Raw genomic sequence first — 576716 nt, forward strand, 5'->3', positions numbered from 1 at the left:
ATCTGTGTTTCGTACGTCTCTTTGCTAGCCTTATTTCTGTGGAATCTGAGAACAGATATTTCGGATCCCTTTGAAGACTATAGGGCCAAAGGAAATATCCTCCGATAACAGAGAAAGAAGCTTTCTGAGAAACTTCTTTGTGTTCTGTGAAATCATCTCACAGAGTTACAGCTTTCCCATCAAGAAGCCTTTCGCTAAGACAGTTCTTGTGGAATTGGCAAAGTGATATTTGGAAGCCCTTAGACGGCTATGGTGAAAAAGGAAATATCTTCAGATGAAATCTGGAAAGAAGCTTTCTGAGAAACTGCTTAGTGTTCTGTGAATTCATCTCACAGAGTTACATCTGTGTGTCGTACGTCTCTTTGCTAGCCTTATTTCTGTGGAATCTGACAACAGATATTTCGGATCCCTTTGAAGACTATAGGGCCAAAGGAAATATCCTCCGATAACAAAGAGAAAGAATCTTTCTGAGAAACTTCTTTGTGTTCTGTGAAATCATCTCACAGAGTTACAGCTTTCCCCTCAAGAAGCCTTTCGCTAAGACAGTTCTTGTGGAATTGGCAAAGTGATATTTGGAAGCCCATAGAGGGCTATGGTGAAAAAGGAAATATCCTCAGATGAAATCTGGAAAGAAGCTTTCTGAGAAACTGCTCTGTGAAGTGTGACTTCCACTCACAGAGTTACATCTGTATTTCGTGGATCTCTTTGCTAGCCTTATTTCTGTGGAATCTGAGAACAGATATTTCGGATCCCTTTGAAGACTATAGGGCCAAAGGAAATATCCTCCGATAACAAAGAGAAAGAAGCTTTCTGAGAAACTTCTTTGTGTTCTGTGAAATCATCTCACAGAGTTACAGCTTTCCCCTCAAGAAGCCTTTCGCTAAGACACTTCTTGTGGAATTGGCAAAGTGATATTTGGAAGCCCATAGAGGACTATGGTGAAAAATGAAATATCCTCAGATGAAATCTGGAAAGAAGCTTTCTGAGAAACTGCTTAGTGTTCTGTGAATTCATCTCACGGAGTTACACCTGCGTTTCGTAGATCTCTTTGCTAGCCTTATTTCTGTGGAATCTGAGAACAGATATTTCGGATCCCTTTGAAGACTATAGGGCCAAAGGAAATATCCTCCGATAACAAAGAGAAAGAAGCATTCTGAGAAACTTCTTTGTGTTCTGTGAAATCATCTCACAGAGTTACAGCTTTCCCCTCAAGAAGCCTTTCCCTAAGACAGTTCTTGTGGAATTGGCAAAGTGATATTTGGAAGCCCATAGAGGGCTAAGGTGAAATAGGAAATATCCTCAGATGAAATCTGGAAAGAAGCTTTCTGAGAAACTGCTTAGTGTTCTGTGAATTCATCTCACAGAGTTTTATCTGTGTTTCGTAGATCTCTTTGCTAGCCTTATTTCTGTGGAATCTGAGAACAGATATTTCGGATCCCTTTGACGACTATAGGGCCAAAGGAAATATCCTCCGATAACAAAGAGAAAGAAGCTTTCTGAGAATCTTCTTTGTGTTCTGTGAAATCATCTCACAGAGTTACAGCTTTCCCCTCAAGAAGAATTTCGCTAAGACAGTTCTTGTGGAATTGGCAAAGTGATATTTGGAAGCCCATAGAGGGCTATGGTGAAAAAGGAAATATCCTCAGATGAAATCTGGAAAGAAGCTTTCTGAGAAACTGCTTAGTGTTCTGTGAATTCATCTCACAGAGTTACATCTGTGTTTCGTACGTCTCTTTGCTAGCCTTATTTCTGTGGAATCTGAGAACAGATATTTCGGATCCCTTTGAAGACTATAGGGCCAAAGGAAATATCCTCCGATAACAAAGAGAAAGAAGCTTTCTGAGAATCTTCCTTGTGTTCTGTGAAATCATCTCTCAGAGTTACAGCTTTCCCCTCAAGAAGCCTTTCGCTAAGACAGTTCTTGTGGAATTGGCAAAGTGATATTTGGAAGCCCATAGAGGGCTATGGTGAAAAAGGAAATATCCTCAGATGAAATCTGGAAAGAAGCTTTCTGAGAAACTGCTTAGTGTTCTGTGAATTCATCTCACAGAGTTACATCTGTGTTTCGTAGATCTCTTTGCTAGCCTTATTTCTGTGGAATCTGAGAACAGATATTTCGGATCCCTTTGAAGACTACAGGGCCAAAGGAAATATCCTCCGATAACAAAGAGAAAGAAGCTTTCTGAGAAACTTCCTTGTGTTCTGTGAAATCATCTCACAGAGTTACAGCTTTCCCCTCAAGAAGCCTTTCGCTGTGACAGTTCTTGTGGAATTGGCAAAGTGATATTTGGAAGCCCATAGAGGGCTATGGTGAAAAAGGAAATATCCTCAGATGAAAACTGGAAAGAAGCTTTCAGAGAAACTGCTCTGTGAAGTGTGACTTCCACTCACAGAGTTACATCTGTATTTCGTGGATCTCTTTGCTAGCCTTATTTCTGTGGAATCTGAGAACAGATATTTCGGATCCCTTTGAAGACTATAGGGCCAAAGGAAATATCCTCCGATAACAAAGAGAAAGAAGCTTTCTGAGAAACTTCTTTGTGTTCTGTGAAATCATCTCACAGAGTTACAGCTGTCCCCTCAAGAAGCCTTTCGCTAAGACACTTCTTGTGGAATTGGCAAAGTGATATTTGGAAACCCATAGAGGTCTATGGTGAAAAATGAAATATCCTCAGATGAAATCTGGAAAGAAGCTTTCTGAGAAACTGCTTAGTGTTCTGTGAATTCATCTCACAGAGTTACACCTGTGTTTCGTAGATCTCTTTGTTAGCCTTATTTCTGTGGAATCTGAGAACAGATATTTCGGATCCCTTTGAAGACTATAGGGCCAAAGGAAATATCCTCTGATAACAAAGAGAAAGAAGCTTTCTGAGAAACTTCTTTGTGTTCTGTTAAATCATCTCACAGAGTTACAGCTTTCCCCTCAAGAAGCCTTTCCCTAAGACAGTTCTTGTGGAATTGGCAAAGTGATATTTGGAAGCCCATAGAGGGCTATGGTGAAATAGGAAATATCCTCAGATGAAATCTGGAAAGAAGCTTTCTGAGAAACTGCTTAGTGTTCTGTGAATTCATCTCACATAGTTACATCTGTGTTTCGTAGATCTCTTTGCTAGCCTTATTTCTGTGGAATCTGAGAACAGATATTTCGGATCCCTTTGACGACTATAGGGCCAAAGGAAATATCCTCCGATAACAAAGAGAAAGAAGCTTTCTGAGAAACTTCTTTGTGTTCTGTGAAATCATCTCACAGAGTTACAGCTTTCCCCTCAAATAGCCTTTCGCTAAGACAGTTCTTGTGGAATTGGCAAAGTGATATTTGGAAGCCCATAGAGGGCTATGGTGAAAAAGGAAATATCCTCAGATGAAATCTGGAAAGAAGCTTTCTGAGAAACTGCTCTGTGATGTGTGACTTCCACTCACAGAGTTACATCTGTATTTCGTGGATCTCTTTGCTAGCCTTATTTCTGTGGAATCTGAGAACAGATATTTCGGATCCCTTTGAAGACTATAGGGCCAAAGGAAATATCCTCCGATAACAAAGAGAAAGAAGCTTTCTGAGAAACTTCTTTGTGTTCTGTGAAATCATCTCACAGAGTTACAGCTTTCCCCTCAAGAAGCCTTTCGCTAAGACAGTTCTTGTGGAATTGGCAAAGTGATATTTGGAAGCCCATAGAGTGCTATGGTGAAAAAGGAAATATCCTTAGATGAAATCTGGAAAGAAGCTTTCTGAGAAACTGCTTAGTGTTCTGTGAATACATCTCACAGAGTTACATCTGTGTTTCGTAGATCTCTTTGCTAGCCTTATTTCTGTGGAATCTGAGAACAGATATTTCGGATCCCTTTGAAGACTATAGGGCCAAAGGAAATATCCTCTGATAACAAAGAGAAAGAAGCTTTCTGAGAAACTTCTTTGTGTTCTGTGAAATCATCTCACAGAGTTACAGCTTTCCCCTAAAGAAGCCTTTCGCTAAGACAGTTCTTGTGGAATTGGCAAAGTGATATTTGGAAGCCCATAGAGGGCTATGGTGAAAAAGGAAATATCCTCAGATGAAATCTGGAAAGAAGCTTTCTGAGAAACTGCTTAGTGTTCTGTGAATTCATCTCACAGAGTTACATCTCTGTTTCGTAGATCTCTTTGCTAGCCTTATTTCTGTGGAATCTGAGAACAGATATTTCGGATCCCTTTGAAGACTATAGGGCCAAAGGAAATATCCTCCGATAACAAAGAGAAGGAAGCTTTCTGAGAAACTTCTTTGTGTTCTGTGAAATCATCTCACAGAGTTACAGCTTTCCCTTCAAGAAGCCTTTCGATTAGACAGTTCTTGTGGAATTGGCAAAGTGATATTTGGAAGCCCATAGAGGGCTATGGTGAAAAAGGAAATATCCTCAGATTAAATCTGGAAAGAAGCTTTCTGAGAAACTGATTAGTGTTCTGTGAATTCATCTCACAGAGTTACATCTGTGTTTCGTAGATCTCTTTCCTAGCCTGATTTCTGTGGAATCTGAGAACAGATATTTCGGATCCCTTTGAAGACTATAGGGCCAAAGGAAATATCCTCCGATAACAAAGAGAAAGAAGCTTTCTGAGAAACTTCTTTGTGTTCTCTGAAATCATCTCAGAGAGTTACAGCTTTCCCCTGAAGAAGCCTTTCGCTAAGACAGTTCTTGTGGAATTGGCAAAGTGATATTTGGAAGCCCATTGAGGGCTATGGTGAAAAAGGAAATATCCTCAGATGAAATCTGGAAAGAAGCTTTCTGAGAAACTGCTTAGTGTCCTGTGAATTCATCTCACAGAGTTACATCTGTGTTTCGTAGATCTCTTTGCTAGCCTTATTTCCGTGGAATCTGAGAACAGATATTTCGGATCCCTTTGAAGGCTATAGGGCCAATGGAAATATCCTCTGATAACAAAGAGAAAGAAGCTTTCTGAGAAACTTCTTTGTGTTCTGTGAAATCATCTCACAGAGTTACAGCTTTCCCTTCAAGAAGCCTTTCGGTAAGACAGTTCTTGTGGAATTGGCAAAGTGATATTTGGAAGCCCATAGAGGGCTATGGTGAAATAGGAAATATCCTCAGATGAAATCTGGAAAGAAGCTTTCTGAGAAACTGCTTAGTGTTCTGTGAATTCATCTCACAGAGTTACATCTGTATTTCGTGGATCTCTTTGCTAGCCTTATTTCTGTGGAATCTGAGAACAGATATTTCGGATCCCTTTGAAGACTATAGGGCCAAAGGAATTAACCTCCGATAACAAAGAGAAAGAAGCTTTCTGAGAAACTTCTTTGTGTTCTGTGAAATCATCTCACAGAGTTACAGCTTTCCCCTCAAGAAGACTTTCGGTAAGACAGTTCTTGTGGAATTGGCAAAGTGATATTAGGAAGCCCATAGAGGGCTATGGTGAAAAAGGAAATATCCTCAGATGAAATCTGGAAAGAAGCTTTCTGAGAAACTGCTTAGTGTTCTGTGAATTCATCTCACAGAGTTACATCTGTGTTTCGTAGATCTCTTTGCTAGCCTTATTTCTGTGGAATCTGAGAACAGATATTTCGGATCCCTTTGAAGACTATAGGGCCAAAGGAAATATCCTCCGATAACAAAGAGAAAGAAGCTTTCTGAGAAACTTCTTTGTGTTCTGTGAAATCATCTCACAGAGTTACAGCTTTCCCCTCAAGAAGCCTTTCGCTAAGACAGTTCTTGTGGAAGTGGCAGAGAGATATTTGGAAGCCCATAGAGGGCTATGGTGAAAAAGGAAATATCCTCAGATGAAATCTGGAAAGAAGCTTTCTGAGAAACTGCTTAGTGTTCTGTGAATTCATCTCACAGAGTTACATCTGTGTTTCGTAGATCTCTTTGCTAGCCTTATTTCTGTGGAATCTGAGAACAGATATTTCGGATCCCTTTGAAGACTATAGGGCCAAAGGAAATATCCTCCGATAACAAAGAGAAAGAAGCTTTCTGAGAAACTTCTTTGTGTTCTGTGAAATCATCTCACAGAGTTACAGCTTTCCCCTCAAGAAGCCTTTCGCTAAGACAGTTCTTGTGGAAGTGGCAGAGTGATATTTGGAAGCCCAAAGAGGGCTATGGTGAAAAAGAAAATATCCTCAGATGAAATCTGGAAAGAAGCTTTCTGAGAAACTGCTTAGTGTTCTGTGAATTCATCTCACAGAGTTACATCTGTGTTTCGTAGATCTCTTTGCTAGCCTTATTTCTGTGGAATCTGAGAACAGATATTTCGGATCCCTTTGAAGACTATAGGGCCAAAGGAAATATCCTCCGATAACAAAGAGAAAGAAGCTTTCTGAGAAACTTCTTTGTGTTCTGTGAAATCATCTCACAGAGTTACAGCTTTCCCCTCAAGAAGCCTTTCGCTAAGACAGTTCTTGTGGAAGTGGCAAAGTGATATTTGGAAGCCCATAGAGGGCTATGGTGAAAAAGGAAATATCCTCAGATGAAATCTGGAAAGAAGCTTTCTGAGAAACTGCTTAGTGTTCTGTGAATTCATCTCACAGATTTACATCTGTGTTTCGTAGATCTCTTTGCTAGCCTGATTTATGTGGAGTCTGAGAACAGATATTTCGGATCCCTTTGAAGACTATAGGGCCAAAGGAAATATCCTCCGATAAAAAAGAGAAAGAAGCTTTCTGAGAAACTTCTTTGTGTTCTGTGAAATCATCTCACAGAGTTACAACTTTCCCCTCAAGAGGCCTTTCGCTAAGACAGTTCTTGTGGAATTGGCAAAGTGATATTTGGAAGCCCATAGAGGGCTATGGTGAAAAAGGAAATATCCTCAGATGAAATCTGGAAAGAAGCTTTCTGAGAAACTGCTTAGTGTTCTGTGAATTCATCTCACAGAGTTACATCTGTGTTTCGTAGATCTCTTTGCTAGCCTTATTTCTGTGGAATCTGAGAACAGATATTTCGGATCCCTTTGAAGACTATAGGGCCAAAGGAAATATCCTCCGATAACAAAGAAAGAAGCTTTCTGAGAAACTTCTTTGTGTTCTGTGAAATCATCTCACAGAGTTACAGCTTTCCCCTCAAGAAGCCTTTCGCTAAGACAGTTCTTGTGGAATTGGCAAAGTGATATTTGGAAGCCCATAGAGGGCTATGGTGAAAAAGGAAATATCCTCAGTTGAAAACTGGAAAGAAGCTTTCTGAGAAACTGCTCTGTGATGTGTGACCTCCACTCACAGAGTTACATCTGTATTTCGTGGATCTCTTTGCTAGCCTTATTTCTGTGGAATCTGAAAACAGATATTTCGGATCCCTTTGAAGACTATAGGGCCAAAGGAAATATCCTCCGATAACAAAGAGAAAGAAGCTTTCTGAGAAACTTCTTTGTGTTCTGTGAAATCATCTCACAGAGTTACAGCTTTCCCCTCAAGAAGACTTTCGCTAAGACAGTTCTTGTGGAATTGGCAAAGTGATATTTGGAAGCCCATACAGGGCTATGGTGAAAAAGGAAATCTCCTCAGGTGAAATCTGGAAAGAAGCTTTCTAAGAAACTGCTTAGTGTTCTGTGAATTCATCTCACAGAGTTACACCTATGTTTCGTAGATCTCTTTGCTAGCCTTATTTCTGTGGAATCTGAGAACAGATATTTCGGATCCCTTTGAAGACTATAGGGCCAATGGAAATATCCTCCGATAACAAAGAGAAAGAAGCTTTCTGAGAAACTTCTTTGTGTTCTGTGAAATCATCTCACAGAGCTACAGCTTTCCCCTCAAGAAGCCTTTCGCTAAGACAGTTCTTGTAGAATTGGCAAAGTGATATTTGGAAGCCCATAGAGGGCTATGGTGAAAAAGGAAATATCCTCAGATGAAATCTGGAAAGAAGCTTTCTGAGAAACTGCTCAGTGCTCTGTGAATTCATCTCACAGAGTTACATCTGTGTTTCGTAGATCCCTTTGCTAGCCTTATTTCTGTGGAATCTGAGAACAGATATTTCGGATCCCTTTGAAGACTATAGGGCCAAAGGAAATATCCTCCGATAACAAAGAGAAAGAAGCTTTCTGAGAAACTTCTTTGTGTTCTGTGAAATCATCTCACAGAGTTACAGCTTTCCCCTCAAGAAGCCTTTCGCTAAGACAGTTCTTGTGGAATTGGCAAGGTGATATTTGGAAGCCCATAGAGGGCTATGGTGAAAAAGGAAATATCCTCAGATGAAATCTGGAAAGAAGCTTTCTGAGAAACTGCTTAGTGTTCTGTGAATTCATCTCACAGAGTTACATCTGTGTTTCGTAGATCTCTTTGCTAGCCTTCTTTTTGTGGAATCTGAGAACAGATATTTCGGATCCCTTTGAAGACTATAGGGCCAAAGGAAATATATTCCGATAACAAAGAGAAAGAAGCTTTCTGAGAAACTTGTTTGTGTTCTGTGAAATCATCTCACAGAGTTACAGCTTTCCCCTCAAGAAGCCTTTCGCTAAGACAGTTCTTGTGGAAGTGGCAGAGTGATATTTGGAAGCCCATAGAGGGCTATGGTGAAAAAGGAAATATCCTCAGATGAAATCTGGAAAGAAGCTTTCTGAGAAACTGGTAGTGTTCTGTGAATTCATCTCACAGAGTTACATCTGTGTTTCGTAGATCTCTTTGCTAGCCTTATTTCTGTGGAATCTGAGAACAGATATTTCGGATCCCTTTGAAGACTATAGGGCCAAAGGAAATATCCTCCGATAACAAAGAGAAAGAAGCTTTCTGAGAAACTTCTTTGTGTTCTGTGAAATCATCTCACAGAGTTACAGCTTTCCACTCAAGAAGCCTTTCGCTAAGACAGTTCTTGTGGAAGTGGCAAAGTGATATTTGGAAGCCCATAGAGGGCTATGGTGAAAAAGGAAATATCCTCAGATGAAATCTGGAAAGAAGCTTTCTGAGAAACTGCTTAGTGTTCTGTGAATTCATCTCACAGATTTACATCTGTGTTTCGTAGATCTCTTTGCTAGCCTTATTTCTGTGGAGTCTGAGAACAGATATTTCGGATCCCTTTGAAGACTATAGGGCCAAAGGAAATAACCTCCGATAACAAAGAGAAAGAAGCTTTCTGAGAAACTTCTTTGTGTTCTGTGAAATCATCTCACAGAGTTACAGCTTTCCCCTCAAGAAGACTTTCGGTAAGACAGTTCTTGTGTAATTGGCAAAGTGATATTTGGAAGCCCATAGAGGGCTATGGTGAAAAAGGGAATATCCTCAGATGAAATCTGGAACGAAGCTTTCTGAGAAACTGCTTAGTGTTCTGTGAATTCATCTCACAGAGTTACATCTGTGTTTCGTAGATCTCTTTGCTAGCCTTATTTCTGTGGAATCTGAGAACAGATATTTCGGATCCCTTTGAAGACTATAGGGCCAAAGGAAATATCCTCCGATAACAAAGAGAAAGAAGCTTTCTGAGAAACTTCTTTGTGTTCTGTGAAATCATCTCACAGAGTTACAGCTTTCCCCTCAAGAAGCCTTTCGGTAAGACAGTTCTTGTGGAATTGGCAAAGTGATATTTGGAAGCCCATAGAGGGCTATGGTGAAAAAGGAAATATCCTCAGATGAAATCTGGAAAGAAGCTTTCTGAGAAACTGCTCAGTGTTCTGTGAATTCATCTCACAGAGTTACATCTGTGTTTCCTAGATCTCTTTGCTAGCCTTATTTCTGTGGAATCTGAGAACAGATATTTCGGATCCCTTTGAAGACTATAGGGCCAAAGGAAATATCCTCCAATAACAAAGAGAAAGAAGCTTTCTGAGAAACTTCTTTGTGTTCTCTAAAATCATCTCACAGAGTTACAGCTTTCCCCTCAAGAAGCCTTTCGCTAAGACAGTTCTTGTGGAATTGGCAAAGTGATATTTGAAGCCCATAGAGGGCTATGGTGAAAAAGGAAATATCCTCAGATGAAATCTGGAAAGAAGCTTTCTGAGAAACTGCTTAGTGTTCTGTGAATTCATCTCACAGAGTTACATCTGTGTTTCGTAGATCTCTTTGCTAGCCTTATTTCTGTGGAATCTGAGAACAGATATTTCGGATCCCTTTGAAGACTATAGGGCCAAAGGAAATAACCTCCGATAACAAAGAGAAAGAAGCTTTCTGAGAAACTTCTTTGTGTTCTGTGAAATCATCTCACAGAGTTACAGCTTTCCCCTCAAGAAGCCTTTCGGTAAGACAGTTCCTGTGGAATTGGCAAAGTGATATTTGGAAGCCCATAGAGGGCTATGGTGAAAAAGGAAATATCCTCAGATGAAATCTGGAAACAAGCTTTCTGAGAAACTGCTTAGTGTTCTGTGAATTCATCTCACAGAGTTACATCTGTGTTTCGTAGATCTCTTTGCTAGCCTTATTTCTGTGGAATCTGAGAACAGATATTTCGGATCCCTTTGAAGACTATAGGGCCAAAGGAAATATCCTCCGATAAAAAAGAGAAAGAAGCTTTCTGAGAAACTTCTTTGTGTTCTGTGAAATCATCTCACAGAGTTACAACTTTCCCCTCAAGAGGCCTTTCGCTAAGACAGTTCTTGTGGAATTGGCAAAGTGATATTTGGAAGCCCATAGAGGGCTGTGGTGAGAAAGGAAATATCCTCAGATGAAATCTGGAAAGAAGCTTTCTGAGAAACTGGTCTGTGATGTGTGACTTCCACTCACAGAGTTACATCTGTATTTCGTGGATCTCTTTGCTACCCTTATTTCTGTGGAATCTGAGAACAGATATTTCGGATCCCTTTGAAGACTATAGGGCCAAAGGAAATATCCTCCGATAACAAAGAGAAAGAAGCTTTCTGAGAAACTTCTTTGTGTTCTGTGAAATCATCTCACAGAGTTACAGCTTTCCCCTCAAGAAGCCTTTCGCTAAGACAGTTCTTGTGGAATTGGCAAAGTGATATTTGGAAGCCCATAGAGGGCTATGGTGAAAAAGGAAATATCCTCAGATGAAATCTGGAAAGAAGCTTTCTGAGAAACTGCTTAGTGTTCTGTGAATTCATCTCACAGAGTTACATCTGTGTTTCGTAGATCTCTTTGCTAGCCTGATTTCTGTGGAATCTGAGAACAGATATTTCGGATCCCTTTGAAGACTATAGGGCCAAAGGAAATATCCTCCGATAACAAAGAGAAAGAAGCTTTCTGAGAAACTTCTTTGTGTTCTGTGAAATCATCTCACAGAGTTACAGCTTTCCCCTCAAGAAGCCTTTCGCTAAGACAGTTCTTGTAGAAGTGGAAAAGTGATATTTGGAAGCCCATAGAGGGCTATGGTGAAAAAGGAAATATCCTCAGATGAAATCTGGAAAGAAGCTTTCTGAGAAACTGCTTAGTGTTCTGTGAATTCATCTCACAGATTTACATCTGTGTTTCGTAGATCTCTTTACTAGCCTTATTTCTGTGGAATCTGAGAACAGATATTTCGGATCCCTTTGAAGACTATAGGGCCAAGGGAAATAACCTCCGATAACAAAGAGAAAGAAGCTTTCTGAGAAACTTCTTTGTGTTCTCTGAAATCATCTCACAGAGTTACAGCTTTCCCCTCAAGAAGCCTTTCGGTAAGACAGTTCTTGTGGAATTGGGAAAGTGATATTTGGAAGCCCATAGAGGGCTATGGTGAAAAAGGAAATATCCTCAGATGAAATCTGGAAAGAAGCTTTCTGAGAAACTGCTTAGTGTTCTGTTAATTCATCTCACAGAGTTACATCTGTGTTTCGTAGATCTCTTTGCTAGCCTTATATCTGTGGAATCTGAGAACAGATATTTCGGATCCCTTTGAAGACTATAGGGCCAAAGGAAATATCCTCCGATAACAAAGAGAAAGAAGCTTTCTGAGAAACTTCTTTGTGTTCTGTGAAATCATCTCACAGAGTTACAACTTTCCCCTCAAGAAGCCTTTCGCTAAGACAGTTCTTGTGGAATTGGCAAAGTGATATTTGGAAGCCCATAGAGGGCTATGGTGAAAAAGGAAATATCCTCAGATGAAATCTGGAAAGAAGCTTTCTGAGAAACTGCTCTGTGATATGTGACTTCCACTCACAGAGTTACATCTGTATTTCGTGGATCTCTTTGGTAGCCTTATTTCTGTGGAATCTGAGAACAGATATTTCGGATCCCTTTGAAGACTATAGGTCCAAAGGAAATATCCTTCGATAACAAAGAGAAAGAAGCTTTCTGAGAAACTTCTTTGTGTTCTGTGAAATCATCTCACAGAGTTACAGCTTTCCCCTCAAGAAGCCTTTCCGTAAGACAGTTCTTGTGGAATTGGCAAAGTGATATTTGGAAACCCATAGAGGGCTATGGTGAAAAAGGAAATATCCTCAAATGAAATCTGGAAAGAAGCTTTCTGAGAAACTGTTTAGTGTTCTGTGAATTCATCTCACAGAGTTACATCTGCGTTTCGTAGGTCTCTTTGCTAGCCTTCTTTCTGTGGAATCTGAGAACAGATATTTCGGATCCCTTTGAAGACTATAGGGCCAAAGGAAATATCCTCCGATAACAAAGAGAAAGAAGCTTTCTGAGAAACTTCTTTGTGTTCTGTGAAATCATCTCACAGAGTTACAGCTTTCCCCTCAAGAAGCCTTTCGCTAAGACAGTTCTTGTGGAATTGGCAAAGTGATATTTGGAAGCCCATAGAGGGCTATGGTGAAAAAGGAAATATCCTCAGATGAAATCTGGAAAGAAGCTTTCTGAGAAACTGCTTAGTGTTCTGTGAATTCATCTCACAGAGTTACATCTGTGTTTCGTAGATCTCTTTGCTAGCCTTCTTTCTGTGGAATCTGAGAACAGATATTTCGGATCCCTTTGAAGACTATAGGGCCAAAGGAAATAACCTCCGATAACAAAGAGAAAGAAGCTTTCTGAGAAACTTCTTTGTGTTCTGTGAAATCATCTCACAGAGTTACAGCTTTCCCCTCAAGAAGCCTTTCGGTAAGACAGTTCCTGTGGAATTGGCAAGGTGATATTTGGAAGCCCATAGAGGGCTATGGTGAAAAAGGAAATATCCTCAAATGAAATCTGGAAAGAAGCTTCCTGATAAACTGCTTAGTGTTCTGTGAATTCATCTCACAGAGTTACATCTGTGTTTCGTAGATCTCTTTGCTAGCCTTATTTCTGTGGAATCTGAGAACAGATATTTCGGATCCCTTTGAAGACTATAGGGCCAAAGGAAATATCCTCCGATAACAAAGAGAAAGAAGCTTTCTGAGAAACTTCTTTGTGTTCTGTGAAATCATCTCACAGAGTTACAGCTTTCCCCTCAAGAAGCCTTTCGCTAAGACAGTTCTTGTGGAAGTGGCAGAGTGATATTTGGAAGCCCATAGAGGGCTATGGTGAAAAAGGAAATATCCTCAGATGAAATCTGGAAAGAAGCTTTCTGAGAAACTGCTTAGTGTTCTGTGAATTCATCTCACAGAGTTACATCTGTGTTTCGTAGATCTCTTTGCTAGCCTTTTTTCTGTGGAATCTGAGAACAGATATTTCGGATCCCTTTGAAGACTATAGGGCCAAAGGAAATATCTTCCGATAACAAAGAGAAAGAAGCTTTCTGAGAAACTTCTTTGTGTTCTGTGAAATCATCTCACAGAGTTACAGCTTTCCCCTCAAGAAGCCTTTCGCTAAGACGGTTCTTGTGGAATTTGCAAAGTGATATTTGGAAGCCCATAGAGGGCTATGGTGAAAAAGGAAATATCCTCAGATGAAATCTGGAAAGAAGCTTTCTAAGAAACTGCTTAGTGTTCTGTGAATTCGTCTCACAGAGTTACACCTGTGTTTCGTAGATCTCTTTGCTAGCCTTATTTCTGTGGAATCTCAGAACAGATATTTCGGATCCCTTTGAAGAGTATAGGGCCAATGGAAATATCCTCCGATAACAAAGAGAAAGAAGCTTTCTGAGAAACTTCTTTGTGTTCTGTGAAATCATCTCACAGAGTTACAGCTTTCCCCTCAAGAAGCCTTTCGCTAAGACAGTTCTTGTAGAATTGGCAAAGTGATATTTGGAAGCCCATAGAGGGCTATGTTGAAAAAGGAAATGTCCTCAGATGAAATCTGGAAAGAAGCTTTCTGAGAAACTGCTCAGTGTTCTGTGAATTCATCTCACAGAGTTACATCTGTGTTTCGTAGATCTCTTTGCTAGCCTTATTTCTGTGGAATCTGAGAACAGATATTTCGGATCCCTTTGAAGACTATAGGGCCAAAGGAAATAACCTCCGATAACAAAGAGAAAGAAGCTTTCTGAGAAACTTCTTTGTGTTCTGTGAAATCATCTCACAGAGTTACAGCTTTCCCCTCAAGAAGCCTTTCGCTAAGACAGTTCTTGTGGAATTGGCAAAGTGATATTTGGAAGCCCATAGAGGGCTATGGTGAAAAAGGAAATATCCTCAGATGAAATCTGGAAAGAAGCTTTCTGAGAAACTGCTCAGTGTTCTGTGAATTCATCTCACAGAGTTACATCTGTGTTTCCTAGATCTCTTTGCTAGCCTTATTTCTGTGGAATCTGAGAACAGATATTTCGGATCCCTTTGAAGACTATAGGGCCAAAGGAAATATCCTCCGATAACAAAGAGAAAGAAGCTTTCTGAGAAACTTCTTTGTGTTCTCTAAAATCATCTCACAGAGTTACAGCTTTCCCCTCAAGAAGCCTTTCGCTAAGACAGTTCTTGTGGAATTGGCAAAGTGATATTTGGAAGCCCATAGAGGGCTATGGTGAAAAAGGAAATATCCTCAGATGAAATCTGGAAAGAAGCTTTCTGAGAAACTGCTTAGTGTTCTGTGAATTCATCTCACAGAGTTACATCTGTGTTTCGTAGATCTCTTTGCTAGCCTTATTTCTGTGGAATCTGAAAACAGATATTTCGGATCCCTTTGAAGACTATAGGGCCAAAGGAAATATCCTCCGATAAAAAAGAGAAAGAAGCTTTCTGAGAAACTTCTTTGTGTTCTGTGAAATCATCTCACAGAGTTACAACTTTCCCCTCAAGAGGCCTTTCGCTAAGACAGTTCTTGTGGAATTGGCAAAGTGATATTTGGAAGCCCATAGAGGGCTACGGTGAGAAAGGAAATATCCTCAGATGAAATCTGGAAAGAAGCTTTCTGAGAAAGTGCTCTGTGATGTGTGACTTCCACTCACAGAGTTACATCTGTATTTCGTGGATCTCTTTGCTACCCTTATTTCTGTGGAATCTGAGAACAGATATTTCGGATCCCTTTGAAGACTATAGGGCCAAAGGAAATATCCTCCGATAACAAAGAGAAAGAAGCTTTCTGAGAAACTTCTTTGTGTTCTGTGAAATCATCTCACAGAGTTACAGCTTTCCCCTCAAGAAGCCTTTCGCTAAGACAGTTCTTGTGGAATTGGCAAAGTGATATTTGGAAGCCCATAGAGGGCTATGGTGAAAAAGGAAATATCCTCAGATGAAATCTGGAAAGAAGCTTTCTGAGAAACTGCTTAGTGTTCTGTGAATTCATCTCACAGAGTTACATCTGTGTTTCGTAGATCTCTTTGCTAGCCTTATTTCTGTGGAATCTGAGAACAGATATTTCGGATCCCTTTGAAGACTATAGGGCCAAAGGAAATATCCTCCGATAACAAAGAGAAAGAAGCTTTCTGAGAAACTTCTTTGTGTTCTGTGAAATCATCTCACAGAGTTACAGCTTTCCCCTCAAGAAGCCTTTCGCTAAGACAGTTCTTGTGGAAGTGGAAAAGTGATATTTGGAAGCCCATAGAGGGCTATGGTGAAAAAGGAAATATCCTCAGATGAAATCTGGAAAGAAGCTTTCTGAGAAACTGCTTACTGTTCTGTGAATTCATCTCACAGATTTACATCTGTGTTTCGTAGATCTCTTTACTAGCCTTATTTCTGTGGAATCTGAGAACAGATATTTCGGATCCCTTTGAAGACTATAGGGCCAAAGGAAATAACCTCCGATAACAAAGAGAAAGAAGCTTTCTGAGAAACTTCTTTGTGTTCTCTGAAATCATCTCACAGAGTTACAGCTTTCCCCTCAAGAAGACTTTCGGTAAGACAGTTCTTGTGGAATTGGCAAAGTGATATTTGGAAGCCCATAGAGGGCTATGGTGAAAAAGGAAATATCCTCAGATGAAATCTGGAAAGAAGCTTTCTGAGAAACTGTTTAGTGTTCTGTGAATTCATCTCACAGAGTTACATCTGTGTTTCGTAGATCTCTTTGCTAGCCTTCTTTCTGTGGAATCTGAGAACAGATATTTCGGATCCCTTTGAAGACTATAGGGCCAAAGGAAATATCCTCCGATAACAAAGAGAAAGAAGCTTTCTGAGAAACTTCTTTGTGTTCTGTGAAATCATCTCACAGAGTTACAGCTTTCCCCTCAAGAAGCCTTTCGCTAAGACAGTTCTTGTGGAATTGGCAAAGTGATATTTGGAAGCCCATTGAGGGCTATGGTGAGAAAGGAAATATCCTCAGATGAAATCTGGAAAGAAGCTTTCTGAGAAACTGCTTAGTGTTCTGTGAATTCATCTCACAGAGTTACATCTGTGTTTCGTAGATCTCTTTGCTAGCCTTCTTTCTGTGGAATCTGAGAACAGATATTTCGGATCCCTTTGAAGACTATAGGGCCAAAGGAAATAACCTCCGATAACAAAGAGAAAGAAGCTTTCTGAGAAACTTCTTTGTGTTCTGTGAAATCATCTCACAGAGTTACAGCTTTCCCCTCAAGAAGCCTTTCGGTAAGACAGTTCCTGTGGAATTGGCAAGGTGATATTTGGAAGCCCTTAGAGGGCTATGGTGAAAAAGGAAATATCCTCAAATGAAATCTGGAAAGAAGCTTTCTGAGAAACTGCTTAGTGTTCTGTGAATTCATCTCACAGAGTTACATCTGTGTTTCGTAGATCTCTTTGCTAGCCTTATTTCTGTGGAATCTGAGAACAGATATTTCGGATCCCTTTGAAGACTATAGGGCCATAGGAAATATCCTCCGATAACAAAGAGAAAGAAGCTTTCTGAGAAACTTCTTTGTGTTCTGTGAAATCATCTCACAGAGTTACAACTTTCCCCTCAAGAAGCCTTTCGGTAAGACAGTTCCTGTGGAATTGGCAAAGTGATATTTGGAAGCCCATAGAGGGCTATGGTGAAAAAGGAAATATCCTCAGATGAAATCTGGAAACAAGCTTTCTGAGAAACTGCTTAGTGTTCTGTGAATTCATCTCACAGAGTTACATCTGTGTTTCGTAGATCTCTTTGCTAGCCTTATTTCTGTGGAATCTGAAAACAGATATTTCGGATCCCTTTGAAGACTATAGGGCCAAAGGAAATATCCTCCGATAAAAAAGAGAAAGAAGCTTTCTGAGAAACTTCTTTGTGTTCTGTGAAATCATCTCACAGAGTTACAACTTTCCCCTCAAGAGGCCTTTCGCTAAGACAGTTCTTGTGGAATTGGCAAAGTGATATTTGGAAGCCCATAGAGGGCTACGGTGAGAAAGGAAATATCCTCAGATGAAATCTGGAAAGAAGCTTTCTGAGAAACTGCTCTGTGATGTGTGACTTCCACTCACAGAGTTACATCTGTATTTCGTGGATCTCTTTGCTACCCTTATTTCTGTGGAATCTGAGAACAGATATTTCGGATCCCTTTGAAGACTATAGGGCCAAAGGAAATATCCTCCGATAACAAAGAGAAAGAAGCTTTCTGAGAAACTTCTTTGTGTTCTGTGAAATCATCTCACAGAGTTACAGCTTTCCCCTCAAGAAGCCTTTCGCTAAGAGAGTTCTTGTGGAATTGGCAAAGTGATATTTGGAAGCCCATAGAGGGCTATGGTGAAAAAGGAAATATCCTCAGATGAAATCTGGAAAGAAGCTTTCTGAGAAACTGCTTAGTGTTCTGTGAATTCATCTCACAGAGTTACATCTGTGTTTCGTAGATCTCTTTGCTAGCCTTATTTCTGTGGAATCTGAGAACAGATATTTCGGATCCCTTTGAAGACTATAGGGCCAAAGGAAATATCCTCCGATAACAAAGAGAAAGAAGCTTTCTGAGAAACTTCTTTGTGTTCTGTGAAATCATCTCACAGAGTTACAGCTTTCCCCTCAAGAAGCCTTTCGCTAAGACAGTTCTTGTGGAAGTGGAAAAGTGATATTTGGAAGCGCATAGAGGGCTATGGTGAAAAAGGAAATATCCTCAGATGAAATCTGGAAAGAAGCTTTCTGAGAAACTGCTTACTGTTCTGTGAATTCATCTCACAGATTTACATCTGTGTTTCGTAGATCTCTTTACTAGCCTTATTTCTGTGGAATCTGAGAACAGATATTTCGGATCCCTTTGAAGACTATAGGGCCAAAGGAAATAACCTCCGATAACAAAGAGAAAGAAGCTTTCTGAGAAACTTCTTTGTGTTCTCTGAAATCATCTCACAGAGTTACAGCTTTCCCCTCAAGAAGACTTTCGGTAAGACAGTTCTTGTGGAATTGGCAAAGTGATATTTGGAAGCCCATAGAGGGCTATGGTGAAAAAGGAAATATCCTCAGATGAAATCTGGAAAGAAGCTTTCTGAGAAACTGTTTAGTGTTCTGTGAATTCATCTCACAGAGTTACATCTGTGTTTCGTAGATCTCTTTGCTAGCCTTCTTTCTGTGGAATCTGAGAACAGATATTTCGGATCCCTTTGAAGACTATAGGGCCAAAGGAAATATCCTCCGATAACAAAGAGAAAGAAGCTTTCTGAGAAACTTCTTTGTGTTCTGTGAAATCATCTCACAGAGTTACAGCTTTCCCCTCAAGAAGCCTTTCGCTAAGACAGTTCTTGTGGAATTGGCAAAGTGATATTTGGAAGCCCATAGAGGGCTATGGTGAGAAAGGAAATATCCTCAGATGAAATCTGGAAAGAAGCTTTCTGAGAAACTGCTTAGTGTTCTGTGAATTCATCTCACAGAGTTACATCTGTGTTTCGTAGATCTCTTTGCTAGCCTTCTTTCTGTGGAATCTGAGAACAGATATTTCGGATCCCTTTGAAGACTATAGGGCCAAAGGAAATAACCTCCGATAACAAAGAGAAAGAAGCTTTCTGAGAAACTTCTTTGTGTTCTGTGAAATCATCTCACAGAGTTACAGCTTTCCCCTCAAGAAGCCTTTCGGTAAGACAGTTCCTGTGGAATTGGCAAGGTGATATTTGGAAGCCCTTAGAGGGCTATGGTGAAAAAGGAAATATCCTCAAATGAAATCTGGAAAGAAGCTTTCTGAGAAACTGCTTAGTGTTCTGTGAATTCATCTCACAGAGTTACATCTGTGTTTCGTAGATCTCTTTGCTAGCCTTATTTCTGTGGAATCTGAGAACAGATATTTCGGATCCCTTTGAAGACTATAGGGCCAAAGGAAATATCCTCCGATAACAAAGAGAAAGAAGCTTTCTGAGAAACTTCTTTGTGTTCTGTGAAATCATCTCACAGAGTTACAACTTTCCCCTCAAGAAGCCTTTCGCTAAGACAGTTCTTGTGGAATTGGCAAAGTGATATTTGGAAGCCTATAGAGGGCTATGGTGAAAAAGGAAATATCCTCAGATGAAATCTGGAAAGAAGCTTTCTGAGAAACTGCTCTGTGATGTGTGACTTCCACTCACAGAGTTACATCTGTATTTCGTGGATCTCTTTGCTAGCCTTATTTCTGTGGAATCTGAGAACAGATATTTCGGATCCCTTTGAAGACTATAGGGACAAAGGAAATATCCTCCGATAACAAAGAGAAAGAAGCTTTCTGAGAAACTTCTTTGTGTTCTGTGAAATCATCTCACAGAGTTACAGCTTTCCCCTCAAGAAGACTTTCGCTAAGACAGTTCTTGTGTAATTGGCAAGGTGATATTTGGAAACCCATAGAGGGCTATGGTGAAAAAGGAAATATCCTCAAATGAAATCTGGAAAGAAGCATCCTGAGAAACTGCTTAGTGTTCTGTGAATTCATCTCACAGAGTTACATCTGTGTTTCGTAGATCTCTTTGCTAGCCTTATTTCTGTGGAATCTGAGAACAGATATTTCGGATCCCTTTGAAGACTATAGGGCCAAAGGAAATATCCTCCGATAACAAAGAGAACTAAGCTTTCTGAGAAACTTCTTTGTGTTCTGTGAAATCATCTCACAGAGTTACAGCTTTCCCCTCAAGAAGCCTTTCGCTAAGACAGTTCTTGTGGAAGTGGCAAAGTGATATTTGGAAGCCCATAGAGGGCTATGGTGAAAAAGGAAATATCCTCAGTGAAATCTGGAAAGAAGCTTTCTGAGAAACTGCTTAGTGTTCTGTGAATTCATCTCACAGAGTTACATCTGTGTTTCGTTGATCTCTTTGCTAGCCTTATTTCTGTGGAATCTGAGAACAGATATTTCGGATCCCTTTGAAGACTATAGGGCCAAAGGAAATATCCTCCGATAACAGAGAGAAAGAAGCTTTCTGAGAAACTTCTTTGTGTTCTGTGAAATCATCTCACAGAGTTACAGCTTTCCCCTCAAGAAGCCTTTCGCTAAGACAGTTCTTGTGGAATTGGCAAAGTGATATTTGGAAGCCCATAGAGGGCTATGGTGAAAAAGGAAATATCCTCAGATGAAATCTGGAAAGAAGCTTTCTGAGAAATTGCTTAGTGTTCTGTGAATTCATCTCACAGATTTACATTTGTGTTTCATAGATCTCTTTGCTAGCCTTATATCTGTGGAATCTGAGAACAGATATTTCGGATCCCTTTGAAGACTATAGGGCCAAAGGAAATAACCTCCGATAACAAAGAGAAAGAAGCTTTCTGAGAAACTTCTTTGTGTTCTGTGAAATCATCTCACAGAGTTACAGCTTTCCCCTCAAGAAGACTTTCGGTAAGACAGTTCTTGTGGAATTGGCAAAGTGATATTTGGAAACCCATAGAGGGCTATGGTGAAAAAGGAAATATCCTCAGATGAAATCTGGAAAGAAGCTTTCTGAGAAACTGCTTAGTGTTCTGTGAATTCATCTCACAGAGTTACATCTGTGTTTCGTAGATCTCTTTGCCAGCCTTATTTCTGTGGAATCTGAGAAGAGATATTTCGGATCCCTTTGAAGACTATAGGGCCAAAGGAAATATCCTCCGATAACAAAGAGAAAGAAGCTTTCTGAGAAACTTCTTTGTGTTCTGTGAAATCATCTCACACAGTTACAGCTTTCCCCTCAAGATGACTTTCGCCAAGACAGTTCTTGTGGAATTGGCAAAGTGATATTTGGAAGCCCATAGAGGGCTATGGTGAAAAAGGAAATATCCTCAGATGAAATCTGAAAAGAAGTTTTCAGAGAAACTGCTTAGTGTTCTGTGAATTCATCTCACAGAGTTACATCTGTGTTTCGTAGATCTCTTTGCTAGCCTTTTTTCTGTGGAATCTGAGAACAGATATTTCGGATCCCTTTGAAGACTATAGGGCCAAAGGAAATATCCTCCGATAACAAAGAGAAAGAAGCTTTCTGAGAAACTTCTTTGTGTTCTGTGAAATCATCTCACAGAGTTACAGCTTTCCCCTCAAGAAGCCTTTCGCTAAGACGGTTCTTGTGGAATTTGCAAAGTGATATTTGGAAGCCCATAGAGGGCTATGGTGAAAAAGGAAATATCCTCAGATGAAATCTGGAAAGAAGCTTTCTAAGAAACTGCTTAGTGTTCTGTGAATTCGTCTCACAGAGTTACACCTGTGTTTCGTAGATCTCTTTGCTAGCCTTATTTCTGTGGAATCTGAGAACAGATATTTCGGATCCCTTTGAAGAGTATAGGGCCAATGGAAATATCCTCCGATAACAAAGAGAAAGAAGCTTTCTGAGAAACTTCTTTGTGTTCTGTGAAATCATCTCACAGAGTTACAGCTTTCCCCTCAAGAAGCCTTTCGCTAAGACAGTTCTTGTAGAATTGGCAAAGTGATATTTGGAAGCCCATAGAGGGCTATGTTGAAAAAGGAAATGTCCTCAGATGAAATCTGGAAAGAAGCTTTCTGAGAAACTGCTCAGTGTTCTGTGAATTCATCTCACAGAGTTACATCTGTGTTTCGTAGATCTCTTTGCTAGCCTTATTTCTGTGGAATCTGAGAACAGATATTTCGGATCCCTTTGAAGACTATAGGGCCAAAGGAAATAACCTCCGATAACAAAGAGAAAGAAGCTTTCTGAGAAACTTCTTTGTGTTCTGTGAAATCATCTCACAGAGTTAAAGCTTTCCCCTCAAGAAGCCTTTCGCTAAGACAGTTCTTGTGGAATTGGCAAAGTGATATTTGGAAGCCCATAGAGGGCTATGGTGAAAAAGGAAATATCCTCAGATGAAATCTGGAAAGAAGCTTTCAGAGAAACTGCTTAGTGTTCTGTGAATTCATCTCACAGAGTTACATCTGTGTTTCGTAGATCTCTTTGCTAGCCTTATTTCTGTGAAATCTGAGAACAGATATTTCGGATCCCTTTGAAGACTACAGGGCCAAAGGAAATATCCTCCGATAACAAAGAGAAAGAAGCTTTCTGAGAAACTTCTTTGTGTTCTGTGAAATCATCTCACAGAGTTACAGCTTTCCCCTCAAGAAGCCTTCCGGTAAGACAGTTCTTGTGGAATTGGCAAACTGATATTTGGAAGCCCATAGAGGGCTATGGTGAAATAGGAAATATCCTCAGATGAAATCTGGAAAGAATCTTTCTGAGAAACTGCTTAGTGTTCTGCTAATTCATCTCACAGAGTTACATCTGTATTTCGTGGATCTCTTTGCTAGCCTTCTTTCTGTGGAATCTGAGAACAGACATTACGGATCTCTTTGAAGACTATAGGGCCAAAGGAAATATCCTCCGATAACAAAGAGAAAGAAGCTTTCTGAGAAACTTCTTTGTGTTCTGTGAAACCATCTCACAGAGTTACAGCTTTCCCCTCAAGAAGCCTTTCGCTAAGACAGTTCTTGTAGAATTGGCAAAGTGATATTTGGAAGCCCATAGAGGGCTATGGTGAAAAAGGAAATATCCTCAGATCAAATCTGGAAAGAAGCTTTCTGAGAAACTGCTCAGTGTTCTGTGAATTCATCTCACAGAGTTACATCTGTGTTTCGTAGATCTCTTTGCTAGCCTTATTTCTGTGGAATCTGAGAACAGATATTTCGGATCCCTTTGAAGACTATAGGGCCAAAGGAAATATCCTCCGATAACAAAGAGAAAGAAGCTTTCTGAGAAACTTCTTTGTGTTCTGTGAAATCATCTCACAGAGTTACAGCTTTCCCCTCAAGAAGCCTTTCGCTAAGACAGTTCTTGTGGAATTGGCAAAGTGATATTTGGAAGCCCATAGAGGGCTATGGTGAAAAAGGAAATATCCTCAGATGAAATCTGGAAAGAAGCTTTCAGAGAAACTGCTTAGTGTTCTGTGAATTCATCTCACAGAGTTACATCTGTGTTTCGTAGATCTCTTTGCTAGCCTTATTTCTGTGGAATCTGAGAACAGATATTTCGGATCCCTTTGAAGACTATAGGGCCAAAGGAAATATCCTCCGATAACAAAGAGAAAGAAGCTTTCTGAGAAACTTCTTTGTGTCCTGTAAAATCATCTCACAGAGTTATAGCTTTCCCCTCAAGAAGCCTTCCGGTAAGACAGTTCTTGTGGAATTGGGAAACTGATATTTGGAGGCCCATAGAGGGCTATGGTGAAATAGGAAATATCCTCAGATGAAATCTGGAAAGAATCTTTCTGAGAAACGGCTTAGTGTTCTGCTAATTCATCTCACAGAGTTACATCTGTATTTCGTGGATCTCTTTGCTAGCCTTCTTTCTGTGGAATCTGAGAACAGACATTTCGGATCTCTTTGAAGACTATAGGGCCAAAGGAAATATCCTCCGATAACAAAGAGAAAGAAGCTTTCTGAGAAACTTCTTTGTGTTCTGTGAAACCATCTCACAGAGTTACAGCTTTCCACTCAAGAAGCCTTTCGCTAAGACAGTTCTTGTGGAATTGGCAAAGTGATATTTGGAAGCCCATAGAGGGCAATGGTAAAAAAGGAAATATCCTCAGATGAAATCTGGAAAGAAGTTTCCTGAGAAACTGCTTAGTGTTCTGTGAATTCATCTCACAGAGTTACATCTGTGTTTCGTAGATCTCTTTGCTAGCCTTATTTCTGTGGAATCTGAGAACAGATATTTCGGATCCCTTTGAAGACTATAGGGCCAAAGGAAATATCCTCCGATAACAAAGAGAAAGAAGCTTTCTGAGAAACTTCTTTGTGTTCTGTGAAATCATCTCACAGAGTTACAGCTTTCCCCTCTAGAAGCCTTTCGCTAAGACAGTTCTTGTGGAATTGGCAAAGTGATATTTGGAAGCCCATAGAGGGCTATGGTGAAAAAGGAAATATCCTCAGATGAAATCTGGAAAGAAGCTTTCTGAGAAACTGCTTAGTGTTCTGTGAATTCATCTCACAGAGTTACATCTGTGTTTCGTAGATCTCTTTGCTAGCCTTATTTCTGTGGAATCTGAGAATAGATATTTCGGATCCCTTTGAAGACTATAGGGCCAAAGGAAATATCCTCCGATAACAAAGAGAAAGAAGCTTTCTGAGAAACTTCTTTGTGTTCTGTGAAATCATCTCACAGAGTTACAGCTTTCCCCTCAAGAAGCCTTTCGCTAAGACAGTTCTTGTAGAATTGGCAAAGTGATATTTGGAAGCCCATAGAGGGCTATGGTGAAAAAGGAAATATCCTCATATGAAATCTGGAAAGAAGCTTTCTGAGAAACTGCTTAGTGTTCTGTGAATTCATCTCACAGAGTTACATCTGTGTTTCGTAGATCTCTTTGCTAGCCTTATTTCTGTGGAAACTGAGAACAGATATTTCAGATCCCTTTGAAGACTATAGGGCCAAACGAAATATCCTCCGATAACAAAGAGAAAGAAGCTTTCTGAGAAACTTCTTTGTGTTCTGTGAAATCATCTCACAGAGTTACAGCTATCCCCTCAAGAAGCCTTTCGCTAAGACAGTTCTTGTGGAATTGGCAAAGTGATATTTGGAAGCCCATAGAGGGCTATGGTGAAAAAGGAAATATCCTCAGATGAAATCTGGAAAGAAGCTTTCAGAGAAACTGCTTAGTGTTCTGTGAATTCATCTCAGAGAGTTACATCTGTGTTTCGTAGATCTCTTTGCTAGCCTTATTTCTGTGGAATCTGAGAACAGATATTTCGGATCCCTTTGAAGACTATAGGGCCAAAGGAAATATCCTCCGATAACAAAGAGAAAGAAGCTTTCTGAGAAACTTCTTTGTGTTCTGTGAAATCATCTCACAGAGTTACAGCTTTCCCCTAAAGAAGCTTTTCGCTAAGACAGTTCTTGTGGAATTGGCAAAGTGATATTTGGAAGCCCATAGAGGGCTATGGTGAAAAAGGAAATATCCTCAGATGAAATCTGGAAAGAAGCTTTCTGAGAAACTGCTTAGTGTTCTGTGAATTCATCTCACAGACTTACATCTGTGTTTCGTAGATCTCTTTGCTAGCCTTCTTTCTGTGGAATCTGAGAACAGATATTTCGGATCCCTTTGAAGACAATAGAGCCAAAGGAAATATCCTCCGATAACAAAGAGAAAGAAGGTTTCAGAGAAACTTCTTTGTGTTCTGTGAAATCATCTCACAGAGTTACAGCTTTCCCCTCAAGAAGCCTTTCGCTAAGACAGTTCTTGTGGAATTGGCAAAGTGATATTTGGAAGCCCTTAGAGGGCTATGGTGAAAAAGGAAATATCCTCAGATGAAATCTGGAAAGAAGCTTTCTGAGAAACTGCTTAGTGTTCTGTGAATTCATCTCACAGAGTTACATCTGTATTTCATGGATCTCTTTACTAGCCTTCTTTCTATGGAATCTGAGAACAGATATTTCGTATCCCTTTGAAGACTATAGGGCCAAAGGAAATATCCTCCGATAACAAAGAGAAAGAAGCTTTCTGAGAAACTTCTTTGTGTTCTGTGAAATCATCTCACAGAGTTACAGCTTTCCACTCAAGAAGCCTTTCGCTAAGACAGTTTTTGTGGAATTGGCAAAGTGATATTTGGAAGCCCATTGAGGGCTATGGTGAAAAAGGAAATATCCTCAGATGAAATCTGGATAGAAGCTTTCTGAGAAACTGCTTAGTGTTCTGTGAATTCATCTCACAGAGTTACATCTGTGTTTCGTAGATCTCTTTGCTAGCCTTATTTCTGTGGAATCTGAGAACAGAGATTTCGGATCCCTTTGAAGACTATAGGGCCAAAGGAAATATCCTCCGATAACAAAGAGAAAGAAGCTTTCTGAGAAACTTCTTTGTGTTCTGTGAAATCATCTCACAGAGTTATAGCTTTCCCCTCAAGAAGTCTTTTGGTAAGACAGTTCTTGTGGAATTGGCAAAGTGATATTTGGAAGCCCATAGAGGGCTATGGTGAAAAAGGAAATATCCTCAGATGAAATCTGGAAAGAAGCTTTCTGAGAAACTGCTTAGTGTTCTGTTAATTCATCTCACAGAGTTACATCTGTATTTCGTGGATCTCTTTACTAGCCTTCTTTCTGTGGAATCTGAGAACAGATATTTCGGATTCCTTTGAAGACTATAGGGCCAAAGGAAATATCCTCCGATAACAAAGAGAAAGAAGCTTTCTGAGAAACTTCTTTGTGTCCTGTGAAATCACCTCACAGAGTTATAGCTTTCCTCTCAAGAAGCCTTCCGGTAAGACAGTTCTTGTGGAATTGGCAAACTGATATTTGGAAGCCCATAGAGGGCTATGGTGAAATAGGAAATATCCTCAGATGAAATCTGGAAAGAATCTTTCTGAGAAACTGCTTAGTGTTCTGCTAATTCATCTCACAGAGTTACATCTGTATTTCGTGGATCTCTTTGCTAGCCTTCTTTCTGTGGAATCTGAGAACACACATTACGGATCTCTTTGAAGACTATAGGGCCAAAGGAAATATCCTCCGATAACAAAGAGAAAGAAGCTTTCTGAGAAACTTCTTTGTGTTCTGTGAAACCATCTCACAGAGTTACAGCTTTCCCCTCAAGAAGCCTTTCGCTAAGACAGTTCCTGTGGAATTGGCAAAGTGATATTTGGAAGCCCATAGAGGGCTATGGTAAAAAAGGAAATATCCTCAGATGAAATCTGGAAAGAAGCTTTCTGAGAAACTGCTTAGTGTTCTGTGAATTCATCTCACAGAGGTACATCTGTGTTTCGTAGATCTCTTTGCTAGTCTTATTTCTGTGGAATCTGAGAACAGATATTTCGGATCCCTTTGAAGACTATAGGGCCAAAGGAAATATCCTCTGATAACAAAGAGAAAGAAGCTTTCTGAGAAACTTCTTTGTGTTCTGTGTAATCATCTCACAGAGTTACAGCTTTCCACTAAAGAAGCTTTTCGCTAAGACAGTTCTTGTGGAATTGGCAAAGTGATATTTGGAAGCCCATAGAGGGCTATGGTGAAAAAGGAAATATCCTCTGATGAAATCTGGAAAGAAGCTTTCTGAGAAACTGCTTAGTGTTCTGTGAATTCATCTCACAGAGTTACATCTGTGTTTCGTAGATCTCTTTGCTAGCCTTCTTTCTGTGGAATCTGAGAACAGATATTTCGGATCCCTTTGAAGACAATAGGGCCAAAGGAAATATCCTCCGATAACAAAGAGAAAGAAGGTTTCAGAGAAACTTCTTTGTGTTCTGTGAAACCATCTCACAGAGTTACAGCTTTCCCCTCAAGAAGCCTTTCGCTAAGACAGTTCTTGTGGAATTGGCAAAGTGATATTTGGAAGCCCTTAGAGGGCTATGGTGAAAAAGGAAATATCCTCAGATGAAATCTGGAAAGAAGCTTTCTGAGAAACTGCTTAGTGTTCTGTGAATTCATCTCACAGAGTTACATCTGTATTTCATGGATCTCTTTACTAGCCTTCTTTCTATGGAATCTGAGAACAGATATTTCGTATCCCTTTGAAGACTAAAGGGCCAAAGGAAATATCCTCCGATAACAAAGAGAAAGAAGCTTTCTGAGAAACTTCTTTGTGTTCTGTGAAATCATCTCACAGAGTTACAGCTTTCCACTCAAGAAGCCTTTCGCTAAGACAGTTTTTGTGGAATTGGCAAAGTGATATTTGGAAGCCCATTGAGGACTATGGTGAAAAAGGAAATATCCTCAGATGAAATCTGGATAGAAGCTTTCTGAGAAACTGCTTAGTGTTCTGTGAATTCATCTCACAGAGTTACATCTGTGTTTCGTAGATCTCTTTGCTATTCTTATTTCTCTGGAATCTGAGAACAGAGATTTCGGATCCCTTTGAAGACTATAGGGCCAAAGGAAATATCCTCCGATAACAAAGAGAAAGAAGCTTTCTGAGAAACTTCTTTGTGTTCTGTGAAATCATCTCACAGAGTTATAGCTTTCCCCTCAAGAAGTCTTTTGGTAAGACAGTTCTTGTGGAATTGGCAAAGTGATATTTGGAAGCCCATAGAGGGCTATGGTGAAAAAGGAAATATCCTCAGATGAAATCTGGAAAGAAGCTTTCTGAGAAACTGCTTAGTGTTCTGTTAATTCATCTCACAGAGTTACATCTGTATTTCATGGATCTCTTTACTAGCCTTCTTTCTGTGGAATCTGAGAACAGATATTTCGGATCCCTTTGAAGACTATAGGGCCAAAGGAAATATCCTCCGATAACAAAGAGAAAGAAACTTTCTGATTAACTTCTTTGTGTCCTGTGAAATCACCTCACAGAGTTATAGCTTTCCCCTCAAGAAGCCTTCCGGTAAGACAGTTCTTGTGGAATTGGCAAACTGATATTTGGAAGCCCATAGAGGGCTATGGTGAAATAGGAAATATCCTCAGATGAAATCTGGAAAGAATCTTTCTGAGAAACTGCTTAGTGTTCTGCTAATTCATCTCACAGAGTTACATCTGTATTTCGTGGATCTCTTTGCTAGCCTTCTTTCTGTGGAATCTGAGAACAGACATTACGGATCTCTTTGAAGACTATAGGGCCAAAGGAAATATCCTCCGATAACAAAGAGAAAGAAGCTTTCTGAGAAACTTCTTTGTGTTCTGTGAAACCATCTCACAGAGTTACAGCTTTCCCCTCAAGAAGCCTTTCGCTAAGACAGTTCTTGTAGAATTGGCAAAGTGATATTTGGAAGCCCATAGAGGGCTATGGTGAAAAAGGAAATATCCTCAGATAAAATCTGGAAAGAAGCTTTCTGAGAAACTGCTCAGTGTTCTGTGAATTCATCTCACAGAGTTACATCTGTGTTTCGTAGATCTCTTTGCTAGCCTTATTTCTGTGGAATCTGAGAACAGATATTTCGGATCCCTTTGAAGACTATAGGGCCAAAGGAAATATCCTCCGATAACAAAGAGAAAGAAGCTTTCTGAGAAACTTCTTTGTGTTCTGTGAAATCATCTCACAGAGTTACAGCTTTCCCCTCAAGAAGCCTTTCGCTAAGACAGTTCTTGTGGAATTGGCAAAGTGATATTTGGAAGCCCATAGAGGGCTATGGTGAAAAAGGAAATATCCTCAGACGAAATCTGGAAAGAAGCTTTCAGAGAAACTGCTTAGTGTTCTGTGAATTCATCTCACAGAGTTACATCTGTGTTTCGTAGATCTCTTTGCTAGCCTTATTTCTGTGGAATCTGAGAACAGATATTTCGGATCCCTTTGAAGACTATAGGGCCAAAGGAAATATCCTCCGATAACAAAGAGAAAGAAGCTTTCTGAGAAACTTCTTTGTGTCCTGTAAAATCATCTCACAGAGTTATAGCTTTCCCCTCAAGAAGCCTTCCGGTAAGACAGTTCTTGTGGAATTGGCAAACTGATATTTGGAGGCCCTTAGAGGGCTATGGTGAAATAGGAAATATCCTCAGATGAAATCTGGAAAGAATCTTTCTGAGAAACGGCTTAGTGTTCTGCTAATTCATCTCACAGAGTTACATCTGTATTTCGTGGATCTCTTTGCTAGCCTTCTTTCTGTGGAATCTGAGAACAGACATTTCGGATCTCTTTGAAGACTATAGGGCCAAAGGAAATATCCTCCGATAACAAAGAGAAAGAAGCTTTCTGAGAAACTTCTTTGTGTTCTGTGAAACCATCTCACAGAGTTACAGCTTTCCACTCAAGAAGCCTTTCGCTAAGACAGTTCTTGTGGAATTGGCAAAGTGATATTTGGAAGCCCATAGAGGGCTATGGTAAAAAAGGAAATATCCTCAGATGAAATCTGGAAAGAAGTTTCCTGAGAAACTGCTTAGTGTTCTGTGAATTCATCTCACAGAGTTACATCTGTGTTTCGTAGATCTCTTTGCTAGCCTTATTTCTGTGGAATCTGAGAACAGATATTTCGGATCCCTTTGAAGACTATAGGGCCAAAGGAAATATCCTCCGATAACAAAGAGAAAGAAGCTTTCTGAGAAACTTCTTTGTGTTCTGTGAAATCATCTCACAGAGTTACAGCTTTCCCCTCAAGAAGCCTTTCGCTAAGACAGTTCTTGTGGAATTGGCAAAGTGATATTTGGAAGCCCATAGAGGGCTATGGTGAAAAAGGAAATATCCTCAGATGAAATCTGGAAAGAAGCTTTCTGAGAAACTGCTTAGTGTTCTGTGAATTCATCTCACAGAGTTACATCTGTGTTTCGTAGATCTCTTTGCTAGCCTTATTTCTGTGGAATCTGAGAATAGATATTTCGAATCCCTTTGAAGACTATAGGGCCAAAGGAAATATCCTCCGATAACAAAGAGAAAGAAGCTTTCTGAGAAACTTCTTTGTGTTCTGTGAAATCATCTCACAGAGTTACAGCTTTCCCCTCAAGAAGCCTTTCGCTAAGACAGTTCTTGTAGAATTGGCAAAGTGATATTTGGAAGCCCATAGAGGGCTATGGTGAAAAAGGAAATATCCTCATATGAAATCTGGAAAGAAGCTTTCTGAGAAACTGCTTAGTGTTCTGTGAATTCATCTCACAGAGTTACATCTGTGTTTCGTAGATCTCTTTGCTAGCCTTATTTCTGTGGAAACTGAGAACAGATATTTCGGATCCCTTTGAAGACTATAGGGCCAAACGAAATATCCTCCGATAACAAAGAGAAAGAAGCTTTCTGAGAAACTTCTTTGTGTTCTGTGAAATCATCTCACAGAGTTACAGCTATCCCCTCAAGAAGCCTTTCGCTAAGACAGTTCTTGTGGAATTGGCAAAGTGATATTTGGAAGCCCATAGAGGGCTATGGTGAAAAAGGAAATATCCTCAGATGAAATCTGGAAAGAAGCTTTCAGAGAAACTGCTTAGTGTTCTGTGAATTCATCTCACAGAGTTACATCTGTGTTTCGTAGATCTCTTTGCTAGCCTTCTTTCTGTGGAATCTGAGAACAGATATTTCGGATCCCTTTGAAGACTATAGGGCCAAACGAAATATCCTCCGTTAACAAAGAGAAAGAAGCTTTCTGAGAAACTTCTTTGTGTTCTGTGAAATCATCTCACAGAGTTACAACTTTCCCCTGAAGAAGCTTTTCGCTAAGACAGTTCTTGTGGAATTGGCAAAGTGATATTTGGAAGCCCTTAGAGGGCTATGGTGAAAAAGGAAATATCCTCAGATGAAATCTGGAAAGAAGCTTTCTGAGAAACTGCTTAGTGTTCTGTGAATTCATCGCACAGAGTTACATCTGTGTTTCGTAGATCTCTTTGCTAGCCTTCTTTCTGTGGAATCTGAGAACAGATATTTCGGATCCCTTTGAAGACTATAGGGCCAAAGGAAATATCCTCCGATAACAAAGAGAAAGAAGCTTTCTGAGAAACTTCTTTGTGTTCTGTGAAATCATCTCACAGAGTTACAGCTTTCTACTCAAGAAGCCTTTCGCTAAGACAGTTTTTGTGGAATTGGCAAAGTGATATTTGGAAGCCCATTGAGGGCTATGGTGAAAAAGGAAATATCCTCAGATGAAATCTGGATAGAAGCTTTCTGAGAAACTGCTTAGTGTTCTGTGAATTCATCTCACAGAGTTACATCTGTGTTTCGTAGATCTCTTTGCTAGCCTTATTTCTGTGGAATCTGAGAACAGATATTTCGGATCCCTTTGAAGACTATAGGGCCAAAGGAAATATCCTCCGATAACAAAGAGAAAGAAGCTTTCTGAGAAACTTCTTTGTGTTCTGTGAAATCATCTCACAGAGTTATAGCTTTCCCCTAAAGAAGTCTTTCGGTAAGACAGTTCTTGTGGAATTGGCAAAGTGATATTTGGAAGCCCATAGAGGGCTATGGTGAAAAAGGAAATATCCTCAGATGAAATCTGGAAAGAAGCTTTCTGAGAAACTGCTTAGTGTTCTGTTAATTCATCTCACAGAGTTACATCTGTATTTCGTGGATCTCTTTATTAGCCTTATTTCTGTGGAATCTGAGAACAGATATTTCGGATCCCTTTGAAGACTATAGGGCCAAAGGAAATATCCTCCGATAACAAAGAGAAAGAAGCTTTCTGAGAAACTTCTTTGTGTCCTGTGAAATCATCTCACAGAGTTATAGCTTTCCCCTCAAGAAGCCTTCCTGTAAGACAGTTCTTGTGGAATTGGCAAACTGATATTTGGAAGCCCATAGAGGGCTACGGTGAAATAGGAAATATCCTCAGATGAAATCTGGAAAGAATCTTTCTGAGAAACAGCTTAGTGTTCTGCTAATTCATCTCACAGAGTTACATCTGTATTTCGTGGATCTCTTTGCTAGCCTTCTTTCTGTGGAATCTGAGAACAGACATTTCGGATCTCTTTGAAGACTACAGGGCCAAAGGAAATATCTTCCGATAACAAAGAGAAAGAAGCTTTCTGAGAAACTTCCTTGTGTTCTGTGAAATCATCTCACAGAGTTACAGCTTTCCCCTCAAGAAGCCTTTCGCTAAGACAGTTCTTGTGGAATTGGCAAAGTGATATTTGGAAGCCCATAGAGGGCTATGGTAAAAAAGGAAATATCCTCAGATGAAATCTGGAAAGAAGCTTCCTGAGAAACTGCTTAGTGTTCTGTGAATTCATCTCACAGAGTTACATCTGTGTTTCGTAGATCTCTTTGCTAGCCCTATTTCTGTGGTATCTGAGAACAGATATATCGGATCCCTTTGAAGACTATAGGGCCAAAGGCAATATCCTCCGATAACAAAGAGAAAGAAGCTTTCTGAGAAACTTCTTTGTGTTCTGTGAAATCATCTCACAGAGTTACAGCTTTCCACTCAAGAAGTCTTTCGCTAAGACAGTTTTTGTGGAATTGGAAAAGTGATATTTGGAAGCCCATAGAGGGCTATGGTGAAAAAGGAAATATCCTCAGATGAAATCTGGAAAGAAGCTTTCTGAGAAACTGCTTAGTGTTCTGTGAATTCATCTCACAGAGTTACATCTGTGTTTCGTAGATCTCTTTGCTAGCCTTATTTCTGTGGAATCTGAGAACAGATATTTCGGATCCCTTTGAAGAATATAGGGCCAAACGAAATATCCTCCGATAACAAAGAGAAAGAAGCTTTCTGAGAAACTTCTTTGTGTTCTGTGAAATCATCTCACAGAGTTACAGCTTTCCCCTCAAGAAGCCTTTCGCTAAGACAGTTCTTGTGGAATTGGCAAACTGATATTTGGAAGCCCATAGAGGGCTATGGTGAAAAAGGAAATATCCTCAGATGAAATCTGGAAAGAAGCTTTCTGAGAAACTGCTCTGTGATGTGTGACTTCCACTCACAGACTTACATCTGTATTTCGTGGATCTCTTTGCTAGCCTTCTTTCTGTGGAATCTGAGAACAGATATTTCGGATCCCTTTGAAGACTATAGGGCCAAAGGAAATATCCTCCGATAACAAAGAGAAAGAAGCTTTCTGAAAAACTTCTTTGTGTTCTGTGAAATCATCTCACAGAGTTACAGCTTTCCCCTCAAGAAGCCTTTCGCTAAGACAGTTCTTGTGGAATTGGCAAAGTGATATTTGGAAGCCCATAGAGGGCTATGGTGAAAAAGGAAATATCCTCAGATGAAATCTGGATAGAAGCTTTCTGAGAAACTGCTTAGTGTTCTGTGAATTCATCTTACAGAGTTACATCTGTGTTTCGTAGATCTCTTTGCTAGCCTTATTTCTGTGGAATCTGAGAACAGATATTTCGGATCCCTTTGAAGACTATAGGGCCAATGGAAATATCCTCCGATAACAAAGAGAAAGAAGCTTTCTGAGAAACTTCTTTGTGTTCTGTGAAATCATCTCACAGAGTTACAGCTTTCCCGTGAAGAAGCCTTTCGCTAAGACAGTTCTTGTGGAATTGGCAAAGTGATATTTGGAAGCCCCTAGAGGGGTATGGTGAAAAAGGAAATATCCTCAGATGAAATCTGGAAAGAAGCTTTCTGAGAAACTTCTTAGTGTTCTGTGCATTCATCTCACAGAGTTACATCTGTATTTAATGGATCTCTTTGCTAGCCTTATTTCTGTGGAATCTGAGAACAGATATTTCGGATCCCTTTGAAGACTATAGGGCCAAAGGAAATATCCTCCGATAACAAAGAGAAAGAAGCTTTCTGAGAAACTTCTTTGTGTCCTGTAAAATCATCTCACAGAGTTATAGCTTTCCCCTCAAGAAGCCTTCCGGTAAGACAGTTCTTGTGGAATTGGCAAACTGATATTTGGAGGCCCTTAGAGGGCTATGGTGAAATAGGAAATATCCTCAGATGAAATCTGGAAAGAATCTTTCTGAGAAACGGCTTAGTGTTCTGCTAATTCATCTCACAGAGTTACATCTGTATTTCGTGGATCTCTTTGCTAGCCTTCTTTCTGTGGAATCTGAGAACAGACATTTCGGATCTCTTTGAAGACTATAGGGCCAAAGGAAATATCCTCCGATAACAAAGAGAAAGAAGCTTTCTGAGAAACTTCTTTGTGTTCTGTGAAACCATCTCACAGAGTTACAGCTTTCCACTCAAGAAGCCTTTCGCTAAGACAGTTCTTGTGGAATTGGCAAAGTGATATTTGGAAGCCCATAGAGGGCTATGGTAAAAAAGGAAATATCCTCAGATGAAATCTGGAAAGAAGTTTCCTGAGAAACTGCTTAGTGTTCTGTGAATTCATCTCACAGAGTTACATCTGTGTTTCGTAGATCTCTTTGCTAGCCTTATTTCTGTGGAATCTGAGAACAGATATTTCGGATCCCTTTGAAGACTATAGGGCCAAAGGAAATATCCTCCGATAACAAAGAGAAAGAAGCTTTCTGAGAAACTTCTTTGTGTTCTGTGAAATCATCTCACAGAGTTACAGCTTTCCCCTCAAGAAGCCTTTCGCTAAGACAGTTCTTGTGGAATTGGCAAAGTGATATTTGGAAGCCCATAGAGGGCTATGGTGAAAAAGGAAATATCCTCAGATGAAATCTGGAAAGAAGCTTTCTGAGAAACTGCTTAGTGTTCTGTGAATTCATCTCACAGAGTTACATCTGTGTTTCGTAGATCTCTTTGCTAGCCTTATTTCTGTGGAATCTGAGAATAGATATTTCGAATCCCTTTGAAGACTATAGGGCCAAAGGAAATATCCTCCGATAACAAAGAGAAAGAAGCTTTCTGAGAAACTTCTTTGTGTTCTGTGAAATCATCTCACAGAGTTACAGCTTTCCCCTCAAGAAGCCTTTCGCTAAGACAGTTCTTGTAGAATTGGCAAAGTGATATTTGGAAGCCCATAGAGGGCTATGGTGAAAAAGGAAATATCCTCATATGAAATCTGGAAAGAAGCTTTCTGAGAAACTGCTTAGTGTTCTGTGAATTCATCTCACAGAGTTACATCTGTGTTTCGTAGATCTCTTTGCTAGCCTTATTTCTGTGGAAACTGAGAACAGATATTTCGGATCCCTTTGAAGACTATAGGGCCAAACGAAATATCCTCCGATAACAAAGAGAAAGAAGCTTTCTGAGAAACTTCTTTGTGTTCTGTGAAATCATCTCACAGAGTTACAGCTATCCCCTCAAGAAGCCTTTCGCTAAGACAGTTCTTGTGGAATTGGCAAAGTGATATTTGGAAGCCCATAGAGGGCTATGGTGAAAAAGGAAATATCCTCAGATGAAATCTGGAAAGAAGCTTTCAGAGAAACTGCTTAGTGTTCTGTGAATTCATCTCACAGAGTTACATCTGTGTTTCGTAGATCTCTTTGCTAGCCTTCTTTCTGTGGAATCTGAGAACAGATATTTCGGATCCCTTTGAAGACTATAGGGCCAAACGAAATATCCTCCGATAACAAAGAGAAAGAAGCTTTCTGAGAAACTTCTTTGTGTTCTGTGAAATCATCTCACAGAGTTACAACTTTCCCCTGAAGAAGCTTTTCGCTAAGACAGTTCTTGTGGAATTGGCAAAGTGATATTTGGAAGCCCTTAGAGGGCTATGGTGAAAAAGGAAATATCCTCAGATGAAATCTGGAAAGAAGCTTTCTGAGAAACTGCTTAGTGTTCTGTGAATTCATCGCACAGAGTTACATCTGTGTTTCGTAGATCTCTTTGCTAGCCTTCTTTCTGTGGAATCTGAGAACAGATATTTCGGATCCCTTTGAAGACTATAGGGCCAAAGGAAATATCCTCCGATAACAAAGAGAAAGAAGCTTTCTGAGAAACTTCTTTGTGTTCTGTGAAATCATCTCACAGAGTTACAGCTTTCTACTCAAGAAGCCTTTCGCTAAGACAGTTTTTGTGGAATTGGCAAAGTGATATTTGGAAGCCCATTGAGGGCTATGGTGAAAAAGGAAATATCCTCAGATGAAATCTGGATAGAAGCTTTCTGAGAAACTGCTTAGTGTTCTGTGAATTCATCTCACAGAGTTACATCTGTGTTTCGTAGATCTCTTTGCTAGCCTTATTTCTGTGGAATCTGAGAACAGATATTTCGGATCCCTTTGAAGACTATAGGGCCAAAGGAAATATCCTCCGATAACAAAGAGAAAGAAGCTTTCTGAGAAACTTCTTTGTGTTCTGTGAAATCATCTCACAGAGTTATAGCTTTCCCCTAAAGAAGTCTTTCGGTAAGACAGTTCTTGTGGAATTGGCAAAGTGATATTTGGAAGCCCATAGAGGGTATGGTGAAAAAGGAAATATCCTCAGATGAAATCTGGAAAGAAGCTTTCTGAGAAACTGCTTAGTGTTCTGTTAATTCATCTCACAGAGTTACATCTGTATTTCGTGGATCTCTTTATTAGCCTTATTTCTGTGGAATCTGAGAACAGATATTTCGGATCCCTTTGAAGACTATAGGGCCAAAGGAAATATCCTCCGATAACAAAGAGAAAGAAGCTTTCTGAGAAACTTCTTTGTGTCCTGTGAAATCATCTCACAGAGTTATAGCTTTCCCCTCAAGAAGCCTTCCTGTAAGACAGTTCTTGTGGAATTGGCAAACTGATATTTGGAAGCCCATAGAGGGCTACGGTGAAATAGGAAATATCCTCAGATGAAATCTGGAAAGAATCTTTCTGAGAAACAGCTTAGTGTTCTGCTAATTCATCTCACAGAGTTACATCTGTATTTCGTGGATCTCTTTGCTAGCCTTCTTTCTGTGGAATCTGAGAACAGACATTTCGGATCTCTTTGAAGACTACAGGGCCAAAGGAAATATCTTCCGATAACAAAGAGAAAGAAGCTTTCTGAGAAACTTCCTTGAGTTCTGTGAAATCATCTCACAGAGTTACAGCTTTCCCCTCAAGAAGCCTTTCGCTAAGACAGTTCTTGTGGAATTGGCAAAGTGATATTTGGAAGCCCATAGAGGGCTATGGTAAAAAAGGAAATATCCTCAGATGAAATCTGGAAAGAAGCTTCCTGAGAAACTGCTTAGTGTTCTGTGAATTCATCTCACAGAGTTACATCTGTGTTTCGTAGATCTCTTTGCTAGCCCTATTTCTGTGGTATCTGAGAACAGATATATCGGATCCCTTTGAAGACTATAGGGCCAAAGGCAATATCCTCCGATAACAAAGAGAAAGAAGCTTTCTGAGAAACTTCTTTGTGTTCTGTGAAATCATCTCACAGAGTTACAGCTTTCCACTCAAGAAGTCTTTCGCTAAGACAGTTTTTGTGGAATTGGAAAAGTGATATTTGGAAGCCCATAGAGGGCTATGGTGAAAAAGGAAATATCCTCAGATGAAATCTGGAAAGAAGCTTTCTGAGAAACTGCTTAGTGTTCTGTGAATTCATCTCACAGAGTTACATCTGTGTTTCGTAGATCTCTTTGCTAGCCTTATTTCTGTGGAATCTGAGAACAGATATTTCGGATCCCTTTGAAGAATATAGGGCCAAACGAAATATCCTCCGATAACAAAGAGAAAGAAGCTTTCTGAGAAACTTCTTTGTGTTCTGTGAAATCATCTCACAGAGTTACAGCTTTCCCCTCAAGAAGCCTTTCGCTAAGACAGTTCTTGTGGAATTGGCAAACTGATATTTGGAAGCCCATAGAGGGCTATGGTGAAAAAGGAAATATCCTCAGATGAAATCTGGAAAGAAGCTTTCTGAGAAACTGCTCTGTGATATGTGACTTCCACTCACAGAGTTACATCTGTATTTCGTGGATCTCTTTGCTAGCCTTCTTTCTGTGGAATCTGAGAACAGATATTTCGGATCCCTTTGAAGACTATAGGGCCAAAGGAAATATCCTCCGATAACAAAGAGAAAGAAGCTTTCTGAAAAACTTCTTTGTGTTCTGTGAAATCATCTCACAGAGTTACAGCTTTCCCCTCAAGAAGCCTTTCGCTAAGACAGTTCTTGTGGAATTGGCAAAGTGATATTTGGAAGCCCATAGAGGGCTATGGTGAAAAAGGAAATATCCTCAGATGAAATCTGGATAGAAGCTTTCTGAGAAACTGCTTAGTGTTCTGTGAATTCATCTTACAGAGTTACATCTGTGTTTCGTAGATCTCTTTGCTAGCCTTATTTCTGTGGAATCTGAGAACAGATATTTCGGATCCCTTTGAAGACTATAGGGCCAATGGAAATATCCTCCGATAACAAAGAGAAAGAAGCTTTCTGAGAAACTTCTTTGTGTTCTGTGAAATCATCTCACAGAGTTACAGCTTTCCCGTGAAGAAGCCTTTCGCTAAGACAGTTCTTGTGGAATTGGCAAAGTGATATTTGGAAGCCCCTAGAGGGGTATGGTGAAAAAGGAAATATCCTCAGATGAAATCTGGAAAGAAGCTTTCTGAGAAACTTCTTAGTGTTCTGTGCATTCATCTCACAGAGTTACATCTGTATTTAATGGATCTCTTTGCTAGCCTTATTTCTGTGGAATCTGAGAACAGATATTTCGGATCCCTTTGAAGACTATAGGGCCAAAGGAAATATCCTCCGATAACAAAGAGAAAGAAGCTTTCTGAGAAACTTCTTTGTGTTCTGTGAAATGATCTCACAGAGTTACAGCTTTCCCCTGAAGAAGCCTATCGCTAAGACAGTTCTTGTGGAATTGGCAAATGGATATTTGGAAGCCCTTAGAGGGCTATGATGAAAAAGGAAATATCCTCAGATGAAATCTGGAAAGAAGCTTTCTGAGAAACTGCTTAGTGTTCTGTGAATTCATCTCACAGAGTTACATCTGTGTTTCGTAGATCTATTTGCTAGCCTTATTTCTGTGGAATCTGAGAACAGATATTTCGGATCCCTTTGAAGACTATAGGGCCAAAGGAAATATCCTCCGATAACAAAGAGAAAGAAGCTTTCTGAGAAACTTCTTTGTGTTCTGGGAAATCATCTCACAGAGTTACAGCTTTCCCCTCAAGAAGCCTTTCGCTAAGACAGTTCTTGTGGAATTGGCAAAGTGATATTTGGAAGCCCATAGAGGGCTATGGTGAAAAAGGAAATATCCTCAGATGAAATCTGGAAAGAAGCTTTCTGAGAAACTGCTTAGTGTTCTGTGAATTCAACTCACAGAGTTACATCTGTGTTTCGTAGATCTCTTTGCTAGCCTTCTTTCTCTGGAATCTGAGAACAGATATTTCGGATCCCTTTGAAGACTATAGGGCCAAAGGAAATATCCTCCGATAACAAAGAGAAAGAAGCTTTCTGAGAAACTTCTTTGTGTTCTGTGAAATCATCTCACAGAGTTACAGCTTTCCCCTCAAGAAGCCTATCGCTAAGACAGTTCTTGTGGAATTGGCAAAGTGATATTTGGAAGCCCATAGAGATCTATGGTGAAAAAGGAAATATCCTCAGATGAAATCTGGAAAGAAGCTTTCTGAGAAACTGCTTAGTGTTCTGTGAATTCATCTCGCAGAGTTACACCTGTCTTTCGTAGATCTCTTCGCTAGCCTTATTTCTGTGGAATCTGAGAACAGATATTTCGGATCCCTTTGAAGAGTATAGGGCTAAAGGAAATATCCTCCGATAACAAAGAGAAAGACGCTTTCTGAGAAACTTCTTTGTGTTCCGTGAAATCATCTCACAGAGTTACAGCTTTCCCCTCAAGAAGCCTTTCGCTAAGACAGTCCTTGTGGAATTGGCAAAGTGATATTTCGAAGCCCATAGAGGGCTATGGTGAAAAAGGAAATATCCTCAGATGAAATCTGGAAAGAAGCTTTCTGAGAAACTGCTCTGTGATGTGTGACTTCCACTCACAGAGTTACATCTGTTTTTCGTGGATCTCTTTGCTAGTCTTATTTCTGTGGAATCTGAGAACAGATATTTCGGATCCCTTTGAAGACTATAGGGCCAAAGGAAATATCCTCCGATAACAAAGAGAAAGAAGCTTTCTGAGAAACTTCTTTGTGTTCTGTGAAATCATCTCACAGAGTTACAGCTTTCCCCTCAAGAAGCCTTTCGCTAAGACAGTTCTTGTGGAATTGGCAAAGTGATATTTGGAAGCCCATAGAGGGCTATGGTGAAAAAGGAAATATCCTCAGATGAAATCTGGAAAGAAGCTTTCTGAGAAACTGCTTAGTGTTCTGTGAATTCATCTCACAGACTTACATCTGTGTTTCGTAGATCTCTTTGCTAGCCTTATTTCTGTGGAATCTGAGAACAGATATTTCGGATCCCTTTGAAGACTATAGGGCCAAAGGAAATATCCTCCGATAACAAAGAGAAAGAAGCTTTCTGAGAAACTTCTTTGTGTTCTGTGAAATCATCTCACAGAATTACAGCTTTCCCCTCAAGAAGCCTTTCGCTAAGAGAGTTCTTGTGGAATTGGCAAAGTGATATTTGGAAGCCCATAGAGGGCTATGGTGAAAAAGGAAATATCCTCAGATGAAATCTGGAAAGAAGCTTTCTGAGAAACTGCTCTGTGATGTGTGACTTCCACTCACAGAGTTACATCTGTATTTCGTGGATCTCTTTGCTAGCCTTCTTTCTGTGGAATCTGAGAACAGATATTTCAGATCCCTTTGAAGACTATAGGGCCAAAGGAAATATCCTCCGATAACAAAGAGAAAGAAGCTTTCTGAGAAACTTCTCTGTGTTCTGTGACATCATCTCACAGAGTTACAGCTTTCCCCTCAAGAAGCCTTTCGCTAAGACAGTTCTTGTGGAATTGGCAAAGTGATATTTGGAAGCCCTAAGAGGGCTATAGTGAAATAGGAAATATCCTCAGATGAAATCTGGAAAGAAGCTTTCTGAGAAACTGCTTAGTGTTCTGTGAATTCATCTCACAGAGTTACATCTGTATTTTATGGATCTCTTTGCTAGCCTTATTTCTGTGGAATCTGAGAACAGATATTTCGGATCCCTTTGAAGACTATAGGGCCAAAGGAAATATCCTCCGATAACAAAGAGAAAGAAGCTTTCTGAGAAACTTCTTTGTGTTCTGTGAAATCATCTCACAGAGTTACAGCTTTCCCCTCAAGAAGCCTCTCACTAAGACAGTTCTTGTGGAATTGGCAAAGTGATATTTGGAAGCCCATAGAGGGCTATGGTGAAAAAGGAAATATCCTCAGATGAAATCTGGAAAGAAGCTTTCTGAGAAACTGCTCTGTGATGTGTGACTTCCACTCACAGAGTTACATCTGTATTTCGTGGATCTCTTTGCTAGTCTTATTTCTGTGGAATCTGAGAACAGATATTTCGGATCCCTTTGAAGACTATAGGGCCAAAGGAAATATCCTCAGATAACAAAGAGAAAGAAGCTTTCTGAGAAACTTCTTTGTGTTCTGTGAAATCATCTCACAGAGTTACAGCTTTCCCCTCAAGAAGCCTTTCGCTAAGACAGTTCTTGTGGAATTGGCAAAGTGATATTTGGAAGCCCATAGAGGGCTATGGTGAAAAAGGAAATATCCTCAGATGAAATCTGGAAAGAAGCTTTCTGAGAAACTGCTTAGTGTTCTGTGAATTCATCTCACAGACTTACATCTGTGTTTCGTAGATCTCTTTGCTAGCCTTATTTCTGTGGAATCTGAGAACAGATATTTCGGATCCCTTTGAAGACTATAGGGCCAAAGGAAATATCCTCCGATAACAAAGAGAAAGAAGCTTTCTGAGAAACTTCTTTGTGTTCTGTGAAATCATCTCACAGAATTACAGCTTTCCCCTCAAGAAGCCTTTCGCTAAGAGAGTTCTTGTGGAATTGGCAAAGTGATATTTTGAAGCCCATAGAGGGCTATGGTGAAAAAGGAAATATCCTCAGATGAAATCTGGAAAGAAGCTTTCTGAGAAACTGCTCTGTGATGTGTGACTTCCACTCACAGAGTTACATCTGTATTTCGTGGATCTCTTTGCTAGCCTTCTTTCTGTGGAATCTGAGAACAGATATTTCAGTTCCCTTTGAAGACTATAGGGCCAAAGGAAATATCCTCCGATAACAAAGAGAAAGAAGCTTTCTGAGAAACTTCTTTGTGTTCTGTGAAATCATCTCACAGAGTTACAGCATTCCCCTCAAGAAGCCTTTCGCTAAGACAGTTCTTGTGGAATTGGCAAAGTGATATTTGGAAGCCCTTAGAGGGCTATGGTGAAATAGGAAATATCCTCAGATGAAATCTGGAAAGAAGTTTTCTGAGAAACTGCTTAGTGTTCTGTGAATTCATCTCACAGAGTTACATCTGTATTTCATGGATCTCTTTGCTAGCCTTATTTCTGTGGAATCTGAGAACAGATATTTCGGATCCCTTTGAAGACTATAGGGCCAAAGGAAATATCCTCCGATAACAAAGAGAAAGAAGCTTTCTGAGAAACTTCTTTGTGTTCTGTGAAATCATCTCACAGAGTTACAGCTTTCCCCTCAAGAAGCCTTTCGCTAAGACAGTTCTTGTGGAATTGGCAAAGTGATATTTGGTAGCCCATAGAGGGCTATTGTGAAAAAGGAAATATCCTCAGATGAAATCTGGAAAGAAGCTCTCTGAGAAACTGCTCTGTGATGTGTGACTTCCACTCACAGAGTTACATCTGTATTTCGTGGATCTCTTTTCTAGTCTTATTTCTGTGGAATCTGAGAACAGATATTTCGGATCCCTTTGAAGACTATAGGGCCAAAGGAAATATCCTCCGATAACAAAGAGAAAGAAGCTTTCTGAGAAACTTCTTTGTGTTCTGTGAAATCATCTCACAGAGTTACAGCTTTCCCCTCAAGAAGCCTTTGGCTAAGACAGTTCTTGTGGAATTGGCAAAGTGATATTTGGAAGCCCATAGAGGGCTATTGTGAAAAAGGAAATATCCTCAGATGAAATCTGGAAAGAAGCTTTCTGAGAAACTGCTTAGTGTTCTGTGAATTCAACTCACAGAGTTACATCTGTGTTTCGTAGATCTCTTTGCTAGCCTTCTTTCTCTGGAATCTGAGAACAGATATTTCGGATCCCTTTGAAGACTATAGGGCAAAAGGAAATATCCTCCGATAACAAAGAGAAAGAAGCTTTCTGAGAAACTTCTTTGTGTTCTGTGAAATCATCTCACAGAGTTACAGCTTTCCCCTCAAGAAGCCTTTCGCTAAGACAGTTCTTGTGGAATTGGCAAAGTGATATTTGGTAGCCCATAGAGGGCTATTGTGAAAAAGGAAATATCCTCAGATGAAATCTGGAAAGAAGCTTTCTGAGAAACTGCTTAGTGTTCTGTGAATTCAACTCACAGAGTTACATCTGTGTTTCGTAGATCTCTTTGCTAGCCTTCTTTCTCTGGAATCTGAGAACAGATATTTCGGATCCCTTTGAAGACTATAGGGCAAAAGGAAATATCCTCCGATAAAAAAGAGAAAGAAGCTTTCTGAGAAACTTCTTTGTGTTCTGTGAAATCATCTCACAGAGTTACAGCTTTCCCCTCAAGAAGCCTATCGCTAAGACAGTTCTTGTGGAATTGGCAAAGTGATATTTGGAAGCCCATAGAGATCTATGGTGAAAAAGGAAATATCCTCAGATGAAATCTGGAAAGAAGCTTTCTGAGAAACTGCTTAGTGTTCTGTGAATTCATCTCACAGAGTTACACCTGTGTTTCGTAGATCTCTTTGCTAGCCTTATTTCTGTGGAATCTGAGAACAGATATTTCGGATCCCTTTGAAGACTATAGGGCTAAAGGAAATATCCTCCGATAACAAAGAGAAAGACGCTTTCTGAGAAACTTCTTTGTGTTCCGTGAAATCATCTCATAGAGTTACAGCTTTCCCATCAAGAAGCCTTTCGGTAAGACAGTTCTTGTGGAATTGGCAAAGTGATATTTCGAAGCCCATAGAGGGCTATGGTGAAAAACGAAATATCCTCAGATGAAATCTGGAAAGAAGCTTTCTGAGAAACTGCTCTGTGAAGTGTGAGTTCCACTCACAGAGTTACATCTGTTTTTCGTGGATCTCTTTGCTAGTCTTATTTCTGTGGAATCTGAGAACAGATATTTCGGATCCCTTTGAAGACTATAGGGCCAAAGGAAATATCCTCCGATAACAAAGAGAAAGAAGCTTTCTGAGAAACTTCTTTGTGTTCTGTGAAATCATCTCACAGTGTTACAGCTTTCCCCTCAAGAAGCCTTTCGCTAAGACAGTTCTTGTGGAATTGGCAAAGTGATATTTGGAAGCCCATAGAGGGCTATGGTGAAAAAGGAAATATCCTCAGATGAAATCTGGAAAGAAGCTTTCTGAGAAACTACTTAGTGTTCTGTGAATTCATCTCACAGAGTTACATCTGTGTTTCGTAGATCTCTTTGCTAGCCTTATTTCTGTGGAATCTGAGAACAGATATTTCGGATCCCTTTGAAGACTATAGGGCCAAAGGAAATATCCTCCGATAACAAAGAGAAAGAAGCTTTCTGAGAAACTTCTTTGTGTTCTGTGAAATCATCTCACAGAATTACAGCTTTCCCCTCAAGAAGCCTTTCGCTAATACAGTTCTTGTGGAATTGGCAAAGTGATATTTGGAAGCCCATAGAGGGCTATGGTGAAAAAGGAAATATCCTCAGATGAAATCTGGAAAGAAGCTTTCTGAGAAACTGCTCTGTGATGTGTGACTTCCACTCACAGAGTTACATCTGTATTTCGTGGATCTCTTTGCTAGCCTTCTTTCTGTGGAATCTGAGAACAGATATTTCAGTTCCCTTTGAAGACTATAGGGCCAAAGGAAATATCCTCCGATAACAAAGAGAAAGAAGCTTTCTGAGAAACTTCTTTGTGTTCTGTGAAATCATCTCACAGAGTTACAGCATTCCCCTCAAGAAGCCTTTCGCTAAGACAGTTCTTGTGGAATTTGCAAAGTGATATTTGGAAGCCCTTAGAGGGCTATGGTGAAATAGGAAATATCCTCAGATGAAATCTGGAAAGAAGTTTTCTGAGAAACTGCTTAGTGTTCTGTGAATTCATCTCACAGAGTTACATCTGTATTTCATGGATCTCTTTGCTAGCCTTATTTCTGTGGAATCTGAGAACAGATATTTCGGATCCCTTTGAAGACTATAGGGCCAAAGGAAATATCCTCCGATAACAAAGAGAAAGAAGCTTTCTGAGAAACTTCTTTGTGTTCTGTGAAATCATCTCACAGAGTTACAGCTTTCCCCTCAAGAAGCCTTTCGCTAAGACAGTTCTTGTGGAATTGGCAAAGTGATATTTGGTAGCCCATAGAGGGCTATTGTGAAAAAGGAAATATCCTCAGATGAAATCTGGAAAGAAGCTCTCTGAGAAACTGCTCTGTGATGTGTGACTTCCACTCACAGAGTTACATCTGTATTTCGTGGATCTCTTTTCTAGTCTTATTTCTGTGGAATCTGAGAACAGATATTTCGGATCCCTTTGAAGACTATAGGGCCAAAGGAAATATCCTCCGATAACAAAGAGAAAGAAGCTTTCTGAGAAACTTCTTTGTGTTCTGTGAAATCATCTCACAGAGTTACAGCTTTCCCCTCAAGAAGCCTTTGGCTAAGACAGTTCTTGTGGAATTGGCAAAGTGATATTTGGAAGCCCATAGATGGCTATTGTGAAAAAGGAAATATCCTCAGATGAAATCTGGAAAGAAGCTTTCTGAGAAACTGCTTAGTGTTCTGTGAATTCAACTCACAGAGTTACATCTGTGTTTCGTAGATCTCTTTGCTAGCCTTCTTTCTCTGGAATCTGAGAACAGATATTTCGGATCCCTTTGAAGACTATAGGGCAAAAGGAAATATCCTCCGATAACAAAGAGAAAGAAGCTTTCTGAGAAAGTTCTTTGTGTTCTGTGAAATCATCTCACAGAGTTACAGCTTTCCCCTCAAGAAGCCTTTCGCTAAGACAGTTCTTGTGGAATTGGCAAAGTGATATTTGGTAGCCCATAGAGGGCTATTGTGAAAAAGGAAATATCCTCAGATGAAATCTGGAAAGAAGCTTTCTGAGAAACTGCTTAGTGTTCTGTGAATTCAACTCACAGAGTTACATCTGTGTTTCGTAGATCTCTTTGCTAGCCTTCTTTCTCTGGAATCTGAGAACAGATATTTCGGATCCCTTTGAAGACTATAGGGCAAAAGGAAATATCCTCCGATAAAAAAGAGAAAGAAGCTTTCTGAGAAACTTCTTTGTGTTCTGTGAAATCATCTCACAGAGTTACAGCTTTCCCCTCAAGAAGCCTATCGCTAAGACAGTTCTTGTGGAATTGGCAAAGTGATATTTGGAAGCCCATAGAGATCTATGGTGAAAAAGGAAATATCCTCAGATGAAATCTGGAAAGAAGCTTTCTGAGAAACTGCTTAGTGTTCTGTGAATTCATCTCACAGAGTTACACCTGTGTTTCGTAGATCTCTTTGCTAGCCTTATTTCTGTGGAATCTGAGAACAGATATTTCGGATCCCTTTGAAGACTATAGGGCTAAAGGAAATATCCTCCGATAACAAAGAGAGAGACGCTTTCTGAGAAACTTCTTTGTGTTCCGTGAAATCATCTCATAGAGTTACAGCTTTCCCATCAAGAAGCCTTTCGGTAAGACAGTTCTTGTGGAATTGGCAAAGTGATATTTCGAAGCCCATAGAGGGCTATGGTGAAAAACGAAATATCCTCAGATGAAATCTGGAAAGAAGCTTTCTGAGAAACTGCTCTGTGAAGTGTGACTTCCACTCACAGAGTTACATCTGTTTTTCGTGGATCTCTTTGCTAGTCTTATTTCTGTGGAATCTGAGAACAGATATTTCGGATCCCTTTGAAGACTATAGGGCCAAAGGAAATATCCTCCGATAACAAAGAGAAAGAAGCTTTCTGAGAAACTTCTTTGTGTTCTGTGAAATCATCTCACAGTGTTACAGCTTTCCCCTCAAGAAGCCTTTCGCTAAGACAGTTCTTGTGGAATTGGCAAAGTGATATTTGGAAGCCCATAGAGGGCTATGGTGAAAAAGGAAATATCCTCAGATGAAATCTGGAAAGAAGCTTTCTGAGAAACTACTTAGTGTTCTGTGAATTCATCTCACAGACTTACATCTGTGTTTCGTAGATCTCTTTGCTAGCCTTATTTCTGTGGAATCTGAGAACAGATATTTCGGATCCCTTTGAAGACTATAGGGCCAAAGGAAATATCCTCCGATAACAAAGAGAAAGAAGCTTTCTGAGAAACTTCTTTGTGTTCTGTGAAATCATCTCACAGAATTACAGCTTTCCCCTCAAGAAGCCTTTCGCTAATACAGTTCTTGTGGAATTGGCAAAGTGATATTTGGAAGCCCATAGAGGGCTATGGTGAAAAAGGAAATATCCTCAGATGAAATCTGGAAAGAAGCTTTCTGAGAAACTGCTCTGTGATGTGTGACTTCCACTCACAGAATTACATCTGTATTTCGTGGATCTCTTTGCTAGCCTTCTTTCTGTGGAATCTGAGAACAGATATTTCAGATCCCTTTGAAGACTATAGGGCCAAAGGAAATATCCTCCGATAACAAAGAGAAAGAAGCTTTCTGAGAAACTTCTTTGTGTTCTGTGAAATCATCTCACAGAGTTACAGCTTTCCCCTCAAGAAGCCTTTCGCTAAGACAGTTCTTGTGGAATTGGCAAAGTGATATTAGGAAGCCTATGGAGGGCTATGGTGAAATAGGAAATATCCTCAGATGAAATCTGGAAAGAAGCTTTCTGAGAAACTGCTCTGTGATGTGTGACTTCCACTCACAGAGTTACATCTGTTTTTCGTGTATCTCTTTGCTAGTCTTATTTCTGTGGAATCTCAGAACAGATATTTCGGATCCCTTTGAAGACTATAGGGCCAAAGGAAATATCCTCCGATAACAAAGAGAAAGAAGCTTTCTGAGAAACTTCTTTGTGTTCTGGGAAATCATCTCACAGAGTTACAGCTTTCCCCTCAAGAAGCCTTTCACTAAGACAGTTCTTGTGGAATTGGCAAAGTGATATTTGGAAGCCCATAGAGGGCTATGGTGAAAAAGCAAATATCCAGAGATGAAATCTGGAAAGAAGCTTTCTGAGAAACTGCTTAGTGTTCTGTGAATTCATCTCACAGAGTTACATCTGTGTTTCGTAGATCTCTTTGCTAGCCTTATTTCTGTGGAATCTGAGAACAGATATTTCGGATCCCTTTGAAGACTATAGGGCCAAAGGAAATATCCTCCGATAACAAAGAGAAAGAAGCTTTCTGAGAAACTTCTTGGTGTTCTGTGAAATCATCTCACAGAGTTTCAGCTTTCCCCTCAAGAAGCCTTTCGCTAAGACAGTTCTTGTGGAATTGGCAAAGTGATATTTGGAAGCCCATAGAGGGCTATGGTGAAAAAGGAAATATCCTCAGATGAAATCTGGAAAGAAGCTTTCTGAGAAACTGCTCTGTGATGTGTGACTTCCACTCACAGAGTTACATCTGTATTTCGTGGATCTCTTTGCTAGTCTTATTTCTGTGGAATCTGAGAACAGATATTTCGGATCCCTTTGAAGACTATAGGGCAAAAGGAAATATCCTCCGATAACAAAGAGAAAGAAGCTTTCTGAGAAACTTCTTTGTGTTCTGTGAAATCATCTCACAGAGTTACAGCTTTCCCCTCAAGAAGCCTTTCGCTAAGACAGTTCTTGTGGAATTGGCAAAGTGATATTTGGAAGCCCATAGAGGGCTATTGTGAAAAAGGAAATATCCTCAGATGAAATCTGGAAAGAAGCTTTCTGAGAAACTGCTCTGTGATGTGTGACTTCCACTCACAGAGTTACATCTGTATTTCTTGGATCTCTTTGCTAGCCTTCTTTCTGTGGAATCTGAGAACAGATATTTTGGATCCCTTTGAAGACTATAGGGCCAAAGGAAATATCCTCCGATAACAAAGAGAAAGAAGCTTTCTGAGAAACTTCTTTGTGTTCTGTGAAATCATCTCACAGAGTTACAGCTTTCCCCTCAAGAAGCCTTTCGCTAAGACAGTTCTTGTGGAATTGGCAAAGTGATATTTGGAAGCCCTTAGAGGGCTATGGTGAAATAGGAAATATCCTCAGATGAAATCTGGAAAGAAGCTTTCTGAGAAACTGCTTAGTGTTCTGTGAATTCATCTCACAGAGTTACATCTGTATTTCATGGATCTCTTTGCTAGCCTTATTTCTGTGGAATCTGAGAACAGATATTTCGGATCCCTTTGAAGACTATAGGGCCAAAGGAAATATCCTCCGATAACAAAGAGAAAGAAGCTTTCTGAGAAACTTCTTTGTGTTCTGTGAAATCATCTCACAGAGTTACAGCTTTCCCCTCAAGAAGCCTCTCACTAAGACAGCTCTTGTGGAATTGGTAAAGTGATATTTGGAAGCCCATAGAGGGCTATGGTGAAAAAGCAAATATCCTCAGATGAAATCTGGAAAGAAGCTTTCTGAGAAACTGCTTAGTGTTCTGTGAATTCATCTCACAGAGTTACATCTGTGTTTCGTAGATCTCTTTGCTAGCCTTATTTCTGTGGAATCTGAGAACAGATATTTCGGATCCCTTTGAAGACTATAGGGCCAAAGAAATATGCTCCCATAACAAAGAGAAAGAAGCTTTCTGAGAAACTTCTTTGTGTTCTGTGAAATCATCTCACAGAGTTACAGCTTTCCCCTCAAGAAGCCTTTCGCTAAGACAGTTCTTGTGGAATTGGCAAAGTGATATTTGGAAGCCCATAGAGGGCTATGGTGAAAAAGGAAATATCCTCAGATGAAATCTGAAAAGAAGCTTTCTGAGAAACTGCTCTGTGATGTGTGACTTCCACTCACCGAGTTACATCTGTATTTCGTGGATCTCTTTGCTAGTCTTATTTCTGTGGAATCTGAGAACAGATATTTCGGATCCCTTTGAAGACTATAGGGCCAAAGGAAATATCCTCCGATAACAAAGAGAAAGAAGCTTTCTGAGAAACTTCTTTGTGTTCTGTGAAATCATCTCACAGAGTTACAGCTTTCCCCTCAAGAAGCCTTTCGCTAAGACAGTTCTTGTGGAATTGGCAAGTGATATTTGGAAGCCCATAGAGGGCTATTGAGAAAAAGGAAATATCCTCAGATGAAATCTGGAAAGAAGCTTTCTGAGAAACTGCTTAGTGTTCTGTGAATTCATCTCACAGAGTTACATCTGTGTTTCCTAGATCTCTTTGCTAGCCTTATTTCTGTGGAATCTGAGAACAGATATTTCGGATCCCTTTGAAGACTATAGGGCCAAAGGAAATATCCTCCGATAACAAAGAGAAAGAAGCTTTCTGAGAAACTTCTTTGTGTTCTGTGAAATCTTCTCACAGAGTTAGAGCTTTCCCCTCAAGAAGCCTTTCGCTAAGACAGTTCTTGTGGAATTGGCAAAGTGATATTTGGAAGCCCATAGAGGGCTATGGTGAAAAAGGAAATATCCTCAAATGAAATCTGGAATGAAGCTTTCTGAGAAACTGCTTAGTGTTCTGTGAATTCATCTCACAGAGTTACATCTGTGTTTCGTAGGTCTCTTTGCTAGCCTTATTTCTGTGGAATCTGAGAACAGATATTTCGGATCCCTTTGAAGACTATAGGGCCAAAGGAAATATCCTCCGATAACAAAGAGAAAGAAGCTTTCTGAGAAACTTCTTTGTGTTCTGTGAAATCATCTCACAGAGTTACAGCTTTCCCCTCAAGAAGCCTTTCGCTAAGACAGTTCTTGTGGAATTGGCAAGTGATATTTGGAAGCCCATAGAGGGCTATGGTGAAAAAGGAAATATCCTCAGATGAAATCTGGAAAGAAGCTTTCTGGGAAACTGCTCTGTGATGTGTGACTTCCACTCACAGAGTTACATCTGTATTTCGTGGATCTCTTTGCTAGCCTTATTTCTGTGGAATCTGAGAACAGATATTTCGGATCCCTTTGAAGACAATAGGGCCAAAGGAAATATCCTCCGATAACAAAGAGAAAGAAGCTTTCTCAGAAACTTCTTTGTGTTCTGTGAAATCATCTCACAGAGTTACAGCTTTCCCCTCAAGAAGCCTTTCGCTAAGACAGTTCTTGTGGAATTGGCAAAGTGATATTAGGAAGCCTATAGAGGGCTATGGTGAAAAAGGAAATATCCTCAGATGAAATCTGGAAAGAAGCTTTCTGAGAAACTGCTTAGTGTTCTGTGAATTCATCTCACAGAGTTACATCTGTGTTTCGTAGATCTCTTTGGTAGCCTTATTTCTGTGGAATCTGAGAACAGATATTTCGGATCCCTTTGAAGACTATAGGGCCAAAGGAAATATCCTCCGATAACAAAGAGAAAGAAGCTTTCTGAGAAACTTCTTTGTGTTCTGTGAAATCATCTCACAGAGTTACAGCTTTCCCCTCAAGAAGCCTTTCGCTAAGACAGTTCTTGTGGAATTGGCAAAGTGATATTTGGAAGCCCATTGAGGGCTATGGTGAAAAAGGAAATATCCTCAGATGAAATCTGGATAGAAGCTTTCTGAGAAACTGCTTAGTGTTCTGTGAATTCATCTTACAGAGTTACATCTGTGTTTCGTAGATCTCTTTGCTAGCCTTATTTCTGTGGAATCTGAGAACAGATATTTCGGATCCCTTTGAAGACTATAGGGCCAAAGGAAATATCCTCCGATAACAAAGATAAAGAAGCTTTCTGAGAAACTTCTTTGTGTTCTGTGAAATCATCTCACAGAGTTACAGCTTTCCCCTGAAGAAGCCTATCGCTAAGACAGTTCTTGTGGAATTGGCAAATGGATATTTGGAAGCCCATAGAGGGCTATGATGAAAAAGGAAATATCCTCAGATGAAATCTGGAAAGAAGCTTTCTTAGAAACTGCTTAGTGTTCTGTGAATTCATCTCACAGAGTTACATCCGCGTTTCGTAGATCTCTTTTCTAGCCTTATTTCTGTGGAATCTGAGAACAGATATTTCGGATCCCTTTGAAGACTATAGGGCCAAAGGAAATATCCTCCGATAACAAAGAGAAAGAAGCTTTCTGAGAAACTTCTTTGTGTTCTGGGAAATCATCTCACAGAGTTACAGCTTTCCCCCCAAGAAGCCTTTCGCTAAGACAGTTCTTGTGGAATTGGCAAAGTGATATTTGGAAGCCCATAGAGGGCTATGGTGAAAAAGGAAATATCCTCAAATGAAATCTGGAAAGAAGCTTTCTGAGAAACTGCTTAGTGTTCTTTGAATTCATCTCACAGAGTTACATCTGTGTTTCGTAGATCTCTTTGCTAGCCTTCTTTCTCTGGAATCTGAGAACAGATATTTCGGATCACTTTGAAGACTATAGGGCCAAAGGAAATATCCTCCGATAACAAAGAGAAAGAAGCTTTCTGAGAAACTTCTTTGTGTTCTGTGAAATCATCTCACAGAGTTACAGCTTTCCCATCAAGAAGCCTTTCGGTAAGACAGTTCTTGTGGAATTGGCAAAGTGATATTTCGAAGCCCATAGAGGGCTATGGTGAAAAAGGAAATATCCTCAGATGAAATCCGGAAAGAAGTTTTCTGATAAACTGCTCTGTGATGTGTGACTTCCACTCACAGAGTTACATCTGTTTTTCGTGTATCTCTTTGCTAGTCTTATTTCTGTGGAATCTGAGAACAGATATTTCGGATCCCTTTGAAGACTATAGGGCCAAAGGAAATATCCTCCGATAACAAAGAGAAACAAGCTTTCTGAGAAACTTCTTTGTGTTCTGGGAAATCATCTCACAGAGTTACAGCTTTCCCCTCAAGAAGCCTTTCGCTAAGACAGTTCTTGTGGAATTGGCAAAGTGATATTTGGAAGCCCATAGAGGGCTATGTTGAAAAAGGAAATATCCTCAGATGAAATCTGGAAAGAAGCTTTCTGAGAAACTGCTTAGTGTTCTGTGAATTCATCTCACAGACTTACATCTGTGTTTCGTAGATCTCTTTGCTAGCCTTATTTCGGTGGAATCTGAGAACAGATATTTCGGATCCCTTTCATGACTATAGGGCCAAAGGAAATATCCTCCGATAACAAAGAGAAAGAAGCTTTCTGAGAAACTTCTTTGTGTTCTGTGAAATCATCTCACAGAATTACAGCTTTCCCCTCAAGAAGCTTTTCGCTAAGACAGTTCTTGTGGAATTGGCAAAGTGATATTTGGAAGCCCATAGATGGATATGGTGAAAAAGGAAATATCCTCAGATGAAATCTGGAAAGAAGCTTTCTGAGAAACTGCTCTGTGATGTGTGACTTCCACTCACAGAGTTACATCTGTATTTCGTGGATCTCTTTTCTAGCCTTCTTTCTGTGGAATCTGAGAACAGATATTTCAGATCCCTTTGAAGACTATAGGGCCAAAGGAAATATCCTCCGATAACAAAGAGAAAGAAGCTTTCTGAGAAACTTCTTTGTGTTCTGTGAAATCATCTCACAGAGTTACAGCTTTCCCCTCAAGAAGCCTTTCGCTAAGACAGTTCTTGTGGAATTGGCAAAGTGATATTGGGAAGCCTATAGAGGGCTATGGTGAAATAGGAAATATCCTCAGATGAAATCTGGAAAGAAGCTTTCTGAGAAACTGCTTAGTGTTCTGTGAATTCATCTCACAGAGTTACATCTGTATTTCATGGATCTCTTTGCTATCCTTATTTCTGTGGAATCTGAGAACAGATATTTCGGATCACTTTGAAGACTATAGGGCCAAAGGAAATATCCTCCGATAACAAAGAGAAAGAAGCTTTCTGAGAAACTTCTTTGTGTTCTGTGAAATCATCTCACAGAGTTACAGCTTTCCCCTCAAGAAGCCTTTCACTAAGACAGTTCCTGTGGAATTGGCAAAGTGATATTTGGAAGCCCATAGAGGGCTATGGTGAAAAAGCAAATATCCTCAGATGAAATCTGGAAAGAAGCTTTCTGAGAAACTGCTTAGTGTTCTGTGAATTCATCTCACAGAGTTACATCTGTGTTTCGTAGATCTCTTTGCTATCCTTATTTCTGTGGAATCTGAGAACAGATATTTCGGATCCCTTTGAAGACTATAGGGCCAAAGGAAATATCCTCCGATAACAAAGAGAAAGAAGCTTTCTGAGAAACTTCTTGGTGTTCTGTGAAATCATCTCACAGAGTTTCAGCTTTCCCCTCAAGAAGCCTTTCGCTAAGACAGTTCTTGTGGAATTGGCAAAGTGATATTTGGAAGCCCATAGAGGGCTATGGTGAAAAAGGAAATATCCTCAGATGAAATCTGGAAAGAAGCTTTCTGAGAAACTGCTCAGTGATGTGTGACTTCCACTCACAGAGTTACATCTGTATTTCGTGGATCTCTTTGCTAGTCTTATTTCTGTGGAATCTGAGAACAGATATTTCGGATCCCTTTGAAGACTATAGGGCCAAAGGAAATATCCTCCGATAACAAAGAGAAAGAAGCTTTCTGAGAAACTTCTGTGTGTTCTGTGAAATCATCTCACAGAGTTACAGCTTTCCCCTCAAGAAGCCTTTCGCTAAGACAGTTCTTGTGGAATTGGCAAAGTGATATTTGGAAGCCCATAGAGGGCTATTGTGAAAAAGGAAATATCCTCAGATGAAATCTGGAAAGAAGCTTTCTGAGAAACTGCTCTGTGATGTGTGACTTCCACTCACAGAGTTACATCTGTATTTCTTGGATCTCTTTGCTAGCCTTCTTTCTGTGGAATCTGAGAACAGATATTTTGGATCCCTTTGAAGACTATAGGGCCAAAGGAAATATCCTCCGATAACAAAGAGAAAGAAGCTTTCTGAGAAACTTCTTTGTGTTCTGTGAAATCATCTCACAGAGTTACAGCTTTCCCCTCAAGAAGCCTTTCGCTAAGACAGTTGTTGTGGAATTGGCAAAGTGATATTAGGAAGCCCATAGAGGGCTATGGTGAAAAAGGAAATATCCTCAGATGAAATCTGGAAAGAAGCTTTCTGAGAAACTGCTTAGTGTTCTGTGAATTCATCTCACAGAGTTACATCTGTGTTTCGTAGATCTCTTTGCTAGCCTTATTTCTGTGGAATCTGAGAACAGATATTTCGGATCCCTTTGAAGACTATAGGGCCAAAGGAAATAACCTTCGATAACAAAGAGAAAGACGCTTTCTGAGAAACTTCTTTATGTTCTGTGAAATCATCTCACAGAGTTATAGCTTTCCCCTCAAGAAGCCTTTCGCTAAGACAGTTCTTGTGGTATTGGCAAAGTGATATTTGGAAGCCCATAGAGGGCTATGGTGAAAAAGGAAATATCCTCAGATGAAATCTGGAAAGAAGCTTTCTGAGAAACTGCTTAGTGTTTTGTGAATTCATCTCACAGAGTTACATCTGCATTTCGTGGATCTCTTTGCTAGCCTTATTTCTGTGGAATCTGAGAACAGATATTTCGGATCCCTTTGAAGACTATAGGGCCAAAGGAAATATCCTCCGATAACAAAGAGAAAGAAGCTTTATGAGAAACTTCCTTGTGTTCTGTGAAATCATCTCACAGAGTTACAACTTTCCCGTCAAGAAGCCTTTCGCTAAGACAGTTCTTGTGGAATTGGCAAAGTGATATTTGGAAGCCCATAGAGGGCTATGGTGAAAAAGGAAATATCCTCAGATGAAATCTGGAAAGAAGCTTTCTGAGAAACTGCTTAGTGTTCTGTGAATTCATCTCACAGAGTTACATCTGTGTTTCGTAGATCTCTTTGCTAGCCTTATTTCTGTGGAAACTGAGAACAGATATTTCGGATCCCTTTGAAGACTATAGGGCCAAAGGAAATATCGTCCGATAACAAAGAGAAAGAAGCTTTCTGAGAAACTTCTTTGTGTTCTGTGAAATAATCTCACAGAGTTACAGCTTTCCCCTCAAGAAGCCTTTCGCTAAGACAGTTCTTGTGGAATTGGCAAAGTGATATTTGGAAGCCCATAGAGGGCTATGGTGAAAAAGGAAATATCCTCAGATGAAATCTGGAAAGAAGCTGTCTGAGAGACTACTCTGTGATGTGTGACTTCCGCTCACAGAGTTACATCTGTATTTCGTGGATTTCCTTGCTAGCCTTATTTCTGTGGAATCTGAGAACAGATATTTCGGAACCCTTTGAAGACTATAGGGCCAAAGGAAATATCCTCCGATAACAAAGTGAAGGAAGCTTTCTGAGAAACTTCTTTGTGTTCTGTGAAATCATCTCACAGAGTTACAACTTTCGCCTCAAGAAGCCTTTCGCTAAGACAGTTCTTGTGGAATTGGCAAAGTGATATTTGGAAGCCCATGGAGGGCTATGTTGAAAAAGAAAATATCCTCAGATGAAATCTGGAATGAAGGTTTCAGAGAAACTGCTTAGTGTTCTGTGCATTCTTCTCACAGAGTTACATCTGTGTTTCGTAGATTTCTTAGCTAGCTTTATTTCTCTGGAATCTGAGAACAGATATTTCGGATCCCTTTGAAGACTATAGGGCCATAGGAAATATCCTCCGATAACAAAGAGAAAGAAGCTTTCTGAGAAACTTCCTTGTGTTCTGTGAAATCATCTCACAGAGTTACAACTTTCCCCTCAAGAAGCCTTTCGCTAAGACAGTTCTTGTGGAATTGGCAAAGTGATATTTGGAAGCCAATAGAGGGCTACGGTGAAAAAGGAAATATCCTCAGATGAAATCTGGAAAGAAGCTTTCTGAGAAACTGCTTAGTGTTCTGTTAATTCATCTCAAAGAGGTACATCTGTATTTCGTGGATCTCTTTGCTAGCCTTATTTCTGTGGAATCTGAGAGCAGATATTTCGGATCCCTTTGAAGACTATAGGGCCAAAGGAAATATCCTCCGATAACAAAGAGAAAGAAGCTTTCTGAGAAACTTCTTTGTGTTCTGTGAAATCATCTCATAGAGTTACAGCTTTCCACGCAAGAAGCCTTTCGCTAAAACAGTTCTTGTGGAATTGGCAAAGTGATATTTGGAAGCCCATAGAGGGCTATGGTGAAAAAGGAAATATCCACAGATGAAATCTGGAAAGAAGCTTTCTGAGAAACTGCTCTGTGATGTGTGACTTCCACTCACAGAGTTACATCTGTATTTCGTGGATTTCTTTGCTAGCCTTATTTCTGTGGAATCTGAGAACAGATATTTCGGATCCCTATGAAGACTATAGGGCCAAAGGAAATATCCTCCGATAACAAAGAGAAAGAAGCTTTCTGAGAAACTTCTTTGTGTTCTGTGAAATCATCTCACAGCGTTACAGCTCTTCCCTCAAGAAGCCTTTCGCTAAGACAGTTCTTGTGGAATTGGCAAAGTGATATTTGGAAACCCTTAGAGGGCTATGGTGAAAAAGGAAATATCCTCAGATGAAATCTGGAAAGAAGCTCTCTGAGAAACTGCTTAGTGTTCTGTGAATTCATCTCACAGAGTTACATCTGTGTTTCGTAGATCTCTTTGCTAGCCTTATTTCTGTGGAATCTGAGAACAGATATTTCGGATCCCTTTGAAGACTATAGGGCCAAAGGAAATATCCTCCGATAACAAAGAGAAAGAAGCTTTCTGAGAAACTTCTTTGTGTTCTCTGAAATCATCTCACAGAGTTACAGCTTTCCCCTCAAGAAGCCTTTCGCTAAGACAGTTCTTGTGGAATTGGCAAAGTGATATTTGGAAGCCCATAGAGGGCTATGGTGAAAAAGGAAATATCCTCAGATGAAATCTGCAAAGAAGCTTTCTGAGAAACTGCTTAGTGTTCTGTGAATTCATCTTACAGATTTACATCTGTGTTTCGTAGATCTCTTTGCAAGCCTTATTTCTGTGGAATCTGAGAACAGATATTTCGGATCCCTTTGAAGACTATAGGGCCAAAGGAAATATCCTCCGATAACAAAGAGAAAGAAGCTTTCTGAGAAACTTCTTTGTGTTCTGTGAAATCATCTCACAGAGTTACAGCTTTCCCCTCAAGAAGCCTTTCGCTAAGACAGTTCTTGTGGAATTGGCAAAGTGATATTTGGAAGCCCATAGAGGGCTACGGTGAAAAACGAAATATCCTCAGATGAAATCTGGAAAGAAGCTTTCTGAGAAACTGCTTAGTGTTCTGTGAATTCATCTCACAGAGTTACATCTGTGTTTCGTAGATCTCTTTGCTAGCCTTATTTCTGTGGAATCTGAGAACAGATATTTCGGATCCCTTTGAAGACTATAGGGCCAAAGGAAATATCCTCCGATAACAAAGAGAAAGAAGCTTTCTGAGAAACTTCTTTGTGTTCTGTGAAATCATCTCACAGAGTTATAGCTTTCCCCTCAAGAAGCCTTTCGGTAAGACAGTTCTTGTGGAATTGGCAAAGTGATATTTGGAAGCCCATAGAGGGCTATGGTGAAATAGGAAATATCCTCAGATGAAATCTGGAAAGAAGCTTTCTTGGAAACTGCTCAGTATTCTGTTAATTCATCTCACAGAGTTACATCTGTATTTCGTGGATCTCTTTGCTAGCCTTATTTCTGTGGAATCTTAGAACAGATATTTCGTATCCCTTTGAAGACTATAGGGCCAAAGGAAATATCCTCTGATAACAAAGAGAAAGAAGCTTTCTGAGAAACTTCTTTCTGTTCTGTGAAATCATCACACAGATTTACAGCTTTCCACTCAAGAAGCCTTTCGCTAAGACAGTTTTTGTGGAATTGGCAAAGTGATATTTGGAAGCCCGTTGAGGGCTATGGTGAAAAAGGAAATATCCTCAGATGAAATCTGGATAGAAGCTTTCTGAGAAACTGCTTAGTGTTCTGTGAATTCATCTCACAGAGTTACATCTGTGTTTCGTAGATCTCATTGCTAGCCTTATTTCTGTGGAATCTGAGAACAGATATTTCGGATCCCTTTGAAGACTATAGGGCCAAAGGAAATATCCTCCGATATCAAAGAGAAAGAAGCTTTCTGAGAAACTTCTTTGTGTTCTGTGAAATCATCTCACAGAGTTACAGCTTTCCCCTCAAGAAGCCTTTCGCTAAGACAGTTCTTGTGGAATTGGCAAAGTGATATTTGGAAGCCCATAGAGGGCTATGGTGAAAAAGGAAATATCCTTAGATGAAATCTGGAAAGAAGCTTTCTGAGAAACTGCTTAGTGTTCTGTGAATTCATCTCACAGAGTTACATCTGTGTTTCGTAGATCTCTTTGCAAGCCTTATTTCTGTGGAATCTGAGAACAGATATTTCGAATCCCTTTGAAGACTATAGGGCCAAAGGAAATATCCTCCGATAACAAAGAGAAAGAAGCTTTCTGAGAAACTTCTTTGTGTTCTGTGAAATCATCTCACAGAGTTACAGCTTTCCCCTCAAGAAGCCTTTCGCTAAGACAGTTCTTGTGGAATTGGCAAAGTGATATTTGAAAGCCCATAGAGGGCTACGGTGAAAAAGGAAATATCCTCAGATGAAATCTGGAAAGAAGCTTTCTGAGAAACTGCTTAGTGTTCTGTGAATTCATCTCACAGAGTTACATCTGTGTTTCGTAGATCTCTTTGCTAGCCTTATTTCTGTGGAATCTGAGAACAGATATTTCGGATCCCTTTGAAGACTATAGGGCCAAAGGAAATATCCTACGATAACAAAGAGAAAGAAGCTTTATGAGAAACTTCTTTGTGTTCCGTGATATCATCTCACAGAGTTATAGCTTTCCCCTCAAGAAGACTTTCGGTAAGACAGTTCTTGTGGAATTGGCAAAGTGATATTTGGAAGCCCATAGAAGGCTACGGTGAAAAAGGAAATATCCTCAGATGAAATCTGGAAAGAAGCTTTCTGAGAAACTACATAGTGTTCTGTTAATTCATCTCACAGAGTTACATCTGTATTTCGTGGATCTCTTTCCTAGCCTTCTTTCTGTGGAATCTGAGAACAGATATTTCGGATCCCTTTGAAGACTATAGGGCCAAAGGAAATATCCTCCGATAACAAAGAGAAAGAAGCTTTATGAGAAACTTCCTTGTGTTCTGTGAAATCATCTCACAGAGTTACATCTTTCCCCTCAAGAAACCTTTCGCTAAGACAGTTCTTGTGGAATTGGCAAAGTCATATTTGGAAGCCCATAGAGGGCTATGGTGAAAAAGGAAATATCCTCAGATGAAATCTGGAAAGAAGCTTTCTGAGAAACTGCTTAGTGTTCTGTGAATTCATCTCACAGAGTTACATCTGTGTTTCGTAGATCTCTTTGCTAGCCTTATTTCTGTGGAATCTGAGAACAGATATTTCGGATCCCTTTGAAGACTATAGGGCCAAAGGAAATATCGTCCGATAACAAAGAGAAAGAAGCTTTCTGAGAAACTTCTTTGTGTTCTGTGAAATCATCTCACAGAGTTACAGCTTTCCCCTCAAGAAGCCTTTCGCTAAGACAGTTCTTGTGGAATTGGCAAAGTGATATTTGGAAGCCCATAGAGGGCTATGGTGAAAAAAGAAATATCCTCAGATGAAATCTGGAAAGAAGCTTTCTGAGAAACTGCTTAGTGTTCTGTGAATTCATCTCACAGAGTTACATCTGTGTTTCGTAGATCTCTTTGCTAGCTTTATTTCTGTGGAATCTGAGAACAGATATTTCGGATCCCTTTGAAGACTATAGGGCCAAAGGAAATATCCTCCGATAACAAAGAGAAAGAAGCTTTCTGAGAAACTTCTTTGTGTTCTGTGAAATCATCTCACAGAGTTACAGCTTTCCCCTCAAGAAGCCTTTCGCTAAGACAGTTCTTGTGGAATTGGAAAAGTGATATTTGGAAGCCCCTAGAGGGCTATGGTGAAAAAGGAAATATCCTCAGATGAAATCTGGAAAGAAGCTTTCTGAGAAACTGCTCTGTGATGTGGGATTTCCACTCACAGAGTTACATCTGTATTTCGTGGATGTCTTTGCTAGCCTTATTTCTGTGGAATCTGAGAACAGATATTTCGGATCCCTATGAAGACTATACGGCCAAAGGAAATATCCTCCGATAACAAAGAGAAAGAAGCTTTCTGAGAAACTTCCTTGTGTTCTGTGAAATCATCTCACAGAGTTACAGCTTTCCCCTCAAGAAGCCTTTCGCTAAGACAGTTCTTGTGGAATTGGCAAAGTCATATTTGGAAGCCCATAGAGGGCTATGGTGAAAAAGGAAATATCCTCAGATGAAATCTGGAAAGAAGCTTTCTGAGAAACTGCTTAGTGTTCTGTGAATTCATCTCGCAGAGTTACATCTGTGTTTCGTAGATCTCTTTGCAAGCCTTATTTCTGTGGAATCTGAGAACAGATATTTCGGATCCCTTTGAAGACTATAGGGCCAAAGGAAATATCCTCCGATAACAAAGAGAAAGAAGCTTTCTGAGAAACTTCTTTGTGTTCTGTGAAATCATCTCACAGAGTTACAGCTTTCCCCTCAAGAAGCCTTTCGCTAAGACAGTTCTTGTGGAATTGGCAAAGTGATATTTGGAAGCCCATAGAGGGCTATGGTGAAAAAGGAAATATCCTCAGATGAAATCTGGAAAGAAGCTTTCTGAGAAACTGCTTAGTGTTCTGTGAATTCATCTCACAGAGTTACATCTGTGTTTCGTAGATCTCTTTGCTAGCCTTATTTCTGTGGAATCTGAGAACAGATATTTCGGATCCCTTTGAAGACTATACGGCCAAAGGAAATATCCTCCGATAACAAAGAGAAAGAAGCTTTCTGAGAATCTTCTTTGTGTTCTGTGAAATCATCTCACAGAGTTACAGCTTTCCCCTCAAGAAGCCTTTCGCTAAGACAGTTCTTGTGGAATTGGAAAAGTGATATTTGGAAGCCCATAGAGGGCTATGGTTAAAAAGGAAATATCCTCAGATGAAATCTGGAAAGAAGCTTTCTGAGAAACTGCTCTGTGATGTGTGATTTCCACCCACCGAGTTACATCTGTATTTCGTGGATCTCTTTGCTAGCCTTATTTCTGTGGAATCTGAGAACAGATATTTCGGATCCCTTTGAAGACTATAGGGCCAAAGGAAATATCCTCCGATAACAAAGAGAAAGAAACTTTCTGAGAAACTTCTTTGTGTTCCGTGAAATCATCTCACAGAGTTACAGCTTTCCCCAGTAGAAGCCTTTCGCTAAGACAGTTCTTGTGGAATTGGCAAAGTGATATTTGGAAGCCCATAGAGGGCTATGGTGAAAAAGGAAATATCCTCAGATGAAATCTGGAAAGAAGCTTTCTGAGAAACTGCTTAGTGTTCTGTTAATTCATCTCACAGAGTTACATCTGTGTTTCGTAGATCTCTTTGCAAGCCTTATTTCTGTGGAATCTGAGAACAGATATTTCGGATCCCTTTGAAGACGATAGGGCCAAAGGAAATATACTCTGATAACAAAGAGAAAGAAGCTTTCTGAGAAACTTCTTTGTGTTCTGTGAAATCATCTCACAGAGTTACAGCTTTCCCCTCAAGAAGCCTTTCGCTAAGACAGTTCTTGTGGAATTGGCAAAGTGATATTTGGAAGCCCATAGAGGGCTATGGTGAAAAAGGAAATATCCTCAGATGAAATCTGGAAAGAAGCTTTCTGAGAAACTGCTTAGTGTTCTGTGAATTCATCTCACAGAGTTACATCTGTGTTTCGTAGATCTCTTTGCTAGCCTTATTTCTGTGGAATCTGAGAACAGATATTTCGGATCCCTTTGAAGACTCTAGGGCCAAAGGAAATATCCTCCGATAACAAAGAGAAAGAAGCTTTCTGAGAAACTTCTTTGTGTTCTGTGAAATCATCTCACAGAGTTACAGCTTTCCCCTCAAGAAGCCTTTCGCTAAGACAGTTCTTGTGGAATTGGCAAAGTGATATTTGGAAGCATATAGAGGGCTGTGGTGAAAAAGGAAATATCCTCAGATGAAATCTGGAAAGAAGCTTTCTGAGAAACTGCTTAGTGTTCTGTGAATTCATCTCACAGAGTTACATCTGTGTTTCGTAGATCTCTTTGCTAGCCTTATTTCTGTGGAATCTGAGAACAGATATTTCGGATCCCTTAGAAGACTATAGGGCCAAAGGAAATATCCTCCGATAACAAAGAGAAAGAAGCTTTCTGAGAAACTTCTTTGTGTTCTGTGAAATCATCTCACAGAGTTACAGCTTTCCCCTGAAGAAGCCTTTCGCTAAGACAGTTCTTCTGGAATTGGCAAAGTGATATTTGGAAGCCCATAGAGGGCTATGGTGAAAAAGGAAATATCCTCAGATGAAATCTGGAAAGAAGCTTTCAGAGAAACTGCTTAGTGTTCTGTGAATTCATCTCACAGAGTTACATCTGTGTTTCGTAGATCTCTTTGCTAACCTTATTTCTGTGTAATCTGAGAACAGATATTTCGGATCCCTTTGAAGACTATAGGGCCAAAGGAAATATCCTACGATAACAAAGAGAAAGAAGCTTTATGAGAAACTTCTTTGTGTTCCGTGATATCATCTCACAGAGTTACAGCTTTCCCCTCAAGAAGACTTTCGGTAAGACAGTTCTTGTGGAATTGGCAAAGTGATATTTGGAAGCCCATAGAAGGCTACGGTGAAAAAGGAAATATCCTCAGATGAAATCTGGAAAGAAGCTTTCTGAGAAACTGCTTAGTGTTCTGTGAATTCATCTCACAGAGTTACATATGTATTTCGTGTATCTCTTTCCTAGCCTTCTTTCTGTGGAATCTGAGAACAGATATTTCGTATCCCTTTGAAGACTATAGGGCCAAAGGAAATATCCTCCGATAACAAAGAGAAAGAAGCTTTCTGAGAAACTTCTTTGTGTTCTGTGAAATCATCTCACAGAGTTACAGCTTTCCCCACAAGAAGCCTTTCGCTAAGACAGTTCTTGTGGAATTGGCAAAGTGATATTTGGAAGCCCATAGAGGGCTATGGTGAAAAAGGAAATATCCTCAGATGAAATCTGGCAAGAAGCTTTCTGAGAAACTGCTTAGTGTTCTGTTAATTCATCTCACAGAGTTACATCTGTATTTCGTGGATCTCTTTCCTAGCCTTCTTTCTGTGGAATCTGAGAACAGATATTTCGGATCACTTTGAAGACTAGAGGGCCAAAGGAAATATCCTCCGATAACAAAGAGAAAGAAGCTTTCTGAGAAACTTCTTTGTGTTCTGTGAAATCATCTCACAGAGTTACAGCTTTCCCCTCAAGAAGCCTTTCGCTGAGACAGTTCTTGTGGAATTGGCAAAGTGATATTTGGAAGCCCATAGAGGGCTATGGTGAAAAAGGAAATATCCTCATATGAAATCTGGAAAGAAGCTTTCTGAGAAACTGCTCTGTGATGTGTGACTTCCACTCACAGAGTTACATCTGTATTTCGTGGATTTCTTTGCTAGCCTTATTTCTGTGGAATCTGAGAACAGATATTTCGGATCCCTTTGAAGTCTATAGGGCCAAAGGGAATATCCTCCGATAACAAAGAGAAGGAAGCTTTCTGAGAAACTTCTCTGTGTTCTGTGAAATCATCTCACAGAGTTACAGCGTTCCCCTCAAGAAGCCTTTCGCTAAGACAGTCAGTTCTTGTGGAATTGGCAAAGTGATATTTGGAAGCCCATAGAGGGCTATGGTGAATCAGGAAATATCCTCAGATGAAATCTGGAAAGAAGCTTTCTGAGAAACTGCTTAGTGTTCTGTGAATTCATCTCACAGAGTTACATCTGTGTTTCGTATATCTCTTTGCTACCCTTATTTCTGTGGAATCTGAGAACAGATATTTCGGATCCCTTTGAAGACTATAGGGCCAAAGGAAATATCCTCCGATAACAAAGAGAAGGAAGCTTTCTGAGAAACTTCTTTGTGTTCTGTGAAATCATCTCACAGAGTTACAGCTTTCCCCTCAAGAAGCCTTTCGCTAATACAGTTCTTGTGGGATTGGCAAAGTGATATTTGGAAGCCCATAGAGGGCTATGGTGAAAAAGGAAATATCCTCAGATGAAATCTGGAAAGAAGCTTTCTGAGAAACTGCTCTGTGATGTGTGATTTCCACTCACAGAGTTACATCTGTATTTCGTGGATCTCTTTGCTAGCCTTATTTCTGTGGAATCTGAGAACAGATATTTCGGATCCCTTTGAAGACTATAGGGCCAAAGGAAATATCCTCCGATAACAAAGAGAAAGAAGCTTTCTGAGAAACTTCCTTGTGTTCTGTGAAATCATCTCACAGAGTTACAGCTTTCCCCTCAAGAAGCCTTTCGCTAAGACAGTTCTTGTGGAATTGGCAAAGTGATATTTATAAGCCCATAGAGGGCTATGGTGAAAAAGGAAATATCCTCAGATGAAATCTGGAAAGAAGCTTTCTGAGAAACTGCTTAGTGTTCTGTGAATTCATCTCACAGAGTTACATCTGTGTTTCATAGATCTCTTTGCTAGCCTTATTTATGTGGAATCTGAGAACAGATATTTCGGATCCCTTTGAAGACTATAGGGCCAAAGGAAATATCCTCCGATAACAAAGAGAAAGAAGGTTTCTGAGAAACTTCTTTGTGTTCTGCGAAATCATCTCACAGAGTTACAGCTTTCCCCTCAAGAAGCCTTTCGCTAAGACAGTTCTTGTGGAATTGGCAAAGTGATATTTGGAAGCCCATAGAGGGCTATGGTGAAAAAGGAAATATCCTCAGATGAAATCTGGAAAGAAGATTTCTGAGAAACTGCTTAGTGTTCTGTGAATTCATCTCACAGAGTTACATCTGTGTTTCGTAGATCTCTTTGCTAGCCTTATTTCTGTGGAATCTGAGAACAGATATTTCGGATCCCTTTGAAGACTATAGGGCCAAAGGAAATATCCTCCGATAACAAAGAGAAAGAAGATTTCTGAGAAACTTCTTTGTGTTCTGTGAAATCATCTCACAGAGTTACAGCTTTCCCCTCAAGAAGCCTTTCGCTAAGACCGTTCTTGTGGAATTGGCAAAGTGATATTTGGAAGCCCATAGAGGGCTATGGTGAAAAAGGAAATATCCTCAGATGAAATCTGGAAAGAAGCTTTCTGAGAAACTGCTCTGTGATGTGTGATTTCCACTCACAGAGTTACATCTGTATTTCGTGGATGTCTTTGCTAGCCTTATTTCTGTGGAATCTGAGAACAGGTATTTCGGATCCCTTTGAAGACTATAGGGCCAAAGGAAATATCCTCCGATAACAAAGAGAAAGAAGCTTTCTGAGAAACTTCTTTGTGTTCTGTGAAATCATCTCACAGAGTTACAGCTTTCCCCTCAAGAAGCCTTTCGCTAAGACAGTTCTTGTGGAATTGGCAAAGTGATATTTGGAAGCCCATAGAGGGCTATGGTGAAAAAGGAAATATCCTCAGATGAAATCTGGAAAGAAGCTTTCTGAGAAACAGCTCTGTGATGTGTGATTTCCACTCACAGAGTTACATCTGTATTTCGTGGATCTCTTTGCTAGCCTTATTTCTGTGGAATCTGAGAACAGATATTTCGGATCCCTTTGAAGACTATGGGGCCAAAGGAAATATCCTCCGATAACAAAGAGAAAGAAGCTTTCTGAGAAACTTCTTTGTGTTCTGTGAAATCATCTCACAGAGTTACAGCTTTCCCCTCAAGAAGCCTTTCGCTGAGACACTTCTTGTGGAATTGGCAAAGTGATATTTGGAAGCCCATAGAGGGCTATGGTGAAAAAGGAAATATCCTCAGATGAAATCTGGAAAGAAGCTTTCTGAGAAACTGCTTAGTGTTCTGTGAATTCATCTCACAGAGTTACATCTGTGTTTCGTAGATCTCTTTGCTAGCCTTATTTCTGTGGAATCTGAGAACAGATATTTCGGATCCCTTTGAAGACTATAGGGCCAAAGGAAATATCCTCCGATAACAAAGAGAAAGAAGCTTTCTGAGAAACTTCTTTGTGTTCTGTGAAATCATCTCACAGAGTTACAGCTTTCCCCTCAAGAAGCCTTTCGCTAAGACAGTTCTTGTGGAATTGGCAAAGTGATATTTGGAAGCCCATAGAGGGCTATGGTGAAAAAGGAAATATCCTCATATGAAATCTGGAAGGAAGCTTTCTGAGAAACTGCTCTGTGATGTGAGACTTCCACTCACAGAGTTACATCTGTATTTCGTGGATTTCTTTGCTAGCCTTATTTCTGTGGAATCTGAGAACAGATATTTCGGATCCCTTTGAAGACTATAGGGCCAAAGGAAATATCCTCCGATAACAAAGAGAAAGAAGCTTTCTGAGAAACTTCTTTGTGTTCTGTGAAATCATCTCACAGAGTTACACCTTTCCCCTCAAGAAGCCTTTCGCTAAGACAGTTCTTGTGGAATTGGCAAAGTGATATTTGGAAGCCCATAGAGGGCTATGGTGAAAAAGGAAATATCCTCAGATGAAATCTGGAAAGAATCTTTCTGAGAAACTGCTTAGTGTTCTGTGAATTCATCTCACAGAGTTACATCTGTGTTTCGTAGATCTCTTTGCTAGCCTTATTTCTGTGGAATCTGAGAACAGATATTTCGGATCCCTTTGAAGACTATAGGGCCAAAGGAAATATCCTCCGATAACAAAGAGAAAGAAGCTTTCTGAGAAACTTCTTTGTGTTCTGTGAAATCATCTCACAGAGTTACAGCTTTCCCCTCAAGAAGCCTTTCGCTAAGACAGTTCTTGTGGAATTGGCAAAGTGATATTTGGAAGCCCATAGAGGGCTATGGTGAAAAAGGAAATATCCTCAGAAGAAATCTGGAAAGAAGCTTTCTGAGAAACTGCTCTGTGATGTGTGATTTCCACTCACAGAGTTACATCTGTATTTCGTGGATCTCTTTGCTAGCCTTATTTCTGTGGAATCTGAGAACAGATATTTCGGATCCCTTTGAAGACTATAGGGCCAAAGGAAATATCCTCCGATAACAAAGAGAAAGAAGCTTTCTGAGAAACTTCTTTGTGTTCTGTGAAATCATCTCACAGAGTTACACCTTTCCCCTCAAGAAGCCTTTCGCTAAGACAGTTCTTGTGGAATTGGCAAAGTGATATTTGGAAGCCCATAGAGGGCTATGGTGAAAAAGGAAATATCCTCAGATGAAATCTGGAAAGAATCTTTCTGAGAAACTGCTTAGTGTTCTGTGAATTCATCTCACAGAGTTACATCTGTGTTTCGTAGATCTCTTTGCTAGCCTTATTTCTGTGGAATCTGAGAACAGATATTTCGGATCCCTTTGAAGACTATAGGGCCAAAGGAAATATCCTCCGATAACAAAGAGAAAGAAGCTTTCTGAGAAACTTCTTTGTGTTCTGTGAAATCATCTCACAGAGTTACAGCTTTCCCCTCAAGAAGCCTTTCGCTAAGACAGTTCTTGTGGAATTGGCAAAGTGATATTTGGAAGCCCATAGAGGGCTATGGTGAAAAAGGAAATATCCTCAGAAGAAATCTGGAAAGAAGCTTTCTGAGAAACTGCTCTGTGATGTGTGATTTCCACTCACAGAGTTACATCTGTATTTCGTGGATCTCTTTGCTAGCCTTATTTCTGTGGAATCTGAGAACAGATATTTCGGATCCCTTTGAAGACTATAGGGCCAAAGGAAATATCCTCAGATAACAAAGAGAAAGAAGCTTTCTGAGAAACTTCTTTGTGTTCTGTGAAATCATCTCCCAGAGTTACAGCTTTCCCCTCAAGAAGCCTTTCGCTAAGACAGTTCTTGTGGAATTGGCAAAGTGATATTTGGAAGCCCATAGAGGGCTATGGTGAAAAAGGAAATATCCTCAGATGAAATCTGGAAAGAAGCTTTCTGAGAAACTGCTTAGTGTTCTGTGAATTCATGTCACAGAGTTACATCTGTGTTTCGTAGATCTCTTTGCTAGCCTTATTTCTGTGGAATCTGAGAACAGATATTTCGGATCCCTTTGAAAACTATAGGGCAAAAGGAAATATCCTCCGATAACAAAGAGAAAGAAGCTTTCTGAGAAACTTCTTTGTGTTCTGTGAAATCATCTCACAGAGTTACAGCTTTCCCCTCAAGAAGCCTTTCGCTAAGACAGTTCTTGTGGAATTGGCAAAGTGGTATTTGGAAGCCCATAGAGGGCTATGGTGAAAAAGGAAATATCCTCAGATGAAATCTGGAAAGAAGCTTTCTGAGAAACTGCTCTGTGTTGTGCGACTCCCACTCACAGAGTTACATCTGTATTTCGTGGATTTCTTTGCTAGCCTTATTTCTGTGGAATCTGAGAACAGATATTTCGGATCCCTTTGAAGACTATAGGGCCAAAGGAAATATCCTCCGATAACAAAGAGAAAGAAGCTTTCTGAGAAACTTCTTTGTGTTCTGTGAAATCATCTCACAGAGTTACAGCTTTCCCCTCAAGAAGCCTTTCGCTAATACAGTTCTTGTGGGATTGGCAAAGTGATATTTGGAAGCCCCTAGAGGGCTATGGTGAAAAAGGAAATATCCTCAGATGAAATCTGGAAAGAAGCTTTCTGAGAAACTGCTCTGTGATGTGTGATTTCCACTCACAGAGTTACATCTGTATTTCGTGGATCTCTTTGCTAGCCTTATTTCTGTGGAATCTGAGAACAGATATTTCGGATCCCTTTGAAGACTATAGGGCCAAAGGAAATATCCTCCGATAACAAAGAGAAAGAAGCTTTCTGAGAAACTTCCTTGTGTTCTGTGAAATCATCTCACAGAGTTACAGCTTTCCCCTCAAGAAGCCTTTCGCTAAGACAGTTCTTGTGGAATTGGCAAAGTGATATTTAGAAGGCCATAGAGGGCTATGGTGAAAAAGGAAATATCCTCAGATGAAATCTGGAAAGAAGCTTTCTGAGAAACTGCTTAGTGTTCTGTGAATTCATCTCACAGAGTTACATCTGTGTTTCATAGATCTCTTTGCTAACCTTATTTATGTGGAATCTGAGAACAGATATTTCGGATCCCTTTGAAGACTATAGGGCCAAAGGAAATATCCTCCGATAACAAAGAGAAAGAAGGTTTCTGAGAAACTTCTTTGTGTTCTGTGAAATCATCTCACAGAGTTACAGCTTTCCCCTCAAGAAGCCTTTCGCTAAGACAGTTCTTGTGGAATTGGCAAAGTGATATTTGGAAGCCCATAGAGGGCTATGGTGAAAAAGGAAATATCCTCAGATGAAATCTGGAAAGAAGATTTCTGAGAAACTGCTCTGTGATGTGTGAATTCATCTCACAGAGTTACATCTGTGTTTCGTAGATCTCTTTGCTAGCCTTATTTCTGTGGAATCTGAGAACAGATATTTCGGATCCCTTTGAAGACTATAGGGCCAAAGGAAATATCCTCCGATAACAAAGAGAAAGAAGCTTTCTGAGAAACTTCTTTGTGTTCTGTGAAATCATCTCACAGAGTTACAGCTTTCCCCTCAAGAAGCCTTTCGCTAAGACAGTTCTTCTGGAATTGGCAAAGTGATATTTGGAAGCCCATAGAGGGCTATGGTGAAAAAGGAAATATCCTCATATGAAATCTGGAAGGAAGCTTTCTGAGAAACTGCTCTGTGATGTGAGACTTCCACTCACAGAGTTACATCTGTATTTCGTGGATTTCTTTGCTAGCCTTATTTCTGTGGAATCTGAGAACAGATATTTCGGATCCCTTTGAAGACTATAGGGCCAAAGGAAATATCCTCCGATAACAAAGAGAAAGAAGCTTTCTGAGAAACTTCTTTGTGTTCTGTGAAATCATCTCACAGAGTTACAACTTTCCCCTCAAGAAGCCTTTCGCTAAGACAGTTCTTGTGGAATTGGCAAAGTGATATTTGGAAGCCCATAGAGGGCTATGGTGAAAAAGGAAATATCCTCAGATGAAATCTGGAAAGAATCTTTCTGAGAAACTGCTTAGTGTTCTGTGAATTCATCTCACAGAGTTACATCTGTGTTTCGTAGATCTCTTTGCTAGCCTTATTTCTGTGGAATCTGAGAACAGATATTTCGGATCCCTTTGAAGACTATAGGGCCAAAGGAAATATCCTCCGATAACAAAGAGAAAGAAGCTTTCTGAGAAACTTCTTTGTGTTCTGTGAAATCATCTCACAGAGTTACAGCTTTCCCCTCAAGAAGCCTTTCGCTAAGACAGTTCTTGTGGAATTGGCAAAGTGATATTTGGAAGCCCATAGAGGGCTATGGTGAAAAAGGAAATATCCTCAGATAAAATCTGGAAAGAAGCTTTCTGAGAAACTGCTTAGTGTTCTGTGAATTCATGTCACAGAGTTACATCTGTGTTTCGTAGATCTCTTTGCTAGCCTTATTTCTGTGGAATCTGAGAACAGATATTTCGGATCCCTTTGAAGAATATAGGGCAAAGGGAAATATCCTCCGATAACAAAGAGAAAGAAGCTTTCTGAGAAACTTCTTTGTGTTCTGTGAAATCATCTCACAGAGTTACAGCTTTCCCCTCAAGAAGCCTTTCGCTAAGACAGTTCTTGTGGAATTGGCAAAGTGATATTTGGAAGCCCATAGAGGGCTATGGTGAAAAAGGAAATATCCTCAGATGAAATCTGGAAAGAAGCTTTCTGAGAAACTGCTCTGTGATGTGAGACTCCCACTCACAGAGTTACATCTGTATTTCGTGGATTTCTTTGCTAGCCTTATTTCTGTGGAATCTGAGAACAGATATTTCGGATCCCTTTGAAGACTATAGGGCCAAAGGAAATATCCTCCGATAACAAAGAGAAAGAAGCTTTCTGAGAAACTTCTTTGTGTTCTGTGAAATCATCTCACAGAGTTACAGCTTTCCCCTCAAGAAGCCTTTCGCTAATACAGTTCTTGTGGGATTGGCAAAGTGATATTTGGAAGCCCCTAGAGGGCTATGGTGAAAAAGGAAATATCCTCAGATGAAATCTGGAAAGAAGCTTTCTGAGAAACTGCTCTGTGATGTGTGATTTCCACTCACAGAGTTACATCTGTATTTCGTGGATCTCTTTGCTAGCCTTATTTCTGTGGAATCTGAGAACAGATATTTCGGATCCCTTTGAAGACTATAGGGCCAAAGGAAATATCCTCCGATAACAAAGAGAAAGAAGCTTTCTGAGAAACTTCCTTGTGTTCTGTGAAATCATCTCACAGAGTTACAGCTTTCCCCTCAAGAAGCCTTTCGCTAAGACAGTTCTTGTGGAATTGGCAAAGTGATATTTAGAAGCCCATAGAGGGCTATGGTGAAAAAGGAAATATCCTCAGATGAAATCTGGAAAGAAGCTTTCTGAGAAACTGCTCTGTGATGTGTGATTTCCACTCACAGAGTTACATCTGTATTTCGTGGATGTCTTTGCTAGCCTTATTTCTGTGGAATCTGAGAACAGATATTTCGGATCCCTTTGAAGACTATAGGGCCAAAGGAAATATCCTCCGATAACAAAGAGAAAGAAGCTTTCTGAGAAACTTCTTTGTGTTCTGTGAAATCATCTCACAGAGTTACAGCTTTCCCCTCAAGAAGCCTTTCGCTAAGACAGTTCTTGTGGAATTGGCAAAGTGATATTTGGAAGCCCATAGAGGGCTATGGTGAAAAAGGAAATATCCTCAGATGAAATCTGGAAAGAAGATTTCTGAGAAACTGCTCTGTGATGTGTGATTTCCACTCACAGAGTTACATCTGTATTTCGTGGATCTCTTTGCTAGCCTTATTTCTGTGGAATCTGAGAACAGATATTTCGGATCCCTTTGAAGACTATAGGGCCAAAGGAAATATCCTCCGATAACAAAGAGAAAGAAGCTTTCTGAGAAACTTCTTTGTGTTCTGTGAAATCATCTCACAGAGTTACAGCTTTCCCCTCAAGAAGCCTTTCGCTGAGACACTTCTTGTGGAATTGGCAAAGTGATATTTGGAAGCCCATAGAGGGCTATGGTGAAAAAGGAAATATCCTCAGATGAAATCTGGAAAGAAGCTTTCTGAGAAACTGATTAGTGTTCTGTGAATTCATCTCACAGAGTTACATCTGTGTTTCGTAGATCTCTTTGCTAGCCTTATTTCTGTGGAATCTGAGAACAGATATTTCGGATCCCTTTGAAGACTATAGGGCCAAAGGAAATATCCTCCGATAACAAAGAGAAAGAAGCTTTTTGAGAAACTTCTTTGTGTTCTGTGAAATCATCTCACAGAGTTACAGCTTTCCCCTCAAGAAGCCTTTCGCTAAGACAGTTCTTGTGGAATTGGCAAAGTGATATTTGGAAGCCCATAGAGGGCTATGGTGAAAAAGGAAATATCCTCATATGAAATCTGGAAGGAAGCTTTCTGAGAAACTGCTCTGTAATGTGAGACTTCCACTCACAGAGTTACATCTGTATTTCGTGGATTTCTTTGCTAGCCTTATTTCTGTGGAATCTGAGAACAGATATTTCGGATCCCTTTGAAGACTATAGGGCCAAAGGAAATATCCTCCGATAACAAAGAGAAAGAAGCTTTCTGAGAAACTTCTTTGTGTTCTGTGAAATCATCTCACAGAGTTACAACTTTCCCCTCAAGAAGCCTTTCGCTAAGACAGTTCTTGTGGAATTGGCAAAGTGATATTTGGAAGCCCATAGAGGGCTATGGTGAAAAAGGAAATATCCTCAGATGAAATCTGGAAAGAATCTTTCTGAGAAACTGCTTAGTGTTCTGTGAATTCATCTCACAGAGTTACATCTGTGTTTCGTAGATCTCTTTGCTAGCCTTATTTCTGTGGAATCTGAGAACAGATATTTCGGATCCCTTTGAAGACTATAGGGCCAAAGGAAATATCCTCCGATAACAAAGAGAAAGAAGCTTTCTGAGAAACTTCTTTGTGTTCTGTGAAATCATCTCACAGAGTTACAGCTTTCCCCTCAAGAAGCCTTTCGCTAAGACAGTTCTTGTGGAATTGGCAAAGTGATATTTGGAAGCCCATTGAGGGCTATGCTGAAAAAGGAAATATCCTCAGATGAAATCTGGAAAGAAGCTTTCCGAGAAACTGATCTGTGATGTGTGATTTCCACTCACAGAGTTACGTCTGTATTTCGTGGATCTCTTTGCTAGCCTTATTTCTGTGGAATCTGAGAACAGATATTTCGGATCCCTTTGAAGACTATAGGGCCAAAGGAAATATCCTCCGATAACAAAGAGAAAGAAGCTTTCTGAGAAACTTCTTTGTGTTCTGTGAAATCATCTCACAGAGTTACAGCTTTCCCCTCAAGAAGCCTTTCGGTAAGACAGTTCTTGTGGAATTCGCAAAGTGATATTTCGAAGCCCATAGAGGGCTATGGTGAAAAAGGAAATATCCTCAGATGAAATCTGGAAAGAAGCTTTCTGAGAAACTGCTTAGTGTTCTGTGAATTCATCTCACAGAGTTACATCTGTATTTCGTGAATCTCTTTCCTTGCCTTCTTTCTGTGGAATCTGAGAACAGATATTTCGTATCCCTTTGAAGACTATAGGGCCAAAGGAAATATCCTCCGATAACAAAGAGAAAGAAGCTTTCTGAGAAACTTCTTTGTGTTCTGTGAAATCATCTCACAGAGTTACAGCTTTCCCCTCAAGAAGCCTTTCGCTAAGACAGTTCTTGTGGAATTGGCAAAGTGATATTTGGAAGCCCATAGAGGGCTATGGTGAAAAAGGAAATATTCTCAGATGAAATCTGGAAAGAAGCTTTCTGAGAAACTGCTTAGTGTTCTGTGAATTCATGTCACAGAGTTACATCTGTGTTTCGTAGATCTCTTTGCTAGCCTTATTTCTGTGGAATCTGAGAACAGATATTTCGGATCCCTTTGAAGACTATAGGGCCAAAGGAAATATCCTCCGATAACAAAGAGAAAGAAGCTTTCGGAGAAACTTCTTTGTGTTCTGTGAAATCATCTCACAGAGTTACAGCTTTCCCCTCAAGAAGCCTTTCGCTAAGACAGTTCTTGTGGAATTGGCAAAGTGATATTTGGAAGCCCATAGAGGGCTATGGTGAAAAAGGAAATATCCTCAGATGAAATCTGGAAAGAAGCTTTCTGAGAAACTGCTCTGTGATGTGAGACTTCCACTCACAGAGTTACATCTGTATTTCGTGGATTTCTTTGCTAGCCTTATTTCTGTGGAATCTGAGAACAGATATTTCGGATCCCTTTGAAGACTATAGGGCCAAAGGAAATATCCTCCGATAACAAAGAGAAAGAAGCTTTCTGAGAAACTTCTTTGTGTTCTGTGAAATCATCTCACAGATTTACAGCTTTCCCCTCAAGAAACCTTTCGCTAAGACAGTTCTTGTGGAATTGGCAAAGTGATATTTGGAAGCCCATAGAGGGTTATGGTGAAAAAGGAAATATCCTCAGATGAAATCTGGAAAGAAGCTTTCTGAGAAACTGCTTAGTGTTCTGTGAATTCATCTCACAGAGTAACATCTGTGTTTCGTAGATCTCTTTGCTAGCCTTATTTCTGTGGAATCTGAGAACAGATATTTCGGATCCCTTTGAAGACTATAGGGCCAAAGAAAATATCCTCCGATAACAAAGAGAAAGAAGCTTTCTGAGAAACTTCTTTGTGTTCTGTGAAATCATCTCACAGAGTTACAGCTTTCCCCTCAAGAAGCCTTTCGCTAAGACAGTTCATGTGGAATTGGCAAAGTGATATTTGGAAGCCCATAGAGGGCTATGGTGAAAAAGGAAATATCCTCAGATGAAATCTGGAAAGAAGCTTTCTGAGAAACTGCTCTGTGATGTGTGATTTCCACTCACAGAGTTACATCTGTATTTCGTGGATCTCTTTGCTAGCCTTATTTCTGTGGAATCTGAGAACAGATATTTCGGATCCCTTTGAAGATTATAGGGCCAAAGGAAATATCCTCCGATAACAGAGAGAAAGAAGCTTTCTGAGAAACTTCTTTGTGTTCTGTGAAATCATCTCACAGAGTTACAGCTTTCCCCTCAAGAAGCCTTTCGCTAAGACAGTTCTTGTGGAATTGGCAAAGTGATATTTGGAAGCCCATAGAGGGCTATGGTGAAAAAGGAAATATCCTCATAAGAAATCTGGAAAGAAGCTTTCTGAGAAACTGCTTAGTGTTCTGTGAATTCATCTCACAGAGTTACATCTGTGTTTCGTAGATCTCTTTGCTAGCCTTATTTCTGTGGAATCTGAGAACAGATATTTCGGATCCCTTTGAAGATTATAGGGCCAAAGGAAATATCCTCCGATAACAAAGAGAAAGAAGCTTTCTGAGAAACTTCTTTGTGTTCTGTGAAATCATCTCACAGAGTTACAGCTTTCCCCTCAAGAAGCCTTTCGCTAAGACAGTTCTTGTGGAATTGGCAAAGTGATATTTGGAAGCCCATAGAGGGCTATGGTGAAAAAGGAAATATCCTCATATGAAATCTGGAAAGAAGCTTTCTGAGAAACTGCTTAGTGTTCTGTGAATTCATCTCACAGAGTTACATCTGTGTTTCGTAGATCTCTTTGCTAGCCTTATTTCTGTGGAATCTGAGAACAGATATTTCGGATCCCTTTGAAGACTATAGGGCCAAAGGAAATATCCTCCGATAACAAAGAGAAAGAAGCTTTCTTAGAAACTTCTTTGTGTTCTGTGAAATCATCTCACAGAGTTACAGCTTTCCCCTCAAGAAGCCTTTCGCTAAGACAGTTCTTGTGGAATTGGCAAAGTGATATTTGGAAGCCCATAGTGGGCTATGGTGAAAAAGGAAATATCCTCAGATGAAATCTGGAAAGAAGCTTTCTGAGAAACTGCTTAGTGTTCTGTGAATTCATCTCACAGAGTTATATCTGTGTTTTGTAGATCTCCTTGCTAGCCTTATTTCTGTGGAATCTGAGAACAGATATTTCGGATCCCTTTGAAGACTATAGGGCCACAGGGAATATCCTCCGATAACAAAGAGAAAGAAGCTTCCTGAGGAACTTCTTTGTGTTCTGTGAAATCATCTCACAGAGTTACAGCTTTCCCCCAAGAAACCTTTCGGTACGACAGTTCTTGTGGAATTGGCAAAGTGATATTTGGAAGCCCATAGAGGGCTATGGTGAAAAAGCAATATCCTCAGACGAAATCTGGAAAGAAGCTTTCTGAGAAACTGCTCTGTGATGAGTGACTTCCACTCACAGAGTTACATCTGTATTTCGTGGATCTCTTTGCTAGCCTTATTTCTGTGGAATCTGAGAACAGATATTTCGGATCCCTTTGAAGACTATAGGGCCAAAGGAAATATCCTCCGATAACAAAGAGAAAGAAGCTTTCTGAGAAACTTCTTTGTGTTCTGTGAAATCATCTCACAGAGTTACTGCTTTCCCCTCAAGAAGCCTTTCGCTAAGACAGTTCTTGTGGAATTGGCAAAGTGATATTTGGAAGCCCATAGAGAGTTATGGTGAAAAAGGAAATATCCTCAGATGAAATCTGTAAAGAAACTTTCAAAGAAACTGCTTAGTGTTCTGTGAATTCATCTCACAGAGTTACATCTGTGTTTCGTAGTTTTCTTTGCTAGCCTTATTTCTGTGGAATCTGAGAACAGATATTTCGGATCCCTTTGAAGACTATAGGGCCAAAGGAAATATCCTCCGATAACAAAGAGAAAGAAGCTTTCTGAGAAACTTCTTTGTGTTCTGTGAAATCATCTCACAGAGTTACAGCTTTCCCCTCAAGAAGCCTTTCGCTAAGACAGTTCTTGTGGAATTGGCAAAGTCATATTTGGAAGCCCATAGAGGGCTAGGGTGAAAAAGGAAATATCCTCAGATGAAAGCTGGAAAGAAGCTTCAAGAGAAACTGCTTAGTGTTCTGTGAATTCATCTCACAGAGTTACATCTGTGTTTCGTAGATCTCTTTGCTAGCCTTATTTCTGTGGAATCTGAGAACAGATATTTCGGATCCCTTTGAAGACTATAGGGCCAAACGAAATATCCTCCGATAACAAAGAGAAAGAAGCTTTCTGAGAAACTTATTTGTGTTCTGTGAAATAATCTCACAGAGTTACAGCTTTCCCCTCAAGAAGCCTTTCGCTAAGACAGTTCTTGTGGAATTGGCAATGTGATATTTGGAAGCCCATAGAGGGCTATGGTGAAAAAGGAAATATCCTCAGATGAAATCTGGAAAGAAGCTTTCTGGGAAACTGCTTAGTGTTCTGTGAATTCATCTCACAGAGTTATATCTGTGTTTCGTAGATCTCTTTGCTAGCCTTATTTCTGTGGAATCTGAGAACAGATATTTCGGATCCCTTTGAAGACTATAGGGCCAAAGGAAATATCCTCCGATAAAAAAGAGAAAGAAGCTTTCTGAGAAACTTCTTTGTGTTATGTGAAATCATATCACAGAGTTACAGCTTTCCCCTCAAGAAACCTTTCGCTAAGACAGTTCTTGTGGAATTGGCAAAGTGATATTTGGAAGCCCATAGAGGGCTATGGTGAAAAAGCAAATATCCTCAGATGAAATCTGGAAGGAAGTTTTCTGAGAAACTGCTCTGTGATGTGTGACTTCCACTCACAGAGTTACATCTGTATTTCGTGGATCTCTTTGCTAGCCTTCTTTCTGTGGAATATGAGAACAGATATTTCGGATCCCTTTGAAGACTATAGGGCCAAAGCAAATATCCTCCGATAACAAAGAGAAAGAAGCTTTCTGAGAAACTTCTTTGTATTCTGTGAAATCATCTCACAGAGTTACAGCTTTCCCCCAAGAAACCTTTCGGTACGACAGTTCTTGTGGAATTGGCAAAGTGATATTTGGAAGCCCATAGAGGGCTATGGTGAAAAAGCAATATCCTCAGACGAAATCTGGAAAGAAGCTTTCTGAGAAACTGCTCTGTGATGAGTGACTTCCACTCACAGAGTTACATCTGTATTTCGTGGATCTCTTTGCTAGCCTTATTTCTGTGGAATCTGAGAACAGATATTTCGGATACCTTTGAAGACTATAGGGCCAAAGGAAATATCCTCCGATAACAAAGAGAAAGAAGCTTTCTGAGAAACTTCTTTGTGTTCTGTGAAATCATCTCACAGAGTTACAGCTTTCCCCTCAAGAAGCCTTTCGCTAAGACAGTTCTTGTGGAATTGGCAAAGTGATATTTGGAAGCCCATAGAGGGTTATGGTGAAAAAGGAAATATCCTCAGATGAAATCTGGAAAGAAGCTTTCTGAAAAACTGCTTAGTGTTCTGTGAATTCATCTCACAGAGTTACATCTGTGTTTCGTAGGTTTCTTTGCTAGCCTTATTTCTGTGGAATCTGAGAACAGATATTTCGGATCCCTTTGAAGACTATAGGGCCAAAGGAAATATCCTCCGATAACAAAGAGAAAGAAGCTTTCTGAGAAACTTCTTTGTGTTCTGTGAAATCATCTCACAGAGTTACAGCTTTCCCCTCAAGAAGCCTTTCGCTAAGACAGTTCTTGTGGATTTGGCAAAGTGATATTTGGAAGCCCATAGAGGGCTATGGTGAAAAAGGAAATATCCTCAGATGAAATCTGGAAAGAAGCTTTCTGAGAAACTGCTTAGTGTTCTGTGAATTCATCTCACAGAGTTACATCTGTGTTTCGTAGGTTTCTTTGCTAGCCTTATTTCTGTGGAATCTGAGAGCAGATATTTCGGATCCCTTTGAAGACTATAGGGCCAAAGAAAATATCATCCGATAACAAAGAGAAAGAAGCTTTCTGAGAAACTTCTTTGTGTTCTGTGAAATCATCTCACAGAGTTACAGCTTTCCCCTCAAGAAGCCTTTTGCTAAGACAGTTCTTGTGGAATTGGCAAAGTGATATTTGGAAGCCCATAGAGGGCTATGGTGAAAAAGGATATATCCTCAGATGAAATCTGGAAAGAAGCTTTCTGAGAAACTGCTTAGTGTTCTGTGAATTCATCTCACAGAGTTACATCTGTGTTTCGTAGATCTCTTTGCTAGCCTTACTTCTCTGGAATCTCAGAACAGATATTTCGGATCCCTTTGAAGACTATAGGGCCAAAGGAAATATCCTCCGATAACAAAGAGAAAGAAGCTTTCTGAGAAACTTCTTTGTGTTCTGTGAAATCATCTCACAGAGTTACAGCTTTCCCCTCAAGAAGCCTTTCGCTAAGACAGTTCTTGTGGAATTGGCAAAGTGATATTTGGAAGCCCATAGAGGGCTATGGTGAAAAAGGAAATATCCTCATATGAAATCTGGAAAGAAGATTTCAGAGAAACTGCTTAGTGTTCTTTGAATTCATCTCACAGAGTTACATCTGTTTTTCGTAGATCTCTTTGCTAGCCTTATTTCGGTGGAATCTGAGAACAGATATTTCGGATCTCTTTGAAGACTATAGGGCCAAAGGAAATATCCTCCGATAACAAAGAGAAAGAAGCTTTCTGAGAAACTTCTTTGTGTTCTGTGAAATCATCTCACAGAGTTACAGCTTTCCCCTCAAGAAGCCTTTCGCTAAGACAGTTCTTGTGGAATTGGCAAAGTGATATTTGGAAGCCCATAGAGGGCTATGGTTGAAAAGGAAATATCCTCAGATGAAATCTGGAAAGAAGCTTTCTGAGAAACTGCTTAGTGTTCTGTGAATTCATCTCACAGAGTTATATCTGTGTTTCGTAGATCTCTTTGCTAGCCTTATTTCTGTGGAATCTGAGAACAGATATTTCGGATCCCTTTCAAGACTATAGGGCCACAGGAAATATCCTCCGATAACAAAGAGAAAGAAGCTTAGTGAGAAACTTCTTTGTGTTCTGTGAAATCATCTCACAGAGTTATAGCTTTCCCCTCAAGAAGCCTTTCGGTAAGACAGTTCTTGTGGAATTGGCAAAGTGATATTTGGAAGCCCATAGAGGGCTATGGTGAAATAGGAAATATCCTCAGATGAAATCTGGAAAGAAGCTTTCTGAGAAACTGCTTAGTGTTCTGTTAATTCATCTCACAGAGTTACATCTGTATTTCGTGGATCTCCATGCTAGCCTTATTTCTGTGGAATCTGAGAACAGATATTTCGGATCCCTTTGAAGACTATAGGGCCAAAGGAAATATCCTCCGATAACAAAGAGAAAGAAGCTTTCTGAGAAACTTCTTTGTGTTATGTGAAATCATCTCACAGAGTTACAGCTTTCCCCTCAAGAAGCCTTTCGCTAAGACAGTTCTTGTGGAATTGGCAAAGTGATATTTGGAAGCCCATAGAGGGCTATGGTGAAAAAGCAAATATCCTCAGATGAAATCTGGAAGGAAGTTTTCTGAGAAACTGCTCTGTGATGTGTGACTTCCACTCACAGAGTTACATCTGTATTTCGTGGATCTCTTTGCTAGCCTTCTTTCTGTGGAATCTGAGAACAGATATTTCGGATCCCTTTGAAGACTATAGGGCCAAAGGAAATATCCTCCGATAACAAAGAGAAAGAAGCTTTCTGAGAAACTTCTTTGTGTTCTGTGAAATCATCTCACAGAGTTACAGCTTTCCCCCAAGAAACCTTTCGGTACGACAGTTCTTGTGGAATTGGCAAAGTGATATTTGGAAGCCCATAGAGGGCTATGGTGAAAAAGCAACATCCTCAGACGAAATCTGGAAAGAAGCTTTCTGAGAAACTGCTCTGTGATGAGTGACTTCCACTCACAGAGTTACATCTGTATTTCGTGGATCTCTTTGCTAGCCTTATTTCTGTGGAATCTGAGAACAGATATTTCGGATCCCTTTGAAGACTATAGGGCCAAAGGAAATATCCTCCGATAACAAAGAGAAAGAAGCTTTCTGAGAAACTTCTTTGTGTTCTGTGAAATCATCTCACAGAGTTACAGCTTTCCCCTCAAGAAGCCTTTCGCTAAGACAGTTCTTGTGGAATTGGCAAAGTGATATTTGGAAGCCCATAGAGGGTTATGGTGAAAAAGGAAATATCCTCAGATGAAATCTGGAAAGAAGCTTTCAAAGAAACTGCTTAGTGGTCTGTGAATTCATCTCACAGAGTTACATCTGTGTTTCGTAGGTTTCTTTGCTAGCCTTATTTCTGTGGAATCTGAGAACAGATATTTCGGATCCCTTTGAAGACTATAGGGCCAAAGGAAATATCCTCCGATAACAAAGAGAAAGAAGCTTTCTGAGAAACTTCTTTGTGTTCTGTGAAATCATCTCACAGAGTTACAGCTTTCTCCTCAAGAAGACTTTCGGTAAGACAGTTCTTGTGGAACTGGCAAAGTGATATTTGGAAGCCCATAGAGGGCTAGGGTGAAAAAGGAAATATCCTCAGATGAAATCTGGAAAGAAGCTTTCTGAGAAACTGCTCTGTGATGTGTGACTTCCACTCACAGAGTTACATCTGTATTTCGTGGATCTCTTTGCTAGCCTTATTTCTGTGGAATCTGAGAACAGATATTTCGGATCCCTTTGAAGACTATAGGGCCAAAGGAAATATCCTCCGATAACAAAGAGAAAGAAGCTTTCTGAGAAACTTCTTTGTGTTTTGTGAAATCATCTCACAGAGTTACAGCTTTCCCCTCAAGAAGCCTTTCGCTAAGACAGTTCTTGTGGAATTGGCAAAGTGATATTTGGAAGCCCTTAGAGGGCTATGGTGAAATAGGAACTATCCTCAGATGAAATCTGGAAAGAAGCTTTCTGAGAAACTGCTTAGTGTTCTGATAATTCATCTCACAGAGTTACATCTGTATTTCGTGGATCTCCATGCTAGCCTTATTTCTGTGGAATCTGAGAACAGATATTTCGGATCCCTTTGAAGACTATAGGGCCAAAGGAAATATCCTCCGATAACAAAGAGAAAGAAGCTTTCTGAGAAACTTCTTTGTGTTATGTGAAATCATATCACAGAGTTATAGCTTTCCCCTCAAGAAACCTTTCGCTAAGACAGTTCTTGTGAAATTGGCAAAGTGATATTTGGAAGCCCATAGAGGGCTATGGTGAAAAAGGAAATATCCTCAGATGAAATCTGGAAGGAAGTTTTCTGAGAAACTGCTCTGTGATGTGTGACTTCCACTCACAGAGTTACATCTGTATTTCGTGGATCTCTTTGCTAGCCTTCTTTCTGTGGAATCTGAGAACAGATATTTCGGATCCCTTTGAAGACTATAGGGCCAAAGGAAATATCCTCCGATAACAAAGAGAAAGAAGCTTTCTGAGAAACTTCTTTGTGTTCTGTGAAATCATCTCACAGAGTTACAGCTTTCCCCCAAGAAACCTTTCGGTACGACAGTTCTTGTGGAATTGGCAAAGTGATATTTGGAAGCCCATAGAGGGCTATGGTGAAAAAGCAATATCCTCAGACGAAATCTGGAAAGAAGCTTTCTGAGAAACTGCTCTGAGATGAGTGACTTCCACTCACAGAGTTACATCTGTATTTCGTGGATCTCTTTGCTAGCCTTATTTCTGTGGAATCTGAGAACAGATATTTCGGATCCCTTTGAAGACTATAGGGCCAAAGGAAATATCCTCCGATAACAAAGAGAAAGAAGCTTTCTGAGAAACTTCTTTGTGTTCTGTGAAATCATCTCACAGAGTTACAGCTTTCCCCTCAAGAAGCCTTTCGCTAAGACAGTTCTTGTGGAATTGGCAAAGTGATATTTGGAAGCCCATAGAGGGTTATGGTGAAAAAGGAAATATCCTCAGATGAAATCTGGAAAGAAGCTTTCTGAACAACTGCTTAGTGTTCTGTGAATTCATCTCACAGAGTTACATCTGTGTTTCGTAGGTTTCTTTGCTAGCCTTATTTCTGTGGAATCTGAGAACAGATATTTCGGATCCCTTTGAAGACTATAGGGCCAAAGGAAATATCCTCCGATAACAAAGAGAAAGAAGCTTTCCGAGATACTTCTTTGTGTTCTGTGAAATCATCTCACAGAGTTATAGCTTTCTCCTCAAGAAGCCTTTCGGTAAGACAGTTCTTGTGGAATTGGCAAAGTGATATTTGGAAGCCCATAGAGGGCTATGGTGAAAAAGGAAATATCCTCAGATGAAATCTGGAAAGAAGCTTTCTGAGAAACTGCTTAGTGTTCTGTGAATTCATCTCACAGAGTTACATCTGTGTTTCGTAGATCTCTTTGCTAGCCTTATTTCTGTGGAATCTGAGAATAGATATTTCGGATCCCTTTGAAGACTATAGGGCCAAAGGAAATATCCTCCGATAACAAAGAGAAAGAAGCTTCCTGAGAAACTTCTTTGTGTTATGTGAAATCATCTCACAGAGTTACAGCTTTCCCCTCAAGAAGCCTTTCGCTAAGACAGTTCTTGTGGAATTGGCAAAGTGATATTTGGAAGCCCATAGAGGGCTATGGTGAAAAAGCAAATATCCTCAGATGAAATCTGGAAGGAAGTTTTCTGAGAAACTGCTCTGTGATGTGTGACTTCCACTCACAGAGTTACATCTGTATTTCGTGGATCTCTTTGCTAGCCTTCTTTCTGTGGAATCTGAGAACAGATATTTCGGATCCCTTTGAAGACTATAGGGCCAAAGGAAATATCCTCCGATAACAAAGAGAAAGAAGCTTTCTGAGAAACTTCTTTGTGTTCTGTGAAATCATCTCACAGAGTTACAGCTTTCCCCCAAGAAACCTTTCGGTACGACAGTTCTTGTGGAATTGGCAAAGTGATATTTGGAAGCCCATAGAGGGCTATGGTGAAAAAGCAATATCCTCAGACGAAATCTGGAAAGAAGCTTTCTGAGAAACTGCTCTGTGATGAGTGACTTCCACTCACAGAGTTACATCTGTATTTCGTGGATCTCTTTGCTAGCCTTATTTCTGTGGAATCTGAGAACAGATATTTCGGATCCCCTTGAAGACTATAGGGCCAAAGGAAATATCCTCCGATAACAAAGAGAAAGAAGCTTTCTGAGAAACTTCTTTGTGTTCTGTGAAATCATCTCACAGAGTTACAGCTTTCCCCTCAAGAAGCCTTTCGCTAAGACAGTTCTTGTGGAATTGGCAAAGTGATATTTGGAAGCCCATAGAGGGTTATGGTGAAAAAGGAAATATCCTCAGATGAAATCTGGAAAGAAGCCTTCAAAGAAACTGCTTAGTGTTCTGTGAATTCATCTCACAGAGTTACATCTGTGTTTCGTAGGTTTCTTTGCTAGCCTTATTTCTGTGGAATCTGAGAACAGATATTTCGGATCCCTTTGAAGACTATAGGGCCAAAGGAAATATCCTCCGATAACAAAGAGAAAGAAGCTTTCTGAGAAACTTCTTTGTGTTCTGTGAAATCATCTCACAGAGTTACAGCTTTCTCCTCAAGAAGATTTTCGGTAAGACAGTTCTTGTGGAATTGGCAAAGTGATATTTGGAAGCCCATAGAGGGCTAGGGTGAAAAAGGAAATATCCTCAGATGAAATCTGGAAAGAAGCTTTCTGAGAAACTGCTCTGTGATGTGTGACTTCCACTCACAGAGTTACATCTGTATTTCGTGGATCTCTTTGCTAGCCTTATTTCTGTGGAATCTGAGAACAGATTTTTCGGAACCCTTTGAAGACTATAGGGCCAAAGGAAATATCCTCCGATAACAAAGAGAAAGAAGCTTTCTGAGAAACTTCTTTGTGTTCTGTGAAATCATCTCACAGAGTTACAGCTTTCCCCTCAAGAAGCCTTTCGCTAAGACAGTTCTTTTGGAATTGGCAAAGTGATATTTGGAAGCCCATAGAGGGCTATGGTGAAATAGGAACTATCCTCAGATGAAATCTGGAAAGAAGCTTTCTGAGAAACTGTTTAGTGTTCTGTTAATTCATCTCACAGAGTTACATCTGTATTTCGTGGATCTCCATGCTAGCCTTATTTCTGTTGAATCTGAGAACAGATATTTCGGATCCCTTTGAAGACTATAGGGCCAAAGGAAATATCCTCCGATAACAAAGAGAAAGAAGCTTTCCGAGAAACTTCTTTGTGTTATGTGAAATCATATCACAGAGTTACAGCTTTCCCCTCAAGAAACCTTTCGCTAAGACAGTTCTTGTGGAATTGGCAAAGTGATATTTGGAAGCCCATAGAGGGCTATGGTGAAAAAGGAAATATCCTCAGATGAAATCTGGAAGGAAGTTTTCTGAGAAACTGCTCTGTGATGTGTGACTTCCACTCACAGAGTTACATCTGTATTTCGTGGATCTCTTTGCTAGCCTTCTTTCTGTGGAATCTGAGAACAGATATTTCGGATCCCTTTGAAGACTATAGGGCCAAAGGAAATATCCTCCGATAACAAAGAGAAAGAAGCTTTCTGAGAAACTTCTTTGTGTTCTGTGAAATCATCTCACAGAGTTACAGCTTTCCCCTCAAGAAGCCTTTCGCTAAGACAGTTCTTGTGGAATTGGCAAAGTGATATTTGGAAGCCCATAGAGGGTTATGGTGAAAAAGGAAATATCCTCAGATGAAATCTGGAAAGAAGCTTTCAAAGAAACTGCTTAGTGTTCTGTGAATTCATCTCACAGAGTTACATCTGTGTTTCTTAGGTTTCTTTGCTAGCCTTATTTCTGTGGAATCTGAGAACAGATATTTCAGATCCCTTTGAAGACTATAGGGCCAAAGGAAATATCCTCCGATAACAAAGAGAAAGAAGCTTTCTGAGAAACTTCTTTGTGTTCTGTGAAATCATCTCACAGAGTTACAGCTTTCCCCTCAAGAAGCCTTTCGCTAAGACAGTTCTTGTGGAATTAGCAAAGTGATATTTGGAAGCCCATAGAGGGCTATGGTGAAAAAGGAAATATCCTCAGATGAAATCTGGAAAGAAGCTTTCTGAGAAACTGCTTAGTGTTCTGTGAATTCATCTCACAGAATTACATCTGTGTTTCGTAGGTTTCTTTGCTAGCCTTATTTCTGTGGAATCTGAGAGCAGATATTTCGGATCCCTTTGAAGACTATAGGGCCAAAGAAAATATCATCCGATAACAAAGAGAAAGAAGCTTTCTGAGAAACTTCTTTGTGTTCTGTGAAATCATCTCACAGAGTTACAGCTTTCCCCTCAAGAAGCCTTTCGCTAAGACAGTTCTTGTGGAATTGGCAAAGTGATATTTGGAAGCCCATAGAGGGCTATGGTGAAAAAGGATATATCCTCAGATGAAATCTGGAAAGAAGCTTTCTGAGAAACTGCTTAGTGTTCTGTGAATTCATCTCACAGAGTTACATCTGTGTTTCGTAGATCTCTTTGCTAGCCTTACTTCTGTGGAATCTGAGAACAGATATTTCGGATCCCTTTGAAGACTATAGGGCCAAAGGAAATATCCTCCGATAACAAAGAGAAAGAAGCTTTCTGAGAAACTTCTTTGTGTTCTGTGAAATCATCTCACAGAGTTACAGCTTTCCCCTCAAGAAGCCTTTCGCTAAGACAGTTCTTGTGGAATTGGCAAAGTGATATTTGGAAGCCCATAGAGGGCTATGGTGAAAAAGGAAATATCCTCATAAGAAATCTGGAAAGAAGCTTTCTGAGAAACTGCTTAGTGTTCTGTGAATTCATCTCACAGAGTTACATCTGTGTTTCGCAGATCTCTTTGCTAGCCTTATTTCTGTGGAATCTGAGAACAGATATTTCGGATCCCTTTGAAGATTATAGGGCCAAAGGAAATATCCTCCGATAACAAAGAGAAAGAAGCTTTCTGAGAAACTTCTTTGTGTTCTGTGAAATCATCTCACAGAGTTACAGCTTTCCCCTCAAGAAGCCTTTCGCTAAGACAGTTCTTGTGGAATTGGCAAAGTGATATTTGGAAGCCCATAGAGGGCTATGGTGAAATAGGAACTATCCTCAGATGAAATCTGGAAAGAAGCTTTCTGAGAAACTGTTTAGTGTTCTGTTAATTCATCTCACAGAGTTACATCTGTATTTCGTGGATCTCCATGCTAGCCTTATTTCTGTTGAATCTGAGAACAGATATTTCGGATCCCTTTGAAGACTATAGGGCCAAAGGAAATATCCTCCGATAACAAAGAGAAAGAAGCTTTCCGAGAAACTTCTTTGTGTTATGTGAAATCATATCACAGAGTTACAGCTTTCCCCTCAAGAAACCTTTCGCTAAGACAGTTCTTGTGGAATTGGCTAAGTGATATTTGGAAGCCCATAGAGGGCTATGGTGAAAAAGGAAATATCCTCAGATGAAATCTGGAAGGAAGTTTTCTGAGAAACTGCTCTGTGATGTGTGACTTCCACTCACAGAGTTACATCTGTATTTCGTGGATCTCTTTGCTAGCCTTCTTTCTGTGGAATCTGAGAACAGATATTTCGGATCCCTTTGAAGACTATAGGGCCAAAGGAAATATCCTCCGATAACAAAGAGAAAGAAGCTTTCTGAGAAACTTCTTTGTGTTCTGTGAAATCATCTCACAGAGTTACAGCTTTCCCCCAAGAAACCTTTCGGTACGACAGTTCTTGTGGAATTGGCAAAGTGATATTTGGAAGCCCATAGAGGGCTATGGTGAAAAAGCAATATCCTCAGACGAAATCTGGAAAGAAGCTTTCTGAGAAACTGCTCTGTGATGAGTGACTTCCACTCACAGAGTTACATCTGTATTTCGTGGATCTCTTTGCTAGCCTTCTTTCTGTGGAATCTGAGAACAGATATTTCGGATCCCTTTGAAGACTATAGGGCCAAAGGAAATATCCTCCGATAACAAAGAGAAAGAAGCTTTCTGAGAAACTTCTTTGTGTTCTGTGAAATCATCTCACAGAGTTACAGCTTTCCCCTCAAGAAGCCTTTCGCTAAGACAGTTCTTGTGGAATTGGCAAAGTGATATTTGGAAGCCCATAGAGGGTTATGGTGAAAAAGGAAATATCCTCAGATGAAATCTGGAAAGAAGCTTTCTGAGAAACTGCTTAGTGTTCTGTGAATTCATCTCACAGAGTTACATCTGTGTTTCTTAGGTTTCTTTGCTAGCCTTATTTCTGTGGAATCTGAGAACAGATATTTCAGATCCCTTTGAAGACTATAGGGCCAAAGGAAATATCCTCCGATAACAAAGAGAAAGAAGCTTTCTGAGAAACTTCTTTGTGTTCTGTGAAATCATCTCACAGAGTTACAGCTTTCCCCTCAAGAAGCCTTTCGCTAAGACAGTTCTTGTGGAATTAGCAAAGTGATATTTGGAAGCCCATAGAGGGCTATGGTGAAAAAGGAAATATCCTCAGATGAAATCTGGAAAGAAGCTTTCTGAGAAACTGCTTAGTGTTCTGTGAATTCATCTCACAGAATTACATCTGTGTTTCGTAGGTTTCTTTGCTAGCCTTATTTCTGTGGAATCTGAGAGCAGATATTTCGGATCCCTTTGAAGACTATAGGGCCAAAGAAAATATCATCCGATAACAAAGAGAAAGAAGCTTTCTGAGAAACTTCTTTGTGTTCTGTGAAATCATCTCACAGAGTTACAGCTTTCCCCTCAAGAAGCCTTTCGCTAAGACAGTTCTTGTGGAATTGGCAAAGTGATATTTGGAAGCCCATAGAGGGCTATGGTGAAAAAGGATATATCCTCAGATGAAATCTGGAAAGAAGCTTTCTGAGAAACTGCTTAGTGTTCTGTGAATTCATCTCACAGAGTTACATCTGTGTTTCGTAGATCTCTTTGCTAGCCTTACTTCTGTGGAATCTGAGAACAGATATTTCGGATCCCTTTGAAGACTATAGGGCCAAAGGAAATATCCTCCGATAACAAAGAGAAAGAAGCTTTCTGAGAAACTTCTTTGTGTTCTGTGAAATCATCTCACAGAGTTACAGCTTTCCCCTCAAGAAGCCTTTCGCTAAGACAGTTCTTGTGGAATTGGCAAAGTGATATTTGGAAGCCCATAGAGGGCTATGGTGAAAAAGGAAATATCCTCATAAGAAATCTGGAAAGAAGCTTTCTGAGAAACTGCTTAGTGTTCTGTGAATTCATCTCACAGAGTTACATCTGTGTTTCGTAGATCTCTTTGCTAGCCTTATTTCTGTGGAATCTGAGAACAGATATTTCGGATCCCTTTGAAGATTATAGGGCCAAAGGAAATATCCTCCGATAACAAAGAGAAAGAAGCTTTCTGAGAAACTTCTTTGTGTTCTGTGAAATCATCTCACAGAGTTACAGCTTTCCCCTCAAGAAGCCTTTCGCTAAGACAGTTCTTGTGGAATTGGCAAAGTGATATTTGGAAGCCCATAGAGGGCTATGGTGAAAAAGGATATATCCTCAGATGAAATCTGGAAAGAAGCTTTCTGAGAAACTGCTTAGTGTTCTGTGAATTCATCTCACAGAGTTACATCTGTGTTTCGTAGATCTCTTTGCTAGCCTTATTTCTGTGGAATCTGAGAACAGATATTTCGGATCCCTTTGAAGACTATAGGGCCAAAGGAAATATCCTCAGATAACAAAGAGAAAGAAGCTTTCTGAGAAACTTCTTGTGTTCTGTGAAATCATCTCACAGAGTTACAGCTTTCCCCTCAAGAAGCCTTTCGCTAAGACAGTTCTTGTGGAATTGGCAAAGTGATATTTGGAAGCCCATAGAGGGCTATGGTGAAAAAGGAAATATCCTCATATGAAATCTGGAAAGAAGCTTTCTGAGAAACTGCTTAGTGTTCTGTGAATTCATCTCACAGAGTTACATCTGTGTTTCGTAGATCTCTTTGCTAGCCTTATTTCTGTGGAATCTGAGAACAGATATTTCGGATCCCTTTGAAGACTATAGGGCGAAAGGAAATATCCTCCGATAACAAAGAGAAAGAAGCTTTCTTAGAAACTTCTTTGTGTTCTGTGAAATCATCTCACAGAGTTACAGCTTTCCCCTCAAGAAGCCTTTCGCTAAGACAGTTCTTGTGGAATTGGCAAAGTGATATTTGGAAGCCCATAGTGGGCTATGGTGAAAAAGGAAATATCCTCAGATGAAATCTGGAAAGAAGCTTTCTGAGAAACTGCTTAGTGTTCTGTGAATTCATCTCACAGAGTTATATCTGTGTTTTGTAGATCTCTTTGCTAGCCTTATTTCTGTTTAATCTGAGAACAGATATTTCGGATCCCTTTGAATACTATAGGGCCACAGGAAATATCCTCCGATAACAAAGAGAAAGAAGCTTCCTGAGAAACTTCTTTGTGTTCTGTGAAATCATCTCACAGAGTTACAGCTTTCCCCCAAGAAACCTTTCGGTACGACAGTTCTTGTGGAATTGGCAAAGTGATATTTGGAAGCCCATAGAGGGCTATGGTGAAAAAGCAATATCCTCAGACGAAATCTGGAAAGAAGCTTTCTGAGAAACTGCTCTGTGATGAGTGACTTCCACTCACAGAGTTACATCTGTATTTCGTGGATCTCTTTGCTAGCCTTATTTCTGTGGAATCTGAGAACAGATATTTCGGATCCCTTTGAAGACTATAGGGCCAAAGGAAATATCCTCCGATAACAAAGAGAAAGAAGCTTTCTGAGAAACTTCTTTGTGTTCTGTGAAATCATCTCACAGAGTTACAGCTTTCCCCTCAAGAAGCCTTTCGCTAAGACAGTTCTTGTGGAATTGGCAAAGTGATATTTGGAAGCCCATAGAGGGTTAAGGTGAAAAAGGAAATATCCTCAGATGAAATCTGGAAAGAAACTTTCAAGGAAACTGCTTAGTGTTCTGTGAATTCATCTCACAGAGTTACATCTGTGTTTCGTAGTTTTCTTTGCTAGCCTTATTTCTGTGGAATCTGAAAACAGATATTTCGGATCCCTTTGAAAACTATAGGGCCAAAGGAAATATCCTCCGATAACAAAGAGAAAGAAGCTTTCTGAGAAACTTCTTTGTGTTCTGTGAAATCATCTCACAGAGTTACAGCTTTCCCCTCAAGAAGCCTTTCGCTAAGACAGTTCTTGTGGAATTGGAAAAGTGATATTTGGAAGCCCATAGAGGGCTATGGTGAAAAAGGATATATCCTCAGATGAAATCTGGAAAGAAGCTTTCTGAGAAACTGCTTAGTGTTCTGTGAATTCATCTCACAGAGTTACATCTGTGTTTCGTAGATCTCTTTGCTAGCCTTACTTCTGTGGAATCTGAGAACAGATATTTCGGATCCCTTTGAAGACTATAGGGCCAAAGGAAATATCCTCCGATAACAAAGAGAAAGAAGCTTTCTGAGAAACTTCTTTGTGTTCTGTGAAATCATCTCACAGAGTTACAGCTTTCCCCTCAAGAAGCCTTTCGCTAAGACAGTTCTTGTGGAATTGGCAAAGTGATATTTGGAAGCCCATAGAGGGCTATGGTGAAAAAGGAAATATCCTCAGATGAAATCTGGAAAGAAGCTTTCTGAGAAACTGCTTAGTGTTCTGTGAATTCATCTCACAGAGTTATATCTGTGTTTCGTAGATCTCTTTGCTAGCCTTATTTCTGTGGAATCTGAGAACAGATATTTCGGATCCCTTTGAAGACTATAGGGCCACAGGAAATATCCTCCGATAACAAAGAGAAAGAAGCTTCCTGAGAAACTTCTTTGTGTTCTGTGAAATCATCTCACAGAGTTATAGCTTTCCCTTCAAGAAGCCTTTCGGTAAGACAGTTCTTGTGGAATTGGCAAAGTGATATTTGGAAGCCCATAGAGGGCTATGGTGAAATAGGAAATATCCTCAGATGAAATCTGGAAGGAAGTTTTCTGAGAAACTGCTCTGTGATGTGTGACTTCCACTCACAGAGTTACATCTGTATTTCGTGGATCTCTTTGCTAGCCTTCTTTCTGTGGAATATGAGAACAGATATTTCGGATCCCTTTGAAGACTATAGGGCCAAAGGAAATATCCTCCGATAACAAAGAGAAAGAAGCTTTCTGAGAAACTTCTTTGTGTTCTGTGAAATCATCTCACAGAGTTACAGCTTTCCCCCAAGAAACCTTTCGGTACGACAGTTCTTGTGGAATTGGCAAAGTGATATTTGGAAGCCCATAGAGGGCTATGGTGAAAAAGCAATATCCTCAGACGAAATCTGGAAAGAAGCTTTCTGAGAAACTGCTCTGAGATGAGTGACTTCCACTCACAGAGTTACATCTGTATTTCGTGGATCTCTTTGCTAGCCTTATTTCTGTGGAATCTGAGAACAGATATTTCGGATCCCTTTGAAGACTATAGGGCCAAAGGAAATATCCTCCGATAACAAAGAGAAAGAAGCTTTCCGAGATACTTCTTTGTGTTCTGTGAAATCATCTCACAGAGTTATAGCTTTCTCCTCAAGAAGCCTTTCGGTAAGACAGTTCTTGTGGAATTGGCAAAGTGATATTTGGAAGCCCATAGAGGGCTATGGTGAAAAAGGAAATATCCTCAGATGAAATCTGGAAAGAAGCTTTCTGAGAAACTGCTTAGTGTTCTGTGAATTCATCTCACAGAGTTTTATCTGTGTTTCGTAGATCTCTTTGCTAGCCTTATTTCTGTGGAATCTGAGAACAGATATTTCGGATCCCTTTGAAGACTATAGGGCCACAGGAAATATCCTCCGATAACAAAGAGAAAGAAGCTTCCTGAGAAACTTATTTGTGTTATGTGAAATCATCTCACAGAGTTACAGCTTTCCCCTGAAGAAGCCTTTCGCTAAGACAGTTCTTGTGGAATTGGCAAAGTGATATTTGGAAGCCCATAGAGGGCTATGTTGAAAAAGCAAATATCCTCAGATGAAATCTGGAAGGAAGTTTTCTGAGAAACTGCTCTGTGATGTGTGACTTCCACTCACAGAGTTACATCTGTATTTCGTGGATCTCTTTGCTAGCCTTCTTTCTGTGGAATCTGAGAACAGATATTTCGGATCCCTTTGAAGACTATAGGGCCAAATTAAATATCCTCCGATAACAAAGAGAAAGAAGCTTTCTGAGAAACTTCTTTGTGTTCTGTGAAATCATCTCACAGAGTTACAGCTTTCCCCCAAGAAACCTTTCGGTACGACAGTTCTTGTGGAATTGGCAAAGTGATATTTGGAAGCCCATAGAGGGCTATGGTGAAAAAGCAATATCCTCAGACGAAATCTGGAAAGAAGCTTTCTGAGAAACTGCTCTGTGATGTGTGACTTCCACTCCCAGAGTTACATCTGTATTTCGTGGATCTCTTTGCTAGCCTTATTTCTGTGGAATCTGAGAACAGATATTTCGGATCCCTTTGAGGACTATAGGGAAAAAGGAAATATCCTCCGATAACAAAGAGAAAGAAGCTTTCTGAGAAACTTCTTTGTGTTCTGTGAAATCATCTCACAGAGTTACAGCTTTCCCCTCATGAAGCCTTTCGCTAAGACAGTTCTTGTGGAATTGGCAAAGTGATATTTGGAAGCCCATAGAGGGCTATGGTGAAAAAGGAAATATCCTCAGATGAAATCTGGAAAGAAGCTTTCTGAGAAACTGCTTAGTGTTCTGTGAATTCATCTCACAGAGTTACATCTGTGTTTCGTAGATCTCTTTGCTAGCCTTATTTCTGTGGAATCTGAGAACAGATATTTCGGATCCCTTTGAAGACTATAGGGCCACAGGAAATATCCTCCGATAACAAAGAGAAAGAAGCTTCCTGAGAAACTTCTTTGTGTTCTGTGAAATCATCTCACAGAGTTATAGCTTTCCCCTCAAGAAGCCTTTCGGTAAGACAGTTCTTGTGGAATTGGCAAAGTGATATTTGGAACCCCTTGAGGGCTATGGTGAAGTAGGAAATATCCTCAGATGAAATCTGGGAGGAAGCTTTCTGAGAAACTGCTTAGTGTTCTGTGAATTCATCTCACAGAGTTTCATCTGTATTTCGTGGATCTCTTTGCTAGCCTTATTTCTGTGGAATCTGAGAACAGATATTTCAGATCCCTTTGAAGACTATAGGGCCAAAGGAAATATCCTCCGATAACAAAGAGAAAGAAGCTTTCTGAGAAACTTCTTTGTGTTCTGTGAAATCAACTCACAGAGTTACAGCTTTCCCCTCAAGAAGCCTTTCCATAAGACAGTTCTTGTGGAATTGGCAAGGTGATATTTGGAAGCCCATAGAGGGCTATGGTGAAAAAGCAAATACCCTCAGATGAAATCTGGAAAGAAGCTTTCTGAGAAACTGCTTAGTGTTCTGTGAATTCATCTCACAGAGTTACATCTGTATTTCGTGGATCTCTTTGCTAGCCTTATTTCTGTGGAATCTGAGAACAGATATTTCGGATCCCTTTGAAGACTATAGGGCCAAAGGAAATATCCTCCGATAAAAAATAGAAAGAAGCTTTCTGAGAAACTGCTTTGTGTTCTGTGAAATCATCTTACAGAGTTACAGCTTTCCCCTCTAGAAGCCTTTCGCTAAGACAGTTCTTGTGGAATTGGCAAAGTGATATTTGGAAGCCCATACAGGGCTATGGTGAAAAAGCAAATACCCTCAGATGAAATCTGGAAAGAAGCGTTCTGAGAAACTGCTCTGTGATGTGTGATTTCCACTCACCGAGATACATCTGTATTTCGTGGATCTCTTTGCTAGCCTTATTTCTGTGGAATCTGAGAACAGATATTTCGGATCCCTTTGAAGACTATAGGGCCAAAGGAAATATCCTCCGATAACAAAGAGAAAGAAGCTTTCTGAGAAACTTCTTTGGGTTCTGTGAAATCATCTCACAGAGTTACAGTTTCCCCTCAAGAAGCCTTTCGCCAAGACAGTTCTTGTGGAATTGGCAAAGTGATATTTGGAAGCCCATAGAGGGCTATGGTGAAAAAGGAAATATCCTCAGATGAAATCTGGAAAGAAGCTTTCTGAGAAACTGCTTAGTGTTCTGTGAATTCATCTCACAGAGTTACATCTGTGTTTTGTAGATCTCTTTGCTAGCCTTATTTCTGTGGAATCTGAGAAGAGATATTTCGGATCCCTTTGAAGACTATAGGGCCAAAGGAAATATCCTCCGATAACAAAGAGAAAGAAGCTTTCTGAGAAACTTCTTTGTGTTCTGTGAAATCATCTCACAGAGTTACAGCTTTCCCCACAAGAAGCCTTTCGCTAAGACAGTTCTTGTGGAATTGGCAAAGTGATATTTGGAAGCCCATAGAGGGCTATGGTGAAAAAGCAAATATCCTCAGATGAAATCTGGAAGGAAGTTTTCTGAGAAACTGCTCTGTGATGTGTGACTTCCACTCACAGAGTTACATCTGTATTTCGTGGATCTCTTTGCTAGCCTTCTTTCTGTGGAATCTGAGAACAGATATTTCGGATCCCTTTGAAGACTATAGGGACAAAGGAAATATCCTCCGATAGCAAAGAGAAAGAAGCTTTCTGAGAAACTTCTTTGTGTTCTGTGAAATCATCTCACAGAGTTACAGCTTTCCCCCAAGAAGCCTTTCGCTAGGACAGTTCTTGTGGAATTGGCAAAGTGATATTTGGAAGCCCATAGAGGGCTATGGTGAAAAAGCAATATCCTCAGACGAAATCTGGAAAGAAGCTTTCTGAGAAACTGCTCTGTGATGAGTGACTTCCACTCACAGAGTTACATCTGTATTTCGTGGATCTCTTGCTAGCCTTATTTCTGTGGAATCTGAGAACAGATATTTCGGATCCCTTTGAAGACTATAGGGACAAAGGAAATATCCTCAGAAAACAAAGAGAAAGAAGCTTTCTGAGAAACTTCTTTGTGTTCTGTGAAATCATCTCACAGAGTTACAGCTTTCCCCTCAAGAAGCCTTTCGCTAAGACAGTTCTTGTGGAATTGGCAAAGTGATATTTGGAAGCCCATAGAGGGCTATGGTGAAAAAGGAAATATCCTCAGATGAAATCTGGAAAGAAGCTTTCAAAGAAACTGCTTAGTGTTCTGTGAATTCATCTCACAGAGTTACATCTCTGTTTCGTAGGTTTCTTTGCTAGCCTTATTTCTGTGGAATCTGAGAACAGATATTTCGGATCCCTTTGAAGACTATAGGGCCAAAGGAAATATCCTCCGATAGCAAAGAGAAAGAAGCTTTCTGAGAAACTTCTTTGTGTTCTGTGAAATCATCTCACAGAGTTACAGCTTTCCCCCAAGAAGCCTTTCGCTAGGACAGTTCTTGTGGAATTGGCAAAGTGATATTTGGAAGCCCATAGAGGGTTAGGGTGAAAAAGGAAATATCCTCAGATGAAATCTGGAATGAAGCTTTCTGAGAAACTGCTCTGTGATGTGTGACTTCCACTCACAGAGTTACATCTGTATTTCGTGGATCTCTTTGCTAGCCTTATTTCTGTGGAATCTGAGAACAGATATTTCGGATCCCTTTGAAGACTATAGGGCCAAAGGAAATATCCTCCGATAACAAAGAGAAAGAAGCTTTCTGAGAGACTTCTTTGTGTTCTCTGAAATCATCTCACAGAGTTACAGCTTTCCCCTCAAGAAGCCTTTCGCTAAGACAGTTCTTGTGGAATTGGCAAAGTGATATTTGGAAGCACAGAGAGGGCTATGGTGAAAAAGGAAATATCCTCAGATTAAATCTGGAAAGAAGCTTTGTGAGAAACTGCTCTGTGATGTGTGACTTCCACTCCCAGAGTTACATCTGTATTTCGTGGATCTCTTTGCTAGCCTTATTTCTGTGGAATCTGAGAGCAGATATTTCGGATCCCTTTGAGGACTATAGGGCCAAAGGAAATATCCTCCGATAACAAAGAGAAAGAAGCTTTCTGAGAAACTTCTTTGTGTTCTGTGAAATCATCTCACAGAGTTACAGCTTTCCCCTCAAGAACCCTTTCGCTAAGACAGTCCTTGTGGAATTGGCAAAGTGATATTTGGAAACCCTTAGAGGGCTATGGTGAAAAAGGAAATATCCTCAGATGAAATCTGGAAAGAAGCTTTCTGAGAAACTGCTTAGTGTTCTGTGCATTCATCTCACAGAGTTACATCTGTGCTTCGTGGATCTCTTTGCTAGCCTTATTTCTGTGGAATCTGAGAACAGATATTTCGGATCCCTTTGAAGACTATAGGGCCAAAGGAAATATCCTCCGATAACAAAGAGAAAGAAGCTTTCTGAGAAACTTCTTTGTGTTCTGTGATATCATCTCACAGAGTTACAGCGTTCCCCTCAAGAAGCCTTTCGCTAAGACAGTTCTTGTGGAATTGGCAAAGTGATATTTGGAAGCCCATAGAGGGCTATGGTGAAAAAGGAAATATCCTTAGATGAAATCTGGAAAGAAGCTTTCAGAGAAACTGCTTAGTGTTCTGCGAATTCATCTCACAGAGTTACATCTGTGTTTCGTAGGTCTCTTTGCTAGCCTTATTTCTGTGGAATCTGAGAACAGATATTTCTGATCCCTTTGAAGACTATAGGGCCAAAGGAAATATCCTCCGATAACAAAGAGAAAGAAGCTTTCTGAGAAACTTCTTTGTGTTCTGTGAAATCATCTCACAGAGTTACAGCTTTCCCCTCAAGAAGCCTTTCGCTAAGACAGTTCTTGTGGAATTGGCAAAGTGATACTTGGAAGCCCTTAGAGGGCTATTGTGAAAAAGGAAATATCCTCAGATGAAATCTGGAAAGAAGCTTTCTGAGAAACTGCTTAGTGTTCTTTGAATTCATCTCACAGATTTACATCTGAGTTTCGTAGATCTCTTTGCTAGCCTTATTTCTGTGGAATCTGAGAACAGATATTTCGGATCCCTTTGAAGAAAATAGGGCCACGGGAAATATCCTCCGATAACAAAGAGAAAGAAGCTTTCTGAGAAACTTCTTTGTGTTCTGTGAAATCATCTCCCAGAGTTACAGTTTCCCCTCAAGAAGCCTTTCGCTAAGACAGTTCTTGTGGAATTGGCAAAGTGATATTTGGAAGCCCATAGAGGGCTATGGTGAAAAAGGAAATATCCTCAGATGAAATCTGGAAAGAAGCTTTCTGAGAAACTGCTTAGTGTTCTGTGAATTCATCTCACAGAGTTACATCTGTGTTTCGTAGATCTCTTTGCTAGCCTTATTTCTGTGGAATCTGAGAACAGATATTTCGGATCCCTTTGAAGACTATAGGGCCAAAGGAAATATCCTCCGTTAACAAAGAGAAAGAACCTTTCTGAGAAACTTCTTTGTGTTCTGTGAAATCATCTCACAGAGTTACATCTTTCCCCTCAAGAAGCCTTTCGCTAAGACAGTTCTTGTGGAATTGGCAAAGTGATATTTGGAAGCCCATAGAGGGCTATGGTGAAAAAGGAAATATACTCAGATGAAATCTGGAAAGAAGCTTTCTGAGAAACTGCTTAGTGTTCCGTGAATTCATCTCACAGAGTTACATCTGTGTTTCGTAGATCTCTTTGCTAGCCTTATTTCTGTGGAATCTGAGAACAGATATTTCGAATCCCTTTGAAGACTATAGGGCCAAAGGAAATATCCTCAGATAACAAAGAGAAAGAAGCTTTCTGAGAAACTTCTTTGTGTTCTGTGAAATCATCTCACAGAGTTACAGCTTTCCCCTCAAGAAGCCTTTCGCTAAGACAGTTCTTGTGGAATTGGCAAAGTGATATTTGGAAGCCCATAGAGGGCTATGGTGAAAAAGGAAATATCCTCAGATGAAATCTGGAAAGAAGCTTTCTGAGAAACTGCTTAGTGTTCTGTGAATTCATCTCACAGAGTTACATCTGTGTTTCGTAGATCTCTTTGCTAGCCTTATTTCTGTGGAATCTGAGAACAGATATTTCGGATCCCTTTGAAGACTATAGGGCCAAAGGAAATATCCTCCGATAACAAAGAGAAAGAAGCTTTCTGAGAAACTTCTTTGTGTTCTGTGAAATCATCTCACAGAGTTACAGCTCTCCACTCAAGAAGCCTTTCGGTAAGACAGTTCTTGTGGAATTGGCAAAGTGATATTTGGAAGCCCATAGCGGGCTATGGTGAAATAGGAAATATCCTCAGATGAAATCTGGAAAGAAGCTTTCTGAGAAACTGCTTAGTGTTCTGTGAATTCATCTCACAGAGTTACATCTGTGTTTCGTAGATCCCTTTGCTAGCCTTATTTCTGTGGAATCTGAAAACAGATATTTCGGATCCCTTTGAAGACTATAGGGCCAAAGGAAATATCCTCCGATAACAAAGAGAAAGAAGCTTTCTGAGAAACTTATTTGTGTTCTGTGAAATCATCTCACAGAGTTACAGCTTTCCCTTCAAGAAGCCTTTCGCTAAGACAGTTCTTGTGGAATTGGCAAAGTGATATTTGGAAGCCCATTGAGGGCAATGGTGAAAAAGGAAATATCCTCAGATGAAATCTGGAAAGAAGCTTTCTGAGAAACTGCTTAGTGTTCTGTGAATTCATCTCACAGAGTTACATCTGTGTTTCGTAGATCTCCTTGCTAGGCTTATTTCTGTGGAATCTGAGAACAGATATTTCGGAACCCTTTGAAGACAATAGGGCCAAAGGAAATATCCTCCGATAACAAAGAGAAAGAAGCTTTCTGAGAAACTTCTTTGTGTTCTGTGAAATCATCTCACAGAGTTACAGCTTTCCCCTCAAGAAGCCTTTCGCTAAGACAGTTCTTGTGTAATTGGCAAAGTGATATTTGGAAGCCCATAGAGGGCTATGGTGAAAAAGGAAATATCCTCAGATGAAATCTGGAAAGAAGCTTTCTGAGAAACTGCTTAGTGTTCTGTGAATTCATCTCACAGAGTTACATCTGTGTTTCGTAGATCTCTTTGCTAGCCTTATTTCTGTGGAATCTGAGAACAGATATTTCGGATCCCTTTGAAGACTATAGGGCCAAAGGAAATATCCTCCGATAACAAAGAGAAAGAAGCTTTCTGAGAAACTTCTTTGTGTTCTGTGAAATCATCTCACAGAGTTACAGCTTTCCCCTCAAGAAGCCTTTCGGTAAGACAGTTCTTGTGGAATTGGCAAAGTGATATTTGGAAGCCCCTAGAGGGCTATGGTGAAATAGGAAATATCCTCAGATGAAATCTGGAAAGAAGCTTTCTGAGAAACTGCTTAGTGTTCTGTTAATTCATCTCACAGAGTTACATCTGTATTTCGTGGATCTCTTTGCTAGCCTTATTTCTGTGGAATCTGAGAACAGATATTTCGGATCCCTTTGAAGACTATAGGGCCAAAGGAAATATCCTCCGATAACAAAGAGAAAGAAGCTTTCTGAGAAACTTCTTTGTGTTCTGTGAAATCATCTCACAGAGTTACAGCTTTCCCCTCAAGAAGCCTTTCCCTAAGACAGTTCTTGTGGAATTGGCAAAGTGATATTTGGAAGCCCATAGAGGGCTATGTTGAAAAAGGAAATATCCTCAGATGAAATCAGGAAAGAAGCTTTCTGAGAAACTGTTTAGTGTTCTGTGAATTCATCTCACAGAGTTACATCTGTGTTTCGTAGATCTACTTGCGAGCCTTATTTCTGTGGAATCTGAGGACAGATATTTCGGATCCTTTTGAAGACTATAGGGCCAAAGGAAATATCCTCCGATAACAAAGAGAAAGAACCTTTCTGAGAAACTTCTTTGTGTTTTGTGAAATCATCTCACAGAGTTACAGCTTTCCCCTCAAGAAGCCTTTCGCTAAGACAGTTCTTGTGGAATTGGCAATGTGATATTTGGAAGCCCATAGAGGGCTATGGTGAAAAAGCAATATGCTCAGATGAAATCTGGAAAGAAGCTTTCTGAGAAACTGCTCTGTGATGTGTGACTTCCACTCACAGAGTTACATCTGTATTTCGTGGATCTCTTTGCTAGCCTTATTTCTGTGGAATCTGGGAACAGATATTTCGGATCCCTTTGAAGACTATAGGGCCAAAGGAAATATCCTCCGATAACAAAGAGAAAGAAGCTTTCTGAGAAACTTCTTTGTGTTTTGTGAAATCATCTCACAGAGTTACAGCTTTCCCCTCAAGAAGCCTTTCGCTAAGACAGTTCTTGTGGAATTGGCAAAGTGATATTTGGAAGCCCATAGAGGGCTATGGTGAAAAAGGAAATATCCTCAGATGAAATCAGGAAAGAAGCTTTCTGAGAAACTGTTTAGTGTTCTGTGAATTCATCTCACAGAGTTACATCTGTGTTTCGTAGATCTCTTTGCTAGCCTTATTTCTGTGGAATCTGAGAACAGATATTTCGGATCCCTTTGAAGACTATAGGGCCAAAGGAAATATACTCCGATAACAAAGAGAAAGAAGCTTTCTGAGAAACTTCTTTGTGTTATGTGAAATCATCTCACAGAGTTACACCTTTCCCCACAAGAAGCCTTTCGCTAAGACAGTTCTTGTGGAATTGGCAAAGTGATATTTGGAAGCCCATAGAGGGCTATGGTGAAAAAGCAAATATCCTCAGATGAAATCTGGAAGGAAGTTTTCTGAGAAACTGCTCTGTGATGTGTGACTTCCACTCACAGAGTTACATCTGTATTTCGTGGATCTCTTTGCTAGCCTTCTTTCTGTGGAATCTGAGAACAGATATTTCGGATCCCTTTGAAGACTATAGGGACAAAGGAAATATCCTCCGATAGCAAAGAGAAAGAAGCTTTCTGAGAAACTTCTTTGTGTTCTGTGAAATCATCTCACAGAGTTACAGCTTTCCCCCAAGAAACCTTTCGCTAGGACAGTTCTTGTGGAATTGGCAAAGTGATATTTGGAAGCCCATAGAGGGCTATGGTGAAAAAGCAATATCCTCAGACGAAATCTGGAAAGAAGCTTTCTGAGAAACTGCTCTGTGATGAGTGACTTCCACTCACAGAGTTACATCTGTATTTCGTGGATCTCTTGCTAGCCTTATTTCTGTGGAATCTGAGAACAGATATTTCGGATCCCTTTGAAGACTGTAGGGACAAAGGAAATATCCTCAGAAAACAAAGAGAAAGAAGCTTTCTGAGAAACTTCTTTGTGTTCTGTGAAATCATCTCACAGAGTTACAGCTTTCCCCTCAAGAAGCCTTTCGCTAAGACAGTTCTTGTGGAATTGGCAAAGTGATATTTGGAAGCCCATAGAGGGCTATGGTGAAAAAGGAAATATCCTCAGATGAAATCTGGAAAGAAGCTTTCAAAGAAACTGCTTAGTGTTCTGTGAATTCATCTCACAGAGTTACATCTCTGTTTCGTAGGTTTCTTTGCTAGCCTTATTTCTGTGGAATCTGAGAACAGATATTTCGGATCCCTTTGAAGACTATAGGGCCAAAGGAAATATCCTCCGATAGCAAAGAGAAAGAAGCTTTCTGAGAAACTTCTTTGTGTTCTGTGAAATCATCTCACAGAGTTACAGCTTTCCCCCAAGAAGCCTTTCGCTAGGACAGTTCTTGTGGAATTGGCAAAGTGATATTTGGAAGCCCATAGAGGGTTAGGGTGAAAAAGGAAATATCCTCAGATGAAATCTGGAATGAAGCTTTCTGAGAAACTGCTCTGTGATGTGTGACTTCCACTCACAGAGTTACATCTGTATTTCGTGGATCTCTTTGCTAGCCTTATTTCTGTGGAATCTGAGAACAGATATTTCGGATCCCTTTGAAGACTATAGGGCCAAAGGAAATATCCTCCGATAACAAAGAGAAAGAAGCTTTCTGAGAGACTTCTTTGTGTTCTGTGAAATCATCTCACAGAGTTACAGCTTTCCCCTCAAGAAGCCTTTCGCTAAGACAGTTCTTGTGGAATTGGCAAAGTGATATTTGGAAGCACAGAGAGGGCTATGGTGAAAAAGGAAATATCCTCAGATTAAATCTGGAAAGAAGCTTTGTGAGAAACTGCTCTGTGATGTGTGACTTCCACTCCCAGAGTTACATCTGTATTTCGTGGATCTCTTTGCTAGCCTTATTTCTGTGGAATCTGAGAGCAGATATTTCGGATCCCTTTGAGGACTATAGGGCCAAAGGAAATATCCTCCGATAACAAAGAGAAAGAAGCTTTCTGAGAAACTTCTTTGTGTTCTGTGAAATCATCTCACAGAGTTACAGCTTTCCCCTCAAGAACCCTTTCGCTAAGACAGTCCTTGTGGAATTGGCAAAGTGATATTTGGAAACCCTTAGAGGGCTATGGTGAAAAAGGAAATATCCTCAGATGAAATCTGGAAAGAAGCTTTCTGAGAAACTGCTTAGTGTTCTGTGCATTCATCTCACAGAGTTACATCTGTGCTTCGTGGATCTCTTTGCTAGCCTTATTTCTGTGGAATCTGAGAACAGATATTTCGGATCCCTTTGAAGACTATAGGGCCAAAGGAAATATCCTCCGATAACAAAGAGAAAGAAGCTTTCTGAGAAACTTCTTTGTGTTCTGTGATATCATCTCACAGAGTTACAGCGTTCCCCTCAAGAAGCCTTTCGCTAAGACAGTTCTTGTGGAATTGGCAAAGTGATATTTGGAAGCCCATAGAGGGCTATGGTGAAAAAGGAAATATCCTTAGATGAAATCTGGAAAGAAGCTTTCAGAGAAACTGCTTAGTGTTCTGCGAATTCATCTCACAGAGTTACATCTGTGTTTCGTAGGTCTCTTTGCTAGCCTTATTTCTGTGGAATCTGAGAACAGATATTTCTGATCCCTTTGAAGACTATAGGGCCAAAGGAAATATCCTCCGATAACAAAGAGAAAGAAGCTTTCTGAGAAACTTCTTTGTGTTCTGTGAAATCATCTCACAGAGTTACAGCTTTCCCCTCAAGAAGCCTTTCGCTAAGACAGTTCTTGTGGAATTGGCAAAGTGATACTTGGAAGCCCTTAGAGGGCTATTGTGAAAAAGGAAATATCCTCAGATGAAATCTGGAAAGAAGCTTTCTGAGAAACTGCTTAGTGTTCTTTGAATTCATCTCACAGATTTACATCTGAGTTTCGTAGATCTCTTTGCTAGCCTTATTTCTGTGGAATCTGAGAACAGATATTTCGGATCCCTTTGAAGAAAATAGGGCCACGGGAAATATCCTCCGATAACAAAGAGAAAGAAGCTTTCTGAGAAACTTCTTTGTGTTCTGTGAAATCATCTCCCAGAGTTACAGTTTCCCCTCAAGAAGCCTTTCGCTAAGACAGTTCTTGTGGAATTGGCAAAGTGATATTTGGAAGCCCATAGAGGGCTATGGTGAAAAAGGAAATATCCTCAGATGAAATCTGGAAAGAAGCTTTCTGAGAAACTGCTTAGTGTTCTGTGAATTCATCTCACAGAGATACATCTGTGTTTCGTAGATCTCTTTGCTAGCCTTATTTCTGTGGAATCTGAGAACAGATATTTCGGATCCCTTTGAAGACTATAGGGCGAAAGGAAATATCCTCCGTTAAAAAAGAGAAAGAACCTTTCTGAGAAACTTCTTTGTGTTCTGTGAAATCATCTCACAGAGTTACATCTTTCCCCTCAAGAAGCCTTTCGCTAAGACAGTTCTTGTGGAATTGGCAAAGTGATATTTGGAAGCCCATAGAGGGCTATGGTGAAAAAGGAAATATCCTCAGATGAAATCTGGAAAAAAGCTTTCTGAGAAACTGCTTAGTGTTCCGTGAATTCATCTCACAGTTACATCTGTGTTTCGTAGATCTCTTTGCTAGCCTTATTTCTGTGGAATCTGAGAACAGATATTTCGAATCCCTTTGAAGACTATAGGGCCAAAGGAAATATCCTCAGATAACAAAGAGAAAGAAGCTTTCTGAGAAACTTCTTTGTGTTCTGTGAAATCATCTCACAGAGTTACAGCTTTCCCCTCAAGAAGCCTTTCGCTAAGACAGTTCTTGTGGAATTGGCAAAGTGATATTTGGAAGCCCATAGAGGGCTATGGTGAAAAAGGAAATATCCTCAGATGAAATCTGGAAAGAAGCTTTCTGAGAAACTGCTTAGTGTTCTGTGAATTCATCTCACAGAGTTACATCTGTGTTTCGTAGATCTCTTTGCTAGCCTTATTTCTGTGGAATCTGAGAACAGATATTTCGGATCCCTTTGAAGACTATAGGGCCAAAGGAAATATCCTCCGATAACAAAGAGAAAGAAGCTTTCTGAGAAACTTCTTTGTGTTCTGTGAAATCATCTCACAGAGTTACAGCTCTCCACTCAAGAAGCCTTTCGGTAAGACAGTTCTTGTGGAATTGGCAAAGTGATATTTGGAAGCCCATAGCGGGCTATGGTGAAATAGGAAATATCCTCAGATGAAATCTGGAAAGAAGCTTTCTGAGAAACTGCTTAGTGTTCTGTGAATTCATCTCACAGAGTTACATCTGTGTTTCGTAGATCCCTTTGCTAGCCTTATTTCTGTGGAATCTGAAAACAGATATTTCGGATCCCTTTGAAGACTATAGGGCCAAAGGAAATATCCTCCGATAACAAAGAGAAAGAAGCTTTCTGAGAAACTTATTTGTGTTCTGTGAAATCATCTCACAGAGTTACAGCTTTCCCTTCAAGAAGCCTTTCGCTAAGACAGTTCTTGTGGAATTGGCAAAGTGATATTTGGAAGCCCATTGAGGGCTATGGTGAAAAAGGAAATATCCTCAGATGAAATCTGGAAAGAAGCTTTCTGAGAAACTGCTTAGTGTTCTGTGAATTCATCTCACAGAGTTACATCTGTGTTTCGTAGATCTCCTTGCTAGGCTTATTTCTGTGGAATCTGAGAACAGATATTTCGGAACCCTTTGAAGACTATAGGGCCAAAGGAAATATCCTCCGATAACAAAGAGAAAGAAGCTTTCTGAGAAACTTCTTTGTGTTCTGTGAAATCATCTCACAGAGTTACAGCTTTCCCCTCAAGAAGCCTTTCGCTAAGACAGTTCTTGTGTAATTGGCAAAGTGATATTTGGAAGCCCATAGAGGGCTATGGTGAAAAAGGAAATATCCTCAGATGAAATCTGGAAAGAAGCTTTCTGAGAAACTGCTTAGTGTTCTGTGAATTCATCTCACAGAGTTACATCTGTGTTTCGTAGATCTCTTTGCTAGCCTTATTTCTGTGGAATCTGAGAACAGATATTTCGGATCCCTTTGAAGACTATAGGGCCAAAGGAAATATCCTCCGATAACAAAGAGAAAGAAGCTTTCTGAGAAACTTCTTTGTGTTCTGTGAAATCATCTCACAGAGTTACAGCTTTCCCCTCAAGAAGCCTTTCGGTAAGACAGTTCTTGTGGAATTGGCAAAGTGATATTTGGAAGCCCCTAGAGGGCTATGGTGAAATAGGAAATATCCTCAGATGAAATCTGGAAAGAAGCTTTCTGAGAAACTGCTTAGTGTTCTGTTAATTCATCTCACAGAGTTACATCTGTATTTCGTGGATCTCTTTGCTAGCCTTATTTCTGTGGAATCTGAGAACAGATATTTCGGATCCCTTTGAAGACTATAGGGCCAAAGGAAATATCCTCCGATAACAAAGAGAAAGAAGCTTTCTGAGAAACTTCTTTGTGTTCTGTGAAATCATCTCACAGAGTTACAGCTTTCCCCTCAAGAAGCCTTTCCCTAAGACAGTTCTTGTGGAATTGGCAAAGTGATATTTGGAAGCCCATAGAGGGCTATGTTGAAAAAGGAAATATCCTCAGATGAAATCAGGAAAGAAGCTTTCTGAGAAACTGTTTAGTGTTCTGTGAATTCATCTCACAGAGTTACATCTGTGTTTCGTAGATCTACTTGCTAGCCTTATTTCTGTGGAATCTGAGGACAGATATTTCGGATCCTTTTGAAGACTATAGGGCCAAAGGAAATATCCTCCGATAACAAAGAGAAAGAACCTTTCTGAGAAACTTCTTTGTGTTTTGTGAAATCATCTCACAGAGTTACAGCTCTCCCCTCAAGAAGCCTTTCGCTAAGACAGTTCTTGTGGAATTGGCAATGTGATATTTGGAAGCCCATAGAGGGCTATGGTGAAAAAGCAATATGCTCAGATGAAATCTGGAAAGAAGCTTTCTGAAAAACTGCTCTGTGATGTGTGACTTCCACTCACAGAGTTACATCTGTATTTCGTGGATCTCTTTGCTAGCCTTATTTCTGTGGAATCTGGGAACAGATATTTCGGATCCCTTTGAAGACTATAGGGCCAAAGGAAATATCCTCCGATAACAAAGAGAAAGAAGCTTTCTGAGAAACTTCTTTGTGTTTTGTGAAATCATCTCACAGAGTTACAGCTTTCCCCTCAAGAAGCCTTTCGCTAAGACAGTTCTTGTGGAATTGGCAAAGTGATATTTGGAAGCCCATAGAGGGCTATGGTGAAAAAGGAAATATCCTCAGATGAAATCAGGAAAGAAGCTTTCTGAGAAACTGTTTAGTGTTCTGTGAATTCATCTCACAGAGTTACATCTGTGTTTCGTAGATCTCTTTGCTAGCCTTATTTCTGTGGAATCTGAGAACAGATATTTCGGATCCCTTTGAAGACTATAGGGCCAAAGGAAATATACTCCGATAACAAAGAGAAAGAAGCTTTCTGAGAAACTTCTTTGTGTTATGTGAAATCATCTCACAGAGTTACACCTTTCCCCACAAGAAGCCTTTCGCTAAGACAGTTCTTGTGGAATTGGCAAAGTGATATTTGGAAGCCCATAGAGGGCTATGGTGAAAAAGCAAATATCCTCAGATGAAATCTGGAAGGAAGTTTTCTGAGAAACTGCTCTGTGATGTGTGACTTCCACTCACAGAGTTACATCTGTATTTCGTGGATCTCTTTGCTAGCCTTCTTTCTGTGGAATCTGAGAACAGATATTTCGGATCCCTTTGAAGACTATAGGGACAAAGGAAATATCCTCCGATAGCAAAGAGAAAGAAGCTTTCTGAGAAACTTCTTTGTGTTCTGTGAAATCATCTCACAGAGTTACAGCTTTCCCCCAAGAAGCCTTTCGCTAGGACAGTTCTTGTGGAATTGGCAAAGTGATATTTGGAAGCCCATAGAGGGCTATGGTGAAAAAGCAATATCCTCAGACGAAATCTGGAAAGAAGCTTTCTGAGAAACTGCTCTGTGATGAGTGACTTCCACTCACAGAGTTACATCTGTATTTCGTGGATCTCTTGCTAGCCTTATTTCTGTGGAATCTGAGAACAGATATTTCGGATCCCTTTGAAGACTATAGGGACAAAGGAAATATCCTCAGAAAACAAAGAGAAAGAAGCTTTCTGAGAAACTTCTTTGTGTTCTGTGAAATCATCTCACAGAGTTACAGCTTTCCCCTCAAGAAGCCTTTCGCTAAGACAGTTCTTGTGGAATTGGCAAAGTGATATTTGGAAGCCCATAGAGGGCTATGGTGAAAAAGGAAATATCCTCAGATGAAATCTGGAAAGAAGCTTTCAAAGAAACTGCTTAGTGTTCTGTGAATTCATCTCACAGAGTTACATCTCTGTTTCGTAGGTTTCTTTGCTAGCCTTATTTCTGTGGAATCTGAGAACAGATATTTCGGATCCCTTTGAAGACTATAGGGCCAAAGGAAATATCCTCCGATAGCAAAGAGAAAGAAGCTTTCTGAGAAACTTCTTTGTGTTCTGTGAAATCATCTCACAGAGTTACAGCTTTCCCCCAAGAAGCCTTTCGCTAGGACAGTTCTTGTGGAATTGGCAAAGTGATATTTGGAAGCCCATAGAGGGTTAGGGTGAAAAAGGAAATATCCTCAGATGAAATCTGGAATGAAGCTTTCTCAGAAACTGCTCTGTGATGTGTGACTTCCACTCACAGAGTTACATCTGTATTTCGTGGATCTCTTTGCTAGCCTTATTTCTGTGGAATCTGAGAACAGATATTTCGGATCCCTTTGAAGACTATAGGGCCAAAGGAAATATCCTCCGATAACAAAGAGAAAGAAGCTTTCTGAGAGACTTCTTTGTGTTCTGTGAAATCATCTCACAGAGTTACAGCTTTCCCCTCAAGAAGCCTTTCGCTAAGACAGTTCTTGTGGAATTGGCAAAGTGATATTTGGAAGCACAGAGAGGGCTATGGTGAAAAAGGAAATATCCTCAGATTAAATCTGGAAAGAAGCTTTGTGAGAAACTGCTCTGTGATGTGTGACTTCCACTCCCAGAGTTACATCTGTATTTCGTGGATCTCTTTGCTAGCCTTATTTCTGTGGAATCTGAGAGCAGATATTTCGGATCCCTTTGAGGACTATAGGGCCAAAGGAAATATCCTCCGATAACAAAGAGAAAGAAGCTTTCTGAGAAACTTCTTTGTGTTCTGTGAAATCATCTCACAGAGTTACAGCTTTCCCCTCAAGAACCCTTTCGCTAAGACAGTCCTTGTGGAATTGGCAAAGTGATATTTGGAAACCCTTAGAGGGCTATGGTGAAAAAGGAAATATCCTCAGATGAAATCTGGAAAGAAGCTTTCTGAGAAACTGCTTAGTGTTCTGTGCATTCATCTCACAGAGTTACATCTGTGCTTCGTGGATCTCTTTGCTAGCCTTATTTCTGTGGAATCTGAGAACAGATATTTCGGATCCCTTTGAAGACTATAGGGCCAAAGGAAATATCCTCCGATAACAAAGAGAAAGAAGCTTTCTGAGAAACTTCTTTGTGTTCTGTGAAATCATCTCACAGAGTTACAGCGTTCCCCTCAAGAAGGCTTTCGCTAAGACAGTTCTTGTGGAATTGGCAAAGTGATATTTGGAAGCCCATAGAGGGCTATGGTGAAAAAGGAAATATCCTTAGATGATATCTGGAAAGAAGCTTTCAGAGAAACTGCTTAGTGTTCTGCGAATTCATCTCACAGAGTTACATCTGTGTCGTAGGTCTCTTTGCTAGCCTTATTTCTGTGGAATCTGAGAACAGATATTTCTGATCCCTTTGAAGACTATAGGGCCAAAGGAAATATCCTCCGATAACAAAGAGAAAGAAGCTTTCTGAGAAACTTCTTTGTGTTCTGTGAAATCATCTCACAGAGTTACAGCTTTCCCCTCAAGAAGCCTTTCGCTAAGAAAGTTCTTGTGGAATTGGCAAAGTGATACTTGGAAGCCCTTAGAGGGCTATTGTGAAAAAGGAAATATCCTCAGATGAAATCTGGAAAGAAGCTTTCTGAGAAACTGCTTAGTGTTCTTTGAATTCATCTCACAGATTTACATCTGAGTTTCGTAGATCTCTTTGCTAGCCTTCTTTCTGTGGAATCTGAGAACAGATATTTCGGATCCCTTTGAAGAAAATAGGGCCAAGGGAAATATCCTCCGATAACAAAGAGAAAGAAGCTTTCTGAGAAACTTCTTTGTGTTCTGTGAAATCATCTCCCAGAGTTACAGTTTCCCCTCAAGAAGCCTTTCGCTAAGACAGTTCTTGTGGAATTGGCAAAGTGATATTTGGAAGCCCATAGAGGGCTATGGTGAAAAAGGAAATATCCTCAGATGAAATCTGGAAAGAAGCTTTCTGAGAAACTGCTTAGTGTTCTGTGAATTCATCTCACCGAGTTACATCTGTGTTTCGTAGATCTCTTTGCTAGCCTTATTTCTGTGGAATCTGAGAACAGATATTTCGGATCCCTTTGAAGACTATAGGGCCAAAGGAAATATCCTCCGTTAACAAAGAGAAAGAACCTTTCTGAGAAACTTCTTTGTGTTCTGTGAAATCATCTCACAGAGTTACAGCTTTCCCCTCAAGAAGCCTTTCGCTAAGACAGTTCTTGTGGAATTGGCAAAGTGATATTTGGAAGCCCATAGAGGGCTATGGTGAAAAAGGAAGTATCCTCAGATGAAATCTGGAAAGAAGCTTTCTGAGAAACTGCTTAGTGTTCCGTGAATTCATCTCACAGAGTTACATCTGTGTTTCGTAGATCTCTTTGCTAGCCTTATTTCTGTCGAATCTGAGAACAGATATTTCGAATCCCTTTGAAGATTATAGGGCCAAAGGAAATATCCTCCGATAACAAAGAAAAAGAAGCTTTCTGAGAAACTTCTTTGTGTTCTGTGAAATCATCTCACAGAGTTACAGCTTTCCCCTCAAGAAGCCTTTCGCTAAGACAGTTCTTGTGGAATTGGCAAAGTGATATTTGGAAGCCCATAGAGGGCTATGGTGAAAAAGGAAATATCCTCAGATGAAATCTGGAAAGAAGCTTTCTGAGAAACTGCTTAGTGTTCTGTGAATTCATCTCACAGAGTTACATCTGTATTTCGTAGATCTCTTTGCTAGCCTTATTTCTGTGGAATCTGAGAACAGATATTTCGGATCCCTTTGAAGACTATAGGGCCAAAGGAAATATCCTCCGATAACAAAGAGAAAGAAGCTTTCTGAGAAACTTCTTTGTGTTCTGTGAAATCATCTCACAGAGTTACAGCTCTCCACTCAAGAAGCCTTTCGGTAAGACAGTTCTTGTGGAATTGGCAAAGTGATATTTGGAAGCCCATAGCGGGCTATGGTGAAATAGGAAATATCCTCAGATGAAATCTGGAAAGAAGCTTTCTGAGAAACTGCTTAGTGTTCTGTGAATTCATCTCACAGAGTTACATCTCTGTTTCGTAGATCCCTTTGCTAGCCTTATTTCTGTGGAATCTGAAAACAGATATTTCGGATCCCTTTGAAGACTATAGGGCCAAAGGAAATATCCTCTGATAACAAAGAGAAAGAAGCTTTCTGAGAAACTTATTTGTGTTCTGTGAAATCATCTCACAGAGTTACAGCTTTCCCTTCAAGAAGCCTTTCGCTAAGACAGTTCTTGTGGAATTGGCAAAGTGATATTTGGAAGCCCATTGAGGGCTATGGTGAAAAAGGAAATGTCCTCAGATGAAATCTGGAAAGAAGCTTTCTGAGAAACTGCTTAGTGTTCTGTGAATTCATCTCACAGAGTGACATCTGTGTTTCGTAATTCTCCTTGCTAGGCTTATTTCTGTGGAATCTGAGAACAGATATTTCGGAACCCTTTGAAGACTATAGGGCCAAAGGAAATACCCTCCGATAACAAAGAGAAAGAAGCTTTCTGAGAAACTTCTTTGTGTTCTGTGAAATCATCTCACAGAGTTACAGCTTTCCCCTCAAGAAGCCTTTCGCTAAGACAGTTCTTGTGGAATTGGCAAAGTGATATTTGGAAGCCCATAGAGGGCTATGGTGAAAAAGGAAATATCCTCAGATGAAATCTGGAAAGAAGCTTTCTGAGAAACTGCTTAGTGTTCTGTGAATTCATCTCACAGAGTTACATCTGTGTTTCGTAGATCTCTTTGCTAGCCTTATTTCTGTGGAATCTGAGAACAGATATTTCGGATCCCTTTGAAGACTATAGGGCCAAAGGAAATATCCTCCGATAACAAAGAGAAAGAAGCTTTCTGAGAAACTTCTTTGTGTTCTGTGAAATCATCTCACAGAGTTACAGCTTTCCCCTCAAGAAGCCTTTCGGTAAGACAGTTCTTGTGGAATTGGCAAAGTGATATTTGGAAGCCCCTAGAGGGCTATGGTGAAATAGGAAATATCCTCAGATGAAATCTGGAAAGAAGCTTTCTGAGAAACTGCTTAGTGTTCTGTTAATTCATCTCACAGAGTTACATCTGTATTTCGTGGATCTCTTTGCTAGCCTTATTTCTGTGGAATCTGAGAACAGATATTTCGGATCCCTTTGAAGACTATAGGGCCAAAGGAAATATCCTCCGATAACAAAGAGAAAGAAGCTTTCTGAGAAACTTCTTTGTGTTCTGTGAAATCATCTCACAGAGTTACAGCTTTCCCCTCAAGAAGCCTTTCCCTAAGACAGTTCTTGTGGAATTGGCAAAGTGATATTTGGAAGCCCATAGAGGGCTATGTTGAAAAAGGAAAAATCCTCAGATGAAATCAGGAAAGAAGCTTTCTGAGAAACTGTTTAGTGTTCTGTGAATTCATCTCACAGAGTTACATCTGTGTTTCGTAGATCTACTTGCTAGCCTTATTTCTGTGGAATCTGAGGACAGATATTTCGGATCCTTTTGAAGACTATAGGGCCAAAGGAAATATCCTCCGATAACAAAGAGAAAGAACCTTTCTGAGAAACTTCTTTGTGTTTTGTGAAATCATCTCACAGAGTTACAGCTTTCCCCTCAAGAAGCCTTTCGCTAAGACAGTTCTTGTGGAATTGGCAATGTGATATTTGGAAGCCCATAGAGGGCTATGGTGAAAAAGCAATATGCTCAGATGAAATCTGGAAAGAAGCTTTCTGAGAAACTGCTCTGTGATGTGTGACTTCCACTCACAGAGTTACATCTGTATTTCGTGGATCTCTTTGCTAGCCTTATTTCTGTGGAATCTGAGAACAGATATTTCGGATCCCTTTGAAGACTATAGGGCCAAAGGAAATATCCTCCGAAAACAAAGAGAAAGAACCTTTCTGAGAAACTTCTTTGTGTTTTGTGAAATCATCTCACAGAGTTACAGCTTTCCCCTCAAGAAGCCTTTCGCTAAGACAGTTCTTGTGGAATTGGCAAAGTGATATTTGGAAGCCCATAGAGGGCTATGGTGAAAAAGGAAATATCCTCAGATGAAATCAGGAAAGAAGCTTTCTGAGAAACTGTTTAGTGTTCTGTGAATTCATCTCACAGAGTTACATCTGTGTTTCGTAGGTCTCTTTGCTAGCCTTATTTCTGTGGAATCTGAGAACAGATATTTCGGATTCCTTTGAAGACTACAGGGCCAAAGGAAATATCCTAAGATAACAAAGAGAAAGAAGCTTTCTGAGAAACTTCTTTGTGTTCTGTGAAATCATCTCACAGAGTTACAGCTTTCCCCTCAAGAAGCCTTTCGCTAAGACAGTTCTTGTGGAATTGGCAAAGTGATATTTGGAATCCCGTAGAGGGCTATGGTGAAAAAGGAAATATCCTCAGATGAAATCTGGAAAGAAGCTTTCTGAGAAACTGCTCTGTGATGTGTGACTTACACTCACAGAGTTACATCTGTGTTTCGTGGATCTCTTTGCTAGCCCTTTTTCTGTGGAATCTGAGAACAGATATTTCGGATCCCTTTGAAGAATATAGGGCCAAAGGAAATATCCTCCGATAACAAAGAGAAAGAAGCTTTCTGAGAAACTTCTTTGTGTTCTGTGAAATCATTTCACAGAGTTACAGCTTTCCCCTCAAGAAGCCTTTCGCTAAGACAGTTCTTGTAGAATTGGCAAAGTGATATTTGGAAGCCCATAGAGGGCTATGGTGAAAAAGGAAATATCCTCAGATGAAATCTGGAAAGAAGCTTTCTGAGAAACTGCTTTGTGTTCTGTGAATTCATCTCACAGAGTTACATCTGTGTTTCGTAGATCTCTTTGCTAGCCTTATTTCTGTGGAATCTGAGAACAGATATTTCGGATCCCTTTGAAGACTATAGGGCCAAAGGAAATATCCTCCGATAACAAAGAGAAAGAAGCTTTCTGAGAAACTTCTTTGTGTTCTGTGAAATCATCTCACAGAGTTACTGCTTTCCCCTCAAGAAGCCTTTCGCTAAGACAGTTTTTGTGGAATTGGCAAAGTGATATTTGGAAGCCCATAGAGGGCTATGGTGAAAAAGGAAATATCCTCAGATGAAATCTGGAAAGAAGCTTTCAGAGAAACTGCTTAGTGTTCTGTGAATTCATCTCACAGAGTTACATCTGTGTTTCATAGGTCTCTTTGCTAGCCTTATTTCTGTGGAATCTGAGAACAGATATTTCGGATCCCTTTGAAGACTATAGGGCCAAAGGAAATATCCTCCGATAACAAAGAGAAAGAAGCTTTCTGAGAAACTTCTTTGTGTTCTGTGAAATCATCTCACAGAGTCACAGCTTTCCCCTCAAGAAGCCTTTCGCTAAGACAGTTCTTGTGGAATTGGCAAAGTGATATTTGGAAGCCCATAGAGGGCTATGGTGAAAAAGGAAATATCCTCAGATGAAATCTGGAAAGAAGCTTTCTGAGAAACTGCTCTGTGATGTGTGACTTCCACTCACAGAGTTACATATGTATTTCGTGGATCTCTTTGGTAGCCTTATTTCTGTGGAATCTGAGAACAGATATTTCGGATCCCTTTGAAGACTATAGGGCCAAAGGAAATATCCTCCGATAACAAAGAGAAAGAAGCTTTCTGAGAAACTTCTTTGTGTTCTGTGAAATCATCTCACAGAGTTGCAGCTTTCCCCTCAAGAAGCCTTTCGCTAAGACAGTTCTTTTGGAATTGGCAAAGTGATATTTGGAAGCCCAGAGAGGGCTATGGTGAAAAAGGAAATATCCTCAGATGAAATCTGGAAAGAAGCTTTCTGAGAAACTGCTTAGTGTTCTGTGCATTCATCTCACAGAGTTACATCTGTGTTTCGTAGATCTCTTTGCTAGCCTTATTTCTGTGGAATCTGAGAACAGATATTTCGGATCCCTTTGAAGACTATAGGGCCAAAGGAAATATCGTCCGATAACAAAGAGAAAGAAGCTTTCTGAGAAACTTCTTTGTGTTCTGTGAAATAATCTCACAGAGTTACAGCTTTCCCCTCAAGAAGCCTTTCGCTAAGACAGTTCTTGTGGAATTGGCAAAGTGATATTTGGAAGCCCATAGAGGGCTATGGTGAAAAAGGAAATATCCTCAGATGAAATTTGGAAAGAAGCTTTCTGAGAAACTGCTTTGTGTTCTGTGAATTCATCTCACAGGGTTACATCTGTGTTTCTTAGATCTCTTTGCTAGCCTTATTTCTGTGGAATCTGAGAACAGATATTTCGGATCCCTTTGAAGACTATAGGGCCAAAGGAAATATCCTCCGATAACAAAGAGAAAGAAGCTTTCTGAGAAACTTCTTTGTGTTCTGTGAAATCGTCTCACAGAGTTACAGCTTTCCGCTCAAGAAGCCTTTCGCTAAGACAGTTCTTGTGGAATTGGCATAGTGATATTTGGAAGCCAATAGAGGGCTATGGTGAAAAAGCAATATCCTCAGATGAAATCTGGAAAGAAGCTTTCTGAGAAACTGCTCTGTGATGTGTGACTTCCACTCACAGAGTTACATCTGTATTTCGTGGATCTCTTTGCAGGCCTTATTTCTGTGGAATCTGAGAACAGATATTTCGGATCCCTTTGAAGACTATAGGGCCAAAGGAAATATCCTCCGATAACAAAGAGAAAGAAGCTTTCTGAGAAACTTCTTTGTGTTCTGTGAAATCATCTCACAGAGTTACAGCTTTCCCCTCAAGAAGCCTTTCCCTAAGACAGTTCTTGTGGAATTGGCAAAGTGATATTTGGAAGCCCATAGAGGGCTATGTTGAAAAAGGAAATATCCTCAGATGAAATCAGGAAAGAAGCTTTCTGAGAAACTGTTTAGTGTTCTGTGAATTCATCTCACAGAGTTACATCTGTGTTTCGTAGATCTACTTGGTAGCCTTATTTCTGTGGAATCTGAGGACAGATATTTCGGATCCTTTTGAAGACTATAGGGCCAAAGGAAATATCCTCCGATAACAAAGAGAAAGAACCTTTCTGAGAAACTTCTTTGTGTTTTGTGAAATCATCTCACAGAGTTACAGCTTTCCCCTCAAGAAGCCTTTCGCTAAGACAGTTCTTGTGGAATTGGCAATGTGATATTTGGAAGCCCATAGAGGGCTATGGTGAAAAAGCAATATGCGCAGATGAAATCTGGAAAGAAGCTTTCTGAGAAACTGCTCTGTGATGTGTGACTTCCACTCACAGAGTTACATCTGTATTTCGTGGATCTCTTTGCTAGCCTTATTTCTGTGGAATCTGAGAACAGATATTTCGGATCCCTTAGAAGACTATAGGGCCAAAGGAAATATCCTCCGAAAACAAAGAGAAAGAACCTTTCTGAGAAACTTCTTTGTGTTTTGTGAAATCATCTCACAGAGTTACAGCTTTCCCCTCAAGAAGCCTTTCGCTAAGACAGTTCTTGCGGAATTGGCAAAGTGATATTTGGAAGCCCATAGAGGGCTATGGTGAAAAAGGAAATATCCTCAGATGAAATCAGGAAAGAAGCTTTCTGAGAAACTGTTTAGTGTTCTGTGAATTCATCTCACAGAGTTACATCTGTGTTTCGTAGGTCTCTTTGCTAGCCTTATTTCTGTGGAATCTGAGAACAGATATTTCGGATTCCTTTGAAGACTACAGGGCCAAAGGAAATATCCTAAGATAACAAAGAGAAAGAAGCTTTCTGAGAAACTTCTTTGTGTTCTGTGAAATCATCTCACAGAGTTACAGCTTTCCCCTCAAGAAGCCTTTCGCTAAGACAGTTCTTGTGGAATTGGCAAAGTGATATTTGGAATCCCGTAGAGGGCTATGGTGAAAAAGGAAATATCCTCAGATGAAATCTGGAAAGAAGCTTTCTGAGAAACTGCTCTGTGATGTGTGACTTACACTCACAGAGTTACATCTGTGTTTCGTGGATCTCTTTGCTAGCCGTTTTTCTGTGGAATCTGAGAACAGATATTTCGGATCCCTTTGAAGAATATAGGGCCAAAGGAAATATCCTCCGATAACAAAGAGAAAGAAGCTTTCTGAGAAACTTCTTTGTGTTCTGTGAAATCATCTCCCAGAGTTACAGCTTTCCCCTCAAGAAGCCTTTCGCTAAGACAGTTCTTGTAGAATTGGCAAAGTGATATTTGGAAGCCCATAGAGGGCTATGGTGAAAAAGGAAATATCCTCAGATGAAATCTGGAAAGAAGCTTTCTGAGAAACTGCTTTGTGTTCTGTGAATTCATCTCACAGAGTTACATCTGTGTTTCGTAGATCTCTTTGCTAGCCTTATTTCTGTGGAATCTGAGAACAGATATTTCGGATCCCTTTGAAGACTATAGGGCCAAAGGAAATATCCTCCGATAACAAAGAGAAAGAAGCTTTCTGAGAAACTTCTTTGTGTTCTGTGAAATCATCTCACAGAGTTACTGCTTTCCCCTCAAGAAGCCTTTCGCTAAGACAGTTTTTGTGGAATTGGCAAAGTGATATTTGGAAGCCCATAGAGGGCTATGGTGAAAAAGGAAATATCCTCAGATGAAATCTGGAAAGAAGCTTTCAGAGAAACTGCTTAGTGTTCTGTGAATTCATCTCACAGAGTTACATCTGTGTTTCATAGGTCTCTTTGCTAGCCTTATTTCTGTGGAATCTGAGAACAGATATTTCGGATCCCTTTGAAGACTACAGGGCCAAAGGAAATATCCTCCGATAACAAAGAGAAAGAAGCTTTCTGAGAAACTTCTTTGTGTTCTGTGAAATCATCTCACAGAGTCACAGCTTTCCCCTCAAGAAGCCTTTCGCTAAGACAGTTCTTGTGGAATTGGCAAAGTGATATTTGGAAGCCCATAGAGGGCTATGGTGAAAAAGGAAATATCCTCAGATGAAATCTGGAAAGAAGCTTTCTGAGAAACTGCTCTGTGATGTGTGACTTCCACTCACAGAGTTACATATGTATTTCGTGGATCTCTTTGGTAGCCTTATTTCTGTGGAATCTGAGAACAGATATTTCGGATCCCTTTGAAGACTATAGGGCCAAAGGAAATATCCTCCGATAACAAAGAGAAAGAAGCTTTCTGAGAAACTTCTTTGTGTTCTGTGAAATCATCTCACAGAGTTGCAGCTTTCCCCTCAAGAAGCCTTTCGCTAAGACAGTTCTTTTGGAATTGGCAAAGTGATATTTGGAAGCCCAGAGAGGGCTATGGTGAAAAAGGAAATATCCTCAGATGAAATCTGGAAAGAAGCTTTCTGAGAAACTGCTTAGTGTTCTGTGCATTCATCTCACAGAGTTACATCTGTGTTTCGTAGATCTCTTTGCTAGCCTTATTTCTGTGGAATCTGAGAACAGATATTTCGGATCCCTTTGAAGACTATAGGGCCAAAGGAAATATCGTCCGATAACAAAGAGAAAGAAGCTTTCTGAGAAACTTCTTTGTGTTCTGTGAAATAATCTCACAGAGTTACAGCTTTCCCCTCAAGAAGCCTTTCGCTAAGACAGTTCTTGTGGAATTGGCAAAGTGATATTTGGAAGCCCATAGAGGGCTATGGTGAAAAAGGAAATATCCTCAGATGAAATTTGGAAAGAAGCTTTCTGAGAAACTGCTTTGTGTTCTGTGAATTCATCTCACAGGGTTACATCTGTGTTTCTTAGATCTCTTTGCTAGCCTTATTTCTGTGGAATCTGAGAACAGATATTTCGGATCCCTTTGAAGACTATAGGGCCAAAGGAAATATCCTCCGATAACAAAGAGAAAGAAGCTTTCTGAGAAACTTCTTTGTGTTCTGTGAAATCGTCTCACAGAGTTACAGCTTTCCGCTCAAGAAGCCTTTCGCTAAGACAGTTCTTGTGGAATTGGCATAGTGATATTTGGAAGCCAATAGAGGGCTATGGTGAAAAAGCAATATCCTCAGATGAAATCTGGAAAGAAGCTTTCTGAGAAACTGCTCTGTGATGTGTGACTTCCACTCACAGAGTTACATCTGTATTTCGTGGATCTCTTTGCAGGCCTTATTTCTGTGGAATCTGAGAACAGATATTTCGGATCCCTTTGAAGACTATAGGGCCAAAGGAAATATCCTCCGATAACAAAGAAAAAGAAGCTTTCTGAGAAACTTCTTTGTGTTCTGTGAAATCATCTCACAGAGTTACAGCTTTCCCCTCAAGAAGCCTTTCCCTAAGACAGTTCTTGTGGAATTGGCAAAGTGATATTTGGAAGCCCATAGAGGGCTATGTTGAAAAAGGAAATATCCTCAGATGAAATCAGGAAAGAAGCTTTCTGAGAAACTGTTTAGTGTTCTGTGAATTCATCTCACAGAGTTACATCTGTGTTTCGTAGATCTACTTGCTAGCCTTATTTCTGTGGAATCTGAGGACAGATATTTCGGATCCTTTTGAAGACTATAGGGCCAAAGGAAATATCCTCCGATAACAAAGAGAAAGAACCTTTCTGAGAAACTTCTTTGTGTTTTGTGAAATCATCTCACAGAGTTACAGCTTTCCCCTCAAGAAGCCTTTCGCTAAGACAGTTCTTGTGGAATTGGCAATGTGATATTTGGAAGCCCATAGAGGGCTATGGTGAAAAAGCAATATGCTCAGATGAAATCTGGAAAGAAGCTTTCTGAGAAACTGCTCTGTGATGTGTGACTTCCACTCACAGAGTTACATCTGTATTTCGGGGATCTCTTTGCTAGCCTTATTTCTGTGGAATCTGAGAACAGATATTTCGGATCCCTTTGAAGACTATAGGGCCAAAGGAAATATCCTCCGAAAACAAAGAGAAAGAACCTTTCTGAGAAACTTCTTTGTGTTTTGTGAAATCATCTCACAGAGTTACAGCTTTCCCTTCAAGAAGCCTTTCGCTAAGACAGTTCTTGTGGAATTGGCAAAGTGATATTTGGAAGCCCATAGAGGGCTATGGTGAAAAAGGAAATATCCTCAGATGAAATCAGGAAAGAAGCTTTCTGAGAAACTGTTTAGTGTTCTGTGAATTCATCTCACAGAGTTACATCTGTGTTTCGTAGGTCTCTTTGCTAGCCTTATTTCTGTGGAATCTGAGAACAGATGTTTCGGATTCCTTTGAAGACTACAGGGCCAAAGGAAATATCCTAAGATAACAAAGAGAAAGAAGCTTTCTGAGAAACTTCTTTGTGTTCTGTGAAATCATCTCACAGAGTTACAGCTTTCCCCTCAAGAAGCCTTTCGCTAAGACAGTTCTTGTGGAATTGGCAAAGTGATATTTGGAATCCCGTAGAGGGCTATGGTGAAAAAGGAAATATCCTCAGATGAAATCTGGAAAGAAGCTTTCTGAGAAACTGCTCTGTGATGTGTGACTTACACTCACAGAGTTACATCTGTGTTTCGTGGATCTCTTTGCTAGCCCTTTTTCTGTGGAATCTGAGAACAGATATTTCGGATCCCTTTGAAGAATATAGGGCCAAAGGAAATATCCTCCGATAACAAAGAGAAAGAAGCTTTCTGAGAAACTTCTTTGTGTTCTGTGAAATCATTTCACAGAGTTACAGCTTTCCCCTCAAGAAGCCTTTCGCTAAGACAGTTCTTGTAGAATTGGCAAAGTGATATTTGGAAGCCCATAGAGGGCTATGGTGAAAAAGGAAATATCCTCAGATGAAATCTGGAAAGAAGCTTTCTGAGAAACTGCTTTGTGTTCTGTGAATTCATCTCACAGAGTTACATCTGTGTTTCGTAGATCTCTTTGCTAGCCTTATTTCTGTGGAATCTGAGAACAGATATTTCGGATCCCTTTGAAGACTATAGGGCCAAAGGAAATATCCTCCGATAACAAAGAGAAAGAAGCTTTCTGAGAAACTTCTTTGTGTTCTGTGAAATCATCTCACAGAGTTACTGCTTTCCCCTCAAGAAGCCTTTCGCTAAGACAGTTTTTGTGGAATTGGCAAAGTGATATTTGGAAGCCCATAGAGGGCTATGGTGAAAAAGGAAATATCCTCAGATGAAATCTGGAAAGAAGCTTTCAGAGAAACTGCTTAGTGTTCTGTGAATTCATCTCACAGAGTTACATCTGTGTTTCATAGGTCTCTTTGCTAGCCTTATTTCTGTGGAATCTGAGAACAGATATTTCGGATCCCTTTGAAGACTATAGGGCCAAAGGAAATATCCTCCGATAACAAAGAGAAAGAAGCTTTCTGAGAAACTTCTTTGTGTTCTGTGAAATCATCTCACAGAGTCACAGCTTTCCCCTCAAGAAGCCTTTCGCTAAGACAGTTCTTGTGGAATTGGCAAAGTGATATTTGGAAGCCCATAGAGGGCTATGGTGAAAAAGGAAATATCCTCAGATGAAATCTGGAAAGAAGCTTTCTGAGAAACTGCTCTGTGATGTGTGACTTCCACTCACAGAGTTACATATGTATTTCGTGGATCTCTTTGGGAGCCTTATTTCTGTGGAATCTGAGAACAGATATTTCGGATCCCTTTGAAGACTATAGGGCCAAAGGAAATATCCTCCGATAACAAAGAGAAAGAAGCTTTCTGAGAAACTTCTTTGTGTTCTGTGAAATCATCTCACAGAGTTGCAGCTTTCCCCTCAAGAAGCCTTTCGCTAAGACAGTTCTTTTGGAATTGGCAAAGTGATATTTGGAAGCCCAGAGAGGGCTATGGTGAAAAAGGAAATATCCTCAGATGAAATCTGGAAAGAAGCTTTCTGAGAAACTGCTTAGTGTTCTGTGCATTCATCTCACAGAGTTACATCTGTGTTTCGTAGATCTCTTTGCTAGCCTTATTTCTGTGGAATCTGAGAACAGATATTTCGGATCCCTTTGAAGACTATAGGGCCAAAGGAAATATCGTCCGATAACAAAGAGAAAGAAGCTTTCTGAGAAACTTCTTTGTGTTCTGTGAAATAATCTCACAGAGTTACAGCTTTCCCCTCAAGAAGCCTTTCGCTAAGACAGTTCTTGTGGAATTGGCAAAGTGATATTTGGAAGCCCATAGAGGGCTATGGTGAAAAAGGAAATATCCTCAGATGAAATTTGGAAAGAAGCTTTCTGAGAAACTGCTTTGTGTTCTGTGAATTCATCTCACAGGGTTACATCTGTGTTTCTTAGATCTCTTTGCTAGCCTTATTTCTGTGGAATCTGAGAACAGATATTTCGGATCCCTTTGAAGACTATAGGGCCAAAGGAAATATCCTCCGATAACAAAGAGAAAGAAGCTTTCTGAGAAACTTCTTTGTGTTCTGTGAAATCGTCTCACAGAGTTACAGCTTTCCGCTCAAGAAGCCTTTCGCTAAGACAGTTCTTGTGGAATTGGCATAGTGATATTTGGAAGCCAATAGAGGGCTATGGTGAAAAAGCAATATCCTCAGATGAAATCTGGAAAGAAGCTTTCTGAGAAACTGCTCTGTGATGTGTGACTTCCACTCACAGAGTTACATCTGTATTTCGTGGATCTCTTTGCAGGCCTTATTTCTGTGGAATCTGAGAACAGATATTTCGGATCCCTTTGAAGACTATAGGGCCAAAGGAAATATCCTCCGATAACAAAGAGAAAGAAGCTTTCTGAGAAACTTCTTTGTGTTCTGTGAAATCATCTCACAGAGTTACAGCTTTCCCCTCAAGAAGCCTTTCCCTAAGACAGTTCTTGTGGAATTGGCAAAGTGATATTTGGAAGCCCATAGAGGGCTATGTTGAAAAAGGAAATATCCTCAGATGAAATCAGGAAAGAAGCTTTCTGAGAAACTGTTTAGTGTTCTGTGAATTCATCTCACAGAGTTACATCTGTGTTTCGTAGATCTACTTGCTAGCCTTATTTCTGTGGAATCTGAGGACAGATATTTCGGATCCTTTTGAAGACTATAGGGCCAAAGGAAATATCCTCCGATAACAAAGAGAAAGAACCTTTCTGAGAAACTTCTTTGTGTTTTGTGAAATCATCTCACAGAGTTACAGCTTTCCCCTCAAGAAGCCTTTCGCTAAGACAGTTCTTGTGGAATTGGCAATGTGATATTTGGAAGCCCATAGAGGGCTATGGTGAAAAAGCAATATGCGCAGATGAAATCTGGAAAGAAGCTTTCTGAGAAACTGCTCTGTGATGTGTGACTTCCACTCACAGAGTTACATCTGTATTTCGTGGATCTCTTTGCTAGCCTTATTTCTGTGGAATCTGAGAACAGATATTTCGGATCCCTTTGAAGACTATAGGGCCAAAGGAAATATCCTCCGAAAACAAAGAGAAAGAACCTTTCTGAGAAACTTCTTTGTGTTTTGTGAAATCATCTCACAGAGTTACAGCTTTCCCCTCAAGAAGCCTTTCGCTAAGACAGTTCTTGCGGAATTGGCAAAGTGATATTTGGAAGCCCATAGAGGGCTATGGTGAAAAAGGAAATATCCTCAGATGAAATCAGGAAAGAAGCTTTCTGAGAAACTGTTTAGTGTTCTGTGAATTCATCTCACAGAGTTACATCTGTGTTTCGTAGGTCTCTTTGCTAGCCTTATTTCTGTGGAATCTGAGAACAGATATTTCGGATTCCTTTGAAGACTACAGGGCCAAAGGAAATATCCTAAGATAACAAAGAGAAAGAAGCTTTCTGAGAAACTTCTTTGTGTTCTGTGAAATCATCTCACAGAGTTACAGCTTTCCCCTCAAGAAGCCTTTCGCTAAGACAGTTCTTGTGGAATTGGCAAAGTGATATTTGGAATCCCGTAGAGGGCTATGGTGAAAAAGGAAATATCCTCAGATGAAATCTGGAAAGAAGCTTTCTGAGAAACTGCTCTGTGATGTGTGACTTACACTCACAGAGTTACATCTGTGTTTCGTGGATCTCTTTGCTAGCCCTTTTTCTGTGGAATCTGAGAACAGATATTTCGGATCCCTTTGAAGAATATAGGGCCAAAGGAAATATCCTCCGATAACAAAGAGAAAGAAGCTTTCTGAGAAACTTCTTTGTGTTCTGTGAAATCATTTCACAGAGTTACAGCTTTCCCCTCAAGAAGCCTTTCGCTAAGACAGTTCTTGTAGAATTGGCAAAGTGATATTTGGAAGCCCATAGAGGGCTATGGTGAAAAAGGAAATATCCTCAGATGAAATCTGGAAAGAAGCTTTCTGAGAAACTGCTTTGTGTTCTGTGAATTCATCTCACAGAGTTACATCTGTGTTTCGTAGATCTCTTTGCTAGCCTTATTTCTGTGGAATCTGAGAACAGATATTTCGGATCCCTTTGAAGACTATAGGGCCAAAGGAAATATCCTCCGATAACAAAGAGAAAGAAGCTTTCTGAGAAACTTCTTTGTGTTCTGTGAAATCATCTCACAGAGTTACTGCTTTCCCCTCAAGAAGCCTTTCGCTAAGACAGTTTTTGTGGAATTGGCAAAGTGATATTTGGAAGCCCATAGAGGGCTATGGTGAAAAAGGAAATATCCTCAGATGAAATCTGGAAAGAAGCTTTCAGAGAAACTGCTTAGTGTTCTGTGAATTCATCTCACAGAGTTACATCTGTGTTTCATAGGTCTCTTTGCTAGCCTTATTTCTGTGGAATCTGAGAACAGATATTTCGGATCCCTTTGAAGACTACAGGGCCAAAGGAAATATCCTCCGATAACAAAGAGAAAGAAGCTTTCTGAGAAACTTCTTTGTGTTCTGTGAAATCATCTCACAGAGTCACAGCTTTCCCCTCAAGAAGCCTTTCGCTAAGACAGTTCTTGTGGAATTGGCAAAGTGATATTTGGAAGCCCATAGAGGGCTATGGTGAAAAAGGAAATATCCTCAGATGAAATCTGGAAAGAAGCTTTCTGAGAAACTGCTCTGTGATGTGTGACTTCCACTCACAGAGTTACATATGTATTTCGTGGATCTCTTTGGTAGCCTTATTTCTGTGGAATCTGAGAACAGATATTTCGGATCCCTTTGAAGACTATAGGGCCAAAGGAAATATCCTCCGATAACAAAGAGAAAGAAGCTTTCTGAGAAACTTCTTTGTGTTCTCTGAAATCATCTCACAGAGTTGCAGCTTTCCCCTCAAGAAGCCTTTCGCTAAGACAGTTCTTTTGGAATTGGCAAAGTGATATTTGGAATCCCAGAGAGGGCTATGGTGAAAAAGGAAATATCCTCAGATGAAATCTGGAAAGAAGCTTTCTGAGAAACTGCTTAGTGTTCTGTGCATTCATCTCACAGAGTTACATCTGTGTTTCGTAGATCTCTTTGCTAGCCTTATTTCTGTGGAATCTGAGAACAGATATTTCGGATCCCTTTGAAGACTATAGGGCCAAAGGAAATATCGTCCGATAACAAAGAGAAAGAAGCTTTCTGAGAAACTTCTTTGTGTTCTGTGAAATAATCTCACAGAGTTACAGCTTTCCCCTCAAGAAGCCTTTCGCTAAGACAGTTCTTGTGGAATTGGCAAAGTGATATTTGGAAGCCCATAGTGGGCTATGGTGAAAAAGGAAATATCCTCAGATGAAATTTGGAAAGAAGCTTTCTGAGAAACTGCTTTGTGTTCTGTGAATTCATCTCACAGGGTTACATCTGTGTTTCTTAGATCTCTTTGCTAGCCTTATTTCTGTGGAATCTGAGAACAGATATTTCGGATCCCTTTGAAGACTATAGGGCCAAAGGAAATATCCTCCGATAACAAAGAGAAAGAAGCTTTCTGAGAAACTTCTTTGTGTTCTGTGAAATCGTCTCACAGAGTTACAGCTTTCCGCTCAAGAAGCCTTTCGCTAAGACAGTTCTTGTGGAATTGGCATAGTGATATTTGGAAGCCAATAGAGGGCTATGGTGAAAAAGCAATATCCTCAGATGAAATCTGGAAAGAAGCTTTCTGAGAAACTGCTCTGTGATGTGTGACTTCCACTCACAGAGTTACATCTGTATTTCGTGGATCTCTTTGCAGGCCTTATTTCTGTGGAATCTGAGAACAGATATTTCGGATCCCTTTGAAGACTATAGGGCCAAAGGAAATATCCTCCGATAACAAAGAAAAAGAAGCTTTCTGAGAAACTTCTTTGTGTTCTGTGAAATCATCTCACAGAGTTACAGCTTTCCCCTCAAGAAGCCTTTCCCTAAGACAGTTCTTGTGGAATTGGCAAAGTGATATTTGGAAGCCCATAGAGGGCTATGTTGAAAAAGGAAATATCCTCAGATGAAATCAGGAAAGAAGCTTTCTGAGAAACTGTTTAGTGTTCTGTGAATTCATCTCACAGAGTTACATCTGTGTTTCGTAGATCTACTTGCTAGCCTTATTTCTGTGGAATCTGAGGACAGATATTTCGGATCCTTTTGAAGACTATAGGGCCAAAGGAAATATCCTCCGATAACAAAGAGAAAGAACCTTTCTGAGAAACTTCTTTGTGTTTTGTGAAATCATCTCACAGAGTTACAGCTTTCCCCTCAAGAAGCCTTTCGCTAAGACAGTTCTTGTGGAATTGGCAATGTGATATTTGGAAGCCCATAGAGGGCTATGGTGAAAAAGCAATATGCTCAGATGAAATCTGGAAAGAAGCTTTCTGAGAAACTGCTCTGTGATGTGTGACTTCCACTCACAGAGTTACATCTGTATTTCGTGGATCTCTTTGCTAGCCTTATTTCTGTGGAATCTGAGAACAGATATTTCGGATCCCTTTGAAGACTATAGGGCCAAAGGAAATATCCTCCGAAAACAAAGAGAAAGAACCTTTCTGAGAAACTTCTTTGTGTTTTGTGAAATCATCTCACAGAGTTACAGCTTTCCCTTCAAGAAGCCTTTCGCTAAGACAGTTCTTGTGGAATTGGCAAAGTGATATTTGGAAGCCCATAGAGGGCTATGGTGAAAAAGGAAATATCCTCAGATGAAATCAGGAAAGAAGCTTTCTGAGAAACTGTTTAGTGTTCTGTGAATTCATCTCACAGAGTTACATCTGTGTTTCGTAGGTCTCTTTGCTAGCCTTATTTCTGTGGAATCTGAGAACAGATGTTTCGGATTCCTTTGAAGACTACAGGGCCAAAGGAAATATCCTCCAATAACAAAGAGAAAGAAGCTTTCTGAGAAACTTCTTTGTGTTCTGTGAAATCATCTCACAGAGTTACAGCTTTCCCCTCAAGAAGCCTTTTGCTAAGACAGTTCTTGTGGAATTGGCAAAGTGATATTTGGAAGCCCATAGAGGGCTATGGTGAAAAAGGAAATATCCTCAGATGAAATCTGGAAAGAAGCTTTCTGAGAAACTGCTCTGTGATGTGTGACTTACACTCACAGAGTTACATCTGTGTTTCGTGGATCTCTTTGCTAGCCCTTTTTCTGTGGAATCTGAGAACAGATATTTCGGATCCCTTTGAAGAATATAGGGCCAAAGGAAATATCCTCCGATAACAAAGAGAAAGAAGCTTTCTGAGAAACTTCTTTGTGTTCTGTGAAATCATTTCACAGAGTTACAGCTTTCCCCTCAAGAAGCCTTTCGCTAAGACAGTTCTTGTAGAATTGGCAAAGTGATATTTGGAAGCCCATAGAGGGCTATGGTGAAAAAGGAAATATCATCAGATGAAATCTGGAAAGAAGCTTTCTGAGAAACTGCTTTGTGTTCTGTGAATTCATCTCACAGAGTTACATCTGTGTTTCGTAGATCTCTTTGCTAGCCTTATTTCTGTGGAATCTGAGAACAGATATTTCGGATCCCTTTGAAGACTATAGGGCCAAAGGAAATATCCTCCGATAACAAAGAGAAAGAAGCTTTCTGAGAAACTTCTTTGTGTTCTGTGAAATCATCTCACAGAGTTACTGCTTTCCCCTCAAGAAGCCTTTCGCTAAGACAGTTTTTGTGGAATTGGCAAAGTGATATTTGGAAGCCCATAGAGGGCTATGGTGAAAAAGGAAATATCCTCAGATGAAATCTGGAAAGAAGCTTTCAGAGAAACTGCTTAGTGTTCTGTGAATTCATCTCACAGAGTTACATCTGTGTTTCATAGGTCTCTTTGCTAGCCTTATTTCTGTGGAATCTGAGAACAGATATTTCGGATCCCTTTGAAGACTATAGGGCCAAAGGAAATATCCTCCGATAACAAAGAGAAAGAAGCTTTCTGAGAAACTTCTTTGTGTTCTGTGAAATCATCTCACAGAGTCACAGCTTTCCCCTCAAGAAGCCTTTCGCTAAGACAGTTCTTGTGGAATTGGCAAAGTGATATTTGGAAGCCCATAGAGGGCTATGGTGAAAAAGGAAATATCCTCAGATGAAATCTGGAAAGAAGCTTTCTGAGAAACTGCTCTGTGATGTGTGACTTCCACTCACAGAGTTACATATGTATTTCGTGGATCTCTTTGGTAGCCTTATTTCTGTGGAATCTGAGAACAGATATTTCGGATCCCTTTGAAGACTATAGGGCCAAAGGAAATATCCTCCGATAACAAAGAGAAAGAAGCTTTCTGAGAAACTTCTTTGTGTTCTGTGAAATCATCTCACAGCGTTGCAGCTTTCCCCTCAAGAAGCCTTTCGCTAAGACAGTTCTTTTGGAATTGGCAAAGTGATATTTGGAAGCCCAGAGAGGGCTATGGTGAAAAAGGAAATATCCTCAGATGAAATCTGGAAAGAAGCTTTCTGAGAAACTGCTTAGTGTTCTGTGCATTCATCTCACAGAGTTACATCTGTGTTTCGTAGATCTCTTTGCTAGCCTTATTTCTGTGGAATCTGAGAACAGATATTTCGGATCCCTTTGAAGACTATAGGGCCAAAGGAAATATCGTCCGATAACAAAGAGAAAGAAGCTTTCTGAGAAACTTCTTTGTGTTCTGTGAAATAATCTCACAGAGTTACAGCTTTCCCCTCAAGAAGCCTTTCGCTAAGACAGTTCTTGTGGAATTGGCAAAGTGATATTTGGAAGCCCATAGAGGGCTATGGTGAAAAAGGAAATATCCTCAGATGAAATTTGGAAAGAAGCTTTCTGAGAAACTGCTTTGTGTTCTGTGAATTCATCTCACAGGGTTACATCTGTGTTTCTTAGATCTCTTTGCTAGCCTTATTTCTGTGGAATCTGAGAACAGATATTTCGGATCCCTTTGAAGACTATAGGGCCAAAGGAAATATCCTCCGATAACAAAGAGAAAGAAGCTTTCTGAGAAACTTCTTTGTGTTCTGTGAAATCGTCTCACAGAGTTACAGCTTTCCGCTCAAGAAGCCTTTCGCTAAGACAGTTCTTGTGGAATTGGCATAGTGATATTTGGAAGCCAATAGAGGGCTATGGTGAAAAAGCAATATCCTCAGATGAAACCTGGAAAGAAGCTTTCTGAGAAACTGCTCTGTGATGTGTGACTTCCACTCACAGAGTTACATCTGTATTTCGTGGATCTCTTTGCAGGCCTTATTTCTGTGGAATCTGAGAACAGATATTTCGGATCCCTTTGAAGACTATAGGGCCAAAGGAAATATCCTCCGATAACAAAGAAAAAGAAGCTTTCTGAGAAACTTCTTTGTGTTCTGTGAAATCATCTCACAGAATTACAGCTTTCCCCTCAAGAAGCCTTTCGCTAAGACAGTTCTTGTGGAATTGGCAAAGTGATATTTGGAAGCCCATAGAGGGCTATGGTGAAAAAGGAAATATCCTCAGATGAAATCTGGAAAGAAGCTTTCTGAGAAACTGCTTAGTGTTCTGTGAATTCATCTCACAGAGTTACATCTGTGTTTCGTAGATCTCTTTGCTAGCCTTATTTCTGTGGAATCTGAGAACAGATATTTCGGATCCCTTTGAAGACTATAGGGCCAAAGGAAATATCCTCCGATAACAAAGAGAAAGAAGCTTTCTGAGAAACTTCTTTGTGTTCTGTGAAATCATCTCACAGAGTTATAGCTTTCCCCTCAAGAAGCCTTTCGGTAAGACAGTTCTTGTGGAATTGGCAAAGTGATATTTGAAAGCCCATAGAGGGTTATGGTGAAATAGGAAATATCCTCAGATGAAATCTGGAAAGAAGCTTTCTGAGAAACTACTTAGTGTTCTGTTAATTCATCTCACAGAGTTACATCTGTATTTCGTGAATCTCTCTGCTGGCCTTATTTCTGTGGAATCTGAGAACAGATATTTCGGATTCCTTTGAAGACTATGGGCCAAAGGAAATATCCTCCGATAACAAAGAGAAAGAAGCTTTCTGAGAAACTTCTTTGTGTTCTGTGAAATCATCTCACAGAGTTACAGCTTTCCCCTCAAGAAGCCTTTCGCTAAGACAGTTCTTGTGGAATTGGCAAAGTGATATTTGGAAGCCCCTAGAGGGCTATGGTGAAAAAGGAAATATCCTCAGATGAAATCAGGAAAGAAGCTTTCTGAGAAACTGTTTAGTGTTCTGTGAATTTATCTCACAGAGTTACATCTGTGTTTCGTAGATCTCTTTGCTAGCCTTATTTCTGTGGAATCTGAGAACAGATATTTCGGATCCCTTTGAAGACTATAGGGCCAAAGGAAATATCCTCCGATAACAAAGAGAAAGAAGCTTTCTGAGAAACTTCTTTGTGTTCTGTGAAATCATCTCACAGAGTTACAGCTTTCCCCTCAAGAAGCCTTTCGCTAAGACAGTTCTTGTGGAATTGGCAAAGTGATATTTGGAAGCCCATAGAGGGCTATGGTGAAAAAGCAATATCCTCAGATGAAATCTGGAAAGAAGCTTTCTGAGAAACTGCTCTGTGATGTGTGACTTCCACTCACAGAGTTACATCTGTATTTTGTGGATCTCTTTGCTAGCCTTATTTCTGTGGAATCTGAGAACAGATATTTCGGATCCCTTTGAAGACTATAGGGCCAAAGGAAATATCCTCCGATAACAAAGAGAAAGAAGCTTTCTGAGAAACTTCTTTGTGTTCTGTGAAATCATCTCACAGAGTTACAGCTTTCCCCTCAAGAAGCCTTTCGCTAAGACAGTTCTTGTGGAATTGGCAAAGTGATATTTGGAAGCCCATAGAGGGCTATGGTGAAAAAGGAAATATCCTCAGATGAAATCTGGAAAGAAGCTTTCTGAGAAACTGCTTAGTGTTCTGTGAATTCATCTCACAGAGTTACATCTGTATTTCGTGGATCTCTTTGCTAGCCTTATTTCTGTGGAATCTGAGAACAGATATTTCGGATTCTTTTGAAGACTATAGGGCCAAGGAAATATCCTCCGATAACAAAGAGAAAGAAGCTTTCTGAGAAACTTCTTTGTGTTCTGTGAAATCATCTCACAGAGTTACAGCTTTCCCCTCAAGAAGCCTTTCGCTAAGACAGTTCTTGTGGAATTGGCAAAGTGATATTTGGAAGCCCATAGAGGGCTATGGTGAAAAAGGAAATATCCTCAGATGAAATCTGGAAAGAAGCTTTCTGAGAAACTGCTTAGTGTTCTGTGAATTTATCTCACAGAGTTACATCTGTGTTTCCTAGATCTCTTTGCTGGCCTTATTTCTGTGGAATCTGAGAACAGATATTTCGGATCCTTTTGAAGACTATAGGACCAAAGGAAATATCCTCCGATAACAAAGAGAAAGAAGCTTTCTGAGAAATTTCTTTGTGTTCTGTGAAATCATCTCACAGAGTTACAGCTTTCCCCTCAAGAAGCCTTTCGCTCAGACAGTTCTTGTGGAATTGCCAAAGTGATATTTGGAAGCCCATAGAGGGCTATGGTGAAAAAGGAAATATCCTCAGATGAAATCTGGAAAGAAGCTTTCTGAGAAACTGCTTAGTGTTCTGTGAATTCATCTCACGGAGTTACATCTGTGTTTCGTAGATCTCTTTGCTAGCTTTATTTCTGTGGAATCTGAGAACAGATATTTCGGATCCCTTTGAAGACTATAGGGCCAAAGGAAATATCCTCCGATAACAAAGAGACAGAACCTTTCTGAGAAACTTCTTTGTGTTCTGTGAAATCATCTCACAGAGTTACAGCTTTCCCCTCAAGAAGCCTTTCGCTAAGACAGTTCTTGTGGAATTGGCAAAGTGATATTTGGAAGCCCATAGAGGGCTATGGTGAAAAAGCAATATCCTCAGATGAAATCTGGAAAAAAGCTTTCTGAGAAACTGCTCTGTGATGTGTGACCTCCACTCACAGAGTTACATCTGTATTTTTTGGATCTCTTTGCTAGCCTTATTTCTGTGGAATCTGAGAACAGATATTTCGGATCCCTTTTGAAGACTATAGGGCGAAAGGAAATATCCTCCGATAACAAAGAGAAAGAAGCTTTCTGAGAAACTTCTTTGTGTTCTGTGAAATCATCTCACAGAGTTACAGCTTTCCCCTCAAGAAGCCTTTCGGTAAGACAGTTCTTGTGGAATTGGCAAAGTGATATTTGGAAGCCCATAGAGGGCTATGGTGAAAAAGGAAATATCCTCAGATGAAATCTGGAAAGAAGCTTTCAGAGAAACTGCTTAGTGTTCTGTGAATTCAACTCACAGAGTTACATCTGTGTTTCGTAGGTCTCTTTGCTAGCCTTATTTCTGTGGAATCTGAGAACAGATATTTCGGATCCCTTTGAAGACTATAGGGCGAAAGGAAATATCCTCCGATAACAAAGAGAAAGAAGCTTTCTGAGAAACTTCTTTGTGTTCTGTGAAATCATCTCACAGAGTTACAGCTTTCCCCTCAAGAAGACTTTCGCTAAGACAGTTCTTGTGGAATTGGCAAAGTGATATTTGGAAGCCCATAGAGGGCTATGGTGAAAAAGGAAATATCCTCATATGAAATCTGGAAAGAAGCTTTCTGAGAAACTGCTCTGTGATGTGTGACTTCCACTCACAGAGTTACATCTGTATTTCGTAGATCTCTTTGCTAGCCTTATTTCTGTGGAATCTGAGAACAGATATTTCGGATCCCTTTGAAGACTATAGGGCCAAAGGAAATATCCTCCGATAACAAAGAGATAGAAGCTTTCTGAGAAACTTCTTTGTGTTCTGTGAAATCATCTCACAGAGTTACAGCTTTGCCCTCAAGAAGCCTTTCGCTAAGACAGTTCTTGTGGAATTGGCAAAGTGATATTTGGAAGCCCATTGAGGGCTATGGTGAAAAAGGAAATATCCTCATATGAAATCTGGAAAGAAGCTTTCTGAGAAACTGTTTAGTGTTCTGTGAATTCATCTCACAGAGTTACATCTGTATTTTGTGGATCTCTTTGCTAGCCTTATTTCTGTGGAATCTGAGAACAGATATTTTGAATCCCTTTGAAGACTATAGGACCAAAGGAAATATCCTCCGATAACAAAGAGAAAGAAGCTTTCTGAGAAATTTCTTTGTGTTCCGTGAAATCATCTCACAGAGTTACAGCTTTCCCCTCAAGAAGCCTTTCGCTAAGACACTTCTTGTGGAATTGGCAAAGTGATATTTGGAAGCCCATAGAGGGCTATGGTGAAAAAGGAAATATCCTCAGATGAAATCTGGAAAGAAGTTTTCTGAGAAACTGCTTAGTGTTCTGTGAATTCATCTCACGGAGTTACATCTGTGTTTCGTAGATCTCTTTGGTAGCTTTATTTCTGTGGAATCTGAGAACAGATATTTCGGATCCCTTTGAAGACTATAGGGCCAAAGGAAATATCCTCCGATAACAAAGAGAAAGAAGCTTTCTGAGAAACTTCTTTGTGTTCTGTGAAATCATCTCACAGAGTTACAGCTTTCCCCTCAAGAAGCCTTTCGCTAAGACAGTTCTTGTGGAATTGGCAAAGTGATATTTGGAAGCCCATAGAGGGCTATGGTGAAAATGGAAATATCCTCAGATGAAATCTGGAAAGAAGCTTTCTGAGAAACTGCTTAGTGTTCTGTGAATTCATCTCACAGAGTTACATCTGTGTTTCGTAGATCTCTTTGCTAGCCTTATTTCTGTGGAATCTGAGAACAGATATTTCGCATCCCTTTGAAGACTATAGGGCCAAAGGAAATATCCTCCGATAACAAAGAGACAGAAAATTTCTGAGAAACTTCTTTGTGTTCTGTGAAATCATCTCACAGAGTTACAGCTTTCCGCTCAAGAAGCCTTTCGCTAAGACAGTTCTTGTGGAATTGGCAAAGTGATATTTGGGAGCCCCTAGAGGGCTATGGTGAAAAAGCAATATCCTCAGATGAAATCTGGAAAGAAGCTTTCTGAGAAACTGCTCTGTGATGTGTGACTTCCACTCACAGAGTTACATCTGTATTTCGTGGATCTCTTTGCTAGCCTTATTTCTGTGGAATCTGAGAACAGATATTTCGGATCCCTTTGAAGACTATAGGGCCAAAGGAAATATCCTCCGATAACATAGAGAAAGAAGCTTTCTGAGAAACTTCTTTGTGTTCTCTGAAATCATCTAACAGAGTCACAGCTTTCCCCTCAAGAAGCCTTTCGCTAAGACAGTTCTTGTGGAATTGGCAAAGTGATATTTGGAAGCCCATAGAGGGCTATGGTGAAAAAGGAAATATCCTCAGATGAAATCTGGAAAGAAGCTTTCTGAGAAACTGCTTAGTGTTCTGTGAATTCATCTCACAGAGTTACATCTGTGTTTCGTAGATCTCTTTGCTAGCCTTATTTCTGTGGAATCTGAGAACAGATATTTTGGATCCCTTTGAAGACTATAGGGCCAAAGGAAATATCCTCCGATAACAAAGAGAAAGAAGCTTTTTGAGAAACTTCTTTGTGGTCTGTGAAATCATCTCAAAGAGTTATAGCTTTCCCCTCAAGAAGCCTTTCGGTAAGACAGTTCTTGTGGAATTGGCAAAGTGATATTTGGAAGCCCTTAGAGGGCTATGGTGAAAAAGGAAATATCCTCAGATGAAATCTGGAAAGAAGCTTTCTGAGAAACTGCTTAGTGTTCTGTTAATTCATCTCACAGAGTTACATCTCTGTTTCGTAGATCTCTTTGCTAGCCTTATTTCTGTGGAATCTGAGAACAGATATTTCGGATCCCTTTGAAGACTATAGGGCCAAAGGAAATATCCTCCGATAACAAAGAGAAAGAAGCTTTCTGAGAAACTTCTTGGTGTTCTGTGAAATCATCTCACAGAGTTACAGCTTTCCCCTCAAGAAGCCTTTCGCTAAGACAGTTCTTCTGGAATTGGCAAAGTGATATTTGGAAGCCCTTAGAGGGCTATGGTGAAAAAGGAAATATCCTCAGATGAAATCTGGAAAGAAGCTTTCAGAGAAACTGCTTAGTGTTCTGTGAATTCATCTCACAGAGTTACATCTGTGTTTCGTAGGTCTCTTTGCTAGCCTTATTTCTGTGGAATCTGAGAACAGATATTTCGGATCCCTTTGAAGACTATAGGGCCAAAGGAAATATCCTCCGATAACAAAGAGAAAGAAGCTTTCTGAGAAACTTCTTTGTGTTCTGTGAAATCATCTCACAGAGTTACAGCTTTCCCCTCAAGAATCCTTTCGCTAAGACAGTTCTTGTGGAATTGGCAAAGTGATATTTGGAAGCCCATAGAGGGCTATGGTGAAAAAGGAAATATCCTCAGATGAAATCTGGAAAGAAGCTTTCTGAGAAACTGCTTAGTGTTCTGTGAATTCATCTCACAGAGTTACATCTGTGTTTCGTAGATCTCTTTGCTAGAATTATTTCTGTGCAATCTGACAACAGATATTTCGGATCCCCTTGAAGACTATAGGGCCAAAGGAAATATCCTCCGATAACAAAGAGAAAGAAGCTTTCTGGGAAACTTCTTTGTGTTCTGTGAAATCATCTCACAGAGTTAGAGCTTTCCCCTCAAGAAGCCTTTCGGTAAGACAGTTCTTGTGGAATTGGCAAAGTGATATTTGGAAGCCCATAGAGGGCTATGGTGAAATAGGAAATATCCTCAGATGATATCTGGAAAGAAGCTTTCTGAGAAACTGATTAGTGTTCTGTGAATGCAGCTCACAGAGTTACATCTGTGTTTCGTAGACCTCTTTGCTAGCCTTATTTCTGTGGAATCTGAGAACAGATATTTCGGATCCCTTTAAAGACTATAGGGCCAAAGGAAATATCCTCCGATAACAAAGAGAAAGAAGCTTTCTGAGAAACTTCTTTGTGTTCTGTGAAATCATCTCACAGAGTTACAGCTTTCCCCTCAAGAAGCCTTTCGCTAAGACAGTTGTTGTGGAATTGGCAAAGTGATATTTGGAAGCCCATAGATGGCTATGGTGAAAAAGGAAATATCCTCAGATGAAATCTGGAAAGAAGCTTTCAGAGAAACTGCTTAGTGTTCAGTGAATTCATCTCACAGAGTTACATCTGTGTTTCATAGGTCTCTTTGCTAGCCTTATTTCTGTGGAATCTGAGAACAGATATTTCGGATCCCTTTGAAGACTATAGGGCCAAAGGAAATATCCTCCGATAACAAAGAGAAAGAAGCTTTCTGAGAAACTTCTTTGTGTTCTGTGAAATCATCTCACAGAGTTACAGCTTTCCCCTCAAGAAGCCTTTCGCTAAGACAGTTCTTGTGGAATTGGCAAAGTGATATTTGGAAGCCCATAGAGGGCTATGGTGAAAAAGGAAATATCCTCAGATGAAATCTGGAAAGAAGCTTTCTGAGAAACTGCTTAGTGTTCTGTGAATTCATCTCACAGAGTTACATCTGTGTTTCGTAGATCTCTTTGCTAGCCTTATTTCTGTGGAATCTGAGAACAGATATTTCGGATCCCTTTGAAGACTATAGGGCCAAAGGAAATATCCTCCGATAACAAAGAGAAAGAAGCTTTCTGAGAAACTTCTTTGTGTTCTGTGAAATCATCTCACAGAGTTATAGCTTTCCCCTCAAGAAGCCTTTCGGTAAGACAGTTCTTGTGGAATTGGCAAAGTGATATTTGGAAGCCCATAGAGGGCTATGGTAAAATAGGAAATATCCTCAGATGAAATCTGGAAAGAAGCTTTCTGAGAAACTGCTTCGTGTTCTGTTAATTCATCTCACAGAGTTACATCTGTATTTCGTGGATCTCTTTGCTAGCCTTATTTCTGTGGAATCTGAGAACAGATATTTCGGATCCCTTTGAAGACTATAGGGCCAAAGGAAATATCCTCCGAAAACAAAGAGAAAGAAGCTTTCTGAGAAACTTCTTTGTGTTCTGTGAAATCATCTCACAGAGTTACAGCTTTCCCCTCAAGAAGCCTTTCGCTAAGACAGTTCTTCTGGAATTGGCAAAGTGATATTTGGAAGCCCATAGAGGGCTAGGGTGAAAAAGGAAATATCCTCAGATGAAATCTGGAAAGAAGCTTTCAGAGAAACTGCTTAGTGTTCTGTGAATTCATCTCACAGAGTTACATCTGTGTTTCGTAGGTCTCTTTGCTAGCCTTATTTCTGTGGAATCTGAGAACAGATATTTCGGATTCCTTTGAAGACTATAGGGCCAAAGGAAATATCCTCTGATAACAAAGAGAAAGAAGCTTTCTGAGAAACTTCTTTGTGTTCTGTGAAATCATCTCACAGAGTTACAGCTTTCCCCTCAAGAAGCCTTTCGCTAAGACAGTTCTTGTGGAATTGGCAAAGTGATATTTGGAAGCCCATAGAGGGCTATGGTGAAAAAGGAAATATCCTCAGATGAAATCTGGAAAGAAGCTTTCTGAGAAACTGCTTAGTGTTCTGTGAATTCATCTGACAGAGTTACATCTGTGTTTCGTAGATCTCTTTGCTAGAATTATTTCTGTGGAATCTGAGAACAGATATTTCGGATCCCTTTGAAGACTATAGGGCCAAAGGAAATATCCTCCGATAACAAAGAGAAAGAAGATTTCTGGGAAACTTCTTTGTGTTCTGTGAAATCATCTCACAGAGTTATAGCTTTCCCCTCAAGAAGCCTTTCGGTAAGACAGTTCTTGTGGAATTGGCAAAGTGATATTTGGAAGCCCATAGAGGGCTATGGTGAAATAGGAAATATCCTCAGATGAAATCTGGAAAGAAGCTTTCTGAGAAACTGCTTAGGGTTCTGTTAATTCATCTCACAGAGTTACATCTGTATTTCTTGGATCTCTTTGCTAGCCTTATTTCTGTGGGATCTGAGAACAGATATTTCGGATCCCTTTGAAGACTATAGGGCCAAAGGAAATATCCTCCGATAACAAAGAGAAAGAAGCTTTCTGAGAAACTTCTTTGTGTTCTGTGAAATCATCTCACAGAGTTATAGCTTTCCCCTCAAGAAGCCTTTCGGTAAGACAGTTCTTGTGGAATTGGCAAAGTGATATTTGGAAGCCCATAGAGGGCTATGGTAAAATAGGAAATATCCTCAGATGAAATCTGGAAAGAAGCTTTCTGAGAAACTGCTTAGTGTTCTGTTAATTCATCTCACAGAGTTACATCTGTATTTCGTGGATCTCTTTGCTAGCCTTATTTCTGTGGAATCTGAGAACAGATATTTCGGATCCCTTTGAAGACTATAGGGCCAAAGGAAATATCCTCCGATAACAAAGAGAAAGAAGCTTTCTGAGAAACTTCTTTGTGTTCTGTGAAATCATCTCACAGAGTTACAGCTTTCCCCTCAAGAAGCCTTTCGCTAAGACAGTTCTTCTGGAATTGGCAAAGTGATATTTGGAAGCCCATAGAGGGCTATGGTGAAAAAGGAAATATCCTCAGATGAAATCTGGAAAGAAGCTTTCAGAGAAACTGCTTAGTGTTCTGTGAATTCATCTCACAGAGTTACATCTGTGTTTCGTAGGTCTCTTTGCTAGCCTTATTTCTGTGGAATCTGAGAACAGATATTTCGGATTCCTTTGAAGACTATAAGGCCAAAGGAAATATCCTCTGATAACAAAGAGAAAGAAGCTTTCTGAGAAACTTCTTTGTGTTCTGTGAAATCATCTCACAGAGTTACAGCTTTCCCCTCAAGAAGCCTTTCGCTAAGACAGTTCTTGTGGAATTGGCAAAGTGATATTTGGAAGCCCATAGAGGGCTATGGTGAAAAAGGAAATATCCTCAGATGAAATCTGGAAAGAAGCTTTCTGAGAAACTGCTTAGTGTTCTGTGAATTCATCTGACAGAGTTACATCTGTGTTTCGTAGATCTCTTTGCTAGAATTATTTCTGTGGAATCTGAGAACAGATATTTCGGATCCCTTTGAAGACTATAGGGCCAAAGGAAATATCCTCCGATAACAAAGAGAAAGAAGATTTCTGGGAAACTTCTTTGTGTTCCGTGAAATCATCTCACAGAGTTATAGCTTTCCCCTCAAGAAGCCTTTCGGTAAGACAGTTCTTGTGGAATTGGCAAAGTGATATTTGGAAGCCCATAGAGGGCTATGGTGAAATAGGAAATATCCTCAGATGAAATCTGGAAAGAAGCTTTCTGAGAAACTGCTTAGGGTTCTGTTAATTCATCTCACAGAGTTACATCTGTATTTCTTGGATCTCTTTGCTAGCCTTATTTCTGTGGGATCTGAGAACAGATATTTCGGATCCCTTTGAAGACTATAGGGCCAAAGGAAATATCCTCCGATAACAAAGAGAAAGAAGCTTTCTGAGAAACTTCTTTGTGTTCTGTGAAATCATCTCACAGAGTTTCAGCTTTCCCCTCAAGATGCCTTTCGCTAAGACAGTTCTTGTGGAATTGGCAAAGTGATATTTGGAAGCCCATAGAGGGCTATGGTGAAAAAGCAAATATCCTCAGATGAAATCAGGAAAGAAGCTTTCTGAGAAACTGATTAGTGTTCTGTGAATTCATCTCACAGAGTTACATCTGTGTTTCGTAGATCTCTTTGCTAGCCTTATTTCTGTGGAATCTGAGAACAGATATTTCGGATCCCTTTGAAGACTATAGGGCCAAAGGAAATATCCTCCGATAACAAAGAGAAAGAAGCTTTCTGAGAAACTTCTTTGTGTTCTGTGAAATCATCTCACAGAGTTACAGCTTTCCCCTCAAGAAGCCTTTCGCTAAGACAGTTCTTGTGGAATTGGCAAAGTGATATTTGGAAGCCCATAGAGGGCTATGGTGAAAAAGGAAATATCCTCAGATGAAATCTGGAAAGAAGCTTTCTGAGAAACTGCTTAGTGTTCTGTTAATTCATCTCACAGAGTTACATCTCTGTTTCGTAGATCTCTTTGCTAGCCTTATTTCTGTGGAATCTGAGAACAGATATTTCGGATCCCTTTGAAGACTATAGGGCCAAAGGAAATATCCTCCGATAACAAAGAGAAAGAAGCTTTCTGAGAAACTTCTTTGTGTTCTGTGAAATCATCTCACAGAGTTACAGCTTTCCCCTCAAGAAGCCTTTCGCTAAGACAATTCTTCTGGAATTGGCAAAGTGATATTTGGAAGCCCTTAGAGGGCTATGGTGAAAAAGGAAATATCCTCAGATGAAATCTGGAAAGAAGCTTTCAGAGAAACTGCTTAGTGTTCTGTGAATTCATCTCACAGAGTTACATCTGTGTTTCGTAGGTCTCTTTGCTAGCCTTATTTCTGTGGAATCTGAGAACCGATATTTCGGATCCCTTTGAAGACTATAGGGCCAAAGGAAATATCCTCCGATAACAAAGAGAAAGAAGCTTTCTGAGAAACTTCTTTGTGTTCTGTGAAATCATCTCCCAGAGTTACAGCTTTCCCCTCAAGAAGCCTTTCGCTAAGACAGTTCTTGTGGAATTGGCAAAGTGATATTTGGAAGCCCATAGAGGGCTATGGTGAAAAAGGAAATATCCTCAGATGAAATCTGGAAAGAAGCTTTCTGAGAAACTGCTTAGTGTTCTGTGAATTCATCTCACAGAGTTACGTCTGTGTTTCGTAGATCTCTTTGCTAGAATTATTTCTGTGGAATCTGAGAACAGATATTTCGGATCCCCTTGAAGACTATAGGGCCAAAGGAAATATCCTCCGATAACAAAGAGAAAGAAGCTTTCTGGGAAACTTCTTTGTGTTCTGTGAAATCATCTCACAGAGTTATAGCTTTCCCCTCAAGAAGCCTTTCGGTAAGACAGTTCTTGTGGAATTGGCAAAGTGATATTTGGAAGCCCATAGAGGTCTATGGTGAAATAGGAAATATCCTCAGATGAAATCTGGAAAGAAGCTTTCTGAGAAACTGCTTAGTGTTCTGTTAATTCATCTCACAGAGTTACATCTGTATTTCGTGGATCTCTTTGCTAGCCTTATTTCTGTGGAATCTGAGAACAGATATTTCGGATCCCTTTGAAGACTATAGGGCCAAAGGAAATATCCTCCGATAACAAAGAGAAAGAAGCTTTCTGAGAAACTTCTTTGTGTTCTGTGAAATCATCTCACAGAGTTACAGCTTTCCCCTCAAGAAGCCTTTCGCTAAGACAGTTCTTGTGGAATTGGCAAAGTGATATTTGGAAGCCCCTAGAGGGCTACGGTGAAAAAGGAAATATCCTCAGATGAAATCTGGAAAGAAGCTTTCTGAGAAACTGCTTAGTGTTCTGTGAATTCATCTCACAGGGTTACATCTGTATTTCGTGGATCTCTTTGCTAGCCTTATTTCTGTGGAATCTGAGAACAGATATTTCGGATCCCTTTGAAGACTATAGGGCCAAAGGAAATATCCTCCGATAACAAAGAGAAAGAAGCTTTCTGAGAAACTTCTTTGTGTTCTGTGAAATCATCTCACAGAGTTACAGCTTTCCGCTCAAGAAGCCTTTCGCTAAGACAGTTCTTGTGGAATTGGCAAAGTGATATTTGGAAGCCCATAGAGGGCTATGGTGAAAAAGGAAATATCCTCAGATGAAATCAGGAAAGAAGCTTTCTGAGAAACTGTTTAGTGTTCTATGAATTCATCTCACAGAGTTACATCTGTGTTTCGTAGATCTCTTTGCTAGCCTTATTTCTGTGGAATCTGAGAACAGATATTTCGGATCCCTTTGAAGACTATAGGGCCAAAGGAAATATCCTCCGATAACAAAGAGAAAGAAGCTTTCTGAGAAACTTCTTTGTGTTCTGTGAAATCATCTCACAGAGTTTCAGCTTTCCCCTCAAGATGCCTTTCGCTAAGACAGTTCTTGTGGAATTGGCAAAGTGATATTTGGAAGCCCATAGAGGGCTATGGTGAAAAAGCAAATATCCTCAGATGAAATCAGGAAAGAAGCTTTCTGAGAAACTGATTAGTGTTCTGTGAATTCATCTCACAGAGTTACATCTGTGTTTCGTAGATCTCTTTGCTAGCCTTATTTCTGTGGAATCTGAGAACAGATATTTCGGATCCCTTTGAAGACTATAGGGCCAAAGGAAATATCCTCCGATAACAAAGAGAAAGAAGCTTTCTGAGAAACTTCTTTGTGTTCTGTGAAATCATCTCACAGAGTTACAGCTTTCCCCTCAAGAAGCCTTTCGCTAAGACAGTTCTTGTGGAATTGGCAAAGTGATATTTGGAAGCCCATAGAGGGCTATGGTGAAAAAGGAAATATCCTCAGATGAAATCTGGAAAGAAGCTTTCTGAGAAACTGCTTAGTGTTCTGTTAATTCATCTCACAGAGTTACATCTCTGTTTCGTAGATCTCTTTGCTAGCCTTATTTCTGTGGAATCTGAGAACAGATATTTCGGATCCCTTTGAAGACTATAGGGCCAAAGGAAATATCCTCCGATAACAAAGAGAAAGAAGCTTTCTGAGAAACTTCTTGGTGTTCTGTGAAATCATCTCACAGAGTTACAGCTTTCCCCTCAAGAAGCCTTTCGCTAAGACAATTCTTCTGGAATTGGCAAAGTGATATTTGGAAGCCCTTAGAGGGCTATGGTGAAAAAGGAAATATCCTCAGATGAAATCTGGAAAGAAGCTTTCAGAGAAACTGCTTAGTGTTCTGTGAATTCATCTCACAGAGTTACATCTGTGTTTCGTAGGTCTCTTTGCTAGCCTTATTTCTGTGGAATCTGAGAACCGATATTTCGGATCCCTTTGAAGACTATAGGGCCAAAGGAAATATCCTCCGATAACAAAGAGAAAGAAGCTTTCTGAGAAACTTCTTTGTGTTCTGTGAAATCATCTCCCAGAGTTACAGCTTTCCCCTCAAGAAGCCTTTCGCTAAGACAGTTCTTGTGGAATTGGCAAAGTGATATTTGGAAGCCCATAGAGGGCTATGGTGAAAAAGGAAATATCCTCAGATGAAATCTGGAAAGAAGCTTTCTGAGAAACTGCTTAGTGTTCTGTGAATTCATCTCACAGAGTTACGACTGTGTTTCGTAGATCTCTTTGCTAGAATTATTTCTGTGGAATCTGAGAACAGATATTTCGGATCCCCTTGAAGACTATAGGGCCAAAGGAAATATCCTCCGATAACAAAGAGAAAGAAGCTTTCTGGGAAACTTCTTTGTGTTCTGTGAAATCATCTCACAGAGTTATAGCTTTCCCCTCAAGAAGCCTTTCGGTAAGACAGTTCTTGTGGAATTGGCAAAGTGATATTTGGAAGCCCATAGAGGTCTATGGTGAAATAGGAAATATCCTCAGATGAAATCTGGAAAGAAGCTTTCTGAGAAACTGCTTAGTGTTCTGTTAATTCATCTCACAGAGTTACATCTGTATTTCGTGGATCTCTTTGCTAGCCTTATTTCTGTGGAATCTGAGAACAGATATTTCGGATCCCTTTGAAGACTATAGGGCCAAAGGAAATATCCTCCGATAACAAAGAGAAAGAAGCTTTCTGAGAAACTTCTTTGTGTTCCGTGAAATCATCTCACAGAGTTACAGCTTTCCCCTCAAGAAGCCTTTCGCTAAGACAGTTCTTGTGGAATTGGCAAAGTGATATTTGGAAGCCCCTAGAGGGCTACGGTGAAAAAGGAAATATCCTCAGATGAAATCTGGAAAGAAGCTTTCTGAGAAACTGCTTAGTGTTCTGTGAATTCATCTCACAGGGTTACATCTGTATTTCGTGGATCTCTTTGCTAGCCTTATTTCTGTGGAATCTGAGAACAGATATTTCGGATCCCTTTGAAGACTATAGGGCCAAAGGAAATATCCTCCGATAACAAAGAGAAAGAAGCTTTCTGAGAAACTTCTTTGTGTTCTGTGAAATCATCTCACAGAGTTACAGCTTTCCGCTCAAGAAGCCTTTCGCTAAGACAGTTCTTGTGGAATTGGCAAAGTGATATTTGGAAGCCCATAGAGGGCTATGGTGAAAAAGGAAATATCCTCAGATGAAATCAGGAAAGAAGCTTTCTGAGAAACTGTTTAGTGTTCTATGAATTCATCTCACAGAGTTACATCTGTGTTTCGTAGATCTCTTTGCTAGCCTTATTTCTGTGGAATCTGAGAACAGATATTTCGGATCCCTTTGAAGACTATAGGGCCAAAGGAAATATCCTCCGATAACAAAGAGAAAGAAGCTTTCTGAGAAACTTCTTTGTGTTCTGTGAAATCATCTCACAGAGTTACAGCTTTCCCCTCAAGAAGCCTTTCGCTAAGACAGTTCTTGTGGAATTGGCAAAGTGATATTTGGAAGCCCATAGAGGGCTATAGTGAAAAAGGAAATATCCTCAGATGAAATCTGGAAAGAAGCTTTCTGAGAAACTGCTTAGTGTTCTGTGAATTCATCTCACAGAGTTACATCTGTGTTTCGTAGATCTCTTTGCTAGCCTTATTTCTGTGGAATCTGAGAACAGATATTTCGGATCCCTTTGAAGAATATAGGGCCAAAGGAAATATCCTCCGATAACAAAGAGAAAGAAGCTTTCTGAGAAACTTCTTTGTGTTCTGTGAAATCATCTCACAGAGTTACAGCTTTCCCCTCAAGAAGCCTTTCGCTAAGACAGTTCTTGTGGAAATGGCAAAGTGATATTTGGAAGCCCTTAGAGTGCAATGGTGAAAAAGGAAATATCCTCAGATGAAATCTGGAAAGAAGGTTTCTGCGAAACAGCTTAGTGTTCTGTGAATTCATCTCACAGAGTTACATCTGTGTTTCGTAGGTCTCTTTGCTTGCCTTATTTCTGTGGAATCTCAGAACAGATATTTCGGATCCCTTTGAAGACTATAGGGCCAAAGGAAATATCCTCCGATAACAAAGAGAAAGAAGCTTTCTGAGAAACCTCTTTGTGTTCTGTGAAATCATCTCACAGAGTTACAGCTTTCCCCTCAAGAAGCCTTTCGCTAAGACAGTTCTTGTGGAATTGGCAAAGTGATATTTGGAAACCCATAGAGGGCTATGGTGAAAAAGGAAATATCCTCAGATGAAATCTGGAAAGAAGCTTTCTGAGAAACTGCTTAGTGTTCTGTGAATTCATCTCACAGAGTTACATCTGTGTTTCGTAGATCTCTTTGCTAGCCTTATTTCTGTGGAATCTGAGAACAGATATTTCGGATCCCTTTGAAGACTATAGGGCCAAAGGAAATATCCTCCGATAACAAAGAGAAAGAAGCTTTCTAAGAAACTTATTTGTGTTCTGTGAAATCATCTCACAGAGTTACAGCTTTCCCCTCAAGAAGCCTTTCGCTAAGACAGTTCTTGTGGAATTGGCAAAGTGATATTTGGAAGCCCATAGAGGGCTATGGTGAAAAAGGAAATATCCTCAGATGAAATCTGGAAAGAAGCTTTCTGAGAAACTGCTTAGTGTTCTGTGAATTCATCTCACAGAGTTACATCTGTGTTTCGTAGATCTCTTTGCTAGCCTTATTTCTGTGGAATCTGAGAACAGATATTTCGGATCCCTTTGAAGACTATAGGGCCAAAGGAAATATCCTCCGATAACAAAGAGAAAGAAGCTTTCTGAGAAACTTCTTTGTGTTCTGTGAAATCCTCACACAGAGTTATAGCTTTCCCCTCAAGAAGCCTTTCGGTAACACAGTTCTTGTGGAATTGGCAAAGTGATATTTGGAAGCCCATAGAGGGCTATGGTGAAAAAGGAATTATCCTCAGATGAAATCTGGAAAGAAGCTTTCTGAGAAACTGCTTAGTGCTCTGTTAATTCATCTCACAGGGTTACATCTGTATTTCGTGGATCTCTTTGCTAGCCTTATTTCTGTGGAATCTGAGAACAGATATTTCGGATCCCTTTGAAGACCATAGGGCCAAAGGAAATATCCTCCGATAACAAAGAGAAAGAAGCTTTCTGAGAAACTTCTTTGTGTTCTGTGAAATCATCTCACAGAGTTACAGCTTTCTCCTCAAGAAGCCTTTCGCTAAGACAGTTCTTGTGGAATTGGCAAAGTGATATTTGGAAGCCCATAGAGGGCTATGGTGAAAAAGGAAATATCCTCAGAGGAAATCAGGAAAGAAGCTTTCTGAGAAACTGCTTAGTGTTCTGTGAATTCATCTCACAGAGTTACATCTGTGTTTCGTAGGTCTCTTTGCTAGCCTTATTTCTGTGGAATCTGAGAACAGATATTTCGGATCAATTTGAAGACTATAGGGCCAAAGGAAATATCCTCCGATAACAAAGAGAAAGAAGCTTTCTGAGAAACTTCTTTGTGTTCTGTGAAATCATCTCACAGAGTTACAGCTTTCCCCTCAAGAATCCTTTCGCTAAGACAGTTCTTGTGGAATTGGCAAAGTGATATTTGGAAGCCCATAGAGGGCTATGGTGAAAAAGGAAATATCCTCAGATGAAATGTGGAAAGAAGCTTTCTGAGAAACTGCTTAGTGTTCTGTGAATTCATCTCACAGAGTTACATCTGTGTTTCGTAGATCTCTTTGCTAGCCTTATTGCTGTGGAATCTGAGAACAGATATTTCGGATCCCTTTGAAGACTATAGGGCCAAAGGAAATATCCTCCGATAACAAAGAGAAAGAAGCTTTCTGAGAAACTTCTTTGTGTTCTGTGAAATCATCTCACAGAGTTACAGCTTTCCCCTCAAGAAGCCTTTCGCTAAGACAGTTCTTGTGGAAAAGGCAAAGTGATATTTGGAAGCCCATAGAGGGCTATGGTGAAAAAGGAAATATCCTCAGATGAAATCTGGAAAGAAGCTTTCTGAGAAACTGCTTAGTGTTCTGTGAATTCATCTCACAGAGTTACATCTGTGTTTCGTAGATCTCTTTGCTAGCCTTATTTCTGTGGAATCTGAGAACAGATATTTCGGATCCCTTTGAAGACTATAGGGCCAAAGGAAATATCCTCCGATAACAAAGAGAAAGAAGCTTTCTGAGAAACTTCTTTGTGTTCTGTGAAATCATCTCACAGAGTTACAGCTTTCCCCTCAAGAAGCCTTTCGCTAAGACAGTTCTTGTGGAAAAGGCAAAGTGATATTTGGAAGCCCTTAGAGTGCTATGGTGAAAAAGGAAATATCCTCAGATGAAATCTGGAAAGAAGGTTTCTGAGAAACTGCTTAGCGTTCTGTGAATTCATCTCACAGAGTTACATCTGTGTTTCGTAGGTCTCTTTGCTAGCCTTATTTCTGTGGAATCTCAGAACAGATATTTCGGATCCCTTTGAAGACTATAGGGCCAAAGGAAATATCCTCCGATAACAAAGAGAAAGAAGCTTTCTGAGAAACTTCTTTGTGTTCTGTGAAATCATCTCACAGAGTTACAGCTTTCCCCTCAAGAAGCCTTTCGCTAAGACAGTTCTTGTGGAATTGGCAAAGTGATATTTGGAAGCCCATAGAGGGCTATGGTGAAAAAGGAAATATCCTCAGATGAAATCTGGAAAGAAGTTTTCTGAGAAACTGCTTAGTGTTCTGTGAATTCATCTCACAGAGTTACATCTGTGTTTCGTAGATCTCTTTGCTAGCCTTATTTCTGTGGAATCTGAGAACAGATATTTCGGATCCCTTTGAAGACTATAGGGCCAAAGGAAATATCCTCAGATAACAAAGAGAAAGAAGCTTTCTGAGAAACTTCTTTGTGTTCTGTGAAATCATCTCACAGAGTTACAGCTTTCCCCTCAAGAAGCCTTTCGCTAAGACAGTTCTTGTGGAATTGGCAAAGTGATATTTGGAAGCCCATAGAGGGCTATGGTGAAAAAGGAAATATCCTCAGATGAAATCTGGAAAGAAGCTTTCTGAGAAACTGCTTAGTGTTCTGTGAATTCATCTCACAGAGTTACATCTGTGTTTCGTAGGTCTCTTTGCTAGCCTTATTTCTGTGGAATCTGAGAACAGATATTTCGGATCCCTTTGAAGACTATAGGGCCAAAGGAAATATCCTCCGATAACAAAGAGAAAGAAGCTTTCTGAGAAACTTCTTTGTGTTCTGTGAAACCATCTCACAGAGTTACAGCTTTCCCCTCAAGAAGCCTTTCGCTAACACAGTTCTTGTGGAATTGGCAAAGTGATATTTGGAAGCCCATAGAGGGCTATGGTGAAAAAGGAAATATCCTCAGATGAAATCTGGAAAGAAGCTTTCTGAGAAACTGCTTAGTGTTCTGTGAATTCATCTCACAGAGTTACATCTGTGTTTCGTAGATCTCTTTGCTAGCCTTATTTCTGTGGAATCTGAGAACAGATATTTCGGATCCCTTTGAAGACTATAGGGCCAAAGGAAATATCCTCCGATAACAAAGAGAAAGAAGCTTTCTGAGAAACTTCTTTGTGTTCTGTGAAATCATCTCACAGAGTTACAGCTTTCCCCTCAAGAAGCCTTTCGCTAAGACAGTTCTTGTGGAATTGGCAAAGTGATATTTGGAAGCCCATAGAGGGCTATGGTGAAAAAGGAAATATCCTCAGATGAAATCTGGAAAGAAGTTTTCTGAGAAACTGCTTAGTGTTCTGTGAATTCATCTCACAGAGTTACATCTGTGTTTCGTAGATCTCTTTGCTGGACTTATTTCCGTGGAATCTGAGAACAGATATTTCGGATCCCTTTGAAGACTATAGGGCCAAAGGAAATATCCTCCGATAACAAAGAGAAAGAAGCTTTCTGAGAAACTTCTTTGTGTTCTGTGAAATCATCTCACAGAGTTATAGCTTTCCCCTCAAGAAGCCTTTCGCTAAGACAGTTCTTGTGGAATTGGCAAAGTGATATTTGGAAGCCCTTAGAGGGCTATGGTGAAATAGGAAGCATCCTCAGATGAAATCTGGAAAGAAGCTTTCTGAGAAACTGCTTAGTGTTCTGTGAATTCATCTCACAGCGTTACATCTGTATTTCGTGGATCTCTTTGCTAGCCTTATTTCTGTGGAATCTGAGAACAGATATTTCGGATCCCTTTGAAGACTATAGGGCCAAAGGAAATATCCTCCGATAACAAAAAGAAAGAAGCTTTCTGAGAAACTTCTTTGTGTTCTGTGAAATCAACTCACAGAGTTACAGCTTTCCCCTCAAGAACCCTTTCGCTAAGACAGTTCATGTGGAATTGGCAAAGTGATATTTGGAAGCCCATAGAGGGCTATGGTGAAAAAGCAAATATCCTCAGATGAAATCAGGAAAGAAGCTTTCTGAGAAACTGTTTAGTGTTCTGTGAATTCATCTCACAGAGTTACATCTGTGTTTCGTAGATCTCTTTGCTAGCCTTATTTCTGTGGAATCTGAGAACAGATATTTCGGATCCCTTTGAAGACTATAGGGCCAAAGGAAATATCCTCCGATAACAAAGAGAAAGAACCTTTCTGAGAAACTTCTTTGTGTTCTGTGAAATCATCTCACAGAGTTACAGCTTTCCCCTCAAGAAGCCTTTCGCTAAGACAGTTCTTGTGGAATTGGCAAAGTGATATTTGGAAGCCCATAGAGGGCTATGGTGAAAAAGGAAATATCCTCAGATGAAATCTGGAAAGAAGCTTTCTGAGAACCTGCTCTGTGATGTGTGACTTCCACTCACAGAGTTACATCTGTTTTTCGTGGATCTCTTTGCTAGCCTTATTTCTGTGGAATCTGAGAACAGATATTTCGGATCCCTTTGAAGACTATAGGGCCAAAGGAAATATCCTCCGATAACAAAGAGAAAGAAGCTTTCTGAGAAACTTCTTTGTGTTCTGTGAAATCATCTCACAGAGTTACAGCTTTCCCCTCAAGAAGCCTTTCGCTAAGACAGTTCTTGTGGAAAAGGCAAAGTGATATTTGGAAGCCCTTAGAGTGCTATGGTGAAAAAGGAAATATCCTCAGATGAAATCTGGAAAGAAGGTTTCTGAGAAACTGCTTAGCGTTCTGTGAATTCATCTCACAGAGTTACATCTGTGTTTCGTAGGTCTCTTTGCTAGCCTTATTTCTGTGGAATCTCAGAACAGATATTTCGGATCCCTTTGAAGACTATAGGGCCAAAGGAAATATCCTCCGATAACAAAGAGAAAGAAGCTTTCTGAGAAACTTCTTTGTGTTCTGTGAAATCATCTCACAGAGTTACAGCTTTCCCCTCAAGAAGCCTTTCGCTAAGACAGTTCTTGTGGAATTGGCAAAGTGATATTTGGAAGCCCATAGAGGGCTATGGTGAAAAAGGAAATATCCTCAGATGAAATCTGGAAAGAAGTTTTCTGAGAAACTGCTTAGTGTTCTGTGAATTCATCTCACAGAGTTACATCTGTGTTTCGTAGATCTCTTTGCTAGCCTTATTTCTGTGGAATCTGAGAACAGATATTTCGGATCCCTTTGAAGACTATAGGGCCAAAGGAAATATCCTCAGATAACAAAGAGAAAGAAGCTTTCTGAGAAACTTCTTTGTGTTCTGTGAAATCATCTCACAGAGTTACAGCTTTCCCCTCAAGAAGCCTTTCGCTAAGACAGTTCTTGTGGAATTGGCAAAGTGATATTTGGAAGCCCATAGAGGGCTATGGTGAAAAAGGAAATATCCTCAGATGAAATCTGGAAAGAAGCTTTCTGAGAAACTGCTTAGTGTTCTGTGAATTCATCTCACAGAGTTACATCTGTGTTTCGTAGGTCTCTTTGCTAGCCTTATTTCTGTGGAATCTGAGAACAGATATTTCGGATCCCTTTGAAGACTATAGGGCCAAAGGAAATATCCTCCGATAACAAAGAGAAAGAAGCTTTCTGAGAAACTTCTTTGTGTTCTGTGAAACCATCTCACAGAGTTACAGCTTTCCCCTCAAGAAGCCTTTCGCTAACACAGTTCTTGTGGAATTGGCAAAGTGATATTTGGAAGCCCATAGAGGGCTATGGTGAAAAAGGAAATATCCTCAGATGAAATCTGGAAAGAAGCTTTCTGAGAAACTGCTTAGTGTTCTGTGAATTCATCTCACAGAGTTACATCTGTGTTTCGTAGATCTCTTTGCTAGCCTTATTTCTGTGGAATCTGAGAACAGATATTTCGGATCCCTTTGAAGACTATAGGGCCAAAGGAAATATCCTCCGATAACAAAGAGAAAGAAGCTTTCTGAGAAACTTCTTTGTGTTCTGTGAAATCATCTCACAGAGTTACAGCTTTCCCCTCAAGAAGCCTTTCGCTAAGACAGTTCTTGTGGAATTGGCAAAGTGATATTTGGAAGCCCATAGAGGGCTATGGTGAAAAAGGAAATATCCTCAGATGAAATCTGGAAAGAAGTTTTCTGAGAAACTGCTTAGTGTTCTGTGAATTCATCTCACAGAGTTACATCTGTGTTTCGTAGGTCTCTTTGCTAGCCTTATTTCTGTGGAATCTGAGAACAGATATTTCAGATCCCTTTGAAGACTATAGGGCCAAAGGAAATATCCTCCGATAACAAAGAGAAAGAAGCTTTCTGAGAAACTTCTTTGTGTTCTGTGGAATCATCTCACAGAGTTACAGCTTTCCCCTCAAGAAGCCTTTCGCTAAGACAGTTCTTGTGGAATTGGCAATGTGATATTTGGAAGCCCATAGAGGGCTATGGTGAAAAAGGAAATATCCTCAGATGAAATCTGGAAAGAAGCTTTCTGAGAAACTACTCTGTGATGTGTGACTTCCACTCACAGAGTTACATCTGTTTTTCGTGGATCTCTTTGCTAGCCTTATTTCTGTGGAATCTGAGAACAGATATTTCGGATCCCTTTGAAGACTATAGGGCCAAAGGAAATATCCTCCGATAACAAAGAGAAAGAAGCTTTCTGAGAAACTTCTTTGTGTTCTGTGAAATCATCTCACAGAGTTACAGCTTTCCCCTCAAGAAGCCTTTCGCTAAGACAGTTCTTGTGGAATTGGCAAAGTGATATTTGGAAGCCCATAGAGGGCTATGGTGAAAAAGGAAATATCCTAAGATGAAATCTGGAAAGAAGCTTTCAGAGAAACTGCGTAGTGTTCTGTGAATTCATCTCACAGAGTTACATCTGTGTTTCGTAGGTCTCTTTGCTACCCTTATTTCTGTGGAATCTGAGAACAGATATTTCGGATCCCTTCGAAGAATCTAGGGCCAAAGGAAATATCCTCCGATAACAAAGAGAAAGAAGCTTTCTGAGAAACTTCTTTGTGTTCTGTGAAATCATCTCACAGAGTTACAGCTTTTCCCTCAATAAGCCTTTCGCTAAGACAGTTCTTGTGGAATTGGCAAAGTGAAATTTGGAAGCCCATAGAGGGCTATGGTGAAAAAGGAAATATCCTCAGATGAAATCTGGAAGGAAGCTTTCTGAGAAACTGCTTAGTGTTCTGTGAATTCATCTCACAGAGTTACATCTGTGTTTCGTAGATCTCTTTGTTAGCCTTATTTCTGTGGAATCTGAGAACAGATATTTCGGATCTCTTTGAAGACTATAGGGCCAAAGGAAATATCCTCCGATAACAAAGAGAAAGAAGCTTTCTGGGAAACTTCTTTGTGTTCTGTGAAATCATCTCACAGAGTTACAGCTTTCCCCTCAAGAAGCCTTTCGCTAAGACCGTTCTTCGGAATTGGCAAAGTGATATTTGGAAGCCCATAGAGGGCTATGGTGAAAAAGGAAATATCCTCAGATGAAATCTGGAAAGAAGCTTTCTGAGAAACTGCTTAGTGTTCTGTGAATTCATCTCACAGAGTTACATCTGTGTTTCGTAGGTCTCTTTGCTAGCCTTATTTCTGTGGAATCTGAGAACAGATATTTCGGATCCCCTAGAAGACTCTAGGGCCAAAGGAAATATCCTCCGATAACAAAGAGAAAGAAGCTTTCTGAGAAACTTCTTTGTGTTCTGTGAAATCATCTCACAGAGTTAGAGCTTTCCCCTCAAGAAGCCTTTCGCTAAGACAGTTCTTGTGGAATTGGCAAAGTGATATTTGGAAGCCCATAGAGGGCTATGGTGAAAAAGGAAATATCCTCAGATGAAATCTGGAAAGAAGCTTTCTGAGAGACTGCTTAGTGTTCTGTGAATTCATCTCACAGAGTTACATCTGTGTTTCGTAGATCTCTTTGCTAGCCTTATTTCTGTGGAATCTGAGAACAGATATTTCGGATCCCTTTGAAGAATATAGGGCCAAAGGAAATATCCTCCGATAACAAAGAGAAAGAAGCTTTCTGAGAAACTTCTTTGTGTTCTGTGAAATCATCTCACAGAGTTACAGCTTTCCTCTCAAGAAGCCTTTCGCTAAGACAGTTCTTGTGGAAATGGCAAAGTGATATTTGGAAGCCCTTAGAGTGCTATGGTGAAAAAGGAAATATCCTCAGATGAAATCTGGAAAGAAGGTTTCTGCGAAACAGCTTAGTGTTCTGTGAATTCATCTCACAGAGTTACATCTGTGTTTCGTAGGTCTCTTTGCTTGCCTTATTTCTGTGGAATCTCAGAACAGATATTTCGGATCCCTTTGAAGACTATAGGGCCAAAGGAAATATCCTCCGATAACAAAGAGAAAGAAGCTTTCTGAGAAACCTCTTTGTGTTCTGTGAAATCATCTCACAGAGTTACAGCTTTCCCCTCAAGAAGCCTTTCGCTAAGACAGTTCTTGTGGAATTGGCAAAGTGATATTTGGAAGCCCATAGAGGGCTATGGTGAAAAAGGAAATATCCTCAGATGAAATCTGGAAAGAAGCTTTCTGAGAAACTGCTTAGTGTTCTGTGAATTCATCTCACAGAGTTACATCTGTGTTTCGTAGATCTCTTTGCTAGCCTTATTTCTGTGGAATCTGAGAACAGATATTTCGGATCCCTTTGAAGACTATAGGGCCACAGGAAATATCCTCCGATAACAAAGAGAAAGAAGCTTTCTGGGAAACTTCTTTGTGTTCTGTGAAATCATCTCACAGAGTTACAGCTTTCCCCTCAAGAAGCCTTTCGCTAAGACAGTTCTTGTGGAATTGGCAAAGTGATATTTGGAAGCCCATAGAGGGCTATGGTGAAAAAGGAAATATCCTCAGATGAAATCTGGAAAGAAGCTTTCTGAGAAACTGCTTAGTGTTCTGTGAATTCATCTCACAGAGTTACATCTGTGTTTCGTAGATCTCTTTGCTAGCCTTATTTCTGTGGAATCTGAGAACAGATATTTCGGATCCCTTTGAAGACTATAGGGCCAAAGGAAATATCCTCCGATAACAAAGAGAAAGAAGCTTTCTGAGAAACTTCTTTGTGTTCTGTGAAATCATCTCACAGAGTTATAGCTTTCCCCTCAAGAAGCCTTTCGGTAAGACAGTTCTTGTGGAATTGGCAAAGTGATATTTGGAAGCCCATAGAGGGCTATGGTGAAAAAGGAATTATCCTCAGATGAAATCTGGAAAGAAGCTTTCTGAGAAACTGCTTAGTGCTCTGTTAATTCATCTCACAGGGTTACATCTGTATTTCGTGGATCTCTTTGCTAGCCTTATTTCTGTGGAATCTGAGAACAGATATTTCGGATCCCTTTGAAGACTATAGGGCCACAGGAAATATCCTCCGATAACAAAGAGAAAGAAGCTTTCTGGGAAACTTCTTTGTGTTCTGTGAAATCATCTCACAGAGTTACAGCTTTCCCCTCAAGAAGCCTTTCGCTAAGACAGTTCTTGTGGAATTGGCAAAGTGATATTTGGAAGCCCATAGAGGGCTATGGTGAAAAAGGAAATATCCTCAGATGAAATCTGGAAAGAAGCTTTCTGAGAAACTGCTTAGTGTTCTGTGAATTCATCTCACAGAGTTACATCTGTGTTTCGTAGATCTCTTTGCTAGCCTTATTTCTGTGGAATCTGAGAACAGATATTTCGGATCCCTTTGAAGACTATAGGGCCAAAGGAAATATCCTCCGATAACAAAGAGAAAGAAGCTTTCTGAGAAACTTCTTTGTGTTCTGTGAAATCATCTCACAGAGTTATAGCTTTCCCCTCAAGAAGCCTTTCGGTAAGACAGTTCTTGTGGAATTGGCAAAGTGATATTTGGAAGCCCATAGAGGGCTATGGTGAAAAAGGAATTATCCTCAGATGAAATCTGGAAAGAAGCTTTCTGAGAAACTGCTTAGTGCTCTGTTAATTCATCTCACAGGGTTACATCTGTATTTCGTGGATCTCTTTGCTAGCCTTATTTCTGTGGAATCTGAGAACAGATATTTCGGATCCCTTTGAAGACCATAGGGCCAAAGGAAATATCCTCCGATAACAAAGAGAAAGAAGCTTTCTGAGAAACTTCTTTGTGTTCTGTGAAATCATCTCACAGAGTTACAGCTTTCCCCTCAAGAAGCCTTTCGCTAAGACAGTTCTTGTGGAATTGGCAAAGTGATATTTGGAAGCCCATAGAGGGCTATGGTGAAAAAGGAAATATCCTCAGAGGAAATCAGGAAAGAAGCTTTCTGAGAAACTGCTTAGTGTTCTGTGAATTCATCTCAGAGAGTTACATCTGTGTTTCGTAGGTCTCTTTGCTAGCCTTATTTCTGTGGAATCTGAGAACAGATATTTCGGATCAATTTGAAGACTATAGGGCCAAAGGAAATATCCTCCGATAACAAAGAGAAAGAAGCTTTCTGAGAAACTTCTTTGTGTTCTGTGAAATCATCTCACAGAGATATAGCTTTCCCCTCAAGAAGCCTTTCGGTAAGACAGTTCTTGTGGAATTGGCAAAGTGATATTTGGAAGCCCCTAGAGGGCTATGGTGAAATAGGAAATATCCTCAGATGAAATCTGGAAAGAAGCTTTCTGAGAAACTGCTTAGTGTTCTGTGAATTCATCTCACAGAGTTACATCTGTGTTTCGTAGATCTCTTTGGTAGCCTTATTTCTGTAGAATCTGAGAACAGATATTTCGGATCCCTTTGAAGACTATAGGGCCAAAGGAAATATCCTCCGATAACAAAGAGAAAGAAGCTTTCTGAGAAACTTCTTTGTGTTCTGTGAAATCATCTCACAGAGTTATAGTTTTCCCATCCAGAGGCGTTTCGATAAGACAGTTCTTGTGGAATTGGCAAAGTGATATTTGGAAGCACATAGAGGGCTATGGTGAAATAGGAAATATCCTCAGAGAAAAACTGGAAAGAAGCTTTCTAAGAAGCTGCTTTGTGATGTGTGACTTCCACTCACAGAGTTACATCTGTATTTCGTGTATCTCTTTGCTAGCCTTATTTCTGTGGAATCTGAGAACAGATATTTCGGATCCCTTTGAAGACTATAGGGCCAAAGGAAATATCCTCCGATAACAAAGAGAAAGAAGCTTTCTGAGAAACTTCTTTGTGTTCTGTGAAATCATCTCACAGAGTTACAGCTTTCCCCTCAAGAAGCCTTTCGCTAAGACAGTTCTTGTGAAATTGGCAAAGTGATATTTGGAAGCCCATAGAGGGCTATGGTGAAAAAAGAAATATCCTCAGATGAAATCTGGAAAGAAGCTTTCTGAGAAACTGCTTAGTGTTCTGTGAATCCATCTCACAGAGTTACATCTGTGTTTCTTAGATCTCTTTGCTAGCCTTATTTCTGTGGAATCTGAGAACAGATATTTCGGATCCCTTTGAAGACTATAGGGCCAAAGGAAATATCCTCCGATAACAAAGAGAAAGAAGCTTTCTGAGAAACTTCTTTGTGTTCTGTGAAATCATCTAACAGAGTTACAGCTTTCCCCTCAAGAAGCCTTTCGCTAAGACAGTTCTTGTGGAATTGGCAAAGTGATATTTGGAAGCCCATAGAGGGCTATGGTGAAAAAGGAAATATCCTCAGATGAAATCTGGAAAGAAGCTTTCTGAGAAACTGCTTAGTGTTCTGTGAATTCATCTCACAGAGTTACATCTGTGTTTCGTAGATCTCTTTGCTAGCCTTATTTCTGTGGAATCTGAGAACAGATATTTCGGATCCCTTTGAAGACTATAGGGCCAAAGGAAATATCCTCCGATAACAAAGAGAAAGAAGCTTTCTGAGAAACTTCTTTGTGTTCTGTGAAATCATCTCACAGAGTTATAGCTTTCCCCTCAAGAAGCCTTTCGGTAAGACAGTTCTTGTGGAATTGGCAAAGTGATATTTGGAAGCCCATAGAGGGCTATGGTGAAAAAGGAATTATCCTCAGATGAAATCTGGAAAGAAGCTTTCTGAGAAACTGCTTAGTGCTCTGTTAATTCATCTCACAGGGTTACATCTGTATTTCGTGGATCTCTTTGCTAGCCTTATTTCTGTGGAATCTGAGAACAGATATTTCGGATCCCTTTGAAGACCATAGGGCCAAAGGAAATATCCTCCGATAACAAAGAGAAAGAAGCTTTCTGAGAAACTTCTTTGTGTTCTGTGAAATCATCTCACAGAGTTACAGCTTTCCCCTCAAGAAGCCTTTCGCTAAGACAGTTCTTGTGGAATTGTCAAAGTGATATTTGGAAGCCCATAGAGGGCTATGGTGAAAAAGGAAATATCCTCAGAGGAAATCAGGAAAGAAGCTTTCTGAGAAACTGCTTAGTGTTCTGTGAATTCATCTCAGAGAGTTACATCTGTGTTTCGTAGGTCTCTTTGCTAGCCTTATTTCTGTGGAATCTGAGAACAGATATTTCGGATCAATTTGAAGACTATAGGGCCAAAGGAAATATCCTCCGATAACAAAGAGAAAGAAGCTTTCTGAGAAACTTCTTTGTGTTCTGTGAAATCATCTCACAGAGATATAGCTTTCCCCTCAAGAAGCCTTTCGGTAAGACAGTTCTTGTGGAATTGGCAAAGTGATATTTGGAAGCCCCTAGAGGGCTATGGTGAAATAGGAAATATCCTCAGATGAAATCTGGAAAGAAGCTTTCTGAGAAACTGCTTAGTGTTCTGTGAATTCATCTCACAGAGTTACATCTGTGTTTCGTAGATCTCTTTGGTAGCCTTATTTCTGTAGAATCTGAGAACAGATATTTCGGATCCCTTTGAAGACTATAGGGCCAAAGGAAATATCCTCCGATAACAAAGAGAAAGAAGCTTTCTGAGAAACTTCTTTGTGTTCTGTGAAATCATCTCACAGAGTTATAGTTTTCCCATCCAGAGGCGTTTCGATAAGACAGTTCTTGTGGAATTGGCAAAGTGATATTTGGAAGCACATAGAGGGCTATGGTGAAATAGGAAATATCCTCAGAGAAAAACTGGAAAGAAGCTTTCTAAGAAGCTGCTTTGTGATGTGTGACTTCCACTCACAGAGTTACATCTGTATTTCGTGTATCTCTTTGCTAGCCTTATTTCTGTGGAATCTGAGAACAGATATTTCGGATCCCTTTGAAGACTATAGGGCCAAAGGAAATATCCTCCGATAACAAAGAGAAAGAAGCTTTCTGAGAAACTTCTTTGTGTTCTGTGAAATCATCTCACAGAGTTACAGCTTTCCCCTCAAGAAGCCTTTCGCTAAGACAGTTCTTGTGGAATTGGCAAAGTGATATTTGGAAGCCCATAGAGGGCTATGGTGAAAAAGGAAATATCCTCAGATGAAATCTGGAAAGAAGCTTTCTGAGAAACTGCTTAGTGTTCTGTGAATTCATCTCACAGAGTTACATCTGTGTTTCGTAGATCTCTTTGCTAGCCTTATTTCTGTGGAATCTGAGAACAGATATTTCGGATCCCTTTGAAGACTATAGGGCCACAGGAAATATCCTCCGATAACAAAGAGAAAGAAGCTTTCTGAGAAACTTCTTTGTGTTCTGTGAAATCATCTCACAGAGTTATAGCTTTCCTGACAAGAAGCCTTTCGGTAAGACAGTTCTTGTGGAATTGGCAAAGTGATATTTGGAAGCCCATAGAGGTCTATGGTGAAATAGGAAATATCCTCAGATGAAATCTGGAAAGAAGCTTTCTGAGAAACTGCTTAGTGTCCTGTTAATTCATCTCACAGAGTTACATCTGTATTTCGTGGATATCTTTGCTAGCCTTATTTCTGTGAAATCTGAGAACAGATATTTCGGATCCCTTTGAAGACTATAGGGCCAAAGGAAATATCCTCCGCTAACAAAGATAAAGACGCTTTCTGCGAAACTTCTTTGTGTTCTGTGAAATCATCTCACAGAGTTACAGCTTTCCCCTCAAGAAGCCTTTCTCTAAGACAGTTCTTGTGGAATTGGCAAAGTGATATTTGGAAGCCCATAGAGGGCTCTGGTGAAAAAGGAAATATCCTCAGATGAAATCAGGAAAGAAGCTTTCTGAGAAACTGCTTGGTGTTCTGTGAATTCGTCTCACAGAGTTACATCTGTGTTTCGTAGATCTCTTTGCTTGCCTTATTTCTGTGGAATCTGAGAACAGATATTTCGGATCCCTTTGAAGACTATAGGTCAAAAGGAAATAACCTCCGATAACAAAGAGAAAGAAGCTTTCTGAGAAACTTCTTTGTGTTCTGTGAAATCATCTCACAGAGTTACAGCTTTCCCGTCAAGAAGCCTTTCGCTAAGACAGTTCTTGTGGAATTGGCAAAGTGATATTTGGAAGCCCATAGAGGGCTATGGTGAAAAAGCAATATCCTCAGAGGAAATCTGGAAAGAAGCTTTCTGAGAAACTGCTCTGTAATGTGTGACTTCCTGGCACAGAGTTACATCTGTATTTCGTGAATCTCTTTGCTAGCCTTATTTCTGTGGAATCTGAGAACAGATATTTCGGATCCCTTTGAAGACTATAGGGCCAAAGGAAATATCCTCCGATAACAAAGAGAAAGAAGCTTTCTGAGAAACTTCTTTGTGTTCTGTGAAATCATCTCACAGAGTTACAGCTTTCCCCTCAAGAAGCCTTTCGCTAAGACAGTTCTTGTGGAATTGGCAAAGTGATATTTGGAAGCCCATAGAGGGCTATGGTGAAAAAGGAAATATCCTCAGATGAAATCTGGAAAGAAGCTTTCTGAGAAACTGCTTAGTGTTCTGTGAATTCATCTCACAGAGTTACATCTGTGTTTCGTAGATCTCTTTGCTAGCCTTATTTCTGTGGAATCTGAGAACAGATATTTCGGATCCCTTTGAAGACTATAGGTCAAAAGGAAATAACCTCCGATAACAAAGAGAAAGAAGCTTTCTGAGAAACTTCTTTGTGTTCTGTGAAATCATCTCACAGAGTTATAGTTTTCCCATCCAGAGGCGTTTCGATAAGACAGTTCTTGTGGAATTGGCAAAGTGATATTTGGAAGCACATAGAGGGCTATGGTGAAATAGGAAATATCCTCAGAGAAAAACTGGAAAGAAGCTTTCTAAGAAGCTGCTTTGTGATGTGTGACTTCCACTCACAAAGTTACATCTGTATTTCGTGTATCTCTTTGCTAGCCTTATTTCTGTGGAATCTGAGAACAGATATTTCGGATCCCTTTGAAGACTATAGGGCCAAAGGAAATATCCTCCGATAACAAAGAGAAAGAAGCTTTCTGAGAAACTTCTTTGTGTTCTGTGAAATCATCTCACAGAGTTACAGCTTTCCCCTCAAGAAGCCTTTCGCTAAGACAGTTCTTGTGGAATTGGCAAAGTGATATTTGGAAGCCCATAGAGGGCTATGGTGAAAAAGGAAATATCCTCAGATGAAATCTGGAAAGAAGCTTTCTGAGAAACTGCTTAGTGTTCTGTGAATTCATCTCACAGAGTTACATCTGTGTTTCGTAGATCTCTTTGCTAGCCTTATTTCTGTGGAATCTGAGAACAGATATTTCGGATCCCTTTGAAGACTATAGGGCCACAGGAAATATCCTCCGATAACAAAGAGAAAGAAGCTTTCTGAGAAACTTCTTTGTGTTCTGTGAAATCATCTCACAGAGTTATAGCTTTCCTGACAAGAAGCCTTTCGGTAAGACAGTTCTTGTGGAATTGGCAAAGTGATATTTGGAAGCCCATAGAGGTCTATGGTGAAATAGGAAATATCCTCAGATGAAATCTGGAAAGAAGCTTTCTGAGAAACTGCTTAGTGTCCTGTTAATTCATCTCACAGAGTTACATCTGTATTTCGTGGATATCTTTGCTAGCCTTATTTCTGTGAAATCTGAGAACAGATATTTCGGATCCCTTTGAAGACTATAGGGCCAAAGGAAATATCCTCCGCTAACAAAGATAAAGACGCTTTCTGCGAAACTTCTTTGTGTTCTGTGAAATCATCTCACAGAGTTACAGCTTTCCCCTCAAGAAGCCTTTCTCTAAGACAGTTCTTGTGGAATTGGCAAAGTGATATTTGGAAGCCCATAGAGGGCTCTGGTGAAAAAGGAAATATCCTCAGATGAAATCAGGAAAGAAGCTTTCTGAGAAACTGCTTGGTGTTCTGTGAATTCGTCTCACAGAGTTACATCTGTGTTTCGTAGATCTCTTTGCTTGCCTTATTTCTGTGGAATCTGAGAACAGATATTTCGGATCCCTTTGAAGACTATAGGTCAAAAGGAAATAACCTCCGATAACAAAGAGAAAGAAGCTTTCTGAGAAACTTCTTTGTGTTCTGTGAAATCATCTCACAGAGTTACAGCTTTCCCGTCAAGAAGCCTTTCGCTAAGACAGTTCTTGTGGAATTGGCAAAGTGATATTTGGAAGCCCATAGAGGGCTATGGTGAAAAAGCAATATCCTCAGAGGAAATCTGGAAAGAAGCTTTCTGAGAAACTGCTCTGTAATGTGTGACTTCCTGGCACAGAGTTACATCTGTATTTCGTGAATCTCTTTGCTAGCCTTATTTCTGTGGAATCTGAGAACAGATATTTCGGATCCCTTTGAAGACTATAGGGCCAAAGGAAATATCCTCCGATAACAAAGAGAAAGAAGCTTTCTGAGAAACTTCTTTGTGTTCTGTGAAATCATCTCACAGAGTTACAGCTTTCCCCTCAAGAAGCCTTTCGCTAAGACAGTTCTTGTGGAATTGACAAACTGATATTTGGAAGCACATAGAGTGCTATGGTGAAAAAGGAAATATCCTCAGATGAAATCTGGAAAGAAGTTTTCAGAGAAACTGCTTAGTGTTCTGTGAATTCATCTCACAGAGTTACATCTGTGTTTCATAGGTCTCTTTGCTAGCCTTATTTCTGTGGAATCTGAGAACAGACATTTCGGATCCCTTTGAAGACTATAGGGCCAAAGGAAATATCCTCCGATAACAAAGAGAAAGAAGATTTCTGAGAAACTTCTTGATGTTCTGTGAAATCCTCTCACAGAGTTACAGCTTTCCCCTAAAGAAGCCATTCGCTAAGACAGTTCTTGTGGAATTGGCAAAGTGACATTTGGAAGCCCATAGAGGGCTATGGTGAAAGGGCCAAACCCTCAGATGAAATCTGGAAAGAAGCTTTCTGAGAAACTGCTCTGTGATGTGTGACTTCCACTCACAGAGTTACATCTGTGTTTCGTAGATCTCTTTGCTAGCCTTATTTCTGTGGAATCTGAGAACAGATATTTCGGATCCCTTTGAAGACTATAGGGCCAAAGGAAATGTCCTCCAATAACAAAGAGAAAGAAGCTTTCTGGGAAACTTCTTTGTGTTCTGTGAAATCATCTCACAGAGTTATAGCTTTCCCCTCAAGAAGCCTTTCGGTAAGACAGTTCTTGTGGAATTGGTAAAGTGATATTTGGAAGCCCATAGAGGGCTATGGTGAAATAGGAAATATCCTCAGATGAAATCTGGAAAGAAGCTTTCTGAGAAACTGCTTAGGGTTCTGTTAATTCATCTCACAGAGTTACATCTGTATTTCGTGGATCTCTTTGCTAGCCTTATTTCTGTGGAATCTGAGAACAGATATTTCGGATCCCTTTGAAGACTATAGGGCCAAAGGAAATATCCTCCGATAACAAAGAGAAAGAAGCTTTCTGAGAAACTTCTTTGTGTTCTGTGAAATCATCTCACAGAGTTACAGCTTTCCCCTCAAGAAGCCTTTCGCTAAGACAGTTCTTGTGGAATTGGCAAAGTGATATTTGGAAGCCCATAGAGGGCTATGGTGAAAAAGGAAATATCCTCAGAAGAAATCTGGAAAGAAGCTTTCTGAGAAGCTGCTTAGTGTTCTGTGAATTCATCTCACAGAGTTACATCTGTGTTTCGTACGTCTCTTTGCTAGCCTTATTTCTGTGGAATCTGAGAACAGATATTTCGGATCCCTTTGAAGACTATAGGGCCAAAGGAAATATCCTCCGCTAACAAAGAGAAAGAAGTTTTCTGAGAAACTTCTTTGTGTTCTGTGAAATCATCTCACAGAGTTTTAGCTTTCCCCTCAAGAAGCCTTTCGGTAAGACAGTTCTTGTGAAATTGGCAAAGTGATATTTGGAAGCCCATAGAGGGCTATGGTGAAATAGGAAATATCCTCAGATGAAATCTGGAAAGAAGCTTTCTGAGAAACTGCTTAGGGTTCTGTTAATTCATCTCACAGAGTTACATCTGTATTTCGTGGATCTCTTTGCTAGCCTTATTTCTGTGGAATCTGAGAACAGATATTTCGGATCCCTTTGAAGACTATAGGGCCAAAGGAAATATCCTCCGATAACAAAGAGAAAGAAGCTTTCTGAGAAACTTCTTTGTGTTCTGTGAAATCATCTCACAGAGTTACAGCTTTCCCCTCAAGAAGCCTTTCGCTAAGACAGTTCTTGTGGAATTGGCAAAGTGATATTTGGAAGCCCATAGAGGGCTATGTTGAAAAAGGAAATATCCTCAGATTAAATCAGGAAAGAAGCTTTCTGAGAAACTCTTTAGTATTCTGTGAATTCATCTCACAGAGTTACATCTGTGTTTCGTAGATCTCTTTACTAGCCTTATTTCTGTTTAATCTGAGAACAGATATTTCGGATCCCTTTGAAGACTATAGGGCCAAAGGAAATATCCTCCGATAACAAAGAGAAAGAACCTTTCTGAGAAACTTCTTTGTGTTCTGTGAAATCATCTCACAGAGTTACAGCTTTCCCCTCAAGAAGCCTTTCGCTAAGACAGTTCTTTTGGAATTGGCAAAGTGATATTTGGAAGCCCATAGAGGGCTGTGGTCAAAAAGCAATATCTTCAGATGAAATCTGGAAAGAAGCTTTCTGAGAAACTGCTCTCTGATGTGTGACTTCCACTCACAGAGTTACATCTGTATTTCGTGGATCTCTTTGCTAGCCTTATTTCTGTGGAATCTGAGAACAGATGTTTCGGATCCCTTTGAAGACTATACGGCCAAAGGAAATATCCTCCGATAACAAAGAGAAAGAAGCTTTCTGAGAAACTTCTTTGTGTTCTGTGAAATCATCTCACAGAGTTATAGCTTTCCCCTCAAGAAGCCTTTCAGTAAGACAGTTCTTGTGGAATTGGCAAAGTAATATGTCAAAGCCCATAGAGGGCTATGGTGAAAAAGGAAATATCCTCAGATGAAATCTGGAAAGAAGCTTTCTGAGAAACTGCTTAGTGTTCTGTTAATTCATCTCACAGATTTACGTCTGTATTTCGTGGATCTCTTTGCTAGCCTTATTTCTGTGGAATCTGAGAACAGATATTTCGGATCCCTTTGAAGACTATAGGGCCAAAGGAAATATCCTCCGATAACAAAGAGAAAAAAGCTTTCTGAGAAACTTCTTTGTGTTCTGTGAAATCATCTCACAGAGTTACAGCTTTCCCCTCAAAAAGCCTTTCGGTAAGACAGTTCTTGTGGAATTGCCAAAGTGATATTTGGAAGCCCATAGAGGGCTATGGTGAAAAAGCAATATCCTCAGATGGAATCTGGAAAGAAGCTTTCTGAGAAACTGCTCTGTGATGTGTGACTTCCACTCACAGTTACATCTGTATTTCGTGGATCTCTCTGCTAGCCTTATTTCTGTGGAATCTGAGAACAGATATTTCGGATCCCTTTGAAGACTATAGGGCCAAAGGAAATATCCTCCGATAACAAAGAGAAAGAAGCTTTCTGAGAAACTTCTTTGTGTTCTGTGAAATCATCTCACAGAGTTACAGCTTTCCCCTCAAGAAGCCTTTCGCTAAGACCGTTCTTCGGAATTGGCAAAGTGATATTTGGAAGCCCATAGAGGGCTATGGTGAAAAAGGAAATATCCTCAGATGAAATCTGGAAAGAAGCTTTCTGAGAAACTGCTTAGTGTTCTGTGAATTCATCTCACAGAGTTACATCTGTGTTTCGTAGGTCTCTTTGCTAGCCTTATTTCTGTGGAATCTGAGAACAGATATTTCGGATCCCCTAGAAGACTCTAGGGCCAAAGGAAATATCCTCCGATAACAAAGAGAAAGAAGCTTTCTGAGAAACTTCTTTGTGTTCTGTGAAATCATCTCACAGAGTTACAGCTTTCCCCTCAAGAAGCCTTTCGCTAAGACAGTTCTTGTGGAATTGGCAAAGTGATATTTGGAAGCCCATAGAGGGCTATGGTGAAAAAGGAAATATCCTCAGATGAAATCTGGAAAGAAGCTTTCTGAGAAACTGCTTAGTGTTCTGTGAATTCATCTCACAGAGTTACATCTGTGTTTCGTAGATCTCTTTGCTAGCCTTATTTCTGTGGAATCTGAGAACAGATATTTCGGATCCCTTTGAAGAATATAGGGCCAAAGGAAATATCCTCCGATAACAAAGAGAAAGAAGCTTTCTGAGAAACTTCTTTGTGTTCTGTGAAATCATCTCACAGAGTTATAGCTTTCCCCTCAAGAAGCCTTTCGGTAAGACAGTTCTTGTGGAATTGGCAAAGTGATATTTGGAAGCCCTTAGAGGGCTACGGTGAAATAGGAAATATCCTCAGATGAAATCTGGAAAGAAGCTTTCTGAGAAACTGCTTAGTGTTCTGTGAATTCATCTCACAGAGTTACATCTGTGTTTCGTAGATCTCTTTGCTAGCCTTATTTCTGTGGAATCTGAGAACAGATATTTCGGATCCCTTTGAAGAATATAGGGCCAAAGGAAATATCCTCCGATAACAAAGAGAAAGAAGCTTTCTGAGAAACTTCTTTGTGTTCTGTGAAATCATCTCACAGAGTTACAGCTTTCCCCTCAAGAAGCCTTTCGCTAAGACAGTTCTTGTGGAAATGGCAAAGTGATATTTGGAAGCCCTTAGAGTGCTATGGTGAAAAAGGAAATATCCTCAGATGAAATCTGGAAAGAAGGTTTCTGCGAAACAGCTTAGTGTTCTGTGAATTCATCTCACAGAGTTACATCTGTGTTTCGTAGGTCTCTTTGCTTGCCTTATTTCTGTGGAATCTCAGAACAGATATTTCGGATCCCTTTGACGACTATAGGGCCAAAGGAAATATCCTCCGATAACAAAGAGAAAGAAGCTTTCTGAGAAACCTCTTTGTGTTCTGTGAAATCATCTCACAGAGTTACAGCTTTCCCCTCAAGAAGCCTTTCGCTAAGACAGTTCTTGTGGAATTGGCAAAGTGATATTTGGAAGCCCATAGAGGGCTATGGTGAAAAAGGAAATATCCTCAGATGAAATCTGGAAAGAATCTTTCTGAGAAACTGCTTAGTGTTCTGTGAATTCATCTCACAGAGTTACATCTGTGTTTCGTAGATCTCTTTGCTAGCCTTATTTCTGTGGAATCTGAGAACAGATATTTCGGATCCCTTTGAAGACTATAGGGCCAAAGGAAATATCCTCCGATAACAAAGAGAAAGAAGCTTTCTGGGAAACTTCTTTGTGTTCTGTGAAATCATCTCACAGAGTTACAGCTTTCCCCTCAAGAAGCCTTTCGCTAAGACAGTTCTTGTGGAATTGGCAAAGTGATATTTGGAAGCCCATAGAGGGCTATGGTGAAAAAGGAAATATCCTCAGATGAAATCTGGAAAGAAGCTTTCTGAGAAACTGCTTAGTGTTCTGTGAATTCATCTCACAGAGTTACATCTGTGTTTCGTAGATCTCTTTGCTAGCCTTATTTCTGTGGAATCTGAGAACAGATATTTCGGATCCCTTTGAAGACTATGGGGCCAAAGGAAATATCCTCCGATAACAAAGAGAAAGAAGCTTTCTGAGAAACTTCTTTGTGTTCTGTGAAATCATCTCACAGAGTTATAGCTTTCCCCTCAAGAAGCCTTTCGGTAAGACAGTTCTTGTGGAATTGGCAAAGTGATATTTGGAAGCCCATAGAGGGCTATGGTGAAAAAGGAATTATCCTCAGATGAAATCTGGAAAGAAGCTTTCTGAGAAACTGCTTAGTGCTCTGTTAATTCATCTCACAGGGTTACATCTGTATTTCGTGGATCTCTTTGCTAGCCTTATTTCTGTGGAATCTGAGAACAGATATTTCGGATCCCTTTGAAGACAATAGGGCCAAAGGAAATATCCTCCGATAACAAAGAGAAAGAAGCTTTCTGAGAAACTTCTTTGTGTTCTGTGAAATCATCTCACAGAGTTACAGCTTTCCCCTCAAGAAGCCTTTCGCTAAGACAGTTCTTGTGGAATTGGCAAAGTGATATTTGGAAGCCCATAGAGGGCTATGGTGAAAAAGGAAATATCCTCAGAGGAAATCAGGAAAGAAGCTTTCTGAGAAACTGCTTAGTGTTCTGTGAATTCATCTCAGAGAGTTACATCTGTGTTTCGTAGGTCTCTTTGCTAGCCTTATTTCTGTGGAATCTGAGAACAGATATTTCGGATCAATTTGAAGACTATAGGGCCAAAGGAAATATCCTCCGATAACAAAGAGAAAGAAGCTTTCTGAGAAACTTCTTTGTGTTCTGTGAAATCATCTCACAGAGATATAGCTTTCCCCTCAAGAAGCCTTTCGGTAAGACAGTTCTTGTGGAATTGGCAAAGTGATATTTGGAAGCCCCTAGAGGGCTATGGTGAAATAGGAAATATCCTCAGATGAAATCTGGAAAGAAGCTTTCTGAGAAACTGCTTTGTGTTCTGTGAATTCATCTCACAGAGTTACATCTGTGTTTCGTAGATCTCTTTGGTAGCCTTATTTCTGTAGAATCTGAGAACAGATATTTCGGATCCCTTTGAAGACTATAGGGCCAAAGGAAATATCCTCCGATAACAAAGAGAAAGAAGCTTTCTGAGAAACTTCTTTGTGTTCTGTGAAATCATCTCACAGAGTTATAGTTTTCCCATCCAGAGGCGTTTCGATAAGACAGTTCTTGTGGAATTGGCAAAGTGATATTTGGAAGCACATAGAGGGCTATGGTGAAATAGGAAATATCCTCAGAGAAAAACTGGAAAGAAGCTTTCTAAGAAGCTGCTTTGTGATGTGTGACTTCCACTCACAGAGTTACATCTGTATTTCGTGTATCTCTTTGCTAGCCTTATTTCTGTGGAATCTGAGAACAGATATTTCGGATCCCTTTGAAGACTATAGGGCCAAAGGAAATATCCTCCGATAACAAAGAGAAAGAAGCTTTCTGAGAAACTTCTTTGTGTTCTGTGAAATCATCTCACAGAGTTACAGCTTTCCACTCAAGAAGCCTTTCGCTAAGACAGTTCTTGTGAAATTGGCAAAGTGATATTTGGAAGCCCATAGAGGGCTATGGTGAAAAAAGAAATATCCTCAGATGAAATCTGGAAAGAAGCTTTCTGAGAAACTGCTTAGTGTTCTGTGAATCCATCTCACAGAGTTACATCTGTGTTTCTTAGATCTCTTTGCTAGCCTTATTTCTGTGGAATCTGAGAACAGATATTTCGGATCCCTTTGAAGACTATAGGGCCAAAGGAAATATCCTCCGATAACAAAGAGAAAGAAGCTTTCTGAGAAACTTCTTTGTGTTCTGTGAAATCATCTCACAGAGTTACAGCTTTCCCCTCAAGAAGCCTTTCGCTAAGACAGTTCTTGTGGAATTGGCAAAGTGATATTTGGAAGCCCATAGAGGGCTATGGTGAAAAAGGAAATATCCTCAGATGAAATCTGGAAAGAAGCTTTCTGAGAAACTGCTTAGTGTTCTGTGAATTCATCTCACAGAGTTACATCTGTGTTTCGTAGATCTCTTTGCTAGCCTTATTTCTGTGGAATCTGAGAACAGATATTTCGGATCCCTTTGAAGACTATAGGGCCAAAGGAAATATCCTCCGATAACAAAGAGAAAGAAGCTTTCTGAGAAACTTCTTTGTGTTCTGTGAAATCATCTCACAGAGTTATAGCTTTCCTGACAAGAAGCCTTTCGGTAAGACAGTTCTTGTGGAATTGGCAAAGTGATATTTGGAAGCCCATAGAGGTCTATGGTGAAATAGGAAATATCCTCAGATGAAATCTGGAAAGAAGCTTTCTGAGAAACTGCTTAGTGTCCTGTTAATTCATCTCACAGAGTTACATCTGTATTTCGTGGATATCTTTGCTAGCCTTATTTCTGTGAAATCTGAGAACAGATATTTCGGATCCCTTTGAAGACTATAGGGCCAAAGGAAATATCCTCCGCTAACAAAGATAAAGACGCTTTCTGCGAAACTTCTTTGTGTTCTGTGAAATCATCTCACAGAGTTACAGCTTTCCCCTCAAGAAGCCTTTCGCTAAGACAGTTCTTGTGGAATTGGCAAAGTGATATTTGGAAGCCCATAGAGGGCTATGGTGAAAAAGGAAATATCCTCAGATGAAATCAGGAAAGAAGCTTTCTGAGAAACTGCTGGTGTTCTGTGAATTCGTCTCACAGAGTTACATCTGTGTTTCGTAGATCTCTTTGCTTGCCTTATTTCTGTGGAATCTGAGAACAGATATTTCGGATCCCTTTGAAGACTATAGGTCAAAAGGAAATAACCTCCGATAACAAAGAGAAAGAAGCTTTCTGAGAAACTTCTTTGTGTTCTGTGAAATCATCTCACAGAGTTACAGCTTTCCCGTCAAGAAGCCTTTCGCTAAGACAGTTCTTGTGGAATTGGCAAAGTGATATTTGGAAGCCCATAGAGGGCTATGGTGAAAAAGCAATATCCTCAGAGGAAATCTGGAAAGAAGCTTTCTGAGAAACTGCTCTGTAATGTGTGACTTCCTGGCACAGAGTTACATCTGTATTTCGTGAATCTCTTTGCTAGCCTTATTTCTGTGGAATCTGAGAACAGATATTTCGGATCCCTTTGAAGACTATAGGGCCAAAGGAAATATCCTCCGATAACAAAGAGAAAGAAGCTTTCTGAGAAACTTCTTTGTGTTCTGTGAAATCATCTCACAGAGTTACAGCTTTCCCCTCAAGAAGCCTTTCGCTAAGACAGTTCTTGTGGAATTGACAAACTGATATTTGGAAGCCCATAGAGTGCTATGGTGAAAAAGGAAATATCCTCAGATGAAATCTGGAAAGAAGTTTTCAGAGAAACTGCTTAGTGTTCTGTGAATTCATCTCACAGAGTTACATCTGTGTTTCATAGGTCTCTTTGCTAGCCTTATTTCTGTGGAATCTGAGAACAGACATTTCGGATCCCTTTGAAGACTATAGGGCCAAAGGAAATATCCTCCGATAACAAAGAGAAAGAAGATTTCTGAGAAACTTCTTGATGTTCTGTGAAATCCTCTCACAGAGTTACAGCTTTCCCCTAAAGAAGCCATTCGCTAAGACAGTTCTTGTGGAATTGGCAAAGTGACATTTGGAAGCCCATAGAGGGCTATGGTGAAAGAGCCAAACCCTCAGATGAAATCTGGAAAGAAGCTTTCTGAGAAACTGCTCTGTGATGTGTGACTTCCACTCACAGAGTTACATCTGTGTTTCGTAGATCTCTTTGCTAGCCTTATTTCTGTGGAATCTGAGAACAGATATTTCGGATCCCTTTGAAGACTATAGGGCCAAAGGAAATGTCCTCCAATAACAAAGAGAAAGAAGCTTTCTGGGAAACTTCTTTGTGTTCTGTGAAATCATCTCACAGAGTTATAGCTTTCCCCTCAAGAAGGCTTTCGGTAAGACAGTTCTTGTGGAATTGGTAAAGTGATATTTGGAAGCCCATAGAGGGCTATGGTGAAATAGGAAATATCCTCAGATGAAATCTGGAAAGAAGCTTTCTGAGAAACTGCTTAGGGTTCTGTTAATTCATCTCACAGAGTTACATCTGTATTTCGTGGATCTCTTTGCTAGCCTTATTTCTGTGGAATCTGAGAACAGATATTTCGGATCCCTTTGAAGACTATAGGGCCAAAGGAAATATCCTCCGATAACAAAGAGAAAGAAGCTTTCTGAGAAACTTCTTTGTGTTCTGTGAAATCATCTCACAGAGTTACAGCTTTCCCCTCAAGAAGCCTTTTGCTAAGACAGTTCTTGTGGAATTGGCAAAGTGATATTTGGAAGCCCATAGAGGGCTATGGTGAAAAAGGAAATATCCTGAGATGAAATCTGGAAAGAAGCTTTCTGAGAAACTGCTTAGTGTTCTGTGAATTCATCTCACAGAGTTACATCTGTGTTTCGTACGTCTCTTTGCTAGCCTTATTTCTGTGGAATCTGAGAACAGATATTTCGGATCCCTTTGAAGACTATAGGGCCAAAGGAAATATCCTCCGCTAACAAAGAGAAAGAAGCTTTCTGAGAAACTTCTTTGTGTTCTGTGAAATCATCTCACAGAGTTTTAGCTTTCCCCTCAAGAAGCCTTTCGGTAAGACAGTTCTTGTGAAATTGGCAAAGTGATATTTGGAAGCCCATAGAGGGCTATGGTGAAATAGGAAATATCCTCAGATGAAATCTGGAAAGAAGCTTTCTGAGAAACTGCTTAGGGTTCTGTTAATTCATCTCACAGAGTTACATCTGTATTTCGTGGATCTCTTTGCTAGCCTTATTTCTGTGGAATCTGAGAACAGATATTTCGGATCCCTTTGAAGACTATAGGGCCAAAGGAAATATCCTCCGATAACAAAGAGAAAGAAGCTTTCTGAGAAACTTCTTTGTGTTCTGTGAAATCATCTCACATAGTTACAGCTTTCCCCTCAAGAAGCCTTTCGCTAAGACAGTTCTTGTGGAATTGGCAAAGTGATATTTGGAAGCCCATAGAGGGCTATGTTGAAAAAGGAAATATCCTCAGATTAAATCAGGAAAGAAGCTTTCTGAGAAACTCTTTAGTATTCTGTGAATTCATCTCACAGAGTTACATCTGTGTTTCGTAGATCTCTTTACTAGCCTTATTTCTGTGGAATCTGAGAACAGATATTTCGGATCCCTTTGAAGACTATAGGGCCAAAGGAAATATCCTCCGATAACAAAGAGAAAGAAGCTTTCTGAGAAACTTCTTTGTGTTCTGTGAAATCATCTCACAGAGTTACAGCTTTCCCCTCAAGAAGCCTTTCGCTAAGACAGTTCTTGTGGAATTGGCAAAGTGATATTTGGAAGCCCATAGAGGGCTATGGTCAAAAAGCAATATCTTCAGATGAAATCTGGAAAGAAGCTTTCTGAGAAACTGCTCTCTGATGTGTGACTTCCACTCACAGAGTTACATCTGTATTTCGTGGATCTCTTTGCTAGCCTTATTTCTGTGGAATCTGAGAACAGATGTTTCGGATCCCTTTGAAGACTATACGGCCAAAGGAAATATCCTCCGATAACAAAGAGAAAGAAGCTTTCTGAGAAACTTCTTTGTGTTCTGTGAAATCATCTCACAGAGTTATAGCTTTCCCCTCAAGAAGCCTTTCAGTAAGACAGTTCTTGTGGAATTGGCAAAGTGATATTTCAAAGCCCATAGAGGGCTATGGTGAAAAAGGAAATATCCTCAGATGAAATCTGGAAAGAAGCTTTCTGAGAAACTGCTTAGTGTTCTGTTAATTCATCTCACAGATTTACGTCTGTATTTCGTGGATCTCTTTGCTAGCCTTATTTCTGTGGAATCTGAGAACAGATATTTCGGATCCCTTTGAAGACTATAGGGCCAAAGGAAATATCCTCCGATAACAAAGAGAAAAAAGCTTTCTGAGAAACTTCTTTGTGTTCTGTGAAATCATCTCACAGAGTTACAGCTTTCCCCTCAAAAAGCCTTTCGGTAAGACAGTTCTTGTGGAATTTCCAAAGTGATATTTGGAAGCCCATAGAGGGCTATGGTGAAAAAGCAATATCCTCAGATGGAATCTGGAAAGAAGCTTTCTGAGAAACTGCTCTGTGATGTGTGACTTCCACTCACAGTTACATCTGTATTTCGTGGATCTCTCTGCTAGCCTTATTTCTGTGGAATCTGAGAACAGATATTTCGGATCCCTTTGAAGACTATAGGGCCAAAGGAAATATCCTCCGATAACAAAGAGAAAGAAGCTTTCTGAGAAATTTCTTTGTGTTCTGTGAAATCATCTCACAGAGTTACAGCTTTCCCCTCAAGAAGCCTTTCGCTAAGACAGTTCTTGTGGAATTGGCAAAGTGATATTTGGAAGCCCATAGAGGGCAATGGTGAAAAAGGAAATATCCTCAGATGAAATCTGGAAAGAAGCTTTCAGAGAAACTGCTTAGTGTTCTGTGAATTCATCTCACAGAGTTACATCTGTGTTTCGTAGGTCTGTTTGCTAGCCTTATTTCTGTGGAATCTGAGAACAGATATTTCGGATCCCTTTGAAGACTATAGGGCCAAAGGAAATATCTTCCGATAACAAAGAGAAAGAAGCTTTCTTAGAAACTTCTTTGTGTTCTGTGAAATCATCTCACAGAGTTACAGCTTTCCCCTCAAGAAGCCTTTCGCTAAGACAGTTCTTGTGGAATTGGCAAAGTGATATTTGGAAGCCCATAGAGGGCTATGGTGAAAAAGGAAATATCCTCAGATGAAATCTGGAAAGAAGCTTTCAGAGAAACTGCTTTGTGTTCTGTGAATTCATCTCACAGAGTTACATCTGTGTTTCGTAGATCTCTTTGCTAGCCTTTTTTCTGTGGAATCTGAGAACAGATATTTCGGATCCCTTTGAAGACTATAGGGCCAAAGGAAATATCCTCCGATAACAAAGAGAAAGAAGCTTTCTGAGAAACTTCTTTGGGTTCTGTGAAATCATCTCACAGAGTTATAGCTTTCCCCTCAAGAAGCCTTTCGGTAAGACAGTTCTTGTGGAATTGGCAAAGTGATATTTGGAAGCCCCTAGAGGGCTATGGTGAAATAGGAAATATCCTCAGATGAAATCTGGAAAGAAGCTTTCAGAGAAACTGCTTAGTGTTCTGTGAATTCATCTCACAGAGTTACATCTGTGTTTCGTAGATCTCTTTGCTAGCCTTATTTCTGTGGAATCTGAGAACAGATATTTCGGATCCCTTTGAAGACTATAGGGCCAAAGGAAATATCCTCCGATAACAAAGAGAAAGAAGCTTTCTGAGAAACTTCTTTGTGTTCTCTGAAATCATCTCACAGAGTTAAAGCTTTCCCCTCAAGAAGCCTTTCGCTAAGACAGTTCTTGTGGAATGGGCAAAGTGATATTTGGAAGCCCATAGAGGGCTATGGTGAAAAAGGAAATATCATCAGATGAAATCTGGAAAGAAGCTTTCTGAGAAACTGCTTAGTGTTCTGTGAATTCATCTCACAGAGTTACATCTGTGTTTCGTAGATCTCTTTGCTAGCCTTATTTCTGTGGAATCTGAGAACAGATATTTCGGATCCCTTTGAAGACTATAGGGCCAAAGGTAATATCTTCCGATAACAAAGAGAAAGAAGCTTTCTGAGAAACTTCTTTGTGTTCTGTGAAATCATCTCACAGAGTTATAGCTTTCCCATCCAGAAGCGTTTCGATAAGACAGTTCTTGTGGAATTGGCAAAGTGATATTTGGAAGCACATAGAGGGCTATGGTGAAATAGGAAATATCCTCAGATGAAATCTGGAAAGAAGCTTTCTGAGAAACTGCTTTGTGTTCTGTTAATTCATCTCACAGAGTTACGTCTGTATTTCGTGGATCTCTTTGCTAGCATTATTTCTGTGGAATCTGAGAACAGATATTTCGGATCCCTTTGAAGACTATAGGGCCAAAGGAAATATCCTCCGATAACAAAGAGAAAGAAGCTTTCTGAGAAACTTCTTTGTGTTCTGTGAAATCATCTCACAGAGTTACAGCTTTCCCCTCAAGAAGGTTTCACTAAGACAGTTCTTGTGGAATTGGCAAAGTGATATTTGGAAGCCCATAGAGGGCTATGGTGAAAAAGGAAATATCCTCAGATGAAATCAGGAAAGAAGCTTTCTGAGAAACTGTTTAGTGTTCTGTGAATTCATCTCACAGAGTTACATCTGTGTTTCGTAGATCTCTTTGCTAGCCTTATTTCTGTGGAATCTGAGAACAGATATTTCGGATCCCTTTGAAGACTTTAGGGCCAAAGGAAATATCCTCCGATAACAAAGAGAAAGAACCTTTCTGAGAAACTTCTTTGTGTTCTGTGAAATCATCTCACAGAGTTACAGCTTTCCCCTCAAGAAGCCTTTCGGTAAGACAGTTCTTGTGGAATTACCAAAGTGATATTTGGAAGCCCATAGAGGGCTATGGTGAAAAAGCAATATCCTCAGATGGAATCTGGAAAGAAGCTTTCTGAGAAACTGCTCTGTGATGTGTGACTTCCACTCACAGTTACATTTGTATTTCGTGGATCTCTCTGCTAGCCTTATTTCTGTGGAATCTGAGAACAGATATTTCGGATCCCTTTGAAGACTATAGGGCCAAAGGAATTATCCTCCGATACCAAAGAGAAAGAAGCTTTCTGAGTAATTTCTTTGTGTTCTGTGAAATCATCTCACAGAGTTACAGCTTTCCTCTCCAGAAGCCTTTCGCTAAGACAGTTCTTGTGGAATTGGCAAAGTGATATTTGGAAGCCCATAGAGGGCTATGGTGAAAAAGGAAATATCCTCAGATGAAATCTGGAAGGAAGCTTTCAGAGAAACTGCTTAGTGTTCTGTGAATTCATCTCACAGAGTTACATCTGTGTTTCGTAGGTCTGTTTGCTAGCCTTATTTCTGTGGAATCTGAGAACAGATATTTCGGATCCCTTTGAAGACTATAGGGCCAAAGGAAATATCCTCCGATAACAAAGAGAAAGAAGCTTTCTGAGAAACTTCTTTGTGTTCTTGAAATCATCTCACAGAGTTACAGCTTTCCCCTCAAGAAGCCTTTCGCTAAGACAGTTCTTGTGGAATTGGCAAAGTGATATTTGGAAGCCCATAGAGGGCTATGGTGAAAAAGGAAATATCCTCAGATGAAATCTGGAAAGAAGCTTACTGAGAAACTGCTCTGTGATGTGTGACTTCCACTCACAGAGTTACTTCTGTATTTCGTGGATCTCTTTGCTAGCCTTATTTCTGTGGAATCTGAGAACAGATATTTCGGATCCCTTTGAAGACTATAGCGCCAAAGGAAATATCCTCCGATAACAAAGAGAAAGAAGGTTTCTGAGAAACTTCTTTGTGTTCTGTGAAATCATCTCACAGAGTTATAGCTTTGCCATCAAGAAGCGTTTCGATAAGACAGTTCTTGTGGAATTGGCAAAGTGATATTTGGAAACCCATAGAGGGCTATGATGAAATAGGAAATATCCTCAGATGAAATCTGGAAAGAAGCTTTCTGAGAAACTGCTTAGTGTTCTGTTAATTCATCTCACAGAGTTACATCTGTATTTCGTGGATCTCTTTGCTAGCCTTATTTCTGTGGAATCTGAGAACAGATATTTCGGATCCCTTTGAAGACTATAGGGCCAAAGGAAATATCCTCCGATAACAAAGAGAAACAAGCTTTCTGAGAAACCTCTTTGTGTTCTGTGAAATCATCTCACAGAGTTACAGCTTTCCCCTAAAGAAGCCTTTCGGTAAGACAGTTCTTGTGGAATTGGCAAAGTGATATTTGGAAGCCCCTAGAGGGCTATGGTGAAAGAGCCATACCCTCAGATGAAATCTGGAAAGAAGCTTTCTGAGAAACTGCTCTGTGATGTGTGACTTCCACTCACAGAGTTACATCTGTGTTTCGTAGATCTCTTTGGTAGCCTTATTTCTGTGGAATCTGAGAACAGATATTTCGGATCCCTTTGAAGACTATAGGGCCAAAGGAAATATCCTCCGATAACAAAGAGAAAGAAGCTTTCTGAGAAACTTCTTTGTGTTCTGTGAAATCATCTCACAGAGTTATAGCTTTCCCCTCAAGAAGCCTTTCGGTAAGACAGTTCTTGTGGAATTGGCAAAGTGATATTTGGAAGCCCATAGAGGGCTATGGTGAAATAGGAAATATCCTCAGATGAAATCTGGAAAGAAGCTTTCTGAGAAACTGCTTAGTGTTCTGTTAATTCATCTCACAGAGTTACATCTGTATTTCGTGGATCTCTTTGCTAGCCTTATTTCTGTGGAATCTGAGAACAGATATTTCGGATCCCTTTAAAGACTATAGGGCCAAAGGAAATATCCTCCGATAACAAAGAGAAAGAAGCTTTCTGAGAAACTTCTTTGTGTTCTGTGAAATCATCTCACAGAGTTACAGCTTTCCCCTCAAGAAGCCTTTCGCTAAGACAGTTCTTGTGGAATTGGCAAAGTGATATTTGGAAGCCCATAGAGGGCTATGGTGAAAAAGGAAATATCCTCAGATGAAATCAGGAAAGAAGCTTTCTGAGAAACTGCTTAGTGTTCTGTGAATTCATCTCACAGAGTTACATCTGTGTTTCGTAGATCTCTTTGCTAGACTTATTTCTGTGGAATCTGAGAACAGATATTTCGGATCCCTATAAAGACTATAGGGCCAAAGGAAATATCCTCCGATAAGAAAGAGAAGAAGCTTTCTGAGAAACTTCTTTGTGTTCTGTGAAATCATCTCACAGAGTTACACCTTTCCCCTCAAGAAGCCTTTCGCTAAGACACTTCTTGTGGAATTGGCAAAGTGATATTTGGAAGCCCATAGAGGGCTATGGTGAAAAAGGAAATATCCTCAGATGAAATCTGGAAAGAAGCCTTCTGAGAAACTGCTTAGTGTTCTGTGAATTCATCTCACAGAGTTACATCTGTGTTTCGTAGATCTCTTTGCTAGCCTTATTTCTGTGGAATCTGAGAACACATATTTCGGATCCCTTTGAAGATTATAGGGCCAAAGGAATATCCTCCGATAACAAAGAGAAAGAAGCTTTCTGAGAAACTTCTTTGTGTTCTGTGAAATCATCTCACAGAGTTACAGCTTTCCCCTCAAGAAGCCTTTCGCTAAGACAGTTCTTGTGGAATTGGCAAAGTGATATTTGGAAGCCCATAGAGGGCTATGGTGAAAAAGCAATATCTTCAGATGAAATCTGGAAAGAAGCTTTCTTAGAAACTGCTTAGTGTTCTGTGGATTCATCTCACAGAGTTACATCTGTGTTTCGTAGATCTCTTTGCTAGCCTTATTTCTGTGGAATCTGAGAACAGATATTTCGGATCCCTTTGAAGACTATAGGGCCAAAGGAAATATCCTCCGATAACAAAGAGAAAGAAGCTTTCTGAGAAACTTCTTTGTGTTCTGTGAAATCATCTCACAGAGTTACAGCTTTCCCCTCAAGAAGCCTTTCGCTAAGACAGTTCTTGTGGAATTGGCAAAGTGATATTTGGAAGCCCATAGAGGGCTATGGTGAAAAAGCAATATCCTCAGATGGAATCTGGAAAGAAGCTTTCTGAGAAACTGCTCTGTGATGTGTGACTTCCACTCACAGTTACATCTGTATTTCGTATATCTCTTTGCTAGCCTTCTTTCTGTGGAATCTGAGAACAGATATTTCGGATCCCTTTGAAGACTATAGGGCCAAAGGAAATATCCTCCGATAACAAAGAGAAAGAAGCTTTCTGAGAAATTTCTTTGTGTTCTGTGAAATCATCTCACAGAGTTACAGCTTTCACCTCAAGAAGCCTTTCGCTAAGACAGTTCTTGTGGAATTGGCAAAGTGATATTTGGAAGCCCATAGAGGGCTACGGTGAAAAAGGATATATCCTCAGATGAAATCAGGAAAGAAGCTGTCTGAGAAACTGCTTAGTGTTCTGTGAATTCATCTCACAGAGTTACATCTGTGTTTCGTAGATCTCTTTGCTAGCCTTATTTCTGTGGAATCTGAGAACAGATATTTCGGATCCCTTTGAAGACTATAGGGCCAAAGGAAATATCCTCCGATAACAAAGAGAAAGAACCTTTCTGAGAAACTTCTTTGTGTTCTGTGAAATCATCTCACAGAGTTACAGCTTTCCCCTCAGGAAGCCTTTCGCTAAGACAGTTCTTGACGAATTGGCAAAGTGATATTGGGAAGCCCATAGAGGGCTATGGTGAAAAAGGAAATATCCTCAGATGAAATCTGGAAAGAAGCTTTCTGAGAAACTGCTTAGTGTTCTGTGAATTCATCTCACAGAGTTACATCTGTGTTTCGTAGATCTCTTTGCTAGCCTTATTTCTGTGGAATCTGAGAACAGATATTTCGGATCCCTTTGAAGACTATAGGGCCAAAGGAAATATCCTCCGATAACAAAGAGAAAGAAGCTTTCTGAGAAACTTCTTTGTGTTCTGTGAAATCATCTCACAGAGTTACAGCTTTCCCCTCAAGAAGTCTTTCGCTAAGACAGTTCTTGTGGAATTGGCAAAGTGATATTTGGAAGCCCATAGAGGGCTATGGTGAAAAAGGAAATATCCTCAGATGAAATCTGGAAAGAAGCTTTCTGAGAAACTGCTTAGTGTTCTGTGAATTCATCTCACAGAGTTACATCTGTGTTTCGTAGATCTCTTTGCTAGCCTTATTTCTGTGGAATCTGAGAACAGATATTTCGGATCCCTTTGAAGACTATAGGGCCAAAGGAAATATCCTCCGATAACAAAGAGAAAGAAGCTTTCTGAGAAACTTCTTTGTGTTCTGTGAAATCATCTCACAGAGTTACAGCTTTCCCCTCAGGAAGCCTTTCGCTAAGACAGTTCTTGTGGAATTGGCAAAGTGATATTTGGAAGCCCATAGAGGGCTATGGTGAAAAAGGAAATATCCTCAGATGAAATCTGGAAAGAAGCTTTCTGAGAAACTGCTTAGTGTTCTGTGAATTCATCTCACAGAGTTACATCTGTGTTTCGTAGATCTCTTTGCTAGCCTTATTTCTCTGGAATCTGAGAACAGATATTTCGGATCCCTTTGAAGACTATAGGGCCAAAGGAAATATCCTCCGATAACAAAGAGAAAGAAGCTTTCTGAGAAACTTCTTTGTGTTCTGTGAAATCATCTCACAGAGTTAAAGCTTTCCCCTCAAGAAGCCTTTCGCTAAGACAGTTCTTGTGGAATTGGCAAAGTGATATTTGGAAGCCCATAGAGGGCTATGGTGAAAAAGGAAATATCCTCAGATGAAATCTGGAAAGAAGCTTTCTGAGAAACTGCTTAGTGTTCTGTGAATTCATCTCACAGAGTTACATCTGTGTTTCGTAGATCTCTTTCCTAGCCTTATTTCTGTGGAATCTGAGAACAGATATTTCGGATCCCTTTGAAGACTATAGGGCCAAAGGAAATATCTTCCGATAACAAAGAGAAAGAAGCTTTCTGAGAAACTTCTTTGTGTTCTCTGAAATCATCTCACAGAGTTATAGCTTTCCCATCCAGAAGCGTTTCGATAAGACAGTTCTTGTGGAATTGCCAAAGTGATATTTGGAAGCCCATAGAGGGCTATGGTGAAAAAGCAATATCCTCAGATGGAATCTGGAAAGAAGCTTTCTGAGAAACTGCTCTGTGATGTGTGACTTCCACTCACAGTTACATCTGTATTTCGTGGATCTCTTTGCTAGCCTTCTTTCTGTGGAATCTGAGAACAGATATTTCGGATCCCTTTGAAGACTATAGGGCCAAAGGAAATATCCTCCGATAACAAAGAGAAAGAAGCTTTCTGAGAAATTTCTTTGTGTTCTGTGAAATCATCTCACAGAGTTACAGCTTTCCCCTCAAGAAGCCTTTCGCTAAGACAGTTCTTGTGGAATTGGCAAAGTGATATTTGGAAGCCCTTAGAGGGCTATGGTGAAAAAGGAAATACCCTCAGATGAAATCTGGAAAGAAGCTTTCAGAGAAACTGCTTAGTGTTCTGTGAATTCATCTCGCAGAGTTACATCTGTGTTTCGTAGGTCTGTTTGCTAGCCTTATTTCTGTGGAATCTGAGAACAGATATTTCGGATCCCTTTGAAGAGTATAGGGCCAAAGGAAATATCCTCCGATAACAAAGAGAAAGAAGCTTTCTGAGAAACTTCTTTGTGTTCTGTGAAATCATCTCACAGAGTTACAGCTTTCCCCTCAAGAAGCCTTTCGCTAAGACAGTTCTTGTGGAATTGGCAAAGTGATATTTGGAAGCCCATAGAAGGCTATGGTGAAAAAGGAAATATCCTCAGATGAAATCTGGAAAGAAGCTTTCTGAGAAACTGCTTAGTGTTCTGTGAATTCATCTCACAGAGTTACATCTGTGTTTCGTAGATCTCTTTGCTAGCCTTATTTCTGTGGAATCTGAGAACAGATATTTCGGATCCCTTTGAAGACTATAGGGCCAAAGGAAATATCCTCCGATAACAAAGAGAAAGAAGCTTTCTGAGAAACTTCTTTGTTTTCTGTGAAATCATCTCACAGAGTTACAGCTTTCCCCTCAAGAAGCCTTTCGCTAAGACAGTTCTTGTGGAATTGGCAAAGTGATATTTGGAAGCCCATAGAGGGCTAGGGTGAAAAAGGAAATATCCTCAGATGAAATCTGGAAAGAAGCTTTCTGAGAAACTGCTTAGTGTTCTGTGAATTCATCTCACAGAGTTACATCTGTGTATCGTAGGTCTGTTTGCTAGCCTTATTTCTGTGGAATCTGAGAACAGATATTTCGGATCCCTTTGAAGACTATAGGGCCAAAGGAAATATCCTCCGATAACAAAGAGAAAGAAGCTTTCTGAGAAACTTCTTTGTGTTCTGTGAAATCATCTCACAGAGTTACAGCTTTCCCCTCAAGAAGCCTTTCGCTAAGACAGTTCTTGTGGAATTGGCAAAGTGATATTTGGAAGCCCATAGAGGGCTATGGTGAAAAAGGAAATATCCTCAGATGAAATCTGGAAAGAAGCTTTCTGAGAAACTGCTTAGTGTTCTGTGAATTCATCTCACAGAGTTACATCTGTGTTTCGTAGATCTCTTTGCTAGCCTTATTTATGTGGAATCTGAGAACAGATATTTCGGATCCCTTTGAAGACTATACGGCCAAAGGAAATATCCTCCGATAACAAAGAGAAAGAACCTTTCTGAGAAACTTCTTTGTGTTCTGTGAAATCATCTCACAGAGTTACAGCTTTCCCCTCAGGAAGCCTATCGCTAAGACAGTTCTTGTGGAATTGGCAAAGTGATATTGGGAAGCCCATAGAGGGCTATGGTGAAAAAGGAAATATCCTCAGATGAAATCTTGAAAGAAGCTTTCTGAGAAACTGCTTAGTGTTCTGTGAATTCATCTCACAGAGTTACATCTGTGTTTCGTAGATCTCTTTGCTAGCCTTATTTCTGTGGAATCTGAGAACAGATATTTCGGATCCCTTTGAAGACTATAGGGCCAAAGGAAATATCCTCCGATAACAAAGAGATAGAAGCTTTTGAGAAACTTCTTTGTGTTCTGTGAAATCATCTCACAGAGTTACAGCTTTCCCCTCAAGAAGCCTTTCGCTAAGTCAGTTCTTGTGGAATTGGCAAAGTGATATTTGGAAGCCCATAGAGGGCTATGGTGAAAAAGGAAATATCCCAAGATGAAATCTGGAAAGAAGCTTTCTGAGAAACTGCTTAGTGTTCTGTGAATTCATCTCACAGACTTACATCTGTGTTTCGTAGATCTCTTTGCTAGCCTTATTTATGTGTAATCTGAGAACAGATATTTCGGATCCCTTTGAAGACTATAGGGCCAAAGGAAATATCCTCCGATAACAAAGAGAAAGAACCTTTCTGAGAAACTTCTTTGTGTTCTGTGAAATCATCTCAAAGAGTTAGAGCTTTCCCCTAAGGAAGCCTTTCGCTAAGACAGTTCTTGTGGAATAGGCAAAGTGATATTTGGAAGCCCATAGAGGGCTATGGTGAAAAAGGAAATATCCTCAGATGAAATCTGGAAAGAAGCTTTCCGAGAAACTGCTTAGTGTTCTGTGAATCCATCTCACAGTGTTACATCTGTGTTTCTTAGATCTCTTTGCTAGCCTTATTTCTGTGGAATCTGAGAACAGATATTTCGGATCCCTTTGAAGACTATAGGGCCAAAGGAAATATCCTCCGATAACAAAGAGAAAGAAGCTTTCTGAGAAACTTCTTTGTGTTCTGTGAAATCATCTCACAGAGTTACAGCTTTCCCCTCAAGAAGCCTTTCGCTAAGACAGTTCTTGTGGAATTGGCAAAGTGATATTTGGAAGCCCTTAGAGGGCTATGGTGAAAAAGGAAATATCCTCAGATGAAATCTGGAAAGAAGTTTTCTGAGAAACTGCTTAGTGTTCTGTGAATTCATCTCACAGAGTTACATCTGTGTTTCGTAGATCTCTTTGCTAGCTTTATTTCTGTGGAATTTGAGAACAGATATTTCGGATCCCTTTGAAGACTATAGGGCCAAAGGAAATATCCTCCGATAACAAAGAGAAAGAAGCTTTCTGAGAAACTTCTTTGTGTTCTGTGAAATCATCTCACAGAGTTATAGCTTTCCCCTCAAGAAGCCTTTCGGTAAGACAGTTCTTGTGGAATTGGCAAAGTGATATTTGGAAGCACCTAGAGGGCTATGGTGAAATAGGAAATATCCTCAGATGAAATCTGGAAAGAAGCTTTCTGAGAAACTGCTTAGTGTTCTGTGAATTCATCTCACAGAGTTACATCTGTGTTTCGTAGATCTCTTTGCTAGCCTTATTTCTGTGGAATCTGAGAACAGATATTTCGGATCCTTTTGAAGACTATAGGGCCAAAGGAAATATCCTCCGATAAGAAAGAGGAAGAAGCTTTCTGAGAAACTTCTTTGTGTTCTGTGAAATCATCTCACAGAGTTAAAGCTTTCCCCTCAAGAAGCCTTTCGCTAAGACAGTTCTTGTGGAATTGGCAAAGTGATATTTGGAAGCCCATAGAGGGCTATGGTGAAAAAGGAAATATCCTCAGATGAAATCTGGAAAGAAGCTTTCAGAGAAACTGCTTAGTGTTCTGTGAATTCATCTCACAGAGTTACATCTGTGTTTAGTAGGTCTCTTTGCTAGCCTTATTTCTGTGGAATCTGAGAACAGATATTTCGGATCCATTTGAAGACTATAGGGCCAAAGGAAATATCCTCCAATAACAAAGAGAAAGAAGCTTTCTGAGAAACTTCTTTGTGTTCTGTGAAATCATCTCACAGAGTTACAGCTTTCCCCTCAAGAAGCCTTTTGCTAAGACAGTTCTTGTGGAATTGGCAAAGTGATATTTGGAAGCCCATAGAGGGCTATGGTGAAAAAGGAAATATCCTCAGATGAAATCTGGAAAGAAGCTTTCTGAGAAACTGTTTAGTGTTCTGTGAATTCATCTCACAGAGTTACATCTGTGTTTCGTAGATCTCTTTGCTAGCCTTATTTCTGTGGAATCTGAGAACAGATATTTCGGATCCTTTTGAAGACTATAGGGCCAAAGGAAATATCCTTCGATAACAAAGAGAAAGAAGCTTTCTGAGAAACTTCTTTGTGTTCTGTGAAATCATCTCACAGAGTTACAGCTTTCCCCTCAAGAAGCCTTTCGCTAAGACAGTTCTTGTGTAATTGGCAAAGTGATATTTGGAAGCCCATAGAGGGCTATGTTGAAAAAGCAATATCCTCAGATGGAATCTGGAAAGAAGCTTTCTGTGAAACTCCTCTGTGATGTTTGACTTCCACTCACAGAGTTACATCTGTATTTCGTGGATCTCTTTGCTAGCCTTATTTCTGTGGCATCTGAGAACAGATATTTCGGATCCCTTTGAAGACTATAGGGCCAAAGGAAATATCCTCTGATAACAAAGAGAAAGAAGCTTTCTGAGAAACTTCTTTGTGTTCTGTGAAATCACCTCACAGAGTTACAGCTTTCCCCTCAAGAAGCCTTTCGCTAAGACAGTTCTTGTGGAATTGGCAAAGTGATATTTGGAAGCCCATAGAGGGCTATGGTGAAAAACGAAATATCCTCAGATGAAATCTGGAAAGAAGCTTTCAGAGAAACTGCTTAGTGTTCTGTGAATTCATCTCACAGAGTTACATCTGTATTTAGTAGGTCTCTTTGCTAGCCTTATTTCTGTGGAATCTGAGAACAGATATTTCGGATCCCTTTGAAGACTATAGGGCCAAAGGAAATATCCTCCAATAACAAAGAGAAAGAAGCTTTCGGAGAAACTTCTTTGTGTTCTGTGAAATCATCTCACAGAGTTACAGCTTTCCCCTCAAGAAGCCTTTCGCTAAGACAGTTCTTGTGTAATTGGCAAAGTGATATTTGGAAGCCCATAGAGGGCTATGGTGAAAAAGGAAATATCCTCAGATGAAATCTGGAAAGAAGCTTTCCGAGAAACTGCTTAGTGTTCTGTGAATTCATCTCACAGAGTTACAACCGTGTTTCGTAGATCTCTTTGCTAGCCTTATTTCTGTGGAATCTGAGAACAGATATTTCGGATCCCTTTGAAGACTATAGGGCCAAAGGAAATATCCTCCGATAACAAAGAGAAAGAAGCTTTCTGAGAAACTTCTTTGTGTTCTGTGAAATCATCTCACAGAGTTATAGCTTTCCCCTTAAGAAGCCTTTCGGTAAGACAGTTCTTGTGGAATTGGCAAAGTGATATTTGGAAGCCCATAGAGGGCTATGGTGAAATAGGAAATATCCTCAGATGAAATCTGGAAAGAAGCTTTCTGAGAAACTGCTTAGTGTTCTGTTAATTCATCTCACAGAGTTACGTCTGTATTTCGTGGATCTCTTTGCTACCCTTATTTCTGTGGAATCTGAGAACAGATATTTCGGATCCCTTTGAAGACTATAGGGCCAAAGGAAATATCCTCCGATAACAAAGAGAAAGAAGCTTTCTGAGAAACTTCTTTGTGTTCTGTGATATCATCTCACAGAGTTACAGCTTTCCCCTCAAGAAGCCTTTCGCTAAGACAGTTCTTGTGGAATTGGCAAAGTGATATTTGGAAGCCCATAGAGGGCTATGGTGAAAAAGGAAATATCCTCAGATGAAATCAGGAAAGAAGCTTTCTGAGAAACTGTTTAGTGTTCTGTGAATTCATCTCACAGAGTTACATCTGTGTTTCGTAGATCTCTTTGCTTGCCTTATTTCTGTGGAATCTGAGAACAGATATTTCGGATCCCGTTGAAGACTATAGGGCCAAAGGAAATATCCTCCGATAACAAAGAGAAAGAAGCTTTCTGAGAAACTTCTTTGTGTTCTGTGAAATCATCTCACAGAGTTACAGCTTTCCCCTCAAAAAGCCTTTCGCTAACACAGTTCTTGTGAAATTGGCAAAGTGATATTTGGAAGCCCATAGAGGGCTATGGTGAAAAAAGAAATATCCTCAGATGAAATCTGGAAAGAAGCTTTCTGAGAAACTGATTAGTGTTCTGTGAATCCATCTCACAGAGTTACATCTGTGTTTCTTAGATCTCTTTGCTAGCCTTATTTCTGTGGAATCTGAGAACAGATATTTCGGTTCCCTTTGAAGACTATAGGGCCAAAGGAAATATCCTCCGATAACAAAGAGAAGGAAGCTTTCTGAGAAACTTCTTTGTGTTCTGTGAAATCATCTCACAGAGTTACAGCTTTCCCCTCAAGAAGCCTTTCGCTAAGACAGTTCTTGTGGAATTGGCAAAGTGATATTTGGAAGCCCATAGAGGGCTATGGTGAAAAAGGAAATATCCTCAGATGAAATCTGGAAAGAAGCTTTCTGAGAAACTGCTTAGTGTTCTGTGAATTCATCTCACAGAGTTACATCTGTGTTTCGTAGATCTCTTTGCTAGCCTTATTTCTGTGGAATCTGAGGACAGATATTTCGGATCCCTTTGAAGACTATAGGGCCAAAGGAAATATCCTCCGATAACAAAGAGAAAGAATCTTTCTGAGAAACTTCTTTGTGTTCTGTGAAATCATCTCACAGAGTTACAGCTTTCCCCTCAAGAATCCTTTCGCTAAGACAGTTCTTGTGGAATTGGCAAAGTGATATTTGGAAGCCCATAGAGGGCTATGGTGAAAAAGGAAATATCCTCAGATGAAATCTGGAAAGAAGCTTTCTGAGAAACTGCTTAGTGTTCTGTGAATTCATCTCACAGAGTTACATTTGTGTTTCGTAGATCTCTTTGCTAGCCTTATGTCTGTGGAATCTGAGAACAGATATTTCGGATCCCTGTGAAGACTATAGGGCCAAAGGAAATATCCTCCGATAACAAAGAGAAAGAAGCTTTCCGAGAAACTTCTTTGTGTTCTGTGAAATCATCTCACAGAGTAATAGCTTTCCCCTCAAGAAGCCTTTCGGTAAGACAGTTCTTGTGGAATTGGCAAAGTGATATTTGGAAGCCCATAGAGGGCTATGGTGAAAAAGGAAATATCCTCAGATGAAATCTGGAAAGAAGCTTTCTGAGAAACTGCTTAGTGTTCTTTGAATTCATCTCACAGAGTTACAACTGTGTTTCGTAGATCTCTTTGCTAGCCTTATTTCTGTGGAATCTGAGAACAGATATTTCGGATCCCTTTGAAGACTATAGGGCCAAAGGAAATATCCTCCTATAACAAAGAGAAAGAAGCTTTCTGAGAAACTTCTTTGTGTTCTGTGAAATCATCTCACAGAGTTATAGCTTTCCCATCAAGAAGCGTTTCGATAAGACAGTTCTTGTGGAATTGGCAAAGTGATATTTGGAAGCCTATAGAGGGCTATGATGAAATAATAAATATCCTCAGATGAAATCTGGAAAGAAACTTTCTGAGAAACTGCTTAGTGTTCTGTTAATTCATCTCACAGAGTTACATCTGTATTTCGTGGATGTCTTTGCTAGCCTTATTTCTGTGGAATCTGAGAAAAGATATTTCGGATCCCTTTGAAGACTATAGGGCCAAAGGAAATATCCTCCGATAACAAAGAGATAGAAGCTTTCTGAGAAACTTCTTTGTGTTCTGTGAAATCATCTCACAGAGTTACAACTTTCCCCTCAAGAAGCCATTCGCTAAGACAGTTCTTGTGGAATTGGCAAAGTGATATTTGGAAGCCCATAGAGGGCTATGGTGAAAAAGGAAATATCCTCAGATGAAATCTGGAAAGAAGCTTTCTGAGAAACTGCTTAGTGTTCTGTGAATTCATCTCACAGAGTTACATCTGTGTTTCGTAGATCTCTTTGCTAGCCTTATTTCTGTGGAATCTGAGAACAGATATTTCGGATCCCATTGAAGACTATAGGGCCAAAGGAAATATCCTCCGATAACAAAGAGAAAGAAGCTTTCTGAGAAACTTCTTTGTGTTCTGTGAAATCATCTCACAGAGTTATAGCTTTCCCCTCAAGAAGCCTTTCGGTAAGACAGTTCTTGTGGAATTGGCAAAGTGATATTTGGAAGCCCATAGAGGGCTATGGTGAAATAGGAAATATCCTCAGATGAAATCTGGAAAGAAGCTTTCTGAGAAACTGCTTAGTGTTCTGTGAATTCATCTCACAGAGTTACATCTGTATTTCGTGGATCTCTTTGCTAGCCTTATTTCTGTGGAATCTGAGAACAGATATTTCGGATCCCTTTGAAGACTATAGGGCCAAAGGAAATATCCTCCGATAACAAAGAGAAAGAAGCTTTCTGAGAAACTTCTTTGTGTTCTGTGAAATCATCTCACAGAGTTACAGCTTTCCCCTCAAGAAGCCTTTCGCTAAGACAGTTCTTGTGGAATTGGCAAAGTGATATTTGGAATCCCATAGAGGGCTATGGTGAAAAGGAAATATCCTCAGATGCAATCTGGAAAGAAGCTTTCTGAGAAACTGCTTAGTGTTCTGTGAATTCATCTCACAGAGTTATATCTGTGTTTCGTAGATCTCTTTGCTAGCCTTATTTCTTTGGAATCTGAGAACAGATATTTCGGATCCCTTTGAAGACTGTAGGGCAAAAGGAAATATCCTCCGATAACAAAGAGAAAGAAGCTTTCTGAGAAACTTCTTTGTGTTCTGTGAAATCATCTCACAGAGTTATAGCTTTCCCCTCAAGAAGCCTTTCGGTAAGACAGTTCTTGTGGAATTGGCAAAGTGATATTTGGAAGCCCATAGAGGGCTATGGTGAAATAGGAAATATCCTCAGATGAAATCTGGAAAGAAGCTTTCTGAGAAACTGCTTAGTGTTCCGTTAATTCATCTCACAGAGTTACATCTGTATTTCGTGCATCTCTTTGCTAGCCTTATTTCTGTGGAATCTGAGAACAGATATTTCGGATCCCTTTGAAGACTATAGGGCCAAAGGAAATATCCTCCGATAACAAAGAGAAAGAAGCTTTCTGAGAAACTTCTTTGTGTTCTGTGAAATCATCTCACAGAGTTACAGATTTCCCCTCAAGAAGCCTTTCGGTAAGACAGTTCTTGTGGAATTGGCAAAGTGATATTTGGAAGCCCATAGAGGGCTATGGTGAAATAGGAAATATCCTCAGATGAAATCTGGAAAGAAGCTTTCTGAGAAACTGCTTAGTGTTCCGTTAATTCATCTCACAGAGTTACATCTGTATTTCGTGCATCTCTTTGCTAGCCTTATTTCTGTGGAATCTGAGAACAGATATTTCGGATCCCTTTGAAGACTATAGGGCCAAAGGAAATATCCTCCGATAACAAAGAGAAAGAAGCTTTCTGAGAAACTTCTTTGTGTTCTGTGAAATCATCTCACAGAGTTACAGATTTCCCCTCAAGAAGCCTTTCGCTAAGACAGTTCTTGTGGAATTGGCAAAGTGATATTTGGAAGCCCATAGAGGGCTATGGTGAAAAAGGAAATATCCTCAGATGAAATCTGGAAAGAAGCTTTCAGAGAAACTGCTTAGTGTTCTGTGAATTCATCTCACAGAGTTACATCTGTGTTTCGTAGATCTCTTTGCTAGCCTTTTTTCTGTGGAATCTGAGAACAGATATTTCGGATCCCTTTGATGACTATAGGGCCAAAGGAAATATCCTCTGATAACAAAGAGAAAGAAGCTTTCTGAGAAACTTCCTTGTGTTCTGTGAAATCATCTCACAGAGTTACAGCTTTCCCCACAGGAAGCCTTTCGCTAAGACAGTTCTGGTGGAATTCGCAAAGTGATATTTGGAAGCCCATAGAGGGCTATGGTGAAAAAGAAATATCTTCAGATGAAATCTGGAAAGAAGCTTTCTGAGAAACTGCTTAGTGTTCTGTGAATTCATCTCACAGAGTTACATCTGTGTTTCGTAGATCTCTTTGCTAGCCTTATGTCTGTGGAATCTGAGAACAGATATTTCGGATCCCTTTGAAGACTATAGGGCCAAAGGAAATATCCTCCGATAACAAAGAGAAAGAAGCTTTCTGAGAAACTTCTTTGTGTTCTGTGAAATCATCTCACAGAGTTACAGCTTTCCCCTCAAGAAGCCGTTCGCTAAGACAGTTCTTGTGGAATTGGCAAAGTGATATTTGGAAGCCCAAAGAGGGCTATGGTGAAAAAGGAAATATCCTCAGATGAAATCTGGAAAGAAGCTTTCTGAGAAACTGCTTAGTGTTCTGTGAATTCATCTCACAGAGTTACATCTGTATTTCGTGGATCTCTTTGCTAGCCTTATTTCTGTGGAATCTGAGAACAGATATTTCAGATCCCTTTGAAGAATATAGGGCCAAAGGAAATATCCTCCGATAACAAAGAGAAAGAAGCTTTCTGAGAAACTTCTTTGTGTTCTGTGAAATCATCTCACAGAGTTACAGCTTTCCCCTCAAGAAGCCTTTCGCTAAGACAGTTCTTGTGGAATTGGCAAAGTGATATTTGGAAGCCCATAGAGGGCTATGGTGAAAAAGGAAATATCCTCAGATGAAATCTGGAAAGAAGCTTTCTGAGAAACTGCTTAGTGTTCTGTGAATTCATCTCACAGAGTTACATCTGTGATTCGTAGGTCTCTTTGCTAGCCTTATTTCTGTGGAATCTGAGAACAGATATTTCGGATCCCTTTGAAGACTATAGGGCCAAAGGAAATATCCTCCGATAACAAAGAGAAAGAAGCTTTCTGAGAAACTTCTTTGTGTTCTGTGAAATCATCTCACAGAGTTACAGCTTTCCCCTCAAGAAGCCTTTCGCTAAGACAGTTCTTGAGGAATTGGCAAATTGATATTTGGAAGCCCATAGAGGGCTATGGTGAAAAAGGAAATATCATCAGATGAAATCTGGAAAGAAGCTTTCTGAGAAACTGCTTAGTGTTCTGTGAATTCATCTCACAGAGTTACATCTGTGTTTCGTAGATCTCTTTGCTAGCCTTCTTTCTGTGGAATCTGAAAACAGATATTTCGGATCCCTTTGAAGACTATAGGGCCAAAGGAAATATCCTCCGATAACAAAGAGAAAGAGCTTTCTGAGAAACTTCTTTGTGTTCTGTGAAATCATCTCACAGAGTTATAGCTTTCCCATCAAGAAGCGTTTCGATAAGACAGTTCTTGTGGAATTGGCAAAGTGATATTTGGAAGCCCATAGAGGGCTATGATGAAATAGGAAATATCCTCAGATGAAATCTGGAAAGAAGCTTTCTGAGAAACTGCTTAGTGTTCTGTGAATTCATCTCACAAAGTTACATCTGTATTTCGTGGATCTCTTTGCTAGCCTTATTTCTGTGGAATCTGAGAACAGATATTTCGGATCCCTTTGAAGACTATAGGGCCAAAGGAAATATCCTCCGATAACAAAGAGAAAGAAGCTTTCTGAGAAACTTCTTTGTGTTCTGTGAAATCATCTCACAGAGTTACAGCTCACCCTCAAGAAGCCTTTCGCTAAGACAGTTCTTGTGGAATTGGCAAAGTGATATTTGGAAGCCCATAGAGGGCTAAGGTGAAAAAGGAAATATCCTCAGATGAAATCTGGAAAGAAGCTTTCTGAGAAACTGCTTAGTGTTCTGTGAATTCATCTCACAGAGTTACATCTGTGTTTCGTAGATCTCTTTGCTAGCCTTATTTCTGTGGAATCTGAGAACAGATATTTCGGATCCCTTTGAAGACTATAGGGCCAAAGGAAATATCCTCCGATAACAAAGAGAAAGAAGCTTTCTGAGAAACTTCTTTGTGTTCTCTGAAATCATCTCACAGAGTTAAAGCTTTCCCCTCAAAAAGCCTTTCGCTAAGACAGTTCTTGTGGAATTGGCAAAGTGATATTTGGAAGCCCATAGAGGGCTATGGTGAAAAAGGAAATATCATCAGATGAAATCTGGAAAGAAGCTTTCTGAGAAACTGCTTAGTGTTCTGTGAATTCATCTCACAGAGTTACATCTGTGTTTCGTAGATCTCTTTGCTAGCCTTATTTCTGTGGAATCTGAGAACAGATATTTCGGATCCCTTTGAAGACTATAGGGCCAAAGGAAATATCCTCCGATAACAAAGAGAAAGAAGCTTTCTGAGAAACTTCTTTGTGTTCTGTGAAATCATCTCACAGAGTTACAGCTTTCCCCTCAAGAAGCCTTTCGCTAAGACAGTTCTTGTGGAATTGGCAAAGTGATATTTGGAAGCCCATAGAGGGCTATGGTGAAAAAGCAATATCCTCAGATGGAATCTGGAAAGAAGCTTTCTGAGAAACTGCTCTGTGATGTGTGACTTCCACTCACAGTTACATCTGTATTTCGTATATCTCTTTGCTAGCCTTCTTTCTGTGGAATCTGAGAACAGATATTTCGGATCCCTTTGAAGACTATAGGGCCAAAGGAAATATCCTCCGATAACAAAGAGAAAGAAGCTTTCTGAGAAATTTCTTTGTGTTCTGTGAAATCATCTCACAGAGTTACAGCTTTCACCTCAAGAAGCCTTTCGCTAAGACAGTTCTTGTGGAATTGGCAAAGTGATATTTGGAAGCCCATAGAGGGCTATGGTGAAAAAGGATATATCCTCAGATGAAATCAGGAAAGAAGCTGTCTGAGAAACTGCTTAGTGTTCTGTGAATTCATCTCACAGAGTTACATCTGTGTTTCGTAGATCTCTTTGCTAGCCTTATTTCTGTGGAATCTGAGAACAGATATTTCGGATCCCTTTGAAGACTATAGGGCCAAAGGAAATATCCTCCGATAACAAAGAGAAAGAACCTTTCTGAGAAACTTCTTTGTGTTCTGTGAAATCATCTCACAGAGTTACAGCTTTCCCCTCAGGAAGCCTTTCGCTAAGACAGTTCTTGACGAATTGGCAAAGTGATATTGGGAAGCCCATAGAGGGCTATGGTGAAAAAGGAAATATCCTCAGATGAAATCTGGAAAGAAGCTTTCTGAGAAACTGCTTAGTGTTCTGTGAATTCATCTCACAGAGTTACATCTGTGTTTCGTAGATCTCTTTGCTAGCCTTATTTCTGTGGAATCTGAGAACAGATATTTCGGATCCCTTTGAAGACTATAGGGCCAAAGGAAATATCCTCCGATAACAAAGAGAAAGAAGCTTTCTGAGAAACTTCTTTGTGTTCTGTGAAATCATCTCACAGAGTTACAGCTTTCCCCTCAAGAAGTCTTTCGCTAAGACAGTTCTTGTGGAATTGGCAAAGTGATATTTGGAAGCCCATAGAGGGCTATGGTGAAAAAGGAAATATCCTCAGATGAAATCTGGAAAGAAGCTTTCTGAGAAACTGCTTAGTGTTCTGTGAATTCATCTCACAGAGTTACATCTGTGTTTCGTAGATCTCTTTGCTAGCCTTATTTCTGTGGAATCTGAGAACAGATATTTCGGATCCCTTTGAAGACTATAGGGCCAAAGGAAATATCCTCCGATAACAAAGAGAAAGAAGCTTTCTGAGAAACTTCTTTGTGTTCTGTGAAATCATCTCACAGAGTTACAGCTTTCCCCTCAAGAAGTCTTTCGCTAAGACAGTTCTTGTGGAATTGGCAAAGTGATATTTGGAAGCCCATAGAGGGCTATGGTGAAAAAGGAAATATCCTCAGATGAAATCTGGAAAGAAGCTTTCTGAGAAACTGCTTAGTGTTCTGTGAATTCACCTCACAGAGTTACATCTGTGTTTCGTAGATCTCTTTGCTAGCCTTATTTCTGTGGAATCTGAGAACAGATATTTCGGATCCCTTTGAAGACTATAGGGCCAAAGGAAATATCCTCCGATAACAAAGAGAAAGAAGCTTTCTGAGAAACTTCTTTGTGTTCTGTGAAATCATCTCACAGAGTTACAGCTTTCCCCTCAGGAAGCCTTTCGCTAAGACAGTTCTTGTGGAATTGGCAAAGTGATATTTGGAAGCCCATAGAGGGCTATGGTGAAAAAGGAAATATCCTCAGATGAAATCTGGAAAGAAGCTTTCTGAGAAACTGCTTAGTGTTCTGTGAATTCATCTCACAGAGTTACATCTGTGTTTCGTAGATCTCTTTGCTAGCCTTATTTCTGTGGAATCTGAGAACAGATATTTCGGATCCCTTTGAAGACTATAGGGCCAAAGGAAATATCCTCCGATAACAAAGAGAAAGAAGCTTTCTGAGAAACTTCTTTGTGTTCTGTGAAATCATCTCACAGAGTTAAAGCTTTCCCCTCAAGAAGCCTTTCGCTAAGACAGTTCTTGTGGAATTGGCAAAGTGATATTTGGAAGCCCATAGAGGGCTATGGTGAAAAAGGAAATATCCTCAGATGAAATCTGGAAAGAAGCTTTCTGAGAAACTGCTTAGTGTTCTGTGAATTCATCTCACAGAGTTACATCTGTGTTTCGTAGATCTCTTTCCTAGCCTTATTTCTGTGGAATCTGAGAACAGATATTTCGGATCCCTTTGAAGACTATAGGGCCAAAGGAAATATCTTCCGATAACAAAGAGAAAGAAGCTTTCTGAGAAACTTCTTTGTGTTCTCTGAAATCATCTCACAGAGTTATAGCTTTCCCATCCAGAAGCGTTTCGATAAGACAGTTCTTGTGGAATTGCCAAAGTGATATTTGGAAGCCCATAGAGGGCTATGGTGAAAAAGCAATATCCTCAGATGGAATCTGGAAAGAAGCTTTCTGAGAAACTGCTCTGTGATGTGTGACTTCCACTCACAGTTACATCTGTATTTCGTGGATCTCTTTGCTAGCCTTCTTTCTGTGGAATCTGAGAACAGATATTTCGGATCCCTTTGAAGACTATAGGGCCAAAGGAAATATCCTCCGATAACAAAGAGAAAGAAGCTTTCTGAGAAATTTCTTTGTGTTCTGTGAAATCATCTCACAGAGTTACAGCTTTCCCCTCAAGAAGCCTTTCGCTAAGACAGTTCTTGTGGAATTGGCAAAGTGATATTTGGAAGCCCTTAGAGGGCTATGGTGAAAAAGGAAATATCCTCAGATGAAATCTGGAAAGAAGCTTTCAGAGAAACTGCTTAGTGTTCTGTGAATTCATCTCGCAGAGTTACATCTGTGTTTCGTAGGTCTGTTTGCTAGCCTTATTTCTGTGGAATCTGAGAACAGATATTTCGGATCCCTTTGAAGACTATAGGGCCAAAGGAAATATCCTCCGATAACAAAGAGAAAGAAGCTTTCTGAGAAACTTCTTTGTGTTCTGTGAAATCATCTCACAGAGTTACAGCTTTCCCCTCAAGAAGCCTTTCGCTAAGACAGTTCTTGTGGAATTGGCAAAGTGATATTTGGAAGCCCATAGAAGGCTATGGTGAAAAAGGAAATATCCTCAGATGAAATCTGGAAAGAAGCTTTCTGAGAAACTGCTTAGTGTTCTGTGAATTCATCGCACAGAGTTACATCTGTGTTTCGTAGATCTCTTTGCTAGCCTTATTTCTGTGGAATCTGAGAACAGATATTTCGGATCCCTTTGAAGACTATAGGGCCAAAGGAAATATCCTCCGATAACAAAGAGAAAGAAGCTTTCTGAGAAACTTCTTTGTTTTCTGTGAAATCATCTCACAGAGTTACAGCTTTCCCCTCAAGAAGCCTTTCGCTAAGACAGTTCTTGTGGAATTGGCAAAGTGATATTTGGAAGCCCTTAGAGGGCTAGGGTGAAAAAGGAAATATCCTCAGATGAAATCTGGAAAGAAGCTTTCTGAGAAACTGCTTAGTGTTCTGTGAATTCATCTCACAGAGTTACATCTGTGTATCGTAGGTCTGTTTGCTAGCCTTATTTCTGTGGAATCTGAGAACAGATATTTCGGATCCCTTTGAAGACTATAGGGCCAAAGGAAATATCCTCCGATAACAAAGAGAAAGAAGCTTTCTGAGAAACTTCTTTGTGTTCTGTGAAATCATCTCACAGAGTTACAGCTTTCCCCTCAAGAAGCCTTTCGCTAAGACAGTTCTTCTGGAATTGGCAAAGTGATATTTGGAAGCCCATAGAGGGCTATGGTGAAAAAGGAAATATCCTCAGATGAAATCTGGAAAGAAGCTTTCTGAGAAACTGCTTAGTGTTCTGTGAATTCATCTCACAGAGTTACATCTGTGTTTCGTAGATCTCTTTGCTAGCCTTATTTATGTGGAATCTGAGAACAGATATTTCGGATCCCTTTGAAGACTATACGGCCAAAGGAAATATCCTCCGATAACAAAGAGAAAGAACCTTTCTGAGAAACTTCTTTGTGTTCTGTGAAATCATCTCACAGAGTTACAGCTTTCCCCTCAGGAAGCCTATCGCTAAGACAGTTCTTGTGGAATTGGCAAAGTGATATTGGGAAGCCCATAGAGGGCTATGGTGAAAAAGGAAATATCCTCAGATGAAATCTTGAAAGAAGCTTTCTGAGAAACTGCTTAGTGTTCTGTGAATTCATCTCACAGAGTTACATCTGTGTTTCGTAGATCTCTTTGCTAGCCTTATTTCTGTGGAATCTGAGAACAGATATTTCGGATCCCTTTGAAGACTATAGGGCCAAAGGAAATATCCTCCGATAACAAAGAGATAGAAGCTTTTGAGAAACTTCTTTGTGTTCTGTGAAATCATCTCACAGAGTTACAGCTTTCCCCTCAAGAAGCCTTTCGCTAAGTCAGTTCTTGTGGAATTGGCAAAGTGATATTTGGAAGCCCATAGAGGGCTATGGTGAAAAAGGAAATATCCTCAGATGAAATCTGGAAAGAAGCTTTCTGAGAAACTGCTTAGTGTTCTGTGAATTCATCTCACAGACTTACATCTGTGTTTCGTAGATCTCTTTGCTAGCCTTATTTATGTGTAATCTGAGAACAGATATTTCGGATCCCTTTGAAGACTATAGGGCCAAAGGAAATATCCTCCGATAACAAAGAGAAAGAACCTTTCTGAGAAACTTCTTTGTGTTCTGTGAAATCATCTCAAAGAGTTAGAGCTTTCCCCTAAGGAAGCCTTTCGCTAAGACAGTTCTTGTGGAATAGGCAAAGTGATATTTGGAAGCCCATAGAGGGCTATGGTGAAAAAGGAAATATCCTCAGATGAAATCTGGAAAGAAGCTTTCTGAGAAACTGCTTAGTGTTCTGTGAATCCATCTCACAGTGTTACATCTGTGTTTCTTAGATCTCTTTGCTAGCCTTATTTCTGTGGAATCTGAGAACAGATATTTCGGATCCCTTTGAAGACTATAGGGCCAACGGAAATATCCTCCGATAACAAAGAGAAAGAAGCTTTCTGAGAAACTTCTTTGTGTTCTGTGAAATCATCTCACAGAGTTACAGCTTTCCCCTCAAGAAGCCTTTCGCTAAGACAGTTCTTGTGGAATTGGCAAAGTGATATTTGGAAGCCCTTAGAGGGCTATGGTGAAAAAGGAAATATCCTCAGATGAAATCTGGAAAGAAGTTTTCTGAGAAACTGCTTAGTGTTCTGTGAATTCATCTCACAGAGTTACATCTGTGTTTCGTAGATCTCTTTGCTAGCCTTATTTCTGTGGAATCTGAGAACAGATATTTCGGATCCCTTTGAAGACTATAGGGCCAAAGGAAATATCCTCCGATAACAAAGAGAAAGAAGCTTTCTGAGAAACTTCTTTGTGTTCTGTGAAATCATCTCACAGAGTTATAGCTTTCCCCTCAAGAAGCCTTTCGGTAAGACAGTTCTTGTGGAATTGGCAAAGTGATATTTGGAAGCCCCTAGAGGGCTATGGTGAAATAGGAAACATCCTCAGATGAAATCTGGAAAGAAGCTTTCTGAGAAACTGCTTAGTGTTCTGTGAATTCATCTCACAGAGTTACATCTGTGTTTCGTAGATCTCTTTGCTAGCCTTATTTCTGTGGAATCTGAGAACAGATATTTCGGATCCTTTTGAAGACTATAGGGCCAAAGGAAATATCCTCCGATAAGAAAGAGGAAGAAGCTTTCTGAGAAACTTCTTTGTGTTCTGTGAAATCATCTCACAGAGTTAAAGCTTTCCCCTCAAGAAGCCTTTCGCTAAGACAGTTCTTGTGGAATTGGCAAAGTGATATTTGGAAGCCCATAGAGGGCTATGGTGAAAAAGGAAATATCCTCAGATGAAATCTGGAAAGAAGCTTTCTGAGAAACTGCTTAGTGTTCTGTGAATTCATCTCACAGAGTTACATCTGTGTTTCGTAGATCTCTTTGCTAGTCTTATTTCTGTGGAATCTGAGAACAGATATTTCGGATCCCTTTGAAGACTATAGGGCCAAAGGAAATATCTTCCGATAACAAAGAGAAAGAAGCTTTCTGAGAAACTTCTTTGTGTTCTCTGAAATCATCTCACAGAGTTATAGCTTTCCCATCCAGAAGCGTTTCGATAAGACAGTTCTTGTGGAATTGCCAAAGTGATATTTGGAAGCCCATAGAGGGCTATGGTGAAAAAGCAATATCCTCAGATGGAATCTGGAAAGAAGCTTTCTGAGAAACTGCTCTGTGATGTGTGACTTCCACTCACAGTTACATCTGTATTTCGTGGATCTCTTTGCTAGCCTTCTTTCTGTGGAATCTGAGAACAGATATTTCGGATCCCTTTGAAGACTATAGGGCCAAAGGAAATATCCTCCGATAACAAAGAGAAAGAAGCTTTGTGAGAAATTTCTTTGTGTTCTGTGAAATCATCTCACAGAGTTACAGCTTTCCCCTCAAGAAGCCTTTCGCTAAGACAGTTCTTGTGGAATTGGCAAAGTGATATTTGGAAGCCTATAGAGGGCTATGATGAAATAGGAAATATCCTCAGATGAAATCTGGAAAGAAACTTTCTGAGAAACTGCTTAGTGTTCTGTTAATTCATCTCACAGAGTTACATCTGTATTTCGTGGATGTCTTTGCTAGCCTTATTTCTGTGGAATCTGAGAAAAGATATTTCGGATCCCTTTGAAGACTATAGGGCCAAAGGAAATATCCTCCGATAACAAAGAGATAGAAGCTTTCTGAGAAACTTCTTTGTGTTCTGTGAAATCATCTCACAGAGTTACAGCTTTCCCCTCAAGAAGCCATTCGCTAAGACAGTTCTTGTGGAATTGGCAAAGTGATATTTGGAAGCCCATAGAGGGCTATGGTGAAAAAGGAAATATCCTCAGATGAAATCTGGAAAGAAGCTTTCTGAGAAACTGCTTAGTGTTCTGTGAATTCATCTCACAGAGTTACATCTGTGTTTCGTAGATCTCTTTGCTAGCCTTATTTCTGTGGAATCTGAGAACAGATATTTCGGATCCCATTGAAGACTATAGGGCCAAAGGAAATATCCTCCGATAACAAAGAGAAAGAAGCTTTCTGAGAAACTTCTTTGTGTTCTGTGAAATCATCTCACAGAGTTATAGCTTTCCCCTCAAGAAGCCTTTCGGTAAGACAGTTCTTGTGGAATTGGCAAAGTGATATTTGGAAGCCCATAGAGGGCTATGGTGAAATAGGAAATATCCTCAAATGAAATCTGGAAAGAAGCTTTCTGAGAAACTGCTTAGTGTTCTGTGAATTCATCTCACAGAGTTACATCTGTATTTCGTGGATCTCTTTGCTAGCCTTATTTCTGTGGAATCTGAGAACAGATATTTCGGATCCCTTTGAAGACTATAGGGCCAAAGGAAATATCCTCCGATAACAAAGAGAAAGAAGCTTTCTGAGAAACTTCTTTGTGTTCTGTGAAATCATCTCACAGAGTTACAGCTTTCCCCTCAAGAAGCCTTTCGCTAAGACAGTTCTTGTGGAATTGGCAAAGTGATATTTGGAATCCCATAGAGGGCTATGGTGAAAAGGAAATATCCTCAGATGCAATCTGGAAAGAAGCTTTCTGAGAAACTGCTTAGTGTTCTGTGAATTCATCTCACAGAGTTATATCTGTGTTTCGTAGATCTCTTTGCTAGCCTTATTTCTTTGGAATCTGAGAACAGATATTTCGGATCCCTTTGAAGACTGTAGGGCAAAAGGAAATATCCTCCGATAACAAAGAGAAAGAAGCTTTCTGAGAAACTTCTTTGTGTTCTGTGAAATCATCTCACAGAGTTATAGCTTTCCCCTCAAGAAGCCTTTCGGTAAGACAGTTCTTGTGGAATTGGCAAAGTGATATTTGGAAGCCCATAGAGGGCTATGGTGAAATAGGAAATATCCTCAGATGAAATCTGGAAAGAAGCTTTCTGAGAAACTGCTTAGTGTTCCGTTAATTCATCTCACAGAGTTACATCTGTATTTCGTGCATCTCTTTGCTAGCCTTATTTCTGTGGAATCTGAGAACAGATATTTCGGATCCCTTTGAAGACTATAGGGCGAAAGGAAATATCCTCCGATAACAAAGAGAAAGAAGCTTTCTGAGAAACTTCTTTGTGTTCTGTGAAATCATCTCACAGAGTCACAGCTTTCCCCTCAAGAAGCCTTTCGCTAAGACAGTTCTTGTGGAATTGGCAAAGTGATATTTGGAAGCCCATTGAGGGCTATGGTGAAAAAGAAATATCCTCAGATGAAATCTGGAAAGAAGCTTTCAGAGAAACTGCTTAGTGTTCTGTGAATTCATCTCACAGAGTTACATCTGTGTTTCGTAGGTCTGTTTGCTAGCCTTATTTCTGTGGAATCTGAGAACAGATATTTCGGATCCCTTTGAAGACTATAGGGCCAAAGGAAATATCCTCCGATAACAAAGAGAAAGAAGCTTTCTGAGAAACTTCTTTGTGTTCTGTGAAATCATCTCACAGAGTTACAGCTTTCCCCTCAAGAAGCCTTTCGCTAAGACAGTTCTTGTGGAATTGGCAAAGTGATATTTGGAAGCCCATAGAGGGCTATGGTGAAAAAGGAAATATCCTCAGATGAAATCTGGAAAGAAGCTTTCTGAGAAACTGCTTAGTGTTCTGTGAATTCATCTCACAGAGTTACATCTGTGTTTCGTAGATCTCTTTGCTAGCCTTATTTCTGTGGAATCTGAGAACAGATATTTCGGATCCCTTTGAAGACTATAGGGCCAAAGGAAATATCCTCCGATAACAAAGAGAAAGAAGCTTTCTGAGAAACTTCTTTGTGTTCTGTGAAATCATCTCACAGAGTTACAGCTTTCCCCTCAAGAAGCCTTTCGCTAAGACAGTTCTTGTGGAATTGGCAAAGTGATATTTGGAAGCCCATAGAGGGCTATGGTGAAAAAGGAAATATCCTCAGATGAAATCTGGAAAGAAGCTTTCTGAGAAACTGCTTAGTGTTCTGTGAATTTATCTCACAGAGTTACATCTGTGTTTCGTAGGTCTGTTTGCTAGCCTTATTTCTGTGGAATCTGAGAACAGATATTTCGGATCCCTTTGAAGACAATAGGGCCAAAGGAAATATCCTCCGATAACAAAGAGAAAGAAGCTTTCTGAGAAACTTCTTTGTGTTCTGTGAAATCATCTCACAGAGTTACAGCTTTCCCCTCAAGAAGCCTTTCGCTAAGACAGTTCTTGAGGAATTGGCAAATTGATATTTGGAAGCCCATAGAGGGCTATGGTGAAAAAGGAAATATCATCAGATGAAATCTGGAAAGAAGCTTTCTGAGAAACTGCTTAGTGTTCTGTGAATTCATCTCACAGAGTTACATCTGGGTTTCGTAGATCTCTTTGCTAGCCTTATTTCTGTGGAATCTGAGAACAGATATTTCGGATCCCTTTGAAGACTATAGGGCCAAAGGAAATATCCTCCGATAACAAAGAGAAAGAGCTTTCTGAGAAACTTCTTTGTGTTCTGTGAAATCATCTCACAGAGTTATAGCTTTCCCATCAAGAAGCGTTTCGATAAGACAGTTCTTGTGGAATTGGCAAAGTGATATTTGGAAGCCCATAGAGGGCTATGATGAAATAGGAAATATCCTCAGATGAAATCTGGAAAGAAGCTTTCTGAGAAACTGCTTAGTGTTCTGTGAATTCATCTCACAAAGTTACATCTGTATTTCGTGGATCTCTTTGCTAGCCTTATTTCTGTGGAATCTGAGAACAGATATTTCGGATCCCTTTGAAGACTATAGGGCCAAAGGAAATATCCTCCGATAACAAAGAGAAAGAAGCTTTCTGAGAAACTTCTTTGTGTTCTGTGAAATCATCTCACAGAGTTACAGCTTACCCTCAAGAAGCCTTTCGCTAAGACAGTTCTTGTGGAATTGGCAAAGTGATATTTGGAAGCCCATAGAGGGCTAAGGTGAAAAAGGAAATATCCTCAGATGAAATCTGGAAAGAAGCTTTCTGAGAAACTGCTTAGTGTTCTGTTAATTCATCTCACAGAGTTACATCTGTGTTTCGTAGATCTCTTTGCTAGCCTTATTTCTGTGGAATCTGAGAACAGATATTTCGGATCCCTTTGAAGACTATAGGGCCAAAGGAAATATCCTCCGATAACAAAGAGAAAGAAGCTTTCTGAGAAACTTCTTTGTGTTCTCTGAAATCATCTCACAGAGTTAAAGCTTTCCCCTCAAAAAGCCTTTCGCTAAGACAGTTCTTGTGGAATTGGCAAAGTGATATTTGGAAGCCCATAGAGGGCTATGGTGAAAAAGGAAATATCATCAGATGAAATCTGGAAAGAAGCTTTCTGAGAAACTGCTTAGTGTTCTGTGAATTCATCTCACAGAGTTACATCTGTGTTTCGTAGATCTCTTTGCTAGCCTTATTTCTGTGGAATCTGAGAACAGATATTTCGGATCCCTTTGAAGACTATAGGGCCAAAGGAAATATCCTCCGATAACAAAGAGAAAGAAGCTTTCTGAGAAACTTCTTTGTGTTCTGTGAAATCATCTCACAGAGTTACAGCTTTCCCCTCAAGAAGCCTTTCGCTAAGACAGTTCTTGTGGAATTGGCAAAGTGATATTTGGAAGCCCATAGAGGGCTATGGTGAAAAAGCAATATCCTCAGATGGAATCTGGAAAGAAGCTTTCTGAGAAACTGCTCTGTGATGTGTGACTTCCACTCACAGTTACATCTGTATTTCGTATATCTCTTTGCTAGCCTTCTTTCTGTGGAATCTGAGAACAGATATTTCGGATCCCTTTGAAGACTATAGGGCCAAAGGAAATATCCTCCGATAACAAAGAGAAAGAAGCTTTCTGAGAAATTTCTTTGTGTTCTGTGAAATCATCTCACAGAGTTACAGCTTTCACCTCAAGAAGCCTTTCGCTAAGACAGTTCTTGTGGAATTGGCAAAGTGATATTTGGAAGCCCATAGAGGGCTATGGTGAAAAAGGATATATCCTCAGATGAAATCAGGAAAGAAGCTGTCTGAGAAACTGCTTAGTGTTCTGTGAATTCATCTCACAGAGTTACATCTGTGTTTCGTAGATCTCTTTGCTAGCCTTATTTCTGTGGAATCTGAGAACAGATATTTCGGATCCCTTTGAAGACTATAGGGCCAAAGGAAATATCCTCCGATAACAAAGAGAAAGAACCTTTCTGAGAAACTTCTTTGTGTTCTGTGAAATCATCTCACAGAGTTACAGCTTTCCCCTCAGGAAGCCTTTCGCTAAGACAGTTCTTGACGAATTGGCAAAGTGATATTGGGAAGCCCATAGAGGGCTATGGTGAAAAAGGAAATATCCTCAGATGAAATCTGGAAAGAAGCTTTCTGAGAAACTGCTTAGTGTTCTGTGAATTCATCTCACAGAGTTACATCTGTGTTTCGTAGATCTCTTTGCTAGCCTTATTTCTGTGGAATCTGAGAACAGATATTTCGGATCCCTTTGAAGACTATAGGGCCAAAGGAAATATCCTCCGATAACAAAGAGAAAGAAGCTTTCTGAGAAACTTCTTTGTGTTCTGTGAAATCATCTCACAGAGTTACAGCTTTCCCCTCAAGAAGTCTTTCGCTAAGACAGTTCTTGTGGAATTGGCAAAGTGATATTTGGAAGCCCATAGAGGGCTATGGTGAAAAAGGAAATATCCTCAGATGAAATCTGGAAAGAAGCTTTCTGAGAAACTGCTTAGTGTTCTGTGAATTCATCTCACAGAGTTACATCTGTGTTTCGTAGATCTCTTTGCTAGCCTTATTTCTGTGGAATCTGAGAACAGATATTTCGGATCCCTTTGAAGACTATAGGGCCAAAGGAAATATCCTCCGATAACAAAGAGAAAGGAGCTTTCTGAGAAACTTCTTTGTGTTCTGTGAAATCATCTCACAGAGTTACAGCTTTCCCCTCAAGAAGTCTTTCGCTAAGACAGTTCTTGTGGAATTGGCAAAGTGATATTTGGAAGCCCATAGAGGGCTATGGTGAAAAAGGAAATATCCTCAGATGAAATCTGGAAAGAAGCTTTCTGAGAAACTGCTTAGTGTTCTGTGAATTCATCTCACAGAGTTACATCTGTATTTCGTAGATCTCTTTGCTAGCCTTATTTCTGTGGAATCTGAGAACAGATATTTCGGATCCCTTTGAAGACTATAGGGCCAAAGGAAATATCCTCCGATAACAAAGAGAAAGAAGCTTTCTGAGAAACTTCTTTGTGTTCTGTGAAATCATCTCACAGAGTTACAGCTTTCCCCTCAGGAAGCCTTTCGCTAAGACAGTTCTTGTGGAATTGGCAAAGTGATATTTGGAAGCCCATAGAGGGCTATGGTGAAAAAGGAAATATCCTCAGATGAAATCTGGAAAGAAGCTTTCTGAGAAACTGCTTAGTGTTCTGTGAATTCATCTCACAGAGTTACATCTGTGTTTCGTAGATCTCTTTGCTAGCCTTATTTCTGTGGAATCTGAGAACAGATATTTCGGATCCCTTTGAAGACTATAGGGCCAAAGGAAATATCCTCCGATAACAAAGAGAAAGAAGCTTTCTGAGAAACTTCTTTGTGTTCTGTGAAATCATCTCACAGAGTTACAGCTTTCCCCTCAAGAAGCCTTTCGCTAAGACAGTTCTTGTGGAATTGGCAAAGTGATATTTGGAAGCCCATAGAGGGCTATGGTGAAAAAGGAAATATCCTCAGATGAAATCTGGAAAGAAGCTTTCTGAGAAACTGCTTAGTGTTCTGTGAATTCATCTCACAGAGTTACATCTGTGTTTCGTAGATCTCTTTGCTAGCCTTATTTATGTGGAATCTGAGAACAGATATTTCGGATCCCTTTGAAGACTATACGGCCAAAGGAAATATCCTCCGATAACAAAGAGAAAGAACCTTTCTGAGAAACTTCTTTGTGTTCTGTGAAATCATCTCACAGAGTTACAGCTTTCCCCTCAGGAAGCCTATCGCTAAGACAGTTCTTGTGGAATTGGCAAAGTGATATTGGGAAGCCCATAGAGGGCTATGGTGAAAAAGGAAATATCCTCAGATGAAATCGTGAAAGAAGCTTTCTGAGAAACTGCTTAGTGTTCTGTGAATTCATCTCACAGAGTTACATCTGTGTTTCGTAGATCTCTTTGCTAGCCTTATTTCTGTGGAATCTGAGAACAGATATTTCGGATCCCTTTGAAGACTATAGGGCCAAAGGAAATATCCTCCGATAACAAAGAGATAGAAGCTTTTGAGAAACTTCTTTGTGTTCTGTGAAATCATCTCACAGAGTTACAGCTTTCCCCTCAAGAAGCCTTTCGCTAAGTCAGTTCTTGTGGAATTGGCAAAGTGATATTTGGAAGCCCATAGAGGGCTATGGTGAAAAAGGAAATATCCTCAGATGAAATCTGGAAAGAAGCTTTCTGAGAAACTGCTTAGTGTTCTGTGAATTCATCTCACAGACTTACATCTGTGTTTCGTAGATCTCTTTGCTAGCCTTATTTATGTGTAATCTGAGAACAGATATTTCGGATCCCTTTGAAGACTATAGGGCCAAAGGAAATATCCTCCGATAACAAAGAGAAAGAACCTTTCTGAGAAACTTCTTTGTGTTCTGTGAAATCATCTCAAAGAGTTAGAGCTTTCCCCTAAGGAAGCCTTTCGCTAAGACAGTTCTTGTGGAATAGGCAAAGTGATATTTGGAAGCCCATAGAGGGCTATGGTGAAAAAGGAAATATCCTCAGATGAAATCTGGAAAGAAGCTTTCTGAGAAACTGCTTAGTGTTCTGTGAATCCATCTCACAGTGTTACATCTGTGTTTCTTAGATCTCTTTGCTAGCCTTATTTCTGTGGAATCTGAGAACAGATATTTCGGATCCCTTTGAAGACTATAGGGCCAAAGGAAATATCCTCCGATAACAAAGAGAAAGAAGCTTTCTGAGAAACTTCTTTGTGTTCTGTGAAATCATCTCACAGAGTTACAGCTTTCCCCTCAAGAAGCCTTTCGCTAAGACAGTTCTTGTGGAATTGGCAAAGTGATATTTGGAAGCCCTTAGAGGGCTATGGTGTAAAAGGAAATATCCTCAGATGAAATCTGGAAAGAAGTTTTCTGAGAAACTGCTTAGTGTTCTGTGAATTCATCTCACAGAGTTACATCTGTGTTTCGTAGATCTCTTTGCTAGCCTTATTTCTGTGGAATTTGAGAACAGATATTTCGGATCCCTTTGAAGACTATAGGGCCAAAGGAAATATCCTCCGATAACAAAGAGAAAGAAGCTTTCTGAGAAACTTCTTTGTGTTCTGTGAAATCATCTCACAGAGTTATAGCTTTCCCCTCAAGAAGCCTTTCGGTAAGACAGTTCTTGTGGAATTGGCAAAGTGATATTTGGAAGCCCCTAGAGGGCTATGGTGAAATAGGAAATATCCTCAGATGAAATCTGGAAAGAAGCTTTCTGAGAAACTGCTTAGTGTTCTGTGAATTCATCTCACAGAGTTACATCTGTGTTTCGTAGATCTCTTTGCTAGCCTTATTTCTGTGGAATCTGAGAACAGATATTTCGGATCCTTTTGAAGACTATAGGGCCAAAGGAAATATCCTCCGATAAGAAAGAGGAAGAAGCTTTCTGAGAAACTTCTTTGTGTTCTGTGAAATCATCTCACAGAGTTAAAGCTTTCCCCTCAAGAAGCCTTTCGCTAAGACAGTTCTTGTGGAATTGGCAAAGTGATATTTGGAAGCCCATAGAGGGCTATGGTGAAAAAGGAAATATCCTCAGATGAAATCTGGAAAGAAGCTTTCTGAGAAACTGCTTAGTGTTCTGTGAATTCATCTCACAGAGTTACATCTGTGTTTCGTAGATCTCTTTGCTAGCCTTATTTCTGTGGAATCTGAGAACAGATATTTCGGATCCCTTTGAAGACTATAGGGCCAAAGGAAATATCTTCCGATAACAAAGAGAAAGAAGCTTTCTGAGAAACTTCTTTGTGTTCTCTGAAATCATCTCACAGAGTTATAGCTTTCCCATCCAGAAGCGTTTCGATAAGACAGTTCTTGTGGAATTGCCAAAGTGATATTTGGAAGCCCATAGAGGGCTACGGTGAAAAAGCAATATCCTCAGATGGAATCTGGAAAGAAGCTTTCTGAGAAACTGCTCTGTGATGTGTGACTTCCACTCACAGTTACATCTGTATTTCGTGGATCTCTTTGCTAGCCTTCTTTCTGTGGAATCTGAGAACAGATATTTCGGATCCCTTTGAAGACTATAGGGCCAAAGGAAATATCCTCCGATAACAAAGAGAAAGAAGCTTTGTGAGAAATTTCTTTGTGTTCTGTGAAATCATCTCACAGAGTTACAGCTTTCCCCTCAAGAAGCCTTTCGCTAAGACAGTTCTTGTGGAATTGGCAAAGTGATATTTGGAAGCCCTTAGAGGGCTATGGTGAAAAAGGAAATATCCTCAGATGAAATCTGGAAAGAAGCTTTCAGAGAAACTGCTTAGTGTTCTGTGAATTCATCTCGCAGAGTTACATCTGTGTTTTGTAGGTCTGTTTGCTAGCCTTATTTCTGTGGAATCTGAGAACAGATATTTCGGATCCCTTTGAAGACTATAGGGCCAAAGGAAATATCCTCCGATAACAAAGAGAAAGAAGCTTTCTGAGAAACTTCTTTGTGTTCTGTGAAATCATCTCACAGAGTTACAGCTTTCCCCTCAAGAAGCCTTTCGCTAAGACAGTTCTTGTGGAATTGGCAAAGTGATATTTGGAAGCCCATAGAAGGCTATGGTGAAAAAGGAAATATCCTCAGATGAAATCTGGAAAGAAGCTTTCTGAGAAACTGCTTAGTGTTCTGTGAATTCATCTCACAGAGTTACATCTGTGTTTCGTAGATCTCTTTGCTAGCCTTATTTCTGTGGAATCTGAGAACAGATATTTCGGATCCCTTTGAAGACTATAGGGCCAAAGGAAATATCCTCCGATAACAAAGAGAAAGAAGCTTTCTGAGAAACTTCTTTGTTTTCTGTGAAATCATCTCACAGAGTTACAGCTTTCCCCTCAAGAAGCCTTTCGCTAAGACAGTTCTTGTGGAATTGGCAAAGTGATATTTGGAAGCCCATAGAGGGCTAGGGTGAAAAAGGAAATATCCTCAGATGAAATCTGGAAAGAAGCTTTCTGAGAAACTGCTTAGTGTTCTGTGAATTCATCTCACAGAGTTACATCTGTGTTTCGTAGTTCTGTTTGCTAGCCTTATTTCTGTGGAATCTGAGAACAGATATTTCGGATCCCTTTGAAGACTATAGGGCCAAAGGAAATATCCTCCGATAACAAAGAGAAAGAAGCTTTCTGAGAAACTTCTTTGTGTTCTGTGAAATCATCTCACAGAGTTACAGCTTTCCCCTCAAGAAGCCTTTCGCTAAGACAGTTCTTGTGGAATTGGCAAAGTGATATTTGGAAGCCCATAGAGGGCTATGGTGAAAAAGGAAATATCCTCAGATGAAATCTGGAAAGAAGATTTCTGAGAAACTGCTTAGTGTTCTGTGAATTCATCTCACAGAGTTACATCTGTGTTTCGTAGATCTCTTTGCTAGCCTTATTTCTGTGGAATCTGAGAACAGATATTTCGGATCCCTTTGAAGACTATAGGGCCAAAGGAAATATCCTCCGATAACAAAGAGAAAGAAGCTTTCTGAGAAACTTCTTTGTGTTCTGTGAAATCATCTCACAGAGTTACAGCTTTCCCCTCAAGAAGCCTTTCGCTAAGACAGTTCTTGTGGAATTGGCAAAGTGATATTTGGAAGCCCATAGAGGGCTATTGTGAAAAAGGAAATATCCTCAGATGAAATCTGGAAAGAAGCTTTCTGAGAAACTGCTTAGTGTTCTGTGAATTCATCTCACAGAGTTACATCTGTGTTTCGTAGATCTCTTTGCTAGCCTTATTTATGTGGAATCTGAGAACAGATATTTCGGATCCCTTTGAAGACTATAGGGCCAAAGGAAATATCCTCCGATAACAAAGAGAAAGAACCTTTCTGAGAAACTTCTTTGTGTTCTGTGAAATCATCTCACAGAGTTACAGCTTTCCCCTCAGGAAGCCTTTCGCTAAGACAGTTCTTGTGGAATTGGCAAAGTGATATTTGGAAGCCCATAGAGGGCTATGGTGAAAAAGGAAATATCCTCAGATGAAATCTTGAAAGAAGCTTTCTGAGAAACTGCTTAGTGTTCTGTGAATTCATCTCACAGAGTTACATCTGTGTTTAGTAGGTCTCTTTGCTAGCCTTATTTCTGTGGAATCTGAGAACAGATATTTCGGATCCATTTGAAGACTATAGGGCCAAAGGAAATATCCTCCAATAACAAAGAGAAAGAAGCTTTCTGAGAAACTTCTTTGTGTTCTGTGAAATCATCTCACAGAGTTACAGCTTTCCCCTCAAGAAGCCTTTTGCTAAGACAGTTCTTGTGGAATTGGCAAAGTGATATTTGGAAGCCCATAGAGGGCTATGGTGAAAAAGGAAATATCCTCAGATGAAATCTGGAAAGAAGCTTTCTGAGAAACTGTTTAGTGTTCTGTGAATTCATCTCACAGAGTTACATCTGTGTTTCGTAGATCTCTTTGCTAGCCTTATTTCTGTGGAATCTGAGAACAGATATTTCGGATCCTTTTGAAGACTATAGGGCCAAAGGAAATATCCTTCGATAACAAAGAGAAAGAAGCTTTCTGAGAAACTTCTTTGTGTTCTGTGAAATCATCTCACAGAGTTACAGCTTTCCCCTCAAGAAGCCTTTCGCTAAGACAGTTCTTGTGTAATTGGCAAAGTGATATTTGGAAGCCCATAGAGGGCTATGTTGAAAAAGCAATATCCTCAGATGGAATCTGGAAAGAAGCTTTCTGTGAAACTCCTCTGTGATGTTTGACTTCCACTCACAGAGTTACATCTGTATTTCGTGGATCTCTTTGCTAGCCTTATTTCTGTGGCATCTGAGAACAGATATTTCGGATCCCTTTGAAGACTATAGGGCCAAAGGAAATATCCTCTGATAACAAAGAGAAAGAAGCTTTCTGAGAAACTTCTTTGTGTTCTGTGAAATCACCTCACAGAGTTACAGCTTTCCCCTCAAGAAGCCTTTCGCTAAGACAGTTCTTGTGGAATTGGCAAAGTGATATTTGGAAGCCCATAGAGGGCTATGGTGAAAAACGAAATATCCTCAGATGAAATCTGGAAAGAAGCTTTCAGAGAAACTGCTTAGTGTTCTGTGAATTCATCTCACAGAGTTACATCTGTATTTAGTAGGTCTCTTTGCTAGCCTTATTTCTGTGGAATCTGAGAACAGATATTTCGGATCCCTTTGAAGACTATAGGGCCAAAGGAAATATCCTCCAATAACAAAGAGAAAGAAGCTTTCGGAGAAACTTCTTTGTGTTCTGTGAAATCATCTCACAGAGTTACAGCTTTCCCCTCAAGAAGCCTTTCGCTAAGACAGTTCTTGTGTAATTGGCAAAGTGATATTTGGAAGCCCATAGAGGGCTATGGTGAAAAAGGAAATATCCTCAGATGAAATCTGGAAAGAAGCTTTCCGAGAAACTGCTTAGTGTTCTGTGAATTCATCTCACAGAGTTACAACTGTGTTTCGTAGATCTCTTTGCTAGCCTTATTTCTGTGGAATCTGAGAACAGATATTTCGGATCCCTTTGAAGACTATAGGGCCAAAGGAAATATCCTCCGATAACAAAGAGAAAGAAGCTTTCTGAGAACTTCTTTGTGTTCTGTGAAATCATCTCACAGAGTTATAGCTTTCCCCTCAAGAAGCCTTTCGCTAAGACAGTTCTTGTGGAATTGGCAAAGTGATATTTGGAAGCCCATAGAGGGCTATGGTGAAATAGGAAATATCCTCAGATGAAATCTGGAAAGAAGCTTTCTGAGAAACTGCTTAGTGTTCTGTTAATTCATCTCACAGAGTTACGTCTGTATTTCGTGGATCTCTTTGCTAGCCTTATTTCTGTGGAATCTGAGAACAGATATTTCGGATCCCTTTGAAGACTATAGGGCCAAAGGAAATATCCTCCGATAACAAAGAGAAAGAAGCTTTCTGAGAAACTTCTTTGTGTTCTGTGATATCATCTCACAGAGTTACAGCTTTCCCCTCAAGAAGCCTTTCGCTAAGACAGTTCTTGTGGAATTGGCAAAGTGATATTTGGAAGCCCATAGAGGGCTATGGTGAAAAAGGAAATATCCTCAGATGAAATCAGGAAAGAAGCTTTCTGAGAAACTGTTTAGTGTTCTGTGAATTCATCTCACAGAGTTACATCTGTGTTTCGTAGATCTCTTTGCTTGCCTTATTTCTGTGGAATCTGAGAACAGATATTTCGGATCCCGTTGAAGACTATAGGGCCAAAGGAAATATCCTCCGATAACAAAGAGAAAGAAGCTTTCTGAGAAACTTCTTTGTGTTCTGTGAAATCATCTCACAGAGTTACAGCTTTCCCCTCAAAAAGCCTTTCGCTAACACAGTTCTTGTGAAATTGGCAAAGTGATATTTGGAAGCCCATAGAGGGCTATGGTGAAAAAAGAAATATCCTCAGATGAAATCTGGAAAGAAGCTTTCTGAGAAACTGATTAGTGTTCTGTGAATCCATCTCACAGAGTTACATCTGTGTTTCTTAGATCTCTTTGCTAGCCTTATTTCTGTGGAATCTGAGAACAGATATTTCGGTTCCCTTTGAAGACTATAGGGCCAAAGGAAATATCCTCCGATAACAAAGAGAAGGAAGCTTTCTGAGAAACTTCTTTGTGTTCTGTGAAATCATCTCACAGAGTTACAGCTTTCCCCTCAAGAAGCCTTTCGCTAAGACAGTTCTTGTGGAATTGGCAAAGTGATATTTGGAAGCCCATAGAGGGCTATGGTGAAAAAGGAAATATCCTCAGATGAAATCTGGAAAGAAGCTTTCTGAGAAACTGCTTAGTGTTCTGTGAATTCATCTCACAGAGTTACATCTGTGTTTCGTAGATCTCTTTGCTAGCCTTATTTCTGTGGAATCTGAGGACAGATATTTCGGATCCCTTTGAAGACTATAGGGCCAAAGGAAATATCCTCCGATAACAAAGAGAAAGAATCTTTCTGAGAAACTTCTTTGTGTTCTGTGAAATCATCTCACAGAGTTACAGCTTTCCCCTCAAGAATCCTTTCGCTAAGACAGTTCTTGTGGAATTGGCAAAGTGATATTTGGAAGCCCATAGAGGGCTATGGTGAAAAAGGAAATATCCTCAGATGAAATCTGGAAAGAAGCTTTCTGAGAAACTGCTTAGTGTTCTGTGAATTCATCTCACAGAGTTACATTTGTGTTTCGTAGATCTCTTTGCTAGCCTTATGTCTGTGGAATCTGAGAACAGATATTTCGGATCCCTGTGAAGACTATAGGGCCAAAGGAAATATCCTCCGATAACAAAGAGAAAGAAGCTTTCCGAGAAACTTCTTTGTGTTCTGTGAAATCATCTCACAGAGTAATAGCTTTCCCCTCAAGAAGCCTTTCGGTAAGACAGTTCTTGTGGAATTGGCAAAGTGATATTTGGAAGCCCATAGAGGGCTATGGTGAAAAAGGAAATATCCTCAGATGAAATCTGGAAAGAAGCTTTCTGAGAAACTGCTTAGTGTTCTGTGAATTCATCTCACAGAGTTACAACTGTGTTTCGTAGATCTCTTTGCTAGCCTTATTTCTGTGGAATCTGAGAACAGATATTTCAGATCCCTTTGAAGACTATAGGGCCAAAGGAAATATCCTCCTATAACAAAGAGAAAGAAGCTTTCTGAGAAACTTCTTTGTGTTCTGTGAAATCATCTCACAGAGTTATAGCTTTCCCATCAAGAAGCGTTTCGATAAGACAGTTCTTGTGGAATTGGCAAAGTGATATTTGGAAGCCTATAGAGGGCTATGATGAAATAGGAAATATCCTCAGATGAAATCTGGAAAGAAACTTTCTGAGAAACTGCTTAGTGTTCTGTTAATTCATCTCACAGAGTTACATCTGTATTTCGTGGATGTCTTTGCTAGCCTTATTTCTGTGGAATCTGAGAAAAGATATTTCGGATCCCTTTGAAGACTATAGGGCCAAAGGAAATATCCTCCGATAACAAAGAGATAGAAGCTTTCTGAGAAACTTCTTTGTGTTCTGTGAAATCATCTCACAGAGTTACAGCTTTCCCCTCAAGAAGCCATTCGCTAAGACAGTTCTTGTGGAATTGGCAAAGTGATATTTGGAAGCCCATAGAGGGCTATGGTGAAAAAGGAAATATCCTCAGATGAAATCTGGAAAGAAGCTTTCTGAGAAACTGCTTAGTGTTCTGTGAATTCATCTCACAGAGTTACATCTGTGTTTCGTAGATCTCTTTGCTAGCCTTATTTCTGTGGAATCTGAGAACAGATATTTCGGATCCCATTGAAGACTATAGGGCCAAAGGAAATATCCTCCGATAACAAAGAGAAAGAAGCTTTCTGAGAAACTTCTTTGTGTTCTGTGAAATCATCTCACAGAGTTATAGCTTTCCCCTCAAGAAGCCTTTCGGTAAGACAGTTCTTGTGGAATTGGCAAAGTGATATTTGGAAGCCCATAGAGGGCTATGGTGAAATAGGAAATATCCTCAGATGAAATCTGGAAAGAAGCTTTCTGAGAAACTGCTTAGTGTTCTGTGAATTCATCTCACAGAGTTACATCTGTATTTCGTGGATCTCTTTGCTAGCCTTATTTCTGTGGAATCTGAGAACAGATATTTCGGATCCCTTTGAAGACTATAGGGCCAAAGGAAATATCCTCCGATAACAAAGAGAAAGAAGCTTTCTGAGAAACTTCTTTGTGTTCTGTGAAATCATCTCACAGAGTTACAGCTTTCCCCTCAAGAAGCCTTTCGCTAAGACAGTTCTTGTGGAATTGGCAAAGTGATATTTGGAATCCCATAGAGGGCTATGGTGAAAAGGAAATATCCTCAGATGCAATCTGGAAAGAAGCTTTCTGAGAAACTGCTTAGTGTTCTGTGAATTCATCTCACAGAGTTATATCTGTGTTTCGTAGATCTCTTTGCTAGCCTTATTTCTTTGGAATCTGAGAACAGATATTTCGGATCCCTTTGAAGACTGTAGGGCAAAAGGAAATATCCTCCGATAACAAAGAGAAAGAAGCTTTCTGAGAAACTTCTTTGTGTTCTGTGAAATCATCTCACAGAGTTATAGCTTTCCCCTCAAGAAGCCTTTCGGTAAGACAGTTCTTGTGGAATTGGCAAAGTGATATTTGGAAGCCCATAGAGGGCTACGGTGAAATAGGAAATATCCTCAGATGAAATCTGGAAAGAAGCTTTCTGAGAAACTGCTTAGTGTTCCGTTAATTCATCTCACAGAGTTACATCTGTATTTCGTGGATCTCTTTGCTAGCCTTATTTCTGTGGAATCTGAGAACAGATATTTCGGATCCCTTTGAAGACTATAGGGCCAAAGGAAATATCCTCCGATAACAAAGAGAAAGAAGCTTTCTGAGAAACTTCTTTGTGTTCTGTGAAATCATCTCACAGAGTTACAGATTTCCCCTCAAGAAGCCTTTCGCTAAGACAGTTCTTGTGGAATTGGCAAAGTGATATTTGGAAGCCCATAGAGGGCTATGGTGAAAAAGGAAATATCCTCAGATGAAATCTGGAAAGAAGCTTTCTGAGAAACTGTTTAGTGTTCTGTGAATTCATCTCACAGACTTACATCTGTGTTTCGTAGATCTCTTTGCTAGACTTATTTCTGTGGAATCTGAGAACAGATATTTCGGATCCCTTTGAAGACTATAGGGCCAAAGGAAATATCCTCCGATAACAAAGAGAAAGAAGCTTTCTGAGAAACTTCTTTGTGTTCTGTGAAATCATCTCACAGAGTTACAGCTTTCCCCTCAAGAAGCCTTTCGCTAAGACAGTTCTTGTGTAATTGGCAAAGTGATATTTGGAAGCCCTTAGTGGGCTATGTTGAAAAAGCAATATCCTCAGATGGAATCTGGAAAGAAGCTTTCTGAGAAACTGCTCTGTGATGTGTGACTTCCACTCACAGATTTACATCTGTATGTCGTGGATCTCTTTGCTAGCCTTATTTCTGTGGAATCTGAGAACAGATATTTCGGATCCCTTTGAAGACTATAGGGCCAAAGGAAATATCCTCCGATAACAAAGAGAAAGAAGCTTTCTGAGAAACTTCTTTGTGTTCTGTGAAATCATCTCACAGAGTTACAGCTTTCCCCTCAAGAAGCCTTTCGCTAAGACAGTTCTTGTGGAATTGGCAAAGTGATATTTGGAAGCCCATAGAGGGCTATGGTGAAAAAGGAAATATCCTCAGATGAAATCAGGAAAGAAGCTTTCTGAGAAACTGTTTAGTGTTCTGTGAATTCATCTCACAGAGTTACATCTGTGTTTCGTAGATCTCTTTGCTAGCCTTATTTCTGTGGAATCTGAGAACAGATATTTCGGATCCCTTTGAAGACTATAGGGCCAAAGGAAATATCCTCCGATAACAAAGAGAAAGAAGCTTTCTGAGAAACTTCTTTGTGTTCTGTGAAATCATCTCACAGAGTTACAGCTTTCCCCTCAAGAAGCCTTTCGCTAAGACAGTTCTTGTGGAATTGGCAAAGTGATATTTGGAAGCCCATAGAGGGCTGTGGTGAAAAAGAAATATCCTCAGATGAAATCTGGAAAGAAGCTTTCAGAGAAACTGCTTAGTGTTCTGTGAATTCATCTCACAGAGTTACATCTGTGTTTCGTAGGTCTCCTTGCTTGCCTTATTTCTGTGGAATCTGAGAACAGATATTTCGGATCCCTTTGAAGACTATAGGGCCAAAGGAAATATCCTCCGATAAGAAAGAGAAAGAAGCTTTCCGAGAAACTTCTTTGTGTTCTGTGAAATCATCTCACAGAGTTACAGCTTTCCCCTCAAGAAGCCTTTCGCTAAGACAGTTCTTGTGGAATTGGCAAAGTGATATTTGGAAGCCCTTAGAGGGCTATGGTGAAAAAGGAAATATCCTCAGATGAAATCTGGAAAGAAGCTTTCTGAGAAACTGCTTAGTGTTCTGTGAATTCATCTCACAGATTTACATCTGTATTTCGTGGATCTCTTTGCTAGCCTTATTTCTGTGGAATCTGAGAACAGATATTTCGGATCCCTTTGAAGACTATAGGGCCAAAGGAAATATTCTCCGATAACAAAGAGAAAGAAGCTTTCTGAGAAACTTCTTTGTGTTCTGTGAAATCATCTCACAGAGTTACAGCTTTCCCCTCAAGAAGCCTTTCGCTAAGACAGTTCTTGTGGAATTGGCAAAGTGATATTTGGAAGCCCATAGAAGGCTATGGTGAAAAAGGAAATATCCTCAGATGAAATCAGGAAAGAAGCTTTCTGAGAAACTGTTTAGTGTTCTGTGAATTCATCTCACAGAGTTACATCTGTGTTTCGTAGACCTCTTTGCTAGCCTTATTTCTGTGGAATCTGAGAACAGATATTTCGGATCCCTTTGAAGACTATAGGGCCAAAGGAAATATCCTCCGATAACAAAGAGAAAGAAGCTTTCTGAGAAACTTCTTTGTGTTCTGTGAAATCATCTCACAGAGTTACAGCTTTCCCATCAAGAAGGGTTTCGATAAGACAGTTCTTGTGGAATTGGCAAAGTGATATTTGGAAGCACCTAGAGGGCTACGGTGAAATAGGAAATATCCTCAGATGAAATCTGGAAAGAAGCTTTCTGAGAAACTGCTTAGTGTTCTGTGAAGTCATCTCACAGAGTTACATCTGTATTTCGTGGATCTCTTTGCTAGCCTTATTTCTGTGGAATCTGAGAACAGATATTTCGGATCCCTTTGAAGACTATAGGGCGAAAGGAAATATCCTCCGATAACAAAGAGAAAGAAGCTTTCTGAGAAACTTCTTTGTGTTCTGTGAAATCATCTCACAGAGTCACAGCTTTCCCCTCAAGAAGCCTTTCGCTAAGACAGTTCTTGTGGAATTGGCAAAGTGATATTTGGAAGCCCATTGAGGGCTATGGTGAAAAAGAAATATCCTCAGATGAAATCTGGAAAGAAGCTTTCAGAGAAACTGCTTAGTGTTCTGTGAATTCATCTCACAGAGTTACATCTGTGTTTCGTAGGTCTGTTTGCTAGCCTTATTTCTGTGGAATCTGAGAACAGATATTTCGGATCCCTTTGAAGACTATAGGGCCAAAGGAAATATCCTTCGATAACAAAGAGAAAGAAGCTTTCTGAGAAACTTCTTTGTGTTCTGTGAAATCATCACACAGAGTTACAGCTTTCCCCTCAAGAAGCCTTTCGCTAAGACAGTTCTTGTGGAATTGGCAAAGTGATATTTGGAAGCCCATAGAGGGCTATGGTGAAAAAGGAAATATCCTCAGATGAAATCTGGAAAGAAGCTTTCTGAGAAACTGCTTAGTGTTCTGTGAATTCATCTCACAGAGTTACATCTGTGTTTCGTAGATCTCTTTGCTAGCCTTATTTCTGTGGAATCTGAGAACAGATATTTCGGATCCCTTTGAAGACTATAGGGCCAAAGGAAATATCCTCCGATAACAAAGAGTAAGAAGCTTTCTGAGAAACTTCTTTGTGTTCTGTGAAATCATCTCACGGAGTTAGAGCTTTCCCCTCAAGAAGCCTTTCGCTAAGACAGTTCTTGTGGAATTGGCAAAGTGATATTTGGAAGCCCGTAGAGGGCTATGGTGAAAAAGGAAATATCCTCAGATGAAATCTGGAAAGAAGCTTTCAGAGAAACTGCTTAGTGTTCTGTGAATTCATCTCACAGAGTTACATCTGTGTTTCGTAGATCTCTTTGCTAGCCTTTTTTCTGTGGAATCTGAGAACAGATATTTCGGATCCCTTTGATGACTATAGGGCCAAAGGAAATATCCTCTGATAACAAAGAGAAAGAAGCTTTCTGAGAAACTTCCTTGTGTTCTGTGAAATCATCTCACAGAGTTACAGCTTTCCCCACAGGAAGCCTTTCGCTAAGACAGTTCTGGTGGAATTCGCAAAGTGATATTTGGAAGCCCATAGAGGGCTATGGTGAAAAAGAAATATCTTCAGATGAAATCTGGAAAGAAGCTTTCTGAGAAACTGCTTAGTGTTCTGTGAATTCATCTCACAGAGTTACATCTGTGTTTCGTAGATCTCTTTGCTAGCCTTATGTCTGTGGAATCTGAGAACAGATATTTCGGATCCCTTTGAAGACTATAGGGCCAAAGGAAATATCCTCCGATAACAAAGAGAAAGAAGCTTTCTGAGAAACTTCTTTGTGTTCTGTGAAATCATCTCACAGAGTTACAGCTTTCCCCTCAAGAAGCCGTTCGCTAAGACAGTTCTTGTGGAATAGGCAAAGTGATATTTGGAAGCCCAAAGAGGGCTATGGTGAAAAAGGAAATATCCTCAGATGAAATCTGGAAAGAAGCTTTCTGAGAAACTGCTTAGTGTTCTGTGAATTCATCTCACAGAGTTACATCTGTGTTTCGTAGGTCTCTTTGCTAGCCTTATTTCTGTGGAATCTGAGAACAGATATTTCGGATCCCTTTGAAGACTATAGGGCCAAAGGAAATATCCTACGATAACAAAGAGAAAGAAGCTTTCTCAGAAACTTCTTTGTGTTCTGTGAAATCATCTCACAGAGTTACAGCTTTCCCCTCAAGAAGCCTTTCGCTAAGACAGTTCTTGTGGAATTGGCAAAGTGATATTTGGAAGCCCATAGAGGGCTATGGTGAAAAAGGAAATGTCCTCAGATGAAATCTGGAAAGAAGCTTTCTGAGAAACTGCTTAGTGTTCTGTGAATTCATCTCACAGAGTTACATCTGTGTTTCGTAGGTCTCTTTGCTAGCCTTATTTCTGTGGAATCTGTGAACAGATATTTCGGATCCCTTTGAAGACTATAGGGCCAAAGGAAATATCCTCCGATAACAAAGAGAAAGAAGCTTTCTGAGAAACTTCTTTGTGTTCTGTGAAATCATCTCACAGAGTTACAGCTATCCCCTCAAGAAGCCTTTCGCTAAGACAGTTCTTGTGGAATTGGCAAAGTGATATTTGGAAGCCCATAGAGGGCTATGGTGAAAAAGGAAATATCCTCAGATGAAATCTGGAAAGAAGCTTTCTGAGAAACTGCTTAGTGTTCTGTGAATTTATCTCACAGAGTTACATCTGTGTTTCGTAGGTCTGTTTGCTAGCCTTATTTCTGTGGAATCTGAGAACAGATATTTCGGATCCCTTTGAAGACTATAGGGCCAAAGGAAATATCCTCCGATAACAAAGAGAAAGAAGCTTTCTGAGAAACTTCTTTGTGTTCTGTGAAATCATCTCACAGAGTTACAGCTTTCCCCTCAAGAAGCCTTTCGCTAAGACAGTTCTTGAGGAATTGGCAAATTGATATTTGGAAGCCCATAGAGGGCTATGGTGAAAAAGGAAATATCATCAGATGAAATCTGGAAAGAAGCTTTCTGAGAAACTGCTTAGTGTTCTGTGAATTCATCTCACAGAGTTACATCTGTGTTTCGTAGATCTCTTTGCTAGCCTTCTTTCTGTGGAATCTGAAAACAGATATTTCGGATCCCTTTGAAGACTATAGGGCCAAAGGAAATATCCTCCGATAACAAAGAGAAAGAGCTTTCTGAGAAACTTCTTTGTGTTCTGTGAAATCATCTCACAGAGTTATAGCTTTCCCATCAAGAAGCGTTTCGATAAGACAGTTCTTGTGGAATTGGCAAAGTGATATTTGGAAGCCCATAGAGGGCTATGATGAAATAGGAAATATCCTCAGATGAAATCTGGAAAGAAGCTTTCTGAGAAACTGCTTAGTGTTCTGTGAATTCATCTCACAAAGTTACATCTGTATTTCGTGGATCTCTTTGCTAGCCTTATTTCTGTGGAATCTGAGAACAGATATTTCGGATCCCTTTGAAGACTATAGGGCCAAAGGAAATATCCTCCGATAACAAGGAGAAAGAAGCTTTCTGAGAAACTTCTTTGTGTTCTGTGAAATCATCTCACAGAGTTACAGCTTACCCTCAAGAAGCCTTTCGCTAAGACAGTTCTTGTGGAATTGGCAAAGTGATATTTGGAAGCCCATAGAGGGCTAAGGTGAAAAAGGAAATATCCTCAGATGAAATCTGGAAAGAAGCTTTCTGAGAAACTGCTTAGTGTTCTGTTAATTCATCTCACAGAGTTACATCTGTGTTTCGTAGATCTCTTTGCTAGCCTTATTTCTGTGGAATCTGAGAACAGATATTTCGGATCCCTTTGAAGACTATAGGGCCAAAGGAAATATCCTCCGATAACAAAGAGAAAGAAGCTTTCTGAGATACTTCTTTGTGTTCTCTGAAATCATCTCACAGAGTTAAAGCTTTCCCCTCAAAAAGCCTTTCGCTAAGACAGTTCTTGTGGAATTGGCAAAGTGATATTTGGAAGCCCATAGAGGGCTATGGTGAAAAAGGAAATATCATCAGATGAAATCTGGAAAGAAGCTTTCTGAGAAACTGCTTAGTGTTCTGTGAATTCATCTCACAGAGTTACATCTGTGTTTCGTAGATCTCTTTGCTAGCCTTATTTCTGTGGAATCTGAGAACAGATATTTCGGATCCCTTTGAAGACTATAGGGCCAAAGGAAATATCTTCCGATAACAAAGAGAAAGAAGCTTTCTGAGAAACTTCTCTGTGTTCTGTGAAATCATCTCACAGAGATATAGCTTTCCCATCCAGAAGCGTTTCGATAAGACAGTTCTTGTGGAATTGGCAAAGTGATATTTGGAAGCACATAGAGGTCTATGGTGAAATAGGAAATATCCTCAGATGAAATCTGTAAAGAAGCTTTCTGACAAACTGCTTAGTGTTCTGTTAATTCATCTCACAGAGTTACATCTGTATTTCGTGGATCTCTTTGCTAGCCTTATTTCTGTGGAATCTGAGAACAGATATTTCGGATCCCTTTGAAGACTATAGGGCCAAAGGAAATATCCTCCGATAACAAAGAGAAAGAAGCTTTCTGAGAAACTTCTTTGTGTTCTGTGAAATCATCTCACAGAGTTACAGCTTTCCCCTCAAGAAGCCTTTCGCTAAGACAGTTCTTGTGGAATTGGCAAAGTGATATTTGGAAGCCCATAGAGGGCTATGGTGAAAAAGGAAATATCCTCAGATGAAATCTGGAAAGAAGCTTTCTGAGAAACTGCTTAGTGTTCTGTGAATTCATCTCACAGAGTTACATCTCTGTTTCGTAGATCTCTTTGCTAGCCTTATTTCTGTGGAATCTGAGAACAGATATTTCGGATCCCTTTGAAGACTATAGGGCCAAAGGAAATATCCTCCGATAACAAAGAGAAAGAGCTTTCTGAGAAACTTCTTTGTGTTCTGTGAAATCATCTCACAGAGTTATAGCTTTCCCATCAAGAAGCGTTTCGATAAGACAGTTCTTGTGGAATTGGCAAAGTGATATTTGGAAGCCCATAGAGGGCTATGATGAAATAGGAAATATCCTCAGATGAAATCTGGAAAGAAGCTTTCTGAGAAACTGCTTAGTGTTCTGTGAATTCATCTCACAAAGTTACATCTGTATTTCGTGGATCTCTTTGCTAGCCTTATTTCTGTGGAATCTGAGAACAGATATTTCGGATCCCTTTGAAGACTATAGGGCCAAAGGAAATATCCTCCGATAACAAAGAGAAAGAAGCTTTCTGAGAAACTTCTTTGTGTTCTGTGAAATCATCTCACAGAGTTACAGCTTACCCTCAAGAAGCCTTTCGCTAAGACAGTTCTTGTGGAATTGGCAAAGTGATATTTGGAAGCCCATAGAGGGCTATGGTGAAAAAGGAAATGTCCTCAGATGAAATCTGGAAAGAAGCTTTCTGAGAAACTGCTTAGTGTTCTGTGAATTCATCTCACAGAGTTACATCTGTGTTTCGTAGGTCTCTTTGCTAGCCTTATTTCTGTGGAATCTGTGAACAGATATTTCGGATCCCTTTGAAGACTATAGGGCCAAAGGAAATATCCTCCGATAACAAAGAGAAAGAAGCTTTCTGAGAAACTTCTTTGTGTTCTGTGAAATCATCTCACAGAGTTACAGCTTTCCCCTCAAGAAGCCTTTCGCTAAGACAGTTCTTGTGGAATTGGCAAAGTGATATTTGGAAGCCCATAGAGGGCTATGGTGAAAAAGGAAATATCCTCAGATGAAATCTGGAAAGAAGCTTTCTGAGAAACTGCTTAGTGTTCTGTGAATTTATCTCACAGAGTTACATCTGTGTTTCGTAGGTCTGTTTGCTAGCCTTATTTCTGTGGAATCTGAGAACAGATATTTCGGATCCCTTTGAAGACTATAGGGCCAAAGGAAATATCCTCCGATAACAAAGAGAAAGAAGCTTTCTGAGAAACTTCTTTGTGTTCTGTGAAATCATCTCACAGAGTTACAGCTTTCCCCTCAAGAAGCCTTTCGCTAAGACAGTTCTTGAGGAATTGGCAAATTGATATTTGGAAGCCCATAGAGGGCTATGGTGAAAAAGGAAATATCATCAGATGAAATCTGGAAAGAAGCTTTCTGAGAAACTGCTTAGTGTTCTGTGATTTCATCTCACAGAGTTACATCTGTGTTTCGTAGATCTCTTTGCTAGCCTTCTTTCTGTGGAATCTGAAAACAGATATTTCGGATCCCTTTGAAGACTATAGGGCCAAAGGAAATATCCTCCGATAACAAAGAGAAAGAGCTTTCTGAGAAACTTCTTTGTGTTCTGTGAAATCATCTCACAGAGTTATAGCTTTCCCATCAAGAAGCGTTTCGATAAGACAGTTCTTGTGGAATTGGCAAAGTGATATTTGGAAGCCCATAGAGGGCTATGATGAAATAGGAAATATCCTCAGATGAAATCTGGAAAGAAGCTTTCTGAGAAACTGCTTAGTGTTCTGTGAATTCATCTCACAAAGTTACATCTGTATTTCGTGGATCTCTTTGCTAGCCTTATTTCTGTGGAATCTGAGAACAGATATTTCGGATCCCTTTGAAGACTATAGGGCCAAAGGAAATATCCTCCGATAACAAAGAGAAAGAAGCTTTCTGAGAAACTTCTTTGTGTTCTGTGAAATCATCTCACAGAGTTACAGCTTACCCTCAAGAAGCCTTTCGCTAAGACAGTTCTTGTGGAATTGGCAAAGTGATATTTGGAAGCCCATAGAGGGCTAAGGTGAAAAAGGAAATATCCTCAGATGAAATCTGGAAAGAAGCTTTCTGAGAAACTGCTTAGTGTTCTGTTAATTCATCTCACAGAGTTACATCTGTGTTTCGTAGATCTCTTTGCTAGCCTTATTTCTGTGGAATCTGAGAACAGATATTTCGGATCCCTTTGAAGACTATAGGGCCAAAGGAAATATCCTCCGATAACAAAGAGAAAGAAGCTTTCTGAGATACTTCTTTGTGTTCTCTGAAATCATCTCACAGAGTTAAAGCTTTCCCCTCAAAAAGCCTTTCGCTAAGACAGTTCTTGTGGAATTGGCAAAGTGATATTTGGAAGCCCATAGAGGGCTATGGTGAAAAAGGAAATATCATCAGATGAAATCTGGAAAGAAGCTTTCTGAGAAACTGCTTAGTGTTCTGTGAATTCATCTCACAGAGTTACATCTGTGTTTCGTAGATCTCTTTGCTAGCCTTATTTCTGTGGAATCTGAGAACAGATATTTCGGATCCCTTTGAAGACTATAGGGCCAAAGGAAATATCTTCCGATAACAAAGAGAAAGAAGCTTTCTGAGAAACTTCTCTGTGTTCTGTGAAATCATCTCACAGAGATATAGCTTTCCCATCCAGAAGCGTTTCGATAAGACAGTTCTTGTGGAATTGGCAAAGTGATATTTGGAAGCACATAGAGGTCTATGGTGAAATAGGAAATATCCTCAGATGAAATCTGTAAAGAAGCTTTCTGACAAACTGCTTAGTGTTCTGTTAATTCATCTCACAGAGTTACATCTGTATTTCGTGGATCTCTTTGCTAGCCTTATTTCTGTGGAATCTGAGAACAGATATTTCGGATCCCTTTGAAGACTATAGGGCCAAAGGAAATATCCTCCGATAACAAAGAGAAAGAAGCTTTCTGAGAAACTTCTTTGTGTTCTGTGAAATCATCTCACAGAGTTACAGCTTTCCCCTCAAGAAGCCTTTCGCTAAGACAGTTCTTGTGGAATTGGCAAAGTGATATTTGGAAGCCCATAGAGGGCTATGGTGAAAAAGGAAATATCCTCAGATGAAATCTGGAAAGAAGCTTTCTGAGAAACTGCTTAGTGTTCTGTGAATTCATCTCACAGAGTTACATCTCTGTTTCGTAGATCTCTTTGCTAGCCTTATTTCTGTGGAATCTGAGAACAGATATTTCGGATCCCTTTGAAGACTATAGGGCCAAAGGAAATATCCTCCGATAAGAAAGAGAAAGAAGCTTTCTGAGAAACTTCTTTGTGTTCTGTGAAATCATCTCACAGAGTTATAGCTTTCCCCTCAAGAAGCCTTTCGCTAAGACAGTTCTTGTGGAATTGGCAAAGTGATATTTGGAAGCCCATAGAGGGCTATGGTGAAATAGGAAATATCCTCAGATGAAATCTGGAAAGAAGCTTTCTGAGAAACTGCTTAGTGTTCTGTTATTTCATCTCACAGAGTTACGTCTGTATTTCGTGGATCTCTTTGCTAGCCTTATTTCTGTGGAATCTGAGAACAGATATTTCGGATCCCTTTGAAGACTATAGGGCCAAAGGAAATATCCTCCGATAACAAAGAGAAAGAAGCTTTCTGAGAAACTTCTTTGTGTTCTGTGAAATCATCTCACAGAGTTACAGCTTTCCCCTCAAGAAGCCTTTCGCTAAGACAGTTCTTGTGGAATTGGCAAAGTGATATTTGGAAGCCCATAGAGGGCTATGGTGAAAAAGGAAATATCCTCAGATGAAATCTGGAAAGAAGCTTTCAGAGAAACTGCTTAGTGTTCTGTGAATTCATCTCACAGAGTTACATCTGTGTTTCGTAGGTCTGTTTGCTAGCCTTATTTCTGTGGAATCTGAGAACAGATATTTCGGATCCCTTTGAAGACTATAGGGCCAAAGGAAATATCCTCCGATAACAAAGAGAAAGAAGCTTTCTGAGAAACTTCTTTGTGTTCTGTGAATTCATCTCACAGAGTTACATCTGTGTTTCGTAGATCTCTTTGCTAGCCTTATTTCTGTGGAATCTGAGAACAGATATTTCGGATCCCTATAAAGACTATAGGGCCAAAGGAAATATCCTCCGCTAAGAAAGAGAAAGAAGCTTTCTGAGAAACTTCTTTGTGTTCTGTGAAATCATCTCACAGAGTTACAGCTTTCCCCTCAAGAAGCCTTTCGCTAAGACAGTTCTTGTGGAATTGCAAAGTGATATTTGGAAGCCCATAGAGGGCTATGGTGAAAAAGGAAATATCCTTAGATGAAATCTGGAAAGAAGCTTTCTGAGAAACTGCTTAGTGTTCTGTGAATTCATCTCACAGAGTTACATCTGTGTTTCGTAGATCTCTTTGCTAGCCTTATTTCTGTGGAATCTGAGAACAGATATTTCGGATCCCTTTGAAGACTATAGGGCCAAAGGAAATATCCTCCGATAACAAAGAGAAAGAAGCTTTCTGAGAAACTTCTTTGTGTTCTGTGAAATCATCTCACAGAGTTACAGCTTTCCCCTCAAGAAGCCTTTCGCTAAGACAGTTCTTGTGGAATTGGCAAAGTGATATTTGGAAGCCCATAGAGGGCTATGGTGAAAAAGGAAATGTCCTCAGATGAAATCTGGAAAGAAGCTTTCTGAGAAACTGCTTAGTGTTCTGTGAATTCATCTCACAGAGTTACATCTGTGTTTCGTAGGTCTCTTTGCTAGCCTTATTTCTGTGGAATCTGAGAACAGATATTTCGGATCCCTTTGAAGACTATAGGGCCAAAGGAAATATCCTCCGATAAGAAAGAGAAAGAAGCTTTCTGAGAAACTTCTTTGTGTTCTGTGAAATCATCTCACAGAGTTACAGCTTTCCCCTCAAGAAGCCTTTCGCTAAGACAGTTCTTGTGGAATTGGCAAAGTGATATTTGGAAGCCCATAGAGGGCTATGGTGAAAAAGGAAATATCCTCAGATGAAATCTGGAAAGAAGCTTTCTGAGAAACTGCTTAGTGTTCTGTGAATTGATCTCACAGAGTTACATCTGTGTTTCGTAGGTCTGTTTGCTAGCCTTATTTCTGTGGAATCTGAGAACAGATATTTCGGATCCCTTTGAAGACTATAGGGCCAAAGGAAATATCCTCCGATAACAAAGAGAAAGAAGCTTTCTGAGAAACTTCTTTGTGTTCTGTGAAATCATCTCACAGAGTTACAGCTTTCCCCTCAAGAAGCCTTTCGCTAAGACAGTTCTTGAGGAATTGGCAAATTGATATTTGGAAGCCCATAGAGGGCTATGGTGAAAAAGGAAATATCATCAGATGAAATCTGGAAAGAAGCTTTCTGAGAAACTGCTTAGTGTTCTGTGAATTCATCTCACAGAGTTACATCTGGGTTTCGTAGATCTCTTTGCTAGCCTTCTTTCTGTGGAATCTGAAAACAGATATTTCGGATCCCTTTGAAGACTATAGGGCCAAAGGAAATATCCTCCGATAACAAAGAGAAAGAGCTTTCTGAGAAACTTCTTTGTGTTCTGTGAAATCATCTCACAGAGTTATAGCTTTCCCATCAAGAAGCGTTTCGATAAGACAGTTCTTGTGGAATTGGCAAAGTGATATTTGGAAGCCCATAGACGGCTATGATGAAATAGGAAATATCCTCAGATGAAATCTGGAAAGAAGCTTTCTGAGAAACTGCTTAGTGTTCTGTGAATTCATCTCACAAAGTTACATCTGTATTTCGTGGATCTCTTTGCTAGCCTTATTTCTGTGGAATCTGAGAACAGATATTTCGGATCCCTTTGAAGACTATAGGGCCAAAGGAAATATCCTCCGATAACAAAGAGAAAGAAGCTTTCTGAGAAACTTCTTTGTGTTCTGTGAAATCATCTGACAGAGTTACAGCTTACCCTCAAGAAGCCTTTCGCTAAGACAGTTCTTGTGGAATTGGCAAAGTGATATTTGGAAGCCCATAGAGGGCTAAGGTGAAAAAGGAAATATCCTCAGATGAAATCTGGAAAGAAGCTTTCTGAGAAACTGCTTAGTGTTCTGTTAATTCATCTCACAGAGTTACATCTGTGTTTCGTAGATCTCTTTGCTAGCCTTATTTCTGTGGAATCTGAGAACAGATATTTCGGATCCCTTTGAAGACTATAGGGCCAAAGGAAATATCCTCCGATAACAAAGAGAAAGAAGCTTTCTGAGAAACTTCTTTGTGTTCTCTGAAATCATCTCACAGAGTTAAAGCTTTCCCCTCAAAAAGCCTTTCGCTAAGACAGTTCTTGTGGAATTGGCAAAGTGATATTTGGAAGCCCATAGAGGGCTATGGTGAAAAAGGAAATATCATCAGATGAAATCTGGAAAGAAGCTTTCTGAGAAACTGCTTAGTGTTCTGTGAATTCATCTCACAGAGTTACATCTGTGTTTCGTAGATCTCTTTGCTAGCCTTATTTCTGTGGAATCTGAGAACAGATATTTCGGATCCCTTTGAAGACTATAGGGCCAAAGGAAATATCTTCCGATAAGAAAGAGAAAGAAGCTTTCTGAGAAACTTCTTTGTGTTCTGTGAAATCATCTCACAGAGATATAGCTTTCCCATCCAGAAGCGTTTCGATAAGACAGTTCTTGTGGAATTGGCAAAGTGATATTTGGAAGCACATAGAGGTCTATGGTGAAATAGGAAATATCCTCAGATGAAATCTGTAAAGAAGCTTTCTGACAAACTGCTTAGTGTTCTGTTAATTCATCTCACAGAGTTACATCTGTATTTCGTGGATCTCTTTGCTAGCCTTATTTCTGTGGAATCTGAGAACAGATATTTCGGATCCCTTTGAAGACTATAGGGCCAAAGGAAATATCCTCCGATAACAAAGAGAAAGAAGCTTTCTGAGAAACTTCTTTGTGTTCTGTGAAATCATCTCACAGAGTTACAGCTTTCCCCTCAAGAAGCCTTTCGCTAAGACAGTTCTTGTGGAATTGGCAAAGTGATATTTGGAAGCCCATAGAGGGCTATGGTGAAAAAGGAAATATCCTCAGATGAAATCTGGAAAGAAGCTTTCTGAGAAACTGCTTAGTGTTCTGTGAATTCATCTCACAGAGTTACATCTGTGTTTCGTAGATCTCTTTGCTAGCCTTATTTCTGTGGAATCTGAGAACAGATATTTCGGATCCCTTTGAAGACTATAGGGCCAAAGGAAATATCCTCCGATAAGAAAGAGAAAGAAGCTTTCTGAGAAACTTCTTTGTGTTCTGTGAAATCATCTCACAGAGTTATAGCTTTCCCCTCAAGAAGCCTTTCGCTAAGACAGTTCTTGTGGAATTGGCAAAGTGATATTTGGAAGCCCATAGAGGGCTATGGTGAAATAGGAAATATCCTCAGATGAAATCTGGAAAGAAGCTTTCTGAGAAACTGCTTAGTGTTCTGTTATTTCATCTCACAGAGTTAAGTCTGTATTTCGTGGATCTCTTTGCTAGCCTTATTTCTGTGGAATCTGAGAACAGATATTTCGGATCCCTTTGAAGACTATAGGGCCAAAGGAAATATCCTCCGATAACAAAGAGAAAGAAGCTTTCTGAGAAACTTCTTTGTGTTCTGTGAAATCATCTCACAGAGTTACAGCTTTCCCCTCAAGAAGCCTTTCGCTAAGACAGTTCTTGTGGAATTGGCAAAGTGATATTTGGAAGCCCATAGAGAGCTATGGTGAAAAAGGAAATATCCTCAGATGAAATCAGGAAAGAAGCTTTCTGAGAAACTGTTTAGTGTTCTGTGAATTCATCTCACAGAGTTACATCTGTGTTTCGTAGATCTCTTTGCTAGCCTTATTTCTGTGGAATCTGAGAACAGATATTTCGGATCCCTTTGAAGACTTTAGGGCCAAAGGAAATATCCTCCGATAACAAAGAGAAAGAACCTTTCTGAGAAACTTCTTTGTGTTCTGTGAAATCATCTCACAGAGTTACAGCTTTCCCCTCAAGAAGCCTTTCGCTAAGACAGTTCTTGTGGAATTGCCAAAGTGATATTTGGAAGCCCATAGAGGGCTATGGTGAAAAAGCAATATCCTCAGATGGAATCTGGAAAGAAGCTTTCTGAGAAACTGCTATGTGATGTGTGACTTCCACTCACAGTTACATCTGTATTTCGTGGATCTCTTTGCTAGCCTTATTTCTGTGGAATCTGAGGACAGATATTTCGGATCCTTTTGAAGAATATAGGGCCAAAGGAAATATCCTCCGTTAACAAAGAGAAAGAAGCATTCTGAGAAATTTCTTTGTGTTCTGTGAAATCATCTCACAGAGTTACAGCTTTCCCCTCAAGAAGCCTTTCGTTAAGACAGTTCTTGTGGAATTGGCAAAGTGATATTTGGAAGCCCATAGAGGGCTATGGTGAAAAAGGAAATATCCTCAGATGAAATCTGGAAAGAAGCTTTCAGAGAAACTGCTTAGTGTTCTGTGAATTCATCTCACAGAGTTACATCTGTGTTTCGTAGGTCTGTTTGCAAGCCTTATTTCTGTGGAATCTGAGAACAGATATTTCGGATCCCTTTGAAGACTATAGGGCCAAAGGAAATATCCTCCGATAACAAAGAGAAAGAAGCTTTCTGAGAAACTTCTTTGTGTTCTGTGAATTCATCTCACAGAGTTACATCTGTGTTTCTTAGATCTCTTTGCTAGCCTTATTTCTGTGGAATCTGAGAACAGATATTTCGGATCCCTATAAAGACTATAGGGCCAAAGGAAATATCCTCCGCTAAGAAAGAGAAAGAAGCTTTCTGAGAAACTTCTTTGTGTTCTGTGAAATCATCTCACAGAGTTACAGGTTTCCCCTCAAGAAGCCTTTCGCTAAGACAGTTCTTGTGGAATTGCAAAGTGATATTTGGAAGCCCATAGAGGGCTATGGTGAAAAAGGAAATATCCTTAGATGAAATCTGGAAAGAAGCTTTCTGAGAAACTGCTTAGTGTTCTGTGAATTCATCTCACAGAGTTACATCTGTGTTTCGTAGATCTCTTTGCTAGCCTTATTTCTGTGGAATCTGAGAACAGATATTTCGGATCCCTTTTAAGACTATAGGGCCAAAGGAAATATCCTCCGATAACAAAGAGAAAGAAGCTTTCTGAGAAACTTCTTTGTGTTCTCTGAAATCATCTCCCAGAGTTAAAGCTTTCCCCTCAAAAAGCCTTTCGCTAAGACAGTTCTTGTGGAATTGGCAAAGTGATATTTGGAAGCCCATAGAGGGCTATGGTGAAAAAGGAAATATCATCAGATGAAATCTGGAAAGAAGCTTTCTGAGAAACTGCTTAGTGTTCTGTGAATTCATCTCACAGAGTTACATCTGTGTTTCGTAGATCTCTTTGCTAGCCTTATTTCTGTGGAATCTGAGAACAGATATTTCGGATCCCTTTGAAGACTATAGGGCCAAAGGAAATATCTTCCGATAACAAAGAGAAAGAAGCTTTCTGAGAAACTTCTTTGTGTTCTGTGAAATCATCTCACAGAGATATAGCTTTCCCATCCAGAAGCGTTTCGATAAGACAGTTGTTGTGGAATTGGCAAAGTGATATTTGGAAGCACATAGAGGTCTACGGTGAAATAGGAAATATCCTCAGATGAAATCTGGAAAGAAGCTTTCTGACAAACTGCTTAGTGTTCTGTTAATTCATCTCACAGAGTTACATCTGTATTTCGTGGATCTCTTTGCTAGCCTTATTTCTGTGGAATCTGAGAACAGATATTTCGGATCCCTTTGAAGACTATAGGGCCAAAGGAAATATCCTCCGATAACAAAGAGAAAGAAGCTTTCTGAGAAACTTCTTTGTGTTCTGTGAAATCATCTCACAGAGTTACAGCTTTCCCCTCAAGAAGCCTTTCGCTAAGACAGTTCTTGTGGAATTGGCAAAGTGATATTTGGAAGCCCATAGAGGGCTATGGTGAAAAAGGAAATATCCTCAGATGAAATCTGGAAAGAAGCTTTCTGAGAAACTGCTTAGTGTTCTGTGAATTCATCTCACAGAGTTACATCTGTGTTTCGTAGATCTCTTTGCTAGCCTTATTTCTGTGGAATCTGAGAACAGATATTTCGGAGCCCTTTGAAGACTATAGGGCCAAAGGAAATATCCTCCGATAAGAAAGAGAAAGAAGCTTTCTGAGAAACTTCTTTGTGTTCTGTGAAATCATCTCACAGAGTTATAGCTTTCCCCTCAAGAAGCCTTTCGGTAAGACAGTTCTTGTGGAATTGGCAAAGTGATATTTGGAAGCCCATAGAGGGCTATGGTGAAAAAGGAAATATCCTCAGATGAAATCTGGAAAGAAGCTTTCTGAGAAACTGCTTAGTGTTCTGTTATTTCATCTCACAGAGTTACGTCTGTATTTCGTGGATATCTTTGCTAGCCTTATTTCTGTGGAATCTGAGAACAGATATTTCGGATCCCTTTGAAGACTATAGGGCCAAAGGAAATATCCTCCGATAACAAAGAGAAAGAAGCTTTCTGAGAAACTTCTTTGTGTTCTGTGAAATCATCTCACAGAGTTACAGCTTTCCCCTCAAGAAGCCTTTCGCTAAGACAGTTCTTGTGTAATTGGCAAAGTGATATTTGGAAGCCCTTAGAGGGCTATGTTGAAAAAGCAATATCCTCAGATGGAATCTGGAAAGAAGCTTTCTGAGAAACTGCTCTGTGATGTGTGACTTCCACTCACAGAGTTACATCTGTATTTCGTGGATCTCTTTGCTAGCCTTATTTCTGTGGCATCTGAGAACAGATATTTCGGATCCCTTTGAAGACTATAGGGCCAAAGGAAATATCCTCCGATAACAAAGAGAAAGAAGCTTTCTGAGAAACTTCTTTGTGTTCTGTGAAATCATCTCACAGAGTTACAGCTTTCCCTTCAAGAAGCCTTTCGCTAAGACAGTTCTTGTGGAATTGGCAAAGTGATATTTCGAAGCACATAGAGGGCTATGGTGAAAAAGGAAATATCCTCAGATGAAATCTGGAAAGAAGCTTTCTGAGAAACTGCTTAGTGTTCTGTGAATTCATCTCACAGATTTACATCTGTATTTCGTGGATCTCTTTGCTAGCCTTATTTCTGTGGAATCTGAGAACAGATATTTCGGATCCCTTTGAAGACTATAGGGCCAAAGGAAATATCCTCCGATAACAAAGAGAAAGAAGCTTTCTGAGAAACTTCTTTGTGTTCTGTGAAATCATCTCACAGAGTTACAGCTTTCCCCTCAAGAAGCCTTTCGCTAAGACAGTTCTAGTGGAATTGGCAAAGTGATATTTGGAAGCCCATAGAGGGCTATGGTGAAAAAGGAAATATCCTCAGATGAAATCAGGAAAGAAGCTTTCTGAGAAACTGTTTAGTGTTCTGTGAATTCATCTCACTGAGTTACATCTGTGTTTCGTAGATCTCTTTGCTAGCCTTATTTCTGTGGAATCTGAGAACAGATATTTCGGATCCCTTTGAAGACTATAGGGCCAAAGGAAATATCCTCCGATAACAAAGAGAAAGAAGCTTTCTGAGAAACTTCTTTGTGTTCTGTGAAATCATCTCACAGAGTTACAGCTTTCCCTTCAAGAAGCCTTTCGCTAAGACAGTTCTTGTGGAATTGGCAAAGTGATATTTGGAAGCCCATAGAGGGCTATGGTGAAAAAGGAAATATCCTCAGATGAAATCTGGAAAGAAGCTTTCTGAGAAACTGCTTAGTGTTCTGTGAATTCATCTCACAGATTTACATCTGTATTTCGTAGATCTCTTTGCTAGCCTTATTTCTGTGGAATCTGAGAACAGATATTTCGGATCCCTTTGAAGACTATAGGGCCAAAGGAAATATCCTCCGATAACAAAGAGAAAGAAGCTTTCTGAGAAACTTCTTTGTGTTCTGTGAAATCATCTCACAGAGTTACAGCTTTCCCCTCAAGAAGCCTTTCGCTAAGACAGTTCTTGTGGAATTGGCAAAGTGATATTTGGAAGCCCATAGAGGGCTATGGTGAAAAAGGAAATATCCTCAGATGAAATCAGGAAAGAAGCTTTCTGAGAAACTGTTTAGTGTTCTGTGAATTCATCTCACAGAGTTACATCTGTGTTTCGTAGATCTCTTTGCTAGCCTTATTTCTGTGGAATCTGAGAACAGATATTTCGGATCCCTTTGAAGACTATAGGGCCAAAGGAAATATCCTCCGATAACAAAGAGAAAGAAGCTTTCTGAGAAACTTCTTTGTGTTCTGTGAAATCATCTCACAGAGTTACAGCTTTCCCCTCAAGAAGCCTTTCGCTAAGACAGTTCTTGTGGAATTGGCAAAGTGATATTTGGAAGCCCATAGAGGGCTGTGGTGAAAAAGAAATATCCTCAGATGAAATCTGGAAAGAAGCTTTCAGAGAAACTGCTTAGTGTTCTGTGAATTCATCTCACAGAGTTACATCTGTGTTTCGTAGGTCTCCTTGCTTGCCTTATTTCTGTGGAATCTGAGAACAGATATTTCGGATCCCTTTGAAGACTATAGGGCCAAAGGAAATATCCTCCGATAACAAAGAGAAAGAAGCTTTCCGAGAAACTTCTTTGTGTTCTGTGAAATCATCTCACAGAGTTACAGCTTTCCCCTCAAGAAGCCTTTCGCCAAGACAGTTCTTGTGGAATTGGCAAAGTGATATTTGGAAGCCCTTAGAGGGCTATGGTGAAAAAGGAAATATCCTCAGATGAAATCTGGAAAGAAGCTTTCTGAGAAACTGCTTAGTGTTCTGTGAATTCATCTCACAGATTTACATCTGTATTTCGTGGATCTCTTTGCTAGCCTTATATCTGTGGAATCTGAGAACAGATATTTCGGATCCCTTTGAAGACTATAGGGCCAAAGGAAATATCCTCCGATAACAAAGAGAAAGAAGCTTTCTGAGAAACTTCTTTGTGTTCTGTGAAATCATCTCACAGAGTTACAGCTTTCCCCTCAAGAAGCCTTTCGCTAAGACAGTTCTTGTGGAATTGGCAAAGTGATATTTGGAAGCCCATAGAGGGCTATGGTGAAAAAGGAAATATCCTCAGATTAAATCAGGAAAGAAGCTTTCTGAGAAACTGTTTAGTGTTCTGTGAATTCATCTCACAGAGTTACATCTGTGTTTCGTAGATCTCTTTGCTAGCCTTATTTCTGTGGAATCTGAGAACAGATATTTCGGATCCCTTTGAAGACTATAGGGCCAAAGGAAATATCCTCCGATAACAAAGAGAAAGAAGCTTTCTGAGAAACTTCTTTGTGTTCTGTGAAATCATCTCACAGAGTTACAGCTTTCCCATCAAGAAGGGTTTCGATAAGACAGTTCTTGTGGAATTGGCAAAGTGATATTTGGAAGCACCTAGAGGGCTACGGTGAAATAGGAAATATCCTCAGATGAAATCTGGAAAGAAGCTTTCTGAGAAACTGCTTAGTGTTCTGTGAATTCATCTCACAGAGTTACATCTGTATTTCGTGGATCTCTTTGCTAGCCTTATTTCTGTGGAATCTGAGAACAGATATTTCGGATCCCTTTGAAGACTATAGGGCCAAAGGAAATATCCTCCGATAACAAAGAGAAAGAAGCTTTCTGAGAAACTTCTTTGTGTTCTGTGAAATCATCTCACAGAGTCACAGCTTTCCCCTCAAGAAGCCTTTCGCTAAGACAGTTCTTGTGGAATTGGCAAAGTGATATTTGGAAGCCCATAGAGGGCTATGGTGAAAAAGGAAATATCCTCAGATGAAATCTGGAAAGAAGCTTTCAGAGAAACTGCTTAGTGTTCTGTGAATTCATCTCACAGAGTTACATCTGTGTTTCGTAGATCTCTTTGCTAGCCTTGTTTCTGTGGAATCTGAGAACAGATATTTCGGATCCCTTTGAAGACTATAGGGCCAAAGGAAATATCCTCCGATAGCAAAGAGAAAGAACCTTTCTGAGAAACTTCTTTGTGTTCTGTGAAATCATCTCACAGAGTTACAGCTTTCCCCACAGGAAGCCTTTCGCTAAGACAGTTCTGGTGGAATTCGCAAAGTGATATTTGGAAGCCCATAGAGGGCTATGGTGAAAAAGAAATATCTTCAGATGAAATCTGGAAAGAAGCTTTCTGAGAAACTGCTTAGTGTTCTGTGAATTCATCTCACAGAGTTACATCTGTGTTTCGTAGATCTCTTTGCTAGCCTTATGTCTGTGGAATCTGAGAACAGATATTTCGGATCCCTTTGAAGACTATAGGGCCAAAGGAAATATCCTCCGATAACAAAGAGAAAGAAGCTTTCTGAGAAACTTCTTTGTGTTCTGTGAAATCATCTCACAGAGTTACAGCTTTCCCCTCAAGAAGCCGTTCGCTAAGACAGTTCTTGTGGAATTGGCAAAGTGATATTTGGAAGCCCAAAGAGGGCTATGGTGAAAAAGGAAATATCCTCAGATGAAATCTGGAAAGAAGCTTTCTGAGAAACTGCTTAGTGTTCTGTGAATTCATCTCACAGAGTTACATCTGTATTTCATGGATCTCTTTGCTAGCCTTATTTCTGTGGAATCTGAGAACAGATATTTCAGATCCCTTTGAAGAATATAGGGCCAAAGGAAATATCCTCCGATAACAAAGAGAAAGAAGCTTTCTGAGAAACTTCTTTGTGTTCTGTGAAATCATCTCACAGAGTTACAGCTTTCCCCTCAAGAAGCCTTTCGCTAAGACAGTTCTTGTGGAATTGGCAAAGTGATATTTGGAAGCCCATAGAGGGCTATGGTGAAAAAGGAAATATCCTCAGATGAAATCTGGAAAGAAGCTTTCTGAGAAACTTCTTTGTGTTCTGTGAAATCATCTCACAGAGTTACAGCTTTCCCCTCAAGAAGCCGTTCGCTAAGACAGTTCTTGTGGAATTGGCAAAGTGATATTTGGAAGCCCAAAGAGGGCTATGGTGAAAAAGGAAATATCCTCAGATGAAATCTGGAAAGAAGCTTTCTGAGAAACTGCTTAGTGTTCTGTGAATTCATCTCACAGAGTTACATCTGTATTTCATGGATCTCTTTGCTAGCCTTATTTCTGTGGAATCTGAGAACAGATATTTCAGATCCCTTTGAAGAATATAGGGCCAAAGGAAATATCCTCCGATAACAAAGAGAAAGAAGCTTTCTGAGAAACTTCTTTGTGTTCTGTGAAATCATCTCACAGAGTTACAGCTTTCCCCTCAAGAAGCCTTTCGCTAAGACAGTTCTTGTGGAATTGGCAAAGTGATATTTGGAAGCCCATAGAGGGCTATGGTGAAAAAGGAAATATCCTCAGATGAAATCTGGAAAGAAGCTTTCTGAGAAACTGCTTAGTGTTCTGTGAATTCATCTCACAGAGTTACATCTGTGTTTCGTAGGTCTCTTTGCTAGCCTTATTTCTGTGGAATCTGAGAACAGATATTTCGGATCCCTTTGAAGACTATAGGGCCAAAGGAAATATCCTCCGATAACAAAGAGAAAGAAGCTTTCTCAGAAACTTCTTTGTGTTCTGTGAAATCATCTCACAGAGTTACAGCTTTCCCCTCAAGAAGCCTTTCGCTAAGACAGTTCTTGTGGAATTGGCAAAGTGATATTTGGAAGCCCATAGAGGGCTATGGTGAAAAAGGAAATGTCCTCAGATGAAATCTGGAAAGAAGCTTTCTGAGAAACTGCTTAGTGTTCTGTGAATTCATCTCACAGAGTTACATCTGTGTTTCGTAGGTCTCTTTGCTAGCCATATTTCTGTGGAATCTGAGAACAGATATATCGGATCCCTTAGAAGACTATAGGGCCAAAGGAAATATCCTCCGATAACAAAGAGAAAGAAGCTTTCTGAGAAACTTCTTTGTGTTCTGTGAAATCATCTCACAGAGTTACAGCTTTCCCCTCAAGAAGCCTTTCGCTAAGACAGTTCTTGTGGAATTGGCAAAGTGATATTTGGAAGCCCATAGAGGGCTATGGTGAAAAAGGAAATATCCTCAGATGAAATCTGGAAAGAAGCTTTCTGAGAAACTGCTTAGTGTTCTGTGAATTGATCTCACAGAGTTACATCTGTGTTTCGTAGGTCTGTTTGCTAGCCTTATTTCTGTGGAATCTGAGAACAGATATTTCGGATCCCTTTGAAGACTATAGGGCCAAAGGAAATATCCTCCGATAACAAAGAGAAAGAAGCTTTCTGAGAAACTTCTTTGTGTTCTGTGAAATCATCTCACAGAGATATAGCTTTCCCATCCAGAAGCGTTTCGAGAAGACAGTTCTTCTGGAATTGGCAAAGTGATATTTGGAAGCACATAGAGGTCTATGGTGAAATAGGAAATATCCTCAGATGAAATCTGTAAAGAAGCTTTCTGACAAACTGCTTAGTGTTCTGTTAATTCATCTCACAGAGTTACATCTGTATTTCGTGGATCTCTTTGCTAGCCTTATTTCTGTGGAATCTGAGAACAGATATTTCGGATCCCTTTGAAGACTATAGGGCCAAAGGAAATATCCTCCGATAACAAAGAGAAAGAAGCTTTCTGAGAAACTTCTTTGTGTTCTGTGAAATCATCTCACAGAGTTACAGCTTTCCCCTCAAGAAGCCTTTCGCTAAGACAGTTCTTGTGGAATTGGCAAAGTGATATTTGGAAGCCCATAGAGGGCTATGGTGAAAAAGGAAATATCCTCAGATGAAATCTGAAAAGAAGCTTTCTGAGAAACTGCTTAGTGTTCTGTGAATTCATCTCACAGAGTTACATCTGTGTTTCGTAGATCTCTTTGCTAGCCTTATTTCTGTGGAATCTGAGAACAGATATTTCGGATCCCTTTGAAGACTATAGGGCCAAAGGAAATATCCTCCGATAACAAAGAGAAAGAAGCTTTCTGAGAAACTTCTTTGTGTTCTGTGAAATCATCTCACAGAGTTACAGCTTTCCCCTCAAGAAGCCTTTCGCTAAGACAGTTCTTGTGGAATTGGCAAAGTGATATTTGGAAGCCCATAGAGGGCTATGGTGAAATGGGAAATATCCTCAGATGAAATCTGGAAAGAAGCTTTCTGAGAAACTGCTTAGTGTTCTGTTATTTCATCTCACAGAGTTACGTCTGTATTTCGTGGATCTCTTTGCTAGCCTTATTTCTGTGGAATCTGAGAACAGATATTTCGGATCCCTTTGAAGACTATAGGGCCAAAGGAAATATCCTCCGATAACAAAGAGAAAGAAGCTTTCTGAGAAACTTCTTTGTGTTCTGTGAAATCATCTCACAGAGTTACAGCTTTCCCCTCAAGAAGCCTTTCGCTAAGACAGTTCTTGTGGAATTGGCAAAGTGATATTTGGAAGCCCATAGAGAGCTATGGTGAAAAAGGAAATATCCTCAGATGAAATCAGGAAAGAAGCTTTCTGAGAAACTGTTTAGTGTTCTGTGAATTCATCTCACAGAGTTACATCTGTGTTTCGTAGATCTCTTTGCTAGCCTTATTTCTGTGGAATCTGAGAACAGATATTTCGGATCCCTTTGAAGACTTTAGGGCCAAAGGAAATATCCTCCGATAACAAAGAGAAGGAACCTTTCTGAGAAACTTCTTTGTGTTCTGTGAAATCATCTCACAGAGTTACAGCTTTCCCCTCAAGAAGCCTTTCGCTAAGACAGTTCTTGTGGAATTGCCAAAGTGATATTTGGAAGCCCATAGAGGGCTATGGTGAAAAAGCAATATCCTCAGATGGAATCTGGAAAGAAGCTTTCTGAGAAACTGCTATGTGATGTGTGACTTCCACTCACAGTTACATCTGTATTTCGTGGATCTCTTTGCTAGCCTTATTTCTGTGGAATCTGAGGACAGATATTTCGGATCCTTTTGAAGAATATAGGGCCAAAGGAAATATCCTCCGTTAACAAAGAGAAAGAAGCTTTCTGAGAAACTTCTTTGTGTTCTGTGAAATCATCTCACAGAGTTACAGCTTTCCCCTCAAGAAGCCTTTCGTTAAGACAGTTCTTGTGGAATTGGCAAAGTGATATTTGGAAGCCCTTAGAGGGCTATGGTGAAAAAGGAAATATCCTCAGATGAAATCTGGAAAGAAGCTTTCAGAGAAACTGCTTAGTGTTCTGTGAATTCATCTCACAGAGTTACATCTGTGTTTCGTAGGTCTGTTTGCTAGCCTTATTTCTGTGTAATCTGAGAACAGATATTTCGGATCCCTTTGAAGACTATAGGGCCAAAGGAAATATCCTCCGATAACAAAGAGAAAGAAGCTTTCTGAGAAACTTCTTTGTGTTCTGTGAATTCATCTCACAGAGTTACATCTGTGTTTCGTAGATCTCTTTGCTAGCCTTATTTCTGTGGAATCTGAGAACAGATATTTCGGATCCCTAAAAAGACTATAGGGCCAAAGGAAATATCCTCCGCTAAGAAAGAGAAAGAAGCTTTCTGAGAAACTTCTTTGTGTTCTGTGAAATCATCTCACAGAGTTACAGCTTTCCCCTCAAGAAGCCTTTCGCTAAGACAGTTCTTGTGGAATTGCAAAGTGATATTTGGAAGCCCATAGAGGGCTATGGTGAAAAAGGAAATATCCTTAGATGAAATCTGGAAAGAAGCTTTCTGAGAAACTGCTTAGTGTTCTGTGAATTCATCTCACAGAGTTACATCTGTGTTTCGTAGATCTCTTTGCTAGCCTTATTTCTGTGGAATCTGAGAACAGATATTTCGGATCCCTTTTAAGACTATAGGGCCAAAGGAAATATCCTCCGATAACAAAGAGAAAGAAGCTTTCTGAGAAACTTCTTTGTGTTCTCTGAAATCATCTCCCAGAGTTAAAGCTTTCCCCTCAAAAAGCCTTTCGCTAAGACAGTTCTTGTGGAATTGGCAAAGTGATATTTGGAAGCCCATAGAGGGCTATGGTGAAAAAGGAAATATCATCAGATGAAATCTGGAAAGAAGCTTTCTGAGAAACTGCTTAGTGTTCTGTGAATTCATCTCACAGAGTTACATCTGTGTTTCGTAGATCTCTTTGCTAGCCTTATTTCTGTGGAATCTGAGAACAGATATTTCGGATCCCTTTGAAGACTATAGGGCCAAAGGAAATATCTTCCGATAACAAAGAGAAAGAAGCTTTCTGAGAAACTTCTTTGTGTTCTGTGAAATCATCCCACAGAGATATAGCTTTCCCATCCAGAAGCGTTTCGATAAGACAGTTGTTGTGGAATTGGCAAAGTGATATTTGGAAGCCCATAGAGGGCTATGGTGAAAAAGGAAATATCCTCAGATGAAATCTGGAAAGAAGCTTTCTGAGAAACTGCTTAGTGTTCTGTGAATTCATCTCACAGAGTTACATCTGTGTTTCGTAGATCTCTTTGCTAGCCTTATTTCTGTGGAATCTGAGAACAGATATTTCGGATCCCTTTGAAGACTATAGGGCCAAAGGAAATATCCTCCGATAAGAAAGAGAAAGAAGCTTTCTGAGAAACTTCTTTGTGTTCTGTGAAATCATCTCACAGAGTTATAGCTTTCCCCTCAAGAAGCCTTTCGCTAAGACAGTTCTTGTGGAATTGGCAAAGTGATATTTGGAAGCCCATAGAGGGCTATGGTGAAATAGGAAATATCCTCAGATGAAATCTGGAAAGAAGCTTTCTGAGAAACTGCTTAGTGTTCTGTTATTTCATCTCACAGAGTTACGTCTGTATTTCGTGGATCTCTTTGCTAGCCTTATTTCTGTGGAAGCTGAGAACAGATATTTCGGATCCCTTTGAAGACTATAGGGCCAAAGGAAATATCCTCCGATAACAAAGAGAAAGAAGCTTTCTGAGAAACTTCTTTGTGTTCTGTGAAATCATCTCACAGAGTTACAGCTTTCCCCTCAAGAAGCCTTTCGCTCAGACAGTTCTTGTGGAATTGGCAAAGTGATATTTGGAAGCCCATAGAGAGCTATGGTGAAAAAGGAAATATCCTCAGATGAAATCAGGAAAGAAGCTTTCTGAGAAACTGTTTAGTGTTCTGTGAATTCATCTCACAGAGTTACATCTGTGTTTCGTAGATCTCTTTGCTAGCCTTATTTCTGTGGAATCTGAGAACAGATATTTCGGATCCCTTTGAAGACTTTAGGGCCAAAGGAAATATCCTCCGATAACAAAGAGAAAGAACCTTTCTGAGAAACTTCTTTGTGTTCTGTGAAATCATCTCACAGAGTTACAGCTTTCCCCTCAAGAAGCCTTTCGCTAAGACAGTTCTTGTGGAATTGCCAAAGTGATGTTTGGAAGCCCATAGAGGGCTATGGTGAAAAAGCAATATCCTCAGATGGAATCTGGAAAGAAGCTTTCTGAGAAACTGCTATGTGATGTGTGACTTCCACTCACAGTTACATCTGTATTTCGTGGATCTCTTTGCTAGCCTTATTTCTGTGGAATCTGAGGACAGATATTTCGGATCCTTTTGAAGAATATAGGGCCAAAGGAAATATCCTCCGTTAACAAAGAGAAAGAAGCTTTCTGAGAAACTTCTTTGTGTTCTGTGAAATCATCTCACAGAGTTACAGCTTTCCCCTCAAGAAGCCTTTCGTTAAGACAGTTCTTGTGGAATTGGCAAAGTGATATTTGGAAGCCCATAGAGGGCTATGGTGAAAAAGGAAATATCCTCAGATGAAATCTGGAAAGAAGCTTTCAGAGAAACTGCTTAGTGTTCTGTGAATTCATCTCACAGAGTTACATCTGTGTTTCGTAGGTCTGTTTGCTAGCCTTATTTCTGTGGAATCTGAGAAGAGATATTTCGGATCCCTTTGAGACTATAGGGCCAAAGGAAATATGCTCCGATAACAAAGAGAAAGAAGCTTTCTGAGAAACTTCTTTGTGTTCTCTGAAATCATCACACAGAGTTAAAGCTTTCCCCTCAAGAAGCCTTTCGCTAAGACAGTTCTTGTGGACTTGGCAAAGTGATATTTGGAAGCCCATAGAGGGCTATGGTGAAAAAGGAAATATCCTCAGATGAAATCTGGAAAGAAGCTTTCTGAGAAACTGCTTAGTGTTCTGTGAATTCATCTCACAGAGTTACATCTGTGTTTCGTAGATCTCTTTGCTAGCCTTATTTCTGTGGAATCTGAGAACAGATATTTCGGATCCCTTTGAAGACTATAGGGCCAAAGGAAATATCCTCCGATAACAAAGAGAAAGAAGCTTTGTGAAACTTCTTTGTGTTCTGTGAAATCATCTCACAGAGTTACAGCTTTCCCCTCAAGAAGCCTTTCGCTAAGACAGTTCTTGTGGAATTGGCAAAGTGATATTTGGAAGGCCATAGAGAGCTATGGTGAAAAAGGAAATATCCTCAGATGAAATCAGGAAAGAAGCTTTCTGAGAAACTGTTTAGTGTTCTGTGAATTCATCTCACAGAGTTACATCTGTGTTTCGTAGATCTCTTTGCTAGCCTTATTTCTGTGGAATCTGAGAACAGATATTTCGGATCCCTTTGAAGACTTTAGGGCCAAAGGAAATATCCTCCGATAACAAAGAGAAAGAACCTTTCTGAGAAACTTCTTTGTGTTCTGTGAAATCATCTCACAGAGTTACAGCTTTCCCCTCAAGAAGCCTTTCGCTAAGACAGTTCTTGTGGAATTGCCAAAGTGATATTTGGAAGCCCATAGAGGGCTATGGTGAAAAAGCAATATCCTCAGATGGAATCTGGAAAGAAGCTTTCTGAGAAACTGCTATGTGATGTGTGACTTCCACTCACAGTTACATCTGTATTTCGTGGATCTCTTTGCTAGCCTTATTTCTGTGGAATCTGAGAACAGATATTTCGGATCCCTTTGAAGACTATAGGGCCAAAGGAAATATCCTCCGATAACAAAGAGAAAGAAGCTTTCTGAGAAACTTCTTTGTGTTCTGTGAAATCATCTCACAGAGTTACAGCTTTCCCCTCAAGAAGCCTTTCGCTAAGACAGTTCTTGTGGAATTGGCAAAGTGATATTTGGAAGCCCATAGAGGGCTATGGTGAAAAAGGAATTATCCTCAGATGAAATCTGGAAAGAAGCTTTCAGAGAAACTGCTTAGTGTTCTGTGAATTCATCTCACAGAGTTACATCTGTGTTTCGTAGGTCTGTTTGCTAGCCTTATTTCTGTGGAATCTGAGAACAGATATTTCGGATCCCTTTGAAGACTATAGGGCCAAAGGAAATATCCTCCGATAACAAAGAGAAAGAAGCTTTCTGAGAAACTTCTTTGTGTTCTGTGAAATCATCTCACAGAGTTACAGCTTTCCCCTCAAGAAGCCTTTCGCTAAGACAGTTCTTGTGGAATTGGCAAAGTGATATTTGGAAGTCCATAGAGGGCTATGGTGAAAAAGGAAATATCCTCAGATGAAATCGGGAAAGAAGCTTTCTGAGAAACTGCTCTGTGATGTGTGACTTCCACTCACAGAGTTACATCTGTATTTCGTGGATCTCTTTGCTAGCCTTATTTCTGTGGAATCTTAGAACAGATATTTCGGATCCATTTGAAGACTATAGCGCCAAAGGAAATATCCTCCGATAACAAAGAGAAAGAAGCTTTCTGAGAAAATTCTTTGTGTTCTGTGAAATCATCTCACAGAGTTACAGTTTTCCCCTCAAGAAGCCCTTCGCTAAGACAGTTCTTGTGGAATTGGCAAAGTGATATTTGGAAGCCCATAGAGGACTATGGTGAAAAAGGAAATATCCTCAGATGAAATCTGGAAAGAAGCTTTCTGAGAAACTGCTTAGTGTTCTGTGAATTCATCTCACAGAGTGACATCTGTGTTTCTTAGATCTCTTTGCTAGCCTTATTTCTGTGGAATCTGAGAACAGATATTTCGGATCCCTTTGAAGACTATAGGGCCAAAGGAAATATCCTCCGATAACAAAGAGAAAGAAGCTGTCTGAGAAACTTCTTTGTGTTCTGTGAAATCATCTCACAGAGTTACAGCTTTCCCCACAAGAAGCCTTTCGCTAAGACAGTTCTTGTGGAATTGGCAAAGTGATATTTGGAAGCCCATAGAGGGCTATGGTGAAAAAGGAAATATCCTCAGATGAAATCTGGAAAGAAGCTTTCTGAGAAACTGCTTAGTGTTCTGTTAATTCATCTCACAGAGTTACATCTGTATTTCGTGGATCTCTTTGCTAGCCTTATTTTTGTGGAATCTGAGAACACATATTTCGGATCCCTTTGAAGACTATAGTGCCAAAGGAAATATCCTCCGATAACAAAGAGAAAGAAGCTTTCTGAGAAACTTCTTTGTGTTCTGTGTAATCATCTCACAGAGTTACAGCTTTCCCCTCAAGAAGCCTTTCGCTAAGACAGTTCTTGTGGAATTGGCAAAGTGATATTTGGAAGCCCATAGAGGGCTATGGTGAAAAAGGAAATATCCTCAGATGAAATCTGGAAAGAAGCTTTCTGAGAAACTGCTTAGTGTTCTGTGAATTCATCTCACAGAGTTACATCTGTGTTTCGTAGATCTCTTTGCTAGCCTTATTTCTGTGGAATCTGAGAACCGATATTTCGGATCCCTTTGAAGACTATAGGGCCAAAGGAAATATCCTCCGATAACAAAGAGAAAGAAGCTTTCTGAGAAACTTCTTTGTGTTCTGTGAAATCATCTCACAGAGTTATAGCTTTCCCCTCAAGAAGCCTTTCGGTAAGACAGTTCTTGTGGAATTGGCAAAGTGATATTTGGAAGCCCCTAGTGGGCTATGGTGAAATAGGAAATATCCTCAGATGAAATCTGGAAAGAAGCTTTCTGAGAAACTGCTTAGTGTTCTGTGAATTCATCTCACAGAGTTACATCTGTGTTTCGTAGATCTCTTTGCTAGCCTTATTTCTGTGGAATCTGAGAACAGATATTTCGGATCCCTTTGAAGACTATAGGGCCAAAGGAAATATGCTCCGATAACAAAGAGAAAGAAGCTTTCTGAGAAACTTCTTTGTGTTCTCTGAAATCATCTCACAGAGTTAAAGCTTTCCCCTCAAGAAGCCTTTCGCTAAGACAGTTCTTGTGGAATTGGCAAAGTGATATTTGGAAGCCCATATAGGGCTATGGTGAAAAAGGAAATATCATCAGATGAAATCTGGAAAGAAGCTTTCTGAGAAACTGCTTAGTGTTCTGTGAATTCATCTCACAGAGTTACATCTGTGTTTCGTAGATCTCTTTGCTAGCCTTATTTCTGTGGAATCTGAGAACAGATATTTCGGATCCCTTTGAAGACTATAGGGCCAAAGGAAATATCTTCCGATAACAAAGAGAAAGAAGCTTTCTGAGAAACTTCTTTGTGTTCTGTGAAATCTTCTCACAGAGTTATAGCTTTCCCATCCAGAAGCGTTTCGATAAGACAGTTCTTGTGGAATTGGCAAAGTGATATTTCGAAGCACATAGAGGGCTATGGTGAAATAGGAAATATCCTCAGATGAAATCTGGAAAGAAGCTTTCTGAGAAATTGCTTAGTGTTCTGTTAATTCATCTCACAGAGTTACATCTGTATTTCGTGGATCTCTTTGCTAGCCTTATTTCCTTGGAATCTGAGAACAGATATTTCGGATCCCTTTGAAGACTATAGGGCCAAAGGAAATATCCTCCGATAACAAAGAGAAAGAAGCTTTCTGAGAAACTTCTTTGTGTTCTGTGAAATCATCTCACAGAGTTACAGCTTTCCCCTCAAGAAGCCTTTCGCTAAGACAGTTCTTGTGGAATTGCAAAGTGATATTTGGAAGCCCATAGAGGGCTATGGTGAAAAAGGAAATATCCTCAGATGAAATCTGGAAAGAAGCTTTCTGAGAAACTGCTTAGCGTTCTGTGAATTCATCTCACAGAGTTACATCTGTGTTTCGTAGATCTCTTTGCTAGCCTTATTTCTGTGGAATCTGAGAACAGATATTTCGGATCCCTTTGAAGACTATAGGGCCAAAGGAAATATCCTCCGATAACAAAGAGAAAGAAGCTTTCTGAGAAACTTCTTTGTGTTCTGTGAAATCGTCTCACAGAGTTATAGCTTTCCCCTCAAGAAGCCTTTCGGTTAGACAGTTCTTGTGGAATTGGCAAAGTGATATTTGGAAGCACATAGAGGACTATGGTGAAATAGGAAATATCCTCAGATGAAATCTGGAAAGAAGCATTCTGAGAAACTGCTTAGTGTTCTGTTAATTCATCTCACAGAGTTACGTCTGTATTTCGTGGATCTCTTTGCTAGCCTTATTTCTGTGGAATCTGAGAACAGATATTTCGGATCCCTTTGAAGACTATAGGGCCAAAGGAAATATCCTCCGATAACAAAGAGAAAGAAGCTTTCTGAGAAACTTCTTTGTGTTCTGTGAAATCATCTCACAGGGTTACAGCTTTCCCCTCAAGAAGCCTTTCGCTAAGACAGTTCTTGTGGAATTGGCAAAGTGATATTTGGAAGCCCATAGAGGGCTATGGTGAAAAAGGAAATATCCTCAGATGAAATCTGGAAAGAAGCTTTCTGAGAAACTGCTTAGTGTTCTGTGAATTCATCTCACAGAGTTACATCTGTGTTTCGTAGATCTCTTTGCTAGCCTTATTTCTGTGGAATCTGAGAACAGATATTTCGGATCCCTTTGAAGACTATAGGGCCAAAGGAAATATCCTCCGATAACAAAGAGAAAGAAGCTTTCTGAGAAACTTCTTAGTGTTCTGTGAAATCATCTCACAGAGTTACAGCTTTCCCCTCAAGAAGCCTTTCGCTAAGACAGTTCTTGTGGAATTGGCAAAGTGATATTTGGAAGCCCATAGAGGGCTATGGTGAAAAAGCAATATCCTCAGATGGAATTTGGAAAGAAGCTTTCAGAGAATCTGCTCTGTGATGTGTGACTTCCACTCACAGAGTTACATCTGTGTTTCGTAGATCTCTTTGCTAGCCTTATTTCTGTGGAATCTGAGAACAGATATTTCGGATCCCTTTGAAGACTATAGGGCCAAAGGAAATATCCTCCGATAACAAAGAGAAAGAAGCTGTCTGAGAAACTTCTTTCTGTTCTGTGAAATCATCTCACAGAGTTACAGCTTTCCCCTCAAGAAGCCTTTCGCTAAGACAGTTCTTGTGGAATTGGCAAAGTGATATTTGGAAGCCCATAGAGGGCTATGGTGAAAAAGGAAATATCCTCAGATGAAATCTGGAAAGAAGCTTTCTGAGAAACTGCTTAGTGTTCTGTGAATTCATCTCACAGAGTTACATCTGTGTTTCGTAGATCTCTTTGCTAGCTTTATTTCTGTGGAATCTGAGAAAAGATATTTCGGATCCCGTTGAAGACTATAGGGCCAAAGGAAATATCCTCCGATAACAAAGAGAAAGAAGCTTTCTGAGAAACTTCTTTGTGTTCTGTTAAATCATCTCACAGAGTTACAGCTTTCCCCTCAAGAAGCCTTTCGCTAAGACAGTTCTTGTGGAATTGGCAAAGTGATATTTGGAAGCCCATAGAGGGCTATGGTGAAAAAGGAAATATCCTCAGATGAAATCTGGAAAGAAGCTTTCTGAGAAACTGCTTAGTGTTCTGTGAATTCATCTCACAGAGTTACATCTGTGTTTCGTAGATCTCTTTGCTAGCCTTATTTCTGTGGAATCTGAGAACAGATATTTCGGATCCCTTTGAAGACTATAGGGCCAAAGGAAATATCCTCCGATAACAAAGAGAAAGAAGCTTTCTGAGAAACTTCTTTGTGTTCTGTGAAATCATCTCACAGAGTTAAAGCTTTCCCCTCAAGAAGCCTTTCGCTAAGACAGTTCTTGTGGAATTGGCAAAATGATATTTGGAAGCCCATAGAGGGCTATGGTGAAAAAGGAAATATCCTCAGATGAAATCTGGAAAGAAGCTTTCTGAGAAACTGCTTAGTGTTCTGTGAATTCATCTCACAGAGTTACATCTGTGTTTCGTAGATCTCTTTCCTAGCCTTATTTCTGTGGAATCTGAGAACAGATATTTCCGATCCCTTTGAAGACTATAGGGCCAAAGGAAATATCCTCCGATAACAAAGAGAAAGAAGCTTTCTGAGAAACTTCTTTGTGTTCTGTGAAATCATCTCAAAGAGTTAAAGCTTTCCCCTCAAGAAGCCTTTCGCTAAGACAGTTCTTTTGGAATTGGCAAAATGATATTTGGAAGCCCCTAGAGGGCTATGGTGAAAAAGGAAATATCCTCAGATGAAATCTGGAAAGAAGCTTTCTGAGAAACTGTTTAGTGTTCTGTGAATTCATCTCAGAGAGTTACATCTGTGTTTCGTAGATCTCTTTGCTAGCCTTATTTCTGTGGAGTCTGAGAACAGATATTTCGGATCCCTTTGAAGACTTTAGGGCCAAAAAAAAATCCTCCGATAACAAAGAGAAAGAACCTTTCTGAGAAACTTCTTTGTGTTCTGTGAAATCATCTCACAGAGTTACAGCTTTCCCCTCAAGAAGCCTTTCGCTAAGACAGTTCTTGTGGAATTGGCAAAGTGATATTTGGAAGCCCATAGAGGGCTATGGTGAAAAAGGAAATATCCTCAGATGAAATCTGGAAAGAAGCTTTCTGAGAAACTGCTTAGTGTTCTGTGAATTCTTCTCACAGAGTTACATCTGTGTTTCGTAGATCTCTTTGCTAGCCTTATTTCTGTGGAATCTGAGAACAGATATTTCGGATCCCTTTGAAGACTATAGGGCCAAAGGAAATATCCTCCGATAACAAAGAGAAAGAAGCTTTCTGAGAAACTTCTTTGTGTTCTGTGAAATCATCTCACAGAGTTAAAGCTTTCCCCTCAAGAAGCCTTTCGCTAAGACAGTTCTTGTGGAATTGGCAAAATGATATTTGGAAGCCCATAGAGGGCTATGGTGAAAAAGGAAATATCCTCAGATGAAATCTTTAAAGAAGCTTTCTGAGAAACTGCTTAGTGTTCTGTGAATTCATCTCACAGAGTTACATCTGTGTTTCGTAGATCTCTTTCCTAGCCTTATTTCTGTGGAATCTGAGAACAGATATTTCGGATCCCTTTGAAGACTATAGGGCCAAAGGAAATATCTTCCGATAACAAAGAGAAAGAAGCTTTCTGAGAAACTTCTTTGTGTTCTGTGAAATCATCTCACAGAGTTATAGCTTTCCCATCCAGAAGCGTTTCGATAAGACAGTTCTTGTGGAATTGGCAAAGTGATATTTGGAAGCAAATAGAGGGCTATGGTAAAAAAGGAAATATCCTCAGATGAAATCTGGAAAGAAGCTTTCCGAGAAACTGTTTAGTGTTCTGTGAATTCATCTCACAGAGTTACATCTGTGTTTCGTAGATCTCTTTGCTAGCCTTATTTCTGTGGAATCTGAGAACAGATATTTCGGATCCCTTTGAAGACTATAGGGACAAAGGAAATATCCTCCGATAAGAAAGAGAAAGAAGCTTTCTGAGAAACTTCTTTGTGTTCTGTGAAATCATCTCACAGAGTTATAGCTTTCCCCTCAAGAAGCCTTTCGGTAAGACAGTTCTTGTGGAATTGGCAAAGTGATATTTGGAAGCCCATAGAGGGCTATGGTGAAAAAGGAAATATCCTCAGATGAAATCAGGAAAGAAGCTTTCTGAGAAACTGCTTAGTGTTCTGTGAATTCATCTCACAGAGTTACATCTGTGTTTCGTAGATCTCTTTGCTAGCCTTATTTCTGTGGAATCTGAGAACAGATATTTCGGATCCCTTTGAAGACTTTAGGGCCAAAAAAAATATCCTCCGATAACAAAGAGAAAGAACCATTCTGAGAAACTTCTTTGTGTTCTGTGAAATCATCTCACAGAGTTACAGCTTTCCCCTCAAGACGCCTTTCGCTAAGACAGTTCTTGTGGAATTGGCAAAGTGATATTTGGAAGCCGATAGAGGGCTATGGTGAAAAAGCAATATCCTCAGATGGAATCTGGAAAGAAGCTTTCAGAGAAACTGCTCTGTGATGTGTGACTTCCACTCACAGAGTTACATCTGTATTTCGTGGATCTCTTTGCTAGCCTTATTTCTGTGGAATCTGAGAACAGATATTTCGGATCCCTTTGAAGACTATAGGGCCAAAGGAAATATTCTCCGATAACAAAGAGAAAGAAGCTTTCTGAGAAACTTCTTTGTGTTCTGTGTAATCATCTCACAGAGTTACAGCTTTACCCTCAAGAAGCCTTTCGCTAAGACAGTTCTTGTGGAATTGGCAAAGTGATATTTGGAAGCCCATAGAGGGCTATGGTGAAAAAGGAAATATCCTCAGATGAAATCTGGAAAGAAGCTTTCTGAGAAACTGCTTAGTGTTCTGTGAATTCATCTCACAGAGTTACATCTGTGTTTCGTAGATCTCTTTGCTAGCCTTATTTCTGTGGAATCTGAGAACAGATATTTCGGATCCCTTTGAAGACTATAGGGCCAAAGGGAATATCCTCCGATAACAAAGAGAAAGAAGCTTTCTGAGAAACTTCTTTGTGTTCTGGAAAATCATCTCACAGAGTTACAGCTTTCCCCTCAAGAAGCCTTTCGCTAAGACAGTTCTTGTGGAATTGGCAAAGTGATATTTGGAAGCCCATAGAGGGCTATGGTGAAAAAGGAAATATCCTCAGATGAAATCTGGAAAGAAGCTTTCTGAGAAACTGCTTAGTGTTCTGTGAATTCTTCTCACAGAGTTACATCTGTGTTTCGTAGATCTCTTTGCTAGCCTTATTTCTGTGGAATCTGAGAACAGATATTTCGGATCCCTTTGAAGACTATAGGGCCAAAGGAAATATCCTCCGATAACAAAGAGAAAGAAGCTTTCTGAGAAACTTCTTTGTGTTCTGTGAAATCATCTCACAGAGTTAAAGCTTTCCCCTCAAGAAGCCTTTCGCTAAGACAGTTCTTGTGGAATTGGCAAAATGATATTTGGAAGCCCATAGAGGGCTATGGTGAAAAAGGAAATATCCTCAGATGAAATCTTTAAAGAAGCTTTCTGAGAAACTGCTTAGTGTTCTGTGAATTCATCTCACAGAGTTACATCTGTGTTTCGTAGATCTCTTTCCTAGCCTTATTTCTGTGGAATCTGAGAACAGATATTTCGGATCCCTTTGAAGACTATAGGGCCAAAGGAAATATCTTCCGATAACAAAGAGAAAGAAGCTTTCTGAGAAACTTCTTTGTGTTCTGTGAAATCATCTCACAGAGTTATAGCTTTCCCATCCAGAAGCGTTTCGATAAGATAGTTCTTGTGGAATTGGCAAAGTGATATTTGGAAGCAAATAGAGGGCTATGGTAAAAAAGGAAATATCCTCAGATGAAATCTGGAAAGAAGCTTTCCGAGAAACTGTTTAGTGTTCTGTGAATTCATCTCACAGAGTTACATCTGTGTTTCGTAGATCTCTTTGCTAGCCTTATTTCTGTGGAATCTGAGAACAGATATTTCGGATCCCTTTGAAGACTATAGGGACAAAGGAAATATCCTCCGATAAGAAAGAGAAAGAAGCTTTCTGAGAAACTTCTTTGTGTTCTGTGAAATCATCTCACAGAGTTATAGCTTTCCCCTCAAGAAGCCTTTCGGTAAGACAGTTCTTGTGGAATTGGCAAAGTGATATTTGGAAGCCCATAGAGGGCTATGGTGAAATAGGAAATATCCTCAGATGAAATCTGGAAAGAAGCTTTCTGAGAAACTGCTTAGTGTTCTCTTAATTCATCTCACAGAGTTACGTCTGTATTTCGTGGATCTCTTTGCTAGCCTTATTTCTGTGGAATCTGAGAACAGATATTTCGGATCCCTTTGAAGACTATAGGGCCAAAGGAATATCCTCCGATAACAAAGAGAAAGAAGCTTTCTGAGAAACTTCTTTGTGTTCTGTGAAATCATCTCACAGAGTTACAGCTTTCCCCTCAAGAAGCCTTTCGCTAAGACAGTTCTTGTGGAATTGGCAAAGTGATATTTGGAAGCCCATAGAGGGCTATGGTGAAAAAGGAAATATCCTCAGATGAAATCAGGAAAGAAGCTTTCTGAGAAACTGCTTAGTGTTCTGTGAATTCATCTCACAGAGTTACATCTGTGTTTCGTAGATCTCTTTGCTAGCCTTATTTCTGTGGAATCTGAGAACAGATATTTCGGATCCCTTTGAAGACTTTAGGGCCAAAAAAAATATCCTCCGATAACAAAGAGAAAGAACCTTTCTGAGAAACTTCTTTGTGTTCTGTGAAATCATCTCACAGAGTTACAGCTTTCCCCTCAAGACGCCTTTCGCTAAGACAGTTCTTGTGGAATTGGCAAAGTGATATTTGGAAGCCGATAGAGGGCTATGGTGAAAAAGCAATATCCTCAGATGGAATCTGGAAAGAAGCTTTCAGAGAAACTGCTCTGTGATGTGTGACTTCCACTCACAGAGTTACGTCTGTATTTCGTGGATCTCTTTGCTAGCCTTATTTCTGTGGAATCTGAGAACAGATATTTCGGATCCCTTTGAAGACTATAGGGCCAAAGGAAATATCCTCCGATAACAAAGAGAAAGAAGCTTTCTGAGAAACTTCTTTGTGTTCTGTGAAATCATCTCACAGAGTTACAGCTTTCCCCTCAAGAAGCCTTTCGCTAAGACAGTTTTGTGGAATTGGCAAAGTGATATTTGGAAGCCCATAGAGGGCTATGGTGAAAAAGGAAATATCCTCAGATGAAATCTGGAAAGAAGCTTTCAGAGACACTGCTTAGTGTTCTGTGAATTCATCTCACAGAGTTACATCTGTGTTTCGTAGGTCTGTTTGCTAGCCTTATTTCTGTGGAATCTGAGAACAGATATTTCGGATCCCTTTGAAGACTATAGGGCCAAAGGAAATATCCTCCGATAACAAAGAGAAAGAAGCTTTCTGAGAAACTTCTTTGTGTTCTGTGAAATCATCTCACAGAGTTACAGCTTTCCCCTCAAGAAGCCTTTCGCTAAGACAGTTCTTGTGGAATTGGCAAAGTGATATTTGGAAGCCCATAGAGGGCTATGGTGAAATAGGAAATATCCTCAGATGAAATCTGGAAAGAAGCTTTCTGAGAAACTGCTTAGTGTTCTGTTAATTCATCTCACAGAGTTACGTCTGTATTTCGTGGATCTCTTTGCTAGCCTTATTTCTGTGGAATCTGAGAACAGATATTTCGGATCCCTTTGAAGACTATAGGGCCAAAGGAATATCCTCCGATAACAAAGAGAAAGAAGCTTTCTGAGAAACTTCTTTGTGTTCTGTGAAATCATCTCACAGAGTTACAGCTTTCCCCTCAAGAAGCCTTTCGCTAAGACAGTTCTTGTGGAATTGGCAAAGTGATATTTGGAAGCCCATAGAGGGCTATGGTGAAAAAGGAAATATCCTCAGATGAAATCAGGAAAGAAGCTTTCTGAGAAACTGCTTAGTGTTCTGTGAATTCATCTCACAGAGTTACATCTGTGTTTCGTAGATCTCTTTGCTAGCCTTATTTCTGTGGAATCTGAGAACAGATATTTCGGATCCCTTTGAAGACTTTAGGGCCAAAAAAAATATCCTCCGATAACAAAGAGAAAGAACCTTTCTGAGAAACTTCTTTGTGTTCTGTGAAATCATCTCACAGAGTTACAGCTTTCCCCTCAAGACGCCTTTCGCTAAGACAGTTCTTGTGGAATTGGCAAAGTGATATTTGGAAGCCGATAGAGGGCTATGGTGAAAAAGCAATATCCTCAGATGGAATCTGGAAAGAAGCTTTCAGAGAAACTGCTCTGTGATGTGTGACTTCCACTCACAGAGTTACATCTGTATTTCGTGGATCTCTTTGCTAGCCTTATTTCTGTGGAATCTGAGAACAGATATTTCGGATCCCTTTGAAGACTATAGGGCTAAAGGAAATATCCTCCGATAAAAAAGAGAAAGAAGCTTTCTGAGAAACTTCTTTGTGTTCCGTGAAATCATCTCACAGAGTTACAGTTTTCCCCTCAAGAAGCCTTTCGCTAAGACAGTTCTTGTGGAATTGGCAAAGTGATATTTGGAAGCCCATAGAGGGCTATGGTGAAAAAGGAAATATCCTCAGATGAAATCTGGAAAGAAGCTTTCTGAGAAACTGCTTAGTGTTCTGTGAATTCATCTCACAGAGTTACATCTGTGTTTCGTAGATCTCTTTGCTAGCCTTATTTCTGTGGAATCTGAGAACAGATATTTCGGATCCCGTTGAAGACTATAGGGCCAAAGGAAATATCCTCCGATAACAAAGAGAAAGAAGCTTTCTGAGAAACTTCTTTGTGTTCTGTGAAATCATCTCACAGAGTTACAGCTTTCCCCTCAAGAAGCCTTTCGGTAAGACAGTTCTTGTGAAATTGGCAAAGTGATATTTGGAAGCCCATAGAGGGCTATGGTGAAAAAAGAAATATCCTCAGATGAAATCTGGAAAGAAGCTTTCTGAGAAACTGCTTAGTGTTCTGTGAATCCATCTCACAGAGTTTCATCTGTGTTTCGTAGATCTCTTTGCTAGCCTTATTTCTGTGGAATCTGAGAACAGATATTTCGGATCCCTTTGAAGACTATAGGGCCAAAGGAAATATCCTCCGATAACAAAGAGAAAGAAGCTTTCTGAGAAACTTCTTTGTGTTCTGTGAAATCATCTCACAGAGTTACAGCTTTCCCCTCAAGAAGCCTTTCGCTAAGACAGTTCTTGTGGAATTGGCAAAGTGATATTTGGAAGCCCATAGAGGGCTATGGTGAAAAAGGAAATATCCTCAGATGAAATCTGGAAAGAAGCTTTCTGAGAAACTGCTTAGTGTTCTGTGAATTCATCTCACAGAGTTACATCTGTGTTTCGTAGATCTCTTTGCTAGCCTTATTTCTGTGGAATCTGAGAACAGATATTTCGGATCCCTTTGAAGACTATAGGGCCAAAGGAAATATCCTCCGATAACAAAGAGAAAGAAGCTTTCTGAGAAACTTCTTTGTGTTCTGTGAAATCATCTCACAGAGGTACAGCTTTCCCCTCAAGAAGCCTTTGGCTAAGACAGTTCTTGTGGAATTGGCAAAGTGATATTTGGAAGCCCATAGAGGGCTATGGTGTAAAAGGAAATATCCTCAGATGAAATCTGGAAAGAAGCTTTCTGAGAAACTGCTTAGTGTTCTGTGAATTCATCTCACAGAGGTACATTTCTGTTTCGTAGATCTCTTTGCTAGCCTTATTTCTGTGGAATCTGAGAACAGATATTTCGGATCCCTTTGAGGACTACAGGGCCAAAGGAAATATCCTCCGATAACAAAGAGAAAGAAGCTTTCTGAGAAACTTCTTTGTGTTCTGTGAAATCATCTCACAGAGTTACAGCTTTCCCCTCAAGAAGCCTTTCGCTAAGACAGTTTTGTGGAATTGGCAAAGTGATATTTGGAAGCCCATAGAGGGCTATGGTGAAAAAGGAAATATCCTCAGATGAAATCTGGAAAGAAGCTTTCTGAGAAACTGCTTAATGTTCCGTGAATTCATCTCACAGAGTTACGTCTGTGTTTCGTAGATCTCTTGGCTAGCCTTATTTCTGTGGAATCTGAGAACAGATATTTCGGATCCCTTTGAAGACTATAGGGCCAAAGGAAATATCCTCCGATAACAAAGAGAAAGAAGCTTTCTGAGAAACTTCTTTGTGTTCTGTGAAATCATCTCACAGAGTTATAGCTTTCCCCTCAAGAAGCCTTTCGGTAAGACAGTTCTTGTGGAATTGGCAAAGTGATATTTGGAAGCCCATAGAGGTCTATGGTGAAATAGGAAATATCCTCAGATGAAATCTGGAAAGAAGCTTTCTGAGAAACTGCTTAGTGTTCTGTGTATTCATATCACAGAGTTACATCTGTGTTTCGTAGATCTCTTTGCTAGCCTTTTTTCTGTGGAATCTGAGAACAGATATTTCGGATCCCTTTGAAGACTATAGGGCCAAAGGAAATATCCTCCGATAACAAAGAGAAAGAAGTTTCTGAGAAACTTCTTTGTGTTCTGTGAAATCATCTCACAGAGTTATAGCTTTCCCCACAAGAAGCCTTTCGGTAAGACAGTTCTTGTGGAATTGGCAAAGTGATATTTGGAAGCCCATAGAGGTCTATGGTGAAATAGGAAATATCCTCAGATGAAATCTGGAAAGAAGCTTTCTGAGAAACTGCTTAGTGTCCTGTTAATTCATCTCACAGAGTTACATCTGTATTTCGTGGATATCTTTGCTAGCCTTATTTCTGTGGAATCTGAGAACAGATATTTCGGATCCCTTTGAAGACTATAGGGCCAAAGGAAATATCCTCCGATAACAAAGAGAAAGAAGCTTTCTGAGAAACTTCTTTGTGTTCTGTGAAATCATCTCACAGAGTTACAGCTTTCCCCTCAAGAAGCCTTTCGCTAAGACAGTTCTTGTGGAATTGGCAAAGTGATATTTGGAAGCCCATAGAGGGCTATGGTGAAAAAGGAAATATCCTCAGATGAAATCTGGAAAGAAGCTTTCTGAGAAACTGCTCTGTGATGTGTGACTTCCACTCACAGAGTTACATCTGTATTTCGTGGATCTCTTTGCTAGCCTTATTTCTGTGGAATCTGAGAACAGATATTTCGGATCCCTTTGAAGACTATAGGGCCAAAGGAAATATCCTCCGATAACAAAGAGAAAGAAGCTTTCTGAGAAACTTCTTTGTGTTCTGTGAAATCATCTCACAGAGTTACAGTTTTCCCCTCAAGAAGCCTTTCGCTAAGACAGTTCTTGTGGAATTGGCAAAGTGATATTTGGAAGCCCATAGAGGACTATGGTGAAAAAGGAAATATCCTCAGATGAAATCTGGAAAGAAGCTTTCTGAGAAACTGCTTAGTGTTCTGTGAATTCATCTCACAGAGTTACATCTGTGTTTCGTAGATCTCTTTGCTAGCCTTATTTCTGTGGAATCTGAGAACAGATATTTCGGATCCCTTTGAAGACTATAGGGCCAAAGGAAATATCCTCCGATAACAAAGAGAAAGAAGCTTTCTGAGAAACTTCTTTGTGTTCTGTGAAATCATCTCACAGAGTTACAGCTTTCCCCTCAAGAAGCCTTTCGCTAAGACAGTTCTTGTGGAATTGGCAAAGTGATATTTGGAAGCCCATAGAGGGCTATGGTGAAAAAGGAAATATCCTCAGATGAAATCTGGAAAGAAGCTTTCTGAGAAACTGCTTAGTGTTCTGTTAATTCATCTCACAGAGTTACGTCTGTATTTCGTGGATCTCTTTGCTAGCCTTATTTCTGTGGAATCTGAGAACAGATATTTCGGATCCCTTTGAAGACTATAGGGCCAAAGGAATATCCTCCGATAACAAAGAGAAAGAAGCTTTCTGAGAAACTTCTTTGTGTTCTGTGAAATCATCTCACAGAGTTACAGCTTTCCCCTCAAGACGCCTTTCGCTAAGACAGTTCTTGTGGAATTGGCAAAGTGATATTTGGAAGCCGATAGAGGGCTATGGTGAAAAAGCAATATCCTCAGATGGAATCTGGAAAGAAGCTTTCAGAGAAACTGCTCTGTGATGTGTGACTTCCACTCACAGAGTTACATCTGTATTTCGTGGATCTCTTTGCTAGCCTTATTTCTGTGGAATCTGAGAACAGATATTTCGGATCCCTTTGAAGACTATAGGGCCAAAGGAAATATCCTCCGATAACAAAGAGAAAGAAGCTTTCTGAGAAACTTCTTTGTGTTCTGTGAAATCATCTCACAGAGTTACAGCTTTCCCCTCAAGAAGCCTTTCGCTAAGGCAGTTCTTTGTGGAATTGGCAAAGTGATATTTGGAAGCCCATAGAGGGCTATGGTGAAAAAGGAAATATCCTCAGATGAAATCTGGAAAGAAGCTTTCAGAGACACTGCTTAGTGTTCTGTGAATTCATCTCACAGAGTTACATCTGTGTTTCGTAGGTCTGTTTGCTAGCCTTATTTCTGTGGAATCTGAGAACAGATATTTCGGATCCCTTTGAAGACTATAGGGCCAAAGGAAATATCCTCCGATAACAAAGAGAAAGAAGCTTTCTGAGAAACTTCTTTGTGTTCTGTGAAATCATCTCACAGAGTTACAGCTTTCCCCTCAAGAAGCCTTTCGCTAAGACAGTTCTTGTGGAATTGGCAAAGTGATATTTGGAAGCCCATAGAGGGCTATGGTGAAAAAGGAAATATCCTCAGATGAAATCTGGAAAGAAGCTTTCTGAGAAACTGCTCTGTGATGTGTGACTTCCACTCACAGAGTTACATCTGTATTTCGTGGATCTCTTTGCTAGCCTTATTTCTGTGGAATCTGAGAACAGATATTTCGGATCCCTTTGAAGACTATAGGGCTAAAGGAAATATCCTCCGATAAAAAAGAGAAAGAAGCTTTCTGAGAAACTTCTTTGTGTTCCGTGAAATCATCTCACAGAGTTACAGTTTTCCCCTCAAGAAGCCTTTCGCTAAGACAGTTCTTGTGGAATTGGCAAAGTGATATTTGGAAGCCCATAGAGGGCTATGGTGAAAAAGGAAATATCCTCAGATGAAATCTGGAAAGAAGCTTTCTGAGAAACTGCTTAGTGTTCTGTGAATTCATCTCACAGAGTTACATCTGTGTTTCGTAGATCTCTTTGCTAGCCTTATTTCTGTGGAAAATGAGAACAGATATTTCGGATCCCGTTGAAGACTATAGGGCCAAAGGAAATATCCTCCGATAACAAAGAGAAAGAAGCTTTCTGAGAAACTTCTTTGTGTTCTGTGAAATCATCTCACAGAGTTACAGCTTTCCCCTCAAGAAGCCTTTCGGTAAGACAGTTCTTGTGGAATTGGCAAAGTGATATTTGGAAGCCCATGGAGGGCTATGGTGAAAAAAGAAATATCCTCAGATGAATTCTGGAAAGAAGCTTTCTGAGAAACTGCTTAGTGTTCTGTGAATCCATCTCACAGAGTTTCATCTGTGTTTCGTAGATCTCTTTGCTAGCCTTATTTCTGTGGAATCTGAGAACAGATATTTCGGATCCCTTTGAAGACTATAGGGCCAAAGGAAATATCCTCCGATAACAAAGAGAAAGAAGCTTTCTGAGAAACTTCTTTGTGTTCTGTGAAATCATCTCACAGAGTTACAGCTTTCCCCTCAAGAAGCCTTTCGCTAAGACAGTTCTTGTGGAATTGGCAAAGTGATATTTGGAAGCCCATAGAGGGCTATGGTGAAAAAGGAAATATCCTCAGATGAAATCTGGAAAGAAGCTTTCTGAGAAACTGCTTAGTGTTCTGTGAATTCATCTCACAGAGTTACATCTGTGTTTCGTAGATCTCTTTGCTAGCCTTATTTCTGTGGAATCTGAGAACAGATATTTCGGATCCCTTTGAAGACTATAGGGCCAAAGGAAATATCCTCCGATAACAAAGAGAAAGAAGCTTTCTGAGAAACTTCTTTGTGTTCTGTGAAATCATCTCACAGAGGTACAGCTTTCCCCTCAAGAAGCCTTTCGCTAAGACAGTTCTTGTGGAATTGGCAAAGTGATATTTGGAAGCCCATAGAGGGCTATGGTGTAAAAGGAAATATCCTCAGATGAAATCTGGAAAGAAGCTTTCTGAGAAACTGCTTAGTGTTCTGTGAATTCATCTCACAGAGGTACATTTCTGTTTCGTAGATCTCTTTGCTAGCCTTATTTCTGTGGAATCTGAGAACAGATATTTCGGATCCCTTTGAGGACTACAGGGCCAAAGGAAATATCCTCCGATAACAAAGAGAAAGAAGCTTTCTGAGAAACTTCTTTGTGTTCTGTGAAATCATCTCACAGAGTTACAGCTTTCCCCTCAAGAAGCCTTTCGCTAAGACAGTTTTGTGGAATTGGCAAAGTGATATTTGGAAGCCCATAGAGGGCTATGGTGAAAAAGGAAATATCCTCAGATGAAATCTGGAAAGAAGCTTTCTGAGAAACTGCTTAATGTTCCGTGAATTCATCTCACAGAGTTACGTCTGTGTTTCGTAGATCTCTTGGCTAGCCTTATTTCTGTGGAATCTGAGAACAGATATTTCGGATCCCTTTGAAGACTATAGGGCCAAAGGAAATATCCTCCGATAACAAAGAGAAAGAAGCTTTCTGAGAAACTTCTTTGTGTTCTGTGAAATCATCTCACAGAGTTATAGCTTTCCCCTCAAGAAGCCTTTCGGTAAGACAGTTCTTGTGGAATTGGCAAAGTGATATTTGGAAGCCCATAGAGGTCTATGGTGAAATAGGAAATATCCTCAGATGAAATCTGGAAAGAAGCTTTCTGAGAAACTGCTTAGTGTTCTGTGTATTCATATCACAGAGTTACATCTGTGTTTCGTAGATCTCTTTGCTAGCCTTTTTTCTGTGGAATCTGAGAACAGATATTTCGGATCCCTTTGAAGACTATAGGGCCAAAGGAAATATCCTCCGATAACAAAGAGAAAGAAGTTTCTGAGAAACTTCTTTGTGTTCTGTGAAATCATCTCACAGAGTTATAGCTTTCCCCACAAGAAGCCTTTCGGTAAGACAGTTCTTGTGGAATTGGCAAAGTGATATTTGGAAGCCCATAGAGGTCTATGGTGAAATAGGAAATATCCTCAGATGAAATCTGGAAAGAAGCTTTCTGAGAAACTGCTTAGTGTCCTGTTAATTCATCTCACAGAGTTACATCTGTATTTCGTGGATATCTTTGCTAGCCTTATTTCTGTGGAATCTGAGAACAGATATTTCGGATCCCTTTGAAGACTATAGGGCCAAAGGAAATATCCTCCGATAACAAAGAGAAAGAAGCTTTCTGAGAAACTTCTTTGTGTTCTGTGAAATCATCTCACAGAGTTACAGCTTTCCCCTCAAGAAGCCTTTCGCTAAGACAGTTCTTGTGGAATTGGCAAAGTGATATTTGGAAGCCCATAGAGGGCTATGGTGAAAAAGGAAATATCCTCAGATGAAATCTGGAAAGAAGCTTTCTGAGAAACTGCTCTGTGATGTGTGACTTCCACTCACAGAGTTACATCTGTTTTTCGTGGATCTCTTTGCTAGCCTTATTTCTGTGGAATATGTGAACAGATATTTCGGATCCCTTTGAAGACTATAGGGCCAAAGGAAATATCCTCCGATAACAAAGAGAAAGAAGCTTTCTGAGAAACTTCTTTGTGTTCTGTGAAATCATCTCACAGAGTTACAGTTTTCCCCTCAAGAAGCCTTTCGCTAAGACAGTTCTTGTGGAATTGGCAAAGTGATATTTGGAAGCCCATAGAGGACTATGGTGAAAAAGGAAATATCCTCAGATGAAATCTGGAAAGAAGCTTTCTGAGAAACTGCTTAGTGTTCTGTGAATTCATCTCACAGAGTTACATCTGTGTTTCGTAGATCTCTTTGCTAGCCTTATTTCTGTGGAATCTGAGAACAGATATTTCGGATCCCTTTGAAGACTATAGGGCCAAAGGAAATATCCTCCGATAACAAAGAGAAAGAAGCTTTCTGAGAAACTTCTTTGTGTTCTGTGAAATCATCTCACAGAGTTACAGCTTTCCCCTCAAGAAGCCTTTCGCTAAGACAGTTCTTGTGGAATTGGCAAAGTGATATTTGGAAGCCCATAGAGGGCTATGGTGAAAAAGGAAATATCCTCAGATGAAATCTGGAAAGAAGCTTTCTGAGAAACTGCTTAGTGTTCTGTGAATTCATCTCACAGAGTTACATCTGTGTTTCGTAGATCTCTTTGCTAGCCTTATTTCTGTGGAATCTGAGAACAGATATTTCGGATCCCGTTGAAGACTATAGGGCCAAAGGAAATATCCTCCGATAACAAAGAGAAAGAAGCTTTCTGAGAAACTTCTTTGTGTTCTGTGAAATCATCTCACAGAGTTACAGCTTTCCCCTCAAGAAGCCTTTCGGTAAGACAGTTCTTGTGAAATTGGCAAGGTGATATTTGGAAGCCCATAGAGGGCTATGGTGAAAAAAGAAATATCCTCAGATGAAATCTGGAAAGAAGCTTTCTGAGAAACTGCTTAGTGTTCTGTGAATCCATCTCACAGAGTTTCATCTGTGTTTCGTAGATCTCTTTGCTAGCCTTATTTCTGTGGAATCTGAGAACAGATATTTCGGATCCCTTTGAAGACTATAGGGCCAAAGGAAATATCCTCCGATAACAAAGAGAAAGAAGCTTTCTGAGAAACTTCTTTGTGTTCTGTGAAATCATCTCACAGAGTTACAGCTTTCCCCTCAAGAAGCCTTTCGCTAAGACAGTTCTTGTGGAATTGGCAAAGTGATATTTGGAAGCCCATAGAGGGCTATGGTGAAAAAGGAAATATCCTCAGATGAAATCTGGAAAGAAGCTTTCTGAGAAACTGCTTAGTGTTCTGTGAATTCATCTCACAGAGTTACATCTGTGTTTCGTAGATCTCTTTGCTAGCCTTATTTCTGTGGAATCTGAGAACAGATATTTCGGATCCCTTTGAAGACTATAGGGCCAAAGGAAATATCCTCCGATAACAAAGAGAAAGAAGCTTTCTGAGAAACTTCTTTGTGTTCTGTGAAATCATCTCACAGAGGTACAGCTTTCCCCTCAAGAAGCCTTTCGCTAAGACAGTTCTTGTGGAATTGGCAAAGTGATATTTGGAAGCCCATAGAGGGCTATGGTGTAAAAGGAAATATCCTCAGATGAAATCTGGAAAGAAGCTTTCTGAGAAACTGCTTAGTGTTCTGTGAATTCATCTCACAGAGGTACATTTCTGTTTCGTAGATCTCTTTGCTAGCCTTATTTCTGTGGAATCTGAGAACAGATATTTCGGATCCCTTTGAGGACTACAGGGCCAAAGGAAATATCCTCCGATAACAAAGAGAAAGAAGCTTTCTGAGAAACTTCTTTGTGTTCTGTGAAATCATCTCACAGAGTTACAGCTTTCCCCTCAAGAAGCCTTTCGCTAAGACAGTTTTGTGGAATTGGCAAAGTGATATTTGGAAGCCCATAGAGGGCTATGGTGAAAAAGGAAATATCCTCAGATGAAATCTGGAAAGAAGCTTTCTGAGAAACTGCTTAATGTTCCGTGAATTCATCTCACAGAGTTACGTCTGTGTTTCGTAGATCTCTTGGCTAGCCTTATTTCTGTGGAATCTGAGAACAGATATTTCGGATCCCTTTGAAGACTATAGGGCCAAAGGAAATATCCTCCGATAACAAAGAGAAAGAAGCTTTCTGAGAAACTTCTTTGTGTTCTGTGAAATCATCTCACAGAGTTATAGCTTTCCCCTCAAGAAGCCTTTCGGTAAGACAGTTCTTGTGGAATTGGCAAAGTGATATTTGGAAGCCCATAGAGGTCTATGGTGAAATAGGAAATATCCTCAGATGAAATCTGGAAAGAAGCTTTCTGAGAAACTGCTTAGTGTTCTGTGTATTCATATCACAGAGTTACATCTGTGTTTCGTAGATCTCTTTGCTAGCCTTTTTTCTGTGGAATCTGAGAACAGATATTTCGGATCCCTTTGAAGACTATAGGGCCAAAGGAAATATCCTCCGATAACAAAGAGAAAGAAGTTTCTGAGAAACTTCTTTGTGTTCTGTGAAATCATCTCACAGAGTTATAGCTTTCCCCACAAGAAGCCTTTCGGTAAGACAGTTCTTGTGGAATTGGCAAAGTGATATTTGGAAGCCCATAGAGGTCTATGGTGAAATAGGAAATATCCTCAGATGAAATCTGGAAAGAAGCTTTCTGAGAAACTGCTTAGTGTCCTGTTAATTCATCTCACAGAGTTACATCTGTATTTCGTGGATATCTTTGCTAGCCTTATTTCTGTGGAATCTGAGAACAGATATTTCGGATCCCTTTGAAGACTATAGGGCCAAAGGAAATATCCTCCGATAACAAAGAGAAAGAAGCTTTCTGAGAAACTTCTTTGTGTTCTGTGAAATCATCTCACAGAGGTACAGCTTTCCCCTCAAGAAGCCTTTCGCTAAGACAGTTCTTGTGGAATTGGCAAAGTGATATTTGGAAGCCCATAGAGGGCTATGGTGTAAAAGGAAATATCCTCAGATGAAATCTGGAAAGAAGCTTTCTGAGAAACTGCTTAGTGTTCTGTGAATTCATCTCACAGAGGTACATTTCTGTTTCGTAGATCTCTTTGCTAGCCTTATTTCTGTGGAATCTGAGAACAGATATTTCGGATCCCTTTGAGGACTACAGGGCCAAAGGAAATATCCTCCGATAACAAAGAGAAAGAAGCTTTCTGAGAAACTTCTTTGTGTTCTGTGAAATCATCTCACAGAGTTACAGCTTTCCCCTCAAGAAGCCTTTCGCTAAGACAGTTTTGTGGAATTGGCAAAGTGATATTTGGAAGCCCATAGAGGGCTATGGTGAAAAAGGAAATATCCTCAGATGAAATCTGGAAAGAAGCTTTCTGAGAAACTGCTTAATGTTCCGTGAATTCATCTCACAGAGTTACGTCTGTGTTTCGTAGATCTCTTGGCTAGCCTTATTTCTGTGGAATCTGAGAACAGATATTTCGGATCCCTTTGAAGACTATAGGGCCAAAGGAAATATCCTCCGATAACAAAGAGAAAGAAGCTTTCTGAGAAACTTCTTTGTGTTCTGTGAAATCATCTCACAGAGTTATAGCTTTCCCCTCAAGAAGCCTTTCGGTAAGACAGTTCTTGTGGAATTGGCAAAGTGATATTTGGAAGCCCATAGAGGTCTATGGTGAAATAGGAAATATCCTCAGATGAAATCTGGAAAGAAGCTTTCTGAGAAACTGCTTAGTGTTCTGTGTATTCATATCACAGAGTTACATCTGTGTTTCGTAGATCTCTTTGCTAGCCTTTTTTCTGTGGAATCTGAGAACAGATATTTCGGATCCCTTTGAAGACTATAGGGCCAAAGGAAATATCCTCCGATAACAAAGAGAAAGAAGTTTCTGAGAAACTTCTTTGTGTTCTGTGAAATCATCTCACAGAGTTATAGCTTTCCCCACAAGAAGCCTTTCGGTAAGACAGTTCTTGTGGAATTGGCAAAGTGATATTTGGAAGCCCATAGAGGTCTATGGTGAAATAGGAAATATCCTCAGATGAAATCTGGAAAGAAGCTTTCTGAGAAACTGCTTAGTGTCCTGTTAATTCATCTCACAGAGTTACATCTGTATTTCGTGGATATCTTTGCTAGCCTTATTTCTGTGGAATCTGAGAACAGATATTTCGGATCCCTTTGAAGACTATAGGGCCAAAGGAAATATCCTCCGATAACAAAGAGAAAGAAGCTTTCTGAGAAACTTCTTTGTGTTCTGTGAAATCATCTCACAGAGTTACAGCTTTCCCCTCAAGAAGCCTTTCGCTAAGACAGTTCTTGTGGAATTGGCAAAGTGATATTTGGAAGCCCATAGAGGGCTATGGTGAAAAAGGAAATATCCTCAGATGAAATCTGGAAAGAAGCTTTCTGAGAAACTGCTCTGTGATGTGTGACTTCCACTCACAGAGTTACATCTGTATTTCGTGGATCTCTTTGCTAGCCTTATTTCTGTGGAATATGTGAACAGATATTTCGGATCCCTTTGAAGACTATAGGGCCAAAGGAAATATCCTCCGATAACAAAGAGAAAGAAGCTTTCTGAGAAACTTCTTTGTGTTCTGTGAAATCATCTCACAGAGTTACAGTTTTCCCCTCAAGAAGCCTTTCGCTAAGACAGTTCTTGTGGAATTGGCAAAGTGATATTTGGAAGCCCATAGAGGACTATGGTGAAAAAGGAAATATCCTCAGATGAAATCTGGAAAGAAGCTTTCTGAGAAACTGCTTAGTGTTCTGTGAATTCATCTCACAGAGTTACATCTGTGTTTCGTAGATCTCTTTGCTAGCCTTATTTCTGTGGAATCTGAGAACAGATATTTCGGATCCCTTTGAAGACTATAGGGCCAAAGGAAATATCCTCCGATAACAAAGAGAAAGAAGCTTTCTGAGAAACTTCTTTGTGTTCTGTGAAATCATCTCACAGAGTTACAGCTTTCCCCTCAAGAAGCCTTTCGCTAAGACAGTTCTTGTGGAATTGGCAAAGTGATATTTGGAAGCCCATAGAGGGCTATGGTGAAAAAGGAAATATCCTCAGATGAAATCTGGAAAGAAGCTTTCTGAGAAACTGCTTAGTGTTCTGTGAATTCATCTCACAGAGTTACATCTGTGTTTCGTAGATCTCTTTGCTAGCCTTATTTCTGTGGAATCTGAGAACAGATATTTCGGATCCCGTTGAAGACTATAGGGCCAAAGGAAATATCCTCCGATAACAAAGAGAAAGAAGCTTTCTGAGAAACTTCTTTGTGTTCTGTGAAATCATCTCACAGAGTTACAGCTTTCCCCTCAAGAAGCCTTTCGGTAAGACAGTTCTTGTGAAATTGGCAAGGTGATATTTGGAAGCCCATAGAGGGCTATGGTGAAAAAAGAAATATCCTCAGATGAAATCTGGAAAGAAGCTTTCTGAGAAACTGCTTAGTGTTCTGTGAATCCATCTCACAGAGTTTCATCTGTGTTTCGTAGATCTCTTTGCTAGCCTTATTTCTGTGGAATCTGAGAACAGATATTTCGGATCCCTTTGAAGACTATAGGGCCAAAGGAAATATCCTCCGATAACAAAGAGAAAGAAGCTTTCTGAGAAACTTCTTTGTGTTCTGTGAAATCATCTCACAGAGTTACAGCTTTCCCCTCAAGAAGCCTTTCGCTAAGACAGTTCTTGTGGAATTGGCAAAGTGATATTTGGAAGCCCATAGAGGGCTATGGTGAAAAAGGAAATATACTCAGATGAAATCTGGAAAGAAGCTTTCTGAGAAACTGCTTAGTGTTCTGTGAATTCATCTCACAGAGTTACATCTGTGTTTCGTAGATCTCTTTGCTAGCCTTATTTCTGTGGAGTCTGAGAACAGATATTTCGGATCCCTTTGAAGACTTTAGGGCCAAAAAAAATATCCTCCGATAACAAAGAGAAAGAACCTTTCTGAGAAACTTCTTTGTGTTCTGTGAAATCATCTCACAGAGTTACAGCTTTCCCCTCAAGAAGCCTTTCGGTAAGACAGTTCTTGTGGAATTGGCAAAGTGATATTTGGAAGCCCATAGAGGGCTATGGTGAAAAAGCAATATCCTCAGATGGAATTTGGAAAGAAGCTTTCAGAGAATCTGCTCTGTGATGTGTGACTTCCACTCACAGAGTTACATCTGTGTTTCGTAGATCTCTTTGCTAGCCTTATTTCTGTGGAATCTGAGAACAGATATTTCGGATCCCTTTGAAGACTATAGGGCCAAAGGAAATATCCTCCGATAACAAAGAGAAAGAAGCTGTCTGAGAAACTTCTTTGTGTTCTGTAAAATCATCTCACAGAGTTACAGCTTTCCCCTCAAGAAGCCTTTCGCTAAGACAGTTCTTGTGGAATTGGCAAAGTGATATTTGGAAGCCCATAGAGGGCTATGGTGAAAAAGGAAATATCCTCAGATGAAATCTGGAAAGAAGCTTTCTAAGAAACTGCTTAGTGTTCTGTGAATTCATCTCACAGAGTTACATCTGTGTTTCGTAGATCTCTTTGCTAGCTTTATTTCTGTGGAATCTGAGAAAAGATATTTCGGATCCCGTTGAAGACTATAGGGCCAAAGGAAATATCCTCCGATAACAAAGAGAAAGAAGCTTTCTGAGAAACTTCTTTGTGTTTTGTTAAATCATCTCACAGAGTTACAGCTTTCCCCTCAAGAAGCCTTTCGCTAAGACAGTTCTTGTGGAATTGGCAAAGTGATATTTGGAAGCCCATAGAGGGCTATGGTGAAAAAGGAAATATCCTCAGATGAAATCTGGAAAGAAGCTTTCTGAGAAACTGCTTAGTGTTCTGTGAATTCATCTCACAGAGTTACATCTGTGTTTCGTAGATCTCTTTGCTAGCCTTATTTCTGTGGAATCTGAGAACAGATATTTCGGATCCCTTTGAAGACTATAGGGCCAAAGGAAATATCCTCCGATAACAAAGAGAAAGAAGCTTTCTGAGAAACTTCTTTGTGTTCTGTGAAATCATCTCACAGAGTTAAAGCTTTCCCCTCAAGAAGCCTTTCGCTAAGACAGTTCTTGTGGAATTGGCAAAATGATATTTGGAAGCCCATAGAGGGCTATGGTGAAAAAGGAAATATCCTCAGATGAAATCTGGAAAGAAGCTTTCTGAGAAACTGCTTAGTGTTCTGTGAATTCATCTCACAGAGTTACATCTGTGTTTCGTAGATCTCTTTCCTAGCCTTATTTCTGTGGAATCTGAGAACAGATATTTCCGATCCCTTTGAAGACTATAGGGCCAAAGGAAATATCCTCCGATAACAAAGAGAAAGAAGCTTTCTGAGAAACTTCTTTGTGTTCTGTGAAATCATCTCAAAGAGTTAAAGCTTTCCCCTCAAGAAGCCTTTCGCTAAGACAGTTCTTTTGGAATTGGCAAAATGATATTTGGAAGCCCCTAGAGGGCTATGGTGAAAAAGGAAATATCCTCAGATGAAATCTGGAAAGAAGATTTCTGAGAAACTGTTTAGTGTTCTGTGAATTCATCTCAGAGAGTTACATCTGTGTTTCGTAGATCTCTTTGCTAGCCTTATTTCTGTGGAGTCTGAGAACAGATATTTCGGATCCCTTTGAAGACTTTAGGGCCAAAAAAAAATCCTCCGATAACAAAGAGAAAGAACCTTTCTGAGAAACTTCTTTGTGTTCTGTGTAATCATCTCACAGAGTTACAGCTTTACCCTCAAGAAGCCTTTCGCTAAGACAGTTCTTGTGGAATTGGCAAAGTGATATTTGGAAGCCCATAGAGGGCTATGGTGAAAAAGGAAATATCCTCAGATGAAATCTGGAAAGAAGCTTTCTGAGAAACTGCTTAGTGTTCTGTGAATTCATCTCACAGAGTTACATCTGTGTTTCGTAGATCTCTTTGCTAGCCTTATTTCTGTGGAATCTGAGAACAGATATTTCGGATCCCTTTGAAGACTATAGGGCCAAAGGGAATATCCTCCGATAACAAAGAGAAAGAAGCTTTCTGAGAAACTTCTTTGTGTTCTGTGAAATCATCTCACAGAGTTACAGCTTTCCCCTCAAGAAGCCTTTCGCTAAGACAGTTCTTGTGGAATTGGCAAAGTGATATTTGGAAGCCCATAGAGGGCTATGGTGAAAAAGGAAATATCCTCAGATGAAATCTGGAAAGAAGCTTTCTGAGAAACTGCTTAGTGTTCTGTGAATTCATCTCACAGAGTTACATCTGTGTTTCGTAGATCTCTTTGCTAGCCTTATTTCTGTGGAATCTGAGAACAGATATTTCGGATCCCTTTGAAGACTATAGGGCCAAAGGAAATATCCTCCGATAACAAAGAGAAAGAAGCTTTCTGAGAAACTTCTTCGTGTTCTGTGAAATCATCTCACAGAGTTATAGCTTTCCCCTCAAGAAGCCTTTCGGTAAGACAGTTCTTGTGGAATTGGCAAAGTGATATTTGGAAGACCATAGAGGGCTATGGTGAAATAGGAAATATCCTCAGATGAAATCTGGAAAGAAGCTTTCTGAGAAACTGCTTAGTGTTCTGTTAATTCATCTCACAGAGTTACGTCTGTATTTCGTGGATCTCTTTGCTAGCCTTATTTCTGTGGAATCTGAGAACAGATATTTCGGATCCCTTTGAAGACTATAGGGCCAAAGGAATATCCTCCGATAACAAAGAGAAAGAGGCTTTCTGAGAAACTTCTTTGTGTTCTGTGAAATCATCTCGCAGAGTTACAGCTTTCCCCTCAAGAAGCCTTTCGCTAAGACAGTTCTTGTGGAATTGGCAAAGTGATATTTGGAAGCCCATAGAGGGCTATGGTGAAAAAGGAAATATCCTCAGATGAAATCAGGAAAGAAGCTTTCTGAGAAACTGCTTAGTGTTCTGTGAATTCATCTCACAGAGTTACATCTGTGTTTCGTAGATCTCTTTGCTAGCCTTATTTCTGTGGAATCTGAGAACAGATATTTCGGATCCCTTTGAAGACTTTAGGGCCAAAAAAAATATCCTCCGATAACAAAGAGAAAGAACCTTTCTGAGAAACTTCTTTGTGTTCTGTGAAATCATCTCACAGAGTTACAGCTTTCCCCTCAAGACGCCTTTCGCTAAGACAGTTCTTGTGGAATTGGCAAAGTGATATTTGGAAGCCGATAGAGGGCTATGGTGAAAAAGCAATATCCTCAGATGGAATCTGGAAAGAAGCTTTCAGAGAAACTGCTCTGTGATGTGTGACTTCCACTCACAGAGTTACATCTGTATTTCGTGGATCTCTTTGCTAGCCTTATTTCTGCGGAATCTGAGAACAGATATTTCGGATCCCTTTGAAGACTATAGGGCCAAAGGAAATATCCTCCGATAACAAAGAGAAAGAAGCTTTCTGAGAAACTTCTTTGTGTTCTGTGAAATCATCTCACAGAGTTACAGCTTTCCCCTCAAGAAGCCTTTCGCTAAGGCAGTTCTTTATGGAATTGGCAAAGTGATATTTGGAAGCCCATAGAGGGCTATGGTGAAAAAGGAAATATCCTCAGATGAAATCTGGAAAGAAGCTTTCAGAGAAACTGCTTAGTGTTCTGTGAATTCATCTCACAGAGTTACATCTGTGTTTCGTAGGTCTGTTTGCTAGCCTTATTTCTGTGGAATCTGAGAACAGATATTTCGGATCCCTTTGAAGACTATAGGGCCAAAGGAAATATCCTCCGATAACAAAGAGAAAGAAGCTTTCTGAGAAACTTCTTTGTGTTCTGTGAAATCATCTCACAGAGTTACAGCTTTCCCCTCAAGAAGCCTTTCGCTAAGACAGTTCTTGTGGAATTGGCAAAGTGATATTTGGAAGCCCATAGAGGGCTATGGTGAAAAAGGAAATATCCTCAGATGAAATCTGGAAAGAAGCTTTCTGAGAAACTGCTCTGTGATGTGTGACTTCCACTCACAGAGTTACATCTGTATTTCGTGGATCTCTTTGCTAGCCTTATTTCTGTGGAATCTGAGAACAGATATTTCGGATCCCTTTGAAGACTATAGGGCTAAAGGAAATATCCTCCGATAAAAAAGAGAAAGAAGCTTTCTGAGAAACTTCTTTGTGTTCCGTGAAATCATCTCACAGAGTTACAGTTTTCCCCTCAAGAAGCCTTTCGCTAAGACAGTTCTTGTGGAATTGGCAAAGTGATATTTGGAAGCCCATAGAGGGCTATGGTGAAAAAGGAAATATCCTCAGATGAAATCTGGAAAGAAGCTTTCTGAGAAACTGCTTAGTGTTCTGTGAATTCATCTCACAGAGTTACATCTGTGTTTCGTAGATCTCTTTGCTAGCCTTATTTCTGTGGAATCTGAGAACAGATATTTCGGATCCCGTTGAAGACTATAGGGCCAAAGGAAATATCCTCCGATAACAAAGAGAAAGAAGCTTTCTGAGAAACTTCTTTGTGTTCTGTGAAATCTTCTCACAGAGTTACAGCTTTCCCCTCAAGAAGCCTTTCGGTAAGACAGTTCTTGTGAAATTGGCAAAGTGATATTTGGAAGCCCATAGAGGGCTATGGTGAAAAAAGAAATATCCTCAGATGAAATCTGGAAAGAAGCTTTCTGAGAAACTGCTTAGTGTTCTGTGAATCCATCTCACAGAGTTTCATCTGTGTTTCGTAGATCTCTTTGCTAGCCTTATTTCTGTGGAATCTGAGAACAGATATTTCGGATCCCTTTGAAGACTATAGGGCCAAAGGAAATATCCTCCGATAACAAAGAGAAAGAAGCTTTCTGAGAAACTTCTTTGTGTTCTGTGAAATCATCTCACAGAGTTACAGCTTTCCCCTCAAGAAGCCTTTCGCTAAGACAGTTCTTGTGGAATTGGCAAAGTGATATTTGGAAGCCCATAGAGGGCTATGGTGAAAAAGGAAATATCCTCAGATGAAATTTGGAAAGAAGCTTTCTGAGAAACTGCTTAGTGTTCTGTGAATTCATCTCACAGAGTTACATCTGTGTTTCGTAGATCTCTTTGCTAGCCTTATTTCTGTGGAATCTGAGAACAGATATTTCGGATCCCTTTGAAGACTATAGGGCCAAAGGAAATATCCTCCGATAACAAAGAGAAAGAAGCTTTCTGAGAAACTTCTTTGTGTTCTGTGAAATCATCTCACAGAGGTACAGCTTTCCCGTCAAGAAGCCTTTCGCTAAGACAGTTCTTGTGGAATTGGCAAAGTGATATTTGGAAGCCCATAGAGGGCTATGGTGTAAAAGGAAATATCCTCAGATGAAATCTGGAAAGAAGCTTTCTGAGAAACTGCTTAGTGTTCTGTGAATTCATCTCACAGAGGTACATTTCTGTTTCGTAGATCTCTTTGCTAGCCTTATTTCTGTGGAATCTGAGAACAGATATTTCGGATCCCTTTGAGGAGTACAGGGCCAAAGGAAATATCCTCCGATAACAAAGAGAAAGAAGCTTTCTGAGAAACTTCTTTGTGTTCTGTGAAATCATCTCACAGAGTTACAGCTTTCCCCTCAAGAAGCCTTTCGCTAAGACAGTTTTGTGGAATTGGCAAAGTGATATTTGGAAGCCCATAGAGGGCTATGGTGAAAAAGGAAATATCCTCAGATGAAATCTGGAAAGAAGCTTTCTGAGAAACTGCTTAATGTTCCGTGAATTCATCTCAGAGTTACGTCTGTGTTTCGTAGATCTCTTGGCTAGCCTTATTTCTGTGGAATCTGAGAACAGATATTTCGGATCCCTTTGAAGACTATAGGGCCAAAGGAAATATCCTCCGATAACAAAGAGAAAGAAGCTTTCTGAGAAACTTCTTTGTGTTCTGTGAAATCATCTCACAGAGTTATAGCTTTCCCCTCAAGAAGCCTTTCGGTAAGACAGTTCTTGTGGAATTGGCAAAGTGATATTTGGAAGCCCATAGAGGTCTATGGTGAAATAGGAAATATCCTCAGATGAAATCTAGAAAGAAGCTTTCTGAGAAACTGCTTAGTGTTCTGTGTATTCATATCACAGAGTTACATCTGTGTTTCGTAGATCTCTTTGCTAGCCTTTTTTCTGTGGAATCTGAGAACAGATATTTCGGATCCCTTTGAAGACTATAGGGCCAAAGGAAATATCCTCCGATAAAAAAGAGAAAGAAGTTTCTGAGAAACTTCTTTGTGTTCTGTGAAATCATCTCACAGAGTTATAGCTTTCCCCACAAGAAGCCTTTCGGTAAGACAGTTCTCGTGGAATTGGCAAAGTGATATTTGGAAGCCCATAGAGGTCTATGGTGAAATAGGAAATATCCTCAGATGAAATCTGGAAAGAAGCTTTCTGAGAAACTGCTTAGTGTCCTGTTAATTCATCTCACAGAGTTACATCTGTATTTCGTGGATATCTTTGCTAGCCTTATTTCTGTGGAATCTGAGAACAGATATTTCGGATCCCTTTGAAGACTATAGGGCCAAAGGAAATACCCTCCGATAACAAAGAGAAAGAAGCTTTCTGAGAAACTTCTTTGTGTTCTGTGAAATCATCTCACAGAGTTACAGCTTTCCCCTCAAGAAGCCTTTCGCTAAGACAGTTCTTGTGGAATTGGCAAAGTGATATTTGGAAGCCCATAGAGGGCTATGGTGAAAAAGGAAATATCCTCAGATGAAATCTGGAAAGAAGCTTTCTGAGAAACTGCTCTGTGATGTGTGACTTCCACTCACAGAGTTACATCTGTATTTCGTGGATCTCTTTGCTAGCCTTATTTCTGTGGAATATGTGAACAGATATTTCGGATCCCTTTGAAGACTATAGGGCCAAAGGAAATATCCTCCGATAACAAAGAGAAAGAAGCTTTCTGAGAAACTTCTTTGTGTTCTGTGAAATCATCTCACAGAGTTACAGTTTTCCCCTCAAGAAGCCTTTCGCTAAGACAGTTCTTGTGGAATTGGCAAAGTGATATTTGGAAGCCCATAGAGGACTATGGTGAAAAAGGAAATAACCTCAGATGAAATCTGGAAAGAAGCTTTCTGAGAAACTGCTTAGTGTTCTGTGAATTCATCTCACAGAGTTACATCTGTGTTTCGTAGATCTCTTTGCTAGCCTTATTTCTGTGGAATCTGAGAACAGATATTTCGGATCCCTTTGAAGACTATAGGGCCAAAGGAAATATCCTCCGATAACAAAGAGAAAGAAGCTTTCTGAGAAACTTCTTTGTGTTCTGTGAAATCATCTCACAGAGTTACAGCTTTCCCCTCAAGAAGCCTTTCGCTAAGACAGTTCTTGTGGAATTGGCAAAGTGATATTTGGAAGCCCATAGAGGGCTATGGTGAAAAAGGAAATATCCTCAGATGAAATCTGGAAAGAAGCTTTCTGAGAAACTGCTTAGTGTTCTGTGAATTCATCTCACAGAGTTACATCTGTGTTTCGTAGATCTCTTTGCTAGCCTTATTTCTGTGGAATCTGAGAACAGATATTTCGGATCCCGTTGAAGACTATAGGGCCAAAGGAAATATCCTCCGATAACAAAGAGAAAGAAGCTTTCTGAGAAACTTCTTTGTGTTCTGTGAAATCATCTCACAGAGTTACAGCTTTCCCCTCAAGAAGCCTTTCAGTAAGACAGTTCTTGTGAAATTGGCAAAGTGATATTTGGAAGCCCATAGAGGGCTATGGTGAAAAAAGAAATATCCTCAGATGAAATCTGGAAAGAAGCTTTCTGAGAAACTGCTTAGTGTTCTGTGAATCCATCTCACAGAGTTTCATCTGTGTTTCGTAGATCTCTTTGCTAGCCTTATTTCTGTGGAATCTGAGAACAGATATTTCGGATCCCTTTGAAGACTATAGGGCCAAAGGAAATATCCTCCGATAACAAAGAGAAAGAAGCTTTCTGAGAAACTTCTTCGTGTTCTGTGAAATCATCTCACAGAGTTACAGCTTTCCCCTCAAGAAGCCTTTCGCTAAGACAGTTCTTGTGGAATTGGCAAAGTGATATTTGGAAGCCCATAGAGGGCTATGGTGAAAAAGGAAATATCCTCAGATGAAATTTGGAAAGAAGCTTTCTGAGAAACTGCTTAGTGTTCTGTGAATTCATCTCACAGAGTTACATCTGTGTTTCGTAGATCTCTTTGCTAGCCTTATTTCTGTGGAATCTGAGAACAGATATTTCGGATCCCTTTGAAGACTATAGGGCCAAAGGAAATATCCTCCGATAACAAAGAGAAAGAAGCTTTCTGAGAAACTTCTTTGTGTTCTGTGAAATCATCTCACAGAGGTACAGCTTTCCCCTCAAGAAGCCTTTCGCTAAGACAGTTCTTGTGGAATTGGCAAAGTGATATTTGGAAGCCCATAGAGGGCTATGGTGTAAAAGGAAATATCCTCAGATGAAATCTGGAAAGAAGCTTTCTGAGAAACTGCTTAGTGTTCTGTGAATTCATCTCACAGAGGTACATTTCTGTTTCGTAGATCTCTTTGCTAGCCTTATTTCTGTGGAATCTGAGAACAGATATTTCGGATCCCTTTGAGGACTACAGGGCCAAAGGAAATATCCTCCGATAACAAAGAGAAAGAAGCTTTCTGAGAAACTTCTTTGTGTTCTGTGAAATCATCTCACAGAGTTACAGCTTTCCCCTCAAGAAGCCTTTCGCTAAGACAGTTTTGTGGAATTGGCAAAGTGATATTTGGAAGCCCATAGAGGGCTATGGTGAAAAAGGAAATATCCTCAGATGAAATCTGGAAAGAAGCTTTCTGAGAAACTGCTTAATGTTCCGTGAATTCATCTCACAGAGTTACGTCTGTGATTTGTAGATCTCTTGGCTAGCCTTATTTCTGTGGAATCTGAGAACAGATATTTCGGATCCCTTTGAAGACTATAGGGCCAAAGGAAATATCCTCCGATAACAAAGAGAAAGAAGCTTTCTGAGAAACTTCTTTGTGTTCTGTGAAATCATCTCACAGAGTTATAGCTTTCCCCTCAAGAAGCCTTTCGCTAAGACAGTTCTTGTGGAATTGGCAAAGTGATATTTGGAAGCCCATAGAGGGCTATGGTGAAATAGGAAATATCCTCAGATGAAATCTGGAAAGAAGCTTTCTGAGAAACTGCTTAGTGTTCTGTGTATTCATATCACAGAGTTACATCTGTGTTTCGTAGATCTCTTTGCTAGCCTTTTTTCTGTGGAATCTGAGAACAGATATTTCGGATCCCTTTGAAGACTATAGGGCCAAAGGAAATATCCTCCGATAACAAAGAGAAAGAAGTTTCTGAGAAACTTCTTTGTGTTCTGTGAAATCATCTCACAGAGTTATAGTTTTCCCCACAAGAAGCCTTTCGGTAAGACAGTTCTTGTGGAATTGGCAAAGTGATATTTGGAAGCCCATAGAGGTCTATGGTGAAATAGGAAATATCCTCAGATGAAATCTGGAAAGAAGCTTTCTGAGAAACTGCTTAGTGTCCTGTTAATTCATCTCACAGAGTTACATCTGTATTTCGTGGATATCTTTGCTAGCCTTATTTCTGTGGAATCTGAGAACAGATATTTCGGATCCCTTTGAAGACTATAGGGCCAAAGGAAATATCCTCCGATAACAAAGAGAAAGAAGCTTTCTGAGAAACTTCTTTGTGTTCTGTGAAATCATCTCACAGAGTTACAGCTTTCCCCTCAAGAAGCCTTTCGCTAAGACAGATCTTGTGGAATTGGCAAAGTGATATTTGGAAGCCCATAGAGGGCTATGGTGAAAAAGGAAATATCCTCAGATGAAATCTGGAAAGAAGCTTTCTGAGAAACTGCTCTGTGATGTGTGACTTCCACTCACAGAGTTACATCTGTATTTCGTGGATCTCTTTGCTAGCCTTATTTCTGTGGAATATGTGAACAGATATTTCGGATCCCTTTGAAGACTATAGGGCCAAAGGAAATATCCTCCGATAACAAAGAGAAAGAAGCTTTCTGAGAAACTTCTTTGTGTTCTGTGAAATCATCTCACAGAGTTACAGTTTTCCCCTCAAGAAGCCTTTCGCTAAGACAGTTCTTGTGGAATTGGCAAAGTGATATTTGGAAGCCCATAGAGGACTATGGTGAAAAAGGAAATATCCTCAGATGAAATCTGGAAAGAAGCTTTCTGAGAAACTGCTTAGTGTTCTGTGAATTCATCTCACAGAGTTACATCTGTGTTTCGTAGATCTCTTTGCTAGCCTTATTTCTGTGGAATCTGAGAACAGATATTTCGGATCCCTTTGAAGACTATAGGGCCAAAGGAAATATCCTCCGATAACAAAGAGAAAGAAGCTTTCTGAGAAACTTCTTTGTGTTCTGTGAAATCATCTCACAGAGTTACAGCTTTCCCCTCAAGAAGCCTTTCGCTAAGACAGTTCTTGTGGAATTGGCAAAGTGATATTTGGAAGCCCATAGAGGGCTATGGTGAAAAAGGAAATATCCTCAGATGAAATCTGGAAAGAAGCTTTCTGAGAAACTGCTTAGTGTTCTGTGAATTCATCTCACAGAGTTACATCTGTGTTTCGTAGATCTCTTTGCTAGCCTTATTTCTGTGGAATCTGAGAACAGATATTTCGGATCCCGTTGAAGACTATAGGGCCAAAGGAAATATCCTCCGATAACAAAGAGAAAGAAGCTTTCTGAGAAACTTCTTTGTGTTCTGTGAAATCATCTCACAGAGTTACAGCTTTCCCCTCAAGAAGCCTTTCGGTAAGACAGTTCTTGTGAAATTGGCAAAGTGATATTTGGAAGCCCATAGAGGGCTATGGTGAAAAAAGAAATATCCTCAGATGAAATCTGGAAAGAAGCTTTCTGAGAAACTGCTTAGTGTTCTGTGAATCCATCTCACAGAGTTTCATCTGTGTTTCGTAGATCTCTTTGCTAGCCTTATTTCTGTGGAATCTGAGAACAGATATTTCGGATCCCTTTGAAGACTATAGGGCCAAAGGAAATATCCTCCGATAACAAAGAGAAAGAAGCTTTCTGAGAAACTTCTTTGTGTTCTGTGAAATCATCTCACAGAGTTACAGCTTTCCCCTCAAGAAGCCTTTCGCTAAGACAGTTCTTGTGGAATTGGCAAAGTGATATTTGGAAGCCCTTAGAGGGCTATGGTGAAAAAGGAAATATCCTCAGATGAAATCTGGAAAGAAGCTTTCTGAGAAACTTCTTTGTGTTCTGTGAAATCATCTCCCAGAGTTACAGCTTTCCCCTCAAGAAGCCTTTCCCTAAGACAGTTCTTGTGAAATTGGCAAAGTGATATTTGGAAGCTCATAGAGGGCTATGGTGAAAAAAGAAATATCCTCAGATGAAATCTGGAAAGAAGCTTTCTGAGAAACTGCTTAGTATTCTGTGAATCCATCTCACAGAGTTACATCTGTGTTTCTTAGATCTCTTTGCTAGCCTTATTTCTGTGGAATCTGAGAACAGATATTTCGGATCCCGTTGAAGACTATAGGGCCAAAGGAAATATCCTCCGATAACAAAGAGAAAGAAGCTTTCTGAGAAACTTCTTTGTGTTCTGTGAAATCATCTCACAGAGTTACAGCTTTCCCCTCAAGAAGCCTTTCGCTAAGACAGTTCTTGTGGAATAGGCAAAGTGATATTTGGAAGCCCATAGAGGGCTATGGTGAAAAAGGAAATATCCTCAGATGAAATCTGGAAAGAAGCTTTCTGAGAAACTGCTTAGTGTTCTGTGAATTCATTTCACAGAGTTACATCTGTGTTTCGTAGATCTCTTTGCTAGCCTTATTTCTGTGGAATCTGAGAACAGATATTTCGGATCCCTTTGAAGACTATAGGGCCAAAGGAAATATCCTACGATAACAAAGAGAAAGAAGCTGTGTGAGAAACTTCTTTGTGTTCTGTGAAATCATCTCACAGAGTTACAGCTTTCCCCTCAAGAATCCTTTCGCTAAGACAATTCTTGTGGAATTTGCAAAGTGATATTTGGAAGCCCATAGAGGGCTATGGTGAAAAAGGAAATATCCACAGATGAAATCTGGAAAGAAGCTTTCTGAGAAACTGCTTAGTGTTCTGTGAATTCATCTCACAGAGTTACATCTGTGTTTCGTAGATCTCTTTGCTAGCCTTATTTCTGTGGAATCTGAGAACAGATATTTCGGATCCCGTTGAAGACTATAGGGCCAAAAGAAATATCCTCCGATAACAAAGAGAAAGAAGCTTTCTGAGAAACTTCTTTGTGTTCTGTGAAATCAACTCACAGTGTTACAGCTTTCCCCTCAAGAAGCCTTTCGCTAAGACAGTTCTTGTGGAATTGGCAAAGTGATATTTGGAAGCCCATAGAGGGCTATGGTGTAAAAGGAAATATCCTCAGATGAAATCTGGAAAGAAGCTTTCTGAGAAACTGCTTAGTGTTCTGTGAATTCATCTCACAGAGTTACATCTGTGTTTCGTAGATCTCTTTGCTAGCCTTATTTCTGTGGAATCTGAGAACAGATATTTCGGATCCCTTTGAAGACTATAGGGCCAAAGGAAATATCCTCCGATAACAAAGAGAAAGAAGCTGTGTGAGAAACTTCTTTGTGTTCTGTGAAATCATCTCACAGAGTTACAGCTTTCCCCTCAGGAAGCCTTTCGCTAAGAGAATTCTGGTGGAATTTGCAAAGTGATATTTGGAAGCCCATAGAGGGCTATGGTGAAAAAGGAAATATCCTGAGATGAAATCTGGAAAGAAGCTTTCTGAGAAACTGCTTAGTGTTCTGTGAATTCATCTCACAGAGTTACATCTGTGTTTCCTAGATCTCTTTGCTACCCTTATTTCTGTGGAATCTGAGAACAGATATTTCGGATTCCGTTGAAGACTATAGGGTCAAAGGAAATATCCTCCGATAACAAAGAGAAAGAAGCTTTCTGAGAAACTTCTTTGTGTTCTGTGAAATCATCTCACAGAGTTACAGCTTTCCCCTCAAGAAGCCTTTCGCTAAGACAGTTCTTGTGGAATTGGCAAAGTGATATTTGGAAGCCCATAGAGGGTTATGGTGTAAAAGGAAATATCATCAGATGAAATCTGGAAAGAAACTTTCTGAGAAACTGCTTAGTGTTCTCTGAATTCATCTCACTGAGTTACATTTGTGTTTCGTAGATCTCTTTGCTAGCCTTATTTCTGTGGAATCAGAGAACAGATATTTCGGATCCCTTTGAAGACTATAGGGCCAAAGGAAATATCCTCCGATTACAAAGAGAAAGAAGCTTTCTGAGAAACTTCTTTGTGTTCTGTGAAATCATCTCACAGAGTTACAGCTTTCCCCTCAAGAAGCCTTTCGCTAAGACAGTTCTTGTGGAATTGGCAAAGTGATATTTGGAAGCCCATAGAGGGCTATGGTGAAAAAGGAAATATCCTCAGATGAAATCTGGAAAGAAGCTTTCTGAGAAACTGCTTAATGTTCTGTGAATTCATCTCACAGAGTTACATCTGTGTTTCGTAGATCTCTTTGCTAGCCTTATTTCTGTGGAATCTGAGAACAGATATTTCGGATCCCTTTGAAGACTACAGGGCCAAAGGAAATATCCTCCGATAACAAAGAGAAAGAAGCTTTCTGAGAAACTTCTTTGTGTTCTGTGAAATCATCTCACAGAGTTATAGCTTTCCCCTCAAGAAGCCTTTCGGTAAGACAGTTCTTGTGGAATTGGCAAAGTGATATTTGGAAGCCCATAGAGGTCTATGGTGAAATAGGAAATATCCTCAGATGAAATCTGGAAAGAAGCTTTCTGAGAAACTGCTTAGTGTCCTGTTAATTCATCTCACAGAGTTACATCTGTATTTCGTGGATATCTTTGCTAGCCTTATTTCTGTGGAATCTGAGAACAGATATTTCGGATCCCTTTGAAGACTATAGGGCCAAAGGAAATATCCTCCGATAACAAAGAGAAAGAAGCTTTCTGAGAAAATTCTTTGTGTTCTGTGAAATCATCTCACAGAGTTACAGCTTTCCCCTCAAGAAGCCTTTCGCTAAGACAGTTCTTGTGGAATTGGCAAAGTGATATTTGGAAGCCCATAGAGGGCTATGGTGAAAAAGGAAATATCCTCAGATGAAATCAGGAAAGAAGCTTTCTGAGAAACTGCTTGGTGTTCTGTGAATTCATCTCACAAAGTTACATCTGTGTTTCGTATATCTCTTTGCAAGCCTTATTTCTGTGGAATCTGAGAACAGATATTTCGGATCCCTTTGAAGACTATAGGGCCAAAGGAAATAACCTCCGATAACAAAGAGAAAGAAGCTTTCTGAGAAACTTCTTTGTGTTCTGTGAAATCATCTCACAGAGTTACAGCTTTCCCGTCAAGAAGCCTTTCGCTAAGACAGTTCTTGTGGAATTGGCAAAGTGATATTTGGAAGCCCATAGACGGCTATGGTGAAAAAGCAATGTCCTCAGAGGAAATCTGGAAAGAAGCTTTCTGAGAAACTGCTCTGTAATGTGTGACTTCCTCTCACAGAGTTACAACTGTATTTCGTGAATCTCTTTGCTAGCCTTATTTCTGTGGAATCTGAGAACAGATATTTCGGATCCCTTTGAAGACTGTAGGGCCAAAGGAAATATCCTCCTATAACAAAGAGAAAGAAGCTTTCTGAGAAACTTCTTTGTGTTCTGTGAAATCATCTCACAGAGTTACAGCTTTCCCCTCAAGAAGCCTATCGGTAAGACAGTTCTTGTGGAATTGGCAAAGTGATATTTGGAAGCCCATAGAGGTCTATGGTGAAATAGGAAATATCCTCAGATGAAATCTGGAAAGAAGCTTTCTGAGAAACTGCTTAGTGTTCTGTGAATTCATCTCACAGAGTTACATCTGTGTTTCGCAGATCTCTTTGCTAGCCTTATTTCTGTGGAAACTGAGAACAGATATTTCGGATCCCTTTGAAGACTATAGGGCCAAAGGAAATATCTTCCGATAACAAAGAGAAAGAAGCTTTCTGAGAAACTTATTTGTGTTCTGTGAAATCATCTTACAGAGTTATAGCTTTCCCCACAAGAAGCCTTTCGGTAAGACAGTTCTTGTGGAATTGGCAAAGTGATATTTGGAAGCCCATAGAGGGCTATGGTGAAATAGGAAATATCCTCAGATGAAATCTGGAAAGAAGCTTTCTGAGAAACTGCTTAGTGTCCTGTTAATTCATCTCACAGAGTTACATCTGTATTTCGTGGATCTCTTTGCTAGCCTTATTTCTGTGGAATCTGAGAACAGATATTTCGGATCCCTTTGAAGACTATAGGGCCAAAGGAAATATCCTCCGATAACAAAGAGAAAGAAGCTTTCTGCGAAACTTCTTTCTGTTCTGTGAAATCATCTCACAGAGTTACAGCTTTCCCCTCAAGAAGCCTTTCGCTAAGACTGTTCTTGTGGAATTGGCAAAGTGATATTTGGAAGCCCATAGACGGCTATGGTGAAAAAGCAATATCCTCAGAGGAAATCTGGAAAGAAGCTTTCTGAGAAACTGCTCTGTAATGTGTGACTTCCTCTCACAGAGTTGCATCTGTATTTCGTGAATCTCTTTGCTAGCCTTATTTCTGTGGTATCTGAGAACAGATATTTCGGATCCCTTTGAAGACTATAGGGCCAAAGGAAATATCCTCCGATAACAAAGAGAAAGAAGCTTTCTGAGAAACTTCTTTGTGTTCTGTGAAATCATCTCACAGAGTTACAGCTTTCCCCTCAAGAAGCCTATCGGTAAGACAGTTCTTGTGGAATTGGCAAAGTGATATTTGGAAGCCCATAGAGGTCTATGGTGAAATAGGAAATATCCTCAGATGAAATCTGGAAAGAAGCTTTCTGAGAAACTGCTTGGTGTTCTGTGAATTCATCTCACAGAGTTACATCTGTGTTTCGTAGATCTCTTTGCTAGCCTTATTTCTGTGGAATCTGAGAACAGATATTTCGGATCCCTTTGAAGACAATAGGGCCAAAGGAAATATCTTCCGATAACAAAGAGAATGAAGCTTTCTGAGAAACTTCTTTGTGTTCTGTGAAATCATCTCACAGAGTTATAGCTTTCCCCAGAAGAAGCCTTTTGGTAAGACAGTTCTTGTGGAATTGGCAAAGTGATATTTGGAAGCCCATAGAGGTCTTTGGTGAAATAGGAAATATCCTCAGATGAAATCTGGAAAGAAGCTTTCTGAGAAACTGCTTAGTGTCCTGTTAATTCATCTCACAGAGTTACATCTGTATTTCGTGGATCACTTTGCTAGCCTTATTTCTGTGGAATCTGAGAACAGATATTTCGGATCCCTTTGAAGACTATAGGGCCAAAGGAAATATCCTACGATAACAAAGAGAAAGAAGCTTTCTGAGAAACTTCTTTGTGTTCTGTGAAATCATCTCACAGAGTTACAGCTTTCCCCTCAAGAAGCCTTTCGCTAAGACTGTTCTTGTGGAATTGGCAAAGTGATATTTGGAAGCCCATAGAGGGCTATGGTGAAAAAGGAAATATCCTCAGATGAAATCAGGAAAGAAGCTTTCTGAGAAACTGCTTGGTGTTCTGTGAATTCATCTCACAAAGTTACATCTGTGTTTCGTAGATCTCTTTGCTAGCCTTATTTCTGTGGAATCTGAGAACAGATATTTCGGATCCCTTTGAAGACTATAGGTCCAAAGGAAATAACCTCCGATAACAAAGAGAAAGAAGCTTTCTGAGAAACTTCTTTGTGTTCTGTGAAATCATCTCACAGAATTACAGCTTTCCCGTCAAGAAGCCTTTCGCTAAGACAGTTCTTGTGGAATTGGCAAAGTGATATTTGGAAGCCCATAGACAGCTATGGTGAAAAAGCAATATCCTCAGATGAAATCTGGAAAGAAGCTTTCTGAGAAACTGCTCTGTAATGTGTGACTTCCTCTCACAGAGTTACATCTGTATTTCGTGAATCTCTTTGCTAGCCTTATTTCTGTGGAATCTGAGAACAGATATTTCGGATCCCTTTGAAGACTATAGGGCCAAAGGAAATATCCTCCGATAACAAAGAGAAAGAAGCTTTCTGAGAAACTTCTTTGTGTTCTGTGAAATCATCTCACAGAGTTACAGCTTTCCCCTCAAGAAGCCTATCGGTAAGACAGTTCTTGTGGAATTGGCAAAGTGATATTTGGAAGCCCATAGAGGTCTATGGTGAAATAGGAAATATCCTCAGATGAAATCTGGAAAGAAGCTTTCTGAGAAACTGCTTAGTGTTCTGTGAATTCATCTCACAGAGTTACATCTGTGTTTCGTAGATCTCTTTGCTAGCCTTGTTTCTGTGGAATCTGAGAACAGATATTTCGGATCCCTTTGAAGACTATAGGGCCAAAGGAAATATCTTCCGATAACAAAGAGAAAGAAGCTTTCTGAGAAACTTCTTTGTGTTCTGTGAAATCATCTCACAGAGTTATAGCTTTCCCCACAAGAAGCCTTTCGGTAAGACAGTTCTTGTGGAATTGGCAAAGTGATATTTGGAAGCCCATAGAGGTATATGGTGAAATAGGAAATATCCTCAGATGAAATCTGGAAAGAAGCTTTCTGAGAAACTGCTTAGTGTCCTGTTAATTCATCTCACAGAGTTACATCTGTATTTCGTGGATCTCTTTGCTAGCCTTATTTCTGTGGAATCTGAGAACAGATATTTCGGATCTCTTTGAAGACTATAGGGCCAAAGGAAATATCCTCCGATAACAAAGAGAAAGAAGCTTTCTGCGAAACTTCTTTCTGTTCTGTGAAATCATCTCACAGAGTTACAGCTTTCCCCTCAAGAAGCCTTTCGCTAATACAGTTCTTGTGGAATTGGCAAAGTGATATTTGGAAGCCCATAGACGGCTATGGTGAAAAAGCAATATCCTCAGAGGAAATCTGGAAAGAAGCTTTCTGAGAAACTGCTCTGTAATGTGTGACTTCCTCTCACAGAGTTACATCTGTATTTCGTGAATCTCTTTGCTAGCCTTATTTCTGTGGAATCTGAGAACAGATTTTTCGGATCCCTTTGAAGACTATAGGGCCAAAGGAAATATCCTCCGATAACAAAGAGAAAGAAGCTTTCTGAGAAACTTCTTTGTGTTCTGTGAAATCATCTCACAGAGTTACAGCTTTCCCCTCAAGAAGCCTTTCGCTAAGACAGTTCTTGTGGAATTGGCAAAGTGATATTTGGAAGCCCATAGAGGGCTATGGTGAAAAAAGAAATATCCTCAGATGAAATCTGGAAAGAAGCTTTCTGAGAAACTGCTTAGTATTCTGTGAGTCCATCTCACAGAGTTACATCTGTGTTTCTTAGATCTCTTTGCTAGCCTTATTTCTGTGGAATCTGAGAACAGATATTTCGGATCCCTTTGAAGACTATAGGGCCAAAGGAAATATCCTCCGATAACAAAGAGAAAGAAGCTTTCTGAGAAACTTCTTTGTGTTCTGTGAAATCATCTCACAGAGTTACAGCTTTCCCCTCAAGAAGCCTTTCGCTAAGACAGTTCTTGTGGAATTGGCAAAGTGATATTTGGAAGCCCATAGAGGGCTATGGTGAAAAAGGAAATATCCTCAGATGAAATCTGGAAAGAAGCTTTCTGAGAAACTGTTTAGTGTTCCGTAAATTCATCTCACAGAGTTACATCTGTGTTTCGTAGATCTCTTTGCTAGCCTTATTTCTGTGGAATCTGAGAACAGATATTTCGGATCCCTTTGAAGACTATAGGGCCAAAGGAAATATCCTCCGATAACAAAGAGAAAGAAGCTGTGTGAGAAACTTCTTTGTGTTCTGTGAAATCATCTCACAGAGTTACAGCTTTCCCCTCAAGAAGCCTTTCGCTAAGAAAATTCTTGTGGAATTTGCAAAGTGATATTTGGAAGCCCATAGAGGGCTATGGTGAAAAAGGAAATATCCTCAGATGAAATCTGGAAAGAAGCTTTCTGAGAAACTGCTTAGTGTTCTGTGAATTCATCTCACAGAGTTACATCTGTGTTTCGTAGATCTCTTTGCTAGCCTTATTTCTGTGGAATCTGAGAACAGATATTTCGGATCCCGTTGAAGACTATAGGGCCAAAGGAAATATCCTCCGATAACAAAGAGAAAGAAGCTTTCTGAGAAACTTCTTTGTGTTCTGTGAAATCATCTCACAGAGTTACAGCTTTCCCCTCAAGAAGCCTTTCGCTAAGACAGTTCTTGTGGAATTGGCAAAGTGATATTTGGAAGCCCATAGAGGGCTATGGTGAAAAAGGAAATATCCTCAGATGAAATCTGGAAAAAAGCTTTCTGAGAAACTGCTTAGTGTTCTGTAAATTCATCTCACAGAGTTACATCTGTGTTTCGTAGATCTCTTTGCTAGCCTTATTTCTGTGGAATCTGAGAACAGATATTTCGGATCCCTTTGAAGACTATAGGGCCAAAGGAAATATCCTCCGATAACAAAGAGAAAGAAGCTGTGTGAGAAACTTCTTTGTGTTCTGTGAAATCATCTCACAGAGTTACAGCTTTCCCCTCAAGAAGCCTTTCGCTAAGACAATTCTTGTGGAATTTGCAAAGTGATATTTGGAAGCCCATAGAGGGCTATGGTGAAATAGGAAATATCCTCAGATGAAATCTGGAAAGAAGCTTTCTGAGAAACTGCTTGGTGTTCTGTGAATTCATCTCACAGAGTTACATCTGTGTTTCGTAGATCTCTTTGCTAGCCTTATTTCTGTGGAATCTGAGAACAGATATTTCGGATCCCTTTGAAGACAATAGGGCCAAAGGAAATATCTTCCGATAACAAAGAGAAAGAAGCTTTCTGAGAAACTTCTTTGTGTTCTGTGAAATCATCTCACAGAGTTATAGCTTTCCCCACAAGAAGCCTTTCGGTAAGACAGTTCTTGTGGAATTGGCAAAGTGATATTTGGAAGCCCATAGAGGTCTTTGGTGAAATAGGAAATATCCTCAGATGAAATCTGGAAAGAAGCTTTCTGAGAAACTGCTTAGTGTCCTGTTAATTCATCTCACAGAGTTACATCTGTATTTCGTGGATCTCTTTGCTAGCCTTATTTCTGTGGAATCTGAGAACAGATATTTCGGATCCCTTTGAACACTATAGGGCCAAAGGAAATATCCTACGATAACAAAGAGAAAGAAGCTTTCTGAGAAACTTCTTTGTGTTCTGTGAAATCATCTCACAGAGTTACAGCTTTCCCCTCAAGAAGCCTTTCGCTAAGACTGTTCTTGTGGAATTGGCAAAGTGATATTTGGAAGCCCATAGAGGGCTATGGTGAAAAAGGAAATATCCTCAGATGAAATCAGGAAAGAAGCTTTCTGAGAAACTGCTTGGTGATCTGTGAATTCATCTCACAAAGTTACATCTGTGTTTCGTAGATCTCTTTGCTAGCCTTATTTCTGTGGAATCTGAGAACAGATATTTCGGATCCCTTTGAAGACTATAGGTCCAAAGGAAATAACCTCCGATAACAAAGAGAAAGAAGCTTTCTGAGAAACTTCTTTGTGTTCTGTGAAATCATCTCACAGAATTACAGCTTTCCCGTCAAGAAGCCTTTCGCTAAGACAGTTCTTGTGGAATTGGCAAAGTGATATTTGGAAGCCCATAGACGGCTATGGTGAAAAAGCAATATCCTCAGATGAAATCTGGAAAGAAGCTTTCTGAGAAACTGCTCTGTAATGTGTGACTTCCTCTCACAGAGTTACATCTGTTTTTCGTGAATCTCTTTGCTAGCCTTATTTCTGTGGAATCTGAGAACAGATATTTCGGATCCCTTTGAAGACTATAGGGCCAAAGGAAATATCCTCCGATAACAAAGAGAAAGAAGCTTTCTGAGAAACTTCTTTGTGTTCTGTGAAATCATCTCACAGAGTTACAGCTTTCCCCTCAAGAAGCCTATCGGTAAGACAGTTCTTGTGGAATTGGCAAAGTGATATTTGGAAGCCCATAGAGGTCTATGGTGAAATAGGAAATATCCTCAGATGAAATCTGGAAAGAAGCTTTCTGAGAAACTGCTTAGTGTTCTGTGAATTCATCTCACAGAGTTACATCTGTGTTTCGTAGATCTCTTTGCTAGCCTTGTTTCTGTGGAATCTGAGAACAGATATTTCGGATCCCTTTGAAGACTATAGGGCCAAAGGAAATATCCTCCGATAACAAAGAGAAAGAAGCTGTGTGAGAAACTTCTTTGTGTTCTGTGAAATCATCTCACAGAGTTACAGCTTTCCCCTCAGGAAGCCTTTCGCTAAGAGAATTCTGGTGGAATTTGCAAAGTGATATTTGGAAGCCCATAGAGGGCTATGGTGAAAAAGGAAATATCCTGAGATGAAATCTGGAAAGAAGCTTTCTGAGAAACTGCTTAGTGTTCTGTGAATTCATCTCACAGAGTTACATCTGTGTTTCCTAGATCTCTTTGCTACCCTTATTTCTGTGGAATCTGAGAACAGATATTTCGGATTCCGTTGAAGACTATAGGGTCAAAGGAAATATCCTCCGATAACAAAGAGAAAGAAGCTTTCTGAGAAACTTCTTTGTGTTCTGTGAAATCATCTCACAGAGTTACAGCTTTCCCCTCAAGAAGCCTTTCGCTAAGACAGTTCTTGTGGAATTGGCAAAGTGATATTTGGAAGCCCATAGAGGGTTATGGTGTAAAAGGAAATATCATCAGATGAAATCTGGAAAGAAGCTTTCTGAGAAACTGCTTAGTGTTCTCTGAATTCATCTCACTGAGTTACATTTGTGTTTCGTAGATCTCTTTGCTAGCCTTATTTCTGTGGAATCAGAGAACAGATATTTCGGATCCCTTTGAAGACTATAGGGCCAAAGGAAATATCCTCCGATTACAAAGAGAAAGAAGCTTTCTGAGAAACTTCTTTGTGTTCTGTGAAATCATCTCACAGAGTTACAGCTTTCCCCTCAAGAAGCCTTTCGCTAAGACTGTTCTTGTGGAATTGGCAAAGTGATATTTGGAAGCCCATAGAGGGCTATGGTGAAAAAGGAAATATCCTCAGATGAAATCTGGAAAGAAGCTTTCTGAGAAACTGCTTGGTGTTCTGTGAATTCATCTCACAAAGTTACATCTGTGTTTCGTATATCTCTTTGCAAGCCTTATTTCTGTGGAATCTGAGAACAGATATTTCGGATCCCTTTGAAGACTATAGGGCCAAAGGAAATAACCTCCGATAACAAAGAGAAAGAAGCTTTCTGAGAAACTTCTTTGTGTTCTGTGAAATCATCTCACAGAGTTACAGCTTTCCCGTCAAGAAGCCTTTCGCTAAGACAGTTCTTGTGGAATTGGCAAAGTGATATTTGGAAGCCCATAGACGGCTATGGTGAAAAAGCAATATCCTCAGAGGAAATCTGGAAAGAAGCTTTCTGAGAAACTGCTCTGTAATGTGTGACTTCCTCTCACAGAGTTACAACTGTATTTCGTGAATCTCTTTGCTAGCCTTATTTCTGTGGAATCTGAGAACAGATATTTCGGATCCCTTTGAAGACTGTAGGGCCAAAGGAAATATCCTCCTATAACAAAGAGAAAGAAGCTTTCTGAGAAACTTCTTTGTGTTCTGTGAAATCATCTCACAGAGTTACAGCTTTCCCCTCAAGAAGCCTATCGGTAAGACAGTTCTTGTGGAATTGGCAAAGTGATATTTGGAAGCCCATAGAGGTCTATGGTGAAATAGGAAATATCCTCAGATGAAATCTGGAAAGAACCTTTCTGAGAAACTGCTTAGTGTTCTGTGAATTCATCTCACAGAGTTACATCTGTGTTTCGCAGATCTCTTTGCTAGCCTTATTTCTGTGGAAACTGAGAACAGATATTTCGGATCCCTTTGAAGACTATAGGGCCAAAGGAAATATCTTCCGATAACAAAGAGAAAGAAGCTTTCTGAGAAACTTCTTTGTGTTCTGTGAAATCATCTTACAGAGTTATAGCTTTCCCCACAAGAAGCCTTTCGGTAAGACAGTTCTTGTGGAATTGGCAAAGTGATATTTGGAAGCCCATAGAGGGCTATGGTGAAATAGGAAATATCCTCAGATGAAATCTGGAAAGAAGCTTTCTGAGAAACTGCTTAGTGTCCTGTTAATTCATCTCACAGAGTTACATCTGTATTTCGTGGATCTCTTTGCTAGCCTTATTTCTGTGGAATCTGAGAACAGATATTTCGGATCCCTTTGAAGACTATAGGGCCAAAGGAAATATCCTCCGATAACAAAGAGAAAGAAGCTTTCTGCGAAACTTCTTTCTGTTCTGTGAAATCATCTCACAGAGTTACAGCTTTCCCCTCAAGAAGCCTTTCGCTAAGACTGTTCTTGTGGAATTGGCAAAGTGATATTTGGAAGCCCATAGACGGCTATGGTGAAAAAGCAATATCCTCAGAGGAAATCTGGAAAGAAGCTTTCTGAGAAACTGCTCTGTAATGTGTGACTTCCTCTCACAGAGTTGCATCTGTATTTCGTGAATCTCTTTGCTAGCCTTATTTCTGTGGTATCTGAGAACAGATATTTCGGATCCCTTTGAAGACTATAGGGCCAAAGGAAATATCCTCCGATAACAAAGAGAAAGAAGCTTTCTGAGAAACTTCTTTGTGTTCTGTGAAATCATCTCACAGAGTTACAGCTTTCCCCTCAAGAAGCCTATCGGTAAGACAGTTCTTGTGGAATTGGCAAAGTGATATTTGGAAGCCCATAGAGGTCTATGGTGAAATAGGAAATATCCTCAGATGAAATCTGGAAAGAAGCTTTCTGAGAAACTGCTTGGTGTTCTGTGAATTCATCTCACAGAGTTACATCTGTGTTTCGTAGATCTCTTTGCTAGCCTTATTTCTGTGGAATCTGAGAACAGATATTTCGGATCCCTTTGAAGACAATAGGGCCAAAGGAAATATCTTCCGATAACAAAGAGAATGAAGCTTTCTGAGAAACTTCTTTGTGTTCTGTGAAATCATCTCACAGAGTTATAGCTTTCCCCAGAAGAAGCCTTTTGGTAAGACAGTTCTTGTGGAATTGGCAAAGTGATATTTGGAAGCCCATAGAGGTCTTTGGTGAAATAGGAAATATCCTCAGATGAAATCTGGAAAGAAGCTTTCTGAGAAACTGCTTAGTGTCCTGTTAATTCATCTCACAGAGTTACATCTGTATTTCGTGGATCACTTTGCTAGCCTTATTTCTGTGGAATCTGAGAACAGATATTTCGGATCCCTTTGAAGACTATAGGGCCAAAGGAAATATCCTACGATAACAAAGAGAAAGAAGCTTTCTGAGAAACTTCTTTGTGTTCTGTGAAATCATCTCACAGAGTTACAGCTTTCCCCTCAAGAAGCCTTTCGCTAAGACTGTTCTTGTGGAATTGGCAAAGTGATATTTGGAAGCCCATAGAGGGCTATGGTGAAAAAGGAAATATCCTCAGATGAAATCAGGAAAGAAGCTTTCTGAGAAACTGCTTGGTGTTCTGTGAATTCATCTCACAAAGTTACATCTGTGTTTCGTAGATCTCTTTGCTAGCCTTATTTCTGTGGAATCTGAGAACAGATATTTCGGATCCCTTTGAAGACTATAGGTCCAAAGGAAATAACCTCCGATAACAAAGAGAAAGAAGCTTTCTGAGAAACTTCTTTGTGTTCTGTGAAATCATCTCACAGAATTACAGCTTTCCCGTCAAGAAGCCTTTCGCTAAGACAGTTCTTGTGGAATTGGCAAAGTGATATTTGGAAGCCCATAGACAGCTATGGTGAAAAAGCAATATCCTCAGATGAAATCTGGAAAGAAGCTTTCTGAGAAACTGCTCTGTAATGTGTGACTTCCTCTCACAGAGTTACATCTGTATTTCGTGAATCTCTTTGCTAGCCTTATTTCTGTGGAATCTGAGAACAGATATTTCGGATCCCTTTGAAGACTATAGGGCCAAAGGAAATATCCTCCGATAACAAAGAGAAAGAAGCTTTCTGAGAAACTTCTTTGTGTTCTGTGAAATCATCTCACAGAGTTACAGCTTTCCCCTCAAGAAGCCTATCGGTAAGACAGTTCTTGTGGAATTGGCAAAGTGATATTTGGAAGCCCATAGAGGTCTATGGTGAAATAGGAAATATCCTCAGATGAAATCTGGAAAGAAGCTTTCTGAGAAACTGCTTAGTGTTCTGTGAATTCATCTCACAGAGTTACATCTGTGTTTCGTAGATCTCTTTGCTAGCCTTGTTTCTGTGGAATCTGAGAACAGATATTTCGGATCCCTTTGAAGACTATAGGGCCAAAGGAAATATCTTCCGATAACAAAGAGAAAGAAGCTTTCTGAGAAACTTCTTTGTGTTCTGTGAAATCATCTCACAGAGTTATAGCTTTCCCCACAAGAAGCCTTTCGGTAAGACAGTTCTTGTGGAATTGGCAAAGTGATATTTGGAAGCCCATAGAGGTATATGGTGAAATAGGAAATATCCTCAGATGAAATCTGGAAAGAAGCTTTCTGAGAAACTGCTTAGTGTCCTGTTAATTCATCTCACAGAGTTACATCTGTATTTCGTGGATCTCTTTGCTAGCCTTATTTCTGTGGAATCTGAGAACAGATATTTCGGATCTCTTTGAAGACTATAGGGCCAAAGGAAATATCCTCCGATAACAAAGAGAAAGAAGCTTTCTGCGAAACTTCTTTCTGTTCTGTGAAATCATCTCACAGAGTTACAGCTTTCCCCTCAAGAAGCCTTTCGCTAAGACAGTTCTTGTGGAATTGGCAAAGTGATATTTGGAAGCCCATAGAGGGCTATGGTGAAAAAGGAAATATCCTCAGATGAAATCTGGAAAGAAGCTTTCTGAGAAACTGTTTAGTGTTCCGTAAATTCATCTCACAGAGTTACATCTGTGTTTCGTAGATCTCTTTGCTAGCCTTATTTCTGTGGAATCTGAGAACAGATATTTCGGATCCCTTTGAAGACTATAGGGCCAAAGGAAATATCCTCCGATAACAAAGAGAAAGAAGCTGTGTGAGAAACTTCTTTGTGTTCTGTGAAATCATCTCACAGAGTTACAGCTTTCCCCTCAAGAAGCCTTTCGCTAAGACAGTTCTTGTGGAATTGGCAAAGTGATATTTGGAAGCCCATAGAGGGCTATGGTGAAAAAGGAAATATCCTCAGATGAAATCTGGAAAAAAGCTTTCTGAGAAACTGCTTAGTGTTCTGTAAATTCATCTCACAGAGTTACATCTGTGTTTCGTAGATCTCTTTGCTAGCCTTATTTCTGTGGAATCTGAGAACAGATATTTCGGATCCCTTTGAAGACTATAGGGCCAAAGGAAATATCCTCCGATAACAAAGAGAAAGAAGCTGTGTGAGAAACTTCTTTGTGTTCTGTGAAATCATCTCACAGAGTTACAGCTTTCCCCTCAAGAAGCCTTTCGCTAAGACAATTCTTGTGGAATTTGCAAAGTGATATTTGGAAGCCCATAGAGGGCTATGGTGAAATAGGAAATATCCTCAGATGAAATCTGGAAAGAAGCTTTCTGAGAAACTGCTTGGTGTTCTGTGAATTCATCTCACAGAGTTACATCTGTGTTTCGTAGATCTCTTTGCTAGCCTTATTTCTGTGGAATCTGAGAACAGATATTTCGGATCCCTTTGAAGACAATAGGGCCAAAGGAAATATCTTCCGATAACAAAGAGAAAGAAGCTTTCTGAGAAACTTCTTTGTGTTCTGTGAAATCATCTCACAGAGTTATAGCTTTCCCCACAAGAAGCCTTTCGGTAAGACAGTTCTTGTGGAATTGGCAAAGTGATATTTGGAAGCCCATAGAGGTCTTTGGTGAAATAGGAAATATCCTCAGATGAAATCTGGAAAGAAGCTTTCTGAGAAACTGCTTAGTGTCCTGTTAATTCATCTCACAGAGTTACATCTGTATTTCGTGGATCTCTTTGCTAGCCTTATTTCTGTGGAATCTGAGAACAGATATTTCGGATCCCTTTGAACACTATAGGGCCAAAGGAAATATCCTACGATAACAAAGAGAAAGAAGCTTTCTGAGAAACTTCTTTGTGTTCTGTGAAATCATCTCACAGAGTTACAGCTTTCCCCTCAAGAAGCCTTTCGCTAAGACTGTTCTTGTGGAATTGGCAAAGTGATATTTGGAAGCCCATAGAGGGCTATGGTGAAAAAGGAAATATCCTCAGATGAAATCAGGAAAGAAGCTTTCTGAGAAACTGCTTGGTGATCTGTGAATTCATCTCACAAAGTTACATCTGTGTTTCGTAGATCTCTTTGCTAGCCTTATTTCTGTGGAATCTGAGAACAGATATTTCGGATCCCTTTGAAGACTATAGGTCCAAAGGAAATAACCTCCGATAACAAAGAGAAAGAAGCTTTCTGAGAAACTTCTTTGTGTTCTGTGAAATCATCTCACAGAATTACAGCTTTCCCGTCAAGAAGCCTTTCGCTAAGACAGTTCTTGTGGAATTGGCAAAGTGATATTTGGAAGCCCATAGACGGCTATGGTGAAAAAGCAATATCCTCAGATGAAATCTGGAAAGAAGCTTTCTGAGAAACTGCTCTGTAATGTGTGACTTCCTCTCACAGAGTTACATCTGTTTTTCGTGAATCTCTTTGCTAGCCTTATTTCTGTGGAATCTGAGAACAGATATTTCGGATCCCTTTGAAGACTATAGGGCCAAAGGAAATATCCTCCGATAACAAAGAGAAAGAAGCTTTCTGAGAAACTTCTTTGTGTTCTGTGAAATCATCTCACAGAGTTACAGCTTTCCCCTCAAGAAGCCTATCGGTAAGACAGTTCTTGTGGAATTGGCAAAGTGATATTTGGAAGCCCATAGAGGTCTATGGTGAAATAGGAAATATCCTCAGATGAAATCTGGAAAGAAGCTTTCTGAGAAACTGCTTAGTGTTCTGTGAATTCATCTCACAGAGTTACATCTGTGTTTCGTAGATCTCTTTGCTAGCCTTGTTTCTGTGGAATCTGAGAACAGATATTTCGGATCCCTTTGAAGACTATAGGGCCAAAGGAAATATCTTCCGATAACAAAGAGAAAGAAGCTTTCTGAGAAACTTCTTTGTGTTCTGTGAAATCATCTCACAGAGTTATAGCTTTCCCCACAAGAAGCCTTTCGGTAACACAGTTCTTGTGGAATTGGCAAAGTGATATTTGGAAGCCCATAGAGGTATATGGTGAAATAGGAAATATCCTCAGATGAAATCTGGAAAGAAGCTTTCTGAGAAACTGCTTAGTGTCCTGTTAATTCATCTCACAGAGTTACATCTGTATTTCGTGGATCTCTTTGCTAGCCTTATTTCTGTGGAATCTGAGAACAGATATTTCGGATCTCTTTGAAGACTATAGGGCCAAAGGAAATATCCTCCGATAACAAAGAGAAAGAAGCTTTCTGCGAAACTTCTTTCTGTTCTGTGAAATCATCTCACAGAGTTACAGCTTTCCCCTCAAGAAGCCTTTCGCTAATACAGTTCTTGTGGAATTGGCAAAGTGATATTTGGAAGCCCATAGACGGCTATGGTGAAAAAGCAATATCCTCAGAGGAAATCTGGAAAGAAGCTTTCTGAGAAACTGCTCTGTAATGTGTGACTTCCTCTCACAGAGTTACATCTGTATTTCATGAATCTCTTTGCTAGCCTTATTTCTGTGGAATCTGAGAACAGATTTTTCGGATCCCTTTGAAGACTATAGGGCCAAAGGAAATATCCTCCGATAACAAAGAGAAAGAAGCTTTCTGAGAAACTTCTTTGTGTTCTGTGAAATCATCTCACAGAGTTACAGCTTTCCCCTCAAGAAGCCTTTCGCTAAGACAGTTCTTGTGGAATTGGCAAAGTGATATTTGGAAGCCCATAGAGGGCTATGGTGAAAAAAGAAATATCCTCAGATGAAATCTGGAAAGAAGCTTTCTGAGAAACTGCTTAGTATTCTGTGAATCCATCTCACAGAGTTACATCTGTGTTTCCTAGATCTCTTTGCTAGCCTTATTTCTGTGGAATCTGAGAACACATATTTCGGATCCCTTTGAAGACTATAGGGCCAAAGGAAATATCCTCCGATAACAAAGAGAAAGAAGCTTTCTGAGAAACTTCTTTGTGTTCTGTGAAATCATCTCACAGAGTTACAGCTTTCCCGTCAAGAAGCCTTTCGCTAAGACAGTTCTTGTGGAATTGGCAAAGTGATATTTGGAAGCCCATAGAGGGCTATGGTGAAAAAGGAAATATCCTCAGATGAAATCTGGAAAGAAGCTTTCTGAGAAACTGTTTAGTGTTCCGTAAATTCAACTCACAGAGTTACATCTGTGTTTCGTAGATCTCTTTGCTAGCCTTATTTCTGTGGAATCTGAGAACAGATATTTCGGATCCCTTTGAAGACTATAGGGCCAAAGGAAATATCCTCCGATAACAAAGAGAAAGAAGCTGTGTGAGAAACTTCTTTGTGTTCTGTGAAATCATCTCACAGAGTTACAGCTTTCCCCTCAAGAAGCCTTTCGCTAAGACAATTCTTGTGGAATTTGCAAAGTGATATTTGGAAGCCCATAGAGGGCTATGGTGAAAAAGGAAATATCCTCAGATGAAATCTGGAAAGAAGCTTTCTGAGAAACTGCTTAGTGTTCTGTGAATTCATCTCACAGAGTTACATCTGTGTTTCGTAGATCTCTTTGCTAGCCTTCTTTCTGTGGAATCTGAGAACAGATATTTCGGATCCCGTTGAAGACTATAGGGCCAAAGGAAATATCCTCCGATAACAAAGAGAAAGAAGCTTTCTGAGAAACTTCTTTGTGTTCTGTGAAATCATCTCACAGAGTTACAGCTTTCCCCTCAAGAAGCCTTTCGCTAAGACAGTTCTTGTGGAATTGGCAAAGTGATATTTGGAAGCCCATAGAGGGCTATGGTGAAAAAGGAAATATCCTCAGATGAAATCTGGAAAGAAGCTTTCTGAGAAACTGCTTAGTGTTCTGTAAATTCATCTCACAGAGTTACATCTGTGTTTCGTAGATCTCTTTGCTAGCCTTATTTCTGTGGAATCTGAGAACAGATATTTCGGATCCCTTTGAAGACTATAGGGCCAAAGGAAATATCCTCCGATAACAAAGAGAAAGAAGCTGTGTGAGAAACTTCTTCGTGTTCTGTGAAATCATCTCACAGAGTTACAGCTTTCCCCTCAAGAAGCCTTTCGCTAAGACAATTCTTGTGGAATTTGCAAAGTGATATTTGGAAGCCCATAGAGGGCTATGGTGAAAAAGGAAATATCCTCAGATGAAATCTGGAAAGAAGCTTTCTGAGAAACTGCTTAGTGTTCTGTGAATTCATCTCACAGAGTTACATCTGTGTTTCGTAGATCTATTTGCTAGCCTTATTTCTGTGGAATCTGAGAACAGATATTTCGGATCCCGTTGAAGACTATAGGGCCAAAGGAAATATCCTCCGATAACAAAGAGAAAGAAGCTTTCTGAGAAACTTCTTTGTGTTCTGTGAAATCATCTCACAGAGTTACAGCTTTCCCCTCAAGAAGCCTTTCGCTAAGACAGTTCTTGTGGAATTGGCAAAGTGATATTTGGAAGCCCATAGAGGACTATGGTGAAAAAGGAAATATCCTCAGATGAAATCTGGAAAGAAGCTTTCTGATAAACTGCTTAGTGTTCTGTGAATTCATCTCATAGAGTTACATTTGTGTTTCGTAGATCTCTTTGCTAGCCTTATTTCTGTGGAATCTGAGAACAGATATTTCGGATCCCTTTGAAGACTATAGGGCCAAAGGAAATATCCTCCGATAACAAAGAGAAAGAAGCTTTCTGAGAAACTTCTTTGTGTTCTGTGAAATCATCTCACAGAGTTATAGCTTTCCCCACAAGAAGCCTTTCGGTAAGACAGCTCTTGTGGAATTGGCAAAGTGATATTTGGAAGCCCATAGAGGTCTATGGTGAAATAGGAAATATCCTCAGATGAAATCTGGAAAGAAGCTTTCTGAGAAACTGCTTAGTGTCCTGTTAATTCATCTCACAGAGTTACATCTGTATTTCGTGGATCTCTTTGCTAGCCTTATTTCTGTGGAATCTGAGAACAGATATTTCGGATCCCTTTGAAGACTATAGGGCCAAAGGAAATATCCTCCGATAACAAAGAGAAAGAAGCTTTCTGAGAAACTTCTTTGTGTTCTGTGAAATCATCTCACAGAGTTACAGCTTTCCCCTCAAGAAGCCTTTCGCTAAGACAGTTCTTGTGGAATTGGCAAAGTGATATTTGGAAGCCCATAGAGGGCTATGGTGAAAAAGGAAATATCCTCAGATGAAATCTGGAAAGAAGCTTTCTGAGAAACTGCTTAGTGTTCTGTAAATTCATCTCACAGAGTTACATCTGTGTTTCGTAGATCTCTTTGCTAGCCTTATTTCTGTGGAATCTGAGAACAGATATTTCGGATCCCTTTGAAGACTATAGGGCCAAAGGAAATATCCTCCGATAACAAAGAGAAAGAAGCTGTGTGAGAAACTTCTTTGTGTTCTGTGAAATCATCTCACAGAGTTACAGCTTTCCCCTCAAGAAGCCTTTCGCTAAGATAATTCTTGTGGAATTTGCAAAGTGATATTTGGAAGCCCATAGAGGGCTATGGTGAAAAAGGAAATATCCTCAGATGAAATCTGGAAAGAAGCTTTCTGAGAAACTGCTTAGTGTTCTGTGAATTCATCTCACAGAGTTACATCTGTGTTTCGTAGATCTATTTGCTAGCCTTATTTCTGTGGAATCTGAGAACAGATATTTCGGATCCCGTTGAAGACTATAGGGCCAAAGGAAATATCCTCCGATAACAAAGAGAAAGAAGCTTTCTGAGAAACTTCTTTGAGTTCTGTGAAATCATCTCACAGAGTTACAGCTTTCCCCTCAAGAAGCCTTTCGCTAAGACAGTTCTTGTGGAATTGGCAAAGTGATATTTGGAAGCCCATAGAGGGCTATGGTGTAAAAGGAAATATCATCAGATGAAATCTGGAAAGAAGCTTTCTGATAAACTGCTTAGTGTTCTGTGAATTCATCTCATAGAGTTACATTTGTGTTTCGTAGATCTCTTTGCTAGCCTTATTTCTGTGGAATCTGAGAACAGATATTTCGGATCCCTTTGAAGACTATAGGGCCAAAGGAAATATCCTCCGATAACAAAGAGAAAGAAGCTTTCTGAGAAACTTCTTTGTGTTCTGTGAAATCATCTCACAGAGTTACAGCTTTCCCCTCAAGAAGCCTTTCGCTAAGACAGTTCTTGTGGAATTGGCAAAGTGATATTTGGAAGCCCATAGAGGGCTATGGTGAAAAAGGAAATATCCTCAGATGAAATCTGGAAAGAAGCTTTCTGAGAAACTGCTTAATGTTCCGTGAATTCATCTCACAGAGTTACATCTGTGTTTCGTAGATCTCTTTGCTAGCCTTATTTCTGTGGAATCTGAGAACAGATATTTCGGATCCCTTTGAAGACTATAGGGCCAAAGGAAATATCTTCCGATAACAAAGAGAAAGAAGCTTTCTGAGAAACTTCTTTGTGTTCTGTGAAATCATCTCACAGAGTTATAGCTTTCCCCACAAGAAGCCTTTCGGTAAGACAGTTCTTGTGGAATTGGCAAAGTGATATTTGGAAGCCCATAGAGGTCTATGGTGAAATAGGAAATATCCTCAGATGAAATCTGGAAAGAAGCTTTCTGAGAAACTGCTTAGTGTCCTGTTAATTCATCTCACAGAGTTACATCTGTATTTCGTGGATCTCTTTGCTAGCCTTATTTCTGTGGAATCTGAGAACAGATATTTCGGATCCCTTTGAAGACTATAGGGCCAAAGGAAATATCCTCCGATAACAAAGAGAAAGAAGCTTTCTGCGAAACTTCTTGTGTTCTGTGAAATCATCTCACAGAGTTACAGCTTTCCCCTCAAGAAGCCTTTCGCTAAGACTGTTCTTGTGGAATTGGCAAAGTGATATTTGGAAGCCCATAGAGGGCTATGGTGAAATAGGAAATATCCTCAGATGAAATCTGGAAAGAAGCTTTCTGAGAAACTGCTTAGTGTTCTGTGAATTCATCTCACAGAGTTACATCTGTGTTTCTTAGATCTCTTTGCTAGCCTTATTTCTGTGGAATCTGAGAACAGATATTTCGGATCCCTTTGAAGACTATAGGGCCAAAGGAAATATCCTCCGATAACAAAGAGAAAGAAGCTTTCTGAGAAACTTCTTTGTGTTCTGTGAAATCATCTCACAGAGTTATAGCTTTCCCCACAAGAAGCCTTTCGGTAAGACAGTTCTTGTGGAATTGGCAAAGTGATATTTGGAAGCCCATAGAGGTCTATGGTGAAATAGGAAATATCCTCAGATGAAATCTGGAAAGAAGCTTTCTGAGAAACTGCTTAGTGTCCTGTTAATTCATCTCACAGAGTTACATCTGTATTTCGTGGATCTCTTTGCTAGCCTTATTTCTGTGGAATCTGAGAACAGATATTTCGGATCCCTTTGAAGACTATAGGGCCAAAGGAAATATCCTCCGATAACAAAGAGAAAGAAGCTGTGTGAGAAACTTCTTTGTGTTCTGTGAAATCATCTCACAGAGTTACAGCTTTCCCCTCAAGAAGCCTTTCGCTAAGACAATTCTCTTGGAATTTGCAAAGTGATATTTGGAAGCCCATAGAGGGCTACGGTGAAAAAGGAAATATCCTCAGATGAAATCTGGAAAGAAGCTTTCTGAGAAACTGCTTAGTGTTCTGTGAATTCATCTCACAGAGTTACATCTGTGTTTCGTAGATCTCTTTGCTAGCCTTATTTCTGTGGAATCTGAGAACAGATATTTCGGATCCCGTTGAAGACTATAGGGCCAAAGGAAATATCCTCCGATAACAAAGAGAAAGAAGCTTTCTGAGAAACTTCTTTGTGTTCTGTGAAATCATCTCACAGAGTTACAGCTTTCCCCTCAAGAAGCCTTTCGCTAAGACAGTTCTTGTGGAATTGGCAAAGTGATATTTGGAAGCCCATAGAGGGCTATGGTGAAAAAGGAAATATCCTCAGATGAAATCTGGAAAGAAGCTTTCTGAGAAACTGCTTAGTGTTCTGTGAATTCATCTCACAGAGTTACATCTGTGTTTCGTAGATCTCTTTGCTAGCCTTATTTCTGTGGAATCTGAGAACAGATATTTCAGATCCCTTTGAAGACTATAGGGCCAAAGGAAATATCCTCCGATAACAAAGAGAAAGAAGCTTTCAGAGAAAATTCTTTGTGTTCTGTGAAATCATCTCACAGAGTTATAGCTTTCCCCACAAGAAGCCTTTCGGTAAGACAGTTCTTGTGGAATTGGCAAAGTGACATTTGGAAGCCCATAGAGGTCTATGGTGAAATAGGAAATATCCTCAGATGAAATCTGGAAAGAAGCTTTCTGAGAAACTGCTTAGTGTCCTGTTAATTCATCTCACAGAGTTACATCTGTATTTCGTGGATCTCTTTGCTAGCCTTATTTCTGTGGAATCTGAGAACAGATATTTCGGATCCCTTTGAAGACTATAGGGCCAAAGGAAATATCCTCCGATAACAAAGAGAAAGAAGCTTTCTGAGAAACTTCTTTGTGTTCTGTGAAATCATCTCACAGAGTTACAGCTTTCCCCTCAAGAAGCCTTTCGCTAAGACTGTTATTGTGGAATTGGCAAAGTGATATTTGGAAGCCCATAGAGGGCTATGGTGAAAAAGGAAATATCCTCAGATGAAATCTGGAAAGAAGCTTTCTGAGAAACTGCTTGGTGTTCTGTGAATTCATCTCAAAAAGTTACATCTGTGTTTCGTAGATCTCTTTGCTTGCCTTATTTCTGTGGAATCTGAGAACAGATATTTCGGATCCCTTTGAAGACTATAGGTCCAAAGGAAATAACCTCCTATAACAAAGAGAAAGAAGCTTTCTGAGAAACTTCTTTGTGTTCTGTGAAATCATCTCACAGAGTTACAGCTTTCCCGTCAAGAAGCCTTTCGCTAAGACAGTTCTTGTGGAATTGGCAAAGTGATATTTGGAAGCCCATAGACGGCTATGGTGAAAAAGCAATATCCTCAGATGAAATCTGGAAAGAAGCTTTCTGAGAAACTGCTCTGTAATGTGTGACTTCCTCTCACAGAGTTACATCTGTATTTCGTGAATCTCTTTGCTAGCCTTATTTCTGTGGAATCTGAGAACAGATTTTTCACATCCCTTTGAAGACTATAGGGCCAAAGGAAATATCCTCCGATAACAAAGAGAAAGAAGCTTTCTGAGAAACTTCTTTGTGTTCTGTGAAATCATCTCACAGAGTTACAGCTTTCCCCTCAAGAAGCCTTTCGCTAAGACAGTTCTTGTGGAATTGGCAAAGTGATATTTGGAAGCCCATAGAGGGCTATGGTGAAAAAGGAAATATCCTCAGATGAAATCTGGAAAGAAGCTTTCAGAGAAACTGCTTAGTGTCCTGTTAATTCATCTCACAGAGTTACATCTGTGTTTCATAGGTTTCTTTGCTAGCCTTATTTCTGTGGAATCTGAGAACAGATATTTCGGATCCCTTTGAAGACTATAGGGCCAAAGGAAATATCCTCCGATAACAAAGAGAAAGAAGCTTTCTGAGAAACTTCTTTGTGTTCTGTGAAATCATCTCACAGAGTTACAGCTTTCCCCTCAAGAAGCCTTTCGCTAAGACAGTTCTTGTGGAATTGGCAAAGTGATATTTGGAAGCCCATAGTGGGCTATGGTGAAAAAAGAAATATCCTCAGATGAAATCTGGAAAGAAGCTTTCTGAGAAACTGCTTAGTATTCTGTGAATCCATCTCACAGAGTTACATCTGTGTTTCTTAGATCTCTTTGCTAGCCTTATTTCTGTGGAATCTGAGAACAGATCTTTCGGATCCCTTTGAAGACTATAGGGCCAAAGGAAATATCCTCCGATAACAAAGAGAAAGAAGCTTTCTGAGAAACTTCTTTGTGTTCTGTGAAATCATCTCACAGAGTTACAGCTTTCCCCTCAAGAAGCCTTTCGCTAAGACTGTTCTTGTGGAATTGGCAAAGTGATATTTGGAAGCCCATAGAGGGCTATGGTGAAAAAGGAAATATCCTCAGATGAAATCTGGAAAGAAGCTTTCTGAGAAACTGTTTAGTGTTCTGTAAATTCATCTCACAGAGTTACATCTGTGTTTCGTAGATCTCTTTGCTAGCCTTATTTCTGTGGAATCTGAGAACAGATATTTCGGATCCCTTTGAAGACTATAGGGCCAAAGGAAATATCCTCCGATAACAAAGAGAAAGAAGCTGTGTGAGAAACTTCTTTGTGTTCTGTGAAATCATCTCACAGAGTTACAGCTTTCCCCTCAAGAAGCCTTTCGCTAAGACAATTCTTGTGGAATTTGCAAAGTGATATTTGGAAGCCCATAGAGGGCTATGGTGAAAAAGGAAATATCCTCAGATGAAATCTGGAAAGAAGCTTTCTGAGAAACTGCTTAGTGTTCTGTGAATTCATCTCACAGAGTTACATCTGTGTTTCGTAAATCTCTTTGCTAGCCTTATTTCTGTGGAATCTGAGAACAGATATTTCGGATCCCGTTGAAGACTATAGGGCCAAAGGAAATATCCTCCGATAACAAAGAGAAAGAAGCTTTCTGAGAAACTTCTTTGTGTTCTGCGAAATCATCTCACAGAGTTACAGCTTTCCCCTCAAGAAGCCTTTCGCTAAGACAGTTCTTGTGGAATTGGCAAAGTGATATTTGGAAGCCCATAGAGGGCTATGGTGTAAAAGGAAATATCATCAGATGAAATCTGGAAAGAAGCTTTCTGAGAAACTGCTTAGTGTTCTGTGAATTCATCTCATAGTGTTACATTTGTGTTTCGTAGATCTCTTTGCTAGCCTTATTTCTGTGGAATCTGAGAACAGATATTTCGGATCCCTTTGAAGACTATAGGTCCAAAGGAAATAACCTCCTATAACAAAGAGAAAGAAGCTTTCTGAGAAACTTCTTTGTGTTCTGTGAAATCATCTCACAGAGTTACAGCTTTCCCGTCAAGAAGCCTTTCGCTAAGACAGTTCTTGTGGAATTGGCAAAGTGATATTTGGAAGCCCATAGACGGCTATGGTGAAAAAGCAATATCCTCAGATGAAATCTGGAAAGAAGCTTTCTGAGAAACTGCTCTGTAATGTGTGACTTCCTCTCACAGAGTTACATCTGTATTTCGTGAATCTCTTTGCTAGCCTTATTTCTGTGGAATCTGAGAACAGATTTTTCACATCCCTTTGAAGACTATAGGGCCAAAGGAAATATCCTCCGATAACAAAGAGAAAGAAGCTTTCTGAGAAACTTCTTTGTGTTCTGTGAAATCATCTCACAGAGTTACAGCTTTCCCCTCAAGAAGCCTTTCGCTAAGACAGTTCTTGTGGAATTGGCAAAGTGATATTTGGAAGCCCATAGAGGGCTATGGTGAAAAAGGAAATATCCTCAGATGAAATCTGGAAAGAAGCTTTCAGAGAAACTGCTTAGTGTCCTGTTAATTCATCTCACAGAGTTACATCTGTGTTTCATAGGTTTCTTTGCTAGCCTTATTTCTGTGGAATCTGAGAACAGATATTTCGGATCCCTTTGAAGACTATAGGGCCAAAGGAAATATCCTCCGATAACAAAGAGAAAGAAGCTTTCTGAGAAACTTCTTTGTGTTCTGTGAAATCATCTCACAGAGTTACAGCTTTCCCCTCAAGAAGCCTTTCGCTAAGACAGTTCTTGTGGAATTGGCAAAGTGATATTTGGAAGCCCATAGAGGGCTATGGTGAAAAAAGAAATATCCTCAGATGAAATCTGGAAAGAAGCTTTCTGAGAAACTGCTTAGTATTCTGTGAATCCATCTCACAGAGTTACATCTGTGTTTCGTAGATCTCTTTGCTAGCCTTATTTCTGTGGAATCTGAGAACAGATATTTCGGATCCCTTTGAAGACTATAGGGCCAAAGGAAATATACTCCGATAACAAAGAGAAAGAAGCTTTCTGAGAAACTTCTTTGTGTTCTGTGAAATCATCTCACAGAGTTACAGCTTTCCCCTCAAGAAGCCTTTCGCTAAGACTGTTCTTGTGGAATTGGCAAAGTGATATTTGGAAGCCCATAGAGGGCTATGGTGAAAAAGGAAATATCCTCAGATGAAATCTGGAAAGAAGCTTTCTGAGAAACTGTTTAGTGTTCTGTAAATTCATCTCACAGAGTTACATCTGTGTTTCGTAGATCTCTTTGCTAGCCTTATTTCTGTGGAATCTGAGAACAGATATTTCGGATCCCTTTGAAGACTATAGGGCCAAAGGAAATATCCTCCGATAACAAAGAGAAAGAAGCTGTGTGAGAAACTTCTTTGTGTTCTGTGAAATCATCTCACAGAGTTACAGCTTTCCCCTCAAGAAGCCTTTCGCTAAGACAATTCTTGTGGAATTTGCAAAGTGATATTTGGAAGCCCATAGAGGGCTATGGTGAAAAAGGAAATATCCTCAGATGAAATCTGGAAAGAAGCTTTCTGAGAAACTGCTTAGTGTTCTGTGAATTCATCTCACAGAGTTACATCTGTGTTTCGTAAATCTCTTTGCTAGCCTTATTTCTGTGGAATCTGAGAACAGATATTTCGGATCCCGTTGAAGACTATAGGGCCAAAGGAAATATGCTCCGATAACAAAGAGAAAGAAGCTTTCTGAGAAACTTCTTTGTGTTCTGTGAAATCATCTCACAGAGTTACAGCTTTCCCCTCAAGAAGCCTTTCGCTAAGACAGTTCTTGTGGAATTGGCAAAGTGATATTTGGAAGCCCATAGAGGGCTATGGTGTAAAAGGAAATATCATCAGATGAAATCTGGAAAGAAGCTTTCTGAGAAACTGCTTAGTGTTCTGTGAATTCATCTCATAGTGTTACATTTGTGTTTCGTAGATCTCTTTGCTAGCCTTATTTCTGTGGAATCTGAGAACAGATATTTCGGATCCCTTTGAAGACTATAGGGCCAAAGGAAATATCCTCCGATAACAAAGAGAAAGAAGCTTTCTGCGAAACTTCTTCTGTTCTGTGAAATCATCTCACAGAGTTACAGCTTTCCCCTCAAGAAGCCTTTCGCTAAGACTGTTCTTGTGGAATTGGCAAAGTGATATTTGGAAGCCCATAGAGGGCTATGGTGAAATAGGAAATATCCTCAGATGAAATCTGGAAAGAAGCTTTCTGAGAAACTGCTTAGTGTTCTGTGAATTCATCTCACAGAGTTACATCTGTGTTTCTTAGATCTCTTTGCTAGCCTTATTTCTGTGGAATCTGAGAACAGATATTTCGGATCCCTTTGAAGACTATAGGGCCAAAGGAAATATCCTCCGATAACAAAGAGAAAGAAGCTTTCTGAGAAACTTCTTCGTGTTCTGTGAAATCATCTCACAGAGTTACAGCTTTCCCCACAAGAAGCCTTTCGGTAAGACAGTTCTTGTGGAATTGGCAAAGTGATATTTGGAAGCCCATAGAGGTCTATGGTGAAATAGGAAATATCCTCAGATGAAATCTGGAAAGAAGCTTTCTGAGAAACTGCTTAGTGTCCTGTTAATTCATCTCACAGAGTTACATCTGTATTTCGTGGATCTCCTTGCTAGCCTTATTTCTGTGGAATCTGAGAACAGATATTTCGGATCCCTTTGAAGACTATAGGGCCAAAGGAAATATTCTCCGATAACAAAGAGAAAGAAGCTTTCTGAGAAACTTCTTTGTGTTCTGTTAAATCATCTCACAGAGTTACAGCTTTCCCCTCAAGAAGCCTTTCGCTAAGACAGTTCTTGTGGAATTGGCAAAGTGATATTTGGAAGCCCATAGAGGTCTATGGTGAAATAGGAAATATCCTCAGATGAAATCTGGAAAGAAGCTTTCTGAGAAACTGCTTAGTGTTCTGTGTATTCATCTCACAGAGTTACATCTGTGTTTCGTAGATCTCTTTGCTAGCCTTATTTCTGTGGAATCTGAGAACAGATATTTCGGATCCCTTTGAAGACTATAGGGCCAAAGGAAATATCCTCCGATAACAAAGAGAAAGAAGCTTTCTGAGAAACTTCTTTGACTTCTGTGAAATCATCTCACAGAGTTATAGCTTTCCCCACAAGAAGCCTTTCGGTAAGACAGTTCTTGTGGAATTGGCAAAGTGATATTTGGAAGCCCATAGAGGTCTATGGTGAAATAGGAAATATCCTCAGATGAAATCTGGAAAGAAGCTTTCTGAGAAACTGCTTAGTGTTCTGTGAATTCATCTCACAGAGTTACATCTGTGTTTCGTAGATCTCTTTGCTAGCCTTATTTCTGTGGAATCTGAGAACAGATATTTCGGATCCCTTTGAAGACTATAGGGCCAAAGGAAATATCCTCCGATAACAAAGAGAAAGAAGCTGTGTGAGAAACTTCTTTGTGTTCTGTGAAATCATCTCACAGAGTTACAGCTTTCCCCTCAAGAAGCCTTAGGCTAAGACAATTCTTGTGGAATTTGCAAAGTGATATTTGGAAGCCCATAGAGGGCTATGGTGAAAAAGGAAATATCCTCAGATGAAATCTGGAAAGAAGCTTTCTGAGAAACTGCTTAGTGTTCTGTGAATTCATCTCACAGAGTTACATCTGTGTTTCGTAGATCTCTTTGCTAGCCTTATTTCTGTGGAATCTGAGAACAGATATTTCGGATCCCGTTGAAGACTATAGGGCCAAAGGAAATATCCTCCGATAACAAAGAGAAAGAAGCTTTCTGAGAAACTTCTTTGTGTTCTGTGAAATCATCTCACAGAGTTACAGCTTTCCCCTCAAGAAGCCTTTCGCTAAGACAGTTCTTGTGGAATTGGCAAAGTGATATTTGGAAGCCCATAGAGGGCTATGGTGAAAAAAGAAATATCCTCAGATGAAATCTGGAAAGAAGCTTTCTGAGAAACTGCTTAGTATTCTGTGAATCCATCTCACAGAGTTACATCTGTGTTTCTTAGATCTCTTTGCTAGCCTTATTTCTGTGGAATCTGAGAACAGATATTTCGGATCCCTTTGAAGACTATAGGGCCAAAGGAAATATCCTCCGATATCAAAGAGAAAGAAGCTTTCTGAGAATCTTCTTTGTGTTCTGTGAAATCATCTCACAGAGTTACAGCTTTCCCCTCAAGAAGCCTTTCGCTAAGACAGTTCTTGTGGAATTGGCAAAGTGATATTTGGAAGCCCATAGAGGGCTATGGTGAAAAAGGAAATATCCTCAGATGAAATCTGGAAAGAAGCTTTCTGAGAAACTGCTTAGTGTTCTGTGAATTCATCTCACAGAGTTACATCTGTGTTTCGTAGATCTCTTTGCTAGCCTTATTTCTGTGGAATCTGAGAACAGATATTTCGGATCCCTTTGAAGACTATAGGGCCAAAGGAAATATCCTACGATAACAAAGAGAAAGAAGCTGTGTGAGAAACTTCTTTGTGTTCTGTGAAATCATCTCACAGAGTTACAGCTTTCCCCTCAAGAAGCCTTTCGCTAAGACAATTCTTGTGGAATTTGCAAAGTGATATTTGGAAGCCCATAGAGGGCTATGGTGAAAAAGGAAATATCCTCAGATGAAATCTGGAAAGAAGCTTTCTGAGAAACTGCTTAGTGTTCTGTGAATTCATCTCACAGAGTTACATCTGTGTTTCGTAGATCTCTTTGCTAGCCTTATTTCTGTGGAATCTGAGAACAGATATTTCGGATCCCGTTGAAGACTATAGGGCCAAAGGAAATATCCTCCGATAACAAAGAGAAAGAAGCTTTCTGAGAAACTTCTTTGTGTTCTGTGAAATCATCTCACAGAGTTACAGCTTTCCCCTCAAGAAGCCTTTCGCTAAGACAGTTCTTGTGGAATTGGCAAAGTGATATTTGGAAGCCCATAGACGGCTATGGTGTAAAAGGAAATATCATCAGATGAAATCTGGAAAGAAGCTTTCTGAGAAACTGCTTAGTGTTCTGTGAATTCATCTCACAGAGTTACATTTGTGTTTCGTAGATCTCTTTGCTAGCCTTATTTCTGTGGAATCTGAGAACAGATATTTCGGATCCCTTTAAAGACTATACGGCCAAAGGAAATATCCTCCGATAACAAAGAGAAAGAAGCTTTCTGAGAAACTTCTTTGTGTTCTGTGAAATCATCTCACAGAGTTACAGCTTTCCCCTCAAGAAGCCTTTCGCTAAGACTGTTCTTGTGGAATTGGCAAAGTGATATTTGGAAGCCCATAGAGGGCTATGGTGAAAAAGGAAATATCCTCAGATGAAATCAGGAAAGAAGCTTTCTGAGAAACTGCTTGGTGTTCTGTGAATTCATCTCACAAAGTTACATCTGTGTTTCGTAGATCTCTTTGCTTGCCTTATTTCTGTGGAATCTGAGAACAGATATTTCGGATCCCTTTGAAGACTATAGGTCCAAAGGAAATAACCTCCTACAACAAAGAGAAAGAAGCTTTCTGAGAAACTTCTTTGTGTTCTGTGAAATCATCTCACAGAGTTACAGCTTTCCCGTCAAGAAGCCTTTCGCTAAGACAGTTCTTGTGGAATTGGCAAAGTGATATTTGGAAGCCCATAGACGGCTATGGTGAAAAAGCAATATCCTCAGATGAAATCTGGAAAGAAGCTTTCTGAGAAACTGCTCTGTAATGTGTGACTTCCTCTCACAGAGTTACATCTGTATTTCGTGAATCTCTTTGCTAGCCTTATTTCTGTGGAATCTGAGAACAGATATTTCGGATCCCTTTGAAGACTATAGGGCCAAAGGAAATATCCTCCGATAACAAAGAGAAAGAAGCTTTGTGAGAAACTTCTTTGTGTTCTGTGAAATCATCTCACAGAGTTACAGCTTTCCCCTCAAGAAGCCTTTCGCTAAGACAGTTCTTGTGGAATTGGCAAAGTGATATTTGGAAGCCCACAGAGGGCTATGGTGAAAAAGGAAATATCCTCAGATGAAATCTGGAAAGAAGCTTTCTGAGAAACTGCTTAGTGTTCCGTGAATTCATCTCACAGAGTTACATCTGTGTTTCGTAGATCTCTTTGCTAGCCTTATTTCTGTGGAATCTGAGAACAGATATTTCGGATCCCTTTGAAGACTATAGGGCCAAAGGAAATATCTTCCGATAACAAAGAGAAAGAAGCTTTCTGAGAAACTTCTTTGTGTTCTGTGAAATCATCTCACAGAGTTATAGCTTTCCCCACAAGAAGCCTTTCGGTAAGACAGTTCTTGTGGAATTGGCAAAGTGATATTTGGAAGCCCATAGAGGTCTATGGTGAAATAGGAAATATCCTCAGATGAAATCTGGAAAGAAGCTTTCTGAGAAACTGCTTAGTGTCCTGTTAATTCATCTCACAGAGTTACATCTGTATTTCGTGGATCTCTTTGCTAGCCTTATTTCTGTGGAATCTGAGAACAGATATTTCGGATCCCTTTGAAGACTATAGGGCCAAAGGAAATATCCTCCGATAACAAAGAGAAAGAAGCTTTCTGAGAAACTTCTTGTGTTCTGTGAAATCATCTCACAGAGTTACAGCTTTCCCCTCAAGAAGCCTTTCGCTAAGACAGTTCTTGTGGAATTGGCAAAGTGATATTTGGAAGCCCATAGAGGGCTATGGTGAAATAGGAAATATCCTCAGATGAAATCTGGAAAGAAGCTTTCTGAGAAACTGCTTAGTGTTCTGTGAATTCATCTCACAGAGTTACATCTGTGTTTCTTAGATCTCTTTGCTAGCCTTATTTCTGTGGAATCTGAGAACAGATATTTCGGATCCCTTTGAAGACTATAGGGCCAAAGGAAATATCCTCCGATAACAAAGAGAAAGAAGCTTTCTGAGAAACTTCTTGGTGTTCTGTGAAATCATCTCACAGAGTTACAGCTTTCCCCTCAAGAAGCCTATCGGTAAGACAGTTCTTGTGGAATTGGCAAAGTGATATTTGGAAGCCCATAGAGGTCTATGGTGAAATAGGAAATATCCTCAGATGAAATCTGGAAAGAAGCTTTCTGAGAAACTGCTTAGTGTCCTGTTAATTCATCTCACAGAGTTACATCTGTATTTCGTGGATCTCTTTGCTAGCCTTATTTCTGTGGAATCTGAGAACAGATATTTCGGATCCCTTTGAAGACTATAGGGCCAAAGGAAATATCCTCCGATAACAAAGAAAAAGAAGATTTCTGCGAAAATTCTTTCTGTTCTGTGAAATCATCTCACAGAGTTACAGCTTTCCCCTCAAGAAGCCTTTCGCTAAGACAGTTCTTGTGGAATTGGCAAAGTGATATTTGGAAGCCCATAGACGGCTATGGTGAAAAAGCAATATCCTCAGAGGAAATCTGGAAAGAAGCTTTCTGAGAAACTGCTCTGTAATGTGTGACTTCCTCTCACAGAGTTACATCTGTATTTCGTGAATCTCTTTGCTAGCCTTATTTCTGTGGAATCTGAGAACAGATATTTCGGATCCCTTTGAAGACTATAGGGCCAAAGGAAATATCCTCCGATAACAAAGAGAAAGAAGCTTTCTGAGAAACTTCTTTGTGTTCTGTGAAATCATCTCACAGAGTTACAGCTTTCCCCTCAAGAAGCCTTTCGCTAAGACAGTTCTTGTGGAATTGGCAAAGTGATATTTGGAAGCCCATAGAGGGCTATGGTGAAAAAGGAAATATCCTCAGATGAAATCTGGAAAGAAGCTTTCTGAGAAACTGCTTAGTGTTCTGTAAATTCATCTCACAGAGTTACATCTGTGTTTCTTAGATCTCTTTGCTAGCCTTATTTCTGTGGAATCTGAGAACAGATATTTCGGATCCCTTTGAAGACTATAGGGCCAAAGGAAATATACTACGATAACAAAGAGAAAGAAGCTGTGTGAGAAACTTCTTTGTGTTCTGTGAAATCATCTCACAGAGTTACAGCTTTCCCCTCAAGAAGCCTTTCGCTAAGACAATTCTTGTGGAATTTGCAAAGTGATATTTGGAAGCCCATAGAGGGCTATGGTGAAAAAGGAAATATCCTCAGATGAAATCTGGAAAGAAGCTTTCTGAGAAACTGCTTAGTGTTCTGTGAATTCATCTCACAGAGTTACATCTGTGTTTCGTAGATCTCTTTGCTAGCCTTATTTCTGTGGAATCTGAGAACAGATATTTCGGATCCCTTTGAAGACTATAGGGCCAAAGGAAATATCCTCCGATAACAAAGAGAAAGAAGGTTTCTGAGAAACTTCTTTGTGTTCTGTGAAATCATCTCACAGAGTTACAGCTTTCCCCTCAAGAAGCCTTTCGCTAAGACAGTTCTTGTGGAATTGGCAAAGTGATATTTGGAAGCCCATAGAGGGCTATGGTGAAAAAGGAAATATCCTCAGATGAAATCTGGAAAGAAGATTTCTGAGAAACTGCTTAATGTTCCGTGAATTCATCTCACAGAGTTACATCTGTGTTTCGTAGATCTCTTTGCTAGCCTTATTTCTGTGGAATCTGAGAACAGATATTTCGGATCCCTTTGAAGACTATAGGGCCAAAGGAAATATCTTCCGATAACAAAGAGAAAGAAGCTTTCTGAGAAACTTCTTTGTGTTCTGTGAAATCATCTCACAGAGTTATAGCTTTCCCCACAAGAAGCCTTTCGGTAAGACAGTTCTTGTGGAATTGGCAAAGTGATATTTGGAAGCCCATAGAGGTCTATGGTGAAATAGGAAATATCCTCAGATGAAATCTGGAAAGAAGCTTTCTGAGAAACTGCTTAGTGTCCTGTTAATTCATCTCACAGAGTTACATCTGTATTTCGTGGATCTCTTTGCTAGCCTTATTTCTGTGGAATCTGAGAACAGATATTTCGGATCCCTTTGAAGACTATAGGGCCAAAGGAAATATCCTCCGATAACAAAGAGAAAGAAGCTTTCTGAGAAACTTCTTTGTGTTCTGTGAAATCATCTCACAGAGTTACAGCTTTCCCCTCAAGAAGCCTTTCGCTAAGACTGTTCTTGTGGAATTGGCAAAGTGATATTTGGAAGCCCATAGAGGTCTATGGTGAAATACGAAATATCCTCAGATGAAATCTGGAAAGAAGCTTTCTGAGAAACTGCTAAGTGTTCTGTGAATTCATCTCACAGAGTTACATCTGTGTTTCGTAGATCTCTTTGCTACCCTTATTTCTGTGGAATCTGACAACAGATATTTCGGATCCCTTTGAAGACTATAGGGCCAAAGGAAATATCCTCCGATAACAAAGAGAAAGAAGCTTTCTGAGAAACTTCTTTGTGTTCTGTGAAATCATCTCACAGAGTTATAGCTTTCCCCACAAGAAGCCTTTCGGTAAGACAGTTCTTGTGGAATTGGCAAAGTGATATTTGGAAGCCCATAGAGGTCTATGGTGAAATAGGAAATATCCTCAGATGAAATCTGGAAAGAAGCTTTCTGAGAAACTGCTTAGTGTCCTGTTAATTCATCTCACAGAGTTACATCTGTATTTCGTGGATCTCTTTGCTAGCCTTATTTCTGTGGAATCTGAGAACAGATATTTCGGATCCCTTTGAAGACTATAGGGCCAAAGGAAATATTCTCCGATAACAAAGAGAAAGAAGCTTTCTGAGAAACTTCTTTGTGTTCTGTGAAATCATCTCACAGAGTTACAGCTTTCCCCTCAAGAAGCCTTTCGCTAAGACAGTTCTTGTGGAATTGGCAAAGTGATATTTGGAAGCCCATAGAGGTCTATGGTGAAATAGGAAATATCCTCAGATGAAATCTGGAAAGAAGCTTTCTGAGAAACTGCTTAGTGTTCTGTGTATTCATCTCACAGAGTTACATCTGTGTTTCGTAGATATCTTTGCTAGCCTTATTTCTGTGGAATCTGAGAACAGATATTTCGGATCCCTTTGAAGACTATAGGGCCAAAGGAAATATCCTCCGATAACAAAGAGAAAGAAGCTTTCTGAGAAACTTCTTTGACTTCTGTGAAATCATCTCACAGAGTTATAGCTTTCCCCACAAGAAGCCTTTCGGTAAGACAGTTCTTGTGGAATTGGCAAAGTGATATTTGGAAGCCCATAGAGGTCTATGGTGAAATAGGAAATATCCTCAGATGAAATCTGGAAAGAAGCTTTCTGAGAAACTGCTTAGTGTTCTGTGAATTCATCTCACAGAGTTACATCCGTGTTTCGTAGATCTCTTTGCTAGCCTTATTTCTGTGGAATCTGAGAACAGATATTTCGGATCCCTTTGAAGACTATAGGGCCAAAGGAAATATCCTCCGATAACAAAGAGAAAGAAGCTGTGTGAGAAACTTCTTTGTGTTCTGTGAAATCATCTCACAGAGTTACAGCTTTCCCCTCAAGAAGCCTTTCGCTAAGACAATTCTTGTGGAATTTGCAAAGTGATATTTGGAAGCCCATAGAGGGCTATGGTGAAAAAGGAAATATCCTCAGATGAAATCTGGAAAGAAGCTTTCTGAGAAACTGCTTAGTGTTCTGTGAATTCATCTCACAGAGTTACATCTGTGTTTCTTAGATCTCTTTGCTAGCCTTATTTCTGTGGAATCTGAGAACAGATATTTCGGATCCCTTTGAAGACTATAGGGCCAAAGGAAATATCCTCCGATAACAAAGAGAAAGAAGCTTTCTGAGAAACTTCTTCGTGTTCTGTGAAATCATCTCACAGAGTTACAGCTTTCCCCACAAGAAGCCTTTCGGTAAGACAGTTCTTGTGGAATTGGCAAAGTGATATTTGGAAGCCCATAGAGGTCTAAGGTGAAATAGGAAATATCCTCAGATGAAATCTGGAAAGAAGCTTTCTGAGAAACTGCTTAGTGTCCTGTTAATTCATCTCACAGAGTTACATCTGTATTTCGTGGATCTCCTTGCTAGCCTTATTTCTGTGGAATCTGAGAACAGATATTTCGGATCCCTTTGAAGACTATAGGGCCAAAGGAAATATTCTCCGATAACAAAGAGAAAGAAGCTTTCTGAGAAACTTCTTTGTGTTCTGTGAAATCATCTCACAGAGTTACAGCTTTCCCCTCAAGAAGCCTTTCGCTAAGACAGTTCTTGTGGAATTGGCAAAGTGATATTTGGAAGCCCATAGAGGTCTATGGTGAAATAGGAAATATCCTCAGATGAAATCTGGAAAGAAGCTTTCTGAGAAACTGCTTAGTGTTCTGTGTATTCATCTCACAGAGTTACATCTGTGTTTCGTAGATCTCTTTGCTAGCCTTATTTCTGTGGAATCTGAGAACAGATATTTCGGATCCCTTTGAAGACTATAGGGCCAAAGGAAATATCCTCCGATAACAAAGAGAAAGAAGCTTTCTGAGAAACTTCTTTGACTTCTGTGAAATCATCTCACAGAGTTATAGCTTTCCCCACAAGAAGCCTTTCGGTAAGACAGTTCTTGTGGAATTGGCAAAGTGATATTTGGAAGCCCACAGAGGGCTATGGTGAAAAAGGAAATATCCTCAGATGAAATCTGGAAAGAAGCTTTCTGAGAAACTGCTTAGTGTTCCGTGAATTCATCTCACAGAGTTACATCTGTGTTTCGTAGATCTCTTTGCTAGCCTTATTTCTGTGGAATCTGAGAACAGATATTTCGGATCCCTTTGAAGACTATAGGGCCAAAGGAAATATCTTCCGATAACAAAGAGAAAGAAGCTTTCTGAGAAACTTCTTTGTGTTCTGTGAAATCATCTCACAGAGTTATAGCTTTCCCCACAAGAAGCCTTTCGGTAAGACAGTTCTTGTGGAATTGGCAAAGTGATATTTGGAAGCCCATAGAGGTCTATGGTGAAATAGGAAATATCCTCAGATGAAATCTGGAAAGAAGCTTTCTGAGAAACTGCTTAGTGTCCTGTTAATTCATCTCACAGAGTTACATCTGTATTTCGTGGATCTCTTTGCTAGCCTTATTTCTGTGGAATCTGAGAACAGATATTTCGGATCCCTTTGAAGACTATAGGGCCAAAGGAAATATCCTCCGATAACAAAGAGAAAGAAGCTTTCTGAGAAACTTCTTGTGTTCTGTGAAATCATCTCACAGAGTTACAGCTTTCCCCTCAAGAAGCCTTTCGCTAAGACAGTTCTTGTGGAATTGGCAAAGTGATATTTGGAAGCCCATAGAGGGCTATGGTGAAATAGGAAATATCCTCAGATGAAATCTGGAAAGAAGCTTTCTGAGAAACTGCTTAGTGTTCTGTGAATTCATCTCACAGAGTTACATCTGTGTTTCTTAGATCTCTTTGCTAGCCTTATTTCTGTGGAATCTGAGAACAGATATTTCGGATCCCTTTGAAGACTATAGGGCCAAAGGAAATATCCTCCGATAACAAAGAGAAAGAAGCTTTCTGAGAAACTTCTTGGTGTTCTGTGAAATCATCTCACAGAGTTACAGCTTTCCCCTCAAGAAGCCTATCGGTAAGACAGTTCTTGTGGAATTGGCAAAGTGATATTTGGAAGCCCATAGAGGTCTATGGTGAAATAGGAAATATCCTCAGATGAAATCTGGAAAGAAGCTTTCTGAGAAACTGCTTAGTGTCCTGTTAATTCATCTCACAGAGTTACATCTGTATTTCGTGGATCTCTTTGCTAGCCTTATTTCTGTGGAATCTGAGAACAGATATTTCGGATCCCTTTGAAGACTATAGGGCCAAAGGAAATATCCTCCGATAACAAAGAAAAAGAAGATTTCTGCGAAAATTCTTTCTGTTCTGTGAAATCATCTCACAGAGTTACAGCTTTCCCCTCAAGAAGCCTTTCGCTAAGACAGTTCTTGTGGAATTGGCAAAGTGATATTTGGAAGCCCATAGACGGCTATGGTGAAAAAGCAATATCCTCAGAGGAAATCTGGAAAGAAGCTTTCTGAGAAACTGCTCTGTAATGTGTGACTTCCTCTCACAGAGTTACATCTGTATTTCGTGAATCTCTTTGCTAGCCTTATTTCTGTGGAATCTGAGAACAGATATTTCGGATCCCTTTGAAGACTATAGGGCCAAAGGAAATATCCTCCGATAACAAAGAGAAAGAAGCTTTCTGAGAAACTTCTTTGTGTTCTGTGAAATCATCTCACAGAGTTACAGCTTTCCCCTCAAGAAGCCTTTCGCTAAGACAGTTCTTGTGGAATTGGCAAAGTGATATTTGGAAGCCCATAGAGGGCTATGGTGAAAAAGGAAATATCCTCAGATGAAATCTGGAAAGAAGCTTTCTGAGAAACTGCTTAGTGTTCTGTAAATTCATCTCACAGAGTTACATCTGTGTTTCTTAGATCTCTTTGCTAGCCTTATTTCTGTGGAATCTGAGAACAGATATTTCGGATCCCTTTGAAGACTATAGGGCCAAAGGAAATATACTACGATAACAAAGAGAAAGAAGCTGTGTGAGAAACTTCTTTGTGTTCTGTGAAATCATCTCACAGAGTTACAGCTTTCCCCTCAAGAAGCCTTTCGCTAAGACAATTCTTGTGGAATTTGCAAAGTGATATTTGGAAGCCCATAGAGGGCTATGGTGAAAAAGGAAATATCCTCAGATGAAATCTGGAAAGAAGCTTTCTGAGAAACTGCTTAGTGTTCTGTGAATTCATCTCACAGAGTTACATCTGTGTTTCGTAGATCTCTTTGCTAGCCTTATTTCTGTGGAATCTGAGAACAGATATTTCGGATCCCTTTGAAGACTATAGGGCCAAAGGAAATATCCTCCGATAACAAAGAGAAAGAAGATTTCTGAGAAACTTCTTTGTGTTCTGTGAAATCATCTCACAGAGTTACAGCTTTCCCCTCAAGAAGCCTTTCGCTAAGACAGTTCTTGTGGAATTGGCAAAGTGATATTTGGAAGCCCATAGAGGGCTATGGTGAAAAAGGAAATATCCTCAGATGAAATCTGGAAAGAAGATTTCTGAGAAACTGCTTAATGTTCCGTGAATTCATCTCACAGAGTTACATCTGTGTTTCGTAGATCTCTTTGCTAGCCTTATTTCTGTGGAATCTGAGAACAGATATTTCGGATCCCTTTGAAGACTATAGGGCCAAAGGAAATATCTTCCGATAACAAAGAGAAAGAAGCTTTCTGAGAAACTTCTTTGTGTTCTGTGAAATCATCTCACAGAGTTATAGCTTTCCCCACAAGAAGCCTTTCGGTAAGACAGTTCTTGTGGAATTGGCAAAGTGATATTTGGAAGCCCATAGAGGTCTATGGTGAAATAGGAAATATCCTCAGATGAAATCTGGAAAGAAGCTTTCTGAGAAACTGCTTAGTGTCCTGTTAATTCATCTCACAGAGTTACATCTGTATTTCGTGGATCTCTTTGCTAGCCTTATTTCTGTGGAATCTGAGAACAGATATTTCGGATCCCTTTGAAGACTATAGGGCCAAAGGAAATATCCTCCGATAACAAAGAGAAAGAAGCTTTCTGAGAAACTTCTTTGTGTTCTGTGAAATCATCTCACAGAGTTACAGCTTTCCCCTCAAGAAGCCTTTCGCTAAGACTGTTCTTGTGGAATTGGCAAAGTGATATTTGGAAGCCCATAGAGGTCTATGGTGAAATAGGAAATATCCTCAGATGAAATCTGGAAAGAAGCTTTCTGAGAAACTGCTTAGTGTTCTGTGAATTCATCTCACAGAGTTACATCTGTGTTTCGTAGATCTCTTTGCTACCCTTATTTCTGTGGAATCTGACAACAGATATTTCGGATCCCTTTGAAGACTATAGGGCCAAAGGAAATATCCTCCGATAACAAAGAGAAAGAAGCTTTCTGAGAAACTTCTTTGTGTTCTGTGAAATCATCTCACAGAGTTATAGCTTTCCCCACAAGAAGCCTTTCGGTAAGACAGTTCTTGTGGAATTGGCAAAGTGATATTTGGAAGCCCATAGAGGTCTATGGTGAAATAGGAAATATCCTCAGATGAAATCTGGAAAGAAGCTTTCTGAGAAACTGCTTAGTGTCCTGTTAATTCATCTCACAGAGTTACATCTGTATTTCGTGGATCTCTTTGCTAGCCTTATTTCTGTGGAATCTGAGAACAGATATTTCGGATCCCTTTGAAGACTATAGGGCCAAAGGAAATATTCTCCGATAACAAAGAGAAAGAAGCTTTCTGAGAAACTTCTTTGTGTTCTGTGAAATCATCTCACAGAGTTACAGCTTTCCCCTCAAGAAGCCTTTCGCTAAGACAGTTCTTGTGGAATTGGCAAAGTGATATTTGGAAGCCCATAGAGGTCTATGGTGAAATAGGAAATATCCTCAGATGAAATCTGGAAAGAAGCTTTCTGAGAAACTGCTTAGTGTTCTGTGTATTCATCTCACAGAGTTACATCTGTGTTTCGTAGATATCTTTGCTAGCCTTATTTCTGTGGAATCTGAGAACAGATATTTCGGATCCCTTTGAAGACTATAGGGCCAAAGGAAATATCCTCCGATAACAAAGAGAAAGAAGCTTTCTGAGAAACTTCTTTGACTTCTGTGAAATCATCTCACAGAGTTATAGCTTTCCCCACAAGAAGCCTTTCGGTAAGACAGTTCTTGTGGAATTGGCAAAGTGATATTTGGAAGCCCATAGAGGTCTATGGTGAAATAGGAAATATCCTCAGATGAAATCTGGAAAGAAGCTTTCTGAGAAACTGCTTAGTGTTCTGTGAATTCATCTCACAGAGTTACATCCGTGTTTCGTAGATCTCTTTGCTAGCCTTATTTCTGTGGAATCTGAGAACAGATATTTCGGATCCCTTTGAAGACTATAGGGCCAAAGGAAATATCCTCCGATAACAAAGAGAAAGAAGCTGTGTGAGAAACTTCTTTGTGTTCTGTGAAATCATCTCACAGAGTTACAGCTTTCCCCTCAAGAAGCCTTTCGCTAAGACAATTCTTGTGGAATTTGCAAAGTGATATTTGGAAGCCCATAGAGGGCTATGGTGAAAAAGGAAATATCCTCAGATGAAATCTGGAAAGAAGCTTTCTGAGAAACTGCTTAGTGTTCTGTGAATTCATCTCACAGAGTTACATCTGTGTTTCGTAGATCTCTTTGCTAGCCTTATTTCTGTGGAATCTGAGAACAGATATTTCGGATCCCGTTGAAGACTATAGGGCCAAAGGAAATATCCTCCGATAACAAAGAGAAAGAAGCTTTCTGAGAAACTTCTTGTGTTCTGTGAAATCATCTCACAGAGTTACAGCTTTCCCCTCAAGAAGCCTTTCGCTAAGACTGTTCTTGTGGAATTGGCAAAGTGATATTTGGAAGCCCATAGAGGGCTATGGTGAAATAGGAAATATCCTCAGATGAAATCTGGAAAGAAGCTTTCTGAGAAACTGCTTAGTGTTCTGTGAATTCATCTCACAGAGTTACATCTGTGTTTCTTAGATCTCTTTGCTAGCCTTATCTGTGGAATCTGAGAACAGATATTTCGGATCCCTTTGAAGACTATAGGGCCAAAGGAAATATCCTCCGATAACAAAGAGAAAGAAGCTTTCTGAGAAACTTCTTCGTGTTCTGTGAAATCATCTCACAGAGTTACAGCTTTCCCCACAAGAAGCCTTTCGGTAAGACAGTTCTTGTGGAATTGGCAAAGTGATATTTGGAAGCCCATAGAGGTCTATGGTGAAATAGGAAATATCCTCAGATGAAATCTGGAAAGAAGCTTTCTGAGAAACTGCTTAGTGTCCTGTTAATTTATCTCACAGAGTTACATCTGTATTTCGTGGATCTCCTTGCTAGCCTTATTTCTGTGGAATCTGAGAACAGATATTTCGGATCCCTTTGAAGACTATAGGGCCAAAGGAAATATTCTCCGATAACAAAGAGAAAGAAGCTTTCTGAGAAACTTCTTTGTGTTCTGTGAAATCATCTCACAGAGTTACAGCTTTCCCCTCAAGAAGCCTTTCGCTAAGACAGTTCTTGTGGAATTGGCAAAGTGATATTTGGAAGCCCATAGAGGTCTATGGTGAAATAGGAAATATCCTCAGATGAAATCTGGAAAGAAGCTTTCTGAGAAACTGCTTAGTGTTCTGTGTATTCATCTCACAGAGTTACATCTGTGTTTCGTAGATCTCTTTGCTAGCCTTATTTCTGTGGAATCTGAGAACAGATATTTCGGATCCCTTTGAAGACTATAGGGCCAAAGGAAATATCCTCCGATAACAAAGAGAAAGAAGCTTTCTGAGAAACTTCTTTGACTTCTGTGAAATCATCTCACAGAGTTATAGCTTTCCCCTCAAGAAGCCTTTCGGTAAGACAGTTCTTGTGGAATTGGCAAAGTGATATTTGGAAGCCCATAGAGGTCTATGGTGAAATAGGAAATATCCTCAGATGAAATCTGGAAAGAAGCTTTCTGAGAAACTGCTTAGTGTTCTGTGAATTCATCTCACAGAGTTACATCTGTGTTTCGTAGATCTCTTTGCTAGCCTTATTTCTGTGGAATCTGAGAACAGATATTTCGGATCCCTTTGAAGACTATAGGGCCAAAGGAAATATCCTCCGATAACAAAGAGAAAGAAGCTGTGTGAGAAACTTCTTTGTGTTCTGTGAAATCATCTCACAGAGTTACAGCTTTCCCCTCAAGAAGCCTTTCGCTAAGACAATTCTTGTGGAATTTGCAAAGTGATATTTGGAAGCCCATAGAGGGCTATGGTGAAAAAGGAAATATCCTCAGATGAAATCTGGAAAGAAGCTTTCTGAGAAACTGCTTAGTGTTCTGTGAATTCATCTCACAGAGTTACATCTGTGTTTCGTAGATCTCTTTGCTAGCCTTATTTCTGTGGAATCTGAGAACAGATATTTCGGATCCCGTTGAAGACTATAGGGCCAAAGGAAATATCCTCCGATAACAAAGAGAAAGAAGCTTTCTGAGAAACTTCTTTGTGTTCTGTGAAATCATCTCACAGAGTTACAGCTTTCCCCTCAAGAAGTCTTTCGCTAAGACAGTTCTTGTGGAATTGGCAAAGTGATATTTGGAAGCCCATAGAGGGCTATGGTGAAAAAAGAAATATCCTCAGATGAAATCTGGAAAGAAGCTTTCTGAGAAACTGCTTAGTATTCTGTGAATCCATCTCACAGAGTTACATCTGTGTTTCTTAGATCTCTTTGCTAGCCTTATTTCTGTGGAATCTGAGAACAGATATTTCGGATCCCTTTGAAGACTATAGGGCCAAAGGAAATATCCTCCGATATCAAAGAGAAAGAAGCTTTCTGAGAAACTTCTTTGTGTTCTGTGAAATCATCTCACAGAGTTACAGCTTTCCCCTCAAGAAGCCTTTCGCTAAGACAGTTCTTGTGGAATTGGCAAAGTGATATTTGGAAGCCCATAGAGGGCTATGGTGAAAAAGGAAATATCCTCAGATGAAATCTGGAAAGAAGCTTTCTGAGAAACTGCTTAGTGTTCTGTGAATTCATCTCACAGAGTTACATCTGTGTTTCGTAGATCTCTTTGCTAGCCTTATTTCTGTGGAATCTGAGAACAGATATTTCGGATCCCTTTGAAGACTATAGGGCCAAAGGAAATATCCTACGATAACAAAGAGAAAGAAGCTGTGTGAGAAACTTCTTTGTGTTCTGTGAAATCATCTCACAGAGTTACAGCTTTCCCCTCAAGAAGCCTTTCGCTAAGACAATTCTTGTGGAATTTGCAAAGTGATATTTGGAAGCCCATAGAGGGCTATGGTGAAAAAGGAAATATCCTCAGATGAAATCTGGAAAGAAGCTTTCTGAGAAACTGCTTAGTGTTCTTTGAATTCATCTCACAGAGTTACATCTGTGTTTCGTAGATCTCTTTGCTAGCCTTATTTCTGTGGAATCTGAGAACAGATATTTCGGATCCCGTTGAAGACTATAGGGCCAAAGGAAATATCCTCCGATAACAAAGAGAAAGAAGCTTTCTGAGAAACTTCTTTGTGTTCTGTGAAATCCTCTCACAGAGTTACAGCTTTCCCCTCAAGAAGCCTTTCGCTAAGACAGTTCTTGTGGAATTGGCAAAGTGATATTTGGAAGCCCATAGACGGCTATGGTGTAAAAGGAAATATCATCAGATGAAATCTGGAAAGAAGCTTTCTGAGAAACTGCTTAGTGTTCTGTGAATTCATCTCACAGAGTTACATCTGTGTTTCGTAGATCTCTTTGCTAGCCTTATTTCTGTGGAATCTGAGAACAGATATTTCGGATCCCTTTAAAGACTATACGGCCAAAGGAAATATCCTCCGATAACAAAGAGAAAGAAGCTTTCTGAGAAACTTCTTTGTGTTCTGTGAAATCATCTCACAGAGTTACAGCTTTCCCCTCAAGAAGCCTTTCGCTAAGACTGTTCTTGTGGAATTGGCAAAGTGATATTTGGAAGCCCATAGAGGGCTATGGTGAAAAAGGAAATATCCTCAGATGAAATCAGGAAAGAAGCTTTCTGAGAAACTGCTTGGTGTTCTGTGAATTCATCTCACAAAGTTACATCTGTGTTTCGTAGATCTCTTTGCTTGCCTTATTTCTGTGGAATCTGAGAACAGATATTTCGGATCCCTTTGAAGACTATAGGTCCAAAGGAAATAACCTCCTATAACAAAGAGAAAGAAGCTTTCTGAGAAACTTCTTTGTGTTCTGTGAAATCATCTCACAGAGTTACAGCTTTCCCGTCAAGAAGCCTTTCGCTAAGACAGTTCTTGTGGAATTGGCAAAGTGATATTTGGAAGCCCATAGACGGCTATGGTGAAAAAGCAATATCCTCAGGTGAAATCTGGAAAGAAGCTTTCTGAGAAACTGCTCTGTAATGTGTGACTTCCTCTCACAGAGTTACATCTGTATTTCGTGAATCTCTTTGCTAGCCTTATTTCTGTGGAATCTGAGAACAGATATTTCGGATCCCTTTGAAGACTATAGGGCCAAAGGAAATATCCTCCGATAACAAAGAGAAAGAAGCTTTCTGAGAAACTTCTTTCTGTTCTGTGAAATCATCTCACAGAGTTACAGCTTTCCCCTCAAGAAGCCTTTCGCTAAGACTGTTCTTGTGGAATTGGCAAAGTGATATTTGGAAGCCCATAGAGGGCTATGGTGAAAAAGGAAATATCCTCAGATGAAATCAGGAAAGAAGCTTTCTGAGAAACTGCTTGGTGTTCTGTGAATTCATCTCACAAAGTTACATCTGTGTTTCGTAGATCTCTTTGCTAGCCTTATTTCTGTGGCATCTGAGAACAGATATTTCGGATCCCTTTGAAGACTATAGGTCCAAAGGAAATAACCTCCTATAACAAAGAGAAAGAAGCTTTCTGAGAAACTTCTTTGTGTTCTGTGAAATCATCTCACAGAGTTACAGCTTTCCCGTCAAGAAGCCTTTCGCTAAGACAGTTCTTGTGGAATTGGCAAAGTGATATTTGGAAGCCCATAGATGGCTATGGTGAAAAAGCAATATCCTCAGATGAAATCTGGAAAGAAGCTTTCTGAGAAACTGCTCTGTAATGTGTGACTTCCTCTCACAGAGTTACATCTGTATTTCGTGAATCTCTTTGCTAGCCTTATTTCTGTGGAATCTGAGAACAGATATTTCGGATCCCTTTGAAGACTATAGGGCCAAAGGAAATATCCTCCGATAAAAAAGAGAAAGAAGTTTTCTGCGAAACTTCTTGTGTTCTGTGAAATCATCTCACAGAGTTACAGCTTTCCCCTCAAGAAGCCTTTCGCTAAGACTGTTCTTGTGGAATTGGCAAAGTGATATTTGGAAGCCCATAGAGGGCTATGGTGAAATAGGAAATATCCTCAGATGAAATCTGGAAAGAAGCTTTCTGAGAAACTGCTTAGTGTTCTGTGAATTCATCTCACAGAGTTACATCTGTGTTTCTTAGATCTCTTTGCTAGCCTTATTTCTGTGGAATCTGAGAACAGATATTTCGGATCCCTTTGAAGACTATAGGGCCAAAGGAAATATCCTCCGATAACAAAGAGAAAGAAGCTTTCTGAGAAACTTCTTCGTGTTCTGTGAAATCATCTCACAGAGTTATAGCTTTCCCCACAAGAAGCCTTTCGGTAAGACAGTTCTTGTGGAATTGGCAAAGTGATATTTGGAAGCCCATAGAGGTCTATGGTGAAATAGGAAATATCCTCAGATGAAATCTGGAAAGAAGCTTTCTGAGAAACTGCTTAGTGTCCTGTTAATTCATCTCACAGAGTTACATCTGTATTTCGTGGATCTCCTTGCTAGCCTTATTTCTGTGGAATCTGAGAACAGATATTTCGGATCCCTTTGAAGACTATAGGGCCAAAGGAAATATTCTCCGATAACAAAGAGAAAGAAGCTTTCTGAGAAACTTCTTTGTGTTCTGTGAAATCATCTCACAGAGTTACAGCTTTCCCCTCAAGAAGCCTTTCGCTAAGACAGTTCTTGTGGAATTGGCAAAGTGATATTTGGAAGCCCATAGAGGTCTATGGTGAAATAGGAAATATCCTCAGATGAAATCTGGAAAGAAGCTTTCTGAGAAACTGCTTAGTGTTCTGTGTATTCATCTCACAGAGTTACATCTGTGTTTCGTAGATCTCTTTGCTAGCCTTATTTCTGTGGAATCTGAGAACAGATATTTCGGATCCCTTTGAAGACTATAGGGCCAAAGGAAATATCCTCCGATAACAAAGAGAAAGAAGCTTTCTGAGAAACTTCTTTGACTTCTGTGAAATCATCTCACAGAGTTATAGCTTTCCCCACAAGAAGCCTTTCGGTAAGACAGTTCTTGTGGAATTGGCAAAGTGATATTTGGAAGCCCATACAAGTCTAGGGTGAAATAGGAAATATCCTCAGATGAAATCTGGAAAGAAGCTTTCTGAGAAACTGCTTAGTGTTCTGTGAATTCATCTCACAGAGTTACATCTGTGTTTCGTAGATCTCTTTGCTAGCCTTATTTCTGTGGAATCTGAGAACAGATATTTCGGATCCCTTTGAAGACTATAGGGCCAAAGGAAATATCCTCCGATAACAAAGAGAAAGAAGCTGTGTGAGAAACTTCTTTGTGTTCTGTGAAATCATCTCACAGAGTTACAGCTTTCCCCTCAAGAAGCCTTTCGCTAAGACAATTCTTGTGGAATTTGCAAAGTGATATTTGGAAGCCCATAGAGGGCTATGGTGAAAAAGGAAATATCCTCAGATGAAATCTGGAAAGAAGCTTTCTGAGAAACTGCTTAGTGTTCTGTGAATTCATCTCACAGAGTTACATCTGTGTTTCGTAGATCTCTTTGCTAGCCTTATTTCTGTGGAATCTGAGAACAGATATTTCGGATCCCGTTGAAGACTATAGGGCCAAAGGAAATATCCTCCGATAACAAAGAGAAAGAAGCTTTCTGAGAAACTTCTTTGTGTTCTGTGAAATCATCTCACAGAGTTACAGCTTTCCCCTCAAGAAGCCTTTCGCTAAGACAGTTCTTGTGGAATTGGCAAAGTGATATTTGGAAGCCCATAGAGGGCTATGGTGAAAAAAGAAATATCCTCAGATGAAATCTGGAAAGAAGCTTTCTGAGAAACTGCTTAGTATTCTGTGAATCCATCTCACAGAGTTACATCTGTGTTTCTTAGATCTCTTTGCTAGCCTTATTTCTGTGGAATCTGAGAACAGATATTTCGGATCCCTTTGAAGACTATAGGGCCAAAGGAAATATCCTCCGATATCAAAGAGAAAGAAGCTTTCTGAGAAACTTCTTTGTGTTCTGTGAAATCATCTCACAGAGTTACAGCTTTCCCCTCAAGAAGCCTTTCGCTAAGACAGTTCTTGTGGAATTGGCAAAGTGATATTTGGAAGCCCATAGAGGGCTATGGTGAAAAAGGAAATATCCTCAGATGAAATCTGGAAAGAAGCTTTCTGAGAAACTCCTTAGTGTTCTGTAAATTCATCTCACAGAGTTACATCTGTGTTTCGTAGATCTCTTTGCTAGCCTTATTTCTGTGGAATCTGAGAACAGATATTTCGGATCCCTTTGAAGAATATAGGGCCAAAGGAAATATCCTACGAAAACAAAGAGAAAGAAGCTGTGTGAGAAACTTCTTTGTGTTCTGTGAAATCATCTCACAGAGTTACAGCTTTCCCCTCAAGAAGCCTTTCGCTAAGACAATTCTTGTGGAATTTGCAAAGTGATATTTGGAAGCCCATAGAGGGCTATGGTGAAAAAGGAAATATCCTCAGATGAAATCTGGAAAGAAGCTTTCTGAGAAACTGCTTAGTGTTCTGTGAATTCATCTCACAGAGTTACATCTGTGTTTCGTAGATCTCTTTGCTAGCCTTATTTCTGTGGAATCTGAGAACAGATATTTCGGATCCCGTTGAAGACTATAGGGCCAAAGGAAATATCCTCCGATAACAAAGAGAAAGAAGCTTTCTGAGAAACTTCTTTGTGTTCTGTGAAATCATCTCACAGAGTTACAGCTTTCCCCTCAAGAAGCCTTTCGCTAAGACAGTTCTTGTGGAATTGGCAAAGTGATATTTGGAAGCCCATAGACGGCTATGGTGTAAAAGGAAATATCATCAGATGAAATCTGGAAAGAAGCTTTCTGAGAAACTGCTTAGTGTTCTGTGAATTCATCTCACAGAGTTACATTTGTGTTTCGTAGATCTCTTTGCTAGCCTTATTTCTGTGGAATCTGAGAACAGATATTTCGGATCCCTTTAAAGACTATACGGCCAAAGGAAATATCCTCCGATAACAAAGAGAAAGAAGCTTTCTGAGAAACTTCTTTGTGTTCTGTGAAATCATCTCACAGAGTTACAGCTTTCCCCTCAAGAAGCCTTTCGCTAAGACTGTTCTTGTGGAATTGGCAAAGTGATATTTGGAAGCCCATAGAGGGCTATGGTGAAAAAGGAAATATCCTCAGATGAAATCAGGAAAGAAGCTTTCTGAGAAACTGCTTGGTGTTCTGTGAATTCATCTCACAAAGTTACATCAGTGTTTCGTAGATCTCTTTGCTTGCCTTATTTCTGTGGAATCTGAGAACAGATATTTCGGATCCCTTTGAAGACTATAGGTCCAAAGGAAATAACCTCCTATAACAAAGAGAAAGAAGCTTTCTGAGAAACTTCTTTGTGTTCTGTGAAATCATCTCACAGAGTTACAGCTTTCCCGTCAAGAAGCCTTTCGCTAAGACAGTTCTTGTGGAATTGGCAAAGTGATATTTGGAAGCCCATAGACGGCTATGGTGAAAAAGCAATATCCTCAGATGAAATCTGGAAAGAAGCTTTCTGAGAAACTGCTCTGTAATGTGTGACTTCCTCTCACAGAGTTACATCTGTATTTCGTGAATCTCTTTGCTAGCCTTATTTCTGTGGAATCTGAGAACAGATATTTCGGATCCCTTTGAAGACTATAGGGCCAAAGGAAATATCCTCCGATAACAAAGAGAAAGAAGCTTTCTGAGAAACTTCTTTCTGTTCTGTGAAATCATCTCACAGAGTTACAGCTTTCCCCTCAAGAAGCCTTTCGCTAAGACAATTCTTGTGGAATTTGCAAAGTGATATTTGGAAGCCCATAGAGGGCTATGGTGAAAAAGGAAATATCCTCAGATGAAATCTGGAAAGAAGCTTTCTGAGAAACTGCTTAGTGTTCTGTGAATTCATCTCACAGAGTTACATCTGTGTTTCGTAGATCTCTTTGCTAGCCTTATTTCTGTGGAATCTGAGAACAGATATTTCGGATCCCTTTGAAGACTATAGGGCCAAAGGAAATATCCTCCGATAACAAAGAGAAAGAAGATTTCTGAGAAACTTCTTTGTGTTCTGTGAAATCATCTCACAGAGTTACAGCTTTCCCCTCAAGAAGCCTTTCGCTAAGACAGTTCTTGTGGAATTGGCAAAGTGATATTTGGAAGCCCATAGAGGGCTATGGTGAAAAAGGAAATATCCTCAGATGAAATCTGGAAAGAAGATTTCTGAGAAACTGCTTAATGTTCCGTGAATTCATCTCACAGAGTTACATCTGTGTTTCGTAGATCTCTTTGCTAGCCTTATTTCTGTGGAATCTGAGAACAGATATTTCGGATCCCTTTGAAGACTATAGGGCCAAAGGAAATATCTTCCGATAACAAAGAGAAAGAAGCTTTCTGAGAAACTTCTTTGTGTTCTGTGAAATCATCTCACAGAGTTATAGCTTTCCCCACAAGAAGCCTTTCGGTAAGACAGTTCTTGTGGAATTGGCAAAGTGATATTTGGAAGCCCATAGAGGTCTATGGTGAAATAGGAAATATCCTCAGATGAAATCTGGAAAGAAGCTTTCTGAGAAACTGCTTAGTGTCCTGTTAATTCATCTCACAGAGTTACATCTGTATTTCGTGGATCTCTTTGCTAGCCTTATTTCTGTGGAATCTGAGAACAGATATTTCGGATCCCTTTGAAGACTATAGGGCCAAAGGAAATATCCTCCGATAACAAAGAGAAAGAAGCTTTCTGAGAAACTTCTTTGTGTTCTGTGAAATCATCTCACAGAGTTACAGCTTTCCCCTCAAGAAGCCTTTCGCTAAGACTGTTCTTGTGGAATTGGCAAAGTGATATTTGGAAGCCCATAGAGGTCTATGGTGAAATAGGAAATATCCTCAGATGAAATCTGGAAAGAAGCTTTCTGAGAAACTGCTTAGTGTTCTGTGAATTCATCTCACAGAGTTACATCTGTGTTTCGTAGATCTCTTTGCTACCCTTATTTCTGTGGAATCTGACAACAGATATTTCGGATCCCTTTGAAGACTATAGGGCCAAAGGAAATATCCTCCGATAACAAAGAGAAAGAAGCTTTCTGAGAAACTTCTTTGTGTTCTGTGAAATCATCTCACAGAGTTATAGCTTTCCCCACAAGAAGCCTTTCGGTAAGACAGTTCTTGTGGAATTGGCAAAGTGATATTTGGAAGCCCATAGAGGTCTATGGTGAAATAGGAAATATCCTCAGATGAAATCTGGAAAGAAGCTTTCTGAGAAACTGCTTAGTGTCCTGTTAATTCATCTCACAGAGTTACATCTGTATTTCGTGGATCTCTTTGCTAGCCTTATTTCTGTGGAATCTGAGAACAGATATTTCGGATCCCTTTGAAGACTATAGGGCCAAAGGAAATATTCTCCGATAACAAAGAGAAAGAAGCTTTCTGAGAAACTTCTTTGTGTTCTGTGAAATCATCTCACAGAGTTACAGCTTTCCCCTCAAGAAGCCTTTCGCTAAGACAGTTCTTGTGGAATTGGCAAAGTGATATTTGGAAGCCCATAGAGGTCTATGGTGAAATAGGAAATATCCTCAGATGAAATCTGGAAAGAAGCTTTCTGAGAAACTGCTTAGTGTTCTGTGAATTCATCTCACAGAGTTACATCCGTGTTTCGTAGATCTCTTTGCTAGCCTTATTTCTGTGGAATCTGAGAACAGATATTTCGGATCCCTTTGAAGACTATAGGGCCAAAGGAAATATCCTCCGATAACAAAGAGAAAGAAGCTGTGTGAGAAACTTCTTTGTGTTCTGTGAAATCATCTCACAGAGTTACAGCTTTCCCCTCAAGAAGCCTTTCGCTAAGACAATTCTTGTGGAATTTGCAAAGTGATATTTGGAAGCCCGTAGAGGGCTATGGTGAAAAAGGAAATATCCTCAGATGAAATCTGGAAAGAAGCTTTCTGAGAAACTGCTTAGTGTTCTGTGAATTCATCTCACAGAGTTACATCTGTGTTTCGTAGATCTCTTTGCTAGCCTTATTTCTGTGGAATCTGAGAACAGATATTTCGGATCCCGTTGAAGACTATAGGGCCAAAGGAAATATCCTCCGATAACAAAGAGAAAGAAGCTTTCTGAGAAACTTCTTGTGTTCTGTGAAATCATCTCACAGAGTTACAGCTTTCCCCTCAAGAAGCCTTTCGCTAAGACTGTTCTTGTGGAATTGGCAAAGTGATATTTGGAAGCCCATAGAGGGCTATGGTGAAATAGGAAATATCCTCAGATGAAATCTGGAAAGAAGCTTTCTGAGAAACTGCTTAGTGTTCTGTGAATTCATCTCACAGAGTTACATCTGTGTTTCTTAGATCTCTTTGCTAGCCTTATTTCTGTGGAATCTGAGAACAGATATTTCGGATCCCTTTGAAGACTATAGGGCCAAAGGAAATATCCTCCGATAACAAAGAGAAAGAAGCTTTCTGAGAAACTTCTTCGTGTTCTGTGAAATCATCTCACAGAGTTACAGCTTTCCCCACAAGAAGCCTTTCGGTAAGACAGTTCTTGTGGAATTGGCAAAGTGATATTTGGAAGCCCATAGAGGTCTATGGTGAAATAGGAAATATCCTCAGATGAAATCTGGAAAGAAGCTTTCTGAGAAACTGCTTAGTGTCCTGTTAATTCATCTCACAGAGTTACATCTGTATTTCGTGGATCTCCTTGCTAGCCTTATTTCTGTGGAATCTGAGAACAGATATTTCGGATCCCTTTGAAGACTATAGGGCCAAAGGAAATATTCTCCGATAACAAAGAGAAAGAAGCTTTCTGAGAAACTTCTTTGTGTTCTGTGAAATCATCTCACAGAGTTACAGCTTTCCCCTCAAGAAGCCTTTCGCTAAGACAGTTCTTGTGGAATTGGCAAAGTGATATTTGGAAGCCCATAGAGGTCTATGGTGAAATAGGAAATATCCTCAGATGAAATCTGGAAAGAAGCTTTCTGAGAAACTGCTTAGTGTTCTGTGTATTCATCTCACAGAGTTACATCTGTGTTTCGTAGATCTCTTTGCTAGCCTTATTTCTGTGGAATCCTAGAACAGATATTTCGGATCCCTTTGAAGACTATAGGGCCAAAGGAAATATCCTCCGATAACAAAGAGAAAGAAGCTTTCTGAGAAACTTCTTTGACTTCTGTGAAATCATCTCACAGAGTTATAGCTTTCCCCACAAGAAGCCTTTCGGTAAGACAGTTCTTGTGGAATTGGCAAAGTGATATTTGGAAGCCCATAGAGGTCTATGGTGAAATAGGAAATATCCTCAGATGAAATCTGGAAAGAAGCTTTCTGAGAAACTGCTTAGTGTTCTGTGAATTCATCTCACAGAGTTACATCTGTGTTTCGTAGATCTCTTTGCTAGCCTTATTTCTGTGGAATCTGAGAACAGATATTTCGGATCCCTTTGAAGACTATAGGGCCAAAGGAAATATCCTCCGATAACAAAGAGAAAGAAGCTGTGTGAGAAACTTCTTTGTGTTCTGTGAAATCATCTCACAGAGTTACAGCTTTCCCCTCAAGAAGCCTTTCGCTAAGACAATTCTTGTGGAATTTGCAAAGTGATATTTGGAAGCCCATAGAGGGCTATGGTGAAAAAGGAAATATCCTCAGATGAAATCTGGAAAGAAGCTTTCTGAGAAACTGCTTAGTGTTCTGTGAATTCATCTCACAGAGTTACATCTGTGTTTCGTAGATCTCTTTGCTAGCCTTATTTCTGTGGAATCTGAGAACAGATATTTCGGATCCCGTTGAAGACTATAGGGCCAAAGGAAATATCCTCCGATAACAAAGAGAAAGAAGCTTTCTGAGAAACTTCTTTGTGTTCTGTGAAATCATCTCACAGAGTTACAGCTTTCCCCTCAAGAAGCCTTTCGCTAAGACAGTTCTTGTGGAATTGGCAAAGTGATATTTGGAAGCCCATAGAGGGCTATGGTGAAAAAAGAAATATCCTCAGATGAAATCTGGAAAGAAGCTTTCTGAGAAACTGCTTAGTATTCTGTGAATCCATCTCACAGAGTTACATCTGTGTTTCTTAGATCTCTTTGCTAGCCTTATTTCTGTGGAATCTGAGAACAGATATTTCGGATCCCTTTGAAGACTATAGGGCCAAAGGAAATATCCTCCGATAACAAAGAGAAAGAAGCTTTCTGAGAAACTTCTTCGTGTTCTGTGAAATCATCTCACAGAGTTATAGCTTTCCCCACAAGAAGCCTTTCGGTAAGACAGTTCTTGTGGAATTGGCAAAGTGATATTTGGAAGCCCATAGAGGTCTATGGTGAAATAGGAAATATCCTCAGATGAAATCTGGAAAGAAGCTTTCTGAGAAACTGCTTAGTGTCCTGTTAATTCATCTCACAGAGTTACATCTGTATTTCGTGGATCTCCTTGCTAGCCTTATTTCTGTGGAATCTGAGAACAGATATTTCGGATCCCTTTGAAGACTATAGGGCCAAAGGAAATATTCTCCGATAACAAAGAGAAAGAAGCTTTCTGAGAAACTTCTTTGTGTTCTGTGAAATCATCTCACAGAGTTACAGCTTTCCCCTCAAGAAGCCTTTCGCTAAGACAGTTCTTGTGGAATTGGCAAAGTGATATTTGGAAGCCCATAGAGGGCTATGGTGAAAAAGGAAATATCCTCAGATGAAATCTGGAAAGAAGCTTTCTGAGAAACTGCTTAGTGTTCTGTGAATTCATCTCACAGAGTTACATCTGTGTTTCGTAGATCTCTTTGCTAGCCTTATTTCTGTGGAATCTGAGAACAGATATTTCGGATCCCGTTGAAGACTATAGGGCCAAAGGAAATATCCTCCGATAACAAAGAGAAAGAAGCTTTCTGAGAAACTTCTTTGTGTTCTGTGAAATCATCTCACAGAGTTACAGCTTTCCCCTCAAGAAGCCTTTCGCTAAGACAGTTCTTGTGGAATTGGCAAAGTGATATTTGGAAGCCCATAGACGGCTATGGTGTAAAAGGAAATATCATCAGATGAAATCTGGAAAGAAGCTTTCTGAGAAACTGCTTAGTGTTCTGTGAATTCATCTCACAGAGTTACATCTGTGTTTCGTAGATCTCTTTGCTAGCCTTATTTCTGTGGAATCTGAGAACAGATATTTCGGATCCCGTTGAAGACTATAGGGCCAAAGGAAATATCCTCCGATAACAAAGAGAAAGAAGCTTTCTGAGAAACTTCTTTGTGTTCTGTGAAATCATCTCACAGAGTTACAGCTTTCCCCTCAAGAAGCCTTTCGCTAAGACAGTTCTTGTGGAATTGGCAAAGTGATATTTGGAAGCCCATAGACGGCTATGGTGTAAAAGGAAATATCCTCAGATGAAATCTGGAAAGAAGCTTTCTGAGAAACTGCTCTGTAATGTGTGACTTCCTCTCACAGAGTTACATCTGTATTTCGTGAATCTCTTTGCTAGCCTTATTTCTGTGGAATCTGAGAACAGATATTTCGGATCCCTTTGAAGACTATAGGGCCAAAGGAAATATCCTCCGATAAAAAAGAGAAAGAAGTTTTCTGCGAAACTTCTTGTGTTCTGTGAAATCATCTCACAGAGTTACAGCTTTCCCCTCAAGAAGCCTTTCGCTAAGACTGTTCTTGTGGAATTGGCAAAGTGATATTTGGAAGCCCATAGAGGGCTATGGTGAAATAGGAAATATCCTCAGATGAAATCTGGAAAGAAGCTTTCTGAGAAACTGCTTAGTGTTCTGTGAATTCATCTCACAGAGTTACATCTGTGTTTCTTAGATCTCTTTGCTAGCCTTATTTCTGTGGAATCTGAGAACAGATATTTCGGATCCCTTTGAAGACTATAGGGCCAAAGGAAATATCCTCCGATAACAAAGAGAAAGAAGCTTTCTGAGAAACTTCTTCGTGTTCTGTGAAATCATCTCACAGAGTTATAGCTTTCCCCACAAGAAGCCTTTCGGTAAGACAGTTCTTGTGGAATTGGCAAAGTGATATTTGGAAGCCCATAGAGGTCTATGGTGAAATAGGAAATATCCTCAGATGAAATCTGGAAAGAAGCTTTCTGAGAAACTGCTTAGTGTCCTGTTAATTCATCTCACAGAGTTACATCTGTATTTCGTGGATCTCCTTGCTAGCCTTATTTCTGTGGAATCTGAGAACAGATATTTCGGATCCCTTTGAAGACTATAGGGCCAAAGGAAATATTCTCCGATAACAAAGAGAAAGAAGCTTTCTGAGAAACTTCTTTGTGTTCTGTGAAATCATCTCACAGAGTTACAGCTTTCCCCTCAAGAAGCCTTTCGCTAAGACAGTTCTTGTGGAATTGGCAAAGTGATATTTGGAAGCCCATAGAGGTCTATGGTGAAATAGGAAATATCCTCAGATGAAATCTGGAAAGAAGCTTTCTGAGAAACTGCTTAGTGTTCTGTGTATTCATCTCACAGAGTTACATCTGTGTTTCGTAGATCTCTTTGCTAGCCTTATTTCTGTGGAATCTGAGAACAGATATTTCGGATCCCTTTGAAGACTATAGGGCCAAAGGAAATATCCTCCGATAACAAAGAGAAAGAAGCTTTCTGAGAAACTTCTTTGACTTCTGTGAAATCATCTCACAGAGTTATAGCTTTCCCCACAAGAAGCCTTTCGGTAAGACAGTTCTTGTGGAATTGGCAAAGTGATATTTGGAAGCCCATACAGGTCTAGGGTGAAATAGGAAATATCCTCAGATGAAATCTGGAAAGAAGCTTTCTGAGAAACTGCTTAGTGTTCTGTGAATTCATCTCACAGAGTTACATCTGTGTTTCGTAGATCTCTTTGCTAGCCTTATTTCTGTGGAATCTGAGAACAGATATTTCGGATCCCTTTGAAGACTATAGGGCCAAAGGAAATATCCTCCGATAACAAAGAGAAAGAAGCTGTGTGAGAAACTTCTTTGTGTTCTGTGAAATCATCTCACAGAGTTACAGCTTTCCCCTCAAGAAGCCTTTCGCTAAGACAATTCTTGTGGAATTTGCAAAGTGATATTTGGAAGCCCATAGAGGGCTATGGTGAAAAAGGAAATATCCTCAGATGAAATCTGGAAAGAAGCTTTCTGAGAAACTGCTTAGTGTTCTGTGAATTCATCTCACAGAGTTACATCTGTGTTTCGTAGATCTCTTTGCTAGCCTTATTTCTGTGGAATCTGAGAACAGATATTTCGGATCCCGTTGAAGACTATAGGGCCAAAGGAAATATCCTCCGATAACAAAGAGAAAGAAGCTTTCTGAGAAACTTCTTTGTGTTCTGTGAAATCATCTCACAGAGTTACAGCTTTCCCCTCAAGAAGCCTTTCGCTAAGACAGTTCTTGTGGAATTGGCAAAGTGATATTTGGAAGCCCATAGAGGGCTATGGTGAAAAAAGAAATATCCTCAGATGAAATCTGGAAAGAAGCTTTCTGAGAAACTGCTTAGTATTCTGTGAATCCATCTCACAGAGTTACATCTGTGTTTCTTAGATCTCTTTGCTAGCCTTATTTCTGTGGAATCTGAGAACAGATATTTCGGATCCCTTTGAAGACTATAGGGCCAAAGGAAATATCCTCCGATATCAAAGAGAAAGAAGCTTTCTGAGAAACTTCTTTGTGTTCTGTGAAATCATCTCACAGAGTTACAGCTTTCCCCTCAAGAAGCCTTTCGCTAAGACAGTTCTTGTGGAATTGGCAAAGTGATATTTGGAAGCCCATAGAGGGCTATGGTGAAAAAGGAAATATCCTCAGATGAAATCTGGAAAGAAGCTTTCTGAGAAACTCCTTAGTGTTCTGTAAATTCATCTCACAGAGTTACATCTGTGTTTCGTAGATCTCTTTGCTAGCCTTATTTCTGTGGAATCTGAGAACAGATATTTCGGATCCCTTTGAAGAATATAGGGCCAAAGGAAATATCCTACGAAAACAAAGAGAAAGAAGCTGTGTGAGAAACTTCTTTGTGTTCTGTGAAATCATCTCACAGAGTTACAGCTTTCCCCTCAAGAAGCCTTTCGCTAAGACAATTCTTGTGGAATTTGCAAAGTGATATTTGGAAGCCCATAGAGGGCTATGGTGAAAAAGGAAATATCCTCAGATGAAATCTGGAAAGAAGCTTTCTGAGAAACTGCTTAGTGTTCTGTGAATTCATCTCACAGAGTTACATCTGTGTTTCGTAGATCTCTTTGCTAGCCTTATTTCTGTGGAATCTGAGAACAGATATTTCGGATCCCGTTGAAGACTATAGGGCCAAAGGAAATATCCTCCGATAACAAAGAGAAAGAAGCTTTCTGAGAAACTTCTTTGTGTTCTGTGAAATCATCTCACAGAGTTACAGCTTTCCCCTCAAGAAGCCTTTCGCTAAGACAGTTCTTGTGGAATTGGCAAAGTGATATTTGGAAGCCCATAGACGGCTATGGTGTAAAAGGAAATATCATCAGATGAAATCTGGAAAGAAGCTTTCTGAGAAACTGCTTAGTGTTCTGTGAATTCATCTCACAGAGTTACATTTGTGTTTCGTAGATCTCTTTGCTAGCCTTATTTCTGTGGAATCTGAGAACAGATATTTCGGATCCCTTTAAAGACTATACGGCCAAAGGAAATATCCTCCGATAACAAAGAGAAAGAAGCTTTCTGAGAAACTTCTTTGTGTTCTGTGAAATCATCTCACAGAGTTACAGCTTTCCCCTCAAGAAGCCTTTCGCTAAGACTGTTCTTGTGGAATTGGCAAAGTGATATTTGGAAGCCCATAGAGGGCTATGGTGAAAAAGGAAATATCCTCAGATGAAATCAGGAAAGAAGCTTTCTGAGAAACTGCTTGGTGTTCTGTGAATTCATCTCACAAAGTTACATCAGTGTTTCGTAGATCTCTTTGCTTGCCTTATTTCTGTGGAATCTGAGAACAGATATTTCGGATCCCTTTGAAGACTATAGGTCCAAAGGAAATAACCTCCTATAACAAAGAGAAAGAAGCTTTCTGAGAAACTTCTTTGTGTTCTGTGAAATCATCTCACAGAGTTACAGCTTTCCCGTCAAGAAGCCTTTCGCTAAGACAGTTCTTGTGGAATTGGCAAAGTGATATTTGGAAGCCCATAGACGGCTATGGTGAAAAAGCAATATCCTCAGATGAAATCTGGAAAGAAGCTTTCTGAGAAACTGCTCTGTAATGTGTGACTTCCTCTCACAGAGTTACATCTGTATTTCGTGAATCTCTTTGCTAGCCTTATTTCTGTGGAATCTGAGAACAGATATTTCGGATCCCTTTGAAGACTATAGGGCCAAAGGAAATATCCTCCGATAACAAAGAGAAAGAAGCTTTCTGAGAAACTTCTTTCTGTTCTGTGAAATCATCTCACAGAGTTACAGCTTTCCCCTCAAGAAGCCTTTCGCTAAGACAATTCTTGTGGAATTTGCAAAGTGATATTTGGAAGCCCATAGAGGGCTATGGTGAAAAAGGAAATATCCTCAGATGAAATCTGGAAAGAAGCTTTCTGAGAAACTGCTTAGTGTTCTGTGAATTCATCTCACAGAGTTACATCTGTGTTTCGTAGATCTCTTTGCTAGCCTTATTTCTGTGGAATCTGAGAACAGATATTTCGGATCCCTTTGAAGACTATAGGGCCAAAGGAAATATCCTCCGATAACAAAGAGAAAGAAGATTTCTGAGAAACTTCTTTGTGTTCTGTGAAATCATCTCACAGAGTTACAGCTTTCCCCTCAAGAAGCCTTTCGCTAAGACAGTTCTTGTGGAATTGGCAAAGTGATATTTGGAAGCCCATAGAGGGCTATGGTGAAAAAGGAAATATCCTCAGATGAAATCTGGAAAGAAGATTTCTGAGAAACTGCTTAATGTTCCGTGAATTCATCTCACAGAGTTACATCTGTGTTTCGTAGATCTCTTTGCTAGCCTTATTTCTGTGGAATCTGAGAACAGATATTTCGGATCCCTTTGAAGACTATAGGGCCAAAGGAAATATCTTCCGATAACAAAGAGAAAGAAGCTTTCTGAGAAACTTCTTTGTGTTCTGTGAAATCATCTCACAGAGTTATAGCTTTCCCCACAAGAAGCCTTTCGGTAAGACAGTTCTTGTGGAATTGGCAAAGTGATATTTGGAAGCCCATAGAGGTCTATGGTGAAATAGGAAATATCCTCAGATGAAATCTGGAAAGAAGCTTTCTGAGAAACTGCTTAGTGTCCTGTTAATTCATCTCACAGAGTTACATCTGTATTTCGTGGATCTCTTTGCTAGCCTTATTTCTGTGGAATCTGAGAACAGATATTTCGGATCCCTTTGAAGACTATAGGGCCAAAGGAAATATCCTCCGATAACAAAGAGAAAGAAGCTTTCTGAGAAACTTCTTTGTGTTCTGTGAAATCATCTCACAGAGTTACAGCTTTCCCCTCAAGAAGCCTTTCGCTAAGACTGTTCTTGTGGAATTGGCAAAGTGATATTTGGAAGCCCATAGAGGTCTATGGTGAAATAGGAAATATCCTCAGATGAAATCTGGAAAGAAGCTTTCTGAGAAACTGCTTAGTGTTCTGTGAATTCATCTCATAGAGTTACATCTGTGTTTCGTAGATCTCTTTGCTACCCTTATTTCTGTGGAATCTGACAACAGATATTTCGGATCCCTTTGAAGACTATAGGGCCAAAGGAAATATCCTCCGATAACAAAGAGAAAGAAGCTTTCTGAGAAACTTCTTTGTGTTCTGTGAAATCATCTCACAGAGTTATAGCTTTCCCCACAAGAAGCCTTTCGGTAAGACAGTTCTTGTGGAATTGGCAAAGTGATATTTGGAAGCCCATAGAGGTCTATGGTGAAATAGGAAATATCCTCAGATGAAATCTGGAAAGAAGCTTTCTGAGAAACTGCTTAGTGTCCTGTTAATTCATCTCACAGAGTTACATCTGTATTTCGTGGATCTCTTTGCTAGCCTTATTTCTGTGGAATCTGAGAACAGATATTTCGGATCCCTTTGAAGACTATAGGGCCAAAGGAAATATTCTCCGATAACAAAGAGAAAGAAGCTTTCTGAGAAACTTCTTTGTGTTCTGTGAAATCATCTCACAGAGTTACAGCTTTCCCCTCAAGAAGCCTTTCGCTAAGACAGTTCTTGTGGAATTGGCAAAGTGATATTTGGAAGCCCATAGAGGTCTATGGTGAAATAGGAAATATCCTCAGATGAAATCTGGAAAGAAGCTTTCTGAGAAACTGCTTAGTGTTCTGTGAATTCATCTCACAGAGTTACATCCGTGTTTCGTAGATCTCTTTGCTAGCCTTATTTCTGTGGAATCTGAGAACAGATATTTCGGATCCCTTTGAAGACTATAGGGCCAAAGGAAATATCCTCCGATAACAAAGAGAAAGAAGCTGTGTGAGAAACTTCTTTGTGTTCTGTGAAATCATCTCACAGAGTTACAGCTTTCCCCTCAAGAAGCCTTTCGCTAAGACAATTCTTGTGGAATTTGCAAAGTGATATTTGGAAGCCCGTAGAGGGCTATGGTGAAAAAGGAAATATCCTCAGATGAAATCTGGAAAGAAGCTTTCTGAGAAACTGCTTAGTGTTCTGTGAATTCATCTCACAGAGTTACATCTGTGTTTCGTAGATCTCTTTGCTAGCCTTATTTCTGTGGAATCTGAGAACAGATATTTCGGATCCCGTTGAAGACTATAGGGCCAAAGGAAATATCCTCCGATAACAAAGAGAAAGAAGCTTTCTGAGAAACTTCTTGTGTTCTGTGAAATCATCTCACAGAGTTACAGCTTTCCCCTCAAGAAGCCTTTCGCTAAGACTGTTCTTGTGGAATTGGCAAAGTGATATTTGGAAGCCCATAGAGGGCTATGGTGAAATAGGAAATATCCTCAGATGAAATCTGGAAAGAAGCTTTCTGAGAAACTGCTTAGTGTTCTGTGAATTCATCTCACAGAGTTACATCTGTGTTTCTTAGATCTCTTTGCTAGCCTTATTTCTGTGGAATCTGAGAACAGATATTTCGGATCCCTTTGAAGACTATAGGGCCAAAGGAAATATCCTCCGATAACAAAGAGAAAGAAGCTTTCTGAGAAACTTCTTCGTGTTCTGTGAAATCATCTCACAGAGTTACAGCTTTCCCCACAAGAAGCCTTTCGGTAAGACAGTTCTTGTGGAATTGGCAAAGTGATATTTGGAAGCCCATAGAGGTCTATGGTGAAATAGGAAATATCCTCAGATGAAATCTGGAAAGAAGCTTTCTGAGAAACTGCTTAGTGTCCTGTTAATTCATCTCACAGAGTTACATCTGTATTTCGTGGATCTCCTTGCTAGCCTTATTTCTGTGGAATCTGAGAACAGATATTTCGGATCCCTTTGAAGACTATAGGGCCAAAGGAAATATTCTCCGATAACAAAGAGAAAGAAGCTTTCTGAGAAACTTCTTTGTGTTCTGTGAAATCATCTCACAGAGTTACAGCTTTCCCCTCAAGAAGCCTTTCGCTAAGACAGTTCTTGTGGAATTGGCAAAGTGATATTTGGAAGCCCATAGAGGTCTATGGTGAAATAGGAAATATCCTCAGATGAAATCTGGAAAGAAGCTTTCTGAGAAACTGCTTAGTGTTCTGTGTATTCATCTCACAGAGTTACATCTGTGTTTCGTAGATCTCTTTGCTAGCCTTATTTCTGTGGAATCCTAGAACAGATATTTCGGATCCCTTTGAAGACTATAGGGCCAAAGGAAATATCCTCCGATAACAAAGAGAAAGAAGCTTTCTGAGAAACTTCTTTGACTTCTGTGAAATCATCTCACAGAGTTATAGCTTTCCCCACAAGAAGCCTTTCGGTAAGACAGTTCTTGTGGAATTGGCAAAGTGATATTTGGAAGCCCATAGAGGTCTATGGTGAAATAGGAAATATCCTCAGATGAAATCTGGAAAGAAGCTTTCTGAGAAACTGCTTAGTGTTCTGTGAATTCATCTCACAGAGTTACATCTGTGTTTCGTAGATCTCTTTGCTAGCCTTATTTCTGTGGAATCTGAGAACAGATATTTCGGATCCCTTTGAAGACTATAGGGCCAAAGGAAATATCCTCCGATAACAAAGAGAAAGAAGCTGTGTGAGAAACTTCTTTGTGTTCTGTGAAATCATCTCACAGAGTTACAGCTTTCCCCTCAAGAAGCCTTTCGCTAAGACAATTCTTGTGGAATTTGCAAAGTGATATTTGGAAGCCCATAGAGGGCTATGGTGAAAAAGGAAATATCCTCAGATGAAATCTGGAAAGAAGCTTTCTGAGAAACTGCTTAGTGTTCTGTGAATTCATCTCACAGAGTTACATCTGTGTTTCGTAGATCTCTTTGCTAGCCTTATTTCTGTGGAATCTGAGAACAGATATTTCGGATCCCGTTGAAGACTATAGGGCCAAAGGAAATATCCTCCGATAACAAAGAGAAAGAAGCTTTCTGAGAAACTTCTTTGTGTTCTGTGAAATCATCTCACAGAGTTACAGCTTTCCCCTCAAGAAGCCTTTCGCTAAGACAGTTCTTGTGGAATTGGCAAAGTGATATTTGGAAGCCCATAGAGGGCTATGGTGAAAAAAGAAATATCCTCAGATGAAATCTGGAAAGAAGCTTTCTGAGAAACTGCTTAGTATTCTGTGAATCCATCTCACAGAGTTACATCTGTGTTTCTTAGATCTCTTTGCTAGCCTTATTTCTGTGGAATCTGAGAACAGATATTTCGGATCCCTTTGAAGACTATAGGGCCAAAGGAAATATCCTCCGATAACAAAGAGAAAGAAGCTTTCTGAGAAACTTCTTCGTGTTCTGTGAAATCATCTCACAGAGTTATAGCTTTCCCCACAAGAAGCCTTTCGGTAAGACAGTTCTTGTGGAATTGGCAAAGTGATATTTGGAAGCCCATAGAGGTCTATGGTGAAATAGGAAATATCCTCAGATGAAATCTGGAAAGAAGCTTTCTGAGAAACTGCTTAGTGTCCTGTTAATTCATCTCACAGAGTTACATCTGTATTTCGTGGATCTCCTTGCTAGCCTTATTTCTGTGGAATCTGAGAACAGATATTTCGGATCCCTTTGAAGACTATAGGGCCAAAGGAAATATTCTCCGATAACAAAGAGAAAGAAGCTTTCTGAGAAACTTCTTTGTGTTCTGTGAAATCATCTCACAGAGTTACAGCTTTCCCCTCAAGAAGCCTTTCGCTAAGACAGTTCTTGTGGAATTGGCAAAGTGATATTTGGAAGCCCATAGAGGGCTATGGTGAAAAAGGAAATATCCTCAGATGAAATCTGGAAAGAAGCTTTCTGAGAAACTGCTTAGTGTTCTGTGAATTCATCTCACAGAGTTACATCTGTGTTTCGTAGATCTCTTTGCTAGCCTTATTTCTGTGGAATCTGAGAACAGATATTTCGGATCCCGTTGAAGACTATAGGGCCAAAGGAAATATCCTCCGATAACAAAGAGAAAGAAGCTTTCTGAGAAACTTCTTTGTGTTCTGTGAAATCATCTCACAGAGTTACAGCTTTCCCCTCAAGAAGCCTTTCGCTAAGACAGTTCTTGTGGAATTGGCAAAGTGATATTTGGAAGCCCATAGACGGCTATGGTGTAAAAGGAAATATCATCAGATGAAATCTGGAAAGAAGCTTTCTGAGAAACTGCTTAGTGTTCTGTGAATTCATCTCACAGAGTTACATTTGTGTTTCGTAGATCTCTTTGCTAGCCTTATTTCTGTGGAATCTGAGAACAGATATTTCGGATCCCTTTAAAGACTATACGGCCAAAGGAAATATCCTCCGATAACAAAGAGAAAGAAGCTTTCTGAGAAACTTCTTTGTGTTCTGTGAAATCATCTCACAGAGTTACAGATTTCCCCTCAAGAAGCCTTTCGCTAAGACTGTTCTTGTGGAATTGGCAAAGTGATATTTGGAAGCCCATAGAGGGCTATGGTGAAAAAGGAAATATCCTCAGATGAAATCAGGAAAGAAGCTTTCTGAGAAACTGCTTGGTGTTCTGTGAATTCATCTCACAAAGTTACATCTGTGTTTCGTAGATCTCTTTGCTTGCCTTATTTCTGTGGAATCTGAGAACAGATATTTCGGATCCCTTTGAAGACTATAGGTCCAAAGGAAATAACCTCCTATAACAAAGAGAAAGAAGCTTTCTGAGAAACTTCTTTGTGTTCTGTGAAATCATCTCACAGAGTTACAGCTTTCCCGTCAAGAAGCCTTTCGCTAAGACAGTTCTTGTGGAATTGGCAAAGTGATATTTGGAAGCCCATAGACGGCTATGATGAAAAAGCAATATCCTCAGGTGAAATCTGGAAAGAAGCTTTCTGAGAAACTGCTCTGTAATGTGTGACTTCCTCTCACAGAGTTACATCTGTATTTCGTGAATCTCTTTGCTAGCCTTATTTCTGTGGAATCTGAGAACAGATATTTCGGATCCCTTTGAAGACTATAGGGCCAAAGGAAATATCCTCCGATAACAAAGAGAAAGAAGCTTTCTGAGAAACTTCTTTCTGTTCTGTGAAATCATCTCACAGAGTTACAGCTTTCCCCTCAAGAAGCCTTTCGCTAAGACTGTTCTTGTGGAATTGGCAAAGTGATATTTGGAAGCCCATAGAGGGCTATGGTGAAAAAGGAAATATCCTCAGATGAAATCAGGAAAGAAGCTTTCTGAGAAACTGCTTGGTGTTCTGTGAATTCATCTCACAAAGTTACATCTGTGTTTCGTAGATCTCTTTGCTAGCCTTATTTCTGTGGCATCTGAGAACAGATATTTCGGATCCCTTTGAAGACTACAGGTCCAAAGGAAATAACCTCCTATAACAAAGAGAAAGAAGCTTTCTGAGAAACTTCTTTGTGTTCTGTGAAATCATCTCACAGAGTTACAGCTTTCCCGTCAAGAAGCCTTTCGCTAAGACAGTTCTTGTGGAATTGGCAAAGTGATATTTGGAAGCCCATAGAGGTCTATGGTGAAAAAGCAATATCCTCAGATGAAATCTGGAAAGAAGCTTTCTGAGAAACTGCTCTGTAATGTGTGACTTCCTCTCACAGAGTTACATCTGTATTTCGTGAATCTCTTTGCTAGCCTTATTTCTGTGGAATCTGAGAACAGATATTTCGGATCCCTTTGAAGACTATAGGGCCAAAGGAAATATCCTCCGATAAAAAAGAGAAAGAAGCTTTCTGCGAAACTTCTTGTGTTCTGTGAAATCATCTCACAGAGTTACAGCTTTCCCCTCAAGAAGCCTTTCGCTAAGACTGTTCTTGTGGAATTGGCAAAGTGATATTTGGAAGCCCATAGAGGGCTATGGTGAAATAGGAAATATCCTCAGATGAAATCTGGAAAGAAGCTTTCTGAGAAACTGCTTAGTGTTCTGTGAATTCATCTCACAGAGTTACATCTGTGTTTCTTAGATCTCTTTGCTAGCCTTATTTCTGTGGAATCTGAGAACAGATATTTCGGATCCCTTTGAAGACTATAGGGCCAAAGGAAATATCCTCCGATAACAAAGAGAAAGAAGCTTTCTGAGAAACTTCTTCGTGTTCTGTGAATTCATCTCACAGAGTTATAGCTTTCCCCACAAGAAGCCTTTCGGTAAGACAGTTCTTGTGGAATTGGCAAAGTGATATTTGGAAGCCCATAGAGGTCTATGGTGAAATAGGAAATATCCTCAGATGAAATCTGGAAAGAAGCTTTCTGAGAAACTGCTTAGTGTCCTGTTAATTCATCTCACAGAGTTACATCTGTATTTCGTGGATCTCCTTGCTAGCCTTATTTCTGTGGAATCTGAGAACAGATATTTCGGATCCCTTTGAAGACTATAGGGCCAAAGGAAATATTCTCCGATAACAAAGAGAAAGAAGCTTTCTGAGAAACTTCTTTGTGTTCTGTGAAATCATCTCACAGAGTTACAGCTTTCCCCTCAAGAAGCCTTTCGCTAAGACAGTTCTTGTGGAATTTGCAAAGTGATATTTGGAAGCCCATAGAGGGCTATGGTGAAAAAGGAAATATCCTCAGATGAAATCTGGAAAGAAGCTTTCTGAGAAACTGCTTAGTGTTCTGTGAATTCATCTCACAGAGTTACATCTGTGTTTCGTAGATCTCTTTGCTAGCCTTATTTCTGTGGAATCTGAGAACAGATATTTCGGATCCCGTTGAAGACTATAGGGCCAAAGGAAATATCCTCCGATAACAAAGAGAAAGAAGCTTTCTGAGAAACTTCTTTGTGTTCTGTGAAATCATCTCACAGAGTTACAGCTTTCCCCTCAAGAAGCCTTTCGCTAAGACAGTTCTTGTGGAATTGGCAAAGTGATATTTGGAAGCCCATAGACGGCTATGGTGTAAAAGGAAATATCATCAGATGAAATCTGGAAAGAAGCTTTCTGAGAAACTGCTTAGTGTTCTGTGAATTCATCTCACAGAGTTACATTTGTGTTTCGTAGATCTCTTTGCTAGCCTTATTTCTGTGGAATCTGAGAACAGATATTTCGGATCCCTTTAAAGACTATACGGCCAAAGGAAATATCCTCCGATAACAAAGAGAAAGAAGCTTTCTGAGAAACTTCTTTGTGTTCTGTGAAATCATCTCACAGAGTTACAGCTTTCCCCTCAAGAAGCCTTTCGCTAAGACTGTTCTTGTGGAATTGGCAAAGTGATATTTGGAAGCCCATAGAGGGCTATGGTGAAAAAGGAAATATCCTCAGATGAAATCAGGAAAGAAGCTTTCTGAGAAACTGCTTGGTGTTCTGTGAATTCATCTCACAAAGTTACATCTGTGTTTCGTAGATCTCTTTGCTTGCCTTATTTCTGTGGAATCTGAGAACAGATATTTCGGATCCCTTTGAAGACTATAGGTCCAAAGGAAATAACCTCCTATAACAAAGAGAAAGAAGCTTTCTGAGAAACTTCTTTGTGTTCTGTGAAATCATCTCACAGAGTTACAGCTTTCCCGTCAAGAAGCCTTTCGCTAAGACAGTTCTTGTGGAATTGGCAAAGTGATATTTGGAAGCCCATAGACGGCTATGGTGAAAAAGCAATATCCTCAGGTGAAATCTGGAAAGAAGCTTTCTGAGAAACTGCTCTGTAATGTGTGACTTCCTCTCACAGAGTTACATCTGTATTTCGTGAATCTCTTTGCTAGCCTTATTTCTGTGGAATCTGAGAACAGATATTTCGGATCCCTTTGAAGACTATAGGGCCAAAGGAAATATCCTCCGATAACAAAGAGAAAGAAGCTTTCTGAGAAACTTCTTTCTGTTCTGTGAAATCATCTCACAGAGTTACAGCTTTCCCCTCAAGAAGCCTTTCGCTAAGACTGTTCTTGTGGAATTGGCAAAGTGATATTTGGAAGCCCATAGAGGGCTATGGTGAAAAAGGAAATATCCTCAGATGAAATCAGGAAAGAAGCTTTCTGAGAAACTGCTTGGTGTTCTGTGAATTCATCTCACAAAGTTACATCTGTGTTTCGTAGATCTCTTTGCTAGCCTTATTTCTGTGGCATCTGAGAACAGATATTTCGGATCCCTTTGAAGACTATAGGTCCAAAGGAAATAACCTCCTATAACAAAGAGAAAGAAGCTTTCTGAGAAACTTCTTTGTGTTCTGTGAAATCATCTCACAGAGTTACAGCTTTCCCGTCAAGAAGCCTTTCGCTAAGACAGTTCTTGTGGAATTGGCAAAGTGATATTTGGAAGCCCATAGATGGCTATGGTGAAAAAGCAATATCCTCAGATGAAATCTGGAAAGAAGCTTTCTGAGAAACTGCTCTGTAATGTGTGACTTCCTCTCACAGAGTTACATCTGTATTTCGTGAATCTCTTTGCTAGCCTTATTTCTGTGGAATCTGAGAACAGATATTTCGGATCCCTTTGAAGACTATAGGGCCAAAGGAAATATCCTCCGATAAAAAAGAGAAAGAAGCTTTCTGCGAAACTTCTTGTGTTCTGTGAAATCATCTCACAGAGTTACAGCTTTCCCCTCAAGAAGCCTTTCGCTAAGACTGTTCTTGTGGAATTGGCAAAGTGATATTTGGAAGCCCATAGAGGGCTATGGTGAAATAGGAAATATCCTCAGATGAAATCTGGAAAGAAGCTTTCTGAGAAACTGCTTAGTGTTCTGTGAATTCATCTAACAGAGTTACATCTGTGTTTCTTAGATCTCTTTGCTAGCCTTATTTCTGTGGAATCTGAGAACAGATATTTCGGATCCCTTTGAAGACTATAGGGCCAAAGGAAATATCCTCCGATAACAAAGAGAAAGAAGCTTTCTGAGAAACTTCTTCGTGTTCTGTGAAATCATCTCACAGAGTTATAGCTTTCCCCACAAGAAGCCTTTCGGTAAGACAGTTCTTGTGGAATTGGCAAAGTGATATTTGGAAGCCCATAGAGGTCTATGGTGAAATAGGAAATATCCTCAGATGAAATCTGGAAAGAAGCTTTCTGAGAAACTGCTTAGTGTCCTGTTAATTCATCTCACAGAGTTACATCTGTATTTCGTGGATCTCCTTGCTAGCCTTATTTCTGTGGAATCTGAGAACAGATATTTCGGATCCCTTTGAAGACTATAGGGCCAAAGGAAATATTCTCCGATAACAAAGAGAAAGAAGCTTTCTGAGAAACTTCTTTGTGTTCTGTGAAATCATCTCACAGAGTTACAGCTTTCCCCTCAAGAAGCCTTTCGCTAAGACAGTTCTTGTGGAATTGGCAAAGTGATATTTGGAAGCCCATAGAGGTCTATGGTGAAATAGGAAATATCCTCAGATGAAATCTGGAAAGAAGCTTTCTGAGAAACTGCTTAGTGTTCTGTGTATTCATCTCACAGAGTTACATCTGTGTTTCGTAGATCTCTTTGCTAGCCTTATTTCTGTGGAATCTGAGAACAGATATTTCGGATCCCTTTGAAGACTATAGGGCCAAAGGAAATATCCTCCGATAACAAAGAGAAAGAAGCTTTCTGAGAAACTTCTTTGACTTCTGTGAAATCATCTCACAGAGTTATAGCTTTCCCCACAAGAAGCCTTTCGGTAAGACAGTTCTTGTGGAATTGGCAAAGTGATATTTGGAAGCCCATAGAGGTCTATGGTGAAATAGGAAATATCCTCAGATGAAATCTGGAAAGAAGCTTTCTGAGAAACTGCTTAGTGTTCTTTGAATTCATCTCACAGAGTTACATCTGTGTTTCGTAGATCTCTTTGCTAGCCTTATTTCTGTGGAATCTGAGAACAGATATTTCGGATCCCTTTGAAGACTATAGGGCCAAAGGAAATATCCTCCGATAACAAAGAGAAAGAAGCTGTGTGAGAAACTTCTTTGTGTTCTGTGAAATCATCTCACAGAGTTACAGCTTTCCCCTCAAGAAGCCTTTCGCTAAGACAATTCTTGTGGAATTTGCAAAGTGATATTTGGAAGCCCATAGAGGGCTATGGTGAAAAAGGAAATATCCTCAGATGAAATCTGGAAAGAAGCTTTCTGAGAAACTGCTTAGTGTTCTGTGAATTCATCTCACAGAGTTACATCTGTGTTTCGTAGATCTCTTTGCTAGCCTTATTTCTGTGGAATCTGAGAACAGATATTTCGGATCCCGTTGAAGACTATAGGGCCAAAGGAAATATCCTCCGATAACAAAGAGAAAGAAGCTTTCTGAGAAACTTCTTTGTGTTCTGTGAAATCATCTCACAGAGTTACAGCTTTCCCCTCAAGAAGCCTTTCGCTAAGACAGTTCTTGTGGAATTGGCAAAGTGATATTTGGAAGCCCATAGAGGGCTATGGTGAAAAAAGAAATATCCTCAGATGAAATCTGGAAAGAAGCTTTCTGAGAAACTGCTTAGTATTCTGTGAATCCATCTCACAGAGTTACATCTGTGTTTCTTAGATCTCTTTGCTAGCCTTATTTCTGTGGAATCTGAGAACAGATATTTCGGATCCCTTTGAAGACTATAGGGCCAAAGGAAATATCCTCCGATATCAAAGAGAAAGAAGCTTTCTGAGAAACTTCTTTGTGTTCTGTGAAATCATCTCACAGAGTTACAGCTTTCCCCTCAAGAAGCCTTTCGCTAAGACAGTTCTTGTGGAATTGGCAAAGTGATATTTGGAAGCCCATAGAGGGCTATGGTGAAAAAGGAAATATCCTCAGATGAAATCTGGAAAGAAGCTTTCTGAGAAACTCCTTAGTGTTCTGTGAATTCATCTCACAGAGTTACATCTGTGTTTCGTAGATCTCTTTGCTAGCCTTATTTCTGTGGAATCTGAGAACAGATATTTCGGATCCCTTTGAAGACTATAGGGCCAAAGGAAATATCCTACGAAAACAAAGAGAAAGAAGCTGTGTGAGAAACTTCTTTGTGTTCTGTGAAATCATCTCACAGAGTTACAGCTTTCCCCTCAAGAAGCCTTTCGCTAAGACAATTCTTGTGGAATTTGCAAAGTGATATTTGGAAGCCCATAGAGGGCTATGGTGAAAAAGGAAATATCCTCAGATGAAATCTGGAAAGAAGCTTTCTGAGAAACTGCTTAGTGTTCTGTGAATTCATCTCACAGAGTTACATCTGTGTTTCGTAGATCTCTTTGCTAGCCTTATTTCTGTGGAATCTGAGAACAGATATTTCGGATCCCGTTGAAGACTATAGGGCCAAAGGAAATATCCTCCGATAACAAAGAGAAAGAAGCTTTCTGAGAAACTTCTTTGTGTTCTGTGAAATCATCTCACAGAGTTACAGCTTTCCCCTCAAGAAGCCTTTCGCTAAGACAGTTCTTGTGGAATTGGCAAAGTGATATTTGGAAGCCCATAGACGGCTATGGTGTAAAAGGAAATATCATCAGATGAAATCTGGAAAGAAGCTTTCTGAGAAACTGCTTAGTGTTCTGTGAATTCATCTCACAGAGTTACATTTGTGTTTCGTAGATCTCTTTGCTAGCCTTATTTCTGTGGAATCTGAGAACAGATATTTCGGATCCCTTTAAAGACTATACGGCCAAAGGAAATATCCTCCGATAACAAAGAGAAAGAAGCTTTCTGAGAAACTTCTTTGTGTTCTGTGAAATCATCTCACAGAGTTACAGCTTTCCCCTCAAGAAGCCTTTCGCTAAGACTGTTCTTGTGGAATTGGCAAAGTGATATTTGGAAGCCCATAGAGGGCTATGGTGAAAAAGGAAATATCCTCAGATGAAATCAGGAAAGAAGCTTTCTGAGAAACTGCTTGGTGTTCTGTGAATTCATCTCACAAAGTTACATCTGTGTTTCGTAGATCTCTTTGCTTGCCTTATTTCTGTGGAATCTGAGAACAGATATTTCGGATCCCTTTGAAGACTATAGGTCCAAAGGAAATAACCTCCTATAACAAAGAGAAAGAAGCTTTCTGAGAAACTTCTTTGTGTTCTGTGAAATCATCTCACAGAGTTACAGCTTTCCCGTCAAGAAGCCTTTCGCTAAGACAGTTCTTGTGGAATTGGCAAAGTGATATTTGGAAGCCCATAGACGGCTATGGTGAAAAAGCAATATCCTCAGATGAAATCTGGAAAGAAGCTTTCTGAGAAACTGCTCTGTAATGTGTGACTTCCTCTCACAGAGTTACATCTGTATTTCGTGAATCTCTTTGCTAGCCTTATTTCTGTGGAATCTGAGAACAGATATTTCGGATCCCTTTGAAGACTATAGGGCCAAAGGAAATATCCTCCGATAACAAAGAGAAAGAAGCTTTCTGAGAAACTTCTTTCTGTTCTGTGAAATCATCTCACAGAGTTACAGCTTTCCCCTCAAGAAGCCTTTCGCTAAGACTGTTCTTGTGGAATTGGCAAAGTGATATTTGGAAGCCCATAGAGGGCTATGGTGAAAAAGGAAATATCCTCAGATGAAATCAGGAAAGAAGCTTTCTGAGAAACTGCTTGGTGTTCTGTGAATTCATCTCACAAAGTTACATCTGTGTTTCGTAGATCTCTTTGCTAGCCTTATTTCTGTGGCATCTGAGAACAGATATTTCGGATCCCTTTGAAGACTATAGGTCCAAAGGAAATAACCTCCTATAACAAAGAGAAAGAAGCTTTCTGAGAAACTTCTTTGTGTTCTGTGAAATCATCTCACAGAGTTACAGCTTTCCCGTCAAGAAGCCTTTCGCTAAGACAGTTCTTGTGGAATTGGCAAAGTGATATTTGGAAGCCCATAGATGGCTATGGTGAAAAAGCAATATCCTCAGATGAAATCTGGAAAGAAGCTTTCTGAGAAACTGCTCTGTAATGTGTGACTTCCTCTCACAGAGTTACATCTGTATTTCGTGAATCTCTTTGCTAGCCTTATTTCTGTGGAATCTGAGAACAGATATTTCGGATCCCTTTGAAGACTATAGGGCCAAAGGAAATATCCTCCGATAACAAAGAGAAAGAAGCTTTCTGAGAAACTTCTTGGTGTTCTGTGAAATCATCTCACAGAGTTACAGCTTTCCCCTCAAGAAGCCTATCGGAAAGACAGTTCTTGTGGAATTGGCAAAGTGATATTTGGAAGCCCATAGAGGTCTATGGTGAAATAGGAAATATCCTCAGATGAAATCTGGAAAGAAGCTTTCTGAGAAACTGCTTAGTGTTCTGTGAATTCATCTCACAGAGTTACATCTGTGTTTCGTAGATCTCTTTGCTAGCCTTATTTCTGTGGAATCTGAGAACAGATATTTCGGATCCCTTTGAAGACTACAGGGCCAAAGGAAATATCTTCCGATAACAAAGAGAAAGAAGCTGTGTGAGAAACTTCTTTGTGTTCTGTGAAATCATCTCACAGAGTTACAGCTTTCCCCTCAAGAAGCCTTTCGCTAAGACAATTCTTGTGGAATTTGCAAAGTGATATTTGGAAGCCCATAGAGGGCTATGGTGAAAAAGGAAATATCCTCAGATGAAATCTGGAAAGAAGCTTTCTGAGAAACTGCTTAGTGTTCTGTGAATTCATCTCACAGAGTTACATCTGTGTTTCGTAGATCTCTTTGCTAGCCTTATTTCTGTGGAATCTGAGAACAGATATTTCGGATCCCGTTGAAGACTATAGGGCCAAAGGAAATATCCTCCGATAACAAAGAGAAAGAAGCTTTCTGAGAAACTTCTTTGTGTTCTGTGAAATCATCTCACAGAGTTACAGCTTTCCCCTCAAGAAGCCTTTCGCTAAGACAGTTCTTGTGGAATTGGCAAAGTGATATTTGGAAGCCCATAGAGGGCTATGGTGAAAAAAGAAATATCCTCAGATGAAATCTGGAAAGAAGCTTTCTGAGAAACTGCTTAGTATTCTGTGAATCCATCTCACAGAGTTACATCTGTGTTTCTTAGATCTCTTTGCTAGCCTTATTTCTGTGGAATCTGAGAACAGATATTTCGGATCCCTTTGAAGACTATAGGGCCAAAGGAAATATCCTCCGATAACAAAGAGAAAGAAGCTTTCTGAGAAACTTCTTTGTGTTCTGTGAAATCATCTCACAGAGTTACAGCTTTCCCCTCAAGAAGCCTTTCGCTAAGAGAGTTCTTGTGGAATTGGCAAAGTGATATTTGGAAGCCCATAGAGGGCTATGGTGAAAAAGGAAATATCCTCAGATGAAATCTGGAAAGAAGCTTTCTGAGAAACTGCTTAATGTTCCGTGAATTCATCTCACAGAGTTACATCTGTGTTTCGTAGATCTCTTTGCTAGCCTTATTTCTGTGGAATCTGAGAACAGATATTTCGGATCCCTTTGAAGACTATAGGGCCAAAGGAAATATCTTCTGATAACAAAGAGAAAGAAGCTTTCTGAGAAACTTCTTTGTGTTCTGTGAAATCATCTCACAGAGTTATAGCTTTCCCCTCAAGAAGCCTTTCGGTAAGACAGTTCTTGTGGAATTGGCAAAGTGATATTTGGAAGCCCATAGAGGTCTATGGTGAAATAGGAAATATCCTCAGATGAAATCTGGAAAGAAGCTTTCTGAGAAACTGCTTAGTGTTCTGTGAATTCATCTCACAGAGTTACATCTGTGTTTCGTAGATCTCTTTGCTAGCCTTATTTCTGTGGAATCTGAGAACAGATATTTCGGATCCCGTTGAAGACTATAGGGCCAAAGGAAATATCCTCCGATAACAAAGAGAAAGAAGCTTTCTGAGAAACTTCTTTGTGTTCTGTGAAATCATCTCACAGAGTTACAGCTTTCCCCTCAAGAAGCCTTTCGCTAAGACAGTTCTTGTGGAATTGGCAAAGTGATATTTGGAAGCCCATAGAGGGCTATGGTGAAAAAAGAAATATCCTCAGATGAAATCTGGAAAGAAGCTTTCTGAGAAACTGCTTAGTATTCTGTGAATCCATCTCACAGAGTTACATCTGTGTTTCTTAGATCTCTTTGCTAGCCTTATTTCTGTGGAATCTGAGAACAGATATTTCGGATCCCTTTGAAGACTATAGGGCCAAAGGAAATATCCTCCGATAACAAAGAGAAAGAAGCTTTCTGAGAAACTTCTTTGTGTTCTGTGAAATCATCTCACAGAGTTACAGCTTTCCCCTCAAGAAGCCTTTCGCTAAGACAGTTCTTGTGGAATTGGCAAAGTGATATTTGGAAGCCCATAGAGGGCTATGGTGAAAAAGGAAATATCCTCAGATGAAATCTGGAAAGAAGCTTTCTGAGAAACTGCTTAATGTTCCGTGAATTCATCTCACAGAGTTACATCTGTGTTTCGTAGATCTCTTTGCTAGCCTTATTTCTGTGGAATCTGAGAACAGATATTTCGGATCCCTTTGAAGACTATAGGGCCAAAGGAAATATCTTCCGATAACAAAGAGAAAGAAGCTTTCTGAGAAACTTCTTTGTGTTCTGTGAAATCATCTCACAGAGTTATAGCTTTCCCCTCAAGAAGCCTTTCGGTAAGACAGTTCTTGTGGAATTGGCAAAGTGATATTTGGAAGCCCATAGAGGTCTATGGTGAAATAGGAAATATCCTCACATGAAATCTGGAAAGAAGCTTTCTGAGAAACTGCTTAGTGTTCTGTGAATTCATCTCACAGAGTTACATCTGTGTTTCGTAGATCTCTTTGCTAGCCTTATTTCTGTGGAATCTGAGAAGAGATATTTCGGATCCCTTTGAAGACTATAGGGCCAAAGGAAATATCCTCCGATAACAAAGAGAAAGAAGCTTTCTGAGAAAATTCTCTGTGTTCTGTGAAATCATCTCACAGAGTTATAGCTTTCCCCACAAGAAGCCTTTCGGTAAGACAGTTCTTGTGGAATTGGCAAAGTGATATTTGGAAGCCCATAGAGGTCTATGGTGAAATAGGAAATATCCTCAGATGAAATCTGGAAAGAAGCTTTCTGAGAAACTGCTTAGTGTCCTGTTAATTCATCTCACAGAGTTACATCTGTATTTCGTGGATCTCTTTGCTAGCCTTATTTCTGTGGAATCTGAGAACAGATATTTCGGATCCCTTTGAAGACTATAGGGCCAAAGGAAATACCCTCCGACAACAAAGAGAAAGAAGCTTTCTGAGAAACTTCTTTGTGTTCTGTGAAATCATCTCACAGAGTTACAGCTTTCCCCTCAAGAAGCCTTTCGCTAAGACTGTTCTTGTGGAATTGGCAAAGTGATATTTGGAAGCCCATAGAGGGCTATGGTGAAAAAGGAAATATCCTCAGATGAAATCAGGAAAGAAGCTTTCTGAGAAACTGCTTGGTGTTCTGTGAATTCATCTCACAAAGTTACATCTGTGTTTCGTAGATCTCTTTGCTAGCCTTATTTCTGTGGAATCTGAGAACAGATTTTTCGGATCCCTTTGAAGACTATAGGTCCAAAGGAAATAACCTCCTATAACAAAGAGAAAGAAGCTTTCTGAGAAACTTCTTTGTGTTCTGTGAAATCATCTCACAGAGTTACAGCTTTCCCGTCACGAAGCCTTTCGCTAAGACAGTTCTTGTGGAATTGGCAAAGTGATATTTGGAAGCCCATAGACGGCTATGGTGAAAAAGCAATATCCTCAGATGAAATCTGGAAAGAAGCTTTCTGAGAAACTGCTCTGTAATGTGTGACTTCCTCTCACAGAGTTACATCTGTATTTCGTGAATCTCTTTGCTAGCCTTATTTCTGTGGAATCTGAGAACAGATATTTCGGATCCCTTTGAAGACTATAGGGCCAAAGGAAATATCCTCTGATAACAAAGAGAAAGAATCTTTCTGAGAAACTTCTTTCTGTTCTGTGAAATCATCTCACAGAGTTACAGCTTTCCCCTCAAGAAGCCTATCGGTAAGTCAGTTCTTGTGGAATTGGCAAAGTGATATTTGGAAGCCCATAGAGGTCTATGGTGAAATAGGAAATATCCTCAGATGAAATCTGGAAAGAAGCTTTCTGAGAAACTGCTTAGTGTTCTGTGAATTCATCTCACAGAGTTACATCCGTGTTTCGTAGATCTCTTTGCTAGCCTTATTTCTGTGGAATCTGAGAACAGATATTTCGGATCCCTTTGAAGACTATAGGGCCAAAGGAAATATCCTACGATAACAAAGAGAAAGAAGCTGTGTGAGAAACTTCTTTGTGTTCTCTGAAATCATCTCACAGAGTTACAGCTTTCCCCTCAAGAAGCCTTTCGCTAAGACAATTCTTGTGGAATTTGCAAAGTGATATTTGGAAGCCCATAGAGGGCTATGGTGAAAAAGGAAATATCCTCAGATGAAATCTGGAAAGAAGCTTTCTGAGAAACTGCTTAGTGTTCTGTGAATTCATCTCACAGAGTTACATCTGTGTTTCGTAGATCTCTTTGCTAGCCTTATTTCTGTGGAATCTGAGAACAGATATTTCGGATCCCGTTGAAGACTATAGGGCCAAAGGAAATATCCTCCGATAACAAAGAGAAAGAAGCTTTCTGAGAAACTTCTTTGTGTTCTGTGAAATCATCTCACAGAGTTACAGCTTTCCCCTCAAGAAGCCTTTCGCTAAGACAGTTCTTGTGGAATTGGCAAAGTGATATTTGGAAGCCCATAGAGGGCTATGGTGTAAAAGGAAATATCATCAGATGAAATCAGGAAAGAAGCTTTCTGAGAAACTGCTTAGTGTTCTGTGAATTCATCTCACAGAGTTACATTTGTGTTTCGTAGATCTCTTTGCTAGCCTTATTTCTGTGGAATCTGAGAACAGATATTTCGGATCCCTTTGAAGACTGTAGGGCCAAAGGAAATATCCTCCGATAACAAAGAGAAAGAACCTTTCTGAGAAACTTCTTTGTGTTCTGTGAAATCATCTCACAGAGTTACAGCTTTCCCCTCAAGAAGCCTTTCGCTAAGACAGTTCTTGTGGAATTGGCAAAGTGATATTTGGAAGCCCATAGAGGGCTATGGTGAAAAAGGAAATATCCTCAGATGAAATCTGGAAAGAAGCTTTCTGAGAAACTGCTTAATGTTCCGTGAATTCATCTCACAGAGTTACATCTGTGTTTCGTAGATCTCTTTGCTAGCCTTATTTCTGTGGAATCTGAGAACAGATATTTCGGATCCCTTTGAAGACTATAGGGCCAAAGGAAATATGCTCCGATAACAAAGAGAAAGAAGCTTTCTGAGAAACTTCTTTGTGTTCTGTGAAATCATCTGACAGAGTAACAGCTTTCCTCTCAAGAAGCCTTTCGCTAAGACAGTTCTTGTGGAATTGGCAAAGTGATATTTGGAAGCCCATAGAGGGCTATGGTGAAAAAGGAAATATCCTCAGATGAAATCTGGAAAGAAGCTTTCTGAGAAACTGCTTAGTGTTCTGTGAATTCATCTCACAGAATTACATGTGTGTTTCGTAGATCTCCTTGCAAGCCTTATTTCTGTGGAATCTGAGAACAGATATTTCAGATCCCTTTGAAGTCTCTAGGACCAAGGAAATATCCTCCGATAACAAAGAGAAAGAAGCTTTCTGAGAAACTTCTTTGTGTTCTGTGAAATCATCTCACAGAGTTACAGCTTTCCCCTCAAGAAGCCTTTCGCTAAGACAGTTCTTGTGGAATTGGCAAAGTGATATTTGGAAGCCCATAGAGGGCTATGGTGAAAGAGCCATACCCTCAGATGAAATCTGGAAAGAAGCTTTCTGAGAAACTGCTCTGTGATGTGTGACTTCCCCTCACAGAGTTACATCTGTATTTCGTAGATCTCTTTGCTAGCCGTATTTCTGTGGAATCTGAGAAGAGATATTTCGGATCCCTTTGAAGACTATAGGGCCAAAGGAAATATCCTCCGATAACAAAGAGAAAGAAGCTTTCTGAGAAACTTCCTTGTGTTCTGTGAAATCATCTCACAGAGTTACAGCTTTCCCCTCAAGAAGCCTTTCGCTAAGACAGTTCTTGTGGAATTGTCAAAGTGATATTTGGAAGCCCATAGAGGGCTAGGGTGAAAAAGGAAATATCCTCAGATGAAATCTGGAAAGAAGCTTTCTGAGAAACTGCTTAGTGTTCTGTGAATTCATCTCACAGAGTTACATCTGTGTTTCGTAGATCTCTTTGCTAGCCTTATTGCTGTGGAATCTGAGAACAGATATTTCGGATCCCTTTGAAGACTCTAGGGCCAAAGGAAATACCCTCCGATAACAAAGAGAAAGAAGCTTTCTGAGAAACTTCTTTGTGTTCTGTGAAATCATCTCACAGAGTTACAGCTTTCCCCTCAAGAAGCCTTTCACTAAGACAGTTCTTGTGGAATTGGCAAAGTGATATTTGGAAGCCCATAGAGGGCTATGGTGAAAAAGGAAATATCCTCAGATGAAATCTGGAAGGAAGCTTTCAGAGAAAGTGCTTAGTGTTCTGTGAATTCATCTCACAGAGTAACATCTGTATTTCGTGGATGTCTTTGCTAGCCTTATTTCTGTGGAATCTGAGAACAGATATTACGGATCCCTTTGAAGACTATAGGGCCAAAGGAAATATCCTCCGATAACAAAGAGAAAGAAGCTTTCTGAGAAACTTCTTTGTGTTCTGTGAAATCATCTCACAGAGTTACAGCTTTCCCCTTAAGAAGCCTTTGGCTAAGACAGTTCTTGTGGAATTGGCAAAGTGATATTTCGAAGCCCATAGAGGGCTATGGTGAAAAAGGAAATATCCTCAGATGAAATCTGGAAAGAAGCTTTCAGAGAAACTGCTTAGTGTTCTTTGAATTCATCTCACAGAGTTACTTCTGTGTTTCGTAGGTCTCTTTGCTAGCCTTATTTCTGTGGAATCTGAGAACAGATATTTCGGATCCCTTTGAAGACTATAGGGCCAAAGGAAATATCCTAAGATAACAAAGAGAAAGAAGCTTTCTGAGAAACTTCTTTGTGTTCTGTGAAATCATCTCACAGAGATACAGCTTTCCGCTCAAGAAGCCTTTCGCTAAGACAGTTCTTGTGGAATTGGCAAAGTGATATTTGGAAGCCCATAGAGGGCTAGGGTGAAAAAGGAAATATCCTCAGATGAAATCTGGGAAGAAGCTTTCTGAGAAACTGCTTAGTGTTCTGTGAATTCATCTCACAGTGTTACATCTGTGTTTCGTAGATCTCTTTGCTAGCATTATTTCTGTGGAATCTGAGAACAGATATTTCGGATCCCTTTGAAGACTATAGGGCCAAAGGAAATATCCTCCGATAACAAAGAGAAAGAAGCTTTCTGAGAAACTTCTTTGTGTTCTGTGAAATCATCTCACAGAGTTACAGCTTTCCCCTGAAGAAGCCTATCGCTAAGACAGTTCTTGTGGAATTGGCAAAGTGATATTTGGAAGCCCATAGAGGGCTATGGTGAAAAAGGAAATATCCTCAGATGAAATCTGGAAAGAAGCTTTCTGAGAAACTGCTTAGTGTTCTGTGAATTTATCTCACAGAGTTACATCTGTGTTTCGTAGATCTCTTTGCTAGCCTTATTTCTGTGGAATCTGAGAACAGATATTTCGGATCCCTTTGAAGACTATGGGGCCAAAGGAAATATCCTCCGATAACAAAGAGAAAGAAGCTTTCTGAGAAACTTCTTTGTGTTCTGTGAAATCATCTCACAGAGTTACAGCTTTCCCCTCAAGAAGCCTTTCGCTAAGACAGTTCTTGTGGAATTGGCAAAGTGATATTTGGAAGCCCATAGAGGACTATGGTGAAAAAGGAAATATCCTCAGATGAAATCTGGAAAGAAGCTTTCTGAGAAACTGCTTAGTGTTCTGTGAATTCATCTCACAGAGTTACATCTGTGTTTCGAAGATCTCTTTGCTAGCCTTATTTCTGTGGAATCTGAGAACAGATATTTCGGATCCCTTTGAAGACTATAGGGACAAAGGAAATATCCTCCGATAACAAAGAGAAAGAAGCTTTCTGAGAAACTTCTTTGTGTTCTGTGAAATCATCTCACAGAGTTACAGCTTTCCCCTCAAGAAGCCTTTCGCTAAGACATTTCTTGTGGAATTGGCAAAGTGATATTTTTAAGCCCATAGAGGGCTATGGTGAAAAAGGAAATATCCTCAGATGAAATGTGGAAAGAAGCTTTCAGAGAAACTGCTCAGTGTTCTGTGAATTCATCTCACAGAGTTACATCTGTGTTTCGTAGGTCTCTTTGCTAGCCTTATTTCTGTGGAATCTGAGAACAGATATTTCGGATCCCTTTGAAGACTATAGGGCCAAAGGAAATATCCTCCGATAACAGAGAGAAAGAAGCTTTCTGAGAAACTTCTTTGTGTTCTGTCAAATCATCTCACAGAGTTACAGCTTTCCCCTCAAGAAGCCTTTCGCTCAGACAGTTCTTGTGGAATTGGCAAAGTGATATTTGGAAGCCCTTAGAGGGCTATGTTGAAAAAGGAAATATCCTCAGATGAAATCTGTAAAGAAGCTTTCTGAGAAACTGCTTAGTGTTCTGTGAATTCATCTCACACAGTTACATCTGTATTTCGTGGATCTCTTTGCTAGCCTTATTTCTGTGGAATCTGAGAACAGATATTTCGGATCCCTTTGAAGACCAAAGGAAATATCCTCCGATAACAAAGAGAAAGAAGCTTTCTGAGAAACTTCTTTGTGTTCTGTGAAATCATCTCACAGAGTTACAGCTTTCCCCTCAAGAAGCCTTTCGCTAAGACAGTTCTTGTGGAATTGGCAAAGTGATATTTGGAAGCCCATAGAGGGCTATGGTGAAAAAGGAAATATCCTCAGATGAAATCTGGAAAGAAGCTTTCAGTGAAACTGCTTAGTGTTCTGTGAATTCATCTCACAGAGTTACATCTGTATTTCGTGGATGTCTTTGCTAGCCTTATTTCTGTGAAATCTGAGAACAGATATTTCGGATCCCTTTGAAGACTATAGGGCCAAAGGAAATATCCTCCGATAACAAAGAGAAAGAAGCTTTCTGAGAAACTTCTTTGTGTTCTGTGAAATCATCTCACAGAGTTACAGCTTTCCCCTCAAGAAGCCTTTCGCTAAGACAGTTCTTGTGGAATTGGCAAAGTGATATTTGGAAGCCCATAGAGGGCTAGGGTGAAAAAGGAAATATCCTCAGATGAAATCTGGAAAGAAGCTTTCTGAGAAACTGCTTAGTGTTCTGTGAATTCATCTCACAGAGTTACATCTGTATTTCGTGGATCTCTTTGCTAGCCTTCTTTCTGTGGAATCTGAGAACAGATATTTCGGATCCCTTTGAAGACTATAGGGCCAAAGGAAATATCCTCCGATAACAAAGAGAAAGAAGCTTTCTGAGAAACTTCTTTGTGTTCTGTGAAATCATCTCACAGAGTTACAGCTTTCCCCTCAAGAAGCCTTTCGCTAAGACAGTTCTTGTGGAATTGGCAAAGTGATATTTGGAAGCCCTTAGAGGGCTATGTTGAAAAAGGAAATATCCTCAGATGAAATCTGTAAAGAAGCTTTCTGAGAAACTGCTTAGTGTTCTGTGAATTCTTCTCACAGAGTTACATCTGTATTTCGTGGATCTCTTTGCTAGCCTTCTTTCTGTGGAATCTGAGAACAGATATTTCGGATCCCTTTGAAGACTATAGGGCCAAAGGAAATATCCTCCGATAACAAAGAGAAAGAAGCTTTCTGAGAAACTTCCTTGTGTTCTGTGAAATCATCTCACAGAGTTACAGCTTTCCCCTCAAGAAGCCTTTCGCTAAGACAGTTCTTGTGGAATTGTCAAAGTGATATTTGGAAGCCCATAGAGGGCTAGGGTGAAAAAGGAAATATCCTCAGATGAAATCTGGAAAGAAGCTTTCTGAGAAACTGCTTAGTGTTCTGTGAATTCATCTCACAGAGTTACATCTGTGTTTCGTAGATCTCTTTGCTAGCCTTATTGCTGTGGAATCTGAGAACAGATATTTCGGATCCCTTTGAAGACTCTAGGGCCAAAGGAAATACCCTCCGATAACAAAGAGAAAGAAGCTTTCTGAGAAACTTCTTTGTGTTCTGTGAAATCATCTCACAGAGTTACAGCTTTCCCCTCAAGAAGCCTTTCACTAAGACAGTTCTTGTGGAATTGGCAAAGTGATATTTGGAAGCCCATAGAGGGCTATGGTGAAAAAGGAAATATCCTCAGATGAAATCTGGAAGGAAGCTTTCAGAGAAAGTGCTTAGTGTTCTGTGAATTCATCTCACAGAGTAACATCTGTATTTCGTGGATGTCTTTGCTAGCCTTATTTCTGTGGAATCTGAGAACAGATATTACGGATCCCTTTGAAGACTATAGGGCCAAAGGAAATATCCTCCGATAACAAAGAGAAAGAAGCTTTCTGAGAAACTTCTTTGTGTTCTGTGAAATCATCTCACAGAGTTACAGCTTTCCCCTTAAGAAGCCTTTGGCTAAGACAGTTCTTGTGGAATTGGCAAAGTGATATTTCAAAGCCCATAGAGGGCTATGGTGAAAAAGGAAATATCCTCAGATGAAATCTGGAAAGAAGCTTTCAGAGAAACTGCTTAGTGTTCTTTGAATTCATCTCACAGAGTTACTTCTGTGTTTCGTAGGTCTCTTTGCTAGCCTTATTTCTGTGGAATCTGAGAACAGATATTTCGGATCCCTTTGAAGACTATAGGGCCAAAGGAAATATCCTAAGATAACAAAGAGAAAGAAGCTTTCTGAGAAACTTCTTTGTGTTCTGTGAAATCATCTCACAGAGATACAGCTTTCCGCTCAAGAAGCCTTTCGCTAAGACAGTTCTTGTGGAATTGGCAAAGTGATATTTGGAAGCCCATAGAGGGCTAGGGTGAAAAAGGAAATATCCTCAGATGAAATCTGGGAAGAAGCTTTCTGAGAAACTGCTTAGTGTTCTGTGAATTCATCTCACAGTGTTACATCTGTGTTTCGTAGATCTCTTTGCTAGCATTATTTCTGTGGAATCTGAGAACAGATATTTCGGATCCCTTTGAAGACTATAGGGCCAAAGGAAATATCCTCCGATAACACAGAGAAAGAAGCTTTCTGAGAAACTTCTTTGTGTTCTGTGAAATCATCTCACAGAGTTACAGCTTTCCCCTGAAGAAGCCTATCGCTAAGACAGTTCTTGTGGAATTGGCAAAGTGATATTTGGAAGCCCATAGAGGGCTATGGTGAAAAAGGAAATATCCTCAGATGAAATCTGGAAAGAAGCTTTCTGAGAAACTGCTTAGTGTTCTGTGAATTTATCTCACAGAGTTACATCTGTGTTTCGTAGATCTCTTTGCTAGCCTTATTTCTGTGGAATCTGAGAACAGATATTTCGGATCCCTTTGAAGACTATGGGGCCAAAGGAAATATCCTCCGATAACAAAGAGAAAGAAGCTTTCTGAGAAACTTCTTTGTGTTCTGTGAAATCATCTCACAGAGTTACAGCTTTCCCCTCAAGAAGCCTTTCGCTAAGACAGTTCTTGTGGAATTGGCAAAGTGATATTTGGAAGCCCATAGAGGACTATGGTGAAAAAGGAAATATCCTCAGATGAAATCTGGAAAGAAGCTTTCTGAGAAACTGCTTAGTGTTCTGTGAATTCATCTCACAGAGTTACATCTGTGTTTCGAAGATCTCTTTGCTAGCCTTATTTCTGTGGAATCTGAGAACAGATATTTCGGATCCCTTTGAAGACTATAGGGACAAAGGAAATATCCTCCGATAACAAAGAGAAAGAAGCTTTCTGAGAAACTTCTTTGTGTTCTGTGAAATCATCTCACAGAGTTACAGCTTTCCCCTCAAGAAGCCTTTCGCTCAGACAGTTCTTGTGGAATTGGCAAAGTGATATTTGGAAGCCCTTAGAGGGCTATGTTGAAAAAGGAAATATCCTCAGATGAAATCTGTAAAGAAGCTTTCTGAGAAACTGCTTAGTGTTCTGTGAATTCATCTCACACAGTTACATCTGTATTTCGTGGATCTCTTTGCTAGCCTTATTTCTGTGGAATCTGAGAACAGATATTTCGGATCCCTTTGAAGACCAAAGGAAATATCCTCCGATAACAAAGAGAAAGAAGCTTTCTGAGAAACTTCTTTGTGTTCTGTGAAATCATCTCACAGAGTTACAGCTTTCCCCTCAAGAAGCCTTTCGCTAAGACAGTTCTTGTGGAATTGGCAAAGTGATATTTGGAAGCCCATAGAGGGCTATGGTGAAAAAGGAAATATCCTCAGATGAAATCTGGAAAGAAGCTTTCAGTGAAACTGCTTAGTGTTCTGTGAATTCATTTCACAGAGTTACATCTGTATTTCGTGGATGTCTTTGCTAGCCTTATTTCTGTGAAATCTGAGAACAGATATTTCGGATCCCTTTGAAGACTATAGGGCCAAAGGAAATATCCTCCGATAACAAAGAGAAAGAAGCTTTCTGAGAAACTTCTTTGTGTTCTGTGAAATCATCTCACAGAGTTACAGCTTTCCCCTCAAGAAGCCTTTCGCTAAGACAGTTCTTGTGGAATTGGCAAAGTGATATTTGGAAGCCCATAGAGGGCTAGGGTGAAAAAGGAAATATCCTCAGATGAAATCTGGAAAGAAGCTTTCTGAGAAACTGCTTAGTGTTCTGTGAATTCATCTCACAGAGTTACATCTGTATTTCGTGGATCTCTTTGCTAGCCTTCTTTCTGTGGAATCTGAGAACAGATATTTCGGATCCCTTTGAAGACTATAGGGCCAAAGGAAATATCCTCCGATAACAAAGAGAAAGAAGCTTTCTGAGAAACTTCTTTGTGTTCTGTGAAATCATCTCACAGAGTTACAGCTTTCCCCTCAAGAAGCCTTTCGCTAAGACAGTTCTTGTGGAATTGGCAAAGTGATATTTGGAAGCCCTTAGAGGGCTATGTTGAAAAAGGAAATATCCTCAGATGAAATCTGTAAAGAAGCTTTCTGAGAAACTGCTTAGTGTTCTGTGAATTCTTCTCAAAGAGTTACATCTGTATTTCGTGGATCTCTTTGCTAGCCTTCTTTCTGTGGAATCTGAGAACAGATATTTCGGATCCCTTTGAAGACTATAGGGCCAAAGGAAATATCCTCCGATAACAAAGAGAAAGAAGCTTTCTGAGAAACTTCTTTGTGTTCTGTGAAATCATCTCACAGAGTTACATCTTTCCCTACAAGAAGCCTTTCGCTAAGACAGTTCTTGTGGAATTGGTAAAGTGATATTTGGAAGCCCTTAGAGGGCTATGTTGAAAAAGGAAATATCCTCAGATGAAATCTGGAAAGAAGCTTTCTGAGAAACTGCTTAGTGTTCTGTGAATTCATCTCACAGAGTTACATCTGTATTTCGTGGATCTCTTTGCTAGCCTTATTTCTGTGGAATCTGAGAACAGATATTTCGGATCCCTTTGAAGACTATAGGGCCAAAGGAAATATCCTCCGATAACAAAGAGAAAGAAGCTTTCTGAGAAACTTCTTTGTGTTCTGTGAAATCATCTCACAGAGTTACAGCTTTCCCCTCAAGAAGGCTTTCGCTAAGACAGTTCTTGTGGAATTGGCAAAGTGATATTTGGAAGCCCATAGAGGGCTATGGTGAAAAAGCATATATCCTCAGATGAAATGTGGAAAGAAGCTTTCAGAGAAACTGCTCAGTGTTCTGTGAATTCATCTCACAGAGTTACATCTGTGTTTCGTAGGTCTCTTTGCTAGCCTTATTTCTGTGGAATCTGAGAACAGATATTTCGGATCCCTTTGAAGACTATAGGGCCAAAGGAAATATCCTCCGATAACAAAGAGAAAGAAGCTTTCTGAGAAACTTCTTTGTGTTCTGTGAAATCATCTCACAGAGTTACAGCTTTCCCCTCAAGAAGCCTTTCGCTAAGACAGTTCTTGTGGAATTGGCAAAGTCATATTTGGAAGCCCATAGAGGGCTATGGTGAAAAAGGAAATATCCTCAGATGAAATCTGGAAAGAAGCTTTCAGAGAAAGTGCTTAGTGTTCTGTGAATTCATCTCACAAAGTTACATCTGTATTTCGTGGATGTCTTTGCTAGCCTTATTTCTGTGGAATCTGAGAACAGATATTTCGGATCCCTTTGAAGACTATAGGGCCAAAGGAAATATCCTCCGATAACAAAGAGAAAGAAGCTTTCTGAGAAACTTCTTTGTGTTCTGTGAAATCATCTCACAGAGTTACAGCTTTCCCCTCAAGAAGCCTTTCGCTAAGACAGTTCTTGTGGAATTGGCAAAGTGATATTTGGAAGCCCTTAGAGGGCTATGTTGAAAAAGGAAATATCCTCAGATGAAATCTGTAAAGAAGCTTTCTGAGAAACTGCTTAGTGTTCTGTGAATTCATCTCACAGAGTTACATCTGTATTTCGTGGATCTCTTTGCTAGCCTTCTTTCTGTGGAATCTGAGAACAGATATTTCGGATCCCTTTGAAGACTATAGGGACAAAGGAAATATCCTCCGATAACAAAGAGAAAGAAGCTTTCTGAGAAACTTCTTTGTGTTCTGTGAAATCATCTCACAGAGTCACAGCTTTCCCCTCAAGAAGCCTTTCGCTAAGACATTTCTTGTGGAATTGGCAAAGTGATATTTTTAAGCCCATAGAGGGCTATGGTGAAAAAGGAAATATCCTCAGATGAAATGTGGAAAGAAGCTTTCAGAGAAACTGCTCAGTGTTCTGTGAATTCATCTCACAGAGTTACATTTGTGTTTCGTAGGTCTCTTTGCTAGCCTTATTTCTGTGGAATCTGAGAACAGATATTTCGGATCCCTTTGAAGACTATAGGGCCAAAGGAAATATCCTCCGATAACAAAGAGAAAGAAGCTTTCTGAGAAACTTCTTTGTGTTCTGTCAAATCATCTCACAGAGTTACAGCTTTCCCCTCAAGAAGCCTTTCGCTCAGACAGTTCTTGTGGAATTGGCAAAGTGATATTTGGAAGCCCTTAGAGGGCTATGTTGAAAAAGGAAATATCCTCAGATGAAATCTGTAAAGAAGCTTTCTGAGAAACTGCTTAGTGTTCTGTGAATTCATCTCACACAGTTACATCTGTATTTCGTGGATCTCTTTGCTAGCCTTCTTTCTGTGGAATCTGAGAACAGATATTTCGGATCCCTTTGAAGACCAAAGGAAATATCCTCCGATAACAAAGAGAAAGAAGCTTTCTGAGAAACTTCTTTGTGTTCTGTGAAATCATCTCACAGAGTTACAGCTTTCCCCTCAAGAAGCCTTTCGCTAAGACAGTTCTTGTTGAATTGGCAAAGTGATATTTGGAAGCCCATAGAGGGCTATGGTGAAAAAGGAAATATCCTCAGATGAAATCTGGAAAGAAGCTTTCAGTGAAACTGCTTAGTGTTCTGTGAATTCATCTCACAGAGTTACATCTGTATTTCGTGGATGTCTTTGCTAGCCTTATTTCTGTGGAATCTGAGAACAGATATTTCGGATCCCTTTGAAGACTATAGGGCCAAAGGAAATATCCTCCGATAACAAAGAGAAAGAAGCTTTCTAAGAAACTTCTTTGTGTTCTGTGAAATCATCTCACAGAGTTACAGCTTTCCCCTCAAGAAGCCTTTCGCTAAGACAGTTCTTGTGGAATTGGCAAAGTGATATTTGGAAGCCCATAGAGGGCTATGGTGAAAAAGGAAATATCCTCAGATGAAATCTGGAAAGAAGCTTCCTGAGAAACTGCTTAGTGTTCTGTGAATTCATCTCACAGAGTTACATCTGTATTTCGTGGATCTCTTTGCTAGCCTTCTTTCTGAGGAATCTGAGAACAGATATTTCGGATCCCTTTGAAGACTACAGGGCCAAAGGAAATATCCTCCGATAACAAAGAGAAAGAAGCTTTCTGAGAAACTTCTTTGTGTTCTGTGAAATCATCTCACAGAGTTACAGCTTTCCCCTCAAGAAGCCTTTCGCTAAGACTGTTCTTGTGGAATTGGCAAAGTGATATTTGGAAGCCCATAGAGGGCTATGTTGAAAAAGGAAATATCCTCAGATGAAATCTGTAAAGAAGCTTTCTGAGAAACTGCTTAGTGTTCTGTGAATTCATCTCACAGAGTTACATCTGTATTTCGTGGATCTCTTTGCTAGCCTTCTTTCTGTGGAATCTGAGAACAGATATTTCGGATCCCTTTGAAGACTATAGGGCCAAAGGAAATATCCTCCGATAACAAAGAGAAAGAAGCTTTCTGAGAAACTTCTTTGTGTTCTGCGAAATCATCTCAGAGAGTTACATCTTTCCCTACAAGAAGCCTTTCGCTAAGACAGTTCTTGTGGAATTGGTAAAGTGATATTTGGAAGCCCTTAGAGGGCTATGTTGAAAAAGGAAATATCCTCAGATGAAATCTGGAAAGAAGCTTTCTGAGAAACTGCTTAGTGTTCTGTGAATTCATCTCACAGAGTTACATCTGTATTTCGTGGATCTCTTTGCTAGCCTTATTTCTGTGGAATCTGAGAACAGATATTTCGGATCCCTTTGAAGACTATAGGGCCAAAGGAAATATCCTCCGATAACAAAGAGAAAGAAGCTTTCTGAGAAACTTCTTTGTGTTCTGTGAAATCATCTCACAGAGTTACAGCTTTCCCCTCAAGAAGGCTTTCGCTAAGACAGTTCTTGTGGAATTGGCAAAGTGATATTTGGAAGCCCATAGAGGGCTATGGTGAAAAAGCATATATCCTCAGATGAAATGTGGAAAGAAGCTTTCAGAGAAACTGCTCAGTGTTCTGTGAATTCATCTCACAGAGTTACATCTGTGTTTCGTAGGTCTCTTTGCTAGCCTTATTTCTGTGGAATCTGAGAACAGATATTTCGGATCCCTTTGAAGACTATAGGGCCAAAGGAAATATCCTCCGATAACAAAGAGAAAGAAGCTTTCTGAGAAACTTCTTTGTGTTCTGTGAAATCATCTCACAGAGTTACAGCTTTCCCCTCAAGAAGCCTTTCGCTAAGACAGTTCTTGTGGAATTGGCAAAGTCATATTTGGAAGCCCATAGAGGGCTATGGTGAAAAAGGAAATATCCTCAGATGAAATCTGGAAAGAAGCTTTCAGAGAAAGTGCTTAGTGTTCTGTGAATTCATCTCACAAAGTTACATCTGTATTTCGTGGATGTCTTTGCTAGCCTTATTTCTGTGGAATCTGAGAACAGATATTTCGGATCCCTTTGAAGACTATAGGGCCAAAGGAAATATCCTCCGATAACAAAGAGAAAGAAGCTTTCTGAGAAACTTCTTTGTGTTCTGTGAAATCATCTCACAGAGTTACAGCTTTCCCCTCAAGAAGCCTTTCGCTAAGACAGTTCTTGTGGAATTGGCAAAGTGATATTTGGAAGCCCTTAGAGGGCTATGTTGAAAAAGGAAATATCCTCAGATGAAATCTGTAAAGAAGCTTTCTGAGAAACTGCTTAGTGTTCTGTGAATTCATCTCACAGAGTTACATCTGTATTTCGTGGATCTCTTTGCTAGCCTTCTTTCTGTGGAATCTGAGAACAGATATTTCGGATCCCTTTGAAGACTATAGGGACAAAGGAAATATCCTCCGATAACAAAGAGAAAGAAGCTTTCTGAGAAACTTCTTTGTGTTCTGTGAAATCATCTCACAGAGTCACAGCTTTCCCCTCAAGAAGCCTTTCGCTAAGACATTTCTTGTGGAATTGGCAAAGTGATATTTTTAAGCCCATAGAGGGCTATGGTGAAAAAGGAAATATCCTCAGATGAAATGTGGAAAGAAGCTTTCAGAGAAACTGCTCAGTGTTCTGTGAATTCATCTCACAGAGTTACATTTGTGTTTCGTAGGTCTCTTTGCTAGCCTTATTTCTGTGGAATCTGAGAACAGATATTTCGGATCCCTTTGAAGACTATAGGGCCAAAGGAAATATCCTCCGATAACAAAGAGAAAGAAGCTTTCTGAGAAACTTCTTTGTGTTCTGTCAAATCATCTCACAGAGTTACAGCTTTCCCCTCAAGAAGCCTTTCGCTCAGACAGTTCTTGTGGAATTGGCAAAGTGATATTTGGAAGCCCTTAGAGGGCTATGTTGAAAAAGGAAATATCCTCAGATGAAATCTGTAAAGAAGCTTTCTGAGAAACTGCTTAGTGTTCTGTGAATTCATCTCACACAGTTACATCTGTATTTCGTGGATCTCTTTGCTAGCCTTCTTTCTGTGGAATCTGAGAACAGATATTTCGGATCCCTTTGAAGACCAAAGGAAATATCCTCCGATAACAAAGAGAAAGAAGCTTTCTGAGAAACTTCTTTGTGTTCTGTGAAATCATCTCACAGAGTTACAGCTTTCCCCTCAAGAAGCCTTTCGCTAAGACAGTTCTTGTTGAATTGGCAAAGTGATATTTGGAAGCCCATAGAGGGCTATGGTGAAAAAGGAAATATCCTCAGATGAAATCTGGAAAGAAGCTTTCAGTGAAACTGCTTAGTGTTCTGTGAATTCATCTCACAGAGTTACATCTGTATTTCGTGGATGTCTTTGCTAGCCTTATTTCTGTGGAATCTGAGAACAGATATTTCGGATCCCTTTGAAGACTATAGGGCCAAAGGAAATATCCTCCGATAACAAAGAGAAAGAAGCTTTCTAAGAAACTTCTTTGTGTTCTGTGAAATCATCTCACAGAGTTACAGCTTTCCCCTCAAGAAGCCTTTCGCTAAGACAGTTCTTGTGGAATTGGCAAAGTGATATTTGGAAGCCCATAGAGGGCTAGGGTGAAAAAGGAAATATCCTCAGATGAAATCTGGAAAGAAGCTTCCTGAGAAACTGCTTAGTGTTCTGTGAATTCATCTCACAGAGTTACATCTGTATTTCGTGGATCTCTTTGCTAGCCTTCTTTCTGTGGAATCTGAGAACAGATATTTCGGATCCCTTTGAAGACTACAGGGCCAAAGGAAATATCCTCCGATAACAAAGAGAAAGAAGCTTTCTGAGAAACTTCTTTGTGTTCTGTGAAATCATCTCACAGAGTTACAGCTTTCCCCTCAAGAAGCCTTTCGCTAAGACTGTTCTTGTGGAATTGGCAAAGTGATATTTGGAAGCCCATAGAGGGCTATGTTGAAAAAGGAAATATCCTCAGATGAAATCTGTAAAGAAGCTTTCTGAGAAACTGCTTAGTGTTCTGTGAATTCTTCTCACAGAGTTACATCTGTATTTCGTGGATCTCTTTGCTAGCCTTCTTTCTGTGGAATCTGAGAACAGATATTTCGGATCCCTTTGAAGACTATAGGGCCAAAGGAAATATCCTCCGATAACAAAGAGAAAGAAGCTTTCTGAGAAACTTCTTTGTGTTCTGCGAAATCATCTCAGAGAGTTACATCTTTCCCTACAAGAAGCCTTTCGCTAAGACAGTTCTTGTGGAAATGGTAAAGTGATATTTGGAAGCCCTTAGAGGGCTATGTTGAAAAAGGAAATATCCTCAGATGAAATCTGGAAAGAAGCTTTCTGAGAAACTGCTTAGTGTTCTGTGAATTCATCTCACAGAGTTACATCTGTATTTCGTGGATCTCTTTGCTAGCCTTATTTCTGTGGAATCTGAGAACAGATATTTCGGATCCCTTTGAAGACTATAGGGCCAAAGGAAATATCCTCCGATAACAAAGAGAAAGAAGCTTTCTGAGAAACTTCTTTGTGTTCTGTGAAATCATCTCACAGAGTTACAGCTTAACCCTCAAGAAGGCTTTCGCTAAGACAGTTCTTGTGGAATTGGCAAAGTGATATTTGGAAGCCCATAGAGGGCTATGGTGAAGAAGCATATATCCTCAGATGAAATGTGGAAAGAAGCTTTCAGAGAAACTGCTCAGTGTTCTGTGAATTCATCTCACAGAGTTACATCTGTGTTTCGTAGGTCTCTTTGCTAGCCTTATTTCTGTGGAATCTGAGAACAGATATTTCGGATCCCTTTGAAGACTATAGGGCCAAAGGAAATATCCTCCGATAACAAAGAGAAAGAAGCTTTCTGAGAAACTTCTTTGTGTTCTGTGAAATCATCTCACAGAGTTACAGCTTTCCCCTCAAGAAGCCTTTCGCTAAGACAGTTCTTGTGGAATTGGCAAAGTCATATTTGGAAGCCCATAGAGGGCTATGGTGAAAAAGGAAATATCCTCAGATGAAATCTGGAAAGAAGCTTTCAGAGAAAGTGCTTAGTGTTCTGTGAATTCATCTCACAAAGTTACATCTGTATTTCGTGGATGTCTTTGCTAGCCTTATTTCTGTGGAATCTGAGAACAGATATTTCGGATCCCTTTGAAGACTATAGGGCCAAAGGAAATATCCTCCGATAACAAAGAGAAAGAAGCTTTCTGAGAAACTTCTTTGTGTTCTGTGAAATCATCTCACAGAGTTACAGCTTTCCCCTCAAGAAGCCTTTCGCTAAGACAGTTCTTGTGGAATTGGCAAAGTGATATTTGGAAGCCCTTAGAGGGCTATGTTGAAAAAGGAAATATCCTCAGATGAAATCTGTAAAGAAGCTTTCTGAGAAACTGCTTAGTGTTCTGTGAATTCATCTCACAGAGTTACATCTGTATTTCGTGGATCTCTTTGCTAGCCTTATTTCTGTGGAATCTGAGAACAGATATTTCGGATCCCTTTGAAGACTATAGGGCCAAAGGAAATATCCTCCGATAACAAAGAGAAAGAAGCTTTCTGAGAAACTTCTTTGTGTTCTGTGAAATCATCTCACAGAGTTACATCTTTCCCTACAAGAAGCCTTTCGCTAAGACAGTTCGTGTGGAATTGGTAAAGTGATATTTGGAAGCCCTTAGAGGGCTATGTTGAAAAAGGAAATATCCTCAGATGAAATCTGGAAAGAAGCTTTCTGAGAAACTGCTTAGTGTTCTGTGAATTCATCTCACAGAGCTACATCTGTATTTCGTGGATCTCTTTGCTAGCCTTATTTCTGTGGAATCTGAGAACAGATATTTCGGATCCCTTTGAAGACTATAGGGCCAAAGGAAATATCCTCCGATAACAAAGAGAAAGAAGCTTTCTGAGAAACTTCTTTGTGTTCTGTGAAATCATCTCACAGAGTTACAGCTTTCCCCTCAAGAAGGCTTTCGCTAAGACAGTTCTTGTGGAATTGGCAAAGTGATATTTGGAAGCCCATAGAGGGCTATGGTGAAAAAGCATATATCCTCAGATGAAATGTGGAAAGAAGCTTTCAGAGAAACTGCTCAGTGCTCTGTGAATTCATCTCACAGAGTTACATCTGTGTTTCGTAGGTCTCTTTGCTAGCCTTATTTCTGTGGAATCTGAGAACAGATATTTCGGATCCCTTTGAAGACTATAGGGCCAAAGGAAATATCCTCCGATAACAAAGAGAAAGAAGCTTTCTGAGAAACTTCTTTGTGTTCTGTGAAATCATCTCACAGAGTTACAGCTTTCCCCTCAAGAAGCCTTTCGCTAAGACAGTTCTTGTGGAATTGGCAAAGTGATATTTGGAAGCCCTTAGAGGACTATGTTGAAAAAGGAAATATCCTCAGATGAAATCTGTAAAGAAGCTTTCTGAGAAACTGCTTAGTGTTCTGTGAATTCCTCTCACAGAGTTACATCTGTATTTCGTGGATCTCTTTGCTAGCCTTATTTCTGTGGAATCTGAGAACAGATATTTCGGATCCCTTTGAAGACTATAGGGCCAAAGCAAATATCCTCCGATAACAAAGAGAAAGAAGCTTTCTGAGAAACTTCTTTGTGTTCTGTGAAATCATCTCACAGAGTTACAGCTTTCCCCTCAAGAAGCCTTTCGCTAAGACAGTTCTTGTGGAATTGGCAAAGTGATATTTGGAAGCCCATAGAGGGCTATGGTGAAAAAGGAAATATCCTCAGATGAAATCTGGAAAGAACCTTTCAGAGAAACTGCTTAGTGTTCTGTGAATTCATCTCACAGAGTTACATCTGTATTTCGTGGATGTCTTTCCTAGCCTTATTTCTGTGGAATCTGAGAACAGATATTTCGGATCCCTTTGAAGACTATAGGGCCAAAGGAAATATCCTCCGATAACAAAGAGAAAGAAGCATTCTGAGAAACTTCTTTGTGTTCTGTGAAATCATCTCACAGAGTTACAGCTTTCCCCTCAAGAAGCCTTTCGCTAAGACAGTTCTTGTGGAATTGGCAAAGTGATATTTGGAAGCCCATAGAGGGCTATGGTGAAAAAGGAAATATCCTCAGATGAAATCTGGAAAGAAGCTTTCAGAGAAAGTGCTTAGTGTTCTGTGAATTCATCTCACAAAGTTACATCTGTATTTCGTGGATGTCTTTGCTAGCCTTATTTCTGTGGAATCTGAGAACAGATATTTCGGATCCCTTTGAAGAATATAGGGCCAAAGGAAATATCCTCCGATAACAAAGAGAAAGAAGCTTTCTGAGAAACTTCTTTGGGTTCTGTGAAATCATCTCACAGAGTTACAGCTTTCCCCTCAAGAAGCCTTTCGCTAAGACAGTTCTTGTGGAATTGGCAAAGTGATATTTGGAAGCCCTAGGAGGGCTATGGTGAAAAAGGAAATATCCTCAGATGAAATCTGTAAAGAAGCTTTCTGAGAAACTGCTTAGTGTTCTGTGAATTCATCTCACAGAGTTACATCTGTATTTCGTGGATCTCTTTGCTAGCCTTCTTTCTGTGGAATCTGAGAACAGATATTTCGGATCCCTTTGAAGACTATAGGGCCAAAGGAAATATCCTCCGATAACAAAGAGAAAGAAGCTTTCTGAGAAACTTCTTTGTGTTCTGTGAAATCATCTCACAGAGTTACAGTTTTGCCCTCAAGAAGCCTTTCGCTAAGACAGTTCTTGTGGAATTGGCAAAGTGATATTTGGAAGCCCATAGAGGGCTATGGTGAAAAAGGAAATATCCTCAGATGAAATCTGGAAAGAAGCTTTCAGAGAAACTGCTTAGTGTTCTGTGAATTCATCTCACAGAGTTACATCTGTATTTCGTGGATGTCTTTCCTAGCCTTATTTCTGTGGAATCTGAGAACAGATATTTCGGATCCCTTTGAAGACTATAGGGCCAAAGGAAATATCCTCCGATAACAAAGAGAAAGAATCCTTCTGAGAAACTTCTTTGTGTTCTGTGAAATCATCTCACAGAGTTACAGCTTTCCCCTCAAGAAGCCTTTCGCTAAGACAGTTCTTGTGGAATTGGCAAAGTGGTATTTGGAAGCCCATAGAGGGCTATGTTGAAAAAGGAAATATCCTCAGATGAAATCTGGAAAGAAGCTTTCTGAGAAACTGCTTAGTGTTCTGTGAATTCATCTCACAGAGTTACATCTGTATTTCGTGGATCTCTTTGCTAGCCTTATTTCTGTGGAATCTGAGAACAGATATTTCGGATCCCTTTGAAGACTATAGGGCCAAAGGAAATATCCTCCGATAACAAAGAGAAAGAAGCTTTCTGAGAAACTTCTTTGTGTTCTGTGAAATCATCTCACAGAGTTACAGCTTTCCCCTCAAGAAGCCTTTCGCTAAGACAGTTCTTGTGGAATTGGCAAAGTCATATTTGGAAGCCCATAGAGGGCTAGGGTGAAAAAGGAAATATCCTCAGATGAAATCTGGAAAGAAGCTTTCAGAGAAAGTGCTTAGTGTTCTGTGAATTCATCTCACAAAGTTACATCTGTATTTCGTGGATGTCTTTGCTAGCCTTATTTCTGTGGAATCTGAGAACAGATATTTCGGATCCCTTTGAAGACTATAGGGCCAAAGGAAATATCCTCCGATAACAAAGAGAAAGAAGCTTTCTGAGAAACTTCTTTGTGTTCTGTGAAATCATCTCACAGAGTTACAGCTTTCCCCTCAAGAAGCCTTTCGCTAAGACAGTTCTTGTGGAATTGGCAAAGTGATATTTGGAAGCCCTTAGAGGGCTATGTTGAAAAAGGAAATATCCTCAGATGAAATCTGTAAAGAAGCTTTCTGAGAAACTGCTTAGTGTTCTGTGAATTCATCTCACAGAGTTACATCTGTATTTCGTGGATCTCTTTGCTAGCCTTCTTTCTGTGGAATCTGAGAACAGATATTTCGGATCCCTTTGAAGACTATAGGGCCAAAGGAAATATCCTCCGATAACAAAGAGAAAGAAGCTTTCTGAGAAACTTCTTTGTGTTCTGTGAAATCATCTCACAGAGTTACATCTTTCCCTACAAGAAGCCTTTCGCTAAGACAGTTCGTGTGGAATTGGTAAAGTGATATTTGGAAGCCCTTAGAGGGCTATGTTGAAAAAGGAAATATCCTCAGATGAAATCTGGAAAGAAGCTTTCTGAGAAACTGCTTAGTGTTCTGTGAATTCATCTCACAGAGCTACATCTGTATTTCGTGGATCTCTTTGCTAGCCTTATTTCTGTGGAATCTGAGAACAGATATTTCGGATCCCTTTGAAGACTATAGGGCCAAAGGAAATATCCTCCGATAACAAAGAGAAAGAAGCTTTCTGAGAAACTTCTTTGTGTTCTGTGAAATCATCTCACAGAGTTACAGCTTTCCCCTCAAGAAGGCTTTCGCTAAGACAGTTCTTGTGGAATTGGCAAAGTGATATTTGGAAGCCCATAGAGGGCTATGGTGAAAAAGCATATATCCTCAGATGAAATGTGGAAAGAAGCTTTCAGAGAAACTGCTCAGTGCTCTGTGAATTCATCTCACAGAGTTACATCTGTGTTTCGTAGGTCTCTTTGCTAGCCTTATTTCTGTGGAATCTGAGAACAGATATTTCGGATCCCTTTGAAGACTATAGGGCCAAAGGAAATATCCTCCGATAACAAAGAGAAAGAAGCTTTCTGAGAAACTTCTTTGTGTTCTGTGAAATCATCTCACAGAGTTACAGCTTTCCCCTCAAGAAGCCTTTCGCTAAGACAGTTCTTGTGGAATTGGCAAAGTGATATTTGGAAGCCCTTAGAGGACTATGTTGAAAAAGGAAATATCCTCAGATGAAATCTGTAAAGAAGCTTTCTGAGAAACTGCTTAGTGTCTGTGAATTCCTCTCACAGAGTTACATCTGTATTTCGTGGATCTCTTTGCTAGCCTTATTTCGGTGGAATCTGAGAACAGATATTTCGGATCCCTTTGAAGACTATAGGGCCAAAGCAAATATCCTCCGATAACAAAGAGAAAGAAGCTTTCTGAGAAACTTCTTTGTGTTCTGTGAAATCATCTCACAGAGTTACAGCTTTCCCCTCAAGAAGCCTTTCGCTAAGACAGTTCTTGTGGAATTGGCAAAGTGATATTTGGAAGCCCATAGAGGGCTATGGTGAAAAAGGAAATATCCTCAGATGAAATCTGGAAAGAACCTTTCAGAGAAACTGCTTAGTGTTCTGTGAATTCATCTCACAGAGTTACATCTGTATTTCGTGGATGTCTTTCCTAGCCTTATTTCTGTGGAATCTGAGAACAGATATTTCGGATCCCTTTGAAGACTATAGGGCCAAAGGAAATATCCTCCGATAACAAAGAGAAAGAAGCATTCTGAGAAACTTCTTTGTGTTCTGTGAAATCATCTCACAGAGTTACAGCTTTCCCCTCAAGAAGCCTTTCGCTAAGACAGTTCTTGTGGAATTGGCAAAGTGATATTTGGAAGCCCATAGAGGGCTATGGTGAAAAAGGAAATATCCTCAGATGAAATCTGGAAAGAAGCTTTCAGAGAAAGTGCTTAGTGTTCTGTGAATTCATCTCACAAAGTTACATCTGTATTTCGTGGATGTCTTTGCTAGCCTTATTTCTGTGGAATCTGAGAACAGATATTTCGGATCCCTTTGAAGAATATAGGGCCAAAGGAAATATCCTCCGATAACAAAGAGAAAGAAGCTTTCTGAGAAACTTCTTTGGGTTCTGTGAAATCATCTCACAGAGTTACAGCTTTCCCCTCAAGAAGCCTTTCGCTAAGACAGTTCTTGTGGAATTGGCAAAGTGATATTTGGAAGCCCTTAGAGGGCTATGGTGAAAAAGGAAATATCCTCAGATGAAATCTGTAAAGAAGCTTTCTGAGAAACTGCTTAGTGTTCTGTGAATTCATCTCACAGAGTTACATCTGTATTTCGTGGATCTCTTTGCTAGCCTTCTTTCTGTGGAATCTGAGAACAGATATTTCGGATCCCTTTGAAGACTATAGGGCCAAAGGAAATATCCTCCGATAACAAAGAGAAAGAAGCTTTCTGAGAAACTTCTTTGTGTTCTGTGAAATCATCTCACAGAGTTACAGTTTTGCCCTCAAGAAGCCTTTCGCTAAGACAGTTCTTGTGGAATTGGCAAAGTGATATTTGGAAGCCCATAGAGGGCTATGGTGAAAAAGGAAATATCCTCAGATGAAATCTGGAAAGAAGCTTTCAGAGAAACTGCTTAGTGTTCTGTGAATTCATCTCACAGAGTTACATCTGTATTTCGTGGATGTCTTTCCTAGCCTTATTTCTGTGGAATCTGAGAACAGATATTTCGGATCCCTTTGAAGACTATAGGGCCAAAGGAAATATCCTCCGATAACAAAGAGAAAGAATCCTTCTGAGAAACTTCTTTGTGTTCTGTGAAATCATCTCACAGAGTTACAGCTTTCCCCTCAAGAAGCCTTTCGCTAAGACAGTTCTTGTGGAATTGGCAAAGTGGTATTCGGAAGCCCATAGAGGGCTATGTTGAAAAAGGAAATATCCTCAGATGAAATATGGAAAGAAGCTTTCTGAGAAACTGCTTAGTGTTCTGTGAATTCATCTCACAGAGTTACATCTGTATTTCGTGGATCTCTTTGCTAGCCTTATTTCTGTGGAATCTGAGAACAGATATTTCGGATCCCTTTGAAGACTATAGGGCCAAAGGAAATATCCTCCGATAACAAAGAGAAAGAAGCTTTCTGAGAAACTTCTTTGTGTTCTGTGAAATCATCTCACAGAGTTACAGCTTTCCCCTCAAGAAGCCTTTCGCTAAGACAGTTCTTGTGGAATTGGCAAAGTCATATTTGGAAGCCCATAGAGGGCTAGGGTGAAAAAGGAAATATCCTCAGATGAAATCTGGAAAGAAGCTTTCAGAGAAAGTGCTTAGTGTTCTGTGAATTCATCTCACAAAGTTACATCTGTATTTCGTGGATGTCTTTGCTAGCCTTATTTCTGTGGAATCTGAGAACAGATATTTCGGATCCCTTTGAAGACTATAGGGAAAAAGGAAATATCCTCCGATAACAAAGAGAAAGAAGCTTTCTGAGAAATTTCTTTGTGTTCTGTGAAATCATCTCACAGAGTTACAGCTTTCCCCTCAAGAAGCCTTTCGCTAAGACAGTTCTTGTGGAATTGGCAAAGTGATACTTGGAAGCCCATAGAGGGCTATGGTGAAAAAGGAAATATCCTCAGATGAAATCTGTAAAGAAGCTTTCTGAGAAACTGCTTAGTGTTCTGTGAATTCATCTCACAGAGTTACATCTGTGTTTCGTGGATGTCTTTGCTAGCCTTCTTTCTGTGGAATCTGAGAACAGATATTTCAGATCCCTTTGAAGACTATAGGGCCAAAGGAAATATCCTCCGATAACAAAGAGAAAGAAGCTTTCTGAGAAACTTCTTTGTGTTCTGTGAAATCATCTCACAGAGTTACAGCTTTCCCCTCAAGAAGCCTTTCGCTAAGACAGTTCTTGTGGAATTGGCAAAGTGATATTTGGAAGCCCATAGAGGGCTATGGTGAAAAAGGAAATATCCTCAGATGAAATCTGGAAAGAAGCTTTCAGAGAAACTGCTCAGTGTTCTGTGAATTCATGTCACAGAGTTACATCTGTGTTTCGTGGATGTCTTTGCTAGCCTTATTTCTGTGGAATCTAAGAACAGATATTTCGGATCCCTTTGAAGACTACAGGGCCAAAGGAAATATCCTCCGATAACAAAGAGAAAGAAGCTTTCTGAGAAACTTCTTTGTGTTCTGTGAAATCATCTCACAGAGTTACAGCCTTCCCCTCAAGAAGCCTTTCGCTAAGACAGTTCTTGTGGAATTGGCAAAGTGATATTTGGAAGCCCATAGAGGGCTATGGTGAAAAAGCATATATCCTCAGATGAAATCTGGAAAGAAGCTTTCTGAGAAACTGCTCTGTGATGTGTGACTTCCACTCACGGAGTTACATCTGTATTTCGTGGATCTCTTTGCTAGCCTTATTTCTGTGGAATCTGAGAACAGATATTTCGGATCCCTTTGAAGACTATAGGGCCAAAGGAAATATCCTCCGATAACAAAGAGAAAGAAGCTTTCTGAGAAACTTCTTTGTGTTCTGTGAAATCATCTCACAGAGTTACAGCTTTCCCCTCAAGAAGCCTTTCGCTAAGACAGTTCTTGTGGAATTGGCAAAGTGATATTTGGCAGCCCAAAGAGGGCTATGGTGAAAAAGGAAATATCCTCAGATGAAATCTGGAAAGAAGCTTTCAGAGAAACTGCTCAGTGTTCTGTGAATTCATCTCACAGAGTTACATCTGTGTTTCGTAGGTCCCTTTGCTAGCCTTATTTCTGTGGAATCTGAGAACAGATATTTCGGATCCCTTTAAGACTATAGGGCCAAAGGAAATATCCTCCGATAACAAAGAGAAAGAAGCTTTCTGAGAAACTTCTTTGTGTTCTGTGAAATCATCTCACAGAGTTACAGCTTTCCCCTCAAGAAGCCTATCGCTAAGACAGTTCTTGTGGAATTGGCAAAGTGATATTTGGAAGCCCATAGAGGGCTATGGTGAAAAAGGAAATATCCTCAGATGAAATCTGGAAAGAAGCTTTCTGAGAAACTGCTCTGTGATGTGTGACTTCCACTCACAGAGTTACATCTGTATTTCGTGGATCTCTTTGCTAGCCTTATTTCTGTGGAATCTGAGAACAGATATTTCGGATCCCTTTGAAGACTATAGGGCCAAAGGAAATATCCTCCGATAACAAAGAGAAAGAAGCTTTCTGAGAAACTTCTTTGTGTTCTGTGAAATCATCTCACAGAGTTACAGCTTTCCCCTCAAGAAGCCTTTCGCTAAGACAGTTCTTGTGGAATTGGCAAAGTGATATTTGGAAGCCCATAGAGGGCTATGGTGAAAAAGGAAATATCCTCAGATGAAATCTGGAAAGAAGCTTTCAGAGAAACTACTTAGTGTTCTGTGAATTCATCTCACAGAGTTACATCTGTATTTCGTGGATGTCTTTGCTAGCCTTATTTCTGTGGAATCTAAGAACAGATATTTCGGATCCCTTTGAAGACTATAGGGCCAAAGGAAATATACTCCGATAACAAAGAGAAAGAAGCTTTCTGAGAAACTTCTTTGTGTTCTGTGAAATCATCTCACAGAGTTACAGCTTTCCCCTGAAGAAGCCTATCGCTAAGACAGTTCTTGTGGAATTGGCAAAGTGATATTTGGAAGCCCATAGAGGGCTAGGGTGAAAAAGGAAATATCCTCAGATGAAATCTGGAAAGAAGCTTTCAGAGAAACTGCTCAGTGTTCTGTGAATTCATCTCACAGAGTTACATCTGTGTTTCGTAGGTCTCTTTTCTAGCCTTATTTCTGTGGAATCTGAGAACAGATATTTCGGATCCCTTTGAAGACTATAGGGCCAAAGGAAATATCCTCCGATAACAAAGAGAAAGAAGCTTTCTGAGAAACTTCTTTGTGTTCTGTGAAATCATCTCACAGAGTTACAGCTTTCCCCACAAGAAGCCTTTCGCTAAGACAGTTCTTGTGGAATTGGCAAAGTGATATTTGGAAGCCCGTAGAGGGCTATGGTGAAAAAGGAATTATCCTCAGATGAAATCTGGAAAGAAGCTTTCTGAGAAACTGCTCTGTGATGTGTGACTTCCACTCACAGAGTTACATCTGTGTTTCGTAGATCTCTTTGCTAGCCTTATTTCTGTGGAATCTGAGAACAGATATTTCGGATCCCTTTGAAGACTATAGGGCCAAAGGAAATATCCTCCGATAACAAAGAGAAAGAAGCTTTCTGAGAAACTTCCTTGTGTTCTGTGAAATCATCTCACAGAGTTACAGCTTTCCCCTCAAGAAGCCTTTCGCTAAGACAGTTCTTGTGGAATTGGCAAAGTGATATTTGGAAGCCCTTAGAGGGCTATGGTGAAAAAGGAAATATCCTCAGATGAAATCTGGAAAGAAGCTTTCTGAGAAACTGCTCTGTGATGTGTGACTTCCACTCACAGAGTTACATCTGTGTTTCGTAGATCTCTTTGCTAGCCTTATTTCTGTGGAATCTGAGAACAGATATTTCGGATCCCTTTGAAGACTATAGGGCCAAAGGAAATATCCTCCGATAACAAAGAGAAAGAAGCTTTCTGAGAAACTTCTTTGTGTTCTGTGAAATCATCTCACAGAGTTACAGCTTTCCCCTCAAGAAGCCTTTCGCAAAGACAGTTCTTGTGGAATTGGCAAAGTGATATGTGGAAGCCCATAGAGGGCTAGGGTGAAAAAGGAAATATCCTCAGATGAAATCTGGAAAGAAGCTTTCTGAGAAACTGCTCTGTGATGTGTGACTTCCACTCACAGAGTTACATCTGTATTTCGTGGATCTCTTTGCTAGCCTTCTTTCTGTGGAATCTGAGAACAGATATTTCGGATCCCTTTGAAGACTATAGGGCCAAAGGAAGTATCCTCCGATAACAAAGAGAAAGAAGCTTTCTGAGAAACTTCTTTGTGTTCTGTGAAATCATCTCACAGAGTTACAGCTTTCCCCTGAAGAAGCCTTTCGCTAAGACAGTTCTTGTGGAATTGGCAAAGTGATATTTGGAAGCCCATAGAGGGCTATGGTGAAAAAGCATATATCATCAGATGAAATCTGGAAAGAAGCTTTCTGAGAAACTGCTCTGTGACGTGTGACTTCCACTCACAGAGTTACATCTGTGTTTCGTCGATCTCTTTGCTAGCCTTATTTCTGTGGAATCTGAGAACAGATATTTCGGATCCCTTTGAAGACTATAGGGCCAAAGGAAATATCCTCCGATAACAAAGAGAAAGAAGCTTTCTGAGAAACTTCTTTGTGTTCTGTGAAATGATCTCACAGAGTTACAGCTTTCCCCTCAAGAAGTCTTTCGCTAAGACAGTTCTTGTGGAATTGGCAAAGTGATATTTGGAAGCCCATAGAGGGCTAGGGTGAAAAAGGAAATATCCTCAGATGAAATCTGGAAAAAAGCTTTCAGAGAAACTGCTTAGTGTTCTGTGAATTCATCTCACAGAGTTACATCTGTGTTTCGTAGATCTCTTTGCTAGCCTTATTTCTGTGGAATCTGAGAACAGATATTTCGGATCCCTTTGAAGACTATAGGGCCAAAGGAAATATCCTCCGATAACCAAGAGAAAGAAGCTTTCTGAGAAACTTCTTTGTGTTCTGTGAAATCATTCACAGAGTTACAGCTTTCCCCTCAAGAAGCCTTTCGCTAAGACAGTTCTTGTGGAATTGGCAAAGTGATATTTGGAAGCCCATAGAGGGCTATGGTGAAAAAGGAAATATCCTCAGATGAAATCAGGAAAGAAGCTTTCTGAGAAACTGATTAGTGTTCTGTGAATTCATCTCACAGAGTTACATCTGTGTTTCGTAGATCTCTTTGCTAGCCTTATTTCTGTGGAATCTGAGAACAGATATTTCGGATCCCTTTGTAGACTATAGGGCCAAAGAAAATATCCTACGATAACAAAGAGAAAGAAGCTTTCTGCGAAAATTCCTTGTGTTCTGTGAAATCATCTCATAGAGTTACAGCTTTCCTCTCAAGAAGCCTTTCGCTAAGACAGTTCTTATGGAATTGGCAAAGTGATATTTGGAAGCCCATAGAGGGCTATGGTGAAAATGGAAATATCCTCAGATGAAATCTGGAAAGAAGCTTTCAGAGAAACTGCTTAGTGTTCTGTAAATTCATCTCACAGATTTACATCTGTGTTTCGTACGTCTCTTTGCTAGCCTTATTTCTGTGGAATCTGAGAACAGATATTTCGGATCCCTTTGAAGACTATAGGGCAAAAGGAAATATCCTCCGGTAACAAAGAGAAAGAAGGTTTCTGAGAAACTTCCTTGTGTTCTGTGAAATCATCTCACAGAGTTACAGCTTTCCCCTCAAGAAGCCTTTCGCTAAGACAGTTCTTGTGGAATTGGCAAGGTGATATTTGGAAGCCCATACAGGGCTATGGTGCAAAAGGAAATATCCTCAGATGAAATCTGGAAAGAAGCTTTCTGAGAAACTGCTTAGTGTTCTGTGAATTCATCTCACAGAGTTACATCTGTGTTTCGTAGATCTCTTTGCTAACCTTATTTCTGTGGAATCTGAGAACAGATATTTCGGATCCCTTTGAAGACTATAGGGACAAAGGAAATATCCTCCGATAACAAAGAGAAAGAAGCTTTCTGAGAAACTTCTTTGTGTTCTGTGAAATCATCTCACAGAGTTACAGCTTTCCACTCAAGAAGACTTTCGGTAAGACAGTTCTTGTGGAATTGGCAAAGTGAAATTTGGAAGCCCATAGAGGGCTATGTTGAAAAAGGAAATATCCTCAGATGAAATCTGTAAAGAAGCTTTCTGAGAAACTGCTTAGTGTTCTGTGAATTCATCTCACAGAGTTACATCTGTATTTCGTGGATCTCTTTGCTAGCCTTCTTTCTGTGGAATCTGAGAACAGATATTTCGGATCCCTTTGAAGACTATAGGGCCAAAGGAAATATCCTCCGGTAACAAAGAGAAAGAAGCTTTCTGAGAAACTTCTTTGTGTTCTGCGAAATCATCTCAGAGAGTTACATCTTTCCCTACAAGAAGCCTTTCGCTAAGACAGTTCTTGTGGAATTGGTAAAGTGATATTTGGAAGCCCTTAGAGGGCTATGTTGAAAAAGGAAATATCCTCAGATGAAATCTGGAAAGAAGCTTTCTGAGAAACTGCTTAGTGTTCTGTGAATTCATCTCACAGAGTTACATCTGTATTTCGTGGATCTCTTTGCTAGCCTTATTTCTGTGGAATCTGAGAACAGATATTTCGGATCCCTTTGAAGACTATAGGGCCAAAGGAAATATCCTCCGATAACAAAGAGAAAGAAGCTTTCTGAGAAACTTCTTTGTGTTCTGTGAAATCATCTCACAGAGTTACAGCTTAACCCTCAAGAAGGCTTTCGCTAAGACAGTTCTTGTGGAATTGGCAAAGTGATATTTGGAAGCCCATAGAGGGCTATGGTGAAGAAGCATATATCCTCAGATGAAATGTGGAAAGAAGCTTTCAGAGAAACTGCTCAGTGTTCTGTGAATTCATCTCACAGAGTTACATCTGTGTTTCGTAGGTCTCTTTGCTAGCCTTATTTCTGTGGAATCTGAGAACAGATATTTCGGATCCCTTTGAAGACTATAGGGCCAAAGGAAATATCCTCCGATAACAAAGAGAAAGAAGCTTTCTGAGAAACTTCTTTGTGTTCTGTGAAATCATCTCACAGAGTTACAGCTTTCCCCTCAAGAAGCCTTTCGCTAAGACAGTTCTTGTGGAATTGGCAAAGTCATATTTGGAAGCCCATAGAGGGCTATGGTGAAAAAGGAAATATCCTCAGATGAAATCTGGAAAGAAGCTTTCAGAGAAAGTGCTTAGTGTTCTGTGAATTCATCTCACAAAGTTACATCTGTATTTCGTGGATGTCTTTGCTAGCCTTATTTCTGTGGAATCTGAGAACAGATATTTCGGATCCCTTTGAAGACTATAGGGCCAAAGGAAATATCCTCCGATAACAAAGAGAAAGAAGCTTTCTGAGAAACTTCTTTGTGTTCTGTGAAATCATCTCACAGAGTTACAGCTTTCCCCTCAAGAAGCCTTTCGCTAAGACAGTTCTTGTGGAATTGGCAAAGTGATATTTGGAAGCCCTTAGAGGGCTATGTTGAAAAAGGAAATATCCTCAGATGAAATCTGTAAAGAAGCTTTCTGAGAAACTGCTTAGTGTTCTGTGAATTCATCTCACAGAGTTACATCTGTATTTCGTGGATCTCTTTGCTAGCCTTCTTTCTGTGGAATCTGAGAACAGATATTTCGGATCCCTTTGAAGACTATAGGGCCAAAGGAAATATCCTCCGATAACAAAGAGAAAGAAGCTTTCTGAGAAACTTCTTTGTGTTCTGTGAAATCATCTCACAGAGTTACATCTTTCCCTACAAGAAGCCTTTCGCTAAGACAGTTCGTGTGGAATTGGTAAAGTGATATTTGGAAGCCCTTAGAGGGCTATGTTGAAAAAGGAAATATCCTCAGATGAAATCTGGAAAGAAGCTTTCTGAGAAACTGCTTAGTGTTCTGTGAATTCATCTCACAGAGCTACATCTGTATTTCGTGGATCTCTTTGCTAGCCTTATTTCTGTGGAATCTGAGAACAGATATTTCGGATCCCTTTGAAGACTATAGGGCCAAAGGAAATATCCTCCGATAACAAAGAGAAAGAAGCTTTCTGAGAAACTTCTTTGTGTTCTGTGAAATCATCTCACAGAGTTACAGCTTTCCCCTCAAGAAGGCTTTCGCTAAGACAGTTCTTGTGGAATTGGCCAAGTGATATTTGGAAGCCCATAGAGGGCTATGGTGAAAAAGCATATATCCTCAGATGAAATGTGGAAAGAAGCTTTCAGAGAAACTGCTCAGTGCTCTGTGAATTCATCTCACAGAGTTACATCTGTGTTTCGTAGGTCTCTTTGCTAGCCTTATTTCTGTGGAATCTGAGAACAGATATTTCCGATCCCTTTGAAGACTATAGGGCCAAAGGAAATATCCTCCGATAACAAAGAGAAAGAAGCTTTCTGAGAAACTTCTTTGTGTTCTGTGAAATCATCTCACAGAGTTACAGCTTTCCCCTCAAGAAGCCTTTCGCTAAGACAGTTCTTGTGGAATTGGCAAAGTGATATTTGGAAGCCCTTAGAGGACTATGTTGAAAAAGGAAATATCCTCAGATGAAATCTGTAAAGAAGCTTTCTGAGAAACTGCTTAGTGTTCTGTGAATTCCTCTCACAGAGTTACATCTGTATTTCGTGGATCTCTTTGCTAGCCTTATTTCTGTGGAATCTGAGAACAGATATTTCGGATCCCTTTGAAGACTATAGGGCCAAAGCAAATATCCTCCGATAACAAAGAGAAAGAAGCTTTCTGAGAAACTTCTTTGTGTTCTGTGAAATCATCTCACAGAGTTACAGCTTTCCCCTCAAGAAGCCTTTCGCTAAGACAGTTCTTGTGGAATTGGCAAAGTCATATTTGGAAGCCCATAGAGGGCTAGGGTGAAAAAGGAAATATCCTCAGATGAAATCTGGAAAGAAGCTTTCAGAGAAAGTGCTTAGTGTTCTGTGAATTCATCTCACAAAGTTACATCTGTATTTCGTGGATGTCTTTGCTAGCCTTATTTCTGTGGAATCTGAGAACAGATATTTCGGATCCCTTTGAAGACTATAGGGAAAAAGGAAATATCCTCCGATAACAAAGAGAAAGAAGCTTTCTGAGAAATTTCTTTGTGTTCTGTGAAATCATCTCACAGAGTTACAGCTTTCCCCTCAAGAAGCCTTTCGCTAAGACAGTTCTTGTGGAATTGGCAAAGTGATATTTGGAAGCCCATAGAGGGCTATGGTGAAAAAGGAAATATCCTCAGATGAAATCTGTAAAGAAGCTTTCTGAGAAACTGCTTAGTGTTCTGTGAATGCATCTCACAGAGTTACATCTGTGTTTCGTGGATGTCTTTGCTAGCCTTCTTTCTGTGGAATCTGAGAACAGATATTTCAGATCCCTTTGAAGACTATAGGGCCAAAGGAAATATCCTCCGATAACAAAGAGAAAGAAGCTTTCTGAGAAACTTCTTTGTGTTCTGTGAAATCATCTCACAGAGTTACAGCTTTCCCCTCAAGAAGCCTTTCGCTAAGACAGTTCTTGTGGAATTGGCAAAGTGATATTTGGAAGCCCATAGAGGGCTATGGTGAAAAAGGAAATATCCTCAGATGAAATCTGGAAAGAAGCTTTCAGAGAAACTGCTCAGTGTTCTGTGAATTCATGTCACAGAGTTACATCTGTGTTTCGTGGATGTCTTTGCTAGCCTTATTTCTGTGGAATCTAAGAACAGATATTTCGGATCCCTTTGAAGACTATAGGGCCAAAGGAAATATCCTCCGATAACAAAGAGAAAGAAGCTTTCTGAGAAACTTCTTTGTGTTCTGTGAAATCATCTCACAGAGTTACAGCCTTCCCCTCAAGAAGCCTTTCGCTAAGACAGTTCTTGTGGAATTGGCAAAGTGATATTTGGAAGCCCATAGAGGGCTATGGTGAAAAAGCATATATCCTCAGATGAAATCTGGAAAGAAGCTTTCTGAGAAACTGCTCTGTGATGTGTGACTTCCACTCACGGAGTTACATCTGTATTTCGTGGATCTCTTTGCTAGCCTTATTTCTGTGGAATCTGAGAACAGATATTTCGGATCCCTTTGAAGACTATAGGGCCAAAGGAAATATCCTCCGATAACAAAGAGAAAGAAGCTTTCTGAGAAACTTCTTTGTGTTCTGTGAAATCATCTCACAGAGTTACAGCTTTCCCCTCAAGAAGCCTTTCGCTAAGACAGTTCTTGTGGAATTGGCAAAGTGATATTTGGCAGCCCATAGAGGGCTATGGTGAAAAAGGAAATATCCTCAGATGAAATCTGGAAAGAAGCTTTCAGAGAAACTGCTCAGTGTTCTGTGAATTCATCTCACAGAGTTACATCTGTGTTTCGTAGGTCCCTTTGCTAGCCTTATTTCTGTGGAATCTGAGAACAGATATTTCGGATCCCTTTAAGACTATAGGGCCAAAGGAAATATCCTCCGATAACAAAGAGAAAGAAGCTTTCTGAGAAACTTCTTTGTGTTCTGTGAAATCATCTCACAGAGTTACAGCTTTCCCCTCAAGAAGCCTATCGCTAAGACAGTCCTTGTGGAATTGGCAAAGTGATATTTGGAAGCCCATAGAGGGCTATGGTGAAAAAGGAAATATCCTCAGATGAAATCTGGAAAGAAGCTTTCTGAGAAACTGCTCTGTGATGTGTGACTTCCACTCACAGAGTTACATCTGTATTTCGTGGATCTCTTTGCTAGCCTTATTTCTGTGGAATCTGAGAACAGATATTTCGGATCCCTTTGAAGACTATAGGGCCAAAGGAAATATCCTCCGATAACAAAGAGAAAGAAGCTTTCTGAGAAACTTCTTTGTGTTCTGTGAAATCATCTCACAGAGTTACAGCTTTCCCCTCAAGAAGCCTTTCGCTAAGACAGTTCTTGTGGAATTGGCAAAGTGATATTTGGAAGCCCATAGAGGGCTATGGTGAAAAAGGAAATATCCTCAGATGAAATCTGGAAAGAAGCTTTCAGAGAAACTACTTAGTGTTCTGTGAATTCATCTCACAGAGTTACATCTGTATTTCGTGGATGTCTTTGCTAGCCTTATTTCTGTGGAATCTAAGAACAGATATTTCGGATCCCTTTGAAGACTATAGGGCCAAAGGAAATATACTCCGATAACAAAGAGAAAGAAGCTTTCTGAGAAACTTCTTTGTGTTCTGTGAAATCATCTCACAGAGTTACAGCTTTCCCCTCAAGAAGCCTTTCGCAAAGACAGTTCTTGTGGAATTGGCAAAGTGATATGTGGAAGCCCATAGAGGGCTAGGGTGAAAAAGGAAATATCCTCAGATGAAATCTGGAAAGAAGCTTTCTGAGAAACTGCTCTGTGATGTGTGACTTCCACTCACAGAGTTACATCTGTGTTTCGTAGATCTCTTTGCTAGCCTTATTTCTGTGGAATCTGAGAACAGATATTTCGGATCCCTTTGAAGACTATAGGGCCAAAGGAAATATCCTCCGATAACAAAGAGAAAGAAGCTTTCTGAGAAACTTCTTTGTGTTCTGTGAAATCATCTCACAGAGTTACAGCTTTCCCCTCAAGAAGCCTTTCGCAAAGACAGTTCTTGTGGAATTGGCAAAGTGATATGTGGAAGCCCATAGAGGGCTAGGGTGAAAAAGGAAATATCCTCAGATGAAATCTGGAAAGAAGCTTTCTGAGAAACTGCTCTGTGATGTGTGACTTCCACTCACAGAGTTACATCTGTATTTCGTGGATCTCTTTGCTAGCCTTCTTTCTGTGGAATCTGAGAACAGATATTTCGGATCCCTTTGAAGACTATAGGGCCAAAGGAAGTATCCTCCGATAACAAAGAGAAAGAAGCTTTCTGAGAAACTTCTTTGTGTTCTGTGAAATCATCTCACAGAGTTACACCTTTCCCCTGAAGAAGCCTTTCGCTAAGACAGTTCTTGTGGAATTGGCAAAGTGATATTTGGAAGCCCATAGAGGGCTATGGTGAAAAAGCATATATCCTCAGATGAAATCAGGAAAGAAGCTTTCTGAGAAACTGATTAGTGTTCTGTGAATTCATCTCACAGAGTTACATCTGTGTTTCGTCGATCTCTTTGCTAGCCTTATTTCTGTGGAATCTGAGAACAGATATTTCGGATCCCTTTGTAGACTATAGGGCCAAAGAAAATATCCTACGATAACAAAGAGAAAGAAGCTTTCTGCGAAACTTCCTTGTGTTCTGTGAAATCATCTCACAGAGTTACAGCTTTCCTCTCAAGAAGCCTTTCGCTAAGACAGTTCTTATGGAATTGGCAAAGTGATATTTGGAAGCCCATAGAGGGCTATGGTGAAAATGGAAATATCCTCAGATGAAATCTGGAAAGAAGCTTTCAGAGAAACTGCTTAGTGTTCTGTAAATTCATCTCACAGATTTACATCTGTGTTTCGTACGTCTCTTTGCTAGCCTTATTTCTGTGGAATCTTAGAACAGATATTTCGGATCCCTTTGAAGACTATAGGGCAAAAGGAAATATCCTCCGGTAACAAAGAGAAAGAAGGTTTCTGAGAAACTTCCTTGTGTTCTGTGAAATCATCTCACAGAGTTACAGCTTTCCCCTCAAGAAGCCTTTCGCTAAGACAGTTCTTGTGGAATTGGCAAGGTGATATTTGGAAGCCCATACAGGGCTATGGTGCAAAAGGAAATATCCTCAGATGAAATCTGGAAAGAAGCTTTCTGAGAAACTGCTTAGTGTTCTGTGAATTCATCTCACAGAGTTACATCTGTGTTTCGTAGATCTCTTTGCTAACCTTATTTCTGTGGAATCTGAGAACAGATATTTCGGATCCCTTTGAAGACTATAGGGCCAAAGGAAATATCCTCCGATAACAAAGAGAAAGAAGCTTTCTGAGAAACTTCTTTGTGTTCTGTGAAATCATCTCACAGAGTTACAGCTTTCCACTCAAGAAGCCTTTCGCTAAGACAGTTCTTGTGGAATTGGCAAAGTGAAATTTGGAAGCCCGTAGAGGGCTATGGTGAAAAAGGAAATATCCTCAGATGAAATCTGGAAAGAAGCTTTCTGAGAAACTGCTTAGTGTTCTGTTAATTCATCTCACAGTGTTACATCTGTATTTCGTGGATCTCTTTGCTAGCCTTCTTTCTGTGGAATCTGAAAACAGATATTTCGGATCCCTTTGAAGACTATAGGGCCAAAGGAAATATCCTCCGATAAGAAAGAGAAAGAAGCCTTCTGAGAAACTTCCTTGTGTTCTGCGAAAGCATCTCACAGAGTTACAGCTTTACCCTCAAGAAGCCTTTCGCTAAGACAGTTCTTGTGGAATTGGCAAAGTGATATTTGGAAGCCCATTGAGGGCTATGGTGAAAAAGGAAATATCCTCAGATGAAATCTGGAAAGAAGCTTTCTGAGAAACTGCTTTGTGTTCTGTGAATTCATCTCACAGAGTTACATCTGTGTTTCGTAGACCTCTTTGCTAGCTTTATTTCTGTGGAACCTGAGAACAGATATTTCGGATCCCTTTGAAGACTATAGGGCCAAAGGAAATATCCTCCGATAACAAAGAGAAAGAAGCTTTCTGAGAAACTTCTTTGTGTTCTGTGAAATCATCTCACAGAGTTACAGCTTTCCCCTCAAGAAGCCTTTCGCTAAGACAGTTCTTGTGGAATTGGCAAAGTGATATTTGGAAGCCCATAGAGGGCTATGGTGAAAAAGGAAATATCCTCAGATGAAATCTGGAAAGAAGCTTTCTGAGAAACTGCTCTGTGATGTGTGACTTCCACTCACAGAGTTACATCTGTATTACGTGGATCTCTTAGCTAGCCTTCCTTCTGTGGAATCTGAGAACAGATATTTCGGATCCCTTTGAAGACTATAGGGCCAAAGGAAATATCCTCCGATAACAAAGAGAAAGAAGCTTTCTGAGAAACTTCTTTGTGTTCTGTGAAATCATCTCACAGATTTACAGCTTTCCCCTCAAGAAGCCTTTCTCTAAGACAGTTCTTGTGGAATTGGCAAAGTGATATTTGGAAGCCCATAGAGGGCTATGGTGAAAAAGCATATATCCTCAGATGAAATCTGGAAAGAAGCTTTCTGAGAAACTGCTCTGTGATGTGTGACTTCCACTCACAGAGTTACATCTGTATTTCGTGGATCTCTTTGCTAGCCTTATTTCTGTGGAATCTGAGAACAGATATTTCGGATCCCTTTGAAGACTATAGGGCCAAAGGAAATATCCTCCGATAACAAAGAGAAAGAAGCTTTCTGAGAAACGTCTTTGTGTTCTGTGAAATCATCTCACAGAGTTACAGCTTTACCCTCAAGAAGCCTTTCGCTAAGACAGTTCTTGTGGAATTGGCAAAGTGATATTTGGAAGCCCATAGAGGGCTATGGTGAAAAAGGAAATATCCTCAGATGAAATCTGGAAAGAAGCTTTCAGAGAAACTGCTTAGTGTTCTGTGAATTCATCTCACAGAGTTACACCTGTGTTTCGTAGATCTCTTTGCTAGCCTTATTTCTGTGGAATCTGAGAACAGATATTTCGGATCCCTTTGAAGACTATAGGGCCAAAGGAAATATCCTCCGATAACAAAGAGAAAGAAGCTTTCTGAGAAACGTCTTTGTGTTCTGTGAAATCATCTCACAGAGTTACAGCTTTCCCCTCAAGAAGCCTTTCGCTAAGACAGTTCTTGTGGAATTGGCAAAGTGATATTTGGAAGCCCATAGAGGGCTATGGTGAAAAAGGAAATATCCTCAGATGAAATCTGGAAAGAAGCTTTCAGAGAAACTGCTTAGTGTTCTGTGAATTCATCTCACAGAGTTAAATCTGTGTTTCGTACGTATCTTTGCTAGCCTTATTTCTGTGGAATCTGAGAACAGATATTTCGGATCCCATTGAAGACTATAGGGCCAAAGGAAATATCCTCCGATAACAAAGAGAAAGAAGCTTTCTGAGAAACTTCTTTGTGTTCTGTGAAATCATCTCACAGAGTTACAGCTTTCCCTTCAAGAAGCCTTTCGCTAAGACAGTTCTTGTGGAATGGCAAAGTGATATTTGGAAGCCCGTAGAGGGCTATGGTGAAAAAGGAAATATCCTCAGATGAAATCTGGAAAGAAGCTTTCTGAGAAACTGCTTAGTGTTCTGTGAATTCATCTCACAGAGTTACATCTGTGTTTCGTACGTCTCTTTGCTAGCCTTATTTCTGTGGAATCTGAGAACAGATATTTCGGATCCCTTTGAAGACTATAGGGCCAAAGGAAATATCCTCCGATAACAAAGAGAAAGAAGCTTTCTGAGAAACTTCTTCGTGTTCTGTGACATCATCTCACAGAGTTACAGCTTTCCCCTCAAGAAGCCTTTCGCTAAGACAGTTCTTGTGTAATTGGCAAAGTGATATTTGGAAGCCCATAGAGGGCTAAGGTGAAAAAGGAAATATCCTTAGATGAAATCTGGAAAGAAGCTTTCTGAGAAACTGCTCTGTGATGTGTGACTTCCACTCACAGAGTTACATCTGTATTTCGTGGATCTCTTAGCTAGCCTTCTTTCTGTGGAATCTGAGAACAGATATTTCGGATCCCTTTGAAGACTATAGGGCCAAAGGAAATATCCTCCGATAACAAAGAGAAAGAGGCTTTCTGAGAAACTTCTTTGTGTTCTGTGAAATCATCTCACAGAGTTACAGCTTTCCCCTCAAGAAGCCTTTCGCTAAGACAGTTCTTGTGGAATTGGCATAGTGATATTTGGAAGCCCATAGAGGGCTATGGTGAAAAAGCATATATCCCCAGATGAAATCTGGAAAGAAGCTTTCTGAGAAACTGCTCTGTGATGTATGACTTCCACTCACAGAGTTACATCTGTATTTCGTGGATCTCTTTGCTAGCCTTATTTCTGTGGAATCTGAGAACAGATATTTCGGAACCCTTTGAAGACTATAGGGCCAAAGGAAATATCCTCCGATAACAAAGAGAAAGAAGATTTCTGAGAAACTTCTTTGTGTTCTGTGAAATCATCTCACAGAGTTACAGCTTTCCCCTCAAGAAGCCTTTCGCTAAGACAGTTCTTGTGGAATTGGCAAAGTGATATTTGGAAGCCCATAGAGGGCTACGGTGAAAAAGGAAATATCCTCAGATGAAATCTGGAAAGAAGCTTTCTGAGAAACTGCTTAGTGTTCTGTGAATTCATCTCACAGAGTTACACCTGTGTTTCGTAGATCTCTTTGCTAGCCTTATTTCTGTGGAAACTGAGAACAGATATTTCGGATCCCTTTGAAGACTATAGGGCCCAAGGAAATATCCTCCGATAACAAAGAGAAAGAAGCTTTCTGAGAAACTTCTTCGTGTTCTGTGAAATCATCTCACAGAGTTACAGCTTTCTCCTCAAGAAGCCTTTCGCTAAGACAGTTCTCTTGGAATTGGCAAAGTGATATTTGGAAGCCCATAGAGGGCTATGGTGAAAAAGGAAATATCCTCAGATGAAATCTGGAAAGAAGCTTTCTGAGAAACTGCTTAGTGTTCTGTGAATTCATCTCACAGAGTTCCATCTGTGTTTCATAGGTTTCTTTGCTAGCCTTATTTCTGTGGAATCTGAGAACAGATATTTCGGATCCCTTTGAAGACTATAGGGCCAAAGGAAATATCCTCCGATAACAAAGAGAAAGAAGCTTTCTGAGAAACTTCTTTGTGTTCTGTGAAATGATCTCACAGAGTTACAGCTTTCCCCTCAAGAAGCCTTTCGCTAAGACGGTTCTTGTGGAATTGGCAAAGTGATATTTGGAAGCCCATAGAAGCGATGGTGAAAAAGGAAATATCCTCCGATGAAATTTGGAAAGAAGCTTTCTGAGAAACCGCTCTGTGATGTTTGACTTCCACTCACGGAGTTACATCTCTATTTCGTGGATCTCTTTGCTAGCCTTATTTCTGTGGAATCTGAGAACAGATATTTCGGATCCCTTTGAAGACTATAGGGCGCAAGGAAATATCCTCCGATAACAAAGAGAAAGAAGCTTTCTGAGAAACTTCTTTGTGTTCTGTGAAATCATCTCCCAGAGTTACAGCTTTCCCCTCAAGAAGCCTTTCGCTAAGACAGTTCTTGTGGAATTGGCAAAGTGATATTTAGAAGCCCATAGAGGGCTATGGTGAAAAAGCATATATCCCCAGATGAAATCTGGAAAGAAGCTTTCTGAGAAACTGCTCTGTGATGTGTGACTTCCACTCACAGTGTTACATCTGTATTTCGTGGATCTCTTTGCTAGCCTTCTTTCTGTGGAATCTGAGAACAGATATTTCGGATCCCTTTGAAGACTATAGGGCCAAAGGAAATATCCTCCGATAACAAAGAGAAAGAAGCTTTCTGAGAAACTTCTTTGTGTTCTGTGAAATCATCTCACAGAGTTACAGCTTTCCCCTCAAGAAGCCTTTCGCTAAGACAGTTCTTGTGGAATTGGTAAAGTGATATTTGGAAGCCCATAGAGGGCTACGGTGAAAAAGGAAATATCCTCAGATGAAATCTGGAAAGAAGCTTTCTGAGAAACTGCTTAGTGTTCTGTGAATTCATCTCACAGAGTTACACCTGTGTTTCGTAGATCTCTTTGCTAGCCTTATTTCTGTGGAATCTGAGAACAGATATTTCGGATCCCTTTGAAGACTATAGGGCCCAAGGAAATATCCTCCGATAACAAAGAGAAAGAAGCTTTCTGAGAAACTTCTTTGTGTTCTGTGAAATCATCTCAAAGAGTTACAGCTTTCCCCTCAAGAAGCCTTTCGCTAAGACAGTTCTTGTGGAATTGGCAAAGTGATATTTGGAAGCCCATAGAAGCTATGGTGAAAAAGCAAATATCCTCAGATGAAATCTGGAAAGAAGCTTTCTGGAAACCGCTCTGTGATGTGTGACTTCCACTCACAGAGTTACATCTGTATTTCGTGGATCTCTTTGCTAGCCTTATTTCTGTGGAATCTGAGAACAGATATTTCGGATCCCTTTGAAGACTATAGGGCCAAAGGAAATATCCTCCGATAACAAAGAGAAAGAAGCTTTCTGAGAAACTTCTTTGTGTTCTGTGAAATCATCTCACAGAGTTACAGCTTTGCCCTCAAGAAGCCTTTCGCTAAGACAGTTCTTGTGGAATTGGCAAAGTGATATTTGGAAGCCCATAGAGGGCTATGGTGAAAAAGGAAATATCCTCACATGAAATCTGGAAAGAAGCTTTCTGAGAAACTGCTTAGTGTTCTGTGAATTCATCTCACAGAGTTACATCTGTGTTTCGTAGATCTCTTTGCTAGCCTTATTTCTGTGGAATCTGAGAACAGATATTTCGGATCCCTTTGAAGACTATAGTGCCAAAGGAAATATCCTCCGATAACAAAGAGATAGAAGCTTTCTGAGAAACTTCTTTGTGTTCTGTGAAATCATCTCACAGAGTTACAGCTTTCCCCTCAAGAAGCCTTTCGCTAAGACAGTTCTTGTGGAATTGGCAAAGTGATATTTGGAAGCCCATAGAGGGCTACGGTGAAAAAGGAAATATCCTCAGATGAAATCTGGAAAGAAGCTTTCTGAGAAACTGCTTAGTGTTCTGTGAATTCATCTCACAGAGTTACACCTGTGTTTCGTTGATCTCTTTGCTAGTCTTATTTCTGTGGAATCTGAGAACAGATATTTCGGATCCCTTTGAAGACTATAGGGCCCAAGGAAATATCCTCCGATAACAAAGAGAAAGAAGCTTTCTGAGAAACTTCTTTGTGTTCTGTGAAATCATCTCACAGAGTTACAGCTTTCTCCTCAAGAAGCCTTTCGCTAAGACAGTTCTTGTGGAATTGGCAAAGTGATATTTGGAAGCCCATAGAGGGCTATGGTGAAAAAGGAAATATCCTCAGATGAAATCTGGAAAGAAGCTTTCTGAGAAACTGCTTAGTGTTCTGTGAATTCATCTCACAGAGTTCCATCTGTGTTTCATATGTTTCTTTGCTAGCCTTATTTCTGTGGAATCTGAGAACAGATATTTCGGATCCCTTTGAAGACTATAGGGCCAAAGGAAATATCCTCCGATATCAAAGAGAAAGAAGCTTTCTGAGAAACTTCTTTGTGTTCTGTGAAATGATCTCACAGAGTTACAGCTTTCCCCTCAAGAAGCCTTTCGCTAAGACGGTTCTTGTGGAATTCGCAAAGTGATATTTGGAAGCCCATAGAAGCTATGGTGAAAAAGGAAATATCCTCCGATGAAATTTGGAAAGAAGCTTTCTGAGAAACCGCTCTGTGATGTTTGACTTCCACTCACGGAGTTACATCTGTATTTCGTGGATCTCTTTGCTAGCCTTCTTTCTGTGGAATCTGAGAACAGATATTTCGGATCCCTTTGAAGACTATAGAGCCAAAGGAAATATCCTCCGATAACAAAGAGAAAGAAGCTTTCTGAGAAACTTCTTTGTGTTCTGTGAAATCATCTCACAGAGTTACAGCTTTCCCCTCAAGAAGCCTTTCGCTAAGACAGTTCTTGTGGAATTGGCAAAGTCATATTTGGAAGCCCATAGAGGGCTATGGTGAAAAGGGAAATATCCTCAGATGATCTCTGGAAAGAAGGTTTCAGAGAAACTGCTTAGTGTTCTGTGAATTCATCTCACAGAGTTACATCTGTGTTTCGTACGTCTCTTTGCTGGCCTTATTTCTGTGGATTCTGAGAACAGATATTTCGGATCCCTTTGAAGACTATAGGGCCAAAGGAAATATCCTCCGATAACAAAGAGAAAGAAGCTTTCTGAGAAACTTCTTTGTGTTCTGTGAAATCATCTCACAGAGTTACAGCTTTCCCCTCAAGAAGCCTTTCGCTAAGACAGTTCTTGTGGAATTGGCAAAGTGATATTTGGAAGCCCATAGAGGGCTATGGTGAAAAAGGAAATATCCTCAGATGAAATCTGGAAAGAAGCTTTCTGAGAAACTGCTTAGTGTTCTGTGAATTCATCTCAAAGAGTTACATCTGTGTTTCGTAGATCCCTTTGCTAGCCTTATTTCTGTGGAATCTGAGAACAGATATTTCGGATCCCTTTGAAGACTATAGGGCCAAAGGAAATATCCTCCGATAACAAAGAGAAAGAAGCTTTCTGAGAAACTTCCTTGTGTTCTGTGAAATCATCTCACAGAGTTACAGCTTTCTCCTCAAGAAGCCTTTCGCTAAGACAGTTCTTGTGGAATTGGCAAAGTGATATTTGGAAGCCCATAGAGGGCTAGGGTGAAAAAGGAAATATCCTCAGATGAAATTTGGAAAGAAGCTTTCTGAGAAACTGCTTAGTGTTCTGTGAATTCATCTCACAGAGTTACATCTGTGTTTCGTAGATCTCTTTGCTAGCCTTATTTCTGTGGAATTTGAGAACAGATATTTCGGATCCCTTTGAAGACTATAGGGCCAAAGGAAATATCCTCCGATAGCAAAGAGAAAGAAGCTTTCTGAGAAACTTCTTTGTGTTTTCTGAAATCATCTCACAGAATTACAGCTTTCCCCTCAAGAAGCCTTTCGCTAAGACAGTTCTTGTGGAATTGGCAAAGTGATATTTGGAAGCCCTTAGAGGGCTATGGTGAAAAAGGAAATATCCTCAGATGAAATCTGGAAAGAAGCTTTCTGAGAAACTGCTCTGTGATGTGTGACTTCCACTCACAGAGTTACATCTGTATTGCGTGGATGTCTTTGCTAGCCTTATTTCTGTGGAATCTGAGAACAGATATTTCGGATCCCTTTGTAGAGTATAGGGCCAAAGGAAATATCCTCCGATAACAAAGAGAAAGAAGCTTTCTGAGAAACTTCTTTGTGTTCTGTGAAATCATCTCACAGAGTTACAGCTTTCCCCTCAAGAAGCCTTTCGCTAAGACAGTTCTTGTGGAATTGGCTAAGTGATATTTGGAAGCCCATAGAGGGCTATGGTGAAAACGGAAATATCCTCAGATGAAATCTGGAAAGAAGCTTTCTGAGAAACTGCTTAGTGTTCTGTGAATTCATCTCACAGAGTTACATCTGTGTTTCGTAGGTCTCTTTGCTAGCCTTATTTCTGTGGAATCTGAGAACAGATATTTCGGATGCCTTTGAAGACTATAGGGCCAAAGGAAATATCCTCCGATAACAAAGAGAAAGAAGCTTTCTGAGAAACTTCCCTGGGTTCTGTGAAATCATCTCACAGAGTTACAGCTTTCCCCTCAAGAAGCCTTTCGCTAAGACAGTTCTTGTGGAATTGGCAAAGTGATATTTAGAAGCCCATAGAGGGCTAGGGTGAAAAAGGAAATATCCTCAGATGAAATCTGGAAAGAAGCTTTCTGAGAAACTGCTTAGTGTTCTCTGAATTCATCTCACAGAGTTACATCTGTGTTTCGTGGATCTCTTTGCTAGCCTTATTTATGTGGAATCTGAGAACAGATATTTCGGATCCCTTTGAAGACTATAGGGCCAAAGGAAATATCCTCCGATAACAAAGAGAAAGAAGGTTTCTGAGAAACTTCTTTGTGTTCTGTGAAATCATCTCACAGAGTTACAGCTTTCCCCTCAAGAAGCCTTTCGCTAAGACAGTTCTTATGGAATTGGCAAAGTGATATTTGGAAGCCCATAGAGGGCTATGGTGAAAAAGGAAATATCCTCAGATGAAATCTGGAAAGAAGCTTTCTGAGAAACTGCTTAGTGTTCTGTGAATTCATCTCACAGAGTTACATCTCTGTTTCGTGGATCTCTTTGCTAGCCTTATTTCTGTGGAATCTGAGAAGAGATATTTCGGATCCCTTTGAAGACTATAGGGCCAAAGGAAATATCCTACGATAACAAAGAGAAAGAAGCTTTCTGAGAAACTTCTTTGTGTTCTGTGAAATCATCTCACAGAGTTACAGCTTTCCCCTCAGGAAGCCTTTCGCTAAGACAGTTCTTGTGGAAATGGCAAAGTGATATTTGGAATTCCATAGAGGGCTATGGTGAAAAAGCATATATCCTCAGATGAAATCTGGAAAGAAGATTTCTGAGAAACTGCTCTTTGATGTGTTACTTCCACTCACAGAGTTACATCTGTATTTCGTGGATCTCCTTGCTAGCCTTCTTTCTGTGGAATCTGAGAACAGATATTTCGGATCCCTTTGAAGACTATAGGGCCAAAGGAAATATCCTCCGATAACAAGGAGAAAGAAGCTTTCTGAGAAACTTCTTTGTGTTCTGTGAAATCATCTCACAGAGTTACAGCTTTCCCCTCAAGAAGCCTTTCGCTAAGACAGTTCTTGTGGAATTGGCAAAGTGATATTTGGAAGCCCATAGAGGGCTAGGGTGAAAAAGGAAATATCCTCAGATGAAATTTGGAAAGAAGCTTTCTGAGAAACTGCTTAGTGTTCTGTGAATTCATCTCACAGAGTTACATCTGTGTTTCGTAGATCTCTTTGCTAGCCTTATTTCTGTGGAATCTGAGAACAGATATTTCGGATCCCTTTGAAGACTATAGGGCCAAAGGAAATATCCTCCGATAGCAAAGAGAAAGAAGCTTTCTGAGAAACTTCTTTGTGTTTTCTGAAATCATCTCACAGAATTACAGCTTTCCCCTCAAGAAGCCTTTCGCTAAGACAGTTCTTGTGGAATTGGCAAAGTGATATTTGGAAGCCCTTAGAGGGCTATGGTGAAAAAGGAAATATCCTCAGATGAAATCTGGAAAGAAGCTTTCTGAGAAACTGCTCTGTGATGTGTGACTTCCACTCACAGAGTTACATCTGTATTTCGTGGATGTCTTTGCTAGCCTTATTTCTGTGGAATCTGAGAACAGATATTTCGGATCCCTTTGTAGAGTATAGGGCCAAAGGAAATATCCTCCGATAACAAAGAGAAAGAAGCTTTCTGAGAAACTTCTTTGTGTTCTGTGAAATCATCTCACAGAGTTACAGCTTTCCCCTCAAGAAGCCTTTCGCTAAGACAGTTCTTGTGGAATTGGCTAAGTGATATTTGGAAGCCCATAGAGGGCTATGGTGAAAACGGAAATATCCTCAGATGAAATCTGGAAAGAAGCTTTCTGAGAAACTGCTTAGTGTTCTGTGAATTCATCTCACAGAGTTACATCTGTGTTTCGTAGGTCTCTTTGCTAGCCTTGTTTCTGTGGAATCTGAGAACAGATATTTCGGATGCCTTTGAAGACTATAGGGCCAAAGGAAATATCCTCCGATAACAAAGAGAAAGAAGCTTTCTGAGAAACTTCCTTGTGTTCTGTGAAATCATCTCACAGAGTTACAGCTTTCCCCTCAAGAAGCCTTTCGCTAAGACAGTTCTTGTGGAATTGGCAAAGTGATATTTAGAAGCCCATAGAGGGCTAGGGTGAAAAAGGAAATATCCTCAGATGAAATCTGGAAAGAAGCTTTCTGAGAAACTGCTTAGTGTTCTGTGAATTCATCTCACAGAGTTACATCTGTGTTTCGTGGATCTCTTTGCTAGCCTTATTTATGTGGAATCTGAGAACAGATATTTCGGATCCCTTTGAAGACTATAGGGCCAAAGGAAATATCCTCCGATAACAAAGAGAAAGAAGGTTTCTGAGAAACTTCTTTGTGTTCTGTGAAATCATCTCACAGAGTTACAGCTTTCCCCTCAAGAAGCCTTTCGCTAAGACAGTTCTTATGGAATTGGCAAAGTGATATTTGGAAGCCCATAGAGGGCTATGGTGAAAAAGGAAATATCCTCAGATGAAATCTGGAAAGAAGCTTTCTGAGAAACTGCTTAGTGTTCTGTGAATTCATCTCACAGAGTTACATCTCTGTTTCGTGGATCTCTTTGCTAGCCTTATTTCTGTGGAATCTGAGAAGAGATATTTCGGATCCCTTTGAAGACTATAGGGCCAAAGGAAATATCCTACGATAACAAAGAGAAAGAAGCTTTCTGAGAAACTTCTTTGTGTTCTGTGAAATCATCTCACAGAGTTACAGCTTTCCCCTCAGGAAGCCTTTCGCTAAGACAGTTCTTGTGGAAATGGCAAAGTGATATTTGGAATTCCATAGAGGGCTATGGTGAAAAAGCATATATCCTCAGATGAAATCTGGAAAGAAGATTTCTGAGAAACTGCTCTTTGATGTGTTACTTCCACTCACAGAGTTACATCTGTATTTCGTGGATCTCCTTGCTAGCCTTCTTTCTGTGGAATCTGAGAACAGATACTTCGGATCCCTTTGAAGACTATAGGGCCAAAGGAAATATCCTCCGATAACAAGGAGAAAGAAGCTTTCTGAGAAACTTCTTTGTGTTCTGTGAAATCATCTCACAGAGTTACAGCTTTCCCCTCAAGAAGCCTTTCGCTAAGACAGTTCTTGTGGAATTGGCAAAGTGATATTTGGAAGCCCATAGAGGGCTAGGGTGAAAAAGGAAATATCCTCAGATGAAATTTGGAAAGAAGCTTTCTGAGAAACTGCTTAGTGTTCTGTGAATTCATCTCACAGAGTTACATCTGTGTTTCGTAGATCTCTTTGCTAGCCTTATTTCTGTGGAATCTGAGAACAGATATTTCGGATCCCTTTGAAGACTATAGGGCCAAAGGAAATATCCTCCGATAGCAAAGAGAAAGAAGCTTTCTGAGAAACTTCTTTGTGTTTTCTGAAATCATCTCACAGAATTACAGCTTTCCCCTCAAGAAGCCTTTCGCTAAGACAGTTCTTGTGGAATTGGCAAAGTGATATTTGGAAGCCCTTAGAGGGCTATGGTGAAAAAGGAAATATCCTCAGATGAAATCTGGAAAGAAGCTTTCTGAGAAACTGCTCTGTGATGTGTGACTTCCACTCACAGAGTTACATCTGTATTTCGTGGATGTCTTTGCTAGCCTTATTTCTGTGGAATCTGAGAACAGATATTTCGGATCCCTTTGTAGAGTATAGGGCCAAAGGAAATATCCTCCGATAACAAAGAGAAAGAAGCTTTCTGAGAAACTTCTTTGTGTTCTGTGAAATCATCTCACAGAGTTACAGCTTTCCCCTCAAGAAGCCTTTCGCTAAGACAGTTCTTGTGGAATTGGCTAAGTGATATTTGGAAGCCCATAGAGGGCTATGGTGAAAACGGAAATATCCTCAGATGAAATCTGGAAAGAAGCTTTCTGAGAAACTGCTTAGTGTTCTGTGAATTCATCTCACAGAGTTACATCTGTGTTTCGTAGGTCTCTTTGCTAGCCTTGTTTCTGTGGAATCTGAGAACAGATATTTCGGATGCCTTTGAAGACTATAGGGCCAAAGGAAATATCCTCCGATAACAAAGAGAAAGAAGCTTTCTGAGAAACTTCCTTGTGTTCTGTGAAATCATCTCACAGAGTTACAGCTTTCCCCTCAAGAAGCCTTTCGCTAAGACAGTTCTTGTGGAATTGGCAAAGTGATATTTAGAAGCCCATAGAGGGCTAGGGTGAAAAAGGAAATATCCTCAGATGAAATCTGGAAAGAAGCTTTCTGAGAAACTGCTTAGTGTTCTGTGAATTCATCTCACAGAGTTACATCTGTGTTTCGTGGATCTCTTTGCTAGCCTTATTTATGTGGAATCTGAGAACAGATATTTCGGATCCCTTTGAAGACTATAGGGCCAAAGGAAATATCCTCCGATAACAAAGAGAAAGAAGGTTTCTGAGAAACTTCTTTGTGTTCTGTGAAATCATCTCACAGAGTTACAGCTTTCCCCTCAAGAAGCCTTTCGCTAAGACAGTTCTTATGGAATTGGCAAAGTGATATTTGGAAGCCCATAGAGGGCTATGGTGAAAAAGGAAATATCCTCAGATGAAATCTGGAAAGAAGCTTTCTGAGAAACTGCTTAGTGTTCTGTGAATTCATCTCACAGAGTTACATCTCTGTTTCGTGGATCTCTTTGCTAGCCTTATTTCTGTGGAATCTGAGAAGAGATATTTCGGATCCCTTTGAAGACTATAGGGCCAAAGGAAATATCCTACGATAACAAAGAGAAAGAAGCTTTCTGAGAAACTTCTTTGTGTTCTGTGAAATCATCTCACAGAGTTACAGCTTTCCCCTCAGGAAGCCTTTCGCTAAGACAGTTCTTGTGGAAATGGCAAAGTGATATTTGGAATTCCATAGAGGGCTATGGTGAAAAAGCATATATCCTCAGATGAAATCTGGAAAGAAGATTTCTGAGAAACTGCTCTTTGATGTGTTACTTCCACTCACAGAGTTACATCTGTATTTCGTGGATCTCCTTGCTAGCCTTCTTTCTGTGGAATCTGAGAACAGATACTTCGGATCCCTTTGAAGACTATAGGGCCAAAGGAAATATCCTCCGATAACAAGGAGAAAGAAGCTTTCTGAGAAACTTCTTTGTGTTCTGTGAAATCATCTCACAGAGTTACAGCTTTCCCCTCAAGAAGCGTTTCGCTAAGACAGTTCTTGTGGAATTGGCAAAGTGATATTTGGAAGCCCATAGAGGGCTATGGTGAAAAAGGAAATATCCTCAGATGAAATCTGGAAAGAAGCTTTCTGAGAAACTGCTCTGTGATGTGTGACTTCCACTCACAGAGTTACATCTGTATTTCGTGGATCTCTTTGCTAGCCTTATTTCTGTGGAATCTGAGAACAGATATTTCGGATCCCTTTGAAGACTTCAGGGCCAAAGGAAATATCCTACGATAAGAAAGAGAAAGAAGCTTTCTGAGAAACTTATTTGTGTTTTCTGAAATCATCTCACAGAGTTACATCTTTCCCCTCAAGAAGCCTTTCGCTAAGACAGTTCTTGTGGAATTGGCAAAGTGATATTTGGAAGCCCATAGAGGGCTGTGGTGAAAAAGGAAATATCCTCAGATGAAATCTGGAAAGAAGCTTTCTGAGAAACTGCTTAGTGTTCTGTGAATTCATCTCACAGAGTTACATCTGTGTTTCCTAGATCTCTTTGCTAGCCTTATTTCTGTGGAATCTGAGAACAGATATTTCGGATCCCTTTGAAGACTATAGGGCCAAAGGAAATATCCTCCGATAACAAAGAGAAAGAAGCTTTCTGAGAAACTTCTTTGTGTTCTGTGAAATCATCTCACAGAGTTATAGCTTTCCCCTCAAGAAGCCTTTCGCTCTAGACAGTTCTTGTGGAATTGGCAAAGTGATATTTGGAAGCCCATAGAGGGCTATGGTGAAAAAGGAAATATCCTCAGATGAAATCTGGAAAGAAGGTTTCTGAGAAACTGCTCTGTGATGTGTGAATTCCACTCACCGAGTTACATCTGTATTTCATGGATCTCTTTGCTAGCCTTATTTCTGTGGAATCTGAGAACAGATATTTCGGATCCCTTTGAAGACTATAGGGCCAAAGGAAATATCCTCCGATAACAAAGAGAAAGAAGCTTTCTGAGAAACTTCTTTGTGTTCTGTGAAATCATCTCACAGAGTTACAGCTTTCCCCTCAAGAAGCCTTTCGCTAAGACAGTTCTTGTGGAATTGGCTAAGTGATATTTGGAAGCCCATAGAGGGCTATGGTGAAAAAGGAAATATCCTCAGATGAAATCTGGAATGAAGCTTTCTGAGAAACTGCTTAATGTTCTGTCAATTCATCACACAGAGTTACATCTGTGTTTCGTAGATCTCTTTGCTAGCCTTATTTCTGTGGAATCTGAGAACAGATATTTCGGATCCCTTTGAAGACTATACGGCCAAAGGAAGTATCCTCCGATAACAAAGAGAAAGAAGCTTTCTGAGAAACTCCTTGGTGTTTTCTGAAATCATCCCACAGAGTTACAGCTTTCCCCTGAAGAAGTCCTTCGCTAAGACAGTTCTTGTGGAATTGGCAAAGTGATATTTGGAAGCCCATAGAGGGCTATGTTGAAAAAGGAAATATCCTCAGATGAAATCTGGAAAGAAGCTTTCTGAGAAACTGCTTAGTGTTCTGTTAATTCATCTCACAGAGTTACATCTGTATTTCGTGGATCTCGTTGCTAGCCTTCTTTCTGTGGAATCTGAGAACAGATATTTCGGATCCCTTTGAAGACTGTTGGGACAAAGGAAATATCCTCCGATAACAAAGAGAAAGAAGCTTTCTGAGAAACTTCTTTGTGTTCTGTGAAATCATCTCACAGAGTTACAGCTTTCCCCTCAAGAAGCCTTTCGGTAAGACAGTTCTTGTGGAATTGGCAAAGTGATATTTGGAAGCCCATAGAGGGCTATGGTGAAAAAGGAAATATCCTCAGATGATGTCTGGAAAGAAGCTTTCAGAGAAACTGCTTAGTGTTCTGTGAATTCATCTCACAGAGTTACATCTGTGTTTCGTACGTCTCTTTGCTAGCCTTATTTCTGTGGAATCTGAGAACAGATATTTCGGATCCCTTTGAAGACCATAGGGCCAAAGGAAATATCCTCCGATAACAAAGAGAAAGAAGCTTTCTGAGAAACTTCTTTGTGTTCTGTGAAATCATCTCACAGAGTTACAGCTTTCCCCTCAAGAAGCCTTTCGCTAAGACAGTTCTTGTGGAATTGGCAAAGTGATATTTGGAAGCCCATAGAGGGCTATGGTGAAAAAGGAAATATCCTCAGATGAAATCTGGAAAGAAGCTTTCAGAGAAACTGCTTAGTGTTCTGTGAATTCATCTCACAGAATTACATCTGTGTTTCGTACGTCTCTTTGCTAGCCTTATTTCTGTGGAATCTGAGAAGAGATATTTCGGATCCCTTTGAAGACTATAGGGCCAAAGGAAATATCCTCCGATAACAAAGAGAAAGAAGCTTTCTGAGAAACTTCTTTGTGTTCTGTGAAATCAGCTCACAGAGTTACAGCTTCCCCTCAAGAAGCCTTTCGCTAAGACAGTTCTTGTGGAATTGGCAAAGTGATATTTGGAAGCCCATAGAGGGCTACGGTGAAAAAGGAAATATCCTCAGATGAAATCTGGAAAGAAGCTTTCAGAGAAACTGCTTAGTGTTCTGTGAATTCATCTCACAGAGTTACATCTGTGTTTCGTAGATCTCTTTGCTAGCCTTATTTCTGTGGAATCCGAGAAGAGATATTTCGGATCCCTTTGAAGACTATAGGGCCAAAGGAAATATCCTACGATAACAAAGAGAAAGAAGCTTTCTGAGAAACTTCTTTGTGTTCTGTGAAATCATCTCACAGAGTTACAGCTTCCCCTCAGGAAGCCTTTCGCTAAGACAGTTCTTGTGGAATTGACAAAGTGATATTTGGAATTCCATAGAGGGCTATGGTGAAAAAGCATATATCCTCACATGAAATCTGGAAAGAAGATTTCTGAGAAACTGCTCTGTGATGTGTTACTTCCAATCACAGAGTTACATCTGTATTTCGTGGATCTCCTTGCTAGCCTTCTTTCGGTGGAATCTGAGAACAGATATTTCGGATCCCTTTGTAGACTATAGGGCCAAAGGAAATATCCTCCGATAACAAGGAGAAAGAAGCTTTCTGAGAAACTTCTTTGTGTTTTCTGAAATCATCTCACAGAGTTACATCTTTCCCCTCAAGAAGCCTTTCGCTAAGACAGTTCTTGTGGAATTGGCAAAGTGATATTTGGAAGCCCATAGAGGGCTGTGGTGAAAAAGGAAATATCCTCAGATGAAATCTGGAAAGAAGCTTTCTGAGAAACTGCTTAGTGTTCTGTGAATTCATCTCACAGAGTTACATCTGTGTTTCGTAGATCTCTTTGCTAGCCTTATTTCTGTGGAATCTGAGAACAGATATTTCGGATCCCTTTGAAGACTATAGGGCCAAAGGAAATATCCTCCGATAACAAAGAGAAAGAAGATTTCTGAGAAACTACTTTGTGTTCTGTGAAATCATCTCACAGAGTTACAGCTTTCCCCTCAAGAAGCCTTTCACTCTAGACAGTTCTTGTGGAATTGGCAAAGTGATATTTGGAAGCCCATAGAGGGCTATGGTGAAAAAGCAAATATCCTCAGATGAAATCTTGAAAGAAGCTTTCTGAGAAACTGCTCTGTGATGTGTGAATTCCACTCACCGAGTTACATCTGTATTTCGTGGATCTCTTTGCTAGCCTTATTTCTGTGGAATCTGAGAACAGATATTTCGGATCCCTTTGAAGACTATAGGGCCAAAGGAAATATCCTCCGTTAACAAAGAGAAAGAAGGTTTCTGAGAACCTTCTTTGTGTTCTGTGAAATCATCTCACGGAGTTACAGCTTTCCCCTCAAGAAGCCTTTCGCTAAGACAGTTCTTGTGGAATTGGCAAAGTGATATTTGGAAGCCCATAGAGGGCTAAGGTGAAAAAGGAAGTATCCTCAGATGAAATCTGGAAAGTGGCTTTCTGAGAAACTGCTTAGTGTTCTGTCAATTCATCTCACAGAGTTACATCTGTGTTTCGTAGATCTCTTTGCTAGCCTTATTTCTGTGGAATCTGAGAACAGATATTTCGGATCCCTTTGAAGACTATAGCGCCAAAGGAAATATCCTCCGATAACAAAGAGAAAGAAGCTTTCTGAGAAACTTCTTTGTGTTCTGTGAAATCATCTCACAGAGTTACAGCTTTCCCCTCAAGAAGTCCTTCGCTAAGACAGTTCTTGTGGAATTGGCAAAGTGATATTTGGAAGCCCATAGAGGGCTATGTTGAAAAAGGAAATATCCTCAGATGAAATCTGGAAAGAAGCTTTCTGAGAAACTGCTTAGTGTTCTGTTAATTCATCTCACAGAGTTACATCTGTATTTCGTGGATCTCGTTGCTAGCCTTCTTTCTGTGGAATCTGAGAACAGATATTTCGGATCCCTTTGAAGACTGTTGGGACAAAGGAAATATCCTCCGATAACAAAGAGAAAGAAGCTTTCTGAGAAACTTCTTTGTGTTCTGTGAAATCATCTCACAGAGTTACAGCTTTCCCCTCAAGAAGCCTTTCGGTAAGACAGTTCTTGTGGAATTGGCAAAGTGATATTTGGAAGCCCATAGAGGGCTATGGTGAAAAAGGAAATATCCTCAGATGGTGTCTGGAAAGAAGCTTTCAGAGAAACTGCTTAGTGTTCTGTGAATTCATCTCACAGAGTTACATCTGTGTTTCGTACGTCTCTTTGCTAGCCTTATTTCTGTGGAATCTGAGAACAGATATTTCGGATCCCTTTGAAGACCATAGGGCCAAAGGAAATATCCTCCGATAACAAAGAGAAAGAAGCTTTCTGAGAAACTTCTTTGTGTTCTGTGAAATCATCTCACAGAGTTACAGCTTTCCCCTCAAGAAGCCTTTCGCTAAGACAGTTCTTGTGGAATTGGCAAAGTGATATTTGGAAGCCCATAGAGGGCTATGGTGAAAAAGGAAATATCCTCAGATGAAATCTGGAAAGAAGCTTTCAGAGAAACTGCTTAGTGTTCTGTGAATTCATCTCACAGAATTACATCTGTGTTTCGTACGTCTCTTTGCTAGCCTTATTTCTGTGGAATCTGAGAAGAGATATTTCGGATCCCTTTGAAGACTATAGGGCCAAAGGAAATATCCTCCGATAACAAAGAGAAAGAAGCTTTCTGAGAAACTTCTTTGTGTTCTGTGAAATCAGCTCACAGAGTTACAGCTTCCCCTCAAGAAGCCTTTCGCTAAGACAGTTCTTGTGGAATTGGCAAAGTGATATTTGGAAGCCCATAGAGGGCTACGGTGAAAAAGGAAATATCCTCAGATGAAATCTGGAAAGAAGCTTTCAGAGAAACTGCTTAGTGTTCTGTGAATTCATCTCACAGAGTTACATCTGTGTTTCGTAGATCTCTTTGCTAGCCTTATTTCTGTGGAATCCGAGAAGAGATATTTCGGATCCCTTTGAAGACTATAGGGCCAAAGGAAATATCCTACGATAACAAAGAGAAAGAAGCTTTCTGAGAAACTTCTTTGTGTTCTGTGAAATCATCTCACAGAGTTACAGCTTCCCCTCAGGAAGCCTTTCGCTAAGACAGTTCTTGTGGAATTGACAAAGTGATATTTGGAATTCCATAGAGGGCTATGGTGAAAAAGCATATATCCTCACATGAAATCTGGAAAGAAGATTTCTGAGAAACTGCTCTGTGATGTGTTACTTCCAATCACAGAGTTACATCTGTATTTCGTGGATCTCCTTGCTAGCCTTCTTTCGGTGGAATCTGAGAACAGATATTTCGGATCCCTTTGTAGACTATAGGGCCAAAGGAAATATCCTCCGATAACAAGGAGAAAGAAGCTTTCTGAGAAACTTCTTTGTGTTTTCTGAAATCATCTCACAGAGTTACATCTTTCCCCTCAAGAAGCCTTTCGCTAAGACAGTTCTTGTGGAATTGGCAAAGTGATATTTGGAAGCCCATAGAGGGCTGTGGTGAAAAAGGAAATATCCTCAGATGAAATCTGGAAAGAAGCTTTCTGAGAAACTGCTTAGTGTTCTGTGAATTCATCTCACAGAGTTACATCTGTGTTTCGTAGATCTCTTTGCTAGCCTTATTTCTGTGGAATCTGAGAACAGATATTTCGGATCCCTTTGAAGACTATAGGGCCAAAGGAAATATCCTCCGATAACAAAGAGAAAGAAGATTTCTGAGAAACTACTTTGTGTTCTGTGAAATCATCTCACAGAGTTACAGCTTTCCCCTCAAGAAGCCTTTCACTCTAGACAGTTCTTGTGGAATTGGCAAAGTGATATTTGGAAGCCCATAGAGGGCTATGGTGAAAAAGCAAATATCCTCAGATGAAATCTTGAAAGAAGCTTTCTGAGAAACTGCTCTGTGATGTGTGAATTCCACTCACCGAGTTACATCTGTATTTCGTGGATCTCTTTGCTAGCCTTATTTCTGTGGAATCTGAGAACAGATATTTCGGATCCCTTTGAAGACTATAGGGCCAAAGGAAATATCCTCCGTTAACAAAGAGAAAGAAGGTTTCTGAGAACCTTCTTTGTGTTCTGTGAAATCATCTCACGGAGTTACAGCTTTCCCCTCAAGAAGCCTTTCGCTAAGACAGTTCTTGTGGAATTGGCAAAGTGATATTTGGAAGCCCATAGAGGGCTAAGGTGAAAAAGGAAGTATCCTCAGATGAAATCTGGAAAGTGGCTTTCTGAGAAACTGCTTAGTGTTCTGTCAATTCATCTCACAGAGTTACATCTGTGTTTCGTAGATCTCTTTGCTAGCCTTATTTCTGTGGAATCTGAGAACAGATATTTCGGATCCCTTTGAAGACTATAGCGCCAAAGGAAATATCCTCCGATAACAAAGAGAAAGAAGCTTTCTGAGAAACTTCTTTGTGTTCTGTGAAATCATCTCACAGAGTTACAGCTTTCCCCTCAAGAAGTCCTTCGCTAAGACAGTTCTTGTGGAATTGGCAAAGTGATATTTGGAAGCCCATAGAGGGCTATGTTGAAAAAGGAAATATCCTCAGATGAAATCTGGAAAGAAGCTTTCTGAGAAACTGCTTAGTGTTCTGTGAATTCATCTCACAGAGTTACATCTGTATTTCGTGGATCTCTTTGCTAGCCTTCTTTCTGTGGAATCTGAGAACAGATATTTCGGATCCCTTTGAAGACTGTAGGGCCAAAGGAAATATCCTCCGATAACAAAGAGAAAGAAGCTTTCTGAGAAACTTCTTTGTGTTCTGTGAAATCATCTCACAGAGTTACAGCTTTCCCCTCAAGAAACCTTTCGGTAAGACAGTTCTTGTGGAATTGGCAAAGTGATATTTGGAAGCCCATAGAGGGCTATGGTGAAAAAGGAAATATCCTCAGATGAAATCTGGAAAGAAGCTTTCAGAGAAACTGCTTAGTGTTCTGTGAATTCATCTCACAGAGTTACATCTGTGTTTCGTACGTCTCTTTGCTAGCCTTATTTATGTGGAATCTGAGAACAGATATTTCGGATCCCTTTGAAGAGTATAGAGCCAAAGGAAATATCCTCCGATAACAAAGAGAAAGAAGCTTTCTGAGAAACTTCTTTGTGTTTTGTGAAATCATCTCACAGAGTTACAGCTTTCCCCTCAGGAAGCCTTTCGCTAAGACAGTTCTTGTGGAATTGGCAAAGTGATATTTGGAATTCCATAGAGGGCTATGGTGAAAAAGCATATATCCTCAGATGAAATCTGGAAAGAAGATTTCTGAGAAACTGCTCTGTGATGTGTTACTTCCACTCACAGAGTTACATCTGTATTTCTTGGATCTCCTTGCTAGCCTTCTTTCTGTGGAATCTGAGAACAGATATTTCGGATCCCTTTGAAGACTATAGGGCCAAAGGAAATATCCTCCGATAACAATGAGAAAGAAGCTTTCTGAGAAACTTCTTTGTGTTCTGTGAAATCATCTCACAGAGTTACAGCTTTCCCCTCAAGAAGCCTTTCGCTAAGACAGTTCTTGTGGAATTGGCAAAGTGATATTTGGAAGCCCATAGAGGGCTATGGTGAAAAAGGAAATATCCTCAGATGAAATCTGGAAAGAAGCTTTCTGAGAAACTGCTCTGTGATGTGTGACTTCCACTCACAGAGTTACATCTGTATTTCGTGGATCTCTTTGCTAGCCTTATTTCTGTGGAATCTAAGAACAGATATTTCGGATCCCTTTGAAGACTATAGGGCCAAAGGAAATATCCTCCGATAACAAAGAGAAAGAAGCTTTCTGAGAAACTTCTTTGTGTTCTGTGAAATCATCTCACAGAGTTACAGCTTTCCCCTCAAGAAACCTTTCGGTAAGACAGTTCTTGTGGAATTGGCAAAGTGATATTTGGAAGCCCATAGAGGGCTAGGGTGAAAAAGGAAATATCCTCAGATGAAATCTGGAAAGAAGCTTTCAGAGAAACTGCTTAGTGTTCTGTGAATTCATCTCACAGAGTTACATCTGTGTTTCGTACGTCTCTTTGCTAGCCTTATTTATGTGGAATCTGAGAACAGATATTTCGGATCCCTTTGAAGAGTATAGGGCCAAAGGAAATATCCTCCGATAAAAAAGAGAAAGAAGCTTTCTGAGAAACTTCTTTGTGTTCTGTGAAATCATCTCACAGAGTTACAGCTTTCCCCTCAAGAAGCCTTTCGCTAAGACAGTTCTTGTGGAATTGGCAAAGTGATATTTGGAAGCCCATAGAGGGCTATGGTGAAAAAGGAAATATCCTCAGATGAAATCTGGAAAGAAGCTTTCTGAGAAACTGCTCTGTGATGTGTGACTTCCACTCACAGAGTTACATCTGTATTTCGTGGATCTCTTTGCTAGCCTTATTTCTGTGGAATCTGAGAACAGATATTTCGGATCCCTTTGAAGACTATAGGGCCAAAGGAAATATCCTCCGATAACAAAGAGAAAGAAACTTTCTGAGAAACTTCTTTGTGTTCTGTGAAATCAGCTCACAGAGTTACAGCTTTCCCCTCAAGAAGCCTTTCGCTAAGACAGTTCTTGTGGAATTGGCAAAGTGATATTTGGAAGCCCATAGAGGGCTAGGGTGAAAAAGGAAATATCCTCAGATGAAATCTGGAAAGAAGCTTTCTGAGAAACTGCTTAGTGTTCTGTGAATTCATCTCACAGAGTTACATCTGTGTTTCGTAGGTCTCTTTGCTAGCCTTATTTCTGTGGAATCTGAGAACAGATATTTCGGATCCCTTTGAAGACTATAGGTCCAAAGGAAATATCCTCCGATAACAAAGAGAAAGAAGCTTTCTGAGAAACTTCTTTGTGTTCTCTGAAATCATCTCACAGAGTTACAGCTTTCCCCTCAACAAGCCTTTCGCTAAGACAGTTCTTGTGGAATTGGCAAAGTGATATTTGGAAGCCCATAGATGGCTATGGTGAAAAAGCAAATATCCTCAGATGAAATCTGGAAAGAAGCTTTCTGAGAAACTGGTCTGTGATGTGTGAATTCCACTCACAGAGTTACATCTGTATTTCGTGGATCTCTTTGCTAGCCTTATTTCTGTGGAATCTGAGAACAGATATTTCGGATCCCTTTGAAGACTATAGGGCCAAAGGAAATATCCTCCGATAACAAAGAGAAAGAAGCTTTCTGAGAAACTTCTTTGTGTTCTGTGAAATCATCTCACAGAGTTACAGCTTTCCCCTCAAGAAGCCTTTCGCTAAGACAGTTCTTGTGGAATTGGCAAAGTGATATTTGGAAGCCCATAGAGGGCTATGGTGAAAAAGGAAGTATCCTCAGATGAAATCTGGAAAGAAGCTTTCTGAGAAACTGCTTAGTGTTCTGTCAATTCATCTCACAGAGTTACATCTGTGTTTCGTAGATCTCTTTGCTAGCCTTATTTCTGTGGAATCTGAGAACAGATATTTCGGATCCCTTTGAAGACTATAGGGCCAAAGGAAATATCCTCCGATAACAAAGAGAAAGAAGCTTTCTGAGAAACTTCTTTGTGTTCTGTGAAATCCTCTCACAGAGTTACAGCTTTCCCCTCAAGAAGTCCTTCGCTAGGACAGTTCTGGTGGAATTGGCAAAGTGATATTTGGAAGCCCATAGAGGGCTATGTTGAAAAAGGAAATATCCTCAGATGAAATCTGGAAAGAAGCTTTCTGAGAAACTGCTCTGTGATGTGTTACTTCCACTCACAGAGTTACATCTGTATTTCGTGGATCTCTTTGCTAGCCTTCTTTCTGTGGAATCTGAGAACAGATATTTCGGATCCCTTTGAAGACTGTAGGGCCAAAGGAAATATCCTCCGATAACAAAGAGAAAGAAGCTTTCTGAGAAACTTCTTTGTGTTCTGTGAAATCATCTCACAGAGTTACAGCTTTCCCCTCAAGAAGCCTTTCGGTAAGACAGTTCTTGTGGAATTGGCAAAGTGATATTTGGAAGCCCATAGAGGGCTATGGTGAAAAAGGAAATATCCTCAGATGAAATCTGGAAAGAAGCTTTCAGAGAAACTGCTTAGTGTTCTGTGAATTCATCTCACAGAGTTACATCTGTGTTTCGTACGTCTCTTTGCTAGCCTTATTTCTGTGGAATTTGAGAACAGATATTTCGGATCCCTTTGAAGAGTATAGGGCCAAAGGAAATATCCTCCGATAACAAAGAGAAAGAAGCTTTCTGAGAAACTTCTTTGTGTTCTGTGAAATCATCTCACAGAGTTACAGCTTTCCCCTCAGGAAGCCTTTCGCTAAGACAGTTCTTGTGGAATTGGCAAAGTGATATTTGGAATTCCATAGAGGGCTATGGTGAAAAAGCATATATCCTCAGATGAAATCTGGAAAGAAGATTTCTGAGAAACTGCTCTGTGATGTGTGACTTCCACTCACAGAGTTACATCTGTATTTCTTGGATCTCCTTGCTAGCCTTCTTTCTGTGGAATCTGAGAACAGATATTTCGGATCCCTTTGAAGACTATAGTGCCAAAGGAAATATCCTCCGATAACAAAGAGAAAGAAGCTTTCTGAGAAACTTCTTTGTGTTCTGTGAAATCATCTCACAGAGTTACAGCTTTCCCCTCAAGAAGCCTTTCGCTAAGACAGTTCTTATGGAATTGGCAAAGTGATATTTGGAAGCCCATAGAGGGCTATGGTGAAAAAGGAAATATCCTCAGATGAAATCTGGAAAGAAGCTTTCTGAGAAACTGCTTAGTGTTCTGTGAATTCATCTCACAGAGTTACATCTGTGTTTCGTACGTCTCTTTGCTAGCCTTATTTCTGTGGAATCTGAGAACAGATATTTCGGATCCCTTTGAAGACTATAGGGCCAAAGGAAATATCCTCCGATAACAAAGAGAAAGAAGCTTTCTGAGAAACTTCTTTGTGTTCTGTGAAATCATCTCACAGAGTTACAGCTTTCCCCTCAAGAAGCCTTTCGCTAAGACAGTTCTTTTGGAATTGGCAAAGTGATATTTGGAAGCCCATAGAGGGCTATGGTGAAAAAGGAAATATCCTCAGATGAAATCTGGAAAGAAGCTTTCAGAGAAACTGCTTAGTGTTCTGTGAATTCATCTCACAGAGTTACATCTGTGTTTCGTACGTATCTTTGCTAGCCTTATTTCTGTGGAATCTGAGAACAGATATTTCGGATCCCTTTGAAGACTATAGGGCCAAAGGAAATATCCTCCGATAACAAAGAGAAAGAAGCTTTCTGAGAAACTTCTTTGTGTTCTGTGAAATCATCTCACAGAGTTACAGCTTTCCCCTCAAGAAGCCTTTCGCTAAGACAGTTCTTGTGGAATTGGCAAAGTGATATTTGGAAGCCCATAGAGGGCTATGATGAAAAAGGAAATATCCTCAGATGAAATCCGGAAAGAATCTTTCTGAGAAACTGCTTAGTGTTCTGTGAATTCATCTCACAGAGTTACATCTGTGTTTCGTAGATCTCTTTGCCAGCCTTAATTCTGTGGAATCTGAGAACAGATATTTCGGATCCCTTTGAAGACTATAGGGCCAAAGGAAATATCCTACGATAACAAAGAGAAAGAAGCTTTCTGAGAAACTTCTTTGTGTTCTGTGAAATCATCTCACAGAGTTACAGCTTTCCCCTCAGGAAGCCTTTCGCTAAGACAGTTCTTGTGGAATTGGCAAAGTGATATTTGGAAGCCCATAGAGGGCTACGGTGAAAAAGCATATATCCTCAGATGAAATCTGGAAAGAAGCTTTCTGAGAAACTGCTCTGTGATGTGTTACTTCGACTCACAGAGTTACATCTGTATTTCGTGGATCTCTTTGCTAGCCTTCTTTCTCTGGAATCTGAGAACAGATATTTCGGATCCCTTTGAAGACTATAGGGCCAAAGGAAATATCCTCCGATAACAAAGAGAAAGAAGCTTTCTGAGAAACTTTTTTGTGTTCTGTGAAATCATCTCACAGAGTTACAGCTTTCCCCTCAAGAAGCCTTTCGCTAAGACAGTTCTTGTAGAATTGGCAAAGTGATATTTGGAAGCCCATAGAGGGCTATGGTGAAAAAGGAAATATCCTCAGATGAAATCTGGAAAGAAGCTTTCTGAGAAACTGCTTAGTGTTCTGTGAATTCATCTCACAGAGTTACATCTGTGTTTCGTACGTCTCTTTGCTAGCCTTATATGTGTGGAATCTGAGAACAGATATTTCGGATCCCTTTGAAGACTATAGGGCCAAAGGAAATATCCTCCGATAACAAAGAGAAAGAAGCTTTCTGAGAAACTTCTTTGTGTTCTGTGAAATCATCTCACAGAGGTACAGCTTTCTCCTCAAGAAGCCTTTCGCTAAGACAGTTCTTGTGGAATTGGCAAAGTGATATTTGGAAGCCCATGGAGGGCTATGGTGAAAAAGGAAATATCCTCAGATGAAATCTGGAAAGAAGCTTTCTGAGAAACTGCTTAGTGTTCTGTGAATTCATCTCACAGAGTTACATCTGTGTTTCGTAGATCTCTTTGCTAGCCTTATTTCTGTGGAATCTGAGAACAGATATTTCGGATCCCTTTGAAGACTATAGGACCAAAGGAAATATCCTCCGATAACAAAGAGAAAGAAGCTTTCTGAGAAACTTCTTTGTGTTTTCTGAAATCATCTCACAGAGTTACAGCTTTACCCTCAAGAAGCCTTTCGCTAAGACAGTTCTTGAGGAATTGGCAAAGTGATATTTGGAAGCCCATAGAGGGCTATGGTGAAAAAGGAAATATCCTCAGATGAAATTTGGAAACAAGCTTTCAGAGAAACTGCTTAGTGTTCTGTGAATTCATCTCACAGAGTTAAATCTGTGTTTCGTACGTATCTTTGCTAGCCTTATTTCTGTGGAATCTGAGAACAGATATTTCGGATCCCTTTGTAGACTATAGGGCCAAAGGAAATATCCTCCGATAACAAAGAGAAAGAAGCTTTCTGAGAAACTTCTTTGTGTTCTGTGAAATCATCTCACAGAGTTACAGCTTTCCCCTCAAGAAGCCTTTCGCTAAGACAGTTCTTGTGGAATTGGCAAAGTGATATTTGGAAGCCCATAGAGGGCTATGGTGAAAAAGGAAATATCCTCAGATGAAATCTGGAAAGAAGCTTTCAGAGAAACTGCTTAGTGTTCTGTGAATTCATCTCACAGAGTTACATCTGTGTTTCGTAGGTATCTTTGCTAGCCTTATTTCTGTGGAATCTGAGAACAGATATTTCGGATCCCTTTGAAGACTATAGGGACAAAGGAAATATCCTCCGATAACAAAGAGAAAGAAGCTTTCTGAGAAACTTCTTTGTGTTCTGTGAAATCATCTCACAGAGTTACAGCTTTCCCCTCAAGAAGCCTTTCGCTAAGACAGTTCTTGTGGAATTGGCAAAGTGATATTTGGAAGCCCATAGAGGGCTATGTTGAAAAAGGAAATATCCTCAGATGAAATCTGGAAAGAAGCTTTCAGAGAAACTGCTTAGTGTTCTGTGAATTCATCTCACAGAGTTACATCTGTGTTTCGTAGTCTCTTTGCTAGCCTAATTTCTGTGGAATCTGAGAACAGATATTTCGGATCCCTTTGAAGACTATAGGGCCAAAGAAAATATCCTCCGATAACAAAGAGAAAGAAGCTTCCTGAGAAACTTCGTTGTGTTCTGTGAAATCATCTCACAGAGTTACAGCTTTCCCCTCAAGAAGCCTTTCGCTAAGACAGTTCTTGTGGAATTGGCAAAGTGATATTTGGAAGCCCATAGAGGGCTATGGTGAAAAAGGAAATATCCTCAGATGAAATCTGGAAAGAAGCTTTCTGAGAAACTGCTTAGTGTTCTGTGAATTCATCTCACAGAGTTACATCTGTGTTTCGTAGATCTCTTTGCTAGCCTTATATCTGTGGAATCTGAGAACAGATATTTCGGATCCCTTTGAAGACTATAGGGCCAAAGGAAATATCCTCCGATAACAAAGAGAAAGAAGCTTTCTGAGAAACTTCTTTGTGTTCTGTGAAATCATCTCACAGAGTTACAGCTTTCCCCTCAGGAAGCCTTTCGCTAAGACAGTTCTTGTGGAATTGGCAAAGTGATATTTGGAAGCCCATAGAGGGCTATGGTGAAAAAGCATATATCCTCAGATGAAATCTGGAAAGAAGCTTTCTGAGAAACTGCTCTGTGATGTGTTACTTCCACTCACAGAGTTACATCTGTATTTCGTGGGTCTCTTTGCTAGCCTTCTTTCTGTGGAATCTGAGAACAGATATTTCGGATCCCTTTGAAGACTATAGGGCCAAAGGAAATATCCTCCGATAACAAAGAGAAAGAAGCTTTCTGAGAAACTTCTTTGTGTTCTGTGAAATCATCTCACAGAGTTACAGCTTTCCCCTCAAGAAGCCTTTCGCTAAGACAGTTCTTGTGGAATTGGCAAAGTGATATTTGGAAGCCCATAGAGGGCTATGGTGAAAAAGGAAATATCCTCAGATGAAATCTTTAAAGAAGCTTTCTGAGAAACTGCTCTGAGATGTGTGACTTCCACTCACAGAGTTACATCTGTATTTCGTGGATCTCTTTGCTAGCCTTATTTCTGTGGAATCTGAGAACAGATATTTCGGATCCCTTTGAAGACTATAGGGCCAAAGGAAATATCCTCCGATAACAAAGAGAAAGAAGCTTCCTGAGAAACTTCTTTGTGTTCTGTGAAATCATCTCACAGAGTTACAGCTTTCCCCTCAAGAAGCCTTTCGCTAAGACAGTTCTTGTGGAATTGGCAAAGTGATATTTGGAAGCCCATAGAGGGCTATGGTGAAAAAGGAAATATCCTCAGATGAAATCTGGAAAGAAGCTTTCAGAGAAACTGCTTAGTGTTCTGTGAATTCATCTCACAGAGTTACATCTGTGTTTCGTACGTCTCTTTGCTAGCCTTATTTCTGTGGAATCTGAGAACAGATATTTCGGATCCCTTTGAAGACTATAGGGCCAAAGGAAATATCCTCCGATAATAAAGAGAAAGAATCTTTCTGAGAAACTTCTTTGTGTTCTGTGAAATCATCTCACAGAGTTACAGCTTTCCCCTCAAGAAGCCTTTCGCTAAGACAGTTCTTGTGGAATTGGCAAAGTGATATTTGGAAGCCCATAGAGGGCTATGGTGAAAAAGGAAATATCCTCAGATGAAATCTGGAAAGAAGCTTTCTGAGAAACTGCTTAGTGTTCTGTGAATTCATCTCACAGAGTTACATCTGTGTTTCATAGATCTCTTTGCTAGCCTTATTTCTGTGGAATCTAAGAACAGATATTTCGGATCGCTTTGAAGACTATAGGGCCAAAGGAAATATCCTCCGATAACAAAGAGAAAGAAGCTTTCTGAGAAACTTCTTTGTGTTCTGTGAAATCATCTCACAGAGTTACAGCTTTCCCCTCAGGAAGCCTTTCGCTAAGACAGTTCTTGTGGAATTGGCAAAGTGATATTTGGAAGCCCATAGAGGGCTATGGTGAAAAAGCATATATCCTCAGATGAAATCTGGAAAGAAGCTTTCTGAGAAACTGCTCTGGGATGTGTTACTTCCACTCACAGAGTTACATCTGTATTTCGTGGATCTCTTTGCTAGCCTTCTTTCTGTGGAATCTGAGAACAGATATTTCGGATCCCTTTGAAGACTATAGGGCCAAAGGAAATATCCTCCGATAACAAAGAGAAAGAAGCTTTCTGAGAAACTTCTTTGTGTTCTGTGAAATCATCTCACAGAGTTACAGCTTTCCCCTCAAGAAGCCTTTCGCTAAGACAGTTCTTGTGGAATTGTCAAAGTGATATTTGGAAGCCCATAGAGGGCTATGGTGAAAAAGGAAATATCCTCAGATGAAATCTTTAAAGAAGCTTTCTGAGAAACTGCTCTGTGATGTGTGACTTCCACTCACAGAGTTACATCTGTATTTCGTGGATCTCTTTGCTAGCCTTATATGTGTGGAATCTGAGAAGAGATATTTCGGATCCCTTTGAAGACTATAAGGCCAAAGGAAATATCCTCCGATAACAAAGAGAAAGAATCTTTCTGAGAAACTTCTTTGTGTTCTGTGAAATCATCTCACAGAGTTACAGCTTTCCCCTCAAGAAGCCTTTCGCTAAGAAGGTTCTTGTGGAATTGGCAAAGTGATATTTGGAAGCACATAAAGGGCTATGGTGAAAAAGGAAATATCCTCAGATGAAATCTGGAAAGAAGCTTTCTGAGAAACTGCTTAGTGTTCTGTGAATTCATCTCACAGAGTTACATCTGTGTTTCGTACGTCTCTTTGCTAGCCTTATTTCTGTGGAATCTGAGAACAGATATTTCGGATCCCTTTGAAGACTATAGGGCCAAAGGAAATATCCTCCGATAACAAAGAGAAAGAAGCTTTCTGAGAAACTTCTTTGTGTTCTGTGAAATCATCTCACAGAGTTACAGCTTTCCCCTCAAGAAGCCTTTCGCTAAGACAGTTCTTGTGGAATTGGCAAAGTGATATTTGGAAGCCCTTAGAGGGCTATGGTGAAAAAGGAAATATCCTCAGATGAAATCTGGAAAGAAGCTTTCAGAGAAACTGCTTAGTGTTCTGTGAATTCATCTCACAGAGTTACATCTGTGTTTCGTACGTCTCTTTGCTAGCCTTATTTCTGTGGAATCTGAGAACAGATATTTCGGATCCCTTTGAAGACTATAGGGCCAAAGGAAATATCCTCCGATAACAAAGAGAAAGAAGCTTTCTGAGAAACTTCTTTGTGTTCTGTGAAATCATCTCACAGAGTTACAGCTTTCCCCTCAAGAAGCATTTCGCTAAGACAGTTCTTGTGGAATTGGCAAAGTGATATTTGGAACCCCTAGAGGGCTATGGTGAAAAAGGAAATATCCTCAGATGAAATCTGGAAAGAAGCTTTCAGAGAAACTGCTTAGTGTTCTGTGAATTCATCTCACAGAGTTACATCTGTGTTTCGTAGGTCTCTTTGCTAGCCTTATTTCTGTGGAATCTAAGAACAGATATTTCGGATCCCTTTGAAGACTATAGGGCCAAAGGAAATATCCTCCGATAACAAAGAGAAAGAAGCTTTCTGAGAAACTTCTTTGTGTTCTGTGAAATCATCTCACAGAGTTACAGCTTTCCCCTCAAGAAGCCTTTCGCTAAGACAGTTCTTGTGGAATTGGCAAAGTGATATTTGGAAGCCCATAGAGGGCTAGGGTGAAAAAGGAAATATCCTCAGATGAAATCTGGAAAGAAGTTTTCAGAGAAACTGCTTAGTGTTCTGTGTATTCATCTCACAGAGTTACATATGTGTTTCGTACGTCTCTTTGCTAGCCTTATTTCTGTGGAATCTGAGAACAGATATTTCGGATCCCTATGAAGACTATAGGGCCAAAGGAAATATCCTCCGATAACAAAGAGAAAGAAGCTTTCTGAGAAACTTCTTTGTGGTCTGTGAAATCATCTCACAGAGTTACAGCTTTCCCCTCAAGAAGCCTTTCGCTAAGACAGTTCTTGTGGAATTGGCAAAGTGATATTTGGAAGCCCTTAGAGGGCTATGGTGAAAAAGGAAATACCCTCAGATGAAATCTGGAAAGAAGCTTTCTGAGAAACTGCTTAGTGTTCTGTGAATTCATCTCACAGAGGTACATCTGTGTTTCGTAGGTCTCTTTGCTAGCCTTATTTCTGTGGAATCTGAGAACAGATATTTCGGATCCCTTTGAAGACTATAGGGCCAAAGGAAATATCCTCCGATAACAAAGAGAAAGAAGCTTTCTGAGAAACTTCTTTGTGTTCTGTGAAATCATCTCACAGAGTTACAGCTTTCCCCTCAAGAAGCCTTTCGCTAAGACAGTTCTTGTGGAATTGGCAAAGTGATATTTGGAAGCCCATAGAGGGCTATGGTGAAAAAGGAAATATCCTCAGATGAAATCTGTAAAGAAGCTTTCAGAGAAACTGCTTAGTGTTCTGTTAATTCATCTCACAGAGTTACATCTGTGTTTCATAGATCTCTTTGCTAGCCTTATTTCTGTGGAATCTAAGAACAGATATTTCGGATCGCTTTGAAGACTATAGGGCCAAAGGAAATATCCTCCGATAACAAAGAGAAAGAAGCTTTCTGAGAAACTTCTTTGTGTTCTGTGAAATCATCTCACAGAGTTACAGCTTTCCCCTCAGGAAGCCTTTCGCTAAGACAGTTCTTGTGGAATTGGCAAAGTGATATTTGGAAGCCCATAGACGGCTATGGTGAAAAAGCATATATCCTCAGATGAAATCTGGAAAGAAGCTTTCTGAGAAACTGCTCTGGGATGTGTTACTTCCACTCACAGAGTTACATCTGTATTTCGTGGATCTCTTTGCTAGCCTTCTTTCTGTGGAATCTGAGAACAGATATTTCGGATCCCTTTGAAGACTATTGGGCCAAAGGAAATATCCTCCGATAACAAAGAGAAAGAAGCTTTCTGAGAAACTTCTTTGTGTTCTGTGAAATCATCTCACAGAGTTACAGCTTTCCCCTCAAGAAGCCTTTCGCTAAGACAGTTCTTGTGGAATTGTCAAAGTGATATTTGGAAGCCCATAGAGGGCTATGGTGAAAAAGGAAATATCCTCAGATGAAATCTTTAAAGAAGCTTTCTGAGAAACTGCTCTGTGATGTGTGACTTCCACTCACAGAGTTACATCTGTATTTCGTGGATCTCTTTGCTAGCCTTATATGTGTGGAATCTGAGAACAGATATTTCGGATCCCTTTGAAGACTATAGGGCCAAAGGAAATATCCTCCGATAACAAAGAGAAAGAATCTTTCTGAGAAACTTCTTTGTGTTCTGTGAAATCATCTCACAGAGTTACAGCTTTCCCCTCAAGAAGCCTTTCGCTAAGACAGTTCTTGTGGAATTGGCAAAGTGATATTTGGAAGCCCATAAAGGGCTATGGTGAAAAAGGAAATATCCTCAGATGAAATCTGGAAAGAAGCTTTCTGAGAAACTGCTTAGTGTTCTGTGAATTCATCTCACAGAGTTACATCTGTGTTTCGTACGTCTCTTTGCTAGCCTTATTTCTGTGGAATCTGAGAACAGATATTTCGGATCCCTTTGAAGACTATAGGGCCAAAGGAAATATCCTCCGATAACAAAGAGAAAGAAGCTTTCTGAGAAACTTCTTTGTGTTCTGTGAAATCATCTCACAGAGTTACAGCTTTCCCCTCAAGAAGCCTTTCGCTAAGACAGTTCTTGTGGAATTGGCAAAGTGATATTTGGAAGCCCATAGAGGGCTATGGTGAAAAATGAAATATCCTCAGATGAAATCTGGAAAGAAGCTTTCTGAGAAACTGCTTAGTGTTCTGTGAATTCATCTCACAGAGTTACATCTGTGTGTCGTACGTCTGTTTGCTAGCCTTATTTCTGTGGAATCTGAGAACAGATATTTCGGATCCCTATGAAGACTATAGGGCCAAAGGAAATATCCTCCGATAACAAAGAGAAAGAAGCTTTCTGAGAAACTTCTTTGTGTTCTGTGAAATCATCTCACAGAGTTACAGCTTTCCCCTCAAGAAGCATTTCGCTAAGACAGTTCTTGTGGAATTGGCAAAGTGATATTTGGAACCCCTAGAGGGCTATGGTGAAAAAGGAAATATCCTCAGATGAAATCTGGAAAGAAGCTTTCTGAGAAACTGCTTAGTGTTCTGTGAATTCATCTCACAGAGGTACATCTGTGTTTCGTAGGTCTCTTTGCTAGCCTTATTTCTGTGGAATCTGAGAACAGATATTTCGGATCCCTTTGAAGACTATAGGGCCAAAGGAAATATCCTCCGATAACAAAGAGAAAGAATCTTTCTGAGAAACTTCTTTGTGTTCTGTGAAATCATCTCACAGAGTTACAGCTTTCCCCTCAAGAAGCCTTTCGCTAAGACAGTTCTTGTGGAATTGGCAAAGTGATATTTGGAAGCCCATAGAGGGCTATGGTGAAAAAGGAAATATCCTCAGATGAAATCTGGAAAGAAGCTTTCAGAGAAACTGCTTAGTGTTCTGTTAATTCATCTCACAGAGTTACATCTGTGTTTCGTAAGTCTCTTTGCTAGCCTTATTTATGTGGAATCTGAGAACAGATATTTCGGATCCCTTTGAAGACTATAGGGCCAAGGAAATATCCTCCGATAACAAAGAGAAAGAAGCTTTGAGAAACTTCTTTGTGTTCTGTGAAATCATCTCACAGAGTTACAGCTTTCCCCTCAAGAAGCCTTTCGCTAAGACAGTTCTTGTGGAATTGTCAAAGTGATATTTGGAAGCCCATAGAGGGCTATGGTGAAAAAGGAAATATCCTCAGATGAAATCTGGAAAGAAGCTTTCAGAGAAACTGCTTAGTGTTCTGTGAATTCATCTCACAGAGTTACATCTGTGTTTCGTAGGTCTCTTTGCTAGCCTTATTTCTGTGGAATCTAAGAACAGATATTTCGGATCCCTTTGAAGACTATAGGGCCAAAGGAAATATCCTCCGATAACAAAGAGAAAGAAGCTTTCTGAGAAACTTCTTTGTGTTCTGTGAAATCATCTCACAGAGTTACAGCTTTCCCCTCAAGAAGCCTTTCGCTAAGACAGTTCTTGTGGAATTGGCAAAGTGATATTTGGAAGCCCATAGAGGGCTATGGTGAAAAAGGAAATATCCTCAGATGAAATCTGGAAAGAAGCTTTCTGAGAAACTGCTTAGTGTTCTGTGAATTCATCGCACAGAGTTACATCTGTGTTTCGTAGATCTCTTTGCTAGCCTTATTTGTGTGGAATCTGAGAACAGATATTTCGGATCCCTTTGAAGACTATAGGGCCAAAGGAAATATCCTCCGATAACAAAGAGACAGAAGCTTTCTGAGAAACTTCTTTGTGTTCTGTGAAATCATCTCACAGAGTTACAGCTTTCCCCTCAGGAAGCCTTTCGCTAAGACAGTTCTTGTGGAATTGGCAAAGTGATATTTGGAAGCCCATAGAGGGCTATGGTGAAAAACCATATATCCTCAGATGAAATCTGGAAAGAAACTTTCTGAGAAACTGCTCTGTGATGTGTTACTTCCACTCACAGAGTTACATCTGTATTTCGTGGATCTCTTTGCTAGCCTTCTTTCTGTGGAATCTGAGAACAGATATTTCGGATCCCTTTGAAGACTATAGGGCCAAAGGAAATATCCTCCGATAACAAAGAGAAAGAAGCATTCTGAGAAACTTCTTTGTGTTCTGTGAAATCATCTCACAGAGTTACAGCTTTCCCCTCAAGAAGCCTTTCGCTAAGACAGTTCTTGTGGAATTGGCAAAGTGATATTTGGAAGCCCATAGAGGGCTATGGTGAAAAAGGAAATATCCTCAGATGAAATCTTTAAAGAAGCTTTCTGAGAAACTGCTCTGAGATGTGTGACTTCCACTCACAGAGTTACATCTGTATTTCGTGGATCTCTTTGCTAGCCTTATTTCTGTGGAATCTGAGAACAGATATTTCGGATCCCTTTGAAGACTGTAGGGCCAAAGGTAATATCCTCCGATAACAAAGAGAAAGAAGCTTTCTGAGAAACTTCTTTGTGTTCTGTGAAATCATCTCACAGAGTTACAGCTTTCCCCTCAAGAAGCCTTTCGCTAAGACAGTTCTTGTGGAATTGGCAAAGTGATATTTGGAAGCCTATAGAGGGCTATGGTGAAAAAGGAAATATCCTCAGATGAAATCTGGAAAGAAGCTTTCTGAGAAACTGCTCTGTGATGTGTGACTTCCACTCACAGAGTTACATCTGTATTTCGTGGATCTCTTTGCTAGCCTTATTTCTGTGGAATCTGAGAACAGATATTTCGGATCCCTTTGAAGACTATAGGGCCAAAGGAAATATCCTCCGATAACAAAGAGAAAGAAACTTTCTGAGAAACTTCTTTGTGTTCTGTGAAATCAGCTCACAGAGTTACAGCTTTCCCCTCAAGAAGCCTTTCGCTAAGACAGTTCTTGTGGAATTGGCAAAGTGATATTTGGAAGCCCATAGAGGGCTAGGGTGAAAAAGGAAATATCCTCAGATGAAATCTGGAAAGAAGCTTTCTGAGAAACTGCTTAGTGTTCTGTGAATTCATCTCACAGAGTTACATCTGTGTTTCGTAGGTCTCTTTGCTAGCCTTATTTCTGTGGAATCTGAGAACAGATATTTCGGATCCCTTAGAAGACTATAGGTCCAAAGGAAATATCCTCCGATAACAAAGAGAAAGAAGCTTTCTGAGAAACTTCTTTGTGTTCTCTGAAATCATCTCACAGAGTTACAGCTTTCCCCTCAACAAGCCTTTCGCTAAGACAGTTCTTGTGGAATTGGCAAAGCGATATTTGGAAGCCCATAGAGGGCTATGGTGAAAAAGCAAATATCCTCAGATGAAATCTGGAAAGAAGCTTTCTGAGAAACTGATCTGTGATGTGTGAATTCCACTCACAGAGTTACATCTGTATTTCGTGGATCTCTTTGCTAGCCTTATTTCTGTGGAATCTGAGAACAGATATTTCGGATCCCTTTGAAGACTATAGGGCCAAAGGAAATATCCTCCGATAACAAAGAGAAAGAAGCTTTCTGAGAAACTTCTTTGTGTTCTGTGAAATCATCTCACAGAGTTACAGCTTTCCCCTCAAGAAGCCTTTCGCTAAGACAGTTCTTGTGGAATTGGCAAAGTGATATTTGGAATTCCATAGAGGGCTGTGGTGAAAAAGCATATATCCTCAGATGAAATCTGGAAAGAAGATTTCTGAGAAACTGCTCTGTGATGTGTTACTTCCACTCACAGAGTTACATCTGTATTTCTTGGATCTCCTTGCTAGCCTTCTTTCTGTGGAATCTGAGAACAGATATTTCGGATCCCTTTGAAGACTATAGTGCCAAAGGAAATATCCTCCGATAACAAAGAGAAAGAAGCTTTCTGAGAAACTTCTTTGTGTTCTGTGAAATCATCTCACAGAGTTACAGCTTTCCCCTCAAGAAGCCTTTCGCTAAGACAGTTCTTGTGGAATTGGCAAAGGGATATTTGGAAGCCCATAGAGGGCTATGGTGAAAAAGGAAATATCCTCAGATGAAATCTGGAAAGAAGCTTTCTGAGAAACTGCTTAGTGTTCTGTGAATTCATCTCACAGAGTTACATCTGTGTTTCGTACGTCTCTTTGCTAGCCTTATTTCTGTGGAATCTGAGAACAGATATTTCGGATCCCTTTGAAGACAATAGGGCCAAAGGAAATATCCTCCGATAACAAAGAGAAAGAAGCTTTCTGAGAAACTTCTTTGTGTTCTGTGAAATCATCTCACAGAGTTACAGCTTTCCCCTCAAGAAGCCTTTCGCTAAGACAGTTCTTGTGGAATTGGCAAAGTGATATTTGGAAGCCCATAGAGGGCTATGGTGAAAAAGGAAATATCCTCAGATGAAATCTGGAAAGAAGCTTTCAGAGAAACTGCTTAGTGTTCTGTGAATTCATCTCACAGAGTTACATCTGTGTTTCGTACGTCTCTTTGCTAGCCTTATTTCTGTGGAATCTGAGAACAGATATTTCGGATCCCTTTGAAGACTATAGGGCCAAAGGAAATATCCTCCGATAACAAAGAGAAAGAAGCTTTCTGAGAAACTTCTTTGTGTTCTGTGAAATCATCTCACAGAGTTACAGCTTTCCCCTCAAGAAGCCTTTCGCTAAGACAGTTCTTGTGGAATTGGCAAAGTGATATTTGGAAGCCCATAGAGGGCTATGGTGAAAAAGGAAATATCCTCAGATGAAATCCGGAAAGAATCTTTCTGAGAAACTGCTTAGTGTTCTGTGAATTCATCTCACAGAGTTACATCTGTGTTTCGTAGATCTCTTTGCTAGCCTTATTTGTGTGGAATCTGAGAACAGATATTTCGGATCCCTTTGAAGACTATAGGGCCAAAGGAAATATCCTCCGATAACAAAGAGACAGAAGCTTTCTGAGAAACTTCTTTGTGTTCTGTGAAATCATCTCACAGAGTTACAGCTTTCCCCTCAGGAAGCCTTTCGCTAAGACAGTTCTTGTGGAATTGGCAAAGTGATATTTGGAAGCCCATAGAGTTCTATGGTGAAAAACCATATATCCTCAGATGAAATCTGGAAAGAAACTTTCTGAGAAACTGCTCTGTGATGTGTTACTTCCACTCACAGAGTTACATCTGTATTTCGTGGATCTCTTTGCTAGCCTTCTTTCTGTGGAATCTGAGAACAGATATTTCGGATAACTTTGAAGACTATAGGGCCAAAGGATTTATCCTCCGATAACAAAGAGAAAGAAGCTTTCTGAGAAACTTCTTTGTGTTCTGTGAAATCATCTCACAGAGTTACAGCTTTCCCCTCAAGAAGCCTTTCGCTAAGACAGTTCTTGTGGAATTGGCAAAGTGATATTTGGAAGCCCATAGAGGGCTATGGTGAAAAAGGAAATATCCTCAGATGAAATCTTTAAAGAAGCTTTCTGAGAAACTGCTCTGAGATGTGTGACTTCCACTCACAGAGTTACATCTGTATTTCGTGGATCTCTTTGCTAGCCTTATTTCTGTGGAATCTGAGAACAGATATTTCGGATCCCTTTGAAGAATATAGGGCCAAAGGTAATATCCTCCGATAACAAAGAGAAAGAATCTTTCTGAGAAACTTCTTTGTGTTCTGTGAAATCATCTCACAGAGTTACAGCTTTCCCCTCAAGAAGCCTTTCGCTAAGACAGTTCTTGTGGAATTGGCAAAGTGATATTTGGAAGCCCATAAAGGGCTATGGTGAAAAAGGAAATATCCTCAGATGAAATCTGGAAAGAAGCTTTCTGAGAAACTGCTTAGTGTTCTGTGAATTCATCTCACAGAGTTACATCTGTGTTTCGTATGTCTCTTTGCTAGCCTCATTTCTGTGGAATCTGAGAACAGATATTTCGGATCCCTTTGAAGACTATAGGGCCAAAGGAAATATCCTCCGATAACAAAGAGAAAGAAGCTTTCTGAGAAACTTCTTTGTGTTCTGTGAAATCATCTCACAGAGTTACAGCTTTCCCCTCAGGAAGCCTTTCGCTAAGACAGTTCTTGTGGAATTGGCAAAGTGATATTTGGAATTCCATAGAGGGCTATGGTGAAAAAGCATATATCCTCAGATGAAATCTGGAAAGAAGCTTTCTGAGAAACTGCTCTGTGATGTGTTACTTCCACTCACAGAGTTACATCTGTATTTCTTGGATCTCCTTGCTAGCCTTCTTTCTGTGGAATCTGAGAACAGATATTTCGGATCCCTTTGAAGACTATAGGGCCAAAGGAAATATCCTCCGATAACAAAGAGAAAGAAGCTTTCTGAGAAACTTCTTTGTGTTCTGTGAAATCATCTCACAGAGTTACAGCTTTCCCCTCAAGAAGCCTTTCGCTAAGACAGTTCTTGTGGAATTGGCAAAGTGATATTTGGAAGCCCTTAGAGGGCTATGGTGAAAAAGGAAATATCCTCAGATGAAATCTGGAAAGAAGCTTTCAGAGAAACTGCTTAGTGTTCTGTGAATTCATCTCACAGAGTTACATCTGTGTTTCGTACGTCTCTTTGCTAGCCTTATTTCTGTGGAATCTGAGAACAGATATTTCGGATCCCTTTGAAGACTATAGGGCCAAAGGAAATATCCTCCGATAACAAAGAGAAAGAAGCTTTCTGAGAAACTTCTTTGTGTTCTGTGAAATCATCTCACAGAGTTACAGCTTTCCCCTCAAGAAGCATTTCGCTAAGACAGTTCTTGTGGAATTGGCAAAGTGATATTTGGAACCCCTAGAGGGCTATGGTGAAAAAGGAAATATCCTCAGATGAAATCTGGAAAGAAGCTTTCAGAGAAACTGCTTAGTGTTCTGTGAATTCATCTCACAGAGTTACATCTGTGTTTCGTAGGTCTCTTTGCTAGCCTTATTTCTGTGGAATCTAAGAACAGATATTTCGGATCCCTTTGAAGACTATAGGGCCAAAGGAAATATCCTCCGATAACAAAGAGAAAGAAGCTTTCTGAGAAACTTCTTTGTGTTCTGTGAAATCATCTCACAGAGTTACAGCTTTCCCCTCAAGAAGCCTTTCGCTAAGACAGTTCTTGTGGAATTGGCAAAGTGATATTTGGAAGCCCATAGAGGGCTAGGGTGAAAAAGGAAATATCCTCAGATGAAATCTGGAAAGAAGTTTTCAGAGAAACTGCTTAGTGTTCTGTGTATTCATCTCACAGAGTTACATATGTGTTTCGTACGTCTCTTTGCTAGCCTTATTTCTGTGGAATCTGAGAACAGATATTTCGGATCCCTATGAAGACTATAGGGCCAAAGGAAATATCCTCCGATAACAAAGAGAAAGAAGCTTTCTGAGAAACTTCTTTGTGGTCTGTGAAATCATCTCACAGAGTTACAGCTTTCCCCTCAAGAAGCCTTTCGCTAAGACAGTTCTTGTGGAATTGGCAAAGTGATATTTGGAAGCCCTTAGAGGGCTATGGTGAAAAAGGAAATACCCTCAGATGAAATCTGGAAAGAAGCTTTCTGAGAAACTGCTTAGTGTTCTGTGAATTCATCTCACAGAGGTACATCTGTGTTTCGTAGGTCTCTTTGCTAGCCTTATTTCTGTGGAATCTGAGAACAGATATTTCGGATCCCTTTGAAGACTATAGGGCCAAAGGAAATATCCTCCGATAACAAAGAGAAAGAAGCTTTCTGAGAAACTTCTTTGTGTTCTGTGAAATCATCTCACAGAGTTACAGCTTTCCCCTCAAGAAGCCTTTCGCTAAGACAGTTCTTGTGGAATTGGCAAAGTGATATTTGGAAGCCCATAGAGGGCTATGGTGAAAAAGGAAATATCCTCAGATGAAATCTGTAAAGAAGCTTTCAGAGAAACTGCTTAGTGTTCTGTTAATTCATCTCACAGAGTTACATCTGTGTTTCGTAAGTCTCTTTGCTAGCCTTATTTATGTGGAATCTGAGAACAGATATTTCGGATCCCTTTGAAGACTATAGGGCCAAAGGAAATATCCTCCGATAACAAAGAGAAAGAAGCTTTGAGAAACTTCTTTGTGTTCTGTGAAATCATCGCACAGAGTTACAGCTTTCCCCTCAAGAAGCCTTTCGCTAAGACAGTTCTTGTGGAATTGGCAAAGTGATATTTGGAAGCCCATAGAGGGCTATGGTGAAAAAGGAAATATCCTCAGATGAAATCTGGAAAGAAGCTTTCAGAGAAACTACTTAGTGTTCTGTGAATTCATCTCACAGAGTTACATCTGTGTTTCGTAGGTCTCTTTGCTAGCCTTATTTCTGTGGAATCTAAGAACAGATATTTCGGATCCCTTTGAAGACTATAGGGCCAAAGGAAATATCCTCCGATAACAAAGAGAAAGAAGCTTCCTGAGAAACTTCTTTGTGTTCTGTGAAATCATCTCACAGAGTTACAGCTTTCCCCTCAAGAAGCCTTTCGCTAAGACAGTTCTTGTGGAATTGGCAAAGTGATATTTGGAAGCCCATAGAGGGCTATGGTGAAAAAGGAAATATCCTCAGATGAAATCTGGAAAGAAGCTTTCTGAGAAACTGCTTAGTGTTCTGTGAATTCATCTCACAGAGTTACATCTGTGTTTCATAGATCTCTTTGCTAGCCTTATTTCTGTGGAATCTAAGAACAGATATTTCGGATCGCTTTGAAGACTATAGGGCCAAAGGAAATATCCTCCGATAACAAAGAGAAAGAAGCTTTCTGAGAAACTTCTTTGTGTTCTGTGAAATCATCTCACAGAGTTACAGCTTTCCCCTCAGGAAGCCTTTCGCTAAGACAGTTCTTGTGGAATTGGCAAAGTGATATTTGGAAGCCCATAGACGGCTATGGTGAAAAAGCATATATCCTCAGATGAAATCTGGAAAGAAGCTTTCTGAGAAACTGCTCTGGGATGTGTTACTTCCACTCACAGAGTTACATCTGTATTTCGTGGATCTCTTTGCTAGCCTTCTTTCTGTGGAATCTGAGAACAGATATTTCGGATCCCTTTGAAGACTATTGGGCCAAAGGAAATATCCTCCGATAACAAAGAGAAAGAAGCTTTCTGAGAAACTTCTTTGTGTTCTGTGAAATCATCTCACAGAGTTACAGCTTTCCCCTCAAGAAGCCTTTCGCTAAGACAGTTCTTGTGGAATTGTCAAAGTGATATTTGGAAGCCCATAGAGGGCTATGGTGAAAAAGGAAATATCCTCAGATGAAATCTTTAAAGAAGCTTTCTGAGAAACTGCTCTGTGATGTGTGACTTCCACTCACAGAGTTACATCTGTATTTCGTGGATCTCTTTGCTAGCCTTATATGTGTGGAATCTGAGAACAGATATTTCGGATCCCTTTGAAGACTATAGGGCCAAAGGAAATATCCTCCGATAACAAAGAGAAAGAATCTTTCTGAGAAACTTCTTTGTGTTCTGTGAAATCATCTCACAGAGTTACAGCTTTCCCCTCAAGAAGCCTTTCGCTAAGACAGTTCTTGTGGAATTGGCAAAGTGATATTTGGAAGCCCATAAAGGGCTATGGTGAAAAAGGAAATATCCTCAGATGAAATCTGGAAAGAAGCTTTCTGAGAAACTGCTTAGTGTTCTGTGAATTCATCTCACAGAGTTACATCTGTGTTTCGTACGTCTCTTTGCTAGCCTTATTTCTGTGGAATCTGAGAACAGATATTTCGGATCCCTTTGAAGACTATAGGGCCAAAGGAAATATCCTCCGATAACAAAGAGAAAGAAGCTTTCTGAGAAACTTCTTTGTGTTCTGTGAAATCATCTCACAGAGTTACAGCTTTCCCCTCAAGAAGCCTTTCGCTAAGACAGTTCTTGTGGAATTGGCAAAGTGATATTTGGAAGCCCATAGAGGGCTATGGTGAAAAATGAAATATCCTCAGATGAAATCTGGAAAGAAGCTTTCTGAGAAACTGCTTAGTGTTCTGTGAATTCATCTCACAGAGTTACATCTGTGTGTCGTACGTCTGTTTGCTAGCCTTATTTCTGTGGAATCTGAGAACAGATATTTCGGATCCCTATGAAGACTATAGGGCCAAAGGAAATATCCTCCGATAACAAAGAGAAAGAAGCTTTCTGAGAAACTTCTTTGTGTTCTGTGAAATCATCTCACAGAGTTACAGCTTTCCCCTCAAGAAGCATTTCGCTAAGACAGTTCTTGTGGAATTGGCAAAGTGATATTTGGAACCCCTAGAGGGCTATGGTGAAAAAGGAAATATCCTCAGATGAAATCTGGAAAGAAGCTTTCAGAGAAACTGCTTAGTGTTCTGTGAATTCATCTCACAGAGTTACATCTGTGTTTCGTAGGTCTCTTTGCTAGCCTTATTTCTGTGGAATCTAAGAACAGATATTTCGGATCCCTTTGAAGACTATAGGGCCAAAGGAAATATCCTCCGATAACAAAGAGAAAGAAGCTTTCTGAGAAACTTCTTTGTGTTCTGTGAAATCATCTCACAGAGTTACAGCTTTCCCCTCAAGAAACCTTTCGCTAAGACAGTTCTTGTGGAATTGGCAAAGTGATATTTGGAAGCCCATAGAGGGCTATGGTGAAAAAGGAAATATCCTCAGATGAAATCTGGAAAGAAGCTTTCAGAGAAACTGCTTAGTGTTCTGTGTATTCATCTCACAGAGTTACATATGTGTTTCGTACGTCTCTTTGCTAGCCTTATTTCTGTGGAATCTGAGAACAGATATTTCGGATCCCTATGAAGACTATAGGGCCAAAGGAAATATCCTCCGATAACAAAGAGAAAGAAGCTTTCTGAGAAACTTCTTTGTGGTCTGTGAAATCATCTCACAGAGTTACAGCTTTCCCCTCAAGAAGCCTTTCGCTAAGACAGTTCTTGTGGAATTGGCAAAGTGATATTTGGAAGCCCTTAGAGGGCTATGGTGAAAAAGGAAATACCCTCAGATGAAATCTGGAAAGAAGCTTTCTGAGAAACTGCTTAGTGTTCTGTGAATTCATCTCACAGAGGTACATCTGTGTTTCGTAGGTCTCTTTGCTAGCCTTATTTCTGTGGAATCTGAGAACAGATATTTCGGATCCCTTTGAAGACTATAGGGCCAAAGGAAATATCCTCCGATAACAAAGAGAAAGAATCTTTCTGAGAAACTTCTTTGTGTTCTGTGAAATCATCTCACAGAGTTACAGCTTTCCCCTCAAGAAGCCTTTCGCTAAGACAGTTCTTGTGGAATTGGCAAAGTGATATTTGGAAGCCCATAGAGGGCTATGGTGAAAAAGGAAATATCCTCAGATGAAATCTGGAAAGAAGCTTTCAGAGAAACTGCTTAGTGTTCTGTTAATTCATCTCACAGAGTTACATCTGTGTTTCGTAAGTCTCTTTGCTAGCCTTATTTATGTGGAATCTGAGAACAGATATTTCGGATCCCTTTGAAGACTATAGGGCCAAGGAAATATCCTCCGATAACAAAGAGAAAGAAGCTTTGAGAAACTTCTTTGTGTTCTGTGAAATCATCTCACAGAGTTACAGCTTTCCCCTCAAGAAGCCTTTCGCTAAGACAGTTCTTGTGGAATTGTCAAAGTGATATTTGGAAGCCCATAGAGGGCTATGGTGAAAAAGGAAATATCCTCAGATGAAATCTGGAAAGAAGCTTTCAGAGAAACTGCTTAGTGTTCTGTGAATTCATCTCACAGAGTTACATCTGTGTTTCGTAGGTCTCTTTGCTAGCCTTATTTCTGTGGAATCTAAGAACAGATATTTCGGATCCCTTTGAAGACTATAGGGCCAAAGGAAATATCCTCCGATAACAAAGAGAAAGAAGCTTTCTGAGAAACTTCTTTGTGTTCTGTGAAATCATCTCACAGAGTTACAGCTTTCCCCTCAAGAAGCCTTTCGCTAAGACAGTTCTTGTGGAATTGGCAAAGTGATATTTGGAAGCCCATAGAGGGCTATGGTGAAAAAGGAAATATCCTCAGATGAAATCTGGAAAGAAGCTTTCTGAGAAACTGCTTAGTGTTCTGTGAATTCATCGCACAGAGTTACATCTGTGTTTCGTAGATCTCTTTGCTAGCCTTATTTGTGTGGAATCTGAGAACAGATATTTCGGATCCCTTTGAAGACTATAGGGCCAAAGGAAATATCCTCCGATAACAAAGAGACAGAAGCTTTCTGAGAAACTTCTTTGTGTTCTGTGAAATCATCTCACAGAGTTACAGCTTTCCCCTCAGGAAGCCTTTCGCTAAGACAGTTCTTGTGGAATTGGCAAAGTGATATTTGGAAGCCCATAGAGGGCTATGGTGAAAAACCATATATCCTCAGATGAAATCTGGAAAGAAACTTTCTGAGAAACTGCTCTGTGATGTGTTACTTCCACTCACAGAGTTACATCTGTATTTCGTGGATCTCTTTGCTAGCCTTCTTTCTGTGGAATCTGAGAACAGATATTTCGGATCCCTTTGAAGACTATAGGGCCAAAGGAAATATCCTCCGATAACAAAGAGAAAGAAGCATTCTGAGAAACTTCTTTGTGTTCTGTGAAATCATCTCACAGAGTTACAGCTTTCCCCTCAAGAAGCCTTTCGCTAAGACAGTTCTTGTGGAATTGGCAAAGTGATATTTGGAAGCCCATAGAGGGCTATGGTGAAAAAGGAAATATCCTCAGATGAAATCTTTAAAGAAGCTTTCTGAGAAACTGCTCTGAGATGTGTGACTTCCACTCACAGAGTTACATCTGTATTTCGTGGATCTCTTTGCTAGCCTTATTTCTGTGGAATCTGAGAACAGATATTTCGAATCCCTTTGAAGACTGTAGGGCCAAAGGTAATATCCTCCGATAACAAAGAGAAAGAAGCTTTCTGAGAAACTTCTTTGTGTTCTGTGAAATAATCTCACAGAGTTACAGCTTTCCCCTCAAGAAGCCTTTCGCTAAGACAGTTCTTGTGGAATTGGCAAAGTGATATTTGGAAGCCTATAGAGGGCTATGGTGAAAAAGGAAATATCCTCAGATGAAATCTGGAAAGAAGCTTTCTGAGAAACTGCTCTGTGATGTGTGACTTCCACTCACAGAGTTACATCTGTATTTCGTGGATCTCTTTGCTAGCCTTATTTCTGTGGAATCTGAGAACAGATATTTCGGATCCCTTTGAAGACTATAGGGCCAAAGGAAATATCCTCCGATAACAAAGAGAAAGAAACTTTCTGAGAAACTTCTTTGTGTTCTGTGAAATCAGCTCACAGAGTTACAGCTTTCCCCTCAAGAAGCCTTTCGCTAAGACAGTTCTTGTGGAATTGGCAAAGTGATATTTGGAAGCCCATAGAGGGCTAGGGTGAAAAAGGAAATATCCTCAGATGAAATCTGGAAAGAAGCTTTCTGAGAAACTGCTTAGTGTTCTGTGAATTCATCTCACAGAGTTACATCTGTGTTTCGTAGGTCTCTTTGCTAGCCTTATTTCTGTGGAATCTGAGAACAGATATTTCGGATCCCTTAGAAGACTATAGGTCCAAAGGAAATATCCTCCGATAACAAAGAGAAAGAAGCTTTCTGAGAAACTTCTTTGTGTTCTCTGAAATCATCTCACAGAGTTACAGCTTTCCCCTCAACAAGCCTTTCGCTAAGACAGTTCTTGTGGAATTGGCAAAGCGATATTTGGAAGCCCATAGAGGGCTATGGTGAAAAAGCAAATATCCTCAGATGAAATCTGGAAAGAAGCTTTCTGAGAAACTGATCTGTGATGTGTGAATTCCACTCACAGAGTTACATCTGTATTTCGTGGATCTCTTTGCTAGCCTTATTTCTGTGGAATCTGAGAACAGATATTTCGGATCCCTTTGAAGACTATAGGGCCAAAGGAAATATCCTCCGATAACAAAGAGAAAGAAGCTTTCTGAGAAACTTCTTTGTGTTCTGTGAAATCATCTCACAGAGTTACAGCTTTCCCCTCAAGAAGCCTTTCGCTAAGACAGTTCTTGTGGAATTGGCAAAGTGATATTTGGAATTCCATAGAGGGCTGTGGTGAAAAAGCATATATCCTCAGATGAAATCTGGAAAGAAGATTTCTGAGAAACTGCTCTGTGATGTGTTACTTCCACTCACAGAGTTACATCTGTATTTCTTGGATCTCCTTGCTAGCCTTCTTTCTGTGGAATCTGAGAACAGATATTTCGGATCCCTTTGAAGACTATAGTGCCAAAGGAAATATCCTCCGATAACAAAGAGAAAGAAGCTTTCTGAGAAACTTCTTTGTGTTCTGTGAAATCATCTCACAGAGTTACAGCTTTCCCCTCAAGAAGCCTTTCGCTAAGACAGTTCTTGTGGAATTGGCAAAGGGATATTTGGAAGCCCATAGAGGGCTATGGTGAAAAAGGAAATATCCTCAGATGAAATCTGGAAAGAAGCTTTCTGAGAAACTGCTTAGTGTTCTGTGAATTCATCTCACAGAGTTACATCTGTGTTTCGTACGTCTCTTTGCTAGCCTTATTTCTGTGGAATCTGAGAACAGATATTTCGGATCCCTTTGAAGACAATAGGGCCAAAGGAAATATCCTCCGATAACAAAGAGAAAGAAGCTTTCTGAGAAACTTCTTTGTGTTCTGTGAAATCATCTCACAGAGTTACAGCTTTCCCCTCAAGAAGCCTTTCGCTAAGACAGTTCTTGTGGAATTGGCAAAGTGATATTTGGAAGCCCATAGAGGGCTATGGTGAAAAAGGAAATATCCTCAGATGAAATCTGGAAAGAAGCTTTCAGAGAAACTGCTTAGTGTTCTGTGAATTCATCTCACAGAGTTACATCTGTATTTCGTACGTCTCTTTGCTAGCCTTATTTCTGTGGAATCTGAGAACAGATATTTCGGATCCCTTTGAAGACTATAGGGCCAAAGGAAATATCCTCCGATAACAAAGAGAAAGAAGCTTTCTGAGAAACTTCTTTGTGTTCTGTGAAATCATCTCACAGAGTTACAGCTTTCCCCTCAAGAAGCCTTTCGCTAAGACAGTTCTTGTGGAATTGGCAAAGTGATATTTGGAAGCCCATAGAGGGCTATGGTGAAAAAGGAAATATCCTCAGATGAAATCCGGAAAGAATCTTTCTGAGAAACTGCTTAGTGTTCTGTGAATTCATCTCACAGAGTTACATCTGTGTTTCGTAGATCTCTTTGCTAGCCTTATTTGTGTGGAATCTGAGAACAGATATTTCGGATCCCTTTGAAGACTATAGGGCCAAAGGAAATATCCTCCGATAACAAAGAGACAGAAGCTTTCTGAGAAACTTCTTTGTGTTCTGTGAAATCATCTCACAGAGTTACAGCTTTCCCCTCAGGAAGCCTTTCGCTAAGACAGTTCTTGTGGAATTGGCAAAGTGATATTTGGAAGCCCATAGAGTTCTATGGTGAAAAACCATATATCCTCAGATGAAATCTGGAAAGAAACTTTCTGAGAAACTGCTCTGTGATGTGTTACTTCCACTCACAGAGTTACATCTGTATTTCGTGGATCTCTTTGCTAGCCTTCTTTCTGTGGAATCTGAGAACAGATATTTCGGATAACTTTGAAGACTATAGGACCAAAGGATTTATCCTCCGATAACAAAGAGAAAGAAGCTTTCTGAGAAACTTCTTTGTGTTCTGTGAAATCATCTCACAGAGTTACAGCTTTCCCCTCAAGAAGCCTTTCGCTAAGACAGTTCTTGTGGAATTGGCAAAGTGATATTAGGAAGCCCATAGAGGGCTATGGTGAAAAAGGAAATATCCTCAGATGAAATCTTTAAAGAAGCTTTCTGAGAAACTGCTCTGAGATGTGTGACTTCCACTCACAGAGTTACATCTGTATTTCGTGGATCTCTTTGCTAGCCTTATTTCTGTGGAATCTGAGAACAGATATTTCGGATCCCTTTGAAGAATATAGGGCCAAAGGTAATATCCTCCGATAACAAAGAGAAAGAATCTTTCTGAGAAACTTCTTTGTGTTCTGTGAAATCATCTCACAGAGTTACAGCTTTCCCCTCAAGAAGCCTTTCGCTAAGACAGTTCTTGTGGAATTGGCAAAGTGATATTTGGAAGCCCATAAAGGGCTATGGTGAAAAAGGAAATATCCTCAGATGAAATCTGGAAAGAAGCTTTCTGAGAAACTGCTTAGTGTTCTGTGAATTCATCTCACAGAGTTACATCTGTGTTTCGTATGTCTCTTTGCTAGCCTCATTTCTGTGGAATCTGAGAACAGATATTTCGGATCCCTTTGAAGACTATAGGGCCAAAGGAAATATCCTCCGATAACAAAGAGAAAGAAGCTTTCTGAGAAACTTCTTTGTGTTCTGTGAAATCATCTCACAGAGTTACAGCTTTCCCCTCAGGAAGCCTTTCGCTAAGACAGTTCTTGTGGAATTGGCAAAGTGATATTTGGAATTCCATAGAGGGCTATGGTGAAAAAGCATATATCCTCAGATGAAATCTGGAAAGAAGCTTTCTGAGAAACTGCTCTGTGATGTGTTACTTCCACTCACAGAGTTACATCTGTATTTCTTGGATCTCCTTGCTAGCCTTCTTTCTGTGGAATCTGAGAACAGATATTTCGGATCCCTTTGAAGACTATAGGGCCAAAGGAAATATCCTCCGATAACAAAGAGAAAGAAGCTTTCTGAGAAACTTCTTTGTGTTCTGTGAAATCATCTCACAGAGTTACAGCTTTCCGCTCAAGAAGCCTATCGCTAAGACAGTTCTTGTGGAATTGGCAAAGTGATATTTGGAAGCCTATAGAGGGCTATGGTGAAAAAGGAAATATCCTCAGATGAAATCTGGAAAGAAGCTTTCTGAGAAACTGCTCTGTGATGTGTGACTTCCACTCACAGAGTTTCATCTGTATTTCGTGGATCTCTTTGCTAGCCTTATTTCTGTGGAATCTGAGAACAGATATTTCGGATCCCTTTGAAGACAATAGGGCCAAAGGAAATATCCTCCGATAACAAAGAGAAAGAAGCTTTCTGAGAAACTTCTTTGTGTTCTGTGAAATCATCTCACAGAGTTACAGCTTTCCCCTCAAGAAGCCTTTCGCTAAGACAGTTCTTGTGGAATTGGCAAAGTGATATTTGGAAGCCCATAGAGGGCTATGGTGAAAAAGGAAATATCCTCAGATGAAATCTGGAAAGAAGCTTTCAGAGAAACTGCTTAGTGTTCTGTGAATTCATCTCACAGAGTTACATCTGTGTTTCGTACGTCTCTTTGCTAGCCTTATTTCTGTGGAATCTGAGAACAGATATTTCGGATCCCTTTGAAGACTATAGGGCCAAAGGAAATATCCTCCGATAACAAAGAGAAAGAAGCTTTCTGAGAAACTTCTTTGTGTTCTGTGAAATCATCTCACAGAGTTACAGCTTTCCCCTCAAGAAGCCTTTCGCTAAGACAGTTCTTGTGGAATTGGCAAAGTGATATTTGGAAGCCCATAGAGGGCTATGGTGAAAAAGGAAATATCCTCAGATGAAATCCGGAAAGAATCTTTCTGAGAAACTGCTTAGTGTTCTGTGAATTCATCTCACAGAGTTACATCTGTGTTTCGTAGATCTCTTTGCTAGCCTTATTTGTGTGGAATCTGAGAACAGATATTTCGGATCCCTTTGAAGACTATAGGGCCAAAGGAAATATCCTCCGATAACAAAGAGACAGAAGCTTTCTGAGAAACTTCTTTGTGTTCTGTGAAATCATCTCACAGAGTTACAGCTTTCCCCTCAGGAAGCCTTTCGCTAAGACAGTTCTTGTGGAATTGGCAAAGTGATATTTGGAAGCCCATAGAGGGCTATGGTGAAAAACCATATATCCTCAGATGAAATCTGGAAAGAAACTTTCTGAGAAACTGCTCTGTGATGTGTTACTTCCACTCACAGAGTTACATCTGTATTTCGTGGATCTCTTTGCTAGCCTTCTTTCTGTGGAATCTGAGAACAGATATTTCGGATAACTTTGAAGACTTTAGGGCCAAAGGAAATATCCTCCGATAACAAAGAGAAAGAAGCTTTCTGAGAAACTTCTTTGTGTTCTGTGAAATCATCTCACAGAGTTACAGCTTTCCCCTCAAGAAGCCTTTCGCTAAGACAGTTCTTGTGGAATTGGCAAAGTGATATTTGGAAGCCCATACAGGGCTATGGTGAAAAAGGAAATATCCTCAGATGAAATCTTTAAAGAAGCTTTCTGAGAAACTGCTCTGAGATGTGTGACTTCCACTCACAGAGTTACATCTGTATTTCGTGGATCTCTTTGCTAGCCTTATTTCTGTGGAATCTGAGAACAGGTATTTCGGATCCCTTTGAAGAATATAGGGCCAAAGGTAATATCCTCCGATAACAAAGAGAAAGAATCTTTCTGAGAAACTTCTTTGTGTTCTGTGAAATCATCTCACAGAGTTACAGCTTTCCCCTCAAGAAGCCTTTCGCTAAGACAGTTCTTGTGGAATTGGCAAAGTGATATTTGGAAGCCCATAAAGGGCTATGGTGAAAAAGGAAATATACTCAGATGAAATCTGGAAAGAAGCTTTCTGAGAAACTGCTTAGTGTTCTGTGAATTCATCTCACAGAGTTACATCTGTGTTTCGTACGTCTCTTTGCTAGCCTCATTTCTGTGGAATCTGAGAACAGATATTTCGGATCCCTTTGAAGACTATAGGGCCAAAGGAAATATCCTCCGATAACAAAGAGAAAGAAGCTTTCTGAGAAACTTCTTTGTGTTCTGTGAAATCATCTCACAGAGTTACAGCTTTCCCCTCAGGAAGCCTTTCGCTAAGACAGTTCTTGTGGAATTGGCAAAGTGATATTTGGAATTCCATAGAGGGCTATGGTGAAAAAGCATATATCCTCAGATGAAATCTGGAAAGAAGCTTTCTGAGAAACTGCTGTGTGATGTGTTACTTCCACTCACAGAGTTACATCTGTATTTCTTGGATCTCCTTGCTAGCCTTCTTTCTGTGGAATCTGAGAACAGATATTTCGGATCCCTTTGAAGACTATAGGGCCAAAGGAAATATCCTCAGATAACAAAGAGAAAGAAGCTTTCTGAGAAACTTCTTTGTGTTCTGTGAAATCATCTCACAGAGTTACAGCTTTCCCCTCAAGAAGCCTATCGCTAAGACAGTTCTTGTGGAATTGGCAAAGTGATATTTGGAAGCCCATAGAGGGCTATGGTGAAAAAGGAAATATCCTCAGATGAAATCTGGAAAGAAGCTTTCTGAGAAACTGCTCTGTGATGTGTGACTTCCACTCACAGAGTTACATCTGTATTTCGTGGATCTCTTTGCTAGCCTTATTTCTGTGGAATCTGAGAACAGATATTTCGGATCCCTTTGAAGACTATAGGGCCAAAGGAAATATCCTCCGATAACAAAGAGAAAGAAACTTTCTGAGAAACTTCTTTGTGTTCCGTGAAATCAGCTCACAGAGTTACAGCTTTCCCCTCAAGAAGCCTTTCGCTAAGACAGTTCTTGTGGAATTGGCAAAGTGATATTTGGAAGCCCATAGAGGGCTAGGGTGAAAAAGGAAATATCCTCAGATGAAATCTGGAAAGAAGCTTTCTGAGAGACTGCTTAGTGTTCTGTGAATTCATCTCACAGAGTTACATCTGTGTTTCGTAGGTCTCTTTGCTAGCCTTATTTCTGTGGAATCTGAGAACAGATATTTCGGATCCCTTTGAAGACTATAGGTCCAAAGGAAATATCCTCCGATAACAAAGAGAAAGAAGCTTTCTGAGAAACTTCTTTGTTTTCTCTGAAAACATCTCACAGAGTTACAGCTTTCCCCTCAACAAGCCTTTCGCTAAGACAGTTCTTGTGGAATTGGCAAAGTGATATTTGGAAGCCCATAGAGGGCTATGGTGAAAAAGCAAATATCCTCAGATGAAATCTGGAAAAAAGCTTTCTGAGAAACTGATCTGTGATGTGTGAATTCCACTCACAGAGTTACATCTGTATTTCGTGGATCTCTTTGCTAGCCTTATTTCTGTGGAATCTGAGAACAGATATTTCGGATCCCTTTGAAGACTATAGGGCCAAAGGAAATATCCTCCGATAACAAAGAGAAAGAAGCTTTCTGAGAAACTTCTTTGTGTTCTGTGAAATCATCTCACAGAGTTACAGCTTTCCCCTCAAGAAGCCTTTCGCTAAGACAGTTCTTGTGGAATTGGCAAAGTGATATTTGGAAGCCCATAGAGGGCTATGGTGAAAAAGGAAGTATCCTCAGATGAAATCTGGAAAGAAGCTTTCTGAGAAACTGCTTAGTGTTCTGTCAATTCATCTCACAGAGTTACATCTGTGTTTCCTAGATCTCTTTGCTAGCCTTATTTCTGTGGAATCTGAGAACAGATATTTCGGATCCCTTTGAAGACTATAGGGCCAAAGGAAATATCCTCCGATAACAAAGAGAAAGAAGCTTTCTGAGAAACTTCTTTGTGTTCTGTGAAATCATCTCACAGAGTTACAGCTTTCCCCTCAAGAAGTCCTTCGCTAGGACAGTTCTTGTGGAATTGGCAAAGTGATATTTGGAAGCCCATAGAGGGCTATGTTGAAAAAGGAAATATCCTCAGATGAAATCTGGAAAGAAGCTTTCTGAGAAACTGCTCTGTGATGTGTTACTTCCACTCACAGAGTTACATCTGTATTTCGTGGATCTCTTTGCTAGCCTTCTTTCTGTGGAATCTGAGAACAGATATTTCGGATCCCTTTGAAGACTGTAGGGCCAAAGGAAATATCCTCCGATAACAAAGAGAAAGAAGCTTTCTGAGAAACTTCTTTGTGTTCTGTGAAATCATCTCACAGAGTTACAGCTTTCCCCTCAAGAAGCCTTTCGCTAAGACAGTTCTTGTGGAATTGGCAAAGTGATATTTGGAAGCCCATAGAGGGCTATGGTGAAAAAGGAAATATCCTCAGATGAAATCTGGAAAGAAGCTTTCAGAGAAACTGCTTAGTGTTCTGTGAATTCATCTCACAGAGTTACATCTGTGTTTCGTACGTCTCTTTGCTAGCCTTATTTCTGTGGAATCTGAGAACAGATATTTCGGATCCCTTTGAAGAGTATAGGGCCAAAGGAAATATCCTCCGATAACAAAGAGAAAGAAGCTTTCTGAGAAACTTCTTTGTGTTCTGTGAAATCATCTCACAGAGTTACAGCTTTCCCCTCAGGAAGCCTTTCGCTAAGACAGTTCTTGTGGAATTGGCAAAGTGATATTTGGAATTCCATAGAGGGATATGGTGAAAAAGCATATATCCTCAGATGAAATCTGGAAAGAAGATTTCTGAGAAACTGCTCTGTGATGTGTTACTTCCACTCACAGAGTTACATCTGTATTTCTTGTATCTCCTTGCTAGCCTTCTTTCTGTGGAATCTGAGAACAGATATTTCGGATCCCTTTGAAGACTATAGTGCCAAAGGAAATATCCTCCGATAACAAAGAGAAAGAAGCTTCCTGAGAAACTTCTTTGTGTTCTGTGAAATCATCTCACAGAGTTACAGCTTTCCCCTCAAGAAGCCTTTCGCTAAGACAGTTCTTGTGGAATTGGCAAAGTGATATTTGGAAGCCCATAGAGGGCTATGGTGAAAAAGGAAATATCCTCAGATGAAATCTGGAAAGAAGCTTTCTGAGAAACTGCTTAGTGTTCTGTGAATTCATCTCACAGAGTTACATCTGTGTTTCGTACGTCTCTTTGCTAGCATTATTTCTGTGGAATCTGAGAACAGATATTTCGGATCCCTTTGAAGACTATAGGGCCAAAGGAAATATCCTCCGATAACAAAGAGAAAGAAGCTTTCTGAGAAACTTCTTTGTGTTCTGTGAAATCATCTCACAGAGTTACAGCTTTCCCCTCAAGAAGCCTTTCGCTAAGACAGTTCTTGTGGAATTGGCAAAGTGATATTTGGAAGCCCATAGAGGGCTATGGTGAAAAAGGAAATATCCTCAGATGAAATCTGGAAAAAAGCTTTCAGAGAAACTGCTTAGTGTTCTGTGAATTCATCTCACAGAGTTACATCTGTGTTTCGTACGTCTCTTTGCTAGCCTTATTTCTGTGGAATCTGAGAACAGATATTTCGGATCCCTTTGAAGACTATAGGGCCAAAGGAAATATCCTCCGATAACAAAGAGAAAGAAGCTTTCTGAGAAACTTCTTTGTGTTCTGTGAAATCATCTCACAGAGTTACAGCTTTCCCCTCAATAAGCCTTTCGCTAAGACAGTTCTTGTGGAATTGGCAAAGTGATATTTGGAAGCCCATAGAGGGCTATGATGAAAAAGGAAATATCCTCAGATGAAATCCGGAAAGAATCTTTCTGAGAAACTGCTTAGTGTTCTGTGAATTCATCTCACAGAGTTACATCTGTGTTTCGTAGATCTCTTTGCTAGCCTTATTTCTGTGGAATCTGAGAACAGATATTTCGGATCCCTTTGAAGACTATAGGGCCAAAGGAAATATCCTCCGATAACAAAGAGAAAGAAGCTTTCTGAGAAACTTCTTTGTGTTCTGTGAAATCATCTCACAGAGTTACAGCTTTCCCCTCAGGAAGCCTTTCGCTAAGACAGTTCTTGTGGAATTGGCAAAGTGATATTTGGAAGCCCATAGAGGGCTATGGTGAAAAAGCATATATCCTCAGATGAAATCTGGAAAGAAGCTTTCTGAGAAACTGCTCTGTGATGTGTTACTTCCACTCACAGAGTTACATCTGTATTTCGTGGATCTCTTTGCTAGCCTTCTTTCTCTGGAATCTGAGAACAGATATTTCGGATCCCTTTGAAGACTATAGGGCCAAAGGAAATATCCTCCGATAACAAAGAGAAAGAAGCTTTCTGAGAAACTTCTTTGTGTTCTGTGAAATCATCTCACAGAGTTACAGCTTTCCCCTCAAGAAGCCTTTCGCTAAGACAGTTCTTGTGGAATTGGCAAAGTGATATTTGGAAGCCCATAGAGGGCTATGGTGAAAAAGGAAATATCCTCAGATGAAATCTGGAAAGAAGCTTTCTGAGAAACTGCTTAGTGTTCTGTGAATTCATCTCACAGAGTTACATCTGTGTTTCGTACGTCTCTTTGCTAGCCTTATATGTGTGGAATCTGAGAACAGATATTTCGGATCCCTTTGAAGACTATAGGGCCAAAGGAAATATCATCCGATAACAAAGAGAAAGAAGCTTTCTGAGAAACTTCTTTGTGTTCTGTGAAATCATCTCACAGAGGTACAGCTTTCTCCTCAAGAAGCCTTTCGCTAAGACAGTTCTTGTGGAATTGGCAAAGTGATATTTGGAAGCCCATAGAGGGCTATGGTGAAAAAGGAAATATCCTCAGATGAAATCTTTAAAGAAGCTTTCTGAGAAACTGCTCTGTGATGTGTGACTTCCACTCACAGAGTTACATCTGTATTTCGTGGATCTCTTTGCTAGCCTTATTTCTGTGGAATCTGAGAACAGATTTTTCGGATCCCTTTGAAGACTATAGGGCCAAAGGAAATATCCTCCGATAACAAAGAGAAAGAAGCTTTCTGAGAAACTTCTTTGTGTTCTGTGAAATCATCTCACAGACTTACAGCTTTCCCCTCAAGAAGCCTTTCGCTAAGACAGTTCTTGTGGAATTGGCAAAGTGATATTTGGAAGCCCATAGAGGGCTATGGTGAAAAAGGAAATATCCTCAGATGAAATCTGGAAAGAAGCTTTCTGAGAAACTGCTTAGTGTTCTGTGAATTCATCTCACAGAGTTACATCTGTGTTTCGTAGATCTCTTTGCTAGCCTTATTTCTGTGGAATCTGAGAACAGATATTTCGGATCCCTTTGAAGACTATAGGACCAAAGGAAATATCCTCCGATAACAAAGAGAAAGAAGCTTTCTGAGAAACTTCTTTGTGTTTTCTGAAATCATCTCACAGAGTTACAGCTTTACCCTCAAGAAGCCTTTCGCTAAGACAGTTCTTGTGGAATTGGCAAAGTGATATTTGGAAGCCCATAGAGGGCTATGGTGAAAAAGGAAATATCCTCAGATGAAATCTGGAAAGAAGCTTTCAGAGAAACTGCTTAGTGTTCTGTGAATTCATCTCACAGAGTTACATCTGTGTTTCGTAGTCTCTTTGCTAGCCTAATTTCTGTGCAATCTGAGAACAGATATTTCGGATCCCTTTGAAGACTATAGGGCCAAAGGAAATATCCTCCGATAACAAAGAGAAAGAAGCTTTCTGAGAAACTTCGTTGTGTTCTGTGAAATCATCTCACAGAGTTACAGCTTTCCCCTCAAGAAGCCTTTCGCTAAGACAGTTCTTGTGGAATTGGCAAAGTGATATTTGGAAGCCCATAGAGGGCTATGGTGAAAAAGGAAATATCCTCAGATGAAATCTGGAAAGAAGCTTTCTGAGAAACTGCTTAGTGTTCTGTGAATTCATCTCACAGAGTTACATCTGTGTTTCGTAGATCTCTTTGCTAGCCTTATATCTGTGGAATCTGAGAACAGATATTTCGGATCCCTTTGAAGACTATAGGGCCAAAGGAAATATCCTCCGATAACAAAGAGAAAGAAGCTTTCTGAGAAAATTCTTTGTGTTCTGTGAAATCATCTCACAGAGTTACAGCTTTCCCCTCAGGAAGCCTTTCGCTAAGACAGTTCTTGTGGAATTGGCAAAGTGATATTTGGAAGCCCATAGAGGGCTATGGTGAAAAAGCATATATCCTCAGATGAAATCTGGAAAGAAGCTTTCTGAGAAACTGCTCTGTGATGTGTTACTTCCACTCACAGAGTTACATCTGTATTTCGTGGATCTCTTTGCTAGCCTACTTTCTGTGGAATCTGAGAACAGATGTTTCGGATCCCTTTGAAGACTATAGGGCCAAAGGAAATATCCTCCGATAACAAAGAGAAAGAAGCTTTCTGAGAAACTTCTTTGTGTTCTGTGAAATCATCTCACAGAGTTACAGCTTTCTCCTCAAGAAGCCTTTCGCTAAGACAGTTCTTGTGGAATTGGCAAAGTGATATTTGGAAGCCCATAGAGGGCTATGGTGAAAAAGGAAATATCCTCAGATGAAATCTTTAAAGAAGCTTTCTGAGAAACTGCTCTGAGATGTGTGACTTCCACTCACAGAGTTACATCTGTATTTCGTGGATCTCTTTGCTAGCCTTATTTCTGTGGAATCTGAGAACAGATATTTCGGATCCCTTTGAAGACTATAGGGCCAAAGGAAATATCCTCCGATAACAAAGAGAAAGAAGCTTCCTGAGAAACTTCTTTGTGTTCTGTGAAATCATCTCACAGAGTTACAGCTTTCCCCTCAAGAAGCCTTTCGCTAAGACAGTTCTTGTGGAATTGGCAAAGTGATATTTGGAAGCCCATAGAGGGCTATGGTGAAAAAGGAAATATCCTCAGATGAAATCTGGAAAGAAGCTTTCAGAGAAACTGCTTAGTGTTCTGTGAATTCATCTCACAGAGTTACATCTGTGTTTCGTATGTCTCTTTGCTAGCCTTATTTCTGTGGAATCTGAGAACAGATATTTCGGATCCCTTTGAAGACTATAGGGCCAAAGGAAATATCCTCCGATAATAAAGAGAAAGAAGCTTTCTGAGAAACTTCTTTGTGTTCTGTGAAATCATCTCACAGAGTTACAGCTTTCCCCTCAAGAAGCCTTTCGCTAAGACAGTTCTTGTGGAATTGGCAAAGTGATATTTGGAAGCCCATAGAGGGCTATGGTGAAAAAGGAAATATCCTCAGATGAAATCTGGAAAGAAGCTTTCTGAGAAACTGCTTAGTGTTCTGTGAATTCATCTCACAGAGTTACATCTGTGTTTCATAGATCTCTTTGCTAGCCTTATTTCTGTGGAATCTAAGAACAGATATTTCGGATCGCTTTGAAGACTATAGGGCCAAAGGAAATATCCTCCGATAACAAAGAGAAAGAAGCTTTCTGAGAAACTTCTTTGTGTTCTGTGAAATCATCTCACAGAGTTACAGCTTTCCCCTCAGGAAGCCTTTCGCTAAGACAGTTCTTGTGGAATTGGCAAGGTGATATTTGGAAGCCCATAGAGGGCTATGGTGAAAAAGCATATATCCTCAGATGAAATCTGGAAAGAAGCTTTCTGAGAAACTGCTCTGGGATGTGTTACTTCCACTCACAGAGTTACATCTGTATTTCGTGGATCTCTTTGCTAGCCTTCTTTCTGTGGAATCTGAGAACAGATATTTCGGATCCCTTTGAAGACTATAGGGCCAAAGGAAATATCCTCCGATAACAAAGAGAAAGAAGCTTTCTGAGAAACTTCTTTGTGTTCTGTGAAATCATCTCACAGAGTTACAGCTTTCCCCTCAAGAAGCCTTTCGCTAAGACAGTTCTTGTGGAATTGTCAAAGTGATATTTGGAAGCCCATAGAGGGCTATGGTGAAAAAGGAAATATCCTCAGATGAAATCTGGAAAGAAGCTTTCTGAGAAACTGCTCTGTGATGTGTGACTTCCACTCACAGAGTTACATCTGTATTTCGTGGATCTCTTTGCTAGCCTTATATGTGTGGAATCTGAGAAGAGATATTTCGGATCCCTTTGAAGACTATAGGGCCAAAGGAAATATCCTCCGATAACAAAGAGAAAGAATCTTTCTGAGAAACTTCTTTGTGTTCTGTGAAATCATCTCACAGAGTTACAGCTTTCCCCTCAAGAAGCCTTTCGCTAAGAAGGTTCTTGTGGAATTGGCAAAGTGATAATTGGAAGCCCATAAAGGGCTATGGTGAAAAAGGAAATATCCTCAGATGAAATCTGGAAAGAAGCTTTCTGAGAAACTGCTTAGTGTTCTGTGAATTCATCTCACAGAGTTACATCTGTGTTTCGTACGTCTCTTTGCTAGCCTTATTTCTGTGGAATCTGAGAACAGATATTTCGGATCCCTTTGAAGACTATAGGGCCAAAGGAAATATCCTCCGATAACAAAGAGAAAGAAGCTTTCTGAGAAACTTCTTTGTGTTCTGTGAAATCATCTCACAGAGTTACAGCTTTCCCCTCAAGAAGCCTTTCGCTAAGACAGTTCTTGTGGAATTGGCAAAGTGATATTTGGAAGCCCATAGAGGGCTATGGTGAAAAAGGAAATATCCTCAGATGAAATCTGGAAAGAAGCTTTCAGAGAAACTGCTTAGTGTTCTGTGAATTCATCTCACAGAGTTACATCTGTGTTTCGTAGGTCTCTTTGCTAGCCTTATTTCTGTGGAATCTGAGAACAGATATTTCGGATCCCTATGAAGACTATAGGGCCAAAGGAAATATCCTCCGATAACAAAGAGAAAGAAGCTTTCTGAGAAACTTCTTTGTGTTCTGTGAAATCATCTCACAGAGTTACAGCTTTCCCCTCAAGAAGCATTTCGCTAAGACAGTTCTTGTGGAATTGGCAAAGTGATATTTGGAACCACTAGAGGGCTATGGTGAAAAAGGAAATATCCTCAGATGAAATCTGGAAAGAAGCTTTCAGAGAAACTGCTTAGTGTTCTGTGAATTCATCTCACAGAGTTACATCTGTGTTTCGTAGGTCTCTTTGCTAGCCTTATTTCTGTGGAATCTGAGAACAGATATTTCGGATCCCTTTGAAGACTATAGGTCCAAAGGAAATATCCTCCGATAACAAAGAGAAAGAAGCTTTCTGAGAAACTTCTTTGTGTTCTGTGAAATCATCTCACAGAGTTACAGCTTTCCCCTCAACAAGCCTTTCGCTAAGACAGTTCTTGTGGAATTGGCAAAGTGATATTTGGAAGCCCATAGAGGGCTATGGTGAAAAAGCAAATATCCTCAGATGAAATCTGGAAAGAAGCTTTCTGAGAAACTGATCTGTGATGTGTGAATTCCACTCACAGAGTTACATCTGTATTTCGTGGATCTCTTTGCTAGCCTTATTTCTGTGGAATCTGAGAGCAGATATTTCGGATCCCTTTGAAGACTATAGGGCCAAAGGAAATATCCTCCGATAACAAAGAGAAAGAAGCTTTCTGAGAAACTTCTTTGTGTTCTGTGAAATCATCTCACAGAGTTACAGCTTTCTCCTCAAGAAGCCTTTCGCTAAGACAGTTCTTGTGGAATTGGCAAAGTGATATTTGGAAGCCCATAGAGGGCTATGGTGAAAAAGGAAATATCCTCAGATGAAATCTTTAAAGAAGCTTTCTGAGAAACTGCTCTGAGATGTGTGACTTCCACTCACAGAGTTACATCTGTATTTCGTGGATCTCTTTGCTAGCCTTATTTCTGTGGAATCTGAGAACAGATATTTCGGATCCCTTTGAAGACTATAGGGCCAAAGGAAATATCCTCCGATAACAAAGAGAAAGAAGCTTCCTGAGAAACTTCTTTGTGTTCTGTGAAATCATCTCACAGAGTTACAGCTTTCCCCTCAAGAAGCCTTTCGCTAAGACAGTTCTTGTGGAATTGGCAAAGTGATATTTGGAAGCCCATAGAGGGCTATGGTGAAAAAGGAAATATCCTCAGATGAAATCTGGAAAGAAGCTTTCAGAGAAACTGCTTAGTGTTCTGTGAATTCATCTCACAGAGTTACATCTGTGTTTCGTATGTCTCTTTGCTAGCCTTATTTCTGTGGAATCTGAGAACAGATATTTCGGATCCCTTTGAAGACTATAGGGCCAAAGGAAATATCCTCCGATAATAAAGAGAAAGAAGCTTTCTGAGAAACTTCTTTGTGTTCTGTGAAATCATCTCACAGAGTTACAGCTTTCCCCTCAAGAAGCCTTTCGCTAAGACAGTTCTTGTGGAATTGGCAAAGTGATATTTGGAAGCCCATAGAGGGCTATGGTGAAAAAGGAAATATCCTCAGATGAAATCTGGAAAGAAGCTTTCTGAGAAACTGCTTAGTGTTCTGTGAATTCATCTCACAGAGTTACATCTGTGTTTCATAGATCTCTTTGCTAGCCTTATTTCTGTGGAATCTAAGAACAGATATTTCGGATCGCTTTGAAGACTATAGGGCCAAAGGAAATATCCTCCGATAACAAAGAGAAAGAAGCTTTCTGAGAAACTTCTTTGTGTTCTGTGAAATCATCTCACAGAGTTACAGCTTTCCCCTCAGGAAGCCTTTCGCTAAGACAGTTCTTGTGGAATTGGCAAGGTGATATTTGGAAGCCCATAGAGGGCTATGGTGAAAAAGCATATATCCTCAGATGAAATCTGGAAAGAAGCTTTCTGAGAAACTGCTCTGGGATGTGTTACTTCCACTCACAGAGTTACATCTGTATTTCGTGGATCTCTTTGCTAGCCTTCTTTCTGTGGAATCTGAGAACAGATATTTCGGATCCCTTTGAAGACTATAGGGCCAAAGGAAATATCCTCCGATAACAAAGAGAAAGAAGCTTTCTGAGAAACTTCTTTGTGTTCTGTGAAATCATCTCACAGAGTTACAGCTTTCCCCTCAAGAAGCCTTTCGCTAAGACAGTTCTTGTGGAATTGTCAAAGTGATATTTGGAAGCCCATAGAGGGCTATGGTGAAAAAGGAAATATCCTCAGATGAAATCTTTAAAGAAGCTTTCTGAGAAACTGCTCTGTGATGTGTGACTTCCACTCACAGAGTTACATCTGTATTTCGTGGATCTCTTTGCTAGCCTTATATGTGTGGAATCTGAGAAGAGATATTTCGGATCCCTTTGAAGACTATAGGGCCAAAGGAAATATCCTCCGATAACAAAGAGAAAGAATCTTTCTGAGAAACTTCTTTGTGTTCTGTGAAATCATCTCACAGAGTTACAGCTTTCCCCTCAAGAAGCCTTTCGCTAAGAAGGTTCTTGTGGAATTGGCAAAGTGATAATTGGAAGCCCATAAAGGGCTATGGTGAAAAAGGAAATATCCTCAGATGAAATCTGGAAAGAAGCTTTCTGAGAAACTGCTTAGTGTTCTGTGAATTCATCTCACAGAGTTACATCTGTGTTTCGTACGTCTCTTTGCTAGCCTTATTTCTGTGGAATCTGAGAACAGATATTTCGGATCCCTTTGAAGACTATAGGGCCAAAGGAAATATCCTCCGATAACAAAGAGAAAGAAGCTTTCTGAGAAACTTCTTTGTGTTCTGTGAAATCATCTCACAGAGTTACAGCTTTCCCCTCAAGAAGCCTTTCGCTAAGACAGTTCTTGTGGAATTGGCAAAGTGATATTTGGAAGCCCATAGAGGGCTATGGTGAAAAAGGAAATATCCTCAGATGAAATCTGGAAAGAAGCTTTCAGAGAAACTGCTTAGTGTTCTGTGAATTCATCTCACAGAGTTACATCTGTGTTTCGTACGTCTCTTTGCTAGCCTTATTTCTGTGGAATCTGAGAACAGATATTTCGGATCCCTATGAAGACTATAGGGCCAAAGGAAATATCCTCCGATAACAAAGAGAAAGAAGCTTTCTGAGAAACTTCTTTGTGTTCTGTGAAATCATCTCACAGAGTTACAGCTTTCCCCTCAAGAAGCATTTCGCTAAGACAGTTCTTGTGGAATTGGCAAAGTGATATTTGGAACCACTAGAGGGCTATGGTGAAAAAGGAAATATCCTCAGATGAAATCTGGAAAGAAGCTTTCAGAGAAACTGCTTAGTGTTCTGTGAATTCATCTCACAGAGTTACATCTGTGTTTCGTAGGTCTCTTTGCTAGCCTTATTTCTGTGGAATCTGAGAACAGATATTTCGGATCCCTTTGAAGACTATAGGTCCAAAGGAAATATCCTCCGATAACAAAGAGAAAGAAGCTTTCTGAGAAACTTCTTTGTGTTCTGTGAAATCATCTCACAGAGTTACAGCTTTCCCCTCAACAAGCCTTTCGCTAAGACAGTTCTTGTGGAATTGGCAAAGTGATATTTGGAAGCCCATAGAGGGCTATGGTGAAAAAGCAAATATCCTCAGATGAAATCTGGAAAGAAGCTTTCTGAGAAACTGATCTGTGATGTGTGAATTCCACTCACAGAGTTACATCTGTATTTCGTGGATCTCTTTGCTAGCCTTATTTCTGTGGAATCTGAGAGCAGATATTTCGGATCCCTTTGAAGACTATAGGGCCAAAGGAAATATCCTCCGATAACAAAGAGAAAGAAGCTTTCTGAGAAACTTCTTTGTGTTCTGTGAAATCATCTCACAGAGTTACAGCTTTCCCCTCAAGAAGCCTTTCGCTAAGACAGTTCTTGTGGAATTGGCAAAGTGATATTTGGAAGCCCATAGAGGGCTATGGTGAAAAAGGAAGTATCCCAGATGAAATCTGGAAAGAAGCTTTCTGAGAAACTGCTTAGTGTTCTGTCAATTCATCTCACAGAGTTACATCTGTGTTTCGTAGATCTCTTTGCTAGCCTTATTTCTGTGGAATCTGAGAACAGATATTTCGGATCCCTTTGAAGACTATAGGGCCAAAGGAAATATCCTCCGATAACAAAGAGAAAGAAGCTTTCTGAGAAACTTCTTTGTGTTCTGTGAAATCATCTCACAGAGTTACAGCTTTCCCCTCAAGAAGTCCTTCGCTAGGACAGTTCTTGTGGAATTGGCAAAGTGATATTTGGAAGCCCATAGAGGGCTATGTTGAAAAAGGAAATATCCTCAGATGAAATCTGGAAAGAAGCTTTCTGAGAAACTGCTCAGTGATGTGTTACTTCCACTCACAGAGTTACATCTGTATTTCGTGGATCTCTTTGCTAGCCTTCTTTCTGTGGAATCTGAGAACAGATATTTCGGATCCCTTTGAAGACTGTAGGGCCAGAGGAAATATCCTCCGATAACAAAGAGAAAGAAGCTTTCTGAGAAACTTCTTTGTGTTCTGTGAAATCATCTCACAGAGTTACAGCTTTCCCCTCAAGAAGCCTTTCGGTAAGACAGTTCTTGTGGAATTGGCAAAGTGATATTTGGAAGCCCATAGAGGGCTATGGTGAAAAAGGAAATATCCTCAGATGAAATCTGGAAAGAAGCTTTCAGAGAAACTGCTTAGTGTTCTGTGAATTCATCTCACAGAGTTACATCTGTGTTTCGTACGTCTCTTTGCTAGCCTTATTTCTGTGGAATCTGAGAACAGATATTTCGGATCCCTTTGAAGAGTATAGGGCCAAAGGAAATATCCTCCGATAACAAAGAGAAAGAAGCTTTCTGAGAAACTTCTTTGTGTTCTGTGAAATCATCTCACAGAGTTACAGCTTTCCCCTCAGGAAGCCTTTCGCTAAGACAGTTCTTGTGGAATTGGCAAAGTGATATTTGGAATTCCATAGAGGGCTATGGTGAAAAAGCATATATCCTCAGATGAAATCTGGAAAGAAGATTTCTGAGAAACTTCTCTGTGATGTGTTACTTCCACTCACAGAGTTACATCTGTATTTCTTGGATCTCCTTGCTAGCCTTCTTTCTGTGGAATCTGAGAACAGATATTTCGGATCCCTTTGAAGACTATAGTGCCAAAGGAAATATCCTCCGATAACAAAGAGAAAGAAGCTTTCTGAGAAACTTCTTTGTGTTCTGTGAAATCATCTCACAGAGTTACAGCTTTCCCCTCAAGAAGCCTTTCGCTAAGACAGTTCTTGTGGAATTGGCAAAGTGATATTTGGAAGCCCATAGAGGGCTATGGTGAAAAAGGAAATATCCTCAGATGAAATCTGGAAAGAAGCTTTCTGAGAAACTGCTTAGTGTTCTCTGAATTCATCTCACAGAGTTACATCTGTGTTTCGTACGTCTCTTTGCTAGCCTTATTTCTGTGGAATCTGAGAACAGATATTTCGGATCCCTTTGAAGACTATAGGGCCAAAGGAAATATCCTCCGATAACAAAGAGAAAGAAGCTTTCTGAGAAACTTCTTTGTGTTCTGTGAAATCATCTCACAGAGTTACAGCTTTCCCCTCAAGAAGCCTTTCGCTAAGACAGTTCTTGTGGAATTGGCAAAGTGATATTTGGAAGCCCATAGAGGGCTATGGTGAAAAAGGAAATATCCTCAGATGAAATCTGGAAAGAAGCTTTCAGAGAAACTGCTTAGTGTTCTTTGAATTCATCTCACAGAGTTACATCTGTGTTTCGTACGTCTCTTTGCTAGCCTTATTTCTGTGGAATCTGAGAACAGATATTTCGGATCCCTTTGAAGACTATAGGGCCAAAGGAAATATCCTCCGATAACAAAGAGAAAGAAGCTTTCTGAGAAACTTCTTTGTGTTCTGTGAAATCATCTCACAGAGTTACAGCTTTCCCCTCAAGAAGCCTTTCGCTAAGACAGTTCTTGTGGAATTGGCAAAGTGATGTTTGGAAGCCCATAGAGGGCTATGATGAAAAAGGAAATATCCTCAGATGAAATCCGGAAAGAATCTTTCTGAGAAACTGCTTAGTGTTCTGTGAATTCATCTCACAGAGTTACATCTGTGTTTCGTAGATCTCTTTGCTAGCCTTATTTCTGTGGAATCTGAGAACAGATATTTCGGATCCCTTTGAAGACTATAGGGCCAAAGGAAATATCCTACGATAACAAAGAGAAAGAAGCTTTCTGAGAAACTTCTTTGTGTTCTGTGAAATCATCTCACAGAGTTACAGCTTTCCCCTCAGGAAGCCTTTCGCTAAGACAGTTCTTGTGGAATTGGCAAAGTGATATTTGGAAGCCCATAGAGGGCTATGGTGAAAAAGCATATATCCTCAGATGAAATCTGGAAAGAAGCTTTCTGAGAAACTGCTCTGTGATGTGTTACTTCCACTCACAGAGTTACATCTGTATTTCGTGGATCTCTTTGCTAGCCTTCTTTCTCTGGAATCTGAGAACAGATATTTCGGATCCCTTTGAAGACTATAGGGCCAAAGGAAATATCCTCCGATAACAAAGAGAAAGAAGCTTTCTGAGAAACTTCTTTGTGTTCTGTGAAATCATCTCACAGAGTTACAGCTTTCCCCTCAAGAAGCCTTTCGCTAAGACAGTTCTTGTGGAATTGGCAAAGTGATATTTGGAAGCCCATAGAGGGCTATGGTGAAAAAGGAAATATCCTCAGATGAAATCTGGAAAGAAGCTTTCTGAGAAACTGCTTAGTGTTCTGTGAATTCATCTCACAGAGTGACATCTGTGTTTCGTACGTCTCTTTGCTAGCCTTATATGTGTGGAATCTGAGAACAGATATTTCGGATCCCTTTGAAGACTATAGGGACAAAGGAAATATCCTCCGATAACAAAGAGAAAGAAGCTTTCTGAGAAACTTCTTTGTGTTCTGTGAAATCATCTCACAGAGGTACAGCTTTCTCCTCAAGAAGCCTTTCGCTAAGACAGTTCTTCTGGAATTGGCAAAGTGATATTTGGAAGCCCATAGAGGGCTATGGTGAAAAAGGAAATATCCTCAGATGAAATCTTTAAAGAAGCTTTCTGAGAAACTGCTCTGTGATGTGTGACTTCCACTCACAGAGTTACATCTGTATTTCGTGGATCTCTTTGCTAGCCTTATTTCTGTGGAATCTGAGAACAGATATTTCGGATCCCTTTGAAGACTATAGGGCCAAAGGAAATATCCTCCGATAACAAAGAGAAAGAAGCTTTCTGAGAAACTTCTTTGTGTTCTGTGAAATCATCTCACAGAGTTACAGCTTTCCCCTCAAGAAGCCTTTCGCTAAGACAGTTCTTGTGGAATTGGCAAAGTGATATTTGGAAGCCCATAGAGGGCTATGGTGAAAAAGGAAATATCCTCAGATGAAATCTGGAAAGAAGCTTTCTGAGAAACTGCTTAGTGTTCTGTGAATTCATCTCACAGAGTTACATCTGTGTTTCGTAGATCTCTTTGCTAGCCTTATTTCTGTGGAATCTGAGAATAGATATTTCGGATCCCTTTGAAGACTATAGGACCAAAGGAAATATCCTCCGATAACAAAGAGAAAGAAGCTTTCTGAGAAACTTCTTTGTGTTTTCTGAAATCATCTCACAGAGTTACAGCTTTACCCTCAAGAAGCCTTTCGCTAAGACAGTTCTTGTGGAATTGGCAAAGTGATATTTGGAAGCCCATAGAGGGCTATGGTGAAAAAGGAAATATCCTCAGATGAAATTTGGAAAGAAGCTTTCAGAGAAACTGCTTAGTGTTCTGTGAATTCATCTCACAGAGTTAAATCTGTGTTTCGTACGTATCTTTGCTAGCCTTATTTCTGTGGAATCTGAGAACAGATATTTCGGATCCCTTTGTAGACTATAGGGCCAAAGGAAATATCCTCCGATAACAAAGAGAAAGAAGCTTTCTGAGAAACTTCTTTGTGTTCTGTGAAATCATCTCACAGAGTTACAGCTTTCCCCTCAAGAAGCCTTTCGCTAAGACAGTTCTTGTGGAATTGGCAAAGTGATATTTGGAAGCCCATAGAGGGCTATGTTGAAAAAGGAAATATCCTCAGATGAAATCTGGAAAGAAGCTTTCTGAGAAACTGCTTAGTCTTCTGTGAATTCATCTCACAGAGTTACATCTGTGTTTCGTAGGTCTCTTTGCTAGCCTTATTTCTGTGGAATCTGAGAACAGATATTTCGGATCCCTTTGAAGACTATAGGGCCAAAGGAAATATCCTCCGATAACAAAGAGAAAGAACCTTTCTGAGAAACTTCTTTGTGTTCTGTGAAATCATCTCACAGAGTTACAGCTTTCCCCTCAAGAAGCCTTTCGCTAAGACAGTTCTTGTGGAATTGGCAAAGTGATATTTGGAAGCCCATAGAGGGCTATGGTGAAAAAGGAAATATCCTCAGAAGAAATCTGGAAAGAAGCTTTCAGAGAAACTGCTTAGTGTTCTGTGAATTCATCTCACAGAGTTACATCTGTGTTTCGTAGGTCTCTTTGCTAGCCTTATTTCTGTGGAATCTGAGAACAGATATTTCGGATCCCTTTGAAGACTATAGGGCCAAAGGAAATATCCTCCGATAACAAAGAGAAAGAAGCTTTCTGAGAAACTTCTTTGTGTTCTGTGAAATCATCTCACAGAGTTACAGCTTTCCCCTCAAGAAGCCTTTCGCTAAGACAGTTCTTGTGGAATTGGCAAAGTGATATTTGGAAGCCCATAGAGGGCTATGGTGAAAAAGGAAATATCCTCAGATGAAATCTGGAAAGAAGCTTTCTGAGAAACTGCTTAGTGTTCTGTGAATTCATCTCACAGAGTTACATCTGTGTTTCGTAGTCTCTTTGCTAGCCTAATTTCTGTGGAATCTGAGAACAGATATTTCGGATCCCTTTGAAGACTATAGGGCCAAAGGAAATATCCTCCGATAACAAAGAGAAAGAATCTTTCTGAGAAACTTCGTTGTGTTCTGTGAAATCATCTCACAGAGTTACAGCTTTCCCCTCAAGAAGCCTTTCGGTAAGACACTTCTTGTGGAATTGGCAAAGTGATATTTGGAAGCCCATAGAGGGCTATGGTGAAAAAGGAAATATCCTCAGATGAAATCTGGAAAGAAGCTTTCTGAGAAACTGCTTAGTGTTCTGTGAATTCATCTCACAGAGTTACATCTGTGTTTCGTAGATCTCTTTGCTAGCCTTATATCTGTGGAATCTGAGAACAGATATTTCGGATCCCTTTGAAGACTTTAGGGCCAAAGGAAATATCCTCCGATAACAAAGAGAAAGAAGCTTTCTGAGAAACTTCTTTGTGTTCTGTGAAATCATCTCAGAGAGTTACAGCTTTCCCCTCAGGAAGCCTTTCGCTAAGACAGTTCTTGTGGAATTGGCAAAGTGATATTTGGAAGCCCATAGAGGGCTATGGTGAAAAAGGAAATATCCTCAGATGAAATTTGGAAAGAAGCTTTCAGAGAAACTGCTTAGTGTTCTGTGAATTCATCTCACAGAGTTAAATCTGTGTTTCGTACGTATCTTTGCTAGCCTTATTTCTGTGGAATCTGAGAACAGATATTTCGGATCCCTTTGTAGACTATAGGGCCAAAGGAAATATCCTCCGATAACAAAGAGAAAGAAGCTTTCTGAGAAACTTCTTTGTGTTCTGTGAAATCATCTCACAGAGTTACAGCTTTCCCCTCAAGAAGCCTTTCGCTAAGACAGTTCTTGTGGAATTGGCAAAGTGATATTTGGAAGCCCATAGAGGGCTATGTTGAAAAAGGAAATATCCTCAGATGAAATCTGGAAAGAAGCTTTCTGAGAAACTGCTTAGTCTTCTGTGAATTCATCTCACAGAGTTACATCTGTGTTTCGTAGGTCTCTTTGCTAGCCTTATTTCTGTGGAATCTGAGAACAGATATTTCGGATCCCTTTGAAGACTATAGGGCCAAAGGAAATATCCTCCGATAACAAAGAGAAAGAACCTTTCTGAGAAACTTCTTTGTGTTCTGTGAAATCATCTCACAGAGTTACAGCTTTCCCCTCAAGAAGCCTTTCGCTAAGACAGTTCTTGTGGAATTGGCAAAGTGATATTTGGAAGCCCATAGAGGGCTATGGTGAAAAAGGAAATATCCTCAGAAGAAATCTGGAAAGAAGCTTTCAGAGAAACTGCTTAGTGTTCTGTGAATTCATCTCACAGAGTTACATCTGTGTTTCGTAGGTCTCTTTGCTAGCCTTATTTCTGTGGAATCTGAGAACAGATATTTCGGATCCCTTTGAAGACTATAGGGCCAAAGGAAATATCCTCCGATAACAAAGAGAAAGAAGCTTTCTGAGAAACTTCTTTGTGTTCTGTGAAATCATCTCACAGAGTTACAGCTTTCCCCTCAAGAAGCCTTTCGCTAAGACAGTTCTTGTGGAATTGGCAAAGTGATATTTGGAAGCCCATAGAGGGCTATGGTGAAAAAGGAAATATCCTCAGATGAAATCTGGAAAGAAGCTTTCTGAGAAACTGCTTAGTGTTCTGTGAATTCATCTCACAGAGTTACATCTGTGTTTCGTAGTCTCTTTGCTAGCCTAATTTCTGTGGAATCTGAGAACAGATATTTCGGATCCCTTTGAAGACTATAGGGCCAAAGGAAATATCCTCCGATAACAAAGAGAAAGAATCTTTCTGAGAAACTTCGTTGTGTTCTGTGAAATCATCTCACAGAGTTACAGCTTTCCCCTCAAGAAGCCTTTCGGTAAGACACTTCTTGTGGAATTGGCAAAGTGATATTTGGAAGCCCATAGAGGGCTATGGTGAAAAAGGAAATATCCTCAGATGAAATCTGGAAAGAAGCTTTCTGAGAAACTGCTTAGTGTTCTGTGAATTCATCTCACAGAGTTACATCTGTGTTTCGTAGATCTCTTTGCTAGCCTTATATCTGTGGAATCTGAGAACAGATATTTCGGATCCCTTTGAAGACTTTAGGGCCAAAGGAAATATCCTCCGATAACAAAGAGAAAGAAGCTTTCTGAGAAACTTCTTTGTGTTCTGTGAAATCATCTCAGAGAGTTACAGCTTTCCCCTCAGGAAGCCTTTCGCTAAGACAGTTCTTGTGGAATTGGCAAAGTGATATTTGGAAGCCCATAGAGGGCTATGGTGAAAAAGCATATATCCTCAGATGAAATCTGGAAAGAAGCTTTCTGAGAAACTGCTCTGTGATGTGTTACTTCCACTCACAGAGTTACATCTGTATTTCGTGGATCTCTTTGCTAGCCTTCTTTCTGTGGAATCTGAGAACAGATATTTCGGATCCCTTTGAAGACTATAGGGCCAAAGGAAATATCCTCCGATAACAAAGAGAAAGAAGCTTTCTGAGAAACTTCTTTGTGTTCTGTGAAATCATCTCACAGAGTTACAGCTTTCCCCTCAAGAAGCCTTTCGCTAAGACAGTTCTTGTGGAATTGTCAAAGTGATATTTGGAAGCCCATAGAGGGCTATGGTGAAAAAGGAAATATCCTCAGATGAAATCTTTAAAGAAGCTTTCTGAGAAACTGCTCTGTGATGTGTGACTTCCACTCACAGAGTTACATCTGTATTTCGTGGATCTCTTTGCTAGCCTTATATGTGTGGAATCTGAGAACAGATATTTCTGATCCCTTTGAAGACTATAGGGCCAAAGGAAATATCCTCCGATAACAAAGAGAAAGAATCTTTCTGAGAAACTTCTTTGTGTTCTGTGAAATCATCTCACAGAGTTACAGCTTTCCCCTCAAGAAGCCTTTCGCTAAGACAGTTCTTGTGGAATTGGCAAAGTGATATTTGGAACCCCATAAAGGGCTATGGTGAAAAAGGAAATATCCTCAGATGAAATCTGGAAAGAAGCTTTCTGAGAAACTGCTTAGTGTTCTGTGAATTCATCTCACAGAGTTACATCTGTGTTTCGTACGTCTGTTTGCTAGCCTTATTTCTGTGGAATCTGAGAACAGATATTTCGGATCCCTTTGAAGACTATAGGGCCAAAGGAAATATCCTCCGATAACAAAGAGAAAGAAGCTTTCTGAGAAACTTCTTTGTGTTCTGTGAAATCATCTCACAGAGTTACAGCTTTCCCCTCAAGAAGCCTTTCGCTAAGACAGTTCTTGTGGAATTGGCAAAGTGATATTTGGAAGCCCATAGAGGGCTATGGTGAAAAAGGAAATATCCTCAGATGAAATCTGGAAAGAAGCTTTCAGAGAAACTGCTTAGTGTTCTGTGAATTCATCTCAAAGAGTTACATCTCTGTGTCGTACGTCTCTTTGCTAGCCTTATTTCTGTGGAATCTGAGAACAGATATTTCGGATCCCTATGAAGACTATAGGGCCAAAGGAAATATCCTCCGATAACAAAGAGAAAGAAGCTTTCTGAGAAACTTCTTTGTGTTCTGTGAAATCATCTCACAGAGTTACAGCTTTCCCCTCAAGAAGCATTTCGCTAAGACAGTTCTTGTGGAATTGGCAAAGTGATATTTGGAACCCCTAGAGGGCTATGGTGAAAAAGGAAATATCCTCAGATGAAATCTGGAAAGAAGCTTTCAGAGAAACTGCTTAGTGTTCTGTGAATTCATCTCACAGAGTTACATCTGTGTTTCGTAGGTCTCTTTGCTAGCCTTATTTCTGTGGAATCTAAGAACAGATATTTCGGATCCCTTTGAAGACTATAGGGCCAAAGGAAATATCCTCCGATAACAAAGAGAAAGAAGCTTTCTGAGAAACTTCTTTGTGTTCTGTGAAATCATCTCACAGAGTTACAGCTTTCCCCTCAAGAAGCCTTTCGCTAAGACAGTTCTTGTGGAATTGGCAAAGTGATATTTGGAAGCCCATAGAGGGCTATGGTGAAAAAGGAAATATCCTCAGATGAAATTTGGAAAGAAGCTTTCAGAGAAACTGCCTAGTGTTCTGTGTATTCATCTCACAGAGTTACATATGTGTTTCGTACGTCTCTTTGCTAGCCTTATTTCTGTGGAATCTGAGAACAGATATTTCGGATCCCTATGAAGACTATAGGGCCAAAGGAAATATCCTCCGATAACAAAGAGAAAGAAGCTTTCTGAGAAACTTCTTTGTGGTCTGTGAAATCATCTCACAGAGTTACAGCTTTCCCCTCAAGAAGCCTTTCGCTAAGACAGTTCTTGTGGAATTGGCAAAGTGATATTTGGAAGCCCTTAGAGGGCTATGGTGAAAAAGCAAATATCCTCAGATGAAATCTGGAAAGAAGCTTTCTGAGAAACTGCTTAGTGTTCTGTGAATTCATCTCACAGAGGTACATCTGTGTTTCGTAGGTCTCTTTGCTAGCCTTATTTCTGTGGAATCTGAGAACAGATATTTCGGATCCCTTTGAAGACTATAGGGCCAAAGGAAATATCCTCCGATAACAAAGAGAAAGAATCTTTCTGAGAAACTTCTTTGTGTTCTGTGAAATCATCTCACAGAGTTACAGCTTTCCCCTCAAGAAGCCTTTCGCTAAGACAGTTCTTGTGGAATTGGCAAAGTGATATTTGGAAGCCCATAGAGGGCTATGGTGAAAAAGGAAATATCCTCAGATGAAATCTGGAAAGAAGCTTTCAGAGAAACTGCTTAGTGTTCTGTTAATTCATCTCACAGAGTTACATCTGTGTTTCGTAAGTCTCTTTGCTAGCCTTATTTATGTGGAATCTGAGAACACATATTTCGGATCCCTTTGAAGACTATAGGGCCAAAGGAAATATCCTCCGATAACAAAGAGAAAGAAGCTTTGAGAAACTTCTTTGTGTTCTGTGAAATCATCTCACAGAGTTACAGCTTTCCCCTCAAGAAGTCTTTCGCTAAGACAGTTCTTGTGGAATTGGCAAAGTGATATTTGGAAGCCCATAGAGGGCTATGGCGAAAAAGGAAATATCCTCAGATGAAATCTGGAAAGAAGCTTTCAGAGAAACTGCTTAGTGTTCTGTGAATTCATCTCACAGAGTTACATCTGTGTTTCGTAGGTCTCTTTGCTAGCCTTATTTCTGTGGAATCTAAGAACAGATATTTCGGATCCCTTTGAAGACTATAGGGCCAAAGGAAATATCCTCCGATAACAAAGAGAAAGAAGCTTTCTGAGAAACTTCTTTGTGTTCTGTGAAATCATCTCACAGAGTTACAGCTTTCCCCTCAAGAAGCCTTTCGCTAAGACAGTTCTTGTGGAATTGGCAAAGTGATATTTGGAAGCCCATAGAGGGCTATGGTGAAAAAGGAAATATCCTCAGATGAAATCTGGAAAGAAGCTTTCTGAGAAACTGCTTAGTGTTCTGTGAATTCATCTCACAGAGTTACATCTGTGTTTCGTAGATCTCTTTGCTAGCCTTATTTGTGTGGAATCTGAGAACAGATATTTCGGATCCCTTTGAAGACTATAGGGCCAAAGGAAATATCCTACGATAACAAAGAGAAAGAAGCTTTCTGAGAAACTTCTTTGTGTTCTGTGAAATCATCTCATAGAGTTACAGCTTTCCCCTCAGGAAGCCTTCCGCTAAGACAGTTCTTGTGGAATTGGCAAAGTGATATTTGGAAGCCCATAGAGGGCTATGGTGAAAAACCATATATCCTCAGATGAAATCTTTAAAGAAGCTTTCTGAGAAACTACTCTGAGATGTGTGACTTCCACTCACAGAGTTACATCTGTATTTCGTGGATCTCTTTGCTAGCCTTATTTCTGTGGAATCTGAGAACAGATATTTCGGATCCCTTTGAAGACTATAGGGCCAAAGGTAATATCCTCCGATAACAAAGAGAAAGAAGCTTTCTGAGAAACTTCTTTGTGTTCTGTGAAATCATCTCACAGAGTTACAGCTTTCCCCTCAAGAAGCCTTTCGCTAAGACAGTTCTTGTGGAATTGGCAAAGTGATATTTGGAAGCCCATAAAGGGCTATGGTGAAAAAGGAAATATCCTCAGATGAAATCTGGAAAGAAGCTTTCTGAGAAACTGCTTAGTGTTCTGTGAATTCATCTCACAGAGTTACATCTGTGTTTCGTACGTCTCTTTGCTAGCCTCATTTCTGTGGAATCTGAGAACAGATATTTCGGATCCCTTTGAAGACTATAGGGCCAAAGGAAATATCCTCCGATAACAAAGAGAAAGAAGCTTTCTGAGAAACTTCTTTGTGTTCTGTGAAATCATCTCACAGAGTTACAGCTTTCCCCTCAGGAAGCCTTTCGCTAAGACAGTTCTTGTGGAATTGGCAAAGTGATATTTGGAAGCCCATAGAGGGCTATGGTGAAAAAGCATATATCCTCAGATGAAATCTGGAAAGAAGCTTTCTGAGAAACTGCTCTGTGATGTGTTACTTCCACTCACAGAGTTACATCTGTATTTCGTGGATCTCTTTGCTAGCCTTCTTTCTGTGGATTCTGAGAACAGATATTTCGGATCCCTTTGAAGACTATAGGGCCAAAGGAAATATCCTCCGATAACAGAGAGAAAGAAGCTTTCTGAGAAACTTCTTTGTGTTCTGTGAAATCATCTCACAGAGTTACAGCTTTCCCCTCAAGAAGCCTTTCGCTAAGACAGTTCTTGTGGAATTGGCAAAGTGATATTTGGAAGCCCATAGAGGGCTATGGTGAAAAAGGAAATATCCTCAGATGAAATCTTTAAAGAAGCTTTCTGAGAAACTGCTCTGAGATGTGTGACTTCCACTCACAGAGTTACATCTGTATTTCGTGGATCTCTTTGCTAGCCTTATTTCTGTGGAATCTGAGAACAGATATTTCGGATCCCTTTGAAGACTATAGGGCCAAAGGTAATATCCTCCGATAACAAAGAGAAAGAAGCTTTCTGAGAAACTTCTTTGTGTTCTGTGAAATCATCTCACAGAGTTACAGATGTCGCCTCAAGAAGCCTTTCGCTAAGACAGTTCTAGTGGAATTGGCAAAGTGATATTTGGAAGCCCATAGAGGGCTATGGTGAAAAAGGAAATATCCTCAGATGAAATCTGGAAAGAAGCTTTCTGAGAAACTGCTTAGTGTTCTGTGAATTCATCTCACAGAGTTACATCTGTGTTTCGTACGTCTCTTTGCTAGCCTCATTTCTGTGGAATCTGAGAACAGATATTTCGGATCCCTTTGAAGACTATAGGGCCAAAGGAAATATCCTCCGATAACAAAGAGAAAGAAGCTTTCTGAGAAACTTCTTTGTGTTCTGTGAAATCATCTCACAGAGTTACAGCTTTCCCATCAAGAAGCCTTTCGCTAAGACAGTTCTTGTGGAATTGGCAAAGTGATATTTGGAAGCCCATAGAGGGCTATGGTGAAAAAGGAAATATCCTCAGATGAAATCTGGAAAGAAGCTTTCAGAGAAACTGCTTAGTGTTCTGTGAATTCATCTCACAGAGTTACATCTGCGTTTCTTACGTCTCTTTGCTAGCCTTATTTCTGTGGAATCTGAGAACAGATATTTCGGATCCCTTTGAAGACTATAGGGCCAAAGGAAATATCCTCCGATAACAAAGAGAAAGAAGCTTTCTGAGAAACTTCTTTGTGTTCTGTGAAATCATCTCACAGAGTTACAGCTTTCCCCTCAAGAAGCCTTTCGCTAAGACAGTTCTTGTGGAATTGGCAAAGTGATATTTGGAAGCCCATAGAGGGCTATGGTGAAAAAGGAAATATCCTCAGATGAAATCTGGAAAGAAGCTTTCTGAGAAACTGCTTAGTGTTCTGTGAATTCATCTCACAGAGTTACATCTGTGTTTCGTAGATCTCTTTGCTAGCCTTATTTGTGTGGAATCTGAGAACAGATATTTCGGATCCCTTTGAAGACTATAGGGCCAAAGGAAATATCCTCCGATAACAAAGAGAAAGAAGCTTTCTGAGAAACTTCTTTGTGTTCTGTGAAATCATCTCATAGAGTTACAGCTTTCCCCTCAGGAAGCCTTTCGCTAAGACAGTTCTTGTGGAATTGGCAAAGTGATATTTGGAAGCCCATAGAGGGCTATGGTGAAAAACCATATATCCTCAGATGAAATCTTTAAAGAAGCTTTCTGAGAAACTGCTCTGAGATGTGTGACTTCCACTCACAGAGTTACATCTGTATTTCGTGGATCTCTTTGCTAGCCTTATTTCTGTGGAATCTGAGAACAGATATTTCGGATCCCTTTGAAGACTATAGGGCCAAAGGTAATATCCTCCGATAACAAAGAGAAAGAAGCTTTCTGAGAAACTTCTTTGTGTTCTGTGAAATCATCTCACAGAGTTACAGCTTTCCCCTCAAGAAGCCTTTCGCTAAGACAGTTCTTGTGGAATTGGCAAAGTGATATTTGGAAGCCCATAAAGGGCTATGGTGAAAAAGGAAATATCCTCAGATGAAATCTGGAAAGAAGCTTTCTGAGAAACTGCTTAGTGTTCTGTGAATTCATCTCACAGAGTTACATCTGTGTTTCGTACGTCTCTTTGCTAGCCTCATTTCTGTGGAATCTGAGAACAGATATTTCGGATCCCTTTGAAGACTATAGGGCCAAAGGAAATATCCTCCGATAACAAAGAGAAAGAAGCTTTCTGAGAAACTTCTTTGTGTTCTGTGAAATCATCTCACAGAGTTACAGCTTTCCCCTCAGGAAGCCTTTCGCTAAGACAGTTCTTGTGGAATTGGCAAAGTGATATTTGGAAGCCCATAGAGGGCTATGGTGAAAAAGCATATATCCTCAGATGAAATCTGGAAAGAAGCTTTCTGAGAAACTGCTCTGTGATGTGTTACTTCCACTCACAGAGTTACATCTGTATTTCGTGGATCTCTCTGCTAGCCTTCTTTCTGTGGATTCTGAGAACAGATATTTCGGATCCCTTTGAAGACTATAGGGCCAAAGGAAATATCCTCCGATAACAGAGAGAAAGAAGCTTTCTGAGAAACTTCTTTGTGTTCTGTGAAATCATCTCACAGAGTTATAGCTTTCCCCTCAAGAAGCCTTTCGCTAAGACAGTTCTTGTGGAATTGGCAAAGTGATATTTGGAAGCCCATAGAGGGCTATGGTGAAAAAGGAAATATCCTCAGATGAAATCTTTAAAGAAGCTTTCTGAGAAACTGCTCTGAGATGTGTGACTTCCACTCACAGAGTTACATCTGTATTTCGTGGATCTCTTTGCTAGCCTTATTTCTGTGGAATCTGAGAACAGATATTTCGGATCCCTTTGAAGACTATAGGGCCAAAGGTAATATCCTCCGATAACAAAGAGAAAGAAGCTTTCTGAGAAACTTCTTTGTGTTCTGTGAAATCATCTCACAGAGTTACAGATTTCGCCTCAAGAAGCCTTTCGCTAAGACAGTTCTAGTGGAATTGGCAAAGTGATATTTGGAAGCCCATAGAGGGCTATGGTGAAAAAGGAAATATCCTCAGATGAAATCTGGAAAGAAGCTTTCTGAGAAACTGCTTAGTGTTCTGTGAATTCATCTCACAGAGTTACATCTGTGTTTCGTACGTCTCTTTGCTAGCCTCATTTCTGTGGAATCTGAGAACAGATATTTCGGATCCCTTTGAAGACTATAGGGCCAAAGGAAATATCCTCCGATAACAAAGAGAAAGAAGCTTTCTGAGAAACTTCTTTGTGTTCTGTGAAATCATCTCACAGAGTTACAGCTTTCCCATCAAGAAGCCTTTCGCTAAGACAGTTCTTGTGGAATTGGCAAAGTGATATTTGGAAGCCCATAGAGGGCTATGGTGAAAAAGGAAATATCCTCAGATGAAATCTGGAAAGAAGCTTTCAGAGAAACTGCTTAGTGTTCTGTGAATTCATCTCACAGAGTTACATCTGTGTTTCGTACGTCTCTTTGCTAGCCTTATTTCTGTGGAATCTGAGAACAGATATTTCGGATCCCTTTGAAGACTATAGGGCCAAAGGAAATATCCTCCGATAACAAAGAGAAAGAAGCTTTCTGAGAAACTTCTTTGTGTTCTGTGAAATCATCTCACAGAGTTACAGCTTTCCCCTCAAGAAGCCTTTCGCTAAGACAGTTCTTGTGGAATTGGCAAAGTGATATTTGGAAGCCCATAGAGGGCTATGGTGAAAAAGGAAATATCCTCAGATGAAATCTGGAAAGAAGCTTTCAGAGAAACTGCTTAGTGTTCTGTGAATTCATCTCACAGAGTTACATCTGTGTTTCGTAGTCTCTTTGCTAGCCTAATTTCTGTGGAATCTGAGAACAGATATTTCGGATCCCTTTGAAGACTATAGGGCCAAAGGAAATATCCTCCGATAACAAAGAGAAAGAAGCTTTCTGAGAAACTTCTTTGTGTTCTGTGAAATCATCTCACAGAGTTACAGCTTTCCCCTCAAGAAGCCTTTCGCTAAGACAGTTCTTGTGGAATTGGCAAAGTGATATTTGGAAGCCCATAGAGGGCTATGGTGAAAAAGGAAATATCCTCAGATGAAATCTGGAAAGAAGCTTTCTGAGAAACTGCTTAGTGTTCTGTGAATTCATCTCACAGAGTTACATCTGTGTTTCGTAGATCTCTTTGCTAGCCTTATTTCTGTGGAGTCTGAGAACAGATATTTCGGATCCCTTTGAAGACTATAGGGCCAAAGGAAATATCCTCCGATAACAAAGAGAAAGAAGCTTTCTGAGAAACTTCTTTGTGTTCTGTGAAATCATCTCACAGAGTTACAGCTTTCCCCTCAGGAAGCCTTTCGCTAAGACAGTTCTTGTGGAATTGGCAAAGTGATATTTGGAAGCCCATAGAGGGCTATGGTGAAAAAGCATATATCCTCAGATGAAATCTGGAAAGAAGCTTTCTGAGAAACTGCTCTGTGATGTGTTACTTCCACTCACAGAGTTACATCTGTATTTCGTGGATCTCTTTGCTAGCCTTCTTTCTGTGGAATCTGAGAACAGATATTTCGGATCCCTTTGAAGACTATAGGGCCAAAGGAAATATCCTCCGATAACAAAGAGAAAGAAGCTTTCTGAGAAACTTCTTTGTGTTCTGTGAAATCATCTCACAGAGTTACAGCTTTCCCCTCAAGAAGCCTTTCGCTAAGACAGTTCTTGTGGAATTGGCAAAGTGATATTTGGAAGCCCATAGAGGGCTATGGTGAAAAAGGAAATATCCTCAGATGAAATCTTTAAAGAAGCTTTCTGAGAATCTGCTCTGAGATGTGTGACTTCCACTCACAGAGTTACATCTGTATTTCGTGGATCTCTTTGCTAGCCTTATTTCTGTGGAATCTGAGAACAGATATTTCGGATCCCTTTGAAGACTATAGGGCCAAAGGAAATATCCTCCGATAACAAAGAGAAAGAAGCTTCCTGAGAAACTTCTTTGTGTTCTGTGAAATCATCTCACAGAGTTACAGCTTTCCCCTCAAGAAGCCTTTCGCTAAGACAGTTCTCGTGGAATTGGCAAAGTGATATTTGGAAGCCCATAGAGGGCTATGGTGAAAAAGGAAATATCCTCACATGAAATCTGGAAAGAAGCTTTCAGAGAATCTGCTTAGTGTTCTGTGAATTCATCTCACAGAGTTACATCTGTGTTTCGTACGTCTCTTTGCTAGCCTTATTTCTGTGGAATCTGAGAACAGATATTTCGGATCCCTTTGAAGACTATAGGGCCAAAGGAAATATCCTCCGATAACAAAGAGAAAGAAGCTTTCTGAGAAACTTCTTTGTGTTCTGTGAAATCATCTCACAGAGTTACAGCTTTCCCCTCAGGAAGCCTTTCGCTAAGACAGTTCTTGTGGAATTGGCAAAGTGATATTTGGAAGCCCATAGAGGGCTATGGTGAAAAAGGAAATATCCTCAGATGATATCTGGAAAGAAGCTTTCTGAGAAACTGCTCTGTGATGTGTTACTTCCACTCACAGAGTTACATCTGTATTTCGTGGATCTCTTTGCTAGCCTTCTTTCTGTGAAATCTGAGAACAGATATTTCGGATCCCTTTGAAGACTATAGGGCCAAAGGAAATATCCTCCGATAACAAAGAGAAAGAAGCTTTCTGAGAAACTTCTTTGTGTTCTGTGAAATCATCTCACAGAGTTACAGCTTTCCCCTCAAGAAGCCTTTCGCTAAGACAGTTCTTGTGGAATTGGCAAAGTGATATTTGGAAGCCCATAGAGGGCTATGGTGAAAAAGGAAATATCCTCAGATGAAATTTTTAAAGAAGCTTTCTGAGAAACTGCTCTGTGATGTGTGACTTCCACTCACAGAGTTACATCTGTATTTCGTGGATCTCTTTGCTAGCCTTATATGTGTGGAATCTGAGAACAGATATTTCGGATCCCTTTGAAGACTATAGGGCCAAAGGTAATATCCTCCGATAACAAAGAGAAAGAAGCTTTCTGAGAAACTTCTTTGTGTTCTGTGAAATCATCTCACAGAGTTACAGCTTTCCCCTCAAGAAGCCTTTCGCTAAGACAGTTCTTGTGGAAATGGCAAAGTGATATTTGGAAGCCCATAAAGGGCTATGGTGAAAAAGGAAATATCCTCAGATGAAATCTGGAAAGAAGCTTTCTGAGAAACTGCTTAGTATTCTGTGAATTCATCTCACAGAGTTACATCTGTGTTTCGTAGATCTCTTTGCTAGCCTTATTTCTGTGGAATCTGAGAACAGATATTTCGGATCCCTTTGAAGACTATAGGGCCAAAGGAAATATCCTCCGATAACAAAGAGAAAGAAGCTTTCTGAGAAACTTCTTTGTGTTCTGTGAAATCATCTCACAGAGTTACAGCTTTCCCCTCAAGAAGCCTTTCGCTAAGACAGTTCTTGTGGAATTGGCAAAGTGATATTTGGAAGCCCATAGAGGGCTACGGTGAAAAAGGAAATATCCTCAGATGAAATCTGGAAAGAAGCTTTCAGAGAAACTGCTTAGTGTTCTGTGAATTCATCTCACAGAGTTACATCTGTGTTTCGTACGTCTCTTTGCTAGCCTTATTTCTGGGGAATCTGAGAACAGATATTTCGGATCCCAATGAAGACTATAGGGCCAAAGGAAATATCCTCCGATAACAAAGAGAAAGAAGCTTTCTGAGAAACTTCTTTGTGTTCTGTGAAATCATCTCACAGAGTTACACCTTTCCCCTCAAGAAGCCTTTCGCTAAGACAGTTCTTGTGGAATTGGCAAAGTGATATTTGGAAGCCCATAGAGGTCTATGGTGAAAAAGGAAATATCCTCAGATGAAATCTGGAAAGAAGCTTTCAGAGAAACTGCTTAGTGTTCTGTGAATTCATCTCACAGAGTTACATCTGTGTTTCGTACGTCTCTTTGCTAGCCTTATTTATGTGGAATCTGAGAACAGATATTTCGGATCCCTTTGAAGACTATAGGGCCAAAGGAAATATCCTCCGATAACAAAGAGAAAGAAGCTTTGAGACACTCCTTTGTGTTCTGTGAAATCATCTCACAGAGTTACAGCTTTTCCCTCAAGAAGCCTTTCGCTAAGACAGTTCTTGTGGAATTGGCAAAGTGATATTTGGAAGCCCATAGAGGGCTATGGTGAAAAAGGAAATATCCTCAGATGAAATCTGGAAAGAAGCTTTCAGAGAAACTGCTTAGTGTTCTGTGAATTCATCTCACAGAGTTACATCTGTGTTTCGTAGGTCTCTTTGCTTGCCTTATTTCTGTGGAATCTAAGAACAGATATTTCGGATCCCTTTGAAGACTATAGGGCCAAAGGAAATATCCTCCGATAACAAAGAGAAAGAAGCTTTCTGAGAAACTTCTTTGTGTTCTGTGAAATCATCTCACAGAGTTACAGCTTTCCCCTCAAGAAGCCTTTCGCTAAGACAGTTCTTGTGGAATTGGCAAAGTGATATTTGGAAGCCCATAGAGGGCTATGGTGAAAAAGGAAATATCCTCAGATGAAATCTGGAAAGAAGCTTTCAGAGAAACTGCTTAGTGTTCTGTGAATTCATCTCAAAGAGTTACATCTCTGTGTCGTACGTCTCTTTGCTAGCCTTATTTCTGTGGAATCTGAGAACAGATATTTCGGATCCCTATGAAGACTATAGGGCCAAAGGAAATATCCTCCGATAACAAAGAGAAAGAAGCTTTCTGAGAAACTTCTTTGTGTTCTGTGAAATCATCTCACAGAGTTACAGCTTTCCCCTCAAGAAGCATTTCGCTAAGACAGTTCTTGTGGAATTGGCAAAGTGATATTTGGAACCCCTAGAGGGCTATGGTGAAAAAGGAAATATCCTCAGATGAAATCTGGAAAGAAGCTTTCAGAGAAACTGCTTAGTGTTCTGTGAATTCATCTCACAGAGTTACATCTGTGTTTCGTAGGTCTCTTTGCTAGCCTTATTTCTGTGGAATCTAAGAACAGATATTTCGGATCCCTTTGAAGACTATAGGGCCAAAGGAAATATCCTCCGATAACAAAGAGAAAGAAGCTTTCTGAGAAACTTCTTTGTGTTCTGTGAAATCATCTTCCAGAGTTACAGCTTTCCCCTCAAGAAGCCTTTCGCTAAGACAGTTCTTGTGGAATTGGCAAAGTGATATTTGGAAGCCCATAGAGGGCTATGGTGAAAAAGGAAATATCCTCAGATGAAATTTGGAAAGAAGCTTTCAGAGAAACTGCTTAGTGTTCTGTGTATTCATCTCACAGAGTTACATATGTGTTTCGTACGTCTCTTTGCTAGCCTTATTTCTGTGGAATCTGAGAACAGATATTTCGGATCCCTATGAAGACTATAGGGCCAAAGGAAATATCCTCCGATAACAAAGAGAAAGAAGCTTTCTGAGAAACTTCTTTGTGGTCTGTGAAATCATCTCACAGAGTTACAGCTTTCCCCTCAAGAAGCCTTTCGCTAAGACAGTTCTTGTGGAATTGGCAAAGTGATATTTGGAAGCCCATAGAGGGCTATGGTGAAAAAGGAAATATCCTCAGATGAAATCTGGAAAGAAGCTTTCTGAGAAACTGCTTAGTGTTCTGTGAATTCATCTCACAGAGGTACATCTGTGTTTCGTAGGTCTCTTTGCTAGCCTTATTTCTGTGGAATCTGAGAACAGATATTTCGGATCCCTTTGAAGACTATAGGGCCAAAGGAAATATCCTCCGATAACAAAGAGAAAGAATCTTTCTGAGAAACTTCTTTGTGTTCTGTGAAAGCATCTCACAGAGTTACAGCTTTCCCCTCAAGAAGCCTTTCGCTAAGACAGTTCTTGTGGAATTGGCAAAGTGATATTTGGAAGCCCATAGAGGGCTATGGTGAAAAAGGAAATATCCTCAGATGAAATCTGGAAAGAAGCTTTCAGAGAAACTGCTTAGTGTTCTGTTAATTCATCTCACAGAGTTACATCTGTGTTTCGTAAGTCTCTTTGCTAGCCTTATTTATGTGGAATCTGAGAACAGATATTTCGGATCCCTTTGAAGACAATAGGGCCAAAGGAAATATCCTCCGATAACAAAGAGAAAGAAGCTTTGAGAAACTTCTTTGTGTTCTGTGAAATCATCTCACAGAGTTACAGCTTTCCCCTCAAGAAGTCTTTCGCTAAGACAGTTCTTGTGGAATTGGCAAAGTGATATTTGGAAGCCCATAGAGGGCTATGGTGAAAAAGGAAATATCCTCAGATGAAATCTGGAAAGAAGCTTTCAGAGAAACTGCTTAGTGTTCTGTGAATTCATCTCACAGAGTTACATCTGTGTTTCGTAGGTCTCTTTGCTAGCCTTATTTCTGTGGAATCTAAGAACAGATATTTCGGATCCCTTTGAAGACTATAGGGCCAAAGGAAATATCCTCCGATAACAAAGAGAAAGAAGCTTTCTGAGAAACTTCTTTGTGTTCTGTGAAATCATCTCACAGAGTTACAGCTTTCCCCTCAAGAAGCCTTTCGCTAAGACAGTTCTTGTGGAATTGGCAAAGTGATATTTGGAAGCCCATAGAGGGCTATGGTGAAAAAGGAAATATCCTCAGATGAAATCTGGAAAGAAGCTTTCTGAGAAACTGCTTAGTGTTCTGTGAATTCATCTCACAGAGTTACATCTGTGTTTCGTAGATCTCTTTGCTAGCCTTATTTGTGTGGAATCTGAGAACAGATATTTCGGATCCCTTTGAAGACTATAGGGCCAAAGGAAATATCCTACGATAACAAAGAGAAAGAAGCTTTCTGAGAAACTTCTTTGTGTTCTGTGAAATCATCTCATAGAGTTACAGCTTTCCCCTCAGGAAGCCTTTCGGTAAGACAGTTCTTGTGGAATTGGCAAAGTGATATTTGGAAGCCCATAGAGGGCTATGGTGAAAAACCATATATCCTCAGATGAAATCTTTAAGAAGCTTTCTGAGAAACTGCTCTGAGATGTGTGACTTCCACTCACAGAGTTACATCTGTATTTCGTGGATCTCTTTGCTAGCCTTATTTCTGTGGAATCTGAGAACAGATATTTCGGATCCCTTTGAAGACTATAGGGCCAAAGGTAATATCCTCCGATAACAAAGAGAAAGAAGCTTTCTGAGAAACTTCTTTGTGTTCTGTGAAATCATCTCACAGAGTTACAGCTTTCCCCTCAAGAAGCCTTTCGCTAAGACAGTTCTTGTGTAATTGGCAAAGTGATATTTGGAAGCCCATAAAGGGCTATGGTGAAAAAGGAAATATCCTCAGATGAAATCTGGAAAGAAGCTTTCTGAGAAACTGCTTAGTGTTCTGTGAATTCATCTCACAGAGTTACATCTGTGTTTCGTACGTCTCTTTGCTAGCCTCATTTCTGTGGAATCTGAGAACAGATATTTCGGATCCCTTTGAAGACTATAGGGCCAAAGGAAATATCCTCCGATAACAAAGAGAAAGAAGCTTTCTGAAAACTTCTTTGTGTTCTGTGAAATCATCTCACAGAGTTACAGCTTTCCCCTCAGGAAGCCTTTCGCTAAGACAGTTCTTGTGGAATTGGCAAAGTGATATTTGGAAGCCCATAGAGGGCTATGGTGAAAAAGCATATATCCTCAGATGAAATCTGGAAAGAAGCTTTCTGAGAAACTGCTCTGTGATGTGTTACTTCCACTCACAGAGTTACATCTGTATTTCGTGGATCTCTTTGCTAGCCTTCTTTCTGTGGATTCTGAGAACAGATATTTCGGATGCCTTTGAAGACTATAGGGCCAAAGGAAATATCCTCCGATAACAGAGAGAAAGAAGCTTTCTGAGAAACTTCTTTGTGTTCTGTGAAATCATCTCACAGAGTTACAGCTTTCCCCTCAAGAAGCCTTTCGCTAAGACAGTTCTTGTGGAATTGGCAAAGTGATATTTGGAAGCCCATAGAGGGCTATGGTGAAAAAGGAAATATCCTCAGATGAAATCTTTAAAGAAGCTTTCTGAGAAACTGCTCTGAGATGTGTGACTTCCACTCACAGAGTTACATCTGTATTTCGTGGATCTCTTTGCTAGCCTTATTTCTGTGGAATCTGAGAACAGATATTTCGGATCCCTTTGAAGACTATAGGGCCAAAGGTAATATCCTCCGATAACAAAGAGAAAGAAGCTTTCTGAGAAACTTCTTTGTGTTCTGTGAAATCATCTCACAGAGTTTCAGATTTCGCCTCAAGAAGCCTTTCGCTAAGACAGTTCTAGTGGAATTGGCAAAGTGATATTTGGAAGCCCATAGAGGGCTATGGTGAAAAAGGAAATATCCTCAGATGAAATCTGGAAAGAAGCTTTCTGAGAAACTGCTTAGTGTTCTGTGAATTCATCTCACAGAGTTACATCTGTGTTTCGTACGTCTCTTTGCTAGCCTCATTTCTGTGGAATCTGAGAACAGATATTTCGGATCCCTTTGAAGACTATAGGGCTAAAGGAAATATCCTCCGATAACAAAGAGAAAGAAGCTTTCTGAGAAACTTCTTTGTGTTCTGTGAAATCATCTCACAGAGTTACAGCTTTCCCATCAAGAAGCCTTTCGCTAAGACAGTTCTTGTGGAATTGGCAAAGTGATATTTGGAAGCCCATAGAGGGCTATGGTGAAAAAGGAAATATCCTCAGATGAAATCTGGAAAGAAGCTTTCAGAGAAACTGCTTAGTGTTCTGTGAATTCATCTCACAGAGTTACATCTGTGTTTCGTACGTCTCTTTGCTAGCCTTATTTCTGTGGAATCTGAGAACAGATATTTCGGATCCCTTTGAAGACTATAGGGCCAAAGGAAATATCCTCCGATAACAAAGAGAAAGAAGCTTTCTGAGAAACTTCTTTGTGTTCTGTGAAATCATCTCACAGAGTTACAGCTTTCCCCTCAAGAAGCCTTTCGCTAAGACAGTTCTTGTGGAATTGGCAAAGTGATATTTGGAAGCCCATAGAGGGCTATGGTGAAAAAGGAAATATCCTCAGATGAAATCTGGAAAGAAGCTTTCAGAGAAACTGCTTAGTGTTCTGTGAATTCATCTCACAGAGTTACATCTGTGTTTCGTAGTCTCTTTGCTAGCCTAATTTCTGTGGAATCTGAGAACAGATATTTCGGATCCCTTTGAAGACTATAGGGCCAAAGGAAATATCCTCCGATAACAAAGAGAAAGAAGCTTTCTGAGAAACTTCTTTGTGTTCTGTGAAATCATCTCACAGAGTTACAGCTTTCCCCTCAAGAAGCCTTTCGCTAAGACAGTTCTTGTGGAATTGGCAAAGTGATATTTGGAAGCCCAGAGAGGGCTATGGTGAAAAAGGAAATATCCTCAGATGAAATCTGGAAAGAAGCTTTCTGAGAAACTGCTTAGTGTTCTGTGAATTCATCTCACAGAGTTACATCTGTGTTTCGTAGATCTCTTTGCTAGCCTTATTTCTGTGGAGTCTGAGAACAGATATTTCGGATCCCTTTGAAGACTATAGGGCCAAAGGAAATATCCTCCGATAACAAAGAGAAAGAAGCTTTCTGAGAAACTTCTTTGTGTTCTGTGAAATCATCTCACAGAGTTACAGCTTTCCCCTCAGGAAGCCTTTCGCTAAGACAGTTCTTGTGGAATTGGCAAAGTGATATTTGGAAGCCCATAGAGGGCTATGGTGAAAAAGCATATATCCTCAGATGAAATCTGGAAAGAAGCTTTCTGAGAAACTGCTCTGTGATGTGTTACTTCCACTCACAGAGTTACATCTGTATTTCGTGGATCTCTTTGCTAGCCTTCTTTCTGTGGAATCTGAGAACAGATATTTCGGATCCCTTTGAAGACTATAGGGCCAAAGGAAATATCCTCCGATAACAAAGAGAAAGAAGCTTTCTGAGAAACTTCTTTGTGTTCTGTGAAATCATCTCACAGAGTTACAGCTTTCCCCTCAAGAAGCCTTTCGCTAAGACAGTTCTTGTGGAATTGGCAAAGTGATATTTGGAAGCCCATAGAGGGCTATGGTGAAAAAGGAAATATCCTCAGATGAAATCTTTAAAGAAGCTTTCTGAGAATCTGCTCTGAGATGTGTGACTTCCACTCACAGAGTTACATCTGTATTTCGTGGATCTCTTTGCTAGCCTTATTTCTGTGGAATCTGAGAACAGATATTTCGGATCCCTTTGAAGACTATAGGGCCAAAGGAAATATCCTCCGATAACAAAGAGAAAGAAGCTTCCTGAGAAACTTCTTTGTGTTCTGTGAAATCATCTCACAGAGTTACAGCTTTCCCCTCAAGAAGCCTTTCGCTAAGACAGTTCTCGTGGAATTGGCAAAGTGATATTTGGAAGCCCATAGAGGGCTATGGTGAAAAAGGAAATATCGTCACATGAAATCTGGAAAGAAGCTTTCAGAGAATCTGCTTAGTGTTCTGTGAATTCATCTCACGGAGTTACATCTGTGTTTCGTACGTCTCTTTGCTAGCCTTATTTCTGTGGAATCTGAGAACAGATATTTCGGATCCCTTTGAAGACTATAGGGCCAAAGGAAATATCCTCCGATAACAAAGAGAAAGAAGCTTTCTGAGAAACTTCTTTGTGTTCTGTGAAATCATCTCACAGAGTTACAGCTTTCCCCTCAGGAAGCCTTTCGCTAAGACAGTTCTTGTGGAATTGGCAAAGTGATATTTGGAAGCCCATAGAGGGCTATGGTGAAAAAGGAAATATCCTCAGATGATATCTGGAAAGAAGCTTTCTGAGAAACTGCTCTGTGATGTGTTACTTCCACTCACAGAGTTACATCTGTATTTCGTGGATCTCTTTGCTAGCCTTCTTTCTGTGAAATCTGAGAACAGATATTTCGGATCCCTTTGAAGACTATAGGGCCAAAGGAAATATCCTCCGATAACAAAGAGAAAGAAGCTTTCTGAGAAACTTCTTTGTGTTCTGTGAAATCATCTCACAGAGTTACAGCTTTCCCCTCAAGAAGCCTTTCGCTAAGACAGTTCTTGTGGAATTGGCAAAGTGATATTTGGAAGCCCATAGAGGGCTATGGTGAAAAAGGAAATATCCTCAGATGAAATTTTTAAAGAAGCTTTCTGAGAAACTGCTCTGTGATGTGTGACTTCCACTCACAGAGTTACATCTGTATTTCGTGGATCTCTTTGCTAGCCTTATATGTGTGGAATCTGAGAACAGATATTTCGGATCCCTTTGAAGACTATAGGGCCAAAGGTAATATCCTCCGATAACAAAGAGAAAGAAGCTTTCTGAGAAACTTCTTTGTGTTCTGTGAAATCATCTCACAGAGTTACAGCTTTCCCCTCAAGAAGCCTTTCGCTAAGACAGTTCTTGTGGAAATGGCAAAGTGATATTTGGAAGCCCATAAAGGGCTATGGTGAAAAAGGAAATATCCTCAGATGAAATCTGGAAAGAAGCTTTCTGAGAAACTGCTTAGTATTCTGTGAATTCATCTCACAGAGTTACATCTGTGTTTCGTAGATCTCTTTGCTAGCCTTATTTCTGTGGAATCTGAGAACAGATATTTCGGATCCCTTTGAAGACTATAGGGCCAAAGGAAATATCCTCCGATAACAAAGAGAAAGAAGCTTTCTGAGAAACTTCTTTGTGTTCTGTGAAATCATCTCACAGAGTTACAGCTTTCCCCTCAAGAAGCCTTTCGCTAAGACAGTTCTTGTGGAATTGGCAAAGTGATATTTGGAAGCCCATAGAGGGCTATGGTGAAAAAGGAAATATCCTCAGATGAAATCTGGAAAGAAGCTTTCAGAGAAACTGCTTAGTGTTCTGTGAATTCATCTCACAGAGTTACATCTGTGTTTCGTACGTCTCTTTGCTAGCCTTATTTCTGGGGAATCTGAGAACAGATATTTCGGATCCCAATGAAGACTATAGGGCCAAAGGAAATATCCTCCGATAACAAAGAGAAAGAAGCTTTCTGAGAAACTTCTTTGTGTTCTGTGAAATCATCTCACAGAGTTACACCTTTCCCCTCAAGAAGCCTTTCGCTAAGACAGTTCTTGTGGAATTGGCAAAGTGATATTTGGAAGCCCATAGAGGTCTATGGTGAAAAAGGAAATATCCTCAGATGAAATCTGGAAAGAAGCTTTCAGAGAAACTGCTTAGTGTTCTGTGAATTCATCTCACAGAGTTACATCTGTGTTTCGTACGTCTCTTTGCTAGCCTTATTTATGTGGAATCTGAGAACAGATATTTCGGATCCCTTTGAAGACTATAGGGCCAAAGGAAATATCCTCCGATAACAAAGAGAAAGAAGCTTTGAGACACTTCTTTGTGTTCTGTGAAATCATCTCACAGAGTTACAGCTTTTCCCTCAAGAAGCCTTTCGCTAAGACAGTTCTTGTGGAATTGGCAAAGTGATATTTGGAAGCCCATAGAGGGCTATGGTGAAAAAGGAAATATCCTCAGATGAAATCTGGAAAGAAGCTTTCAGAGAAACTGCTTAGTGTTCTGTGAATTCATCTCACAGAGTTACATCTGTGTTTCGTAGGTCTCTTTGCTTGCCTTATTTCTGTGGAATCTAAGAACAGATATTTCGGATCCCTTTGAAGACTATAGGGCCAAAGGAAATATCCTCCGATAACAAAGAGAAAGAAGCTTTCTGAGAAACTTCTTTGTGTTCTGTGAAATCATCTGACAGAGTTACAGCTTTCCCCTCAAGAAGCCTTTCGCTAAGACAGTTCTTGTGGAATTGGCAAAGTGATATTTGGAAGCCCATAGAGGGCTATGGTGAAAAAGGAAATATCCTCAGATGAAATCTGGAAAGAAGCTTTCTGAGAAACTGCTTAGTGTTCTGTGAATTCATCTCACAGAGTTACATCTGTGTTTCGTAGATCTCTTTGCTAGCCTTATTTCTGTGGAGTCTGAGAACAGATATTTCGGATCCCTTTGAAGACTATAGGGCCAAAGGAAATATCCTCCGATAACAAAGAGAAAGAAGCTTTCTGAGAAACTTCTTTGTGTTCTGTGAAATCATCTCACAGAGTTACAGCTTTCCCCTCAGGAAGCCTTTCGCTAAGACAGTTCTTGTGGAATTGGCAAAGTGATATTTGGAAGCCCATAGAGGGCTATGGTGAAAAAGCATATATCCTCAGATGAAATCTGGAAAGAAGCTTTCTGAGAAACTGCTCTGTGATGTGTTACTTCCACTCACAGAGTTACATCTGTATTTCGTGGATCTCTTTGCTAGCCTTCTTTCTGTGGAATCTGAGAACAGATATTTCGGATCCCTTTGAAGACTATAGGGCCAAAGGAAATATCCTCCGATAACAAAGAGAAAGAAGCTTTCTGAGAAACTTCTTTGTGTTCTGTGAAATCATCTCACAGAGTTACAGCTTTCCCCTCAAGAAGCCTTTCGCTAAGACAGTTCTTGTGGAATTGGCAAAGTGATATTTGGAAGCCCATAGAGGGCTATGGTGAAAAAGGAAATATCCTCAGATGAAATCTTTAAAGAAGCTTTCTGAGAATCTGCTCTGAGATGTGTGACTTCCACTCACAGAGTTACATCTGTATTTCGTGGATCTCTTTGCTAGCCTTATTTCTGTGGAATCTGAGAACAGATATTTCGGATCCCTTTGAAGACTATAGGGCCAAAGGAAATATCCTCCGATAACAAAGAGAAAGAAGCTTCCTGAGAAACTTCTTTGTGTTCTGTGAAATCATCTCACAGAGTTACAGCTTTCCCCTCAAGAAGCCTTTCGCTAAGACAGTTCTCGTGGAATTGGCAAAGTGATATTTGGAAGCCCATAGAGGGCTATGGTGAAAAAGGAAATATCGTCACATGAAATCTGGAAAGAAGCTTTCAGAGAATCTGCTTAGTGTTCTGTGAATTCATCTCACGGAGTTACATCTGTGTTTCGTACGTCTCTTTGCTAGCCTTATTTCTGTGGAATCTGAGAACAGATATTTCGGATCCCTTTGAAGACTATAGGGCCAAAGGAAATATCCTCCGATAACAAAGAGAAAGAAGCTTTCTGAGAAACTTCTTTGTGTTCTGTGAAATCATCTCACAGAGTTACAGCTTTCCCCTCAGGAAGCCTTTCGCTAAGACAGTTCTTGTGGAATTGGCAAAGTGATATTTGGAAGCCCATAGAGGGCTATGGTGAAAAAGGAAATATCCTCAGATGATATCTGGAAAGAAGCTTTCTGAGAAACTGCTCTGTGATGTGTTACTTCCACTCACAGAGTTACATCTGTATTTCGTGGATCTCTTTGCTAGCCTTCTTTCTGTGAAATCTGAGAACAGATATTTCGGATCCCTTTGAAGACTATAGGGCCAAAGGAAATATCCTCCGATAACAAAGAGAAAGAAGCTTTCTGAGAAACTTCTTTGTGTTCTGTGAAATCATCTCACAGAGTTACAGCTTTCCCCTCAAGAAGCCTTTCGCTAAGACAGTTCTTGTGGAATTGGCAAAGTGATATTTGGAAGCCCATAGAGGGCTATGGTGAAAAAGGAAATATCCTCAGATGAAATTTTTAAAGAAGCTTTCTGAGAAACTGCTCTGTGATGTGTGACTTCCACTCACAGAGTTACATCTGTATTTCGTGGATCTCTTTGCTAGCCTTATATGTGTGGAATCTGAGAACAGATATTTCGGATCCCTTTGAAGACTATAGGGCCAAAGGTAATATCCTCCGATAACAAAGAGAAAGAAGCTTTCTGAGAAACTTCTTTGTGTTCTGTGAAATCATCTCACAGAGTTACAGCTTTCCCCTCAAGAAGCCTTTCGCTAAGACAGTTCTTGTGGAAATGGCAAAGTGATATTTGGAAGCCCATAAAGGGCTATGGTGAAAAAGGAAATATCCTCAGATGAAATCTGGAAAGAAGCTTTCTGAGAAACTGCTTAGTATTCTGTGAATTCATCTCACAGAGTTACATCTGTGTTTCGTAGATCTCTTTGCTAGCCTTATTTCTGTGGAATCTGAGAACAGATATTTCGGATCCCTTTGAAGACTATAGGGCCAAAGGAAATATCCTCCGATAACAAAGAGAAAGAAGCTTTCTGAGAAACTTCTTTGTGTTCTGTGAAATCATCTCACAGAGTTACAGCTTTCCCCTCAAGAAGCCTTTCGCTAAGACAGTTCTTGTGGAATTGGCAAAGTGATATTTGGAAGCCCATAGAGGGCTATGGTGAAAAAGGAAATATCCTCAGATGAAATCTGGAAAGAAGCTTTCAGAGAAACTGCTTAGTGTTCTGTGAATTCATCTCACAGAGTTACATCTGTGTTTCGTACGTCTCTTTGCTAGCCTTATTTCTGGGGAATCTGAGAACAGATATTTCGGATCCCAATGAAGACTATAGGGCCAAAGGAAATATCCTCCGATAACAAAGAGAAAGAAGCTTTCTGAGAAACTTCTTTGTGTTCTGTGAAATCATCTCACAGAGTTACACCTTTCCCCTCAAGAAGCCTTTCGCTAAGACAGTTCTTGTGGAATTGGCAAAGTGATATTTGGAAGCCCATAGAGGTCTATGGTGAAAAAGGAAATATCCTCAGATGAAATCTGGAAAGAAGCTTTCAGAGAAACTGCTTAGTGTTCTGTGAATTCATCTCACAGAGTTACATCTGTGTTTCGTACGTCTCTTTGCTAGCCTTATTTATGTGGAATCTGAGAACAGATATTTCGGATCCCTTTGAAGACTATAGGGCCAAAGGAAATATCCTCCGATAACAAAGAGAAAGAAGCTTTGAGACACTTCTTTGTGTTCTGTGAAATCATCTCACAGAGTTACAGCTTTTCCCTCAAGAAGCCTTTCGCTAAGACAGTTCTTGTGGAATTGGCAAAGTGATATTTGGAAGCCCATAGAGGGCTATGGTGAAAAAGGAAATATCCTCAGATGAAATCTGGAAAGAAGCTTTCAGAGAAACTGCTTAGTGTTCTGTGAATTCATCTCACAGAGTTACATCTGTGTTTCGTAGGTCTCTTTGCTTGCCTTATTTCTGTGGAATCTAAGAACAGATATTTCGGATCCCTTTGAAGACTATAGGGCCAAAGGAAATATCCTCCGATAACAAAGAGAAAGAAGCTTTCTGAGAAACTTCTTTGTGTTCTGTGAAATCATCTGACAGAGTTACAGCTTTCCCCTCAAGAAGCCTTTCGCTAAGACAGTTCTTGTGGAATTGGCAAAGTGATATTTGGAAGCCCATAGAGGGCTATGGTGAAAAAGGAAATATCCTCAGATGAAATCTGGAAAGAAGCTTTCTGAGAAACTGCTTAGTGTTCTGTGAATTCATCTCACAGAGTTACATCTGTGTTTCGTAGATCTCTTTGCTAGCCTTATTTGTGTGGAATCTGAGAACAGATATTTCGGATCCCTTTAAAGACTATAGGGCCAAAGGAAATATCCTCCGATAACAAAGAGAAAGAAGCTTTCTGAGAAACTTCTTTGTGTTCTGTGAAATCATCTCACAGAGTTACAGCTTTCCCCTCAGGAAGCCTTTCGCTAAGACAGTTCTTGTGGAATTGTCAAAGTGATATTTGGAAGCCCATAGAGGGCTATGGTGAAAAAGCATATATCCTCAGATGAAATCTGGAAAGAAGCTTTCTGAGAAACTGCTCTGTGATGTGTTACTTCCACTCACAGAGTTACATCTGTATTTCGTGGATCTCTTTGCTAGCCTTCTTTCTGTGGAATCTGAGAACAGATATTTCGGATCCCTTTGAAGACTATAGGGCCAAAGGAAATATCCTCCGATAACAAAGAGAAAGAAGCTTTCTGAGAAACTTCTTTGTGTTCTGTGAAATCATCTCACAGAGTTACAGCTTTCCCCTCAAGAAGCCTTTCGCTAAGACAGTTCTTGTGGAATTGGCAAAGTGATATTTGGAAGCCCATAGAGGGCTATGGTGAAAAGGCATATATCCTCAGATGAAATCTGGAATGAAGCTTTCAGAGAAACTGCTTAGTGTTCTGTGAATTCATCTCACAGAGTTACATCTTTGTTTCGTAGGTCTCTTTGCTAGCCTTATTTCTGTGGAATCTGAGAAGAGATATTTCGGATCCCTTTGAAGACTATAGGGCCAAAGGAAATATCCTCCGATAACAAAGAGAGAGAAGCTTTCTGAGAAACTTCTTTGTGTTCTGTGAAATCATCTCACAGAGTTACAGCTTTCCCCTCAAGAAGCCTTTCGCTAAGACAGTTCTTGTGGAATTGGCAAAGTGATATTTGGAAGCCCATAGAGGGCTATGGTGAAAAAGGAAATATCCTCAGATGAAATCTGGAAAGAAGCTTTCTGAGAAACTGCTTAGTGTTCTGTGAATTCATCTCACAGAGTTACATCTGTGTTTCGTAGATCTCTTTGCTAGCCTTATTTCTGTGGAATCTGAGAACAGATATTTCGGATCCCTTTGAAGACTATAGGGCCTAAGGAAATATCCTCCGATAACAAAGAGAAAGAAGCTTTCTGAGAAACTTCTTTGTTTTCTGTGAAATCATCTCACAGAGTTACAGCTTTCCCCTCAAGAAGCCTTTCGCTAAGACAGTTCTTGTGGAATTGGCAAAGTGATATTTGGAAGCCCATAGAGGGCTATGGTGAAAAAGGAAATATCCTCAGATGAAATCTGGAAAGAAGCTTTCAGAGAAACTGCTTAGTGTTCTGTGAATTCATCTCAAAGAGTTACATCTGTGTTTCGTACGTCTCTTTGCTAGCCTTATTTCTGTGGAATCTGAGAACAGATATTTCGGATCCCTTTGAAGACTATAGGGCCAAAGGAAATATCCTCCGATAACAAAGAGAAAGAAGCTTTCTGAGAAACTTCTTTGTGTTCTGTGAAATCATCTCACAGAGTTACAGCTTTCCCCTCAAGAAGCCTTTCGCTAAGACAGTTCTTGTGGAATTGGCAAAGTGATATTTGGAAGCCCCTAGAGGGCTATGGTGAAAAAGGAAATATCCTCAGATGAAATCTGGAAAGAAGCTTTCAGAGAAACTGCTTAGCGTTCTGTGAATTCATCTCACAGAGTTACATTTGTGTTTCGTAGGTCTCTTTGCTAGCCTTATTTCTGTGGAATCTAAGAACAGATATTTCGGATCCCTTTGAAGACTATAGGGCCAAAGGAAATATCCTCCGATAACAAAGAGAAAGAAGCTTTCTGAGAAACTTCTTTGTGTTCTGTGAAATCATCTGACAGAGTTACAGCTTTCCCCTCAAGAAGCCTTTCGCTAAGACAGTTCTTGTGGAATTGACAAAGTGATATTTGGAAGCCCATAGAGGGCTATGTTGAAAAAGGAAATATCCTCAGATGAAATCTGGAAAGAAGCTTTCTGAGAAACTGCTTAGTGTTCTGTGAATTCATCTCACAGAGTTACATCTGTGTTTCGTAGATCTCTTTGCTAGCCTTATTTGTGTGGAATCTGAGAACAGATATTTCGGATCCCTTTGAAGACTATAGGGCCAAAGGAAATATCCTCCGATAACAAAGAGAAAGAAGCTTTCTGAGAAACTTCTTTGTGTTCTGTGAAATCATCTCACAGAGTTACAGCTTTCCCCTCAGGAAGCCTTTCGCTAAGACAGTTCTTGTGGAATTGGCAAAGTGATATTTGGAAGCCCATAGAGGGCTATGGTGAAAAAGCATATATCCTCAGATGAAATCTGGAAAGAAGCTTTCTGAGAAACTGCTCTGTGATGTGTTACTTCCACTCACAGAGTTACATCTGTATTTCGTGGATCTCTTTGCTAGGCTTCTTTCTGTGGAATCTGAGAACAGATATTTCGGATCCCTTTGAAGACTATAGGGCCAAAGGAAATATCCTCCGATAACAAAGAGAAAGAAGCTTTCTGAGAAACTTCTTTGTTTTCTGTGAAATCATCTCACAGAGTTACAGCTTTCCCCTCAAGAAGCCTTTCGCTAAGACAGTTCTTGTGGAATTGGCAAAGTGATATTTGGAAGCCCATAGAGGGCTATGGTGAAAAAGGAAATATCCTCAGATGAAATCTGGAAAGAAGCTTTCAGAGAAACTGCTTAGTGTTCTGTGAATTCATCTCAAAGAGTTACATCTGTGTTTCGTACGTCTCTTTGCTAGCCTTATTTCTGTGGAATCTGAGAACAGATATTTCGGATCCCTTTGAAGACTATAGGGCCAAAGGAAATATCCTCCGATAACAAAGAGAAAGAAGCTTTCTGAGAAACTTCTTTGTGTTCTGTGAAATCATCTCACAGAGTTACAGCTTTCCCCTCAGGAAGCCTTTCGCTAAGACAGTTCTTGTGGAATTGGCAAAGTGATATTTGGAAGCCCCTAGAGGGCTATGGTGAAAAAGGAAATATCCTCAGATGAAATCTGGAAAGAAGCTTTCAGAGAAACTGCTTAGTGTTCTGTGAATTCATCTCACAGAGTTACATGTGTGTTTCGTAGGTCTCTTTGCTAGCCTTATTTCTGTGGAATCTAAGAACAGATATTTCGGATCCCTTTGAAGACTATAGGGCCAAAGGAAATATCCTCCGATAACAAAGAGAAAGAAGCTTTCTGAGAAACTTCTTTGTGTTCTGTGAAATCATCTGACAGAGTTACAGCTTTCCCCTCAAGAAGCCTTTCGCTAAGACAGTTCTTGTGGAATTGACAAAGTGATATTTGGAAGCCCATAGAGGGCTATGTTGAAAAAGGAAATATCCTCAGATGAAATCTGGAAAGAAGCTTTCTGAGAAACTGCTTAGTGTTCTGTGAATTCATCTCACAGAGTTACATCTGTGTTTCGTAGATCTCTTTGCTAGCCTTATTTGTGTGGAATCTGAGAACAGATATTTCGGATCCCTTTGAAGACTATAGGGCCAAAGGAAATATCCTCCGATAACAAAGAGAAAGAAGCTTTCTGAGAAACTTCTTTGTGTTCTGTGAAATCATCTCACAGAGTTACAGCTTTCCCCTCAGGAAGCCTTTCGCTAAGACAGTTCTTGTGGAATTGGCAAAGTGATATTTGGAAGCCCATAGAGGGCTATGGTGAAAAAGCATATATCCTCAGATGAAATCTGGAAAGAAGCTTTCTGAGAAACTGCTCTGTGATGTGTTACTTCCACTCACAGAGTTACATCTGTATTTCGTGGATCTCTTTGCTAGCCTTCTTTCTGTGGAATCTGAGAACAGATATTTCGGATCCCTTTGAAGACTATAGGGCCAAAGGAAATATCCTCCGATAACAAAGAGAAAGAAGCTTTCTGAGAAACTTCTTTGTGTTCTGTGAAATCATCTCACAGAGTTACAGCTTTCCCCTCAAGAAGCCTTTCGCTAAGACAGTTCTTGTGGAATTGGCAAAGTGATATTTGGAAGCCCATAGAGGGCTATGGTGAAAAAGGAAATATCCTCAGATGAAATCTTTAAAGAAGCTTTCTGAGAATCTGCTCTGAGATGTGTGACTTCCACTCACAGAGTTACATCTGTATTTCGTGGATCTCTTTGCTAGCCTTATTTCTGTGGAATCTGAGAACAGATATTTCGGATCCCTTTGAAGACTATAGGGCCAAAGGAAATATCCTCCGATAACAAAGAGAAAGAAGCTTCCTGAGAAACTTCTTTGTGTTCTGTGAAATCATCTCACAGAGTTACAGCTTTCCCCTCAAGAAGCCTTTCGCTAAGACAGTTCTCGTGGAATTGGCAAAGTGATATTTGGAAGCCCATAGAGGGCTATGGTGAAAAAGGAAATATCGTCACATGAAATCTGGAAAGAAGCTTTCAGAGAATCTGCTTAGTGTTCTGTGAATTCATCTCACGGAGTTACATCTGTGTTTCGTACGTCTCTTTGCTAGCCTTATTTCTGTGGAATCTGAGAACAGATATTTCGGATCCCTTTGAAGACTATAGGGCCAAAGGAAATATCCTCCGATAACAAAGAGAAAGAAGCTTTCTGAGAAACTTCTTTGTGTTCTGTGAAATCATCTCACAGAGTTACAGCTTTCCCCTCAGGAAGCCTTTCGCTAAGACAGTTCTTGTGGAATTGGCAAAGTGATATTTGGAAGCCCATAGAGGGCTATGGTGAAAAAGGAAATATCCTCAGATGATATCTGGAAAGAAGCTTTCTGAGAAACTGCTCTGTGATGTGTTACTTCCACTCACAGAGTTACATCTGTATTTCGTGGATCTCTTTGCTAGCCTTCTTTCTGTGAAATCTGAGAACAGATATTTCGGATCCCTTTGAAGACTATAGGGCCAAAGGAAATATCCTCCGATAACAAAGAGAAAGAAGCTTTCTGAGAAACTTCTTTGTGTTCTGTGAAATCATCTCACAGAGTTACAGCTTTCCCCTCAAGAAGCCTTTCGCTAAGACAGTTCTTGTGGAATTGGCAAAGTGATATTTGGAAGCCCATAGAGGGCTATGGTGAAAAAGGAAATATCCTCAGATGAAATTTTTAAAGAAGCTTTCTGAGAAACTGCTCTGTGATGTGTGACTTCCACTCACAGAGTTACATCTGTATTTCGTGGATCTCTTTGCTAGCCTTATATGTGTGGAATCTGAGAACAGATATTTCGGATCCCTTTGAAGACTATAGGGCCAAAGGTAATATCCTCCGATAACAAAGAGAAAGAAGCTTTCTGAGAAACTTCTTTGTGTTCTGTGAAATCATCTCACAGAGTTACAGCTTTCCCCTCAAGAAGCCTTTCGCTAAGACAGTTCTTGTGGAAATGGCAAAGTGATATTTGGAAGCCCATAAAGGGCTATGGTGAAAAAGGAAATATCCTCAGATGAAATCTGGAAAGAAGCTTTCTGAGAAACTGCTTAGTATTCTGTGAATTCATCTCACAGAGTTACATCTGTGTTTCGTAGATCTCTTTGCTAGCCTTATTTCTGTGGAATCTGAGAACAGATATTTCGGATCCCTTTGAAGACTATAGGGCCAAAGGAAATATCCTCCGATAACAAAGAGAAAGAAGCTTTCTGAGAAACTTCTTTGTGTTCTGTGAAATCATCTCACAGAGTTACAGCTTTCCCCTCAAGAAGCCTTTCGCTAAGACAGTTCTTGTGGAATTGGCAAAGTGATATTTGGAAGCCCATAGAGGGCTATGGTGAAAAAGGAAATATCCTCAGATGAAATCTGGAAAGAAGCTTTCAGAGAAACTGCTTAGTGTTCTGTGAATTCATCTCACAGAGTTACATCTGTGTTTCGTACGTCTCTTTGCTAGCCTTATTTCTGGGGAATCTGAGAACAGATATTTCGGATCCCAATGAAGACTATAGGGCCAAAGGAAATATCCTCCGATAACAAAGAGAAAGAAGCTTTCTGAGAAACTTCTTTGTGTTCTGTGAAATCATCTCACAGAGTTACACCTTTCCCCTCAAGAAGCCTTTCGCTAAGACAGTTCTTGTGGAATTGGCAAAGTGATATTTGGAAGCCCATAGAGGTCTATGGTGAAAAAGGAAATATCCTCAGATGAAATCTGGAAAGAAGCTTTCAGAGAAACTGCTTAGTGTTCTGTGAATTCATCTCACAGAGTTACATCTGTGTTTCGTACGTCTCTTTGCTAGCCTTATTTATGTGGAATCTGAGAACAGATATTTCGGATCCCTTTGAAGACTATAGGGCCAAAGGAAATATCCTCCGATAACAAAGAGAAAGAAGCTTTGAGACACTTCTTTGTGTTCTGTGAAATCATCTCACAGAGTTACAGCTTTTCCCTCAAGAAGCCTTTCGCTAAGACAGTTCTTGTGGAATTGGCAAAGTGATATTTGGAAGCCCATAGAGGGCTATGGTGAAAAAGGAAATATCCTCAGATGAAATCTGGAAAGAAGCTTTCAGAGAAACTGCTTAGTGTTCTGTGAATTCATCTCACAGAGTTACATCTGTGTTTCGTAGGTCTCTTTGCTTGCCTTATTTCTGTGGAATCTAAGAACAGATATTTCGGATCCCTTTGAAGACTATAGGGCCAAAGGAAATATCCTCCGATAACAAAGAGAAAGAAGCTTTCTGAGAAACTTCTTTGTGTTCTGTGAAATCATCTGACAGAGTTACAGCTTTCCCCTCAAGAAGCCTTTCGCTAAGACAGTTCTTGTGGAATTGGCAAAGTGATATTTGGAAGCCCATAGAGGGCTATGGTGAAAAAGGAAATATCCTCAGATGAAATCTGGAAAGAAGCTTTCTGAGAAACTGCTTAGTGTTCTGTGAATTCATCTCACAGAGTTACATCTGTGTTTCGTAGATCTCTTTGCTAGCCTTATTTGTGTGGAATCTGAGAACAGATATTTCGGATCCCTTTAAAGACTATAGGGCCAAAGGAAATATCCTCCGATAACAAAGAGAAAGAAGCTTTCTGAGAAACTTCTTTGTGTTCTGTGAAATCATCTCACAGAGTTACAGCTTTCCCCTCAGGAAGCCTTTCGCTAAGACAGTTCTTGTGGAATTGTCAAAGTGATATTTGGAAGCCCATAGAGGGCTATGGTGAAAAAGCATATATCCTCAGATGAAATCTGGAAAGAAGCTTTCTGAGAAACTGCTCTGTGATGTGTTACTTCCACTCACAGAGTTACATCTGTATTTCGTGGATCTCTTTGCTAGCCTTCTTTCTGTGGAATCTGAGAACAGATATTTCGGATCCCTTTGAAGACTATAGGGCCAAAGGAAATATCCTCCGATAACAAAGAGAAAGAAGCTTTCTGAGAAACTTCTTTGTGTTCTGTGAAATCATCTCACAGAGTTACAGCTTTCCCCTCAAGAAGCCTTTCGCTAAGACAGTTCTTGTGGAATTGGCAAAGTGATATTTGGAAGCCCATAGAGGGCTATGGTGAAAAGGCATATATCCTCAGATGAAATCTGGAATGAAGCTTTCAGAGAAACTGCTTAGTGTTCTGTGAATTCATCTCACAGAGTTACATCTTTGTTTCGTAGGTCTCTTTGCTAGCCTTATTTCTGTGGAATCTGAGAAGAGATATTTCGGATCCCTTTGAAGACTATAGGGCCAAAGGAAATATCCTCCGATAACAAAGAGAGAGAAGCTTTCTGAGAAACTTCTTTGTGTTCTGTGAAATCATCTCACAGAGTTACAGCTTTCCCCTCAAGAAGCCTTTCGCTAAGACAGTTCTTGTGGAATTGGCAAAGTGATATTTGGAAGCCCATAGAGGGCTATGGTGAAAAAGGAAATATCCTCAGATGAAATCTGGAAAGAAGCTTTCTGAGAAACTGCTTAGTGTTCTGTGAATTCATCTCACAGAGTTACATCTGTGTTTCGTAGATCTCTTTGCTAGCCTTATTTCTGTGGAATCTGAGAACAGATATTTCGGATCCCTTTGAAGACTATAGGGCCTAAGGAAATATCCTCCGATAACAAAGAGAAAGAAGCTTTCTGAGAAACTTCTTTGTTTTCTGTGAAATCATCTCACAGAGTTACAGCTTTCCCCTCAAGAAGCCTTTCGCTAAGACAGTTCTTGTGGAATTGGCAAAGTGATATTTGGAAGCCCATAGAGGGCTATGGTGAAAAAGGAAATATCCTCAGATGAAATCTGGAAAGAAGCTTTCAGAGAAACTGCTTAGTGTTCTGTGAATTCATCTCAAAGAGTTACATCTGTGTTTCGTACGTCTCTTTGCTAGCCTTATTTCTGTGGAATCTGAGAACAGATATTTCGGATCCCTTTGAAGACTATAGGGCCAAAGGAAATATCCTCCGATAACAAAGAGAAAGAAGCTTTCTGAGAAACTTCTTTGTGTTCTGTGAAATCATCTCACAGAGTTACAGCTTTCCCCTCAAGAAGCCTTTCGCTAAGACAGTTCTTGTGGAATTGGCAAAGTGATATTTGGAAGCCCCTAGAGGGCTATGGTGAAAAAGGAAATATCCTCAGATGAAATCTGGAAAGAAGCTTTCAGAGAAACTGCTTAGCGTTCTGTGAATTCATCTCACAGAGTTACATTTGTGTTTCGTAGGTCTCTTTGCTAGCCTTATTTCTGTGGAATCTAAGAACAGATATTTCGGATCCCTTTGAAGACTATAGGGCCAAAGGAAATATCCTCCGATAACAAAGAGAAAGAAGCTTTCTGAGAAACTTCTTTGTGTTCTGTGAAATCATCTGACAGAGTTACAGCTTTCCCCTCAAGAAGCCTTTCGCTAAGACAGTTCTTGTGGAATTGACAAAGTGATATTTGGAAGCCCATAGAGGGCTATGTTGAAAAAGGAAATATCCTCAGATGAAATCTGGAAAGAAGCTTTCTGAGAAACTGCTTAGTGTTCTGTGAATTCATCTCACAGAGTTACATCTGTGTTTCGTAGATCTCTTTGCTAGCCTTATTTGTGTGGAATCTGAGAACAGATATTTCGGATCCCTTTGAAGACTATAGGGCCAAAGGAAATATCCTCCGATAACAAAGAGAAAGAAGCTTTCTGAGAAACTTCTTTGTGTTCTGTGAAATCATCTCACAGAGTTACAGCTTTCCCCTCAGGAAGCCTTTCGCTAAGACAGTTCTTGTGGAATTGGCAAAGTGATATTTGGAAGCCCATAGAGGGCTATGGTGAAAAAGCATATATCCTCAGATGAAATCTGGAAAGAAGCTTTCTGAGAAACTGCTCTGTGATGTGTTACTTCCACTCACAGAGTTACACCTGTATTTCGTGGATCTCTTTGCTAGGCTTCTTTCTGTGGAATCTGAGAACAGATATTTCGGATCCCTTTGAAGACTATAGGGCCAAAGGAAATATCCTCCGATAACAAAGAGAAAGAAGCTTTCTGAGAAACTTCTTTGTTTTCTGTGAAATCATCTCACAGAGTTACAGCTTTCCCCTCAAGAAGCCTTTCGCTAAGACAGTTCTTGTGGAATTGGCAAAGTGATATTTGGAAGCCCATAGAGGGCTATGGTGAAAAAGGAAATATCCTCAGATGAAATCTGGAAAGAAGCTTTCAGAGAAACTGCTTAGTGTTCTGTGAATTCATCTCAAAGAGTTACATCTGTGTTTCGTACGTCTCTTTGCTAGCCTTATTTCTGTGGAATCTGAGAACAGATATTTCGGATCCCTTTGAAGACTATAGGGCCAAAGGAAATATCCTCCGATAACAAAGAGAAAGAAGCTTTCTGAGAAACTTCTTTGTGTTCTGTGAAATCATCTCACAGAGTTACAGCTTTCCCCTCAGGAAGCCTTTCGCTAAGACAGTTCTTGTGGAATTGGCAAAGTGATATTTGGAAGCCCCTAGAGGGCTATGGTGAAAAAGGAAATATCCTCAGATGAAATCTGGAAAGAAGCTTTCAGAGAAACTGCTTAGTGTTCTGTGAATTCATCTCACAGAGTTACATGTGTGTTTCGTAGGACTCTTTGCTAGCCTTATTTCTGTGGAATCTAAGAACAGATATTTCGGATCCCTTTGAAGACTATAGGGCCAAAGGAAATATCCTCCGATAACAAAGAGAAAGAAGCTTTCTGAGAAACTTCTTTGTGTTCTGTGAAATCATCTGACAGAGTTACAGCTTTCCCCTCAAGAAGCCTTTCGCTAAGACAGTTCTTGTGGAATTGACAAAGTGATATTTGGAAGCCCATAGAGGGCTATGTTGAAAAAGGAAATATCCTCAGATGAAATCTGGAAAGAAGCTTTCTGAGAAACTGCTTAGTGTTCTGTGAATTCATCTCACAGAGTTACATCTGTGTTTCGTAGATCTCTTTGCTAGCCTTATTTGTGTGGAATCTGAGAACAGATATTTCGGATCCCTTTGAAGACTATAGGGCCAAAGGAAATATCCTCCGATAACAAAGAGAAAGAAGCTTTCTGAGAAACTTCTTTGTGTTCTGTGAAATCATCTCACAGAGTTACAGCTTTCCCCTCAGGAAGCCTTTCGCTAAGACAGTTCTTGTGGAATTGGCAAAGTGATATTTGGAAGCCCATAGAGGGCTATGGTGAAAAAGCATATATCCTCAGATGAAATCTGGAAAGAAGCTTTCTGAGAAACTGCTCTGTGATGTGTTACTTCCACTCACAGAGTTACATCTGTATTTCGTGGATCTCTTTGCTAGGCTTCTTTCTGTGGAATCTGAGAACAGATATTTCGGATCCCTTTGAAGACTATAGGGCCAAAGGAAATATCCTCCGATAACAAAGAGAAAGAAGCTTTCTGAGAAACTTCTTTGTGTTCTGTGAAATCATCTCACAGAGTTACAGCTTTCCCCTCAAGAAGCCTTTCGCTAAGACAGTTCTTGTGGAATTGGCAAAGTGATATTTGGAAGCCCATAGAGGGCTATGGTGAAAAAGGAAATATCCTCAGATGAAATCTGGAAAGAAGCTTTCTGAGAAACTGCTTAGTGTTCTGTGAATTCATCTCACAGAGTTACATCTGTGTTTCGCAGATCTCTTTGCTAGCCTTATTTCTGTGGAATCTGAGAACAGATATTTCGGATCCCTTTGAAGACTATAGGGCCAAAGGAAATATCCTCCGATAACAAAGAGAAAGAAGCTTTCTGAGAAACTTCTTTGTGTTCTGTGAAATCATCTCACAGAGTTACAGCTTTCCCCTCAAGAAGCCTTTCGCTAAGACAGTTCTTGTGGAATTGGCAAAGTGTTATTTGGAAGCCCATAGAGGGCTATGGTGAAAAAGGAAATATCCTCAGATGAAATCTGGAAAGAAGCTTTCTGAGAAACTGCTTAGTGTTCTGTGGATTTGTCTCACAGAGTTACATCTGTGTTTCGTAGATCTCTTTGCTAGCCTTATTTCTGTGGAATCTGAGAACAGATATTTCGGATCCCTTTGAAGACTATAGGGCCAAAGGAAATATCCTCCGATAACAAAGAGAAAGAAGCTTTCTGAGAAACTTCTTTGTGTTCTGTGAAATCATCTCACAGAGTTACAGCTTTCCCCTCAGGAAGCCTTTCGCTAAGACAGTTCTTGTGGAATTGGCAAAGTGATATTTGGAAGCTTATAGAGGGCTATGGTGAAAAAGCATATATCCTCAGATGAAATCTGGAAAGAAGCTTTCTGAGAAACTGCTCTGTGATGTGTTACTTCCACTCACAGAGTTACATCTGTATTTCGTGGATCTCTTTGCTAGCCTTCTTTCTGTGGAATCTGAGAACAGATATTTCGGATCCCTTTGAAGACTATAGGGCCAAAGGAAATATCCTCCGATAACAAAGAGAAAGAAGCTTTCTGAGAAACTTCTTTGTGTTCTGTGAAATCATCTCACAGAGTTACAGCTTTCCCCTCAAGAAGCCTTTCGCTAAGACAGTTCTTGTGGAATTGGCAAAGTGATATTTGGAAGCCCATAGAGGGCTATGGTGAAAAAGGAAATATCCTCAGATGAAATCTTTAAAGAAGCTTTCTGAGAAACTGCTCTGAGATGTGTGACTTCCACTCACAGAGTTACATCTGTATTTCGTGGATCTCTTTGCTAGCCTTCTTTCTGTGGAATCTGAGAAGAGATATTTCGGATCCCTTTGAAGACTATAGGGCCAAAGGAAATATCCTCCGATAACAAAGAGAAAGAAGCTTTCTGAGAAACTTCTTTGTGTTTTCTGAAATCATCTCACAGAGTTACAGCTTTCCCCTCAAGAAGCCTTTCGCTAAGACAGTTCTTGTGGAATTGGCAAAGTGATATTTGGAAGCCCATAGAGGGCTATGGTGAAAAAGGAAATATCCTCAGATGAAATCTGGAAAGAAGCTTTCAGAGAAACTGCTTAGTGTTCTGTGAATTCATCTCACAGAGTTAAATCTGTGTTTCGTACGTATCTTTGCTAGCCTTATTTCTGTGGAATCTGAGAACAGATATTTCGCATCCCTTTGAAGACTGTAGGGCCAAAGGAAATATCCTCAGATAACAAAGAGAAAGAAGCTTTCTGAGAAACTTCTTTGTGTTCTGTGAAATCATCTCACAGAGTTACAGCTTTCCCCTCAAGAAGCCTTGCGCTAAGACAGTTCTTGTGGAATTGGCAAAGTGATATTTGGAAGCCCATAGAGGGCTATGGTGAAAAAGGAAATATCCTCAGATGAAATCTGGAAAGAGGCTTTCTGAGAAACTGCTTAGTGTTCTGTGAATTCATCTCACAGAGTTACATCTGTGTTTCGTACGTCTCTTTGCTAGCCTTATTTCTGTGGAATCTGAGAACAGATATTTCGGATCCCTTTGAAGACTATAGGGCCAAAGGAAATATCCTCCGATAACAAAGAGAAAGAAGCTTTCTGAAAAACTTCTTTGTGTTCTGTGAAATCATCTCACAGAGTTACAGCTTTTCCCTCAAGAAGCCTTTCGCTAAGACAGTTCTTGTGGAATTGGCAAAGTGATATTTGGAAGCCCACAGAGGGCTATGGTGAAAAAGGAAATATCCTCAGATGAAATCTGGAAAGAAGCTTTCTGAGAAACTGCTCTGTGATGTGTGACTTCCACTCACAGAGTTACATCTGTATTTCGTGGATCTCTTTGGTAGCCTTATTTCTGTGGAATCTGAGAACAGATTTTTCGGATCCCTTTGAAGACTATAGGGCCAAAGGAAATATCCTCCGATAACAAAGAGAAAGAAGCTTTCTGAGAAACTTCTTTGTGTTCTGTGAAATCATCTCACAGAGTTACAGCTTTCCCCTCAGGAAGCTTTTCGCTAAGACAGTTCTCGTGGAATTGGCAAAGTGATATTTGGAAGCCCATAGAGGGCTATGGTGAAAAAGGAAATATCCTCAGATGAAATCTGGAAAGAAGCTTTCAGAGAAACTGCTTAGTGTTCTGTGAATTCATCTCACAGAGTTACATCTGTGTTTCGTACGTCTCTTTGCTAGCCTTATTTCTGTGGAATCTGAGAACAGATATTTCGGATCCCTTTGAAGACTATAGGGCCAAAGGAAATATCCTCCGATAACAAAGAGAAAGAAGCTTTCTGAGAAACTTCTTTGTGTTTTCTGAAATCATCTCACAGAGTTACAGCTTTCCCCTCAAGAAGCCTTTCGCTAAGACAGTTCTTGTGGAATTGGCAAAGTGATATTTGGAAGCCCATAGAGGGCTATGGTGAAAAAGGAAATATCCTCAGATGAAATCTGGAAAGAAGCTTTCAGAGAAACTGCTTAGTGTTCTGTGAATTCATCTCACAGAGTTAAATCTGTGTTTCGTACGTATCTTTGCTAGCCTTATTTCTGTGGAATCTGAGAACAGATATTTCGCATCCCTTTGAAGACTGTAGGGCCAAAGGAAATATCCTCAGATAACAAAGAGAAAGAAGCTTTCTGAGAAACTTCTTTGTGTTCTGTGAAATCATCTCACAGAGTTACAGCTTTCCCCTCAAGAAGCCTTTCGCTAAGACAGTTCTTGTGGAATTGGCAAAGTGATATTTGGAAGCCCACAGAGGGCTATGGTGAAAAAGGAAATATCCTCAGATGAAATCTGGAAAGAAGCTTTCTGAGAAACTGCTCTGTGATGTGTGACTTCCACTCACAGAGTTACATCTGTATTTCGTGGATCTCTTTGGTAGCCTTATTTCTGTGGAATCTGAGAACAGATTTTTCGGATCCCTTTGAAGACTATAGGGCCAAAGGAAATATCCTCCGATAACAAAGAGAAAGAAGCTTTCTGAGAAACTTCTTTGTGTTCTGTGAAATCATCTCACAGAGTTACAGCTTTCCCCTCAGGAAGCTTTTCGCTAAGACAGTTCTCGTGGAATTGGCAAAGTGATATTTGGAAGCCCATAGAGGGCTATGGTGAAAAAGGAAATATCCTCAGATGAAATCTGGAAAGAAGCTTTCAGAGAAACTGCTTAGTGTTCTGTGAATTCATCTCACAGAGTTACATCTGTGTTTCGTACGTCTCTTTGCTAGCCTTATTTCTGTGGAATCTGAGAACAGATATTTCGGATCCCTTTGAAGACTATAGGGCCAAAGGAAATATCCTCCGATAACAAAGAGAAAGAAGCTTTCTGAGAAACTTCTTTGTGTTCTGTGAAATCATCTCACAGAGTTACAGCTTTCCCCTCAAGAAGCCTTTCGCTAAGACAGTTCTTGTGGAATTGGCAAAGTGATATTTGGAAGCCCATAGAGGGCTATGGTGAAAAAGGAAATATCCTCAGATGAAATCTGGAAAGAAGCTTTCAGAGAAACTGCTTAGTGTTCTGTGAATTCATCTCACAGAGTTACATCTGTGTTTCGTAGTCTCTTTGCTAGCCTAATTTCTGTGGAATCTGAGAACAGATATTTCGGATCCCTTTGAAGACTATAGGGCCAAAGGAAATATCCTCCGATAACAAAGAGAAAGAAGCTTTCTGAGAAACTTCTTTGTGTTCTGTGAAATCATCTCACAGAGTTACAGCTTTCCCCTCAAGAAGCCTTTCGCTAAGACAGTTCTTGTGGAATTGGCAAAGTGATATTTGGAAGCCCATAGAGGGCTATGGTGAAAAAGGAAATATCCTCAGATGAAATCTGGAAAGAAGCTTTCTGAGAAACTGCTTAGTGTTCTGTGAATTCATCTCACAGAGTTACATCTGTGTTTCGTAGATCTCTTTGCTAGCCTTATTTCTGTGGAGTCTGAGAACAGATATTTCGGATCCCTTTGAAGACTATAGGGCCAAAGGAAATATCCTCCGATAACAAAGAGAAAGAAGCTTTCTGAGAAACTTCTTTGTGTTCTGTGAAATCATCTCACAGAGTTACAGCTTTCCCCTCAGGAAGCCTTTCGCTAAGACAGTTCTTGTGGAATTGGCAAAGTGATATTTGGAAGCCCATAGAGGGCTATGGTGAAAAAGCATATATCCTCAGATGAAATCTGGAAAGAAGCTTTCTGAGAAACTGCTCTGTGATGTGTTACTTCCACTCACAGAGTTACATCTGTATTTCGTGGATCTCTTTGCTAGCCTTCTTTCTGTGGAATCTGAGAACAGATATTTCGGATCCCTTTGAAGACTATAGGGCCAAAGGAAATATCCTCCGATAACAAAGAGAAAGAAGCTTTCTGAGAAACTTCTTTGTGTTCTGTGAAATCATCTCACAGAGTTACAGCTTTCCCCTCAAGAAGCCTTTCGCTAAGACAGTTCTTGTGGAATTGGCAAAGTGATATTTGGAAGCCCATAGAGGGCTATGGTGAAAAAGGAAATATCCTCAGATGAAATCTTTAAAGAAGCTTTCTGAGAATCTGCTCTGAGATGTGTGACTTCCACTCACAGAGTTACATCTGTATTTCGTGGATCTCTTTGCTAGCCTTATTTCTGTGGAATCTGAGAACAGATATTTCGGATCCCTTTGAAGACTATAGGGCCAAAGGAAATATCCTCCGATAACAAAGAGAAAGAAGCTTCCTGAGAAACTTCTTTGTGTTCTGTGAAATCATCTCACAGAGTTACAGCTTTCCCCTCAAGAAGCCTTTCGCTAAGACAGTTCTCGTGGAATTGGCAAAGTGATATTTGGAAGCCCATAGAGGGCTATGGTGAAAAAGGAAATATCCTCACATGAAATCTGGAAAGAAGCTTTCAGAGAATCTGCTTAGTGTTCTGTGAATTCATCTCACAGAGTTACATCTGTGTTTCGTACGTCTCTTTGCTAGCCTTATTTCTGTGGAATCTGAGAACAGATATTTCGGATCCCTTTGAAGACTATAGGGCCAAAGGAAATATCCTCCGATAACAAAGAGAAAGAAGCTTTCTGAGAAACTTCTTTGTGTTCTGTGAAATCATCTCACAGAGTTACAGCTTTCCCCTCAGGAAGCCTTTCGCTAAGACAGTTCTTGTGGAATTGGCAAAGTGATATTTGGAAGCCCATAGAGGGCTATGGTGAAAAAGGAAATATCCTCAGATGATATCTGGAAAGAAGCTTTCTGAGAAACTGCTCTGTGATGTGTTACTTCCACTCACAGAGTTACATCTGTATTTCGTGGATCTCTTTGCTAGCCTTCTTTCTGTGAAATCTGAGAACAGATATTTCGGATCCCTTTGAAGACTATAGGGCCAAAGGAAATATCCTCCGATAACAAAGAGAAAGAAGCTTTCTGAGAAACTTCTTTGTGTTCTGTGAAATCATCTCACAGAGTTACAGCTTTCCCCTCAAGAAGCCTTTCGCTAAGACAGTTCTTGTGGAATTGGCAAAGTGATATTTGGAAGCCCATAGAGGGCTATGGTGAAAAAGGAAATATCCTCAGATGAAATTTTTAAAGAAGCTTTCTGAGAAACTGCTCTGTGATGTGTGATTTCCACTCACAGAGTTACATCTGTATTTCGTGGATCTCTTTGCTAGCCTTATATGTGTGGAATCTGAGAACAGATATTTCGGATCCCTTTGAAGACTATAGGGCCAAAGGTAATATCCTCCGATAACAAAGAGAAAGAAGCTTTCTGAGAAACTTCTTTGTGTTCTGTGAAATCATCTCACAGAGTTACAGCTTTCCCCTCAAGAAGCCTTTCGCTAAGACAGTTCTTGTGGAATTGGCAAAGTGATATTTGGAAGCCCATAAAGGGCTATGGTGAAAAAGGAAATATCCTCAGATGAAATCTGGAAAGAAGCTTTCTGAGAAACTGCTTAGTATTCTGTGAATTCATCTCACAGAGTTACATCTGTGTTTCGTAGATCTCTTTGCTAGCCTTATTTCTGTGGAATCTGAGAACAGATATTTCGGATCCCTTTGAAGACTATAGGGCCAAAGGAAATATCCTCCGATAACAAAGAGAAAGAAGCTTTCTGAGAAACTTCTTTGTGTTCTGTGAAATCATCTCACAGAGTTACAGCTTTCCCCTCAAGAAGCCTTTCGCTAAGACAGTTCTTGTGGAATTGGCAAAGTGATATTTGGAAGCCCATAGAGGGCTATGGTGAAAAAGGAAATATCCTCAGATGAAATCTGGAAAGAAGCTTTCAGAGAAACTGCTTAGTGTTCTGTGAATTCATCTCACAGAGTTACATCTGTGTTTCGTACGTCTCTTTGCTAGCCTTATTTCTGGGGAATCTGAGAACAGATATTTCGGATCCCAATGAAGACTATAGGGCCAAAGGAAATATCCTCCGATAACAAAGAGAAAGAAGCTTTCTGAGAAACTTCTTTGTGTTCTGTGAAATCATCTCACAGAGTTACACCTTTCCCCTCAAGAAGCCTTTCGCTAAGACAGTTCTTGTGGAATTGGCAAAGTGATATTTGGAAGCCCATAGAGGTCTATGGTGAAAAAGGAAATATCCTCAGATGAAATCTGGAAAGAAGCTTTCAGAGAAACTGCTTAGTGTTCTGTGAATTCATCTCACAGAGTTACATCTGTGTTTCGTACGTCTCTTTGCTAGCCTTATTTATGTGGAATCTGAGAACAGATATTTCGGATCCCTTTGAAGACTATAGGGCCAAAGGAAATATCCTCCGATAACAAAGAGAAAGAAGCTTTGAGACACTTCTTTGTGTTCTGTGAAATCATCTCACAGAGTTACAGCTTTTCCCTCAAGAAGCCTTTCGCTAAGACAGTTCTTGTGGAATTGGCAAAGTGATATTTGGAAGCCCATAGAGGGCTATGGTGAAAAAGGAAATATCCTCAGATGAAATCTGGAAAGAAGCTTTCAGAGAAACTGCTTAGTGTTCTGTGAATTCATCTCACAGAGTTACATCTGTGTTTCGTAGGTCTCTTTGCTTGCCTTATTTCTGTGGAATCTAAGAACAGATATTTCGGATCCCTTTGAAGACTATAGGGCCAATTAAATATCCTCCGATAACAAAGAGAAAGAAGCTTTCTGAGAAACTTCTTTGTGTTCTGTGAAATCATCTGACAGAGTTACAGCTTTCCCCTCAAGAAGCCTTTCGCTAAGACAGTTCTTGTGGAATTGGCAAAGTGATATTTGGAAGCCCATAGAGGGCTAGGGTGAAAAAGGAAATATCCTCAGATGAAATCTGGAAAGAAGCTTTCTGAGAAACTGCTTAGTGTTCTGTGAATTCATCTCACAGAGTTACATCTGTGTTTCGTAGATCTCTTTGCTAGCCTTATTTGTGTGGAATCTGAGAACAGATATTTCGGATCCCTTTGAAGACTATAGGGCCAAAGGAAATATCCTCCGATAACAAAGAGAAAGAAGCTTTCTGAGAAACTTCTTTGTGTTCTGTGAAATCATCTCACAGAGTTACAGCTTTCCCCTCAGGAAGCCTTTCGCTAAGACAGTTCTTGTGGAATTGTCAAAGTGATATTTGGAAGCCCATAGAGGGCTATGGTGAAAAAGCATATATCCTCAGATGAAATCTGGAAAGAAGCTTTCTGAGAAACTGCTCTGTGATGTGTTACTTCCACTCACAGAGTTACATCTGTATTTCGTGGATCTCTTTGCTAGCCTTCTTTCTGTGGAATCTGAGAACAGATATTTCGGATCCCTTTGAAGACTATAGGGCCAAAGGAAATATCCTCCGATAACAAAGAGAAAGAAGCTTTCTGAGAAACTTCTTTGTGTTCTGTGAAATCATCTCACAGAGTTACAGCTTTCCCCTCAAGAAGCCTTTCGCTAAGACAGTTCTTGTGGAATTGGCAAAGTGATATTTGGAAGCCCATAGAGGGCTATGGTGAAAAGGCATATATCCTCAGATGAAATCTGGAATGAAGCTTTCAGAGAAACTGCTTAGTGTTCTGTGAATTCATCTCACAGAGTTACATCTTTGTTTCGTAGGTCTCTTTGCTAGCCTTATTTCTGTGGAATCTGAGAAGAGATATTTCGGATCCCTTTGAAGACTATAGGGCCAAAGGAAATATCCTCCGATAACAAAGAGAGAGAAGCTTTCTGAGAAACTTCTTTGTGTTCTGTGAAATCATCTCACAGAGTTACAGCTTTCCCCTCAAGAAGCCTTTCGCTAAGACAGTTCTTGTGGAATTGGCAAAGTGATATTTGGAAGCCCATAGAGGGCTATGGTGAAAAAGGAAATATCCTCAGATGAAATCTGGAAAGAAGCTTTCTGAGAAACTGCTTAGTGTTCTGTGAATTCATCTCACAGAGTTACATCTGTGTTTCGTAGATCTCTTTGCTAGCCTTATTTCTGTGGAATCTGAGAACAGATATTTCGGATCCCTTTGAAGACTATAGGGCCAAAGGAAATATCCTCCGATAACAAAGAGAAAGAAGCTTTCTGAGAAACTTCTTTGTTTTCTGTGAAATCATCTCACAGAGTTACAGCTTTCCCCTCAAGAAGCCTTTCGCTAAGACAGTTCTTGTGGAATTGGCAAAGTGATATTTGGAAGCCCATAGAGGGCTATGGTGAAAAAGGAAATATCCTCAGATGAAATCTGGAAAGAAGCTTTCAGAGAAACTGCTTAGTGTTCTGTGAATTCATCTCAAAGTGTTACATCTGTGTTTCGTACGTCTCTTTGCTAGCCTTATTTCTGTGGAATCTGAGAACAGATATTTTGGATCCCTTTGAAGACTATAGGGCCAAAGGAAATATCCTCCGATAACAAAGAGAAAGAAGCTTTCTGAGAAACTTCTTTGTGTTCTGTGAAATCATCTCACAGAGTTACAGCTTTCCCCTCAAGAAGCCTTTCGCTAAGACAGTTCTTGTGGAATTGGCAAAGTGATATTTGGAAGCCCCTAGAGGGCTATGGTGAAAAAGGAAATATCCTCAGATGAAATCTGGAAAGAAGCTTTCAGAGAAACTGCTTAGTGTTCTGTGAATTCATCTCACAGAGTTACATTTGTGTTTCGTAGGTCTCTTTGCTAGCCTTATTTCTGTGGAATCTAAGAACAGATATTTCGGATCCCTTTGAAGACTATAGGGCCAAAGGAAATATCCTCCGATAACAAAGAGAAAGAAGCTTTCTGAGAAACTTCTTTGTGTTCTGTGAAATCATCTGACAGAGTTACAGCTTTCCCCTCAAGAAGCCTTTCGCTAAGACAGTTCTTGTGGAATTGACAAAGTGATATTTGGAAGCCCATAGAGGGCTATGTTGAAAAAGGAAATATCCTCAGATGAAATCTGGAAAGAAGCTTTCTGAGAAACTGCTTAGTGTTCTGTGAATTCATCTCACAGAGTTACATCTGTGTTTCGTAGATCTCTTTGCTAGCCTTATTTGTGTGGAATCTGAGAACAGATATTTCGGATCCCTTTGAAGACTATAGGGCCAAAGGAAATATCCTCCGATAACAAAGAGAAAGAAGCTTTCTGAGAAACTTCTTTGTGTTCTGTGAAATCATCTCACAGAGTTACAGCTTTCCCCTCAGGAAGCCTTTCGCTAAGACAGTTCTTGTGGAATTGGCAAAGTGATATTTGGAAGCCCATAGAGGGCTATGGTGAAAAAGCATATATCCTCAGATGAAATCTGGAAAGAAGCTTTCTGAGAAACTGCTCTGTGATGTGTTACTTCCACTCACAGAGTTACATCTGTATTTCGTGGATCTCTTTGCTAGGCTTCTTTCTGTGGAATCTGAGAACAGATATTTCGGATCCCTTTGAAGACTATAGGGCCAAAGGAAATATCCTCCGATAACAAAGAGAAAGAAGCTTTCTGAGAAACTTCTTTGTGTTCTGTGAAATCATCTCACAGAGTTACAGCTTTCCCCTCAAGAAACCTTTCGCTAAGACAGTTCTTGTGGAATTGGCAAAGTGATATTTGGAAGCCCATAGAGGGCTATGGTGAAAAAGGAAATATCCTCAGATGAAATCTGGAAAGAAGCTTTCAGAGAAACTGCTTAGTGTTCTGTGAATTCATCTCACAGAGTTCCATCTTTGTTTCGTAGGTCTCTTTGCTAGCCTTATTTCTGTGGAATCTGAGAAGAGATATTTCGGATCCCTTTGAAGACTATAGGGCCAAAGGAAATATCCTCCGATAACAAAGAGAAAGAAGCTTTCTGAGAAACTTCTTTGTGTTCTGTGAAATCATCTCACAGAGTTACAGCTTTCCCCTCAAGAAGCCTTTCGCTAAGACAGTTCTTGTGGAATTGGCAAAGTGATATTTGGAAGCCCATAGAGGGCTATGGTGAAAAAGCATATATCCTCAGATGAAATCTGGAAAGAAGCTTTCAGAGAAACTGCTTAGTGTTCTGTGAATTCATCTCACAGAGTTACATCTTTGTTTCGTAGGTCTCTTTGCTAGCCTTATTTCTGTGGAATCTGAGAAGAGATATTTCGGATCCCTTTGAAGACTATAGGGCCAAAGGAAATATCCTCCGATAACAAAGAGAAAGAAGCTTTCTGAGAAACTTCTTTGTGTTCTGTGAAATCATCTCACAGAGTTACAGCTTTCCCCTCAAGAAGCCTTTCGCTAAGACAGTTCTTGTGGAATTGGCAAAGTGATATTTGGAAGCCCATAGAGGGCTATGGTGAAAAAGGAAATATCCTCAGATGAAATCTGGAAAGAAGCTTTCTGAGAAACTGCTTAGTGTTCTGTGGATTTGTCTCACAGAGTTACATCTGTGTTTCGTAGATCTCTTTGCTAGCCTTATTTCTGTGGAATCTGAGAACAGATATTTCGGATCCCTTTGAAGACTATAGGGCCAAAGGAAATATCCTCCGATAACAAAGAGAAAGAAGCTTTCTGAGAAACTTCTTTGTGTTCTGTGAAATCATCTCACAGAGTTACAGCTTTCCCCTCAGGAAGCCTTTCGCTAAGACAGTTCTTGTGGAATTGGCAAAGTGATATTTGGAAGCTTATAGAGGGCTATGGTGAAAAAGCATATATCCTCAGATGAAATCTGGAAAGAAGCTTTCTGAGAAACTGCTCTGTGATGTGTTACTTCCACTCACAGAGTTACATCTGTATTTCGTGGATCTCTTTGCTAGCCTTCTTTCTGTGGAATCTGAGAACAGATATTTCGGATCCCTTTGAAGACTATAGGGCCAAAGGAAATATCCTCCGATAACAAAGAGAAAGAAGCTTTCTGAGAAACTTCTTTGTGTTCTGTGAAATCATCTCACAGAGTTACAGCTTTCCCCTCAAGAAGCCTTTCGCTAAGACAGTTCTTGTGGAATTGGCAAAGTGATATTTGGAAGCCCATAGAGGGCTATGGTGAAAAAGGAAATATCCTCAGATGAAATCTTTAAAGAAGCTTTCTGAGAAACTGCTCTGAGATGTGTGACTTCCACTCACAGAGTTACATCTGTATTTCGTGGATCTCTTTGCTAGCCTTATTTCTGTGGAATCTGAGAAGAGATATTTCGGATCCCTTTGAAGACTATAGGGCCAAAGGAAATATCCTCCGATAACAAAGAGAAAGAAGCTTTCTGAGAAACTTCTTTGTGTTTTCTGAAATCATCTCACAGAGTTACAGCTTTCCCCTCAAGAAGCCTTTCGCTAAGACAGTTCTTGTGGAATTGGCAAAGTGATATTTGGAAGCCCATAGAGGGCTATGGTGAAAAAGGAAATATCCTCAGATGAAATCTGGAAAGAAGCTTTCAGAGAAACTGCTTAGTGTTCTGTGAATTCATCTCACAGAGTTAAATCTGTGTTTCGTACGTATCTTTGCTAGCCTTATTTCTGTGGAATCTGAGAACAGATATTTCGCATCCCTTTGAAGACTGTAGGGCCAAAGGAAATATCCTCAGATAACAAAGAGAAAGAAGCTTTCTGAGAAACTTCTTTGTGTTCTGTGAAATCATCTCACAGAGTTACAGCTTTCCCCTCAAGAAGCCTTGCGCTAAGACAGTTCTTGTGGAATTGGCAAAGTGATATTTGGAAGCCCATAGAGGGCTATGGTGAAAAAGGAAATATCCTCAGATGAAATCTGGAAAGAGGCTTTCTGAGAAACTGTTTAGTGTTCTGTGAATTCATCTCACAGAGTTACATCTGTGTTTCGTACGTCTCTTTGCTAGCCTTATTTCTGTGGAATCTGAGAACAGATATTTCGGATCCCTTTGAAGACTATAGGGCCAAAGGAAATATCCTCCGATAACAAAGAGAAAGAAGCTTTCTGAAAAACTTCTTTGTGTTCTGTGAAATCATCTCACAGAGTTACAGCTTTTCCCTCAAGAAGCCTTTCGCTAAGACAGTTCTTGTGGAATTGGCAAAGTGATATTTGGAAGCCCATAGAGGGCTATGGTGAAAAAGGAAATATCCTCAGATGAAATCTGGAAAGAAGCTTTCTGAGAAACTGCTCTGTGATGTGTGACTTCCACTCACAGAGTTACATCTGTATTTCGTGGATCTCTTTGGTAGCCTTATTTCTGTGGAATCTGAGAACAGATTTTTCGGATCCCTTTGAAGACTATAGGGCCAAAGGAAATATCCTCCGATAACAAAGAGAAAGAAGCTTTCTGAGAAACTTCTTTGTGTTCTGTGAAATCATCTCACAGAGTTACAGCTTTCCCCTCAGGAAGCTTTTCGCTAAGACAGTTCTCGTGGAATTGGCAAAGTGATATTTGGAAGCCCATAGAGGGCTAGGGTGAAAAAGGAAATATCCTCAGATGAAATCTGGAAAGAAGCTTTCAGAGAAACTGCTTAGTGTTCTGTGAATTCATCTCACAGAGTTACATCTGTGTTTCGTAGGTCTCTTTGCTAGCCTTATTTCTGTGGAATCTGAGAACAGATATTTCGGATCCCTTTGAAGACTATAGGGCCAAAGGAAATATCCTCCGATAACAAAGAGAAAGAAGCTTTCTGAGAAACTTCCTTGTGTTCTGTGAAATCATCTCACAGAGTTACAGCTTTCTCTTCAAGAAGCCTTTCGCTAAGACAGTTCTTGTGGAATTGGCAAAGTGATATTTGGAAGCCCATAGAGGGCTATGGTGAAAAAGGAAATATCCTCAGATGAAATCAGGAAAGAAGCTTTCTGAGAAACTGCTCTGTGATGTGTTACTTCCACTCACAGAGTTACATCTGTATTTCGTGGATCTCTTTACTAGCCTTCTTTCTGTGGAATCTGAGAACAGATATTTCGGATCCCTTTGAAGACTATAGGGCCAAAGGAAATATCCTCCGATAACAAAGAGAAAGAAGCTTTCTGAGGAACTTCTTTGTGTTCTGTGAAATCATCTCATAGAGGTACAGCTTTCCCCTCAAGAAGCCTTTCGCTAAGACAGTTCTTGTGGAATTGGCAAAGTGATATTTGGAAGCCCATAGAGGGCTATGGTGAAAAAGGAAATATCCTCAGATGAAATCTTTAAAGAAGCTTTCTGAGAAACTGCTCTGTGATGTGTGACTTCCACTCACAGAGTTACATCTGTATTTCGTGGATCTCTTTGCTAGCGTTATTTCTGTGGAATTTGAGATCAGATATTTCGGATCCCTTTGAAGACTATAGGGCCAAAGGAAATATCCTCGGATAACAAAGAGAAAGAAGCTTTCTGAGAAACTTCCTTGTGTTCTGTGAAATCATCTCACAGAGTTACAGCTTTCCCCTCAAGAAGCCTTTCGCTAAGACAGTTCTTGTGGAATTGGCAAAGTGATATTTGGAAGCCCATAGAGGGCTATGGTGAAAAAGGAAATATCCTCAGATGAAATCTGGAAAGAAGCTTTCTGAGAAACTGCTTAGTGTTCTGTGAATTCATCTCACAGAGTTACATCTGTGTTTCGTAGATCTCTTTGCTAGCCTTATTTCTGTGGAATCTGAGAACAGATATTTCGGATCCCTTTGAAGACTATAGGGCCAAAGGAAATATCCTCCGATAACAAAGAGAAAGAAGCTTTCTGAGAAACTTCCTTGTGTTCTGTGAAATCATCTCACAGAGTTACAGCTTTCTCCTCAAGAAGCCTTTCGCTAAGACAGTTGTTGTGGAATTGGCAAAGTGATATTTGGAAGCTCATAGAGGGCTAGGGTGAAAAAGGAAATATCCTCAGATGAAATCTGGAAAGAAGCTTTCTGAGAAACTGCTTAGTGTTCTGTGAATTCATCTCACAGAGTTACATCTGTGTATCGTAGGTCTCTTTGCTAGCCTTATTTCTGTGGAATCTGAGAAACAGATATTTCGGATCCCTTTGAAGAATATAGGGCCAAAGGAAATTTCCTCCGATAACAAAGATAAAGAAGCTTTCTGAGAAACTTCTTTGTGTTTTCTGAAATCATCTCACAGAATTACAGCTTTCCCCTCAAGAAGCCTTTCGCTAAGACAGTTCTTGTGGAATTGGCAAAGTGATATTTGGAAGCCCATAGAGGGCTATGGTGAAAAAGGAAATATCCTCAGATGAAATCTGGAAAGAAGCTTTCTGAGAAACTGCTCTGTGATGTGTTACTTCCACTCACAGAGTTACCTCTGTATTTCGTGGATCTCTTTACTAGCCTTCTTTCTGTGGAATCTGAGAACAGATATTTCGGATCCCTTTGAAGACTATAGGGCCAAAGGAAATATCCTCCGATAACAAAGAGAAAGAAGCTTTCTGAGGAACTTCTTTGTGTTCTGTGAAATCATCTCATAGAGGTACAGCTTTCCCCTCAAGAAGCCTTTCGCTAAGACAGTTCTTGTGGAATTGGCAAAGTGATATTTGGAAGCCCATAGAGGGCTATGGTGAAAAAGGAAATATCCTCAGATGAAATCTTTAAAGAAGCTTTCTGAGAAACTGCTCTGTGATGTGTGACTTCCACTCACAGAGTTACATCTGTATTTCGTGGATCTCTTTGCTAGCGTTATTTCTGTGGAATTTGAGATCAGATATTTCGGATCCCTTTGAAGACTATAGGGCCAAAGGAAATATCCTCGGATAACAAAGAGAAAGAAGCTTTCTGAGAAACTTCCTTGTGTTCTGTGAAATCATCTCACAGAGTTACAGCTTTCCCCTCAAGAAGCCTTTCGCTAAGACAGTTCTTGTGGAATTGGCAAAGTGATATTTGGAAGCCCATAGAGGGCTATGGTGAAAAAGGAAATATCCTCAGATGAAATCTGGAAAGAAGCTTTCTGAGAAACTGCTTAGTGTTCTGTGAATTCATCTCACAGAGTTACATCTGTGTTTCGTAGATCTCTTTGCTAGCCTTATTTCTGTGGAATCTGAGAACAGATATTTCGGATCCCTTTGAAGACTATAGGGCCAAAGGAAATATCCTCCGATAACAAAGAGAAAGATGCTTTCTGAGAAACTTCCTTGTGTTCTGTGAAATCATCTCACAGAGTTACAGCTTTCTCCTCAAGAAGCCTTTCGCTAAGACAGTTCTTGTGGAATTGGCAAAGTGATATTTGGAACCTCATAGTGGGCTACGGTGAAAAAGGAAATATCCTCAGATGAAATCTGGAAAGAAGCTTTCTGAGAAACTGCTTAGTGTTCTGTGAATTCATCTCACAGAGTTACATCTGTGTTTCGTAGATCTCTTTGCTAGCCTTATTTCTGTGGAATCTGAGAACAGATATTTCGGATCCCTTTGAAGACTATAGGGCCAAAGGAAATATCCTCCGATAACAAAGGGAAAGAAGCTTTCTGAGAAACTTCTTTGTGTTTTCTGAAATCATCTCACAGAGTTACAGCTTTCCCCTCAAGAAGCCTTTCGCTAAGACAGTTCTTGTGGAATTGGCAAAGTGATATTTGGAAGCCCATAGAGGGCTATGGTGAAAAAGGAAATATCCTCAGATGAAAACTGGAAAGAAGCTTTCAGAGAAACTGCTTAGTGTTCTGTGAATTCATCTCACAGAGTTAAATCTGCGTTTCGTACGTATCTTTGCTAGCCTTATTTCTGTGGAATCTGAGAACAGATATTTCGGATCCCTTTGAAGACTATAGGGCCAAAGGAAATATCCTCCGATAACAAAGAGAAAGAAGCTTTCTGAGAAACTTCTTTGTGTTCTGTGAAATCATCTCACAGAGTTACAGCTTTCCCCTCAAGAAGCCTTTCGCTAAGACAGTTCTTGTGGAATTGGCAAAGGGATATTTGGAAGCCCATAGAGGGCTATGGTGAAAAAGGAAATATCCTCAGATGAAATCTGGAAAGAAGCTTTCTGAGAAACTGCTTAGTGTTCTGTGAATTCATCTCACAGAGTTACATCTGTGTTTCGTACGTCTCTTTGCTAGCCTTATTTCTGTGGAATCTGAGAACAGATATTTCGGATCCCTTTGAAGACTATAGGGCCAAAGGAAATATCCTCCGATAACAAAGAGAAAGAAGCTTTCTGAGAAACTTCTTTGTGTTCTGTGAAATCATCTCACAGAGTTACAGCTTTCCCCTCAAGAAGCCTTTCGCTAAGACAGTTCTTGTGGAATTGGCAAAGTGATATTTGGAAGCCCATAGAGGGCTATGGTGAAAAAGGAAATATCCTCAGATGAAATCTGGAAAGAAGCTTTCAGAGAAACTGCTTAGTGTTCTGTGAATTCATCTCACAGAGTTACATCTGTGTTTCGTAGGACTCTTTGCTAGCCTTATTTCTGTGGAATCTGAGAAGAGATATTTCGGATCCCTTTGAAGACTATAGGGCCAAAGGAAATATCCTCCGATAACAAAGAGAAAGAAGCTTTCTGAGAAACTTCCTTGTGTTCTGTGAAATCATCTCACAGAGTTACAGCTTTCCCCTCAAGAAGCCTTTCGCTAAGACAGTTCTTGTGGAATTGGCAAAGTGATATTTGGAAGCCCATAGAGGGCTATGGTGAAAAAGGAAATATCCTCAGATGAAATCTGGAAAGATGCTTTCTGAGAAACTGCTTAGTGTTCTGTGAATTCATCTCACAGAGTTACATCTGTGTTTCGTAGATCTCTTTGCTAGCCTTATTTCTGTGGAATCTGAGAACAGATATTTCGGATCCCTTTGAAGACTATAGGGCCAAAGGAAATATCCTCCGATAACAAAGAGAAAGAAGCTTTCTGAGAAACTTCCTTGTGTTCTGTGAAATCATCTCACAGAGTTACAGCTTTCTCCTCAAGAAGCCTTTCGCTAAGACAGTTCTTGTGGAATTGGCAAAGTGATATTTGGAACCTCATAGTGGGCTAGGGTGAAAAAGGAAATATCCTCAGATGAAATCTGGAAAGAAGCTTTCTGAGAAACTGCTTAGTGTTCTGTGAATTCATCTCACAGAGTTACATCTGTGTTTCGTAGATCTCTTTGCTAGCCTTATTTCTGTGGAATCTGAGAACAGATATTTCGGATCCCTTTGAAGACTATAGGGCCAAAGGAAATATCCTCCGATAACAAAGGGAAAGAAGCTTTCTGAGAAACTTCTTTGTGTTTTCTGAAATCATCTCACAGAGTTACAGCTTTCCCCTCAAGAAGCCTTTCGCTAAGACAGTTCTTGTGGAATTGGCAAAGTGATATTTGGAAGCCCATAGAGGGCTATGGTGAAAAAGGAAATATCCTCAGATGAAAACTGGAAAGAAGCTTTCAGAGAAACTGCTTAGTGTTCTGTGAATTCATCTCACAGAGTTAAATCTGCGTTTCGTACGTATCTTTGCTAGTCTTATTTCTGTGGAATCTGAGAACAGATATTTCGGATCCCTTTGAAGACTATAGGGCCAAAGGAAATATCCTCCGATAACAAAGAGAAAGAAGCTTTCTGAGAAACTTCTTTGTGTTCTGTGAAATCATCTCACAGAGTTACAGCTTTCCCCTCAAGAAGCCTTTCGCTAAGACAGTTCTTGTGGAATTGGCAAAGTGATATTTGGAAGCCCATAGAGGGCTATGGTGAAAAAGGAAATATCCTCAGATGAAATCTGGAAAGAAGCTTTCTGAGAAACTGCTTAGTGTTCTGTGAATTCATCTCACAGAGTTACATCTGTGTTTCGTACGTCTCTTTGCTAGCCTTATTTCTGTGGAATCTGAGAACAGATATTTCGGATCCCTTTGAAGACTATAGGGCCAAAGGAAATATCCTCCGATAACAAAGAGAAAGAAGCTTTCTGAGAAACTTCTTTGTGTTCTGTGAAATCATCTCACAGAGTTACAGCTTTCCCCTCAAGAAGCCTTTCGCTAAGACAGTTCTTGTGGAATTGGCAAAGTGATATTAGGAAGCCCATAGAGAGCTATGGTGAAAAAGGAAATATACTCAGATGAAATCTGGAAAGAAGCTTTCTGAGAAACTGCTTAGTGTTCTGTGAATTCATCTCACAGAGTTACATCTGTGTTTCGTAGATCTCTTTGCTACCCTTATTTCTGTGGAATCTGAGAACAGATATTTCGGATCCCTTTGAAGACTATAGGGCCAAAGGAAATATCCTCCGATAACAAAGAGAAAGAAGCTTTCTGAGAAACTTCTTTGTGTTCTGTGAAATCATCTCACAGAGTTACAGCTTTCCCCTGAAGAAGCCTATCGCTAAGACAGTTCTTGTGGAATTGGCAAAGTGATATTTGGAAGCCCATAGAGGGCTATGGTGAAAAAGGAAATATCCTCAGATGAAATCTGGAAAGAAGCTTTCTGAGAAACTGCTTAGTGTTCTGTGAATTCATCTCACAGAGTTACATCTGTGTTTCGTAGATCTCTTTGCTAGCCTTATTTCTGTGGAATCTGAGAATAGATATTTCGGATCCCTTTGAAGACTATAGGGCCAAAGGAAATATCCTCCGATAACAAAGGAAAGAAGCTTTCTGAGAAACTTCTTTGTGTTTTCTGAAATCATCTCACAGAGTTACAGCTTTCCCCTCAAGAAGCCTTTCGCTAAGACAGTTCTTGTGGAATTGGCAAAGTGATATTTGGAAGCCCATAGAGGGCTATGGTGAAAAAGGAAATATCCTCAGATGAAAACTGGAAAGAAGCTTTCAGAGAAACTATTTAGTGTTCTGTGAATTCATCTCACAGAGTTAAATCTGTGTTTCTTACGTATCTTTGCTAGCCTTATTTCTGTGGAATCTGAGAACAGATATTTCGGATCCCTTTGAAGACTATAGGGCCAAAGGAAATATCCTCCGATAACAAAGAGAAAGAAGCTTTCTGAGAAACTTCTTTGTGTTCTGTGAAATCATCTCACAGAGTTACAGCTTTCCCCTCAAGAAGCCTTTCGCTAAGACAGTTCTTGTGGAATTGGCAAAGTGATATTTGGAGGCCCATAGAGGGCTATGATGAAAAAGGAAATCTCCTCAGATGAAATCTGGAAAGAAGCTTTCTGAGAAACTGCTTAGTGTTCTGTGAATTCATCTCACAGAGTTACATCTGTGTTTCTTACGTATCTTTGCTAGCCTTATTTCTGTGGAATCTGAGAACAGATATTTCGGATCCCTTTGAAGACTATAGGGCCAAAGGAAATATCCTCCGATAACAAAGAGAAAGAAGCTTTCTGAGAAACTTCTTTGTGTTCTGTGAAATCATCTCACAGAGTTACAGCTTTCCCCTCAAGAAGCCTTTCGCTAAGACAGTTCTTGTGGAATTGGCAAAGTGATATTTGGAAGCCCATAGAGGGCTATGGTGAAAAAGGAAATATCCTCAGATGAAATCTGGAAAGAAGCTTTCTGAGAAACTGCTTAGTGTTCTGTGAATTCATCTCACAGAGTTACAACTGTGTTTCGTAGATCTCTTTACTAGCCTTATTTGTGTGGAATCTGAGAACAGATATTTCGGATCCCTTTGAAGACTATAGGGCCAAAGGAAATATCCTCCGATAACAAAGAGAAAGAAGCTTTCTGAGAAACTTCTTTGTGTTCTGTGAAATCATCTCACAGAGTTACAGATTTCCCCTGAAGAAGCCTATCGCTAAGACAGTTCTTGTGGAATTGGCAAAGTGATATTTGGAAGCCCATAGAGGGCTATGGTGAAAAAGGAAATATCCTCAGATGAAATGTGGAAAGAAGCTTTCTGAGAAACTGCTTAGTGTTCTGTGAATTCATCTCACAGAGTTACATCTGTGTTTCGTAGATCTCTTTGCTAGCCTTATTTCTGTGGAATCTGAGAACAGATATTTCGGATCCCTTTGAAGACTATAGGGCCAAAGGAAATATCCTCCGATAACAAAGAGAAAGAAGCTTTCTGAGAAACTTCTTTGTGTTCTGTGAAATCATCTCACAGAGTTACAGCTTTCCCCTCAAGAAGCCTTTCGCTATGACAGTTCTTGTGGAATTGGCAAAGTGATATTTGGAAGCCCATAGAGGGCTATGGTGAAAAAGGAAATATCCTCAGATGAAATCTGGAAAGAAGCTTTCTGAGAAACTGCTTAGTGTTCTGTGAATTCATCTCACAGAGTTACATCTGTGTTTCGTAGATCTCTTTGCTAGCCTTATTTCTGTGGAATCTGAGAACAGATATTTCGGATCCCTTTGAAGACTATAGGGCCAAAGGAAATATCCTCCGATAACAAAGAGAAAGAAGCTTTCTGAGAAACTTCTTTGTGTTCTGTGAAATCATCTCACAGAGTTACAGCTTTCCCCTCAAGAAGACTTTCGCTAAGACAGTTCTTGTGGAATTGGCAAAGTGATATTTGGAACCTCATAGTGGGCTAGGGTGAAAAAGGAAATATCCTCAGATGAAATTCGGAAAGAAGCTTTCTGAGAAACTGCTTAGTGTTCTGTGAATTCATCTCACAGAGTTACATCTGTGTTTCGTAGATCTCTTTGCTAGCCTTATTTCTGTGGAATCTGAGAACAGATATTTCCGATCCCTTTGAAGACTATAGGGCAAAAAGGAAATATCCTCCGATAACAAAGGGAAAGAAGCTTTCTGAGAAACTTCTTTGTGTTTTCTGAAATCATCTCACAGAGTTACAGCTTTCCCCTCAAGAAGCCTTTCGCTAAGACAGTTCTTGTGGAATTGGCAAAGTGATATTTGGAAGCCCATAGAGGGCTATGGTGAAAAAGGAAATATCCTCAGATGAAAACTGGAAAGAAGCTTTCAGAGAAACTGCTTAGTGTTCTCTGAATTCCTCTCACAGAGTTAAATCTGCGTTTCGTGCGTATCTTTGCTAGCCTTATTTCTGTGGAATCTGAGAACAGATATTTCGGATCCCTTTGAAGACTATAGGGCCAAAGGAAATATCCTCCGATAACAAAGAGAAAGAAGCTTTCTGAGAAACTTCTTTGTGTTCTGTGAAATCATCTCACAGAGTTACAGCTTTCCCCTCAAGAAGCCTTTCGCTAAGACAGTTCTTGTGGAATTGGCAAAGTGATATTTGGAAGCCCATAGAGGGCTATGGTGAAAAAGGAAATATCCTCAGATGAAATCTGGAAAGAAGCTTTCTGAGAAACTGCTTAGTGTTCTGTGAATTCATCTCACAGAGTTACATCTGTGTTTCGTACGTCTCTTTGCTAGCCTTATTTCTGTGGAATCTGAGAACAGATATTTCGGATCCCTTTGAAGACTATAGGGCCAAAGGAAATATCCTCCGATAACAAAGAGAAAGAAGCTTTCTGAGAAACTTCTTTGTGTTCTGTGAAATCATCTCACAGAGTTACAGCTTTCCCCTGAAGAAGCCTATCGCTAAGACAGTTCTTGTGGAATTGGCAAAGTGATATTTGGAAGCCCATAGAGGGCTATGGTGAAAAAGGAAATATCCTCAGATGAAATCTGGAAAGAAGCTTTCTGAGAAACTGCTTAGTGTTCTGTGAATTCATCTCACAGAGTTACATCTGTGTTTCGTAGATCTCTTTGCTAGCCTTATTTCTGTGGAATCTGAGAACAGATATTTCGGATCCCTTTGAAGACTATAGGGCCAAAGGAAATATCCTCCGATAACAAAGGGAAAGAAGCTTTCTGAGAAACTTCTTTGTGTTTTCTGAAATCATCTCACAGAGTTACAGCTTTCCCCTCAAGAAGCCTTTCGCTAAGACAGTTCTTGTGGAATTGGCAAAGTGATATTTGGAAGCCCATAGAGGGCTATGGTGAAAAAGGAAATATCCTCAGATGAAAACTGGAAAGAAGCTTTCAGAGAAACTGCTTAGTGTTCTGTGAATTCATCTCACAGAGTTAAATCTGTGTTTCGTACGTATCTTTGCTAGCCTTATTTCTGTGGAATCTGAGAACAGATATTTCGGATCCCTTTGAAGACTATAGGGCCAAAGGAAATATCCTCCGATAACAAAGAGAAAGAAGCTTTCTGAGAAACTTCTTTGTGTTCTGTGAAATCATCACACAGAGTTACAGCTTTCCCCTCAAGAAGCCTTTCGCTAAGACAGTTCTTCTGGAATTGGCAAAGTGATATTTGGAAGCCCATAGAGGGCTATGGTGAAAAAGGAAATATCCTCAGATGAAATCTGGAAAGAAGCTTTCCGAGAAACTGCTTAGTGTTCTGTGAATTCATCTCACAGAGTTACATCTGTGTTTCGTAGATCTCTTTGCTAGCCTTATTTGTGTGGAATCTGAGAACAGATATTTCGGATCCCTTTGAAGACTATAGGGCCAAAGGAAATATCCTCCGATAACAAAGAGAAAGAAGCTTTCTGAGAAACTTCTTTGTGTTCTGTGAAATCATCTCACAGAGTTACAGCTTTCCCCTCAAGAAGCCTTTCGCTAAGACAGTTCTTGTGGAATTGGCAAAGTGATATTTGGAAGCCCATAGAGGGCTATGGTGAAAAAGGAAATATCCTTAGATGAAATCTGGAAAGAAGCTTTCTGAGAAACTGCTTAGTGTTCTGTGAATTCATCTCACAGAGTTACACCTGTGTTTCATAGATCTCTTTGCTAGCCTTATTTCTGTGGAATCTGAGAACAGATATTTCGGATCCCTTTGAAGACTATAGGGCCAAAGGAAATATCCTCCGATAACAAAGAGAAAGAAGCTTTCTGAGAAACTTCTTTGTGTTCTGTGAAATCATCTCACAGAGTTACAGCTTTCCCCTCAAGAAGCCTTTCGCTAAGACAGTTCTTGTGGAATTGGCAAAGTGATATTTGGAAGCCCATAGAGGGCTATGGTGAAAAAGGAAATATCCTCAGATGAAATCTGGAAAGAAGCTTTCTGAGAAACTGCTTAGTGTTCTGTGAATTCATCTCACAGAGTTACATCTGTGTTTCGTAGATCTCTTTGCTAGCCTTCTTTCTCTGGAATCTGAGAACAGATATTTCGGATCCCTTTGAAGACTATAGGGCCAAAGGAAATATCCTCCGATAACAAAGAGAAAGAAGCTTTCTGAGAAACTTCTTTGTGTTCTGTGAAATCATCACACAGAGTTACAGCTTTCCCCTCAAGAAGCCTTTCGCTAAGACAGTTCTTGTGGAATTGGCAAAGTGATATTTGGAAGCCCATAGAGGGCTATGGTGAAAAAGGAAATATCCTCAGATGAAATCTGGAAAGAAGCTTTCTGAGAAACTGCTCTGTGATGTGTGACTTCCACTCACAGAGTTACATCTGTATTTCGTGGATCTCTTTGCTAGCCTTATTTCTGTGGAATCTGAGAACAGATATTTCGGACCCCTTTGAAGACTATAGGGTCAAAGGAAATATCCTCCGATAACAAAGAGAAAGAAGCTTTCTGAGAAACTTCTTTGTGTTCTGTGAAATCATCTCACAGAGTTACAGCTTTCCCCTCAAGAAGCCTTTCGCTAAGACAGTTCTTGTGGAATTGGAAAGTAATATTTGGAAACCCATAGAGGGCTATGGTGAAAAAGGAATTATCCTCAGATGATCTCTGGAAAGAAGCTTTCAGAGAAACTGCTTAGTGTTCTGTGATTTCATCTCACAGAGTTACATCTGTGTTTCGTACGTCTCTTTGCTAGCCTTATTTCTGTGGAATCTGAGAACAGATATTTCGGATCCCTTTGAAGACTATAGGGCCAAAGGAAATATCCTCTGATAACAGAGAAAGAAGCTTTCTGAGAAACTTCTTTGTGTTCTGTGAAATCATCTCACAGAGTTACAGCTTTCCCATCAAGAAGCCTTTCGCTAAGACAGTTCTTGTGGAATTGGCAAAGTGATATTTGGAAGCCCTTAGAGGGCTATGGTGAAAAAGGAAATATCTTCAGATGAAATCTGGAAAGAAGCTTTCTGAGAAACTGCTTAGTGTTCTGTGAATTCATCTCACAGAGTTACATCTGTGTGTCGTACGTCTCTTTGCTAGCCTTATTTCTGTGGAATCTGACAACAGATATTTCGGATCCCTTTGAAGACTATAGGGCCAAAGGAAATATCCTCCGATAACAAAGAGAAAGAATCTTTCTGAGAAACTTCTTTGTGTTCTGTGAAATCATCTCACAGAGTTACAGCTTTCCCCTCAAGAAGCCTTTCGCTAAGACAGTTCTTGTGGAATTGGCAAAGTGATATTTGGAAGCCCATAGAGGGCTATGGTGAAAAAGGAAATATCCTCAGATGAAATCTGGAAAGAAGCTTTCTGAGAAACTGCTCTGTGAAGTGTGACTTCCACTCACAGAGTTACATCTGTATTTCGTGGATCTCTTTGCTAGCCTTATTTCTGTGGAATCTGAGAACAGATATTTCGGATCCCTTTGAAGACTATAGGGCCAAAGGAAATATCCTCCGATAACAAAGAGAAAGAAGCTTTCTGAGAAACTTCTTTGTGTTCTGTGAAATCATCTCACAGAGTTACAGCTTTCCCCTCAAGAAGCCTTTCGCTAAGACACTTCTTGTGGAATTGGCAAAGTGATATTTGGAAGCCCATAGAGGTCTATGGTGAAAAATGAAATATCCTCAGATGAAATCTGGAAAGAAGCTTTCTGAGAAACTGCTTAGTGTTCTGTGAATTCATCTCACGGAGTTACACCTGTGTTTCGTAGATCTCTTTGCTAGCCTTATTTCTGTGGAATCTGAGAACAGATATTTCGGATCCCTTTGAAGACTATAGGGCCAAAGGAAATATCCTCCGATAACAAAGAGAAAGAAGCATTCTGAGAAACTTCTTTGTGTTCTGTGAAATCATCTCACAGAGTTACAGCTTTCCCCTCAAGAAGCCTTTCCCTAAGACAGTTCTTGTGGAATTGGCAAAGTGATATTTGGAAGCCCATAGAGGGCTAAGGTGAAATAGGAAATATCCTCAGATGAAATCTGGAAAGAAGCTTTCTGAGAAACTGCTTAGTGTTCTGTGAATTCATCTCACAGAGTTTTATCTGTGTTTCGTAGATCTCTTTGCTAGCCTTATTTCTGTGGAATCTGAGAACAGATATTTCGGATATCTTTGACGACTATAGGGCCAAAGGAAATATCCTCCGATAACAAAGAGAAAGAAGCTTTCTGAGAATCTTCTTTGTGTTCTGTGAAATCATCTCACAGAGTTACAGCTTTCCCCTCAAGAAGAATTTCGCTAAGACAGTTCTTGTGGAATTGGCAAAGTGATATTTGGAAGCCCATAGAGGGCTATGGTGAAAAAGGAAATATCCTCAGATGAAATCTGGAAAGAAGCTTTCTGAGAAACTGCTTAGTGTTCTGTGAATTCATCTCACAGAGTTACATCTGTGTTTCGTACGTCTCTTTGCTAGCCTTATTTCTGTGGAATCTGAGAACAGATATTTCGGATCCCTTTGAAGACTATAGGGCCAAAGGAAATATCCTCCGATAACAAAGAGAAAGAAGCTTTCTGAGAATCTTCCTTGTGTTCTGTGAAATCATCTCTCAGAGTTACAGCTTTCCCCTCAAGAAGCCTTTCGCTAAGACAGTTCTTGTGGAATTGGCAAAGTGATATTTGGAAGCCCATAGAGGGCTATGGAGAAAAAGGAAATATCCTCAGATGAAATCTGGAAAGAAGCTTTCTGAGAAACTGCTTAGTGTTCTGTGAATTCATCTCACAGAGTTACATCTGTGTTTCGTAGATCTCTTTGCTAGCCTTACTTCTGTGGAATCTGAGAACAGATATTTCGGATCCCTTTGAAGACTACAGGGCCAAAGGAAATATCCTCCGATAACAAAGAGAAAGAAGCTTTCTGAGAAACTTCCTTGTGTTCTGTGAAATCATCTCACAGAGTTACAGCTTTCCCCTCAAGAAGCCTTTCGCTGTGACAGTTCTTGTGGAATTGGCAAAGTGATATTTGGAAGCCCATAGAGGGCTATGGTGAAAAAGGAAATATCCTCAGATGAAAACTGGAAAGAAGCTTTCAGAGAAACTGCTCTGTGAAGTGTGACTTCCACTCACAGAGTTACATCTGTATTTCGTGGATCTCTTTGCTAGCCTTATTTCTGTGGAATCTGAGAACAGATATTTCGGATCCCTTTGAAGACTATAGGGCCAAAGGAAATATCCTCCGATAACAAAGAGAAAGAAGCTTTCTGAGAAACTTCTTTGTGTTCTGTGAAATCATCTCACAGAGTTACAGCTGTCCCCTCAAGAAGCCTTTCGCTAAGACACTTCTTGTGGAATTGGCAAAGTGATATTTGGAAACCCATAGAGGTCTATGGTGAAAAATGAAATATCCTCAGATGAAATCCGGAAAGAATCTTTCTGAGAAACTGCTTAGTGTTCTGTGAATTCATCTCACAGAGTTACACCTGTGTTTCGTAGATCTCTTTGTTAGCCTTATTTCTGTGGAATCTGAGAACAGATATTTCGGATCCCTTTGAAGACTATAGGGCCAAAGGAAATATCCTCTGATAACAAAGAGAAAGAAGCTTTCTGAGAAACTTCTTTGTGTTCTGTTAAATCATCTCACAGAGTTACAGCTTTCCCCTCAAGAAGCCTTTCCCTAAGACAGTTCTTGTGGAATTGGCAAAGTGATATTTGGAAGCCCATAGAGGGCTATGGTGAAATAGGAAATATCCTCAGATGAAATCTGGAAAGAAGCTTTCTGAGAAACTGCTTAGTGTTCTGTGAATTCATCTCACATAGTTACATCTGTGTTTCGTAGATCTCTTTGCTAGCCTTATTTCTGTGGAATCTGAGAACAGATATTTCGGATCCCTTTGACGACTATAGGGCCAAAGGAAATATCCTCCGATAACACAGAGAAAGAAGCTTTCTGAGAAACTTCTTTGTGTTCTGTGAAATCATCTCACAGAGTTACAGCTTTCCCCTCAAATAGCCTTTCGCTAAGACAGTTCTTGTGGAATTGGCAAAGTGATATTTGGAAGCCCATAGAGGGCTATGGTGAAAAAGGAAATATCCTCAGATGAAATCTGGAAAGAAGCTTTCTGAGAAACTGCTCTGTGATGTGTGACTTCCACTCACAGAGTTACATCTGTATTTCGTGGATCTCTTTGCTAGCCTTATTTCTGTGGAATCTGAGAACAGATATTTCGGATCCCTTTGAAGACTATAGGGCCAAAGGAAATATACTCCGATAACAAAGAGAAAGAAGCTTTCTGAGAAACTTCTTTGTGTTCTGTGAAATCATCTCACAGAGTTACAGCTTTCCCCTCAAGAAGCCTTTCGCTAAGACAGTTCTTGTGGAATTGGCAAAGTGATATTTGGAAGCCCATAGAGTGCTATGGTGAAAAAGGAAATATCCTTAGATGAAATCTGGAAAGAAGCTTTCTGAGAAACTGCTTAGTGTTCTGTGAATTCATCTCACAGAGTTACATCTGTGTTTCGTAGATCTCTTTGCTAGCCTTATTTCTGTGGAATCTGAGAACAGATATTTCGGATCCCTTTGAAGACTATAGGGCCAAAGGAAATATCCTCTGATAACAAAGAGAAAGAAGCTTTCTGAGAAACTTCTTTGTGTTCTGTGAAATCATATCACAGAGTTACAGCTTTCCCCTAAAGAAGCCTTTCGCTAAGACAGTTCTTGTGGAATTGGCAAAGTGATATTTGGAAGCCCATAGAGGGCTATGGTGAAAAAGGAAATATCCTCAGATGAAATCTGGAAAGAAGCTTTCTGAGAAACTGCTTAGTGTTCTGTGAATTCATCTCACAGAGTTACATCTGTGTTTCGTAGATCTCTTTGCTAGCCTTATTTCTGTGGATTCTGAGAACAAATATTTCGGATCCCTTTGAAGACTATAGGGCCAAAGGAAATATCCTCCGATAACAAAGAGAAAGAAGCTTTCTGAGAAACTTCTTTGTGTTCTGTGAAATCATCTCACAGAGTTACAGCTTTCCCTTCAAGAAGCCTTTCGATTAGACAGTTCTTGTGGAATTGGCAAAGTGATATTTGGAAGCCCATAGAGGGCTATGGTGAAAAAGGAAATATCCTCAGATTAAATCTGGAAAGAAGCTTTCTGAGAAACTGATTAGTGTTCTGTGAATTCATCTCACAGAGTTACATCTGTGTTTCGTAGATCTCTTTCCTAGCCTGATTTCTGTGGAATCTGAGAACAGATATTTCGGATCCCTTTGAAGACTATAGGGCCAAAGGAAATATCCTCCGATAACAAAGAGAAAGAAGCTTTCTGAGAAACTTCTTTGTGTTCTCTGAAATCATCTCAGAGAGTTACAGCTTTCCCCTGAAGAAGCCTTTCGCTAAGACAGTTCTTGTGGAATTGGCAAAGTGATATTTGGAAGCCCATTGAGGGCTATGGTGAAAAAGGAAATATCCTCAGATGAAATCTGGAAAGAAGCTTTCTGAGAAACTGCTTAGTGTTCTGTGAATTCATCTCACAGAGTTACATCTGTGTTTCGTAGATCTCTTTGCTAGCCTTATTTCCGTGGAATCTGAGAACAGATATTTCGGATCCTTTTGAAGGCTATAGGGCCAATGGAAATATCCTCTGATAACAAAGAGAAAGAAGCTTTCTTTGAAACTTCTTTGTGTTCTGTGAAATCATCTCACAGAGTTACAGCTTTCCCTTCAAGAAGCCTTTCGGTAAGACAGTTCTTGTGGAATTGGCAAAGTGATATTTGGAAGCCCATAGAGGGCTATGGTGAAATAGGAAATATCCTCAGATGAAATCTGGAAAGAAGCTTTCTGAGAAACTGCTTAGTGTTCTGTGAATTCATCTCACAGAGTTACATCTGTATTTCGTGGATCTCTTTGCTAGCCTTATTTCTGTGGAATCTGAGAACAGATATTTCGGATCCCTTTGAAGACTATAGGGCCAAAGGAAATAACCTCCGATAACAAAGAGAAAGAAGCTTTCTGAGAAACTTCTTTGTGTTCTGTGAAATCATCTCACAGAGTTACAGCTTTCCCCTCAAGAAGACTTTCGGTAAGACAGTTCTTGTGGAATTGGCAAAGTGATATTTGGAAGCCCATAGAGGGCTATGGTGAAAAAGGAAATATCCTCAGATGAAATCTGGAAAGAAGCTTTCTGAGAAACTGCTTAGTGTTCTGTGAATTCATCTCAGAGAGTTTCATCTGTGTTTCGTAGATCTCTTTGCTAGCCTTATTTCTGTGGAATCTGAGAACAGATATTTCGGATCCCTTTGAAGACTATAGGGCCAAAGGAAATATCCTCCGATAACAAAGAGAAAGAAGCTTTCTGAGAAACTTCTTTGTGTTCTGTGAAATCATCTCACAGAGTTACAGCTTTCCCCTCAAGAAGCCTTTCGCTAAGACAGTTCTTGTGGAAGTGGCAGAGTGATATTTGGAAGCCCATAGAGGGCTATGGTGAAAAAGGAAATATCCTCAGATGAAATCTGGAAAGAAGCTTTCTGAGGAACTGCTTAGTGTTCTGTGAATTCATCTCACAGAGTTACATCTGTGTTTCGTAGATCTCTTTGCTAGCCTTATTTCTGTGGAATCTGAGAACAGATATTTCGGATCCCTTTGAAGACTATAGGGCCAAAGGAAATATCCTCCGATAACAAAGAGAAAGAAGCTTTCTGAGAAACTTCTTTGTGTTCTGTGAAATCATCTCACAGAGTTACAGCTTTCCCCTCAAGAAGCCTTTCGCTAAGACAGTTCTTGTGGAAGTGGCAAAGTGATATTTGGAAGCCCATAGAGGGCTATGGTGAAAAAGGAAATATCCTCAGATGAAATCTGGAAAGAAGCTTTCTGAGAAACTGCTTAGTGTTCTGTGAATTCATCTCACAGATTTACATCTGTGTTTCGTAGATCTCTTTGCTAACCTTATTTCTGTGGAATCTGAGAACAGATATTTCGGATCCCTTTGAAGACTATAGGGCCAAAGGAAATATCCTCTGATAACAAAGAGAAAGAAGCTTTCTGAGAAACTTCTTTGTGTTCTGTGAAATCATCTCACAGAGTTACAGCTTTCCCTTCAAGAAGCCTTTCGATTAGACAGTTCTTGTGGAATTGGCAAAGTGATATTTGGAAGCCCATAGAGGGCTATGGTGAAAAAGGAAATATCCTCAGATTAAATCTGGAAAGAAGCTTTCTGAGAAACTGATTAGTGTTCTGTGAATTCATCTCACAGAGTTACATCTGTGTTTCGTAGATCTCTTTCCTAGCCCGATTTCTGTGGAATCTGAGAACAGATATTTCGGATCCCTTTGAAGACTATAGGGCCAAAGGAAATATCCTCCGATAACAAAGAGAAAGAAGCTTTCTGAGAAACTTCTTTGTGTTCTCTGAAATCATCTCAGAGAGTTACAGCTTTCCCCTGAAGAAGCCTTTCGCTAAGACAGTTCTTGTGGAATTGGCAAAGTGATATTTGGAAGCCCATTGAGGGCTATGGTGAAAAAGGAAATATCCTCAGATGAAATCTGGAAAGAAGCTTTCTGAGAAACTGCTTAGTGTTCTGTGAATTCATCTCACAGAGTTACATCTGTGTTTCGTAGATCTCTTTGCTAGCCTTATTTCCGTGGAATCTGAGAACAGATATTTCGGATCCTTTTGAAGGCTATAGGGCCAATGGAAATATCCTCTGATAACAAAGAGAAAGAAGCTTTCTTTGAAACTTCTTTGTGTTCTGTGAAATCATCTCACAGAGTTACAGCTTTCCCTTCAAGAAGCCTTTCGGTAAGACAGTTCTTGTGGAATTGGCAAAGTGATATTTGGAAGCCCATAGAGGGCTATGGTGAAATAGGAAATATCCTCAGATGAAATCTGGAAAGAAGCTTTCTGAGAAACTGCTTAGTGTTCTGTGAATTCATCTCACAGAGTTACATCTGTATTTCGTGGATCTCTTTGATAGCCTTATTTCTGTGGAATCTGAGAACAGATACTTCGGATCCCTTTGAAGACTATAGGGCCAAAGGAAATAACCTCCGATAACAAAGAGAAAGAAGCTTTCTGAGAAACTTCTTTGTGTTCTGTGAAATCATCTCACAGAGTTACAGCTTTCCCCTCAAGAAGACTTTCGGTAAGACAGTTCTTGTGGAATTGGCAAAGTGATATTTGGAAGCCCATAGAGGGCTATGGTGAAAAAGGAAATATCCTCAGATGAAATCTGGAAAGAAGCTTTCTGAGAAACTGCTTAGTGTTCTGTGAATTCATCTCAGAGAGTTACATCTGTGTTTCGTAGATCTCTTTGCTAGCCTTATTTCTGTGGAATCTGAGAACAGATATTTCGGATCCCTTTGAAGACTATAGGGCCAAAGGAAATATCCTCCGATAACAAAGAGAAAGAAGCTTTCTGAGAAACTTCTTTGTGTTCTGTGAAATCATCTCACAGAGTTACAGCTTTCCCCTCAAGAAGCCTTTCGCTAAGACAGTTCTTGTTGAAGTGGCAGAGTGATATTTGGAAGCCCATAGAGGGCTATGGTGAAAAAGGAAATATCCTCAGATGAAATCTGGAAAGAAGCTTTCTGAGGAACTGCTTAGTGTTCTGTGAATTCATCTCACAGAGTTACATCTGTGTTTCGTAGATCTCTTTGCTAGCCTTATTTCTGTGGAATCTGAGAACAGATATTTCGGATCCCTTTGAAGACTATAGGGCCAAAGGAAATATCCTCCGATAACAAAGAGAAAGAAGCTTTCTGAGAAACTTCTTTGTGTTCTGTGAAATCATCTCACAGAGTTACAGCTTTCCCCTCAAGAAGCCTTTCGCTAAGACAGTTCTTGTGGAATTGGCAAAGTGATATTTGGAAGCCCATAGAGGGCTATGGTGAAAAAGGAAATATCCTCAGATGAAATCTGGAAAGAAGCTTTCTGAGAAACTGCTTAGTGTTCTGTGAATTCATCTCACAGATTTACATCTGTGTTTCGTAGATCTCTTTGCTAACCTTATTTCTGTGGAATCTGAGAACAGATATTTCGGATCCCTTTGAAGACTATAGGGCCAAAGGAAATATCCTCTGATAACAAAGAGAAAGAAGCTTTCTGAGAAACTTCTTTGTGTTCTGTGAAATCATCTCACAGAGTTACAGCTTTCCCCTCAAGAAGCCTTTCGCTAAGACAGTTCTTGTGGAATTGGCAAAGTGATATTTGGAAGCCCATAGAGGGCTATGGTGAAAAAGGAAATATCCTCAGATGAAATCTGGAAAGAAGCTTTCTGAGAAACTGCTTAGTGTTCTGTGAATTCATCTCACAGATTTACATCTGTGTTTCGTAGATCTCTTTGCTAGCCTTATTTATGTGGAGTCTGAGAACAGATATTTCGGATCCCTTTGAAGACTATAGGGCCAAAGGAAATAACCTCCGATAACAAAGAGAAAGAAGCTTTCTGAGAAACTTCTTTGTGTTCTGTGAAATCATCTCACAGAGTTACAGCTTTCCCCTCAAGAAGACTTTCGGTAAGACAGTTCTTGTGGAATTGGCAAAGTGATATTTGGAAGCCCATAGAGGGCTATGGTGAAAAAGGAAATATCCTCAGATGAAATCTGGAAAGAAGCTTTCTGAGAAACTGCTTAGTGTTCTGTGAATTCATCTCACAGAGTTACATCTGTGTTTCGTAGATCTCTTTGCTAGCCTTATTTCTGTGGAATCTGAGAACAGATATTTCGGATCCCTTTGAAGACTATAGGGCCAAAGGAAATATCCTCCGATAACAAAGAGAAAGAAGCTTTCTGAGAAACTTCTTTGTGTTCTGTGAAATCATCTCACAGAGTTACAGCTTTCCCCTCAAGAAGCCTTTCGGTAAGACAGTTCTTGTGGAATTGGCAAAGTGATATTTGGAAGCCCATAGAGGGCTATGGTGAAAAAGGAAATATCCTCAGATGAAATCTGGAAAGAAGCTTTCTGAGAAACTGCTCAGTGTTCTGTGAATTCATCTCACAGAGTTACATCTGTGTTTCCTAGATCTCTTTTCTAGCCTTATTTCTGTGGAATCTGAGAACAGATATTTCGGATCCCTTTGAAGACTATAGGGCCAAAGGAAATATCCTCCGATAACAAAGAGAAAGAAGCTTTCTGAGAAACTTCTTTGTGTTCTCTGAAATCATCTCACAGAGTTACAGCTTTCCCCTCAAGAAGCCTTTCGCTAAGACAGTTCTTGTGGAATTGGCAAAGTGATATTTGGAAGCCCATAGAGGGCTATGGTGAAAAAGGAAATATCCTCAGATGAAATCTGGAAAGAAGCTTTCTGAGAAACTGCTTAGTGTTCTGTGAATTCATCTCACAGAGTTACATCTGTGTTTCGTAGATCTCTTTGCTAGCCTTCTTTCTGTGGAATCTGAGAACAGATATTTCGGATCCCTTTGAAGACTATAGGGCCAAAGGAAATAACCTCCGATAACAAAGAGAAAGAAGCTTTCTGAGAAACTTCTTTGTGTTCTGTGAAATCATCTCACAGAGTTACAGCTTTCCCCTCAAGAAGCCTTTCGGTAAGACAGTTCCTGTGGAATTGGCAAAGTGATATTTGGAAGCCCATAGAGGGCTATGGTGAAAAAGGAAATATCCTCAGATGAAATCTGGAAAGAAGCTTTCTGAGAAACTGCTTAGTGTTCTGTGAATTCATCTCACAGAGTTACATCTGTGTTTCGTAGATCACTTTGCTAGCCTTATTTCTGTGGAATCTGAGAAGAGATATTTCGGATCCCTTTGAAGACTATAGGGCCAAAGGAAATATCCTCCGATAACAAAGAGAAAGAAGCTTTCTGAGAAACTTCTTTGTGTTCTGTGAAATCATCTCACAGAGTTACAACTTTCCCCTCAAGAAGCCTTTCGCTAAGACAGTTCTTGTGGAATTGGCAAAGTGATATTTGGAAGCCCATAGAGGGCTATGGTGAAAAAGGAAATATCCTCAGATGAAATCTGGAAAGAAGCTTTCTGAGAAACTGCTCTGTGATGTGTGACTTCCACTCACAGAGTTACATCTGTATTTCGTGGATCTCTTTGCTAGCCTTATTTCTGTGGAATCTGAGAACAGATATTTCGGATCCCTTTGAAGACTATAGGGCCAAAGGAAATATCCTCCGATAACAAAGAGAAAGAAGCTTTCTGAGAAACTTCTTTGTGTTCTGTGAAATCATCTCACAGAGTTACAGCTTTCCCCTCAAGAAGCCTTTCGCTAAGACAGTTCTTGTGGAATTGGCAAAGTGATATTTGGAAACCCATAGAGGGCTATGGTGAAAAAGGAAATATCCTCAAATGAAATCTGGAAAGAAGCTTCCTGAGAAACTGCTTAGTGTTGTGTGAATTCATCTCACAGAGTTACATCTGTGTTTCGTAGATCTCTTTGCTAGCCTTATTTCTGTGGAATCTGAGAACAGATATTTCGGATCCCTTTGAAGACTATAGGGCCAAAGGAAATATCCACCGATAACAAAGAAAAAGAAGCTTTCTGAGAAACTTCTTTGTGTTCTGTGAAATCATCTCACAGAGTTACAGCTTTCCCCTCAAGAAGCCTTTCGCTAAGACAGTTCTTGTGGAAGTGGCAAAGTGATATTTGGAAGCCCATAGAGGGCTATGGTGAAAAAGGAAATATCCTCAGATGAAATCTGGAAAGAAGCTTTCTGAGAAACTGCTTAGTGTTCTGTGAATTCATCTCACAGAGTTACATCTGTGTTTCGTAGATCTCTTTGCTAGCCTTATTTCTGTGGAATCTGAGAACAGATATTTCGGATCCCTTTGAAGACTATAGGGCCAAAGGAAATATCCTCCGATAACAAAGAGAAAGAAGCTTTCTGAGAAACTTCTTTGTGTTCTGTGAAATCATCTCACAGAGTTACAGCTTTCCCCTCAAGAAGCCTTTCGCTAAGACAGTTCTTGTGGAAGTGGCAAAGTGATATTTGGAAGCCCATAGAGGGCTATGGTGAAAAAGGAAATATCCTCAGATGAAATCTGGAAAGAAGCTTTCTGAGAAACTGCTTAGTGTTCTGTGAATTCATCTCACAGATTTACATCTGTGTTTCGTAGATCTCTTTACTAGCCTTATTTCTGTTGAATCTGAGAACAGATATTTCGGATCCCTTTGAAGACTATAGGGCCAAAGGAAATAACCTCCAATAACAAAGAGAAAGAAGCTTTCTGAGAAACTTCTTTGTGTTCTGTGAAATCATCTCACAGAGTTACAGCTTTCCCCTCAAGAAGCCTTTCGCTAAGACAGTTCTTGTGGAATTGGCAAAGTGATATTTGGAAGCCCTTAGAGGGCTATGGTGAAAAAGGAAATATCCTCAGATGAAATCTGGAAAGAAGCTTTCTGAGAAACTGCTTAGTGTTCTGTGAATTCATCTCACAGAGTTACATCTGTGTTTCGTAGATCTCTTTGCTAGCCTTATTTCTGTGGAATCTGAGAACAGATATTTCGGATCCCTTTGAAGACTATAGGGCCAAAGGAAATATCCTCCGATAACAAAGAGAAAGAAGCTTTCTGAGAAACTTCTTTGTGTTCTGTGAAATCATCTCACAGAGTTACAGCTTTCCCCTCAAGAAGCCTTTCGCTAAGACAGTTCTTGTGGAATTGGCAAAGTGATATTTGGAAGCCCATAGAGGGCTATGGTGAAAAAGGAAATATCCTCAGTTGAAAACTGGAAAGAAGCTTTCTGAGAAACTGCTCTGTGATGTGTGACTTCCACTCACAGAGTTACATCTGTATTTCGTGGATCTCTTTGCTAGCCTTATTTCTGTGGAATCTGAAAACACATATTTCGGATCCCTTTGAAGACTATAGGGCCAAAGGAAATATCCTCCGATAACAAAGAGAAAGAAGCTTTCTGAGAAACTTCTTTGTGTTCTGTGAAATCATCTCACAGAGTTACAGCTTTCCCCTCAAGAAGACTTTCGCTAAGACAGTTCTTGTGGAATTGGCAAAGTGATATTTGGAAGCCCATACAGCGCTATGGTGAAAAAGGAAATCTCCTCAGGTGAAATCTGGAAAGAAGCTTTCTAAGAAACTGCTTAGTGTTCTGTGAATTCATCTCACAGAGTTACACCTATGTTTCGTAGATCTCTTTGCTAGCCTTATTTCTGTGGAATCTGAGAACAGATATTTCGGATCCCTTTGAAGACTATAGGGCCAATGGAAATATCCTCCGATAACAAAGAGAAAGAAGCTTTCTGAGAAACTTCTTTGTGTTCTGTGAAATCATCTCACAGAGCTACAGCCTTCCCCTCAAGAAGCCTTTCGCTAAGACAGTTCTTGTAGAATTGGCAAAGTGATATTTGGAAGCCCATAGAGGGCTATGGTGAAAAAGGAAATATCCTCAGATGAAATCTGGAAAGAAGCTTTCTGAGAAACTGCTCAGTGCTCTGTGAATTCATCTCACAGAGTTACATCTGTGTTTCGTAGATCCCTTTGCTAGCCTTATTTCTGTGGAATCTGAGAACAGATATTTCGGATCCCTTTGAAGACTATAGGGCCAAAGGAAATATCCTCCGATAACAAAGAGAAAGAAGCTTTCTGAGAAACTTCTTTGTGTTCTGTGAAATCATCTCACAGAGTTACAGCTTTCCCCTCAAGAAGCCTTTCGCTAAGACAGTTCTTGTGGAATTGGCAAGGTGATATTTGGAAGCCCATAGAGGGCTATGGTGAAAAAGGAAATATCCTCAGATGAAATCTGGAAAGAAGCTTTCTGAGAAACTGCTTAGTGTTCTGTGAATTCATCTCACAGAGTTACATCTGTGTTTCGTAGATCTCTTTGCTAGCCTTCTTTCTGTGGAATCTGAGAACAGATATTTCGGATCCCTTTGAAGACTATAGGGCCAAAGGAAATATATTCCGATAACAAAGAGAAAGAAGCTTTCTGAGAAACTTCTTTGTGTTCTGTGAAATCATCTCACAGAGTTACAGCTTTCCCCTCAAGAAGCCTTTCGCTAAGACAGTTCTTGTGGAAGTGGCAGAGTGATATTTGGAAGCCTATAGAGGGCTATGGTGAAAAAGGAAATATCCTCAGATGAAATCTGGAAAGAAGCTTTCTGAGAAACTGCTTAGTGTTCTGTGAATTCATCTCACAGAGTTACATCTGTGTTTCGTAGATCTCTTTGCTAGCCTTATTTCTGTGGAATCTGAGAACAGATATTTCGGATCCCTTTGAAGACTATAGGGCCAAAGGAAATATCCTCCGATAACAAAGAGAAAGAAGCTTTCTGAGAAACTTCTTTGTGTTCTGTGAAATCATCTCACAGAGTTACAGCTTTCCCCTCAAGAAGCCTTTCGCTAAGACAGTTCTTGTGGAAGTGGCAAAGTGATATTTGGAAGCCCATAGAGGGCTATGGTGAAAAAGGAAATATCCTCAGATGAAATCTGGAAAGAAGCTTTCTGAGAAACTGCTTAGTGTTCTGTGAATTCATCTCACAGATTTACATCTGTGTTTCGTAGATCTCTTTGCTAGCCTTATTTCTGTGGAGTCTGAGAACAGATATTTCGGATCCCTTTGAAGACTATAGGGACAAAGGAAATATCCTCCGATAACAAAGAGAAAGAAGCTTTCTGAGAAACTTCTTTGTGTTCTGTGAAATCATCTCACAGAGTTACAGCTTTCCCCTCAAGAAGACTTTCGGTAAGACAGTTCTTGTGGAATTGGCAAAGTGATATTTGGAAGCCCATAGAGGGCTATGGTGAAAAAGGAAATATCCTCAGATGAAATCTGGAACGAAGCTTTCTGAGAAACTGCTTAGTGTTCTGTGAATTCATCTCACAGAGTTACATCTGTGTTTCGTAGATCTCTTTGCTAGCCTTATTTCTGTGGAATCTGAGAACAGATATTTCGGATCCCTTTGAAGACTATAGGGCCAAAGGAAATATCCTCCGATAACAAAGAGAAAGAAGCTTTCTGAGAAACTTCTTTGTGTTCTGTGAAATCATCTCACAGAGTTACAGCTTTCCCCTCAAGAAGCCTTTCGGTAAGACAGTTCTTGTGGAATTGGCAAAGTGATATTTGGAAGCCCATAGAGGGCTATGGTGAAAAAGGAAATATCCTCAGATGAAATCTGGAAAGAAGCTTTCTGAGAAACTGCTCAGTGTTCTGTGAATTCATCTCACAGAGTTACATCTGTGTTTCCTAGATCTCTTTGCTAGCCTTATTTCTGTGGAATCTGAGAACAGATATTTCGGATCCCTTTGAAGACTATAGGGCCAAAGGAAATATCCTCCAATAACAAAGAGAAAGAAGCTTTCTGAGAAACTTCTTTGTGTTCTCTAAAATCATCTCACAGAGTTACAGCTTTCCCCTCAAGAAGCCTTTCGCTAAGACAGTTCTTGTGGAATTGGCAAAGTGATATTTGGAAGCCCATAGAGGGCTATGGTGAAAAAGGAAATATCCTCAGATGAAATCTGGAAAGAAGCTTTCTGAGAAACTGCTTAGTGTTCTGTGAATTCATCTCACAGAGTTACATCTGTGTTTCGTAGATCTCTTTGCTAGCCTTCTTTCTGTGGAATCTGAGAACAGATATTTCGGATCCCTTTGAAGACTATAGGGCCAAAGGAAATAACCTCCGATAACAAAGAGAAAGAAGCTTTCTGAGAAACTTCTTTGTGTTCTGTGAAATCATCTCACAGAGTTACAGCTTTCCCCTCAAGAAGCCTTTCGGTAAGACAGTTCCTGTGGAATTGGCAAAGTGATATTTGGAAGCCCATAGAGGGCTATGGTGAAAAAGGAAATATCCTCAGATGAAATCTGGAAACAAGCTTTCTGAGAAACTGCTTAGTGTTCTGTGAATTCATCTCACAGAGTTACATCTGTGTTTCGTAGATCTCTTTGCTAGCCTTATTTCTGTGGAATCTGAGAACAGATATTTCGGATCCCTTTGAAGACTATAGGGCCAAAGGAAATATCCTCCGATAAAAAAGAGAAAGAAGCTTTCTGAGAAACTTCTTTGTGTTCTGTGAAATCATCTCACAGAGTTACAACTTTCCCCTCAAGAGGCCTTTCGCTAAGACAGTTCTTGTGGAATTGGCAAAGTGATATTTGGAAGCCCATAGAGGGCTATGGTGAGAAAGGAAATATCCTCAGATGAAATCTGGAAAGAAGCTTTCTGAGAAACTGCTCTGTGATGTGTGACTTCCACTCACAGAGTTACATCTGTATTTCGTGGATCTCTTTGCTACCCTTATTTCTGTGGAATCTGAGAACAGATATTTCGGATCCCTTTGAAGACTATAGGGCCAAAGGAAATATCCTCCGATAACAAAGAGAAAGAAGCTTTCTGAGAAACTTCTTTGTGTTCTGTGAAATCATCTCACAGAGTTACAGCTTTCCCCTCAAGAAGCCTTTCGCTAAGACAGTTCTTGTGGAATTGGCAAAGTGATATTTGGAAGCCCATAGAGGGCTATGGTGAAAAAGGAAATATCCTCAGATGAAATCTGGAAAGAAGCTTTCTGAGAAACTGCTTAGTGTTCTGTGAATTCATCTCACAGAGTTACATCTGTGTTTCGTAGATCTCTTTGCTAGCCTTATTTCTGTGGAATCTGAGAACAGATATTTCGGATCCCTTTGAAGACTATAGGGCCAAAGGAAATATCCTCCGATAACAAAGAGAAAGAAGCTTTCTGAGAAACTTCTTTGTGTTCTGTGAAATCATCTCACAGAGTTACAGCTTTCCCCTCAAGAAGCCTTTCGCTAAGACAGTTCTTGTAGAAGTGGAAAAGTGATATTTGGAAGCCCATAGAGGGCTAAGGTGAAAAAGGAAATATCCTCAGATGAGATCTGGAAAGGAGCTTTCTGAGAAACTGCTTACTGTTCTGTGAATTCATCTCACAGATTTACATCTGTGTTTCGTAGATCTCTTTACTAGCCTTATTTCTGTGGAATCTGAGAACAGATATTTCGGATCCCTTTGAAGACTATAGGGCCAAAGGAAATAACCTCCGATAACAAAGAGAAAGAAGCTTTCTGAGAAACTTCTTTGTGTTCTCTGAAATCATCTCACAGAGTTACAGCTTTCCCCTCAAGAAGACTTTCGGTAAGACAGTTCTTGTGGAATTGGCAAAGTGATATTTGGAAGCCCATAGAGGGCTATGGTGAAAAAGGAAATATCCTCAGATGAAATCTGGAAAGAAGCTTTCTGAGAAACTGCTCTGTGATATGTGACTTCCACTCACAGAGTTACATCTGTATTTCGTGGATCTCTTTGGTAGCCTTATTTCTGTGGAATCTGAGAACAGATATTTCGGATCCCTTTGAAGACTATAGGTCCAAAGGAAATATCCTTCGATAACAAAGAGAAAGAAGCTTTCTGAGAAACTTCTTTGTGTTCTGTGAAATCATCTCACAGAGTTACAGCTTTCCCCTCAAGAAGCCTTTCCGTAAGACAGTTCTTGTGGAATTGGCAAAGTGATATTTGGAAACCCATAGAGGGCTATGGTGAAAAAGGAAATATCCTCAAATGAAATCTGGAAAGAAGCTTTCTGAGAAACTGTTTAGTGTTCTGTGAATTCATCTCACAGAGTTACATCTGCGTTTCGTAGGTCTCTTTGCTAGCCTTCTTTCTGTGGAATCTGAGAACAGATATTTCGGATCCCTTTGAAGACTATAGGGCCAAAGGAAATATCCTCCGATAACAAAGAGAAAGAAGCTTTCTGAGAAACTTCTTTGTGTTCTGTGAAATCATCTCACAGAGTTACAGCTTTCCCCTCAAGAAGCCTTTCGCTAAGACAGTTCTTGTGGAATTGGCAAAGTGATATTTGGAAGCCCATAGAGGGCTATGGTGAAAAAGGAAATATCCTCAGATGAAATCTGGAAAGAAGCTTTCTGAGAAACTGCTTAGTGTTCTGTGAATTCATCTCACAGAGTTACATCTGTGTTTCGTAGATCTCTTTGCTAGCCTTCTTTCTGTGGAATCTGAGAACAGATATTTCGGATCCCTTTGAAGACTATAGGGCCAAAGGAAATAACCTCCGATAACAAAGAGAAAGAAGCTTTCTGAGAAACTTCTTTGTGTTCTGTGAAATCATCTCACAGAGTTACAGCTTTCCCCTCAAGAAGCCTTTCGGTAAGACAGTTCCTGTGGAATTGGCAAGGTGATATTTGGAAGCCCATAGAGGGCTATGGTGAAAAAGGAAATATCCTCAAATGAAATCTGGAAAGAAGCTTCCTGAGAAACTGCTTAGTGTTCTGTGAATTCATCTCACAGAGTTACATCTGTGTTTCGTAGATCTCTTTGCTAGCCTTATTTCTGTGGAATCTGAGAACAGATATTTCGGATCCCTTTGAAGACTATAGGGCCAAAGGAAATATCCTCCGATAACAAAGAGAAAGAAGCTTTCTGAGAAACTTCTTTGTGTTCTGTGAAATCATCTCACAGAGTTACAGCTTTCCCCTCAAGAAGCCTTTCGCTAAGACAGTTCTTGTGGAAGTGGCAGAGTGATATTTGGAAGCCCATAGAGGGCTATGGTGAAAAAGGAAATATCCTCAGATGAAATCTGGAAAGAAGCTTTCTGAGAAACTGCTTAGTGTTCTGTGAATTCATCTCACAGAGTTACATCTGTGTTTCGTAGATCTCTTTGCTAGCCTTATTTCTGTGGAATCTGAGAACAGATATTTCGGATCCCTTTGAAGACTATAGGGCCAAAGGAAATATCCTCCGATAACAAAGAGAAAGAAGCTTTCTGAGAAACTTCTTTGTGTTCTGTGAAATCATCTCACAGAGTTACAGCTTTCACCTCAAGAAGGCTTTCGCTAAGACAGTTCTTGTGGAAGTGGCAAAGTGATATTTGGAAGCCCATAGAGGGCTATGGTGAAAAAGGAAATATCCTCAGATGAAATCTGGAAAGAAGCTTTCTGAGAAACTGCTTAGTGTTCTGTGAATTCATCTCACAGATTTACATCTGTGTTTCGTAGATCTCTTTGCTAGCCTTATTTCTGTGGAGTCTGAGAACAGATATTTCGGATCCCTTTGAAGACTATAGGGCCAAAGGAAATAACCTCCGATAACAAAGAGAAAGAAGCTTTCTGAGAAACATCTTTGTGTTCTGTGAAATCATCTCACAGAGTTACAGCTTTCCCCTCAAGAAGACTTTCGGTAAGACAGTTCTTGTGGAATTGGCAAAGTGATATTTGGAAGCCCATAGAGGGCTATGGTGAAAAAGGAAATATCCTCAGATGAAATCTGGAACGAAGCTTTCTGAGAAACTGCTTAGTGTTCTGTGAATTCATCTCACAGAGTTACATCTGTGTTTCGTAGATCTCTTTGCTAGCCTTATTTCTGTGGAATCTGAGAACAGATATTTCGGATCCCTTTGAAGACTATAGGGCCAAAGGAAATATCCTCCGATAACAAAGAGAAAGAAGCTTTCTGAGAAACTTCTTTGTGTTCTGTGAAATCATCTCACAGAGTTACAGCTTTCCCCTCAAGAAGCCTTTCGGTAAGACAGTTCTTGTGGAATTGGCAAAGTGATATTTGGAAGCCCATAGAGGGCTATGGTGAAAAAGGAAATATCCTCAGATGAAATCTGGAAAGAAGCTTTCTGAGAAACTGCTCAGTGTTCTGTGAATTCATCTCACAGAGTTACATCTGTGTTTCCTAGATCTCTTTGCTAGCCTTATTTCTGTGGAATCTGAGAACAGATATTTCGGATCCCTTTGAAGACTATAGGGCCAAAGGAAATATCCTCCGATAACAAAGAGAAAGAAGCTTTCTGAGAAACTTCTTTGTGTTCTCTAAAATCATCTCACAGAGTTACAGCTTTCCCCTCAAGAAGCCTTTCGCTAAGACAGTTCTTGTGGAATTGGCAAAGTGATATTTGGAAGCCCATAGAGGGCTATGGTGAAAAAGGAAATATCCTCAGATGAAATCTGGAAAGAAGCTTTCTGAGAAACTGCTTAGTGTTCTGTGAATTCATCTCACAGAGTTACATCTGTGTTTCGTAGATCTCTTTGCCAGCCTTCTTTCTGTGGAATCTGAGAACAGATATTTCGGATCCCTTTGAAGACTATAGGGCCAAAGGAAATAACCTCCGATAACAAAGAGAAAGAAGCTTTCTGAGAAACTTCTTTGTGTTCTGTGAAATCATCTCACAGAGTTACAGCTTTCCCCTCAAGAAGCCTTTCGGTAAGACAGTTCCTGTGGAATGGCAAAGTGATATTTGGAAGCCCAAAGAGGGCTATGGTGAAAAAGGAAATATCCTCAGATGAAATCTGGAAACAAGCTTTCTGAGAAACTGCTTAGTGTTCTGTGAATTCATCTCACAGAGTTACATCTGTGTTTCGTAGATCTCTTTGCTAGCCTTATTTCTGTGGAATCTGAAAACAGATATTTCGGATCCCTTTGAAGACTATAGGGCCAAAGGAAATATCCTCCGATAAAAAAGAGAAAGAAGCTTTCTGAGAAACTTCTTTCTGTTCTGTGAAATCATCTCACAGAGTTACAACTTTCCCCTCAAGAGGCCTTTCGCTAAGACAGTTCTTGTGGAATTGGCAAAGTGATATTTGGAAGCCCATAGAGGGCTACGGTGAGAAAGGAAATATCCTCAGATGAAATCTGGAAAGAAGCTTTCTGAGAAACTGCTCTGTGATGTGTGACTTCCACTCACAGAGTTACATCTGTATTTCGTGGATCTCTTTGCTACCCTTATTTCTGTGGAATCTGAGAACAGATATTTCGGATCCCTTTGAAGACTATAGGGCCAAAGGAAATATCCTCCGATAACAAAGAGAAAGAAGCTTTCTGAGAAACTTCTTTGTGTTCTGTGAAATCATCTCACAGAGTTACAGCTTTCCCCTCAAGAAGCCTTTCGCTAAGACAGTTCTTGTGGAATTGGCAAAGTGATATTTGGAAGCCCATAGAGGGCTATGGTGAAAAAGGAAATATCCTCAGATGAAATCTGGAAAGAAGCTTTCTGAGAAACTGCTTAGTGTTCTGTGAATTCATCTCACAGAGTTACATCTGTGTTTCGTAGATCTCTTTGCTAGCCTTATTTCTGTGGAATCTGAGAACAGATATTTCGGATCCCTTTGAAGACTATAGGGCCAAAGGAAATATCCTCCGATAACAAAGAGAAAGAAGCTTTCTGAGAAACTTCTTTGTGTTCTGTGAAATCATCTCACAGAGTTACAGCTTTCCCCTCAAGAAGCCTTTCGCTAAGACAGTTCTTGTGGAAGTGGAAAAGTGATATTTGGAAGCCCATAGAGGGCTATGGTGAAAAAGGAAATATCCTCAGATGAAATCTGGAAAGAAGTTTTCTGAGGAACTGCTTACTGTTCTGTGAATTCATCTCACAGATTTACATCTGTGTTTCGTAGATCTCTTTACTAGCCTTATTTCTGTGGAATCTGAGAACAGATATTTCGGATCGCTTTGAAGACTATAGGGCCAAAGGAAATAACCTCCGATAACAAAGAGAAAGAAGCTTTCTGAGAAACTTCTTTGTGTTCTCTGAAATCATCTCACAGAGTTACAGCTTTCCCCTCAAGAAGACTTTCGGTAAGACAGTTCTTGTGGAATTGGCAAAGTGATATTTGGAAGCCCATAGAGGGCTATGGTGAAAAAGGAAATATCCTCAGATGAAATCTGGAAAGAAGCTTTCTGAGAAACTGCTTAGTGTTCTGTTAATTCATCTCACAGAGTTACATCTGTGTTTCGTAGATCTCTTTGCTAGCCTTATATCTGTGGAATCTGAGAACAGATATTTCGGATCCCTTTGAAGACTATAGGGCCAAAGGAAATATCCTCCGATAACAAAGAGAAAGAAGCTTTCTGAGAAACTTCTTTGTGTTCTGTGAAATCATCTCACAGAGTTACAACTTTCCCCTCAAGAAGCCTTTCGCTAAGACAGTTCTTGTGGAATTGGCAAAGTGATATTTGGAAGCCCATAGAGGGCTATGGTGAAAAAGGAAATATCCTCAGATGAAATCTGGAAAGAAGCTTTCTGAGAAACTGCTCTGTGATATGTGACTTCCACTCACAGAGTTACATCTGTATTTCGTGGATCTCTTTGGTAGCCTTATTTCTGTGGAATCTGAGAACAGATATTTCGGATCCCTTTGAAGACTATAGGTCCAAAGGAAATATCCTTCGATAACAAAGAGAAAGAAGCTTTCTGAGAAACTTCTTTGTGTTCTGTGAAATCATCTCACAGAGTTACAGCTTTCCCCTCAAGAAGCCTTTCCGTAAGACAGTTCTTGTGGAATTGGCAAAGTGATATTTGGAAACCCATAGAGGGCTATGGTGAAAAAGGAAATATCCTCAAATGAAATCTGGAAAGAAGCTTTCTGAGAAACTGTTTAGTGTTCTGTGAATTCATCTCACAGAGTTACATCTGTGTTTCGTAGATCTCTTTCCTAGCCTTCTTTCTGTGGAATCTGAGAACAGATATTTCGGATCCCTTTGAAGAATATAGGGCCAAAGGAAATATCCTCCGATAACAAAGAGAAAGAAGCTTTCTGAGAAACTTCTTTGTGTTCTGTGAAATCATCTCACAGAGTTACAGCTTTCCCCTCAAGAAGCCTTTCGCTAAGACAGTTCTTGTGGAATTGGCAAAGTGATATTTGGAAGCCCATAGAGGGCTATGGTGAGAAAGGAAATATCCTCAGATGAAATCTGGAAAGAAGCTTTCTGAGAAACTGCTTAGTGTTCTGTGAATTCATCTCACAGAGTTACATCTGTGTTTCGTAGATCTCTTTGCTAGTCTTCTTTCTGTGGAATCTGAGAACAGATATTTCGGATCCCTTTGAAGACTATAGGGCCAAAGGAAATAACCTCCGATAACAAAGAGAAAGAAGCTTTCTGAGAAACTTCTTTGTGTTCTGTGAAATCATCTCACAGAGTTACAGCTTTCCCCTCAAGAAGCCTTTCGGTAAGACAGTTCCTGTGGAATTGGCAAGGTGATATTTGGAAGCCCATAGAGGGCTATGGTGAAAAAGGAAATATCCTCAAATGAAATCTGGAAAGAAGCTTTCTGAGAAACTGCTTAGTGTTCTGTGAATTCATCTCACAGAGTTACATCTGTGTTTCGTAGATCTCTTTGCTAGCCTTATTTCTGTGGAATCTGAGAACAGATATTTCGGATCCCTTTGAAGACTATAGGGCCAAAGGAAATATCCTCCGATAACAAAGAGAAAGAAGCTTTCTGAGAAACTTCTTTGTGTTCTGTGAAATCATCTCACAGAGTTACAACTTTCCCCTCAAGAAGCCTTTCGCTAAGACAGTTCTTGTGGAATTGGCAAAGTGATATTTGGAAGCCTATAGAGGGCTATGGTGAAAAAGGAAATATCCTCAGATGAAATCTGGAAAGAAGCTTTCTGAGAAACTGCTCTGTGATGTGTGACTTCCACTCACAGAGTTACATCTGTATTTCGTGGATCTCTTTGCTAGCCTTATTTCTGTGGAATCTGAGAACAGATATTTAGGATCCCTTTGAAGACTATAGGGACAAAGGAAATATCCTCCGATAACAAAGAGAAAGAAGCTTTCTGAGAAACTTCTTTGTGTTCTGTGAAATCATCTCACAGAGTTACAACTTTCCCCTCAAGAAGCCTTTCGCTAAGACAGTTCTTGTGTAATTGGCAAGGTGATATTTGGAAACCCATAGAGGGCTATGGTGAAAAAGGAAATATCCTCAAATGAAATCTGGAAAGAAGCATCCTGAGAAACTGCTTAGTGTTCTGTGAATTCATCTCACAGAGTTACATCTGTGTTTCGTAGATCTCTTTGCTAGCCTTATTTCTGTGGAATCTGAGAACAGATATTTCGGATCCCTTTGAAGACTATAGGGCCAAAGGAAATATCCTCCGATAACAAAGAGAACTAAGCTTTCTGAGAAACTTCTTTGTGTTCTGTGAAATCATCTCACAGAGTTACAGCTTTCCCCTCAAGAAGCCTTTCGCTAAGACAGTTCTTGTGGAAGTGGCAAAGTGATATTTGGAAGCCCATAGAGGGCTATGGTGAAAAAGGAAATATCCTCAGTGAAATCTGGAAAGAAGCTTTCTGAGAAACTGCTTAGTGTTCTGTGAATTCATCTCACAGAGTTACATCTGTGTTTCGTTGATCTCTTTGCTAGCCTTATTTCTGTGGAATCTGAGAACAGATATTTCGGATCCCTTTGAAGACTATAGGGCCAAAGGAAATATCCTCCGATAACAGAGAGAAAGAAGCTTTCTGAGAAACTTCTTTGTGTTCTGTGAAATCATCTCACAGAGTTACAGCTTTCCCCTCAAGAAGCCTTTCGCTAAGACAGTTCTTGTGGAATTGGCAAAGTGATATTTGGAAGCCCATAGAGGGCTATGGTGAAAAAGGAAATATCCTCAGATGAAATCTGGAAAGAAGCTTTCTGAGAAATTGCTTAGTGTTCTGTGAATTCATCTCACAGATTTACATTTGTGTTTCATAGATCTCTTTGCTAGCCTTATTTCTGTGGAATCTGAGAACAGATATTTCGGATCCCTTTGAAGACTATAGGGCCAAAGGAAATAACCTCCGATAACAAAGAGAAAGAAGCTTTCTGAGAAACTTCTTTGTGTTCTGTGAAATCATCTCACAGAGTTACAGCTTTCCCCTCAAGAAGACTTTCGGTAAGACAGTTCTTGTGGAATTGGCAAAGTGATATTTGGAAACCCATAGAGGGCTATGGTGAAAAAGGAAATATCCTCAGATGAAATCTGGAAAGAAGCTTTCTGAGAAACTGCTTAGTGTTCTGTGAATTCATCTCACAGAGTTACATCTGTGTTTCGTAGATCTCTTTGCCAGCCTTATTTCTGTGGAATCTGAGAAGAGATATTTCGGATCCCTTTGAAGACTATAGGGCCAAAGGAAATATCCTCCGATAACAAAGAGAAAGAAGCTTTCTGAGAAACTTCTTTGTGTTCTGTGAAATCATCTCACACAGTTACAGCTTTCCCCTCAAGATGACTTTCGCCAAGACAGTTCTTGTGGAATTGGCAAAGTGATATTTGGAAGCCCATAGAGGGCTATGGTGAAAAAGGAAATATCCTCTGATGAAATCTGAAAAGAAGTTTTCAGAGAAACTGCTTAGTGTTCTGTGAATTCATCTCACAGAGTTGCATCTGTGTTTCATAGATCTCTTTGCTAGCCTTTTTTCTGTGGAATCTGAGAACAGATATTTCGGATCCCTTTGAAGACTATAGGGCCAAAGGAAATATCCTCCGATAACAAAGAGAAAGAAGCTTTCTGAGAAACTTCTTTGTGTTCTGTGAAATCATCTCACAGAGTTACAGCTTTCCCCTCAAGAAGCCTTTCGCTAAGACGGTTCTTGTGGAATTTGCAAAGTGATATTTGGAAGCCCATAGAGGGCTATGGTGAAAAAGGAAATATCCTCAGATGAAATCTGGAAAGAAGCTTTCTAAGAAACTGCTTAGTGTTCTGTGAATTCGTCTCACAGAGTTACACCTGTGTTTCGTAGATCTCTTTGCTAGCCTTATTTCTGTGGAATCTGAGAACAGATATTTCGGATCCCTTTGAAGAGTATAGGGCCAATGGAAATATCCTCCGATAACAAAGAGAAAGAAGCTTTCTGAGAAACTTCTTTGTGTTCTGTGAAATCATCTCACAGAGTTACAGCTTTCCCCTCAAGAAGCCTTTCGCTAAGACAGTTCTTGTAGAATTGGCAAAGTGATATTTGGAAGCCCATAGAGGGCTATGTTGAAAAAGGAAATGTCCTCAGATGAAATCTGGAAAGAAGCTTTCTGAGAAACTGCTCAGTGTTCTGTGAATTCATCTCACAGAGTTACATCTGTGTTTCGTAGATCTCTTTGCTAGCCTTATTTCTGTGGAATCTGAGAACAGATATTTCGGATCCCTTTGAAGACTATAGGGCCAAAGGAAATAACCTCCGATAACAAAGAGAAAGAAGCTTTCTGAGAAACTTCTTTGTGTTCTGTGAAATCATCTCACAGAGTTACAGCTTTCCCCTCAAGAAGCCTTTCGCTAAGACAGTTCTTGTGGAATTGGCAAAGTGATATTTGGAAGCCCATAGAGGGCTATGGTGAAAAAGGAAATATCCTCAGATGAAATCTGGAAAGAAGCTTTCGGAGAAACTGCTTAGTGTTCTGTGAATTCATCTCACAGAGTTACATCTGTGTTTCGTAGATCTCTTTGCTAGCCTTATTTGTGTGAAATCTGAGAACAGATATTTCGGATCCCTTTGAAGACTACAGGGCCAAAGGAAATATCCTCCGATAACAAAGAGAAAGAAGCTTTCTGAGAAACTTCTTTGTGTTCTGTGAAATCATCTCACAGAGTTACAGCTTTCCCCTCAAGAAGACTTTCGCCAAGACAGTTCTTGTGGAATTGGCAAAGTGATATTTGGAAGCCCATAGAGGGCTATGGTGAAAAAGGAAATATCCTCAGATGAAATCTGGAAAGAAGCTTTCAGAGAAACTGCTTAGTGTTCTGTGAATTCATCTCACAGAGTTACATCTGTGTTTCGTAGATCTCTTTGCTAGCCTTATTTCTGTGGAATCTGAGAACAGATATTTCGGATCCCTTTGAAGACTATAGGGCCAAAGGAAATATCCTCCGATAACAAAGAGAAAGAAGCTTTCTGAGAAACTTCTTTGTGTTCTGTGAAATCATCTCACAGAGTTACAGCTTTCCACTAAAGAAGCTTTTCGCTAAGACAGTTCTTGTGGAATTGGCAAAGTGATATTTGGAAGCCCATAGAGGGCTATGGTGAAAAAGGAAATATCCTCTGATGAAAACTGGAAAGAAGCTTTCTGAGAAACTGCTTAGTGTTCTGTGAATTCATCTCACAGAGTTACATCTGTGTTTCGTAGATCTCTTTGCTAGCCTTATTTCTGTGGAATCTGAGAACAGATATTTCGGATCCCTTTGAAGACAATAGGGCCAAAGGAAATATCCTCCGATAACAAAGAGAAAGAAGGTTTCAGAGAAACTTCTTTGTGTTCTGTGAAATCATCTCACAGAGTTACAGCTTTCCCCTCAAGAAGCCTTTCGCTAAGACAGTTCTTGTGGAATTGGCAAAGTGATATTTGGAAGCCCTTAGAGGGCTATGGTGAAAAAGGAAATATCCTCAGATGAAATCTGGAAAGAAGCTTTCTGAGAAACTGCTTAGTGTTCTGTGAATTCATCTCACAGAGTTACATCTGTGTTTCGTAGATCTCTTTGCTATCCTTATTTCTCTGGAATCTGAGAACAGAGATTTCGGATCCCTTTGAAGACTATAGGGCCAAAGGAAATATCCTCCGATAACAAAGAGAAAGAAGCTTTCTGAGAAACTTCTTTGTGTTCTGTGAAATCATCTCACAGAGTTATAGCTTTCCCCTCAAGAAGTCTTTTGGTAAGACAGTTCTTGTGGAATTGGCAAAGTGATATTTGGAAGCCCATAGAGGGCAATGGTGAAAAAGGAAATATCCTCAGATGAAATCTGGAAAGAAGCTTTCTGAGAAACTGCTTAGTGTTCTGTTAATTCATCTCACAGAGTTACATCTGTATTTCATGGATCTCTTTACTAGCCTTCTTTCTGTGGAATCTGAGAACAGATATTTCGGATCCCTTTGAAGACTATAGGGCCAAAGGAAATATCCTCCGATAACAAAGAGAAAGAAACTTTCTGATAAACTTCTTTGTGTCCTGTGAAATCACCTCACAGAGTTATAGCTTTCCCCTCAAGAAGCCTTCCCGTAAGACAGTTCTTGTGGAATTGGCAAACTGATATTTGGAAGCCCATAGAGGGCTATGGTGAAATAGGAAATATCCTCAGATGAAATCTGGAAAGAATCTTTCTGAGAAACTGCTTAGTGTTCTGCTAATTCATCTCACAGAGTTACATCTGTATTTCGTGGATCTCTTTGCTAGCCTTCTTTCTGTGGAATCTGAGAACAGACATTACGGATCTCTTTGAAGACTATAGGGCCAAAGGAAATATCCTCCGATAACAAAGAGAAAGAAGCTTTCTGAGAAACTTCTTTGTGTTCTGTGAAATCATCTCACAGAGTTACAGCTTTCCCCTCAAGAAGCCTTTCGCTAAGACAGTTCTTGTAGAATTGGCAAAGTGATATTTGGAAGCCCATAGAGGGCTATGGTGAAAAAGGAAATATCCTCAGATCAAATCTGGAAAGAAGCTTTCTGAGAAACTGCTCAGTGTTCTGTGAATTCATCTCACAGAGTTACATCTGTGTTTCGTAGATCTCTTTGCTAGCCTTATTTCTGTGGAATCTGAGAACAGATATTTCGGATCCCTTTGAAGACTATAGGGCCAAAGGAAATATCCTCCGATAACAAAGAGAAAGAAGCTTTCTGAGAAACTTCTTTGTGTTCTGTGAAATCATCTCACAGAGTTACAGCTTTCCCCTCAAGAAGCCTTTCGCTAAGACAGTTCTTGTGGAATTGGCAAAGTGATATTTGGAAGCCCATAGAGGGCTATGGTGAAAAAGGAAATATCCTCAGATGAAATCTGGAAAGAAGCTTTCAGAGAAACTGCTTAGTGTTCTGTGAATTCATCTCACAGAGTTACATCTGTGTTTCGTAGATCTCTTTGCTAGCCTTATTTCTGTGGAATCTGAGAACAGATATTTCGGATCCCTTTGAAGACTATAGGGCCAAAGGAAATATCCTCCGATAACAAAGAGAAAGAAGCTTTCTGAGAAACTTCTTTGTGTCCTGTAAAATCATCTCACAGAGTTATAGCTTTCCCCTCAAGAAGCCTTCCGGTAAGACAGTTCTTGTGGAATTGGCAAACTGATATTTGGAGGCCCATAGAGGGCTATGGTGAAATAGGAAATATCCTCAGATGAAATCTGGAAAGAAGCTTTCTGAGAAACGGCTTAGTGTTCTGCTAATTCATCTCACAGAGTTACATCTGTATTTCGTGGATCTCTTTGCTAGCCTTCTTTCTGTGGAATCTGAAAACAGACATTTCGGATCTCTTTGAAGACTATAGGGCCAAAGGAAATATCCTCCGATAACAAAGAGAAAGAAGCTTTCTGAGAAACTTCTTTGTGTTCTGTGAAACCATCTCACAGAGTTACAGCTTTCCCCTCAAGAAGCCTTTCGCTAAGACAGTTCTTGTGGAATTGGCAAAGTGATATTTGGAAGCCCATAGAGGGCTATGGTAAAAAAGGAAATATCCTCAGATGAAATCTGGAAAGAAGTTTCCTGAGAAACTGCTTAGTGTTCTGTGAATTCATCTCACAGAGTTACATCTGTGTTTCGTAGATCTCTTTGCTAGCCTTATTTCTGTGGAATCTGAGAACAGATATTTCGGATCCCTTTGAAGACTATAGGGACAAAGGAAATATCCTCCGATAACAAAGAGAAAGAAGCTTTCTGAGAAACTTCTTTGTGTTCTGTGAAATCATCTCACAGAGTTACAGCTTTCCCCTCAAGAAGCCTTTCGCTAAGACAGTTCTTGTGGAATTGGCAAAGTGATATTTGGAAGCCCATAGAGGGCTATGGTGAAAAAGGAAATATCCTCAGATGAAATCTGGAAAGAAGCTTTCTGAGAAACTGCTTAGTGTTCTGTGAATTCATCTCACAGAGTTACATCTGTGTTTCGTAGATCTCTTTGCTAGCCTTATTTCTGTGGAATCTGAGAATAGATATTTCGGATCCCTTTGAAGACTATAGGGCCAAAGGAAATATCCTCCGATAACAAAGAGAAAGAAGCTTTCTGAGAAACTTCTTTGTGTTCTGTGAAATCATCTCACAGAGTTACAGCTTTCCCCTCAAGAAGCCTTTCGCTAAGACAGTTCTTGTAGAATTGGCAAAGTGATATTTGGAAGCCCATACAGGGCTATGGTGAAAAAGGAAATATCCTCATATGAAATCTGGAAAGAAGCTTTCTGAGAAACTGCTTAGTGTTCTGTGAATTCATCGCACAGAGTTACATCTGTGTTTCGTAGATCTCTTTGCTAGCCTTATTTCTGTGGAAACTGAGAACAGATATTTCGGATCCCTTTGAAGACTATAGGGCCAAACGAAATATCCTCCGATAACAAAGAGAAAGAAGCTTTCTGAGAAACTTCTTTGTGTTCTGTGAAATCATCTCACAGAGTTACAGCTATCCCCTCAAGAAGCCTTTCGCTAAGACAGTTCTTGTGGAATTGGCAAAGTGATATTTGGAAGCCCATAGAGGGCTATGGTGAAAAAGGAAATATCCTCAGATGAAATCTGGAAAGAAGCTTTCAGAGAAACTGCTTAGTGTTCTGTGAATTCATCTCACAGAGTTACATCTGTGTTTCGTAGATCTCTTTGCTAGCCTTCTTTCTGTGGAATCTGAGAACAGATATTTCGGATCCCTTTGAAGACTATAGGGCCAAACGAAATATCCTCCGATAACAAAGAGAAAGAAGCTTTCTGAGAAACTTCTTTGTGTTCTGTGAAATCATCTCACAGAGTTACAACTTTCAGCTCAAGAAGCTTTTCGCTAAGACAGTTCTTGTGGAATTGGCAAAGTGATATTTGGAAGCCCTTAGAGGGCTATGGTGAAAAAGGAAATATCCTCAGATGAAATCTGGAAAGAAGCTTTCTGAGAAACTGCTTAGTGTTCTGTGAATTCATCTCACAGAGTTACATCTGTGTTTCGTAGATCTCTTTGCTAGCCTTATTTCTGTGGAATCTGAGAACAGATATTTCGGATCCCTTTGAAGACAATAGGGTCAAAGGAAATATCCTCCGATAACAAAGAGAAAGAAGGTTTCAGAGAAACTTCTTTGTGTTCTGTGAAATCATCTCACAGAGTTACAGCTTTCCCCTCAAGAAGCCTTTCGCTAAGACAGTTCTTGTGGAATTGGCAAAGTGATATTTGGAAGCCCTTAGAGGGCAATGGTGAAAAAGGAAATATCCTCAGATGAAATCTGGAAAGAAGCTTTCTGAGAAACTGCTTAGTGTTCTGTGAATTCATCTCACAGAGTTACATCTGTATTTCATGGATCTTTTTACTAGCCTTCTTTCTATGGAATCTGAGAACAGATATTTCGGATCCCTTTGAAGACTATAGGGCCAAAGGAAATATCCTCCGATAACAAAGAGAAAGAAGCTTTCTGAGAAACTTCTTTGTGTTCTGTGAAATCATCTCACAGAGTTATAGCTTTCCCCTCAAGAAGTCTTTCGGTAAGACAGTTCTTGTGGAATTGGCAAAGTGATATTTGGAAGCCCATAGAGGGCTATGGTGAAAAAGGAAATATCCTCAGATGAAATCTGGAAAGAAGCTTTCTGAGAAACTGCTTAGTGTTCTGTTAATTCATCTCACAGAGTTACATCTGTATTTCGTGGATCTCTTTATTAGCCTTATTTCTGTGGAATCTGAGAACAGATATTTCGGATCCCTTTGAAGACTATAGGGCCAAAGGAAATATCCTCCGATAACAAAGAGAAAGAAGCTTTCTGAGAAACTTCTTTGTGTCCTGTGAAATCATCTCACAGAGTTATAGCTTTCCCCTCAAGAAGCCTTCCTGTAAGACAGTTCTTGTGGAATTGGCAAACTGATATTTGGAAGCCCATAGAGGGCTATGGTGAAATAGGAAATATCCTCAGATGAAATCTGGAAAGAATCTTTCTGAGAAACAGCTTAGTGTTCTGCTAATTCATCTCACAGAGTTACATCTGTATTTCGTGGATCTCTTTGCTAGCCTTCTTTCTGTGGAATCTGAGAACAGACATTTCGGATCTCTTTGAAGACTATAGGGCCAAAGGAAATATCTTCCGATAACAAAGAGAAAGAAGCTTTCTGAGAAACTTCCTTGTGTTCTGTGAAATCATCTCACAGAGTTACAGCTTTCCCCTCAAGAAGCCTTTCGCTAAGACAGTTCTTGTGGAATTGGCAAAGTGATATTTGGAAGCCCATAGAGGGCTATGGTAAAAAAGGAAATATCCTCAGATGAAATCTGGAAAGAAGCTTCCTGAGAAACTGCTTAGTGTTCTGTGAATTCATCTCACAGAGTTACATCTGTGTTTCGTAGATCTCTTTGCTAGCCTTATTTCTGTGGAATCTGAGAACAGATATTTCGGATCCCTTTGAAGACTATAGGGCCAAAGGAAATATCCTCCGATAACAAAGAGAAAGAAGCTTTCTGAGAAACTTCTTTGTGTTCTGTGAAATCATCTCACAGAGTTACAGCTTTCCCCTCAAGAAGCCTTTCGCTAAGACAGTTCTTGTGGAATTGGCAAAGTCATAATTGGAAGCCCATAGAGGGCTATGGTGAAAAAGGAATTATCCTCAGATGAAATCTGGAAAGAAGCTTTCTGGGAAACTGCTTAGTGTTCTGTGAATTCATCTCGCAGAGTTACACCTGTCTTTCGTAGATCTCTTCGCTAGCCTTATTTCTGTGGAATCTGAGAACAGATATTTCGGATCCCTTTGAAGAGTATAGGGCTAAAGGAAATATCCTCCGATAACAAAGAGAAAGACGCTTTCTGAGAAACTTCTTTGTGTTCCGTGAAATCATCTCACAGAGTTACAGCTTTCCCATCAAGAAGCCTTTCGGTAAGACAGTTCTTGTGGAATTGGCAAAGTGATATTTCGAAGCCCATAGAGGGCTATGGTGAAAAAGGAAATATCCTCAGATGAAATCTGGAAAGAAGCTTTCTGAGAAACTGCTCTGTGATTTGTGACTTCCACTCACAGAGTTACATCTGTTTTTCGTGGATCTCTTTGCTAGTCTTATTTCTGTGGAATCTGAGAACAGATATTTCGGATCCCTTTGAAGACTATAGGGCCAAAGGAAATATCCTCCGATAACAAAGAGAAAGAAGCTTTCTGAGAAACTTCTTTGTGTTCTGTGAAATCATCTCACAGAGTTACAGCTTTCCCCTCAAGAAGCCTTTCGCTAAGACAGTTCTTGTGGAATTGGCAAAGTGATATTTGGAAGCCCATAGAGGGCTATGGTGAAAAAGGAAATATCCTCAGATGAAATCTGGAAAGAAGCTTTCTGAGAAACTGCTCTGTGATGTGTGACTTCCACTCACAGAGTTACATCTGTATTTCGTGGATCTCTTTGCTAGTCTTATTTCTGTGGAATCTGAGAACAGATATTTCGGATCCCTTTGAAGACTATAGGGCCAAAGGAAATATCCTCAGATAACAAAGAGAAAGAAGCTTTCTGAGAAACTTCTTTGTGTTCTGTGAAATCATCTCACAGAGTTACAGCTTTCCCCTCAAGAAGCCTTTCGCTAAGACAGTTCTTGTGGAATTGGCAAAGTGATATTTGGAAGCCCATAGAGGGCTATGGTGAAAAAGGAAATATCCTCAGATGAAATCTGGAAAGAAGCTTTCTGAGAAACTGCTTAGTGTTCTGTGAATTCATCTCACAGACTTACATCTGTGTTTCGTACATCTCTTTGCTAGCCTTATTTCTGTGGAATCTGAGAACAGATATTTCGGATCCCTTTGAAGACTATAGGGCCAAAGGAAATATCCTCCGATAACAAAGAGAAAGAAGCTTTCTGAGAAACTTCTTTGTGTTCTGTGAAATCATCTCACAGAATTACAGCTTTCCCCTCAAGAAGCCTTTCGCTAAGAGAGTTCTTGTGGAATTGGCAAAGTGATATTTTGAAGCCCATAGAGGGCTATGGTGAAAAAGGAAATATCCTCAGATGAAATCTGGAAAGAAGCTTTCTGAGAAACTGCTCTGTGATGTGTGACTTCCACTCACAGAGTTACATCTGTATTTCGTGGATCTCTTTGCTAGCCTTCTTTCTGTGGAATCTGAGAACAGATATTTCAGTTCCCTTTGAAGACTATAGGGCCAAAGGAAATATCCTCCGATAACAAAGAGAAAGAAGCTTTCTGAGAAACTTCTTTGTGTTCTGTGAAATCATCTCACAGAGTTACAGCTTTCCCCTCAAGAAGCCTTTCGCTAAGACAGTTCTTGTGGAATTGGCAAAGTGATATTTGGAAGCCCTTAGAGGGCTATGGTGAAATAGGAAATATCCTCAGATGAAATCTGGAAAGAAGTTTTCTGAGAAACTGCTTAGTGTTCTGTGAATTCATCTCACAGAGTTACATCTGTATTTCATGGATCTCTTTGCTAGCCTTATTTCTGTGGAATCTGAGAACAGATATTTCGGATCCCTTTGAAGACTATAGGGCCAAAGGAAATATCCTCCGATAACAAAGAGAAAGAAGCTTTTTGAGAAACTTCTTTGTGTTCTGTGAAATCATCTCACAGAGTTACAGCTTTCCCCTCAAGAAGCCTTTCGCTAAGACAGTTCTTGTGGAATTGGCAAAGTGATATTTGGAAGCCCATAGAGGGCTATGGTGAAAAAGGAAATATCCTCAGATGAAATCTGGAAAGAAGCTCTCTGAGAAACTGCTCTGTGATGTGTGACTTCCACTCACAGAGTTACATCTGTATTTCGTGGATCTCTTTTCTAGTCTTATTTCTGTGGAATCTGAGAACAGATATTTCGGATCCCTTTGAAGACTATAGGGCCAAAGGAAATATCCTCCGATAACAAGGAGAAAGAAGCTTTCTGAGAAACTTCTTGGTGTTCTGTGAAATCATCTCACAGAGTTACAGCTTTCCCCTCAAGAAGCCTTTCGCTAAGACAGTTCTTGTGGAATTGGCAAAGTGATATTTGGAAGCCCATAGAGGGCTATTGTGAAAAAGGAAATATCCTCAGATGAAATCTGGAAAGAAGCTTTCTGAGAAACTGCTTAGTGTTCTGTGAATTCAACTCACAGAGTTACATCTGTGTTTCGTAGATCTCTTTGCTAGCCTTCTTTCTCTGGAATCTGAGAACAGATATTTCGGATCCCTTTGAAGACTATAGGGCAAAAGGAAATATCCTCCGATAACAAAGAGAAAGAAGCTTTCTGAGAAACTTCTTTGTGTTCTGTGAAATCATCTCACAGAGTTACAGCTTTCCCCTCAAGAAGCCTTTCGCTAAGACAGTTCTTGTGGAATTGGCAAAGTGATATTTGGTAGCCCATAGAGGGCTATTGTGAAAAAGGAAATATCCTCAGATGAAATCTGGAAAGAAGCTTTCTGAGAAACTGCTTAGTGTTCTGTGAATTCAACTCACAGAGTTACATCTGTGTTTCGTAGATCTCTTTGCTAGCCTTCTTTCTCTGGAATCTGAGAACAGATATTTCGGATCCCTTTGAAGACTATAGGGCAAAAGGAAATATCCTCCGATAAAAAAGAGAAAGAAGCTTTCTGAGAAACTTCTTTGTGTTCTGTGAAATCATCTCAAAGAGTTACAGCTTTCCCCTCAAGAAGCCTATCGCTAAGACAGTTCTTGTGGAATTGGCAAAGTGATATTTGGAAGCCCATAGAGATCTATGGTGAAAAAGGAAATATCCTCAGATGAAATCTGGAAAGAAGCTTTCTGAGAAACCGCTTAGTGTTCTGTGAATTCATCTCACAGAGTTACACCTGTGTTTCGTAGATCTCTTTGCTAGCCTTATTTCTGTGGAATCTGAGAACAGATATTTCGGATCCCTTTGAAGACTATAGGGCTAAAGGAAATATCCTCCGATAACAAAGAGAAAGACGCTTTCTGAGAAACTTCTTTGTGTTCCGTGAAATCATCTCATAGAGTTACAGCTTTCCCATCAAGAAGCCTTTCGGTAAGACAGTTCTTGTGGAATTGGCAAAGTGATATTTCGAAGCCCATAGAGGGCTATGGGGAAAAACGAAATATCCTCAGATGAAATCTGGAAAGAAGCTTTCTGAGAAACTGCTCTGTGAAGTGTGACTTCCACTCACAGAGTTACATCTGTTTTTCGTGGATCTCTTTGCTAGTCTTATTTCTGTGGAATCTGAGAACAGATATTTCGGATCCCTTTGAAGACTATAGGGCCAAAGGAAATATCCTCCGATAACAAAGAGAAAGAAGCTTTCTGAGAAACTTCTTTGTGTTCTGTGAAATCATCTCACAGTGTTACAGCTTTCCCCTCAAGAAGCCTTTCGCTAAGACAGTTCTTGTGGAATTGGCAAAGTGATATTTGGAAGCCCATAGAGGGCTATGGTGAAAAAGGAAATATCCTCAGATGAAATCTGGAAAGAAGCTTTCTGAGAAACTACTTAGTGTTCTGTGAATTCATCTCACAGACTTACATCTGTGTTTCGTAGATCTCTTTGCTAGCCTTATTTCTGTGGAATCTGAGAACAGATATTTCGGATCCCTTTGAAGACTATAGGGCCAAAGGAAATATCCCCCGATAACAAAGAGAAAGAAGTATTCTGAGAAACTTCTTTGTGTTCTGTGAAATCATCTCACAGAATTACAGCTTTCCCCTCAAGAAGCCTTTCGCTAATACAGTTCTTGTGGAATTGGCAAAGTGATATTTGGAAGCCCATAGAGGGCTATGGTGAAAAAGGAAATATCCTCAGATGAAATCTGGAAAGAAGCTTTCTGAGAAACTGCTCTGTGATGTGTGACTTCCACTCACAGAATTACATCTGTATTTCGTGGATCTCTTTGCTAGCCTTCTTTCTGTGGAATCTGAGAACAGATATTTCAGATCCCTTTGAAGACTATAGGGCCAAAGGAAATATCCTCCGATAACAAAGAGAAAGAAGCTTTCTGAGAAACTTCTTTGTGTTCTGTGAAATCATCTCACAGAGTTACAGCTTTCCCCTCAAGAAGCCTTTCGCTAAGACAGTTCTTGTGGAATTGGCAAAGTGATATTAGGAAGCCTATAGAGGGCTATGGTGAAATAGGAAATATCCTCAGATGAAATCTGGAAAGAAGCTTTCTGAGAAACTGCTCTGTGATGTGTGACTTCCACTCACAGAGTTACATCTGTTTTTCGTGTATCTCTTTGCTAGTCTTATTTCTGTGGAATCTGAGAAGAGATATTTCGGATCCCTTTGAAGACTATAGGGCCAAAGGAAATATCCTCCGATAACAAAGAGAAAGAAGCTTTCTGAGAAACTTCTTTGTGTTCTGGGAAATCATCTCACAGAGTTACAGCTTTCCCCTCAAGAAGCCTTTCACTAAGACAGTTCTTGTGGAATTGGCAAAGTGATATTTGGAAGCCCATAGAGGGCTATGGTGAAAAAGCAAATATCCTCAGATGAAATCTGGAAAGAAGCTTTCTGAGAAACTGCTTAGTGTTCTGTGAATTCATCTCACAGAGTTACATATGTGTTTCGTAGATCTCTTTGCTAGCCTTATTTCTGTGGAATCTGAGAACAGATATTTCGGATCCCTTTGAAGACTATAGGGCCAAAGGAAATATCCTCCGATAACAAAGAGAAAGAAGCTTTCTGAGAAACTTCTTGGTGTTCTGTGAAATCATCTCACAGAGTTTCAGCTTTCCCCTCAAGAAGCCTTTCGCTAAGACAGTTCTTGTGGAATTGGCAAAGTGATATTTGGAAGCCCATAGAGGGCTATGGTGAAAAAGGAAATATCCTCAGATGAAATCTGGAAAGAAGCTTTCTGAGAAACTGCTCTGTGATGTGTGACTTCCACTCACAGAGTTACATCTGTATTTCGTGGATCTCTTTGCTAGTCTTATTTCTGTGGAATCTGAGAACAGATATTTCGGATCCCTTTGAAGACTATAGGGCAAAAGGAAATATCCTCCGATAACAAAGAGAAAGAAGCTTTCTGAGAAACTTCTTTGTGTTCTGTGAAATCATCTCACAGAGTTACAGCTTTCCCCTCAAGAAGCCTTTCGCTAAGACAGTTCTTGTGGAATTGGCAAAGTGATATTTGGAAGCCCATAGAGGGCTATTGTGAAAAAGGAAATATCCTCAGATGAAATCTGGAAAGAAGCTTTCTGAGAAACTGCTCTGTGATGTGTGACTTCCACTCACAGAGTTACATCTGTATTTCTTGGATCTCTTTGCTAGCCTTCTTTCTGTGGAATCTGAGAACAGATATTTTGGATCCCTTTGAAGACTATAGGGCCAAAGGAAATATCCTCCGATAACAAAGAGAAAGAAGCTTTCTGAGAAACTTCTTTGTGTTCTGTGAAATCATCTCACAGAGTTACAGCTTTCCCCTCAAGAAGCCTTTCGCTAAGACAGTTCTTGTGGAATTGGCAAAGTGATATTTGGAAGCCCTTAGAGGGCTATGGTGAAATAGGAATTATCCTCAGATGAAATCTGGAAAGAAGCTTTCTGAGTAACTGCTTAGTGTTCTGTGAATACATCTCACAGAGTTACTTCTGTATTTCATGGATCTCTTTGCTAGCCTTATTTCTGTGGAATCTGAGAACAGATATTTCGGATCCCTTTGAAGACTATAGGGCCAAAGGAAATATCCTCCGATAACAAAGAGAAAGAAGCTTTCTGAGAAACTTCTTTGTGTTCTGTGAAATCATCTCACAGAGTTACAGCTTTCCCCTCAAGAAGCCTCTCACTAAGACAGCTCTTGTGGAATTGGTAAAGTGATATTTGGAAGCCCATAGAGGGCTATGGTGAAAAAGCAAATATCCTCAGATGAAATCTGGAAAGAAGCTTTCTGAGAAACTGCTTAGTGTTCTGTGAATTCATCTCACAGAGTTACATCTGTGTTTCGTAGATCTCTTTGCTAGCCTTATTTCTGTGGAATCTGAGAACAGATATTTCGGATCCCTTTGAAGACTATAGGGCCAAAGGAAATATGCTCCCATAACAAAGAGAAAGAAGCTTTCTGAGAAAGTTCTTTGTGTTCTGTGAAATCATCTCACAGAGTTACAGCTTTCCCCTCAAGAAGCCTTTCGCTAAGACAGTTCTTGTGGAATTGGCAAAGTGATATTTGGAAGCCCATAGAGGGCTATGGTGAAAAAGGAAATATCCTCAGATGAAATCTGGAAAGAAGCTTTCTGAGAAACTGCTCTGTGATGTGTGACTTCCACTCACCGAGTTACATCTGTATTTCGTGGATCTCTTTGCTAGTCTTATTTCTGTGGAATCTGAGAACAGATATTTCGGATCCCTTTGAAGACTATAGGGCCACAGGAAATATCCTCCGATAACAAAGAGAAAGAAGCTTCCTGAGAAACTTCTTTGTGTTCTGTGAAATCATCTCACAGAGTTATAGCTTTCCCCTCAAGAAGCCTTTCGGTAAGACAGTTCTTGTGGAATTGGCAAAGTGATATTTGGAACCCCTAGAGGGCTATGGTGAAATAGGAAATATCCTCAGATGAAATCTGGGAGGAAGCTTTCTGAGAAACTGCTTAGTGTTCTGTGAATTCATCTCACAGAGTTTCATCTGTATTTCGTGGATCTCTTTGCTAGCCTTATTTCTGTGGAATCTGAGAACAGATATTTCAGATCCCTTTGAAGACTATAGGGCCAAAGGAAATATCCTCCGATAACAAAGAGAAAGAAGCTTTCTGAGAAACTTCTTTGTGTTCTGTGAAATCATCTCACAGAGTTACAGCTTTCCCCTCAAGAAGCCTTTCCATAAGACAGTTCTTGTGGAATTGGCAAGGTGATATTTGGAAGCCCATAGAGGGCTATGGTGAAAAAGCAAATACCCTCAGATGAAATCTGGAAAGAAGCTTTCTGAGAAACTGCTTAGTGTTCTGTGAATTCATCTCACAGAGTTACATCTGTATTTCGTGGATCTCTTTGCTAGCCTTATTTCTGTGGAATCTGAGAACAGATATTTCGGATCCCTTTGAAGACTATAGGGCCAAAGGAAATATCCTCCGATAAAAAATAGAAAGAAGCTTTCTGAGAAACTGCTTTGTGTTCTGTGAAATCATCTTACAGAGTTACAGCTTTCCCCTCTAGAAGCCTTTCGCTAAGACAGTTCTTGTGGAATTGGCAAAGTGATATTTGGAAGCCCATACAGGGCTATGGTGAAAAAGCAAATACCCTCAGATGAAATCTGGAAAGAAGCTTTCTGAGAAACTGCTCTGTGATGTGTGATTTCCACTCACCGAGATACATCTGTATTTCGTGGATCTCTTTGCTAGCCTTATTTCTGTGGAATCTGAGAACAGATATTTCGGATCCCTTTGAAGACTATAGGGCCAAAGGAAATATCCTCCGATAACAAAGAGAAAGAAGCTTTCTGAGAAACTTCTTTGGGTTCTGTGAAATCATCTCACAGAGTTACAGTTTCCCCTCAAGAAGCCTTTCGCCAAGACAGTTCTTGTGGAATTGGCAAAGTGATATTTGGAAGCCCATAGAGGGCTATGGTGAAAAAGGAAATATCCTCAGATGAAATCTGGAAAGAAGCTTTCTGAGAAACTGCTTAGTGTTCTGTGAATTCATCTCACAGAGTTACATCTGTGTTTTGTAGATCTCTTTGCTAGCCTTATTTCTGTGGAAACTGAGAAGAGATATTTCGGATCCCTTTGAAGACTATAGGGCCAAAGGAAATATCCTCCGATAACAAAGAGAAAGAAGCTTTCTGAGAAACTTCTTTGTGTTCTGTGAAATCATCTCACAGAGTTACAGCTTTCCCTTCAAGAAGCCTTTCGCTAAGACAGTTCTTGTGGAATTGGCAAAGTGATATTTGGAAGCCCATTGAGGGCTATGGTGAAAAAGGAAATATCCTCAGATGAAATCTGGAAAGAAGCTTTCTGAGAAACTGCTTAGTGTTCTGTGAATTCATCTCACAGAGTTACATCTGTGTTTCGTAGATCTCCTTGCTAGGCTTATTTCTGTGGAATCTGAGAACAGATATTTCGGAACCCTTTGAAGACTATAGGGCCAAAGGAAATATCCTCCGATAACAAAGAGAAAGAAGCTTTCTGAGAAACTTCTTTGTGTTCTGTGAAATCATCTCACAGAGTTACAGCTTTCCCCTCAAGAAGCCTTTCGCTAAGACAGTTCTTGTGGGATTGGCAAAGTGATATTTGGAAGCCCATAGAGGGCTATGGTGAAAAAGGAAATATCCTCAGATGAAATCTGGAAAGAAGCTTTCTGAGAAACTGCTTAGTGTTCTGTGAATTCATCTCACAGAGTTACATCTGTGTTTCGTAGATCTCTTTGCTAGCCTTATTTCTGTGGAATCTGAGAACAGATATTTCGGATCCCTTTGAAGACTATAGGGCCAAAGGAAATATCCTCCGATAACAAAGAGAAAGAAGCTTTCTGAGAAACTTCTTTGTGTTCTGTGAAATCATCTCACAGAGTTACAGCTTTCCCCTCAAGAAGCCTTTCGGTAAGACAGTTCTTGTGGAATTGGCAAAGTGATATTTGGAAGCCCCTAGAGGGCTATGGTGAAATAGGAAATATCCTCAGATGAAATCTGGAAAGAAGCTTTCTGAGAAACTGCTTAGTGTTCTGTTAATTCATCTCACAGAGTTACATCTGTATTTCGTGGATCTCTTTGCTAGCCTTATTTCTGTGGAATCTGAGAACAGATATTTCGGATCCCTTTGAAGACTATAGGGCCAAAGGAAATATCCTCCGATAACAAAGAGAAAGAAGCTTTCTGAGAAACTTCTTTGTGTTCTGTGAAATCATCTCACAGAGTTACAGCTTTCCCCTCAAGAAGCCTTTCCCTAAGACAGTTCTTGTGGAATTGGCAAAGTGATATTTGGAAGCCCATAGAGGGCTATGTTGAAAAAGGAAATATCCTCAGATGAAATCAGGAAAGAAGCTTTCTGAGAAACTGTTTAGTGTTCTGTGAATTCATCTCACAGAGTTACATCTGTGTTTCGTAGATCTACTTGCTAGCCTTATTTCTGTGGAATCTGAGGACAGATATTTCGGATCCTTTTGAAGACTATAGGGCCAAAGGAAATATCCTCCGATAACAAAGAGAAAGAACCTTTCTGAGAAACTTCTTTGTGTTTTGTGAAATCATCTCACAGAGTTACAGCTTTCCCCTCAAGAAGCCTTTCGCTAAGACAGTTCTTGTGGAATTGGCAAAGTGATATTTGGAAGCCCATAGAGGGCTATGGTGAAAAAGCAATATGCTCAGATGAAATCTGGAAAGAAGCTTTCTGAGAAACTGCTCTGTGATGTGTGACTTCCACTCACAGAGTTACATCTGTATTTCGTGGATCTCTTTGCTAGCCTTATTTCTGTGGAATCTGGGAACAGATATTTCGGATCCCTTTGAAGACTATAGGGCCAAAGGAAATATCCTCCGATAACAAAGAGAAAGAAGCTTTCTGAGAAACTTCTTTGTGTTTTGTGAAATCATCTCACAGAGTTACAGCTTTCCCCTCAAGAAGCCTTTCGCTAAGACAGTTCTTGTGGAATTGGCAAAGTGATATTTGAAAGCCCATAGAGGGCTATGGTGAAAAAGGAAATATCCTCAGATGAAATCAGGAAAGAAGCTTTCTGAGAAACTGTTTAGTGTTCTGTGAATTCATCTCACAGAGTTACATCTGTGTTTCGTAGATCTCTTTGCTAGCCTTATTTCTGTGGAATCTGAGAACAGATATTTCGGATCCCTTTGAAGACTATAGGGCCAAAGGAAATATACTCCGATAACAAAGAGAAAGAAGCTTTCTGAGAAACTTCTTTGTGTTATGTGAAATCATCTCACAGAGTTACAGCTTTCCCCCAAGAAGCCTTTCGCTAGGACAGTTCTTGTGGAATTGGCAAAGTGATATTTGGAAGCCCATAGAGGGCTATGGTGAAAAAGCAATATCCTCAGACGAAATCTGGAAAGAAGCTTTCTGAGAAACTGCTCTGTGATGAGTGACTTCCACTCACAGAGTTACATCTGTATTTCGTGGATCTCTTGCTAGCCTTATTTCTGTGGAATCTGAGAACAGATATTTCGGATCCCTTTGAAGACTATAGGGACAAAGGAAATATCCTCAGAAAACAAAGAGAAAGAAGCTTTCTGAGAAACTTCTTTGTGTTCTGTGAAATCATCTCACAGAGTTACAGCTTTCCCCTCAAGAAGCCTTTCGCTAAGACAGTTCTTGTGGAATTGGCAAAGTGATATTTGGAAGCCCATAGAGGGCTATGGTGAAAAAGGAAATATCCTCAGATGAAATCTGGAAAGAAGCTTTCAAAGAAACTGCTTAGTGTTCTGTGAATTCATCTCACAGAGTTACATCTCTGTTTCGTAGGTTTCTTTGCTAGCCTTATTTCTGTGGAATCTGAGAACAGATATTTCGGATCCCTTTGAAGACTATAGGGCCAAAGGAAATATCCTCCGATAGCAAAGAGAAAGAAGCTTTCTGAGAAACTTCTTTGTGTTCTGTGAAATCATCTCACAGAGTTACAGCTTTCCCCCAAGAAGCCTTTCGCTAGGACAGTTCTTGTGGAATTGGCAAAGTGATATTTGGAAGCCCATAGAGGGTTAGGGTGAAAAAGGAAATATCCTCAGATGAAATCTGGAATGAAGCTTTCTCAGAAACTGCTCTGTGATGTGTGACTTCCACTCACAGAGTTACATCTGTATTTCGTGGATCTCTTTGCTAGCCTTATTTCTGTGGAATCTGAGAACAGATATTTCGGATCCCTTTGAAGACTATAGGGCCAAAGGAAATATCCTCCGATAACAAAGAGAAAGAAGCTTTCTGAGAGACTTCTTTGTGTTCTGTGAAATCATCTCACAGAGTTACAGCTTTCCCCTCAAGAAGCCTTTCGCTAAGACAGTTCTTGTGGAATTGGCAAAGTGATATTTGGAAGCCCATAGAGGGCTATGGTGAAAAAGGAAATATCCTCAGATGAAATCTGGAAAGAAGCTTTCTGAGAAACTGCTTAGTGTTCTGTGAATTCATCTCACAGAGTTACATCTGTGTTTCGTAGATCTCTTTGCTAGCCTTATTTCTGTGGAATCTGAGAGCAGATATTTCGGATCCCTTTGAAGACTATAGGGCCAAAGGAAATATCCTCCGATAACAAAGAGAAAGAAGCTTTCTGAGAAACTTCTTTGTGTTCTGTGAAATCATCTCACAGAGTTACAGCTCTCCACTCAAGAAGCCTTTCGGTAAGACAGTTCTTGTGGAATTGGCAAAGTGATATTTGGAAGCCCATAGCGGGCTATGGTGAAATAGGAAATATCCTCAGATGAAATCTGGAAAGAAGCTTTCTGAGAAACTGCTTAGTGTTCTGTGAATTCATCTCACAGAGTTACATCTGTGTTTCGTAGATCCCTTTGCTAGCCTTATTTCTGTGGAATCTGAAAACAGATATTTCGGATCCCTTTGAAGACTATAGGGCCAAAGGAAATATCCTCCGATAACAAAGAGAAAGAAGCTTTCTGAGAAACTTATTTGTGTTCTGTGAAATCATCTCACAGAGTTACAGCTTTCCCTTCAAGAAGCCTTTCGCTAAGACAGTTCTTGTGGAATTGGCAAAGTGATATTTGGAAGCCCATTGAGGGCTATGGTGAAAAAGGAAATATCCTCAGATGAAATCTGGAAAGAAGCTTTCTGAGAAACTGCTTAGTGTTCTGTGAATTCATCTCACAGAGTTACATCTGTGTTTCGTAGATCTCCTTGCTAGGCTTATTTCTGTGGAATCTGAGAACAGATATTTCGGAACCCTTTGAAGACTATAGGGCCAAAGGAAATATCCTCCGATAACAAAGAGAAAGAAGCTTTCTGAGAAACTTCTTTGTGTTCTGTGAAATCATCTCACAGAGTTACAGCTTTCCCCTCAAGAAGCCTTTCGCTAAGACAGTTCTTGTGGAATTGGCAAAGTGATATTTGGAAGCCCATAGAGGGCTATGGTGAAAAAGGAAATATCCTCAGATGAAATCTGGAAAGAAGCTTTCTGAGAAACTGCTTAGTGTTCTGTGAATTCATCTCACAGAGTTACATCTGTGTTTCGTAGATCTCTTTGCTAGCCTTATTTCTGTGGAATCTGAGAACAGATATTTCGGATCCCTTTGAAGACTATAGGGCCAAAGGAAATATCCTCCGATAACAAAGAGAAAGAAGCTTTCTGAGAAACTTCTTTGTGTTCTGTGAAATCATCTCACAGAGTTACAGCTTTCCCCCAAGAAGCCTTTCGCTAGGACAGTTCTTGTGGAATTGGCAAAGTGATATTTGGAAGCCCATAGAGGGCTATGGTGAAAAAGCAATATCCTCAGACGAAATCTGGAAAGAAGCTTTCTGAGAAACTGCTCTGTGATGAGTGACTTCCACTCACAGAGTTACATCTGTATTTCGTGGATCTCTTGCTAGCCTTATTTCTGTGGAATCTGAGAACAGATATTTCGGATCCCTTTGAAGACTATAGGGACAAAGGAAATATCCTCAGAAAACAAAGAGAAAGAAGCTTTCTGAGAAACTTCTTTGTGTTCTGTGAAATCATCTCACAGAGTTACAGCTTTCCCCTCAAGAAGCCTTTCGCTAAGACAGTTCTTGTGGAATTGGCAAAGTGATATTTGGAAGCCCATAGAGGGCTATGGTGAAAAAGGAAATATCCTCAGATGAAATCTGGAAAGAAGCTTTCAAAGAAACTGCTTAGTGTTCTGTGAATTCATCTCACAGAGTTACATCTCTGTTTCGTAGGTTTCTTTGCTAGCCTTATTTCTGTGGAATCTGAGAACAGATATTTCGGATCCCTTTGAAGACTATAGGGCCAAAGGAAATATCCTCCGATAGCAAAGAGAAAGAAGCTTTCTGAGAAACTTCTTTGTGTTCTGTGAAATCATCTCACAGAGTTACAGCTTTCCCCCAAGAAGCCTTTCGCTAGGACAGTTCTTGTGGAATTGGCAAAGTGATATTTGGAAGCCCATAGAGGGTTAGGGTGAAAAAGGAAATATCCTCAGATGAAATCTGGAATGAAGCTTTCTCAGAAACTGCTCTGTGATGTGTGACTTCCACTCACAGAGTTACATCTGTATTTCGTGGATCTCTTTGCTAGCCTTATTTCTGTGGAATCTGAGAACAGATATTTCGGATCCCTTTGAAGACTATAGGGCCAAAGGAAATATCCTCCGATAACAAAGAGAAAGAAGCTTTCTGAGAGACTTCTTTGTGTTCTGTGAAATCATCTCACAGAGTTACAGCTTTCCCCTCAAGAAGCCTTTCGCTAAGACAGTTCTTGTGGAATTGGCAAAGTGATATTTGGAAGCCCATAGAGGGCTATGGTGAAAAAGGAAATATCCTCAGATGAAATCTGGAAAGAAGCTTTCTGAGAAACTGCTTAGTGTTCTGTGAATTCATCTCACAGAGTTACATCTGTGTTTCGTAGATCTCTTTGCTAGCCTTATTTCTGTGGAATCTGAGAGCAGATATTTCGGATCCCTTTGAAGACTATAGGGCCAAAGGAAATATCCTCCGATAACAAAGAGAAAGAAGCTTTCTGAGAAACTTCTTTGTGTTCTGTGAAATCATCTCACAGAGTTACAGCTCTCCACTCAAGAAGCCTTTCGGTAAGACAGTTCTTGTGGAATTGGCAAAGTGATATTTGGAAGCCCATAGCGGGCTATGGTGAAATAGGAAATATCCTCAGATGAAATCTGGAAAGAAGCTTTCTGAGAAACTGCTTAGTGTTCTGTGAATTCATCTCACAGAGTTACATCTGTGTTTCGTAGATCCCTTTGCTAGCCTTATTTCTGTGGAATCTGAAAACAGATATTTCGGATCCCTTTGAAGACTATAGGGCCAAAGGAAATATCCTCCGATAACAAAGAGAAAGAAGCTTTCTGAGAAACTTATTTGTGTTCTGTGAAATCATCTCACAGAGTTACAGCTTTCCCTTCAAGAAGCCTTTCGCTAAGACAGTTCTTGTGGAATTGGCAAAGTGATATTTGGAAGCCCATTGAGGGCTATGGTGAAAAAGGAAATATCCTCAGATGAAATCTGGAAAGAAGCTTTCTGAGAAACTGCTTAGTGTTCTGTGAATTCATCTCACAGAGTTACATCTGTGTTTCGTAGATCTCCTTGCTAGGCTTATTTCTGTGGAATCTGAGAACAGATATTTCGGAACCCTTTGAAGACTATAGGGCCAAAGGAAATATCCTCCGATAACAAAGAGAAAGAAGCTTTCTGAGAAACTTCTTTGTGTTCTGTGAAATCATCTCACAGAGTTACAGCTTTCCCCTCAAGAAGCCTTTCGCTAAGACAGTTCTTGTGGAATTGGCAAAGTGATATTTGGAAGCCCATAGAGGGCTATGGTGAAAAAGGAAATATCCTCAGATGAAATCTGGAAAGAAGCTTTCTGAGAAACTGCTTAGTGTTCTGTGAATTCATCTCACAGAGTTACTTCTGTGTTTCGTAGATCTCTTTGCTAGCCTTATTTCTGTGGAATCTGAGAACAGATATTTCGGATCCCTTTGAAGACTATAGGGCCAAAGGAAATATCCTCCGATAACAAAGAGAAAGAAGCTTTCTGAGAAACTTCTTTGTGTTCTGTGAAATCATCTCACAGAGTTACAGCTTTCCCCTCAAGAAGCCTTTCGGTAAGACAGTTCTTGTGGAATTGGCAAAGTGATATTTGGAAGCCCCTAGAGGGCTATGGTGAAATAGGAAATATCCTCAGATGAAATCTGGAAAGAAGCTTTCTGAGAAACTGCTTAGTGTTCTGTTAATTCATCTCACAGAGTTACATCTGTATTTCGTGGATCTCTTTGCTAGCCTTATTTCTGTGGAATCTGAGAACAGATATTTCGGATCCCTTTGAAGACTATAGGGCCAAAGGAAATATCCTCTGATAACAAAGAGAAAGAAGCTTTCTGAGAAACTTCTTTGTGTTCTGTGAAATCATCTCACAGAGTTACAGCTTTCCCCTCAAGAAGCCTTTCCCTAAGACAGTTCTTGTGGAATTGGCAAAGTGATATTTGGAAGCCCATAGAGGGCTATGTTGAAAAAGGAAATATCCTCAGATGAAATCAGGAAAGAAGCTTTCTGAGAAACTGTTTAGTGTTCTGTGAATTCATCTCACAGAGTTACATCTGTGTTTCGTAGATCTACTTGCTAGTCTTATTTCTGTGGAATCTGAGGACAGATATTTCGGATCCTTTTGAAGACTATAGGGCCAAAGGAAATATCCTCCGATAACAAAGAGAAAGAACCTTTCTGAGAAACTTCTTTGTGTTTTGTGAAATCATCTCACAGAGTTACAGCTTTCCCCTCAAGAAGCCTTTCGCTAAGACAGTTCTTGTGGAATTGGCAAAGTGATATTTGGAAGCCCATAGAGGGCTATGTTGAAAAAGCAATATGCTCAGATGAAATCTGGAAAGAAGCTTTCTGAGAAACTGCTCTGTGATGTGTGACTTCCACTCACAGAGTTACATCTGTATTTCGTGGATCTCTTTGCTAGCCTTATTTCTGTGGAATCTGGGAACAGATATTTCGGATCCCTTTGAAGACTATAGGGCCAAAGGAAATATCCTCCGATAACAAAGAGAAAGAAGCTTTCTGAGAAACTTCTTTGTGTTTTGTGAAATCATCTCACAGAGTTACAGCTTTCCCCTCAAGAAGCCTTTCGCTAAGACAGTTCTTGTGGAATTGGCAAAGTGATATTTGGAAGCCCATAGAGGGCTATGGTGAAAAAGGAAATATCCTCAGATGAAATCAGGAAAGAAGCTTTCTGAGAAACTGTTTAGTGTTCTGTGAATTCATCTCACAGAGTTACATCTGTGTTTCGTAGATCTCTTTGCTAGCCTTATTTCTGTGGAATCTGAGAACAGATATTTCGGAACCCTTTGAAGACTATAGGGCCAAAGGAAATATACTCCGATAACAAAGAGAAAGAAGCTTTCTGAGAAACTTCTTTGTGTTCTGTGAAATCATCTCACAGAGTTACAGCTTTCCCCACAAGAAGCCTTTCGCTAAGACAGTTCTTGTGGAATTGGCAAAGTGATATTTGGAAGCCCATAGAGGGCTATGGTGAAAAAGCAAATATCCTCAGATGAAATCTGGAAGGAAGTTTTCTGAGAAACTGCTCTGTGATGTGTGACTTCCACTCACAGAGTTACATCTGTATTTCGTGGATCTCTTTGCTAGCCTTCTTTCTGTGGAATCTGAGAACAGATATTTCGGATCCCTTTGAAGACTATAGGGACAAAGGAAATATCCTCCGATAGCAAAGAGAAAGAAGCTTTCTGAGAAACTTCTTTGTGTTCTGTGAAATCATCTCACAGAGTTACAGCTTTCCCCCAAGAAGCCTTTCGCTAGGACAGTTCTTGTGGAATTGGCAAAGTGATATTTGGAAGCCCATAGAGGGCTATGGTGAAAAAGCAATATCCTCAGACGAAATCTGGAAAGAAGCTTTCTGAGAAACTGCTCTGTGATGAGTGACTTCCACTCACAGAGTTACATCTGTATTTCGTGGATCTCTTGCTAGCCTTATTTCTGTGGAATCTGAGAACAGATATTTCGGATCCCTTTGAAGACTATAGGGACAAAGGAAATATCCTCAGAAAACAAAGAGAAAGAAGCTTTCTGAGAAACTTCTTTGTGTTCTGTGAAATCATCTCACAGAGTTACAGCTTTCCCCTCAAGAAGCCTTTCGCTAAGACAGTTCTTGTGGAATTGGCAAAGTGATATTTGGAAGCCCATAGAGGGCTATGGTGAAAAAGGAAATATCCTCAGATGAAATCTGGAAAGAAGCTTTCAAAGAAACTGCTTAGTGTTCTGTGAATTCATCTCACAGAGTTACATCTCTGTTTCGTAGGTTTCTTTGCTAGCCTTATTTCTGTGGAATCTGAGAACAGATATTTCGGATCCCTTTGAAGACTATAGGGCCAAAGGAAATATCCTCCGATAGCAAAGAGAAAGAAGCTTTCTGAGAAACTTCTTTGTGTTCTGTGAAATCATCTCACAGAGTTACAGCTTTCCCCCAAGAAGCCTTTCGCTAGGACAGTTCTTGCGGAATTGGCAAAGTGATATTTGGAAGCCCATAGAGGGTTAGGGTGAAAAAGGAAATATCCTCAGATGAAATCTGGAATGAAGCTTTCTCAGAAACTGCTCTGTGATGTGTGACTTCCACTCACAGAGTTACATCTGTATTTCGTGGATCTCTTTGCTAGCCTTATTTCTGTGGAATCTGAGAACAGATATTTCGGATCCCTTTGAAGACTATAGGGCCAAAGGAAATATCCTCCGATAACAAAGAGAAAGAAGCTTTCTGAGAGACTTCTTTGTGTTCTGTGAAATCATCTCACAGAGTTACAGCTTTCCCCTCAAGAAGCCTTTCGCTAAGACAGTTCTTGTGGAATTGGCAAAGTGATATTTGGAAGCACAGAGAGGGCTATGGTGAAAAAGGAAATATCCTCAGATTAAATCTGGAAAGAAGCTTTGTGAGAAACTGCTCTGTGATGTGTGACTTCCACTCCCAGAGTTACATCTGTATTTCGTGGATCTCTTTGCTAGCCTTATTTCTGTGGAATCTGAGAGCAGATATTTCGGATCCCTTTGAGGACTATAGGGCCAAAGGAAATATCCTCCGATAACAAAGAGAAAGAAGCTTTCTGAGAAACTTCTTTGTGTTCTGTGAAATCATCTCACAGAGTTACAGCTTTCCCCTCAAGAACCCTTTCGCTAAGACAGTCCTTGTGGAATTGGCAAAGTGATATTTGGAAACCCTTAGAGGGCTATGGTGAAAAAGGAAATATCCTCAGATGAAATCTGGAAAGAAGCTTTCTGAGAAACTGCTTAGTGTTCTGTGCATTCATCTCACAGAGTTACATCTGTGCTTCGTGGATCTCTTTGCTAGCCTTATTTCTGTGGAATCTGAGAACAGATATTTCGGATCCCTTTGAAGACTATAGGGCCAAAGGAAATATCCTCCGATAACAAAGAGAAAGAAGCTTTCTGAGAAACTTCCTTGTGTTCTGTGAAATCATCTCACAGAGTTACAGCGTTCCCCTCAAGAAGCCTTTCGCTAAGACAGTTCTTGTGGAATTGGCAAAGTGATATTTGGAAGCCCATAGAGGGCTATGGTGAAAAACGAAATATCCTTAGATGAAATCTGGAAAGAAGCTTTCAGAGAAACTGCTTAGTGTTCTGCGAATTCATCTCACAGAGTTACATCTGTGTTTCGTAGGTCTCTTTGCTAGCCTTATTTCTGTGGAATCTGAGAACAGATATTTCTGATCCCTTTGAAGACTATAGGGCCAAAGGAAATATCCTCCGATAACAAAGAGAAAGAAGCTTTCTGAGAAACTTCTTTGTGTTCTGTGAAATCATCTCACAGAGTTACAGCTTTCCCCTCAAGAAGCCTTTCGCTAATAAAGTTCTTGTGGAATTGGCAAAGTGATACTTGGAAGCCCTTAGAGGGCTATTGTGAAAAAGGAAATATCCTCAGATGAAATCTGGAAAGAAGCTTTCTGAGAAACTGCTTAGTGTTCTTTGAATTCATCTCACAGATTTACATCTGAGTTTCGTAGATCTCTTTGCTAGCCTTCTTTCTGTGGAATCTGAGAACAGATATTTCGGATCCCTTTGAAGAAAATAGGGCCAAGGGAAATATCCTCCGATAACAAAGAGAAAGAAGCTTTCTGAGAAACTTCTTTGTGTTCTGTGAAATCATCTCCCAGAGTTACAGTTTCCCCTCAAGAAGCCTTTCGCTAAGACAGTTCTTGTGGAATTGGCAAAGTGATATTTGGAAGCCCATAGAGGGCTATGGTGAAAAAGGAAATATCCTCAGATGAAATCTGGAAAGAAGCTTTCTGAGAAACTGCTTAGTGTTCTGTGAATTCATCTCACAGAGTTACATCTGTGTTTCGTAGATCTCTTTGCTAGCCTTATTTCTGTGGAATCTGAGAACAGATATTTCGGATCCCTTTGAAGACTATAGGGCCAAAGGAAATATCCTCCGTTAACAAAGAGAAAGAACCTTTCTGAGAAACTTCTTTGTGTTCTGTGAAATCATCTCACAGAGTTACAGCTTTCCCCTCAAGAAGCCTTTCGCTAAGACAGTTCTTGTGGAATTGGCAAAGTGATATTTGGAAGCCCATAGAGGGCTATGGTGAAAAAGGAAATATCCTCAGATGAAATCTGGAAAGAAGCTTTCTGAGAAACTGCTTAGTGTTCCGTGAATTCATCTCACAGAGTTACATCTGTGTTTCGTATATCTCTTTGCTAGCCTTATTTCTGTCGAATCTGAGAACAGATATTTCGAATCCCTTTGAAGATTATAGGGCCAAAGGAAATATCCTCCGATAACAAAGAGAAAGAAGCTTTCTGAGAAACTTCTTTGTGTTCTGTGAAATCATCTCACAGAGTTACAGCTTTCCCCTCAAGAAGCCTTTCGCTAAGACAGTTCTTGTGGAATTGGCAAAGTGATATTTGGAAGCCCATAGAGGGCTATGGTGAAAAAGGAAATATCCTCAGATGAAATCTGGAAAGAAGCTTTCTGAGAAACTGCTTAGTGTTCTGTGAATTCATCTCACAGAGTTACATCTGTGTTTCGTAGATCTCTTTGCTAGCCTTATTTCTGTGGAATCTGAGAACAGATATTTCGGATCCCTTTGAAGACTATAGGGCCAAAGGAAATATCCTCCGATAACAAAGAGAAAGAAGCTTTCTGAGAAACTTCTTTGTGTTCTGTGAAATCATCTCACAGAGTTACAGCTCTCCACTCAAGAAGCCTTTCGGTAAGACAGTTCTTGTGGAATTGGCAAAGTGATATTTGGAAGCCCATAGCGGGCTATGGTGAAATAGGAAATATCCTCAGATGAAATCTGGAAAGAAGCTTTCTGAGAAACTGCTTAGTGTTCTGTGAATTCATCTCACAGAGTTACATCTGTGTTTCGTAGATCCCTTTGCTAGCCTTATTTCTGTGGAATCTGAAAACAGATATTTCGGATCCCTTTGAAGACTATAGGGCCAAAGGAAATATCCTCCGATAACAAAGAGAAAGAAGCTTTCTGAGAAACTTATTTGTGTTCTGTGAAATCATCTCACAGAGTTACAGCTTTCTCTTCAAGAAGCCTTTCGCTAAGACAGTTCTTGTGGAATTGGCAAAGTGATATTTGGAAGCCCATTGAGGGCTATGGTGAAAAAGGAAATGTCCTCAGATGAAATCTGGAAAGAAGCTTTCTGAGAAACTGCTTAGTGTTCTGTGAATTCATCTCACAGAGTTACATCTGTGTTTCGTAGATCTCCTTGCTAGGCTTATTTCTGTGGAATCTGAGAACAGATATTTCGGAACCCTTTGAAGACTATAGGGCCAAAGGAAATATCCTCCGATAACAAAGAGAAAGAAGCTTTCTGAGAAACTTCTTTGTGTTCTGTGAAATCATCTCACAGAGTTACAGCTTTCCCCTCAAGAAGCCTTTCGCTAAGACAGTTCTTGTGGAATTGGCAAAGTGATATTTGGAAGCCCATAGAGGGCTATGGTGAAAAAGGAAATATCCTCAGATGAAATCTGGAAAGAAGCTTTCTGAGAAACTGCTTAGTGTTCTGTGAATTCATCTCACAGAGTTACATCTGTGTTTCGTAGATCTCTTTGCTAGCCTTATTTCTGTGGAATCTGAGAACAGATATTTCGGATCCCTTTGAAGACTATAGGGCCAAAGGAAATATCCTCCGATAACAAAGAGAAAGAAGCTTTCTGAGAAACTTCTTTGTGTTCTGTGAAATCATCTCACAGAGTTACAGCTTTCCCCTCAAGAAGCCTTTCGGTAAGACAGTTCTTGTGGAATTGGCAAAGTGATATTTGGAAGCCCCTAGAGGGCTATGGTGAAATAGGAAATATCCTCAGATGAAATCTGGAAAGAAGCTTTCTGAGAAACTGCTTAGTGTTCTGTTAATTCATCTCACAGAGTTACATCTGTATTTCGCGGATCTCTTTTCTAGCCTTATTTCTGTGGAATCTGAGAACAGATATTTCGGATCCCTTTGAAGACTATAGGGCCAAAGGAAATATCCTCCGATAACAAAGAGAAAGAAGCTTTCTGAGAAACTTCTTTGTGTTCTGTGAAATCATCTCACAGAGTTACAGCTTTCCCCTCAAGAAGCCTTTCCCTAAGACAGTTCTTGTGGAATTGGCAAAGTGATATTTGGAAGCCCATAGAGGGCTATGTTGAAAAAGGAAATATCCTCAGATGAAATCAGGAAAGAAGCTTTCTGAGAAACTGTTTAGTGTTCTGTGAATTCATCTCACAGAGTTACATCTGTGTTTCGTAGATCTACTTGCTAGCCTTATTTCTGTGGAATCTGAGGACAGATATTTCGGATCCTTTTGAAGACTATAGGGCCAAAGGAAATATCCTCCGATAACAAAGAGAAAGAACCTTTCTGAGAAACTTCTTTGTGTTTTGTGAAATCATCTCACAGAGTTACAGCTTTCCCCTCAAGAAGCCTTTCGCTAAGACAGTTCTTGTGGAATTGGCAATGTGATATTTGGAAGCCCATAGAGGGCTATGGTGAAAAAGCAATATGCTCAGATGAAATCTGGAAAGAAGCTTTCTGAGAAACTGCTCTGTGATGTGTGACTTCCACTCACAGAGTTACATCTGTATTTCGTGGATCTCTTTGCTAGCCTTATTTCTGTGGAATCTGAGAACAGATATTTCGGATCCCTTTGAAGACTATAGGGCCAAAGGAAATATCCTCCGAAAACAAAGAGAAAGAACCTTTCTGAGAAACTTCTTTGTGTTTTGTGAAATCATCTCACAGAGTTACAGCTTTCCCCTCAAGAAGCCTTTCGCTAAGACAGTTCTTGTGGAATTGGCAAAGTGATATTTGGAAGCCCATAGAGGGCTATGGTGAAAAAGGAAATATCCTCAGATGAAATCAGGAAAGAAGCTTTCTGAGAAACTGTTTAGTGTTCTGTGAATTCATCTCACAGAGTTACATCTGTGTTTCGTAGGTCTCTTTGCTAGCCTTATTTCTGTGGAATCTGAGAACAGATATTTCGGATTCCTTTGAAGACTACAGGGCCAAAGGAAATATCCTAAGATAACAAAGAGAAAGAAGCTTTCTGAGAAACTTCTTTGTGTTCTGTGAAATCATCTCACAGAGTTACAGCTTTCCCCTCAAGAAGCCTTTCGCTAAGACAGTTCTTGTGGAATTGGCAAAGTGATATTTGGAATCCCGTAGAGGGCTATGGTGAAAAAGGAAATATCCTCAGATGAAATCTGGAAAGAAGCTTTCTGAGAAACTGCTCTGTGATGTGTGACTTACACTCACAGAGTTACATCTGTGTTTCGTGGATCTCTTTGCTAGCCCTTTTTCTGTGGAATCTGAGAACAGATATTTCGGATCCCTTTGAAGAATATAGGGCCAAAGGAAATATCCTCCGATAACAAAGAGAAAGAAGCTTTCTGAGAAACTGCTTTGTGTTCTGTGAATTCATCTCACAGAGTTACATCTGTGTTTCGTAGATCTCTTTGCTAGCCTTATTTCTGTGGAATCTGAGAACAGATATTTCGGATCCCTTTGAAGACTATAGGGCCAAAGGAAATATCCTCCGATAACAAAGAGAAAGAAGCTTTCTGAGAAACTTCTTTGTGTTCTGTGAAATCATCTCACAGAGTTACTGCTTTCCCCTCAAGAAGCCTTTCGCTAAGACAGTTTTTGTGGAATTGGCAAAGTGATATTTGGAAGCCCATAGAGGGCTATGGTGAAAAAGGAAATATCCTCAGATGAAATCTGGAAAGAAGCTTTCAGAGAAACTGCTTAGTGTTCTGTGAATTCATCTCACAGAGTTACATCTGTGTTTCATAGGTCTCTTTGCTAGCCTTATTTCTGTGGAATCTGAGAACAGATATTTCGGATCCCTTTGAAGACTATAGGGCCAAAGGAAATATCCTCCGATAACAAAGAGAAAGAA

The sequence above is a fragment of the Macaca fascicularis genome, chromosome 11 (assembly GCF_037993035.2).
Source record: "Macaca fascicularis isolate 582-1 chromosome 11, T2T-MFA8v1.1".
Taxonomy (NCBI): domain Eukaryota; kingdom Metazoa; phylum Chordata; class Mammalia; order Primates; family Cercopithecidae; genus Macaca; species Macaca fascicularis.